The sequence below is a fragment of the Ranitomeya variabilis genome, chromosome 4, assembly GCF_051348905.1.
Source record: "Ranitomeya variabilis isolate aRanVar5 chromosome 4, aRanVar5.hap1, whole genome shotgun sequence".
NCBI classification, from domain to species: Eukaryota; Metazoa; Chordata; class Amphibia; order Anura; family Dendrobatidae; genus Ranitomeya; species Ranitomeya variabilis.
In genome coordinates, this window is record NC_135235.1 from 483911660 (window position 1) to 484424242 (window position 512583).

Below are 512583 nucleotides of genomic sequence, written 5' to 3' on the forward strand. Positions count from 1 at the left end.
CACTTAGGTGAAAACAGGCTTCGGGGTGAAGGGGTTAAATAATGGCATTAAACAAATAGTGATTAAGGATGAAAATTAATTTGGAATTCGGACCACCCCTCTAAAAAGTTGTCACATGTTCAGAAATGAGTGCATGTACACTATGTTCCAAATTATTATGCAAATGACATTTTTCTCGGATTTTCCTAAATGGTCAGTGCAAATGACAGTCAGTCTAATAAAAGTCATCACCCGTTAGAGTATACATCGAATTTTATTGAAGAAACCTCCCAATGATAACAGTATAATCTCCAAAATGAATAAAAACTCAAAATGCACTGTTCCAAATTATTAGGCACAGTAGTATTTCTAAACATTTGATTTGTTTTAAAGAACTGAAAATGCTCATTTGTGGAATTTGCAGCATTAGGAGGTCACATTCACTGAACAAAAAAGCTATTTAACTCCAAAACATCCTAACAGGCCAAGTTACATGTTAACATAGGAGCCCTTCATTGATATCACCTTCACAATTCTTGCATCCATTGAACTTGTGAGTTTATGGAGTTTTTCTGCTTGTATTTCTTTGCATGAAGTCAGAATAGCCTCCCAGAGCTGCTGTTTTGATGTGAACTGCCTCCCACCCTCATAGATCTTTTGTTTGATGATACTCTAAAGGTTCTCTATAGGGTTGAGGTCAGGGGAAGATGGTGGCCACACCATGAGTTTATCTCCTTTTATGCCCATGGCAGCCAATTACTCAGAGGTATTCATTGTCATGCATGAAGATGGTTTTGTTCCTGAAGGCACGTTTCTGCTTCTTAGACCATGGAAGAAAGTTGTCAGTCAGAAACTCTATTTACTTTGCTGAGGTCATTTTCACACCTTCAGGAACCTTAAAGGGCCCTACTAGCTGGTTCCCCATGATTCCAGCCCAAAACATGACTCCTCCACCTCCTGGCTGATGTCGCAGCCTTGTTGGGACATGGTGGCCATCCACCAACCATCCACTACTCCATCCATCTGGACCGTCCAGGGTTGCTCGACACTCATCAGTAAACAAGACTGTTTGAAAATTAGTCTTCATGTATGTCTGAGCCCACTGCAACCGTTTCTGCTTGTGAACCCTGTTTAGGAGTGGCCGAATAGTAGGTTTATGCACCACAGCAAGCCTTTGAAGGATCCTACACCTTGAGGTTCGAGGGACTCCAGATGCACCAGCAGCTTCAAATAACTGTTTGCTGCTTTGTAATGGTATTTTGGCAGCTGCTCTCATAATCCAATAAATTTGCCTGGCAGAAAACTTCCTCATTATGCCTTTATTTGCATGAACTCTGTCTGTGCTCTCTTTCAGTCACAAATCTCATCAGAGTATGATGATCACTCTTAAGTTTTCGTGAAATATCTAATTTTTTCATACCTTGTCCAAGGCATTGCACTATTTAACGCTTTTCAGCAGCAGAGAGATCCTTTTTATTTCCCATATTGCTTGAAACCTGTGACCTGCATAATAATGTGGAACATCATTTTTGAGTAGTTTTCCTTTAATTAGAATCACCTGGAAAACTAATTATCACATGTGTTTAAGATTGATTTCAGTGATTCATTGAGCCCTGAGACACAATACCATCCTTGAGTTTATTTGAAAAACAAAACAATTAAATCTTTAGAACACTTAAATCCAATTTGCATAATAATTTGGAACACAGTGTAAAAGCAAGCCACTTTGTAATTACCTCTTATTAAAAATCCTATCTGTTCTCAAGAACGGAGGATTTTTTTTATTTTATAGTGTACAGCTCATTGCCTAGGTAACAGACCACCCTGCAGGCTGAGAATGGCCGGTCACCTGGGTCAAGAGCATGCAGAGTGTGCAGGCTCAAAGCCTCCTTGTGCCACTCTAGAGCATGCTGGGTTGTTGAATCCAGATTCCTTCCCCATGTACTTCTCAGAGCCATAGATTTTCGTTAGCCATCCCCAGCAAAAATGCCTGGGAGCGACGCAGTTACAATTTGAGAACAACTCTTAAAACACTTACTGCAAATCCCTGAAAAATGACTGATCGTATCCTACATAGTCTAGAACTTGGTATTGTGCTATACCTCTGTTATTCCTCCTGGAAACGTATGGCTAAGTAATAGATGCATCTTAATATCCCCTTGTCAGTGGGGTGTCTCCAGCAATAGGAGCTCAATCCTAATGAGAAAAGGAATAGTACAACACAATTGTCAATTTACTCACACATTTCTGGTGTAATATTTGTTATGATCTGGTGGCCTAGGAGCAGCATGAGACGTACTCTGGAGAAGGTGGAACCTGTACTGACCGCAGACCCTGAACTTAACACCGCAACTAGAAGTAGCCGTGGAATGTACCTATCACTCCCTAGACATCTCGACACAGCCGGAGGACTAATTACCCCTAGAGATAGAAAAGGGAAAACTATCTTGCCTCAGAGAAAATCCCCAAAGGATAGACAGCCCCCCACAAATATTGACTGTGAGAGGAGAGGGAAATAACATACGCAGACTGAAATCAGAATTTAGCAAAGGAGGCCACTTCTAGCTAAATAGAAAGGATAGGACAGAGTACTATGCGGTCAGTATTAAAACACTAGAAAATATCCACCACAGAAAATACAAAATCTACACATCTAACTAAAAACATGGAGGGTATATCTGCATCTCCAGAGATACCAGCTTGGATGAACAAATCCTTATACAGACCAAGCTGGACAAGACAAAACATAGAAAATAACTTAAACGATCAGGCCCACAGCATGTGGACTGCAAAAAACAAAGCCAGAACTTATCTTTGTTGAAATGAACAGCAAGCAAGAGAGACCAGGCAGGGAAGTGAATCCTCCAGGAAACAATGGACAACTGGCACTCACTAAAGGGTCAAGCAAGACTAAATAGCCCAGTCAGAATTGCAATAAGTGGACACACCTGATGAATGCTGCGATCCAAAGACAGCAGCGCTACCACTTATAACCACCGGAGGGAGCCCAAGAGCAGAATTCACAACAAATATTACAGAGACATAGTTGTGGAGACATAGTCGTGATTAACTGATCACTGCAGGTGCCAGGTCTCCTGAGTTGCCCGCCAGGGCTCCTGAGTCACCCGCCAGGGCCTGGGGTACTCACCACCAGGTCCGGTCGCAGTTAAAGGGGTGGTCATGGTGGCTGTGACCCGGTCCGTGCCCTAGGCACTCAAGTAAAGGGGAATGGTCTTTAAAGGGGTTGTGGAAATAATGAAAGTTCGTGATGCCATATGTGGTTCTCGGTCAGAGGTGACCGACGCTGCTTAAAGGGGTCCTCTGGGGGCGATGGTGCTGCAGCAAAGATGGTGTCGCTTCCCACAGGTGAAGCGGTGTCCCCAAGGCTTCCTGGTGTGTTTGGCAGGGATGGTGAATGCTGGCAAATAAATTAATGATACAGGGTTGCAGTCTTTACCTGGTTTACTGGTGTTAAGCAGCCTCAGTCCAGGGTACCGGCAACAGGTAAAGATGGAGTCCAGGCAGCCTGAAGACAAGTGGAAATCCATTTGACAGGTCAGTTTGGGAGCCTTCCATTATGCGCTGGTCTGTGGTCCCTTGCTGCCTGTAGTTGTCTAACAAGGTCCTCTTTTCCCCTGTCCAGGGACAGTACCTGCACGGTAGGCAACTTGAGCTGTCTCTCTGGGGTCTCTGTCCATGGTGACTCCGGGCTCCGATTGCTGCTGTACCTCAGGCACTATGCGGGCAAGTCCCTTCCAGCCTCCTGCCCTCCGGTTCTGCTGTGGGACCTGTAGTTCCTCGCGACCTCGGGCTCCCGATGCCCGGTTTCTGTGCTCAGCTTAGAGAGGCCCAGTAGCAGTCCTCCTCTAGCTCCTAAGTCCTTCTGTGCTCCCTCACTGTCTGCCACCAACTGTCAACTGTCTGCTTGTCTGCACCAGACTAACTGACTCCTCCTCCAGACCAGGATGTATATAGGGAAGTTCCCCTTAAACCGGGTTTAGAGCTCCCCCTTCTGGCCTGGAGTCAGAAAATGTTGCATGTAAGATTACCTGCCAAAGGGATCCCTCCTTTCTCCAGGCATGGCATTACCCTCCCCGAGAGGAAGGCAATACCACTGTGGTACCTGAACTCCTGGGGTGCCACACTCCCAGGAACTTCTGATTTTCCCTGGGGAAAGATGCAGTCAATACATCATTTTCATATTTAGCATTACACGGCCGTTTTCAGATGGATGCTATGTATACAAGGGTGGTTATGTCTGCTCACTATTCTGGCTTTTATGCCACGTGCACATGTTCAATAATTGGTCAGTTTTTTACCTCAGTATTTGTAAGCCAAAACCAGGAGTGGGTGATAAATATAGAAGTGGTGACATGTTTTTATTACACTTTTCCTCTCCTGTTCCCCTCCTGATTCTGGCTTACAAATCCATATTATCTCTGTAATTGTCCCTTTTCCCAATTTCTCATACCCCTTAAAAAGTATATTTCCCTTTCCCCCTATTAACCCTTTTCTTTTACTCCTTTAATTATTGTTTTCTGAATTATATTAAAAATTCAATAAAAAATTATTGAAATATTAACCAAATACTGAACATGTGAACATGACCTTAGAAGGGGTCCCAAGCAGATGAGGGACCACTCATTTATTAAAACAAAAAAAAAACATAATGGTTACATCTGCGGTCACATACCTAACTACCCATTTCCCAATCAAATCCGTGTGACTGTTACCATCCAAGAGAAACCGACCGACTTTTTTTTCGGGGGTCATCCTAGTTGCATACGTTTTTTTTCCCACTGAAGCAGGTAGACTGCCTAAACTTTTTCTTATCCATTGACTCTTAACAATGGATGAAACGTTGAAGTACAAGTCTGTCTTCAGTATGTCATCAGTGTCACACAGTTCCCCAGAGAATTCTTGGCAGAGTCTGATTAGCAAAACGAATGAGAATAGGACCTGCTCGGAGTCTCATGGGCCAGACACATGGATCCGACGTGTGTATGGATCAATGAAACTCTTATTGTGCTGTTGGGGAAAAAAACAGACAGCACTAGATCATGTCAATCGAATATGTGAATGGAGCCTTAGAGAGTAGCATGTGATCATTGTGTTCCAACAATGCTTCTGCTGTCTACTGAGTGTCTCTATTCAGGTCTCTATGAAGAGCATCCAGTCATTAACTGTGCAGTCTTAGGCTGGGGTTGTCCAGGAGTCGGACTATTTAATTCAGGGGCGGACACTGACAGCTTGGGGCCCCTGTGCAAGAAAAGCTACATATACATATCTATAAATACTCTCTCACTCACATGCATGCATACAGTTAGGTCCATATATATTTGGACAGAGACAACATTTTTCTTATTTTGGTTATAGACATTACCACAATGAATTTTAAACAAAACAATTCAGATGCAGTTGAAGTTCAGACTTTCAGCTTTCATTTGAGGGTATCCACATTAAAATTGGATGAAGGGTTTAGGAGTTTCAGCTCCTTAACATGTGCCATCCTGTTTTTAAAGGGACCAAAAGTAATTGGACAATTGACTCCAAGGCTATTTCATGGACAGGTGTGGGTAATCCCTTCGTTATGTCATTCTCAATTAAGCAGATAAAAGGTCTGGAGTTGATTTGAAGTGTGGTGCTTGCATTTGGAAGGTTTTGCTGTGAAGTAAACATGCGGTCAAAGGAGCTCTCCATGCAGGTGAAACAAGCCATCCTTAAGCTGCGAAAACAGAAAAAAACAAGCCGAGAAATTGCTACAATATTAGGAGTGGCAAAATCTACAGTTTGGTACATCCTGAGAAAGAAAGAAAGCACTGGTGAACTCATCAATGCAAAAAGACCTGGGCGCCCACGGAAGACAACAGTGATGGATGATCGCAGAATAACCTCCATGGTGAAGAGAAACCCCTTCACTACAGCCAACCAAGTGAACAACACTCTCCAGGAGGTAGGCGTATCAATATCCAAATCTACCATAAAGAGAAGACTGCATGAAAGTAAATACAGAGGGTTCACTGCACGGTGCAAGCCACTCATAAGCATCAAGAATAAAAAGGCTAGACTGGACTTTGCTGAAAACATCTAAAAAAGCCAGCACAGTTCTGGAAGAACATTTTTTGGACAGATGAAACCAAGATCAACCTCTACCAGAATGGTGGAAAGAGAAAAGTATGGCGAAGGCTTGGTACAGCTCATGATCCAAAGCATATCACATCATCTGTAAAACACGGCGGAGGCAGTGTGATGGCTTGGGCATGCATGGCTGCCAGTGGCACTGGGTCACTAGTGTTTATTGATGATGTGACACAGGACAGAAGCAGCCGAATGAATTCTGAGGTATTCAGAGCCATACTGTGTGCTCAGATCCAGCCAAATGCAGCAAAACTGATTGGTCGTCGTTTCATACTACAGATGGACAATGACCCAAAACATGAAGCCAAAAGCAACCCAGGAGTTTATTAAAGCAAAGAAGTGGAATATTCCTGAATGGCCAAGTCAGTCATCTGATCTCAGCCCAATTGAGCATGCATTTCACTTGTTAAAAACTAAACTTCAGACAGAAAGGCCCACAAACAAACAGCAACTGAAAACCACTGCAGTGAAGGCCTGGCAGAGCATCAAAAAGGAGGAAACACAGAGTCTGGTGATGTCCATGAGTTCAAGACTTCAGGCAGTCATTGCCAACAAAGGGTTTTCAACCAAGCACTAAAAATAAACATTTTATTTAAAATTATTGAATCTGTCCAATTACTTTTGGTCCCTTTAAAAACAGGGTGGCACATGTTAAGAAGCTGAAACTTCTAAACCCTTCATCCAATTTTAATGTGGATACCCTTAAATGAAAGCTGAAAGTCTGAACTTCAACTGCATCTGAATTGTTTTGTTTAAAATTCATTGTGGTAATGTCTATAACCAAAATTAGAATAATGTTGTCTCTGTCCAAATATATATGGACCTAACTGTATATATTCCAAAGTCTCCTTTTTATATATATTGCCATCCCTTATTACACAGTGCCCTTTCTTGTTATGTACAGCACCGTCCCTTACATATCGGATTATATAGAGCCCTGTCTTTATTACATACCGTCCTGTCTTGTTAGATATATAATGCAATGATGGCTGATGGAGCATGGGAAAGCTTCTTTTCTAATGGAGGAGCTGATGGACTGGTTGTCTGGTCACTGACTGCTCCATCAGCAGTCATTTTATATATAACAAGAGAGAGGACTATGTAATGAAAAAGAGGGCTCTGTGATTAACAAAAATAACAAGAATACACTATGTAAGAGACAGTGCTGTACATAACAGCAGAGGAAGCTATATAATAAGGGACGGCACCATATATAACTAGAGAGGATGGTACGTAATCAGGGATGGTGCTATACATAATAAGTGAGTACACTATATACTAAGGGACTGTGCTATACATAATAAGTGAGTACACTATATTCTAAGGGACTCTTCTATACATAGTAAGGCTTCATTCCTGTATCCATGTACAGTGTCGGTGTGCTGTCTACTTTTACAGACACATTGAGCATGTCCTATTCTGATCCTCAAAATCGGATCAGAACAGAACATTCTCTGACCCTCACAGATCTCATTTTCAGATCCGTGATTTTCATGTATCTATGAATGGGCCTATACAACTCTAAGAGCACGTGTTAGCAACTATCTGCCTGTTAGTATTTAGGCCCATTGTAAAAAAAATAAAATAGTCCTGGACAATCCATTTAATGTCTACGGGAATCCTTGAGACACAGATGAAAATTGGAAGACAGACTTTGTTCATCAAAACTGAATCCTAATTTCATCTTTTTTATAGGGGTGGTCCAAAAATAAATTTGAATTTAATCTTAAATGTCTATTTAATTTAATCATCTAATCATTTATCTAATAAACCTTATTTGTAATTTGCCTACTGTTCTCTCTCTACTTCATCATCCATCTTTTTACTTCTGTTCTGATGAGGTTTTCATTTGCCAATCGAAAGTGCATGCTGGGATTTTCAAATGGGATGAAATCAGGGTATCAGGCTGCCATCCCCACCCTGAAACAAAGCATCACCAATCACGTCCTGTCTACCTGCTTTAGTGAGAAAAAAAAGGTATGAGAAAAAAAAAGGAAGCAACAGGGACGACACCCGATAAAAAAAAATAAAAAATGGGTCCATTTCTCTGAGATGGTAACACTCACATGGGCACTCAGAAGTTGGAATGTGCCCTCACGGTACATTCCCATGTCATTAAAATGCAACAGATTTTCTGTCGAGCATTGATTGCAGAAAATCTACTGCATTTACAGTGACTTAAATATTATACATTTCATACACCTGTATGGAGAGAGGCTAGTTACGCGGCTGACCAGTGGGTGTGGCCAACTAGGGGGCGTGGCCTCGCTCCATACAGGTGTATAGACGGCTCTGTGACTCAATCATACAATCCTGTCCCGGCTCAGGAACTGGTGAATCCTTACAGTGTACAGTGCGTGCGCTGGGGGGATTCATAAGTTTGCTGAAAAAGAGAATGGACAGCACCTCCAAAAATCATACATTGATCTAATGCCGCTCGGCAAAAATATATATAACTGACATGAGGTTCTTAGTTTAACATTCTAATCAGACTGTATAAAGCCCACTGCCACGTCACGGCAAACCTCGTAGTGGGTCCTACTGTCCTAACGGAGCTGAGCCGCTCCACCAGCACAAAACCACCACAATGGCCGCCACACAGTACCCACACCAAATAAAAAGAGCACTGAAACTCACCTTCCTCAAGCTCTTCAGTGAGAGCAGAAATGGGCTAGACCCCTTTTTTTGCAGTCTCCCGCTCATTAAAATCATTTATGCCAATGTGTTGCTCAATACAGTATAATGGGTCCCATATAATGCTCTATACAGTATAATGGGCCCCATATATGGCTTGATATAGTATATAAAGCCCCATATAGTGCTCCATACATTATAATGGCCCCATATAATGTTCCATACAGTATAATGGGACCCAAATACTGCTTCATATAGTATATTATGGCCCCATATAGTGCTCCATACATAATAATGGCCCTCATATAATGATCCATGAAGTATAATCAGCCCCATATAATGCTCCATACAGTATAATGGGCCCAATATATTGCTCCATATAGTATATAATAGCCCCATGCAATGCTCCATACAGTATAATGGGCCCCATATAATGCTCCATACAGTATAATGGGCCCATTGTAATGCTGCATACAGTATAACGGCCCCATATATTGTTCCATATAGAATAATGGCCCCATATAGTGCTCCACACAGTATAATGCCCCATATATTGCTCCATACAGTATAATGGGCCCCATGTATTGCTCCATATAGTATATAATGGCCACATATAGTGCTCCATACAGTATATCATGGCTCCATATATTGTTCCATACAGTATAATGGCTCCATATATCGCTACACACATACAAAAAAATAAAATACTCACTCTCCTCGTTCCCCACTGCTGCCTGTCGCCTCAGCATCTTCTGACTCTCCGCACTGCTCGGCAGAGGGCGGGCTGTAGTGATGCAATCGCGCCCTCTACCCTGAGACATCACAGAGAGTCACAAGATGCTGAAGAGACTGGAGCAGCTGGGAACGGGGAGAGGTATTTGAAAGGGGGTCCGATGCCAGCGCTCAAGGTCCCCATAGCGTGCCAGTGTCCCAGAAGGAGAGTAGGCCCCAGCAGTGGCCAAAGTGCGCCACGTGGTGATGCCAGCCCTGCCTTTAAGGATTATCATAAGACTCAGCAATATAACAGCATTAGGAATTGCTATTTAAGCAATATCATATTATTTGCTTCTCTTTAATTCATTCAAACATTTAAATTTTGTGGACCAGTCAAGTTCCCAAATTGCAGACGTGACTAGCTCTGTGCCAGTGTCTCCATAGCAGACGGGTGCATGAGCTGCCTGCCATTTAGGGTAGGTTCCCATGAGAATACAAAAGAAATTCAAGTTTCATCCAGAAAACTAGGCTGACTTTTCTCTCACTTGTTATGAGTGGGCAGTTTGTTTTTATTTTACAGGATCAGTTATTAAAGGGAGTTCTATTGACAAATATAGGGTTAATCTGCAGGTTTATAGCAATGGGAAGGTACTCGCCACATTGAAAGTGCGTCATCCAGGAGAAAATCACCTTTATTCCACCTGGGCGCCGCCGGCTTTCAGTGACCCTCGGCCCACAGTGTGTGGCGGCTGTAAAGACCTGCACTGAGGACATTTTTGTCATACAGCACGCTTGGTCCATGTGGAAGCTCGCTGATGTGCGTAAGCGCGGCGGCTGATATTGGATCAGTGTGCAATCTGCTGACTGAACATACAGCAGTCTGAACACGGCTTTACACTGCACCGTGCGGTATAAGATCACAAGTTTTGAATGAGGTTGTACAGAAATCCAACCGGATTGGATGCCGAATATAGGGTCGCAATCACTACCCCCAATGTGGCCATGTCACAAGTTTCAGGCAATTTGTGGCTTGCACTTTTGTGTAATCTCCATCTCTCTTCTTAGTTTCCTTGGCAGATTCCCCCCTGGTTATTTAGTAACAAATATCCTTATTCCTCCTCCCCTCTACACCCCCAAATCTGTCCCCAATGCCTCCCTAGTCAGTGCATCTCCTCTCCATCCCCCATCAATTCTTTTCTCACACAACCAAACCTCTCTCCTTTCACATCCTACCCACTCTGCTGTAGCCCCCTCGTGCAGTCTGCACATGCGCGCTTCAGTTCCCCTTTCATTCACTCGCACAGAGAGGAGCTGCAGCAGAAGAGGCAGGACCCAGAATCCAGCTGATCTCCCCGGACTGCGACTCCTCAGCGCTGGACTGCAGGGGACTGGGCATCTATGAAGAGCCTGGCATTGTAACTGGCATCTATCACACACGCTCCCTGGGCTATACAAGCTGGCAGACACAGAGCATTGTTCACACAGTGCAGAAACCAGCAGCCAACTCCTGAGCAATCCTCCAGTCCCCTCCTGCTGGGAGCCCCTTCCCCATCAGCACCATGCCTGATCTCATCAGTGTCAGTGAGTTTATCATGGAGACCCTGGAGGACCACAGCTCGCCCACCACCTCTTCCTTCACCACTAGGATGAGCAGCTGCAGGAACTCAGTGAGCAGCCTGGAGGAGGTAAGTGGCCCCACTGGAGCCCTGCATGCTGGGGGTACTGGGATTGTGCCTGACATTCAGCAAACTTCTACACTGGTGTGTATAGGGTTACATATTCTGGATGAGAAGGGGATTTAAGATAAGGCGGCGTTCACACTCGCTGTTCTTGCCGCAATCGAGAGATTTTGGAAAATTGCAATTGTACATGTGAACACAGCCTAATAACACTGAGAACACAGCCTAATAACACTGAGAACACAGCCTAATAACACTGAGAACAGGGGAAAGCCGCCTGATTATCTGTACAGTGTTGGTAAACATTACTAGGACTGTCTCATGGCTGACAGTAATGCGATTTGGCATGTGTTCCTAGTAATGAAATCAGTTTTCTTAAAGGGGCACTCTTCTCACAAGTGTGCCCTCATAGCTACACTTAATTTGGGCTCAGGAATATTGCAGGGTGGCAACTGATCTATAGAGGGGCTATGCTCTATGCAGATTCCTAGGCGGATCTTGACGACGGCTGTTAGTAGCTGCACACCTGAAGCTATTGGGATGAACGCTACTGACCCCACTTCATGGCTGGGTTCACACACTGTCCTATATACAAAAGTTTTAAAGGGATCCGTCACTCCTGTCATGCTGTTGAAACCACGAGCAGTGTAATTGTTGTACAATTGCACCCATGTATATTTTTCTCACATGTTCCAGCGAAAATATACCTGTCTTTTCTCAGATCTGCTGGTGGTGATTCACAGGTCTCGTTATGGGAGACACCTGTCAATCACTGGGTGCAGCTATGCTGGGACCATAGCCGCTGGAATAGCTGGACTTGTCTCCGTCTATGCTCCCTGGCTGGAACTTTAAAGTACTGTATATATTTTCTATATATAAATATATATATGCTCTGGTTTTATGCAGCATGACCCAAGTGATAGATTCAGTTTCATCAAATCAGTGATGTAGTAAGGGTTTTTGGGCAAATGATATTGATGACCGATACTACTGACTGAAAGGATAGATCGCCCCTTCCAATCAGCTGTTATCAGATGCGGAGGCGGCCGGATGAACAGAGCTGTACTGCAAAGCCATGTGTAGCAGCCTCCGCTGTGTACTGCAGAACAGCTCCTTTTCTCGAGACTAGGAACCTAGCAGCCGCTACCCATTAAATCAATGGGATCTTAGCTGCGGAACCCCGCCAATCGCTTATTTGATCGCCTTTCCTAATTAGAGTAGGTCAGAAATACCTGGAGAACTTCTCTAAAAGGTGCATGCCTCTTAATAGAGTTGGTGCATCTCTGGTAATCCGTGTGCCACAAGCTGAAATCTACACCTATTGTTAAATTCTTCTATAATTGCTCTAATTTATGCGAATATCTGGTGGGAATTATTGTAAGCCCTGCCCCCTTCTGCTAAACTCATTTTTTAGAAAAGTGGCGGACTTGTTGCAAGTAGTGTTGAGCGAACGTGCTTGGATAGGGTGCTATCCGAGCACACTCGGGTGCTAACAGAGGGTTTTCCACATGCTCCAATAATATGTTCAGATCCCTGTGGTTGCATATCTCGCGGCTGTTCGACAGCAGCAACACATACAGAGATTACTAATCCCTGTATATAGTGCGGCTGTCGAACAGCCGCCGTGACTCCAACATAGTATTCGAGCAGGCCGAAGATAGTCTTTTAGCACCCGAGTATGCTCGAATAACACCTTACCCGAGCATGTTCGCTCATCACTAGTGGCAAGGTGTCACATATTTTGCGCATATGTTATTGCCTATAGGTTTCTGCTTAGGACATGAAAATAGTTGTAGAAACGCAATGAATTTAAAGCATTCTTCCTACGGTTTTTATTCACAATTGGTACTGGTATTTTACTTTATGCCATTTACAAAAATGGTGCAGAAATAGTGTGTGTGAAGGAGGCCTAATACAGGTGTCATAGAGAGCATCTATGTCTTGACGGTTCTTCTTGCCTGAGTAGGACATAGCGGATGGAAGTGTCCAGTCTTTATGGACCGAAAGATAAGTCTCCCCAACTCAGGGTGACTTGATGAATGATGCGGCTAGTCACCAAACTGATCCCAAAGGAAACTATTGAATCAGTTTTGTCTTCAGTTTTTCTCCAGAAGTAAAGGGGAGAGACCAAAGGGCTGGGCATGTATGAATGGCAGGCCGGAATAACAAGGTGGTGAGTAACCCTCTGTGCCATCGGTGGGTCACAGTTTATGAAGCAAATAGAAGATCAAAAGTGACCAGTTTTTCCTCCTATCTTATTCTCGTTGCTAATCTGAACATTTATTTTCTGCCATTCAGTTCCAGAAATTTGGGCCTTTTATTAATGCAAATGATTGCATTCCTTAGGGCGCAATCAGACGGCCATAAAAATTTTAGCAAGATCAGACTGCAATGCATGGACTGGATACTAGCTCTCCCGACTCCTGGGCTACAGCCTCATATATTTTTATGCACCTGTCACGCTTTGGTTGGGAAAGCATTGCGGTCCGATCTCGGTCTGATTAATACGGCCGTGTGACTGTGCCCTCCCTAGGGGGCGGTGCTCATGGGGTAATTGTGCAGACACGCCCACAGAGAAGCTGGTCAGCCACGCCCCCTTGCAAAGACTTCTTAAACTGTTACAGGCTATCCATACATCCATTGACAGATGCAGTAGTGCATGTTGTGGGGCAGTTGCCGAACTTGTAGCTATTGGAAGAATGATTGTCCGCTGAACACCTATCATGCCCAGCTAGAGCCAAGGATGAAGGATATATTTTGGAATCTATTCCCTAGGCACCACTAGAGCTTCTCCCTCTCCTGGTGATTGGACCCTTAGGCCATTGGGAGCAGTATTCTCCCAACAAGAACAGAGTTTCCTGTTATTATCCTCTTTGGAGTAGCACAAAACCTGGAGTAAGAGGCTTTCACAATTCGAGATGAGCGAACCCAAACTTAATGTTCAGATTTCCGTGGGAAGTCCAGGAGGAGAGAGAGAGACTTTCTAGGTCCAAAGTTTGGGTCTACATAGATTTCAATAAGGTTCGGGTAAAGTTCTGGAGACCAAACTTTGAGCTAAAGTTCTGTCTGGTACCAGAACCTGAACTTCCACTGGTCTGCTCATCTCTATTCACAATACAAACTATACATTATTACGCTGATCTCTATGGCCTGAGCTGTATTTATATTGAAAATCCACATCAGAATGGCTGTTTGATCCTTGTAAAAAGATTATACTCGGTCCTTGCTGCCTAGCTTCTCAATGTCCCTCCTGCCTGCTGCTGTTCACCCAATTAAAGGGAACCTGTCACCACGTTTTTGGAAGATGGGATAAAAATAGCGTTAAATAGGGGCAGAGGTGGGCATTACATTAGTGTGTTTGTTATGCGTTTATTACCCACCTAAGTTGCCGAAATACCTTTGCAAAGTCTCCGTTTTCGCCTGTCAATCAGGCTGGTCTGGTCAAAAGGGCGTCTTGTCTTCCCCCAGATTTTGCGTAGTTTTCCGTTGGTGGCGTAGTGGTGTGCGCATGCCCAAGGTCCCGAATCCTCTGCCAGGGCATTTAAAAAAGCGCGCTGTTCGTGATTTCATTGGTGATCGGTGGGCGCGGCCATCTTCCTTTGGCCGCGCGTGCGCAGAAGCGGCGCTCTGCTGGCCGCGGCTTCAGGAAAATGGCTGCGGGATGCCGCGCGTGCGCAGATGGATATCGCGGCGGCCATTTTCCTGAAGCCGCGGCCAGCAGAGCGCCGCTTCTGCGCACGCGCGGCCAAAGGAAGATGGCCGCGCCCACCGATCACCAATGAAATCACGAACAGCGCGCTTTTTTAAATGCCCTGGCAGAGGATTCGGGACCTTGGGCATGCGCACACCACTACGCCACCAACGGAAAACTACGCAAAATCTGGGGGAAGACAACGCCCTTTTGACCAGACCAGCCTGATTGACAGGCGAAAACGGAGACTTTGCAAAGGTATTTTGGCAACTTAGGTGGGTAATAAACGCATAACAAACACACTAATGTAACGCCCACCTCTGCCCCTATTTAACGCTATTTTTATCCCATCTTCCAAAAACGTGGTGACAGGTTCCCTTTAAGCTTGTCACCCCCCCCCCCCCCAGGGCGTTTTTAAGTAAAAGAGCCACCTTCAGCAGCACTAAGGCTGCATTCCGTGAAGGCAGCTCTTATGTTTCTGTTCCCTAGTAACACTGAAATATTGACTTTTATAAATTGCGCCCCATACCATAGGCCGTCCATCATCCCCCTCTTGCGTCTGTGCGCTGCCTCCTGTGCTGCTGTTACTGTGTTGCTGTTACATGCCGGGCACCTGCCCCCTTCTCTCTCCTCCTCTTTCCTCCCTCGGTGAACACGAATTCCCTATAAAATAATTTTCTTTACAAATATCTAAAAAACACTTTCCCAGTGGTTTATGGCAAAAAATAGCCAAAAAATGTTTTGACCAAAGTCTAGCGCATGCCCTATGATAGGCCTTATCTATATCCTGCCTTACTGTAGAGGTTGGCAGCCTAAATGTACGATTTTTTGGTGCCTCCACTCAACGTAGGCTGCCCCTCACTGCCCTATCTCACCCTATGTTGAAAGGTGAGAAAACAATGATATAAAGAATTCGTGTTCACCATATTTTTAAAATTCTCGTTCATAAATTCAAAATCTGTCTTTCCTCCCTCGGCAGCATCTGATGAGCTGAGCTCCCCACACGCAGTTTACTGGCAGGTCAGCTCATCAGATGCTGCCGAGGGAGGAAAGAGGAGGAGGGAGATGGAGGCAGGCGCCGGGCATGTAACAGCAACACAGGAGGCAGCGCACAGACGCAAGAGGGGCATGATAGACGGCTGGGAGGCGGCTGAAACAGGGGGAGACACCATACCTCTGGGACTCAATACAGGTATGGGGCGCAATTTATAAAAGTCAATATTTCAGTGTTACTAGGGATCAGAAACATAAGAGCCACCTTCACAGAATGCAGCCTTAGTGCTGCTAAAGGTGGCTCTTTTACTTAAAAACGCCCTGGGGGGGGGGTGACAAGTTCCCTTTAAGTACAAATTGCATCAAGCAGTCAAACTTGGTGGGCAGAGACTTAAAGAAGTTGTCAACTACTTGGACGACTTTTTCTCATACCCCTCGCTTAGCCCCAATAAAATAATAAGGCCTATACTTCCTCCCGTGCCGACGCTGTTCCTAGTCCTCCCGGGGCTCCTGTGCTGTTGTTGCGAGACATAACACCGCAAATTAGTGCTGGCATCCCTAACCCTGCCTTCAGACAATCCGAACATGAAGAGGAAGCCTTCCTCTTCATGTTCGATTTGTCAGAAGACGGAGATAGTGACACCAGTGCTGAATGGGCATCGGCGTCAGGTGTCGCAACACCGCACAAGAAACCGAGTGTTGACATCGCGGGAACGGCACCGGCATGGGAGGTGCGTATAGGCTTTATTATTTTATTGGAGCCAAACATTTGACCTAGTAGTGGACAACCTCTTTAATAGACTTGGAGTCATGATCTCTCTCAGGTTATGTGTACACAACGTCTTTTTTAAGCAGATTCCCCCTGGAACCCACCTGAAAATAAAATAAAAATAAAAAAAAGTGCTGCAAAGAGTAAACATAATGCATAACAATGTGAAAACACTTACTGTGCATGTCTTACTTCTTTTAACTATTTCAGAGCAGTCGAAGAGGTAGCATGTTCACTCTTTGGGCAGCTTCTGCTTGGAAGCCGCTTGTTATTTAAAGTAAAAGAAAGATACCAGCGAATTAAACGGAAAAACGCCAATAAAGCTATTTCAGGAAAAACAATGGCGGCGTTTTCCTGAAGTGTCCTAGTCTTGGCAAACTCGGTAGGCGCACCTGTGTCTAAAAGACGCCCTTACTTTTTAGCTGCATGCATAAAATGTTCATTTCAATTTCAGGATTATACTGCCATTTTGATACAGATTTTCACAGGCTTTATACCATCATCAGGTCCATGAGATTAATTTATGAATGTTTCCATTGTTAAATGCAGTGAAAGATCCTCTTGGTTTTGTGTCCCTTATAGATAAAGTTCACAGAAGAATCCATTTGTGGCAATTGTTCTGCATCGTTATAATGTATGTTGCATTAATACTGTAAGCAATGACACCAGTGGTTCTAAACCTACATATAACCAGTTACTGTTTCACATTTAATACATTTGTCAGTTTGCATGGTGCAACACAATATTTTGAAATACTGAAAATACGTTATTTTCATATAGCAGAAAAGAGGAAATAGTTTTTTAGTATGAACAAGTGAATATACTAAACACTACTTTTTACATCTAGTATTATATTTTAGTATTGGCCAAACTGTGCGGTAAGTATTTCAGTCACTTTTTTAACTTCTCCCTCCCATTGCGAATTACGTTTATTAGAAAAATGAACAAACTTTCTGCTGTTACAATAAACCACTCCAACAAAAACAATGTAAATAGCTCAACACAACTAATCTAACAAGTGATTTCTGCAAATTCAGCACAAATTGCCACTTACACTGACTACTGAAGTGTCAGAATTATTCAACCCCTTCATGATAAGTGTATTTAGTACTTAGTAAAGCCCCTTTGGCTGCAAACATGATGCATAACCAGACACCAGTTTCTGGCAGTGTTCCCTTTTAACTCCTTCTTAATGGTCAATGGTCTCCAATTCACTAATATCCTTGGGTTGTAAAGAGTGGTCCAAAAAGTTAAAGGGAACGTGTCATGTCAAAAAACGCTGTTAACCTATAGATTTGGGGTCAATCTGCAGGCTAATAGCATTCTAAAGCTGCACACTGAAAGTCTGACTTAGATGATCAATCTGTAGGAAAATCAATCTTGTGCAAGTCTAGCTAGATCCACCAGGGTCTTCACCGTCGTTACCTTTGATATTATTAAGCCATTGGGATGCTGGTCTTTCACTTCGCCTTGTTCATTCTATGCTTCCGACCATGATGTCCTTCTTCAGTGACTGCTCTCTTCATATGATGTGTCCTAAGTAGGCAAGTTGTAGCTTGGCGATCCTTGCTTAGAGTGACATGTCTAGATTGATTTGTTCCAAAATTGATTTGTTTCTTCTAGTAGCATCCAAGCTATTGATAACATTCTTCTCTAACACCACATTTCAAGGACGTTGATTTTTCTTATTCTTCGGCTGCCGTCACACTAGCAGTATTTGGTCAGTATTTTACCTCAGTATTTGTAAGCCAAAACCAGGAGTGGGTGATAAATACAGAAGTGGTGCATATGTTTCTATTATACTTTTCCTCTAATTGTTCCACTCCTGGTTTTGGCTTACAAATACTGATGTAAAATACTGACCAAATACTGCTAGTGTGACGGCAGCCTTATTCTGTATTTTTCTTTAGAAAGTCCGGCTACCTGGAGGAAATGAACTTTATTCCTCCTGGCAGCCTTGGGCTTTGAGTCATAGAGGTGTAACTTCTGTTGCTGCTCATTATACAGTGAGCTGTACATGCTGGGGCGTCTGTAGTCATACCCCGGCATTGACTGACAGCTGGCTCTGCATGTACTGACAGGTGACCGAAGCTGCGCTTGCTTATTTTTTGGACATGACAGGTTCCCTTTAGGAGTATAGATCATTGCCTTGCACAAATAAGGAAAGTATTCAAAAAATATACAAAATTCTTTGTATGCTCCTAGAGAGTCATTGGAAAACATAGTTAGCAATTTCAAAGTCAAAGAGTAACTGAACCTTTATACGATTTTACATATTTGAGTGCCCTAATAATTACAAGCATATTGATGTAGTCCTGGGTCCAGAGATTCCCAGCGAATAGTGATGAGTGAATATACTCGTTACTTGAGATTTCCCGAGCACGCTCGGGGGTCCTCCGAGTATTTTTTAGTGCTTGGAGATTTAGTTTTAATCTCCTTAGCTGAATGATTTACATCTGATAGCCAGCATAAGTACATGTGGGGGTTGCCTGGTTGCTAGGGAATCCCCACATGTAATCAAGCTGGCTAATAGCTGTAAATCATTCAGCTGCGGCGATTAAAACTAAATCTCCGAGCACTAAAAAATACTCGGAGGATACCCGAGCATGCTCGAGAAATCTCAAGTAACGAGTATATTCGCTCATCACTACCAGCGATCACTATATTCCCCTCACGAGAGGTGTGCAGCTCAGCAGTAGGAGTGCACAGCTGCTGGTTGAGCGCACATAGTGTGACATGGAACCAATAGAAAGCATAGGCCTTATAGACAATTCATCTTATTGAATCCTTCTCCAGTCTGGCATTCTCCTGTTACTGATCTGCACATCTGTCGGGTGAGAGTTGCACGATCGATGGGGATCTCCATATCCACACTCGCATGATCTGCTGGTAATTACTCAAAGGTTTTTACTTTACTTTATTAAGCAACCCTGGCTACTGTCACGATTCTTCCACTCAGTTTGGTGAGTGGCAGCTTTGCAGTTCAATCTGGAGCAAGAGCATGCTGAGCTGTCAGTATTGTGAATGACAGCCCAGTCGCTCAATCAGGGCCAGGTGTGCTGAGTTTAATATAGGCGTCTCTGGTTCTGACTCATTCCTTGGCTTTTTAGCTGGCTGTCTACCTCTGATTACTGCCAGCTGTCACCTTGGCTCAGTGGTCCATGTCCTTCAGTGTTCTGTCTCTAATCTATTGCTGCCTGACCTTGCATATTGCTTCTGACCATCCTTTTGCCTAGCCCCTAGTCTTGATCCACTACTTTCTAGGAATTCTGACCTCAGACTGTGACCTGACTATGTCTTTGCCTTACCCCTTTGTTTATGATGAGCCCTCTTGGTATTTGACCCCAGAACTCTTCACTGCCCAGCCTCACGGCTTGTCCATGAGTAGTGACTAGCATCTCAGCTACACTACCTGAGTGTGGTTGAAAGGGGAAGATATCAGCCTTTGCCACCAGATTCCTAAAGGAGGCAAATGGTCAAAACCCCTTGACTGACTGCAAAAGACATATAGCAAGGCTTGGTTACAGTAGGCAGTGAGGTTTCAGCATGCGCAGTAGAAGTAAATTATTCATGAATTGATGAATTCATGTGCTGTTTGTATTCAAAATGGATAGCATAGTGAATGATGCAAGTCAATAATTTAGTTTAGGTCACATGAACAATTTTACATGAGGTCCGATGGTTCGTGTGAAAAAAAAAAAAAAAAGTCACCACGTGTCTCACGCTGATCTGTTCTTGGTTCGATAGTCGCTCAATGGGTGTGTTTAAACAGAATGGTTCTTTAAGGATCAAGTGAAATTATTGAGATTTGAAACTGTATTTGTCCTTGTATATATTTTTAAATTTTGATTTATAAAAACAGATTTCATATGGATGACTATACAGATGAAATATCGTTTTTAGTTATTGTTTTTTTGGGTGGAGGAATGAAAAACAATTGATCTAAACTTTGAGACTTTCACCATTTAGTATGTGCTTTAAGCAAAACCTAGCAATAATCTCCCCTACTGATCCGAAACTCCAATATTACAAAAACCATATAAATAAGCCACAGAAGTTTGCGAATTTTTTTTGATGCAGTGATGAAACAAAATTGGAACTTTTCGATCCTATGGGTCAACAGTTTGTGTGGAGGAGGAAGAACTAAACAAATGCTGAACAGAACACCTAGTGTTCCAGTGTTACCAGTGTACTTGCAATAGTCGATGAATAATTTTGAGTGAACTATATACAGCAATGTTCCCCAACTCCAGTCCCCAAGAGCCATCAGGATTTCCTTAGTATTGCACAGGTGATGGAATTATTGCCGGTGAAGGTGATGCAATTATCACTTGGGCAATACTAAGGAAATCCTGAAAACATGACCTATTGGTGGCTCTTGAGAACCAGAGTTGGGGCACAGATATACAGTATCAAATTTGTCAGTCTGGCGCCACCAGTGAGGCACCAGTCAGGTGGTGGTGAGGCGCAGCTGGGGAGACAGTTTTTTATAGAGGTGAGGTGACCGTATACTGCACAGTCCTTTCTATGATTGCTGCGTCGTTAAATTTAGCAACATAATGAATTCATTTTCTAATGTTATATTAAAGGGAACCTGTCACCTCAAATTGGTGGGATATTTAAATGAGTTTTTACCGGTCCAATGGGCAGCGTTTCATCTTCATTTCTCCACCCTTTTCCGTCCCTGTTGTCCGCAATATGTTAGTGAATTAGAGTACTTGTCCTCCATAGTTGGCGCGTGCATAATGCAATCTTCGGTCACGCATGCGCAATATGCTTTGCCCAACTGCGGGCAAAGCCGAAAAGCATTACTGCGCATGCGCCTGCGCACTATGTCCTGGAAGTATTTTGCTGTGTTGCGGGACATAGTGCGCATGCGCAGTAATGCTTTTCGGCTTTGCCCGCAGTTGGGCAAAGCATATTGCGCATGCGTGACCGAAGATTGCATTATGCACGGGCCAACTATGGAGGACAAGTACTCTAATTCACTAACATATTGCGGACCACAGGGACGGAGTGGAGAAATAAAGATGCAACGCCACCCATCGGACCGGTTAAAACTCGTTTAAATATCCCGCCAATTTGAGGTGACAGGTTCCCTTTAAGAGACTTCATGTTGGTGGTGCCTGATCGGGATCCAGTAGAAACTGTTCGAGAAGCCCTTGTCTTTCTAGGAGTAATGTAGTTAGAAATACATGTATTCAATGTTCACATCTACCTTAGAGCTTGCAGAGTGCAGTTGTATTTGTTTGTATGCTATATTTTAATATGTGGTATAGCTGTAGAGTCGTATGGATTGTACTATGCAGTGCACTTTTCTGTGTGCAAATAGCACATTATTTATTAAAATGGAGAACACCAATTAAGTGGGTTATTCAAATTTTTGATTCTTTAAACATTTGATTAGTTATTTTTTTTACTCCACCGACCTAGCATTAGTATCACTTCCCCTGCCACCATACACACGCACACACACACACAAGCACACCACACACACACAAGCACACCACACACACACAACAAACAAACACATCTTATTGTTTACAAGCAATCTGCATCTGACTGCTGCGGTGAATCGATGGCCACCACAGTCATGTTGTACTGCCGGCATCACCACTAGCTGTCGAGGCCAGGAGGTCAGCCTCACAGCACATGACCTCTTGTGAACCAAAACTGTGCTGGATTGTCTGTGGATTCAGGAGTTGAGTATTGTTATTTTGCTATGTTATTACATACAGTACCATTTGCAGTGTTTTTTTTTGTTTTGTTTTTTAAATGAAAGTTGGATACGTTTGGCAGAACTGTTGGGGTGTGTGCCCCCAATTAGTTTTTGACATGAAGTATTTTTAATAAGTCATAAACACATCATCTTACAGCTCCATCGAAGTAGTCGGGATGTATAGAGATCTCATACCCACTGTGCTTTCTTTTTTACTCAATGTAAACTGACCTGTGGTGCGAATTTTAAATCCACAACATGTCAATTTCTCTTGTGGGTACGCTGAGTTTTTGTGCTAATTTTCCCCTAGACTTGCATTAGATGTGAAAAATCTACAGGTAAAAAATGCCCATGCAGTGTAGTGTTTCCGCAGTGGAAGTGCATCAAAAATGTATAAAATCCGCACAAGACTGTATTAATAAAGTTTTGTCACAGCCAAATACCAGGAAGTGTGTAAAAAAAACAAAAACAAAAAAAAAACCGCACTCAAAAGCGCAATTAAAAACCCAAGTAACCTAATGTACTTAAAACAGCAGCGTTTTTTTTTTACATTTTTTTTATTGTATGGTTCTTTAAATGTAAGTCCCCAGTCTGATGCTCACTTTCAGGCGTTTTCATCTGTTTTCGCCGCCGCTCCTGTCGGTCTCCGGCGAAAAGTGACCTGCTGGCTGCTCCAGTGTCAGAGGTCACTAATCAGTGTAAGTCTAGGGGAGCCTCGTTCTGGCCTCGTTCTGGCTCTCATAGACTTGTGTTGAGAGCTTGTGACGCAGCCTCTGACCTCCGGTCAATCAGAAGCTACTGCCACAAGATGGCGTCGCAGGCCCGGAGCAGCACTGAAAAACAGGTAAGACTCCAGAGGCTGAGTACATGACTGGGTGCTGGGGGATTACATTTAAAGCGCCACTCCAGAGGTGAAAAAAAAACCAGTAAAAAGCTGGAGTGGTGCTTTCATGGGTGCAGAAAATCTGCAACATCAAAAGCTCATTGTGGGAACGTATACTCACCCTTTTATTCCTTACACCATCTCATGGTTGGTGTTACATGTACTGATGCTGGAGCATTACATATCGGCCACAATTGTATCCAAAGTGTCTCCCGAGAGTGTGTATGGGGAACAGTGGAAATGGCCCTGATATCCATAACAGCCCGTCCATTCCATGTCATCAACAGTTTACATTTCCTGACGTCTATATGTGGTATAGATAATTTATTTTCTCGCCTTTCTCCCTTTCTTTACCACTTTTCTTCAGTCCTGTAAAATAATGAATCGTGTTATTACTAATGGGCTCATAGTGTTAAGTACAGTACACACACGTCTGTATTTGGATCCTGACAATGACTCACTGAGGCCTTGTGGCAATGAACATGTAACGTTTCCAAATCTCAACTTTGCAAACCCACCACTGTGTTTTAATAGCTCCAGCATAAGGAACCTGCACCGTGAGGGGCTCCTTCACTGCAAAGTTTTGCACTTGCACTTTAAAAAACGTTGAGGCTGATTTAAGGCTTGTTCACATGCTATGTTTTTGCCAAGGAAAAACAGTACCGGGAAAGTGAATGAGATTTTTGAACTCTCCTGCACATGGTGCTTGTTTTTTCCTTGCAGATTGGAACCATCAAAGCGTTATTTTAAATCTGACAACCTAAGCTGGAAACAAAATGCTATAAATCGGTAAAAAGCAATTGTGCATGTGAATAACATTGGATGCTTAGAAAACATTGTTTTTGATCATAAAAAGCGTAAAAGCCATTCCACCAACATCAACGTGTACCCAATTGGGATGGTCCTAACCTCTAGTCTTAAAACCTTACCATGTGTCAAAAATGACCTTAATTTGAATTAGGGCCGAGGATCGACTGTCAACACCCAGCAATGGGAATATATAAACGTATACTGATAAGATTCTATCTAGATGGCTGGGGGAGGGGCTCTGTCTCTGGCTCCACCCTCCTGACTGCATAGAATCTCTTCAGTAGCAGCCGCCATTTCCTATCTCAGTAATGGGAACGTGTCTGGCAGAGAAAGAGGCAGATTTCTCTGATAAGATATATTATAAAGTTGCTTATTTTCATATCTACTATTAATTTATAAAATAAAAATTAAAAGAATGGTTACACTTTAAGGCCAGAATCACACAAGTGTAGACTCTGTCATACGAGAAAATCAGATCGATTATGTTAATGACACTCCAATCAAACTCTGATTCAAGTTTAGTCTGAGTGTCAGCTTAGTATGATACAATTCTCTTGCAAAAATTTCTCCATCATCTCTATTCTGTGAATCTGCGGAAATCTGACTGCACTTGGATGTCATCCAAGTGCAGTCTGATGATTTCCATTCACTCGTAGACTTCAATTAGTGCGTGCCCTACAATTTGCACTGCGCATTGCAGCATGCTGCAATTTTATTTATTTTTTTCTCATGCCGTTCGGTGTAGGAAAAAAATGCTGATGTGCACTGCCCGTTGGAATAACGTTTGCCCCGAGTGCTAACGGATAAAAGGTCGGATAGCTCTCGTGACTCATCTGATGTATGTGCACACGTGAGCAGGCCTAACTTCTTGATGGTTTTGTCCTGAAATGCATTGTACTGGTGCAAAGAGGCCAAATTCTGATTATTCCGGTAATGTCTGGATACTTCTAGACAGCTCCATGGAATATAAAATTTGCATCAAGTAATCATGATTGGTGATTATATAAAACCCAAGGGTCTATATATGCTATACTACAGATAATCTTCAAAGGGAACCTATCAGCTTGTTGTTACATGCGGAAGTAGTTGTATAGGTGCTTGTCTTCTAATGAAAGCCATATGTCTTTTTTGGTACCTATCCGTGTGCCAGTTGTGTGAAATCTAGGGTAGGAAACTATATGCAAATCAGGCTGGAAGTGACCAGGGGGCGTGTCAGTGCACTTGGAGGAAGCTATTCTAGTATCCTGACACGCCCACAGTGCACTTCCAGCCTGATTTGCATATGACATCTACATCAGATTTCTTCGGACTGGCGCATCGAATCTGTCCAAAAAAATGAATATTTTTTTTAAATTGGGAGCAAATGCCTTGAAACCCATACAGTACTTATAAATGTAAAAACGTGCTGATGGGTTCCCTGTAAAGATAAACTGCTATGTTAATTTCAGTCAGGTAATGGCAGCCGCCCACATTACACATTTATTTTAGTAGCATTACTTTTACCCCTAAACGCATATATCGCTCAGTATCACACCATAGTCACAAAACCCTTCTCTGTGACACCAGGGGACAGATTTGCATGCAGATATAATGTAGCTAAACATGCTGTCTATGTGTCATGAATAATGTTTCCATCTGCGCCTGTTCAGTGGAGATTGTGCTTTTTCCTCCCACAACCAACTGTTCTAGCTTCTTATTGTAAGAGGAGAGGGAGCATGGTTGGGGAATGTGGAATTACTACGAAATCAGCCATCAAATAGCACTAGTAATTAGGGTTGAGCGAAACGGGTCGTTCATTTTCAAAAGTCGCCGACTTTTGGCTAAGTCGGCGTCTCATGAAACCCGATCCGACCCCTGTGCTTGTCGGCCATGCGGTACGCGACTTTCGCGCCAAAGTCGCGTTTCAATGACGCGAAAAGCGCCATTTCTCAGCCAATGAAGGTGAACGCAGAGTGTGGGCAGCGTGATGACATAGGTCCTGGTCCCCACCATCTTAGAGAAGGGCATTGCAGTGATTGGCTTGCTGTCTGCGGCGTCACAGGGGCTATAAAGGGGCGTTCCCGCCGACCGCCATCTTACTGCTGCTGATCTGAGCTTAGGGACAGGTTGCTGCCGCTTCGTCAGAAGCAGGGAGAGCGTTAGGCAGGGTCCACTAACCACCAAACCGCTTGTGCTGTAGCGATTTCCACTGTCCAACACCACCTTCGGTGTGCAGGAACAGTGGAAGCTATTTTTTTTTTTTTTTTTCCCTCAGCGCTGTAGCTCATTGGGCTGCCCTAGAAGGCTCCGTGATAGCTGTATTGCTGTGTGTACGCCACTGTGGAAACCAACTGCTTTTTTCAAAGCACATATCCTCTTGTTCCTTTCTGCACAGCTATCTTTTTTGTTTGTCCACACTTTTTATTTAATTTGTGCATCAGTCCACTCCTATTGCTGCCTGCCATACCTGGCTGAGATTACTGCAGGGAGATAGTAATTGTAGGACAGTCCCTGTTTTTTTTTTTTTTTTTTTTTTTGTGGGAGATTAAGATTTGCATTTCTGCTACAGTGCCATCCGTGTGTGTGCCATCCCTGTGTGCGCCATCTCTCACTCAGTGGGCCATAGAAAGCCTATTTATTTTTTTGCTTGATTTGGGTTCTAAAATCTACCTGAAAAAAAAATCACTACATCCATCAGTGGGAGATTAATACTGTCCTCAGGGCTTGTGTGCCACTCCTGATCCTGACTCCTGTGCGCGCCATCTCTCACTCAGTGGGCCATAGAAAGCCTATTTATTTTTTTGCTTGATTTGGGTTCTAAAATCTACCTGAAAAAAAAAATCACTACATCCATCAGTGGGAGATTAATGCTGTCCTCAGGGCTTGTGTGCCACTCCTGATCCTGACTCCTGTGCGCGCCATCTCTCACTCAGTGGGCCATAGAAAGCCTATTTATTTTTTTGCTTGATTTGGGTTCTAAAATCTACCTGAAAAAAAAAAACACTACATCCATCAGTGGGAGATTAATACTGTCCTCAGGGCTTGTGTGCCACTCCTGACTCCTGTGAGCGCCATCTCTCACTCAGTGGGCCATAGAAAGCCTATTTATTTTTTTGCTTGATTTGGGTTCTAAAATCTACCTGAAAAAAAAATCACTACATCCATCAGTGGGAGATTAATACTGTCCTCAGGGCTTGTGTGCCACTCCTGATCCTGACTCCTGTGCGCGCCATCTCTCACTCAGTGGGCCATAGAAAGCCTATTTATTTTTTTGCTTGATTTGGGTTCTAAAATCTACCTGAAAAAAAAAACACTACATCCATCAGTGGGAGATTAATGCTGTCCTCAGGGCTTGTGTGCCACTCCTGATCCTGACTCCTGTGCGCGCCATCTCTCACTCAGTGGGCCATAGAAAGCCTATTTATTTTTTTGCTTGATTTGGGTTCTAAAATCTACCTGAAAAAAAAACACTACATCAATCAGTGGGAGATTAATATTGTCCTCAGGGCTTGTGTGCCACTCCTGATCCTGACTCCTGTGAGCGCCATCTCTCACTCTGTGGGCCATAGAAAGCCTATTTATTTTTTTGCTTGATTTGGGTTCTAAAATCTACCTGAAAAAAAAAACACTACATCCATCAGTGGGAGATTAATACTGTCCTCAGGGCTTGTGTGCCACTCCTGATCCTGACTCCTGTGCGTGCCATCTCTCACTCAGTGGGCCATAGAAAGCCTATTTATTTTTTTGCTTGATTTGGGTTCTAAAATCTACCTGAAAAAAAAAAACACTACATCCATCAGTGGGAGATTAATACTGTCCTCAGGGCTTGTGTGCCACTCCTGATCCTGACTCCTGTGCGCGCCATCTCTCACTCAGTGGGCCATAGAAAGCCTATTTATTTTTTTGCTTGATTTGGGTTCTAAAATCTACCTGAAAAAAAAAAACACTACATCCATCAGTGGGAGATTAATACTGTCCTCAGGGCTTGTGTGCCACTCCTTATCCTGACTCCTGTGTGTGCCATCTCACTCAGTGGGCACTGGGCCATAGAAAGCTTTTTTTTATTATTATTATTATTTGGTTTCTAAATTGTCCCTGAAAAAAACAATTTATCTTATTTGGTTTCTAAAGTCTCCCTGAGGAAAAAAAAAAAAATAGGTGGGAGATTAATATTGACATTTGTGCTTGAGTGACAGTCCTGCGTGTGTGGCATCTCTGTGATTTTGTGCCACAGAAAACAGAGTGTGTAACATTGTGCCTGATTTTCCTTGTGGTCTCACCAACCTGTTAAGGGATATTGAAATCATACTGAAGTTATAGCTTACCGTGTAAGTTGTTTGACAGCAACAAATAAAGTTACTTTGGTTAAGATTTTAAAACAATGAGGAAGTCTGGTGCAAGAGGTCGTGGCCGTGGGCGTTCATTGTCAGCTGGTAATGATGGTAGTGGTAGTGGAGCATCAGGTGGTCGTGGGGATAAAAATATTCCACGTAGGTCTGGAGCTGTGGAGCCAGTTTCGTCGTCTGGCTACACAAGGCCTCGAACGCTCTCTTTTCTGGGAGTAGGAAAACCGCTTTTAAAGGCGGAGCAGCAACAGCAAGTTTTGGCTTACATTGCAGACTCAGCCTCTAGCTCTTTTGCCTCCTCTTCTGAAACTGGTAAATGTAAAAGCAGCGCGTCGCTTGTGGATGTCCACGGTCAGGGACAAGTCGCTTCCTTGTCCTCTTCAGCAAAAACTACAACAAGAGAGAAGGATGCAGCAGGCGACACAACGGGTTACTCCATGGAGCTCTTTACACATACCGTCCCTGGCTTACAAAGTGAAACACTTAACAGGCCATGCCCATTACAAGTTGATTCTGACATGGAGTGCACTGATGCACAGCCACAGCCAGAGTACTATGCTGCTCCTTTGACTCAGACCACCACATTGCCCTCTCAGGGTACTGATCCACAATCAGACCCTGATGAGACTATGTTGCCCCGCCACGAACGCTATACCACCGACCGACACAGTGACACAGACGAAGTTGCACACGAGCTCGAAGAGGAGTTAATAGATGACCCAGTTATTGACCCCGATTGGCAGCCATTGGGGGAACAGGGTGCAGGCGGCAGTAGTTCAGAAGCGGAGGTGGAGGAGGGGCCACAGCAGGCATCAACATCGCAACAGGTTCCATCTGCCGGGCCCGTATCTGGCCCAAAACGCGTGTCAAAGCCAAAACCTGTTGGAGGACAGCGTGGCCATCCGGTTAAAGCTCAGTCTGCAATCCCTGAAAAGGGATCCGATGCTAGGAAGAGTGCAGTCTGGCATTTTTTTAAACAACATCCAATTGATCAGCGCAAAGTCATCTGTCAAAAATGTTCAACTAGCTTAAGCAGAGGTCAGAATCTGAAATGTCTCAATACTAGTTGCATGCATAGACACTTAACCACCATGCATTTTCAAGCCTGGACTAACTACCAAACGTCCCTTAAGGTTGTAGCACCCTCGGCCAATGAAGCTAGTCAGCAACGCAACATCCCTTCCGTCACTGTAAGGCCACCATTTTCCGCACCACCGGCAGTATCTGTGCAGGTTTCTTTGCCAGCCAAAAGCACTCAGGGTCAGGGAATCACCAGTTTTGTAGGAGGAAATATTGCATCTAGGTCACCGGCGGAAACAATACCATCTCCAACCGTCTCGCAGTCTGCCATGTCCACCGGCACACCCGCAAGTTCCACGATCTCCATCTCTCCAGTTCAGCTCACACTACATGAGACTCTGGTTAGAAAAAGGAAGTACTTATCCTCGCATCCGCGTACACAGGGTTTTAACGCCCACATAGCTAGACTAATATCGTTAGAGATGATGCCCTACCGGTTAGTTGAAAGCGAAGCTTTCAAAGCCCTGATGGAGTACGCTGAACCACGATACGAGCTACCCAGTCGACACTTTTTTTCCAGAAAAGCCATCCCGGCCCTGCACCAGCATGTTAAACAGCGCATCGTCCATGCACTCAGACAATCTGTGAGTACAAAGGTGCACCTGACTACAGATGCATGGACCAGTAGGCATGGCCAGGGACGTTATGTGTCCATCACGGCACACTGGGTGAATGTGGTGGATGCAGGGTCCTCAGGGGACATCAATTTCGGGACAGTTGTGCCTAGCCCACGGTCTAGGAAACAGTTGGCTGTAGGCGTTCGCACCACCTCCTCCTCCTCCTCCTCGTCCTCCTGCAGAAGCTACAGCTCTTCCACAGTCGGCCAACCACTCCATCGGCAGATGACACTGTTGCACACCAGTTGTCCCATTATGGGCCAGCTACTGCCAAGCGTCAGCAGGCTGTATTTGCTATGAAGTGTTTGGGCGACAACAGACACACCGCGGAAGTTCTGTCCGAGTTCTTGCAACAAGAAACGCAGTCGTGGCTGGGCACAGTAGATCTTGAGGCAGGCAAGGTAGTGAGTGATAACGGAAGGAATTTCATGGCTGCCATCTCCCTTTCCCAACTGAAACACATTCCTTGCCTGGCTCACACCTTAAACCTGGTGGTGCAGTACTTATTGAAAACTTATCCTGGGTTCTCCGACCTGCTCCTCAAAGTGCGTGGACTTTGCTCACATATCCGACGTTCGCCTGTACACTCCAGCCGTATGCAGACCTATCAGCGGTCTTTGAACCTTCCCCAGCATCGCCTAATCATAGACGTTGCAACAAGGTGGAACTCAACACTGCACATGCTTCAGAGACTGTGCCAACAGAGGCGGGCTGTTATGTTTTTGTGGGAGGATACACATACACGGGCAGGCAGTAGGATGGCAGACATGGAGTTGTCTGGTGTGCAGTGGTCCAAGATACAAGACATGTGTCAAGTCCTTCAGTGTTTTGAGGAATGCACACGGCTGGTTAGTGCAGACAACGCCGTAATAAGCATGAGCATCCCCCTAATGCGTCTGCTGATGCAAAGTTTGACGCACATAAAGGAGCAGGCGTCTGCACCAGAGGAAGAGGAAAGCCTTGATGACAGTCAGCCATTGTCTGGTCAGGGCAGTGTACAGCACGAGGTAGCGGGCGAAGAGGAGGTGGAGGACAAGGAGAATGATGGGGATGAGTATATTTTTAATGCGGAAGCTTTCCCGGGGGCACTGGAAATTGGTTGCGTGGCAAGGCCGGGTTCTGGTTTTTTGAGGGACACAAGTGACGTAGATTTGCCTGAAACTGCCCCTCAACCAATCACAACCGGAGATTTGACAACTGGAACTTTGGCCCACATGGCGGATTATGCCTTACGTATCCTAAAAAGGGACACACGCATAACGAAAATGATGAACGATGACGATTACTGGTTGGCCTGCCTCCTTGATCCACGCTATAAAGGCAAATTGCAAAATATTATGCCACATGAGAACTTGGAACTAATATTAGCAACCAAACAATCAACTCTTGTTGACCGTTTGCTTCAGGCATTCCCAGCACACAGCGCACGTGATCGCTATCACACGAGCTCCAGGGGGCAGCAGATTAGTAGTGTTAGGGGTGCACACATCAGAAGTGGCGTTGGACAAAGGGGTTTTCTGACCAGGTTGTGGAATGATTTTGCTATGACCGCAGACAGGACAGGTACTGCTGCATCAATTGAAAGTGACAGGAGACAACATTTGTCCAGTATGGTTACTAGCTATTTTTCATCCCTTATCGATGTTCTCCCTCAACCGTCATTCCCATTTGATTACTGGGCCTCAAAATTAGACACCTGGCCGGAATTGGCAGAATATGCATTGCAGGAGCTTGCTTGCCCGGCAGCAAGTGTCCTATCAGAAAGAGTATTCAATGCTGCAGGTTCAATATTAACCGAAAAAAGGACTCGTCTGGCTACCCAAAATGTTGACGATCTAACATTCATTAAAATGAACCACAACTGGATTTCAAAATCTTTTGCCCCACCTTGCCCGGCCGACACCTAGCTTTCCTATGAAAAGCTCTTGCCTGTGGACTACTGTGAATTACTTTTCCAGGTCACCACCTGACAGCACACTGGAGGATGTCCTTCTTATCCATGATGGGACAGGAAACACGAGAGGTTAAAAGGACCCTCCCCCTACCACCCTTCAGTGTTTTTCCTGTCCCATTATGGATAGGAACGGCGAGAGGAGCTACCGTTCTGTGCGGGGGGATTGTGGATCGGGGGGCTTTGCCTCACCCTTCCCTCCATGAGGCACCCGCTGGCCGACACCCGCCCGAGGGTCCCTCTGCCTACCAGTGTAGCGCTGCTCCTGGTATGAGGATCGCTTCCCCCTGCCGGGGGCTCTCGATCCTTCCGTCACGCCCCCTGGTGCATGCGATCCTGCCGGTTGCCTCTGCGGACGTCGGCGTCTCCATGCGGCCGGCATGAGGAAGCAAATCGTCGCTGCACCATCCTCTCTTTCCGGCCGCGTCACTTCCGGTTTGCGGCTGAGGGGGGCGGGCGGCGTCTCCGAAACAGGAAGCGGTAGTGAGCGCAGGAGCGCTGTACAGATGAACAGACGAGCAGAAATATAAGGTATGTGCAGTAAGCGATCTCCGGTGCATCATGGAGGACGCAGCTAGAGAAGGGCAGGAGTCCACGGCGCTAGTGAGTAGACCAGGGGACCGGTATTATGGACATTTAAAAAAAAATAAAAAAATAAAAAATGGGGCATTATCCTGGAGTTTTGTTATTTTTCTATAGGCGGCCTCATTACCAGAAAAACCGTTAAAGAAGCCTGGCAAAAGCAAAAAATGTCCTATTTGCGCAGCCAAACTGAAAGATACCTGGCAGAAACCCCTATGTGAAGCGTGCACCTGCAGAATCATAGGAGAGGAGCAGGCTTCTCTTATGTCAAATATGAGAGCCATGATAAGAGAGGAGGTCCAGGCTTCTGTATCAGGTCTGGCACTACCTCAAGCCTCACCTTCAGAGAGACCGAGCAAAAGGCAGAGGGTCGATTACTCTTCAGGAGATTCGTTATCTGCTGTATCGGATATAGAGGAGGAAGAGGAGAGCAGAGACCCCCCACAGAGAGGGAGAAAATACTTATTCTCTGCGGCAGACACAGGAGAACTGTTGGAGGCTGTGCGGCATACTATGCAGATTGAGGATCCACAACCATCTTGTTCAGTTCAGGACGAAATGTTTGGTGGCTTGCGCTCACAGACTGCAAAAGTGTTTCCAGTAAATTCCCATATCAGATCCATGATTTTGGATGAATGGGAGGAGGCGGAGAAGAGATTGACTATCCCTAAAGATTTCCGACTCCGCTTGCCGTTTGACCCGGATGAAGTTAAAGAATGGGTCGATATACCTAAAATAGACATTCCATTGGCTAAAGTGTCCAGAAGAACCTCAATCCCTTTTGAGGACTCTTCCAATCTAAAAGAGCCCATGGACAGAAAGGCAGATGGACTTTTAAAAAGGACCTGGGAGAGTTCTTCGGCGGTTATCGGAGCTAATATCGCAGCAACATCAGTGGCTCGCTCCATGGACCTGTGGCTAAATGATCTTCAGGATCAATTAATAGCCAAAACTCCTAGAGATACTATCATGAAATCTCTGCCTCTGTTAAAATTGGCAACCGCCTTTTTGGCAGACGCGTCCGCGGAGACGGTTAGGTTCGCAGCTAGAGGTCAATCTCTCTCTAATGCAGCCCGAAGAGCTATCTGGCTCAAAAACTGGTCGGGTGATATGCACTCCAAAAATAAATTGTGTTCCATACCCTTCTCTGGGGGCAGGGTCTTCGGACCGGTCCTCGACGATATATTAGAGAAAGCCTCAGACGTAAAAAAGGGGTTCCCCGAAGAAAAGCCTAAAAAATTCCAGCCCTTTCGGAGACCCCGCTATAATCAGAAACAGGATTACAGGGGTAAAGGGAAGCAAGGTAGATGGAGCTACCAGAAAGGGGGAGACAGTAGACCCAAAACCAAAGACTCGAGTTACTCAGGTCCGAGGTCTAGCTACCATAGGAAATGACGCCATCAGAGTAGGGGGTCGTCTAGCCGGATTCCTAGAAGGTTGGAGGGGAATAACAACGAGTCCTTGGGTGTTACAGGTGGTGTCCCAGGGGTACAAAATCGAATTTTCTTCCCTTCCGCCCGAAAGATTTCTGGTGTCCAGCACACATCTAAAATCATCATCCCCCATGTGGTCGGATATACAGGACCTCCTAAAAATGGCGGCAATTGTTCCGGTCCCCTCCCAAGAAGAGTACAGAGGTCATTACTCGAATCTCTTCTCAATAACAAAACCATCGGGAGAGTCGAGAACGATAATAAATCTGAAGCACCTAAACAACTGGGTGGTATACAAAAGATTCAAAATGGAGTCAATTCGGTCTACCATTCCTCTGTTGGGAAGGGGTATGGTGATGTGCACTCTAGATCTAAAGAGTGCATATTACCATGTTCCCATTTGCCTAAACCACCAAAAATTCCTGCGGTTTGCGGTAAACATGGAAGGGAAGATCTATCACTTTCAATTCCGCTGTCTCCCCTTCGGCCTGGCGTTGGCTCCCAGAGTTTTTACAAAACTTATGGTAGAGGTAGTCGCATATCTGAGAAATCGGGATGTGATGGTAATCCCTTATCTAGACGACTTTTTGATAGCGGCAGAGTCAGTAAACCAGCTCAGGGTCAACTGTCAGTTCCTCATCTCCACACTAGAGAGTCTCGGTTGGATTATAAATTGGAAGAAATCGGATCTAATACCGAAATCCAGAATAAAATTCCTAGGAGTCATGCTCGACTCAGAAACAAGAATGTCCTACCTTCCGGAAGACAGGCTAAAGGGTATAATAAAAAAGGTCCATCATTTCTCCCGAGGCCGAAATACGATCAGAGACGGGATGAGAATACTCGGATTGATGACGGCCTGCATCCCTTGCGTGAGATGGAGCCAGTTTCATTCCCGACAGCTTCAGCAGGGAGTTCTGAGGAGCTGGAACAGGAGGCAAAATTCTCTAAATCAAAGACTGAATCTTTCTTTTCAGATCAAGAGGTCTCTGGTGTGGTGGACTCTCTCCAAAAATCTCCGGGTAGGAGTGTCATGGCTTCAAACCCCAAGTGTGTCAGTCACGACAGACTCAAGTCAGGAAGGTTGGGGAGGTCATGTCCTAGGAAGATATTTCCAAGGTCGTTGGGGAAGAAAGGACAGCAAGAAGTCATCAAACCACAGAGAGTTGCATGCGGTTTGGAAGGTCCTAACGGCGGCACAACATTTGCTGAAGAACAAACATGTAAAAATCTTCTCGGACAATACGACGACTGTAGCCTTCCTTCGACATCAGGGGGGCCCAAGACATCTGGCATTACAAGATCTGGCGGAACAGATCTTCAAGTGGGCAGAGAAGTCGGTGCGGTCAATCTCGGCTGTACATCTGGAGGGATCCAAGAACCAGTTGGCAGATTTCCTGAGCAGGAAAAGTGTATCCCCTACAGAGTGGGAACTGAACAGCGAAGTATTCAGGGATCTTTGTCATCGTTGGGGGAAGCCGACTGTGGATCTATTTGCTACAAAGCAAAACGCAAAAGTCGAAACCTTTTACTCCCTAAACCCCTGGGAAAGTCCAGCTGCGATCGATGCCCTGTCACAACCCTGGAGCAACGGTCTTCTCTATGCGTTTCCGCCTCTAGCATTGATTCCAAGGACACTCAGGAAAATTTGCGAGGACGAGGCCAAAGTCATCCTCATAGCTCCTCACTGGCCGAAACGAAGTTGGTTTCCATTGTTAAAAAAATTGTCAGTGGAAGAGCCTCTCCTGTTACCAGTAAGAGAGGATCTTCTTCTACAAGGTCCAGTTCTACACCAGAACCCAGGAGCACTTCAGTTGGCAGCATGGATCCTGAACGGAAGATCTTGAGAGCAAAAGGTCTTTCAGATGACGTCATTTCTACCCTTCAAGCCAGCAGAAAGCCGGTGACATCTGCAATCTACACAAAAATATGGAAAACATTTTGTGGATTCTGTGGGGAGATGACAGTTGATACTGACCATCCAGATATCCCGAATATTCTTGATTTCTTGCAGTCAGGATTTCAAAAAGGTCTTAGACCAAGTACATTAAGAGTCCAGATAGCGGCCCTAAGTACATTCTTTGATTTTTCTCTATCTACCCACCCCTGGATTAGTAGATTCTCTAGAGCAGTCCAGAGGCTAAGGCCATTCATTAGGAAATCAGTCCCGCCGTGGGATCTTAATCTGGTCCTGAATTTTCTGTGTGATCAGTCCTGGGATATAACTGGAGACATAGATATTAACAAACTCTCTCTTAAAACCGCGTTTTTAGTTGCGATCACATCGGCAAAAAGATTGGGGGAACTACAGGCTCTTTCGGTACAGAACCCGTATTTACAGATCTTTGATGATAAAATAGTACTAAGGCTAGATCCGGCCTTTCTCCCTAAGGTCGTCTCCAATACTAATATGAATCAGGAGATTGTTTTACCGTCATTTTGCCAATTCCCTAAAAACCAAAAAGAAAGATTTTTTCATAACCTTGATGTAAGAGAGTCAGTACTCAGGTACCTTGATCTATCTAGACCCTGGAGACAGGACAATAACTTGTTCGTTCAGTTCAGGGGTTCAAATAAGGGGAAAAAAGCGTCTAAAGCGACTATCGCACGGTGGATAAAATCTACAATTGATTTAGCCTACAAAGCTAAAGGTTTGAATTCCCCAGTTAATCTTAAAGCCCACTCATCTAGGGCCATGGCCACATCATGGGCGGAGAAAGGGGGGGCTACGGCAGACCAGATCTGTAGAGCTGCATCATGGTCTAATCTTAGTACCTTTTCTAAACACTATAAGTTAGATGTAGTTTCTCCTCAGTTGGCCTTTGGTAGAAAGGTACTTCAAGCAGTGGTCCCACCCTAAATACCATTCTCCTTTGGTATTTCTCCAGTGTGCTGTCAGGTGGTGACCTGGAAAACAGTAATTAGACTTACTGGTAATTGTATTTCCAGGAATCCATCCTGACAGCACTGTTAGTTCCCTCCCTATTGTTTGATCTTTATACTTATGTGATGTAACATTTGTATGATTGATTATTTTGTTATAATAAAACTTGTTTTTGCATCCATCCAGATGTGTTACTTTGGAAAAACACTGAAGGGTGGTAGGGGGAGGGTCCTTTTAACCTCTCGTGTTTCCTGTCCCATCATGGATAAGAAGGACGTCCTCCAGTGTGCTGTCAGGATGGATTCCTGGAAATACAATTACCAGTAAGTCTAATTACTGTTTTCTAATGTCTAATTTTCTGCAGCTGATTGTCCGGCATATGACATGTTTACACCTCCCTAAATGGCCAAACTCACCACACGGGGCCGTGGTATCGTGACTTGGCGCAAGCACCCGTGAGACAGCTGTTTGCCTGAAGAGGTGGGTGTGCTCGCTTTTGGTCGACGGCATTGGTACTGGGTCCCTCATAGTACAATAAAGTGTCTCTTGCGGTGGTGGTGCGCACCCAACGTCAGACACACTGTTGTAACATGAGGGGCCCTGGGCCTGTACCGCCGGCCACAAGAGAGTTCACCCACCCCCAGGTCAAACATTGCTCTACCACTTCCACAGTTATCTCTCACACTTCCACCAATGTTTAGTCTATGCGCTGACATCCTTCCATACCTGCCACTGACAATACCATTGTGTTGACATGTATGATGGTACATAACATAGTCAGGGGCAGTGTCCTCTATTTACCACAGTAAATACTTTGCGCTAAATTAGTAGGTCTGAAACAACGCAGAGGATCCCACCCCTGAACCTAATGATTGCACCCTTTAGTGTCTTTGTTTTAATGCGAGACATTCACATTTATTTGTTGTTTTTTGACTACTAACTGGCTGACACTCATTACAATCGGCCTCCGTTGACCACACCACTGCTGCCCGTGTACCCCTGGAACCTATTTTACAGTGCCTACAGCCAGCCCATTTTATTATGTTAGGCCTTCGAAGCCTGTCTGCGGTCCTTCCTTCCACTAGGCCTCCACTGACCAGACCACTGCTGCCCGTGTACCCCTGGAACCAATTATAAAGTGCCTACAGCCAGCCCATTTTATTATGTTAGGCCTTCGAAGCCTGTCTGCGGTCCTTCCTTCCACTAGGCCTCCACTGACCAGACCACTGCTGCCCGTGTACCCCTGGAACCAATTATAAAGTGCCTACAGCCAGCCCATTTTATTGTGTTAGGCCTTCGAAGCCTGTCTGCGGTCCCTCCTTCCACTAGGCCTCCACTGACCAGACCACTGCTGCCCGTGTACCCCTGGAACCAATTATAAAGTGCCTACAGCCAGCCCATTTTATCATGTTAGGCCTTCGAAGCCTGTCTGCGGTCCTTCCTTCCACTAGGCCTCCACTGACCAGACCACTGCTGCCCGTGTACCCCTGGAACCAATTATAAAGTGCCTACAGCCAGCCCATTTTATCATGTTAGGCCTTCAAAGCCTGTCTGCGGTCCTTCCTTCCACTAGGCCTCCACTGACCAGACCACTGCTGCCCGTGTACCCCTGGAACCTATTTTACAGTGCCTACAGCCAGCCCATTTTATTATGTTAGGCCTTCGAAGCCTGTCTGCGGTCCCTCCTTTCACTAGGCCTCCACTGACCAGACCACTGCTGCCCGTGTACCCCTGGAACCTATTTTACAGTGCCTACAGCCAGCCCATTTTATTATGTTAGGCCTTCGAAGCCTGTCTGCGGTCCCTCCTTCCACTAGGCCTCCACTGACCAGACCACTGCTGCCCGTGTACCCCTGGAACCAATTATAAAGTGCCTACAGCCAGCCCATTTTATTATGTTAGGCCTTCGAAGCCTGTCTGCGGTCCCTCCTTCCACTAGGCCTCCACTGACCAGACCACTGCTGCCCGTGTACCCCTGGAACCAATTATAAAGTGCCTACAGCCAGCCCATTTTATTATGTTAGGCCTTCGAAGCCTGTCTGCGGTCCTTCCTTCCACTAGGCCTCCACTGACCAGACCACTGCTGCCCGTGTACCCCTGGAACCAATTATAAAGTGCCTACAGCCAGCCCATTTTATCATGTTAGGCCTTCAAAGCCTGTCTGCGGTCCTTCCTTCCACTAGGCCTCCACTGACCAGACCACTGCTGCCCGTGTACCCCTGGAACCTATTTTACAGTGCGTACAGCCAGCCCATTTTATTATTTTAGGCCTTCGAAGCCTGTCTGCGGTCCCTCCTTCCACTAGGCCTCCACTGACCAGACCACTGCTGCCCGTGTACCCCTGGAACCTATTTTAAAGTGCCTACAGCCAGCCCATTTTATTGTGTTAGGCCTCCGAAGCCTGTCTGCGGTCCCTCCTTCCACTAGGCCTCCACTGACCAGATCACTGCTGCCCGTGTACCCCTGGAACCAATTATCAAGTTTATAAGCGTGTCCCGAGGAACACTCCGGTATAAAACATCAGAAAATATAAAAATAAGTATTTTGCTTATAATAAAGAAAATACTGGAGAGATATCAAATGCATACATTTTAACATTAAAAGCAAAAACACATACAACCAAAAACTGGTACAGTACCAAAATTGGCCACCAGCTACAAAAACTTTCTCCTGCAAGTAGTTAACTGAAAGGTTTTTTTCCATTGAAAACACAGATATGGCATCCACCGAGTGTTGTCCTGTCGCGTCTTCTTTATATTATTGCAAAGAAGCTGCAACTGAATAAAGCTGTGCTTCAACCTTCTGGCTTTCGGCCTATAGTATCAGATATTAAACTGCATTTGGCCTTCAACTTTGGTTACGGCCTACTAACGGTGTCTGCCCCTCCCTGGTGTTGCCCTCAACTGAATAAAGCTGTGCTTCAACCTTCTGGCTTTCGGCCTATAGTATCAGATATTAAACTGCATTTGGCCTTCAACTTTGGTTACGGCCTACTAACGGTGTCTGCCCCTCCCTGGTGTTGCCCTCAACTGAATAAAGCTGTGCTTCAACCTTCTGGCTTTCGGCCTATAGTATCAGATATTAAACTGCATTTGGCCTTCAACTTTGGTTACGGCCTACTAACGGTGTCTGCCCCTCCCTGGTGTTGTCCTCAACTGAATACAGCTGAGCTTCAACCTACTGGCTCTCATTAAGTGTTTTTTAAAAAACAAAATGGTGGTTAGGGCCTACTAACGGTCTCTGCCCCTCCCTGGTGTTGCCCTCAACTGAATAAAGCTGAGCTTCAACCTTCTGGCTCTCATTAAGTGTTTTTTAAAAAACAAAATGGTGGTTAGGGCCTACTAACGGTGTCTGCCCCTCCCTGGTCTTGCCCTCAACTGAATACAGCTGAGCTTCAACCTTCTGGCTCTCATTAAGTGCTGTGTTTTTAAAAATTGGTGGTTAGGGCCTACTAACGGTGTCTGCCCCTCCCTGGTGTTGCCCTCAACTGAATACAGCTGAGCTTCAACCTTCTGGCTCTCATTAAGTGCTGTGTTTTTAAAAATTGGTGGTTAGGGCCTACTAACGGTGTCTGCCCCTCCCTGGTGTTGCCCTCAACTGAATAAAGCTGTGCTTCAACCTTCTGGCTTTCGGCCTATAGTATCAGATATTAAACTGCATTTGGCCTTCAACTTTGGTTACGGCCTACTAACGGTGTCTGCCCCTCCCTGGTGTTGCCCTCAACTGAATAAAGCTGTGCTTCAACCTTGTGGCTTTCGGCCTATAGTATCAGATATTAAACTGCATTTGGCCTTCAACTTTGGTTACGGCCTACTAACGGTGTCTGCCCCTCCCTGGTGTTGCCCTCAACTGAATAAAGCTGAGCTTCAACCTTCTGGCTCTCATTAAGTGTTTTTTAAAAAACAAAATGGTGGTTAGGGCCTACTAACGGTGTCTGCCCCTCCCTGGTGTTGCCCTCAACTGAATAAAGCTGAGCTTCAACCTTCTGGCTCTCATTAAGTGCTGTGTTTTTAAAAATTGGTGGTTAGGGCCTACTAACGGTGTCTGCCCCTCCCTGGTGTTGTCCTCAACTGAATACAGCTGAGCTTCAACCTTCTGGCTCTCATTAAGTGTTTTTTAAAAAACAAAATGGTGGTTAGGGCCTACTAACGGTCTCTGCCCCTCCCTGGTGTTGCCCTCAACTGAATAAAGCTGAGCTTCAACCTTCTGGCTCTCATTAAGTGTTTTTTAAAAAACAAAATGGTGGTTAGGGCCTACTAACGGTGTCTGCCCCTCCCTGGTCTTGCCCTCAACTGAATACAGCTGAGCTTCAACCTTCTGGCTCTCATTAAGTGCTGTGTTTTTAAAAATTGGTGGTTAGGGCCTACCAACGGTGTCTGCCCCTCCCTGGTGTTGCCCTCAACTGAATAAAGCTGTGCTTCAACCTTCTGGCTTTCGGCCTATAGTATCAGATATTAAACTGCATTTGGCCTTCAACTTTGGTTACGGCCTACTAACGGTGTCTGCCCCTCCCTGGTGTTGCCCTCAACTGAATAAAGCTGTGCTTCAACCTTGTGGCTCTCATTAAGTGTTTTTTAAAAAACAAAATGGTGGTTAGGGCCTACTAACGGTGTCTGCCCCTCCCTGGTGTTGCCGTCAACTGAATAAAGCTGAGCTTCAACCTTCTGGCTCTAATTAAGTGTTTTTTAAAAAACAAAATGGTGGTTAGGGCCTACTAACGGTGTCTGCCCCTCCCTGGTCTTGCCCTCAACTGAATAAAGCTGAGCTTCAACCTTCTGGCTCTCATTAAGTGCTTTGTTTTTAAAAATTGGTGGTTAGGGCCTACTAACGGTGTCTGCCCCTCCCTGGTGTTGCCCTCAACTGAATAAAGCTGTGCTTCAACCTTCTGGCTTTCGGCCTATAGTATCAGATATTAAACTGCATTTGGCCTTCAACTTTGGTTACGGCCTACTAACGGTGTCTGCCCCTCCCTGGTGTTGCCCTCAACTGAATAAAGCTGTGCTTCAACCTTGTGGCTCTCATTAAGTGTTTTTTAAAAAACAAAATGGTGGTTAGGGCCTACTAACGGTGTCTGCCCCTCCCTGGTGTTGCCCTCAACTGAATAAAGCTGAGCTTCAACCTTCTGGCTCTCATTAAGTGTTTTTTAAAAAACAAAATGGTGGTTAGGGCCTACTAACGGTGTCTGCCCCTCCCTGGTCTTGCCCTCAACTGAATAAAGCTGAGCTTCAACCTTCTGGCTCTCATTAAGTGCTTTGTTTTTAAAAATTGGTGGTTAGGGCCTACTAACGGTGTCTGCCCCTCCCTGGTGTTGCCCTCAACTGAATACAGCTGAGCTTCAACCTTCTTGCTCTCATTAAGTGCTGTGTTTTTAAAAATTGGTGGTTAGGGCCTACTAACGGTGTCTGCCCCTGCCTGGTGTTGTCCTCCACTGAACAAAGCTGAGTTTCCACCTTCTGGCTCTTTTTTTTTTTTTTTTTTAATTGCTGGATGGGGCCTAATAGCTCTGTTTGCTCCTCCCTGGTGTTTGTCCTCAACTAAAAAAAGCTGAGCTTCAACCTTATGGCTTTCGGCCTATAGTATCAGATATTAAACTGCATTTGGCCTATTAGTGTGTTTGGGCCCTTAAAACAGTGTCTGCTGCTCCTGGGTTTGCTACTCCACTCAACAAAGCAATGCCGCCTGTTTAGTCCTGTTACCAATTTTGAACTGCATTTAGCCTACTTTATTCTTTGGCCCTATATCTGTTTCCTCCTCATCCTGCCCACTGCTCAGCCACTGCTACATGAGTCTGCTGGTACATTGACCTAGACCACTACATTCCCCTTGCACTCTACACAGCCAGAATCTGACCCTGCTGAAAGTCAGGTTCTCCTTCCCGCATGTTATACCACCTTACACAGGGACAAAGAGGAAGGTGCAGATGAAAGTGCAGGTTCCTTCATCAGGTGGGGGGGCATACTCGTTGGCGACGTCACTGGCACATGGCCCCTCAGAGTACGCAAAAGTGTCGCTGCTGGTGGGAGGCGCCCCCGCCGTGCAAACACACCGCTGTACTTTGAGGGGCCCTGTGCCAGTGCCAATGCCAACGAGTGGGCCCCCCTGCTTGCTTAGGATCACAGCACTTGCAAACTTGACATACTTACCTCTCACTGCTCCACCGCCGTGACGTAGTCCATGTTTCCTGTGCCCACTAAAACCTTGAACCAGCCCTACCCCCCACAACTTTTGCCAAATCACCCCCAATTTCCAGTGCCCAACTATTATTATAAAGTTAATTTAGATTGACAAGCTTCAGAAAACAAGAATGGATGTTTTTGGCATTAAAATGGGCACTGTAGGTGTTTTCCTGGCCTCCACTCACTGCCGGCTATGCTTCCCCATTGACTTGCATTGGGTTTCGTGTTTCAGTCGATCCCCGACTTTTAGCGATAATCGGCCGACTTCACTCGACTCGACTCTGGACTAAGTCGGGTTTCACAAAACCCGACTCGATCTTAAAAAAATGAAAGTCGCTCAACCCTACTAGTAATGGTAATGTCCAATGGAACCAGTGGTGAGTGGCTCATGGGCCCCAATAGAAAAGCGCAAACAGGGCCCCAATTATTGCAAGTCTTTAATAGTAATGGTCTTTTCATATAGGAAAAAGGGACTTTTTGGGCCCCTTAAACTCCAGTTCCCAGGTGCGATTGCAGCCCCAGCACCTATTGTAGTTACACCCTGACGGAAGGAGTAAAACTAAGTAGAGTATGTTCCTATCCCATCTATTCCATTCTGTGCTTCAATGTACTCTAGTATACAGGTGCGTCTAATAATATTAGAATATCATCTAAATGTTAATTTATTTCAGTTCTTCAATACAAAAGGTAAATATCTTTATACCGTGTTAGCCAGTAGATAGACAAATATATTTAGAATTGAGAGTCCTCATGTTAGCCTTTTAATGGCTAAAAGTGATAACTTTTTTATTTTTCTGTCCAAACAGACACACCATTCATTTTTCCACATAATATGCTGAAAAATGAGGAAAAAATTACAAGTACAGGCAAGTTGCAAAAAAACACTCCACAATTTGGATGTTGTTTTTGGGGAATTATTTTTATAGTGTACAATGTATGGTAAAAAAGACCTGGCAATATGATTCTCCACGTAAGTACAATTACGACAATACCAAACGTCTCAAGTTTTTTTTAAATTATTTTAGTGGTGAAAAAATCAGAAATTTGTAAAATATATATATATATATATATATATATATATATATATATATATATATATATATATATATATATATATATATATATATATATATATACCGTATATACTCGAGTATAAGCCGACCCGAGTATAAGCCGACCCCCCTAATTTTGCCACAAAAAACTGGGAAAACTTATTGACTCGAGTATAAGCCTAGGGTGGAAAATGCAGCAGCTACCGGTGAATTTCAAACATAAAAATAGATGCTCCATACCGTTCATTATGGCCCCATAGATGCTCCATATAAAGCTGTGCCACATATAATGCTCTGCACTGTTCATTATGGCCCCATAGATGCTCCACATAAAGCTGTGCCATATATAATGCTCTGCACCGTTCATTATGGCCCCATAGATGCTCCATATAGTGCTCTGCACCGTTCATTATTGCCCCATAGCTGTACCATAGAAAGCTGTGCCATATAGTGCTCTGCACCGTTCATTATTGCCCCATAGCTGTGCCATATAGTGCTCTGCACCGTTCATTATTGCCCCATAGCTGTGCCATATAGTGCTCTGCAACGTTCATTATTGCCCCATAGCTGTACCATATAGTGCTCTGCACCGTTCATTATTGCCCCATAGCTGTGCCATATAGTGCTCTGCACCGTTCATTATTGCCCCATAGCTGTGCCATATAGTGCTCTGCACCGTTCATTATTGCCCCATAGCTGTGCCATATAGTGCTCTGCACCGTTCATTATTGCCCCATAGCTGTGCCATATAGTGCTCTGCACCGTTCATTATTGCCCCATCGCTGTACCATATAGTGCTCTGCACCGTTCATTATTGCCCCATAGCTGTGCCATATAGTGCTCTGCACCGTTCATTATTGCCCCATAGATGTACCATAGAAAGCTGTGCCATTGCTGCTGCTGCAATAAAACAAAATGACATACTCACCTGTCTTGCTTGCAGCTCCTCAGCGTAGCGTCCTGTCCCGGCGTCTCTCCGCACTGACTGATCAGGTAGAGGGCGGCGCGCACACTATATGCATCATCGCGCCCTCTGACCTGCACAGTCAGTGCGGAGAGACGCCGGGAAGATGGAGCGGCGCCCGGCGTGTGGAACGCGGACAGGTGAATATGTAATACTTACCTGCTCCCGGCGTCCCGCTCCTTCTCCCGGACAGCTGGTCTTCGGTGCCACAGCCTCTTCCTCTATCAGCGGTCACCGTTACCGCTCATTAGAGAAATGAATATGCGGCTCCACCCCTATGGGAGTGGAGTCCATATTCATTTCTCTAATGAGCGGTCCCACGTGACCGCTGAACAGGGGAAGAGCTGCGGCACCCGGAGACCATGGGACTGCAGGGACAGCGCCAGGAGCGCCGGAAGCAGGTAAGTATGCCTCAGACCTCTCTCCCTCTCACCCGCCGACCCTGCCGCCGACCGTGACTCGAGTATAAGCCGAGAGGGGCACTTTCAGCCCAAAAATTTGGGCTGAAAATCTCGGCTTATACTCGAGTATAGGTAGTATTGAGGTCTACCTATGATGTAAATTACAGACGCCTCTCATCTTTTTAAGTGGTGGAACTTGCACTATTGCTGACTGACTAAATACTTTTTTGCCCCACTGTACATACATACATTTTTTGATTGTGTTGTCATTTTGGAAAACCGTAGCATTTCCATTTTTCGGGCAATAGAGGTGTGAAGAGTTCATTTTTTGCATGGTCACACAAGATTCTTGATACCATTTTGGGATAGATAGGATTGAATGCATCTTAAGGTACCGTCACACTCAGCGACGCTGCGGCGATATAGACAACGAGCCGACCTAAACTAGATCGCTGGAGCGTCGCTGTTAGGTCTCTGTAGAGACGTCAAACACCGCAACTCCAGAACGATGCAGGAGCGATCCAGTGACGTAACGGCGACTCACTTATCGTTCTCGCTGGTTGTTAGCTCCATGTCAAACAGCTGGAGTGTACCGACTGGCTAGAAGGAGACGCTGCGACGCCCCCTATGCTCGTTGCTGGGGTCGTTGCTTTTGATGTCAAACATGAGGATACACGCCGACCTGGCAATGAAATAAAGTTCTGGACTTCTAGCTCCCACCAGCGATGGCACAGCGGGATCCAGATCGCTGCTGCGTGTCAAACACAACGAGATCGCTATCCAGGACGCTGCAACATCACGGATTGTTGTCGTTCTCTTTGTAAAGTTGCTGAGTGTGACGGTACCTTTAGTTTCAATACATTTTAAATCAAGAAATCTAATCCCCTTAGTAAGTTTTGATTTGCCAAAATTGCTTAGGACTAAATGTCCATCTCCGTGGACCATCTGGATGCATGATACGTCTGCTGATCGGTAAACTTTTACCAATCAGTGGTCATTTAAATGTCTGTTTACGCAGCAGATCAAAGGAAACAAAGCAAGCTGAGGGATCGAGATCGCTCAGTGCGCATAGTCAAGTCGTGTTTACACAGGATGATACACTGCTAAGAACAGTGATTTTCTTATTTTTACCCTAAAAGCATTTTGCTCATTTATCGGTTGATCGGCATCTTGTTCACACAGCAAGATAATCGTGAAATTAGATTTTTAGCAACTTTTGTTCACAATAATTTTGCAGGGTAAATGCAGCTTAAGCCCACAACTGCGAGAAAAGCTATATCAAGCACAATAAGGTCCTCTGTCTATGCTATCTATATGCCCCTTATCCACACACCCCAAATATAAATCTATAGGATACCCCAGTAAAGAAACGCTGGAGTGTCAAATTGTGTCTACACAGCACTCTGAACTATGATTAAGAACCAGTCGGTTTGAAATGCGTATGGACATTAGTTTCCCAGGGTACTTTCCTTTTTTCTAAACTAATCGTTTTATACCATGATTTTATCCATGTTACACATTGAATAGTTATTTAAAAACAAAAATCTTCACAGATTGACCTGTTGCTAGATAAATTCCCTCTTTCATACTGCTCGTTTGCTGCAATAGTGAACTTATTTCCATGCACGGCCATTGGATTCTACTGCGGTGCGCTGGATTTTTCCTACAAATTTTTTTTTTCAGTATTGTAGACAGACAGACACTTTTTGCTTCGGAGCGGCCTGTGGGCATATCTTCCTTGGTTTCTCTGGCATAGAGCAGGAAGATAAAACTCTGCCTATAGTCCCTCCCCATAGAACTGGCATCTCATTGACTGAAAACCTCTCACACTGAATACACAAGAACTTCAAGACTGATTTCTTCACCCCAGCTATCAATTTAATCAGTATAAGGCCAGGATCACACATGCGGGAAATACGGCCGAGTCTCGCATGTTAATACCCGGCATTGCCGCCGTCACTCAGGAGCGGAGCGTGCGGCTCCATGTATTGCTATGCAGCCGCACGCTCCGCTCCTTAGTGACGGCGGCAATGCCGGGTATTAACATTCGAGACTCAGCCGTATTTCTCGCATGTGTGATCCCGGCCTAACACTGCCAACATGACAATGCCTGTAGTTTACTTAGCAAAGTCCTGCTGACTGGTTCGCTTTAAATGGAGATAGGGGAATAAGACACTGCCAGACACCTCTGGGGTGGCATATCTCTATGGGGTGGCATATCTCTATTGAGAACAAAGAATCAGAGATATTGAAATTGAACATGCCTAATAGTGATGAGCGAGTATACTCGTTGCTCGAGATTTCCCGAGCACGCTCGGGGGGTCTCTGAGTATTTGTAAGTGCTCAGGGATTTAATTTTTGTTGATGCAGCTGAATGATTTACATCTGTTAGCCCGCATAAGTACATGTGGGGGCTGCCTGGTTGCTAGGGAATCCCCACATGTAATCAAGCTGGCTAATAGATGTAAATTATTCAGCTGAGGTGAGGAAAACTTAATCTCCGAGCACTAAAAAATACTCGGAGGACACCCGAGCGTGCTCGAGAAATCTCGAGTAACGAGTATATTCGCTCATCACTAATGCCTAATACTTATTTTCCCCATTGTAGGCCAATCGAACTCCAAATAGGTAGGGAGTAGTGATGAGCGAACGTTCTTCAATAAGGTGTTATCCGAGTATGCTCGGGTGCTAACCAAGTGTTTACAGCGTGCTCGAATAATATGTTCTAGTCCCTGCGTCTGCATGTCTCGCGGCTGTTAGGCATAACACTTTATCCAAGCACGTTCGCTCATCACTAATATTGAGCGATTGTTTGGCATTTTAATGTATATGGCGACCTTAGGTGACATTTATAAAAGGCACATTAAAGTTGGATTATGGATTGCGCCAGCATTACAAATGTGATCGGCAATTCAGAATAAGTTGGAATTCTCCGTATTTTAGTGTGATTTGTAATGATTTCCTTGTTTTAATAATGTTCCATTTGTAAAAAAAAAAATCAATCATTACTTGTGTGATTGTAGTAATAATAACAGGAGAGAAAGGAACCTGTTTTACGCAAACCCAATACATTTCCGAACCATTGAAAAGATTTCCATTGTCAGAAGTGATTACTTTGTTACCATGGACACACTGATTATTGCCCGTACGGCATGTAATTGGTTACATCGGCCATATTCTAGGTCCACCTACGGCACAACAGACAGCCGGATAATGTGGGGAATATTCCTCTTGTACTGTATGGTACAGGAGCACGGTACATTCACTCAAGAGTCGAATCGAAACGTATAATGTTTCTGCTGAAAGGCAAAAATGTCTCCGAGTAAACACTTTCTATTCACGCTGCGTCTGACTTGTTTGCTTTGTCGTATTGATAGTTCTAAAGATTTTTTTTCTCAGTTTACAAGAGTCATTACAAGCAATAAAGGAGAGTCTGTGAAAATCCACTGACATTTCCATACAATTCATTTTGCCTGAGTATAGAAAAAGGAAAATCCCTCTGTATACCGGTATGAGTCCTCTGGTAGGGCAGGGTGCATTGGGCAATGTCAGGCTTGTCAATGTGCATGCATGTCCTCTCTGGAAACACTTCTGCATATGCATTCTTCTTTTTCTGGAAATGTAATAGTGCAAGAGTCCAACTTCCTATTCCTATTTGGAAAGCCCCATTCATCCACTTCATGTCATGTCTACCTCTGATTTAGCAGAATTCTATTATTGTAACATGCCATATTGGGTTATTGTCCAGACTTCTCGAATATGATGGTCTTGATTTGGAGGGGTGCAGCATAACATAAAAACCCTCTGTACATACCAGACCAGCATCATTCCTCCGAATTCACCCGTCTGCTGCCGGTAAACTCACATAAACAATGTCACGTGAACACTGCAGCCAGTTTTGCCACTTTTGGCATCTTCACGCCAGTTTCTCGCAGCTCCACCAGAAAGGGGGTAGCGGGAAGCCAGAACTCATCTTATTTATGACGAGCTGTGGCATTCCTTACATTATAAATTATACTGTAGTCAAAGACACCACTTGTCAAACACCCCGGATTCAATAAGAGGCCTCTTAATAAATCAGGAGTTTCTGACTCCAACCCACACCGCCTTATAAAAAACAAAGAGAAACTCGCTAGTCTTGATGATTCAGGGCCGCTCTTTCTCTCGCAGTCCCATAGAAAATGAAGGAGACGGTGGTCAAGAATGCGTGCTGCCTCTCCATTCAGACCAGGAACAGAAGTACCCGATCTGGCGATCAGTGGGGCACTTCAGAGGTCGGAACCCCATTGGTCTAGAGATTAGCACGTATCCTGTCGATAAGTGATAACCTTGTACCACCAGAATTCTGCCTAATATTGCACCCGCCACCATGATTTGGTTCTTCTCTATGCCAGTGTAGCCTTCATACCGGTGACTAATTCCTTTTTCGGATTTAAAAATAATTCCCCTGTATCTGCTTTTTATCATTTACCTCTGTCATGAGATGTTCTCAGCATTTTATCCTTGTCTAAAGAAATGAATTGTATTCGATTGTTGCTGTTTCAGACCCTGAACCCTTGTCGTCTTTTGTGAACCGCTGTTCTCGTCTTTCATTTATATACATCTGATAGATATAAAGCTGGTGGAATGGAGAATAATTGTGTGCGTGAATCCTGAAGCGTTCACCTCTTCGCTGATTGTGTGCCAAAGTCGTGAAGGCAGAGAAATAAAATCTGCTGCTGACACGAGCGTAATGGAATGTATCACCTACAGCTCTGGCAAAAATTAAGAGACCACTGCAAAATGTTCAGTTTGCCTGATTTTTCTCTTTTTAAGGTATATTTTTGAGTAAAATGCAAATTGTTCTTTTATTCTATAAACTTCTGGCAACATGTCTCCGAATTTCCAAGCAATACATTTTTTATTTTTTTTCTGACAAAGAAATATGGTCAAAATTAAAAAACAAACAAACAATGCTTTCAGACCTCAAATAATGCAAAGAAAACAAGTTTATAATCATTTAGAAACAACAATACTAATGTTTTAACTCAGGAAGAGTTCAGAAATCAATATTTTGTGGAATAACCATGATTTTTAATCACAGCTTTCATGCGTCTTGGCATGCTTTCCACCAGTCTTTCACACTGCTTCTGGTGCAAAAATGTAAGCAGTTCTTCTTTGTTTGATGGCTTGTGACTATCCATCATCCTCTTGATTACATTCCAGAGATTTTCAATGGGGCTGAGGTCTGGAGATTGGGCTGCCCATGACAGGGTTTTGATGTGGTGGTCTCTTAATTTTGGCCAGAGCTGTATATTTTACTACGGTAATTAAAACCAGATAACATATTCTGTTTTCTAGTTTTTATTTTCTTTATTTTGTATTGATTTATACAGAAACTATGAAAAAATGTAAAAAGAGCCATATTTCATTGAATGTGGTGTAATGGAGGTAGTCTTCTCTAGCATTATTTCTATAGTGCATCTGTACTGGCGCTTACAGAAAAATTAATATGTAAATCCTATGTATAGCGCTATGCCAAGAAGGATGAAATCTAGACATGTTCCCTCATTACAGCTGCGTGTTTTAGAAGAAAGAAAATGAGCAGGCAAAAGAAGTGGTGTTGGCTGAACTGATCTTTCTGGCTTCTTCCCACCCAACTCCGCTTTTTTACCATAACCCAAGGGCCACCTAGTAGGCACAGGTCTTCTGTGACTGTTTGAAAATCTGATAATGCATTCATTACTTAAGATGTGATGGACCAAGCCTAAAAGCTCAATTACACTGCCAGATAGCGGCCATTAAGCAAACACCGATCAATTTCATGTAAGCCAATCGTTGTTTGTTTGCTAATCTGTTCAGACAGGCCAACCACACTTGCATATTAACAGAATGATCGTTAATATGATCGTTCTGAATGCATTAAAATATCATTGTTCTCGCCAGCACATATCTTGTGTACACAGGTCGATGTGCTGCCGAGAACAATTAAGCGTAAAAACAATTTCACCCGACGAACGAACATTTAGCTAATTTTCTAGCTTCTGGTGAAAATGCAGCATAAGGCCCAGATTTCATCATTTGCATTTTATCCTTAGAATCAACTACTGTCTTGTCATTTTTTCTGTGCTGGTAGATTTTGCGAGAAATTCACCGGAATGACACACAATGTTTAATTATTTTGGTGCAAATATGTTTTTTTTTGTAGATTTTGCTTTTTAAGTAAAATATCACTCAACCAGTGTTGGACTGGGGTGCCAATGCCCAACAAGTAGAATTGATTTTCGAGGCCCACACTAAGGCTACATGCAAATACCTGTTACCTGTGGTCAGGGCTGGCTCCAGGTTTTCATGGGCCCTGGGCGAAAGAGTCCCGGTGGGCCCCTTTAACACATACCACAATTCATAATGCACCGATACGGCAGAGAAATATAGGTATAGTACAATGCCAAAGATTTCACTTCTTACATTACATGAGTGATATCTATTGTACATTCTACATTACATAGTTACATAGTTATTAAGGTTGAAGGAAGACTTTAAGTCCATCTAGTTCAACCCATAGCCTAGCAGCCTAGCATGCCCTAACATGTTGATCCAGAAAGCTCAGAAACTGGACAGTATAGTCTTCTATACAGAATAATGAGCCCCATATATGGCTCTAAACAGAATAAATAGCCCCATATATTGCTCCAAACTGAATAATGAGCCCCATATTATGCTCCATACAGTATAATGAGCCCCATATAACGCTCCAAATAGAATAATGATCCCAATATATTGCCCCATACAGTATAATGGCCCCATATAGTGCTCCATACAGTAGAATTGGCACCGCATAGTCCTCTATACAGAATAATGAGCCCCATATATTGCTCCAAACAGAATAATGAGCCCCATATTATGCTCCAAACAGAATAATGAGCCCCATATATTGCTCCATACAGTATAATGGGCAGCACGTAGTACTCCATACAGAATAATGAGCCCCATATAATGCTTCATACAGAATGAGCCACATATATTGCTCCATACAGAATTGACCCCATATAATGCTCCATACAGTATAGTGAGCCACATATAATTCTCTATACAGTATATGATGGGCCCCATCTATTGCTCCATATATAATGGGCCTCATATAATGCTCCATACAGTATATGATCAGCCCCATACAGTATACTGAGTCCCATATATTGCTCCATACAGAATGGGCCCCATTTGATACTCCATACAGAATGGGCCCCATATAATACTCCTTACAGAATGGGTCCCATATAATGCTCCAAAAATAATTGGCCCCATAAGATGCTCCATGTATAACGGGCCCCATATAATGCTCCATATATAATTGGCCATATAAAATGCTCCAATTAGTCCCATAAGATGCTTCATATCTTAATGGCCCCATATACTGCTCCATATGTTATTGGCCCCATATACTGCTCCATATTGAATTGGCCTCATAAGATGCTCCATATTAAATTGGCCCCATGAGATGCTCCCTATAGAATTGGCCCCATAAGATGCTCCCTATATTATTGGCCCCATAAGATGCTCCCTATATTATTGACCCCATAAGATGCTCCCTATATTATTGGCCCCATAGGATGCTCCCTATATTATTGGCCCCATAAGATACTCCATATAGAATTAGCCCCATATAAGGGCCCCTTCTCATGGTTCCCATATATTGCTCAGAATATTAAAAAAAAAATGAAATACTCACCTCTCGTTGCTTGTCGCTGCTCTGCTCTGAACTCCTCACTGTCAGCGTCTTCCAGCTCTCTGTGCTGCGACTGCTCAGGCAGAGGGCGCGCACTGGTGACGTCATCACGTCCTCTGACCTGAACATCACAGTCAGAGGATGGAAGACCCTGCAGTGCTGGAACCGGGAGAGGTAAGTATTGCAAGTGCCGGGGCCCAGAGCAGGCGGGGGGTCCACTCGCGGGGGCTGACACCATAGCACGCCAGTGTCCCCGATGGCGAGTGGGCCCCCTGCCTGCTCAGGGCCCCGGCACTTGCCCAGGTGCGCTGGGTGCTGACGCCGGCCCTGCCTGTGGTCCCCGTTAGAACGGTGCGTCAACTGTAAAATACAATAAGCTCCTGCACATTTACTGTGCCAACACCACAATTATGATGTACAGTTGCAGTGGTTTACATTTAAGGGGTTTTGTGATGAAACGTTATTACCTGATCTATCCATAGGTGGTATTCCAAAAGATGGGAATAAGAACGTGGAATTTTAATTCCTAATGGGCCACTTTTATCCTGGTCTTATGTCTGGCCTCCCCTTAATTCTGCCTCTATGTGCTGCCAAAATAAAGATGAGAGCAGCACAGCCACATAGGGCATGAATGGAACACTGATTAAACATAACGCTCCATTCTGTCCCAGCAGCCAGACCTCCACAAATCAATAAGTTATTACTTATCCTGTGAATACGTGAGAACTCTCATTGGAGAACCCCTTTAAATGCATCTCTGCCACTGTGTTGGAGTATTTCATAAGAAAGGAATGGGTTAAGAAATTCCAACTATTTAGAGGGAACATGAGAACTTTCCTATGCCCCACAAACCGGCCCCATGTCTTTATTTCACTCTTCATACTTTTTTTTTTTTTTTAACAAGCCCCTATCTTTTGTTTTCTATTTAATTATTATCAAATAATTTATTTACATATTAACACCACATAGTGACTGCATAATACCGCCACACCATGACCAAACCACATATTACCACAACATAATGACCCGAATGATACCACATACAAGGGAGAATTACCGCCAACCCATGACCAGACCAAATATTATCACCACAGAATGACAGAATAATACCACATACAAGGGACAAACACCTTCATTCCATGACCAGACCACATACAAGTACTTCTCACTAAAATTGAATATGATCAAAAAGTTAACTTATTTCAGTTTTCAATACAAAAAGTGAATCTTATATATTATAAAGAGTCATTGCAAACAGAGTGATCTATTTCAACCCCGGGCTTGAATGAATTGTTAAGAAAAGGCCTTTCAAAAATTTGGGGGAGACTCACAAGGAGTGGACTGCTGCTGGAGTCATTGCTTCAAGAGCTACCACACAGAGACGTATCTAGGACATGAGCTACAAGTGTCGCACTCCTTGTGTCAAGCCACTCATGACCAATAGATAAACTCCAGAAGCATCTTACCTGGGCAAAGGAGAAAAATAAATGGACTGTTGCTCAGTGGTGCAAGGTGTTATTTTCAGATGAAAGTAACTTTTGCATTTAATTTGGAAATAAAGGTCCTAGAGTGTGGAAGAAGAGAGGAGAGGCCACAATCCAAGTTGCTTGAGGTCTAGTGTGAAGTTTCCACAATCAATTATGGTTTGGGGAGCTATGTCATCTGCTGGTGTAGGTCTACAAGTTTTATCAAGACCAAAGTCAGCGCAGCCATCTACCAGGAAATTTTAGAGCACTTCATGCTTTCCTTTGCCGACAAGCTTTTTGGAGATGGAAATTTCATTCTTTTGCAGGATTAGGCACCTGTCCACACTGCCAAAAGTAACAATACGTGGTTTAAAAACAACAGTATCACTGTGCTTGATCGGCCAGCAAACTCGCCTGACCTTAACCCCATAGAAAATCTATGGGGTATTGTCAAGAGGAAGATGAGACACACCAGACCCCAACAATGCAGACAAGCTGAAGGCTGCTATCAAAACAACCTGGGCTTCCATAACACCTCAGGGGTGCCACAGGCTGATTGCCTCCATGCCACACCGCAGTGATGCAGTAATTGATGCAAAAGGAGCCTTGACCAAGTATTGAGTGCATTTACTGAACATATATTTCAGTAGACCAACATTTCAGATTTTAAAATCATTTTTCAAGCTGGTGTTAAGTATTCTAATTTACTGAGATAATGACTTTTGGATTTTCATTGGCTGTAAGCCATATTCATCAACATTAACAGAAACAAACACTTGAAATAGATCACTCTGTTTGTAATGACCCTATATACCGTAATATGAGTTTCCCTTTTTGTATTGAAGAACTGAAATAATTTAACTTTTTGATGATATTTTAATTTAGGGAGAAACGCTTGCATTACCACCACATAATAACCAAATAAAACCACATAAAAGGGAGAAATACCACTACACCATGACCAGACCACATATTACCATCACATAGTAACTGAATAAAACCTCATACAATGACAAATTCGGACACACCATGACCAGAGCACATATTACCACCACATAGTGACCGCATAATACCACCACACCATGACCAGACCACATATTACCGCCATATAGTGACTAAATAATAGCATCATACTGATCATTGGCAAAAAAAACACAGTACGAACACTAATATGATCATGAGTGATATTATACTCAAAATCTCTGCAGATTATTAGTGTATAGTGTAAGTGCACAGGTAATCCAATGATCACTGGTGACATTATACACAGGAGCTCTGTATATAGTGTCAGTGTACAGGTAATCCAATGATCACCGGTGACATTATACACAGGAGTTCTGTATATAGTGTCAGTGTACAGGTAATATAGTGATCACCAGTGACATTATACACAGGAGCTCTGTATATAGTGTCAGTGTACAGGTAATACAATGATGACTGGTGACATTCTACACAGGATCTCTGTATATAGTGTAAGTGAACAGATAATACAATGATCACCAGTGACAAACACAGGAGCTCTGTATACAGTGTAAGTCTACAGGTAAATCTGGTGACTTGCCACGGACGTCTCCAGTTAAAGTAATTTATATTCACTTTTCTTCTTCATCAGACACAGACCGCTATGGCTTTTCCAGCCAGTATTGATGTCTTTTGTGACACTTTTAAGATTGTAAATGTTCCAGTATTAATCTATTTTTCCATTTTTGTGGGCCCTGAACAATAGAAACATTCCTATTTGCGCCCCCTTACATGCTCAAATACAACAGCAATACCCCAGTGGCACCCATAGAATAATGGTGTCCACTTTTTATGCTTTGATACAGTTAAAACATTGAAAATCATGGCCCCATAAGTTAATAACAATGAAGAGCGAGAGGGAACAAGAGAGTCAGCTTACTGCAATCTAAAGCACCTTGTCAGCAGGATACACCACATTGAGCCACCCTAATCCAGGCAGCTATAATCAGGTAGATTATTAGAGGGTTTTTTCAGTAGTGCTGCACTGTGGTAGGCAGACATGTTGGACTTTTTTTCTTCATAAATTAATACCATGGGAGGCCACAAGGGAGGGTATTGTTAAAATATGGGCTGACCGGGGGGCATTGTTAATGCCACAAGGGGGCATTGTTAATGTATGGGGCCACAAGGGTGGGGGATTGTTAATTTATGTGGCCACAAGTGGGTTGTTGTTAATGTATGAGACCAAAAGAGGAAAGAATATTAATATATAGTTATGCAATGTGGTCATTGTTAATGTATGGGGCCAAAAGCAGGGCCTTTTTAATGTAGCGGGCATTGTGAATGGGCACAGTGCAGTGACATCATTACAGTATGCCGTTTACAACTTCATCTGCTGCCTTTGGCATCTGATAGGCCAGCGGCGTGTGTGGGAATTGCGGGGTAGAGACCCAATGGTTTCTTGCTGTGAAATACTTTTTAAGTGAATGTGCATCCGGAGGCTCACATCCATCTTAAACTAGAAGTGTCACAGGTGGAACTCCTTCCAACCCAAGCTGGTCACGGTCACACAGTATGAACATGATCATTACGTCCTGACTTAGGGGCCAACTGGAGACTGGGGCCGACAATTGGCCAGTCCAAGCTTGCACACAACCCTTTCAAAAAGCTTTAATATATTGAATGTTGGTCTTTAGTTGCACAAAATAAAATTGTTGAGAAAAACTATAAAATAATGCGAATTGAAAAACCCTACCTGAAAAATGACACGAAAGTTGAGGTTACTGTTGACATAGACATAAAAATTCAAAATGAAATATTCTTCAGGGCCTTTGTCTTCAGTTGTTGGAAGGCTATGCCTAAGTTTCAGTTTGGCTCAAAGAAAAATATTTATCTTACGAAAAGACAAAGCAGTGTTTTAATTTGCTATCTCTGGCTTAGTGAATATAGTCATTGCAGTGGCACAATTATACTTTATACTGGTGGTTGAATACTCTTGAACAGGTGGACATTTGCCAAAAATAAAGAGTCTTTTGTTGGGGTCTGGAGATCTGTGTTTCATACCACAAATCCCTGTAGTTTGTTTTGTGTCCTAGATGGTTGAGAGCTCTTAGCTAAACCTTTTGTGAATTTGCGGGTCTCGGAAGACATTTTTGCATTGTTGCACCAGCCACTTGTGTAATGATGACTTGATGTCTCCAGATATCATTGTGACTCTTTAAGACAAAGCCTAATAATTACTTCTGGCCTACAACTTCTGCCTTCGTAGACTGGACATGCTACAAAGTTTTGTATTTTAGACCGAAACGTGCCACTGACCAGTGTGTGGTCAACACCCTTCTAGTGCAAAGTCTATTATACAGGGATCCGTATTTTTAACATTAGACCTAAACTACAGCTTGTAGTAACATCATAAGGACCATAGTTTTATATCTACCCCTCAGGCTATTAGGTTTATCTTGCACTCTTCTTTAATTGCAGGAGGGGCATTACTAGTGAATCTGGATACATTGCATTGTCCCTCTGGTATGCCCACCTATATAAAACATACCCTGGCTTTTTAGAATTACATAACTCACTCTGGAATTTATACATTTCACTTCTTCAGTATCATCACTGATGTTAACCATATGTGATGATAACGTTTTTCTTTTTCAAGTCACACAAAAAAAGCTCAATTTTGAGAGCATTATTATAATGAAATATTTAAGCTTGCAGAAGTATCTTATTTTGCTAGATGTACACTTATATTTTTGCAATACATTTCCTTTTTCATAACTTCCCTCTTTTAATGGACTAAGGAGGGAAGGAAGTGATGGTCAGTGTGAAGTAATACTGCTTAACACATTAGTTATAGTTCATATTTTGTTTTGCTGAAATTGTGAAGGAGAGTATTAGATATTTGCCTATTTAGTTGTTACTCTATTCTGGTGGTGAAAATAAAGTGGATTTTCCATATGAGTTTTTACTACAAAAAATAGTCTGTTTTTCAGGAAATGTAAAATCCACAACGTGTGAGTTCAGCCCCGTGTTGCAGATTCCAAATCTGCAGCATGTCAATTTATGATGGTGGTGTTACAGGGGCTGTCTTGTCTTCTGCTAAAAGTGTGACTGCAGGCTTGTGAGTCCTTAAAGGATGTGCCTGCATTCTCCAGGTTTTGCCAGTCATAATGGGTGGTCTTGTGATCGCAAGTAAACAATTTGCATACGTACAGTCACATGCCAACTTGATGTGTTTGGCCTCACTCAGTGCAAAGCTGAGCACGACTAGTCGGAATGTGGCCGGAAATATGCAAATCACTTACTTACAGTCACGTGACTGCCCACTCTTGCCTGCAATACCAAAGAATCCTGACAGCATGCGATCTGCAAGGATTCAGATTATTAGCAGAAGACTAGACAACCCTATTAATATTTATGTCACAGTTAGCAAAGGATGAGTTGTGTAGCATTTTTACAACAATATTTAGGGGTAAATATTCTTGCGAAATGCAAAGTGAGACCTACGGTAATTCTGTACTACTGAAGTAAATACAGTACAAGCTCCAAACTAATAGTAGTAATAATCTGATTCACATGGCATGGACAAAAGTATGGGGACACAGCTTTTAATCATTAAATTCAAGGTTTTTGTTCAGTCCCCTTACCACAGGTACATAAAATCGTGCCACGCGCCAGGCAGTCTGCCTTTACTCATATTTGTGAAAGAATCCCTTTTTTCTAAAGAGCTCACTGATACCAGTGTGGTCTGGTACTAGGATGCCAGCGTTGTTACAAGTCAGTTCCTTCTTATTATTCCACATTGAACTATGAGTGGTGTTATAGAAAAGTGGAAAGGTTTAGCACCTCAACTGTGAAAAACTGCTGTCTTGAATCTTCATTGCATGGGTTTCCAGTGCCGAGCAGCTTGATACAAGAGCAGTGTAAGGCACTATGTCACTGGACTATTGAGCAGTGGACACGTGTTCTGTGGAATGATGAATCGTACTGGCTGGCAGTATGACGAACAAGTCTTGGTTTGGCCAATACAGAAGAACATTGGAGCTTTGACAAAGACCTTTCCGGTCGAAACGCGTAGCTTTACTCACTAGGGTTATGGTGTTGTCCGCATGGAGCATTGTTCTATTGTGTTTTTAATGTTTTCATTAAAGTTTTTCATTTTATTCATTTGGAGCTGGAACATTTTTTTTTTTTTTCTTCCACAGAAGAACATTACCTGCCTCATTGCGTTGTGCCAACTGTGAAACTTTATGGGGAATGTGATCTTTGTGAAGAATCATTCTATGGGGTTGTTTTTGGGGAATGGCTCAACATGGCATGGTTTGGTGAGTTTCATGTTGCCTCCACAGAGCCTCTGCCTCGACTCCATTAAAAACCTTTGGGATAAACTAGAACAGAGATTCTGAGCCAGGTACTCTTGTCTAACATCAGTATCTGACCTGACAAATGTTCTTCATGATCAGTGGAAATAATATCACTCATTCATATGTTAAAATTGTATACCATTCCTTCCTAAAATAATTAAAGCTATTATAGCTGCAAAGGGGGTGGCAACACCATATTAATGCCTATGGATTTAGAATGGGATGTTAAAAAAAATCTTTGTTAGGTGTCCCAATAATGTTGTCCATAGAGTGCACAATAATAAAGCAAGGCATACAAAATATACCATGAGGTTAGTTGTTGACCTTGAATGTAGGTAAATCTGCCAGTCTGTGACCAGGCTGGTGCCAGACTGCTTTACCCTAAGCCCTTTTTAGTGATGTAATCCTCCTATCGATCCCATATTTGTCAGTGTTGGGTACACACTGGACTTTGGTTGGTTGTAATAGGTAGGATGTTGCAGTTTTCATGTCATGCCTGGTCAATCAAGGATGAACATGGTGGCTAAGAAGAAATGCTTCGGGGTACAGACCGGAATGGGGAAGACTGATATAATTTTATGTTTTGGCTACCCCACCTAGATATTTAAAGATCAATTTGGGGTATCTAATCGGTGGAAACCAAACCTATAAGGCAAAAACAAACAATTGCCCTTTTCATGCCTCAAGTTATATTACAATTGTACTGATCATCATGTTCCACAAAATGTGATTTAGCTTTTTCATAATCCATTATATTATAAATTACAGCTTTGGTTGCTTGAGTGAAGCAATTTAGGGTCTGACAGAATCAATAAGTGTGATCCTGTTTAGATGCCAGCATTGATGTCATAGATATAGCATATGGATCTTTGCAACAAATCTGCCCTGACTTATTTTGCCTAAAGTTTAGTGAGAAAGTTCTTGCACTGGTGTCCTCTGTTTGACATTGCTCTAATGATGTCCTTAAGGTTTAGTGGTCCTAGCAGTACGATTCTTCTAATCACATTACCATGGACTGTTTCTGGTTATCTTGCTTCAGAAAACTTTATTTCCAAAGGGCATTGCATGCCATCACAATTCTGACCTATTCCGATTGCTTCCATTATAGCCAATTAGCAAGCCATGTGTTCTATTTCCGCACCTTTGTTTCTTCATTTCAATGAGTATTTTAAGTACAGTATTTATACACTGTGTGGGTGTGCTTGTGAGTCTATATGCGCAACTCCACATTGAAAATGCAACTCCAAGATGGAAAAGTCGTGGACTTATGAAAATCACAGGATCAATAATCAATGATATACAGATGACGAAAAAATGGAAACAACATTTTAAAAACATTTTGATTTATACAGTATCAAGTATGAGCATCATATGTAGAAATACACTAGATTTTGGCTTGCTATCAGTGAGGTTAAAGGGGTAACGTCTCTCCTTGTTTAGAAGGACATGGTGGTGTGAGGGGACCTATAGGCCACATGCAATGTGCCTCTGGGGAATTAAATATGGAAATTGCCTTTTCAGAGAGGAAGAGGACCCGAGCTCTAATGCCACCTACTTCAGGGGTATTTGCACTCAGAGGTCTGATTTGGCTAAAAGTGAGGCCATTGATGGGAGTTTAAAGGGTAACATATCCTCTTATGGAGAATGACCTGCCTCTCACTCTAGCCAAATCAGACCTCTTGTTTTGCACTGAAGACTGAGTTGGCCTTTATCCTAAATCATATGGCAGCGCTTGTTAAAGACTTTTAGGATTGCTACTTCCGGGAGGTGGCACTATAGTTCAAGTTCTTTTCCTTTGTGATGAGGCAATTTGCATAATCAGTTAGGTTATTAATGGTTTTCTGAGGAATTTTGTGTTGCAATGAATGCACTTGGGCATGCAAATCATCATGATCTGCTACTGGCAGCTCCCTTTGCGGTTGCCGACCAATGACGTCCTAGATCTGCTCAATGATTGGCAATTGCAAAGTGAGCTGCCAGCAGTGAGCAGATCTTGATGATTTGTGCACCCAAGTGAGTTCATTGTGGCAGAACGTTCCTTAGACCACCATTAAGAACCTCAATGATAGTATGCCATGATGTGTAAGTGCATGTATTTTTTGCTTGTGGGGCTCATAATCAATACTAAAAAAAACTCGAGGTGATTTTAATCTTTTTATTCCAGTGTTTGCACATCACTGCCATTTCGATCCCACCAGAAAGGGGATTCCGGAGGCGCTTCCATCTAGCAGGTAGGATCCCAATGTTTAAAACATACCTCCAGCTATCAACTGAGAAGGTAAAACTGCATTCCATGTACTGGATGAAATAATTTATTTCACAAGGTTGCAGACACCGAGGATATGCTGCACACCTAAAAATGGAGTACATAGATAAAAATAACAACCTTCTCAGTTGATAGCTGGAGGTATGTTTTAAATATGATGATCAATTGGGATCCTACCTGCTAGACGGAAGCACCTCCGGAATCCCCCTGTTGTTTGCCTCCACTTGGATTTGTGGTTATGCAAGGATAAGCACTTCTCCACACATCTCGGACCAGCAGCATACCGTCGCCAGGGATCTCATCCAGATGTAAAGCCCAGCATAGCATTGTGCCTATGTTGCACAACCATCCCAGGTGAGCGTTTACATCCATTTTGCCAATACCTTTACCATACTTACCACTTTGGTTACGCACTCCACTTGTTTTCTCTTTATGCAGCCTCCTGCGCAAGACTCGCATTTCTATTGATCCTGTGATTTCTAAAATTCTGCAACTTTTCCTTCTTAGTATTACAATTTAAATATTGTGGAATGTATACACTATGTTCGAAATTATTATGCAAATGACATTTTTCTCTGATTTTCCTAAATGGTCGGTCCAAATGACAATCAGTCTAATAAAAGTCATCACCCGATAGAGCATACATCGAATTTTATTGAAGAAACCTCCCAATGATAACAGTATAATCTCCAAAATGAATAAAAACTCAAAATGCACTGTTCCAAATTATTAGGCACAGTAGAATTTCTAAACATTTGATATGTTTTAAAGAACTGAAAATGCTCATTTGTGGAATTTGCAGCATTAGGAGGTCACATTCACTGAACAAAAAAGCTATTTAACTCCAAAACCTCCTAACAGGCCAAGTTACATGTTACCATAGGAACCCTTCTTTGATATCACCTTCACAATTCTTGCATCCATTGAACTTGTGAGTTTTTGGAGAGTTTCTGCTTGTATTTCTTTGCATGAAGTCAGAATAGCCTCCCAGACCTGCTGTTGTGATGTGAACTGCCTCCCACCCTCATAGATCTTTAGCTTGATGATAATCCAAAGGTTCTCGATAGGCTTGAGGTCAGGGGAAGATGGTGGCCACACCATGAGTTTATCTCCCTTTATGCCCATAGCAGCCAATGACTCAGAGGGATTCTTTGCAGCATGAGATGGGGCATTGTCATGCATGAAGATGATTTTGCTCCTGAAAGCACGTTTCTGCTTTTTATACCGTGGAGGAAAGTTGTCAGTTAGAAACTCTATACACTTTGCAGAGGTCATTTTCACACCTTCAGGAACCTTAAAGGGCCCTACCAGCTGTTCCGGACCAAAACATGACTCCTCAACCTCCTTGCTGACGTCGCAGCCTTGTTGGGACATGGTGGCCATCCACCAACCATCCACTACTCCTTCCATCTGGACCATCCAGGGTTGCTCGACACTCATCAGTAAACAAGACTGCTTGAAAAATAGTTTTCATGTATGTCTGGGCCCACTGCAACCATTTCTGCTTGTGATCACTGTTTAGGGGTGGCCGAATAGTAGGTTTATGCACCAAAGCAAGCCTTTGAAGGATCCTACACCTTGAGGTTTGAGGGACTCCAGAGGCACCAGCAACTTCAAATAACTTTTTGCTGCTTTGTAATGGTATTTTGGCAGCTGCTCTCTTAATTCAATGAATTTGTCTGGCAGAAACCTTCCTCAATATGCCTTTATCTGCATGAACTCTGTTTCAGTCATAAATCTCTTCATAGTGTGATGATCACTCCTAAGTTTTCGTGAAATATCTAATGTTTTCATACCTTGTCCAAGGCATTGCACTATTTAACACTTTTCAGCAGCAGAGAGATCCTTTTTATTTCCCATATTGCTTGAAACCTGTGGCCTGCTTAATAATGTGGAACATTATTTTTAAGTAGTTTTCCTTTAATTAGAATCAACTGGAAAACTAAATATCACATGTGTTTAAGATTGATTTCAGTGATCCATTGAGCCCTGAGACACAATACCATCCATGAGTTTATTTGAAAAACAAAACGATTAAATTTTTATGACACTTAAATCCAATTTGCATAATAATTTGGAACACAGTGTATGTGTGTGTGTGTTAGTTTGTGTTTCTGTATGTGTTTCTTGGGCTAGAAGGACTCTATAGGCAGTCCGAAACACAGTTCACACAAGGCAAGTGTGATGCAACTGGCCACAACCAGGTTTGCTGGCCTTGAATATACCGTATATATGTCAGCAAAGTAAAACACAAGTAATGCACATCATTTTTGTTTCATCGCTTTCTTTTCCTTGATATGGTAGATGGAGTTGCTAGCGCAATGCTTGTCAATGGAAGCCCTATAGAGAGTTATCACTAAGGTAAATTATAGTTTTTGCTGCATTTCTCATTAGTACTTTTAGACAAATGTATTAAACGTGCCAGAAAAATTGATGTTTGTGGCACATGCAATACTTTTCAAAAAAGTGTTTTGAAAACTGGATGTGGTTTATTTTTCCAAGTTGGAAAATCAACACTTTTAAGGGGCAAAATGCTGGTCAACAAGATTCCTATAAACCCCAAAGATGCACCAAACCTCTCAAACAACATGTGCCATTGTGATATATTCAATGCATTTACTGATTGCATCAAACTGGTGGCTGCGTATGCACAGTAGCATCTATCGCTTGCCGATGGATGCTACTGTGCAAGCGCCCGCTCCATTTTGCTGCAGCCATTTTTTTTCCTACAGCAAAATGGCACCGGCAGTAGCTCTTATCAATTGCCAATAGACGCTACTGTGCAAGCGCCGCCGCCAAAATTTTTTTCTTCCAACGCTATGGCGCCGCCAGCTGCTCTTGCATAGTAGCATCTATCAGCAAGCGATAGATACTATTGCGCAAGCGCCGGCACAATTTTGCTGAAGTTACAGGGCTGTGGAGTCAGTAAGCCACAGTTGCGACTCCGGCTCCGACTCCGACTCCTTCATAAATGGCCAATTCGTAACAATAAATTTACTGTTGTAAAATATTAACATTGTGCTTATTCAGTTTCTCACCATCATATAAGTAATTAGACCACTTAGAGCAAAAACTATATTTATTAGAATACAATTAGAATATAGCAAATAACTTTTATAAACTTTTCTAAACTCTTGTAAGTAAATATGCAATAAACACTGTTATGCAGTTATTAAGAAGAAATCTATAAATTTGTCCTCAGAAAAAGTATTGCCTCTGTCAGATCCTCCTTCATGGATGCCCTCAAATCTGATCTAATTATTTTGAGAGCAGAGAACAACCTCTCTACACTAACTTGGGTTGGTGGCAAAGCAGTAACCACTCGGGCAACATCTCTGACAATGTCAGGATACAGAGGAATCGCTTGTTGCACTGTTATTTTTGATGAACGGTCAAATTTCTCAATTTCTTTTAGTGCACATGAAAAATTCTGCTGAAATGTACTGGCTGTGTTCTTTGATGGGGATGACTCTTCTTCTATGCGGGAACGCTTTGCACGGTCCTTGTGATCCAAATATTTTTTGAAATTAAATTCTTCATCAGTTGATGAGGGTGAAGATGTGGCAGGACGACCAAATTCTTCTTGTTCCTCCTAACTGTTCTGCAACCCTTTCATCCTTACTGCTATTTCAAACAGAGCTTCTTTTCCTTTAGTTAGCTGTTGATCATCTAGAAGAATCCGATGCATTGGGTCTACATAAACAGCTGCCAAAAGAATGTTATTTTGTAATAGTAGCTCCTCTCTCCGTTTCATTGATGTAGCAATGCCACTTGCAATTAACCCTCCTCTTTGGGACAGGCGAAACATCAGTTTCTTCCACTCCTTTAAGAAAATACTTGGAGTTAAGTCCTCTGCTTGTAATTTTTTAGTCACTGTAAATGGGTGCTCTAGCAATTTTTCCAGCTCAGTCACCTGATTCCACTGACTTTCATTTAGCGTCAGTTGAGGGTTAGCCATGTCTGCAAGAAAGGTTTTCAATTCAACCAAGCGCTGAATCATTAAGTAAGTACTGCCCCATCGTGTGGCTTGATCAATAATTGCCCCTTTTCCAGCACGTCTCTTCAAAATTGAGTCAACTTTAGGGGTTCTGGCAACAGTAGCCAATTTTCTCACCTTGCCAATCAGTGCAGCAGCATGTCCTTCTTGCAGACTGTCTCTTATAGCCAGCTGTAGCGTATGCACAACACAGCGCATGGGATGAGTGAAAGAACGTATTGACACAACAAGATCATCTAAACTATCATGTTGCTGTTCATCTGAAGCAACTTCAGTTTGCTCCTCAGTTACAATATTGTGTTCCTCTATTTCAAACATTTCTGTGTCTGTGGACCCAGAATGTTCTTCTAGCTGCTGGTCACCATCATTACTCTCATTCATTAGCTTAATAGTACTTATCATATTTGAAGCATTGTCAGTTACGACAGAAAGAACTTGCTCTTTTTTAAGTTCATAGTCTTGCAGAACCTTTTCCACCAAGACCTGGAGAAACTCACTGGTGTGATCAGCTTTGGTGTCTTTTATTGCCAATGTCTTGGTAACGATTTCATTTTTGTCACAAACAAATTGGACATTGATGGCAAAATAGTTCACTCTGTGACGTGTGCAGGCATCCATTTTAAGAAACAGAAAGCGTCCCTTGAGAGTTTTTTTAAGTTCTTCCTTTTGTTTTTAAAGCTTCTTCGATTACTAATTTTCTAATACTCTCCAGAGAAATACCAAGCTTGCGGGCCATTTCCCCATTCAGACACACAAAAGCTGGTCGTGAAAATAATGAAATAGGCACACTATCCTTTACAACAAGCTCTATGATCTGTTTTTTAAATGTATCTACTGTCATTGTCACTAACTTTGTCACTGACAAAATATCTTGCAACTGATGTCTGCAAAGTTCTCTGCTCCTTTGTTTGGCTGGAAGAGCTGGGCACTGGTTCATTGGTTTGGATGCAGTCTTTCTCATCCACTGCTTTCAGTTCTTCTGGATGAAAGCGCTGTAAATATCTCTTTAGATTAGAAGCTCTGGTAGGAGCATTTTTATCTTTGCCTGAATATGCACTGATCTTGGCTTCACAGCATTTGTTTTCGTCTGGATCATTTGTCATACACTGACAAACATAATGTTTTCTATCTTGAGTGGTGGTGAAATGTTCAAATACAGCTGATTTAATGTGACGCTTCTTTGACATTCTCAGGTTTTTAATTCTGCATTCAAAATCCAAATGACAATTGTTTTTCCTAAAAACAATTGTACAAAATTATTGCCAGGTCGTACAACTGATATAGTGGTCAGTAATACTGTTATTCCTCATGTACTCACAGTTAACTGATGCAAAGTTTGTTGAAAGGATAATACTTCTTACAGTCTTCCTCTTCTGAGTAGCAGCTGTGAGATGCTTGGAAGACGCACACCTAGTAAACATCTAGTCTAGAAGAGGAGCTTTACTACTAAGAATTTGCAACACATTTTCACTTTCAGTTTCATACATTGTAAGTAGGGGGGTTGGGGCACCATGAGGTTAGCCAAGTATAAGATTAGATAAGGGCAGTGGAGAACAGTGACACACAAGAAGTAAGAAATGTCTATCTCCAGCAGAACTGCTTATCACTGTTGTTCATAGTTTGATAGAACATATATATTTGAGTAACATTTATAAAATTCATATGAAAGTTCAATTATGAAATATTAATTCATTTTTTTTAAAGCTGGAGTAGGAGTCGGTACATTACTACCGACTCCGACTCCAACCAAAACTAACTCCGACTCCACGACTCCGACTCCACAACTTACACATTTTGTTTCTAAGCCAACACTATTATATGCATTATGTAAAATAGGAGGCAGGTCACTGAAGGATCAGTGATCTGTCATAAGCCCATACAGATGCATCTGTAAGCAGAGTACCACATAAAGCCCCACACACAGGCCGCTCGGAGCACAAAAATCTCATTAACTGAAAACTGCAAATACAGGGGGTGTGGCTAGACATGGCTGAGTAAAGAAGGACGCACTGTCCTGAGCTCCTCCTCTTTCATCCATAAACACCGACAAACAGCTCTCCAACTAGCATAAAATGGGCAGGAAAACAAGGGCACGTTACTCCTCATGTGCCCCATTCCACCGTGGGGTCATTGAGGCATTCCTGTGCCCACAGAAGTTGCACGGGGACCATGGGCTGTCAGGAGATCTGGACCTAGAGGATGAGGCAAATTAGAGATTCCCCCCTCCTGTACCCAGTGTCACTCCCTCTTAGCTCCCGCCAGAAGCTGTGTACGGTCCGGGATCGAGGATACCGCACTTACCAGACGACTCGCCACCCAGCCCATGGGAATCTCCGGCTCTGCATCCGGCTCCTGTTACTAGGACACCACAAGATGGCTGCTATGGATGTGACGGGGTCGCAGTCGCCTTCCGCTCCATCTGCGTTGCTAAGGACGGACCCCCCGCCGACGACTGCAGAGGGACAGATAAGTCCCACATACTCACCTTCCTCATCTCTCTCAGCGGGGCTGAGTTTTCCAAATGGCCACCGCAACAGTGCTGAGGCTCTGCAGAGTTTCTTCCTCTCCAGTCGGAAGGAATATATCCGTCCTCTCTCCTGTGACCCCTCACTGGATTCTTCATCTCCTGGCATAGATGTTCATCAAAAGATGGGACCGCTGGACCCTGAGGTATGCCATCCCAATGGCAGATTTCCTTAACCCATTAAGGGGGGTCGATATCATTCACATTTCATCTACCTGCACAGACTTGGGGACTCTACCTAACCCCAACTTATTAAAGTCCATTACTGATCCCTTGGATGCAACTACACCATCGGGACTGGGACTTGCCACTGGGGGGACTCGTCGATCAGCAAGGATCCTTATTTTCAGCTGGTGGGGGATTCTCCCACAGGCCACGGCTTCTTCTTCCCATCTTGGTCTATAGGCTCCTTGTGGGGATCATCCCCCAAACATTCTGCAATGGTCCTGCCCTCCCGGCCCAGAGTTGGGGTAACTTGGAGGTGCTCATACCTCCTTCTGGACCCAAAGCCATCTCTTCATCGAGAGTGACCCTGAATGGGGGGAGTCGTGTTGTCCACCCTGATCCCCAGCTTCTACATGGCCCAATTCTTCAAAATCAATGGTCCCAGGGATCCTCTAATTCTGCGATTTCTAGCACTGAGTCACTGAGTGATGACAACAGACCTGCTTCTGTGGCTGACCTCTGCCTCCTTCTGCAGTCAATTCGCACCAGAAATGACATATTAGCATTGACAAGTCAAGTAGTGCTGGATTTTAAGCAGGAATTTACTAATTTTCTTACTGAACTTTCTTCTGTTACAGCCAGAGTTGACAAACTCTTTAATTCTCAAGCCGCTGATGCCCGCTGTATCCAGAAACTTCAGGACATGGTCAGACTACACTCAGCCAAACTCTTCTGACTCCAGCAAAATGTACAACACCAAGAAACAACTTCACACAAGGCAAATATAACATAGAAAAGTTTTATTAACAACATAACAATACAGACAGACAAAGTCTGGGTAAACTCCTGAGACACAGGAACACGGAGGGCTATCCAGACAGACACTCCAAAAACATTAATACAAGATATAGATAATAATACATCCATGTAATTTAGTCATTGTGCAGATGGTCATATGCAAGTACACAGCAATAAATTGTAAAAGACTTAAATAAGAGATAATATAGACAATGTATACAAGCAAGTGATAGTATAGTTACCAAGAGGAGCGCTGTTAGGAAGCCCACCAACACCCGACGCGCGTTTCGCACTGAAATGCATTTTAGTGCGAAACGCGCGTCGGGTGTTGGTGGGCTTCCTAACAGCGCTCCTCTTGGTAACTATACTATCACTTGCTTGTATACATTGTCTATATTATCTCTTATTTAAGTCTTTTACAATTTATTGCTGTGTACTTGCATATGACCATCTGCACAATGACTAAATTACATGGATGTATTATTATCTATATCTTGTATTAATGTTTTTGGAGTGTCTGTCTGGATAGCCCTCCGTGTTCCTGTGTCTCAGGAGTTTACCCAGACTTTGTCTGTCTGTATTGTTATGTTGTTAATAAAACTTTTCTATGTTATATTTGCCTTATGTGAAGTTGTTTCTTGGTGTTGTATTAATTTTACTTCACGGCCATATTGAGTGGATATTATTAGGCGTTGTTCCAGCAAAATGTAGATAACTTGGAGAACAGGACAGACGTAATTCTCAAGCTGGTAAGGGGCCATTGATATTGACACCCCCAGCCTAAAAATAGCAACTCACAGCCATCCAGAAAAGGCACATCTATTAGATGCACCAATTCTGGCTCTTTGCCCGGCTCTTCCCGCTAGCCCTGTGGCGGTTGCAAGTGGGGTTCATATTTGTGGGGTCACCTTTGTATTGCAGGTGACATCAAGCCCATGGCTTAGTAATGGAGAGGCGTCTATAAGGGGTGGAACTCCCATGTTGCATCAATTCTTTGAATATACCCAACTTAAACATTTTTTACGCCCCCCTCCATAGGAGTCCGGGTTGCTCGCGTTCCCTATCCTCATTTTAAAAATTGTGCATACCCCATTCAACTCTGGATCATCATGGATCTGTATTATACAGACTACTCTCATTCTTGGAACAGGAGACCCTCCCCCACTCTTGTAGAGCCTGGGAGGCTGAGTTACAATTGAAATTTACTCCTGAAAGTTGGAGGAGATGCTTCCATCTTTCATACAAATCCCTTATTGCAACCAGGGCTCAGGAAATAAACTATAAAATTGTGTCCAGGTGCTACTGGGTTCCCATGGTTCTGCATAAGTGGTTTCCAAGTGTTTTCAGCATGTGTTGGCATTGCGGAACACATGAAGGTACAATGGTTCACATCTGGAGATTTTGTCCAGCCCTGCTCTAGTTTTGGGAGGGGGTGCTTGAGGTGATTTTGGAGGTTACTGGAGTTGAGGTTCCCAAATCTCCTGATTCTCCTCCCTCCTTACTATTCATGTTCGCTATGTCGGATCCTAGCTTTAAAAAAATCGCTCACAAGACATATTCTCCAAGCAGCTGAAACAATTATTCCACACCAGTCGAAGTCACCAACTGCCCCTTCCATAGAGGAGTGGTTTTCAGAAATTGCAGTGACACAATGTATGGAACTGCTAATTGCCCATTCGCAAGAACAAAGGAGTAAAATTGCAACTAAATGGCTACATTGGGATTCTTTTCTAACTTCTCCACTTTATAGATCCATCCAGGGATATGCTTAAGCCTGTTTGACATGCTCTTAAGTGCCCACTTTCAGAAATTAAGTTTATTTGAAGATCTCTTCTAGCTATACTCCTCTGTCCTTGTTTACTCCCCAGTGTTTCTGTACGGCTTTCTTTTTCGTTTTGATTTTAATTGTATTATCTGATTTATATAATGTTGATTCTAATCGTATTTTTGTATCTTCTTACATTTCTCGGTTGTATCACAAAAACTTTCAATAAAAATGTTGAGATTGAAAAACAACTGCAAATACAGACTAAACTAACCACAGGCTAACCACAACTTACACTACCGTTCAAAAGTTTAGGGTCACCCAGACAATTTTGTGTTTTCCATGAAAACTCATACTTTTATTAATCAAATGAGTTGCCAAATGAATTGAAAATCTAGTCCAGACATTAACAGGGTTAAAAAAAAAAGATTTTTATTTGAAATAATAATTTTCTCCTTCAAACTTTGCTTTAGTCAAAGAATGCTCCGTTTGCAGCAATTACAGCATTGCAGACCTTTGGCATTTTAGCAGTTAATTTGCTGAGGTAATCTGGAGAAATTTCACCCCATGCTTCCAGAAGCCCCTCCCACAAGTTGGTTTGGCTTGATGGGAACTTTTTGCGTACCATACGGTCAAGCTGCTCCCACAACAGCTCAGTGGGGTTGAGATCTGATGACTGCGCTGGCCACTCCATTACAGATAGAATACCAGCTGGCTGCTTCTTCTGTAAATAGTTCTTGCATAATTTGGAATTGTGCTTAGGGTCATTGTCCTGTTGTAGGATGAAATTGGCTCCAATCAAGCGCTGTCCACAGGGTATGGCATTGCAAAATGGAGCGATAGCCTTCCTTATTCAAAATCCCTTTTACCTTGTACAAATCTCCCAATTTACCAGCACCAAAGCAACCCCAGACCATCACATTACCTCCACCATGCTTGACAGATGGCATCAGACACTCTTCCAGCATCTTTTCAGTTGTTCTCACAAATGTTCTTCTGTGTGATCCAAACACCTCAAACTTGGATTTGTCTGTCCATAACACTTTTTTCCAATCTTCCTCTGTCCAATGTCTGTGTTCTTTTGCCCATATTAATCTTTTCCTTTTATTAGTCAGTCTCAGATATGGCTTTTTCTTTGCCACTCTGCCCTGAAGGCCAGCATCCCAGAGTCGCCTCTTTACTGTAGATGTTGACACTGGCGTTTTGCATGTACAATTTAATGAAGCTGCCAATTGATTACCCGTGAGGCGTTGATTTCTCAAATTACAGACTCTAATGTACTTGTCTTGTTGCTCAGTTGTGCAGCGGGGCCTCCCACTTCTCTTTCTACTCTGGTTAGAGCCTGTTTGGGACTTGTACACACCATTGTAGGAAATCTTCAGTTTCTTGGCAATTTCTCGCATGGAAATAGCCTTCATTTCTAAGAACAAGAATAGACTGTCGAGTTTCACATGGAAGTTCTTTTTTTTCTGGCCGTTTTGAGAGTTTAATGGAACCAACAAATGTAATGCTCCAGATTCTCAACTAGCTCAAAGGAAGGTCAGGTTTATAGGTTCTCTATTCAGCCAAACTGTTTTCAGCTGTGCTAACATACTTGCACAACAATGGTATTCTAACCATCCTTTAGCCTTCTTACACAGTTAGCAAACACAAAGTACCATAAGAACTCTGGAGTAATGGTTGTTGGAAATGGGCCTCTATACACCTATGAAGATATTGCATTACAAACCAGACGTTTGCAGCTAGAATAGTCATTTACCACATTAACAATGTATAGAGTGTATTTCTGAATCATTTAATGTTAGCTTCATTGGAAAAAAAACTGTGCTTTTCTTTCAAAAATAAGGACATTTCTAAGTGATCTTAAACTTTTGAACAGTAGTGTATCTGTGCAACCTACTGGTGGCATTTTAATGTTAACGGGAACTTGTCACCCTCAAAATCGAAGATGAGCTAAGCCCACCAGCATCAGGGGCTTATCTACAGCATTCTGGAATGCTGTAGATAAGCCCCCGATGTATCCTGAAAGATGAGAAAAAGAGGTTAGATTATACTCACCCAGGGGCGGTCCCGCTGTGGTCTGGTCCGATAGGTGTCGCGGTTCGAGGCCTCCCATCTTCTTACGATGACATCCTCTTCTTGTAGTCACGCTTCGGCTCCGGCACAGGCGTACTTTGTCTGCCCTGTTGAGGGCAGAGCAAAGTACTGCAGTGTGCAGGCGCCGGGAAAGGTCAGAAAGGCCCGACGCCTGTGCACTGCAGTACTTTGCTCTGCCCTCAACAGGGCAGACAAAGTACGCCTGCGCCGGAGCCGCAGCGTGAATACAAGAAGAGGATGTCATCATAAGAATATGGGAGGCCCCGGACCGTGACGCCCATCGTACCGGGACCGCCCCTGGGTGAGTATAATTTAAAGTCTTTTTCTCCTCTTTCAGGGTACATCGGGGCTTATCTACAGCATTACAGAATGCTGTAGATAAGCCCCTGATGCTGGTGGGCTTAGATCACCTTCGAATTTGGGGGTGACAGGTTCCCTTTAAGACAGCCATCATAAGAATGGTGACACTACAGGGCTGTGCTCCACCATTCATTGCTCAAAACATTTGATGACCCCATATGTGAAATAGGAATATGGGTTTTTCCTGTAGGAATAATGAACTAAGTTTTACTATGGATTTTGCAATGCATAGCTAGCACTCTGCGGCACATCTTTAGAAGCTTTTGTGAGTAACATAAGTTATACACTAACTAATCCTTCAGTGCTTCCTTTCGCTAAGACAAATAAAGTGCCATTCCAGAACTTGCATTGTGCCTTTTTATTTACTTTTTCTTCCCATGGGGTGGGGTTATTGGTTTAAAACCATTCTGTACTTCTCCATTTTGTATGGTACGTCCTTGTAAAGGAGGATAAGGAAGTTGTCTAGAATAAATGTCTGCTGAAATGTCCTATTGAGAAGAAACAATCGGGAACTAAAGGTAACACTTCCTGCTAGAAGTGTTTTGCATGAAGAGTGCCCTTTGTATCATTTATTTTAGAAAGTAATGTATTGATTTTTTTAAAATAGTTTCTTTGCTTCCTAAAAAAAAATCAGATTTTTAGGCAGCATGTAATGGTATATGATACTCATTCAGAAAAAGACAATTCTACAATTTTAGTTTTAACAAAGTGTCACAAATTATTAAGGGGGTCGAGGCAGCTCTGGATCTGCTGAAATTGAAATGTTTATTTTTTTTTCCTTTGGTCCAGCAAGAGTTAATGTCAGTCTCTTGGTTTGTAACCACTCCCACCTCCCTTTAAATAAATGTACAACAATTGACATCCTAAACATGTGGGGAAAAGATGACTAAATATAAAGTCCCACCATGGAACAAAATAGCAAAATAATATTCCCCACAACTAGTATGGACGTAAGCAGGACAAGCTGCAACATTACAATAAACCAAAAAGCACCAACACCAGCTTTTTTGTCCAAAATAGCAAATAATACTTTATTAAAGATAATAGAATAAAAACAGATAAACGGGGAATATGGGGAAGCATGCAACAGTGCAGCACAAACCGTGCCCACTAAGAGCCGTGGACGGCATATCTCTATAATATAAATGAACAATGCATAGATGGAATAGGCATATTACAGCATAGACAGATATATAGCCACTGTTGGCTTTATTCAGATGCCATAAGGATATAGGGCATTTACCATAAATACATAGGGGGCATTTGGTAATATAACATACAAACTGACGTAAAAAACATACCCAGGTATATGTGCCCGTCACCACGCCGTACACCGCTGACCCCTCCCTTTAAATAGTCACATGACCCATCAGCTGATCATCGGTTATAGAGGTTTTGTTCTGTGCAGACCAGCTAGGTGTGAGGAGCTCGTCTGTGACGTTTGTGTAGCTGATGTAGGAGTTCTGCTATCCTAGTGTCGTTTTCTCTGCTGCTGTTGGTTTAGCAGCAGAGCCTGAGCCGAGTAGTTTCCTTTTTGTCTGTCACCTGTTCACCTCTTCCCCTGTGTGTTTTCATCTGCAGTGCCAAGGCTAGCATCTTTTCCGGCCAGTGCACTGGCCAGGGTTCATAGAGGTGACAGTCAGGGTCTAGGCACGTGATGTCAGCGAGGGGAAGAACCCGCTTAGGGCATTTGGGAGGTTTAGGGACAGGCACAGGTTAAACAGAGGCTGGACAGACATCTGTCTGGGATGATTTAGTGAATCCTGCTTTGAGAAGGGGGTTGGACCATATGACTCAGGAGGTCCCTTACAACTCTACCATTCTATGGTTCGTGTCAGGAGGTGTCACATCCCCCACTCCCAACCATGAGGGCATTCCTCTCCTTTTTCTATCCCGACTTATTTATATGCTGTGTCGTCTACCAGACTTACCTATGTCCAAGCGTGACAGTAATATTGTGAAAAAGACAATGTTCACAAAAAGACATGTTCACATGTTCATCAAGGTATCAATCCCACATTGCTTGCATAAAATTTCTTCATATGTCGCAAAGTGTTTGCTGACCACAAAGTTGCGCAAACATTTTGCAACTTTTGGAAATTTTACTTTAGTCCTAGACAGCTTTGCCAAAATAGGATGAGGTGGATTAGGATAGAGTAACATTTGTGGCAGAGGTGCATGGCACTTGTAAGATGTACCTAAGTTTACTTTCACACATCAGTTTTTTGCCGTCAGGCACAATCCGGCGAATTTTGAAAAAAAACGTATCCGGCAAAAGTTGCCGCCGGATAAGTTTTTTTTTTTCTCATAGACTTGTATAAGCATCGGATGGCCTCACGTTTCATCTGTTTTTTGCCGGATCCGTAGAAAATTATTTTTCTGGCGGCCGGAAAAAACGTACATAGGAATGTTTTTGTTTTTTTTTACACAAATCATGAATTTTCCATTCTGGTCTCTCTTTCTCTCTCTCTCTCTCAGGAAGTCCAAACTCTATTTAAAAAAAAAACGGATCCAACAAAAAAAAAACAGATCCATCCAATCAGTCTTTCACAATTTGCTCCGGATCTGTTTTTTTTCAAGATTTAATGGATTGTGAATGATGGAAAAAACTGATGTGTGAAAGTAGCCTAATTCATTAAGTGCCATGCGCCGCTTAATGAATTAGGCTCAGCTTATTCTAGCTGTCGCGTTTATTAAAATTACAATTGCTCATTATGACTTTATACCTAGCTGATTCTTCTTTTTTCTCTGCCCTATGTAGAAGCAAGAATTCTCCTGCCCCTGCAGAAATCATAGAATGTTAGAGTTCGAAGGGACCCTCAGGGTCCAACCCCCTGCTCAATGCAGGATTCACTAAACCATCTCAGCCAAATGTCTGTCCAGCCTCTGTTTGAAGACTTCCATTGTAGGAGAACTCACCACCTCTCGGGGCAGCCTGTTCCACTCATTGATCACCCTAACTGTCAAAAGGTTTTTTAATTTCCAATCTGTATCGTCTCCCTTTCAGTTTCATTCCATTGCTTCTTGTGTTTCCATGTGGAAAAGAGAATAATAATGATCCCTCTACACCAGGGGTGTCAAACTGCATTCCTCGAGGGCCTCAAACCATGAGTGTTTTCAAGATTTCCTTAGCATTCCACAAGGTGCTAGAATCATTCTGTGCAGGTGATTAAATTATCACCTGTGCAATACAAGGAAATCCTGAAAACATGACCTGTTGGCGGCCCTCGAGGAATGCAGTTTGACACCTCTGCTCTACACTGCGACATCCCTTCAGATATTTGTAGACCGCTATTAAGTCTCCTCTTAGCCTTCTTTTTTGCAAGCTAAACATTTCCAGATCCTTTAACCATTCCTTATAGGACATACTTTGAAGTCCCCTCACCATCCTGGTAGCTCTTCCCTCAACTTGCTTTAGTTTTTCAATGTCTTTTTTTAAAATGTGGTAACCAGATCTGGACACAGTATTCCAGATGCAGCCTGACCAAGAAGGAGTAGAGGGGTATAATTAGCTCACATGATCTAGAGTCTGCTTCTCTTAACACATCCTATAATTGTGTTTGCCTTTTTTTCCTGCTACATCACACTGTTGAATTATGTGCAATCTGTGATCTATTAGTCTACCCATCTTTTTCACACGTGCTGTAGCTTAGTTCTATTCCTCCCATTCTGTAGATGTAATTTTCATTTTTCTTGCCTTGATGTTAAATATTGCATTTCTTCCTGTTGAGTACAATTCTATTAGTCACTGCCAATTGTTCAAGCTTATCTAGATCCTTCTGAATCCTTTCTCTGTCTTCTCTAGTGCAAGCTATCCCTCCTAGCTTTGTATCATCCTCAAATTGGATTAGTTTACCTTCAGTTCCCTTATCTAGATCATTTATAAAAATGTTGAACAATACTGGGGCCAGGACAGAGCCTTATGGTACTCCACTTGAAACACTCTTCCAAGTAGATGTGCAACCATTTATCAACACTCTTTGATTCCAGTTAGGTCTCCACCTAAGTGTAGCCTTGTCAATCCCATACTTGGTAATTTTTTCAATGTTTTGCTGAAGTCGAGATATTCTATATATAACGCATTTCCCAGATCCACCTAGTCAGTGATTCCATCATAGAAGGAAATTGGATTAGTCTGGCATGACTTGTTCGCTACAAACCCATGCTTGCTCTGGTTAATTGCTGTAGTCTTATCCAAGTACTTCCATACATGTTGTTTAATATTTTGTTCAAAGATCTTTCCTGGTATAGAAGTAAGACTCACAGGCCTGCAATATCCTGGCTCCATCGTCTATAATTTTTTTTTAAGATAGGGACAATATTTGCCCTTCTCCAATCTTTTGGGACTTCTCCTGTTCTCCAGGATTTTCCAAAGATTCTGTGTGGTGGTTCTGCAATTTCCTCTCCTAATTTTTTCATTCCCCTCTTCAACTCCTGATCTGCTGCTCTACATAGAGGTTAGAAGGTGTCTATCCTCTATGTTATGTTAGAAAGATTCAACTAGTCAGTTTTTAATCATGTGATGTCATAGACCTAATGGAAAAGAGAAGAATTCTTAACTGTTTAGAAGGCCAACATGAGCAATTGTAAGTACACAGTGCCATATAATATAATGATTGTAATATATTAAGAGGATAAAAGCTTTGATGGGAAGTGCCTCTTTAAGACTGGTGTGCAAAACACCAGTCTCAAGGAATTGGGTCCAAGATCTTCATGCCCATGCTGCACCTGACAGGACACCACAGCCCTACAGTAACGCACCTTCATGAAATGAATAGAGCAGTGGCAAACGTTACAATAAGGTATTTCACACCTATACTTTTGGGATTGGTGGAGGTCCAGGCAGTCAGACAACCACTAATAAGAAAGTTAATACCTATTCTGTGGATGAGTAATAACTTTCAGTATTGGTAATAACACTGGCCAGATGTTTGTTTTTTTTTCTTTTTCTTGCAGTTCCTTTATCCTCTAGCATTTCAAGTCTGCTTTAACACATCATTATTCCTTAGTGACCTGGCCAAATTTTTTAAATCTGACTGGTGTCACTTTATGTAGTAATAACTCTGGAATTCTTCAACAAATCCCAGTGATTTTGAGATTGTTTTTGTGGCACATTAAATTTTATGATAATGGTAAAATTAGGTCGATATGTTTTGTCAATAAAAAATATCAGAAATTTGACACAAATGTAAAAGAATTAGCAATTTTCAAACTTTGAATGATTATCCCTTTAACCCCTTAATGACAGCCAATACGTCTTTTAACTGACCTGAGATATATGAGAATAGCATCCCCATACAGGTGACAATCCAGCAGCTGTTGAATGTACACTATAGCTGACAACTTGCTGCATCAGCCACGATCAATGTTGGAACCATCCATATCTGTTTAACCCCTTAGATGCTGCTGTCAATAGTGACTACATCATTATAAATGGTTAACAGAGTGTGGGGGCTTCCTCTTTATCCAAACTGGTGCCCCCAGATCATGATTTTTTGGTCCTGATGTTTGCGATGGCAATTCACGACCAAATAGCGGCCTTAGAGTCTGGCTGCTGTAGTAATCTGTTCAGAAGTTAGAGGCATTTAGGTGGTAAAAATACACATTTTCATTTCTGTCATGCCACTTTGCATTAATTCCTGTAAAGCACCTGAAGGGTTAATAAACTACCTGACTGCAGTTTTCAATATGTCAGGGGGTGCTGTTTTTAAAATGGTATCACGTTTGGGAGTTTCCCAATATATGAGACCCCTAAAGTCACTTCCAACATGGATAAGTCCCTAAAAAAATAAATTTTGTAAATTTCCTTGATAAAATGAAAAATTGCTGCTACATTTTTAAACCTCCTAAAATGCTAACAAAATAAAATAACATTTTACAAATGGTGCTAATATAAAGCAGACATCAGGGAAATGTTATTTATTAATGGTTTGATGTGGTATGACTATCTGGATTAAAGGGACAATCATTCAAATTTAGAAAATTGCGCATTTTTTAACATTTTTCTCAAATTATTTATATTTTTTATAAATAAACACTAAACATATTGACTTAAATTTACCATTATCATAAAGTATAATGTGTCACGAAAAAACAGTCTCAAAATCACTGGGATTTGTTAAAGCGTTGCAGAGTTATTACCACATAAAGTGACACTGGTCAGATTTCAAAAATTTGGCTCCGTCACTAAGGGGTAGATAGTCATCCCACACAAAACATTAATAAATAACATTTCCCACGTGTCTGCTTTAAATCAGCACCATTTGTAAAATGTTATTTTATTTTGTTACTATTTTAGGAGGTTTAACCCCTTGGTGACAGAGCCAATTTGGTACTTAATGACCGAGCCAAGTTTTACAATTCTGACCACTGTCACTTTATGAGGTTATAACTCTGGAATGCTTTTACAGATCCCGCTGATTCTGAGACTGTTTTTTCGTGACATATTGTACTTCATGTTAGTGGTAACATTTCTTCGATATTACTTGGGATTATTTATGAAAAAAACGGAAATATGGTGAAAATTTTAAAAATTTAGCAATTTTCAAACTTTGTATTTTTATTCCCTTAAATCAGAGAGCTATGTCACAAAAAAATAGTTAATAAATAACATTTCTCACATGTCTACTTTACATCAGCACAATTTTGGAAACTTTTTTGGATTTTTTTTTTGTTAGGGAGTTATAAGGGTTAAAAGTTGACCAGCAATTTCTCATTTTTACAACACCATTTTTTTTTAAAGTCATTTGAACTCATTTTGAGGGGTCTATATAATAGAAAATAACCAAGTGTGATACCATTCTAAAAACTGCATCCCTCAAGGTGCTCAAAACCACATTCAAGAAGTTTATTAACCCTTTACGTGCTTCACAGGAACTGAAACAATGTGGAAGGAAAAAATGAACATTTACCTTTTTTTGCAAACATTTTACTTCAGAACCATTTTTTTTTTATTTTCACAAGTGTAAAAACAGAAATTTAACCATAAATTTTGTTGTGCATTTTCTCCTGAATACGCCCATACCCCATATGTGGGGGTAAACCACTGTTTGGGCGCACCGCAGAGCTTGGAAGAGAAGGAGCGCCATTTGACTTTTTCAATGCAGAATTGGCTGGAATTGAGATCGGACGCCATGTCGCGTTTGGAGAGCCCCTGATGTGGCTAAACAGTGGAAACCCCCCACAAGTGACACCATTTTGGAAACTAGACCTCTTAAGGAACTTATCTAGATGTGTGGTGAGCACTTTGAGCCCCCAAGTGCTTCACAGAAGTTTATAAAGTAGAGCCGTGAAAATAAAAAATCCTTTTTTTTTCCTCAAAAATGATTTTTTAGCCTGCAATTTTTTATTTTCTCAAGGGTAACAAGAGACATTGGACCACAAAATCTGTTGACCAGTTTATCCTGAGTACGCTGATACCCCATATGTGGGGGGGGGGCACTGTTTGGGCACCCATCGGGGCTCGGAAGGTAAGGAGCGACGCTTGGAATGCAGACTTTGATGGGATGGTCTGCGAGCGTTATGTTGCGTTTGCAGAGCCCCTTATGTACCTAAACCGTAGAAACCCCCCACAAGTGACCCCATTTTGGAAACTAGACCCCCCCAAGGAACTTATCTAGATGTGTGGTGAGAACTTTGAATGCCCAAGTGCTTCACAGAAGTTTATAATGCAGAGTCATGAAAATAAAAAATATTTTTTTTCCACAAAAAATATTTTTTAGCCCCAAAGTTTTTATTTTCACAAGGGTAACAGGAGAAATTGGACCCCAAAAGTTGTTGTCCAATTTATTCCGAGTACGCTGATGCCCCATATGTGGGGGTAAACCACTGTTTGGGCGCATGGCAGAGCTCTGAAGGGAGGGAGCACCATTTGACTTTTTGAGCGCAAAATTGGCTGTGGCGTTTAGAGACCCCCTGATGTACCTAAACAGCGGAAACCCCCAATTCTAACTCCAACCCTAACGCCAACACACCCCTAACCCTAATCCCAACCCGATCCATAATCCTAATCACAACCCTAACGATAATCACAACCCTAACCCCAAAACAACCATAATCCTTATCAGAACCCTAAATCCAACACACCCCTAATCCTAATCTCAACGCTAACCTCAAACCTAACCCTAATCCCAATACACCCCTAACCCTAATCCCAAACCTAACCCTAATCCCAAACGTAACCCTAATGCCAACCCTAATCCAAACCCTAACCTTAATCCCAACTCTAACCCTAACTTTAGCCGCAACCCTAGTTCTAACATTAGCCCTAACTTTAGCCCCAACCCTAACCCTAACTTTAGCCCCAACCTTAACCCTAACCCTAAATTTAGCCCCAACCCTAACCCTAGCCCTAACTTTAGCCCCAACCCTAACCCTAAATTTAGCCCTAACCCTAAATTTAGCCCCAACCCTAACCCTAACTTTAGCCCCAACCCTAACCCTAATTTTAGCCCCAACTCCTCTAGCTGCCGGCCGGCAGATCATGGCGGGCGCACTGCGCATGCGCCCGCCATTTTCTTACCGGAGGAAGAAGCCAGCGGCCAGAAGAGGACACAGGAGGACTCAGGGACACCGGTAAGTATAACAGGGTCCCCGAATCCCCCTATTTCTCTGTCCTCTGATGTGCGATCACATCAGAGGACAGAGAACAACACATCGCTTTTTTTTTTTTTTTGCGGTAGCTGGTAAACAGTTAATTACTGGCGATCGCAAAACAGGGGTAGGTAAAAACCGACCCCGACCCCCGGCAGCCAAGATCCCAAAGATCTTCCGGGTGCCGGCCGGCGGGCGCAGTGCGCATGCGCCCGCCATGTTTGGGCGGCGCCCATCGGGAGCCACGAGGAGCACAGGGGGAGACAGGTGAGTATCGGGGGGCGATCGGGGACCCCATTTCTCTGTCCTCTGATGTGCGATCACATCGGAGGACAGAGAAATTAAATGGGAAATCGCGTTGTTTTTTTTGCGACCGCCGATAAACGGTTAATTACCGGCGATCGCAACTCGGGGTCGGTAAAAACCCCCCGAATCATGTTCTCTGGGGTCTCGGCTACCCCCAGTAACCGAGACCCCAGAGAAAATCCAACTCTGGGGGGCGCTATTCACTTTTTCCACAGCGCTGTTAATGAACGGCGCTGTGGTTTAAGTACCCTTAACTGCCGCCGTTAAAAGGCGTATCGGCGGTCGTTAAGGGGTTAATAATGTAGCTGTAATTTTTTTTTTTTAAGCAAATTTACAACATTTATTTTTTTAGGCACTTATCCAGGTTATATATTGGAAAACCCCCCAAAGTGATACCATTTTCAAAACGGCACCCCTGACATATTGAAAACTGCTGTCATGTAGTTTATTAACCCTTCAGGTGCTTTTCGGAAATTAATGCAAAGTGACATGACAGGAATGAAAAAGTTTATTTTTACCACCGAAATGTTGGTAACTACTGAACAGGTCACTATAGTCAGCAGACTCTAAAGCCGCTATTTTGTGTGAATTGCCATAGCAAACATCAGGACCACACAATCATGATCTCAGGGTGCCTATGAGGATAAAAAGGGAGCCCCCACACTCTGTTAACCATTTATATGATGAAGTCATTATTGACAGCAGCATCTAAGGGGTTAAACAGATATGGACGGAGCAAACACCGATCGTGGCTAGTGTTGAGCGATACCTTCCGATATTCAAAAGTATCGGTATCGGATTGGATCGGCCGATATCCAAAAAATATTGGATATCGCCGATACCGATACCCGATACCAATACAAGTCAATGGGACACAAATATGGGAAGCTATCCTGGATGGTTCCCAGGGTCTGAAGGAGAGGAAACTCTCCTTCAGGCCCTGGGATCCATATTCATGTAAAAAATAAAGAATAAAAATAAAAAATATGGATATACTCACCCTCGGACGGACCCTGGACCTTAGCGGTGCAACCGGCAGCCTCTGTTCCTAAGAATGCAGTGAGTGAAGGACCTTCGATGACGTCGCGGTCACGTGAGCGGTCACATGAGCGGTCACGCGACCAATCACAAGCTGCGACGTCATCGCAGGTCCTACACTCACTACATTCTTTGGAATGGAGGCTGCCGGTTGCACCGCTGAGAGCCGGGGGCCGTCGGAGGGGTGAGTATATCCATATTTTTTATTTTTATTCTTTATTTTTTACATGAATATGGATCCCAGGGCCTGAAGGAGAGTCTCCTCTCCTCCAGACCCTGGGAACCATACACTGGGAACTTCCGATTCTGATTTCCGATATCACAAAAATATCGGAACTCGGTATCGGAATTCCGATACCACAAATATCGCCCGATACCCGATACTTGCGGTATCGGAATGCTCAACACTAATCGTGGCTAATGCAGCAAGTTGTCAGCTATAGTGTACAGCCAAAAGCTGCTGGATTGTCACCTGTATGGGGAGGCTATTCTCTTATATCTCAGGTCAGTATAAAGACGTATTGGCAGTCATTAAGGGGTTAAAGCATCCTAAATAACTTCCTTACAACTAGATGAGAGAGCTTTAAAAAGGGACCTACTCAGTATGAGGAAACTGAACATGCAGTGAAATACATTTGGTCCATTAATGGAGCTAACCAAGTGCTGAAAACAATTTGTACGGTGAAGATTTTATATCTCAGGAGTATGAAGTTTGTGGCTTTTAACATTTTTATTTCTAATCCTGGTGCTGATGGAGCTTTTCAAATGATAGAATCTGACCTTAAGTGGTAACTGGCAGAATTTTGCACTGTTTCTATGGCTAAAAATAAAACTGTTCCAGACCACTTTCTTCAGAACCAGGCTATAATTTTACCCTTTAAAGCCCTGAGCTTTGATCGAATGGCATTGTCAACTGCATTGTACCTATAAACTTGGCAGATTATAACTTGGAGAAAAATGCATCCTAAAAACAGAGTTCAAATTGTAGTAGGTGCGAAAAGCTAGCCAAGATATTTCCATTTGTTGGAACTCTTAACAGAGTGTTAAATGGGTCTTTCATGACTTCCCTTAGGCTGGTTTCACACTTGCGTTTTGATCTGCAGCGTTTTAAAAAAAACCCGCATGTGGTGAAAAAACGCATGCATTTTTGCATGCAGAAAAAAAAACACGGCGTTTTGCCGCGTTTACATGCGTTTTTTCCTGCGTTTGCGTTTTTTAAACGCATGCTGAGAAGTGTGTGACAGCTGCCAATCATCAAAATCAACTAGAAAACCCACTATAAACAGAAATAGCTAGGGTTAGGGTTAGGATCCCTAGTAACCCTAGGGATCCTAACCCTAACCCTAGGGATCCTAACCCTAAGGGTTAGGGTTAGGATCCCTAGGGTTAGGGTTATGGTTAGGATCCCTAGTAACCCTAGGGATCCTAACCCTAACCCTAACCCTAGGGATCCTAACCCAAACTCTAACCTTAACCCTAGGGATCCTAACCCTAACCCTAAGGGTAAGGATCCTAACCCTAACCCTAAGGGTTAGGGTTAGGATACCTAGGGTTAGGGTTAGGATCCCTAGGGTTACTAGGGATCCAAACCTTAGGGTTAGGGTTAGGATCCCTAGTAACCCTAGGGTTAGGGTTAGGATTAGGGTTAGGGTTTTCTTGTTTTTTCTTGTGTTTAGGGTTAGGGTTAGGGTTTTCTTGTTTTTTCTTGTGTTTAGGGTTAGGGTTTTCTTGTTTTTTCTTGTGTTTTCTTGTGTTTTCCTATAAAAACGCATGCGTTTTTAACGCAAGCATACGCATGTGCTTAAAAACGCATGCGTTTACATAGACAGCAATACATTTTTTTGCCACAAATAAACGCATGCGTTTTTTTGCGGCAAAAAACGCCGCTATAAATTACTACAGGTTGCATTTCTGCAACTGAACGCACGCGTCAAAAAACGCATGCGTTGCCGAAAATGCGTCAAAACGCATGCTAAAAAACGCATGCGTTTTTTAATGTTACGTATAGGGAAAAACGCATGCGTTTTTAGCGCTAAAACGCTGCATATCAAAACGCAAGTGTGAAACCAGCCTTAAAGGGGAGGTGCCATCAAAAAAAATTTTTTTCCAGTGATTGAAAAAATGTTAAGAATTATTGTTTAAATCTTCTTAAAAAATATTATCATTTGTTTATAATTTAGTAAAATATGAAAAATAATTTTAAAAGGTTTGGCATTTCCACTTTTAAACACTTGGGGGGGCAGCTAATGAAATTTGACAAAAACCTAGTGTACAACTAGCTCTCATTACTGCAGTAATTATGGGCGGAGTCTGCTGACGTGTGTGATGTCTCCTCTCCTCCCCTTCTGGGTGTTTGCGAAGGGATAAGAGAGGATGAGATTCAGGAACCCAGTGAGCAGCCATTTTGTTGGTGACTGCAGAGTTATACTGACAAGTAGACAGTCACCGAGGATGGCAGGCAGCAAAGATTCTGGGAGATATATGGTGGAGGGAGCAGGGTGACAGCAGCACAGAGTATTTCAGGAGAGCAGTGTGCAGATCTATGGGGGGGCACCCTGTTTGGTGCGCGGAGCAGCCAGGGATTGTACATAGAGCGCTGTCTTTTAGGCCGGCGTCACACTAGCGAGTTTTACGGACGTAAGAGCGCAGAAAATACGTCCGTAATACTCGCCAAACAAACGGCACAATTATTCTCAATGGGTCTGGTCCTATCAGCCGTATATTACGGATCCGTATTATACGGCTTTCTACGGCCGTACAAAATCGCAGCATGCTGCGTTTGTCAGCGTATTGCGCAAATAATACGCCAATGAAAGTCTATGGGGCGAGAAAAATACGGATTCCACACGGACCAGCAGTGTGACTTGCGAGAAATACGCAGCGGTGTTAGTGAAAAGCCGGTAATTCAATTGCTGGCTTTTCATTTCTCCTTCCCCAACCCGACAGGATATGAGACATAGTTACATACAGTAAACCATCTCATATCCCCCTCTTTTTTTTTGCATATTTCACACTACTAATGTTAGTAGTGTGTATGTGCAAAATTTGGGCACTGTAGCTGCTAAAATAAAGGGTTAAATGGCGGAAAAAAATTGGCGTGGGCTCCCGAGTGGTAAAGCCAGTGACTGAGGGCAGATATTAATAGCCTAGAGAGGGTACATGGTTATTGTCCCCCCCTGGCTACAAACATCTGCCCCCAGCCACCCCAAAAAAGGCACATCTGGAAGATGCGCCTATTCTGGCACTTGGCCACTCTCTTCCCACTCCCGTGTAGCGGTGGGATATGGGGTAATGAAGGGTTAATGCCACCTTGCTATTGTAAGGTGACATTAAGCCAGATTAATAATGGAGAGGCGTCAATTATGACACCTATCCATTATTAATCCAATTGTCTGAAAGGGTTAAAAAACACACACACACGTTATTAAAAAGTATTTTAATGAAATAAACAAACAGGTTGTTTTAGTATTTTATTGCTCTCTCAATCCATCCGGAAGACCCTCGCTTGGCAAAATAATAAACCAACAATATACATGCCTTCAGATGAACTGTCAGGTCCCACGAAGTAAATCCATCTGAAGGGGTTAAATCATTTTACAGCCAGGAGCTGCGCTAAAGCCCTGCTCGTGGTTGTAAAAACCCCGGGTGCTGAAAGGAAAGCAGGATGATCTGTACTTACATTGAGTTGCGGTGAGGCACCCTCTGGTGGATGTTCTCATGAACTGCAGCCTTGGAAAAGTTCCCACGCTCGAGTTCATATGAGTTCATCCAGCAGAGGGCGCATCACCGCAACTCAAGGAAACTACAGACTACTGGCTATTAATATCTGCCCTCAGTCACTGGCTTTACCACTCTGGCGGAGAAAATTGCGCGGGAGCCCACGCCAAATTTTTCCATCATTTAACCCTTTATTTTAGCAGCTACAACGCCCAAGTTTTGCACATACACACTACTAACATTAGTAGTGTGGAATATGCAAAAAAAAGGGGATATGAGATGGTTTACTGTATGTAAACCATGTCTCATATCCTGTCGGGTTTAGGCAGGAGAAATGAAAAGCCGGCAATTGAATTACTGGCTTTTCACATGTATCGCGCTGAATTAAATATAAATACATAATATATATATGTGTGTCTCAATGACATATATATATATACTGTATATATGTTTCAACGAACATTTGAGCCCATAAATCCATTAGATGTCGGTTTTGCAAGCCTGCGAGAAAATATCGCAGTACGGATGCCATACGGATTACATACGGAGGATGCCATGCGCAAAATACGCTGACACACCCTGACTACGGATGACATACGGATCACTATTTTGGGAACAGTTCTCCGTATTACGGCCGTAAAAAACGGACCGTATTGTCTTACGCTGAGTGTGACGCCGGCCTAATACACATGGATGGACCGTCAGCTCCACAGAAATCCAGGAAACATTTCTGTGGATTGGTGGCCTGTTCTGATCCAGACTTTGCATGCAGACCCCATTCCCCTCCTCAGATCCTGTCTTCTCCATCCTGTCCTGGCAATGTGTGAAAGCGAGGCGACAGGCGAAGTACGGGGTGACGCTGGGAAGGAAATGTAGCCATATAGTAACAATAAAAATGAGACCCCTCTCTTCAGCTGCCTCACCAGCCCTGACTGCACCTAACTGGAGGTCATGCTGCCCCCTCTATTACCCCAGACCCGTGTGCAGCTGCTCAGCCAGGACGACCCTAGAATGGGTCCCCTTTCTGAAGATAATACTGCCATAGTGTTCTCACATAATACTGCCATATAGATCACACAATACTGTCCTATAGTTCTCACATAATACCATCATATAGATTGCAAATAACTACGCCATAGTGTTCTCACATAATACCGACATATAGATCTCACATAATATCGCCATATAGAGCACACATAATACCACCATATAGATCTCACATAATACCGCCAGTGTTCTCACATAATACCGCCATATAGATCACACATAATACCGCCATACAGAGCACACATAATACCGCCATATAGAGCACACAATACCGCCATATACTTCACACATAATACCGCCATATAGATCTCACATAATACCACCAGTGTTTTCACATAATACAGCCATATAGATCACACATAATACCGCCATATACTTCTCACATAACGACGCCATATAGATCTCACATAATACCGCCATATAGATCACACAACGGGGGAGAGGAGTGCATAGGAGAGTATTAGATACACAGCTCAGCAGTCAGTATCACACAGGATAGGATTAGATACATGGCTCAGCAGACAGAATCACACAGGAGAGGATTAGACACACGGCTCAGCAGACAGTGTCACACAGGACAGGATTAGATACACGGCTCAGCACAGTATCACACAGGGTAGAATTAGATACATGGCTCAGCAGACAGTATCACAGGATAGGATTAGATACACGGCTCAGCAGACAGTATCACACGAGCGGATTAGATACACGGCTCAACAGGCTGTATCACACAGGATAGGATTAGATACACAGCTCAGTTAGTATCACACAGGATAGGATTAGATGCATGGCTCAGCAGACAGAATCACACAGGAGAGGAGTAGATACACAGCTCAGCAAAGTATCACACAGGAGAGGATTAGATACACAGCTCAGTCAGTATCACACCGGCTAGGATTAGATGCATGGCTCAGCAGACAGTATCACACAGGAGAGGAGTAGATACACAGCTCAGCAAAGTATCACACAGGAGAGGATTAGATACACAGCTCAGTCAGTATCACACCGGCTAGGATTAGATGCATGGCTCAGCAGACAGTATCACACAGGAGAGGATTAGATGCATGGGTCAGCAGACAGTATCACACAGGAGAGGATTAGATACACGGCTCAGCACAGTAAGGGTACTGTCACACTCTGCAACTTTCCAACGATCACGACCAGCGATACGACCTGGCCGTGATCGTTGGAAAGTCATTGTGTGGTCGCTGGAGAGCTGTCACACAGACCGCTCTCCAGCGACCAACGATGCCGAAGGCCCCGGGTAACCAGGGTAAACATCGGGTTACTAAGCACAGGGCCGCGCTTAGTAACCCGATGTTTACCCAGGTTACCATCGTAAAAGTAAAAAAAAACAAACAGTACATACTCACATTCCGGTGTCCGTCAGGTCCCTTGCCGTCTGCTTCCCGCACTGACTGAGTGCCGCCGTAAAGTGAAAGCAGATCACAGCGGTGACGTCACCGCTGTGCTCTGCTCTTACTTTCCGGCCGGCAGTCAGTCAGTGCGGGAAGCAGAGGGCAAGGGACCTGACGGACACCGGAATGTGAGTATGTACTGTTTTTTTTTTTTTACTTTTACGATGGTAACCAGGGTAAACATCGGGTTACTAAGCGCGGCCCTGCGCTTAGTAACCCGATGTTTACCCTGGCTACAAGCGAACGCATCGTTGGATCGGTGTCACACACACCGATCCAACGATGACAGCGGGAGATCCAGCGACGAAAGAAAGTTCCAAATGATGTGCTACGATTTACGATTCTCAGCAGGGTCCCTGATCGCTGCTGCGTGTCAGACACAGCGATATCGTATGGATATCGCTGGAACGTCACGGATCGTGCCGTCGTAGCGACAAAAGTGCCACTGTGAGACAGTACCCTAACACACATGGGAGGAGATAACTGCTCAGAGTCAGCATCACAAAGGATAGGATTAGATTCCCTCTCCCCCTCCCCACTGATACTTACTTCACGGCTCCCTGCTGAGTCCTTTCTCCCTTCCGTCCTTGGTCTCCTCCTCCTCCTATAACCGTAGGGCTCCTGTGATTATACTGGGAAACTGGAGCCGACCTCCTGCCTTTGCTGTGGTGTGGACGGCCCAGGGGGCGTGGCAAGTCACAGCAGGGAGAAGCACAATGATAGTAATGGGGTCGGACGCCGACCGCAGTCTCCTATGCCCAGGGCTGCCGTATTTGCAGAGTGTAAGTGTCGTGCAGCTACACTTACACTCCTGCAACGCAAAAATGGCGGCGCCCAGTGGCTGAACAGAAAATTAATAATGAAAAAAAAATGTTTTTTTAAGTTAAAAAAAATAGTTAAAAAAAAAAAGTTAAAAAATGTAAATTTGTATTAAAAATAATTGTTTATATAAACAATCATTTTTAATACAAAAAATAAAATGCGGCACCTTCCCTTTAAGGCTGGGTGTATTACTGACAAGAGCACATTTGACTATTTGCTAAAATCAGATCCTACTGTTATTGTCTCTTATACCCTCTCTATATAATATGAATAAAACTTTATTCAGACCTCCTGGTAGATCTATTATTGCATCCACTAAATCGATGCTTTGTTTCTGTTTCTGGAGAAAGTTTTGACTCCATTGGTTTGGATGACACCCTCTTTTCTATTGGATACATCACAGTTTATAGAGATAAACCAATCCACTGGTAATAGATAATGGATACTAGTCACCTTGGGTATTAGTAGCCTGTATACATCCATAGACTACAGGAAGGAAATTTCCTCAGTAACTTACCTTGGTTCAGGACTGAATATTTCACTAACATCTGCAATGGAAAGAGGCCGCTATGGGCTCTAATGTTGCACTACCATATGCCAACTGCCTTATGGCAATGTTTGAACAAAATGTTGTTTACTCCAATAAATTCTGTAGCCATCACGATAGATTTTCACTTTCTCCACATCAATAAATTCTTGCAGCACAGAAGTTCAGCTTTCACCCATGTTTGAGTTGTAGCCAGTGCACCAATGTCATTAAGGGCAGTGGGATCATGCATGAAGATCCAACAATCCAAAGGATTTTACATTTGTGAAATCTCCTTTTGTGGTGTAATAAAATTTGGAGTCTGTGCAGTCTCGGATATGCCGGCGAAGCAGCACGTGGCAAATCAATGGATGCATTTATCAGCATAAATCTACCATTGGACTTTCCAGAATAGAGTTACCAGGCTTGAACTGATCCACAGGTGAATTTACGATGGGCTCCTGTGCAGAAAAGGCCACTCACCACCGTATATGAGCAATAATGGGCACAATTGTGTGTGTGGCTGTCTTGGTTATTGTGCCATGATGTTCTCAGCCATAATATTGTAATGTAAACATAGTGTAGGCATGGTGAGTTAGGGCATAAAGCTATGATTCATTATACTCCATAAAGATTTTTAGAAGTGCATATTGCCGGATGACAATAGTCTAAATCACTTGATTCACTATGTACAGACAGAAGCAGCATCTTATCATTTATATAACAAACTTCCCAAGTAATTATTATATGGGAGCAGAGGTAAATTTCTGAAATGTAATATTTGCATGTAGCTGAACAGTGGACCCCCAGGTCATTGTTGCTGGTAAGCACTTGGCACCTCTCTTTGACACTGACACTAACATTTCATTTTACTACCTCTGGTTAACATATTAATTGTTTTGGCAATAATTTCAAGTTATTAAACAAGTTTTTCAGCCACAACGTGGTGGTGATCATATCTCTCTGTTAGAAAAAAAAAATAATAATTTTGGTTTAAAGACTTAAAGAGGTTGTCCACTACTTTATCATTGATTAACTTTTCTATGGATAGGTCTTAAATGTCTGATCAGTTGGGGTTCGACACCTGGCACCCCCGCCGATCAGGTGTTCTCGGTGTCGGCGGGCCCCAGACGGAACTGCTCAATTGCTGAGCAGCTCCATCTTCTGATATTGGCCGCGGCCGGGTAATGCACATCGGCCTCCTATTCAAATCAATAGGAGACAGAGGTGCAGTACTCTGCTGCTGCCAGTGTCAGAAGATAGAGCAGCTCCGCAATTGAGTATTTCCGGCTGATGGCTGCCACCGACGCAGTGAAAAGCTAAACAGCAGGGGAGCTGGGTGTCGGACGCCGAACGATCATACATTGATGACCTACAGTATATACACTGCTCAAAAAATAGGGAACACTAAAATACAACATCCTAGATATCACTCAATGAAATATTCCAGTTGCAAATCTTTATTTTTTTCATAGTGGAATGCGTTGAGAACATAAAACATAAAAATGATCAATGTAAATCAAAGTTAATATCCCATGGAGGTCTGGATTTGGAATGATACTCAAAACCAAAGTGGAAAATCAAATTACAGGCTGATCCAACTTCAGTGGAAATGCCTGAAGACAAGGAAATGATGCTCAGTAGTGTATGTGGCCTCCACGTGGCTGTATGACCGCCCTACAATACCTGTGCATGATCCTGATGAGGTGGCAGATGTTCTCCTGAGGGATCTCCTCCCAGACCTGGATTAAAGCATCAGTCAACTCCTGGACAATCTGTGGTGCAATGTGGCATTGGTGGATGGAACAAGACATGATGTTCCAGATGCGTTCAATTGGATTAAAGTCTGGGGAATGGACAGGACAGTCCATAGCATCAATGCCTTCATCATTCAGGAACTTCTGACACCCTTCAGCCACATGATGCTTAGCATTGTCATGCTTCAGAAGGAACCCAAGGCCCTGTGCACCTTCATATGGTCTCACAATGGGCCTGAGGATCTAATCCCTGTACCTAACCACAGTCAACGTACCTCTGACTAGCGCATGGAGGCCTCCCCACTCCATTACTGACCCACTGCCAAATCAGTCATGCTGGAGAATGTTGTGGGCAGCAGAACGTTCTCCACGTCTTCTCCAGACTCTGTCACATGTGCTCAGAGTGCACCTGCTCTCATCGTGAAGAGCACTGGGCGCCAATGTCGAATCTGTCAATCTTCATGTTCTCTGGTAAATGCCTATTGCCCTGCATGTTGTTGGGCTGTAAGCTTGTGGACGTCGGGCCCTCATACCACCCTCATGGAGCCTAATTCTGACAGTTTGAGCAGACACATGGATGTTAGTCTCGTGCTGGAGGTCATTTTGCAGGCCTCTGTCACTGATCCTTCTGTTTCTGCTTGCACAAAGGAGGAGGTAGCGGTTCTGCTGCTGGGTTGTGCCCTCCTTCGTCCCCTCCACGTCGCCTCGTGTACTGGTATGTCTTCTGGTACCTGCTTCATGCTTTGGACACTGTGCTGAAAGACACAGCTACTCTTTTTGCCACAGCTCGCAATGATATGCCATCCTGGATGAGCTGCACTACCTGAGAAAATTCTGTGGGTTGTAGACACAGCCGCATGCTTCTGTACCTCTAGAGGTGAGAGCATTTACAATAATTAGCATCATTTCCTTGTCTTTAGGCATTTCCATATCCTGAAGTTGGATCAGCCTGTAATTTGATTTTCCATTTTGCTTTTGAGTAACATTCCAAATCCAGACCTCCATGGGATATTAGTTTTAATTTACATTGATCATTTTTATGTTTTATTGTTCTCAAAGCATTCCACTATGTAATAAATAAAGGTCTACAACTGGAATATTTCATTCAGTGATATCTATGGTGTGGTATTTTAGTGTTCCCTTTATGTTTTGGAGCAGTGTATACAGGCATGAAGAAGTAGTTATCAAGAATGTATATCCGAAAAGCAAGAATGAATAGTGACATGAATAAGAAAATGTAAAAAAGAACCAAGTAGGACAAGAAAAGGCGAATTAAGAAAGGAATGGAAAAAAAGTAAGAACAAAAATAAGAAAGGCCAGAAACTGAAAAAAAAGATGCATAAGACAAGCAAAAAAAATTACTCAAGAACGGAAGAAAATGAAAAGGAAGACTGCAAGATTATGGGTTTTTTTAACCCCTTTCTGACATTAGACATAATAATCCATCCATATGCCCTGGATATATCTGACCAAGGACAGATTATTACTTGTTTGCGGGTGAATGCCGCCGGGTGTCAGCTGTTTGACAGCTGACACTCGACACTAATGCCAGGAGCGGTCACGCACCATTTTAACACCCGAAATGCTGCAATCGAACGAGATGCTTCATCCCCATGCTGTAGAAGTAATCAGCCAGCAAAAAATGATAGTCCCATAGTGGGACAAAGTAAAAAAAAAGTTATAAAAACCCCCCAATAATTATATTATAAAATAATAAAAAAAATCAAAAGATACTTTATCTATTACTATTTGAATGAAAAAAAACCAACAATAAAAGTACACATTTCGTATCGCCACGTCCGCAACGACCCGACCTATAAAACTGTCCCACTAGTTATCCCCTTTAGTGAACACCATTAAAAAAAAATCAAAAACAAGGCAAAAAACAACGCTTTATCATCATACCGACGAACAAAAAGTGAAATAAAATGCAATAAAAAAGACGGATATAAATAAACATGGTACCACTGAAAACATCATCTTGGTACCACTGAAAATGTCATCTGCAAAAAACAAGCTGGCATACAGCTCCATCAGCGAAAAAATAAAAAAGCTATAGCGCTCAAAATAAAGCGACACAAAATAAGTATTTGGTCTATAAAATAGTTTTTATTGTGTAAAAGCGCCAAAACATTAAAAAAAGATATATGTGGTGTATTGCTGTAATTGTACTGACCCGAAGAATAAAACTGCCTTAACAAAAATTGCTGTTTTTGTTCATTCTGCCTCCCAAAAATTGGAATAGAAGGCGATCAAAAAATATCATGTGCCCGAAAATGGTACCAATAAAAACATCAACTTATCCCGCTAAAAACAAGCCATTGCAAGACTCTGTGGGCCAAAATATGGAAAAATTATAGCTCTCAAAATATGGTGTTGCAAAAACTATTTTTTGCAATAAAAAGTGTTAGTGTGTGACACCAGCCAAACATAAAATCCCATTCTAAATCTGGTATCGCACCGACCCGAAGAATAAAGTTACCAAATCACTTATACCGCACGAGGAATGGCGTAAAAAAAAATAAAATCAGTTTTTCACCTGCTGTTGATTTTTTCATTCTGCCTCCCAAAGATCACAGTAAGGCTCGGCGCACATTTATCCTGCCCTCTGCGCTGAGCGCTTGCATTGGGGTTTCCGTGTAAGTCTCTGAAATACATGATTAAGATGGAACCTCTGTCTGAAAATTCCCTATAATGAGGCACTGTGGATGACGTCTGACCTGGGATCCGGCGGTGTCCATCTTTTTGCATATAAGTGCTGTCAGCCACAGTTTTGTGCACTTCTGAAAAGGACACCGCTGATTAGAGGCCATACGGAGTCCAGATTAACACTGCTGCCTCATTATAGTGAATGGATCCCGCAGGGGTTTCATCTGAATCACGTCACTCAGAGATTTAGATGGAAACCCCAAAGTACATGGTCAGCATAGAACGTTAGATAACTGTGATCCAAAATGTTATGTAAAATGTTCCCAATAAAAGCTTCAACTCAATCCACAAAAAAAGCAGGCCCTCACTCGGGTCTGGCAATTTCTCCTGTTACCCTTATGAAAATGCAAAATTTGGGGCTAAAAGATCATTTTCGTGAGGAGAATGTGATTTTATTATTTTCACGGCTCAACCTTCTAAACTTCTGTGAAGCACCTGGAGGTTCAAGGTGCTCACCACGCATCAAAATACATTCCTTGAGGGGTCTAGTTTCCAAAATGGGGTCACTTGGGGGGTTTCCAATGTTTAGGCACATCAGGGGCTCTTTAAATGGGATATGACTTCCATCAATGAGTCCAGGAAATTTAACATTCAAAAAGACAAATGACGCTCCTTCCCTTCCGTGCCCTGCCGTGCGGGCAAACAGTAGTTTTCTCCATCATATTGGGTATCTGCATACTCAGGAGAAATTGCACCATACAATTTATTATGCAATTTCTCCTGTTACCCTTATGAAAATTTTCTATCATATAGACCCCTCAAAGTCATTTCAAATGTGATGTGGTCCCTAAAAAAGATGGTTTTGTACATTTTGCTGGAAAACTGAAAAATCGCTGGTCAATTTTTAACTCTTATAACTTCCTTACAAAAAAAAAATGTTGGTTCCAAAATTGTGCTGATGTAAAGTAGACATGTGAAAAATATTATTTATTAACTTTTTGTGTTACATATCTCTGTGATTTAAGGGCCTGAAAATTCACAAATAAATGCAAGTCATACTGAAGAAATTTTACCACTGTCGTGAAGTACAATATGTCATGAAATAACAGTCTCAGAATCACTGGGATCCTTTGTAGCGTTCCAGAGTTATTACCTCAAAAATTGACAGTGGTCAGAATTGTAAACATTTCAGAATTGTAGAAATTGGCTTGTTCATGAACGTGCAAACCACCGCGGAGGTAAAGGGGTTAAACTAGGATCATGATTTGTAAAAAAAAGGTGTATTTTTTCTAAAATCCATGTGACACAAAAACCTGATTTAAACAATAATTCATTTTCTGATGATAGCTTCAGTAAAACAATCTTCCAGGGTGCCAGCGGTAATTATATAAAATTCTCATCAAATTGGTCAGCAGTTCCAGATAGATGGAGGTCCGACTTTCTGCACGGCCCGCTGATCTAATGCTGTTTCCTTTATTGTTAACTGTCAAATCTGTTTTGAAGCTACAGGAAGTTGCATAGCCACTTTTTTATAAATGGTAAGGTGTTTGTTGAACAGTAAAGGGGACACAATAACAGTGCTCTGCGGAGAGCAGCGGCCCCTTCAATCATTAGGTTGGTGATGTTGCTTGGACTTGTCAATTTCAAAGTCCTGGAAAGTTCCTTTTAAATAGCAGAGATGTTTTTGACCTATAAGCAATTTCTGGTAATGCTATGAGATATTTGGTACCACTAGTACACAACATTGTCGCTTGTCAAAAACTGGTGAGTCATATACAGTATGCATTAAAGTATTATGCAATAATTAGTTTTGTTTTCCAATACTGCCGACAACATTACATTAGGATGTTGCGCATGGCATATGAATGCATGAAACCGAAGATATCATAGTCATACACCCGTGGTCAAAATTGTTGATGCCCCTCGTTTAATGAAAGAAAAACCGACACTGGTCACAGAAATAACTTGAATCTGACAAAAGTAATAATAAATAAAAAATCTATGAAAGTGAACAAATGAAATTACCTTTGTCAGATTCAAGTTATTTCTGTGACCATTGTGGGTTTTTCTGTCATTAAACGAGGGGTACCAACAAGTTTGACCACATGTTTAAATTGTCTTAGGTGTAGCCGATGGCGCTGAGATGTTTTGGTGCAAATATGTGCAATTTATTGTGTCCACTCTGATGTTGACATGAGAAATGAAGAGTTTTCACTTTTTACAAAAGCAGAATGATTATCGTATGAAGTAGGATTGCTCTGAGTATGTACAGAAGGTTAAAAAATAAAAAATCAATGTACATTTGAATTCAAGCCCAGTGCTCGGGTCATGTTCCACTCAGACTTTACCCAATTTAACACGTAAACAATGTTCCCGTTTGGACTATCCTCATTAGTTTTTCCCTTTTCAAGATGGTTTAGCTGGAGGCAGAATATGTTCAATTCTCTAATCGTTGTATAACAAATCTCTGATCGGCTTTGAGCTACCAAAGTTCACCTCAAATATTTGTTAAATGCTTTGAAATGAGAAGCTAGTATTAACTGGGGACCTCTCCTTAAATGCAAAGTGGCAATGTGAATAGGGCTCTGTAACATGCACTTGTCTCATATAATGAGAATGCAAGCATCTCACAAGCTGTATGAACCCCTCAGGGAATATGGTGATGGCGCCATTATGGAGAATTTAGATTATGAGTCCCAACGGGGACAGTGATGATAATGTGTGCAAACTGTAAAGCGCTGCTTAATATGTTAGCGCTATATAGAAATAAAGATTATTAAGATTATTATTATGGAGACAAATTTCTGTAAGTCAGACTAAAATCGCTGTATTTCATAGTCCTTGTACGGACAGCAAGATTCACAATCCTTAGATTGACCATGAGGCTCCTGACATATGAGGTTGCAGGTTTTGAGCAGGAGACTTGCGGTAAGTCAATGCATTGTGGTTAATTGAAAGATCCAAGAGATGAAGTTGCCTGAACCCAGGCTTGGGCCTCATTTAGACCTGAGGCTTTTTTTTCATTATTGTGTTAGATCAGATTTTTATCAGTGTTTGTCAGTTTGTACCATCAGTGACTTTCTCGTATGCCAACCACAACAAACAAAATTGCAAAGCACATGCATTGCACATGGATGATTTTCACAGACCTATAGACTTATATGGGTGATTTGATCTGTGACTTGCATCAAAAACAGAAACATCTCTTTGAGTGATTTTTTTTTTTGTGGACACATGGTCAACATAAAAAACATAGACATCTCCATGAACTATAATGGGTACGTGTTCTGTGAAAAACACTGATACAACCAGGGCTATGGAGTCCGAGTCGTGGAGTCTGTGTCCATTTTGGTGGAGTTGGAGTCAGAATAATATCGACCAACTCCGACTCCTAAAATATATAATAAATTGGGTACAGTAGTTCAATGCAGTATTTGCTATTATTTTTTTCATAAGAATTTTGGAAAGTTATGAAATGTCCTATAACTTTCTGTTCTATTCCGTATCTAGGGATCTCGGCTTTTAGTTGAGATGAATTTGTGCTTCACTTTATGTACATGCTTTGTATTGAGGCAGTGCTACGAAGTCAGTCAGGGAAATTGAGGAGTCAGAAGCTTACCGACTCCACAGCCCTAAATACAGCACTTATACGAAAAATGGACGTCTGATGAGGCTTAAAGGTGTGTGCACACAATATCAATTTCAGATGGACGTACCCAGAGTCTTTCAAGAGGACGATGCTTCAGGAAACACTGGTGTTTTTTTTGTTTCCTGAGCGCTTTTATTACATTTCTGATGGCCTGCAGGGTTTTTTTTTTTAGCCTTTTCCAGCACTTTTTTTTGGTTTCTTTTTTTACTGGACCTTTTTTTTAAAACTCCATTCAACAGTGTAGAAACCTCTAGCAGTTTGTCAAGCAAAATGTTGGGAAAACGCTCAAGAACTCACCTGAACGACTCTTGAGTTTTTCTATTGAAAAAGTATAGCATTTCTTCAGAGTGGAAAACACCTGAAGAATGGTCAGATCATTTCTTTTAACCGCTTAGTGACTTTACAAATCTGAAGTGGTTAAAAGATGCTGAACACACAACACATATGCACTGCATATATAAAAATGCAAATGTTCAATTTTTTTTAGCGTTTAGGAAGCACTTTTTCAAGCGATTTTGTAGAAGAATTCTGTTGAAAAAGATGTGTGCACATACCCTTACTCAGAGTTTTTGTGTGTATGGAAAGGGAACTGGATTCAAGGGGGTAACTTTTCTCTTTGCGGAGAGTGACATGTGAAGCCTGACATGCCAAGGTGAGGAGACTTTTAAAACGCAATGCTCCTCTGGGAAACATGCAAATTTTCTCTTCAGAGAAGAAGAGATGCTATTGACTGTTAGGATTGCTACTTCCAATAGGCTGCACTAGCGTTCTAGTCCTCTTCCTCTCTGAAGAGACAATTTGATAAGGGAACTATGATCATTACGATAGTACAGAACATGCCAGTACCTTTGTGGTGGCTCATCATAGCTCAGTACAATGAAATAAGAGTACTCAGGTGATAGTTGTTCTGCTCTAGGGAAAAGTATAGACAGCTGCTGACAGTACATTCTTTTCACCACAGATCACACAAAACAGTATTGATCTACAGTCCCTTTTGTCTAGGCATTTAATACATTGATTTTTGAGGCAGTTACTGGATGGATGCGCCACACACCAGAAAATGAACTCCCTCCACTGAGCGAGATGATCCTTTGTCCCAGCCTGTCAAGGCCTCAAACCACTTCTGTGTAATTAGTATAGCTTGCCATGTTTTAGGTGATAGGTGATAAATTATGCAGTCTAAGCATTTTCCCAGTTTTGTCAGGACTGCGTGATCTAATCATAAGATTGCTAAGGCGACATTCCAACTCGTGCCTGCTGCATCCTACATATTAAAAATAATCTGAGAGACAGCTAAAAATGTCATGGCAAACATCAGCCGGGGCCCATACTATTGGAATAAATTTGCATCTATGTATGAGGTGTGTTTATAATATGACAAGAGATGACAGCAGTTTAGATTTTCTTCTTAGGGCCCAAATAAACAGATTCAAAACAATTTGGGTTTATAAATATAGTGAGAAGTCTTAATTAGTGAATGACCTGCATATGTAGTGATTGAATTAGTGGTACAACAGGCCATGGAATGTCCATACGTAAAAGAAATGAGACATGAGAAAATGTAGTAATCTTGTAGTTTTCACACTGGGCTAGTTTAGACTCATACTTCCTGTCCTTTCAGCATGAGGTTGACACCTGCACACTAGCAGCCAAACCAGTAAAAGGGCTGCACTGATGTTTGGCCTATAGTGGCAATGACAAGGAGCTGCCGACTGCTGTACCACTATACAGCTCTGGTAAAAATTAAGAGACCACTGCACAGTTTTATAAAAATCAGCTTCTCTACATGTCTGACAGCCATTCCATTCCAGTGTCAGTTGAATTCCAACCAGAGTACACCTCATTCTACTTAATGTGCTTCTGATTAGGTGCTCACCTGAACCAAATCTTATTTAACGACGCAAAGTATAAAAAACACTGCTGTGGTGTTCACATTCCTCTTGCAATAGGACAAGCTGGATGGCAAAACAAGTGCTAGTAATATCCCAAAAGTAATAGGAATGAAAAAATAACTTTTAACCATGCCAAAGGAGTTGAAAAGAAAAGTCTTGAGTGAGGAAAAGAAGGGATCAATTCTGGCTTTACTAGCAGAGGGACACAGTGAGCGTCATGTTGCCGCCATGCTTAAAATTTCTTAGATGGCAGTCTATTACATCAAGGTCAAGCAGCAGACATTGGGGACAACAAAGCTACAGACCGGCAGAGGGCGAAAACAGCTCTCCACTGACCGAGATGACCGTCATCTTATTCGAATGTCACTGAGCAACTGCAGGATGACATCAAGTGACCCAGAAAAGGAATGGCAAATGGCTGCTGGGGTGAAGTGCATGGCAAGAACAGTTTGTAACAGGCTCCTAGAGGCAGGGCTGATGTCATGTAAAGCTAGGAAAAAAATCCTTTAATCAATGAGAAGCAAAGGAGCAAGACTGAAGTTTGCCAAAGAACATAAGGATTGGACCATAGAGGACTGGAGTAAGGTAATCTTCTCTGATGAGTCTAATTTTCAGCTTTGCCCAACACTTGTTCGTCTAATGAATGCATGGAGACCTGGAGAGGCGTACAAGCCACAGTGTTTTGCACCCACTGTGAAACTTGGTGGAGGATCGGTGATGATCTGGGGGTTCTTCAGCAAGGCTGGAATTGGGCAGGTTAATCTTTGCGAAGGATGTATGAATCAAGCCGCATACAAGTCTATCCTGGAAAAACAGTTGATTCCTTCTGCTCAGGCAATGTTCCCCAACTCTGAGGACTGTTTTCCAGTAGGACAATGCGCCATGCCACACATCTAGGTCAATCAAGGTGTCGATGAAGGACCACCACATCAAATCCCTGTCATGGCCAGCTCAATCTTCAGACCTGAATCCTATTGAAAACCTCTGGAATGTAATCAAGAGGAAGATGGACAGTCACAAGCCATCAAACAAAGAACTGCTTACATTTTTGTACCCAGAGTGGAATATGGTCACCCAAAAGCAGTGTGAAAGACTAGTGGAAAGCATGCCAAGACGCATGAAAGCCTTGATTAAAAATCATGGTTATTCCACAAAATATTGATTTCTGAACTCTTCCTGAGTTAAAACATTAGTATTGATGTTTCTAAATTATTATGCACTTGGGTTTTTTTTTTGCATTATTTGAGGTCTGCAAACAATGCATTTTTTTTTTGTTATTTTGACCATTTCTCCTTTTCAGAAAATAAATACAAAATTTATTGCTTGGAACTTCGAAGACATGTTGTCAGTAGTTTATAGAATAAAAGAGCAATTTACATTTTACTCAAAAATATTCCTATAAAGAGAAAAATCAGACAAACTCAAAATTTTGCAGTGGTCTCTTAATTTTTGCCAGCGCTGTATGTAGGAAATGTAAGTGAAGGATGGGCAGAAACAGCAACCTGAAGAGATAGAGAAGTGACCCAGGAAGGAAGGGGGGAGTTTGGGAAGAACTTAGGTAGGGGTTGTGTTGTGATCTGGTGGCCTAGGAGCAGCATGGACGAGCTCTGGAGTAGGTGGCCTCTATACTGACCGCAGACCCTGAACTTAACACCGCAACTATAAGTAGCCGTGGGATGTTCCTGTCACTCCCTCGACACCTCGTCACAGCCGGAGGACTAATTACCCCTAAAGAAAGAAACAGGAAAACTATCTTGCCTCAGAGAAAATCCCCAAAGGAAAGACAGCCCCTGTTATGACCCCAATGGCGAGGGTCTCAGAGGAACAAGTAAGTCTGCGAAGTACAAAAATCCAGCTCATAGGGCAGTGGTAACTGGGTTGACCATATATCTACTCCTAACGCCAACACTAGAAGTAGCCGGGGAACATGCCTACGTTGGTCGCTAGATGTCTCGCGCCAGCCGGAGGACTAACTACCCCTAGAAGAGGAAAACAAAGACCTCTCTTGCCTCCAGAGAATAGACCCCAAAAGTTGGATACAAGCCCCCCACAAATAATAACGGTGAGGTAAGAGGAAATGACAAACACAGAGATGAACTAGGTTTAGCAAAGAGAGGCCCACTTACTAATAGCAGAATGTAGTAAGATAACTTATATGGTCAACAAAAACCCTATCAAAAATCCACACTGGAAATTCAAGAACCCCCGAACCGTCTAACGGCCCGGGGGGAGAACTCCAGCCTCCCTAGAGCTTCCAGCAAGGTTAGGATACAGATTATGTACAAGCTGGACAAAAATGCAAACAAAAACAAATAGCAAAAAGCAAGAAAGCAGACTTACCTTAATCTAGCAGGAACCAGGATCAGTAGACAAGAGCACAACAGATTAGCTCTGATTACAACGTTGCCAGGCATTGAACTGAAGGTCCAGGGAGCTTATATAGCAACACCCCTGACCTAACGACCCAGGTGAGCATACAAGGGATGGCAGACATTCCCAGAGTCAAATCACTAGTAACCACTAGAGGGAGCCAAAAAGGTAAATTCACAACAAGCCCCCCACAAATATTGACTGTGAGAGGAGAGGGAAATTACAAATGCAGACTGAAAACAGAATTTAGCAAAGGAGGCCACGCTACCTAGAAAGAAAAGACAGGACAGAGTACTGTGCAGTCAGTATTAAAATACTACAAAAATCCACCACAGAGAATACAAAAATCTCCACACCTAACTAAAGGCATGGAGGGTAACTCTGCGACTCCAGAGCTTCCAGCTTGGCTGAATAAATCCTTACACAGACAAAGCTGGACAAGAAAAAACATAGCAATTCACTGAACTATAAAGTCCACCGCATGTGGACTGCAAAAACAAAGCCAGGACTTATCTTTGATGATTTGGACAATCCAGCAGGAGAAACCAAGTAGAGATGTGAATCCTCCAGAAAAACAATGGACAACTGGCTCTCACTAAAGGGTGAAGCCAGACTAAATAGCCCCGTCCAAAGTGGAAGCACCTGATGACTGCTGTGAAGGACAAACAGCCGCACTACCACTTATAACCACCGGAGGGAGCCCAAGAGCAGAACCCACAACAGAATTCACAACAGTACCCCCCCCCTTGAGGAGGGGTCACCGAACCCTCACCAGAGCCCCCAGGCCGATCCGGACGAGCCAAATGGAAGGCACGAACCAAATCGTCAGCATGAACATCGGAGGCAACAACCCAAGAATTATCCTCCTGGCCATAACCCTTCCACTTGACAAGATACTGAAGCCTCCGTCTTGAAAAACGAGAATCCAAGATGTTCTCCACAACATACTCCAACTCCCCATCAATCAACACCAGGGCAGGAGGATCAACAGAGGGAACCACGGGCACCACATATTTCCGCAACAAAGATCTATGAAAAACATTATGGATGGAAAAAGAGGCTGGAAGGGCCAAACGAAAAGACACTGGATTGATAATCTCAGAAATCCTATAAGGACCAATAAACCGAGGCTTAAACTTCGGGGAAGAAACCTTCATAGGAACATAACGAGAAGACAACCAGACCAAATCCCCAACCCGAAGCCGGGAACCCACACGCCGACGACGGTTGGCAAAACGCTGAGCCTCCTCCTGAGACAACACCAAATTGTCCACAACATGAGCCCAAATCTGCTGCAACCTGTCAACCACAGAGTCCACCCCAGGACAATCAGAAGACTCAACCTGCCCTGAAGAAAAACGAGGATGAAACCCAGAATTACAAAAGAATGGTGAAACCAAGGTAGCAGAACTAGCCCGATTATTAAGGGCAAACTCGGCCAATGGCAAGAAAGCCACCCAATCATCCTGATCGGCAGACACAAAGCATCTCAAATAAGTTTCCAAAGTCTGGTTAGTTCGCTCGGTTTAGCCGTTTGTCTGAGGATGAAATGCGGAAGAAAAAGACAAATCAATGCCCAGCTTAGTACAAAAGGACCGCCAAAACCTAGAAACAAACTGGGAACCTCTATCGGACACAATATTCTCCGGAATGCCATGCAAACGAACCACATGCGGAAAAAACAACGGAACCAACTCAGAAGAGGAAGGCAATTTAGGCAAAGGTACCAAATGAACCATCTTAGAAAACCGGTCACAGACCACCCAGATAACAGACATCCTCTGGGAAACAGGAAGATCCGAAATAAAATCCATAGAAATATGCGTCCAAGGCCTCTCAGGGACCGGCAAAGGCAAAAGCAACCCACTGGTGCGGGAGCAGCAAGGTTTGGCCCGCGCACAAGTCCCACAGGACTGCACAAAAGAACGCACATCCCGTGACAAAGAAGGCCACCAAAAGGACCTACTAACCAAATCTCTGGTACCAAAAATCCCAGGATGGCCAGCCAACACAGAGCAGTGAACCTCAGAAATCACTTTACTAGTCCATCTGTCAGGAACAAACAGTTTCCCCGCTGGACAGCGATCAGGTTTATCAGCCTGAAACTCCTGAAGAACCCGTCGCAAATCAGGGGAGATGGCAGAAAGAATCACCCCCTCCTTCAGAATACCAACCGGCTCAAGAATCCCAGGGGAATCAGGCAAAAAACTCCTAGAGAGGGCATCAGCCTTAACATTCTTAGAACCCGGAAAATACGAGACAACAAAATCAAAACGGGAGAAAAACAGGGACCATCGGGCCTGTCTAGGATTCAGCCGTTTGGCAGACTCGAGGTAAATCAGATTCTTATGATCGGTCAAGACCACAATACGGTGCTTGGCCCCCTCAAGCCAATGTCGCCACTCAAATGCCCACTTCATAGCCAACAACTCACGATTGCCGACATCATAATTGCGTTCCGCAGGTGAAAACTTTCGCGAAAAGAAGGCACACGGTTTCATCAAGGAACCATCAGAATTCCTCTGAGACAAAACGGCCCCTGCCCCAATCTCAGAAGCGTCAACCTCAACCTGAAAAGGAAGAGAAACATCCGGCTGACGCAACACAGAAGTAAATCGGCGCTTAAGCTCCTGAAAGGCAGAAACAGCCTCAGAGGACCAATTCGCTACATCAGCGCCCTTCCTCGTCAAATCGGTCAGGGGTTTAACCACACTGGAGAAGTTGGCAATGAAACAGCGATAAAAATTAGCAAAGCCCCAAAATTTCTGAAGGCTCTTCACGGATGTGGGCTGGATCCATTCATGAATGGCCTGAACCTTAACCGGATCCATTTCTATAGATGAGGGAGAAAAAATGAAGCCCAAAAAAGAAACCTTCTGTACTCCAAAGAGGCACTTAGACCCCTTCACAAACAAGGCATTATCACGAAGGACCTGAAATACCATCCTGACTTGTTTCACATGAGACTCCCAATCATCTGAAAAAATCAAAATATCATCCAAATATACAATCATGAATTTATCAAGATAATTCCGAAAAATATCATGCATGAAGGACTGAAACACAGATGGGGCATTAGAGAGTCCGAATGGCATCACAAGATATTCAAAATGGCCCTCGGGCGTATTAAACGCAGTTTTCCATTCGTCACCCTGCTTAATACGAACAAGATTATATGCCCCTCGTAGGTCAATCTTAGTAAACCAACTAGCCCCCTTAATCCTGGCAAACAAATCAGAAAGCAAAGGCAAAGGGTATTGAAATTTGACCGTGATCTTATTCAAGATGTGATAATCAATTCAATACAGGGTCTCAATGAGCCATCCTTCTTGGCAACAAAAAAAAAAAACCTGCTCCCAATGGAGAAGAAGATGGCCGAATATGCTCCTTCTCCAAAGACTCCTTTACATAGCTCCGCATGGCGGCATGTTCAGGCACAGACAGTTTGAAAAGTCGGCCCTTAGGAAACTTAGAGCCTGGAATCAAGTCAATAGCACAATCACAGTCCCTATGCGGTGGAAGGGAACTGGACTTGGGCTCATCGAAAACATCCTGGAAATCTGACAGAAACTCAGGAATTTCAGAAGAGGGGGAGGAGGAAATTGACATCAGAGGAACGTCATCATGAACCCCCTGACAACCCCAACTAGTCACAGACATAGATTTCCAATCCAACACCGGATTATGTACCTGTAACCGTGGAAACCCCAGCACAATAGCATCATGCAAATTATGTAACACCAGGAAACGACAATCTTCCTGATGGGCTGGCGCCATGCACATGGTTAACTGTGTCCAAAACTGAGGTTTATTTTTAGCCAATGGTGTAGCATCAATACCCCTCAAAGGGATAGGACTCCGCAAAGGCTGTAAGGGAAAACCACAACGTCTGGCAAATTCTAAGTCCATCAAATTTAAAGCGGCGTCTGAATCCACAAATGCCATGACAGAGAATGACGATAATGAGCAGATCAGGGTCACAGATAACAGAAATTTAGGTTGTACAGTACTGATGGTAACGGAATTAGCGATTCTCTTGGCACGCTTAGGGCAATCAGAAATAACATGAGCAGAATCGCCGCAGTAAAAGCACAACCTATTCTGACATCTGAATCCTTGGCGTTCAGCTCTAGACACAATCCTATCACACTGCATTGGCTCAGGACTCCGCTCGGAAGACAATGCCATAGTGTGCACAACTCTGCACTCACGCAAGCGCCGATCAGTTTGAATGGCCAGAGACATAGAATTACTCAGACCTGCAGGCGTGGGGAACCCCACCATAACATCTTTAACAGATTCAGAAAGACCCTTTCTGAAAATTGCCGCCAAAGTATCCTCATTCCACTTAGTAAGCACAGACCATTTTCTAAATTTCTGGCAATATGATTCTGCCACTTCTTGACCCTGACACAGGGCCAACAAGGTTTTCTCAGCATGATCCACAGAATTAGGTTCATCATACAATAAGCCAAGCGCCTGAAAAAAGGTGTCTACATTAAGCAAGGCCGGATTTCCAGATTCCAGGGAAAATGCCCAATCCTGCGGGTCGCCACGCAACAGAGAAATGACAATTTTTACCTGCTGGATGGGATCACCAGAGGAACGGGGCTTCAGAGGAAAAAACAGTTTACAATTATTTTTAAAGCTCAAAAATTTGGACCTGTCCCCAAAAAACAGATCGGGGGTAGGAATTCTAGGCTCTAAAACAGGAGTCTGCACGATATAATCAGAAATACCCTGTACTCTAGCAGCAAGTTGATCCACCCGAGAAGCAAGTCCCTGAACATCCATGTCAGCGCCTAACTCTTGAGTCACCCAGAGGTGAAGAGGGAAAAAAAAAACACAACAGAGTACAGAAAAAAAAAAGGCTCAGCACTTTCTTTCCCTTCTTTTGAGATGCGGTTAACTCATTGTAGGCCAGTTGTACTGTTGTGATCTGGTGGCCTAGGAGCAGCATGGACGAGCTCTGGAGTAGGTGGCCTCTATACTGACCGCAGACCCTGAACTTAACACCGCAACTATAAGTAGCCGTGGGATGTTCCTGTCACTCCCTCGACACCTCGTCACAGCCGGAGGACTAATTACCCCTAAAGAAAGAAACAGGAAAACTATCTTGCCTCAGAGAAAATCCCCAAAGGAAAGACAGCCCCCCACAAATATTGACTGTGAGAGGAGAGGGAAATTACAAACGCAGACTGAAAACAGAATTTAGCAAAGGAGGCCACGCTACCTAGATAGAAAAGACAGGACAGAGTACTGTGCGGTCAGTATTAAAATACTACAAAAATCCACCACAGAGAATACAAAAATCTCCACACCTAACTAAAGGCATGGAGGGTAACTCTGCGACTCCAGAGCTTCCAGCTTGGCTGAATAAATCCTTACACAGACAAAGCTGGACAAGAAAAAACATAGCAATTCACTGAACTATAAAGTCCACCGCATGTGGACTGCAAAAACAAAGCCAGGACTTATCTTTGATGATTTGGACAATCCAGCAGGAGAAACCAAGCAGAGATGTGAATCCTCCAGAAAAACAATGGACAACTGGCACTCACTAAAGGGTGAAGCCAGACTAAATAGCCCCGTCCAAAGTGGAAGCACCTGATGACTGCTGTGAAGGACAAACAGCAGCACTACCACTTATAACCACCGGAGGGAGCCCAAGAGCAGAACCCACAACAGAATTCACAACAGGGTTGATCCTGGTTGATCAGTTGAAGAGCTTACTGTGTCTATTCCAATGTATGCTCAGTAGGATCTTGTCACTATGCTACATTCTTTTTAATGCACAGTGACAGTGAACTCCATCGCCGGCTTTCATAAAAAGTGACAGGCTGACAACAGAGCGCAATGTTAGGAGATAACCCGGTGAGCATTGACCCCACCCCAGAAAGTGACGTCACTTTTCGGGGCAGGGAAGGTCTCTGCTTTTTCTGTTCAATGGTTTATCTTCGTACAGTGCACGCTTACAACGCACTTGTTTGTTAGCTTGTCACTTTTTATCATAGCTTGTTAGGGAGTGCACTGTGACTGCATTAAAAAGAATATAGCATAGTGACAAGATCCTAATGAGCATACATTGGAGTTGACAATGAACACATTCTCAGTAGAGCAGGGACTAGCCCAGGTTTTGAAATGGACATCTCTGCTGACCGTGTGTTTAAGGTGGAGACGTAGGCTGCAGCAGTGACTGCAGCCTCTGCCCCCTGTTGACGTCTTGCTTACTTATCCCAGCATGCACTGATGATTTCCCAAATGATATGTCCTTTAAATGGAAGTAAGTAAAAAAATAAAGTAGTTAGAATAGGTTGGGAATGGTAAGTAAAATGGAACTGACCGATCGCCCATGCCCTCTAACCCATAAGTATTAGCCTATTTGTTGCTAAATACCTCACCTAGCCAGCCATCTAGAGTGTTTAATAGCTAGACCCATGGTTAAAAAAAGGCTTTATAAACTGTGCGTTTCATATGCTAATTACGCCATTGACTATTCGATGGGGCATTGTTTTCCACCGACTAGTCGGCCTTCACAGCCTGTTATGGTGCCACAAGGGGTGTTATGGGAAAAGAAGAAAAAAAAAGTTTTCACTGAATTTTGAGACAACTTTGTTAGATGCAAATTTCATAATTACGTCTCTAGATATATTTTGGCAATGTGTTTGTAATTTTCTGACATCCCACGTGCCATTGTATTCTCTGCTGGATATTTCTATTTCTACAGAACTCAACATGAATGAATCTGTATTATCATGGTTGGAGTGGGAGTAGTTTATTTTAACTTGTATTGAGCTTGGCAGTCAGAATAAATAAAAGAGGCAGCCTTGTAGGATAATTAAGTAGAAAACCACAGGAATGTCCCATACTCCAGATGCATTGTTTTAAAAATATCGAAGTCCCACAGTGTGATGATGGGTTTGTTTGAAGTGGCAAATGTACCTTATTTTGTGCTTTTTTGATTGTTTATTCCTTAATGATGCTGCATTCAAACTGTTTTATTACCTACTCTTTTCCATCTCATCCCTCGGTACACTGTTTTTAGTGAGCAGCAGGAATGGATGATATAGGGGAGAGCTTTGGGACCGTTCAGCTCGTCATTTTTAGACTGAGAATGGAAATATGTGACTCATGGGGAGACGTTTCAATGTCGGTAAATCCTTAAAGATTCTGTCATCACAGAATGACTGTTCAAACTAAGTACAGGCGCTCGGGGCGTCATGGCATTGCCAGCCATTTAAAGTGTAGCCATCGTATTTAATTGTTATTTCATCAGTCAATAGTGCACAAGAAAATAAACAACTTTGTGATATATCTTATCAGAGAAATCTGCTTCTTTCTCTGAGAAATCTTTCTAATTTCTCCACTTTGTCTTAGATTGACAGCTCTGGCTTCATAGTGCCTCAGAAGGGAGGAGATCGAGGGAAAACAAGCCGGTCAGAAGGTGCGGAATCCAAGAAATATCGTTTCTCCTTACGGAGACAAACATGCTAAGCATGACGAGATGAGGAGACTAATGGCTAATTATGCCATTGACTAATCGATGGGGCGTTATTTTCCACAGACTAGTCGGCCTTCACAGCCTGTTATGGTGCCACAAGGGGTGTTATGGGAAAGAAGAAAAAAAAACTTTTCACTGAATTTTGAGACAACTTTGTTAGATGCAAACTTCATAATTACGTTTCTAGATATATTTTGACTTAAAGCCGCAATGCTCCTCTGGGTAATATGCTAATTATGCAAATTGTCTCTTCAGAGAGGAAGAGAGCTAGAACTCTAGTGCCACCTATTGGAAGTGGCAATCCTACAAGTCAGTGTTGACCCTTTAACGAGCTTTGTCACATGACTTAGGATAAAAGCCAAACCAGAATCTTAATTTGTAGGATTGCTACCTTCCAATAGGTGGCACTAGAGTTCTAGCTCTCTTCCTCTCTGAAGAGACAATTTGCATAATTAGAAGGTGTGGATAAATGGTTGTCCACCATGATTCAATGAGCTCCTGTACATGGCTTCAACACTTATTCTGTGCTGACAGAGTCTTTTTAAAGGAAATCTGTCACCTCCAGAAATGCTATTTTCTGGCAGATATAATGGTAGTCATAACTGGCTGAATTGGAGGAGTAGAAGCTACAGTGTGAAAATGAAGTTCTATTCTCCCTGCAGTCATTTACTTCCAGTCATCTGGACGGTGCAGGCAACAGTTACAGTCATTGGTCACTACACTGTGAGTGCCGCTGTAATAACAGCTTGGCAATACACTGCACACATACACTGCACACACACACTGCACACACACACTGCACACATACACTGCACACATACACTGCAGTTTTTTTAGGCCTTTTCCCCGTTCTTTGATGCATTTCTGGTGCAGTTGTAACGCCGTATTTTTAAAGTGGTGTTTTATAGTACAGAAAAGCTTTGATTCTGCACTTAAAAAAGTAACTACAGTTTTTTACATGCGTTTTTTTGAACACGGTCCAAATTTCCAAGCAAAGTAGATGTGATTCTATGAAATCTCAGCCCTCTGTGGTCTGAAGACGCTGCTGAACTCTGCGGTTTTGCATTTTTGTGCATTTTTTTCTCCATATTCTTCTGAAAAAAAAAAACACAAACTTTTCAGTACTATTAAAAAAAAGCATAAAAATGTCTGCTTCCGATCTGCACCAAAATCACAGGAAATAAGGGGGAAAATGCTTAAAAGAATGGTAGAAAACACGCAGTAATTGGAGGAGATTGTTGTGTTTTGCGGTGAGGGCACCTGCAGAAAAAAAGCAGTAGAAAGAACGCATCATTTACACTACTTGGGAATACGGCCCCAGCATTACCATTTTTATGACATTTTTTAATGGGTTTAATAGAGAAAAATTATCAGTCACACCATTTTTTTTTACATTTTTAACAGCTCTCCATAAATCTGATTGTTGTGGTTGTGTGGGTCATTTGATAACAAGGACATAAAATATGCCTCTTATTTTCTGATTTGTGAAGTTTGTTTTTTAAAAAAAACGCTTTTTTTATTTTTTCCATTAATATTCTATAATTTTCTAAGATGAAAAAATCTTTTATTCTCCCTCTAGAATACAACAAATACATAGGAATATACTGCTGTGTACAGTTTTTGGTACAATCTGCCTGTGATGTCAGAGACTGCAATACAGATCAAATACACAAAATTCTTTTAGTTACATGACCAGATCCTGTGGCTTAATTGCTTTTGCTCCTGCCTGTAATTTTGAAGTTTGTTGTTTCAAATGCAAAGCAGACTTACAAAAGAATTTTAAAAAAAAGTTTTGTAATTGCTTTTTATTATTTTTAGTAGTTTTCTAGGAACAAAAAATCTGACTTTTTCTTCCCCTTTGGTATACAGGGAGCATAGAAATAAATTGTTACATTGTATATATCTCTATGGAAATGTATAATCTTCTTCTGGTTTCACTGCCTGCAATACAGGTCAAGATTGCCAAATTCTCTTTTGTTTATTATAGTGGGCTGTGGCTTATACATAGAGCTGCAGCCTGTGAACATGGATATATGAGTTTGAGTCCGAGGGAGAGGAGATCACAGAAGAGGGGTCAATATTATAATTTAATTCATGCCTTGATTAGACATATGTGTCCTGTCCCCAGAAGAGAAGCAAATTGAAGAAAAAAGTGTTGTCAATTCTGTACTTAATATCCCCTATCCTGGTATGTATGGTCCCCTCATCCCAATCCTGATACACATGGCCCCCTCATCCCTACCCTGGTATGCATGGCCTCCTCATCCCTATCTTGGTATGCATGGATCCCTCATCCCCATCCTAATGCACATGGCCCCTCATCCCTATCCTGGTATGCATTGCCCCCTCATCCCAATCTTGGTATGCATGCCCCCTCATCTCTATCTTGGTATGCATGCCCCCTCATCCCTATCCAGGTGTGCATGGCCCCCACTTCCTTATCCTGGTAGGAATGGTCCCCTCATCCCTATTTTGACAAGAATGATCGCCATCATCCTTATCCTAGTATGCATGGCCCCATCCCTATCCTGGTATGCAGGGCCCCCATCTCATTCTAGTATGCATGGCCCCATCCCTATCCTGGTATCCAGGGCCCCATCTCATCCTAGCATGCAGAGCCCCTTCGCTATCCTGGTATGCAGGACATGGATATATGAGTTTGAGTCCGAGGGAGAGGAGATCACAGAAGAGGGGTCAATATTATAATTTAATTCATGCCTTGATTAGACATATGTGGCCCGTCCCCAGAAGAGAAGCAAATTGAAGAAAAAAGTGTGGTCAATTCTGTACTTAATATCCCCTATCCTGGTATGTATGGTCCCCTCATCCCAATCCTGATACACATGGCCCCCTCATCCCTACCCTGGTATGCATGGCCTCCTCATCCCTATCTTGGTATGCATGGATCCCTCATCCCCATCCTAATGCACATGGCCCCTCATCCCTATCCTGGTATGCATTGCCCCCTCATCCCAATCTTGGTATGCATGCCCCCTCATCTCTATCTTGGTATGCATGCCCCCTCATCCCTATCCAGGTGTGCATGGCCCCCACTTCCTTATCCTGGTAGGAATGGTCCCCTCATCCCTATTTTGACAAGAATGATCACCATCATCCTTATCCTAGTATGCATGGCCCCATCCCTATCCTGGTATGCAGGGCCCCCATCTCGTTCTAGTATGCATGGCCCTATCCCTATCCTGGTATCCAGGGCCCCATCTCATCCTAGCATGCAGAGCCCCTTCGCTATCCTGGTATGCAGGGCCCCCATCTCGTCCTAGTATGCATGGGCCCATCCCTATTATGGTACGATTTCCCCCCACCCCCATCCTGATATGCATGGCCCCATCATGAAACATCTAAAAAAAAATTACACTTACCTTCCCGGTGCTCCCTTGCAGCGTCCTGCTCTGTTGCCAGCAGCTGCTGTCTGCTTGTAAGTGAATGGTGGGGACATCATGCTCTGGTCACAAGCAGAGCACATCTGCCGGAATACTCACTGCTCTGCACGCCAGGACTGTGCGCACAGAGAGCAGTAAGTGTTCATTGTTCTTCAGTAGCGCGCAGTGTCAGCCGGAGCCTTCTTGCAGCTGCTGGCGGTCACGTGTGCCGCTTCTTAAGAAAAATGAATATTCATCTCTCTGGGTGTGGAGAGAGGTAAATTTTCCTTTCTCTTAAGTTGCGGCACACATTTCCCCCTGGCAGCAGCAGCAGGAAGCCGGCAGCTGACACTGTGCGCACTACTGAAGAGCAATGAATACTCACTGCTTTCTGCGCGCACAGTCCCGGCGTGCAGAGCAGTGAGTATTCCAGCAGCTTTTCTTCAGATGCCAGCAGCGCTTGACATCCCTGCCATGCGCTGCTTGCAAGCATAAAGCAGCTGCTGGCATCGGAGCAGGACGCTGCGAAGGAGCGCTGGGAAGGTAAGTGTAATGGTTTGTTTTTTTAATGCTTTTGGATGGATCCATGCATGCTGCTCCCCCATCTACCCACCACACCCAGAGCCAGCCAATGCATGCATCCGGACTATAAGACGCACCCCCCCATTTTCCTCTGTATTTTTGGAGGAAAAAAGTGTGTCTTATAGTCCAAAAAATACGGTATGTTCTCTGCTGTTTCTTCTCCATCTGGTCAGACCTTCATGTCGACATCTCCCAGCCACGACTCGTCTGCAAGGTTTTACAGCACACGCAAAGTGAATGAGACCCCTGAAGTCTCATGCACACATTGCTTATTTTTTCCTTGCAGATTTGCAGCAGATTAAAATTTGCATAATGTCGATTCTTACAGCGTATTTCGCCCATACTAATGAGTGGGGAAAACGAGCAACAAAAGCGTGGAAAAAATAAATGTGTTTTACGCAGCATTCTTCCTGACAACACATTACAATATGCAGCAGAATTTTCTCCTGCAAATCCTGAATGTGTACACATAGCCTTAGTCCTTGTCCTGTGTTATTATAAGTCTTTAATAGCATCGTGATGAACTTGGGTGTGGTCCTCCCTTTCCCAATATTGTCCACTCCCCCACCCCATCAGTGTCCTCTCCACCACCTCCATCATTGTCCTCTCCAACACCCCTATTATTGCCCTCTCCACCACCACATTGTTGCCCTCTCCACCTCCCCTATTATTGCCCTCTCCACAACCTCCATCATTTCCCTCTCCACAACCCCAATCATTGTTATCCCCCACCACCCCATCATTGCCCTCTCCACCACCTCCATCATTGCCCTCTCCACAAACCCAATGATTGTTCTCCAAACTACCTCCATCATTGCCCTCTCCATTGCCCCTACTCATTGCTCCCCCCACCACCTCCATCATTGCCCTCTCCACCACCCCAATTGCACGCTTCAACCCCTCCATCATTGTCCTCTCATCCACCTCCATCATTGCCCTCTCTATGACCTCAGTCATTGTTCTCCCCCACCACCTCCATCATTTCCCTCTCTCAACACACCAATCACTGTTCTCCCCACCACCTCCATCGTTGCCCTATCCACCAACACCTCCATCATTGCCTTCTCCCCGCCACCTCCATCATTGCTCTCTCCCTCGCCACCTCCATCATTGCTCTCTCCCTCGCCACCTCCAGCTTTCTCTCTGACACAGGCGCCGTGCTTAATGCTGACATCATCCAGCTGCGCATCTGTGTCAAACAGGAAGAGCCGGCAGGAAGGACAGGACGGATCCCTGCAGCTCCGCTCTGCTTTCATTTTCACCTGTAGGCAGCGGAGCTGCAGGGATCGCTTCCTGCCCACTGCACATGAGGGCAATCTAGCCATGGGCCCCCCTGCATCTTCGGGCCCCATCCGGTGCAGCTTCATCGGCGGTATGTCCTCCCCTGATATAGCAGGGTGTACTTACAATTGCTCATTTTGCCCTTCTACCCAGCTAATTCTTCTGTTTTCCATTAGGAATGTGACATCACGTGATTAACAACTAACTAGCTGAATCCTTCTAAGCTCTATGTAGAAATAGAAGGTGTGTTTTACGTAGGAGATAACTTGTAGATTGCTGCGCACTAGACTGCTGGGATCCCCAGAATTCTTGAGAACATGGCACTGAATTCCAAGAACCAAGTGCTATCTTAAATGTAGGGGAGGTGAACATTATTGACCTGTGCCTGACTTATTGTGCAGGGGACGTACAGCGCTCTATCTCCCGCAGTCCCAACTTTTGATTCTGAGAAAAAACATTTTCACACCTGTATTATCTAAGTGTGTAGACTGATTAGCTGCCTGCTATTGCCTCTGTATAGTACAGCCCCACATGTATTGTACTACTCTTTACTTCTAAATTATCTGCTCGTTTAGACATTAGGTGGCATTGGCTTCAGAAGGTCCTGTCTGCAACATAAAAGTGATTTCCATCACCCAGCCATTCTCACTGCCATTCTGTGCTTGTTTTTATTTATTTTTGTGTTTTATTTTGGGATGATGTTTTAGGGCTTCCGAACCAATTACTACTTTTCCATAGAGATATTGTCTCATCTTTCAGTGGTCATCCCAGAATTTAAAAAAAAAAATGGAACTTGAAGGGTGACGGCATTTTGGGTGTATTTTCAAATAAAGACGCTGTGGATTAATTTTGTTGCCTTTGTTTCATGTGGTATTTTCACGTAGAGGACCTGTCATAAGTGGCCAGGGTTTCTCTTTTTTTATTTTAAAATCACCACATGGTTCCAGATATGTGGGATTTTTTATTCAGTGCTTCTTTTCATGGTCTTTGCAAAGGCGGCAAATTATTGAAGGAATAAAATAAGCAAAAATTGGACAATTTTGACTATTTGACAGGTCCTGTTTAAAGGCCCCATTCACGATAAAGTGAGGCAGTCCGATTGATTTAACTAGGACTAGCTAACCATTTGATCCATATGGCGTCCTCCCACCTTTTCACTGACGGATGATGGCCGGGAAAAGAAGGATCAGTTTTAGGCCACATTCACATGTTCAGTATTTGGTCAGGATTTTACCTCAGTATTTGTAAGCCAAAACCAGGAGAGGAATAATCAGAGGAAAAGTATAACAGAAACACGTCACCACTTCTGTATTATCACCCACTCCAGGTTTTGGCTCATAAATACTGAGGTAAAAAACTGACCTAATACTGAGCGTATGAATGTGGCCAGAATGTAAATAAATGATCCTTTTTGTTTTCAGGAGAGATACGCTGCTATCTTTCTCTCCTCTCCCCATGGAATACACATGAACGTTTGGCTGTATGTTTATGGGGCAGTCGGAAGAGATACTTGTAAGGCTACGTTCCCATTAGCGTCTTTGGGCGCAGCGTCGTCAACGGATACCGACGCATGCGTCATGCGCCCCTATCTTTAACATGGGGGCGCATGGACATGCGCCGCTATGCGTTGTCAAGCGTTGTACAACGCATGCATCATTTGGGCGCACCAGACAGGGCGCGACCGACGCTACATGTTGCATTTTTTCTGCGCCAAATTTCCGGTAAACAACACATGCAACGCACTTGCGTCGTAAATGCGCCAAAAAACCACATTACTGTCTATGTACAACGCATAGGGCGCAGGTCCTGCGTTGACCCTCGCTGTTCGACGCATGCGCCTTTTGAGTAAAAAACAAGTGATGAAGTGTCTAGACAGTGACAAGACCACCCCATAGATATAAAAAAAGGGTGATTGCATTGTATTTCACTTGCCTGCACGTCTGGAATCAGAGAGTACACGAGACACAGCTCTGCCTTCAAGACATGTAAGTATATAATTTCTCTGCCCATTTTTTTATTCTTTGCAATGTTTGTTTGTTTTTTATGTGTGTGTCATTTTTTTTTTTCTTGCAATTTATTGTGGTTTATTTAATTTTTATTGGGTTGTTCTGCGTTGACCGCATGCGTCAAAAAACGCTGCGTTGTGTATTGCGTTTTGGGTTGCGTCGACGACGCTGCGCCCAAAGACGCTAATGTGAACGTAGCCTTAGCTGAACAATCGATCTCATAGGTCTGTGTGCCTTAGCAGACAGACTAAGATTTCCAAGGGACTGGACATGAACATTTTATTCTTTTTATACTTTTATCTGCTATCTCATCCATGAATTAATACAAATGGCCCATAAATTGCCTTCTCTTCATGTAGTTGTTATTTTGAAAGCCTACAATACAGTATATTGGAGAACTTGGTTTACGATGTTCCTTTTGAATAATTTTCCCTTTTCATGACCAGCATTTTTCCACAAATGTTACTGGAAATGCTCCTTCTGTTCACTTCCAGAATTCCACATCAAGCCGAGCACACCCTGATTTTCCGCCATCTGTTGCCGTGTTGTTTTGTTGCTGGATCTTTTACAGTTGGATTTTAGCAGACTATTAAAAAGAAGACCACAAACATCCTCTTATATCAATTTTATACGAATATATGTGTATATATATATGTACATGTGTGTGTGTGTGTGTATGTATGCATATATGTGTATATATATATATATATATATATATATATATATATATAATATATATATATATATATATATACTAGATGGTGGCCCGATTCTAACGCATTGGGTATTCTAGAATATGTATGTATGTACGTCGCGCTGTGAGTGGGGGTTAAATTCCGTGCCAATATCGCTGATTGGTCGTGCCCGGCTGGCCGATCAGCGAAGCGTGGTTTAAATGTGGCGCCAATTCGCGGCCAGACTGTGCCTGTCGCTGATTGGTCGTGGCCGGCCAGGCACGACCAATGACCGAAGCGGTGGTTAAATACCGCGCCAATATTGCTGATTGGTCGCGGCCGGCTGGGCATGACCAATGACCGAAGCGGTGTTTAAATCTCGTGCCAATATCGCTGATTGGTCGCGGCCAGCCGCGACCAATCAGCGAAGCGTGGTTTAAATCCCGTGTCAATTCACGGCTGGACTGTGTCTGTCGCTGATTGGTCGCAGGATGTCGGGGGTTCGGGGTGCTGGATGTTTGGGGTTCGGGGTGCAGAATATAGTACAGCCACGTAGTATGTAACACAGCCACGTAGTATATAGCACAGCCACGTAGTATGTAGTATATAGCACAGCCACGTAGTATATAGCACAGCCACGTAGTATATAGCACAGCCACGTAGTATATAGCACAGCCACGTAGTATATAACACAGCCCACGTACTATATAACACAGACAGCCACGTAGTATATAGCACAGCCACGTAGTATATAGCACAGCCACGTAGTATATAGCACAGCCACATAGTATGTAGCACAGCCATGTGGTATATAGCAGCCACATAGTATATAGCAGCCACGTAGTATATAACACAGCCCACATACTATATAACACAGACAGCCACGTAGTATATAGCACAGCCACATAGTATATAGCACAGCCACGTAGAGAATGCCAAGAGTGTGCAAAGCAGTCATCAAAGCAAAAGGTGGCTACTTTGAAGAACCTAGAATATAAGACATAAGTTCAGTTGCTTCACAGTTTTTTGTTAAAGGGAACCTGTCACCCCCCCCCAGGCGTTTGAAACTAAAAGAGCAAACCTTGTGCAGCAGTAATGCTGCATTCTGACAAGGTGGCTCTTTTAGTCATAGGTGCTGTAACTGCAGAAATAATCCGTTTTGTAATTTGTCCCAAATACCTTTCTTCAGTCAAGGAGGCAGGCCTTCCCCCCCCCCCCACTGCAGATGCCACACAGACATCAATCAAATCCTCTTGGCGCCGGGCGCCGCCTCCTCACCGCTGTTTTGAAATGAGCCGGCGCCTGTACTCTTTTCTCCTGCCTTGGACATGCGCAGTGAGCGCTGCCCGTCTGTCCTCATATGCAGTCTAGCTGACTGCGCCTGTGCGGCCGCCCAGTCTGTGAATCCCCGCCCCGATAGTGTGAATAAATCAGAAGACACTGCGGGGCTGGGATTCACAGGCAGGGCGGCCGCACAGGCGCAGTCAGCTAGACTGCATATGAGCACAAAGGACGGGCAGCGCTCACTGCGCCTGCCCAAGGCATGACAAAAGAGTGCAGGCGCCGGCTCATTTCAAAACAGCGATGAGGAGGCGGCGCCCGGCGCAAAGAGGATTTGAGTGACGGCTGTGTGGCATCTGCAGCAGGGGGGGAAAGGCCTGCCTCCAGGACTGAAGAAAGGTATTTGGGACAAATTACAAAATGGATTATTTCTGCAGTTACAGCACCAATAACTAAAAGAGCCACCTTGTCAGAATGCAGCATTACTGCTGCACAAGGTGGCTCTTTTAGTTTCAAACGCCTGGGGGGGGGGTGACAGGTTCCCTTTAAGTATATAATTCCACATGTGTTAATTCATAGTTTTGATGCCTTCAGCGTGAATGTACAATTTTCGTAGTCATGAAAATATAGAAAAATCTTTAAATGAGAAGGTGTGTCCAAACTTTTGGTCTGTATATATATATATATATATATATATATATATATATATATATATATAATAACTCTGGGAGCGTGACTCTGTCCGAAGCCTTTATAGACTGCTCAAGCGCCGGTGCAGTCTGGTCCCCACAGAGTGACGCTCCCAGGAGATCGCGGTATGCGTAAGCTCTGAACGCACACCGCGATCTCCAACGGAGAAGCAGGGATGTGCCAGGAGGGTGAGTATGCTATATTCACCTGTCCCGTTCCAGTGACGTGCGCTGCTCCGTCCTCTACATCCTCTGCCTGTGACGTTCAGTTCAGAGGGCGCGATGACACGCATAATGCGCGCCGCCCTCTGACTGAACAGTCACAGCCAGAGGACCCGGAAGACGGAGCGGCACGCAGCACTGGATCAGGGCCAGGTGACTATAGCAAGTGCTCGGGGCCTGAGCTAGCGGCGACTCCGGCACCTTACCCCCACAGCTCGTCGGTGTCCCCGCCTGCTCAGGCCCCCCAGCACTCGGCGCCCAGCGACGATAGGTGAGTTTGTTATTTTTTTTATTTTTTTTATTGCATCAGCATACATGGCATATAATACTATGGATCATCTTATGGGGGCCATCAACCTTTATGGATCAGCATATGAGGCATATACTATGGAGGATGGGAGCAGCACGTGACAGGATGGGGGCGCAGGATGAGAGCAGCACATGAAAGGATGGGGCGCAGGATGGGAGCAGCACATAACTAAAATGGAGGCGCAGGATGGGAGCAGCACATGACAGCATGTGGGTGCAGGATGCAAGCACTACATGACAGGATGAGGGCGCAGGATGGGAGCAGCACATGACAGCATGGGGGTGCAGGATGGGAGCACCACATGACAGCATGGGGGCGCAGGATGGGAGCACATGACAGGATGAGGGCTCAGGAAGATAATAGCACATGACAGGATGGGGCACATGATGGTAGCAGCACATGACAGGATTGGGGTGGAGTATGGGAGCACCACATGACAGGATTGGGGTACAGGATAAGACCACCACATGACAGGATTGGGGTACAGGATGGGAGCACGTGACCGGATGAGTGCTCAGGAAGACAGTAGCACATCACAAGATGGAGGCACACAAAACAGGATGGGGGCTGCACATGACAGGATGGGGGCGCAAGATAGTAGCAGCACATGACAAGATTAGGGCGCAGGATGGAAGCAACACATACCAGGATGGAGACCATATACCAATATTAATGGTCGCCACCCGGGCGTAGAACGGGTTCAATAGCTAGTGTGTGTGTGTGTATATATATATATATATATATATATATATATATATATATATATATATATATATATATATATATACACAAAGAGTCTTAAGTATATACTAGAAAATAGCTTTTATAGTGATATCTGTATTCTATGGGTGTCGATATATTTGATTTTTCTGCTGTATCCATTCTCCATATTACCTTAGGCTCTTCAGGTAGTTACGGTATTCTTTTGCCATTTAATGCAGTTTCCTTATTTTAACCCCTCACAATATTGTGGCTGCTTAGTTTTTTCAGTGAGAACTTATCACTGTGCAGACCCTTTAGGCTGGCTTCACACGGCTGACTGCGTATAGACCGAAATGTCGGCCTGGATTCGGGTCTCCTGTGGCCGTTCCTCCAGACACCATGGAACGCACTCAGACTGTGAAAGTTTTATGTCTGAATCTGAACTTAAAATGAGAACATTAGTGGTGGCTATACACCTTGCTCAGCTGACAGCAATCTAATTATTAGACTTTTGCTTATCTCTCCTACCCCCGCATAAGTATGTATGTTCAACCTGGCCGAGGATATGTAAGGCCTGTTTCACACTTCCATTTTTTAGAATCAGTCACAATCCGTCGTTTTTAGAAAAAAACGGATCAAGCAAATGTTGGTGCTGGATCCGTTTTCTTCCCATAGACTTGTATTAGCGACGGATTGTGACGGATGGCCTTCTGTTTCATCCGTCATTTGACAGATCCGTGGTAAAGTCGTCCGTCGGACGGAGAAAACGTACATACTAACGTTTTTTGTGTATGTCGAAAAGACGCACAGCGATGGATCCTGCGGCTTCCGTCGTTGGCTAAAATGGAAGCCTATGGGTGCAGGATCCATCACACGCTAAGAGGTGTGGACTGGACTGTCACATTCCTACCCCTAAAGACACCAATCGCGTTGTAATGTGTATTATGTTGGGCGTCTTTTGTACATATATTGTGTCATGTGATATTTGCCAACGTATTTAGATGTGGTAATGGATAGTGTTGGTAGAGTACAGTATTATAAGAACTTGGTTAGGACTTGGGGCACAAAATAGGCAGGATAAGTCAGAGACTGTAGTTAGGTAGCGACATTAAGGTAAGGATAGAGTTAATGTTTGGTTATGACTTATAGTGGGAGTAGCTTAGTGTAGGGCAAGTAACTCCTTCCTGTTAGATAGTCAGATAGGAATAAGTTCAAGTTGAAGTAGGAAGTGTGTGTGAGCAGTGCTGATGTTTGGGTGAACTCCTAAGAAAATGAGACTAAAGGACAAGGGATTAGTTTGACCTGGAACTTGCCGAAGATGAGAAAGAGTAGCTTTCCACCTTAAACGGTCCTTGGATAGTACCACGTGACACGAGAAACCCTGAGCTTGCTAAATGCCAAATGTAGTGGACCTAAACAGGACTGAGTTTGTGGGACTAGTGGTGGTCCCAGCGGTAGATCCGTGGCGCCAGTAGTGGAAGAAATAGGATGCGGCACCGCTCAGCAGGTAGAGAGACTTGTTAATCAGGACTGTGGCGACAAACTGTGTTTGTCCGTGCAGGGACATACCACATCTCCTGGGCAGGGGAGGACGTAAAAGAGTATACAGACAGGACAGTATGAGATCACAGCTGATTCTTCCTGTTAGGTAAAAAATGTGATTGCGAGTTTCTAAACAATGTTTTACCTCAGAGAAAGGAGCATCTGCGACCCCACGCTGTCCTGTCTGTATACTGTTTTGCTTCCTCCATGGTCAGGAGCTGTGGTATGTTCAGATCATGTTCTTGTCAGCCCATGCCTAAAGTACACTCTTCTCTTTTGTGTTTCAGTATGCAGGACAGTCCTGCAAAGAAAGGTGACAATTAGAAATGATTGAACACTAAAGTGCTTGTTACTCGAACCAAGCAATTCCAAATAGGAATCTGAGCATTTTTTCCTGCAGACCCTACAAGGAGTTCTGGAGGGCAGTAAAAATCTTGAAATAGAAATCAAAGATAAATCAAAGTTTACAGGAAAAAAATTTTTTAAGAAACATTCTTTCCTGTAAAATGTCTTGTATACAAGGCAAAATTTAAAAAGGATTAAAAAATAACAATTTAAGTAAACCAAAATGTAAAGTTTTATCAAAAAATTAGAAATTTCAGTGTAATTTATGAAGGATGCAAGAACTTTCCAAAATTTGATGGAAGAGGGAATCTGATACACCCTGTATTAAACATAAACGAGCACCTCAAACCTATTTCATTCAAATTGTTATGTAGTGGCACTCCTACAATCAGAAATGGTGATAGGGGGTCATGAAATTGGCCCAGGCCTTGAACAGTGTACCCCAGCCTCTACTGTACCTGGCGTGCATCTCCCTCGCCTCTCCTCCTTGGTTGGGCAAGGAAGCTTGCCCCTTGTCGCTAGCGTTGCCTGATGGGAATTTTTTAAACATATTTTTCACAATGGCCTTCTTGTATAGCACCATTTTAGTAGACCTCTCCACTTCAGGAAGGAGTGATGCAAGGTTCTCCTTGTAGTGTGGGACTAGCAGGGTGGCAAACCAGTACTCTTTTTTGCCCAAGATGGCTATAACATGAGGGTCACAGGAAAGGCAGCAGTACAAAAAGTTGGCCATATGTGCCAAGGTCCCTACTGCACACAGTTCCCTGTCTCCACCATGATGACATCTCTCTATGTACCTCCTCATTCCCCTCCTCAGCCCATCCAAGTAGGAGAAACGGGATGAAGCTTGGGTACTAAACTCTGTTGCGCCAGCCAACAGCTCTTGTTCCTCCTTCTCCTCAGCCTCCACCTCCTCATTGTTACCCAATCTGCACTGAGCAGACGAGATGAGGCTGGGCTGGGTAGTATCTCCCTGTCTCATGTCTTCATCCATCTCCATCTGCAAGCTTCATGTTTTATATGTCAATGGCGACTGTTAAAGTAGGCACAGAAGCGGGATTGTTGCGCTCATTATAGAATCGTCTCCGCTCTGCATCTTTGTGGAGTCCTCAAAGTCTTGGAGAACCGCACAAATGTCATACATCCATGCCCACTGTACAATTGTTATGCACGGAGGCTGACCTGAATACCAATGGGCATGTTGGAGCTGGCATTACACAACTGGCTTCTGCTGCTTCCAAATCCTTGCCAGTACATGTGTAGTTCCAGTGCGTGGTGACATTGCACACCAGTTGGTGAGCTGGCACTTGCATGAACTGCTGCACCAATGCCAGAGCTGCAGCAATTGTAGGTGACTTGCGGAAATGGGTGCCGACGTGACATACCTTGACAGGAAACTTTGGCAAATCTCGGTAGGTTTTCAGAAACCGCTGAACTACAAAGTTGTTAACGTGTGCCAAGCGTTGTATGTGTGTGAGCTTTCCAAGCTTCACAGCCGCCACCAGGTTACGGCCATTATCACACACGACCATGCCTGTTTGTAGGTTGCGCAACGAGAGCGACGGATTTGTCTGGTCTGTTATTCCCTTCAATAACTCTAAAAGTGTATCTAATATATAATTGCCTAGAATACTACTTCCTGCAATTTGTGCCAACTTCCGTGGCTTTGTCCGGAGCTAATGTCCGGAGCTAATGTCCGGAGCTAATGTCCGGAGCTAATGTCCGGAGATAAGTGGTCACCAGTGTCCTACACCCAGGCAGAGCACAGGGGCCCCAGGCAGCATATGGGGCCCCAGGCAGAGCACAGTGGCCCCAGGCAGAGCACAGGGGCCCCAGGCAGCATATGGGGCCCCAGGCAGAGCACAGTGGTCCCAGGCAGAGCACAGGGGCCCCAGGCAGCTTATGGGGCCCCAGGCAGAGCACAGTGGCCCCAGGCAGAGCAGGGGGCCCAGGCAGAGCACAGGGGCCCCAGGCAGCATATGGGGCCCCAGGCAGAGCACAGGGGCCCCAGGCAGCATATGGGGCCCCAGGCAGAGCACAGTGGCCCCAGGCAGAGCACAGGGGCCCCAGGCAGAACATGGGGCCCCAGGCAGAGCACAGGGGCCCCAGGCAGAACATGGGGCCCCAGGCAGAGCACAGGGGCCCCAGGCAGAGCACAGGGGCCCCAGGCAGAGCACAGGGGCCCCAGGCAGCATATGGGGCCCCAGGCAGAGCACAGGGGCCCCAGGCAGCATATGGGGCCCCAGGCAGAGCACAGTGGCCCCAGGCAGAGCACAGGGGTCCCAGGCAGAACATGGGGCCCCAGGCAGAGCACAGGGGCCCCAGGCAGAGCACAGGGGCCCCAGGCAGCATATGGGGCCCCAGGCAGAGCACAGGGGCCCCAGGCAGCATATGGGGCCCCAGGCAGAGCACAGTGGCCCCAGGCAGCATATGGGGCCCCAGGCAGAGCACAGTGGCCCCAGGCAGAGCACAGAGGCCCCAGGCAGCATATGGGGCCCCAGGCAGAGCACAGTGGTCCCAGGCAGAGCACAGGGGCCCCAGGCAGAGCACAGGGGCCCCAGGCAGTTTATGGGGCCCCAGGCAGAGCACAGTGGCCCCAGGCAGAACATGGGGCCCCAGGCAGAGCACAGTGGCCCCAGGCAGAGCACAGGGGCCCCAGGCAGAACATGGGGCCCCAGGCAGAGCACAGGGGCCCCAGGCAGCATATGGGGCCCCAGGCAGAGCACAGGGGCCCCAGGCAGCATATGGGGCCCCAGGCAGAGCACAGTGGCCCCAGGCAGAGCACACACCAAATCGGAGGCCGAGGGGCCCCGCCAACCAAATCGGAGGCCGAGGGGCCCCGCCAACCAAATCGGAGGCCAAGGAGCCCTGCCCACCAAATCGAAGGCCGAGCGGCCCCGCCCACCAAAGCGGAGGTCGAGGGGCCCGGCCCCGCCCACCAAAGCGGAGGCCGAGGGGCCCCGACCACCAAATCGGAGGCCGAGGGGCCCGCCCACCAAATCGGAGGCCGAGGGTCCCCGCCCACCAAATCGGAGGCCGAGGGTCCCCGCCCACCAAATCGGAGGCCGAGGGTCCCCGCCCACCAAATCGGAGGCCGAGGGGCCCCGCCCACCAAATCGGAGGCCGAGGGGCCCCGCCCACCAAATCGGAGGCTGAGGGTCCCCGCCCACCAAATCGAAGGCCGAGGGGCCCCGCCTACCAAATTGGAGGCCGGGGGTCCCCGCCCTCCAAATCGGAGGCCGAGGGGCCCCGCCAACCAAATCGGAGGCCGAGGGGCCCCGCCAACCAAATCGGAGGCCAAGGAGCCCTGCCCACCAAATCGAAGGCCGAGCGGCCCCGCCCACCAAAGCGGAGGCCGAGGGGCCCGGCCCCGCCCACCAAAGCGGAGGCCGAGGGGCCCCGACCACCACATCGGAGGCCGAGGGGCCCGCCCACCAAATCGGAGGCCGAGGGTCCCCGCCCACCAAATCGGAGGCCGAGGGTCCCCGCCCACCAAATCGGAGGCCGAGGGTCCCCGCCCACCAAATCGGAGGCCGAGGGGCCCCGCCCACCAAATCGGAGGCCGAGGGGCCCCGCCCACCAAATCGGAGGCTGAGGGTCCCCGCCCACCAAATCGAAGGCCGAGGGGCCCCGCCTACCAAATTGGAGGCCGGGGGTCCCCGCCCTCCAAATCAGAGGCCGAGGGGCCCCGCCCACCAAATCGGAGGCCGACGGGCCCCACCCACCAAAGCGGAGGCCGAGGGTCCCCGCCCACCAAATCGGAGGCCGAGGGTCCCCGGCCACCAAATCGGAGGCCGAGGGGCCCCGCCCACCAAATCGGAGGCCGAGGGTCCCCGCCCACCAAATCGGAGGCCGAGAGTCCCCGCCCACCAAATCGGAGGATAAGGGGCCTCGCCTACCAAATCGGAGGCCGAGGGGCCCCACCAACCAAATCGGAGGCCGAGGAGCCCCGCCCACCAAATCGGAGGATGAGGGGCCCCGCCTACCAAATCGGAGGCCGAGGGGCCCCACCAACCAAATCGGAGGCCGAGGAGCCCCGCCCACCAAATCGAAGGCCGCGCGGCCCCGCCCACCAAAGCGGAGGCAGAGGGACTAAGCGTGGCCCTGCGCTAAGTAACCCGATGTTTACCCTGGTTACCCGGGGACTTCGGCATCGTTGGTCGCTGGAGAGCTGTCTGTGTGACAGCTCTCCAGCGACCACACAGCGACGCTGCAGCGATCGGCATCGTTGTCGATATCGCTGCAGCGTCGCTTAATGTGACGGTACCTTAACTAACCAAAGCCAGCATGGGTTTGTAACAAAAAAATCATGCCAGACTAATCTAATTTCCTTCTATGAGGAATGAATGGCTGGGTGGATCAGAGAAATGTGGTAGACATAGTATACAGTGGCTTGTGAAAGTGTTCACCCTCTTGGCATTTTTTGTGTTTTGCTACCTCACAACCTGGAATTTCACTGCTTTTTTGAGAGTTTGCATCAATTCATGTAAAGAACATGCATACAACTGTGATCATTTGGTTTTCTTTTTATTATGAAGCAAACCACAAATGGGAAAAAAAACTGGAAATTTCAGTGTGCATAACTATTCACCCCCTATAGTCAGCACTTTGTAGAGCCTACTTTTGTGGCACTTAAGCTGCAAGTCACTTTGGATAAATCTCTGAGCTTTCCACATCTTGCCAATGGGATTTTTGCCCATTCCTTAAGGCAGAACTTCTCCAGCTCCTTAAGGCCCCATCATACATAGCGATTTACCAACGATCACGACCAGCGATACGACCTGGCCGTGATCGTTGGTAAGTCGCTGTGTGGTCGCTGGGGAGCTGTCACACAGACAGCTCTCTCCAGCGACCAACGATCAGGGGAACGACTTCGGCATCGTTGAAACTGTCTTCAACGATGCCGAAGTCCCCCTGCAGCACCCGGGTAACCAGGGTAAACATCGGGTTACTAAGCGCAGGGCCGCGCTTAGTAACCCGATGTTTACCCTGGTTACCAAAAAAACCAAACAGTACATACTCACCATCTGATGTCCGTCAGGTCCCTTGCCGTCCGCTTCCTGCTCTGACTGAGTGCCGCCGTACAGTGAGAGCAGAGCGCAGCGGTGACGTCACCGCTGTGCTGTACTTTCACTTTCACTTTGCGGCGCTCAGTCAGTGTGGGAAGCAGACGGCAAGGGACCTGACGGACATCAGATGGTGAGTATGTACTGTTTGTTTTTTTTTACATTTACGCTGGTAACCAGGGTAAACATCGGGTTACTAAGCGCGGCCCTGCGCTTAGTAACCCGATGTTTACCCTGGTTACCAGTGAAGACATCGCTGGATCGGTGTCACACACACCGATTCAGCGATGTCAGCGGGACCTCAACGACCAAAAAACGGTCCAGGCCATTCCAACACGACCAGCGATCTCACAGCAGGGGCCTGGTCGCTGGTACGTGTCACACATAGCGAGATCGCTACTGAGGTCGCTGTTGCGTCACAAAACTTGTGACTCAGCAGCGATATCGCTAGCGATCTCGCTATGTGAGACGGGGCCTTTAAAGTTAGATGGTTTCCTCTGGTGAACAGCAATCTTCAAGTCTGATCACAGATTCTCAATTGGATTAAGGTCTGAGCTTTGTCTAGGCCACTGCAGAACATTTACATGTTTCTCTTTAAACAACTCGATTGCTGTTTAACCGTATGATTTGGGTAATTGTCTTTGTGGAAGGTGTCTAATCACTGACAGACTAAAACATGTTTTGTTCAAGAATATCCCTGTATTTTACACCATCCATCTTAGCATCGACTCGGACCATTTTCCATGACCCTGCTGCCGAAAATCATCTCCACAGCATGATGTTGCTACCGCCATGTTTCACTATGGAGATGGAGTTCTTGGGGTAATGAGCTGTGTTAATTTGGTGCCAGTGTTTACCTTTGTGGCTAAAAAGTTCAATTTTGGTCTCATCTGACCACAGCACCTTCCTCCATACATTTTGGGGAATTTCCCACAAGTCTTTTGGCAAAATGAGCCTTACAGTTTTTGAGTAAATAAAGGCTTTTTTTATGTCCACTCTTCCATAAATGCCACCTCTATGGAGTGTACGGCTTATTATAGTCATATGGATAGAAACTTCAGTCTCTTCTTAGGAACTGTGCAGCTCCTTCAGGGTTACCTTTGGTCTCTGTGCTGCCTCTCTGATTAAAGGGAATCTGTCACCCCCAAAATCGAGGGTGAGGTAAGCCCACCGGCATCAGGTGCTTATCTACAGCATTCTGTAATGCTGTAGATAAGCCCCCGATGTATCCTAAAAGATGAGAAAAAGAGGTTATATTATACTCACCCAGGGGCGTTCCCACTGCCAGTCCGTTCCGGCGCCTCCTATTTTCATCAGATGACATCCTCTTCTTGTCTTCAGGCTGTGGCTCCGGCACAGGCGTACTTTGTCTGCCCTGTTGAGGGCAGAGCAAAGTACTGCAGTGCGCAAGTGCCGGGAAAGGTCAGAGAGGCCTGCGCACTGCAGTACTTTGCTCTGCCCTCAACAGGGCAGACAAAGTACGCCTGAGCCAGAGCCGCAGCCTGAAGACAAGAAGAGGACGTCATCTGATGAAGATAGGATGCGCCGGACCAGCAGCGGGAACGCCCCTGGGTGAGTATTATTATTATTATTATTATTATTTATTTATATAGCACCATTAATTCCATGGTGCTGTACATGAGAAAGGGGTTACATACAAGGTTATAAATATCGTTTACAGTAATCAAGTTTACAGTGACAGACTGGTACAGAGGGGAGAAGACCCTGTCCTTGCGGACTTACATTCTATGGGATAGTGTGGGAAGAGACAGAAGGTCGGAGGTGCAGCAGCTCTGGCGGTGGTGAGGGGGCTGCTCTGGCGATGGCGAGGCGGCAGAATGGTTATTGCAGGCTGTAAGCTTTCTTGAAGAGATGGGTTTTCAGGTTCTGTCTGAAGGATCCGAGGGTGGTGGATAGTCGGACGTGTTGAGGCATGGAATTCCTGAGGATGGGGGATATTCGGGAGAAAGCTTGGAGGCGGTTGTGTGAGGACCGAATAAGTGTGGTGGAGAGTAGGAGGTCTTGGGAGGATTGGAGATTACGTGAGGGAAGGTATTGGGATATTAGTTCAGAGATATAGGGAGGGGACAGGTTGTGGATGGCTTTGTAGATCAGTGTTAGTAGTTTGAACTGGATTCGTTGGGGAATTGGGAGCCAGTGGAGGGATTTGCAAAGGGGAGAAGCAGGGGAGTAGCGAGGAGAGAGGTGGATTAGCCGGGCAGCAGAGTTGAGGACAGACTGGAGTGGTGCAAGAGAGTTAGCGGGGAGGCCACAGAGGAGGGTGTTGCAGTAGTCGAGGTGGGAAATGATAAGGGCATGCACAAGAGTCTTAGTAGATTTTGGGGTGAGGAAGGGACGGATTCTGGCACTATTTTTGAGTTGGAGGCGACAGGAGGTGGCAAGAGTTTGAATGTGCGGTTTGAAGGACAAGGCAGAGTCGAGAGTTACCCCGAGACAGCGGATTTCAGGTGCGGGAGAGAACGTGATGCCGTTTACCATAATAGATAGATCAGGTAGGGGGATACGTGAGATGGAGGAAAGATGATGAGTTCGGTTTTGTCTACATTGAGTTTTAGGAAGCGAGGATATGGCTGACAGAAACTCCAGGATTCTGGACAGAAGAGAGGCGACATCTGAGCCGTATAATATAACCTCTTTTTCTCATCTTTTAGGATACATCGGGGGCTTATCTACAGCATTCTGATAAGCCCCTGATGCTGGTGGGCTTACCTCACCCTCGGTTTTGGGGTTTTCAGATTCCCTTTAATGTTCTCCTTGACTGGGCTGAGAGTTTGGTGGGCAGCCCTCTCTTGACAGGTTTGTTGTAGTATCTTGTTTTTTTTCTATTTGATGATAATGGATTTGATGATGCTCCTGTTGATCCTCAGAGATTGAAATATATTTTTATAGCCCATCCCTGACTTGCACTTCTCAACAACTTTATCACCGACTTCTTTGGAGATCTCCTTGGTCTTCATGGTATTGTTTGGTTAGTGGTGCCTCTTGCTTAATGGTATTGCAGCCTCTTTGGCCTTTCAGAAACGGTGTGTATATACTGAGAGACCATGCGACACTTAGATTGCACACAGGCGGACTTCTTTCACTAAGCATATGGTTTATGAAGGTAATTGCTTGCACCTGAAATTTTTTGGGACTTCATAGTAAAAGCGGTGAATACATATGAACATGTCAAATTTTCCACAATGGCCTTCAGGTGTAGCACCATTTTAGAAGACCTCTCCGCCTCGAGAAGAAGAGATGCAAAGTTCTTGTAGCGAGGGTCTAGCTTGGTGCACAATCAATACTCTCTTTTTTGGCTAAGAAGATTGTAACATGAGGGGTACTGGAAAGGCAGCGGTACATAAAGTTGGCCATATGTACCAAGGTCTCTACTGCAAACACTTCTCTTTCACCACCATGATGATGACTCCTGCTCCTCCCTCTCTTAGTCCTCATTCCCATACTCAGCCCATCTACTATCCTCTGTTGCGCTAGCCAGCAGCTCCTTTTCCTCCTCGTCAGTGTCCACCTCCTCATTGATACTCAGTCTGCACTGAGCAGATGAGATGAGGCTGGGCTGGCTACAATCTTTCAGTGTTATGTCTTCCTCCATCTCCAGCTGCTCTGCTTCCAAAGCTTCATGTTTAATTGTGAGCAGCAACTGCTTAAGTAGGCACAGAAGCGGGATAGTTGTGCTGACAATGGCGTCATCTGCGCTCTCCATCTTCGTGGAGTCTTGGAGAACTGCACAAATGTCAGACATCCATGCCCACTCTTCAGTTGTTATATGCGGAGGCTGACCAGAATGCTGACCGAAGTGTTAAAGCTGGTACTCCACCACTGGCCTGTTCTGCTCACAAAGCCTTGCCAGCATGTGTAGTGTGGAGTTCCAGCTAATGGTGATGTCAAATATCAGTCGGTGAGTTGGCACTTGCATTCGATGCTGCAGCACTGCTTGAGCTGTGGCAGCTGTCACCGATTTGTGGAAATGGGTGCTGATGTAGCATTCCTTGACCAGAAGTTGGCCAATCTGGGTATGTTTTCAGAAACTGCTGAACTACCAAGTTGAGCACATGTGCCAAGCATGGTGCGTGTGTGAGATTTCCAAGCTTTACAGTCGCCATCAGATTACAACCAATATCATACGCTACCATGCCTGGTTGGAGGTTCAGCAGCAAAAACCACAGATCTGTCTAGCCTGTTATTCCTTTAAGTAACTGCTACAGTGAGTGGTTTGTCCCCTAGACAAATTAGCTTCAGCAGAGCCTGTTGCTTGCTAAGACAGTTCAGCAGAGCTTCCGGATGAGGTGGATGATGTGTTCTGAGATAGCACATCGGAGATGAAGGATGAGGAAGAGCAAGAGGGGGTGCAGGAACTGCTGAAGGTGGTGGAAGAAACCCTAACAGAAATAGGACCAGCAATCCTAGGTGTTGGGAGCACATGCGCCATGCCAGGATGTGAATCGTCCCAGCCTCCACAATGTTCACCCAATGTGCAGTCAGGGAAATGTACTGTCTCTGTCCACAAGCGCTTGTCATTAAGTGGGTAATGCCAGTAAGTGTGTAGACAAGGGTACGGGTGATGTTCCTGGACATGTCCTGGTACAAGGCGGGGATGCGACACCGGTAGAAAAAGTGGCATCTCAGTACCAAGGGACGGCTTCAGCCATGAGTCGCCAGAAATCCTCCTTGTCTACCAACCCAAATGGCAACATTTCCCCAGCAAGCAGCTTGGAAATGTGCCCGTTTAGCATTTGAGCCTGTGGGTGGCTGGGAACTTTATCTTTCGGTGCATGTCCAGGGGTAGGGACAGCTGTACTGGGACAAGGATTTGGTAGTGCCTGATGACGGTAAATCAGAGTGTGCAAGGATAGGTTCAAGGCAGGATGCATCTGCGCCAGTGTTTTGGACAGTGGATTGGGAAGCACCTAGCACAGGAGAGGAGGCGATGATGTCACCCGATGGCACCAATTGAGGACCCAGGCATTCGGGCCACTGAGTCGGATGCTTAGATGACATGTGCCTCACCATGCTGGTGGTGGTTCTTAGTATGTATGCCCCTGCTGATCTTGGCATGGCAATGGTTGCAAATGACCATTTTGTTAGTCTCACAACTCTCTTTAAAAAACTCCAAAGCTGGGGTACACCTATTTCTTTGATGGAGAAATGCATGAGTGTCGGTGCTCTGCAGAACAGTTTCCCACCTTGTCCCTCTGGTCGCCTCACTGACTTTTCCTGCTTGTTTGTGCAACCAAACTCTTCCCCCTGAGTGCTGCTGGCTTCGCTCTGCATGTCAGCTTCTCAGGTTGGGTCAGTGACTTTGTCATCCTCTACCTCGTCTTCCACCACCTCACCCTGGTCCTCCTGACTGTGACATAACAACAACAAGACTTAGCGGCATCTGTGTCACATAATCATCTTTCTCCTTTTCCTGAATTTGCCGTTTCCCACCACCATGTTTTTGTGGCTGCTCTAAGTTTTGTGCATCACAAAACAGCATATCCTCCTGTCCCTCTTGTAGCATGCAGGTTGAGAGGCCACAATCAAGAAATTATGTTATAAAGAGCTTCTTTGGAGTGTCCTAGTGTGGAACCACTAGTCTCCTGGGACGTAACGTGATGGGAGGAAGGAGGATCAGGGTGAGGATTAAGGGTATGTGCACACGATGAGGAAAACGCTGCAGATCCGCACCGTTTCCGCAGCTGCGGGTCTGCAGCAGTTTCCCATGAGTTTACATTACAATGTAAACCTATGGGAAACAAAAAACGCTGTGCACATGCTGGGGACAAAAACACGCGGAAACGCAGCGGTTTACATTCCGCAGTATGTCACTTCCTTCTGCGGATTCTGCTGCGGTTTACAGCTGCTCCTAAAGAAAACCGCAGTTGTAAACCCGCAATGAAATCAGCAGAAAAACAGCGGTAAATCTGCAGCAAAAATGCAGCGTTTTTGCCCTGCAGATTTATCAAATCCGCTGCGGAAAAATACTCAGTGGACCATTTTACATGTGCACATAGCCTTAGTGATCCAGACTTCAGGCTGGTTACGCATTTTATAATTGCTAGGTCTCTTGAAACCCAAGTTTATTTTTAATAATAGAAAAAAATCCGTCATCTGCAGCAATCAAAGCGTTTTGTTGGGAGTTAACTCCACAGTAATGTAACAGAAAAACGCAAAAGTGTATGGATGACCATCAGAATTCAATCCAGAAAAATGTTTCAACACTTTATTTAAGTTTTAGAGATCACAGAAATGTTCAGAGACCACATATTACTGCATGGTTGAGAAATAGAAGCCTACAAAATTTAAAAATTTTTTTCTCAGTTTTAGAGATAGCACAAATGTACTCCACACTACAGAATAGTGTATGGCTTACAAATGTACCTCAGGAAAATGTTTGAGATCTTTTTTGTGTTATATAACACACCCAAAAATCATTGAAAGTGCATAATACTTGATGGATCAAAATATATTCAATTTACTTTTTTCATCACCAGTATCAAGACTACAGGCCTCTGATTCGTTATACCGTGCACACAGGCCTTACAAGCACTCCCTCCAATACGAGGTGTCAAAGAGCTGTGCAGTGGCACCAGTGTGCCAAGCCAGGAGGCACCTGTCCTTTTATAATCCCTGATGATGTCAGACGGCCAGGCAATCACTATAATGCCACAACCAAGTTGGATACGGCATTAGTGTCTCATAGGCAATTCCCGCATGCTTATTGGTTGCGTAACAGGGGCCAAAGATGCGGGCTGGGGGTTTGACTTTTACATCAAGCACCGCCCATTGCTCCCAGTAAGGACTGTGATACTCGAGTGATAGCCGCGTATCACCAAGCACGTTCGCTCAACCCTAGTGGTGGGTTCTTCTTCAATGGAAGTCTTCAAACAGAGGCTGAACAGACATCTGTCTGAGAGGGGTTAGTGAATCCTGCATTAAGCAGGGGGTTGGACACGATGACCCTGGAGGTGCCTTTAAGATCTAACACTCGATGATTATACGATAGCGGAGCTGCTCTTGGTTCTGATAGTGGCCGCTGCAGGGTACTGTATATCGGCCTCCAACTGATTTGAATAGGGGGTGGATGAGCAGTACCCATCCGTGGCCACTAGAAGATGCAGCACCTCTGCAATTAAGCTTTTGCGGTTACTGCTACCAAGAACAGCTAATTGGCAGGGGTGCCGGGTGTTGGACCCTGACCGATCAGATATTGATGACCTGTCATAAGGATTGGTCATCAATGATAAAGTAGTGGACAACCTCTTTAGTGTATTTATTCCAGACAACCGGTGTGGCTAATGAATCGAGCCAATGTCTATTTAATTAGCAATGTGTATATACATAATTGTAGGTGGGTGTGGTATGTGCTTACATTCAAGTAAGAATACTTTTTATTATTTTTTTTATATGTCTCCTGTTGGATTCTCTTTGCCATATGCATACATAGGGGAATTGTTTTGATACGTTTACAAGATACACAGGGAGAAACTGCAAGTCTTCCGGCATTGGAAGGAGTCACTGCTCCAGCAAATACACCTTCTGCAAAGATTCATAATGGCTCTGTGTCAATCATTTAGGGAAGAGCTCGGCAGCTGGATGAAGCCGTTTCCAAGGAGACAAGAATCCGAATAATAATGAGAAGGCCTTGGAAAGCAAATAGCAATTACTCTCAGCTCCTGACTTCTGCTGAGTTAATTTGCTTTGTTCAGTATGGATCCTTCACAAAGGAACCTTTCTACTTGCCACAGTCTTCCTAGAGAGCTTTCTTTTGCAATGTATAAAAGTGGTAATCATTAAGGTAAAATTTAGAGCCAAAATCTCATTCACATGACAAGGTTTATTTTTTTTGCATACGAGAGAAACAAATCAGTTTTCATAAACACTTTTTCCAATTTTCAACCAGATTTTGTCCATTTAATTTAATTTGTCCATTGATTTAAAGGAATGCCACCCCCAAACTTTTTTTTTCAACAATTGACAAAATGTAAAGTATAAAAAGGTTGGGTTTTTTTTTAATCACTTTTAATGGTATAAAATATGTAAAATAATTGTTTTGATATTTTCTACTTTTGCTGAGCTGTATATAAAATTCTAGTGCTCCCACTTGAATTTAATAGAGCCACTCTCACAAAAAGAATCAACTGGCTGTGTGCTCAGAAATAGCTATAATAAATATACACAGAAATGAGAGCGCTAATAAAAAGCTTTTTAAGGCTAAATGATCAGATGCTAAATGAATTTCAAAATGACCTTTTGAGCACATTAAAGTGCGTTGCGTGAAAGAAGCTGCCGTCTAATGCAGTTGTTCCTATAATAAAATGGATCTGATATGGAATTGTGGAATGCGACACGATCTTAGATGGAAAAATGGTTCTTTCTTTGCCTCTGGAATGGTAAAGTATGAGCAAGAGCAGGTTCCAATGTATAAGGACGTTCGCCGCGCCCTGGCCGGTGGTGTGTGATTACTGTAGTTTGCTCTAATTAATTTCTTTCTCAGCCAGTTTCTTCCTTGAGCCTGCCTGAAAAAGAGCTACAAAACTGCCACAAAAAATGAACATAATGCACAGTAATGTAAAAACAACATAACTGCACAAATTTAGTCTTTTATTACCACTTTTAACTTTCAGGGTTCAGAAACTGTGCTGAGGTTAAAAGAGGGAGCATATTCATTCTTATAGTAGAAAGTACAGAGAAAAGACACAGCAGCAAATTATTCTAAAACCGCTTCTGGAAAAAGACCGCTGGTGTCTTCCTGAAGCGGCTGCACATAGAAACGCTTGGCGGCTCTGTTGCCGGATAAAAGGCAGCGTGTGCACATATATATAACACCATTAATTCCACAGACATGAGCATCTCTGTCCCCACTGCAGCTCACAATCTAAATTCTATTTCAGTCTTTTGGAGGGTGAAAGGAAAATGGAGTACCTGGAGGAAACCAACACAAACATGGGAAGAACTTTCAAACTCCTGGCGGATGTTGCCTTTGGTGGGATTTGAAGCCAGGACTCCCCAATTCTGCCAAACTACAGTGCTAACCACTGAGCCACCGTGCTGCCACATATAGATAGGGAATGTGCACAGATTTGTTGGAGTAGAAGCTGAGTGGAAACCCTCAGTCCTCCTAAAAATAAAAATGTATATTATCGCAGAACGTGTCAAGCTGTGCAGGTCTCGGCTCACCCATTCAAGGGAATTATCAGGAACAGAAGAAAATAACTAGCTGAAATATTCTGATAAATAAATTCAGAAATCCTTTTAATTAGCAAATCACTAACTTTTTGTCTAGGGAGAAAATCGGTACAGAATTAAAATGGTTGCTGCCTTGTTACACTGGCAGGAGCCAGCAAGTACAGTAGGAAGCTCGGCTGCTGTGCCCTACAGATAACGTATACCCCTGTCATTTACTGTCATTCAGAATGTCAAGGTGGACAGCTGTGTTGAAAAGCCTCATTTTTCCTCAACACCCCTGGTACCTCCAGTATTAGATCGTAATTTAATTTTATTTAAACTGCTTGTTCTCACCCACAAAGCTCTGCACAGTTAGACACACCCTACATCTCCTCCCTCATTTCTATTTATCAGCCTACCCCATTCTATGTGCTCTGCAAGCGACTTTCACTAACATCCACGCTAAGACTACTTGCACACATCAGGTCTTTGCCATCAGGCACAATCCGGCGAATATTGGAAAAAATGGATCAGTGCAGATTGTGAAAAACTGATGCGACGGATCCGTTTTTTCGACTGATCCGACTAGCATATCCAGATAATTGGATGAAAAAAATTGGAGCATGCTCAGTTTAAAAAAACGGAATCCGGCGCCGGAATCCATCATTTTCCAGATCCGGCACCTTGCAGCTCCCATAAGCTTCCATTCTAGCAAACAGCCGAAAGCGCCGGATCCGGCTCTTCCGTCCTTTTCACCAGAGACAAAAAACGTGCTGTGGACGTTTTTTCCAGAAACCGGAAACAGCAGATTTGCCGGATCTGGCGAAAATCGGACGGAACGCAAGGTCATCCGGCGCAATCTGGCACTAATACAAGTCTATGGGAAAAACCTGGATCCGGCGGCAACATTCACCGGATCCGTTTTTTTTTTTAAATTAGCCGGATTGAGCCTGACGGTGAAAACCTGATATGTGAAAGTAGCCTAATACGTACCTACCACTCCTGGCTCCAAGACTTCTCCCGAGTTGCACTAATCCTCTGGAATACTCTACCATAAGAAATTAGGACTAACCACAACTTAGGCTACGTTAACATTTGCGTTGTTGGGCGCAGCGTCGGCGACGCAACACAACCAACAACGCATGTACACAGCGCAGCGTTTTGCAACGCATGCGTTGTCATAAGGTCCTACAGATCGGGAATTTCGGCGCATGGAAAACGCTACAAGTAGCGTCCCCTGCGCCCTGTCTTGTGCGTCTATATGACGTATGCGTCGTAAAACGCAGTACAACGCATACCAGCGCATGTCCATGCGCCCCCCATGTTAAAGATAGGGGCGCATGACGCATGCGTTGTCATAAGATCCTACAGATCGGGAATTTCGGCGCAGGGAAAACGCTACAAGTAGAGTCCCCTGCGCCCTGTCTTGTGCATCTATATGACGCATGCGTCGTAAAACGCAGTACAACGCATACCGGCGCATGTCCATGCGCCCCCCATGTTAAAGATAGAGGCGCATGACGCATGCGTTGGTATGCGTCGACGACGCTGCGCCCAACAACGCAAATGTGAACGTAGCCTTACACAATTTTAGGGGCTCCCTAAAAGCACATCTGTTTCGGGTGGCCTATCACATTCCCTAATTGAAGTGCTCTTATGTATAGCCCATTGATTATTTCTCTGATCATAATTCTCAATCAAATTCCACCCCACCCCAAAGCACTACAAATATTATCTATCCCCCATTCCCTCAAGATGACTGGACCATCATTGTAAATAAGCACCTGTACTTTGTGCTACTCCCACCTCCTAGATTGTAAGCTGTTACTAGCAGGGTCGTCATTATTTTATCTTTAATTATTGTATTATCTTTAACTGTTACTTATGACTGTTGTATATGAACCTCTGAATTGTTAAGTGTTGTTGAATATGTTGGTGCTATATAAATAAAGATGATGACTGTTATTATAAAGACATGCTGGACAGCAGTGTCTGCAGCCTCTTCATACCTTTGCACTACTAGTATCTCCAGTATTACATTTGAACCTACACTGTGAGCACATCTTCTAAAACATGAAGTGATCAAGCCTTGTCTCTTGAGCAGCTGAGAGCATTGCATTCTCTCCTGAATTCCTGGTTGCTTGAGGAGAGGGTGCTTCTACTAAATGACAGTTCTGATGAGCAGCTTGATTCTACAACTACACATTACTGGTCTGTCATTGCTTGCTTGAAATCAGAGCATTTGAACAAGCACATAATGCTGTGGAAACTGCTGATGCTGGGTGCTTGGAAAGAGAGAGGAAGGATTGCGATTCTACAGGACTGATAAGAGCCCTGAGCTAAGAGGTTGCTAGAGGCAGGAGCGCAGCTAACTGCTGTATAGAACTTAATTGGCTGGAAAGAGCTGACTGGTATGTTAGGAGTTAACTCCTGTCCTAGGATGTGACTACTGTGTGTGCTTGGTCAGGGTCTGAGCAGGCACAAGTGGCTGAGCTCCATGGAAAACTGATGTGTAAGATGAGAGATCTCATTGCTGGAGAATGAATGACAGCAGATAGAAATAGCAAGTCAGTTGCAAACTTGCTTATTTACATGCTGTCTAACTAACTAAAGCAATGTAATAACTTGAGAATACCAATTTAAAGGATTAAAACACTTTTTGTCAAATTAATTTACATCTAAAAGTCTACGTCAGATCTCTGGGGACTTCTAAAATAAAGGAATTGTTTAATGCATACAACCCCCGTAAGTAACTTAATCCGTATACGGTGGCTTGTGAAAATATTCACCCCCCTTTCACATTTTTCATGTTTTGCTACCTCACAACTGAGAATTTTGCTGGTTTTTTTTTTAGGGTTTGCATCAGTTCATGTAAAGAACATGCCTAGAACTGTGAACTTTGGTTTTCTTTTTTTTGTGACGCAAACAACAAATAGGATAAACTGGAAACAACAAATAGGATAAGGCCGGAGACACACTGCTGCGAGATACGGCCGAGTCTCGCTGGTTAAAAGCAAGCTGTGGCACCGGCACTGTGGAGCGGAGCGTGCAGCTCCATGTATTGCTATGCAGCTGCACGCTCCGCTCCGGAGTGCCGGTGCCACAGCTTGCTTTTAACCAGCGAGACTCGGCCGTATCTCGCAGCAGTGTGTCTCCGGCCTAATAACTGAAAACTTCAGTGTGCAAAACTATTCACCCCCCTAAAGTCAGTACTTTGTAGAGCCCACTTTTGCGGCACTTAACCTGCAAATCGCTTTGGATAAGTCTCTAAGATTTCCACATCTTGCCATTGGGATTTTTGCCCATTACTCAAGGCAAAACCTCTCCAGCTCCTTCAAGTTAAATGGTTTCCTCTGGTGAACAGCAATCTTCAAGTCTGACCACAGATTTTCTATGAATAATTGGATTAAGGTCTTGGCCTTGACTAGGCCACTCTAAAACATTTACACGGTTCCCCTTAAACCACTCGACTGTTGCTTTAGCAGTATTTTTTTGGTAATTGTCTTTTTGGAAGGTGAATCTATGTCCCCGTGTATTATCACTTACAGACTAAACAAGTTTTGCTCAAGATTATCCCTGTATTTCGCACCATCCATCTTTCCCTTGACTCGGACTATTTTCCCTGTCTCCGCTGTAGAAAAACATCCCCACAGCGTGATGCTGCCACCACCATGAATCACTGTGGGCATGGTGTTCTTGGGGTGATAAGCTGTGTTGGTTTGGCGCCAGCATTTACCTTGGTGGCCAAAAAGTTCCATTTCGGCCTGATCTGACCACAGCATTTTTCTCCATACATTTGGACAGTCTTCCACATGTGTTTGGCAAACTCAAAACAAGCCTTACAATTTTTATATGTAAGTAAATGCTTTTTTCTGCCCACACTTTCATAAAGGCCAACTGTATAGAGCGTATGGCTTATTATAGTCATATGGACAGATATTCCAGTCTCAGCTTGGAAGCTCTGCAGCTCCTTTAGGGTTACATTTTGTCTTTGTGCTGCCTCTGTGATTAATACCCTCCTTGACCGGGCTGAGAGTTTTGGTGGGTGGCCATCTCTTGACAGGTTTATTGTGGTACCAGTTGTGAATTCTGCTTTTGGGCTCCCTCCGGTGGTAGTAGGTGGTAATGCAGTTGTCCCTGGGTCGCAGTCCTGGTCAGGTGTGTCTGCTGATTGCAGTTCTGACTGGGGTATTTAGGTGTGCAGGATTCATTAGTCCTTGCCAGTTGTCAATTGTTGTTGGGAGGTGTTGGACCTCCGCCTGGTTCCTCCTGCCTTTCTGCCAAATCAGCAAAGATAAGTGTCTAGTTTTTTTTTTCCTGTGGCACACATGCGGTGTGCTTCACAATTCAGTGCTATTCCTTGTGTTTTCTAGTCCAGCTTAGATTGTGTCAGTATTTTCTCAGTCTTGTTGGATTCTCTGGAGTGGCAGATATACATTCCATGTCTTTAGTTAGATGGAACTTTTTGTATTATCTGCTGTGGATATTTTTGGAAGGGTTTTAATACTGACCGCCTAGTAATCTGTCCTATCCTTTCCTATTTAGCTAGAGTGGCCTCTTTTGCTAAATCCTGTTTTCTACCTGCGTGTGTCTATTCTTCTCCTACTCACAGTCAATATTCGTGGGGGGCTGCCTATCCTTTGGGGGTCTGCTCTGAGGCAAGGTAGCATTCCTATTTCCACCTATAGGGGTATTTAGTCCTCCGGCTGTGTCGAGGTGTCTAGGGTTTGTTAGGCACACCCCACGGCTACTTCTAGTTGCGGTGTTAGTTCAGGATTTGCGGTCAGTACAGGTTCCACCGTCTCCAGAGAAAGTTTCATGCGGCTCCAAGGTCACCGGATCATAACAGGTACCAATGTTCTTTCCATTTGATGATAATGGATTTGATGGTGTTCCTGGGGATCATCCGAGATTGGGATATTTTTTTTATGACCTAACCCTGACTTGTGCTTCTCAACAACTTTGTCCATGACTTGTTTGGAGATCTCCTTGGTCTTCATAGTGTTGTTTGTTTTTTGCTACCTCTTGCTTAATGGTGGTTTAGCCTCTGTGGCCTTACAGAACAGGTGTGTGGTGTGTATAATAAGATTGTACACAGGTGGACATACTTTCACTAAGCATGTGACTTATCAAGGGAATTACTTGCAAGAGAAATTTTTAGGGGCTTCATAGCAAAAGAGGTGAATACATATACACATGCCAATTTTTATTTATTTGATCTCATTAATTTAATTTATGCCTATATTTTTCTCACTTGACTTCAGCAACTTATTTAGTGCTGATGCATCACACATAAATCAGATTGCAAACTACAATATTTAAACACAGGTTGTAATGTAACAAAACAGGTTAAACGTCAACAGGGGTGAATACTTTCGCAAGCCACTGTACTTAGGTGCTGTGTGTCATGTGGTTGCTACTGGACACTGTCATAAATTCTAAAACATCTACTTCAGGGAAGGGAAGATGAATTCAATTTTATCGTACAATTGTACTCTATTAGGCTATGTTGACACGTTCAGTATTTTGTGAGTTTTTATTTCCATATTTGTAAGCCAAAACCAGGAGTGAGTGATAAATACAGAAGTGACGACGTGTTTCTATGATACTTTTCTTCTGACTGTTCCACTTCTGGTTTTGGCTTACACATACTGAGGTAAAAAAAAAAACCTTACCAAATACTGAATGTGTGCACATGGCCTTAAGGTACCTTCACACTGAACAACTTAAAAACGATAACGATAGCGATCCGTGACTTTGCAGCGTCCTGGATAGCGATATCGTTGTGTTTGACACGCAGCAGCGATCAGGATCCTGCTGTGACATCGTTGGTCGGAGCTAGAAGGCCAGTACCTTATTTCGTCGCTGGCTCACCCGCTGACATCGCTGAGTCGGCGTGTGTGACGCCGATTCAGCGATGTCTTCACTGGTAACCAGGATAAACATCGGGTTACTAAGCGCAGGGCCGCGCTTAGTAACCCAATATTTACCCTGGTTACCATTGTAAATGTAAAAAAACAAACACTACATACTTACATTCCGGTGTTTGTCGCATTCCCCGGCGTCCGCTTCCCTGCACTGTGTCAGCGCCGGCCGGCCGTAAAGCAGAGCACAGCGGTGACGTCACCGCTCTGCTTTACGGCCGGCGCTTACACAGTGCAGGGAAGCGGACGCCGGGGGACGCGACAGACACCGGAATGTAAGTATGTAGTGTTTTGTTTTTTTTACATTTACACTGGTAACCAGGGTAAACATTGGGTTACTAAGCGCGGCCCTGCGCTTAGTAACCCGATGTTTACCCTGGTTACCCGGAGACTTCGGCATCGTTGGTCGCTGGAGAGCTGTCTGTGTGACAGCTCTCCAGCGACCACACAGCGACGCTGCAGCGATCGGCATCGTTGTCTATATCGCTGCAGCGTCGCTTAATGTGACTGTACCTTTACTCCAGAAAAGCAGCAACATAAGTGTGTGCCAACCACTCCATCAGACTTAACAATGTTTGTCTGTTAATTGTCCTCAGAAAATTTGTCAAGCCATTGTCCACAAGTCCATGCATAGCATCAATCCAGGCCAACATTCGGCTATGACAGGACACCTCTAAAATCCAGTAGAATTCCTTGTAATTGTCACAGTCGAATCCTTCTATTGCTTTTATCCCCGATAAGCTGTCTACCTCTGCGCAGCAGCGCTTGTCGTTATCCATACATCATGCTGGTTCCTGCCTTGGAAGCCTAGTGTGATTTCTGGAAGCAACATGGGCCATCAGCACATGCTGAGCAAATGACGGTTGCTGGGAAGTTCACCCTCATACCGTCTGTGATCTGGGACTGCAGCTGAGGTCACTCAAACCACTTTGATGCTGCACTCGGATTTCAGTTGTTGAGTATGTGACAGACGCAATATGTTAAGCATAGGGGCCTTTCAGCCTAGTTTTGGGCATCTATTTTTCTCAGTAACCCAATGAGGACTGCAATGAGGAGAAATTTGCAAATGCGGCAACTTTTCCAATGATCTTGGTTGGAAGAGTTAACACACTGACCAGTGCCAAACTATTTTCCGTAGATCTTTTTTCTGTAAATTCTGCAAACAGATCCCAAGTAAAATCATCTTGCATGTATCTATGTTGTATCTTTTTTCTATATTGTCCCTTCAAGTATTGTTTTTCTTTTTGCAGAAATATTTCTGCTCTGAGCAAAAGCAATTTATCCACATTAGACTCCTGTCATAGGAGAGTTATTATGCAATGGTAGATGGCAAAGCAAAACTGCTTCATGCGCTTTTTCTTCCTAGGAGATTCTGCATACCATAAATAAATAGTTTTAGCAGCTCCTTAACTGGTATATCGACAGTTGTCAGACCCCAATTTTTTATGCCATTTTCTGTCTGAGCGGTTTAGCTACTCTTAAAGACCAGTTACGTTTTTGATGTGTTGTCTGCATATAACACTGTAGATTTTACTTTGTGTATAGGGCATTATGCTCACATACAAGCAGCAAAATACTCTGACCCTATGTAAGAAGAACTGTCAATCTAGTGTACACTCAGTCCTTCCGTTTTTGACTCTGCACCGGCAGCCTGACAGTGGGTAAAAATACTCAAGACTGTTTCATGCTTGAAAATACCTATAGTATGCCAGATGGCAAAGAACGGCTACTGCAGTTTTCAAGAGAACGATTTGTGACCAGAAGGGAAATTGGAGCAAGGATAAATGTGTAAATGGTTGAGGAGCCTATTATCAAGGTATGTGCAGAAGTGGAGAAGAGCTAAATAGAAATCGACAGCCTGGCTCAAAAGATAGGCAAATGTTTGGAACTAATGGAAAGGCAATGGGGCTTTAAAGTCCATCATCATCCACACTTGTGTTTTCCATGAGAGAGCTGCTGGAAGACATGTGTGGTGGCGACTTATCTCTGGGAGAACAAATGGGTCAACAGTCCAAAATTGGACATACCAGATCCTTAATTCCTCCAAGAATCAAGTGTCCAGGGCCCTCATATGCTTTAGATTTTAGGCTGAACCCTTCGACACTAGTGGGTATGACCAACATTAATCTAATATGTATGGGGGCGGTAGGCACTTACGTGGTAATAGATGGTTGTCTTTGTGTAGCCGAATATGGCAGCATCTCCCAGGGCAGTTAAGGTCACCAAACCTTGGCAAGGTTTTGTTACACCAATACGGTTACATTTGTGTTATGTGTTGAGTCTATTGAAGTTGTTCAACACAAATTAAAGCATGTCCCAAATCTCGGCAAAGTTATCACACATTACATCTCCGTAAGAGTTCTGATTTGTACATACTTTGCGTGATCATTTGTGTACAAACCAAATACTAGGCATGCCATCTACTGACATGGTTCCTTCAACATGAAATCCAATCATATAAATTGAGCTTAGAAATGTATTGAATGTCTCAGTTTTTATCATTGTGAATAATTTAGCTGAAATATTGAAATGAATATCACAAAATATAATATTTATTGCAAGTTACATCACCTTAAAAGAAATAAACAGAATTTCTGCAGCAGTAGTGCTTCAGTGGCCATCAGGATTGCAGTGCAGGTAATACTGCTTGTAGGAAACTCTGCTATCTTCTCAGTCAAGACAGTGACTACAAGTGCTTCGTTCACCTAGGAGTACAGTTGGTCTGTGCTAAACTGTCGATCACTGTATCTACTGTATTAGAAAAAGTGTGCTTTCCAAGAATATATTTCCAAGTTCAATGGTGGATATTACCCGTAAGGTTATTTCAAATTTGTATGTAATATTTAAAGGGAAACTGTCACCAGTTTTTTTTTTTGCTCATAGACTATGCCCATCACCTTTAAAGGGACTCTGTCGGCACAGAATGGCTGTTCAAACCAAGTCCAGAATCCCGGGGCCTCACGGTGGGGCCAGTCATTTACATACACCTTCCCATGTGCAAGCAAACAAGAAGGATTAGAAGGTATATTTAAATGATTGGCCCCGTCGTGTAGCACTGAGCGGCGGGACATAGTTAAAACAGTCATCCTGTGTTGATGGAGTCCCTTAAAGATCATGTGAATGGGGTTCCTGCAACCCCTTTATATCTTCACGTGTGCCACTGCATACTGCAGAAAAGGTGTTTTATACTGCATGTCAAATGCATGGTCCGACCCAATGGGTGTCTCCAGATTGTGATTGGTGCCTTCCCGGTCCCGTCAAATCCTGCCTCGTCTAACTGCATGTACTGTAAGTGGATGACAGCTCTACGTCATCCACATAGGGCCCAAAGTCTGTGCAGGTGTCAGGCATTGTGTGGACAACGTACGGGTGTTAACCACTTATATCCACAGAGAAGAGGCGGCATTTGAAGTGACCAGGGCGGTGCTGATCGCAGTTTGGAGACAGCCATCGGACAAGACTGCGCAATTTACATGCAGGGCTGCACAAATATCAAACATGTTTTTCGGAGGTATGCAGGGGCATGTCTGAGGATATAAAGGGGTTGTAGGATCCACACTCACATCATCTTAAAGGTGATGGACATAGTTTATTAGTGAAAAATGACAGTTCCCTTTTAATTGTGATTTTCTGCTCCACGAAAAATGGCATAAATATGCATGGAAAATCATGAGTCGTAAAAGTTCTTTGCGTTTTGATTTTATTGCAAAATATTACATAGTCTCAATAAAAACTTTAGAGCTCATGCATTGGGCAGAACCCAGGGTGCGCAGGCTGTCCAGTTCTTGCATACAGAACCTCCAGGCTCCATCATACTGTGTTCTGTATGTACAGAGAGATTCCTACCTAGAAGCAATGACATATGGCCGTGTGCATCAGCCCATAGGCTTACACAGCAGGAGTAAGCTAAGCAAACACAGACATGTCTTAGATCTACAGCTGCTTGATTAAATTGGCCGGAGCATTCTCTTCCAACTATTCGTTTGGAGGACAGATGTACTAATATTGTGTTCTTTGGACTTAGTGTATTTTAGGCAACTTTTCATAAGTGTCATAAGATTATTAATGGGAACCTTTCATCAGATATACCCCAAACTAAAATGCCATCTGTGAAAGGTGCCATAATGCTGAATAGATCCATACCTTTATTTTAGAAATCTGGCTTAGGGTACCGTCACACAGTGCCATTTTCATCGCTACGACGGCACGATTCGTGACGTTCTAGCGATATCGTTACGATATCGTTGTGTCTGACACGCTACTGCGATCCGGATCCCCGCTGAGAATCGTACGTCGTAGCAGATCGTTTGAAACTTTCTTTCGTCGTCTAGTGTCCCGCTGTGGCGGCATGATTGCATCGTGTGACACAGGTTGTATACGATGTGCGCACAGTAACCAACGGCTTCTACATCGCAAATACGTCATGAAATTATCGCTCCAGCGCCGTGTATTGCAACGTGTGACCGCAGTCTACGACGCTGGAGCGATAATCATACGACGCTGCAACGTCACGAATCGTGCCGTCGTAGCGATGAAAATGGCACTGTGTGACGGTACCCTTACATTGTAGAGAAATGTATTGTTGAATTGTTATGCAAACAAGCTGCCGGTGAAGTGGGTGGGTGCAGCACTGCTGCATCTCTTCCCTATTTCCTGCCCACCACCTGTCTCTGGTTAGTGATTGACAGGTCACTACTTTCCATACTGCCTCCTCTTCTCGACATCTAAAACCCAAGCACCGTCAGTCCCCAGGGTAGTGGATGCTCAGTAAGGTCCTGATGAAGAAGGCGGTCAGTGTCTTGTTTTATCTGCATAGTTTGCAGCTCGTGCTACACACTGACCATCTTCTTCACTAGGACGACCGGCGTGGGAACAAGAAGCAGGAGGGAAGCAGTCACACACTGCAGATTGCACCAGACACTGACAGTCTTTTCATCTGGACCTTACTATCTGTACACTTGCAATAGATCTTGGGTTGGAGAGGGTGATCACTGAAAGGAGAGCGACTGACAGGAGGCGGGCAGGAAATAGGTAAGAGAGGCAGTAGAGAGGTAAGTGCACTGCCCGCCTACTGCATTTGCATACAAATTCAACAATACATTTCTGTAAAACATAAACCCTAATTTTTTAAATAAAGTTATGGATGTAATCAACATTATGGTACCTCTACATAGATAAAAATGACAGGTTCATTTTAAATTTTTACTGTGATATTTAAGGCATTTTTGGACAACGTAGGGCCTTCATACAATGTAAAAGCATCAGCAAAACCAACTTTTGTGACTCTTCCATACAACAGCCAAGTGATGCATGCTTTATATTGCAGCACAGCAGGAAGAAGTTTTCTAAAGATAAGTGAGCTGCACCACATTTTCTGTGAACTTACTTGGCTATAATGATAGCATGTAGCATAACTGGAAGGTCCTTTAATAGGTCCTCTTGTCTGATGTCATGGCTAATGCTGTATGAGTAGACCCCTGGGACGTGACACATTGTACTGACTGGTTGAAGTGGTCTCTGCTGTGTGTCCTCCAACTTCAGATTAAGACTTCACAGCTATTGTTCACCATATGAAGTGTGTTCTATAATATCCACGTTTTCCATTATCTACACATTGACAAGTTGGCTTTTTGGGATCTTCTAGTTTGACCAATTATTGAGAATTAAATGTTCCTAGGAAATATAAGCAAGCCCTGACAAATACCTTCTTTTTTTCGCTTTGTAAGACGCACTTTTTTCCCCCAAAAAATTTGAGTGCATCTTAGAAAGCGAACATGCCTTACGGGGGGGGGGTGTCCGGGTGTCTCCGGGTGCCCGGCGGTTGCTAGCCGGGGGCGGCGCATGCGCTGATGGTGATCTTGGGATCAAGATCTCGAGAGATGAGATTTCAGCAGCGGCCATATTCCCGGAGACCAGCGCACGTGTAACCCTTTAAGTGCCGGGGCTCTGGCCTATCGCAAAATGTCGGCAGAGCAGGACACCCACGCAGCACAGCTGGGCACCAGAGACATCCTTCAGCAGCACAAGAACACCGTAGCAGCACAAGATCCCTGCAGCAACGCGCCACACATCGGAGCCCCCACTCATCCCTGCCTGCGGCCTGGAGCATCACCCCTCTCCTGCCTCCTCCAGCAGCGACCCTGGGACCCCGCTTCACTGTAGCCACCACCCTCGGTAAGCAATAAGATGCAAGGATTATAAGAAGCACCACCAATTTATTAAAGACTATTTTTTTTCTTATTTTTCTCCTCAAAATTTGGGGTGCATCTTATAATCCGAAAAATACTGTAAGTAAAACTATTGCTAGCTTAAAGATCACTGTGATCGTCAGCACATCATCCCGTATAAACACGACGTGTGCTGCCAAGAACATTGTGTTCTCTATGCCCAAAACAAGTGTAGTTATGATTGTTCTGCACCCATAGAGGTTAACCAGTCTAGACAGGACGTTAAACGACTGCTGATCGGTAGGCTTAGATCTAGTCAACGGTAATTTAACAGCCACTGTCGGTATAAACTGGTCTGGACCAGTGTTACTAGGAATGCTTATTTCCCGAATTTTGGTTTTCTAAACGAGCTGACAGTTACATGATGAATAAGAGATCCGAGAAGTATCGTTTCTCCTTGCGGAGAGTGACATGTTAAGCATGCCGAGATGAGGAGACTTAAAGCCGCAATGCTCCTCTGGGAAATATGCAAATTATTTGTTCAGAGAGGAAGAGGACTAGAACTTTAGTGCCACCTATTGGAAGTAGCAATCCTAACAGTCAATGTCGACCCTTTAACGAGCCTTGTCACATGACTTAGGATAAAAGCCAAACCAGAATCTCAGTTTGCAGGCACTGTGATTCAGGGTAATGCCCTTCATCAGTGCAAAGTGTGAGATCTGATTTGTCTGTGTGAGAGACGTCTGACCGGGATCCAAGAAGTATAGTTTCTCCTTGCGGAGAGTGACATGTTAAGCATGCCGAGATGAGGAGACTTAAAGCTGCAAAGCTCCTCTGAGAAATGTGCAAATTGTTTCTTAAGAGAGGAAGAGGACTAGAACTCTAGTGGCACCTATTGAGATTCTGGTTTGACTTTTATCCTAAGTCATGTGACAAGGCTCGTTAAAGGGTCAACGTTGACTGTTAGGATTGCTACTTACAATAGGTGGCGCTAAAGTTCTAGTCCTCTTCCTCTCTGAAGAGACAATTTGCATATTTTCCAGAGGAGCATTGTGGCTTTAAGTCTCCTCATCTCGGCATGCTTAACATGTCACTCTCCGCAAGGAGAAATGATACTTCTTGGATCCCGTTCAGACGCCTCTCACACACCCAAATCAGATCTCACACTTTGCACTGATAAGGGGCAGTACCCCAAAACACAGTGTCTGCAAATTGATATTCTGGTTTGGCTTTTATCCTAAATCATGTGCAAGGCTCTTTAACGGGTCGACATTAACTGTTAGGATTGCTACTTCCAATAAGTGGCACTAAAGTTCTAGTCCTCTTCCTCTCCGAAGAGACAATTTGCATGATGAATAAGGAAAACACTTGTTCATTGGGTGAGATGAATTTTTGCTTTAAAATCAACATTCTTGGCAGCACATTATATATGTAAGCAGGAGAAATACTGCCAAGTACATGGTGTTCTATGTGCATAGAACAGTAATATTAACGATCATTCTGTGCGCGTAGAGTTCTGGCTGTCTAACAGGCCATTAAATGACATCCAATGAGCTTGCATGTAGCCAGTCATCGGTCACTTAACTGCCACGGTCAGCATATGTAAACCCAGCATTACATTTCTGCTGTGGCCAGGTGCACTTGTCATTGTAGACAAGAAAGACAAATAACCAAGCCTATAATACATGGTCTAGCTTTGACCACTACAAAGACAACCCCTTGGTATGATCAGACCATGTCCCTGTACGGTCAGACACAGCCATTACGCAGTACACAGCAGGGGCACATTTGTAAGATTATTTCAGCACAGGAACATTTTATTAAACACGTCCAATTATTTTAGTGATGTCCCATAAATGAGAACTTTAGTGGTGTGGCATACTTACAAACATGACTGCTGATAAAATAGGAACATTCCCAGTCCCTCCCTGGGAATTATGTAAACTGGACCCAGAATACCACTTTTGGGGGAGGGTTTAATCAAATTCCACCCATTTTTAGACCAGAATTTACCTTAATTTGAAAAATCAGGACAGTCCTGGAGCATTCTAGACTGTTGGCAGCTATGGTTTGTTCTCACTTCAAATGTCTAAATGCAACAGAAAATCATGTCTACGTGCAGCGCACATGGTTTTTTGATGTATACTTTTGTATCCACAAAATCATGTGGCTAGTGCTACTAGTAGTAACCACTCCAGTTTTAATACCTGTCCAATTTGCAAGTAAAACTATTGTGTACCTGCAAAATCATGCGTGCTATATAATTATGCATTTGTAAACTGCTCGTACCATAGACAGACATGGTTTCCTGCCTCATGCTATAGCCAATATCTGAGACAACTTATACAAGCAATTTATTTTCTTTCCAGATGCGCTGAGACAATAAAAGAAAAGATGCTTTGCAAAACTTTTTATTTCCTACTGTTTTTTTTTTTGTTTGCATCTCCTGTACAAGCCTCTATATGTCCATGGTTACAGACAACGAACAACCCCTGTGTAGCCTGATCCTGCAAACATCTTACACGTCATTGGTCAACTACGTGTTTCGTGAGCCACAATTGACTTGAAATTTAAATTTAAAAAAACTGACCATCACATCCAAACATAGACTAAGTGTGAACAGGTGCTGACCTAGAGTCACCAACTCGTATACACTCAAACAAAAAAGGCAGCACTCTGTGGCACCATAGCATGCAAATATGAAATATGAAAATTGAATTGCATTACTGATTAGAAATATGAAAAATTGAGAAAGCTTAGCTCATAAATTGGCCAATTCATGTGTACCTGGAAGCCACGTTAAGGCGTTTCTCTTTTCCAGGACCTAGCAATGCCTTTCCTCTCTTAGAATAAAGTCTTCATCTGTATGGGAACATGAATCCTCTCTTAGACTAAAATATCTCACTCTGTGGGGGGTAGTGGTCCTGCTGGGATTAAAAACACCTGTGGCTAAAAGGCAGAGTGCTCAGTCAGAAGGCTAATGAGTACAAATGTCAAAAAACTGACTGTCACATCCAAACATAGACTAAGTGTGAACAGGTGCTAACTTAGAGTGACCAACTCGTATACACTCAAGCAAAAAAAGCAGCACTCTGTAGCGCCATAGCATGCAAATATGAAATAAGAAAATATTTTGTTTAACAATTGACTTGAAGGCCCCTGACGTGGCTCATGGAAGAAAACAGAAGCTTGTTTCTAACACATTGGCAATAGAGGAGAAACCATGAAAAGGCTCTAGTGGCGCTGCTGCTGCCTTGTCCTCCTATTTGGTGACATCACCTTTCTTTGCCTGGCCACTGTCTCCTCCTTCTAGGTAGTTCCCCGCACTGCTTGTTCCTGATCTGCTCATTCTTGATTTTGTAGTGAGTCCTGTCTTCCATTACAGGCTACCTGATTCTGACCTGCTATGGGTAGAAATCATGCTCAGTATGGGTATAATGTTCCTCAAGACCTGGGCATAAAGGACCTTTCTTTGCAACATCCACCACAGACTTTGGACTAAAGTGGCGTGGTTTCTAGAAAAAAAAAGAAAGACATTTTTTCTAACCATGGGAATTTCTTTAGCAGTTAAATGCTTTGTGCGCCAAGGGATTGTGCTATGCCGCTGCTACTATGGCATTTCATGATTTCTGTAATGCCATGTGCACACGTTGGTGAGTTTTTTACCTCAGTATTTATAAAAAGCCAAAACCAGGACTGGAACAATCACAGAAAAAGTATAATAGAAACACGTTACCACTTCTGTATTATCACCACTCCTGGTTTTGTCTTACAAATACTTAGGTAAAAAACTGATCAAATACTGAACGTGTGCACGCTGCCTTATTGCTATTTGGAACCATTGTTTTCTATTAGCTATTCAGAAACTTTGTTATACCATGCCTGAGGAAGGGGACCTAAGAAGTCCCAAAAGCTTAACTTGTAACATCATTTATTTTATTTTTGTTAGGCTTTAAAAGGTAGCATAACTACGAGATTATCTTATTTTTCACACTGAGAACATTTTTGTTTTCTATTGGGTACATGGCTTTTATCGTTTAATTGCATAGAATGCGGCTCGCCAACCAACTCTCTTGATCAGAAAGCTTGGGGACCAGTGCTATAATTTTTACCAGGCTATTTTTGGTAGGCAATAACAAGGTGTGCTTAGATGGGACAGAGAAGTAGAGACCAGTGGGTACCAGGTAAGTGTTGGAATATCGGTGAGGGTGAATATTGTTTTTTTAATTTATTTTTCCCATGCTGGACCACCCCTTTTAAATCTTGAGACCTCTTCTGATTATCCTCAAATTTAGTATTTGTGATTCTAATGAACACGTTGAGAGCTAACTGCAGCAGTGGATAGGTTAATATGAATTCTGTCTGGTGATCCTGCAGTGACTCACGCACAAGAATCCAGAGCGGGCCAGTTATTGGATTGGGACTCCCAAAAGGATGTCTTTAATTGCATCAACTCTGATATTTACCCAGTCTGTTTCTTGTGCCCATCCCCCAAGATACACTGTTCTGCTGCCAATCTTCCAATGGGCGCAGCAGTAACTGTTCAGAACTTTCCCATTCCAGCACCTGGGGACCTAAGAACATTAACACCCGGGAGTGGGTGCGAGAACATCATCTGTTTTGCATGTAGACTATACGCATCAAGTATAGATGACAAATACACTGTTTTAAAGGTCATTCTTGTCTCCGAGGTCTCAGGGATGCTAATTAACCCTTGATGTGACAAATATCCTTGTATTTTCTTTCTATCAAACTGTGCGGTATATTAAATAACATTCGTGCAGGAATCATCAGGGGAAAAGCAACACTTGGATTGGTCTGTATGGGACGGTAGACTCTGATTGACATTAAATGTGTGAAAAGTGCAATGTTACAGCTCTTACTTTTTTTTTTCTAATGCATGAAAGAAGCGACCTGATTTTCGTCTGCATTAGTTTTGTTTAAATGAAGCCCCCTGAGTGTAGGGATACCGCCAATCTACAGAGATGAAAATGTGCGGCTTTGATCAGACACAGTTGTATCGCTATTATTGCTTGTGTTTTATACAGTGGTTACATGAATTGCAATTAGACATTTTCGAGCACTACAAAGAGTGATTTAAGAAATCTAATACAAAGGTTTTCCAACCAGAACAGCCTCCTTTCATTCAGCATCTCCCCCTCCAAAGATGAGCTGACAGCCTTGAGGTTTGGGTGCTGACAAATACACATTTGTTTCCTACTCGACATCTATTGAATTCGGTGGATGACTTTGTAATACATATTGGAGTAGAGCAGGGGTGAGCAATTAATTTTTCCAAGGGGCCAAATGACATACTGTGTCTGTTACAGAGGGCAGAATAACCGGCCGAAGGTAATTCTGCCTATTATTGTTTTATATTAAGCTTTATTGCTTAATATTGAACAGAATTCTGCTGTCTAGCCCCCTTACACATGATTATGTCCCCACACAGAACCTCACTCAGAATGTGTCCACATGTCCTTCACTCAGAATGTTTCCAAACAGCCCTCTTACACAAGATTGTGTCCCCACACAGACCCCCACTCAGAATGATCTGTCCACATGCCCTCCACTCAGAATGATGTTCCCAAACAGCCCTCTTACACAAGATTGTGTCCCCACACAGACCCCCACTCAGAATGTGTCCACATGTCCTCCACTCAGAATGATGTTCCCAAACAGCCCTCTTACACAAGATTGTGTCCCCACACAGACCCCCACTCAGATTGTGTCCACATGTCCTCCACTCAGAATGATGTTCCCAAACAGCCCCCTTACACAAGATTGTGTCCCCACACAGACCCCCACTCAGAATGATCTGTCCACATGCCCTCCACTCAGAATGATGTTCCCAAACAGCCCTTTTACACAAGATTGTCCCCACACAGACCCCCACTCAGAATGTGTCCACATGTCCTCCACTCAGAATGATGTTCCCAAACAGTCCTCTTACACAAGATTGTCCCCACACTGACCCCCACTCAGATTGTGTCCACATGTCCTCCACTCAGAATGATGTTCCCAAACAACCCCCTTACACAAGATTGTGTCCCCACGGACCCCCACTCAGAATGATCTGTCCACATGCCCTCCACTCAGAATGATGTTCCCAAACAGCCCTCTTACATAATATTATAATATATGTCCACACCCAGCCCCCACTCAGAATGATGTCCTCACACAGCCCTCTACTCAGAATGATGTCCTCACACAGCGCCCCACTCAGAATGATGTCCTCACACAGCCCCCACTCAGAATGTGTCCACATGTTGTCCACTTAGAATGATGTCCCCAAACAGCCCTCTTACATAATATTATGTCCTCACACAGCCCCCCCACTCAGAATGATGTCCTCACACAGCCCCCCACTCAGAATGATGTCCGTACACAGCGGCACCCTGCTCAATTGAATCTGTTCACCCACTTCTCCGCTCTGTGCTGTGTGCTAAGGCAAAGTGCTGTAGTAGTGACATCATCGTGCCTCCTGCAATCTCAGATGCAGAGACTCAATGTTGGAAGAGGGAGCTGACAACTCCCTGTTCCATCACTGAATTCACTGGTATCTGTATCTCCGGGATGCAGATACTGGTGAAGGTCAGATGCCATGCAGGAACCAGCCAAATGGTGCTGGGATCCACTGCATAAATCCCTTTTTGGCTGTCCCGATCTACAGGCCACACAGGAACAACCAAAGCGCCACATGTGGCCTGCAGGATGTATTTTGCCCAAGTCTGGTATACAGTTCCTTTGAGAGAGAGAGACACCCCTTGCTGCAGCTCCACTTTTTTGAACCAGAGACTCCTCTTTGTGACATCCATATGTCCCAATGGGCATAAGTACAATGGTGGTCTTGATGGGGAAAACCCATTAAATATATGGAGCTGAACTTTTTATTAGAAAGTATGTTTGTTTTTATAATTTTAATTTATATGACTTTATGGCCTCTTTATGGGCTATATTAATACCTTGTGCATGTGTTGTTTCACTAGTACAAATATTCCAAAATGGCTTTTACGTTGAGTTTCCAAAAGCTCTTATTCTATGGTAAGTGGCAGCATATTATGAGGACAGGTCTGCTATGCTTTTACCCAAACATAAAAAATACTGTTCCATTTGGTGAATAGTGCCTAGCTAAGAATACAGTACACTTATAGTTATGAGTCTGCATTATTGATGGGATTACCACCCTTGATTCCTCCCATCCCCTTTTACCAGCATTTGATGGTTGCCATGTACAAAAGAAGATACATGTAGGACATCAGTCACTAAAGTGAATATGGCTGAGCTGCCAATGGATTTCACCACAAAGTATTCACTTTCCTGATATTTTAACTACGTGACAATTTGGTAGACAGTTGCACCTAAGTTTATAGTTCTTTAATGGGACCTGTCGTCACGTCCGACACGACCGTTTAATATTTGTCTTCATGAAATAGTTTTCGAGTAGCCTCCGTTATTTTTCCCAGATATTTATATATAAATTGATAAGGCTACGTTCACATTTGCGTTGTGTGGTGCAGCGTCGGCGACGCAACGCACAACGCAAATGTAAACGCATGCACAACGCAGCGTTTTGTGATGCATGCGTCCACTTTTGCATGGTTTTTGGCGCAGAAAAAACTGCATCATGCAGCGTCCTCTGCGCCTTGACGCATGCACCACAGTGACGCATGCGTCACAAAACGCAAGTGCAACGCATGTCCATGCGCCCCCCCATGTTAAATATAGGGGGCGCATGACCCATACGTTGCCGCGGCTGCGCCTGACGCAACGCTAATGTGAACATAGCCTAACTGGGTGTTACCAGTTGTCATGATTTTTCCTATCTGAGTGTCTGGATGCAGTGAATGACAGTTCTGCCTTCTAATCTAGGAATTGGGGTGTACTGAGCTGTCAGTATGGTGATGGACACCTCAGCCATCCAATCGGATAATGGGGCGTTCTGAGCTGCCAGTTTCTGGAGTGACAGTTTAGCCGTCCAATCAGGACCAGGGGGTACCAGAGCGTCATCCATGTGTCTCTTGTCCAGAGTAATTACCGGGTTATTTAACCAGCTCTCTGCCAATTGTAGCTTTGCTCATGAGGTGTGCGCGTAGTCCGTTCTCCTTGTCTGGTATTCTTTGCAGCTCAATGAAAGATTTGTCTTGACCATCCGTTTGCCTAGCCCTTTTGTTGTGATCCACTGCCTTCTTGGAATATTAACCTCGGATTGTTTCCTGACTATGCCTTCGTCTCACCCCTCTGTCTATATAATACTCTCTTGACTTTTGACCTCGGACCTCTTTACTACCTAGCTTCACTGCTTATCTGGGAGTAATGACTAGCGTTATACCAGCAGTTATGTGTGTGTCCCTGAATACTCTCACACTGTTCAATTAGTACTGCAAGTGTCAGACTGGTAAAGGACACACACCTTGTATAAGGGCAATGGTAATGGAAATGTATTCATATGTTTCTAGGAGGAATAACAGAAGAACAACACATATTATGTTCCAGATTTGTTATTTTATGGGGAATGCAAATATGTATTAACCTAAACAAGTCATGAGAGTTGGCAAGTTCCCTTTAATTAAGAGTGTCACTTTACTATTTACATGCTTTTTTCCCTAAGCCTAAAGGCAATCTTTACCATTTTGGACGAATGTAATATGCATCATTGTGAAGGATTCAAGACTACATTTAGAGACTTCCAAATGTGTTGAGTTGACCATGACATTCGGGACTTTAGTTTATTGATTTAGCTTAGTGAATCAAATGAAAAATGCAGATCTCACAAAAATCGCTAAATCTTAATTATGTGCCCATATTTCTCTTAATCTGGTGTTATTTATCTTTTAGGCACTGGACACCGATCGAACAGTTCTACACAAGATGAAGAAAGCTGCCAAAGCAAAGAACAGTGCAGGCGAAGGTAAGCTTCAAATATTGGCATCCGTTTTGCTCTTTTTTATAATTTTTTTTTTTTAAATTAGGCATTACGTAACACATTTTGATATTGTATATGCTGATAAAGAATCTAATACCATATTGGTGCTGAGTTGTTGTGTTTTCCAGATTATTGGATTAATATTAAATAGTTTCAAAATAAAAAATATTTCTAATTGCTGATAATCCAGCATATGTCACAAATTCTTCTTTCTTCTGATGATATTTAGTCTCTCAGTGTCTCCTTTTTAACAAATTTTGGATCTTCAGTACAAACAACACCCATGAGACTGGTCTTCAAACCATGACCTATATGTTTTTGATAATGACCCTTGGAACAGTGACATCACAATGGTGCAAAAATAGCTAACCTTTGAGCGTGGACATGTGCGAGGACAAGGATAGACAGCGCTGTTCAAATCATGTTTTGGCTTCCATAATAAAATATAGTTAGAAAAAGTTGCTGTTTACCAGTGACAATTTAGGAGTCTTCTCTTGGGATTGTCATTTTTGGGGGAATTAAGTGAAGTTAATAACATTCCAATGCCTTCCATTTGTCTTTCTGAAAGCGCAGCTGCCGGGAGGAAATTAAGTTTATTTTTCTAAGGAGCCACTGACTTTCAGTCATAGAGGCATGCCCACAGTAGCTAATGGATATTGGCCCCCTCTGAGACTAATAACACCAGCCCTTAGCTAGCCCAGAAATGGCACATCCATTAGATGCGTCAATTCTGGCTCTTAGACTTGGCTCTTTCCGATTGCCATGGTGCGTTGTCTGGTTGGTTTTGGGTTGATGTCAGCTGTGTAATGTCAGCTGACATCAAGCCCAATGGTTAGTACGAGTAATGGAGAGACATCTATAAGACACTCTTATTACTAATCCGTAGTCCAAAGAAATAAACATAACAAGGAAGTCCCACTACAATTCCCGACGCTGCTACATCTGGAGGATGGGCTGAGCAGTGGCATCAGTAATGATAACCTTACTCACATCACTGCTTGTCACAACAGCCAGATTAACACGCTACTCTCGGTATTCCGGCAGCCAGCTGAGCAGTCACATAACTGATGTCACCGCTTAGCATAGCCTACGGATATAGCAAAGTCGTGGATCTTTGTGGGATGTCCATATTATAGATTGCGGTGGACCCTTTGGATTACTTTTTATTGTACTTTCCTGTGTCTGTCTTTTTTTTTTTTTTTTAACTTACGGGGTTAGTATTATGGGTGTCTAACAGAAACCTCTCTATTACTAACCCCTGGACTTAATGTCAACGGACATTACACAGCTCAAATCAACCCTAAAATTATTACCCCAATTGGCAATGCACCAGTTCAATCGGGAAGAGCCAAGTCTAATCACCAGAATTGGCGCATCTAATGGATGCCCCGTTTATGGGGTGGCTGAGAGCTGGTATTAGTCTGGGAAGGGGACAATATCCATAACCCCTTACCAGCCTATTAATATCATCCCGCAGCTGTCTGCTTAGCCTTTGCTGGTTATTAATAACAGGGGGGGGGCCCACATTTATTCCTTTTTTTGGATACCCCCTTTTTAATAATCAGTAAAGGTTACACAGACAGCTGTGAGCTCATATTAATAGGCTGGTAAGATCCATGGATAGTGACCCCTTGCTAGAATAATAACACCAGCACTCGGATGTCTGCTTTCCCTCAGCTGGTTATTAAAAATTAGGGTGATACCACACCATTTTTTTCCCAAGTAATTAATATGTTTAATAAGGCTAAACACCCTTTCATGCCACATCTACAGGGCATCTATCCTATTTATTCTATCTCTGTATATAAGATTAAACACTATGTCCTCATAGTTAGACTGGCACTTCTAAACATATAATCAACACTAACGGTCTATCCCTTAGGGTGGCCGAAAAACATGAAGAGATCCAAGATACCATTAAAATAAGGCTTTATTAGTGGGAATTATATCCAATGCCATAGTGCACAAGCACCTAAACAAGAAGTGGGGGGCTAACCACAATTATCATGCTAAACAGCACTTTTTTGCAATGTAAAACAGACGGTAGCGCCCAATATGAATCAGATATACATCATTTTATATTGCATAGGTATACATCAATACATTAAGTATATAAGAGCAACCGCCATATCTACCTGTGACTTGGCCCAGCGTCCCACCTCACCCCAACGCGCGTTTCGCAATTAGCTTCTTCCGGGGGCGCCCCCGGAAGAAGCTAATTGCGAAACGCGCGTTGGGGTGAGGTGGGACGCTGGGCCAAGTCACAGGTAGATATGGCGGTTGCTCTTATATACTTAATGTATTGATGTATACCTATGCAATATAAAATGATGTATATCTGATTCATATTGGGCGCTACCGTCTGTTTTACATTGCAAAAAAGTGCTGTTTAGCATGATAATTGTGGTTAGCCCCCCACTTCTTGTTTAGGTGCTTGTGCACTATGGCATTGGATATAATTCCCACTAATAAAGCCTTATTTTAATGGTATCTTGGATCTCTTCATGTTTTTCGGCCACCCTAAGGGATAGACCGTTAGTGTTGATTCTCTGTATATAAGAGTGCTTTATTAGCTTGTAAACTAGGTTTAAATGACATGGAGAATTACTGAATGTAAACACTGCATATAGATTTCATATGGATGCTAGGTGCTAAAAATCACATTGTACTCGCATTACACCCATCCTACTTTTCTGGATCAACCTCGGACTGATTTTTTATACACTAGTATGAATCCAGCCTAAAGTTTATTTCCTCCTGGTAGCTGAGGTTTTAGTAATGCAACTGAACCTAAAGTTATTAACCTGCAGATATGAGGTTAATCTGCAGATTAATAGCATTTTTATGCTGTCCAGCTGCCTTTATGAAAGCAGGGCTACCAGGAGAAAATTAACTTTATTCTTCGCGTGAGCCACCTGGAGCGGCTACAGTCCCCTGTCACAGTATTGTGAGCGACAGCTGAAAGCATTTTCTGGAACTTTGATTGACAGCTAGCTCTGCAGAGATGCGCAGCAGAATGTACTATGTACCGTATATATGAAAAAAAAGTTTTCATTGGTTCCCTTCTAGCTGTGTATGACATTGATCATGAACTGGGCCTCACATATCTGGAATTCTCACAAACTGAACCGTGCTTTGTTGCGGAGGAATACAATATCCTGTCTCTTTCCATTCATCCGCAGTTGGCGGGAGAGATATGGTTTTCCTGATATCCTTTCATATCTTGTTAGACAAGATTTACACTCCGGAGCTTCCAGATGTACCCTGCTGAGCCGCTTTCCTGTGCCTGCTTTCTTTTTTTTCAATGTTAGCAGTGACTGTATGGGCACAGGGAGGGTGAGGAGATCGGATGGCGCATACCAAGATATAAATTATAACATACAGTACCCCCAGGAGTGCACTATGCAGAGGAGCAGGTTTGTTTTTTTTTTAGGTCATTTCAGAGCCAGCAGCTTGTTGCCTTGCCTGACTGTGCAGACGTCGGTACTGTCAGTGTATTCCCAGATACATGTCAGTCACTGACTGCTTTCCATTGTTGGTCTGAACAGGCCTTTAATTATCATTTCAACCTGAAATCATATGTTTGTATATCTGAGTTTGTTAGCGCCAGATGTGCATGAATTGCTCTAAATAATCCCGATTAGTCTTGAAAATCTGAAATGTAGCACAGAGCACAAGGGATTTTTCGTTTTTTAGCGTCCTCTATTACATGCTGGAAAATTGCTGAAGGGCAGAGTTTCCTGGTCTCTTATTGCAGATAAAACAGGTGGTGAAGCCATTTTAACCCAAACTTATTGATCCACATGCATACCCTAGAAATGTTGAGGTAATTTTGTTTTTTTGCCCTGCCAATTATGTATGTGATAACATAACAGCAGAATCAAGGATAGCGTGTTTATTGTAGCAGGTAGCATTTGACTAAATTGGTCATGACATTGTGCAATTTGGCACGGGGCAGTAGCCGTGGGTGAGGTATCGGTCTCTTGCACCCCGGCACGTTACATGAAGGTTGAGGTTCTGGCTGGGTGTGTGGACTGGCGCTGTGAGGGCACTACACCCGTGCAGTCCGCATGTAACGGATGTTGCCGGTTTGCCAGGACCAGATGTTTTACAGTTTAATGAGGGAGACTTGGTAGGGAATATATACAGAAGATAGCGGGTATACAGTCTCCTGAACTTTTTTTTCACAAATTGGAACACTTTCCACACCGTTTCAATTCCTTCTTCTTTACTGTCTCTACTTGTCCTCTATTTCCACTGTTTCTCACTACTTTACCACAACCCAGCACAGCACAACAGTTCCGTGTAGTAAGAGTCCTGTACTCAACCCCTGGAACGGAACTCCCTCCCGGGCACTCTATTCATCACGCGTACTCAGTCCTATCTAGGGTTGTTACCTTCAGGAGTAATAACTCTGGGCCTTACTGATAGGTGTCCTCTCAGAGGATCCTTCTCCGGTAAATCACTCCATTTCTCAGTCACTTTTCCTCTTCCTTCACGGTCTCACTCTATCCTTTCTCTCAGTCTCCTCTTCCGTTAGGGACACCCAAGACAGCGGGACTGCTCACATTGGACCTTAGGTCCTTTCTTTATGCACTCTGGGCCCTATCTGACTTCATAACGGGAAACCGTCCCTTTCCCTTCAGTCTACTCCCTCCCTCGTTGGGCTGGTCCCAAACTTTAACTCTTGCTTTCCCTATTGACAAGTAGCAAACATTATCAATATTACTAACGCATAGCACAATTCACATTATACATTACAACAATATACTTGTTTCTGCAAGGGGGCACATGGGCATTATGTCCATCTCCTTACAATTGCATGTATTTCACTCCACTAGCATAGACTGACATCCAGCCCTGAGATTGCTACTGTACAGGCAATAAAAATGTGCAGGGACTGGAGCACTACTGTTTTCAGGAGCTTTCAAGGTCCTGGCAGTTGGACCACCACTAATCAGGAAATCAGGAAGTGATTCCATATCCTAGTATTGTGCAATCCCTTTCTGAGATGGGGATGGTCTGCATAATAAAACCATGCCGAACAGAATCTCTAAGTAGAATGAACCATTTTAAGCCGTCAATATGGGCATGTAGGTCATAGGGAGCTGAACGAAGTGAGACAATGATATCTGTGAAAGATGTTTTATTCCAGAGATATTCAGGTTTTTCTTATATGTAAATCAGCTGTTCAGAATTATGGAAAAGACACTAATCTTCATGAGTCTGCTTCCAGAGCTTATTTTTAATAAATGGGATAGTTACCAGTGTGAGACATTTAGGTACCAGTATTACCTGTGTGATATGTAGGTCTCTGCTCTCCTGGTCTCAATGCAGAGCTGTGTACCATTATAACTGACACATCTGCAGTCATTGTTGCAATATTGTTCCAGTACAGCAGAGCTATGAGAGCTGCTGCTGCTAATGTGTTTGCTATGAGACAAAGTTGAGTTTTACCATTCTGTGTTTATTACATGTCTCACACTGGTAACGCCCCCCTTCATTTAAAATAATCTCCGGAGGCAGATTCTCATGCAAATCAGTGTCCCCACACATAGTTCTGAACAGCTCATTTACATATGAGAAAAACTTTAAATCAGCTTCCCATGACCTACAGTATATGCACATATAGACAGCTTAGGAGGATTGATCCTACTGACAGATTCTCTTTAAATAGTTACTGAACTTGGGCAGCATGATCATATTCCATTTGGTTGTGCATTTGTCTCTCTTCTCCTGTTCTCTTATTGTCAAGCTTCACACAGACATAGCAAATAGGCAGGCTTTCAGTTCTGGGCAAGAGAGATATTGGACAGTGGCAGGTGAAATGTATGCTAGGAAGTGAAGTTGAAAGGATGTTCCAACACATATTGTCCCAGTAGAATGCTGACGAAGTGGAATTACCCACCTAAAGAGTGGATGACAATTTAAAGAACTTGAGAATTGGGACAGATCCTGGACATATTAGACAGGAATGCACATAAATGCTCAGTTGGTTCTTCTCTTCTATATATGAAGATGGACAAAATTGCAATTTGCAGCTGGGTTCATCGAAGGATTTACTGTGAAATATGATTTAGTGACCTATTCCTAAGAGACTTGTAAATGCCTGTTCAAGGTGTGACTTTTTTTTGTAATTGTATGAAATAGTCCTGAGAGGGTGGTGAGTTTACTAAGCTTATTTTCCGAAGACACATGAAGAGTTACCTTTGGGATATGTGCAAGTATATATGTAAATGTATATATATATTCTGTTTTCACAACACTATTTAAAACATTTCAGAGTGAGATATAAGAAATCACATATTACTAACCCCATTACCAAGCAGTAGCATGTTCAACTCACTACCCAGCAATCATCTTATCACCAAGGTTAAGATCAGTGGTTGCCAGCAGGAAGATAGCATCGTTTGTTCCCCTATTTTACATATGAAATGTTGTAGTAAGGACATTCAGAGCACTTCCAGTTTTATTTAATCCATAGCATCCTATTCTGCACAGATTGTTAATGCCATGCCTACTGTTTACCATGGTTCGAAATTGTACCTACATAATTCTCTAATTTCACTGCAGAAAAATAATGTTAGAACACAGTGGTTTGTGCTGTATCACAAGGTCTACCCTAAAAGCATCACTAAGAATACAGGCCCTCACCAATACATTGGTAACTGGAGTGGCTATGTGTCAGTGCAGCAGGACCTTTGGTGACATCATAAAGGTCCTGTACCCTGTGGGAAAAACTGAACAGGGCTTAATTCCTCCACAGTATGTGTGTGTGTGTGTGCTCAGAGCATACGTGTGTGTACATGGGCTCTGTATATATACATATGTGTGTGTACATATGCTATATGTATATAAGTATGTGTGTATATACGTATGTGTGTGCTATGTTTATATACCTATGTGTGTGAGGCCTACAGTGTTACATGCAGTGTATGTATGTACAGTATCCACATTTATAAATATTGGCAGTGCAGATGAGAGTTTAGAGGTATAAACATGTCAGCAATCGTAAAAACGAATGAGCAAAATGATGCTGATTGGATTGTTTATGCTGGAACAAAAGTTTTCGGCAGCACATACCCTGGAGTAAAATGGGAGAGGTGCTGCTGACAACATGATGCAGTATGGGGGCATAATGATCTATTAGAGGTCGTTCTGAGACCCCTTCTTTGTCAGCCTGTGCAAAGGGGCCAGGAGTCCAGCGCCAAACTACTTGGTTAGAGTCAATTGTGCTCATTTTACGGTCTGAAAGCATCTCCTGTAAATGCAGCCTAAATGTTCATGTGATGTTGCAATATTTTAACATTTGTGGCCCTTTTCTCTAAGGCTAGTTTCACACTAGCGTTAACTGCAATACGTCGCAAATGCGTCGTTTTGCCGAAAATACGCATCCAGCAAAAGTTCTTGCTGGATACGTTTTTTCGTCATAGACTAACATTAGCGACGCATTAGCGACGCATTTGCAACGCATTGCAAAACGTCGCGTCCGTTTTGCGACGCTTGGGCGTGTGTTAGCGGACCGTCGGGAAAAAAAAACGTTACATGTAACGTTTTTTGCTCCCGACGGTCCGCTTTTTCCGACCGCGCATGCGCGGCCGGAACTCCGCCCCCACCTCCCCGCACTTCCCCGCACCTCACAATGGGGCAGTGGATGCGTGGGAAAAATGCATCCGCTGCCCCCGTTGTGCAGCGGAGACCACGCTAGCGTCGGGAACGGCGGCCCGACGCACAGCGACGGGTTGTTCCCGACGCTAGTGTGAAAGTAGCCTAAAACCTGCCATGTTTTTAGCAAATCTGGAAGACAAAACGATAGGAATTACAGCTCTGCAGCAGTCGTAACTCTGATTTTTCAGATTTCTGAATGAAATTAAAGTCTTACTGTCTCCCACTTAACACTGCTGCAAAAATTGTCATAGCAGTTGCAGCATTTTTTCCAGAAATGGATACAACCAGGAAACCTCCAATAGCTAGTACAAGATTTTGGTGGAGTTTTTTCTTTTTCTTGGATGGAATCTCTGAAGATGTACGGAGTACATTATTGAGTCTGTCTATTCTTCATTTATCAGTGTAACTCCTGTTTTCATTATACCGGACTATCCATTATGCCTTTTAAGTTTTCATTGGTTACTGAATGTTAAAGAGAATCTGTCACCAGGATATTAGCACCTAATCTAGGAGCAGCATAGTGTAGAGACCGAGACCCTGATTCCAGTGATCTATCACTTACTTCTCTGCTTAGTATTTAATAAAATCAGTTTATCAGCAGGAGATTATCATTAGAAGATGAGTAAACCTCTTGTCCTGTAGTCCTTCGTATTCATGAACTCTATATATAACCCTGGCTCACCGCTGATTGAAATCTATCTGTGTACACTGTGCATAGGCAGAAAGCAGCCATTCAGTCATATGGGTGGGTCCACATTCAGAGAACTGCTAGATCTGAAGCAGATAAAGCAGAGATTTTATCACAATTGTAGCAAGCAGCCCAGTAAGTGATACATTACTGGAATCAGGGTGTCAGTCCCTACATCATGCTGCGCTTAGATGAGGTAGCGAAATCCTGGTGACGGATTCCCTTTAAATGCTCCTTTTTCTAATCTGTATACATAGGCATTAACACAATCTATCCCATGGATGTACGTATTACACTGTAAATGTGCCATCAATCCGGCTGAGTCTGTTTTTTATCCCAGTAAATAGAACTCCCTCAGAATACACAACATATTATGTACACCCTTATTTATTTGCATTCTGATATATTTCAGCAGCAATGCCACAAAAAAGTAACATCTGCCACTGGGGCTGCAAAACAGATGCCAGATCATTATGTTTCAGGCTCTCATGAGTAAGTGCCATCTGTATCCATTTATTAACTTACTTAAAAAAAAAGCAAACCTCTACATATTGGCATCCCAAGCTTGTAATGGTGCTAATCTGCTTTCAGCACCTTGGACAGTGCGTGGCACGTGGTCCACATTGCTCCTACTTGCATTGGAGAAGTTGGTGCCTCTGCCATGTGGGGTTAATCCCGAGACGGAATAGCCTGCTGGAATATTCTACATGGTCTCAGTAAAGTGCAAGTGCTGCGCTTCTAGAATTTGGGAGCATTGCTTGTTCCTACATTTGGCAACCAGGAATGTCTTCTTCTGCATAATCTGCATTATGGACCATATCTCTATGATCCTAAGGCTACGCAGCGTTTTTATGCAAATAAGAGGCATGAAGCTGGTTTTACTGTATCAATAAATACTATGATAATTCAGAAATCTCATGCACACACTGTTTTTTTTTTGCTATTCTGGACTAAACTTGGGAACTGCATAATTTCTTAAATCTGCTGATTCTTGTTACTACTTGTTACGTTATTACTGCCAAGAGAGCAGCTTTTGACTGCAGAAAAAATCCGTGGCTGCTTGTGAACATAGCCTTACCATGGCTGTGGGGTTGGGATTTTTAGATGCCAGCGTACCCGCTGAGTATTTGAAGGAGAAGACACCTTCAGGAAAACGACAGCGATTTCTTTGACATCACTTTTGCGGCAGCTCCGATGATGGTGGATTTTCTTTTTTCTAGCTAATGAGGCAGGAAGCCATCTGAAGATCGGTCAGGTCCCTTCTTTTAACTGCTTTACGGCTTTCGAAAACCTAGAGTGGTGGAAATAAGCTAAAAAAGATGGAATTTGTGCACAGCAAGTGGTTTATACATTGCTGTGCTTATGTTAAATCTTTTGGCATTTTTAGTTTTTTTTTTCCTTTTTTTTATTAGGCAATTCGGATCCACTTGAAAATGTCATCGTGTGCAGGTACACTGTGTTTTCCATAAATTCAGTATTTGAAAGGATTGTACAGGAATAGAGAACATAAGGAAGTCGCTTCAGAATGGAGAGTGCACAATCCCGATAATGTAGTTTCTATTACAATGTGGCTCTTTAGACAGAATCTCAGTGACCACATAGTCTGGCCGAATTTATTTTGTAGATTATTATTATTATTATAGCACCATTTATTCCATGGCCCTTTACATGTGAGGAGGGGTATACATAATAAAAACAAGTACAATAATCTTAAACAATACAAGTCACAACTGGGACAGGAGGAGAGAGGACCCTGCCCGCGAAGGCTCACAATCTACAAGGGATGGGTGAGAATACAGTAGGCGAGGGTGGAGCTGGTCATCAGTTATATGGTGGATCGGTGGTTACTGCAGGTTGTAGGCTTGTTATTATGATGAACTATTGGGTTCTGTTAGCCAGCATAAGTACATGTGGGGATTCCCTAACAACCAGGCAACCCCCACATGTACTTATGCTGGCTAACAGATGTAAATCATTCAGCTGCGGCAATAAAAACTTTATCTCCAAGTACTAAAAAATACTCGGAGGACCCCTGAGCATGCTCGAGAAATCTCAAGTAACGAGTATATTCGCTCATCACTAGTTAAGACGACTGAGTAGGTATACGGGAACACTGATACAAGTCTCTGGACCCCAATTTTGAAGATTTCTCACAGCGACAATGACTCCATTTGCTCAGTCATTGAGGAGCATATATATATATCACGCTCATTCCCGTAGAAGTGTTATCCAAGCACACAGCAGTTTTACAAACCCAATCAAAAGTATGTTAATCATAAACTTCAAGAGATAATGAACTGTAGCCGCTCAGCAATCTTTTCCCTTAATAAGCTTTATTTCCTGGCCATGATTTAAGGCACTAATCCCAATCCTCGATGATTTACTTATCGAGATAATGTCTCCTAGAACGACTTGGATTCATTTCCATAATCATTAAGCAGAATTTTGTGCCAGTACTGTATATACGAGGTAGCAGGGACTATCGTGCAGTAAGCAGTGGACACAAGCTTCGCATCATAAAGTGTTGGGGGATGTTTTGGAATGATTCTGGTCGGTCAGTTGTTCCAAGCCTTTAGGAGAAATTCTGCTGTTACTGTAGAGAATCCCAGAAAGTTTTGACAATGCTGAGGTTACTGAAGAAATATTGTCTGTTGCAGATCCATTTGATATTTATTGTCTTGGCTGTGTCTTTGGACTCATTAGCCCCATTCATCAAACCAATTTCGCAAGGATTTGGGCATCAATTGCTGCAAAATTTTGCCAAAACTTGGAGTTGCACAAAAATGTTGTGACTTCTGGTGTTTTTTATGCAAGTTTCTCTCAGCTCTGCCAAAATTGGAGAGCTGACATGGATTACGGCATGGGTGTGATGCCACAGTTCATCTTATTCATGATAATCTATGGCATTCTCTGCTCCAGAAATTTTACTCCAGTCCCCGACACACGTCATTAGTCAGGCACTCTTGATTTATTATGCTTCAACTCTACCTTGGTATTAAAAGATGGAGAATTATCTGCTTTGTACTTCAAACATTAAAGAGTTTTTTTTATTCTGGCCACATGACCAACTACCCGCCGATGAAATGCTTAGCCCCATAGTGGAAGAAAAAGGTCCAGGGCTTTTATATTGATGGCCCACACTGATATTGATGACATGTCATCAATTCCATAATTGGTGGTTGTGCAACACCTGGCACCCCCCACCCCATCCAATAAACTGTTCCCAGTGCCAACGGTGGTCAGGTGTGCTGGGTTGCGGAGATCTACAACACAGCTCTATCATCGGCATAGTGGCCACGGATGGGTACTGCACATCTACCCCCTATTTAAATCAGTAGGGGGCGGATGTGTAGTACCTGGCCATGGCCACTATGCAATTGACAGAGCTGTGCTGTGCTGCTCCTCAACTCAGCTCATCCAGCCTCTGCTAGCACCTGGAACATCTGATTGGCGGGGGTGCTAGGTGTCACACCCCCCACCAATCAGGTATTGATGACATATCCTAAAAGATGAGCCATCAATATAAAAGTCCCCGACAACCCTTTAAAGCTTCAGAAATTATAGTAAGGCTGCAGATAAGTTGGATGTATCGGTCATCTGCTGCATGCAGATTCTTAGTCCGTTATTGGAAGTTTAACCTACAGGTTCCTTTTGTCTGGGAAGATTCTGAATACCAGAATCCTTATTGATGCACAAGGATAACCTATTATCTTGACTACAAGAAAAGCAAGAGAATTACGGGGGGAGGAATGTGGCGGTAATAGAAAACACGTAGGTCCCAAATCATCCATGAGTTCTCAAATATAAAACTCCTTGGAGTGTTGCAAATTTTTAGCGTAGTTTAAAATTGTTATATCAGCAAGGGTATACATTCTATAGTAAGTCACACACATTGCTCTTGGTACTAAATGTGTATATAGCAGAGAATGCCAACATAACTTTTAATATAACCAAATAAAAAAAACAATCTAGTATTAGATACTTAAAGTCTAACCAGATAAAACCTCTAATTGGGTATCAGATATGTAGAATAAAGACTGAGTCAAACCCCCAATCGGGTATCAGATTAATAAAAACAAACAAATACATATATCAACATACTGACCAACTAAGCAGTTATTAAACCGCACGCTAAATCAAAAAGTGTTCTTGCTTTTTTTATATAAAAAGTTATAACTTTATTAATACACACATTACACATAAAACATTTTTTAAAAAAACAATGCCTCTAAACCACATAAAGTATCAAAAAATAATGGCAGGTAAGCGCAAAGCATACAATATTATCGGATCACCATAAATTAGATTTGAAAATTTTGCAGAGCACTTTAAGTCTTATAGCATACAGACAAAGTATCTCAATTTTTGTGGTATTATTGTATGCTCTAATAAGCTAATAGCATCTGGCTACATGCAATATGTGTTGTACTAAATAGACCAAATAATCGACAAAAAATGTCCTTTTAATCAAGGCACTAAAACCACAATTCTGTAGATGCAGTATCCATCTACACTACAATTATATAAATTTACATCAATATTTCAAAATCCTAAAATGCATTAATATGTGAATCAGTGCATCAAACTTTATGTTATAAGGTGCCTTAGTGTTCTAGGCACTAGAGCCCTGATTATATAAAATTAACTTAAGAGTACCCAAATATAAACAGTTTTCTATTTGTCCAGTGTGCCAGCAGCATAAGACCAGTGAAGCTGCATATTATTGACAAATTGTCCCAATTTAATAAGGTCACTATAGTCAGATGATACTGGCACCATACGTGAATACACACAGGATAAATGGGCTAAATAAGCAGAATAAATGCATTTTACCTAGGTATATGGTGATCCCTGCTTACAGCCGCGTGGCACGCTACTCCTTGCCAAACCAAGGCAAGGAGTAGCGTGTATTCACGTATGGTGCCAGTATCATCTGACTATAGTGACCTTATTAAATTGGGACAATTTGTCAATAATATGCAGCTTCACTGGTCTTATGCTGCTGGCACACTGGACAAATAGAAAACTGTTTATATTTGGGTACTCTTAAGTTCATTTTATATAATCAGGGCTCTAGTGCCTAGAACACTAAGGCACCTTATAACATAAAGTTTGATGCACTAATTCACATATTAATGCATTTTAGGATTTTGAAATATTGATGTAAATTTATATAATTGTAGTGTAGATGGATACTGCATCTACAGAATTGTGGTTTTAGTGCCTTGATTAAAAGGACATTTTTTGTCGATTATTTGGTCTATTTAATATAACACATATTGCATGTAGCCAGATGCTATTAGCTTATTAGAGCACACAATAATACCACAAAAATTGAGATACTTTGTCTGTATGCTATAAGACTTAAAGTGCTCTGCAAAATTTTCAAATCTAATTTATGGTGATCCGATAATATTGTATGCTTTGCACTTACCTGCCATTATTTTTTTATACTTTATGTGGTTTAGAGGCATTGTTTTTAAAAAAAATGTTTTATGTGTAATGTGTGTATTAATAAAGTTATAACTTTTTATATAAAAAAAAAGCAAGAACACTTTTTGATTCAGCGTGCGGTTTAATAACTGCTTAGTTGGTCAGTATGTTGATAGATTTAGTAGAGTGTTACCCACCCCAAATTTGAGGTGTATGGGTTTGGGTCATATGTTTACAAACAAATACATACGTAGCATTCACGACGCACCTTATCTTGAGAGACCTGTTGATGGAGGCACCGCTTTAAATTAATGAAGATAATGGGAGAGGGGCAAGTGTATGGACCCCTAATCTCCCCTGATGTGCCCCATGCAAAGACTCCTGCCCTATCAAAGACAGTACCCAAGTGATACATAATATTTGTAAAAAAAAACCACACAATCTATTCCTACGCGTTTCGGCCCTCTATTAATGGCCTCTTCAGGGGAACAATTTAGGTTTTTGGGTAAATAAACAATGGGTAGCAGAAAGCATATATATACAGGGTCATGCAGTAGACTAGGCCTGATATAAGGCATCTGAACCTGGCTCTCAGTGTTGTGTATGACGAGGTCTCTAATGTCTGCAGTGTTTAAGAGGTCAGCATGTGACATCAGCACCTCCCTTGCCATCATGGAGATGTGTACTGGCCTCACCAATGAAAACCGCCGTGTCTTTGCATCATTGTAGATGTTCATAGTGCGCATGTGTAATGACGCGGACCCGAGCACATCTCAGCGCTGAACACGTCCTGCTCCAGTGACACTCTGTGTCATCGGAGGCCTCCATAGATGGGACCCTTGACTGCCCATTTATGACAGATAGAGACAAATAACACAGTAGGAGGCGTTTCCAAAGCAATGATCTAGGACCCGCCCAACGATCTAGGTCCAGGCTCTCCAGGCATCCCCCATTTCCTTCTTCATCCACCCAAATAGGGCGACTAGTTGGAGCAAAGAATCAGGCACTCCAGAGGCATACCCAGGGTTCTCCAGTCCAAGATTACAAACAATGAGAGACACATATTAATTGTCTCATTTTTTATCCCTCAGTCGCCAAAATATACAACCTATTGCTAGGAAGGTGTAAATCATTTTCAGATGCCGACCGAGGTTATTAAGGCCATTCTAAGAAACCCAAACATATGTATACTCTAAATGATTTCAGTCCCTGGAATCAATACCAGATATACAATCTTTCACATAGATAAGTGGAGATTCACATATTGTATATGGTTTAATCAAAACATAACATCAAATGGAAAGAGTCCTATGTTTATTCCTCAATCGGAATAGGACACCCCAAAACCATAAGTGTTAATAATTCATCAAAACCTGGTTATCGACATTTATGACAGTATGAGAAGAATCGTGATGACCAGATCCTGACTGAAAATGAGAGAGGTGAACAAATACTCATAGATGCACAATAGCATGTGGGATGGGAAACAGTAAGAGGGTGGCTAAACAAAACAACCGAAATTGAGTTGTTCATTTAGTCCATGGAGACGCTATATCTTCAATCTATAGATCCATTTAATCTCCCTCTGGAGTAACCTTCTATCAAAATTACCCCCTCTCCTGGGGAGACTCACCAGGTCAATCCCTGGAGAAAATAAGTATTTGATACACTGCCGATTTTGCAAGTTTTCCCACATACAAAGAATGGAGAGGTCTGTAATTTTTATCGTTGGTACACTTCAACTGTGAGAGACCATCTAAAAATAACATTGTATGATTTTTAAATAATTAAATTGCATTTTATTGCATGAAATAAGTATTTGGTCATCTACCAACCAGCAAGAATTCTGGCTCTCACAGACCTGTTTTTCCTTTAAGGGCTCCTTTTCACTTGTGAGAAATATATCCGAGTCTCGCAGGTTAAAATCCTCTTCTGGCGCCGGCACTCCAGAGCGGAGCGTGCGGCTGCATAGCAATACATGGAGCTGCACGCTCCGCTCCCAAGTGCTGGCGCCAGAAGAGGATTTTAATCTGCGAGACTCGCACGTATTTCTCGCAAGTGAGAAGGAGCCCTAAGAATCCTTCTACTCTGCACTTATTATTTGTATTAATTGCATCTGGTTGAACTTGTTACCTGTATAATAGACAACTGTCCACACAATCAACCACACTCCAACCTCTCCACCATGGCGAAGACCAAAGAGCTGTCTGAAGGACACAAGGGACAAAATTGTAGACCTGCACGAGGCTGGGATGGACTAGAGGACAATAGGCAAGCAGCTTGGTGAGAAGGCAACAACTGTTGGCACAATTATTAGAAAATGGAAGAAACACAAGATGACTGTCAATCTTCCTCCGTCTGGGGCTCCATGCAAGGTGTCGCCTCGTAGAGTAAGGATGATTCTGAGAAAGGTCAGAAATCGGCCCAGAACTACACGGGAGGACCTGGTCAATGACCTGAAGAGACCTGGGACCACAGTCTCAAACGCTACAGTTAGTAACACAATACGCAGTCATGGATTAAAATCCTGCAGATCACGCGAGGTCCCCCTGCTCACACCAGCACAAGTCCTGGCCAGTTTGAAATTCACCAATGACTATCTGGATGAGCCAAAGGATGCATGGGAGAAGGTCATGTGGTCAGATGAGACCAAAATAGATTTTTTTGGTATCGACTCCACTCGCTGTGTTTGGAGGAAGAAGAAGGATGAGTACAACCCTTAGAACACCGTCTCATCCATGAAGCATGGTGGATGAATCCTTATACTTTGGAGGTGCTTTTCTGCAAAGGGGACATAATACTGCATTGTATTGAAGAGAGGATGGATGAAGTCATGTATTGCGAGATTTTGGCAAATCACCTCCTCTGTATGGAGGAGTGGGTCAAAATCCCTGCTGCAGTGTGTGCAAACTTGGTCACGAGCTCCAGGAAACGTCTGACCTCTGTAATTGCAAACAAAGGCTTCTGTACCAAATATTAAGTTCTGTTTTTCTATTGTATCTAATAAGGGGACTTATTTCATGCAATAAAATGCTAATTATATAAAAATCACACAATGTGATTTTCTGTTTTTTAGTTTTAGATTCTGTCTCACAGTTGAAGTGTACCTACGATAAAAATTACAGACCTCTCCATTGTTTGTAGATGGAAAAATGTGCAAAATCGGCAGTGTATCAAATACTTATTTTCCCCACTGTATGTGCTGAACTGGAATTAATTGTGAACACGTCTCCACTGTCACACCTGAGGAGTTAGACTATTAATCAAAAAGCTTATCAAGCTGCTAAACGTACATGAGATCTCCATCATGTTCCATAAATTTGCATTAGTCCCACCATCTGGTTGTCGAGCATGCATAGGCATCTAGGGATATGACTGTTATTTACTCTGTTCTTTAACATGGTTTGTTTCATGCAAGGAAGCTTGTTAGAAAAGGAAACTTGGGTCATTAATTTTAGTTAACTGATAATTAAGAGAACATTATTTAACACATTTTCTCCAACTCCTGTGAAGAAGCTTGCGCTGTTACTGCAGGTTTTAATATACTATTTTTGTATTCATTTAGTTGTATGTTTTAGTTTTTAGAGGCAGTATTCAACATGGCAACTCTTTTTCAGTGAAAATGTTTAGTAGTCAACAGAAACAATAACTGCATAAAATAAGTCAGTGACATTACTAGTTTTCTTCCTGCAATATAACATTCTGCTGTGATGAAAGTTGTAAAATAGATTGTTTAAAGGGAACCTGTCAGCAGGATTGTGCGCAGTAACCTACAGACAGTGTCAGGTCAGCGCCATTATACTGATTACAATGGTACCTGGTGATGAAATCCGTCTTGTGGTTGTTGTTTAATCTTTATTTTCAGTTATGAGTTAATGATATGCTCGTGCTGGGCGGCCTGTGGGGGTCTTCATGTGGTGCTCTGATCAGGTATTCATAATGAAGACTGCTGATAGGTCACTGATCCCTCCCTGACCTGCCCCCTAGTTTACATAATGAATATTACATGTACATACTGAAAAAAAACAAAACCTTCTGCAGGCAGATGCCGGCCGTAGCACCTTCCCTGCAGCATAATCGCATGTGTACTGTGTTAATATTAAATGTGCTTGAGGTTATCCTGTTAGTATAAACAAAAAATCCCTTTGAAAATGGCGCCCGCCCATTAGCAGCTATCAGTGTATATAGAGGTGATCCGATAGCTGCTACTGCGCAGGTGCCGGTGGCGCCATCTTACTAGAGAAGAAAAAAAAATCCTCCTCCAAGATGGCGCCGCCTGGCAATAGCAGCTGTCAGATTACCTCTATATACACCGATAGCTGTTTCTGCGCAGGCGCCATTTTCAAATGAATTTTATTTTTCCATATTATCATGATAACCTCAACCAAATTACTTATTAACACAGTACGCATGAGATTATGCTGAAGGTGCCACAGCCTGCAGAACATTTTTTTTTTTCAGTATGTACACATATTAATTATTTAAACTAGGGGGCCGCCCCAGAGCACGAGCACATCATTAACTCAAAACTGAAAATAAAAATTAAACAGCAACCACAAGACGGATTTCATCAACCCAAGTATCATTTTAATCAGTATAACAGCACCAATCTGACACTGTAGGTTACTGTACACAATCCTGCTGACAGGTTCCCTTTAATGCATTAGTGCAACCCCTTCACCCCAAAGCCTGTTTTCACCTTCCTGACCAGGCCAATTTTTACAATTCTGACCAGTGTCACTTTATGAAGTCATAACTCTGGAACTCTTCAATGGATCCCACGGATTCTAAGACTGTTTTCTCGTGACATATTGTACTTTATGTTAGTGGTAAAATTTCTTTGATATGACTTGCATTTATGTGTGAAAAAAATGGAAATTTGGCGAAAATGTGGAAAATTTCGCAATTTTCAAGGGTTTATTTTTTTATGCCTTTAAATCAGAAAGTCATATCACACAAAATAGTTAATAAATAATATCCCTATATCCAGGCGGCATGCTGCATCAATATACCATCGCTTCCTCCTGATGAACCGTGAGAGCGGGGAAACGCGTTGAGGAGAGACGGCACACGCTAAGTTTACCCTTACTTTTTCCAATGGCCGCCTTTTCATGCTTTACCGAATTAGGGGTACTATATGATTGGTTATGTGCCCAATGGTGGAATTAATGATATATTTATCATTGCCACTAGATCATTGACTTCTTTCTGGCATCAAATTATATTATATAGGTCTGAGCGCTATCCTAGTTGCCATTGGAGGACAACATTAGTGTAAGGGGCATTATTTGCTAATTTTGTGTGCGTTGTGCCAAAGAATTTTATCATATGGAGGTACCTATTTAGGTCCTGATTATTGTTTATATTACATAATTTAGTTTTTTCACTACTGCACTTTCCCTATATTGTTTTCCTACCTGCACTGAGAGGGACAGTGCAGGGGAGATAGGGGCAGTCTGCGTTGAGTGGGGGCGCCAAAAAATCGTCTCTTAGGGTGCCAACCTCCACAGACAGGCAAGTTTGAGCAGTAGCTGTATCTAGGACCTTAATAGGTTATTTTATATTTTTGTGACTATTTTTTCTCTATTTTTGGGTCGGGGTTTTATATTGTGGTAACAATAAAAGTGATCTCAGAACCACTGAGGTCCCAACACAGCAGAACCCCCCATAAGTGACCCCATTTTACAAACTAAACCTCTCAATGAATTAATCTAAGGGTGTAGCGATTATATTGACACTACAGGTGTGTCACAAACTTTTATACCATTGGGCAGTGAAGATAAAATACTTCACTTTACATTTTTACCACCAAGATTGTGTGTTAGCCCCAATTTTTACATTTTCATATTGGGAAATGGCTAAAAATGGCACCAAATTTTGTCCCACAATTTCTGCTGAATGTGGCAATACCCCATATGTGGATGTACAGTACTACTTCACTATACGGAGAGACTCAGGAGGGACAGAACACTATTTGCCTCCTGGTACACAGATTTTCCTAGAATAGTTTGCGAATTCCATATAAAGAGCCCCTAAGTGATGGAAAAGCAGAATCCCCCCTCAAGTGACCCCATTTTGGAAATGATAGCCCTTTGGGAATTTATCTACAGATGTAGTGATGATTTTGACTCCATGGGCGTTTTCCAGAAACAATCAGCAGTGGATGTTGCTGAATGAAAAATGCAAACTGCCGTTGTAGTGACCAGTACGCTGTAGTGACTTGTGATGAGTGAATATACTCGTTACTCGAGATATCCCGAGCACGCTCGGGTGACCTCCGAGTATTTTTTTAGTGCTCAGAGATTTAATTTTTATTGCCGAAGCTGAATGTTTTACATCTGTTAGCCAGCATAAGTACATGTGGGGATTCCCTAGCAACCAGGCAACCCCCAATCAGCGAAGCCCATCCTTACTTCCATCCAGTCAGTGCCCGCTCCATACTCCCCTCCAGTCAGCGCTCACACAGGGTTAATGGCAGCGTTAACGGACCGCGTTATGCCGCGGTGTAACGCACTCCGTTAACACTGCTATTAACCCTGTGTGACCAACTTTTTACTATTGATGCTGCCTATGCAGCATCAATAGTAAAAAGATATGTTAAAAATAATAAAAAAAATTAAAAATTGTGCTATTATCACCTTCCGACGTCCACCGATGCGTGCGATGCTGCCGCCAGCTTCCGTTCCCAGAGATGCATTGCGAAATTACCAAGATGACTTAGCGGTCTCGCTATTCGATTTTTTTAGGGGGACCCCATATCAATTTTTTTTCTGCGGCTCCCCTATAAATTAGCTTGTAAAGGCTAAACAAACATCTGTGAGCTCATATTAATGGCCTCGGAACCTTTATGGCTGTTGGTTCCTTCCAGAATATTAACCTCAGCCGTTGGCTTTCACTTTGCTGGTTCTGAAAATTATATTATGTGTATACAGTATATATATATATATATATATATATATATATATATATATATATATATATATATATATATATATATATATATATATACATGTGTGTATGGCTATATATATTTATATATAATATTCACTTATGTTTGTTTTGTGTGTGTGAACATTATATTTAAACGTGGTATGTAATGATATTATTGTCTTCAATGGAGAATGAAATAGAAGAGGTTGACCAAGGAAATGACATCACAATTCTTTTTTGTTGTTGTTGTTGTTGTTAAATAATATATCTTTATTTAGCTTACAAAGACGCATGAAAATACGCATAAAAACTGTGCGGAATTCCATTGCTTTTTCTGCCAAGAGAGGCAGAATCCGAGCAGAATTTTACAAAAGCAAATCTGCAACGTGCGCACATTCCATAAGAGTTTTTGCATAGTCAAAGGTAAGTAAAAGTCAAATTCTAGAGATGATTTTGAGGTGCAGGTGAAATGAGCCAGTGATCTGATGTAGGGCGTGAAGAAAAGATCTGAGTCAAATATAACTTTAAGATTAGAGATGAGTGAACCCGAACTGTAAAGTTTCAGAGAGAGACTTAGGAACCCTGAAGAACCCCAATAGTAAGGGGAAGAGTAGAGGAGGAAGAGCCAGACAAAGATACAGTAAAGAAGCGTGGTCATCGGGATGACAGTTCTCGAAAGAGAGTATAAGAAGGTTGTGGTCAGAAATTGAGAGATGGAAGTTAGTAAAATCATGCATGAAGCATTCAAATGAATTGCTTTGAATGGAGTACAAATTTTGTGTTGTCCGATCTTGTAATCTTGCTCCAATCTGACTGCTACTCATGCTAACAAACATTTCTGAGGTGGGCAAGTATGGGACCAAAGTGAGAGAATCAGACTATTCTGGTTTTATTTGTTACCATGTGAGTACAGTCGGTGTCGGACTGAGGCGCCCATGAAGTCATCTTAAGCTAACAAAGGTAACATTCGGCATGTTGTCCTTTCTGACATGTATAAAGATCCCGCCTCTATGTATAAAGATCCCGCCTCTATGTATAAAGATCCCGCCTCTATGTATAAAGATCCCGCCTCTATGTATAAAGATCTCGCCTCTATGTATAAAGATCTCGCCTCTATGTATAAAGATCTCGCCTCTATGTATAAAGATCTCGCCTCTATGTATAAAGATCTCTCCTCTATGTATAAAGATCTCGCCTCTATGTATAAAGACCTCGCCTCTATGTATAAAGATCTCGCCTTTGTTCAGCACATGGTGGTTGGGTTACCTGTGGAGATAGTTTGTCTGCCCTTATGGTAGAAGACTTCTGTGCTGTGGGGCGTAACGACCGCGGTCGCAGCGGTCGCCATTGCGACCGGGCCCCGCAGGTCAGGGGCCCCGGGCCGGCAGGTCAGGGCAGGGCCGGGCTGGACATCGGGCACTTCTGGCAAATGCCAGAAGAGCCGATGCCAGTAGTGGGCCGCTGCACTGTTCCTCCCCCCGCCACCGCCGCATTTAACTATACCGGCGTCTATGACACCGGTATAGTTCAATGCAATGATGGAGGAGAGCGTCACCTGACGCTCCCTCTCCCATCATTCCCCGCTCTGCCTCTGACAGTACACTGCGGGTGCGCGATAACGTCATATCATCGCGCACCTGCAGTGTCCTGGGCAGACTGCAGCCGCCAGGAGCAGCGCGGGCAAAAGGAAAGGTGAGGAGAGTTTTTTTTTTTCTTTTTCACCGGACTGTGGGGCCATTATCGGGGGGGGGGGGGGGAGATGAGATGCGGGCTGTGCTGTATATACCCCTGTGCTGGCTGTGCTCTATATACCCCTGTGCTGCATATACCCCTGTGCGGGCTCTGCTGTATATACCCCTGTGTGGGCTCTGCTGTATATACCCCTGTGCGGGCTGTGCTGTATATACCCCTGTGCGGGCTGTGCTCTATATACCCCTGTGCGGGCTCTGCTGTATATACCCCTGTGCGGGCTGTGCTCTATATACCCCTGTGCGGGCTGTGCTCTATATACCCCTGTGCTGGCTGTGCTGTATATACCCCTGTGCGGGCTGTGCTGTACATACCACTGTGCGGGCTGTGCTGTATATACCCCTGTGCGGGCTGTGCTGTATATACCCCTGTGCGGGCTGTGCTGTATATACCCCTGTGCGGGCTGTGCTGTATATACCACTGTGCAGGCTGTGCTCTATATACCCCTGTGCGGGCTGTGCTGTACATACCACTGTGCGGGCTGTGCTCTATATACCCCTGTGCGGGCTGTGCTGTATATACCCCTGTGCCGGCTGTGCTGTATGTACCCCTGTGCGGGCTGTGCTGGATATACCACTGTGCGGGCTGTGCTGGATATACCACTGTGCGGGCTGTGCTGGATATACCACTGTGCGGGCTGTGCTGGATATACCACTGTGCGGGCTGTGCTGGATATACCACTGTGCGGGCTGTGCTGGATATACCACTGTGCGGGCTGTGCTGGATATACCACTGTGCGGGCTGTGCTGGATATACCACTGTGCGGGCTGTGCTGGATATACCACTGTGCGGGCTGTGCTGGATATACCACTGTGCGGGCTGTGCTGGATATACCACTGTGCGGGCTGTGCTGGATATACCACTGTGCGGGCTGTGCTGGATATACCACTGTGCGGGCTGTGCTGGATATACCACTGTGCGGGCTGTGCTGGATATACCACTGTGCGGGCTGTGCTGGATATACCACTGTGCGGGCTGTGCTCTATATATCCCTGTGCGGGCTGTGCTGGCACCCAACACCATGTTGCAGTGCAGGAGATTCCTGCAACAGTCCGAGGCGTATCTAGGGGAAGGGGGTGGGGGGGCGTCACGGGGGTAGGGGGGGGGGGGCCCATTTGGAAGTTCGCACCGGGGCCCATAACTTTGTAGTTACGCCACTGGAGAAGTAAATGTCTTGCTGTTGTTTCCGCCTGTACAGCTACAGGAAGTGATTACAGTATTTTATACCTCTCCTTTTTAGAACACATCACGCACCTTGAGGTATATATTGCAACGTTGGAAAAACTATCATTAAACTGCCGGGATAATGGAGAAGAAGCTCTGAGCAATGCTTTCAACGCTTTCGCTGAACTTTCTAAGGAATTGTTGACGCCCATGAAACATGTGGTACGTACTATTACTTCAGGTAGAGGATTTGAGTGCACTCTTCTTTTTAATTGCTCATTAGATGCTTCAATGCAAAACAAAAATTAGGGTCTAAAAACACAAATGTTGAGTGTAAAAATTAGTTTTATAAAAATCCTGATATGGAGAATAAAAAATATTACTGAAACATGTTTTTAAAAAAATTCTTTCCATACAAAAATCTCATTTTAATGAAAGGTAATTTTTTGATGCTATATTCCTTTTAAAGCCTCGCAATATCCAGGAGAGAAAAACTGTCCCTTTTTTTGACCATTTTTTCAGGGACCCAACAATCTAATGTGAAATGTGGGCGCTGAAGGCACTTGGCACTATGGTCATCAAGATCCACTATTTCCTTTGCAATTGCTGACCTATGAGATTCCAGATGTGCTTGGGAGACAAGTCTTGAGACTCTGCAGGCCAGGCCATGGTATCACATTTAGGCCACACAGACTGTTCACAGAAAAATGAGATGCACTGTCATGCTGAAAATTAGCTTCAGGGAAACTGTAAAGAAATGGTCATACCACTGGTTCCACAACCAAATCAATGTAACGCTGAGGAGTTAATGTACCTGTAATTAAAAACTAGAGGGGTACATCTACCATACATAGTGCCAGCTCACATCATAATGCCCAGGAGTTGGACTGATGTGAAGGTTTCTTCACGGCGCATCAGATTTGAAGAATAGCACACAGGGATCAATTCTGCTAGACCCCCAGATGAAGCTATACACGAAACGCACGTTGAGGTACTGGACAGTGCTGGTTCTTCTGTGCAGGATGACATATGGTGGGTATAGGAGTCTAATTTATATTTTTACTATGTGGACGGTAATGCAGGGGGTCTGCTGATTACCTGTGGTGATATGGTAGCATTGGTTGTTCATATAGGTGCACAAGGATAGCATGTCACATCCATACCCATGATATTAATTCTGGTTTTATTGACTATTTAGGGTAAATTGTGCCGTTTTCCTTCTTGCCACACTGCCCTTTTTTTCGGGTTTTATATATTTTTTTTATGCTTTTTTGTCTTTTGCAATTGTGTTTTAGTATATGTTAAAGTATAATATAATTTTGTCATAAGGACTTGTGTAATTTATCATAGTATATTTGGTGGTAGGGTAATTATAGGATTAAATGTTGTTTCTAGATACCTCCAATAATTGTACTTTAGTATTTTAGTTATAGGTTTAGTTTTCCAGTTTCGGCTAACTCTCATGGTGTTGCCCACGTGGTCTTGTCAGATTAAAAGAATAGAATACAGAGATCCATTCTGCACTGGAGTTAGGCGTCACATACTAAGCCATTAGTAGGCATTAAACAGTTTCTACGCAAATCATCAAAATGCATTTACACGACATTGGGCTGTGACCAATACGTCTAGCTACAGGTGTTCCATTAAAGGGAATCTGTCAGTAGGATCAACTCTCCTAAGTTGTCTATATGGGCTTGCAGGTTATAGGAAGCTGAATAAAATGATACATTGATATCTGTGATCCAATGTCTTATTCCAGATTCCAGAAATCTACATTTTTCTTATATGTAAATGAGCTATTCCAGTCTATGGAGACGATAGTGCCTGGAAGATTACTCTGCCTCCAGAGATTATTTTAAATAAAAGGGGGAGATACCAGTGTGAGACAAGTAACTAACGCAGAACAAGAGAAATAAAATTTCTCTTCTTGCAAACACATTTTTTTCTTCTCTCTGATCTCTGCTGTATTGTAACAATATTACAGTCCTGTCTGCCTGTGAGATGAAAGCTGAGAGGAACCTGCAGATGTGTCAGGTATAATCACACACAGCTCTGCAGAGAGATCAGGAGAGCACACAGCGGCCATTACACATCACATTGGTAACTCCCTTTCATGTAAAGTAAGCTCAGGGGGCAGAGTTGTCTTCCAGGCACCATCCTCCCCAGAGCCTGGAAGAGGTAATTTACGTAAATTGATAAGTGGATTTGTGCACAACACGGCATCTGATATGAGGCGTATAGGTAGGACTGTTTTTAGCAGTCTATAACCTTTTTGCCCATATTAATAGAAAAAAACCTACGATAAAAACAAAATGAGCAAATACTCTGCAGTAAATAAATAGATCACAATAGTGCATGAAAATAATATAGGGTACTTAGTTAACATAATTTTCATCAAAAATGTAAAAGCCATCCCAGCTCATCAAAGTGACCCTATTCGGGACAGTTCTAAACTCCAGAATTAAAACCTCACCATGTGTTAAATTATGTAAATGTGAATAAGGGCCAAGCATATTATTAGTTTAGCTAGGTCAATTGTGGTGACCGATTCGCTTTAACCTCACGCCACCGCTTAAACACTATCATTGTGCCGAGCAAAATGACAATAAAGGCTGGAATATGAAGGACTATCCTCTTTAGTGTTGAGTCCGGCTTCTGTCTTGGATGCAATGATAAGCACAGATATGTCTGATGACTATGTGAGCAATACTATAAAGAGGCCCTCATGAGGGAACGTGAAAGTGTCCCAGGAGCTGTATTTCTACATGATTATGTCGGACTGTATGTTACTGATTATAAGGTGATCAGCTGTCATAGAACAAAGTTGTCTTCTATTGAGCATATCTGAGACATCATAAGTCGGCAATTTCAAAGGGAGCTGCCAGCAGCGGATATTGATGATTTGCATACCCAAGTGAATTTAGAGTTCACAGAACATTCCTCAGACAACCATTAATTACATCATTGATAAGTTGCCAAAGGGTGTAAGTTTGTGTATTTCTGTGTGTGGCATTGATACTCGATACTGAATAAATTGAGATGTTTTGAAAAGTTTGTTTCCATTTTTTCATCATTTGCATATCATTAACATGTTTATCCATTCTGTGATTTCCATAATTCAACGACTTTACCTTCTTTGTGGTGGAATTTCAATGTTGAGTGTATAATTGAAAGTCGAGCTATACCTCAGGTTGTAAAAATGTTTCCTCCAGAATTATGTTGTCCTTGTATGCCCCAACATTAACAGCATTTTTTGCTGCATGACAGACTCTTTTTTTCACTGAAAACACTGATTAATATTCTTATTTAGCTGCTGAATTAATGAAAATACTGTGACTCAATCTGTGTGTCATTTAATCAACTGCACAGCTTCTTCTTTTACCACAGAAAATTCATCTGAGTAAAAGGCAGCGAAACGTAAGGTGCTGATATACCTTTAATAGGCATCGGTTGACCGTACCGTTGCCCGACAGCTATTCTTTTCAGTGGGGAGAGGGGGGAAAGTCAATGCCGGACACCTTGCTGCTAAAAAAAATCTTGTTGAAACAATAGAACTATGATTTCACCATGATTTATTATCGCCCTTCAGACTATCTGTTGGAAAACCGTTCTCTATTGTTGAAAGTAGATAAGTCATCAGATTTTGCAGCCCATTGTAGGAGAAGTAAGACATGGTGAGGTGACAAGTCTTCTCTCATTACCCAAAACAACGTAAGCAAAATCTTGGCAGCGATCAGAGAATATACTGGTCACAAGTTCTAAGTCCTGCTTTCGGCAGGCATACAAAAATCATTAATGGGATTGTCTGTGATTAGAACAATTAAATGGGCTGTGCTACAATATTAAAAAGACCCTAACACTGGTTCTGGAGAAAAATAGTGGGGCCACCTTTATGCAAATGCCTAAAATCTAGAATTGCTACAGCAGTTTTGGTTGAAGTAACGTAATCTTGGGAAATATTTCCACATTATGTTTTATCAGTGGCATTTTTCATCACTTTTAACTATCTTCTGCAATTTTATGAGGTGCCATGTCTCACCCATTGGTAAAGCAATACAAAGTCTGCAAGATTGTTGATCAAGACACTGTTGGACCTTGTATGATTGAGGTAGAAGAATGAGCCATCATTTTAATTTAGCAACTCCCTTTAAGAAATTAGTAAGACTCTAAAGGCCCAATTGAACAGGCTGATAACCAGAGAAAAATGCTTGTTCATTGGGTGCTATGATCTTTACGCTTGCTTAAAGAGAATCTGTCGTGAGGATCATCCCTCCTAAGTCATCTACATGGGTTAGTAGGTCATAATAAGTTGATTCACATGATACTTTGATATCTGCGATCCGATGTCTTATTCTAGAGGAATCCATGTAAATAGTTGGTTAGTGATCTATGGGCCGAACACTGCTCTGCATGAGAATCTGCCTCCAGAGATCATTTTAAATGAACAAGGACGCTACCATGTAGATCGGAAGAGCAGGCTGTCAGTCATTACATGTCTCCCACTGATAACACATCCCTTCATTTAAAATTAGCTCTGGTGGCAGATACTCACGATATCTCTGTCCCGCTCATAGATCTTGAAAGCTAATTTACATATTTAAAATGTGTATTACTCTATAATAAGTCATCAAATTTCAGATATCGGGGTATAATTGTCTTCAGCTTCCTATGACCTACATGCACATATACTGTAGACTGATTAGGAGGGTTGTTCCTGCTGACAGACTCACTTCAAATATCATCTTTCTCGGCAGCACATTTCCTAGTGTAACCAGATATGCTGCTGATCAGATGCTGTTCTGTGTGCATACAATGATCAGATTAATTGTATTAATGATCGTTTTTTGCTCATAAAAATGTGGTTATCACGTCTAAATTGGCCATTGAACGAGCGCCAAATGACTTGCATGTAGCCAATCCGGCAGTCATTTAACGGCTGCGGCTCGCCAGTGAACTTACAGTATAAAGAAATTCTTCATATCTGGAACTGATATCTGCTAATTACTGCGATTAAAAGGTTACATTCATTCTGATAATTTAGTAACATGTTTGGCAAATATGACTAAGGCATATCTTATTCTCGCTGATATTACAGTCATTTTATAAAAGATAAGATAATGTCCGCAGCTCCTGAGGACAGACTGTAATAAACATGATGCGCTGACAGAAATAGATGGGTTTATATAATGCAGTTAGATGTGTAATATATTCACCGTGAGAATGCTGGCTAGAGTATAGCAGAATATGTGAGAATTAGAAATTATCTGCTTGACTTATCTAACAGTCATTAATTTGGGTATTTGTCTCACACAGCTGCAGAGTTTTAATCACAACATTAATTACTTTCTAAACTCGCTGGTCAAAGGAGATCTGAAGGAGGTGAAAGGGGTGAGTATCGGAGAAGTAATGCTGTAAGCATTGCTCAGCTTGTCTTGTAACGTCTTTGAGGCACATCACTGGGTAGTAATTAAACTGAATGAGATTCCTTGAAAGGAGACCAATCACTTACAGTTGAGGCAAAGCCTTTCTTTAGACTAACTGTAAGCTTAAAGGGAACCTGTCACCAGGTTTTCACCATATAAAGTATGGCCACCACCTTTAAGACCTCTTTTAGTGGCATCCAATGGCGCTCCTGCGCAGGCACACTTTGCTTTCCTTGCTGAGGTCAGAGCTCAGTACTGCAATGCGCATGCGCCAGGTGAGGCCAAAGTGTGCCAATGACCTGAAGTGGCTCATGCACCCTCTGTTACCCCTCCTAATGATCAGCAGAGATCTAACACAGAAACAAGAGAGAAGTTTAGCACCTAACTTACCAAGGCTAAGACTGGTCCGAGATTCAGACTCAGGTCTGCCTAAGCTAAACTCATCAGACTTGGTGCTAGCTAGGGAGAAGCCATTTTTTTTTATAAGGATGTATTGTTAGTGTCAGTCTCCAGGTGGTAGCAGAATATTCCATGGTTCCTATGTCCCCAAATGAAGCAGCTGAAAAAGAATGTCACCCAATAAACAAGCATTTTGCTAGCTTGTTGGGCGATCAGTAGCCCGTTTAGCCTGCAAGGCTATTGTAAAACTAGCAGTCCTAGCAACACGTGTTCACGATAATCTTGGAATGTAAGTGGACCATTGGTCTGTTTTTGAATGAATATTGATTCACCCAACTAGATATCTAGAATTCTTATGTTAAAGGTGGTCTACTTTGCAAACAAAAATATTTAGCTGTGCTCTCAATATAAATATATATAACACACTGTGTCCAAAGGGGTCCAATCTCCCAGTAATGGGCTTGGTTCTGGCAGCTTCCTTTCTGGTTTGTGTTTGACACTGGACAACATTTCCTATGTTGGAACATAATCAGTGCTGTGTGTCAAGGGATAAACGCATAAATTAAAGTGGCAGTTCACTTTAAACAACATTATGTTTTAGCCTTCTATAAAAATTATCGCTGCTGATGGATATACAGAAAAGGGGGCTGACTTGGCTATTGTAATAAGCCAGTCTGCAAGCCCTCTTCTCTGTACACCCACTGGCAGTGACATTATTTCTAGTAGGTTCATGGGAAGCATAATTTTGTTTAAAGTGAACCGCCACTTTAATTTTTGGTGTTCTCCATATCTCCAAGTGTGAAGTGAGAGGACGCAGAATTGCATCTCTCCTGATTTAGGAATTAATTATTTTGCTTCAATATCTCACCTTTGCTGGGTAGACAAAGATCTGCACTTGTCAAGTAGGGACAGACAAAAACTAAAAGCGTATGCGGTGCCACTTCTAAGTCAACCAGGCTTATGGTGGAGGAGAACTAGTCAGAGTCTGCTAATTCCATCGTAGTTGAAAACACTTCCAGGATGCTACTGTGTGTGATGTGAGATTATTTTAAGTTTAGGAATTTGCAGCATTATTGAATGACGATAGGATTTTATCCAAAACAAGTGAAGATATCTAACCAATAGAATAAAATAAAATTACTGCTAGAAGTGGATTTTCAAATTATTTTGCCAAATTTGCTAAGATTAGAGCAACTTAGATGGTCGAGTTGAGGCTCTGGACGTATATAACGTCTTACTTATCCATTGTTGCTTCTATGCCGTTTGGTATATCATAGCCTGGGTTTGCGAGCTGAAATTCTATACAGATCCAAGTATCTATACAATTTTTGCATTAGAAGTAGAAGACAGGTGAAAGGCAGTATGACTACAGAATCAGACTACACAGAGTTTGTTTGTAGAATGTTTCTCTGGAAACAGGTCAGAACATTCAGACATCTTGCTTTGAGATTACTTGCAGAATAATTATTTTCTCCATTATTATTTTGGGTCCAGCGAACTTTCATCTTTTTTTTCTTTGCAGGATCTAAAAAAACCATTTGATAAAGCTTGGAAAGATTATGAAAATAAATTGTAAGTGGCGCTATTAAAGGTTAATTTTCAGTTTTGTTAACACAGCAAAATACATTTTCATAACGAATATCTTATGAGTTGAAGGCAGGATTTGTCAAGCTGCCCCATTTATATTCAACTTTTGGAAAGTTCCAATGATGTTAATCTAATCTGCATGGGAGACATTATAGTGAAGTAACTAATGGTCCATAATACAGACATACAATGTCTGTGTACACCGATTTTCCTTGTTTATGGACCCTAAGGCTCTGTACACACCTCTGTTTGTTAATTATTTTGCTTTTCTCTGTCCATAGGAGTAAAACAAAATTAACAGCAATGCCCGATTTGGCGCATGACTGACCCCATTAATTCTAATGAGGTCCTTTAGGATTTCATCATGGTATCCAGCATCCAATGCCGATGTGAGCATTGCCTTAAAGTTCATTTTAGCTGACAACCACTAAATATTCTTTCAGTATTGTAGTGCCAACATTGTAAAAATGTTAACATTAGAACTGAGCAAAATAATTCACAAGACCCTGGTCAATGGCTGTATTATTATTCGGTGGCGCTGGACCTGAACCATGAAAGCTTCCGGCCACTTACCGGCATTCCTGGCATCTTCTCCAATTAGAAAGCCCGACACAATGTACACATGACGCCACACCAAGCCTTCTGCTGGGGATGTTGGTAGATAGGAGGTCGTTCGCAGGGCTCTGGTCCCCTGCTCATAGACCATTCATGTGGCCACCGGACCAGGGTCCTGCAACTTGTTTTACTGAACTCTATGTTTAGCATACTGTATATGTACTACATATAATATGATGTCTTCTTTTCAGCAAACGCCATTCCTGTCTCAAGGGAATTTAAATCTAGTGTGAACAATCGTTTCTTTCCTCTACTGTTCTTCGTTTTACTTGGAAAATTTCCACGTGCTGAATGATGTCTTGATTTTAAGATGTGTATCCATCCTAGTATTAACATTTTGTCAACTAAATTTGTTTTTATAGCACTAAAATTGAAAAGGAGAAGAGAGAGTTGGCCAAGCAGTATGGGATGGTGAGAAATGAGGTGGCAGGAGGAGAAATAGCCGAGGAGCTGGAGAAGGAGCGTAGGATGTTCCAATTACAGATGTGTGAAGTAAGAAGCTAAACTCGTAATACACCATATGTTCCATGCATTTATTCTCTCTTTTTCCATTTACTCCTGTAACAGCCATGTGCTCAGGCAAGAAATACCTGTAATTCTCTTTATTATTTCCACGCGTTCGGCATGGTGGAGCAGGAAAGCTTATGGTGTATACCGCAACTGTGCTCATCGGTCTCTAATCCCCCCACCTATAGAGTGTTCGGTATTTGTCACTGCATAATAAAACATTGCCTGCACATTAGTCAGTAAATGAACAAATACAACATACTACAATGGCCGATGTGTGACACTGTGTACATTAGAGGCCTCTTAGAGGTATCCATTAGAGCAAGGTTTCCCAATCTCCAGTCCTCACGGCCCCCCAACAGGTCATGTTCTTAGGGCTTCCTTAGTATTGCACAGGTGAGTGAACCCGTGGAAATTCCTCACGCCTTGGTAATAAGTTTATCACCTGTGAATCCTGAAAACATGACCTGTTGACGTGCCATGAGGACTGGAGTTGGGGGACATGTAACCAAATAGAAAAAAAGAAGACAAGATGTGAACACGGCTTAACAGAAACTGATTTCTCTGTAGTTTTTGACATACAGTGCCACGTACAGATTACTGTAGTTATCTCACAGGAGTCTATCTTTACACGCAGCTAAATGTCATATTACATTATGTACTCCACTTAGTTATTCTTTTATATAACTTTATTGTTGAAAAAATTAGTAGTCTCCAATAATAAATGTTGTCTGGTCCTAAATTGTGCTTCTTGTCAAAGAGTAACGTCCTTTTAAACCATATTTCTCATTTTGTTTCTAGTATCTCATCAAAGTCAATGAGATCAAAAGCAAGAAAGGCGTGGATCTTCTGCAGAACCTTATCAAGCACTATACCTCCCAGTGCAAGTAAGATCCCTGTGTTTAGAACTCCTAAACCTCCTCCATCATTGTCATTAATCTCGGTGTATAAATGTTTCACAGATGTCAGTGGTTCGGCATGTTAAAAGTATGATTGTCTTCTTTAGACTAATATGGATTCATTACACAGTAGCACAACTCTCTCTTGTTTAGAAGAATTAAGGGTACGTTCCCACATTCAGGATTTGCTGCGGTTTTGACGTTTATTTATGCAGCTTCAAAAACGCAGCAGCCAGCCGTGACAGCATAGTGGATGGGACTAATAGACATCTCATGTCCACTGCGTGCATAGTCACCTGCGGACACTGACATGTTTCAGATCTGCAGGATGTCGATGTATGCAGGTATGTGCATACCAGGAGCAGCTACCTCCATACACAATATACAAAAAAAGGTTGAACGCTATCATGCCAAAGCATGTCGAATATGTTTTTGTATATTATATATGGAGGTAGCTGCTCCTGGTATGCACCTATTCACACTAGTTTGGATGTGCCAGTCGTTTTTCTGTCATTTCTATGTTAGCTTACTGACTGAGCACTCCTCCCTTCACCATCTGGTTTTTAATTACATCTAATCACACTTGGTTCCGGCCAACCCATATGTAGGCTTTACTGAGAGAGGTGTCCACATTCACCCATGCATACAGACATTAGCCTTCGGTAAGTGTTCACATTTGGACAGGGAGGTCAGGGACCCATCAGATTAATGAGACCACCTTGACGATGGTTGATGGGCTCACACTATTTGGCCAAATTCTGTGCAAAGCGTCTCAAATATTTTTCCTAATGTTCAAAAAGCCATTTTGCTATTCATATTTCATGTATTTCATATTCGACATGCTTTGGCACGATAGAGTGCAACCTTTTTTTGTATATCACCTCTCATGGACCTGGATGTCACAGGGGGTGGTGCTGCAGTATTTTACTAGTTTCATGTATCGCCACTCTCTGAAGATATCCTGAATGCTGGGTGATGGACGTGGTGGGAGAGGTGAGTGCAGCGCCAGCATTCTATTTCTATCGCTGCCAAATGTTTTAACTATGAAACAAGACGTTGTCATGAGCGGAGATGGGGGAACAGCAGTTGTTGCTAAGGCATGAAAGCTGCTATTGATAAATAAAAATAATATTTTATTGATCCACACATAAAAGTTAAGGGATTTTTGCATCAAGTATAAATAATACTGAAAATTCAGGATAATTCAGTATAAGCCATATATACAAAGACAGTAAAGGTGCCCATACACTTCAGTTAGTTGTGGACTGGATACTTTACACCAATGTGTTTTTATGGAGAGAGAGGAGAAAGTCGCTGCCAGAAACCTCTGACAGTGGCTTATCTCTTAGGAGATCTAAGAAATTCATTGGCATTGCAATTCTGCAAACTCTATCCTCCAGTTGCAATTTTCAGGTTTTGAGTTTTACAGTGTATATGCTTGTTAATTAGGTTACAGCAGTTTTCTCAGAGGTGGCCAGTTCCTAGACAAAGGGTGTAGTTTACAAGCTAAGCTCTGAAGTTGGTTACATGACTGGATCCGACCAGCTTTAGCGCCCCTGCACGCCACCAGTGCAAAGCTGCCTCTGCTTGCAGCATGTGAGAGTGCACAGTTCGAACCAGCGGTGTAACCATGTCCCTGGTCCGAATTGTCAATCATCAGGGGCGCCGTGTCTGTCAGAAGGCTGGGAGGCTGAGAAGTGGCGTGCCCCTGAAAAAAGATTAGATGCCCCTTTAAGTCCGTGCTGGGAGTGCCTGTTGTGCCATATGTTGAACACTATGTCACTAGTGAAAGGCTGAGACCCAACTGTCTCTCCTACTGCTAGAGTGAAGAAGCGGCGATGATCTACAGAGCACGGTGCCTTCATCAGGACTAGGACAATTCCATGTTGTTAGTGAGTTTATCACTTGCATAAATCAGATTATAAATATATTTGCCATTTTGATATCTCATTTGCTCAAATTCTGTTTTATATTTTTCAAATAAAAAAATAGAATCCTGTTCACCTTCAAAAAGCATTTATGTTCTGAAAAGTACAGAAGGTAGATGCGCTTCACATAGAAACCCAAGGACATTCACCCTCTCTGATGTGCGAGTGATGGCTCTCTTACCGTGAGTGCAGCTAGATTGCTCAGTAGCAGAGCCATTCTGATAAATAAAGCCTGTGGGGTAAAAGGAGGCACAAATGTCTGCCTGCATATAGTAATTGCATGTGCACTGAACAGTCCCTCACATGTATACATCAAAGTGGCGATGTGACCCCAGAATAATGACTTATTTGTAGCTTTCTGCAGGAATGTTTGCAAACCACTGAAAAACTGAAATCCTACATCGAGGGCCTGACCACTGAATTGCAAATTGTGAGTATTGCCTTATCTTATCCAGGTTCATTCTCGATGTCAGACTTACTGTCAATATTACTATTTGATATTAAATCCATGCATTTCTATTCTGTATGGTGCATGCACAGTTTGGGTGGAGTTGATATTACATGCAATATTACATCTATCCGGCCATACGTGCTATAATTGGCAGGTCATTCTCGGTTTGTGTATTGTGAGAAATCACGAACACTTCTCTTAGCATCATTTTGGTGATGGGTTCCTTTTAAGGGATGTTCATATATGACGGTTTAGTGACACACAACTAAGAATTGCTCAAACATCACACTACAAAACTATGGCCTCAATTCGTCAAAACTGGCAATTTTCTCGTTGATCTTGATGAGTGGTCGTGGTGGAGTCAGATGCTCCTGATTCATGAAGAGGATGTGTACGGTGCTAAATAAATCAGGAATTTCTAACAAGTGGCATGTGCCAGGGACTGGAGTAAGATTTCTGATGTTAGGAATGCCACAGCACATCGTGAACTGGACGGACCATAACATCACTTCCCTGTCACGCTCATGCTATACCCATTTTGACGGCATTGGGAGAAACTGGTATAAAACCAACAAAAGGTGCATCATTTTTGTGCAACTCCAAGTTGTGCCAAAAATGTTGCAATTTTTCAAAGTAATTTACTCCAGAATTCTGGTGAAATTTCTTTTAGAATCCGGGCCTATGTGTTTTCTTCATTATTGCATTCATTATTTTGCCATTTTTTTTACTTTGTGTCCATTGCCTAAAGAGGTTAACTAAGGAAACCCAATTAAGAATTCTAGGGAATAGACGTTGTCTCATGTTCAGGCATTTTATCTACAAAACAATAGTGATGAGCGAACGTGCTTGGATCGGGTGTTATCAGAGTGTCTTCGGCGTGCTCAAAAAATATGTTCAAGTCTCTGTGGCTGCATGTCTCACTGCTGATTGACAGCCACAACACATGCAGAAGAGGCCTGTTTATTAGGCAATCCCTACATGTGTTGCTGCTGTCCAACATCCACGAGACATGCAGCCGCGGGGACTCAAACATATTATTGGAGTACGCCGCAGACACACTGTTAGCACCTGAGCATACTCCGATAACACCTTATCCCAGCACGCTCGCTCATCATCACTAGTAAATCAGCCGTAGGGACAAAACTCTGATCTGAGCCGTATCCAATAAGGGAGATTTCAAATGACCATAGAAGTAACGTTTCTCGAAGTTGAAGACTCATAATGCCTTTTGGAGACAAATTGCCCCCTTCATCCGGTTTTATACCTAATGTTTAATGCTGTCTATATCTGAAAGGGCGGTTCACCCCCAAAATGCGTTGTATGTCTTCACCTTCAATAAGGGTACTTCTATGATGATTCTTTGAGAACCCCTTTTGCTATATCCTTATGACGGCTCTTAATAACCGAACCCAGGATGGGGGATCGGAGAGGTCTGGAAGCTTATTAAGCTTCCACTTATTAGCCAAAGGCTTTTATGGGTGAGATATTCCTAGGGTAACCCGATAAGCCGAGAGTCCTATCACACATATCTGTACATCATGCTTGGTTCCATGAAGTGTTGTCCTATGAAGTGGATTCTTTTTATTTTGCACATGATCATTTTATGTAGTAAAAAGAGCTTAGATTGGTTCGGAATAGCGACTCTGGAGGACCTTTCATATTACAGAAAGCTTTTGATTTGATTGAAATGGACATTGTAATGGGGGTGCTACAGGGAAGTTGAACACTTGCTTCCAGGTTTTTCCACAGATTACCGCTGATCTTTGGGTAGCAGGGAACACTTTGTGATCAGCTTTTTGACTAGGGACCCTAGGTTAATGTCCTGATAATGAAAGATGTGAGAACCTCTACATCTATTATCAGTTTAAGACTTTGTTCTCATTCTGTAAATGTGACAAGCTGATCTTTTTTAACAGCAATTTAATTAAATAATGTACTGAATATGGGAAATGTGTTGTCTTTAGGTTAATTAGCAGCAGAAACAATTATTGAGGAACATAAAGTTCTTCCATTGTATAATGCTGTAGATAATGAAACATTAAGCAGTGCAGTGCATAAATCAGACTGCTGGAGTGGGTCTGACCACAAAGCTGTGTCTTATAACCACACAATCTGTCCTTCACATCCAGTAATTAGCTCATTCCTCTCTTTCCCCTGAGAGTGTCCAGACACAGACTGCAGCAGGTGAACTCAAGGTCTGCAAGATCTGGCTGGCGGTATGAAATGTATCCTGCACAGCTTTGACAATCCAGATGCTTTAGTATCAAACAGACATTCCCTCTGTACACCATCGCTTATATCATCATTATTATACGCTTTCTTTGTGTCCCCTAACACTTACATTGCAGAGTAAATCTAGCCATACGCATTAGATAGCCAAACAGTAATTCAGCCCGAAGCTTACAGCTCTGTCTGCTGACTCTCCCATACACTAAGCTTGGCCGAGCGCTCCTGTGTTCTCTGTGGTCTAAGGGGTAACATCTCTCCTTGTGGAGAGTGTGACATGCCAGTTGTGTATGGAGACTTATAGGCCATACAATGCTTCTCTCAGAAATGAAACATTCAGAGAGGAAAAGGTCTCAAGCTTTGCATTGAGGAGGTGAAACCACCTGAAAAACGCATCTGCAAATTCAGATTCCGGTTTGGCTTTTATCCTAAGTCACGTACAAGGCTCGTTACAGAGTCGATATTGAGATTTAGGATTGTTACTTCTAGAATTCTAGTTCTCTTTCTCTCTGAAGAGGCAATTGCTTGAGTTCTCTGTGAGACCACTGCTACCAAAATCATCCAGACTCGTGGCTTATCTCCCTGTCAATCAAAAGAATTGGGCAACTGAATTCCAACCACCCAATCTTTATCCTTAAGTCAGGAGGTCCCCATACACATTGGCTAGTTAGATGATCACAATACAAAATACTTGCCAATCTTGGTCTTCTTCTACAATTTCCAGCTCTCTTCTGGACCAAGTGACAATCTTTAGATTTGCCCGCTCACATAGAATGGAGTGGTGCTGCTTTCCCAGTGAAATGCCTATGAGATTCAGATCTCCAAGATCCTATCCCAATATGTGTTAGGTGTAATAATAGTAATGTTAGCAAATACCTCCAATTAGAAATGTAGTATAGTTCTTCTGACTGGCTATGTCGCTTTTCCCATGTAAGGTATTGCAGTAGCTTAGGTATCCATGGTTACGACCACTGATATAGTGACAGTTAGATATCTAAGCTACTACCATGCCCTGCACATGAGGTAAGCGACATAGCGAATCAGAAGAACTATTTATTTACCGTATTTATTTTACTCATTTATATAGCACCATTAATTCCACAGCGCTTTATATACATTATCATCGCTGTTCCCATTGGGGCTCGCAATCTAGATTCCCTATCAGTATGTGTTTGGAATGTTGGGGGAAACCGGAGTACCTGGAGGAAACTCACGTAAACACGAGGAGAACATACAAACTCCTTGCAGATGTTGTCCTTGGTGGGATTTGAACCCAAGACCCCAGGGCTGCAAGGCTGTAGTGCTAACCACTGAGCCACCGCTCTGCCCACTTATTATCACACACTATGGGAAAGCCCCTTTAAATTGAGAAAATGATTTCCAGTCTGCACAAGCACCCCTGTGTTAGGTTACATGTTCCAGAAGAGAGCCGGAGAGGGGCTGGAAACCAGAGAAACTGTACAAGACAGATTGGTAAGTATTTTCATGCACTAACACCTACAATCACATCTTGAAAGAATTAAACCTTTAGATTTAGATTTTTTAAAAATAATAATTTTGTCCAGCTTGTAAAGTTCTGGTTCACAAATCACGTTCTTTGGTGATTTATCTTCATTCCTGTGTAAAAAAAAAATTGCATGTAAGGGGCTTCCGAATCTCGGTCTATGTGTAGTACTCCTCTGTGTAATACACCCTGATATCAATGCAGCTGAAGGCTGTCGAATAGACCACGGAAAAACTGGGGTTTGGAAGCCACTTGCATGCAATTTTTTTTGTTTGTTTTTTTTTTACAAGAATGAAGATAAATCCCCTAAAGTTTTAAAACTTTCCATGCTGGACAAAATGATAAAAAAAATATAAATACAGTAAATATAACTTGTCTTTAAATAATTGTGTCAAGTCCCATAAATGCTTAAAAAAAAAAAAGCAATTTTTTTTTGCAAAAATAATGTTTGAAAGTATATGTTTCACCATATTAATCCCCTTTTTATGGCTAAATCAAAATAAGCATTTGTTTAGTACTGCAATTTCCATAATGATCTAAACTGTAAGATTCTGTTCACCATACCATATAAATATTGTGATATAGACCCCAAAATGGGGACCTCGGAACACACAACTTGTCCTGCAGGAAATGGGCCCTGATACAGTGTGTCAGCAGGGTATATTCTCGTCAGTAACAGGGTCATTAGAACCCATTATTATTATTATTATACATTTATATAGCGCCATTTATTCCGTGGCGCTTTACATGTGAAAGGGGCAAATATAGACAAGCACAATAAACATGAGCAATACAAGGCACACACAAGTACAGGAGGAGCGAGGACCCTGCCCGCGAGGGCTCACATTATGCTTTTGTTTTGCTAATAAGACATACACCACATGTTTATCTGAAATGAATGCATTACTAAATGAAAAGTGGATTACAAAATAGTTTCTTTAAATTTAATGATACAGATGATTGCTTATGCTGAAAAAAAGTGAAATGTAAATGTGACAGCCGTATAAAACATGGGGAGCCGCTTGTCTTATTTTGAAAGGGAATGTCTCCTAGGACTCTTCTCGAGATGTGATGACTCACGTGGTTTTGGGATAGTTGACATGTCTGAATGGCAAGGGAGCTGCCTGGGCACCCGTGGGCGGTGGGATAGTTTTAGTGTTGAATGATTATTAAACAAAATAGTGACCGTCCGCGCTGTCTTGTAATGTTGTCCTTTGTGTGTGCACGTCAGATCAAGAGCAGACAGGAAGAGGAGAAGAAGCAACTCTGTTCTCTGCGGGACCTGCTGAAGCCCACGCTACAGATTGAACCCAAAGAGGTAAAACTAATCTCACGGGGATTAAAAAACAATCCGCATGGCTCTCACTCCTGTCGTACACCTCTTGTGTGGTCGATGTTACTGAAAACTTTGCAATAGACAACTTTTATTGGATTATTTAAGGTCCAGTAACATACAGTATTGAAATTATGTCAGAGAAATGCTTCCACATGTCCCTGGTTACACCTGCCTGCCAGTGTGCACTTTACAAAAATTGTCTGTACTTATTTTTAAAGGAGTTATCCAGACACACAAGCACTTCCATCAAAGTTTTTATCCACTTAATATATTGAATTGATCATACTATATAGCACTGTGTACTCATAATTGCTCATTTTACCTTTCTACCCGATTAATTCTTCTCTTTTCCATTAGCTCTATGACATCACATGACTAAAAACAGACTCTCTCAATGCTTCTAAGCTCTTTGTAGAAATAAGAAGTCTCTTTTCCCTGCATGAGTCATCATAACAACTACAATTCTATCTTGCTGCAAAGTTTCTTGCAGTCCAGCTCCACCCTCTCTTTAACTCCTGACCCAGCTGCTCCGCTCCTTCCTCTTCCAGGGCCTTTACCACTGTAAACTCATGAGTCATACAGGGAAAAGACATCCTGAAGGATTCAGCCCGTCAGTTTTTAATCACGTGATGTTATAAACCTAATGAAAGAGAGAAGAATTAACGGAGTAAAAAGGCAAAATGAGCAATTGTAAGTACACAGTGCTGTATAATATGATGACTGAAATATATGAAAGGGATTAAAACTTTGATATGAGGAGTGCTTATTTAATAAAACATGCCTGCCTTTTTGCAAAAAGAGCGCCTTCCCCTATCTACAGGTTGTGTGTGGTATTTCAGCTGTGCATTATTACCTACAATTGAGCTAAGCTGCAGCATCAGAAGTAAACTATAGACATAGGGGGCGCTGTTCATTTTTAAAAAAAATCTTAGACAGCTCCTTTAATATGTCCTTGAGATAAAGAAATAGCTGTATTGAGTAATTTGTATTTATTCCAAACCAATACTCTGTTATTACTATGTATAATTCGGTGTATTAGTTTTCCCTGGAGTGCTCCTTTACCTTTCTTCATATACATGAAATTCTGTACATGTATCTTCTATATGTGTGTATAAATATGTGCCAGTGGTGACTTCTAAGATGTCAGTGAATGGTTTAGCTATGCGCTGTGATAACCAGGAAAGACCACCCGTTGAGACACTAGACCTCCAACAGAATCGCGCCTGTCGCCTCCTATTTTCATCTAATTTGCCGTCAGCGGGTTGAATGGAGACTATTCAGCGAGGAAGAGAAAAGCTGGGAGCTGTAAGCACTCGGCATAGTAATATTAATGGGCAGGAAGACGTTGAAAGGACTCAGGATGAGATTCTCCCTTTCCATCCAGGCATATGTACATGCCTGAGCATAGGTATTGTCGTAGGATGATTTAGGGAACAGCTCTGCATTATTGAACCAGAATATTCTACTGCCTTCCCAGCGTTCCTTTAATGATAGAGGTCTGAAATTGACGTAGGCAGGCATATGTTTTTCTGTAATTTACATACATTAGTGCAGGTTTGTTCCAGAGAAAAAGGAACACTTTCCTCCGAAGAATCCAATTAGACCCAAATTCACAGGTGTTGTAGATACATATGGTGAAAAAAGACACAAGTCCATCAAGTTCAATTTTTCTACATCAATTAAACCTTATTTTTCACCTGATTAATTCTAACTCTCGGTACCATTACTTTTGAAAAAAGAATCCTGCCCTTTCTTAAATGCTGATGACGTATCAGCCACTGCTATCTTAAACAGTCTGACTGCTCTAACTGTAAAGAACCCTTTCCGGTTTAGATGTGTAAATCATCTTTCCTTCACATGTAATGAATGGCCTTCAGTCCTATGCAAGATCCTTGGAATACAAATAAATCCTATTCCAGATCTGCCAATATTCACAGCATGTACTTGTACATGGAGCTGAAATCACCTCTACAGCCATTTTTTTTCTAAGCTGAACAAGACCAACTTTTCTAAACTTTCATAAGAGAGACCTCTCATCCCATTTAAGGAAGCCCTACCATGAAGACTTTTCTTTTTACTAACCCTGTGTATATGCATGTAGTGTAGTGTGTGTATTTATATATTCATCTACTGCCGCCTTCTCCGGTCTGCTCCTCTTCTCGGTGACGTCACCACTCTGCAGACTCTCCGAGTCACACTGCGCTCTGGGTGACCTGGAAGTGGCTGTTACTGTGTAAGCCTATCGAGTCAGAACATGGCTCCATAGAATTACACTGTAAAAAAGACGTCCAGCTCATGTGTAGAGTGATCCAGGGTCTGAATAGCAGTGACGTCACTGAGAAGAGGAGCAGAACGGCGCTGGATACCGGAGGAGGTGCACATATACACAGATTTAGTACAAAAACCATTTCATGGGAGGGCTTCTTTTAATCCCACTCTTGCATTAGCAATCACAATGAGCAATAGTCTTCTTCTCACTTTACCACCCTCTGTCCATGTATCTGGGTCTGTGAAATAGCCAACAAACTCACAGTCCATATGTAATGGACATAGTAGAGTAGTAGAAGGGCTATTCCGGCTGGTAAAGAAAGTAAATCCTGAAGAAGGTATTCTACGTCAAATTTGTTAGGATCCTTCACAAGAGATGAAAACCCATTCATCATAAATCCTGAAACAATGTAACCCCAGTGTGAACAGAGCCTTACTCGGCGACTGTAGGGGAGACTAACTCGGTCAGGACTGCTGTGTATCTGAATCTGTGTGTTTCTTTCCCAATATTCATCTTTGTGTCCCTCTTCTCTCCCTTTGCTTTCCAAAGTTCAGAAGAGTAAGTTAATCGATTTTTCTTTCATTTCTGTTCTCTGTGCTGCTTTATTCGCAAATATCAAAAAATGACATTTTGCAACAACAGCTCCGCGTATTTACAGAAAAAGTCAATATTTATCTCCCAGACAGGAAATTATCTGGATTACTGCTTTTCACTGGCTTTTAGCTGGCACTTTCTCTTCTCTGCTCTTTGTGTATATATTACATCAGTTGATTGTTGGCGTTTTCCACTTTAATTTCTTTTTTCATCATTTTAATTAATAAACTATAAAACCTTAGATAGAAACTAAATGAGCATATACCCGGCTGTAAGTAAACAGTATATATAAATAACAGGGGGGTACTTAGAAAGCAATTTTTATTAAAAAAAAAAAATTGTTTAAAAAAGTGTAAAGTTCATCCCACCGCCACAAGGTGTGCCCCAATCGGGTCTGTCATATCCTTTTGCATTAAAACCTCAATTTTTGTCAGACGACATCAATGTAGATGGGGCAGAGCAGGACCTGGGTCTGACTGGTCAGTCACCTGGCCATGGGAAGCTATATAAATGACATTCGCAGCTCAAAAAAGGGGTAACATGCTTTTCTAAGGGGAACTGAAAACATGGAGACTAGCGGGGGACCCACACAGCTTTCGAATAAGTACGGAAGGTCATTCATTTTGTTTGTATTTTTAACCTCTTCTTGATATAGGATGTAATGGTATGTCATATTCTTATGTTGGGGTTCTATTTTTGGAGCGAGCTCAGGAGCTGATCTCTCTTATCATCTCAGTCTTCTTGTGAAGACCAGTCATGGGCTGGACTTCATGTGATATCATAATTTGATTAATATGCCGCAAACTATAGTATTGCATTATATCAAACAAACAATGAAATGATCACAGTTTCACTAAACAATAAAGTAAGAAGAAAAAAATAGGCATAAAAAATCTATAAATAAATACATATATGTATGTGTGTGTGTGTGTATATATATATATATATATATATATATATATATATATATACATATATATATATATATACAGTGCCTACAAGTAATATTCAACCCCCATTACATTTGGAATTAACTTGGCATTGTGACATTTGGACTGTAGATCAGCCTGGAAGTGTGAAATGCACTGCAGCAAAAAAGAATGTTATTTCTTTGTTTATTTTTATTTTTTAAATTGTGAAAAGTTGTTTCAGAGGGTCATTTATTATTCAACCCCTCAACCCACCAGAATTCTGTTTGGTTCCCCTAAAGTATTAAGAAGTAGTTCAGGCACAAAGGACAATGAGCTTCACATGTTTGGATTAATTATCTCTTTTTCCAGCCTTTTCTGACTATTTAAGACCCTCCCCAAACTTGTGAACAGCACTCATACATGGTCAACATGGGAAAGACAAAGGAGCATTCCAAGGCCATCAGAGACAAGATCGCGGAGGGTCACAAGGCTGGCAAGGGGTACAAAACCCTTTCCAAGGAGTTGGGCCTACCTGTCTCCACTGTTGGGAGCATCATACGGAAGTGGAAGGCTTATGGAACTACTGTTAGCCTTCCACGGCCTGGACAGCCTTTGAAAGTTTCCTCCCGTGCCGAGGCCAGGCTTGTCCGAAGAGTCAAGGCTAACCCAAGGACAACAAGGAAGGAGCTCCGGGAAGATCTCATGGCAGTGGGGACATTGGTTTCAGTCAATACCATAAGTAACGTACTCCACCACAATGGTCTCCGTTCCAGACGAGCCCGTAAGGTACCTTTACTTTCAAAGCGTCATGTCAAGGCTCGTCTACAGTTTGCTCATGATCACTTGGAGGACTCTGAGACTGACTGGTTCAAGGTTCTCTGGTCTGATGAGACCAAGATCGAGATCTTTGGTGCCAACCACACACGTGACGTTTGGAGACTGGATGGCACTGCATACGACCCCAAGAATACCATCCCTACAGTCAAGCATGGTGGTGACAGCATCATGCTGTGGGGCTGTTTCTCAGCCAAGGGGCCTGGCCATCTGGTCCGCATCCATGGGAAGATGGATAGTACGGCCAACCTGGAGATTTTGGCCAAGAACCTCCGCTCCTCCATCAAGGATCTTAAGATGGGTCGTCATTTCATCTTCCAACAAGACAACGACCCAAAGCACACAGCCAAGAAAACCAAGGCCTGGTTCAAGAGGCAAAAAATCAAGGTGTTGCAGTGGCCTAGTCAGTCTCCTGACCTTAACCCAATTGAAAACTTGTGGAAGGAGCTCAAGATTAAAGTCCACATGAGACACCCAAAGAACCTAGATAACTTGGAGAAGATCTGCATGGAGGAGTGGGCCAAGATAACTCCAGAGACCTGTGCCGGCCTGATCAGGTCTTATAAAAGACAATTATTGCAAACAAAGGTTATTCCACAAAATATTAAACCTAGGGGTTGAATAATAATTGACCCACACTTTTATGTTTAAAATTTATAAAAATTTAACTGAGCAACAAAACTTTTTGGTTTGTAAGATTTATGCATCTGTTAATAAATCCTGCTCTTGTTTGAAGTTTGAAGGCTCTAACTTATTTGCATCTTATTAAACCTGATAAATCTGCAGGGGGTTGAATACTACTTGTAGGCACTGTATAGTGTTCCAATCGCCCTTCTTTTCCTTTTGTTAAAAAATATATATTTGGTATTGCGTGCATAAAAGTTTATTCTTATCAATATATAAAATTAATTATCCTGAATGGTAAAAACTGCTAAATCAAAAAGGAATACCAGAAGTCTGGTTTATCAGTCACAGATCTCCTTAATAAAAAAAAAAATGCAAACATTAAAAAGCTATCTGGAAATATATCTATCTCAGGTCCAGTCAATGCATTTAATTTCCTTTTATTCAATGTACATTTTCAGAGAACCCCTCCCCCATCAGACCATTTTCCACTGCAATTTTGGGTTGTATTAAAGATGTTTCCATGTCTTTCCTAAGAACATCTGTAAGAAAATGATGCTGTACCTGTCAATACAGCAGAAATACTTCAATTTTCTAAATTGAACCATACATTGTGTCATCCCAGCATCCGAACTAAGCATTTTTAAGTATGACTAATAACAATTTTCACTATTCATAGAAAAAAATGCAATTAGACTGTACAATTTAAGTGTTTGTCAAAATGAGGCAAATTATTATTTTTTTCAGTAATTACAATAAGGATAGCAGCCTTCAGAAAACTAATTACTTTACACGGACTGGATGAAAAGAGAACATTAATGGGTCATTTAATGTGCCATTAACCAGTCCTCTCACTAATAGTATTCTGATAGGAGGAGCAATACTTCTCGGGTTGTTGGAGAGAGAGAGCGGCTCTGACAGATTAATTAGCAATGTTATGTTCTGAATGGATAACTTCTGTCAGCCGGCAATGGCATATAATGGGGAGAGCTTCCATAAGGCGAATACCTGTCTGTCAGTGCAATGTACTTTACGCTATCTGCTGATAGACACCATTTATGTTTTTCTAAAGTTAACCCGTAAAAAAGCACAAAGTCACTAAATTTGACCAAAACTTTGCATTTGCTTAAAGCCAGATTTTTAGATTTTACAAATCTGATTAACTGCTACAGGCAAATTCTCCTCTTTTCCATTACAAAAATATGATAAATTTGCCCGCTCCATAGATTGAGTGGTTGGATCGGAAATGACCATATCAGTATTCTGTAATGAATTCTCCATGTTTGCGTATGGCTAAATGAGAGTGTTTCCTATGAGAAGGTTACGCTCATTGTAACCAGATGTCTTTGCCTATATGTGGTTATTTACCGATTGCGTTTTGGCAATATCAGAACATTAGTTGGGGCTCGGGCCCATTCAGACGTCAGTTTTTCACGTACAAGTTCTGTCCATGTGTTTTATGCATAGAACTTGTGCCTTTTATAGTCTACGGGACCGTGCACATGCCCAAGTAGTTTTGCAGACCCAGTGGTCCACACTAGCAGAAGGAGATATGTCTGATTTTGAAGTCTATGGGTCCGTGAAAAGAATCAGACAGTTCTCGTTTACCGTCCATGTGCTGTCTGTTTTTCACTCACCAACTGGAGAATCTTGAATTACATTCATCTGTTTTCTTATTTTGCATACAAGAAAAACTGATGAAACCTTGATGGTAAAAACTAAGACACTGACCAAACTCTGTTAAAATTTGATCCACAACAAAGTTTTTCTAGCATATAAGAAAAGTCACTGATGTCTGAATGACCTGTAGTCCACTGTATGAACTCCCATAGTTTAAGGCAATGTCCATATTATCATATTATGACACCATACAGCTTACAAAGTTGTACGGGCCATTACTGTGCCTCCATATTGAAGAGATCTAGCTAGGCATTCTTTCTCATGGGGCAAGGGCGCCATTTTTAGACTTTGCCCTATATGTGCTGTAGTTGCTCCCCCCATCCCAGCTGCATCCCTCTGACTTCATAAGGAAACTTGCAGAATTTTTCCTACCGGATTATTAAGAAACCAAAATTAGAAAGAAACAAAGGGACATCCTCCATCACATGCCACATGCCGGCTCTCTGCAGAAGATGATACAATAACTTTAGAATTTCAGACCATTACTTGAAGCCATTGTCTGAGCTTTAAGGGAACCTGCTATCTGATGCTGCGCGAACCACTAGGAGTATGAATCGGAGACCAGCTTCTGCATTACAATCATTAATGTTTTAAGCTTTATTCACACATGAATATTTTTGATCAGCATTTGTAAGCCAAAACCAGGAGTGTCCCAAAACACAAAACAGGCTTCAATCTTTCAGTTCTAGTTTTTCTCAGTAAGTTCCTCTCCATGTTTCGGCTTACAAACACTGATGTGTGAATAAGCCCTTGCTCTGAAACATTGCAGAAGAACAGTAGAAAGGGAGGTTGGGGACAAGGTGAATAACACAAGAAGCACATCCAGAGAACCTTCTTCTTGCCTGCTCAGCTAGACTGATGGGGCCTTTCCCTATACACACGGGGGTACATCTGTCAGTCTAGGTGAGTTGGTGCGGAAAAGACAGTGGGGAATTCCTCTTGGACTAGTCACCACCTCCAGCCCATGATTCAGGCATCAGATGTCAGATTCATTTTAATCAATATTTTTGTAGGGAAGGGTGTTCAGTCAGTAAAATATGACTAAATGTATAATTCCAGCTGCAGCTTCAGGAACCAAGTCCGAGTTTGCTCTGGCCCCCAGTTCTTTGTGAAGGCCTCTAAAAACACCCTAATATTCTCCTTCAAATCAGTTGAATCCTACATCATAAAAAAAAGAGCTAGCTGCATGGTTAAATTAGCAAATGCTTTCATCTCATTATCTGTCATGGTGAAGTGCTGTATATACGAGCACAAATACTCATTGTTCCCCCAGATATGGCGTGCTCATAACTGTCATCGAAAAAGTCCCTAATGAACTCTCAGTTCTGCCAGAAATTAATTGTTCAGAATAGAAAGGCTTTTTATGTCATCTTTGAAATAACAATTTCATGGGTTTTTTTTTAAAGTGATGATTTTGGATTAGTTACATAAATTGATGTTATTTTTTGCAGGATTCAATCAGTAAGCAGATTGTTTACAGCATGCATCAGCTGCAGGGAAACGTGCAGTACGGCACTGAGAAACATGGATACTTGTTTAAGAAGAGCGACGGGTACGTGATTCATAAGAACGTGTGATCTGACCTGTGATCCGACTGACTCCAAGTGATTCGTACCTGATAACGTACTGTAGTCCTCTGATGTTCTGCTTCATGACGTAGGGATTACATGAACAGAAGGCTTCATAAACACAGGCGGTCAGCATTCAGATTTCATAGCAGCCTTGTCCACATACATTATCTTGGTCAGTGAAAATTAATTGGTCGTAACATTGTCTGACTAGTAAATGATTGATCTGCAATTGTCCAAAACAGTCAAGTAGTAGCTGCTGGCGTAATTTACCTTGGTTTTGTTTGCATATATTTTTGCATTACCACTTTACTGTTTTGTTTTGGGGGGTTTTCTGTTTTCAGTTATAAGATTCCTGAAACCAACGATATGCGACCAGTTAGGTGAACAATCTTGCTGGTGGCTGCTGAATTGGTGTCAGCCACTCTCTAGATGCTTAGATTGGTGAATGGTCATAGAATGGCTCACTGGCGAAAAGGGCCACCAAGCAAGAACAATATATGGGCCGTGACAGTCCAATAGCTCATCATAATGCTTAATTCCACCTGCTTTGGATGTAGAAGTGGCCCCTTATCTCTTGGTTTGTGCGGCTGCACATGTTGCATCAATGATATGTCCGCCCTGAAATGGCTCCCTAGCTTATATAGTGTGTATATTCACAATGCACTGGACAGGATACATGACATGGTTCAGCTCTTTAGTGCTCAAACAAGACATGTGCATTTGTCATTGCATGATCAGAGATAATATACTGTATGCATAATATGCCCAAGTTTCTACACTGTAGATGATTGACAGGGGAAGCAGAGGAGCATTGGAAATAATAAAAAAAAATCGTTTCCTAGTGCTTCTACCATGAGGATTTTTTTAATAACAGCAAATCATTTTTTGTTTGGTATTATATTAATTTTTGCCACCACATGGCTATTAAGAGTGCCAACTATTAATTACAATTAATCAGAGTGCTAATTGCATGAAAAGACCCTTAGCGTGTAAGTGAATCACAGATTTATTCACCAGCCTTGAGTTAATAACGTATAAAAGTGAATATTGCCGTACAGTTTTTTGTCCCTTTTTAGGGAGGGGGTCTGGGAACAAGAGATTCATGGTTAATTTTAGCGTGAAGATATTGTCATTGCTGATCATCTAGAATACCAGACTGTCACATTAGATACTTAGCAGTCTCACTTTGTACTTTGAAAATCTGACAGAATGTTGTGAAAATTTTGCACAATGTTGGTATATAAAGACCCCTATCATACAAATTAGATGAAAGCCGGTAGTACTTGCTAATTTCACTGGGATCGGCTGACCATCCATTGTGAATGGGGTTCTCCCTGACTCTCGAAAAGATGATGGCGGGGGAGTGAAGGATAAAGCCATTTCAAAGGTGACCACTCAGAACATGCAAAGCGCTCACATCTATGGATAAGTCAGCAGAATGACCGCTCAGCGGACAGTAATCTGATGTGTGTGGCCAGCTTAAGTTTGCCCTTGTAGACTAGTGTAGGGTCTATATGCTAACATTTCTCTTTCATTTCAGGCTCAGGAAGGTTTGGCAGAAGAGAAAATGCTCAGTTAAGAACTGTTACTTGACCATTGCACATGGAACGGTATGAATGAACATAAATTGGTCTACAACAACAATATTTGAAGATAAATCCCAAACTCTATGTAGTAACTGGTTTATAGATGAGTTTTTAAAAGGATTAATGTACAGTAACACTTAGGAGATGACATTATTGGAGTCTGATGTTCAGAAACTGCATTTCCCTGTCGTGCTTGATGGCAAGGAAATAATACACATCTTTCACTTTTTACAATAACACCCTAGAAAAAAAATTCTTTTAGTGGTTGTCCAATCATTAGTCAGCCCCCCGTAGAAACAGTCTGGTTTGGCTAATTAAATGAGCCGGGTAGCGTGCCCCTTCATACAGTTCACTGACACACAAGGAGTGGGAGCAAGCTCCCTGCCACCATCAAAGCCTCACAGCTTACAATACAAGTTCATGAAGTTTTGAGTTTATTATTAAAGACATGTTCACTACCTGCAAAATCCCTTTTTAAATTAAGTACTTCTATTTATAAAATAAAAATAACATTTACTCAACTCCCACACCGGCACAATTTCTTCGTTGTCAGTGTGGAGGCTCCCAGAGTTCAATGTGATCACGTCAGCGACCACTACTAGGACATCACTGGACATTGGTGGAGGGGGTGGATGTGAATATTGAATGTGGTGATCATAGGTCCTACACTCAGTAATATTATAAAATCTGAACCTACCTACAAAGAGCACATAGATATAATCAGCAGGATTTAATAAAATAAATAAGTTGTTTGGTTACATAATATTCTCTGTGCATGCAGCCTAACCGACAACCAGCCAAGCTAAATCTACTGACATGCCAAGTGAAGCCCAATATGGAAGACAAGAAATGCTTTGACCTGATATCCCGTAAGTTTAAAGTCTTATACAACACACTTTAATCGTTTTTGTTTTTTATTATTATTATTATTATTATTTTCTTGCCTGAAAATGGTATGTCAGAAATTGTAATTTGTGGGAGTCCACATGCTGAAAACCCCAATAACAAACACAAGCATAGTGATCCTTGTTTAGTTTCAGCTCTCCTCGAAAAGTCTTTCAACTGATCATGGTTCATCGAGAAAAAGCCAAACAGACCGTTCTTTCTTTTAGTTTTCATAGGAGTGTCAGTACCCAGACCCCCTCCAATCAAACCTCTTACATGACAAAAACAATGTGTCACAAATCACGTTTTTATACATATGTACTGTCTAAGGTACACAAAGATGCTAAAACACACACACACACACTCACTGACAAGCAATTTGAACTTTTGACTTTCAGGCTCCATATCTCACCATGCACTACTGCTTTGGACATGAGACCCCCATCGTTTTATAGACAATCATCTTGGATATATCATGCATAAATTTGACTTGCAACTATTTAGCATATGATTAGTTATGCAGATTCTTATCATGTCACTGCATTGTTACTGTTTTGCTCCTGGTCTTGGAATTTTTATTTTCTTCCTGTACAGTATACTACAAATTACAACCTGTTCTCACATCCCCTAATAGCTCAGTGTGTTATTAGGTTGATTCCCAAGTGAAAGGTCACTGGTTCAAATCAAGGAGCAGCCATGAAGAAGATTTTCCAAGATAAAAAGAACCGCATCATCCTACTCATTGATAGACGTCTCTCGGCCAAGAAAATTGCCAAACTACATCATGTGAGTGCCATGACAGATAGAAGAATGCGAAATAAAGTTTGTCCATCCATTCAAAAGCCAAGAGGTGTACATCCAGGCAAATTATAGGAATCAACAAGTCGGCTCATCACAACATCTATCAGTTCTGGTGCGACAAACACAGCAGTGGCGGTGGCTCATGTGCTTCATAATAGTGAAATCACAGACGACCATGCAAGCACCGTGTGATGCACGTTACACAAGGCTGGAATGGTGGCCTGAAAAAAGGTGAAGAAGTCTTAACTTCAATATCGTCTTAAGAAGCGTCAGCTGGAATTTGCAAAAAAGTACGAAAAGTGGACAGAAGAAGATTGGAATGGGTAATTTGGATCGATGACACAAAAGTCAATAGGCTAAGCTCTGATGGGTGCATATGAGTCTGGAAGAAACAAGGGAGAAATGGTCAGAAGGATTGAGAAAATGAAGGAACTGTCAAGTTCAGTGGAGGAAGCCTGATGATATGGGACTATTTCACAAACAAAAGCATTTGATAGTTGACCAGGATCGATGGTTGTCTCAATACTGAGCTATATGAGAGCGTTTTACAAGATGACTATACTATTGTAGAAGTATAGGAAGTATAGGGCACTGCCCTATACCCGTTAACAAGCAAGTATGAAACTTGGAACTCAAATTTCAGTGACTGAAACAAACTCTTTGATGGCAATCCAATTACTTTTTAACATTTTTGTCCTAACAGTGAACCTTCATCAGAATTGATTGCCATGTGAAATTTTTCTTATTTTCTGCCGGATAACACTACTACAGTAATTGTGACCTGCGTCACTGAGGAATGGCGCCACCCACACCGCAGTCAGTTCTGATGAAGTTCCAATGTTAGGACTGAGACGTTAAAATCTAATTAGATTGCCATTAAATTATTCGTTTAATTCACTGCAATTTGAATGAATAAAACAAGTTTCATTCTTACTCGCTTTTCCTGCAGTACAAGACGAGTTACTTTGTACATTCAAGTACTATGGGTATGAAAAGGAAGAAATAGAGTTCCAGCAGGACAACAACTAGAAGCATACATTGAGATTGCTGAAGAAATTATTCAATGACAATGAAGTAGAGGTGCTGGATTGGCCCCACAATCCCCAAACCTCAACCCAATCCAACACTTGTGGGTAGAGTTGAAGAAAAAGCTTTATACATACTCAAGAGTCGACCAGTATGCACCAACTATAGGAACGTGTAGAAGAGCATTATCAAGAGCATTATCAGAAGGATTCAGGCAGTGTTGAAAGCCAATGGTGGATTTACAAAATATTAACATAATAAGAAAAATTAAAATTTAGATTTTTAGGAGCAAAACAGTAACAATGCAGTGACATGACAAAAATCTGCATAACTAATCATATGCTAAATAGTTACAAGTCAAATGTATGCATGAGATATCCAAGATGATTGTCTATAAAATGATGGTAGTCTCATGTTTGAAGCAGAAGTGGATGGTGAGATATGGAGCCTGAAAGTGAAAAGTTCAAACCATTGTTCCCCTTTTGCTCTTCAGTGTATGTGTGTATGTATACAAATATATAATATTCCTGGGTGCTCTCAAAGGAATTGTCCACTGCTGAAAAACAACTTCTTAACTGCTAAACAGTGCACTATAAAATATAAAAAACTACTACCTCCTGGGCTGGTAATGTTCCTCCGATGTTGGCACTGTGTCTCCCGGTGGTCTATGCCGGCAGACACAGTGCCAACATCAGAGGAACACCGCCAGTCCAGAGATAAGTATGTTTTTTAATTCTATGACGCACAGTATATCAGCTAAGAAAGGGTTGTCCAGTAGTGGCCAACACCTTTAAAAGTATCTGTCAGCGCAACACCCTGCATGGAACATAGCCCTAATAAAAAGGATACCTTAAGGGTTCATTTGGACTGGCTAACTGCCATCATTAAGGCTATGTGCACACGTTGTGGATTAGCCTCAGGAATTTTTGGTGCGGATTCTGCATCTCTTGGCAGAAAATTCAGGTGCAGATTTGTCGAGGATTTGCTGCAGCTGTACTGCGGATTTTGTGCGGATTTACTGCGTTTTTTACCACTGCGGATTTCTATAATGGAATGGATACAAAAGCGCTGCAGATCCGCACAAAAGTAGTAACATGCTACTTCTTTTAATCCGCAGCGTTTCCGCACGGTAAAAAATGCTGCGGATCCGCAGGAAATCCGCAACGTGTGCACATAGCCTAAATGATCGCCTACTTGCAAGCTGATCAGTGGTCATTCAATGGCTTATTTAGACACGTCTGACAGCAATTCCATGCATATAGGACAACAATAAACATGATCGTTCTTTGCGCCGAAAACATTGTGTTCTCCGTTTACACACGACAATGTGCTGCCAAGAGAGATGGTTTTTAAATCAGCATAAAAATCATTTTAAGTGTATACCAAGCACCTCATTAGCATATTTAAATAAAATACTTTTTGTCAAACACAACAAATTTAAACACCAAAGGTTAGAATTTTTATTAGGTCTAGGTCTCCTAAAAGGTGCTGTGCTTGGATATGACATTTTTTGCTTATGGACATTTTTTTTCATTTAAAGAGAACCTGTCACGAGGTTTGGCCAATAAGAGATACGGCCACCACCTTTCAGGGCTTATCTACAGCATTCTATAATGCTGTGTATCTGCCCCGGATCCGACCTGAAAGATAAGAAAAATAGCTTTTATTATACTCACCTGCGGGGCGGTCCTGTCCGATGGGTGCCGGGGAGCACGAAGCAAGCAGGAGGGGCGGCAGCGCAAGAAGATGGGAGGACCCGGACCTGTGACACCCATCCAATCGGACCGCCCCCAGGGTGAGTATAATAAAACTTGTTTTTCTTCTCTTTCAGGTTGGATAGGGGGCTTATCTACAGCATTATAGAATGGTGTATATAAGCCCTGAAAGGCAGTGGCCGTATGTTATATCGGCCAAACCTGTTGACAGGTTCACTTTGAGCTGAGAATATGCGAGAGTAATGATCTGGTAGTCCTCTCTTTTGCACCCACTTATAGTACAGTCTAATCAGCCCCTCACCATTCCAAAATAACTTAAAGGGAACAAATGGTGCCTTAAAAGAGGTTGTCCACGACTCTTGACAACCCCTTCAGAATCCCTATGTGTCCCACCAGTAAAATAATAACACCTATACTCGCCTCCGGTGCCAGCGGCATTCCAGCGATGTCAGCACTGGCTCTCCCGGAGCTTGCATGACATTATGTCACGCAATCACTACAGCCAATCAATGTTGGCTTCACTCTCCTCCTTCCTACAAGTCATCACATTCAGAGGAAGTGAGACAGAAACTGCAGCTCTAGCTTCCTCCCGATGTCTATCACATCCATAGGAGAGGCGAGTGAAAACCAGCACTGATTGGCCGCCAATCACAAAACCTTGGTTTAAAATGTGCTTGTGTGTCTAAGCCAGTTTTTAAAGGGGTTGGCCAAGTAATGTAAAATGTAGCACACAAGCAGAAAAAATTCAACAATGCATACTCGCCCTTTGTTCCAGCGCTGCGTTGCTGTGCACATCAGCTGCAGCCTTTACAGACTGTATAGCCCATGTGATGTCTGCAGCCAATCACTGGCCTCAGTGGCCTCGGGTTGTATACCCCTGAGCATCAAGAACATATGTGGTATTTAAATGCTCTTGCTTGTATATGCATCAATTTACATAACTTTGACAACCTCTTTAAGCAGCACTATAATATTATATTTCTTACAAAATATTCTATTTCACATGAAGATCATTTTTTAAATGTACATTTTATAGAAGAATAATTCTCTGTCGTGCAGACTAATAGACCTGGCTGGCTGTCTGTTTAGTTGTAGTGGCCATTTTTTGGCTGAAGTGACAACAGAAATTGTGGCCCCATGTGTCATTACCTTTGATATTCTCAGACATCGATGAGAAAACTGTCTCAAGAAGCTTACAGAGTGATTGAGATGTTAATTTCAAAGTGACGACCAGCATGGTGACTCTTCCATTCCATCCTTTAGCAGAAAAGTCACAACATGCAAAAAAGAAGCAAAGTAAACATTTAAAGACACTTATGAAACTTTTGCTATATTTAAATTTTTATCCAACATTTACTAATATATTATTGCATTATGGAGAACAGTATATATAAAGTGAAATGTTCTTCATTCCAGATAACCGCACATACCATTTCTTGGCCGAGGATGATCAGGAGTGTATTGCGTAAGTGAAAATGATAACTGGTCCCTGCACTTTCAGACCATTTGATAGATCATATTCTAAAAATATGCAATCTGCAGTTCACTGTTTTAAAAAATGTTTTTTAATTGAAATAATAATCAGTGTTGTCTGCTGGGTATTTGCCTTTGCTCTAACTTGCAGTTCCCTGCCTGTTGTCAAGTGTAATCTGTCTCTAGCAGCAGAAACATGGAATCAGATTACAGGAATTGGGGGCAGGCCTTTGTATCTGTTCCTGCTCCTCCATACCTGATAATTGGGGCAGACAAGCTATTGGTCAAAGGTAGGAGCAAAGCATGGGAGGGAAAGGAAAAGGCATATAGTGCTGGCAGAATGCTGAGGTAGACGAATAACCCACTCAGAAATAGTTGATGGCAGGGTAGCATGAGGATTGGGACAATTCCAGGACATGTTAAGCTAGTATGTTCTCCAAAAGCACTTTGCATTTTTACCTTGTTGTGTGGAATGGGGCAGTAAGACTATGGTTTTCTACAAGTTTTGTGTAAAAGAGCAGGAACGCTTAAAGTTGAAAAAATAAAACATTGCTCACTAGCAAGACTTTAAAGGGCTGGTTAGAAACAAATACTGATTTTCATCCTAAATGTCTCTCTATTTTAATAATATAACAGTTTTTCTATCATGGTTTAATTAAAAATGTCCTTACGCTTCAATCTCCTAGCTCCTTTTTTCCCTGTATCTGCTGTGATGACGCTGAGTATGTGTCGGTTGTCAATTCCAAAGTAATCTCAGTGCAAGCTCCCTTCTTACTGTTCCCTATTTTTCTCCAATGATAGCACGGTGTCTCCTGGCAGAGACCAGCCTTGCCCACGAAAGTGACGTCTGTTTTTGGGCTCGGGGCTGGTCTCGGTTTGCCACGTTCTCTCATTACAATGCGCACTGACAGTGCGCTCTGTTGTCGGCTGATCACGTCTCATTAGAGCTGGTGAGGGAGCGAACTGTCACTTTGCACTGAGACAAATAGTGCACAGTAAGAAGGTAGGTCCTACTGAGGATACATTGGCATTGACAACCGATGCATGCTTAGTAGAGAAGGTACTAGCCCAGCCCCTGAAACGGTTCATTTCCAGAAGCTGATGACGCTTGGTTTCAGAGTGAGGATAGAGGCTGCAGCAGTGACTGCAGCCTCTGCCCATGATGACTTCTCGTTTGAGTATCCTAGCATGCACTGAGTTTCTCAAACGAAGTGTCATCAAAACAGAAATAGGTAAAAAAATAAAGTTGTTAGATTAGATAGGGAAGAGTAGGGACTTTTTAAGTAAACTGTATTAGAAAAACTATATTGTTAAAATAAATAGAATAGAAGGAACAAGGCGAAGAGAAAGAGAAGCAACCCGATGGCTTGATACTGTCATAACGATGGAGAAGACCCTGGTGGTCCTATCTAGGCTTGCATAAAATCAATCTTCCTACAGATTGTTCATCCATGAGATCGAGCCGAAGGACATTAAAACATAGATATTTAAGATGAAAATTGATATTAGTTTTGGACCAGCCCTTTAAACTCTAATCTAGGAAGCTGAGGATACCTAGACACGACAGACTTGGGTATGAGTAGTCCATTACCCATAAAGAAGAAAATAAATGACTGAAAATTAGACTACATGTCCGTCATTGGAGTGGTTGTTCTTTACATTAATGAGGTTATGTTGAAGGGAATCTGTCAGCAGCTGTTTGCTACCTCATCTGATGTAGAGAAGAGACCCTGATTCCGGTGATGTATCACTTAGATTACTGGGTGCAGCAGTTGTGACACAAGCAGAGTTCTTAAATATAGCATGTAGCAGAGCTGATGAAGCTAATTCCGCCCACACCACAGCTTTCTGTGTACATTGTATAGTGACAGTAATATGACATCAGTAGTGGGGCGTGTCTCAACTAGCAGACACTCAAGACCTAGTCCAGGCAGTAATAATATCCTACTGATAAATCACTCATTGTATAGAAACAGCAGCACACAGTCCAATAAGCGACACATCCCTGAAATCAGTGTCTCAACCCCTACCTCATACTTCCCTTGGATTACATAGCAAAAACCTGCTGATAAATTCCCTTTAAAGCCCACCAACTGGGACAGCTTCCAATGTTATGAACGAGTATGTCTCTTCATGCTGGTCCCTGGAAGAACTCTGTAACAAATATTTCTTTTTCAGATGGATCTCTGTTCTGACTAACAGTAAGCAGGAAGCTCTGAACATGGCATTTCATGAAGTTCGCCCCAGTGAGGAGAATAGTATAGAAGATCTTACCAAAGCCATTATTGAAGATATTAGGCGAATGCCCGGGAATAGTGTGTGCTGCGATTGTGGTGCGCCAGGTGAGATCATGCATAAGTCAAACTCTGCACGAAATAGAATCGGTTACATGTGAAATATGTATATAAATACATATGCTATTCCTATAAATTATATAGGGGCAGATCTAGATCTATATATGTTTTTTCTGTTTTATATAACTTACAACCATCCCTGTTAAATTATTTAGGCTTTGTAGAAAGCACATGTGTAGCAGATAATATGGCAAAGCTTTAACAATACATGTTCCAAACGTCACCTACTTGACTGCCATCACCAGAAAATGACTTATTGCCAATGTTTTCTTTTTTTTGTCATGTTAACATTTCTGTTAAAAAGCAAAATTAGTATTCTTGCAGTCTTCACACTGGCCCTAGCCTCATATTACTAGTCTTTTCAGGAAGAGTTTTCAGCAGGCTTCTTATCATCACAGGCAGGATTACAGTGACAGAAAACAACTCTATTTTCAGTTGATAACACAGGCTTCACCAATAAGAATAGGTAATGCTATACTTACCCTGCTCCCCTCCCTTCACGATGATCTTTGCACACGCTCATTAGATGTTACAATACCAAAGATGGGGACAGACATGCTGCTAATGTGCGTGTGACTTTTGAAACATCAGTAACTTAGTCTTAGCATTTCTGGGCTGTCAGATCTCACATTACCTGCATGGCAGCGGTAACACAATCCAGGCTTCACATTTCCAAACATCCGGCTTGCGACTCTCAGTGATAAATGTCTCCATACAGCAGATAGATGTCAGATGTCAGTGATAAAAACCTCCATAGAGCAGATAGATGGCTGACTGACTGATGTGAGAAGTGGCTGTGTTACATGTTAACACCAAGTATGTGCTTAACCTAGGAGTGGTTTTTATCTTTCTACTTATCGTTACATATAGTTTTTCTTTCTATTTTCATTTTTTTTATCCTCAAGTCATAAACTATATGATTGATGTATGTTTCTTTATTTACCAGATCCAACCTGGCTGTCTATAAATCTGGGCATCCTCACTTGTATTGAATGTTCTGGGGTTCATAGAGAACTCGGAGTCCATCATTCTCGTATTCAGTCCCTCTCGCTTGACAAACTTGGAACCTCAGAGCTCTTGGTGAGAGGAAACACTTTCCTATTCATTTTAGATCCCACCATTTAAAAAGTTATTTAGGCAATTACTGTATAAATTTTAGGACAAAATAAAATAGTGGACGAATTGCTAAAGCACCACTCCATCTTTATGTTGTTATTTTAGCACTGCAGTGGTTCTACTAACGCAAGGTTCCTGCACCTAATCTTATACTCAATATACAGTTGACATCTGCTCTTCCTGGTCCCGCGAGGCCATCTTGTGACCGCATCCTCTGACTGACCGGAAGTCAGAGGTAACGGTCATAAACTCTCAATGCAAGTCTACGAGAACAAGAATAAGGCTCTCATAGACTTACATTGAAATGTCCGGGAAACACTGGGGTGATCTGGCAGGTGACAAACTGCTAGAGACCGACCGGATAACAGATGAAGACGGCGGCTGCTAGGTATGAGACTAGGGTCAGGGAACATACATTAGTAACACCAGTCCAGTGATGGAATAAAAAAGACATCTGGAGTGGTGCTTTAAAGATCTACTGTAAAAATCTGGGAAATATCTCATACAATAAAGCTAGTTCTAAAGTAAAGGATTAAAAAGAAAGCTGAAAATATAATTGCCACTTGTGTGTGATGTTTGTGGCCAGTAACATTACGCAGGATGTTTCCCAAAATTCTTTAGGTCTTATGTTATTGCTAAATCGGGAGAGCTAAAAAATCTCAGAAACCTGCTTAATTGTTGTGCCATTGTGGGGTACATAAGTCGTAGCGCTCATTCAGACATCACCGAGTGATTTTGATCAATCTTTTCGAATTTCAGCAGTGTTTTTGATCAGAGTTTAGTCAAGTGCTAGTTTTTACTGTCAGAGTTTCATAAATTTTTCTCTGATGGAAAAATTTAAAAACTCTCTCAAGCTTCTCCTTTCAAACAGTCCAGGAAAATCGGACAGCTCACGGACGGCACCTGATTGCTGTCCAATTTTTTAAAAATTTTCACTGACTTGTAGACTCACATTGTCCATTTTGATTCGTGAATTGGACCAATAGTCTCCGTGATTTTGTGTGGACCACTCGGTCCAAGTGAAAAAGAAATCGGACATGTGAACTACCCCATTGACTCTCATAGGTATGAGTACTATGATAAACTGATGTCTGAATGATCCTTATGGTGCCATATCCACAGATTATTGCTGCTCTACCCAGAGGTCTAGGGAGGTAGACTGATATCAGTGTAATATTATTACTGCTAATTAGTGATGGCCATACTCTGCTCACTTCTCTCATCTCCATGGTGTATTTTCAGCTAGCAAAAAATGTTGGTAACTCTGGCTTCAATGACATTGTAGAGGCCAATCTCCCATCTCCGACAATCAAGCCTACTATAGACAGTGCCATGTGAGTAGATCATGATTTTAACTTTTTTCTTTATTGGTGGCTTTGACTTGAAAGAGTAACTGCACTGTAAAATACCCTTCTACCCGAGATTGACATAGCTATGTTTTTCTGGAAATGCTGTTACTCTTAAAAGACCTCATGAAGCTATTAATTAATGTATCTCTTTTTGGTAACATTTAATAGGACCACTCGAAAAGATTTCATTAACTCCAAGTATGTACACTGGTTATATACAAAAAGAAGCAACCTCCACCCATTGACACGGCAGCATGATCTTCAAGACGCTGTTCGGTTTAAGGATGTTTTTGCACTGATCCAGGCCTATGCGGAAAAGGTTGAATTGACAGAGCCCTTGCCCCAACCAGCACAGGTAATTGTTGTGTATTCAGTGTGATACTGATTAAATGGCCTTTCCTTAAAAACAGACGTATAATGCATGTACAAAAGTAGTATTGCCAATAAGAATATTAAGAAGTTTTGTGTATGCACATTACAAAATATCACGTACAGTGCAAATAAAATGACCCCCATTGCACAATAGGTTTATTAGCAAACAATCACATTGTGAATAGCTTAAAACAACTAATATATCAAGTGATTTCTCCTAAAAATTCAACAGAAAATGACACTTTTACTGACTACTGCAGTGTCACAAGGTTTCAACCCTTTCATGACAAGTGTCTTCGTACTTAGTGCAGCAGTTATGACCTGCTGCAAACATTACGCGTAAAGTTGAGACAAGGGAAGATATACTTATTGAAATACTGTGCAGAATACTATACGTGTTAATAATACCGTACTTTATCGGCACAACAAGAAACTGGACTGGTAGTGGCTAGACTGGACAGTCGGTGAAAGCCAAGGAAGGAAAATAAATAGAAAATCCGACCAAAAACGTACCACTGTATCCAAAATAGTGAATCAAGGTAGAGATTTATTTATTTAAATCAGGTGATAAACACAAATCACAGATCAAAAAACCAAGGTAAAAACAGAATATGAAAACCAGGGGTGTACACAATAAAGATGGATGGACAGATGTCCAAAAAAATTGTTATATTGAATACACAGGCACAAATATATATATATTATTTTTATTTTTATTTTTTTCATGAGATAGTAGAGATAAGGTGCCAGAGCATAAGAATATTTAGTTGAAGCAGATGAAAGTCATTTTAGTAGTAGTCAATGACGAGGGCAGATTTCTGCTCAGACATTGATATATCTTATACTTCATGTCCTTTGCCCTGTTCCCGCTGCACTTGCATTCTATATGGACATGGGCTCAATACAAGCACTATCATGCACTACTAATAAAATTAATTTTATCTGGTTCACCTAAATATTCTTGTGCACTGGCACCTTATCTCTACCATCTCATGATATATATATATATTTATTTATAATACTCTGTCCTGTATTTTTAATTTGGTTTTGATCTATAATTCGTGTTTATCACCTGATTCAAACATTATGCATAGTCAGACACCAGCTTCTGGCAGCCTTCCTGGGGGAATTTTAGCCCATTCCTCATGGGCAATAGCCAACAGTAATATTCTCGGGTTATCAAGAGAATTGTCCAAAGAAGAGATAATTGTCATGCACAAACAAGGAAAATGCTACTAAAAGATACAAAGCTTTTGAATGTTCCTAGAGATACAGCTGGAAGCAGAGATCACAAGTTCAGAGTTGCAGGAAAACTAGTGGCTGCACTATCTGGACGTAGAAGAAAGAGGAGGCTGTCACCAGATTCCTGAAGAGGCAGGTGGACAAAAAACTCTAAAATAACTGGAAAACACCTGTAGCAGGATTTGGGGGGTAGCAGGCAGTGAGATTGCAATTTGCACAGTAAGGCACATAATAAATGCTGAAGGTCATGATGCCTGAACTTCAAGATGTGCTTGCTCCACTATTCAACCAAAAGCACAATAAAAGTCAGCTCCAATATGCTCAAAACCATATAAATAAACCACAGAAGTTCTTGGATTCTGTTATGTAGAGGTAACACACAAAACTGAAATGATTAAGGTCTATGGATCAGCACTGTGTTTGGAGAGGAAGAATGAGGCATATACGCTGAAAAGAACTACCTACCTTCAGAGAAGCATGGCGGCAGCTCAGTGATACTATGGGGCTGTTTTATTTTTCTGGTACTGCAACCTGCAGCATGTGGATTGCATGATGTATTTAGTACCGTATCAGGAAATCCTAAAGAAAATGACATGGCTTCTATGAGAAAGTTAAAGTTTGGACATCGTTGAAACTTCCAACTGGACAGATACAGTGGGCACGGAAAGTATTCAGACACCTTTAATTTTTTTCACTCTTTGTTTCATTTCAGCCATTTGGTAAATTCAAAAAAGTTCATTTTTTTCACATTAATGTACACTCTGCACCCCATCTTGACTGAAAAAAACAGAAAGGTACAAATTTTTGCAAATTTAATAAAAAAGAAAAACTGAAATATCACATGGTTACAAGTATTCAGACCCTTTGCTCAGACACTCATATTTAAGTCACATGCATTTCCTTGTCATCTTCCTTGAGATGGCTCAACTCCTTCATTGGAGTCCAGCTGTGTTTAATTAAACTGATCAGACAGGCACACACCTGTCTATATAAGACCTCACAGCTCACAGTGCATGTTAGACCAAATGAGAATTATGAGGTCAAAGGAACTGAGACAGAATTGTGGCAAAGCACAGATCTGGCCAAGGTTACAACAGAATTTCTGCAGTACTCAAGGTTCCTAAGAGCACAGTGGCCTCCATAATCCTTAAATGGAAGAAGTTTGGGACCACCAGAAGTCTTCCTGGACCTGGCCATCCAGCCAATCTGAGCAATCATGAGCGAAGAGCCTTGGTGAGAGAGGTAAAGAAGAACCCCAAGATCACTGTGGCTAAGCTCTAGAGATGCATTGGCGAGATGAGAGAAAGTTCCACAAAGTCAATTATTGCAGCCCTTCACCAGTCAGGCCTTTATGGCAGAGTAGCCCGACGGAAGCCTCTCCTCAGTGCAAGACATATGAAAGCCCACATAAAGTTTGCTAAAAACCACATGAAGGACTCCAGACTATGAGAAATAAGGTTCTCTGGTCTGATAAGATGAAGATAGACCTTTTTAGTGATAATTCCAAGCAGTATGTGTGGAGAAAACCAGGCACTGCTCATCACCTGCCCAATACAATCCCAACAGTGAAACATGGTGGTGGCAGCATCATGCTATGGGGGTGTCTTTCAGCTGCAGGGACAGGACGACTGGTTGTCATTGAAGGAAACATGAATGCGGCCAAGTACAGAGATATCCTGGATGAAAACCTCTTCCAGAGTGGTCTGGACCTCAGACTTGGCTGAAGGTTCACTTTTCAACAAGACAATGACCCTACGCACACAGATAAAATGGAGTGGCTTCAGAACCATGCTGTGACCATTCTTGACTGGCCCAGCCAGAGCCCTGACCTAAACCCAATTGAGCATCTTTGGAGAGACCTGAAAATGGCTGTCCACCAACATTCACCATCCAACGTGATACAACAGGAGAGGATATGCAAGGAAGAATGGCAGAGGATGCCCAAATCCAGGTGTGAAAAACGTGTTGCATCATGGCATTACAAGATCTATTCCTTAAATAATAAATAAAAACACAACACAGAATTTATTGAGTGGAAGAAAAATGGCCGTGATGTTTATTTAGGGTTAAACCAGTTACAAACAGAATAAATAATGTAAATCACAACTTCCATATTTCCAGAAAAACACCAAATCCAATCCGCCCATACCAATGGGCGATTTTCCCAAAAGCCAAGCCTCAAAGAGGCGAGGCCCCCCCATAACCACACTGCAACTATCAGACCTCATAAAAGCTAATAAATCTAAAGTTCTCATTTTGCCCAGATCGTTACCGGACAGATGAAAAATCACTAAATCTGGAAAAGGAAACATTTTAGTACATTTTCTAAACTCAAAACAAAAATTCGACCATTTCATGCCCCGAACACTGTGCCAGAAGATCTGAACTTGAGAAGAATTAAATGATAAATTCTCAGTATAAACTCTCTGCCTGGCCCTCTTCTCTGCCCAAAAAATATACGAGTGTCCAATAATCCACACTATGAATGGACCTGAAAAATAAATAGATAATTAGTAATCGTAAAGTTCGTGGCGAACGTACAGTTTGAATCTATTAGATTCCCATCTACCCAATTTCTGTATTGAAGCATCCTCTAAGCCTGATCTGGCTGCTTCAGTAGCAGCTCCTATACGGAAAGAATGGGAAGTGATCCTAAGATGTTGGTAATTCAAAGAACATAAACATTTTTTTAGAACTGCATTGAATTGAAATATAGTCGCAGGTAAACCATCCAAATGAATAAATAACGGGCCTGAAATATCTGGCCTAATAAGAAGCCAACGCAATAAACTAGATACTGGGCAGATTAACGGCTCAGGGAAAGAGTTAATAATTAACCTAGATCCTCTGCCCATCTGGTCTGTTTTTGATTTTCTAATAAATAAAACTACTTGAGAATTATCAACTCTGACATCAGAAATGAACAGACCAGAAGGCTCAGCTTTTTTAGTTGAGACTACCTCGCCAACCCGCAAGGCACCGAAAAATGTGAGTGTGAATATTGAGTAAAATAAAAGGCTCTCCTCACTAGAACTGCAAACATCAGGGAGCGCTAAGCATAATTCCTTCAAAAGCTGAAAAGAGATCGGGCGTCTTGAATCGGGTTTAAAGTTAGATCTCTTCAAGCCCTTCAAAAATTGCTTTAAAGGGAAAAAACTAGTTAGTGGGGGGTTACCCCTTAATTTTAGAAAAAACGATACCCCTGCGATGGATTTAGCTATAGCTGAGTGGGAGAGGCCTGATTCAGACAGAGATACTGCAAACTGTAGGCCGGATAAAGCATTAGATACATTACTATTTAAATTATGAAGGGCGCAAAAATTCACCCATCTAAGCCACGCGGCCGAATAATCGGCCCATGATCTAGCAGAGAGGGAATTCCTAATACACTGAGGAATCAAATCGAAATCAGCTCCCAAATTGACTGCGGGCAAGGAGTTGGCTCCAAATCTGCGTCGGGTACCTGTAAGCAAAAGATTGACCGCTCATGTTTGCACAGTGAACCTGCCACTGAAGCCCATGCACTCACACCTTGTTTAGCTTTGATCCAAATATTAAATTTTAGACATGTTAAAACCAATTGTCTTATAATCAGAGAAGCGTATTTATTTTTAGAGGACAGGGTGTTTATGGAGAGAAGTACTCCTTGATTCAATGAAAAGATGCTAATCCTGGAGTTTTGAATCAAAGAGCCCCATAAATAGAGCCCTAAAAAAATTGCAAAGAGTTCCAGCACCATCTCATTACTTGTGATATGAGAATCCAACCAATGAGATGGCCACTGAACAGAACACCAATGATGTGACAATAGAACGCCACAGCCTGAAGTGGAATTCACTGAAACAGAGAAGGGGATTGAGTCAGCAGAAATAAAAGCAGTTTGCCAGCAAGACTTTCCGTTAAAATCTGAAAGAAATTCTAACCAAATTTTTACATCCTCCTTCATCTCAGAAGAAATTCTGATATGAGAAGTAGGAGACGTTAATCCTTTGGTAGCATCATAAAGCCGTCTAGAAAAAAACTCGACCGATTGGAATAATACGCAAAGCAAAATTTAGTAGGCCGAGTAAAGATTGAAGATCCTTTAGGATCACCTTCTTTTTGGTAAGACAATTATTTAGTGCACTGGATAATTTTACAATTTTGTCCAACGGGAGTCTGGATTCCATTTTAACCGAGTCTAACGTAACACCTAAAAACTCGATAGAATTACAAGGAAAAACGGTTTTCTCATGGGCAATGGGAATGCCGAAATACTCGCACATTTTGATAAAATTATTAAGTGTATCTAAACAAATTGAGGATTGAGGGGGGCCTACAAATAAAAAATCGTCCAGATAATGCAAAATATTGACATTGGGGGAATTGGATTCCAGTATCCAATGCAAAAATGATGAGAAGCTCTCGAAGTAGAAACAAGAAAGGGAAAAGCCCATAGGGAGGCATTTGTCAAAGAAAAATTGGTTTTCAAAATAAAAGCCTAATGAATTAAAACCGTTAGGATCTATAGGTAATAACCGAAACGCCGACTTAATGTCCGATTTGGACATAAGAGCGTTCTTACCCATAGTCCTAAGCATGTCTATGGCCAAGTCAAATGATGAGTAGCTAACAGAACAGACGTCTTTATCTACCTCATCATTTAAAGATGAACCGGTGGGATACGATAGGTGGTGAATCAGGCGGAAAGATCCCGTATCTTTTTTGGGTACTAAACCTAACGGAGAAACACGAAAATTTGGGAAAGGAGGGGAGGTAAAAGGACCTGCGACCCTTCCAAGCTCCAGTTCACTAAAAAATTTTTCTCTAGCTATTTCGGGATTAAACGCCAAAGAGGGGAGATTCCTTAACAACTTACAACCGATCCCTTTAAAAGAAGGCACAAAAAAACCTTTAAAAAACCCGTTAAAAATTAAATTACTGCTCAGAAGATCTGGGTACTTGTTTAGCCAGTACACCAGTCTTTCCAGCTTCACTGGGGTCGAGGCTTTTTGCATTACTGTCCCTGGAAAGTGTTTGCTGAGCGGACTGCTTTTTAAAGCATCGTGACATAGAGTGCGCATTTCCGCAAAATGAACACTCATGTCGAAATTTGCAGTTAGTATTCCACTTACAGACAGAGTCATTAAAGGCAAAACAGATGCCCTTCTTAGGGAGGGCTGATGACACCTGTTTAGCTGAAGACTGTCTCTGAGGCAGCATCAGATTAATCCAAAGCCCCACATCCTTCGTACCCCAGGAGATGTCAGGATGAACAGCTAACTTTTGCCTAAAGGATTCGTCGTAATTAATCCAGGCAAAACCGCCAAAGTTGTGGTATGCCTCCAAAATTATATCGATGTGTTGAAACAATTTACTACATAAATTGGGTGATTTCTCGCCCAGGACCGCCGAGTAAATTGAAAAGGCCTGTATCCAATTATTAAAAGATCTGATGTGACCACGCTTAGCGTCATCTGAATCAGATTTATCATCGCGCCTTTCCAACCTACCCGGCTGATCCCTGCGAGGAAGCAGAGAAAATAAATCAATATATTGGTTACTCCAAATCAGCTCCTTTGTTGCAGAGCTGAGATGAAAACCAAGGGGAGAAAGCTCGCAAGTAAGAGCTTCTTTAACCCCTTCCCGACCCATGACGCCACGTAGGCGTCATGAAAACCCGTGCCAATCCGACCCATGACGCCTATGTGGCGTCATGGAATGATCGCGTCCCTGCAGATCGGGTTAAGGGGTTAACTCCTATTTTACCCGATCTGCAGGGAGAGGGGGAGTGGTGCTTCAGCCCAGGGGGGGTGGCTTCACCCCCCCGTGGCTACGATCGCTCTGATTGGCTGTTGAAAGTGAAACTGCCAATCAGAGCGATTTGTAATATTTCACCTAAAAAACTGGTGAAATATTACAATCCAGCCATGGCCGATGCTGCAATATCATCGGCCATGGCTGGAAATACTGAAGTGCCCCCCCCACGCCCACCGATCGCCCCCCCCGTCCTCCGTTATGGGGTCCGGTCCCCTCCGTCCGCCTGCCGGCTCCCCCGTCCTCCTGTCCGCTCCCTCCTTGCTCAGACCCACCCCCCCTGTGCTCCGTTCCCCCCCCCCGTGCTCCGATCCACCCCCCCCACCACCCCTTCATACTTACCGATCCTCCCGGTGTCCGGCCGTCTCCTCGCTGGGCGCCGCCATCTTGGAAAATGGCGGGCGCATGCTCAGTGCGCCCGCCGAATCTGCCAGTCGGCAGATTCCTTACAGGTACATTTTGATCGCTGTGGTAGGTTCTATCACAGCGATCAAAATAAAAAAAATAATAAATAACCCCCCCCCCCTTTATCACCCCCATAGGGACAATAATAAAATAAAGAATTTTTTTTTTTTTTTTTCCACTAGGGTTAGGGTTAGAACTAGGGTTAGAACTAGGGGTAGGGTTAGGGGTAGGGTTAGGGTTACGGGTAGGGTTAGGGGTAGGGTTATGGCATGTGCACACAGAGCGGATCGGCCGCGGATCCGCAGCGGATCGGCAGCGGATCGGCCACGGATCCGCAGCGGATCGGCCGCGGATCGGCAGCGGATCGGCCGCGGATCCGCAGCGGATCGGCCGCGGATCCGCAGCGGATCGGCCGCGGATCCGCAGCGGATCGGCCGCGGATCCGCAGCGGATCGGCCGCGGACCGGCAGCGGATCCGCAGCAGATTGGCAGCGGATCCGCAGCGGATTGGCCGCGGATCCGCAGCGGATCGGCCGCGGATCCGCAGCGGATCCGCAGCGGATCGGCCGCGGATCCGCAGCGGATTGGCCGCGGATCCGCAGCGGATTGGCCGCTGCGAATTCGAAGCAGTTTTCCATCAGGTTTACAGTACCATGTACACCTAAGGAAAACCAAATCCGCTGTGCCCATGGTGCGGAAAATTCCGTGCAGAAACGCTGCGTTGTATTTTCCGCAGCATGTCAATTCTTTGTGCGGATTCCGCAGCGTTTTACACCTGTTCCTCAATAGGAATCCGCAGGTGAAATCCGCACAAAAAAACACTGGAAATCTGCTGTAAATCCGCAGGTAAAACGCAGTGCCTTTTACCTACAGATTTTTCAAAAATCGTGCGGAAAAATCTCACACAAATCCGCAACGTGGGCACATAGCCTTAGGGTTAGGGTTGGAATTAGAGTTAGGGTTGGAATTAGGGCTAGGGTTTGAAATAGGGTTAAGATTAGGCTTGTGGTTAGGGTTACGGATAGGGTTAGGGGTGTGTTGGGGTTACAGTTGTGGTTAGGGTTGGGATTAGGGCTACGGTTGGGATTAGGGTTAGGATTAGGGTTGGAATTAGGGTTACGGGTGTGTTGCGGTTAGGGTTGTGGTTAGGGGTGTGTTGGGGTTAGGGTTGTGATTAGGGTTATGGCTACAGTTGGGATTAGGATTAGGGGTGTGTTGGGGTTAGTGTTGAAGTTAGAATTGAGGGGTTTCCACTGTTTAGGCACATCAGGGGTCTCCAAACGCAACATGGCGCCACCATTGATTCCAGCCAATCTTGCATTCAAAAAGTCAAATGGTGCTCCCTCCCTTCCAAGCCCCGACGTGCGCCCAAACAGTGGTTTACCCCCACATTTGGGGTACCAGCGTACTCAGGACAAACTGGGCAACAACTGTTGGGGTCCAATTTCTCCTGTTACCCTTGCAAAAATAAAAAATTACTTGCTAAAACATAATTTTTGAGGAAAGAACAATTATTTTTTATTTTCACGGCTCTGCGTTATAAACTTCTGTGAAGCACTTGGGGGTTGAAAGTGCTCACCACACATCTAGATAAGTTCCTTCGGGGGTCTAGTTTCCAAAATGGGGTCACTTGTGGGGTTTTTCTACTGTTTAGGCACATCAGGGGCTCTGCAAATGCAATGTGACGCCCGCAGACCATTCCATCAAAGTCTGCATTTCAAATGTCACTACTTCCCTTCCGAGCCCTGACGTGCGCCCAAACAGTGGTTTACCCCCACATATGGGGTATCAGCATACTCACAACAAACTTGGCAACAAATATTGAGGTCCAAATTCTCCTGTTACCCTTGTGAAAATAAAAAATTGCTTGCTAAAACATCTTTTTTGAGGAAAGAAAAATGATTTTTTATTTTCACGGCTCTGCGTTGTAAACTTCTGTGAAGCACTTGGGGGTTGAATGTGCTCACCACACATCTAGATAAGTTCCTTGGGGGGTCTAGTTTCCAAAATGGGGTCACTTGTGGGGGGTTTCTACTGTTTAGGCATATCAGGGGCTCTGCAAACGTAACATGATGCCCGCAGACCATTCCATCAAAGTCTGCATTCCAAAACGTCACTACTTCCCTTCCGAGCCCCGGCATGTGCCCAAACAGTGGTTTACCCCCACATATGGGGTATCAGCGTACTCAGGAGAAACTGGACAACAACTTTTGGGGTCCAATTTCTCCTGTTACTCTTGCAAAAATAAAAAATTCTGGGCTAAAAAAATATTTTTGAGGAAAGGAAACACATTTATTATTTTCACGGCTCTGCGTTATAAACTTCTGTGAAGCATTTGGGGGTTCAAAGTGCTCACCACACATCTAGATAAGTTCCCTTGGGGGGTCTAGTTTCCAAAATGGAGTCACTTGTGGGGAGTTCCTACTGTTTAGGCACATCAGGGGCTCTGCAAACGCAACCTGATGCCGGCAGAGCATTCCATCAAAGTCTGCATTTCAAAACGTCACTACTTCCCTTCCGAACCCCGACGTGTGCCAAAACAGTGGTTTACCCCCACATATGGGGTATCAGCGTACTCAGGAGAAACTGGACAACAACTTTTGGGGTCCAATTTCTCCTGTTACTCTTGCAAAAATAAAAAAATTCTGGGCTAAAAAATATTTTTGAGGAAAGGAAACACATTTTTTATTTTCACGGCTCTGCGTTATAAACTTCTGTGAAGCACTTGGGGGTTGAAAGTGCTCACCACACATCTAGATAAGTTCCTTCGGGGGTCTAGTTTCCAAAATGGGGTCACTTGTGGGGTGTTTCTACTGTTTAGGCACATCAGGGGCTCTGCAAATGCAATGTGACGCCCGCAGACCATTCCATCAAAGTCTGCATTTCAAATGTCACTACTTCCCTTCCGAGCCCTGACGTGCGCCCAAACAGTGGTTTACCCCCACATATGGGGTATCAGCATACTCACAACAAACTGGGCAACAAATATTGGGGTCCAAATTCTCCTGTTACCCTTGTGAAAATAAAAAATTGCTTGCTAAAACATCTTTTTTGAGGAAAGAAAAATGATTTTTTATTTTCACGGCTCTGCGTTGTAAACTTCTGTGAAGCACTTGGGGGTTGAACGTGCTCACCACACATCTAGATAAGTTCCTTGGGGGGTCTAGTTTCCAAAATGGGGTCACTTGTGGGGGGTTTCTACTGTTTAGGCATATCAGGGGCTCTGCAAACGTAACATGATGCCCGCAGACCATTCCATCAAAGTCTGCATTCCAAAACGTCACTACTTCCCTTCCGAGCCCCGGCATGTGCCCAAACAGTGGTTTACCCCCACATATGGGGTATCAGCGTACTCAGGAGAAACTGGGCAACAACTTTTGGGGTCCAATTTCTCCTGTTACTCTTGCAAAAATAAAAAATTCTGGGCTAAAAAAATATTTTTGAGGAAAGGAAACACATTTATTATTTTCACGGCTCTGCGTTATAAACTTCTGTGAAGCATTTGGGGGTTCAAAGTGCTCACCACACATCTAGATAAGTTCCCTTGGGGGTCTAGTTTCCAAAATGGAGTCACTTGTGGGGAGTTCCTACTGTTTAGGCACATCAGGGGCTCTGCAAACGCAACCTGATGCCCGCAGAGCATTCCATCAAAGTCTGCATTTCAAAACGTCACTACTTCCCTTCCGAACCCCGACGTGTGCCAAAACAGTGGTTTACCCCCACATATGAGGTATCAGCGTACTCAGGAGAAACTGGACAACAACTTTTGGGGTCCAATTTCTCCTGTTACTCTTGCAAAAATAAAAAAATTCTGGGCTAAAAAATATTTTTGAGGAAAGGAAACACATTTTTTATTTTCACGGCTCTGCGTTATAAACTTCTGTGAAGCACTTGGGGGTTCAAAGTGCTCACCACACATCTAGATTAGTTCCTTGGGAGGTCTAGTTTCCAAAATGGGGTCACTTGTGCGGGAGCTCCAATGTTTAGGCACACAGGGGCTCTCCAAACGCGACATGGTGTCCGCTAATGATTGGAGCTAATTTTCCATTCAAAAAGCCAAATGGCGTGCCTTACCTTCCGAGCCCTGCCGTGCGCCCAAACAGTGGTTTACCCCCACATATGGGGTATCACCGTACTCAGGACAAACTGGACAACAAAATTTGGGGTCCAATTTCTCCTATTACCCTTGGGAAAATAAAAAATTCTGGGCTAAAAATCATTTTTGAGGAAAGAAAAATTATTTTTTTATTTTCACGGCTCTGCGTTATAAACTTCTGTGAAGCACCTGGGGGTTATAAGTGCTCACTATGCATCTAGATAAGTTCCTTGGGGGGTCTAGTTTCCAAAATGGGGTCACTTGTAGGGGAGCTCCAATGTTTAGGCACACAGGGGCTCTCCAAACGCGACATGGTGTCCGCTAACGATTGGAGCTAATTTTCCATTCAAAAAGTCAAATGGCACGCCTCCCCTTCCGAGCCTTGCCGTGCACCCAAACAGTGGTTTACCCCCACATATGAGGTATCGGCATACTCAGGAGAAATTGCCCAACAAATTTTAGGATCCATTTTATCCTGTTGCCCATGTGAAAATGAAAGAATTGAGGCTAAAAGAAATTTTGTGTGAAAAAAAAGTACTTTTTCATTTTTGCGGATCAATTTGTGAAGCACCTGGGGGGTTTAAAGTGCTCACTATGCCTCTAGATGAGTTCCTTGGGGGGTCTAGTTTCCAAAATGGGGTCACTTGTGGAGGAGCTCCAATGTTTAGGCACACAGGGGCTTTCCAAACGCGACATGGTGTCCGCTAACGATGGAGATAATTTTTCATTCAAAAAGTCAAATGGCGCTCCTTCCCTTCCGAGCCTTACCATGTGCCCAAACAGTGGTTTACCCCCACATGTGAGGTATTGGTGTACTCAGGAGAAATTGCCCAACAAAATTTAGGATCCATTTTATCCTGTTGCCCATGTGAAAATGAAAAAATTGAGGCTAAAATAATTTTTTTGTGAAAAAAAAGTACTTTTTCATTTTTACGGATCAATTTGTGAAGCACCTGGGGGTTTAAAGTGCTCACTATGCTTCTAGATAAGTTCCTTGGGGGGTCTAGTTTCCAAAATGGGGTCACTTGTGGGGGAGCTCCAATGTTTAGGCACACGGGGGCTCTCCAAACGTGACATGGTGTCCGCTAAAGATTGGAGCCAATTTTTCATTCAAAAAGTCAAATGGCGCTCCTTCCCTTCCGAGCCCTGCCGTGCGCCCAAACAGTGGTTTACCCCCACATATGAGGTATCAGCGTACTCAGGACAAATTGGACAACAACGTCCGTGGTCCAGTTTCTCCTTTTACCGCTGGGAAAATAAAAAAATTGTTGCTAAAAGATCATTTTTGTGACTAAAAAGTTAAATGTTCATTTTTTACTTCCATGTTGCTTCTGCTGCTGTGAAACACCTGAAGGGTTAATAAACTTCTTGAATGTGGTTTTGAGCACCTTGAGGGGTGCAGTTTTTAGAATGGTGTCACTTTTGGGTATTTTCAGCCATATAGAACCCTCAAAATGACTTCAAATGTGAGGTGGTCCCTAAAAAAAATGGTTTTGTAAATTTTGTTGTAAAAATGAGAAATCACTGGTCAAATTTTAACCCTTATAACTTCCTAGCAAAAAAAAAAATTGTTTCCAAAATTGTGCTGATGTAAAGTAGACATGTGGGAAACGTTATTTATTAACTATTTTGTGTCACATAACTCTCTGGTTTAACAGAATAAAAATTCAAAATGTGAAAATTGCGAAATTTTCAAATTTTTTGCCAAATTTCCGTTTTTTTCACAAATAAACTCAGAAATTATCGACCTAAATTTACCACTAACATGAAGCCCAATATGTCACGAAAAAACAATCTCAGAATCGCTAGGATCCGTTGAAGCGTTCCTGAGTTATTACCTCATAAAGGGACACTGGTCAGAATTGCAAAAAACGGCAAGGTCATTAAGGCCAAAATAGGCTGGGTCATGAAGGGGTTAAAATGATTCTGAGGAATTGCAGTAGAGGATGTGGAAATTCCAGGACTGTTGTCAAAATTGACAACTGTGGGAGAAGAAGATTTAAAAACCTCCCCCAGTGTCTCTGAAACCACATCCTTGATCATGTTTTTAAAATCAGAGTGCGAGACAGACAGGGGCACATGAATGTTCTCACCCCTACTAATGGCGTCGCTGCTGCGTCCAGAAGAGTTGCCAGCACTCCAGCCCTCCATGTTGGGCGAGCGCCGGTGCGAGCCAGCTGAACCTGACTCGAGGGGGTCCTCACGCTGCGGGAGCACGCGGTCCGGTGCGGGAGCCGGGATGCTGGAAGAAGCCGCAGCCATCGCCGACAGGGCGCCTGACAGAGGGGTTCCCGCAGCGCTTGTACTGCTGCATCTTACCCCTGAGCTGCCAGCGCTCACTGATGACGCGGCTGGCGACTGCTGAGGACGCTGTGTGAGATCTCGCGCTGGGCTGCGAGATCTCCTGGATGCAGCACCGCGAGGCTTCCTGGAGGGCGCTTGAGAGCGGCGTCTGGTCCTCTGTGCCGGGCGCGGTCCTTCCTGTGCAGACGGCAGCGCCGGAGAGCCTGGAGCTCCGCTGACAGACGGTGGCTCTGCAGCTTCTTGACGCGAGGACTCAGCCTGGGATGCCGGTAAGGGAGGGGGGGAGACGGCTTCGGAAGCTACCGCATAAGGTTCTATAGCCAGGCAGCTCCTTAGCCAGTCAACCCCGCCCTCTGCGCCGGCTCTGGAGATCAGCTGCTGAAGTAAATCTTCCATCATGGAAAGGACTCTTCTTTTCTTCACTGCTCCAGCGGAATGATGTTCCCTGGTAAAAGCTGGCAAATATATAGCAGAATAAATCTGCCCAACAACCATAACCACCAATAAAAATCATTTGAAATGGGCGCCAAAAGCGCCAGTTAAAACCAGAGCTTCTAAAAATAGATCACCACTGACATTTAATATGACCTGAGATTGAACCCTAATTTAAAGCCCAAAGGGCATATCTGATAAAATTAATATTCCTAAGATCTGTAATGCCATGGGACCCCCCCTTTATTTCATTTTTGACGGGGGGGGGCTAGCATTCCCAAGAAGACACATGGCTGTACTAGCTCAAAAGGGTGCTTCTACTCAATATTGAGCAAAGGGTCTGAATACTTATGACCATGTGATATTTCAGTTTTTCTATTTTAATAAATTTGCAAAAATTACTACATTTCTGTTTTTTTTTCAGTCAAGATGGGGTGCAGAGTGTACATTAATCAGAAAAAATGAACTTTTTTGAATTTACCAAATGGCTGCAATGAAACAAAGAGTGAAAAATTTAAAGGGGTCTGAATATTTTCCATACCCACTGTATCCCCTTAAAGTCCACCAAGTCTTGTTTTCAGAAGAAGTTCTGAAGATGTTCTCACAGTCTTTGCTGGGATTTGAAAAAGGCAGTGGCAGCTCACAAACCCAAGAATATTAGTGAACTAAAGAATATTTTCCCTGAAGAAGGAATTACAATTCCTCAGGAATGCAGCTAGAAGCTGTAATAATTATTTTTTTACTAATGATAACAGTGAAGGGGGCTCTACTGAGAGCGAAATATACTAGTCATGGAGGGGTTCTGAGACTGCAGTGGTCAATAAAAGTGCCATTTGTGATGAATTTGGAGAAACCACTTGGTATGTTAGTTGTATTGAGCTATTTATATTGTTCTTGTCTTATTTCTTTATGACAAGCAGAAGAATGTTTGTAAATGATGTTATTTGCTTATTCTGTTTCAGGAGGCTGGTGAGACCATTCTGCATTTGGCAGTGCTATTGTCAGACAGAACCTCATTACATATTGTAGATTTTTTGGTACATAACAGGTAAGTGATTTAATGCAATATGTGTAGTTGTAATGTGATGTGCTTGTTTTATATGCTGTTTGTATGGTTGACTAAAAAATGTAAATTGTGTTTTCTACAGTGGAAACCTAATGAAGCAAACTGTCCGAGGAAACACCCCACTTCACTACTGCTGCTTGTATAACAAAACTGAGAGCATAAAACTTTTCCTGAGAGCTAAAGTCAATGTAAAGATAAGTGAGTACCTGGATATACTAAGTCGATATTACTAATTATGGTGAAACTGCAGTTTAAAGTTTGGGTCTAACTGAACACCCAAGCCGTCCCTTCACCCAAAAAGGTCTTCCAACAGTATAGCGGAATCATGGTTCTCATGTCTTCCTGTGGATCATGACACAAAAATACAAAGTATTTTAATTATCCAATGTGTTAGCCATATAAATGATCTCTCTAGTAAATAGCTCAGATTCTAGCAGAAATAATGCACATGATGGGGCATACCGTATCATCCCCTTGCAAGCGTCTTTCATGTCATGATCCAGAAGTTTTCGGCCAGATCTCCTTAATTTTTTACATTACCAGATGACTTTTCATTTCCTTTTCTCGCTTTATGCCTTAAGGGTGATAGAATTAAATTGGATAACAATTTCCACGTCGAATAAATTAGTATCACACAAGTTTCTAAGAATGAAAATGTGAAAAATGTGGTTTTCTATGCTCCAATTCCTAAGAAGCCAGACACCGCAATTTCTTACCTGCGTTACTTACTGATAATGATTGTATCGCCTTTTCAGCTCTGTTGGTTTCATTTCTCATGTTTTTTTCGCAACTTTTAATTTTTGCAGAAAATGAAGCTGGGGAAACTGCTCTCGATATTGCCAGACGCCTGAAGCTTTCTCTTTGTGAAGATTTGGTAAGAGAATTAAAATGGTTACACATACAGTGGCATGCAAAACTTTTCATCCTTTTTGACTTTTTACCCATTTTGCTACATTACAACCTGTGTTTAAATAGTTTTGGAATCCGATTTGTGTGTGATGCATCAGCAGCAAATAGTCTTAGTTGGTGAAATGAAGTGAGAAAAATATAGGCATAAATAACATTTATGGGATCAAAAAACTAAAAATTGGCATGTGCATATGTATTCACCCCTTTTCCTATGAATCCCTTAAAACATTCTGGTGCATGTAGTTACCTTCATAAGTCACAAGCTTAGTGACTTATTGGTCTGTTAGTATATAGACACACCTTTTCTGAAAGGCCACAGAGGCTGCAACATCATTAAACAAGAGACAGTACTAACCAAACACCATGAAGACCAAGAAGATCTCCAAACAAGTCCGGGACAAAGTTGTTGAGAAGTACAAGGCAGGGTTGGGTTATATAAAAAATATCCCAATCTCTGATGATCCCCCAGAGCACCATCAAATTCATTATCATCAAATGGAAAGAGCATGATACCACAACAAACCTGCCAAGAGAGGGCCGCCCAGGAAACTCTCAGAAAGGGCAAGGAGAGCATTAAACACAGAGGCAGCACAAAGACTAAAGGTAACTCTGAAGGAGCTGTAAAGTTCCAAGGGACTGGAGTATCTTTTCACACAACCACACTAAGCCGTACACGCCATAGAGGTGGTCTTTAGCTAAGAGAGGGCAGAAAAAAGCCTTTACTTGCACAAAAAAATTGTAAGGCTCATTTTGAGTTTGCTAAAAGACATGTGGGAGACTGCCCAAATATATGAAGGAAGATACAGTGGCCTGATTGCACTTTTTTGCCACCAAGGTAAACTCTTTGGGACCAAACCACAAAGCTCATCACCTCAAGAACACCATCCCCATAGTGAAACATATGATGGAGGCATCATCAAGCTGTGGGGATATTTTTCGGCAGCAGGGACAGGGAAAATGGTCAGAGTCGAGGGGAAGGTGGGTGGTGCGGAATACAGGGATATATTCTTGAGCAAAACCTGTTTCAGTCTGTCAGTGATTTGTGACTAATATCAAAAGAGTGACCGTCACTTCTAAACAGAAAACTGGTGTGCACAGACGCATACTAAGAGTAGCCATCTCCATACATAAAATACATAACTAACAAAGTTGCATTCTGTAACGCTGTTGCATTTAAACTTGAAATATATAACATTTGAATTTCATTACTGCTCTGGAAAGTAGGAAATATTGAAGATACTTAGCACATAATTTGGCCAATTCATGCATGCCCAGCGGCCATGACAAGGCAATCTTCTTTGCTGGGAACCTATGCGAAGGCAATTCTGCTACTGGGTGATTTGAGACTGGGACGGAGTTTACCTTCCAACAAGACAATGACTCAGAGCATACTGCTAAATCAACACTCAATTGGTTTAAAGGGAGAAACGTGTAAATGTTTTGGCGTGGCATAGACAAAGTCCAGAAGTTAATCCAATCTGTGGTTAGACTTGAAGATTGGTGTTCACCAGGGAAAACCACCGAATTTGAAGAAACTGGAGCAGTTTTGCCTTGAGGAGTGGGCAAAAATCCCAGTGTCCAAATGTGGAAAGCTCATAGAGACGTTTCCAAATCGACTTGCAGCTGTAATTGTGGCAAAAGGAGGCTCTACAAAGTACTAACTTTAGGGGGGTAAATAGTTACGTACACAGAAGTTTTCAGTTATTTTGTCCTATTTGTTGTTTGTTTTACAATAAAAAGAAAACTATATGTTCATAGTTGTAGCCATGTTCTTTACAGGAACTGATGCAAATCATAAAAAACAAGGGAAATTCAAGGTTGTGAGGTAGCAAAACAAAAAATAACAAGGTGGTGAATGCTTTTGTAAGCCCCAGTACACAACTTGTATCTAGCATATGACGAGTGCATACATTGCTAACATATACTATAGCACTGTGAATAAGAAAAACATTGCTTTATCCTAGATCGGGAATAGGTAGACATCTTTTATGACGATTTTCACAAGTTCTAGTAATACTGTGTATTAACAATAAAATACTGAAACACTCTACATAGGAATAGGATTATACTACCCAATTGGTAGTGGTTCAACCGCAGTGACCCCAGCCAATCATGAAAATAAAGGGACATTTTCTCTGCATTGTTATACATCCAGCACTGAGCAGAGAATTGCACTTTGGCCCTGTTTAGCAGGGACCGCGGTGCTACACTTTCCACAACCTCTTCATTCTAACAATTTATCCTTGTGCTCTTACTTGGTCTGACTGGTAAACTTCCTTTATTGTTGTTCAGTCTGCATTCTCACTATGTGACTGCCGACGTCTTAATTAGAGTTGACCGAGTTTGCTCGGGTCACGGCTTTTTCAGCAGCTATAGCGCTTACCGAATAAGCTGCAGAGTGAACCCGGATACCTGGAGCGCGCCGGCTGATAAGTTGCTCGGCTCCGCAGCTGCATGTGTAGTAGCTGTGTGACAGGCACAACATATGCATGGAGAGCAAAACACACAGGCTAGTGTCTGTGACGACAGTGGGCAGTCGCGTGCCTGCGAATATGCAATATTCATACTTCTGGACACATTCCAACTAGACATGCATGGCCTCAGTCAATTCACTTGTATTGATCAAGGCTGGGGATGTCTAGTCCAAATGTGGAAAGAAATATGCATATCACATACATGTGGTCATGTGACCACCTGCAATTATGCTATTCATGTAAAGGGGTTGTCCAAATCAAAACTCTCTGTGTGACTGCAGACTTATGAATCCCCCCAGCACATGCACTGTGCGCTGCAGGGATTCTCCAGGACCGAAGGATATGCATGGGTTATACATACTCCCGGCCAGTTTGCATGGCCCCATGTAGAGATACGGTCGTCCAACCCCTTTAATATGGATCAAATTTTTTACTTCGCGTTACTAATAGGTACCAATGCACAGGGATCAATTATAAACTGGATATATCAAGTGTTGTGCCAAGCTGATCACTGAGGTCTCTTTTGAGGTTCCCGGGAGGTGGCAAACCTCAATAATCTGCATGGTTAATGGGGCACAAGTTTTGAAAAAATCAGTACCAATGGAAATATTGGAAATATACTAAAGGGCTTCAACAGAGTTCAGTGAACCAAATTATAAAGTCACTCAGCTACTTGTCTTCTTTCATAATCATACTTCTGTTCATTGATCTTTATAAATATTACACTAACAGGAGGAGGTGAATGAACCACGACCGAAGAGTATAATCCTTAAAAATTAATTCTCTATTGAATACATATACAATATTGCAGAAAATCAAGAAAGAAAAAACTACTGGACACCATATACACAGAGGCAGGATGTTGCCATTCTATAGCACATTGTAAAATATCGCCGTACGTGAATACATTTATGGTACAACTCTCAATACTTTTGTTAATAGCAGCCCTCAGAAGAAAGTGCAAAGTCAATTCAAATGCTAGACTACATAGCACAAATCCCTAACTATATGCCATAACATAGGCATAAATAAAATAAATATGTGCCTAAAGGCATATCACATATCATGTCATGTGCAAACAGTGCAATACAAATCCACTTTAGTAACAGCATACAGTACATGGTATCCAGTCGTTTTTTCTTGATTTTCTGCAATATTGTGTATGTATTCAATAAAGAATTTTTAAGGATTTTAAGGATTATACTCTTCGGTGGTGGTTCATTCACCTCCTCCTGTTAGTGTTACATTGATACTTGAGTTTTTTGTCCTTCCTATATGAATTGGGACCTTTTGTGATAATATTCTTTATAAATATTGTTTCTTTTCCAATAGCTTCTCCAAGCTCAGAACAATCAGTTTAACATGCGTGTCCATGTGGAATATGAGTGGCGGTTACGCCAAGATGACATGTATGAAAGTGATGATGATCTTGATGAGAAGGTGAGCATAAAGGTAGCAATACTCCTGAAATCGGAGTCGATTGATGATTGAACAACCAGTAAATGAACAATCGTCTAGAGATGATCAGACATTTTATTCCTTGAGTGATTGGTACTGGCCATCCACATTCAATGAAATCAATCTTTTGGGCATGTTCTCGAAACAATTTTTTGGCTTGATCCCGTATTGTGTCCAAATGAACAACATTGTACATATATAATTCTAAAGTCATTTTATCCTCTTCTTAGCTGGGCCCTGTTAAGAAGGAGAGATCGCTACGACCATACAGTTGCTTCCAGTCTCCCAGCGCTCAGTTCTCCGACAGAGGACCGCCAACATCATTTTTAAGGCGAGCATCTCAGGTGTCTCAAGATTCACGCTATGAAATAGGCGGAGGACAATCCTGCACTGATAATGCCATGACGCCAACAGCTCCCTTCACACCCCCACTGCCTCCACGCAATCCTATTAGAGGTATGGAAACCCAAAAAGTGATACTTGTGTTAATGACTGACAGCCAGTACAAAGATCAGGAGATTGAATGATGTTCATTATGTCCATTTTGTTCAGTCTGCCCCTCCATAAATTACTATTCACAGTAAAAAAAACACCCAGTTTCTGAAAAATATATTTTTTTTTTCCAGAGACACGTCAGGTAAAACTGTGTCGTACCTATGGAAGACATATGGTAACGAACCAGTTTTACATGGAGTGTTTCTTCACATGTCCATCACTTTTAGACAGATGTAACAGTGGAGGCACATCATGTAAAGACGTATATAATGTACAGTAATGCTAGGCGAACAAATTAGCTAAATGTCCTGGTACATGATTTGAAAGGACCCTCTTCTGTTTTCTATTTTTATGAATATCCAGTCACATACTGGTAGAGTGATCTGAGATCCGCGCTTTTTGTTTTCTCTAAAAGCCAGAACCAAAATTCATAGCAAAAGAATGAGGCCCATATTCATCAAGACTGGCATTGTTGACACTGGTCTTGATGAGGAGACTTGCTGGAGTAGGACGCTCCAGATTCATGCCTCTTTATGAATCAGAAGCTTCAGACAAGTGGCATGCCCCTCCCCATAAATCTTACTCCGGTTCCTGCTGGAGTAAGATTTGTGGTGTAGTGGACCCTGATCGTGACTTCGATGAGCACCGGTTGCTATGCCCCAGCTCTGTCCACTTTGTTGGAGCTGGGAGAAAATGGCGTGGGGAAGCCGATACAAAGTTTTTGCACAGCCTCCCGTTGCGCCAGTATTTTGGGGCTTTTGTAAAAGCTTTGATAAAATGGGCTCAGTGTGTACGGGGAAACTTTAAGCTTTACACACGAATCTGACCTCAAAGCAATGGCGTAAAGACCGCTCATGTAGTTGGTATAGGGGAGAGATGGCATTCAGTCCTGCTTAGCTTTATACCCTTTACTTTCCAGTAGAAGTGCTCTAAGGTAAAGGGATGGTGAAACAAATGCCAGACACAATAATGGGGGGCCTAAGGGCCTAGATTGGTCTTTGCTATAGGCCCCCACTGCCAGAAGGCACTTCCATTGATATGTATGGGGAGAAATATACACGTTAGAGTAACCAAATGAAGGGAAGAAATCTATTTAGGGAGACATTCGATCATATATGTTTACAATTCAATGCATGCATATTGTTTCTTTCTCAGCACCCAATGTACCACCACCTCCTCCCCCTGCTAGTCCATCACCTGTCCCCAAAAAGCTGCCTGCCACACCTCCATTGACTACAAAGCACAAGAGGGCACTTTCAGAGCCTGCACCTATTATTCCACACAGCCCCTCTAGTCAAAGCAATCTGCACTTTGGTAAGGGTGACTTCAGTTAGTCTGTTGATGAGTATATTATACTGGAATATTGTGATTTCTACTTATTTATTATGTATGCTAACTTACTAAGTAATGTTACATCACAGAGCCTTAATGTCAAAGTGTAGGGTAAAAAAAGAAGAGACATGCAGGTAATAAGGGCAATCTGTCAGCAGGTTTTTGCTACTTAATCGGAGCACAGGATAATGTAGGAACCGGGACCTTGATTCCAGCTATGTGTCACTTGCTGCAGCTTCAATATTATCAGTGTTTTAACAGCAGGAGATTATCACTACTGTAGAGGACTAAGTGACACCTTCCAGGCAGTCCAGCTAATCAGTATAACTCTGCCCCACCACTGATTAGCAGCTTGTTGACAATGTACAGTGTATACAGAAAGCGGTCAGACACTGGTGTGGGCGGGTTATACAGAGCTCAGCATTCACAGCAATGCTAAATCTACAGCAGAGAAAACATGGATTTTATCAAAACTGCACTCAGCAGCCCAGTATGTAATGCATCATTGGAATCCAGCTCTCTGCCCCTACATCATTCTGGTCTCAGATTCCATAGCAAAAAAAACTGCTGACAGATTCCCTTTAAGTTGCTAACCATTTTGTTCATCAATGGGGGCAGACATTTCAAGTGTTCTATCAATAATCATAAAAAAAAATAAAAATATTTAACTTAAATGAGAAGTTTATCTTAAATGGACGGACTTTAATCACCTGTACATTGTATTAACCCATAAACAAAACATGTTGTCTCTCTGTGTATAGTATTTTCCTCATGCCTAAGATAGAAAAGTCAAATGTTGTCCTCATGTTCCAGATTACGGCTCGTGTTGCACTTCTCCATCCAAATTTCTCCAGTCAGAAGTTATATCTAGGAGACCAAGGTAAATATCTATTATATAACATATTTCTACGTGGATTAGTTTAGTCAAGTTTTTATTTTACATTTTTTTTTAAAAGCAGGCCAAAAAAAAAAATTCTTCTCTCTTTACCGATCTCCCGCTGCCTGGCTCTCCCGCAGTCTCCGTAATGTCACTGGCGTGTATGTCTTAACGCTACATCTCGAATTGTTGTTCTTCTTTACAGGCGCATTGTACTGGTACATAGAGCCACATTTTTATAGTATATACCACCACCAAAAAATAAGATTTTCTTTTTTTAGAAATAAACTTACCTCTTGTTTTTTGCTAGACAAGTTGTAGTTTTGAATGATTACATTAATTTTTGCATGCATGGTTAAGGAAGGATAGCCTAAAATTTTGTATGATCTATCCCAATTTTTCTTTTTGGAAATTTGGGAGGTATGACTGTCGTGAGCGATGTTCTATCTCTGTATAACAGAAGTAGGATGTACACAGCCTGTCTATATCCTGTGATGTATTGCTGTACAGGCTGCCCAGTACTTGGCGTTTCTTTTCTGCTGCCAAATACTGGACTTGTTGATGATGAACAGGGCTGAAGGCCATTGAAGCTCACACTGTGAGACACCACTGTTCTTGTGGGCTAAATAACCAAATATTTCTGAGAGAGAAATTGCCCATGAAAATAACGCTTTTACATTTGGCCGTTAGTATATGTTATATTGTTTGTCTTTGTGATTACAGTATTGGATCACCAAAGCTCAGTAGTCTCCATGAAGTGCCAGAAATCCCACCTAAAGGTATGGATCCTAGTATAATTATTATTGTATATTAAACACAATAATTTGAGAATTTCAGCTCAAGAAGTGCCTTCTACAGTTGTATCCTATATCACTTGTCAAATATTTTCTGATTTAATGACAGTCTGTCAATTTACTAGTTGATTACAGAACAGAAGGATATCCAAAACCAGGAAACCAAAGATCGACTCAGAGTAATGTATCTCCAGGACCATCCGTGCAAGAACTCTATCATGTCCCAGCCGCTAATCAAGAGCCACCTCTGCCAATGCCACGAAGGATGAGCCTGGTAAGATTTCATGGTTTACCTTCTTTACAAGGCACACAGAGTAAAATTGACTAAAGCCACCGATAATCTACTGTAGAAGGTGCCTTTCTGACTCTCCCCAACAGATGATGATAGAGAACGGAAGGGTCAGAATTGTTGAATTTTAATGTCTGATTTTTGTGTTTCAGAGAAGATAAGTCATCACCATTGTAAACATTTGTACGCTCATCTGAGCTGGCATGTATGGAGAAGTCGGGAATATAAGATGTCAGTTGACAGGTGTTGAAGTTGTATGAGCATCTTATAATATAGTCAAGTTTTTGGAGCAGTCAGGCATCTTGGAAAAATGTATAGTAATTATTTTAAACTCTAACACCGGTTTCACAGGTTCACCACAATCCCAGCTTAATCATTCAGAACCCAAATTAACATAAAAACAGCATATACTCACCTCCTACAGAGGCAACGTTCCAGCGGCCATTCATTGGCTGCAGCCAGCACGTGACCGGTCACATTTGGGAACTATGCTGCCAACATAGCTGGAATGGCTCTGCCGCAGGAAGGGAGCATGGACTGTAATTATATTACTTTGGGTCTGAACAGATTAAGCAACAGTTGTCCAGTTCTGGACAATCCCTTTAACCACTTTCTGCATTTCTGAACTCCCCATCAACTTCAAACGACCAGGCATTCTACTCTTCAGCAATGTTCTAAACAGTCAGTGTATAGTAGAACAGCTGCATGCGATCGTACGGCACAGCTGTAAGAGTGGGCTCCCAAGAGTAGGCAGAGACGGTTTATTACCATCTCTGCCTTCTCTATCGCTATACATGCACTGTACATATATTAATAGGTGCTTCCTCCAGTCATGTAATCACTGGTAGTGATGAGCGAGTGTGCTCTTCACTCGAGTTTTACGAGCATGCTCGGGTGTTCTCTGAGTATATTGGGTGTGCTCTTATATTATGCTTTAGTCCCCGCAGCTGCATGATTTGCGGCTGCTAGACAGCTTGAATACATGTGGGGATTGCCTTTTTGTTAGTATTCAGGCTGTCTAGCAGCCGAAAATCATGCAGCTGTGGGGACTCAAACATAATATACGAGCACGCCCAAGATACTCGGAGACCACCCAAGCATGCTCGAAAAACTCGAGTAACGAGCACACTCGCTCATCACTAATCACTGGGTGTATCGAAGGAGCAGGAGCTGCAGGGTCCTAGGAGAACCAGTCAGATCTGCAGCCAAGAGGCTTCATTTTCTTATACAAGCCCTAATTACCGGTAAAATTAGATTAAAAAAAAAGTATTTAAATGTTGAAATGACCCCTAATAGTCTTAGTCTTTTATGACCTTAAGGTGAATGGGGCACAATATATGAAATAAATAAAAAGCAGATAAAGAATAAGTAAATAAAGCCACTGCTATTCCAAACCTTTATTATTTCCGCTCCTGTTGAGAAAAAGGGTCCATTTTATAAAAAGTAATTGTTAGAAAAGGGGAGCAAATTTTGAAATATATTTTTTGTGGTCATAAAAAAAAATCAAAAACGTGAAAACACATTTTTTTTCCCACCATCACCTGATATTGGCAAAAAAAGGACGAAAAAAAACATAAAAATGAAACCTCACGTATCATGAAAAAAAGATGCAAAAATTATTTGAATATCTCAATGAGAACATTTATTTACATTTCTTTTAATCACATGTACGAAAAAAACTGAACAGGGGTAATCGGTTCTGAACTGGTTAAAGACTTACGTTGCGTTCAATTGGCGTTCTTTGCAGGTACAAAAATCCAATGTGATTTTCAAGGGAAATCCTCTTCAGGAAATGGTGCTTTTCTCTAAATCTTGGAAAAAGAATTGTTAAAAAAAAACATTGCAGTATGAACAGCCAAGAGGATTTTCCATTGAATAATATTCCTATTCATATTCATTTCAAAGTGTATTTGAAGCAGTTTTTGATGTGAATCTGCTTCAGAATTCTCATAGAAAAAAACTCAATATGAGCATACCTTTGGGGAAATGTCTGGAAACTTGGTAGTTTGCTGTAAATGATTGTCTCCTTCATCGTAAAAGCTTGTCAATATGTATTCACACAGATTCAGTCTTATTCTCCTGCTAACATACACATCCTTGAAGTATCTAATATTTTGTTTTTTTTCTACCGTTCTTAAGAGCAAGCCAAAGCTCCGACGGGTTAAGGCTTTATTCGACTGCACTGCAGATAGAGAAGATGAACTCACATTTAGTATAGGAGAAATTATTGTAGTTACAGAAGAGGAAGATCAGAACTGGTGGGTAAGTATCTAAATCATATAGAGCAAGAGGTATGATGTTTGCAGGTCTCTAACAAAGAACAATCCTTGGATTCTATACAGTCAATATTAGTAAATATTAATTGTCAGGGAACCAAAAGGGGGAATTGCGCAGATCTCGTGGCTGATACCAATTTGTCAGGAAACAACACTCCATCACCCCCAATAGTCAGGACAATTACACAGTTGACTGTCTAGGCCAGTTATTGGGGAACTCACAGTGAGCATATAGTATAGACACATTCCAACGCATTGAATATATATATCTAGACACCTGTTAGAGATGGCGTATTGCTTCAGAGGTGCGGTTTATAGACCAAGAGGAGCAAAGCTATTAAGTTTTAGATATATAATCCAAAAGTAGGCAGTGCTTATAAAAAAAATATACAAAGATGTTACAAAGTAGGCAAAACAATACAGTATAAACAATTACATAAAATAAAAAGGATAAGCAGAAGAAATGTACTAAATCTGATGTCGCAGGGTTGGCCCTGTCTTTTATGAAGGGGAGCTATTTATTTTTTGGGGGGTCATAGTACGGAACAACAGCGCACTGTGTCCCTCAGGACTGACACTCATCATAGTTCAGCATATCATTTTATTTTATTAACACAAGTTACAACAACATATCTCCCCTCATAACAGGGCTAGTTAGAGATGTGGCTAGTTATTTCAGAACATTATGGGATCCCCAACTTCCAAAATATCTTCTCCTCTGGAGGTCCCAGCCAGGAGATATTACTGTCACATTTCTCATCTTGATTTTACCTTTCTATAGATACGAGACATGGCATAGATAGCATCACCCATCAGCTCATATTTGTCTGGAGGCACTGCCGCAACTGCCTAGTGACATAAGACAATGCGTTATGTTCGCCACGTTATCACGACTCTGAAAATATGTATTTCATAACTGTAGGACCCCTGCTGTTCATAAAAGAAAAAAAAAAACATAACTGGAATAAAACAAAGGATCCCAAAGTAATCTGCTTGCCTATCTGTTGTGATGCTAGAGGTAATAGGTTATCTCCCAAAATTACTCTGTCAGACCAGCCTGGTCTGCCATCCATCAGATAATCCTCTTTAATTACCTGTTCATGTCAGGGAGGTCCCCTTGTACCAGTGTCATCTGGAGGTCACAGCCTTGCTTCAGTATTCACTATCAACTATGAAATTACTTATAGACTTTACAATTACTGTATTTTGTGAATTATGACGCACCGCACATTTTGGGGTGGAAAATAAAATGGTGCATTTAACGGTAGCCTACGGGGGGCGGTTGTGGTGGAGCGGGGTCACAGGAGGTAGGGTTGCTGTGCTCTCAGTAGATGTCAGCATCGGTGAGTGGAGACCCCTTTTCTAATTGGGCTTCGGTAAAATGGCCACTGGAGATGGCGCATGCACTGATTAAGATTACGGGAGACGAGAAAAGGGGCTTCCGCTCATGGGCGCCGACTTCTTCTGAGAGGACAGGCACCACTATATCGCCCCAGTCCCGCTATCGCTGCCGGCCTCCTGAAGCAGCAACTTTGCTTCCTGTGACCCAGCTTCACCGCCACCACCATCCCTAGTAAGCTACCTTCGGATTATAAGACACACACCAATTTTCCTCCCAAATTTGGAATAAAGTGCTTCTTATAATCCGAAAAATACAGTACATGTATGACGTTAATATTTGCAATATCTCCCTGAAATTGGCATAGACATCATGACTTATTCCTTTCTCCTCATTCTTTCCTAGAGTGGCTACATTGATGGGCAACTACATAGAAGAGGAGTGTTCCCAGCATCCTTTGTGCATTTCTTGACCGACTAAAAAGCACAATCCTATGGCCATTAAATGTATCGACGAAATGAAGGATTTTAGTTGTATATAATATGAAGACAGACCCATATGTTTCTCTGTGGAAATGTGACTGGCTTGGCAGCAACTGAGATATTGAACAACGTTTGGAAAGATGAAATTAATGGGATCCACATTAATCTTTCTGGTCGTTAACCTTCCAATAAAAAGGAACCACTCCATAATTGCCAAATACAGTATATGACTCTCTAACGTGTTACATAATCCAGAAATCAAGGGGTTAATAGACATGAATGTTCTGCTTGTGCTGTGCCTTGTAATGCAGATAGCTTTGTGTCATTTTTACAAACCAATTCTTGTGTCTGCTTAGCCGCTCAATTACTATCTATATATTACATGTCATGGGTCAATCATGTCTCCGGTAGAAGTGCTCATACTTCACCGGAGAACCATATTTTTCTGAAGACCAAATCTTAGATCTGTCTTTTCCATTCTGCAGTGTTCATATTGTGGAACTTAACGCATGTTTGCATTGAGTACATTGGTGGCAGGGACCACCTATTTCATTAGGTAAGATACATGTGTGAGCCCAGGATTATCCTCCGTATGTTTCTCCCTATCCCCGAGGGTTCTAGAAATAAGAAGCTGTAGACATGGACACCTGTAACAGACTTCACATATCTTGAATGAGAAGTTGACGTATCTCCACCACGGTGGTTGACCTCAGCAGGTAGTTATATCATTTTACTCACCATTGATAGCTCTGTTACTACAGCAAAGCCATCTCCTTTGGATGACATGCATCCAGATTGGAAGTCCCGTTAGGACACCATTTATTTTTTTTTTACAAAGGAGCACAAAAGGACTTGATAAGGGCTTTTTTAGCATAATATTTTTTATACAATAGGCCATGAGAGTTAAACATCAGCCATAACATTAAAACTAATGACAGGTGAAGTGAATGATACTATTTTGTTGAAATGGCACGTCAAGGGTGGGCAGCACAAAATCAGTGAGTACTTGTAGCTCATATGATGGAAGCAGGAAACATGGCCATGCATATGAATCTGTACAACTTTGAGACATGCCAAGCTGGTATTGATAAAACAATTGGATCTGAGTCTCCTGAAGACCCTGGTATGCAGTCTTCAGTATCTACTGAAAGTAGTCAAAGGGAGGACAGCAGGAGATCCTGCAAGATATATTCATGTACATTCAAGGGTTGTTGATGGAAAGTGAAGGCTGGCCCATCTTATCTGATCCACCAGATGAGCTACTTTAGCTTAAATTAATGAAAAAGTTATTGATGTCTATCAAAGAAAGGTTTCAGAGCACAGTGTAAGAGCACGTTGTGTGGTGAGGCTGCATAGTTGATCTGTCAAAGTGCCCATGCTAATCCTTGTCTACCGCTGAAAGTATCCTCATTGGGTACCTGAGCATCAAAACTGGATCATGGACCAGTGGAACAAGGTAACAGATTCTGAGGAATCACGTGTTTTTACATTATGTCACTTTCCCTTTCCTGGTGAACATATAACATTCTGTAGAAGTAGGCAGATCAATTCACAGGACTCTGGTCCATCGGCCAGGTCTGTACTCTGTGACAGCTGGACCGGAGCTATATGCATCGCTTATGTTTTGGAATCCTGGGCTCAGGTTTTGATTAGCCAGATTCATGTGATGCCATCATTGCAGTGTGATGTATAGATGATGACGCTCAGCTAATCAAAAGCCATGATGGGGTTCCCCGAAGTTAAGGGATGTGCAGAACTCCTATCTAACGGTCACTGGACACTCACATCGCCGATTGAGCGGAGTCTAATGAATTTATATGCCCAACTCTGATCATCAGTAGTGCCTGGCGTAGGCAGTGTAATTTTCTGGGCAATGATCTGTTGAGAACAAGGAGGCACCTGGCAGTAATGTGGATGCTTTAGGCCCTGTTGGCACAGTAGCGGTATGGTGTATATTTGTATGCATTATTTTCAGGCAAAACCGTGATTACATCCAAGACTGGGAGAAATGGAAGTCTCCTCTTTTGGTTTGGGCTACAAAAAAAATCATCCCCACTCAAATCCAAAATGTGAACATTGCTTTACAACGACCAAGTCAAATGTGTAGTACTCTCCAACCAATATAAAATAGTATCTAGAACACATAGTTAGTGTGATATTTGTAGCCACCTATGTTGTTTTTTTTATTATTAAGAGTTTGAATCCCACCCCAGCTCCACCTAAAAACTATTTTCAAACCAGCAAATAATGTCTTATCCCCAAAATATGACATTCTCTGAATGAGAACTGCCCCTTAGTGGTTTTGCACACTGGACAGTCCTCTAAAACCAGGATCCACCGGTCACCAGTAAAGGCTTGCTATCTCTTTTTCCTTTGCATAGTAACATTGACTATCTCCTGGATAATAGTTGCAGTTGTTACTTAGTATGCTATATATGCGATCTTCTTAGAATAATCTCTGAATACCAAGGATTGGGTGGACCTTCATCAGTTTCGTGTGCCACATGTGGGCATTACAATGCTGTTGGGTAAGTTACCATGCCTTGGACATAACTATTAAAACAGCCTACTTCATCCAGTGCAGATTCAAATGCAACCACTTCCTTCAGGGTTCTGTTCATAGTAGTGCCATAGCTTCCATTTATAACAACTGTGATGACATTGTGATGGACCCTATGGCCTTCAATGGAGTCCACTTAGGCACATTTGTAGTTACAGTATTAGTGACAAAATTAGCACTGAATTTTTACTCAAATATTAAATGGAATATGTCAGCAGGATTTCACGCCCCAAACTATTTATATGTGCATTTATCTCCTTTAAAGACATGTCCTGCAATATATTTACATGTTCAGTCCGTTCCTGATACATTTGCGTTTGAATTGATATGCAAATGTATTTGCTAGATCTGAAGCATCTGTCACTCCAGCTCTATTCCGTGGTTAGCATGAGCAAAGGAGCTGTCAGTCAAGTAGGATCAGGCACCTCAGGGTGGGGAATAGAACTGGAGTGACAGAGACTTCAAATCTACCTTAGCACTTTGCATATTCAAACCATGATTTCTCAGTAATGGAGGAACGGACTGACTAGATCCTTTGCCTGAAGTCACACAGCGTAAAGGCTGTCAGTCAAGCAGGAGGAGGCACTGCTTATCAGGGAAAAGAGCTGGAGTGACAGAGGCTTCAGAACTACCATATCAATTCAAATTTCACAGGAATGGGCTGGACATGTAAATGTATTGCTGGACTTGTCTTTAAAAGACACAATCACATATAAATAGTTTGGGGGGGTGAAATCGTGCTGAAAGATTTCTTTTATTGTCAAAATTTGCCTGAAACTGAAGGTATGCAATGGGATCCCCATTATGGCTTCATCCAGAAGAGAGCCATAATAGGACTGTGTGCATTTGGTGTATGAGCCTACTACATGCAGATGTGGCTGCACTACTGCACTGTATCAATGAGAAATTGTCAGTTTATTAGAATGACGTAATCTTTGAGGCATATAGTGGTCATAGCTAAAATATGACTAGCGTAATAAGCACCATTCTGAAATTTTTTTGCTTCAGCTCCCAAAAAAGGAACCCTCTAAGTGCCTCATTGAAAGAAGGTCTGTCATAAATAAAAAAGGCAATCCACGCTCAACAGACCAGTTGGGTTATTAAGAGATACCCGGCAATCAGAAGATCACTGGTTTGGCCTCCTCAGTCCCAATGATTTGCAGTTTTTATCAAAACTACACTAAGCAGCACAGTAAGTGACTCATCACTGGAATCCGGATCTCTGTCTCTATATTATCCCACTCTCAGATTACCTTTAAAGAGTTTAAAAGATGTTATTACACACGCTGTCTATTGTAGCAACCTAATATTCTCATTAATACAACCTTTAAATTAAGATTACTATTGGCCTAAGGAGCTTATACAGTTATTAAGTTTTTAGTGAGTAGAGGGCAACAGCAAGCCTTTCTGTTGGGACAATGGATCAGCCACCTTGAAAGCAAGCATGCCCTATCCCGCTTTTCCTCAACATTTCCTCTTGGGGTCTGATGACCTCTATACATATAGTGGATGGTCAGAAAAGTGTATAGGCACCTTTATTATATAGTTAGGTGTAGTGAATGTCCTGGCCCATGAGAATAATGATGAGGCCGTTTACCAATCATTCGTTACAATGTGCCAATTTTGTATAGGTTTACAAAACTATAGTTAGAAACCATTTAGCAGTACAATGGTATTTACAGCACAAACTTTTCAGTTACTTAATCTTTTAAAAATTGTACGAAATCAATTCAAATGTTCTATTTTCTGACCTAATTGTTTGGGACCATGACATGGAGGAAATAGACATTGATCATAATTTGATAGGATTGTTACAATCTTTTTGGATTTCTACTACTATTTCTATTGAGTAAAGCACATGTCCGCTATTTTTTAACACAATCCCTGCTTTGGTTTGGCAACAATCAAGGTTTGGAGATCTCATACAATGTAGCTAAATGATTGAAAGCATTAATGGCTGTTTTCATGATGGCCTACAAGAACAAATAGTTTTATGGTGTACTGCATGTATTGAGGTAAGAATCAATAAAGGTTTTTCCAACCATCTGGCCTACGTATGTTTATGGGTCGTGTATGTTTGTATAATCTCTATGACGATCCTTGGCTATGAGTAGGAAAATTATATTGCCTTGTTTCCTTCTGTGTCTAATATACCCGCTGTAAATACATTAGTGCAAATAACTATAGATCAGGTAATATATGTAATATATACATAGCTCTATTTATGCAAAAATGTTTATCTTGCCAAGAAAAAATAAATAAACTAATGATTGTATCAATGAATGTGTGGCCTGTACTTAAAACTAGTATTGTCTAGATATACAAGGACAGACGTATAAATTCTGGCTACTTTATCACAATGACTCAAGCTGGACTCAAAAGACATTTTGGTGAGTTTCCACCATCTACTCTTTGCCCTAACTCTCACAACACTAACACATCATAAAGCCAAGTGAATCCATGCCCCTTGGCGAGTGAAGGGCGAAAGCAGGGTAGGACTGGCAATTCTGGCAAATGCCAGAAGGGCCTGTCTGATTGTGGGCTGCCTGTTGTGAATTCCGTTCTCGGACTCCCTCCTGTGGTCATGAATGGTACTTTGGTTAGTTCTGCTCTTGGGCTCCCTCTGGTGGCTTTGAGCGGAACTGCTGGTCACTGAAGTTGGCTTTGTCAGCTGCTCTCGTTTATTGCTTGCTGGCTTCTCTATTTAACTCCACTCAGATCATTACTTGATGCCAGCTGTCAATGTTTCAGTATTGGTTCAGATCTCTCTTGGACTTCTCTGAGGACCTGTCTACTCCAGCAGAAGCTAAGTCTTTGCTAGTTCATTTGTTGTTACTGCTTCCTGAATATATTTCTTAGTACTGCTAATTTCCAGTCCAGCTTGCTATCATGATATTCCCTTGCTAGCTGGAAGCTCTGGGGTGCAGAGTGGCACCTCCACACCGTGAGTCGGTGTGGGGAGTCTTTTTGCTTACTCTGCGTGGTTTTTTGTAGTCTTTTGTGCTGGCCGCATAAGTTCCCTTTGCTATCCTCTGACTATTTTAGTGAAGTCTGGCCTCCTTTGCTAAAACCTGTTTCATTCCTGTGTTTGTGACTTTCCTCTTAACTCACAGTCAATATATGTGGGGGCTGCCTTTACCTTTGGGGAATTTCTCTGAGGCAAGGTTAGGCTTCTATTTCTATCTTTAGGGGTAGTTAGCTCTTAGGCTGTGAAGAGGCGTCTAGGGAGAGTTAGGTACGCTCCACGGCTATTTCTAGTTTGTGTGATAGGAGTAGAGTTTGCGGTCAGCAGAGTTCCCACTTTCCCAGAGCTTGTTCCGATTACTAGTTTACTCATCAGGTCATTCCGGGTGCTCCTAACCACCAGGTCCATAACAGTACAGCTGGCCCACAAAGTGTTAATGCATCTCAAAAGAGGGATAAGAGAAGTTCTGAACCCATTTTTTTTTTCTTTGCAGTGTGTTTTGTCTCTCTTTTCCGCTTAATCTCTGGGTGGTTCAGGACTCAGGTGTAGATATGGATATTCAAGGTCTGTCCTCTTGTGTGGATCATCTCACTGCAAGAGTACAAAGCATTCAAGATTATGTAGTTCAGAATGTTAGAGCCTAGAATTCCAATTCCTGATTTGTTTTCTGGGGATAGATCTAAGTTTCTGAATTTCAAAAATAATTGTAAACTGTTTCTTGCTTTGAGACCCCGCTCCTCTGGTGACCCCATTCAGCAAGTAAAAATTGTTATTTCTTTGTTGCGTGGCGACCCTCAAGACTGGGCATTCTCCCTTGCGCCAGGAGATCCTGCATTGCTTAATGTAGATGCGTTTTTTTCTGGCGCTTGGATTGCTTTATGACGAATCGAATTCAGTGGATCAGGCAGAGAAAATCTTGCTAGCTTTGTGTCAGGGTCAGGATGAAGCGGAGATATATTGTCAGAAGTTTAGAAAATGGTCTGTGCTTACTCAATGGAATGAGTGTGCCCTGGCAGCAATTTTTAGAAAGGGTCTTTCTGAAGCCCTTAAGGATGTTATGGTGGGATTCCCCACGCCTGCTGGTCTGAATGAATCAATGTCCTTGGCCATCCAAATTGATCGGCGTTTGCATGAGCGCAAAATTGTGCACCATTTGGCGGTGTCCTCTGAGCAGAGGCCTGAGCTTATGCAATGTGATAGAACTTTGACCAGAACTGAATGGCAAGAACACAGACGTCAGAATAGGCTGTGTTTTTACTGTGGTGACCCCACTCATGCTATCTCTGATTGTCCTAAGCGCACTAAGCGGTTCGCTAGGTCTGTCACCATTGGTACTGTACAGCCTAAATTTCTTTTGTCTGTTACTCTGATTTGCTCTTTGTCATCCTACTCGGTTATGGCATTTGTGGATTCAGGCGCTGCCCTGAATTTGATGGACTTGGAGTTTGCCAGGCGCTGTGGTTTTTCTTGGAGCCTTTGCAGTATCCTATTCCATTAAGGGGAATTGATGCCACGCCGTTGGCCAAGAATAAACCTCAGTACTGGACTCAGTTGACCATGTGCATGGCTCCTGCACATCAGGAAGATATTCGCTTTTTGGTGTTGCATAATTTGCATGATGTGGTCGTGTTGGGTTTGCCATGGCTACAGGTTCATAATCCAGTATTGGATTGGAAATCAATGTCTGTGTCTAGTTGGGGTTGTCAAGGGGTACATGGCGATGTTCCATTGGTGTCAATTTCTGCTTCCACTCCTTCTGAAGTCCCTGAGTTTCTGTCGGATTACCAGGATGTATTTGATGAGCCCAAATCCAGTGTCCTACCCCCTCATAGGGATTGTGATTGTGCTATAAATTTGATTCCTGGTAGTAAGTTTCCTAAGGGCCGACTTTTCAATTTATCTGTGCCAGAGCACGCTGCTATGCGAAATTATATAAAGGAGTCCTTGGAGAAAGGGCATATTCGCCCGTCTTCATCACCGTTGGGAGCAGGGTTCTTTTTTGTGGCCAAGAAGGATGGTTCTCTGAGACCCTGTATAGATTACCGCCTTCTCAATAAAATCACGGTCAAATTTCAGTACCCTTTGCCTCTGCTGTCTGATTTGTTTGCTCGGATTAAGGGGGCTAGTTGGTTCACCAAGATAGATCTTCGAGGGGCGTATAACCTTGTGCGTATTAAACAGGGCGATGAATGGAAAACAGCATTTAATACGCCCGAGGGCCATTTTGAGTACCTGGTAATGCCATTCGGGCTTTCAAATGCTCCATCTGTGTTTCAGTCCTTTATGCATGACATCTTCCGAAAGTATCTGGATAGATTCATGATTGTATATTTGGATGATATTTTGGTCTTTTCGGATGATTGGGAGTCTCATGTGAAACAGGTCAGAATGGTATTCCAGGTCCTTCGTGCTAATTCCTTGTTTGTGAAGGGGTCTAAATGTCTCTTCGGAGTTCAGGTTTCCTTTTTGGGCTTCATTTTTTCCCCTTCCACTATCGAGATGGACCCTGTTAAAGTTCAGGCCATTTATGATTGGACTCAACCTACATCTGTGAAGAGCCTCCAGAAATTCCTGGGCTTTGCTAATTTTTACCGTCGCTTCATCGCTAATTTTTCTAGTGTGGTTAAACCTTTGACTGATTTGACCAAGAAAGGCGCTGATGTGATGAATTGGTCCTCTGCGGCTGTTGAGGCCTTTCAGAAGCTGAAACGCCGTTTTTCTTCGGCCCCTGTGTTGCGTCAGCCAGATGTTTTGCTCCCTTTTCAGGTCGAGGTTGATGCTTCTGAGATTGGAGCAGGGGCTGTTTTGTCTCAAAGAAGTTATGATGGCTCTGTGATGAAGCCATGTGCCTTCTTTTCTAGAAAGTTTTCGCCTGCTGAGCGTAATTATGATGTTGGCAATCGGGAGCTGCTGGCTATGAAGTGGGCATTCGAGGAGTGGCGACATTGGCTTGAGGGAGCCAAGCACCGCGTGGTGGTCTTGACGGATCACAAAAATCTGACTTATCTCGAGTCTGCCAAGCGGTTGAATCCTAGACAGGCTCGATGGTCGCTGTTTTTCTCCCGTTTCGATTTTGTGGTCTCATACCTTCCAGGTTCTAAGAATGTGAAGGCGGATGCCCTTTCTAGGAGTTTTGTGCCTGATTCTCCGGGAGTCCCTGAGCCGGCTGGTATCCTCAAAGAGAGGTTAATTCTGTCTGCCATCTCCCCTGATTTGCGGCGGGTGCTGCAGGAGTTTCAGGCTGATAGACCTGACCGTTGTCCAGCAGAGAAACTGTTTGTCCCTGATAGATGGACTAGCAGAGTTATTTCTGAGGTTCATTGCTCAGTGCTAGCTGGTCATCCTGGGATTTTTGGGACCAGAGATTTGGTGGCTAGGTCCTTTTGGTGGCCTTCCTTGTTACAGGATGTGCGTTCTTTTGTGCAGTCCTGTGGGACTTGTGCTCGGGCTAAGCCCTGCTGTTCTCGTGCCAGTGGGTTGCTTTTGCCCTTCCCAGTTCCGAAGAGGCCTTGGACGCATGTTTCCATGGATTTTATTTCAGATCTTCCTGTCTCTCAAAGGATGTCTGTCATCTGGGTGGTTTGTGATCGCTTTTCTAAGATGGTCCATTTGGTACCCTTGCCTAAATTACCTTCCTCCTCTGATTTGGTGCCATTGTTTTTTCAACATGTGGTTCATTTGCATGGCATTCCGGAGAACATTGTGTCGGACAGAGGTTCCCAGTTTGTCCCTAGGTTTTGGCGGTCCTTTTGTGCTAAGATGGGCATTGATTTGTCTTTTTCTTCGGCTTTCCATCCTCAAACAAATGGCCAAACCGAATGAACCAACCAGACTTTGGAAACCTATCTGAGATGCTTTGTTTCTGCTGATCAGGATGATTGGGTGACCTTCTTGCCATTGGCTGAGTTCGCCCTTAATAATCGGGCTAGTTCGGCTACTTTGGTTTCACCTTTTTTCTGCAATTCTGGTTTTCATCCTCGTTTTTCTTCGGGGCAGGTTGAGCCTTCTGACTGTCCTGGTGTGGATTCTGTGGTGGACAGGTTGCATCAAATTTGGACTCACGTAGTGGACAATCTGACGTTGTCCCAGGAGAAGGCTCAACGTTTCGCTAACCGCCGTCGTTGTGTTGGTCCTCGACTTCGTGTTGGAGATTTGGTTTGGTTGTCCTCTCGTTATGTTCCTATGAAGGTTTCTTCTCCTAAGTTTAAGCCTCGTTTCATTGGTCCTTATAAGATTTCTGAAATTCTCAACCCTGTGTCATTTCGTTTGGTCCTTCCAGCTTCTTTTGCCATCCATAATGTGTTCCATAGGTCGTTGTTGCGGAGGTACGTGGCGCCTATGGTTCCCTCTGTTGATCCTCCTGCTCCGGTGTTGGTTGAGGGGGAGTTGGAGTATGTGGTGGAAAAAATTTTGGATTCTCGTATTTCGAGACGGAAGCTTCAGTACCTGGTTAAGTGGAAGGGCTATGGTCAGGAGGATAATTCCTGGGTTGTTGCCTCCGATGTCCACGCTACCGATTTAGTTCGTGCCTTTCATTTGGCTCGTCCTGATCGGCCTGGGGGCCCTGGTGAGGGTTCGGTGACCCCTCCTCAAGGGGGGGGGTACTGTTGTGAATTCCGTTCTCGGACTCCCTCCTGTGGTCATGAATGGTACTTTGGTTAGTTCTGCTCTTGGGCTCCCTCTAGTGGCTTTGAGCGGAACTGCTGGTCACTGAGGTTGGCTTTGTCAGCTGCTCTCGTTTATTGCTTACTGGCTTCTCTATTTAACTCCACTCAGATCGTTACTTGATGCCAGCTGTCAATGTTTCAGTATTGGTTCAGATCTCTCTTGGACTTCTCTGAGGACCTGTCTACTCCAGCTGAAGCTAAGTCTTTGCTAGTTCATTTGTTGTTACTGCTTCCTGAATATATTTCTTAGTACTGCTAATTTCCAGTCCAGCTTGCTATCATGATATTCCCTTGCTAGCTGGAAGCTCTGGGGTGCAGAGTGGCACCTCCACACCGTGAGTCGGTGTGGGGAGTCTTTTTGCTTAGTCTGCATGGTTTTTTGTAGTCTTTTGTGCTGACCGCATAAGTTCCCTTTGCTATCCTCTGACTATTTTAGTGAAGTCTGGCCTCCTCTGCTAAAACCTGTTTCATTCCTGTGTTTGTGACTTTCCTCTTAACTCACAGTCAATATATGTGGGGGCTGCCTTTACCTTTGGGGAATTTCTCTGAGGCAAGGTAGGCTTCTATTTCTATCTTTAGGGGTAGTTAGCTCTTAGGCTGTGAAGAGGCATCTAGGGAGAGTTAGGTACGCTCCACGGCTATTTCTAGTTTGTGTGATAGGAGTAGGGTTTGCGGTCAGCAGAGTTCCCACTTTCCCAGAGCTTGTTCCGATTACTAGTTTACTCATCAGGTCATTCCGGGTGCTCCTAACCACCAGGTCCATAACAGCTGCCTTGTCTGCTACATTGTTAACAGAATCCGTGTTCTCAAAATCCCCATACTGTTAAGAGTTGTGATGGAGCACAAAGTTGCTGACTCCGTCACTTACCCCAGCAGGCCACAGGTATCATTAGAAATATTGGTCTTGTAGAAAATCTTCCTTTCCTCCATCCAGGGTAATATTAGTAATATATCCCATCTGGTTCATGGGGACGGGGACAGCATGGGCCTGTGTGATTTCAAATGCCAGGGCTGAATATCAGTCCAAGTCCGTACCTGGGCCAAAGTATCTAAACCATCTAATAAAAGTACAAAGTCCGCTCACCATAGGAAGATCCATTGTACGGAAACTTGTAGGGCCACAGGAGGCGACTATGTATCGAAATGGAATTCCAGCATCAGAATCTAATATTAAAAGCCATAAGTCTATTTGTACAAAATAGAATGGAAAAAAAGTCACTCACAACACCAATACCGTAAAACTTAAAAAATATATAAATAAACGTGTTTTCTGAAATGTGTTTGTTTTACAGTATAGGTGTTGTGACTCTTCTCCATTCTATTTTCTGGGAATAAACTCATGGCTTGTAAGAGTAGATTCCGATGGTGGAATTCCATTTTGTTACATAGTAAATGTGGTTGGTGCCTTTATATTTGTAAATCTCCCCCATTGTGCCTATATAGTGTCGAACTACTTTTCCCACGTACAGTCAAGCAACATCTAGAACTGCTATATTTCACCCACTTCAGTGTGTCCACTTCGAACCAAACTGTGGGCACATAATGACAAATAGCACACACACAGTGTACTAGAAGTGCCAAACGGTGCACAAGGAGGGCCGAATATGTTGCAAAGAAATATACAACGCTCGATGCCAAATAGTGCCCATGGAGTGCCATGTGGCCCCTATTGACTCACTGGAGGCACAGAGCATGGCAAACATGGAAGTGTGTCAAACAGTGACCATACATATTCTTCCCGCTGCAAATGCACCGCACATATTTTGTAGATTTGTAAGCAGTAAATCCGCTATATATCACAGTGTTATTGTGGCTGAGGTTTCTCCGTCTCATTCACAAGGTGCGGAGAAAACTGCAGCGTAAATTGCAAATCCCAGCATGTCAATTTATGTTCTGGATTTCAACCTTTGTAATGCAAAGGGCGAAGTGTGTAGCCAATTATAGAATAATAGAATGTTATAGTTAGAAGGGACCTCCAGATTCATCATGTCCAACCCCTCTGCTCAATGCAGGATTCACTGAACCACCTCAGACAGATGTCTGTCCAGCCTCTGGTTGAAGACTTCCATTGAAGGAGAACTCACCACCTCTCGTGGCTGCCTGTTCCACTCATTGATCACACTCACTGTCAAAGTTTTTTCTAATATCTAATCTTTATCTTCTCCGTTTCAGTTTCATTCGATTGTTTCCATGTGCTAATGAGAATAATGATGATCCCTCTACACTGTGACATCTACACTGTGATATTTGTAGACCGCTATGAATTTTCCTCCTAGCCTTCTTTCCTTTAACTGTTCCTCGTAGGACATACTTTGCAGTCGGCTCACCATCCTGGTAGCTCTTCTCTGAACTTGCTCCAGTTTTCAGTGTCTTTTTTAAAATGTGTATCCCAGAATTGGACACAGTATTGCACATGAGGCCTGACCAAGGAGGAAGTCAGACCCTCAAGGAAATACGTAGCAGTATATGCCATTGCAAATATCACAGCTTCAGAAATTCAACAGCCAGAAAAGTTTTATGGGAAAGTGCCATTAGAGAAGAGTCACCTACCCACAACAGGCCAATATCTGCTTGGTTGCATCACAAAATTGTGTGAAAATTGTCCATACTGGTTGGTGGCGTTTCAGCCAAGTGAATGTCTGGTCCTTCTCTTACAAAGCAGGCAGTAAGCTATTCCTTTGCACAGATACCCTGATAATTTGATTACAACACCAATAAAATAGATATGTTTGTCGGGTTTCTTCTAGTTCAGCTAGATGTTACATTTCTTCCAATGAAATATCAGTATCCATGTTCAGACATTTCAAGTTAAAAAAAAAAACACACTGGGAGAGTCATCAAGCTGAATGCAGCAGAAAAATGTATTTCATGACTTGTAGGCTATTTCTTATGCTGGAAAGGGTGTTAATTGTCAGAAAGAAGACGTTGCCTGACTGCAACACCATGTGCCAAACCATCAGTGAAAATTTCTGGCTCAAAGTAAACCAGCTGATAAGAGAGCAGGCAGTGGATGATGGGAGTATTCATCAGCGGCCGCCTACACTATAAATGAATATCAAAAATACAGGGGAACCCATGCCATTTTTTTTATTTAACCAGCCAGGCAAAACTGACAGCTGCGGGCTGCAACCCTCAGCTGTCAGTGTTAGCAATGGATATTGGCCCCCCAGCCTAAAAGTAGAGGCCCTCAGCAGCCCAGAATAGGCGCATCTATTAGATGCGTGCCCGGCTCTTTCCACTTGCTCTGTAGCGGTGACAATTGGGGTTCTTATTTGTGGGGTTGATGCCATATTTGTATTGTCCGATGACATCAAGCCCATGGCTTAGTAATGGAGAGGCTTCTGAATTATCACAGTGCATGCACTGCTCACTTTTACGATTCTCCCTTGCACAAGTATGAGATTTGTATACTTCTGGCCACATTCAGACTAGATGTGCTCTGCCTCGCTCAATTCATTTTCATGGAGTGAAGCCACGCATGTCTAGAGAGCACGTGATCACATGTATGCAAATCGCCAACAACAGAGAATCGTGCAGTGCGCACTGTGAGAATCCAGAAGTGTGCAGTCACATAAAAAGACTGCAGACTCAGCACAGTTTGCACAACCCCTTTAATTATCCTAATACATAAAAATAAGAATTAGTATCACAACATTTTTTTTACATCCAGGTACCTTATACATGACTTTGACTCTGGAGTCGTTCTCTTTCTTTTCTTCATCTTGTCCAGACTCCATGAGTTTTCTCATCCACCCGCCGTCTCTGCAGACTTCCATCTTCGGTCTTGTGCAGCACATCCCCACATGATGCCCTTAAAGATAGCAGTGTCATTATAATGCTTTTGAATAAAAATATACTGAGCCCCTGAATAAATAATTGCCCCTCACTATATTCCCTGCACAAAATATGACCCCCACACTGTCCCTCTTATGGTACATACCGTCTCCTTTCCATACAGAGCTCACCTCTTCACACTGTTCTCTCACACTGAGTCCCCCCTATAGGGCCCAGACTCTAAACTTTGCCCCCTCATCACACTCCCCCCTCCTTGGTATACTGTTGAGTCCTGGCTGTGCCTTTACACTACTTAGTCTCTATTCTGTGCCCACTCGCACGTTTTCCCCCCATACTGTCTCCTCACACTATTCTCCACAATAGTTTCCTCACACGTTTCCCCCTCTCTCCACATATTTACCCTCTCACTTTCCATACTGCATCCTCACACATCCCTCCAACTCCCCATACCGTCCAGTATTGGTTATGCACACTACTGCTCCAATCTAATGAGGATAAAAATATCCCGTCAGGAAAATTTTGCCGGTCCCAGCAGTCAGACCTATACCAATCAGCAAGTTATCATTCATTTTCACCTTTAATAATAATAATAATAATTTTATTTATATAGCGCCAACATATTCCGCAGCGCTTTACAACTTATAGAGGGGACTTATACAGACAACAGACATTACAGCATAACAGAAATCACAGTTCAAAACAGATACCAGGAGGAATGAGGGCCCTGCTGCTCGCAAGCTTACAATCTATGAGGAAAAGGGGAGACACAAGAGGTGGATGGTAACAATTGCTTTAGTTATTTGGACCAGCCATAGTGTAAGGCTCGGGTGTTCATGTAAAGCTGCATGAACCAGTTAACAGCCTAAGTATGTAACAGTACAGACACAGAGGCTATTAACTGCATAAAGTGTATGAGAACATGATGGAGGAACGTGATTATGTTGTTGTTTTTTATTAATAGGCCACACAGGGATAATTAGGTTAATGCGTTGAGGCGGTAGGCCAATCTGAACAAATGAGTTTTTAGTGCACGCTTAAAACTGTGGGGATTGGGGATTAATTGTATTAACCTAGGTAGTGCATTCCAAAGAATCGGCGCCGCACGTGTAAAGTCTTGGAGACGGGAGTGGGAGGTTCTGATTATTGAGGATGCTAACCTGAGGTCATTAGCAGAGCGGAGGGCACGGGTAGGTTGGTAGACTGAGACCAGAGAGGAGATGTAGGGTGGTGCTGAGCCATGGAGTGCTTTGTGGATGAGGGTAGTAGTTTTGTACTGGATTCTGGATTGGATGGGTAGCCAGTGTAATGACTGGCACAAGGTAGAGGCATCGGTGTAACGGTTTGCGAGGAATATGATCCTGGCAGCAGCATTCAGGACAGATTGGAGCGGGGAGAGTCTGGTAAAAGGTAGGCCAATTAGTAGAGAGTTACAATAGTCCAGACGAGAATGAATAAGTGAGACAGTAAGAGTTTTTGCAGAGTCGAAAGTAAGAAAAGGGCGAATTCTGGAAATGTTTTTGAGATGCAGATAAGAAGAGCGAGCCAATGATCGGATGTGGGGGGTGAATGAAAGCTCGGAATCAAGGATGACTCCAAGGCAGCGGGCATGTTGCTTTGGAGTAATGGTGGAACCGCACACAGAGATGGCAATGTCGGGCAAAGGTAGGTTTGTAGAGGGAGAGAACACGAGGAGTTCAGTTTTTGACAGGTTCAGTTTCAGATAGAGGGAGGACATGATGTTAGAGACAGCGGTAAGACAATCACTGGTGTTTTCTAAAAAGGTCGGCGTGATAACAGGAGAAGAGGTATATAATTGGGTGTCGTCAGCATAGAGATGGTACTGGAAACCAAATCTACTGATTGTTTGTCCAATAGGGGCAGTATACAAAGAGAAGAGGAGGGGGCCTAGGACTGATCCTTGAGGAACCCCAACAGTAAGGGGAAGGTGAGAGGAGGAGGAACCAGCAAAACAAACAGTGAAGGATCGGCCAGAGAGATAGGAGGAGAACCAAGAGAGAACGGTGTCCTTGAGGCCGATGGAGCGGAGCATAGTGAGGAGGAGCTGATGATCCACAGTGTCGAATGCTGCGGAGAGATCCAAGAGAATTAGCATGGAATAGTGACCATTAGATTTAGCTGTTAGTAGGTCATTAGAGACTTTAGTGAGGGCAGTTTCAGTAGAGTGTAAAGAGCGGAAACCAGATTGAAGAGGGTCGAGAAGAGAATTATCTGAGAGATAGCGGGTAAGACGGGAGTGGACCAGGCGTTCCAGGAGTTTAGAGATGAAGGGAAGATTAGAGACAGGTCTATAATTGGCGGCACAATTTTGATCGAGGGAGGGCTTTTTAAGTAGTGGATGTATGATGGCATGCTTAAATGAGGAGGGAAAAATACCGGAAGTGAGGGAAAGGTTGAATATTTTTGTTAGGTGAGAGGTGACAGCCGGGGAAAGGGACTGGAGGAGATGCGACGGAATGGGGTCGCTGGTGCAAGTGGTCGGGCGAGAAGATGCAAGGAGCCTGCTTACTTCTTCTTCTGTAACTGGTTCAAAGTCAGAGAGTGAACTAGATGCAGTGGGGGAGGGAGGACAGTGCTTGGTATGAAGAGATTGGGAAATGATTTCCTGTCGAATGTGGTCAATTTTTTCTTTGAAGTAATTGGCCAGATCGTCAGCGTGGAGATCTGTGGTTGGGGCCTGCTCTCTTGGGTTGAGTAGGGACCGGAAAGTGTCAAAGAGACGTTTAGGGTTATTGGACAGCGAGGTGATGAGGGTGTTGAAATAGGTTTGTTTGGAGAGGTGAAGGGCAGAGTTGTATGTTTTTAACATGAACTTATAATGGATGAAATCTTCGGGCAGATTAGATTTTCTCCACAGACGTTCGGCGCACCTGGAGCACCGCTGCAGGAAACGTGTTTGCAGCGTGTGCCACGGTTGTCGCCGTCTGTGCCGAGTTGTTCTATGTATAGGAGGTGCGGCTTTAATGAGTTTCTAACAAGATTACAAGATTTCCCCTATGCATAAGAATGGCAGAGATTGCAGAGTGCAGTCCTTGGCTATCTCAAGCAGTTCCAAAGAGAATTAATCACGTGGAGGTGCATCTATTCTCTATCTGTCCTTATAACTAGCAATCAGGTCACACTCTGATTAAACTCTGGTCAAAATAATCTGTCCATTTTTTTTGTATGTGAGAAAATCAGATGTTTGAATGGACCCTAACTAGCACTTGTTTTTATCTTCATAGTAGATGCTGTTGACATTACTAAAAGTGTCCTGGTTTCTTCTGTCCTATCTGAGCAGTATGAAGTAGTTACAGAGACCCTGATTTCAGTGCTCTATCAATTATTTGATGCTTTGAGTAGATTTCATGTGTCATCCTTCCAATGTTGTGCATGAGCTCAGTAGTGCTCCATATTCATTAGCTGTGACTTGCCCAGCAGCTAAGGTCAACAGACTTTTAAACTTCTTCAAAACCTCTAGTAAGGGCTCGCTCACATGCAGGGGCAGACACAGACAGCTTGGGGCCCCTGTGCAGAAAATGTGTCTGGGCCCCCCTCCTTTTAAGGCGTAAAGCTACATATATACACTGCTCAAAAAAATAAAGGGAACACTAAAATCCCACATCCTAGATATCACTGAATTAAATATTCCAGTTGTAAATCTTTATTCATAACATAGTGGAATGTGTTGAGAATAAAACCTAAAACTTATCAATGTAAATCACAACTAATATTCCCCGGAGGTCTGGAGTAGGAATGATGCTCAAAATCAAAGTGGAAAATGAAGTTACAGGCTTATGCAACTTCAGTGGAAATGCCTCAAAGCAAGGAAATGATGCTCAGTAGTGTGTGTGGCCTCCACGTGCCTGTATGACCGCCCTACAATGCCTGGGCATGCTCCTGATGAGGCAGCGGATGGTCTTCTTAGGGATCTCCTCTCAGACCTAGAATAAAGCATACGCCTACTCCTGGACAGTCTGTGGTCCAACGTGACAGTGGATGGTGTGAGACGTGATGTCCCAGATGTGTTCAATCGGATTCAGGTCTGGGGAACGGGCGGGCAATTCCATAGCTTAAATGCCTTCATCTTGCAGGAACTGCTGACACTCCAGGAACATGAGGTCTGGCATTGTCCTGCATTAGGAGGAACCCAGAGCCAACCGCACCAGCATATGGTCTCACAAGGGGTCTGAGAATCTCATCTCAGTACCTAATGGCAGTCAGGCTACCTCTGGTGAGCACATGGAGTGCTGTGCGGCCCTCCAAAGAAATGCCACCCCACACCATTACTGACCCACTGCCAAACCGGTCATGCTGAAAGATGTTGCAGGCAGAAGATCGCTCTCCACGGCATCTCCAGACTCTGTCACGTCTGTCACATATGCTCAGTGTGAACCTGCTTTCATCTGTGAAGAGCACAGGGCACCAGTGGCGAATTTGCCAATCCTGATGTCCTGTGGCAAATGCCAAGCGTCCTGCATGGTGTTGGGCTGTGAGCACAACCCCATCTGTGGACGTTGGGCACTCAGACCATCATCATGGAGTTGGATTTTAACCATTTGTGCAGACACATGCACATTTGTGGCCTGCTGGAGGTCATTTTGCAGGGCTCTGGCAGTGTTCCTCCTTGCACAAAGGCTGAGGTAGCAGTCCTGCTGCTGGGTTGTTGTCCTCCTATGGTCCCCTCCACGTCTCCTGGTGTACTGGCCTGTCTCCTGGTAGCGCCTCCTGCCTCTGGACGCCACACAGACACAGCAAACGTTCTTGCCACAGCTCGCATTCATGTGCCATCCTGGATGAGCTGCACTACCTGAGCCACTTGTGTGAGTTGTAGAGCCCGTCTCATGCTACCACGAGTGTGAAAGCACAACCAACATTCAAAAGTGACCAAAACGTCAGCCAGAAAGCATTGGTACTGAGATGTGGTCTGTGGTCCCCCACCTGCAGAACAACCACTCCTTTATTGATTGTGTCTTGATAATTGCTAATAATTTCCATCTGTTGTTGATTCCATTTGCACAACAGCATGTGAAATTGATTATCAAACAGTGTTGCATCCTAAGGGTATATGCACACGTCAGGATTTCTTGCAGAAATTTCCTGAAGAAAACCGGAAATTTTCTGCAAGAAATCTGAATATTTTTTTTGCGTTTTTTTCCCGTTTTTTTCGCGTTTTTTTTTAGCATTTTGCAAGCGAAAGTAGCTTGCAGAATGCTAAAGTTTTCCAAGCGATCTGTAACATCGCTTGGAAAACTGACTGACAGGTTGGTCACACTAGTGTGTGACAAGTGTGACCAACTTTTTACTATAGATGCTGCCTATGCAGCATCAATAGTAAAAGATAGAATGTTTAAAAATAATAAAAAAAATAAAAAAAGTGGTTATACTCACCTGCAGACAGCCGATCTCCTCAGCGGCATCCGTTCCTATAGATGGCGTGTGTGTGCAGGACCTTCGATGACGTCGCGGTCACGTGAGCGGTCACATGAGCGGTCTCGCGACCAATCACAAGACCGCGACGTCATCGCAGGTCCTTCACACACACCATCTATAGGAACGGAACCGGCAGCATGCACCGCTGAGAGGCGGGAAGACTCCGGGGCCATCGAAGGTGAGTATATCACTATTTTTTATTTTAATTCTTTTTTTTTTACCAATTATATGGTGCCCAGTCCGTGGAGGAGAGTCTCCTCTCCTCCACCCTGGGTACCAACCGCACATGATCTGCTTACTTCCCGCATGGTGTGCACAGCCCCGTGCGGGAAGTAAGCAGATCAATGCATTCCTAGGTGTGCGGAATCCCCACAATTCCGCAAATTTAATTAACATGTTGCTTTTTTTCCCGTGATGAGATTTTTTCGCGGAAAAAAATGCAACATTTGCACAAGAAATGCGGAATACACTGTAAATAATAGGAGGCATATGTAAGCGTTTTTTCGCGTTTTTATCACGTTTTTATAGCGAAAAAAACGCGAAAAATACTGAACGTGTGCACATGGCCTTAGTGGACAGTTTGATTTCACAGAAGTTTGATTTACTTGGAGTTATAATATGCTGTTTAAGTGTTCCCTTTATTTTTTTGAGCAGTGTATATATATAGTCACACACGTACATGTATATATTACATAGTCTCCTTTATTATGTATATTGCTGTCCCTTATTATACAGTGCCCTCTCTTGTTATGTACAGCACCGTCCCTTACAAATTGGATTTTATAGAGCCCTGTTTTTTATTACACACCGTCTTGTTAGCTGTATAATGCAATGATGGCTGATGAAGCATGGAAAAACTTCATTTCTAAAGGAGGAGCTGATGGACTGGTAGTCTGGTCACCGGCTCCTCCATCAGTAGTCTTTTTATATCTAACAAGAGAAGGGACTATGTAATAAAAGAGGGCGCTATGAATAACAAAAATAACAAGAATACACTATGTAAGAGACAGCACTGTACATAACAGCAGAGGAAGCTATATAATAAGGGAGGGCATCATATATAACAAGAGTGGATGGTACGTAATAAGGGACAGTGTTATGCATAACAAAAAAGGAAACTATGTAACTAAGGATGGTGTTATACATAATAAGTGAGCACACTATACACTAAAGAACTGTGCTATACATAAGTGGGTACACTATATACTAAGAGACTGTGCTATACATAATAAGTGAGTACACTTTATACTAAGGGACCGTGTTAGACATAATCAATAATAACGACTTCCTCCATCTCCCCTTGTTCATAAATCCTTTATAAATCCACCTTCCTCCCATCCCAATCCCTCACACCCCTCATTGTCCTCCTCCCCCTGCATCCCATTTTTGCCCTCTTCACCACCTCCATCATTGCTTTCTCCCCACCACCCCATTATTGCCCATTCCACCACCTCTATTATTGCCTCCTCCCCACCACCCCATCATTGTCCTTTCCACTGCCACCATCATTTCCTTCTCACCCACCAACCCATCATTACCTATTCCACCACCTCCATCATTGCCTCTTCCCTACCACCCCATCATTGTCCTTTCCACTGCCATCATAATTGTCTTCTCCCCATCATTACCCATTCCATGACCTCCATCATTTCCTCCTCCCCAATATCCCCATCATTGCCTTTTCCCCACCAACCTTATCATTGCCCATTACACCGCCTTCATCATTTCCTCCTCCCCACCACCCCATTATTGCCCATTCATCACCTCCATCATTTCCTCCTCCCCACCACCATTATTGCCCTTTCCACCACCCCATTATTGCTTTCTCCCCACCACCCTTATCATTGCCCTCTCTGTCAACCCAATCATTGCCTTCTGCCCCATCACCCCATCATCGCCCTCTCTGTCAACGCAATCATTGCCTTCTGCCCCATCATTGCCCTCTCCATCAACCCAATCATTGCCTTCTGCCCCATCACCCTCATCAATGCCCTCTCCTCCACCTACACACACACACTGTCATGACTCCCAGGTAATACTGCTGTGGGAAACACTGCACACAGCAGCAAGGGAGCTGAGAAAAACACCGGGTTACTAACCAGGTTACAAACAGAACCTGAACCATGTGACCGAGTGGGAGGTGGTCAGGGGTGGAGTCAGATGCCGGGGTGCAGAGAAGGGATAAACACAAGAGAGTTGTCAAACAAGCTAAGATCGGAGCCAGGAGATCACAGAGTTCCAAAGGGTGAGTCAGGGGATTGTCAGAAGTGAAGCCAGGGGTCAGAAATCCAGAAGAACAAACAGAGTAACACATGGAGAGCAAGGAAAACAATTGCAAACCAGACACGCACTCCAAGGGTCAGGCACACAGACTAAAACAGGAAGTATAGCTGACAGTGAATCCTAGTCTGGAGTATAAATACCCCTCCCAGATCGAAAGGGAGGCCAGCAAAATTAGCCCTGAGTGAACAGGACATTAACCATGTCCTAACCATGACAGTACCCCCCTCATAACAGGGGGGGGCCACTGGACCCCCAGGCTTCTCAGGGTACCTGGCATGAAAGGCTTGCACCAGTCGATCAGTATACACAGAACTGTCCGGGACCCACGACCGATCCTCAATGGAATATCCCTTCCAGTGGATTAGGAACTAAAGCCTCCGTCGCACCCACCGTGAATCAATGATGCGCCCTACCTCGTACTCCAGCTGACTCTACCAACACTGGCAGAACATTGGATGAGGAATCTTCTCTAACCATCCCCACAGGTTTTAATAGGGACCTGTGGAAGACATTAGATATTTTTAAGGAGGTGGGCAACTGTAATCTGTAGGCCACTGGGTTGATCACCTCTATAATTTTGTATAGACCTATGAACCTGGGGCCCAACTTCATAGAAGGTATCTTAACTTTGATGTTACAGGTAAACAACGACACCTCCCCCACAGACAACGCAGGAGCTAACCCCCTTCTCCTGTCTGCAAAATGTTTATACCTCTTCTGGGCTTTGGAGATGTTCCCCTGAACTTCCCTCTAAAGGGTTCTTAACTGTTACACCAAACCCTCGGCACCAGGGCAACCAGAATCCATGTGGGAAAATTCTCCAGACTGTGGAACAAACCCATAATTGACCTGAAAGGGAGATTTGCCAGTAGACTGATTAATATGACAATTGAACGCAAATTCTGCCATGGGTAATACCTCACAACAGTCCTTCTGTCTGGAATAGGCCAGCCATCTCAAAATTTGTTCCATCGACTAGTTGGTGCGTTCAGTCTGTCCGTTAGATTCCGGGTGATAAGCAGAGAAGAATGACAAAGTAACCCCCAACTTCTTACAAAAAGTCCTCCAAAACCTGGTCACAAATTGCACACCCCTCTCAGACACCACATTCACAGGTACCCCGTGCAACTGAACCATGTGTTGAATAAACAAGCGAGCTAAGGTTTCAGCAGAAGGTAACGCAGGTAATGGCACAAAGTGGGCTTGCTTCGAAAACTTATCAACCACTACCCATACTACTGAGTTGCCCTTGGAAAACGGAAGATTAGTGATTAAGTCCATGGACAGGTGTGTCCATGGTTTATCCGGAATTGGCAAAGGTACCAATTCCCCAGCCAGCGGGACCAAAGAGCTCTTAGAGCGAGCTCACACCCCACAAGTATTTACAAACCTTTTGAAATCAGTACCCACAGAGGGCCAATAAAAACTCCTAGCTACTGCCCCCCGGGTAACTGCAATCCCAGGGTGTGCACTCAGCACAGAATCATGAAATTCTTGCAGGAGTGTGAGACGGAAATGTTCGGGTGCAAACAATTTAACTGGGGGTTTATTTCTGGGAGCTTGTAACATAGTAACATAGTTATTAAGGTTGAAGGAAGACTTTAAGTCCATCTAGTTCAACCCATAGCCTAACCTAAAATGCCCTAACATGTTGATCCAGAGGAAGGCGAGAAACCCCATGTGGCAAACAGTAAACTCCACATTGGGGAAAAAAAATTCCTTCCTGACTCCACATAAGGTAATCAGACTGGTTCCCTGGATCAACGCCCTATCAAGGAACCTAGTGTATATAACCTGTAACATTATGCTTTTCAAGAAAGGCATCCAGTCCCCTCTTAAATTTTAGTAATGTATCACTCATTACAACATCATACGGCAGAGAGTTCCATAGTCTCGCTGCTCTTACAGTAAAGAATCCGCGTCTGTTATTGTGCTTAACCCCTTCCCGACCTTTGACGCATTCGCTGCGTCATGAAAGTCGGTGCCAATCCGACCTGTGACGCAGCGTATGCGTCATGGAATGATCGCGTCCCTGCAGATCGGGTGAAAGGGTTAACTCCAATTTCACCCGATCTGCAGGGACAGGGGGAGTGGTGCTTCAGCCCAGGGAGGGTGGCTTCACCCCCTCGTGGCTACGATCGCTCTGATTGGATGTTGAAAGTGAAACTGCCAATCAGAGCGATTTGTAATATTTCACCTAAAAAAACTGGTGAAATATTACAATCCAGCCATGGCCGATGCTGCAATATCATCGGCCATGGCTGGAAATACTGAAGTGACCCCCCCCACCCCACCGATCGCCCCCCAAGCCACCGATCTGTCCCGTAGTCCCCTCCGTCCTGTGCTCTGCTCCCCCGTCCTCCTGTCCGCTCCCCCCGTGCTCCTATGTCACCCCCCGTGCTCCGACACCCCCCCCCCGTGCCCCGATCTCCCCCCCTTATACTTACCGAGGCTCCCGGTGTTGGTCCGTCTTCTCCATGGGCGCCGCCATCTTCCAAAATGGCGGGCGCATGCTCAGTGCGCCCGCCGAATCTGCCGTTCGGCAGATTCGTTACTAGTGTTGAGCATTCCGATACCGCAAGTATCGGGTATCGGCCGATATTTGCTGTATCGGAATTCCGATACCGAGATCCGATACTTTTGTGGTATCGGGTATCGGTATCGAAACAACATTAATGTAAAAATGTGTAAAAGAGAGAATTAAAATAAAAAATATTGCTATACTCACCTCTCCGACGCAGCCTGCACCTTACCGAGGGAAGCGGCAGCGTTCTTTGTTTAAAATTCGCGCTTTTCTTTCCTTACGTGAAGTCCCGGCTTTGTGATTGGTTGCGTCGCAGTCACATGGGCGACGCAACCAATCACAGCAAGCCGTGATGTAATTTCAGGTCCTTAAGGATTTTAAAATTACGTCCCGGCTTTGTGATTGGTTGCGTCGCAGTCACATGGGCGACGCAACCAATCACAAGCCGTGACGTCACGGGAGGCTGGACACGCGCGCATTTTAAAATGCGCGCTTGTCCAGCCTCCTGTGACGTCCCGGCTTGTGATTGGTTGCGTCGCGATCAACCAATCACAAGCCGGGAGGCTGGACACGCGCGCATTTTAAAATGCGCGCTTGTCCAGCCTCCCGTGACGTCCCGGCTTGTGATTGGTTGCGTCGCGATCAACCAATCACAAGCCGGGAGGCTGGACAAGCGCGCATTTTAAAATGTCCAGCCTCCCGTGTCCAGCCTCCCGGCTTGTGATTGGTTGACCGCGAAGCAACCAATCACAAGCCGGGACGTCACGGGAGGTTGGACAAGCGCGCATTTTAAAATGCGCGCGTGTCCAGCCTCCCGGCTTGTGATTGGTTGACCGCGACGCAACCAATCACAAAGCCGGGACGTAATTTTAAAATCCTGAAGGACCTGAAATTACGTCACGGCTTGCTGTGATTGGTTGCGTCGCCCATGTGACTGCGACGCAACCAATCACAACGCCGGAACGTAATTTTAAAATCCTGAAGGACCTGAAATTACGTCACGGCTTGCTGTGATTGGTTGCGTCCCGGCCACATGGGCGGCACGCGACCAATCACAAGCCGGGACTTCACGTAAAGGAAAGAAAAGCGCAAATTTTAAACAAAGAACGCTGCCGCTTCCCTCGGTAAGGTGCAGGCTGCGACGGAGAGGTGAGTATAGCAATATTTTTTATTTTAATTCTTTCTTTTACACATTAATATGGTTCCCAGGGCCTGAAGGAGAGTTTCCTCTCCTTCAGACCCTGGGAACCATCAGGGATACCGTCCGATACATGAGTCCCATTGACTTGTATTGGTATCGGGTATCGGTATCGGATTGGATCCGATACTTTGCCGGTATCGGCCGATACTTTCCGATACCGATACTTTCAAGTATCGGACGGTATCGCTCAACACTATTCGTTACAAGTACATTTTGATCGCTGTGGTAGGTTCTATCACAGCGATCAAAATAAAAAAAATAATAAATAACCCCCCCCTTTATCACCCCCATAGGTAGGGACAATAATAAAATAAAGAAATTATTTTTTTTTCTTTTTCCACTAGGGTTAGGGTTTCAACTAGGGTTAGAACTAGGGGTAGGGTTAGGGTTAGGGGTAGGGTTAGGGTTAGGGGTAGGGTTAGGGTTATGGCATGTGCACACAGTGCGGATTTGGCTGCGGATCCGCAGCGGATTGGCCGCGGATCCGCAGCAGATTGGCCGCGGATCCGCAGCGGATTGGCCGCGGATCCGCAGCGGATTGGCCGCTGCAAATTCGTAGCAGTTTTCCATCAGGTTTACAGTACCATGTACACCTATGGAAAACCAAATCCGCTGTGCCCATGGTGCGGAAAATTCCGTGCAGAAACGCTGCGTTGTATTTTCCGCAGCATGTCAATTCTTTGTGCGGATTCCGCAGCGTTTTACACCTGTTCCTCAATAGGAATCCGCAGGTGAAATCCGCACAAAAAAACACTGGAAATCTGCTGTAAATCCGCAGGTAAAACGCAGTGCCTTTTACCTGCAGATTTTTCAAAAATCGTGCGGAAGAATCTCACACGAATCCGCAACGTGGGCACATAGCCTTAGGGTTAGGGTTGGAATTAGAGTTAGGGTTGGAATTAGGGCTAGGGTTGGAAATAGGGTTAAGATTAGGCTTGTGGTTAGGGTTACGGATAGGGTTAGGGGTGTGTTGGGGTTACAGTTGTGGTTAGGGTTGGGATTAGGGTTAGGGATTAGGGTTAGGATTAGGGTTAGGGTTGGAATTAGGGTTACGGGTGTGTTGGGGTTAGGGTTGTGGTTAGGGGTGTGTTGGGGTTAGGGTTGTGATTAGGGTTATGGCTACAGTTGGGATTAGGATTAGGGGTGTGTTGGGGTTAGTGTTGAAGTTAGAATTGAGGGGTTTCCACTGTTTAGGCACATCAGGGGTCTCCAAACGCAACATGGCGCCACCATTGATTCCAGCCAATCTTGCGTTCAAAAAGTCAAATGGTGCTCCCTCCCTTCCAATCCCCGACGTGCGCCCAAACAGTGGTTTACCCCCACATTTGGGGTACCAGCGTACTCAGGACAAACTGGGCAACAACTGTTGGGGTCCAATTTCTCCTGTTACCCTTGCAAAAATAAAAAATTACTTGCTAAAACATAATTTTTGAGGAAAGAACAATTATTTTTTATTTTCACGCCTCTGCGTTATAAACTTCTGTGAAGCACTAGAGGGTTGAAAGTGCTCACCACACATCTAGATAAGTTCCTTCGGGGGTCTAGTTTCCAAAATGGGGTCACTTATGGGGTGTTTCTACTGTTTAGGCACATCAGGGGCTCTGCAAATGCAACGTGATGCCCGCAGACCATTCCATCAAAGTCTGCATTTCAAATGTCACTACTTCCCTTCCGAGCCCTGACGTGCGCCCAAACAGTGGTTTACCCCCACATATGGGGTACCAGCACACTCACAACAAACTGGGCAACAAATATTTGGGCCCAATTTCTCCTGTTACCCTTGTGAAAATAAAAAATTGCTTGCTAAAACATCTTTTTTGAGGAAAGAAAAATGATTTTTTATTTTCACGGCTCTGCGTTGTAAACTTCTGTGAAGCACTTGGGGGTTGAACGTGCTCACCACACATCTAGATAAGTTCCTTGGGGGGTCTAGTTTCCAAATTGAGGTCATTTGTGGGGGGTTTCTACTGTTTAGGCATATCAGGGGCTCTGCAAACGTAACATGATGCCCGCAGACCATTCCATCAAAGTCTGCATTCCAAAACGTCACTACTTACCTTCCGAGCCCCGGCATGTGCCCAAACAGTGGTTTACCCCCACATATGGGGTATCAGCGTACTCAGGAGAAACTGGTCAACAACTTTTGGGGTCCAATTTCTCCTGTTAGCCTTGCAAAAATAAAACATTCTGGGCTAAAAAAATATTTTTGAGGAAAGGAAACATTTATTATTTTCATGGCTCTGCGTTATAAACTTCTGTGAAGCACTTGGGGGTTCAAAGTGCTCACCACACATCTAGATAAGTTCCCTCCACACATCTAGATAAGTTCCCTTGGGGGTCTAGTTTCCAAAATGGAGTCACTTATGGGGAGTTCCTACTGTTTAGGCACATCAGGGGCTCTGCAAACACAACCTGACGCCCGCAGAGCATTCTATCAAAGTCTGCATTTCAAAACGTCACTACTTCCCTTCCGAACCCCGACGTGTGCCAAAACAGTGGTTTACCCCCACATATGGGGTATCAGCGTACTCAGGAGAAACTGGACAACTTTTAGTGTCCAATTTCTCCTGTTACCCTTGGGAAAATAAAAAATTGTGGGCTAAAAAATCATTTTTGAGAAAAGAAAAATTATTTTTTATTTTCATGGCTCTGCGTCATAAACTTCTGTGAAGCACTTGGGGGTTCAAAGTGCTCACCACACATCTAGATTAGTTCCTTGGGAGGTCTAATTTCCAAAATGGGGTCACTTGTGCAGGAGCTCCAATGTTTAGGCACACAGGGGCTCTCCAAACGCGACATGGTGTCCGCTAATGATTGGAGCTAATTTTCCATTCAAAAAGCCAAATGGCGTGCCTTCCCTTCCGAGCCCTGCCGTGCGCCCAAACAGTGGTTTACCCCCACATATGTGGTATCATCGTACTCAGGACAAACTGGACAACAACATTTTGGGTCCAATTTCTCCTATTACCCTTGGGAAAATAAAAAATTCTGGGCTAAAAATCATTTTTGAGGAAAGAAAAATTATTTTTTATTTTCACGGCTCTGTGTTATAAACTTCTGTGAAGCACCTGGGGGTTATAAGTGCTCACTATGCATCTAGATAAGTTCCTTGGGGGGTCTAGTTTCCAAAATGGGGTCACTTGTAGGGGAGCTCCAATGTTTAGGCACACAGGGGCTCTCCAAATGCGACATGGTGTCCGCTGACGATTGGAGCTAATTTTCCATTCAAAAAGTCAAATGGCACGCCTCCCCTTCCAAGCCTTGCCGTGCACCAAAACAGTGGTTTACCCCCACATATGAGGTATCGGCGTACTCAGGAGAAATTGCCCAACAAATTTTAGGATCCATTTTATCCTGTTGCCCATGTGAAAATGAAAAAATTGAGGCTAAAAGAAATTTTGTGTGAAAAAAAAGTACTTTTTCATTTTTACGGATCAATTTGTGAAGCACCTGAGGGTTTAAAGTGCTCACTATGCTTCTAGATAAGTTCCTTGGGGGGTCTAGTTTCCAAAATGGGGTCACTTGTGGGGGAGCTCTAATGTTTAGGCACACAGGGGCTCTCCAAACGTGACATGGTGTCCGCTAGCGATGGAGATAATTTTTCATTCAAAAAGTCAAATGGCGCTCCTTCCCTTCCGAGCCCTGCCGTGCGCCCAAACAGTGGTTTACCCCCACATATGAGGTATCAGCGTACTCAGGACAAATAGGACAACAACGTTCGTGGTCTAGTTTCTTCTTTTACCCTTGGGAAAATAAAAACATTTTCGCTAAAATATCATTTTTGTGACTAAAAAGTTAAATGTTCATTTTTTACTTCCATGTTGCTTCTGTTGCTGTGAAACACCTGAAGGGTTAATAAACTTCTTGAATGTGGTTTTGAGCACCTTGAGGGGTGCAGTTTTTAGAATGGTGTCACTTTTGGGTATTTTCAGCCATATAGAACCCTCAAACTGACTTCAAATGTGAGGTGGTCCCTAAAAAAAATGGTTTTGTAAATTTTGTTGTAAAAATGAGACATCACTGGTCAAATTTTAACCCTTATAACTTCCTAGCAAAAAAAAAAAAATGTGTTTCCAAAATTGTGCTGATGTAAAGTAGACATGTGGGAAATGTTATTTATTAACTATTTTGTGTCACGTAGCTATCTGGTTTAACAGAATAAAAATTCAAAATGTGAAAATTGCGAACTTTTCAAAATTTTTGCCAAATTTCCGTTTTTTTCACAAATAAACTCAGAAATTATCGACCTAAATTTACCACTAACATGAAGCCCAATATGTCATGAAAAAATAATCTCAGAATCGCTAGGATCCGTTGAAGCGTTCCTGAGTTATTACCTCATAAAGGGACACTGGTCAGAATTGCAAAAAACGGCAAGGTCATTAAGGCCAAAATAGGCTGGGTCATGAAGGGGTTAAACCTTCTTTCCTCCAAATGTAGAGGAGGCCCCCTTGTCCCCTTCTCAGGTCTAAGAGTAAAAAGGTAATTAGAAAGGTCTCTGTACTGTCCCCTCATGTATTTATACATTAAAATAAGATCACCCCTTAGCCTTCATTTTTCCAAACTAAATAGCCCCAAGTGTAATAACCTATCTTGGCATTGCAGATCCCCCAGTCCTCTAATAACCTTGGTCGCTCTTCTCTGCACCCGCTCTAGTTCAGCTATGTCTTTCTTGTACACCGGAGACCAGAACTGTACACAGTATTCTAAGCGTGGTCGCACAAGTGATTTGTATAGAGGTAAAATGATGTTCTCCTCATGAGCATCTATGCCTCTTTTAATGCATCCCATTATTTTATTTGCCTTTCTAGCAGCTGCCTGACATTGGCCACTAAATGTGAGTTTGTCATCCACCCATACACCCAGGTCTTTTTCATTGACGGTTTTGCCCAGTGTTTTACAATTAAGCACATAATTATACATCTTATTTGCTCCTCCCAAGTGCTTGTGCTTCCAAAATCTCTCTCTGTTACTCAGATTAGACTTCTGCCACAACCACTCCTGGTTGAAGAATGGAAGAAGGGGGTTCTGGAGAAGACACAAAATCAAAACTTCGAGATAAGGCATCTGCCTTTAGATTTTTAGACCCTGGTTGGAAGGTAATGGTAAAATGAAACCGAGAAAAAAAAAAGTGCCCACCAAGCCTGTCTGGGGGTCAGTCTCTTAGCAGACTCGATATAGGCCAGGTTTTTATGATCAGTGATGACTGTAATGGGATGAACAGCCCCCTCCAGAAAATGCCTCCATTCCTCGAAGTCCAATTTAACGGCCAACAATTCCCTGTTGCCGACATCATAATTTCTCTTGGCCGAAGAGAACTTTTTAGAGAAAAAGGCACAGGGTTTAAGGCTAGTAAGGGTGGACGGACCCTGGGACAACACTGCTCCCACCCCCACCTCCGAAGCGTTGACCCCCACGATAAAAGGTCTTGACGGATCGGGTTGTATCAACACAGGTGCTGAAGTAAAACATTTCTCCAGTGTCTGGAAGGAATTTTTTTGCGGCCACGGACCAATTTTTTTACATCCGCCCCTTTGAGAGTGAGGTCCGTCAAGGGTTTCACCACCTGTAAAAACCCTTGAATGAACTTCCTATAATAATTAGCGAAGCCCAGGAATCGTTGCAACCACTTCAGGTCATGAGGTTGCACCCAATCAGAAATGGCCTGAACCTTCCCCGGATCCATGCGGAATCCCTCCCCTAATACAATTAATCCCAGAAAAGACAGTTCTTGCATAAAGAATGAATACTTCCCCAGCTTAACGTATAAATGGTTCTCCCTGAGTCTCATAAGAACCGTACGTAGATGGTGTAAGTGTGACTGAGTGTCCTCTGAGTATATCAAGATGTCAACCAGGTAAATGACCAGATAGCACCCAATCAGGTCAGAAAAAACAACATTAATGAAATTCTGGAAAACAGCAGGGGCATTAGTGAGACCGAAGGGCTTAACCAAATTTTCAAACAAGCCCTTGGTCGCTGTTTTCCATTCATCTTTCCCTCAGATCCTTATAAGGTTATAAGCTCCTCATAAGTCAAGCTTAGAAAACCATTTGGCCCCAGTGAGTTGATCACATAAATCGTGAATCAGAGGAAGAGTATACATGTTCTTCACAGTAATCTTATTCAGCTCCTGAAAGTCGAGGCATGGTCGCAAACCACCATCTTTTTTCTTCACAAAGAAAAACCCTGCTGCCACGGGTGAGACAGAGGGCCGAATATGTCCCTTGCGGAGGCTCTCTGTGATGTACTCTTTCATGGCTTGGCGCTCAGGCCCGGACAAATTGTACACATGAGCCTTGGGTAATTTGGCTCCTGGGGCTAAATCAATAACACATTCATCAGGTCGATGTGGTGGAAGCGCCTCAGCCTCGCTTTTGGAAAACACATTTTCAAAGTCTTTCAGGTACTCTGGAATACCCTCCAGACCGACAGATGACACATATACAGACTTTACTAGGTTAACAGAAGGTCCCAGATTACAACACGGAACATTCCCCTTACATCCCCATTGAGTGATCTCCCCCACCACCCAATCAATGACAGGATTGTGGCATTGCAGCCAGGGCATCCCCAGTACCAGTCCTGCAGGCAGATTATTTATAACAAAACAAATTACTTTTTTCACGTGAGTGGAACCCACTTTCAGGAAAAGACATCAGTCCTGAAAAAAATTCCATCCCTGGTAAGAGGGGATGAATCAACAGCCACAACCTTAACAGGGTCTTTCAGCCTGACTGTCCCTATCTTATTACGAGTCACAACTTGGGCATCAATCAAATTAATGGAAGAACCGCTGTCAACAATGGCGGTGGTCACCACAGGACCACCAGCAAGTTCCAATTCCACTTGGAGCACAATTTTTGAAAGAGAAAAAAAATGTACCTGGGAGTCTGGACAACCTGCTCGATTGTCGTCCAGACTCTGTCATTTCTCTGACGGTTTCACTGAAAAAGGGCAGGAGAGGCAGTTCCTATTCCAATGTCCAGAGGCTCCACAGTAAAAGCATAGTTGGTTGTCTCTACGATGCCTTCTCTCTTTCTCCATAACCAAGACTGACCCAATCTCCATGGGCTCAGATACAGGTGCACAATCACACAATTTGGAGTACAAGGGAGTCTCTTGTTGCATCACTCCTCTAGCACGGAGTCTCCCTGCATCATGGCGTCCTCCAGGGTATCAGGAGGAGGATGAAGTGCCAGAGCGTCCTTCAGAAAGTCAGACAGACCCTTGCAGAACAACCCCCTCAGGCCTGCGTCTTTCCAAGATACTTTGGCTGCCCAACGCCTAAACTCTGAACAGAACCATTCAGCAGAGTGCCTCCCCTGTGTCATATTCATCACCATATCCTCTGCCAGACGCACTCTATCAGACTCATCATAAATGTGCCCCAGAGCCTCAAAGAACAGGTTAACAGACATACCTTCAGGAGCAGAGGAAGAGAGAAAGCCCATGCCTGTGGAGCCCCCCATAACAAGGACATTACAACCCCCACCCTCTGCCTTTCATTTCCAGAGGCCCAGGGACGCAATTCAAAGAACAACTTGCATCCCTCCTTAAAGACCCTAAACAATTTTTTATCTCCAGAAAAACTGTCGGGTAACTCTACCGGTGGCTCAGGGTCTGCTAGAGATACAACAGTGGGGCCCCTCTACCGGAACCCCAACAGAGCAGACCTCTGTAAAGCATCTGCCACATCTTTCTGCACCTGTTGGTGTGAGTAAGCAAGGGCTTGCTGCTCCATGGACAGCTTCTGCATAAGCTGGGAGAGCTTATTAATCAGCCCTGTGAGAGCCTGTACCGGATGCATGGCATACCAACACCCCCACCAGCCAAGAGACTGCAGGGTGAGCTATAATGTCACGACTCCCGGGTAAAACTGCTGTGGGAAACGCTGCACACAGCAGCAAGTGAGCTGAGAAAAAACGCTGGGTTACTAACCAGGTTACAAACACGACCTGAACCATGTGACAGAGTGGGAGGTGGTCGGGAGCAGAGCCAGATGCCGGGGTGCAGAGAAGGGATAAACACAAGAGAGTTGTCAAACAAACTAAGATCGGAGCCAGGAGATCACGGAGTACCAAAGGGGTGAGACGGGATTGTCAGAAGTGAAGCCAGAGGTCAGAAATCCAGAAGAACAAACAAACAGAGTAACGTACGGGGACAAGGAAAACAATTGTAAACCAGACATGCACTCCAGGGGTCAGGCACACAGACTAAAAGAGAAAGTATAGCTGACAGAGAATCCTAGTCTGGAGTGAGTATAAATACCCCTCCCAGATTGAAAGTGAGGCCAGTAAAATTAACCCTGAGAGAACAGGACATTAACCATGTCCTAACCATGACACACAGCACCATTCACCTCTCTGCATACACACACCTCACCTCGCCTCTGCGCACGGTATCATGAAGATGTACCATCGCCGGCAGCTTCCTGTCTCCTACAGCTGCGGCGCTGAATGATGATGTCATTCAGCCACTGCTGTGTGAGACAGGAAGTGCGGGCAGGAAGCAGGACTGATCCATTCCCTGCAGCTCCGCTGCCATTTTCTCTTGCAGGCAGCGGAGCTGCAGGGATTGCTCCCTGCCCGCGCACATGAGGGCAATCTGGCTAGGGGCCCCCTGAAGCCTCGAGCTAAACTGACCAGATTGCCCTCATTATTAGCTGCCCTGCAGTGCCCCCCCCAGAGCCTCAGAGCCCTGGTGCAGCTGCACTGGTTGAACCGGCGGTATGTCCGCCCCTACTCACATGAGTGTATAACTCAGACGAGTGCCATCCAATGTTTTATTGGATAGCACTTGAAGCAATGTAGATCTGTGTTTTTGTTTTTTTGCAGTATGCTGCTAGAGGATCTGCAAATCAGATAATATGCATCCAAAACAAGTCTACGGGTGAGTGCAAAGCATCGGACTGCACTCTGATATCATCCAAGTGCAGTCCCTTGTACACGGGCACAGACCATGGAGAAATTAAATTCCCCATCTTCTCCTCACCTGTGCTCCGATTTTTTCATACGAGAGAATCAGATCACACTAAACTGTCACTCTGCTCAACTCGGAGTAGAGTTTCATTAAAGGGAATCTGTCAGCAGGTTTTTGCTACCTCATCTGAGAACAGGGTGATGTAGGCAGAGAGAAGCTGAATCCATCAATGTATCACTTAGATTACTGGGTGCATCTTTTCTGGAGCTTTTAAATTTAGCATGACTCTCCATGTATAAAATCCATAGACAGTGCGATGCTTAGTTGCCGGACTAGTCCAGCAATGTTAATATTCATGATTAATCCTTCACAGTTCGCAAACAACAGCACATACTTTGACAAGTGACACACCCTGAATTCTGTGTTTTAGCCTCCATCTATAGCTGTCTTCAGATTACATAGCAAAAAACTGCTGACAGATTCCTTTTAACATAATCTATCCAATTGCTAAGAAGTGCAATGTAAGACCGAAGTTTCATAAGTGATCACTGTCACAGAGAGTGCAAGTGGGCCTAGGAAGGAAAGGCGCCCACCGATGCCAGCACTGTTTTCAGGTGAATATGTGTCCTGAAAAGTTACATATGGATGAAATGTATGAGGCCGGTTTCACACGTCAGTGGCTCCGGTACGTGAGGTGACAGTTTCCTCACGTACCGGAGACACTGACACACGTAGACCTATAAAAATCAATGCATCTGTTCAGATGTCATTGATTTTTTGCGGACCGTGTCTCCGTGTGCCAAACACGGAGACATGTCAGTGTTCGTGGGAGCGCACGTATTACATGGACCCATTAAAGTCAATGGGTCCGTGTAAAACACGGACCTCACACGGACGTTCTCCGTCTGGGGTCCGTGTGCGTGCAGGAGACAGCGCTACAGTAAGCGCTGTCCCCCCCACATGGTGCTGAAGCCGCGATTCATATGTTCCCTGCAGCAGCATTTGCTGCAGAGAAAATATGAATAATAGTGTTTAAAATAAAGATCTATGTGTCCGCCGCCCCCCCACCCCCTGTGCGCCCCCCCGCTGTTCAGAAAATACTCACCCGCTCCCACGTTGGCTGTCACTCCTTCCTCTCTGCCCCGCGCCTTCTACTGTATGCGGTCACGCGGGGCCGCTCATTTACAATCATGAATAGTCGTCTCGGCCCCTATGGGAGGTGGAGCCACATATTCATGACTGTAGATGATCGGCCCCACGTGACCGCATACAGGAGAAGATGGGGCCAGACCAGGAAGGAGCGACAGCCAACGAGGGAGCGGGTGAGTATTTTCTGAACAGCGGGGGGGGGGGGGGGGCGCACAGGGGGTGGGGGGGCGGCGGACACATAGATCTTTATTTTAAACACTATTATTCATATTTTCTCTGCAGCAAACGCTGCTGCAGGGAACATATGAATCGCGGCTTCAGCACGATGCAGGGTACCACACGCGTGGGTACCACACGCTCCGTGTGGTACCCACTCGCCATACGGGCGGCACAGGTGTGCCGCACGTATGGCCTACATGAGTTCCCAGGCACACAGACACGGATAACTCCGGTACCGATTTATTCCGGTACCGGAATTATCTGGACGTGTGGGACAGCCCTTAAGGTGCAGAGAGCCAGCAACTTCCTGCACCGTAGGCCAGCAGCTGATGTCTGCGTGCCTGTTGCAGGTAGTTTGACATCAATGCCGTACGCTGCCCGATGCATATTGTGGGAGCAGGAACATGTAAGAAGAATTACTGTTTAACTTAGTGACAGAGCCAATTTTGTACTTATTGACCAAGCCAATTTTTACAATACTGACCACTGTCACTTTATGAGGTTATAACTCTGGAACGCTTCAACGGATTCCACTGATTCTGAGAATGTTTTTTCATGATATATTGTACTTCATGTTAGTGGTAAAATTTCTTCGATATGATTTGCATTTGTTTATGAAAAAATGGAAATTTGGCAACAATTTTGAAAATGTAGCAATTTTCAAAATTTTAATTTTTGTGCCCTAAATCAGAGAGATACGTCACACAAAATAGTTGATAAGTAACATTTCCCACATGTCTACTTTACATCAGCATAATTTTGGAAATAATTTTTTTTGTTAGGACGTTAGAAGGGTTAAAAGTTTACCAGTGATTTCTAATTTTTTCAACAAAATTTACTAAACCATTTTTTAGGGACCACCTCACATTTGAAGTGAGTTTGGGGGTCAATATAGCAGAAAATACCCCAAAGTAACACCATTCTAAAAACTGCCCCCCTCAAGGTTTGCAAAATTACATTCAAGAAGTTTATTAACCCTTCAGGTGCTTCACGATAACTAAAGCAATGTGGCAGGAAAAAATGAACATTTTACTTTTTTCACAAAAAAATTACTTGAGACCCAAACTTTTTTATTTTCACAAGGGTATCAGGAGAAAATGGAACACAAAATTTGTTGTGCAATTTCTCCTGAGTACACCGATACCCCATATGTGATCACAGTGATTAAAATGAACCAGTAGGAAAAATCTATTGTTCCCGGGTGCCGGCAGATCTCGGCGGGCGCACTGCGCATGTGCCTGTCATTTTCTTTCCGGAAGAAGACGCTGAGGGCCAGGGGATGCCAGAGGTATCGGGGGGCTTGGGGGAACCCATTTCTCTCTCCTCTGGTATGCTATATCATATCAGAGGAGAGAGAAATAAATCGAAAATCTGACTTTTTTTGCAGTCACCGTTATTCGGTGAATAACGGCGATTGCAACACTGGGGACGGTAAAAAACGACCCGAATCGTGTGCTCCGGGGTCTCAGCTACCCCCGGTAGCCGAAACCCTGAAGATTTTCTGACGCTGGGGGGCACTATACCCTTATCTCTCAGTGCCGATAAAAAGAGACGCAGAGGAATAAGTACCTTTAATAATGTGGTGGTGCACCATCTTGGGTGTCAGGTCCGAGCATTCCTACATGAACAGTTTCCTGGAAAGTGGATTGGTCGTCGTGCGCCAGTTGAATGGCCAGCAATGTCTCCCGATCTGACCACCTTAGACTTTTATCTTTGGGGTCATCTGAAGGCAATTGTCTATGCTGTGAAAATATGTGATGTGCAGCATCTGAAACAACGGATACTGGAAGCCTGTGCTAGCATTTTTTCTGCAGTGTTGCTATCAGTGTGTCAAGAGTGGAAGAAGAGGGTTTCATTGACAATCCAACACAATGGGCAGCACTTTAAACACATTTTATAAGTGCTCATAAACCTGTAAATAACTCATGAAAGAATAAAGTTACATTAAAATCACGGACACCATTGTTTTTCTTGTGAAATTCTCAATAAGTTTGATGTGTCACATGACCCTCTTCCCATTGAATAAAATAAAGTTGGATCCAAAATGTCCGGCTTCAAAATGGCCGCCATGGTCACACCCATCTTGAAAAGTTTTCCCCCTCCCATATACTAATGTGCCACAAACAGGAAGTTGACATCACCAACCATTCCCATTTTATTTAGGTGTAATTATATAAATGGCCCACCCTGTAGTATGGGTCAGGATATTTTAGTATGGATGGTAAAATTAACTTTTGGGACACCATCATTAAGCTACAGAACAATGAAATAGAGACATCTCTGTACCTGATGCCAATTGACCGTCCATTATACCTTAAATGGGACAGTTTTCGTCCAAAACACATAAAAAAACTACTGCCTACAGCCAAGCCATCAGATACAAAGCAGATCTGTTCCAACTCTATGGATAGAGACAAACACCTTGGTGGCCTCAGAAAGATCTGTTTGAATCAGGGCTACCATGCAAGAACGAAAATTGAAAACCAGATTACAAGAGCCACCAGAATTTCGAGGAATTACCTCCTACATTACAAAACTAAACAAGAAAACAACCCGGGTGCCTTACCCCCTTAACGACCGCCGATACGCCTTTTAACAGCGGCAGTTAAGGGTACTTAAACCACAGCGCCGTTAATTAACGGCGCTGTGGAAAAAGTGAATAGCGCCCCCCAGAGTCAGATTTTCTCTGGGGTCTCGGTTGCCGGGGGTAGCCGAGACCCCAGAGAACATAATTCGAGGTTTTTTTACCGACCCCCGAGTTGCGATCGCCAGTAATTAACCGTTTACCGGCGATCGCAAAAAAAAAAAAAGTGATTTCCCTTTTAATTCCTCTGTCCTCCGATGTGATTGCACATCAGAGGACAGAGAAATGAGGTCCCCGATAGCCCCCCGATACTCAACTGTCTCCCCCGGTGCTCCTCGTGGCTCCCGATGGGCGCCGCCATCTTTTTCCGGCAAAATAATGGCGGGCGCATGCGCAGTGCGCCCGCTGGCCGGCACCCGGAGGATCTTTGGGGTCTCAGCTGCCGGGGGTAGCCGAGACCCCAAAGAACATGATCGGGGTCGGTTTTTACCAACCCCTGTTTTGCGATCGCCGGTAATTAACTGTTTACCGGCGGTCGAAAAAAAAACAAAACCGATCTGTCATTCTCTGTCCTCTGATGTGATCGCACATCAGAGGACAGAGAAATAGGGGGATTCGGGGACGCTATCATACTTACAGGTGTCCCTGGGTCCTCCTGCGTCCTCTCCTGTCCGCCGGCTTCTTCATCGGGAAGGAAAATGGCGGGCGCACTGCGCATGTGCCCGCCATTTTCCTTCCCGATGAAGAAGCCGGCCATCTGCCGCCATGTGCCGGCCAGCAGGAGAGAGGAGTTGGGGCTAAAATTAGGGTTAGGGTCAAATTTAGGGTTAGGGTTGGGGCTAAATTTAGGGTTAGGGTTAGGCTTCTTTCACACTTGCGTCGGTACGGGGCCGTCGCAATGCGTCGGCCCAACATACCGACGCACGTTGTGAAAATTGTGCACAACGTGGGCAGTGGATGCAGTTTTTCAATGCATCCGCTGCCCAGTCTATGTCCTTGGGAGGAGGGGGCAGAGATACGGCCACGCATGCGCGGAAATGGCGGACGCGACGTACAAAAAAAAGGTTACACTGAACGGTTTTTTTGTGACGGTCCGCCAAAACACAACGGATCCAGAGCACGATGGACGCGACGTGTGGCCATCCATCGGCAATACAGGTCTATGGGCAAGAAAGGCATCCTGCGGGCACATTTGCAGGATCCGTTTTTTGTCCAAAACGACAGATTGTGACAGATGCCACACGAGTCACACGACGCAAGTGTGAAAGTAGCCTTAGGGCTAGGGTTAGGGTTGGGGCTAAAGTTAGGGCTAGGGTTAGGGTTAAATTTAGGGTTAGGGTTAGGGTTGGGGCTAAAGTTAGGGTTAGGGCTAGGGTTGGGGCTAAAATTAGGGTTAGGGCTAGGGTTGGGCTAAAGTTAGGGTTAGGGTTAGGGTTGGGGCTAAAGTTAGGGCTAGGGTTAGGGCTAAAGTTAGGGCTAGGGTTGCGGCTAAAGTTAAGGTTAGAGTTGGGATTAGGGTTAGGGTTGGCATTAGGGTTACGTTTGGGATTAGGGTTAGGTTTGGGATTAGGGTTAAGGTTAGGGTTGGGATTAGGTTTAGGGGTGTATTGGGATTAGGGTTAGGTTTGAAGTTAGGGTTGAGATTAGGATTAGGGGTGTGTTGGATTTAGGGTTTTGATTAGGGTTATGGTTATGGTTGAGATTAGGCTTGTTTTGGGGTTAGGGCTGTGATTATCGTTAGGGTTGTGATTAGGATTATGGATTGGGTTGGGATTAGGGTTAGGGTTGGATTTAGAATTGGGGGGTTTCCACTGTTTAGGTACATCAGGGGGTCTCCAAACACGACAGCCAATTTTGCGCTCAAAAAGTCAAATGGTGCTCCCTCCCTTCTGAGCTCTGCAGTGCGCCCAAACAGTGGTTTACCCCCACATATGGGGCATCAGCGTACTCGGGATAAATTGGACAACAACTTTTGCAGTCCAATTTCTCCTGTTATCCTTGTGAAAATAAAAACTTGGGGGCTAAAAAATCTTTTTTGTGGAAAAAAAAAATATTTTTTATTTTCACGACTCTGCATTATAAACTTCTGTGAAGCACTTGGGCATTCAAAGTTCTCACCACACATCTAGATAAGTTCCTTTGGGGGTCTAGTTTCCAAAATGGGTTCACTTGTGGGGGGTTTCTACTGTTTAGGCACATCAGGGGCGCTCCAAACGCGACATGGCGTCCGATCTCAATTCCAGCCAATTCTACAATGAAAAAGTAAAACGGCACTCCTCTTCCAAGCTCTGCGGTGCGCCCAAACAGTGGTTTACCCCCACATATGGGGTATCGGCGTACTCATGAAAAATTGGCCAACAACTTTTGTGATCTAATTTCTCCTGTTACCCTTGTGGAAATAAAAATTTGGGGGCAAAAAGATCATTTTTGTAGAAAAAATGCGATTTTTTATTTTCATGGCTCTACGTTATAAACTTCTGTGAAGCACTTGGGGGTTCAAAGTGCTCACCACACATCTAGATAAGTTCCTTAAGGGGTCTAGTTTCCAAAATGGTGTTACTTATGGGGGGTTTCCACTGTTTAGGCACATCAGCGGCTCTCCAAACACGACATGACGTCCGATCTCAATTCCAGCCAATTCTACATTGAAAAAGTAAAACGGCGCTCCTGCACTTCCAAACTCTGCGGTGCACCCAAACAGTGGTTTACCCCCACATATGGGGTATCGATGTACTCAGGAGAAATTGCACAACAACATTTGTGGTCTAATTTCTCCTGTTACCCTTGTGAAAATAAGAATTTGTGGGCGAAAAGATCATTTTTGTGTAAGCAAATGCGATTTTTTATTTTCATGGCTCTACGTTATAAACTTCTGTGAAGCACTTGGGGGTTCAAAGTGCTCACCACACATCTATATAAGTTCCTTAAGGGGTCTAGTTTCCAAAATGGTGTCACTTGTGGGGGGTTTCCACTGTTTAGGCACATCAGGGGCTCTCTAAACGTGACATGGCTTCCAATCTCAATTCCAGCCAATTCTGCATTGAAAAAATCAAACGGCGCTCCTGCACTTCCAAACTCTGCGGTGCACCCAAACAGTGGTTTACCCCCACATATGGGGTATTGGCGTATTCAGGAGAAATTGCACAACAAAATTTATGGTTAAATTTCTGTTTTTACACTTGTGAAAATAAAAAAAAATGGTTCTGAAGTAAAATGTTTGCAAAAAAAACTTAAATGTTCATTTTTTCCTTCCACATTGTTTCAGTTCCTGTGAAGCATGTAAAGGGTTAATAAACTTCTTGAAGGTGGTTTTGAGCACCTTGAGGGGTGCAGTTTTTATAATGGTGTCACACTTGGTTATTTTCTATCATATAGACCCCTCAAAATGACTTCAAATGTGATGTGGTCCCTAAGAAAAATTGTGTTGTAAAAATGAGAAATTGCTGGTCAACTTTTAACCCTTATAACTCCCTAACAAAAAAAAATTTTGTTTCCAAAATTGTGCTGATGTAAAGTAGACATGTAAGAAATGTTATTTATTAACTATTTTTCGTGACATATTTCTCTGATTTAAGGGAATAAAAATACAAAGTTTGAAAATTGCAAAATTTTAAAAATTTTCGCCATATTTCCATTTTTTTCATAAATAATCGCAAGTAATATCGTAGAAATGTTACCACTAACATGAAGTACAATATGTCACGAAAAAACAGTCTCAGAATCAGCGGATCCGTTAAAGTATTCCAGAGTTATAACCTCATAAAGTGACAGTGGTCAGAATTGTAAAAATTGGCCCGGTCATTAAGTACCAAATTCGCTCTGTCACTAAGGGGTTACCTCTAGTAATCACCTACAAACCAAATCTGGAGGTGCTAAGCGGAACTGCACGGAAACGACAACCTTTACTATAAAAAGATGCCAGATTACATTCCATTTTTCCAGACCCCCCACTACAGTGTTTTAGGCAGCCCCCAAATCTAAGAAGCATCATTGTCAGAAGCTCCCTGTCCTCTCCAACAGCTATAGGAACCTTCCCCTGCAACCGGAAAAAATGTAAAACCTGTCCATTTATAATGACCACGGACAAGATAAAGATTCCCAACTCACATCAGGACTACAAGATCCCAGGTACTTTCAGCTACATCACATCTAATATAAAGTCAGAGCCGGCTTCAGCTTTTCGTGGGCCCCGGGTGAAAAAGTCTCAGTGAGCCCCTTTAAGACATACCACATGATGCACAGATACAGCAGAGACATATAGGTGTAGTGCAATGCAAAAGATTTCACTTCTTACATTACATGACTGATATCTATTGTAAATTCTACAATAGCTCAGAAACCGGAAAGTAAAGTGCTCCATACAGCATTATAGGCACCACATATTATTCTGTATGGTGCACTGAGCCCCATATATTGTCCATACAATATTATGGGCACTACATAGTGCCCCATATATTGCTCCACCTATCTATAAAATCGTCTAAGGGTCACTTCCGTCTGTTTGTCTGTCTGTCTGTCTGTAACGGAATTCCCGCGTCGCTGATTGGTCACGGCCGGCAGGCCGCGACCAATCAGCACCGAGCACAGTCCGGCCGCGAATTCGCCCTTCCTACTCTCCGTCATGCCCCCTCCATACTCCCCTCCAGTCAGGGCTAACACAGGGTTAATGGCTGCGTTACACTGCAGTGTAACGCAGTCCGTTAATGCTGCTATTAACCCTGTGTGACCAACTTTTTACTATTGATGCTGCCTATGCAGCATCAATAGTAAAAAGATCTAATGTTAAAAATAATAAAAAAAAATAAAAATCATATTCTCACCTTTCGGCGCCTTTCCCGCTCCTCGTGACGCTCTGGACCTAAGAATGCATTGCAGTCTCGTGAGATGATGCCGTAGTGGTCTCGCGAGGCCGCTACGTCATCGTCTCGCAAGACCGCAATGCATTCTTGGGACCGGAGCGTCGCGAGGAGCATCGCTAAACGCCTGGCCTGGATCCAGGGGCTGCCGGAAGGTGAGTATATAACTATTTTTTATTTTAATTATTTTTTTTAACAGGGATATGGTGTCCACATTGCTATATACTACGTGGGCTGTGTTAGATACTAGGTGGGCTATGTTGTATACTGCGCGGGCTGTGCTATATTCTACGTGGCTGTGTTATAGACTACGTCTCTGTGCTATATACTACGTGGGCTGTGCAATATACTACATGGCTGTGCAATATATTACGTGACTGTGTTATATACTATGTGGTTGTGTTATGTACTACGTGGCTGTGCTATATACTATGTGGCTGTGCTATATACTACATCTCTGTGCTTTATACTACGTGGGCTGTGCAATATACTATGTGGCTGTGCAATATATTACATGGGCTGTGTTATATATTACGTGGTCTGTGCTATATATTACGTGGGCTGTGCTATATACTACGTGGCTGTGCAATATACGTGGCTGGGCAATATACTACATGGCTGTGCTACATACTACATGGGCTGTGCTATATGCTACGTGGGCTGTTATATACTATGTGGCTGTGTTAAATGCTACCTGGCTGTGCTTTATGCTACGTGGGCTGTGCTATATGCTATGTGGGCTGTGTTATATACTATGTGGCTGTGCTATATACTACGTGGCTGTGCTATATACTACGTGGCTGTGTTATATACTACTTGGCTGTGCTTTATGCTACATGGGCTGTGTTATATACTATGTGGCCTGTGTTATATGCTACTTGGCTGTGCTATATGCTACGTGGGCTGTGTTATATACTATGTGGCCTGTGTTATATGCTACATGGCTGTGCTATATTCTGCATGGGCTGTGCTATATACTACGTGGCTGGGCAATATACTACGTGGCTGGGCTATATACTACGTGGGCTGTGCTATATTTCTCTGCTGTATCTGTGCATCATGAATCGTGGTATGTGTTAAAGAGGGGGGCCCACTGAGACTCTTTCGCCCGGGGCCCTCAAAAACCTGGCGCAGGCCCTGGCTTCACTGATTGGCCGTGAACAATCAGTGACAGGTGCAGTCCGGCCGTGAATTGGCACGGAATTTGAACCACGCTTCGCTCATTGGTCGCGCCTGGCCGGCCGAAGTAGGTAGGAGTATTTAAAACAAGAAAATGATAATGGTGCCCATACTTATGCACCTGTCAAATTTTGTTTGAATGCAGATTGCACATTTTCTGTTAGTACAATAAACCTCATTTCAAGGCAGAAACATTACTGTGTCCAACAGTTATTAGATATATGAAACTGAAATAACTGTTGCAAAAAAAACAATTTTTATAAAACATTAAGCTTAAGATTAATAGGGGTGCCCAAACTTTTTCATATAACTGTACAACAGTACATACAACATACAACAGTACATACAACATGACATACAGTACATACAACATATGACATACAACAGCACATACAACATAACATACAACATACAACAGTACATACAACATATGACAGAGTACATACAACATACATTACAAACAACATATGACAGAGTACATACAACATATGACATACAACAGTACATACAACATACAACAGTACATACAACATACAACAGTGCATAGAGCATACAACAGTACATACAACATATGACATACAACAGTACATACAACATACAACAGTGCATAGAACATACAACAGTACACACAACATATGACGTACAACAGTACATACAACATACTACAGTACATACAACATACAATAGTACATACAACATATGACATACAACAGTACATACAACATACTACAGTACATACAACATAAAACTGTACATACAACATACAACAGTACATACAACATATGACATACAGTACATACAACATACAATAGTACATACAACATATGACATACAGTACATACAACAGTACATACAACATACAATAGTACATACAACATAAAGCATACAACAGTACATACAACATACAACAGTACATACAACATACAACTGTACATACAACATTTGACATACAGTACATACAACATATGACATACAACAGTACATACAACATAACATACAATATACAACAGTACATACAACAGTACATACAACATACAACATACAATACATACAACATGAAACAGTACATACAACATATAACATACAGTACATACATCTGACATACAGTACATACAACAGTACATACAACATACGACTTACAGTACATACAATATACAACAGTACATACAACATACAGTACATACAACACATACATATAGACATTCAGTACATATACACAAAACATACAGTACATACAACATAGAGTACATACTCACCATCACCTTGATCCCCAAAGCCCTTGCTCACCTGTAAAAAATATTAAAATAATAAACAAACAGTATACTCCCTGATCCGCAGAAATCCAATTAATACGAGTGTACCACGACGATCTCCCGTGGAGAGCAGCCACATCAGCTGATGCGACTGCTCTCCAGGGGCTCCGACGATACAATGACGGAAGGTATCCTTCCGCACTGTATACCTCCGCCTCTGTGAGAAATAGTCCCTACTCTCACTTGTGGCACTGCTGTGTGGGAAAATTCACACGCAGCTTTGCCATAAAGTGAGACCAATGAACTCAGGTAACCTCTTCAGTGATGCACTGCAGGAGCCATTGTCTCCTGTCAGTGTGTCACTGGAGGCCTATAGAGCGGTGACATCACCAGATGTCACTGTTCTATAGGGGAGATTGTCGTGGGACACTCGTTATTAATTGGACTACGGCGGAAAGTGAGTATATGGTTGGTTTATTATTTTAAATTTTTTGCAGGTGATCGAGTATGGTAAGTATGGTGAAATTAAGAATATTAAAATACTTTTTTCTGGCTGTGTCTTTTTTTTAACTCTTTCACTACTATAGGATTAGTAATGGATAGGCGTCTTATTGATGCCTCTCCATTATTAACCGTGCTTAATGTCACCTTACATTATCAAGGTGACATTAACCCCTCATAACCCCATATCCCACCCCTACAGGGGAGTTGGAATAGAGGGGCTAAGTGCTGGAATTGGCGCATTTTAGAGATGCGCCATTTCTGGGGCGGCTGGGGGCTGGTATTTGTAGCCGGGGGCAAATATCCATGGCCCCTCTATAGGCTATGAATATCAGCCCGCAGCTGTCTCCGTAGCCTTTCTGGCTAAAAAATATAGGGGGATCCCACATCATTTTTTGGGGGTCCCCCTATTTTATTAGCCAGTAAAGGCTATGCCGACAGCTGCGGGCTGATATTCATAGCCTGGGAAGGGGCCATGGGTATTACCCCCCTTCCAAGGCTACAAAAAAGCTGTTTCCGGCGGATGGAGAAATCTTACATAGGAACGTTTTTTCTGTCCGGCGAAAAAATAGCCAGCAACTGACTTGGCGAAAAACGTATGAAACTGAGTTGTGAAATGATGATGATGAATGATGAATTCGGCCTCCGAATCCGGTTTTTCATACATTTTTCCATTCAAATCATGCACATTTTCCGTTCTCTCTCTCAAAAAAATGGATCAGTTGCATCAGTTTTTCACTATTTGCAACGGATCCGTTTTTTCAAAAATTCGCCGGATCCTGCCTGACGGAAGAAAACTGATGTGTAAAAGTAGCCTAACTATCTATATATCTATCTACATCTATCCATAGATATATTTATCCATACAAATATCTATAGATAGATACATATATCTATCTATTCATATATTTATCATCTATCTATCTATCTATCTACCTATCTACCTATCTACCTATCTGTGTGTAATGGAGTGTGGGTTGGACAAATGTAAAAGAGGAGGTTGGACAAGAAATGACAGCTTTCAAAAACGCATACAAAAACGCGTAAAAAACACGCAAAAAAACACAAAAAACGTGCAAAAAACGCATAGAGGCAGAGGCAAATCCGCAACGTGTGCACATACCCTGTTATGGTTCTGGTGGTAAGAACACATGAACTGACCTGATAGGTAAACCAAAACATAGGACAAGCTCTGGGAATGTGGGAACTTTACTGACCGCAATCCTGATCCTATCAACACACACTATAGGCAGCCGTGAAGCGTTCCTAACTCGGCCTAGATGCCTCTGCACAGCCTGAGAAACTAGCTACCCCTAGAGAGAAACAAGCCTCACTTGCCTCAGAGAAATTTTCCCCAAAGTGAGAGCAGCCCCCACAAATAATGACGGTGAGTTAAGAGGAAAACACAAACATAGAAATGAAAATAGGTTTTAGCAAATGAGGCCCGCTAATAACTAAATAGTCAGAGGTTAGCAAGGAATCTGTGCGGTCAGTATAAAATACTACAAAAATTATCCACGCAGAGAATACAAAAAGACCCCCACACTGACTCACGATGTGAGGGGCGCAACTCCGCACCCCAGAGCTTCCAGCTAGCAATCAAATAGCATATAAGCAAGCTGGACTGAACTCATCATATACTGAGAAACATTTTCAAATAGCAATGAGCAAAAATAGACTAGCATGAACTTAGCTTCTCCACTAGGAGACAGGTCACAAGGGAAGTCCCAGAGAGATCTGAACCAGTACTGAATACAACGACAGCAGGCAACAAGTAAAGGTCCAGGTGGAGTTAAATAGGCAGCAAGCCTAGCAGGAAACGAGGCAGCTGGAGTCCAGCTACAGACCAGCCGTAACACTAAAAGCCACCAGAGGGAGCCCAAGAACAGAACTCACAAAGTACCACTCATGACCACAGGAGGGAGCCCGAGAACGGAATTCACAAGAGTACCCCCCCCCTTGAGGAGGGGTCACCGAACCCTCACCAGAGCCCCCAGGCCAATCAGGACGAGCCAAATGAAAGGCACGAACCAAATCGGCAGCATGGACATCAGAGGCAACAACCCAGGAATTATCCTCCTGACCATAACCCTTCCATTTAACCAAGTACTGAAGCTTCCGTCTCGAAATACGAGAATCCAAGATCTTCTCCACCACATACTCCAATTCTCCCTCGACCAACACCGGAGCAGGAGGATCAACAGAAGGAACCATAGGCACCACATACCTCCGCAACAATGACCTATGGAACACATTATGAATGGCAAAAGATGCTGGGAGGTCCAAACGGAATGACACAGGATTGAGGATTTCTGAAATTTTATAAGGACCGATGAAACGAGGTTTAAACTTAGGAGAGGAAACCTTCATAGGAACGTAACGAGATGACAACTATACCAAATCCCCCACACGAAGTCGGGGACCCACACAGCGACGGCGATTAGCAAAGCGCTGAGCCTTCTCCTGTGACAACGTCAAATTGTCCATTACGTGGTTCCAAATCTGCTGCAACCTATCCACCACAGAATCCACCCCAGGACAGTCAGAAGGCTCAACCTGACCTGAGGAAAAATGAGGATGAAAACCAAAATTACAAAAAAAAGGCGAAACCAAAGTAGCAGAACTAGCCCGATTATTGAGGGCGAACTCAGCCAATGGCAAAAAAGTCACCCAATCATCCTGATCAGCAGAAACAAAACATCTCAGATAAGCTTCCAAGGTCTGATTAGTTCGTTCGGTTTGGCCATTTGTCTGAGGATGGAAGGCCGAAGAAAAAGACAAATCAATGCCCATCTTAGCACAAAAGGACCGCCAAAATCTGGACACAAACTGGGATCCTCTGTCAGACACAATGTTCTCCGGAATACCATGCAAACGAACCACATTCTGAAAAAACAGCGGAACCAAATCAGAGGAGGAGGGCAACTTAGGCAAGGGCACCAAATGGACCATTTTAGAAAAACGATCACAAACCACCCAGATGACAGACATCCTCTGAGAGACTGGAAGATCCAAAATGAAATCCATGGAAATATGCGTCCAAGGCCTCTTCGGGACAGGCAAAGGCAAAAGCAATCCACTGGCACGAGAACAGCAAGGCTTGGCCCGAGCACAAATCCCACAGGACTGCACAAAGGAACGCACATCCCGCGACAAGGAAGGCCACCAAAAGGACCTGGCCACCAGATCCCTGGTACCAAAAATCCCAGGATGACCCGCCAACACCGAAGAATGAACCTCGGAAATAACTCTACTGGTCCATCTATCCGGGACAAACAGTCTCTCCGGTGGACAACGGTCAGGTCTATCGGCCTGAAATTCCTGCAGCACCTGCCGCAAATCAGGGGAGATGGCAGACAAAATCACCCCCTCTCTGAGGATACCAGCCGGCTCAGAAACTCCCGGAGAGTCAGGCACAAAACTCCTAGAAAGGGCATCAGCCTTCACATTCTTTGAGCCCGGAAGGTACGAAACCACGAAATCAAAACGGGAGAAAAACAGCGACCAACGAGCTTGTCTAGGATTTGACCGCTTGGCAGACTCGAGATAAATCAAATTCTTGTGATCCGTCAAGACCACGACCCGATGCTTGGCTCCCTCAAGCCAATGTCGCCACTCCTCGAATGCCCACTTCATTGCCAACAACTCCCGATTACCAACATCACAATTCCGCTCGGCAGGCGAAAACTTTCTAGAAAATAAAGCACATGGTCTCATCACCGAGCCATCAGAGCTTCTCTGTGACAAGACAGCCCCTGCTCCAATCTCAGAAGCATCAACCTCGACCTGAAAGGGAAGAGAGACATCAGGCTGACGCAAGACAGGAGCCGAAGAAAACCGACGTTTCAGCTCCTGAAAGGCCTCAACGGCCGCAGAAGACCAATTCGTCACATCAGCACCCTTTCTAGTCAAATCTGTCAAAGGTTTAACCACACTAGAAAAATTAGTGATGAAACGACCGTAAAAATTAGCAAAGCCCAAGAACTTCTGAAGACTCTTCACCGATGTAGGTTGAGTCCAGTCATAGATGGCCTGGACTTTAACTGGATCCATCTTGATAGTAGAAGGGGAAAAAATAAAGCCCAAAAAGGAAACCTTCTGGACTCCAAAGAGACATTTAGAGCCCTTCACAAACAAGGCATTGGCACGCAGGACCTGAAACACCATCCTGACCTGCTTCACATGAGACTCCCAATCATCAGAAAAGACCAAAATATCATCCAGGTACACAATCATAAATCTATCCAGATACTCTCGGAAGATGTCGTGCATGAAGGACTGAAACACGGAAGGGGCATTAGAAAGCCCAAAAGGCATCACCAAGTACTCAAAATGACCTTCGGGCGTATTAAATGCTGTTTTCCATTCATCGCCCTGCTTTATACGCACAAGATTATAAGCTCCTCGAAGATCTATCTTGGTGAACCAACTAGCCCCCCTAATCCGAGCAAACAGATCGGACAGCAGAGGCAAAGGGTACTGAAATTTGAACGTGATTTTATTTAGAAGGCGATAATCTATACAGGGTCTCAGAGAACCATCCTTCTTGGCCACAAAAAAGAACCCTGCACCCAAAGGTGACAAGGACGGACGAATATGCCCTTTCTCCAAAGACTCCTTTATATAAGTCCGCATAGCGGTATGTTCTGGTACAGATAAATTAAAAAGTCGACCCTTAGGGAACTTACTACCAGGAATCAAATTTATAGCACAATCACAATCCCTATGAGGAGGTAGGGCACTGGATTTGGGCTCATCAAATACATCCTGGTAATCCGACAAAAATTCAGGGACTTCAGAAGGAGTAGAAGAAGCAATTGACACCAAAGGAACATCGCCATGTACCCCTTGACAACCCCAACTTGACACAGACATTGCTTTCCAATCCAGGACTGCATTATGAACCTGCAGCCATGGCAGACCCAACACGACAACATCATGCAAATTATGTAACACCAGAAAGCGAATAACCTCCTGATGTGCAGGAGTCATGCACATAGTCACTTGAGTTCAGTACTGAGGCTTATTCTTGGCCAATGGCGTAGCATCAAATCCCTTTAGTGGAATAGGGAATTGCAATGGCTCCAAGATAAAACCACAGCGCCTGGCAAATGACAAACCCATCAAATTCAGGGCAGCGCCTGAATCCACAAAAGCCATAACAGAGTAGGATGACAGAGAGCAAATCAAAGTAACAGACAAAATGAATTTAGGCTGTACAGTACCAATGGTGACAGACTTAGCGAACCTTTTTGTGCGCTTAGAACAGTCAGAGATAACATGAGTGGAGTCACCACAGTAAAAGCACAACCCATTCTGACGTCTGTAATTTTGCCGTTCAATTCTGGTCAGAATCCTGTCACATTGCATAGACTCAGGCTTCTGTTCAGAAAAAAACGCCAGATGGTGCACAGGTTTGCGCTCCCGCAAACGCCGATCAATCTGAATGGCCAAAGACATTGACTCATTCAGACCCGCAGGCGTGGGGAACCCCACCATAACATCCTTAAGGGCTTCAGAAAGACCCTTTCTGAAAATCGCTGCCAGGGCACACTCATTCCACTGAGTGAGCACAGACCACTTCCTAAACTTCTGACAGTAAACCTCTGCTTCATCCTGACCCTGAGAGAGAGCCAGCAAAATCTTTTCTGCCTGGTCCACTAGATTAGGTTCCTCATAAAGCAATCCAAGCGCCAGAAAAAACGCATCCACATTTAGCAATGCAGGATCTCCTGGCGCCAGGGAGAATGCCCAATCTTGAGGGTCACCACGTAACAAAGAAATAATAATTTTAACTTGCTGAGCAGGGTCACCAGAGGAACAAGGTCTCAGAGAAAGAAACAATTTGCAATTATTTTTGAAATTCAAAAACCTAGACCTATCTCCAGAGAACAGCTCAGGAATTGGTATTTTAGGTTCTGACATAGGACTGCGAGTTACATAATCCTGAATGCTTTGTATCCTTGTAGCGAGCTGATCCACACAAGAGGACAGACCTTGAATGTCCATATCTGCAGCTGAGTCCTGAACCACCCAGAGATTAAGGGGAGGAGAGAGGCTAAACACACTGCAGAGGAAAAAAAAAAACCTCAGAGCTTCTCTTATCCCTCTTTTGCGATGCATTAACACTTTACGGGCCTGCTGTACTGTTATGGTTCTGGTGGTAAGAACACATGAACTGACCTGATAGGTAAACCAAAACATAGGACAAGCTCTGGGAATGTGGGAACTTTACTGACCGCAATCCTGATCCTATCAACACACACTATAGGCAGCCGTGGAGCGTTCCTAACTCGGCCTAGACGCCTCTGCACAGCCTGAGAAACTAGCTACCCCTAGAGAGAAACAAGCCTCACTTGCCTCAGAGAAATTTTCCCCAAAGTGAGAGCAGCCCCCACAAATAATGACGGTGAGTTAAGAGGAAAACACAAACATAGAAATGAAAATAGGTTTTAGCAAATGAGGCCCGCTAATAACTAAATAGTCAGAGGATAGCAAGGAATCTGTGCAGTCAGTATAAAATACTACAAAAATTATCCACGCAGAGAATACAAAAAGACCCCCACACCGACTCACGATGTGAGGGGCGCAACTCCACAACCCAGAGCTTCCAGCTAGCAATCAAATAGCATATAAGCAAGCTGGACTGAACTCATCATATACTGAGAAACATTTTCAAATAGCAATGAGCAAAAATAGACTAGCATGAACTTAGCTTCTCCACGAGGAGACAGGTCACAAGGGAAGTCCCAGAGAGATATGAACCAGTACTGAATACAATGACAGCAGGCAACAAGTAAAGGTCCAGGTGGAGTTAAATAGGCAGCAAGCCTAGCAGGAAAGAGGCAGCTGGAGTCCAGCTACAGACCAGCCGTAACACTAAAAGCCACCAGAGGGAGCCCAAGAACAGAACTCACAAAGTACCACTCATGACCACAGGAGGGAGCCCGAGAACGGAATTCACAACAATACCCTAAATCTCTCAGCGCAGGTAAAGTCTTTGCAGAAAGCAGGACAAGAAAGTAGGAATCAGATGAAGCCCGTTACATACCTCCTGCCCCAGCCCCCTGGGCTCTGCTGACCTCTCTTCTCCCACAGAGTGAAACAGATATGTAGGTGACGTAAGATCAGCAGACACACAGCCTGCAGTGTCTGCAATGGTGGAATGACGGCCGACACCGATCTACTGAAGCAGCAGAAAGCCAGCCCCCTGGCAGTACGCCCCTGCCTGCAAGGGCCCCCATCCTCCTCGGGGCCCTGGTGCAACTGTAGCGGCTGACCGGCGGTAGGTCCGCTCCTGATATGATGGGCCCCATATAGGATGCTTCAGTGTATGATGGACCCCATATAATGCTCCCTATATAATGGGCCCCATATATTGTGCTCCAGTGTATGATGAGCTCCATATAATGCTCCATATATAATTGACCCCATCTACTATATAATTATCTAAGGGTCACTTCCGTCTTTCTGCCTGTCCTTCTGTCTGTCTTTCTGTCTGTCACGGATATTCATTGGTTGCGGCCTCTGTCTGTCATTGAAATCCAAGTCGCTGATTGGTCGCGGCAAAATGACCACGACCAATCAGCGACAAGCACAGTCCGGCGGCAAATGGCCGCTCCTTCCTCCCCGCAGTCAGTGCCCGCTCCATAATCCCCTCCAGTCAGCGCTCACACAGGGTTAATGGCAGCGGTAACAGCCCGCGTTATGCCGCGGGTAACCCACTCCATTACCCCTGCTATTAACCCTGTGTGACCAACTTTTGACTATTGATGCTGCCTATGTGGCATCAATAGTTAAAAGATCTAATGTTAAAAATAATAAAAAAAGAAAAAATCGTTATATACTCACCGTCTGTCGGCCCCTCGGATCCAGAACTGGCCTTCCCCGCTCCTCGCGACGCTCCGGTGACTGCTCCATGCATTGTGGTCTTGCGAGATGATGACGTAGCGGTCTCGCGAGACCACTACGTCATCATCTCGCGAGACCGCAATGCACTCTTGGGACCGGAGCGCGCGAGGAGCGTCGGTAACCGCTTCTCCTGGATCCGGGGCCAACGGAAGGTGAGTATATAACTATTTTTTTTAATTCTTTTTTTTTTTTAACAGGGATATGATGCTCACATTGCTATATACTGCGTGGGCTGTGCAATATACTACATCAGCATGAGCTGCCATACAACATCATCAGCGAAAAAATAAAAAAGTTATAGTCCTCAGAATAAAGCGATGCAAAAATAATAATTTTTTCTATAAAATAGTTTTTATTGTATAAAAGCGCCAAAACATAAAAAAATGATATAAATGAGATATCGCTGTAATCGAACTGACCCGAAGAATAAAAAGCGATCAAAAAATGTCACATGCCCAAAAATGGTACTAATAAAAACATCAACTCGTCCCGCAAAAAACAAGACCTCACATGACTCTGTGGACCAAAATATGGAAAAATTATAGCTCTCAAAATGTGGAGACGCAAAAATTATTTTTGCAATAAAAAGTGTCTTTTAGCGTGTGACAGCTGCCAATCATAAAAATCCGCTAAAAACCCCTCTATAAATAGTAAATCAAACCCCCCTTCATGACCCCCTTAGTTAGGGAAAAATAATAAAATAAAAAAAGTATTTATTTCCATTTTCCCATTAGGGTTAGGGCTAGGGTTAGGGTTAGGGCTAGGGCTGGGGCTAGGGCTGGGGCTAGGGTTAAAGTTGGGGTTAGGGCTAGGGTTAGGGTTGGGGCTAGGGTTAGGGTTGGGGTTAGGGCTACAGTTAGGGTTGGGGCTAAAGTTAGGGTTAGGGTTAGGGGTAAAGTTAGGGTTAGGGTTTGGATTACATTTACGGTTGGGATTAGGGTTAGGGGTGTTGTTAGGGTTATGGTTGGGATTAGTGTTAGGGATGTGTTGGATTTAGGGGTGTGGTTGGGATTAGGGTTAGGGGTGTGTTGGGGATAGGAGTGTGGTTGGGATTAGGGATAGGGGCATGTTCGGGTTAGGGGTGTGGTTAGGGTTATGGTTAGAGTTGAGATTAGGGTTAGGGGTGTGTTTGGGTTAGGGGTGTGTTTGGGTTAGGATTTCAGTTAGAATTGGGGGTTTCCACTGTTGAGGCACATCAAGGGCTCTCCAAACGCGACATGGCGTTCGATCTCAATTCCAGCCAATTCTGCGTTGAAAAAGTAAAACAGTGCTCCTTCCCTTCCGAGCTCTCCCGTGAGCACAAACAGGGGTTTACCCCAACATATGGGGTATCAGCGTACTCAGGACAAATTAGACAACAACTTTTGGGGTCAAATTTCTCTTGTTACCCATGGGAAAATAAAAATTTAGGGGTCTAAAAAACCCTTTTTGTGGGAAAAAAATGATTTGTTATTTTCACGGCTCTGCGTTATAAACTGTAGAGAAACACTTGGGGGTTCAAAGTTCTCACAACACATCTAGATAAGTTCCTTGGGGGTCTATTTTCCAATATGGGATCACGTGTGGGGGGTTTCTACTGTTTAGGTACATCAGGGGCTCTGCAAATGCAATGTGACACCTGCAGACCAATCCATCTAAGTCTGCATTCCAAACTGCGCTCCTTCCCTTCCGAGCTCTGTCATGCACCCAAACGGTGGTTCCCCCCCACATATGGGGTATCAGAGTACTCAGGACAAATTGGCAACAACTTTTGGGGTCCAATTTCTCCTGTTACCCTTGAGAAAATACAAAACTGGGGGCTAAAATATAATTTTTGTGAAAAAAAAAATGAATTTTTATTTTCACGGCTCTGCGTTATAAACTGTAGTGAAACACTTGGGGGTTCAAAGCTCTCACATCACATCTAGATAAGTTCCTTAGGTGGTCTACTTTCCAAAATGGTGTCACTTGTGGGGGTTTTCAATGTTTAGGCACATCAGGGGCTCTCCAAACGCAACATGGCGTCCCATCTCAATTCCAGTCAATTTTGCATTGAAAAGTCAAACGGCGCTCCTTCCCTTCTGAGCTCTGCCATGCGCCCAAACAGTGGTTTACCCCCACATATGGGATATCGGCATACTCAGGACAAATTGCACAGCAACTTTTGTGGGCCAGTTTCTTCTGTTACCCTTGGGAAAATAAAAAATTGGGGGCGAAAAGATCATTTTTGTGAAAAAATATGATTTTTTATTTTTACGGCTCTGCATTATAAACTTCTGTGAAGCACTTGGTGGGTCAAAGTGCTCACCACACATCTAGATAAGTTCCTTAGGGGGTCTACTTTCCAAAATGGTGTCACTTGTGGGGGTTTTCAATGTTTAGGCACATCAGGGGCTCTCCAAACGCAACATGGCGTCCCATCTCAATTCCAGTCAATTTTGCATTGAAAAGTCAAACGGCGCTCCTTCCCTTCCGAGCTCTGCCATGCGCCCAAACAGTGGTTTAACCCCACACAAGGGATATCGGCGTTCTCAGGACAAATTCTACAACAACTTTTTGGGTCCATTTTCTCCTTTTACCCTTAGTAAAATAAAGCAAATTGGACCTAAAATAATTTTTTTGTGAAAAAAAGTTAAATGTTCATTTTTTTTTTAAACATTCCAAAAAATTCCTATGAAACACCTGAAGGGTTAATAAACTTCTTGAATGTGGTTTTGAGCACCTTGAGGGGTGCAGTTTTTAGAATGGTGTCACACTTGGTTATTTTTTATCATATAGACCCCTCAAAATGACTTCAAATGTGATGTGGTCCCTAAAAAAAAAAAAAAATTTTTAACCCTTATAACTCCCTAACAAAAAAAAATGTTGGTTCCAAAATTGTGCTGATGTAAAGTAGATACGTGGGAAATGTTCCTTAATAAGCAACATGTGTGACATATCTCTGTGATTTAAGGACATAAAAATTCAAAGTCCGAAAATTGCGAACTTCTCAAAACTTTTGCCAAATTTCATTTTTTTCACAAATAAACGCAGGTAATATCAAAGAAATTTTCCCAACAACATGAAGTACAATATGCCACGAGAAAACATTGTCAGAATCATCAGGATCCATTGAAGCGTTCCAGAGTTATAACCTCATAAAGGGAAAGTGGTCAGAATTGTAAAAATTGGCCCGGTCATTAACGTGCAAACCACCCTTGGGGCTTAAGGGGTTAAGGGAAGACTTAAAGGGGTTGTCTGGTATATCCATAGTATAGGTGACAACCTATTGATCGGTGGGGGTGTGACCAGCAGAATGGAGGCCCGTTGTGATAAAAATTCTGCCAATCAGTACAGGTTGCAGAGGTGGGAGCCCTACAGTACCGATCAATAAAATATCACCAAGCAACCCTTTTAAAGAGTTTTTATCATTTTTATAAGATATACACAGGAATGGCAGAGATGGCAGAGTGCAGACCTTGGCTATCTCTGGCAGACTCAAAGAGAACGAATGATGTGGCGATGCATGCTGTCTGGCCTTATATCCCATTCAGATATTTGTTTTTACATGTACAAAATAATCCGGAGTTCCGGACCGATTATTTGAGTGTGGTTCGAGTATCAGTTTTTCTCATATGTGAAAAAATAAAAATTCTCCACCTTCTGCTGTGTGACAGTACGTGAAAATTGGACCGCACTCGGATGGCATCTGAGTGCGGTGTGATTTTTTTCATGGACCAATACACTCAGTTTGCCAATTTTAATTGGATCAAAATCGGGCACATGCCCACAAAAAATCAAGGACATGTGAATGGTCCTACAGACTAGGTACCAGTGCAGTCAGATAAAAAGGTAGACATTTTTTTTCTCCTCCACAAACGAGAAAAATTGATGACACTCAGACCACACTGTGATCAAAATATTCATGCCATTTTTCTCATACATGAGAAAATCAGATGTGTAAATGAGCCCTATATAGCACTTGTTTTTATCTTCTGTGCAGATGCAGTTGACATTCCTACCATGACATGGTTCCTCCTGTCCTATCCAAGGGCAGCATGAAGAAGTTACCTGATTACCCGCGGATTTGCCGCAGTTTTTGTGCGGTTTTTGTGTGGATTCCACCTGCGATTTTACACCTGCGGATTCCTATTATGGAGCAGGAGTAAACCGCTGCGGAATCCGCACAAAGAATTGACATGCTGCGGAAAATACACCACTGTGTTTCCGCGCGTTTTTCTCCGCAGCATGTGCACTGCGGATTTTGCTTTCCATACGTTTACATGGTACTGTACACCGCATGGAAAACTGCTGCAGATCCGACTTCCCCAACAGCTGAAGCCATCAAAATTGAGTTTGTGAAAACCACTTCAGGACTTCATGGACACGGCTGCTAAGGAGAGCGAAAAGTTTCATACTATGTACTTGGTCTTATACAACTCAATGCCTCCATAAAGGGCACAAATGATTTTTAGGAATTCGGATGCAAAAATCCCCTAAACCAGAGCAGCTGATAATGTCCATTTAACCACAAGGTGGCAGTGGCACTGCATCATCAAGGCTTTGCCCCTTTCTAACAGCAGCACCTGTTACTTTTAGGAACCGGGCCACCATGTTTTTACCATGATTATGTCCATCCTGCATCTGCAGGAATACATTAATAGACTAAAGAAGTGTTCATAGCTATAGTGTGAGAGTGTCGACAATCTGCGTAGGGCTCTTCTAGATACACATGAATATAATTATTAGTGATGTGATTCTGGGGTCACTCGGCATAGTGGGGGCAATCTGCTGCTGCTGCCAGATTACAGGCTTGTGAATCTGATTTTAGGATTCTCCATTCACCCACAACAGGTGACAGTCGTGTACGTTGTTTGGACCTTGTGCCCCTATTCTAGCACATGGCAGATGTGGTTTTATTTTTCTTAGTGCGAGTGCGGACAATTTTTTTTCATAATTAGTAACCATTCTTTTTGGTAGATCTACTAATCAGTGGAATGTATGCTGCATGAAGTACACATGTAATCAGGAGTTGCAGGGACGGTTTTAGCCAAAGTGAGGTCCTGGGCAAAAGTGTAAAGTGGGGCCCTAAATGCTCACATATTCCACATCACACAGAAACATTTCAGTTGCTTTTACATGCGCTGAGATCAGGATTCTGAGGGGGGAGTCTGGCACCCGGCCCCCTGACTCAAGAGCCCCATTGCGCTCTCGTGGTCTGTCCTATAAGGGTATGTGCACACGTTGCGGATTCTGCTGCGGATTTTTCCACAGCGGATTTGGAAAATCCGCAGTGCAAAATCACTGCGGTTTTCACTGTGGATTTTCTCGCGGTTTCTTCTGCGGATTCCTCTGCGGTTTTTCAACTGCACTTTCCTATTGGTGCAGGTTGAAAACTGCTGCGGAATCCGCACAAAGAATTGACATGCTGTGGAAAATAATCCGCTGCCATTCCGTGCGGATTTTTCCGCAGCATGTGCACAGCGGGTTTTTTTCCCCATAGGTTTACATGGTACTGTAAACTTTGGGGAAACTGCTGCGGATCCGCAGCGTCAAATCCGGTGCGGATCCGCAGCAAAATCCACAGCGTGTGCACATACCCTTAGTGGCACGCCCCTGGGGTAGTGGTGATCCAAGGCAGCTGCCTAGTCTGCCTGCCCCTAACGCCAGCCCTGAGAAGTGGACATACACAGAAATGGGCCCTTGAGCAAGAACAGTATATGGGTAGTCAAATAGTTCATTATAACACACAATTCCACCTGCCTTAGGGCTGTCCCACACGTCCAGATAATTCCGGTACCGGAATAAATCGGTACCGGAGTTATCCGTGTCCGTGTGCCTGGGAACTCACGTAGGCCATACGTGCGGCACACGTGTGCCACCCGTATGGCGAGTGGGTACCACACGGAGCGTGTGGTACCCACGCGTGTGGTACCCAGCATCGTGCTGAAGCCGCGATTCATATGTTCCCTGCAGCAGTGTTTGCTGCAGAGAAAATATGAATAATAGTGTTTAAAATAAAGATCTATGTGTCCGCCGCCCTCCCACCCCCTGTGCGCCCCCCCCCCCGCTGTTCAGAAAATACTCACCCGCTCCCTCGTTGGCTGTCGCTGCTTCCTGGTCTGGCCCCATCTTCTCCTGTATGCGGTCACGTGGGGCCGATCATTTACAGTCATGAATATGTGGCTCCACCTCCCATAGGGGCGGAGCCGACTATTCATGATTGTAAATGAGCGGCCCCACGTGACCGCATACAGTAGAAGGCGTGGGGCAGAGAGGAAGCAGCGACAGCCAACAAGGGAGCGGGTGAGTATTTTCTGAACAGCGGGGGGGGGGGCGCACAGGGGGTGGGAGGGCGTCGGACACATGGATCTTTATTTTAAACACTATTATTCATATTTTCTCTGCAGCAAACGCTGCTGCACAGAAGATATGAATGGCGGCTTCAGCACCATGTGGGGGGGACAGCGCTTACTGTAGCGCTGTCTCCTGCACGTACACGGACCCCAGACGGAGAACGTCCGTGTGAGGTCCGAGTTTTACACGGACCCATTGACTTTAATGGGTCCGTGTAATACGTGCGCTCCCACGAACACTGACATGTCTCCGTGTTTGGCACACGGAGACACGGTCCGCAAAAAATCCATGACATCTGAACAGATGCATTGATTTTTATGGGTATACGTGTGTCAGTGTCTCCGGTACGTGAGGAAACTGTCACCTCACGTACCGGAGCCACTGACGTGTGAAACCGGCCTTAGGGGTAGACGTGGCCCCCTGAACTCTTGGGCTAATGTGCACCTGCATGGGATACCCTAAGGGTACGTGTCCACTTTCAGGATGGCCGGTGGTTTGGACGGAGCGACAAACCCGCTCTGCCCTAAGCTCCGCCCCCTTCTGTGATGCAATGATGCCGGATGTGTTCATTGCATTATCCCACACATAGGGCCCTGTGATTTACCTTGTGGCGGCGCAGCATCGCCGCAAGGTACACGGAAATGCTGCGATCTAAAAAGACGCGCCGCATGTCTGGAAACGCAGGGCCGCCGGATGTGTGTTACCACGCATAGTGGAGACGGGATTTCATAAAATCCCCTCCACTATGCTGTAACATCTGGACGCTGCGTGTTTGACGCTGCGGCTCTGCACAGCGTCAAACACGCAGCATTTCCTGAACGTGGAAACATACCCTTAGGCTGTGTGCACACGTTGCAGATTTTTTGCATTTTTTCGCTATAAAAACGCGAAAAAAAAGCATACATTATGCATCCTATCAATTTAGAATGCATTCCGCAAGTAGTTTTGTGCACATCGCGGTAAAAAACGCAGCATGTTCATTAATTTTGCTGATTTTTTGCGGCTTTCCCACTATATTATTGCATTGGGAACCTCCGGAAAAATCTGCAAAAAAAAAAAACGCCCCAAAAACGCGGTAAAAACGTGAGAAAAACGCATGCGGATTTCTTGCATAAAATGTCCTGTTTTGCTCAGGAAATTTCTGCAATAACGTGTGCACATAGCCTAAGGCCAGGGTCACACTAGAGAGTTTTACAGACGTATGAGAGGCGCAAAAACAACGCATTGCACACGGACCAATGTTTCTCTATGGGGCAGCTCCTATTTGCCGTATATTTTGCAGCTGTATTTTACGTGCGTAGAAAATCACAGCATGCTGCGTTTGTAAGCGTATTGCACAAAAAATCCGCCAATGAAAGTCTATGGGGACGAGAAAAATACGGATTACACACGGACCATGAGTGTGACTTGCGAGAAATACGCACCGGTGTTCTAGAGAAAGGCCGTCAATTCAGTGCGGTGTACAGTAAAATCACACTGACAGGTTAGAATAGAATAGATAAAATAAATGTCTACTCATAGAGAAGATATATATATATATATATATATATATACTGTATGTATATATATATATATATATATATATATATATATACACTCACCGGCCACTTTATTAGGTACACCTGTCCAACTTCTTGTTAACACTTAATTTCTAATCAGCCAATCACATGGCGGCAACTCAGTGCATTTAGGCATGTAGACATGGTCAAGACAATCTCCTGCAGTTCAAACCGAGCATCAGTATGGGGAAGAAAGGTGATTTGAGTGCCTTTGAACGTGGCATGGTTGTTGGTGCCAGAAGGGCTGGTCTGAGTATTTCAGAAACTGCTGATCTACTGGGATTTTCACGCACAACCATCTCTAGGGTTTACAGAGAATGGTCCGAAAAAGAAAAAAAATCCAGTGAGCGGCAGTTCTGTGGGCGGAAATGCCTTGTTGATGCCAGAGGTCAGAGGAGAATGGGCAGACTGGTTCGAGCTGATAGAAAGGCAACAGTGACTCAAATCGCCACCCATTACAACCAAGGTAGGCCTAAGAGCATCTCTGAACGCACAGTGCGTCGAACTTTGAGGCAGATGGGCTGCAGCAGCAGAAGACCACACCGGGTACCACTCCTTTCAGCTAAGAACAGGAAACTGAGGCTACAATTTGTACAAGCTCATCGAAATTGGACAGTAGAAGATTGGAAAAACGTTGCTTGGTCTGATGAGTCTCGATTTCTGCTGCGACATTCGGATGCTAGGGTCAGAATTTGGCGTAAACAACATGAAAGCATGGATCCATCCTGCCTTGTATGGAGCATCTTTGGGATGTGCAGCCGACAAATCTGCGGCAACTGTGTGATGCCATCATGTCAATATAGACCAAAATCTCTGAGGCAGCACCTTGCAGGCAAACCTCAGCACTCTTGAGGCAGCATCTCTTCCAGCACCATGTTGAATCTATGCCACGAAGAATTGAGGCAGTTCTGAAGGCAAAAGGGGGTCCAACCCGTTACTAGCATGGTGTACCTAATAAAGTGGCCGGTGAGTGTATATATATGTCATTGACACACACACACATTATATATATATATATATTTTATTTTTTATTTTTTTTTAATACAGTGCTAGACAGCATAAAAGCAGGTATTTCAATTGCCGACTTTTGCTATCTCCTTATCAAACCTGACAGGATATGAGACATGGTTTACATACAGTAAACCAATTCATATCCCTTTTCTTTGAATATTCCTCACTAATAATGTTAGTAGAGTGTGTGCAAAATTTGGGGACTCTAGCTGTTAAAATAAAGGGTTAAATCGCGGAAAAAAACTGGCATTGGCTCCCGCGCAATTTTCTCCTCCAGAGCGGTAAAGCCAGTGACTGAGGGCAGATATTAATAGCCTAGAGAGGGTCCATGGTTATTGGCCCCCCTGGCTAAAAACATCTGCCCTCAGCCACCCCAGAAAAGGCACATCTTGAAGATGCGCCTATTCTAGTACTTAGCCTCTCTCTTCCCACTCCCAGGGAGCGGTGGGATATGGGGTAATAAAGGGTTAATGTCACCTTGCTATTGTAAGGTGACATTAAGCCTGGTTAATAATGGAGAGGTGTCAATGAGACACCTATTCATTTTTAATATAATAATATTAAAGGGTTAATAATACACACACACATTAAGAATAAAGTATTTTATAGAAATAAATACACACATGTGGTTGTAAAATCTTTATTATACACTTAATCCACCTGAAGACCCTCATTCTGTAAAAGAAAAAAGCAACAATATTCCATATCTTTCCGGGGCTCAGTCACGTCCCACGCTGTAAATCCATCTGAAGGGGTTAAATAATTTTAAAACCAGGAGCCTGCTAATGCAGCTGTGCTCCTGCCTGTTAAAGCTGGGGAATGAATGGGAAGCAGGGGAATGTAGCTACCTAGACTTGCGGTGCTGCGCCCCCTGCTGGCATAAACTCATATGAACTCTAGCGTGAGAAAATATTCCTAAAAATTCCCACACTAGAGTTCATATGAGGTTATGCCAGCAGGGGGCGCAGCACTGCAAGTCTACGATGCTACGTTCCCCTGTATCCCATTCATTCCCCAGATTTTACAGTTAGGAGCAAAGCTGCATTAGCAGGCTCCTGGTTGTAAAATTATTTAACCTTTTCAGATGGATTTACAGTGTGGGACGTGACTGAGCGCCGTAAAGGTATGGGATATTGTTGCTTTTTTCTTTTACAGAACAAGGGTCTTCAGGTGGATTAAGTGTATAATAAAGATTTTACAACCCCATGTGTGTATTTATTTCAATAAAATACTATATACAGTATATATATATACAGTCATGGCCAAAAGTATTCACACCCCTGTAATTCTGTCAGATAATACTCAGTTTCTTCCTGAAAATGATTTCAAACACAAATTCTTTGGTATTATTATCTTCATTTAATTTGTCTTAAATGAAAAAAACACAAAAAGAATTGTCCTAAAGCCAAATTGGATAAAATTCCACACCAAACATAAAAAAGGGGGTGGACAAAAGTATTGGCACTGTTCGAAAAATCATGTGATGCTTCTCTAATTTGTGTAATTAACAGCACCTGTAACTTACCTGTGGCACCTAACAGGTGTTGGCAATAACTAAATCACACTTGCAGCCAGTTGACATGGATTAAAGTTGACTCAACCTCTGTCCTGTGTCCTTGTGTGTACCACATTGAGCATGGAGAAAAGAAAGAAGACCAAAGAACTCTCTGAGGACTTGAGAAACCAAATTGTGAGGAAGCATGAGCAATCTCAAGGCTACAAGTCCATCTCCAAAGACCTGAATGTTCCTGTGTCTACCGTGCGCAGTGTCATCAAGAAGTTTAAAGCCCATGGCACTGTGGCTAACCTCCCTAGATGTGGACGGAAAAGAAAAATTGACAAGAGATTTCAACGCAAGATTGTGCGGATGTTGGATAAAGAACCTCGACTAACATCCAAACAAGTTCAAGCTGCCCTGCAGTCCGAGGGTACAACAGTGTCAACCCGTACTATCCGTCGGCGTCTGAATGAAAAGGGACTGTATGGTAGGAGACCCAGGAAGACCCCACTTCTTACCCCAAGACATAAAAATGCCAGGCTGGAGTTTGCCAAAACTTACCTAAAAAAGCCTAAAACATTTTGGAAGAATGTTCTCTGGTCAGATGAGACAAAAGTAGAGCTTTTTGGGCAAAGGCATCAACATAGAGTTTACAGGAGAAAAAAAGAGGCATTCATAGAAAAGAACACGGTCCCTACAGTCAAACATGGCGGTGGTTCCCTGATGTTTTTGGGGTTGCTTTGCTGCCTCTGGCACTGGACTGCTTGACTGTGTGCATGGCATTATGAAGTCTGAAGACTACCAACAAATTTTGCAGCATAATGTAGGGCCCAGTGTGAGAAAGCTGGGTCTCCCTCAGAGGTCATGGGTCTTCCAGCAGGACAATGACCCAAAACACACTTCAAAAAGCACTTGAAAATGGTTTGAGAGAAAGCACTGGAGACTTCTAAGATGACCAGCAATGAGTCCAGACCTGAATCCCATAGAACACCTGTGGAGAGATCTAAAAATGGCAGTTTGGAGAAGGCACCCTTCAAATATCAGGGACCTGGAGCAGTTTGCCAAAGAAGAATGGTCTAAAATTCCAGCAGAGCATTGTAAGAAACTAATTGATGGTTACCGGAAGCGGTTGGTCGCAGTTATGTTGGCTAAAGATTGTGCAACCAAGTATTAGGCTGAGGGTGCCAATACTTTTGTCTGGCCCATTTTTGGAGTTTTGTGTGAAATGATCAATGTTTTGCTTTTTGCTTCATTCTCTTTTGTGTTTTTTCATTTAAGACAAATTAAATGAAGATTATACCAAAGAATTTGTGTTTGCAATCATTTTCAGGAAGAAACTGAGTATTATCTGACAGAATTGCAGGGGTGTGAATACTTTTGGCAATGACTGTGTATATATATATATATATATATATATATATATATATATATATATATATATATAATTGTCTAAGGGTTTTTCCATCTGTCTGTCTGTCTGTCTGTCTGTCTGTCTTTCTGTCTGTCTGTCCTGGAAATCCCGCCTCTCTGATTGGTCGAGGCCGCCGGGCCTCGACCAATCAGAGACGGGCACAGCATGGCGACGATGATGTCACAATGGAAATCCCACGTCTCTGATTGGTCGAGGCCACCAGGCCGCCAGAATCGGGCCACAGTCTAGTATATATATATATATATATATATATATATATATATATATATATATATATACAATTGAATTACCGGCTTTCATGCTATCTAGCACTGTATGAAATATAAATATATATACATATATATATATATACATATATATATATATATATATATATATATATATATATGTCTCACTGACATATATATATATATATATATATATATATATATATATATATATATAGGCTGTGTATTTGTTTTCAGGAATATTTGAGCTCATTAATCCATTATATGTCCTTTTTGCAAGGTTGCGAGAAAAAAACGCAGTACGGATGCCATACGGATTACATATGGAGGATGACATGCGTAAAATACGCAGCCACACCTTGCCTACGGATGACCTACGGATCACTGTTTTGGGATCATTTCTGCGTATTACGCCTGTAAAAAACGGACCGTATTTCCCTACGCTGGGTGTGTCCCGGCCTTAGACTTCATTCAGACAGCATTTAAAAGTTGACTCAGACCCTTTAATTGCCCACAGTAGATAATGGCATAAATCTGCAGCTGAAATTTAGGTTTCTTCCATGGATTGGCCCTTGCATCTGCATGCAGATAAACTCCACTATAATTCTGCAGAACAAATCTCTGGTTTTCTGTGCAGAATTCAGAGCAAAAATGAATAAGCTGTGGATTTTCAAACTGTAGCATTTCTTATTCTGTATTATATTAAATACTCCATTCATGGAAATTACTGGCAGATTCACTAGTGGATAGCAATGCAATGCTAGGACTGGCCAGTGGCTCTATCGACTCAAGTGTGCCAGCTGCATAGAAATACATGCCGTCACGCTTGGACGGGACAGTCAGCGGCAAGTCATTGAATTGTGTTGCGATCCTCGTTCAAGCTACACAGCTGTCTGACCCTTCATCATATACATCATGTTTCTAGGGGAGAAGAGCTGCTGCTAGAGGTATCTAGCAGTGGTTTACTCCCCTCTCCCCATTGAGAGCACTTACACATTTGGCTGAACCAAGCAAGCATATGTATGGGTGGGCACATTGGCAGACAGCTATTGAAAGTGTTCGGGCATATAGAGGTCTGAGGTATATAATTACAGTGTGTCATGTGATGGCTGCAGCTAATGATTGTAAGACTATAATGACAGGTGAGAAAATCTTCCTCCTCACACGTGACATTAATGCATGCACATATAAGTGAAGAGTGTTTCCTGTCAGTACTGTATGAGGCCTCCAGGGCAAGTTGTAGACAAAATGGGGCCTTGGGCAAAGGTTTAAAGTGCTCACATACTCATATTGCACATCACACAGACACATTTTGGTTGCATTTACATGCGCTGAGTTCAGGCCGTTAACTGGGCGTAATCAACAATACTGAAGTCATTCGACGCTTGTTTCTCCATAGAGTACATATAGAATAATACACATCCCATAGTTCTCCAGTATTATGGTTACTACATACTCATTGATTTAGAAAATTAAATACTGTATTTTTCAGACTGTAAGACGCACTTTTTTCCCCATAATTTTTTTTAGGGAAAATGGGGGTGCGTCTTATAATCGTAATATACTTACAAGTAGTGTGACAGGAGCAGAAATCGGGCGAATCTGTGGTGGTCCGACGCTGCACCAGGCTGGTGCGGCAGGTTTGGCGGTGCTCTGTGGTGCGGGGGCTCCGCCGACATTTTGTGAAAGCCTGGAGCCCCACGCACATCCATTCCTGCGATGGGTGGCCTCCGGAAAAATGGCCACCGTTGGCTGCGCATGCTCAGATTGAGATCTCGGCACCAAGATCTTGTCTCCTGAGACCTTATTACCGAGATCTCAAACTGAGCATGCACCGCCGATGGCGGCCGTGTTCCCGGAGGCCACCGCATTGCAGTAATGGATGTGCAGGGGCTCTGGGCTTTCACAAAATGACGGCGGAGCCCCCGCACCACGAGCACCGCCGCACCACCCTGGATGGGATTTCCCTGAGGCAACTGCAGCGCCCCAGAGTCCTGGTCGTTGCAGTACTGATGCTCCGCTGCTAAGGGGGGCTATGGTACGTCTGATGGCACTGAAGGAGTTCACCTGACCAGGTATCACAGACACCAATACACTTCACAGTCTGGCCTCAAGGGGGAGCTAAGGGTGCTATGTATTAGGCCACTCCTCACAATCTGGTAAAACTGGGGGTTAGATAGGAAATTAGAGAGAAGCTGACTGGGTTGGAACCAGGCAACATCCTGTGGCAGAGGGTGTTGCAGGGGAAGATTCAGGGGGGTCCCTGTCAGGGGTGGGATCCTGACAGAGGCCTAGCGAACAGGAAGAATGTTACGGGACCGCGCCTGCACTTCATCGCAGCGGTACCCCAAGAAAGGACAAGAAGCGAGGTTTATTGTGCTGAGTGAGAAACGAGATCACGCAACAAGGAGAAACACCAGTAGGAGTCGTGCTGTAGGACGAGGCAACATCCTACTGAGGCGCGTAGCCGGTGGCCGGAAACGCCGAGGAAGTATTGAGCTCCAGGCCTTACTTCAAACCTACGGCAGGACAGTCAGTTATAGGCGGGCTGTCGCACTCAAATCACCTAAGAAGACATAGGGGGCAACATTTGGAGAGGGGCGACACTAGGGTCCCGGAAGAGCTCCGAGCCTACCCGTCATACGGGTGCGTCCTAGCCATATCATCTGGGGTGACGAAGAAGAACATCATAATCGAGTTGTGAGGGAACTTCAGAAACAGACACAACAGTTGTGGGGACTCTCCCGTAAGCACAGCAGGGAAGGACCACAACACACAAGCGCTAGAAGGTAAGCACAGATTTCCACCTGCAAAGGGAACTCTGGAGGTGCCATCGGACCGGCTGGACTCAGGTAGCCCGGTTAACTGTATTCCGGATTGAGGATCCTGAAGCCTTCAGTAAAGAGGTAAAGAGACTGCAACCTGGTGTCCTCGTTATTCACCGCGACCTGCACCACACCACAACATCATCACATTCTCAACTTTCACTGGATGCCCCTCAGCAGGGTCACGGACCGGGCCTAGCCACCGTGACATCCCCAGAATCGAGACACAGAGGCCCGGTACCGGGTGCCCCTCGGCCCTGCGGCAGTGGGGGCGCTCCACAACCGCATTGCAGTAATGGATGTGCGGGGGCTCTGGACTTTCAGAAAATGATGGCGGAACCCCCGCACTACGAGCACTGCTGAACCTGCCACACCAGTCTGGGATGGGAGTCATATCGCCAGACCACCGAACAACCCCTGTGACCACGCTCCACCAGCGCTGATGATTCTCCCCTGTAAGCTGAATTCGGATTGTAAGACGGACACCCATTTGACACATTAATTTTTTTTCCCTATTTTCCTTCTGAAAATTTGGGGTGCATTTTATAGTTCAAAAAATACGGAACATACTCCACTCCCCTTGTTCCCAGCTGCTCCAGTCTCTACTGTGCGTCTACTCAGTAGCTCCACTACCCGACACAGTGTGGCAAACGATTTGCAGCATGCCACTGCCTGGGGGCCTCTGTGGGAAATGGGAGCCTAGGCAAATACCTAATTTGCCTGCCACTAATGCCAACCCTGCAGGACTCATTCACATATCATTATTTGTAAGCCAAAACCAGGAGTGGAACTTTCAGAGAAAAACTGTAATTGAAAGATTGACACCCGTTCTGTGTTTTGGAGACACTCCTGGTTTTGGCTTACAAATACTGATCAAAAATACTGAAAATACTGATGCGTGATGTGAAAGAGGCCTTATATGATGTGAGAGAAATCTAGTAAATCAAGGTGTGAACATGAATGTGACTCCATGTTGTGCTATCAAGATCCATTTTATGTTCAAACGAGAAGCTTTAGTTTGGAATTATAATGACATTTTTTTGGTGCTATTTGAGTAATCAACATCTGACTTTAGCAAAACCACAAAAAGGGAACAAGTAAAGTTCTAAAGAACTAAGCGCCTTGTTGATGTGTTTCTCTGAGAAAAAAACATAATGTCAAATACGGTATATGACACCTAAGGATTGGTATAAATATATCAGTGCAGTGTATAAGGCTTTATTCACACATCAGTATTTGTGAGCCAAAATCAGGAGTGTCTCCAAAACACAGAACAGGTGTCATTGTTTCAATGATAGTTTTTCTCTGTAAGCTCCACTCCAGGTTTTGGCTGGAAGTACCCACTTCTGGAGCTGCCCTTCCATCTAATAGTGGCCATCGCAGGGTACTACACATTTGCCTCCTACTGATTTGAATAGGAGGAGGAGGATGTGCAGTGCCCTGCCTTGGCCACTACCAGAGGACTAACAGTTCCACAAGTGAGTACCTTCGACCGGCAGTAGCTGCCGCCAACACCGATCACAGCTGATTGGTGGGGGTACTGTGTGTCGGACCCTGGCCGATCAGATATTGATGAGCTATCCTAAGGATATGTCAATCAATCAAAACCTAGTGGACAACCTCTTTAAGACACAACTCCTGCAAGTCTGTGAACATGTCTCTTAAGAGCATACTGTATTTTTTTGCACTGTAAGATGCACTTTTTTCCCAAAAAATTGGGAGTAAAATGGAGTGGGTGCATCTTATAGTCGGAATACAGGCTTACCGGGGGTTGCAGCATGGAAGCCGGCGGCAGCAGATGTGTGGCAATGCTGTGGGCCTGGTGTTGGCGGAGAGCAGAGCGTAGTGCACCATTGGTGTCCTATCAACCATTTTCCTAAGGCCATGGGCTGCCAGAGGTGACGTGTGCGCAGGTTGGGATCTCGGCCCAGCCGAAATCTCGATTTGCTCACGCGCTGCCTCCAGCATCCATTTTACTGAGGCTTTGGACTTCAGGAAAATTGCAGCTGGAGGTGGCATGTGCTCAGATTGAGATCTAACTCTGCGCAGACGCTGACTCCGGCAGCCCACAACTTCAGGAAAATGGCCACAGGGAAAACAATAATGCAGTCTGCTCAACGCCAACATCGGGCCCGCAACATCACCACACTTCTGCCGCCTTCAGCTCCCTGAGGAACGGACTCTGCTCTGCCTCACCGCCAACATCTTGCCTCCAGCACGCTGGGATTAGCCCTCCTCCCACAGCATTGCCCAACTTCTGTTGTTGTCGACTTCCTAAGGAAGGAACCATGTCCCCTGTGGTCACGCTCCACCATCGCCGGCCCCCAGGTGAGATACGTTAAATTGAGACTATAAGACGAACCCCCATCTTATAAAAAGCTTCTTTTTTTTTCCGGTGCGTCTGATACTCAGAAAAATACAGTACTTTATGTAAAATAGCTCCTGCCTGTATGAGAACTGATGTAGAAAAAAAAAACCTGTAATTTGAGGGTGTTTAGCTTCATTTTTCCTTTTCACAGCATGCTTTGTGTCTGGCTTTTTTAGATTTATTTTACTATTGTCAGTGTTTGAATATTTCTAAAGGGCCTAAAATTTAGCAAAGGTAGAATCTGCTGGGTTACTAGAGTTACATTTTCTCTGCAACATTTTAGTTAAGTCTGTTATTTTTATATATAAAAGATGATACCAACCAAGGTGTGTGGCGAGTCGAAAGTGGAAGTTTCCAAGATGAATATTTGATTAATTTTTGATGTTGCAGATGTTGTGCACTAGTGACCTAAATTAGGCTAGATGCATTTTTTCATTGTCTCTTTAGTGCCTCTTTTTACATCCATTTTTATTGTGTTTTATTCATGCTGTGGTTTTTGTCTCCTTTTTGGTATGTCATATTTTAAATCAAACTTCTTTTGCTTTGGATACTACCTGGTGTTTTGGCTTTGTCAAAAACTTTTATTGATTAAAATCAGGTGTAGATTATATGGGATTTTAGAGGGGTTTTTTTTTATTTTTTTTCCCCCCATACATGCTGATTATCCTCTTCTCATTCAAGTCTACAGGGAAGAGGCACTGCATGGCCATTTACACTGCAGTAAAAAATAAAAAACACAGTGGACATGAGATTTATAAAAAAGTCAAAGTTTTATGGAAATGTATTACTGCGAAAACATGCAGCATAAAAAACCCACACCAAATACTCGTCGTGAGAACTTAAAATAATCCTATTAAATAATCGCACTAATGAAGAAAAACAAAACTATGAAAACTCTACTGAACAAACATGTCCTTAAGCCTCTTAGGGTATGTGCACCGGTCATCTCAATAAAGATGGCGGAGCTGCTCAGGTTGTCCAACTGAAGCCACTTTAGGAAAACGCCAGCAGTCTTTTTTCTGAAGCAGCTTTTCTAGTTGCTTTGCCATCGCTTTTTTAACGGCGGCTCCACCGATGGCATTTTTTCCCTATATTTTCAACTATGAGTGGGCAGCTTCCAAACCAAGCTACTCAAATAATGAACATGTTTCTTCTTTCAGCTGCTTCCGAATTCTGAAAAGATTAAAAGACAATGTTGTTTTTACATTGCTGCGCATTATGCTCAATATCTGTGCTGCTTTTTCTGGTGGATTCCAAGTGGGATCCCCTTGAAAAAGACATTGTGTGCACATAGACTTATGATAAGGGTTTTCTGAAGTAGTTTTGAAGCCACAACCAGGTGCGGATCACAAAGAGAGAGTATAAGGCCGGGGTCACACTTGCGTGTGCAATGCAAGAAACTCGCGCATCAATACCCGACACTGCCGCCGTCACTCAGGACTGGAGTGTGCGGCTGCATGTACAGTATTTCTATGTAGCTGAACACTTCATTCTTGAGTTGCCGGGTATTGAGGCGAGTTTCTCGCATTACACTCGCAAGTGTGACCCCGGCCTAAAGAGTATGTTCACACAACCTGATTGTGCTAAGTTGTTGTTTTTTTTCTGTGATTTTATAAAATTGTACTAAAAAGACATTTTTTCCTACTGTTTTTAAAGATCACAGCAAAAATTAAATGGATTTACTGTGATTTCAGAAAATTGCTCTCCCAAAAAATCTAGTGTACTTGTATTATGTGACCTCAGATTTTTCTGATGCAGTTTTTTTGTTTTTTTTTTTAAGTCAAAGCCAGAAATGGATGCTAGATGGAAAATACCTGTTAAAAATAAGAGCAGGTGGGAAATCTCATGACGCCTGGCAGCTTTTATATATCGCTCTTAGGCCAGAGTCCACCAGAGAAAGATGCACCAAATTCATAAAGAATTGTGCATTTTTAACTGGATGAAATTCGGATGTATTTTCACACACTCATCTTAACTTAGACAAAGGGTAGGGTCCCACTGTGCAGCTGTCATGTGCCACCTGAACCTTGTTTCCCCAAACTTGTGTGCTTGTTGGCTCAGCAGCCATTGATTGGCTGCCGTGGTTAGGTAACAGTTTTTGTCAAATGATGACTGTCAGAGGCAACATGTAGATCGGTGGAACAGTACCAGTCTGAGATTAAGGCCGGCGTCACACTAGCGAGTTTTACGGACGTATGAGCGCAGAAAATACATCCAGAAAATACGCATGGCACACGGCCCAATGATTCTCTATGGGGCAGCTCCTATCTGACGTATATTATGCATCTGTAATAGCCCAAACCATAACCCTAACCCTAACTTTAGCCCCAACCCTAACCCTAATGGGAAAATGGAAATAAATACATTTTTTTTATTTTATTATTTTTCCCTAACTAAGGGGGTGATAAAGGGGGGTTTGATTTACTATTTATAGCGGGTTTTTATAGCGGGTTTTTATGTTTGGCAGCTGTCACACGCTGAAAGACGCTTTTTATTGCAAAAAATAGTTTTTGCATCACCACGTTTTGAGAGCTATAATTTTTCCATATTTTGGTCCGCAGAGTCATGTGAGGTCTTTTTTTTTTTTGCAGGACGAACTGACGTTTTTATTGGTACCATTTTCGGGCACATGACTTTTTTTGATCGCTTTTTATTACGATTTTTGGGAGGCAGAATGAACAAAAACCAGCAATTCATGAATTTATTTTTTGGGGGACGTTTATACCGTTCCGCGTGTGGTAAAATTGATGAAGCAGTTTTATTCTTCGGGTCAGTACGATTACAGCAATGCCTCATTTATATATTTTTTTTATGTTTTGGTGACTTTATAGAATAAAAACTATTTTATATAAAAAAAAATAATTGTTTTTGCATCGCTTTATTCTGAGAGCTATAACTTTATTTTTTCGGTGATGACAATGTATTGCAGCTCATTTTTTGCGGGATAAGATGACGTTTTCAGCGGTACCATGTTTATTTATATCTGTCTTTTTGATCACGTGTTATTCCACTTTTTGTTCGGCATAATGATAAAGCATTGTTTTTTTGCCTTGTTTTTAATTTTTTTATGGTGTTCACTGAAGGGGTTAACTAGTGGGACAGTTTTATAGGTTGGGTTGTTACTGACGTGGCGATACTAAATATGTGTGCTTTTATTATTTTTTTTCTATTAACATAAGAACTGTATTTATTACAACAATATTTTTTTCTTCATTTAGGAATTTAAAAAAAAATAATAAAAAATATATATATATATATATATATATATATATATATATATATATATATATATATATATATATATATATATATATATTAATTAGATGGTGGCCCGATTCTAACGCATCAGTTATTCTTGAATATGTATGCATAGTGTATAGCACAGCCCACGCAGTACATTGCGCACCCCACGCAGTACATTGCGCAGCCCACGTTGTATAGTCACGTAGTATATTGCTCAGCCACGTAGTATATTGCCCAGCCCATGTAGTATATTGCCCAGCCCATGTAGTATATTGCCCAGCCCACGTAGTATATAGCAATGTGGGCATCATATCCCTGTTAAAAAAAAGAAATAAAATAAAAAATAGTTATATACTCACCTTCCGGAGCCCCCGGATCCAAGCGAAGTGGTTACCAACGCTGCTCGTGCGCTCCGGTCTCAAGAGTGCATTGCGGTGTCACGAGATGATGACGTAGCGGTCTCGCAAGACCGCTACGTCATCATCTCGCGAGATCGCAGCATGGACCGGTTACCGGAGCGTCGCGAGTGGGAAAGACCTGTTGTCGATCCGGGGGCCGACGGAAGGTGAGTATATAACGATTTTTTATTTTTTTAATTCTTTTTAACATTAGATCGTTTTACTATTCATGCTGCATAGGCAGCATGAATAGTAAAAAGTAGGTCACACAGGGTTAATAGCAGCGGTAACGGAGTGCATTACACCGCGGCATAGCGCGGTCCGTTACCGCTGCCATTAACCCTGTGTGAGGGCAGACTGGAGGGGAGTACGGAGCGGGCACTGACTGCGGGGAGGAAGGAGCGGCCATTTTTCCGCTGGATTATGCCCGTCGCTGATTGGTCGTGGCTGTTTTGCCATGACAAATCAGCGACTTGGATTCCATGACAGACAGAGGCCGCGACCAATGAATATCCGTGACAGAAAGAAAGACAGACAAACGGACGTGACCCTTAGACAATTATATAGTAGATATAATATATATATATATATATATATATATATATATATATATATATATATATATATATATATATATATATATATTACTTTTTAACATTGTCCCATGGACATCACTGTATAAAGTCAGATCGCTGATCTGACACTTTGCAGAGCACTGTGTCAGATCAGCCATCTGACAGGCAGTGTAGGAGGCTTCTCAGCACCTGCTCTCAGGGAGGAGACCCTCGGAACAATCACATCGCGTTGTTCTGAGGGTCTCAGGGAAGCATGCAGGGAGCAACCTCCCTGCGCAATGCTTCTCTATGCCACCGTAATGCTGCGATCTTGTTTGATTGTAGTGTTCAGGGGGTTAAAGTGCCTGGCGCTTAGTACCGGGTATCAGCTGTGATAATCAGCTGATACCCGGCTGCAATCAGCCGCGCTCCCCCCGTGAGCGTGGCTGATCGCATGTGACGTACTCTTCCGTCCATGGGAATTAGGGCAAAGGCCACATGGATGGAATAGTACGTCGCATGGCAGAAAGGGGTTAAAACAGCATGGCAATTTTTTTATTTGATTTTTGAGCACAGATTTTTCAGCCAAAATAATCCACATCAAAAAACTGCTTGTACATATGGTTTACTGAAATAACCTCCCCTGAAAAATGGCTAAAAAACTGCTTGAAAGATTCTTAATTTCTATTGGAAAAACAGCTAGTTCATACTCTCAGATGTTTGATCATTTTTCAAATGCTACAGAAGATGCCTGGTGACTTCCTTTTGTCTTTTTGGGTCCCCTAGACTTCTATATTTAGTTTGTGGCATCTTCCACGCACTAGAAGCCAGAAGCATAACGGTCACAACTAGAGATGAGCAAATATTTAAATGTTCGGTTCGGATTCCGATCACTGAATTTGCAATATTCACCGAATATTGCTGAACGCCATTCAAGTCAATGGGAGACAAAAACAAATGCATGCACAACACCTTCTAACAGCCCCAAAAGCTGCCAAAACACATCAAATGAGAGACAGACACCAGGAAAGTGGCCTCAATTCACCCACAGTAAAAATTGTAGCATGGCACGGCAGCAATCGGCCATGCATGAGGTATCGTGGTCTGGGCCAGTATTTACAGCTTTCAATTGAACGTCAAAGTAAGATGAGGTGGATGAGCGATCAGTATAGGCCTGCTGTGCTAGGAGCCCTAATACCACATGCAACAGCTCAACCTGCTTTCATGCTCAGCAAAACTCCGGTGGCACAAATATCTGTTTCGTAAACTACTATTGTCAGAAAAATATAAGGATAGTAACACGGGTAGTTGACTCCAAGGAAGTGAAGGCCTGATGGTCTCGGAGGCCTACTGCTAACACGCAGCACGCATGAAGGAGGCCCAACCAGGAGTCTACACATTTTCAACAATTAGTGGCGGACACCAACAAAGTGGCATCAATTGCAATACAGCAGATCTAGTAGAGCGGGGACCGACACCTCTTCCACTACAGCCAACCCAGCACATGTGGACTGTAACGGGCAAGGTGGTGGAACCACTGTGCCGTATCCCTCTGAAAGCCTGGAGGGGTGTAACTAGGTGGCCTATCAAATCCCAACTCTGATAAGTGGCAGCAAGCGAAAACTGCGACCCAAGGAGGGACAAGGAGGTGACATCAGGTGCTACTCCATGGCTGACCTACAGAAGGTGACAGCTGACTCCCTGCAGCGGGTGTGCTGCTATGGCCTGAAGGAGGGATGAAGAATTCAGGCAGGCACTGTAGGGACTCTGGAACTACAGCTACAGATGAGACTGGCTTAGGAACAGAAAAGCAGTGGCAGGTGCGGACTGGACCGGCTGATGGACAGAAGAGCACTGATGGGTACAAGCAGACAGGCACTGACAGGTAAGAGAAGTTGGGTACAGGGTAGACAAGCAGATGGTTGGACGTGGGGAACCTGACAGCTAGCAAGCATGCAAGGAAAACTAACAACGTAGCTCAGGCACCTCCATATAGGAGGAGATGCCTTAAATAGAAGGTGTCGCTCAGCTATAAGCTGGGAATACCTTAGGTTGATGCAAGCGGTCCTTTTAAGAGCGAGGGAGCACATGCACGCCCTAAGCATAGTGCCGGTCCTACAACTGAACCTTGGGGGACACCGACACATAGGGAGCGAGATGAGGAGGTGGTGTGAGTGGGAGACACAATGTCCTGTCTGTTAGGTACGAGGAGATCCAACAAAGGGCCAAGTCAGTAATCTCATCAGATCAGAAAGTCTGTAGTAAGAGGGAATGGCCATTGTGTCAAAAGCAGATGCAAGGTCCAGGACAAGGAGGAGGACAAACTCGTGTCCCTTTCATTTGGTGGTTAGTAAGTCGTTGTTGACTTTAGTCAGGGCAGTTTCAGTGGAATGGTGCCGTCTGAAGCCAGATTGTAAGCGGTCAAAGTGGGAGCAAGAGGAGAGGTTGGAGGACAGTTCAAAATGGATGGGTTGTTCCAGTAATTTGGAGGCATAGGGGAGAAATGACATGGGGTGATAGCTAGACACAGAAGATGGGTGAAGGGTGGGCTTTTTGAGGTTCGGTGTGATTGAGGTATGTTTCAATAAGGAGAGAACACGTGAGTTGTTAGTGACAGGTTGAAGAGGTGGGTTAGGCTTGGGATGAAGACTGCGGTAAGCTTTGGAATGAGGTGAGACTTTATTGTATCAAGTTGACAGGTGGTGATGCAAAGTCTTCAGCTGAGATGAGAAGAGAGGGAGGGGGAGCTGGTGGATGCAGGAAAGAATTGAAAGTACTGAATAGCTGTTTAGGGTTGTGTGACAAGTATGATATGAGGGATGAGAAGTTGGTTTGTTTTGCTGCAGTAAGCAATTGTGCAGCATTTTTGCTACGTCTGTTACTGGACGGGATACTCCACTCCCTTTCTTTGGCAGCCGTACAGTGGTACGCTTTGTAGATGAGGGCCAGAAAGAACATGTGCTCCAGTAGATGGCAAGCGCTGCATCAAGTGGCGTCTGCTCCTCGTCCTCCACCTTAACATCACACACAGTACAGTCCTCAGTGGTGGCACTCCAATTACCCTCATTTTCCCCCACATCACAACTCTCCAACCACCCAACTGACTATTAGGATCCACAGATGGCTGAGTCTGCAGATCTGTTCACACATTGTATGCCATGGGCATTGGAAGTGTACTCCAAAGCTTTGCAGACTCAAGAGGAGGAAATCATCTGCGTCGGTGGCAAAAAATTTTCTCAGTTTGATCCATGGCCGGACGAAGTTGGGTCTGAGCATAATTTAAAAAAAACATCTGTGAATCTTTTTAAAAACGACATAGTGGAGAAAAAAAATTAAATAATTTTAGTACTGCATGCATTAACTGGCACATGCACGATCAACATGCGTTAATCTGGGAATGTCACTGTGCTAAAATGCATCCCATCAACCGCATCTTCTGATTCTTCGTCCTCTCTCACCATGGCAAATGTTGTCAGTGTCACACAGGTCTCCGGCCGCAGAACCTCCACTTGTTTACCCTCTACAGTGGGGGTGACCGAGAGCCTGTCAGCTAATACGGAAGTGGATATGCCGGCTGTTTTTGACTGATCTTAGATACCAAGCACACCCCATCTTTCTCAATTCACTGTTACATCTCCGCCTGCACATCTCTCACAGTCCAGCAGCTTGTCGTGTTCACCCTACTCCACCCTGTGTCAGCACAGCAGCAAACTCTCATTTGTGCAGTTGTGCTCACGTAAAAGATTCTTTCCTCCTACACATGGCAAAGCTATCAGTTTGAACTTCACCATCTTCAATCTACTAATAATAACAACCTTTATTTATATATCGCAAACATATTCCACATAGCTTTACAAGTCAGCAGTTCATACTGCTGACTTTGATTAGGGAATGTGAAATGCCGCCCTAAACAGATAGACATTTTTAGGTGCTCCCTAAAAACACAAGTTGTGGTTATACTCCTAATTTCATGAGAGACAAAGGGAAAGAGGTGATTCATCTAGGTAGGAGATTGAACTGTGCCGGACAAAGTCCAGACCAAGGGTGTTACCATCTTTGTGTGCCTCAGAGTTGGGATGCAGTTGGGGAGGTGGGGCTGTTGAAGTCTCCCAGGAAAAGGGTTGGCCATTCTGTGGACCATTCTGGGTGGGTGAGCCTGGGGCTGGTATATGACTGCTATTCTGAGGGAGAGAGGATGGAACACCCTGATGGTGTGAACTTCAAAAGAAGAATTGCGTCCAATCGGTCTGTATTTATTTCCTTAGTTAAAAACCGGATTGCTTGTGGCAGCGAGCAGTGTAGGGTTATTGTGGAGTTAGCAGTGACCGTTCGGCATAGATACACATATTCCATGTGTTCTAATTTGGAGGTGCATAAGCCGTACACTCACTATTACTTTTCTGAGACCTAATTATTGTGAACAGCCTGCAGCCTCCTCGGATTATCATCGCCCAATCGTGTCATTGTGTGGACAATATAGGGGCCAGCTGACAGCTATTTGCTAAAAAGATCACAGCGCTTGTTTCTGCATGACTCACGGCCTGTGATCTGTTATTATTGCATGGCCACTCGGTGTCGGACTGGGATGCCAAGGGCCCACCAGTAACATTGATTTATAGGGGGGCCCACTTTTCACCTGAATAAAAATATTACACTGCCGTCATTAACAAATTTACCTATATCTCTAGATAATAAACTGGGTCATTTAGGTAAGAACTATTCTATGGCTGCAGTGTTATAAGTATAATTAATTTAACAAACCGTGCAGCTCATTATTAGAGTTGGGGTACGACAAGGAAGCGTTTCGCTCTCTCCGCTTTTGCTGTATAATCGATCACATTTAAGCTGAATATTGGCATTATATACATTACATCAGGCACTCACTATGGTGATTTATCTTTGCAGATTTCTATAATTATCTGTATTTTCTTCTGATCTTACAAATTGGTCACTATATGTAGCCTAGTTCTTGCCAAGGACTTTGGACCTTTAGGGCTTCTGCACCTACACTGGTGCTATATTTCTGGCACTACTGGTGTGCTGTCTGGAGGGAAACACTGGAAAAAAAAAATTACAGCACCCTTACTTCCCATCCCTTATGTTTATCTTTGGGCTTGCACAAGATCATTCTTCCTGCAGACCATTCATTCATCATGTTGCTATTTCTCAAAATACAACTGGGGCCGTTAAAAGCGTTTATCTTTCATATTAGTTTCTAGTGGCTCATATAGATCATTTGCACCCATCCTTCTGGAGGGTGGAGGTAGGAGCTAACTTTTAAAGGGAACCTGTCACCCCGTTTTTTCCGTATGAGATAAAAATACTGTTAAATAGGGCCTGAGATGTGCATTACAATAGTGTATTTTGTGGACCCCGATTCCCCACCTATGCTGCCGAAATACGTTACCAAAGTAGCCATTTTTGCCTGTCAATCAGGCTGGTCTGGTCAGATGGGCGTGGTGTCTTTCCCCAGATCTTGCTTATTTTTCAGTTGGTGGTGTAGTATGTTGTGAATTCCGCTCTTGGGCTCCCTCCGGTGGTTGTAAGTAGCACTTTTGTGAATTCTGCTCTTGGGCTCCCTCCTGTGGTTTTGAGTGGTATAGCTGCTTCTTGGATTTAGCATCAGCAGCTGCTTCCACTGATCGTCTTTCTGGCTCGGCTATTTTAGTCTGGCCTTATCCCTCAATCAATGCCAGTTGTCAATTGTTCCTGCTTGGAGTCATTGCTCTTTTGGATTTCCCTGACACTCTGTCCAGTTCAGCAAAGATAAGTCCTTGCTTGTCCTTTTGCAGTCCACTTGTTGTGGACTTTATTGTTCAGCACATTCTATGTTTTGCTCATTTGTCCAGCGTATCAGTATGCATCTATTCAGCTAAGCTGGAAGCTCTGGGCTGCAGATTTTGCCCTCCACACCTTTAGTCAGGTGTGGAGATTTTTGCATATCTCTGCGGTGGACTTTTTCTAGTTTTTATTACTGAACGCACAGTGTTCTTTCCTGTACTATCTATCTAGCTAGAAGTGGCCTCCTTTGCTAAATCTTGTTTCATACTACGTATGTCATTTCCTTCTCCTCTCACAGTCATTATTTGTGGGGGGCTGTCCTATCCTTTGGGGATTTTCTCTGAGGCAAGATAGCTTTCCTATTTCTACCTTTAGGGGTAGCTAGTTCTCCGGCTGTGACGAGGTGTCCAGGGAGTGACAGGAACATCCCACGGCTACTGCTAGTGTTGTGTTAAGATCAGGAACTGCGGTCTGTATAGTTACCACCTGCTCAGAGCTAGTCGCATGTCGCTCCTAAATTACCAGTCCATAACAGTAGTGGTTTGCACATGCCCAAGTCCAGAATCCACTGCACAGGGGAGGGAAAAGAGCGCGATCTGCGCTATTCCCCTGGTGATCGGGTTGGGTCGGCCATCTTCCTGTGGCCGCGCATGCACAGATGGAGCGCTCTGCTGCCCGGGGCTTCAGGAAAATGGCCGCGGGATGCCGCTCGTGCGCAGATGGAGATCGCGGCGGCCATTTTCCTGAAGCAGAGTTCGCATCTCTGCTTCAGGAAAATGGCCACCGCGATCTCCATCTGCACACGCGCGGCATCCCGCGGCCATTTTCCTGAAGCCCCGGGCAGCAGAGCGCTCCATCTGCGCACGCGCGGCCACAGGAAGATGGCCGCCCCCACCGATCACCAGGGGAATAGCGCAGATCGCGCTCTTTTCCCTCCCCTGTGCAGTGGATTCTGGACTTGGGCATGCGCAAACCACTACGCCACCAACGGAAAAATAAGCAAGATCTGGGGGAAGACACCACGCCCATCTGACCAGACCAGCCTGATTGACAGGCGAAAACGGCTACTTTGGTAACGTATTTCGGCAGCATAGGTGGGGAATCGGGGTCCACAAAATACACTATTGTAACGCACAGCTCAGGCTCTATTTAACAGTATTTTTATCTCATACGGAAAAAACGGGGTGATAGGTTCCCTTTAACCTCTTTGTGATACTGCCCCGTCATGGGTCAACAAAGGACTTTTGTGTGATGTCTGAAGGAACTACCTGGAAATTGAATTGCCAGTAGGTCGAATTCCATTTTTCATGAAAACAGATGGCATTTAAGCCATTAAAAAGGTTTTCCACTTTCAAAAAAAAAAAAATGTTACTAAAAAAAACCTTGAATAATGCTTGAATAATGGATTGAAAAATATATTTACAGGGGTAGGTGCTTCTTAATTTCACATAAAAGCAACTTGCTATTCATTATTTGCCTTTGTGTCTTAAGATCTATTTAATATAATGTCTTAAGATCTATATAATGTCACCCGCCATGGCATTACATGACGGGCTAGTCTTCTATCATACATTTATTTTACTATTCTGTCTGGTTTTCAAGCTAAAATTCCCAATTTGGGAGTTCGTGTCTGCTATTGAGTTCACTGTGTGAAACCATGGCACCAAAACGATTTAGTGCTGAGTGAGTCAGAGTGGAAAGGAAGATAAATTACGTATATTGAATTGTACACACAGATGACATACTCGCAGGCAAAATATAGCATTTATTATATTGGTTTTGTATTTTGTTAGCAGGTCTGTAACATGCACTGATCAGATTGTTACAGGTCTTTACATTTTGGTAGTCATTTCATGTACATTGTGGCAAGCAACACATATTGCTAGCTATGGTTTCCATCTATAAATACGCTGCATAAATACAATATTCATTTATATATTTTTATTTTAGGAGAGGGTGGTGCCACGCTCTAGTGTCGGGAAGGCAGGTTCTTCAATGAAGTAGTAATATGTCTTTTATAAGAGATTTTCCACATTGACCTTCATTTGGAGTCTACAAAATTTGTCCAGTTTGTGTACATCTGTACTCTGTAATACAGTCAGGGGTATTTCATATATGTATTGTAATGTAAATCTATGAACTGGCAGGACCATTCTCAATACCTGTGTAGGGTGAGGAGTTTAGTGCACATGCCCCGAACTTCTAGATCGATGCCCCATTTTCTCTGGCAAGAGCCACTTTGAATTGTATAGGTGTCAACATGACACCAATACAATGGGATCCTGTGGTACAGCAGGAAGTCAGAGGCTCCCTGCACCACCACTTTCTGTCCTGTACACTCCAGGCTGCAGTAGGTTATGGCCTACATGGATCATTCTCTTGTAGAAGAGGATTTAAGCTGGCCATATACATTAGATGGCTATTTGGCCAAATGGGGAATCAGTCAATGGTTTGGCTGACAGCCATTTCAGCTGACTTTCCCACACATAGTAGTGCTCGTTCGATCGAGCGTGCCTGTGTTCTCGGAGAAAGCTGCCAACTGATATGTCAGCCGGCGTCCTATCTCCGAGCGAACAATGTGTTTGGGAATGTCCGATTCTGGACTGCCAGTCAACTTCTCCCCAGGCGACCAGTTGACCAGTGCCCCTATACACATTACACTGTACGCTGAACCTCTCCGTCAGAAGTGCATCAGTAAAATGCTGGCTGTCAGTCAGTGCTGGGAAGTGGTTATAGCCACATCTCATAGGTTATGCAGTACACAATCAAAAAAAGCATGACTGCAACCATTTAATAATAAAAGCCTGCTGAAAAAAAAACAGTACAGGAAGAAAGAAAAGGGGCAGGGCAGCTGAAAACCCCGAAGGATGGTACAATGCAAATGACAATGTAATAAAATAAAATATAATATATACAAACATATGTGTGATGAACCCACACCTCGCCACCCAGGCCTGACATGCACCAATGTGACATTCCACTCCCCCTGGGGACATGTGTGGGCTGCATTATACTGTATCGAGGACTATGGGGAATACATTATACTATATGAAGAACTATGTGGTGCATTATACTATGGGAAGTGAATTGTATTACATGGATGACTATGGCGGTGCATTATACTATATGGAGGACTATGAGGAGTGTATTATACTATATGGAGGACTGAGGAGTGTATTATACTATATGGAGGACTATGAGCAGTGTATTATACTATATGGAGGACTATGAGCAGTGTATTATACTATATGGAGGACTATGAGCAGTGTATTATACTATATGGAGGACTGAGGAGTGTATTATACTATATGGAGGACTGAGGAGTGCATTATACTATATGGAGGACTGAGGTGCACATTATAATATATGGAAGACTATGGGGTGTATTATACTAAACAAGCAAAATGCTGTCTATTCATCGAGTGATTGGATTGTTTATGTGGGAACAGAAATCCTTCTTCTCAGCAGCACATCACCGGTGTAAACTGTAGATGTGCTACTGATAACATGATACTGTATGGGGACAGATTGATCTAATTGTGATAGTGCAGCGCCCCAGAGTCCTGGTCGTTGCAGTAATGTTATTCTCCCACCAGGGGGAGTGATATTACATCTGATGGCAATAAAGGGGATCTTCCTACCAGGTATCACAAACCATACACCACACTTCACACTCCAGTCCACCAGGGGGAGCCTTCCTCCTATCTACTAGGGCACGCCTCACAATAGGGTAAAACTGGTGGACTGGTTAGAAAGTTAGAGAGAAGCTGACTGGGCTTTGCCCAGGCAACACCTGTGAGGCAGACAGGGGGAAAGGAGGAACATCGGAGCTGCAGACAGAGGGCCCCTGACAAGGGTGGGATCCTGTCAGAGGTCTAGCGAGACAGAAAGGCACGGAGCTGCGCCTGCCCCATGTGCGGTAGCATCCTAAGAAAGGACACGAAGAGAATTGTATTGTAAAGGGTGAGAAACGAAGTCATAGCACAAGGAGAAAACACCAGAAGGAGTTCTGCCCTGTAATAGGCTGCCTCCTTCTGAGGCGCGTAGCCGGTGGCCGGAACACCGAGGGAACAACCGTCTCCAAGCTTTGCTCCAGAGATCAGCAGGACAGTCAATTCCAAGTTGGCTGCCCGACCTTAATACCTAGGAGACATGGTGGCAACTTGTGGGGGTCGGGGCATCTCTAGGGTCCCTGTAAAACCTCAGGCCATCAGTCATATGGGTTTGTCCTATCCATACCATCTGGGGGACAGAGAGGAAGACATAACATCTAGAACATCTACAACAGTTGTGAGGACCTTACCGAGAAGCTCAGCAGGGAGGTACTACAACACACAGGCGCTAAGAGGAAGGCTACTGATTTCCACCTGGATATGGGGACTCTGGATTTGTCTTCAGACTGGCTGGACTCTGCCTACCCTGTGGTCTGTACCCTGGACTGTGGATGCTGAAGCCTCCAGTAAAGGTAAAGAGACTGCAACCTTGTGTCCTCGTTATTCACTGCGCATCATCCACCATCACCATCTACACTTCTGGGAAGCCCTGGGGATAGACTTTACCTGTGGGAAGGTATACCATCTAGCTGCCATTACATCACCCCAGTGGACCCCTAAGCGGCGTCGGTCACCCTAACCGAATACCACAGGTGGCATCACGAACATTATCCCTTTAAAGACCTTTCCTCATCTACCAAACGGACGTTCCCTTAGGGCCACGGACCGGGTCAGCCACCGTGACATCCCCTGAACTGAAGGACCCGGTGCCGAGTACCCCATTGCCCTAATGTGGGGGCGATCCAATTTTTCTGTTCCATTCATTCTTTCTCAGTTGGTATAAAGAGGCCGGGAAACAAGCGAATGACTTCAGTATTATCGATCACACTCGTTTAGTGGCCTGAGATCAGCGCATGTAAATACAACAGAAATGCTTCGCAGGGAGACCAGGTAAGGATGATGTGTCGAACAGAAATCAGTCACAGGAGCGCTGAAGGAAACTCAGACAACATATGTAGTTTACCACAACGCGTTTCGACGGGAAACACTGTCTTCCTACCTGAAGAAGAAACTACATATGTTGTCTGAGTTTCCTTCAGCGATCCTGTGACTGATTTCTGTTCGACACACGCTCTTATCCTCCCTTGGAGGTATTCAGCTGGAGCTGCGGTGGTGCTCAACAACTCCACTTTGTCTCCCCTTCCCTGGGTCGACTCCTCTGTGCTCCCCTGTGACTGCTTTCACTTACTTTTATTCTTCAGGTAAGGATGATGACAGTTGTAGTTAGCACCCGGCGCCTGGGAATAGCGCTAACTCTACTACTTTTCCCAGCTGCCAAAGCATTTAATTCTGGTATGTTTAATTATTTTTAGGGTTGTCAGCTGCGTAATGTCAGCTGCTATTAATCCCTGGTGTAAGTAATGGAGAGGTGTCTATAAGACACCCCCACTACTAACCCAGACCAGGCGAGACCCAGCGACTTTGAAGAGTGGTGACAGTAGTTACAATACCGCTCTTCACAGTCGCTGAGCTCAGCGCAACACCTAGAATATTTGAAGAGCGGTGACATTACTGATGTCGCCGCTCTTCAGAGTCACCGGGTCTCGTGATGCGCAGCGGAACCAAAAGTGGCTGTTAGCAAAGTTTATGGAGCATCAGAATGAGGTTTCATAGCCTTTGGTTGTCTCAATCACTTCATTATCTACGAGATCCAGTTATGTAGGTAAAGTAACGGCTTTTCTTGGTACTGCAACTAAAAGGAATAAATAGGACTGAGCTGTAATGCTGGATACAGCTGTAATTACATGTTATATAGTTGTGTTACACTCCCCTCCCTTCTTGTAACCTACAAGTGTACAAAGATATTATACAGTCACCGTGTGACAAGTAAGCCTGTGTAACTTCAAATGCCAGGGCTGAATTTTAGTCCCAGTCGGGCCCTGCCGTGAAGCACCAAGCAGCTGTACTCAGAATGAACAGTAATCCTGTGCTCAGGGCCGGCGTCAGCACCCGGCGTACCCGGGCAAGTGCCAGGGTCCTGCCGAGACAGGGGGGGCCCATTCAGGGAAGGTTTTAGGGGCAGGCAGCTGCCTAGGACCCCTGCTCCCCCAGGGACCCTCAGATAGCGGCACATCACGCAGCTGCTATGGGTCCTCTGTGAGGCAGGGGGGGCCCGCCTGTCGCCAGCGCCAACTCCCCCACCGCCGCATTGAACTATACCGGTAAAGTTCAAAGCAAATAATGGAGGAGAGAGCGTCACCTGACGCTCACTCTCCCATCATTCCCCACTCTGCCGCTGCGGGTTCACAATGACGTTATTGCGCACTCGCTGTGTGTCAGGCAGTGCAGCTGCCGAGACGGGAGCACAGAGCAGCGCGGGCACGTTGAGAGGTGAGGAGTGTTTTTTTTTGTTTGTTTTTTTTGTAACTATAACAGTGAGTACTGGACTATGGGACCATTCTTGGGGGGGAGGGGGGCTGTGCTGTATACTACATGTCTGTGCTATATACTACATGTCTGTGCTATATACTACATGTCTGTGCTATATACTACATGTCTGTGCTATATACTACATGTCTGTGCTATATACTACATGGCTGTGCTATATACTACATGGCTGTGTTATATACTATGTGGGTTGTGCTATATACTATATAAGCTGTTATATGCTACGTGGGCTGTGCTATATACTACATGGCTGTTCTATATACTACGTGGGCCGTGTTATTTACTACGTGGGCTGTGTTATATACTATGTGGCTGTGCTATATACTATATGGGCTGTTATATGCTACGTGGGCTGTGCAATATACTACGTGGCTGTGTTATATGCTACATGGGCTGTTATATACTATATGGCTGTGTTATGCTATGTGGCTGTGTTATATGCTACGTGGGCTGTGTTATATACTACATGGCTGTGTTATATGTGATCGTGAATCGTGGTATGTGTTAAAGGGGGGGGGCCCACTGAGACTCTTTCGCCCGGGGCCCTCAAAAACCTGGAGCCGGCCCTGCCTGCGCTGACTATCCCTTTAACCCTATACCTGCAGGTTAATAGCGTTTTTTGCCCAGAAAGGTTCCCTCTAATTCTTGTAGGCAGTCATGATTATTCTGTCTATTGCTGTGTCTCATACCCTTTGCAGCACCCCAGTAATGTTCACAAAAATTTGGGTGGGTAATTGGCTCAAATGACATGGATGGAAAGACGAACCCTGGAACCTCACATCCTGGTTGACAAAACCAGGCACCGTAACGGGTGGCTTATTTTAATCTTAACTTTGGAGGGCGCTTCTACACTAGAAATGTTCTCTGACAATCAAGCCCAGAAAAGACCATCATTCTGCTTGGCGAAAGTGTTTTTTTTTTTTTTCTTGGTAGCATTTCAGCTCTGTGACGGCTGTCTCTCTCCGCCCGTTAACACAATTCCTGTTATTAGAACATTGTACATTTCTATCTCACTGTGTCAGGATGTTTTCAGGGCAGAGAGGTTTGGTTCAGGTCAGCAGGTATGACATCTGAGGAGGAAAGGAGGTTACAAAGCGACTCTCCAGCATCTGACAGTTCAAATAGACTTTGGGGACTACATGTAGCAAGTTCATTACCCTCCACACGCCAGCTAGCAAAACATCTGCTAACTATGCTGATGTTTCCTGTCTGCCTGTGGGGGAGGTTCTAGCAAGGATGTAAGCATTCACTGCTCTCCTACACACAGTTGACATGTAACATTCAGCTGCAAAACAAGACGAACATCCAGGTTTTTGAGGTTGTGCAGGGACCCCCAAGGTAATGTCCGCCGAAGGGTTTGATTGGCGTTACCCGGCAGATTTTCTGGGTGTTGCAGTTTTCTAATGTACTGGATGAAATGCAATCTGGACTTGGTGCTCGGCATTTGGTTGAATAGCACAGATTTTATTAGCTGAGAACATGTCTAAGCTTCATTTATGCAGTTACTATGGCTATGGAAAGGCAAAACGAGACAGATGTTGCTTTGTATGAGATTTTACATAAAAGGACATTACATAAAGGATGCAGGAGTAATGGCTATAATTGCCACTCTGCCTATATAATCTTCTTTTTCCTGTTGCCTTAATCCACAGTGCAATTAGATATGGTATGTGCCCCCCTAGTTCACCATTGTAAAAGCGGAAACCCTGGTAGAAATCAATTGAGGAAGTTGTGCATCTTGCTGGGGGTCCGTGTTTGTCCCCAGGGGATAGCTGTGGTCAGTCTGTGCTACAGTAACCACCCTGGCGGTCAGCACTACCATCGCTATACTTCTCATAGTAGAACATGCAACTGCTGAAGAGGGGGTTAGACTGTTCTACTTTTGGTACCACTCATATGGCAGCTTGGCTGGTATTCTTGACCCTTTTACGGTATTATCTTTACACCTCCCTGTTGCATTCTGTAGTAGATTGTGGTAATACAGATTATTTACCAACCATTGGTACCAACCATAGACCACTACTTCAGCACAGATAGCCACATGTGTAAGGGACTACAAGTGCTACAAAAGACCAAGCGAGCTGTGTACCGAGACCGTTCTAACATGCCCTTGTTGGGGGGGCATGCATGCATGCCTTGTTGGGGGAGATCCATGCATGCATCTCTGAAAAAAGTGAATGTGTCTGATAGATGAAACTCAAGAGCTGTCCTATTCTCTTCTTCTTTTTGAATAAGACTCTGCCATTGAAGTCTATGGAGATTAGTTATAAAGGGATACTATACAGAAAACCTACTTCTTGCTTCACTGTTACATCTGTGGTTTTATCTGATTTATTGTGTAGAGTCAAACAGGTAAAAGAAGTTCAGACAGTCTGCCTGATTCTGTGTTTTAAAAATGGATGGAGAAAATTGTTCGGTTTGTGTGAATGTAGCCTCAGGCAATGATAAGCCAATTACAATGCAATTTTACCCGCTTTGTACACGCTTCTTTTATTGTTCTCCTTTTTCCTGTTTCTGATCTGTACGTCCATATGACTGCCAAAACTAACTTTTATATGTATAGCCAGCTTTCAATTGCTTTATTTAAACTGGGAGAATTTAATTGTCATTCTCTTATGCCTATTAAAAATGCTGAATGTGGATCCAATGGTTGGGACCATCAATGAGCCAGAAAGCAGGGGTGTCATGTTCTATTAAACCATCACTCAAGCGTGGAGCACTGGAGTGGAGTTACTAATCTAAGTTTTATTGGCGCCACTCCGGTCGGCTTTCAGCAGCTTATGACTTGACGGATCGCTCCAGTGTTTTCTGGGTGATCCGAAGTCACAACTCAATGTAAGTCTGAGAGCCGGAATGAGGTTCTCATAGACTTGCGTTGAAATGACAGCACAGGACAAGAGCGGTGGCTGGTAAGTATAAGACTGGGGCCAGGGAACTTAGATTAGTAGCAGCACTGAAAAAAAAAAAAAATACTGGAGTGGTGCTTTAAAATTTTTAGTGATGGAAAAGGTTTAATACATTCAAGTGTCTATGCCATAAGTCCTCTTATGGAATAAATCATTAGGGTATTAGGTTCACCCACACAGTTTTTTTTTACGTGTTTTTTGGCAGATTCTTGCAACAAAATCCACGTAAGGGTATGTTCACACAATCGATTTCTCCACATCTGATATAAGCACTCAGACGTGGAGAGAAAAGTTTCTGAACCTTGTCCATTCTGTCAGTCCATGAAAACTGGACACCACTCTGATGTCATCCAAGAAAAACGGTCTGATTTATTTTTTTATTTTTTCACAGACCCATAAACTTGCATTGCTGATTTTGAGCTGATACCAAATTTAAAATCGGACATGTCTCCGATTTTTTTAAAATTTATTTATTTTTATTTATTTATTTTTTCCCGTGAACCCCTTGGTCCAAAGGGAAAATTGGACATGTGCACAGCCCCCTATAATATCATTGGTAAGAGTGCTATCCATAAAGACCACGGAGGCACTCAGATGAGAATATCTGTCGTGTGCATGAATCCTAAAAAAAAATCTTCATATTTGCTTGCAGCCCAGTGCTAATAAATGTGGTGATTTGTGGGTATGTTCATTATTCTTTTCAACAAGCTTTACATTCGTTCAATGAGAGAAATCACCTGTAATGCACTTTTTTCTGCACTTTTGTTAAAGTAAGTTAAAAAAGTGTCATGTTAATTTTTGACTCATTTAATGACTTCTTTTGGAAATGGTATATAGCTGAAACGTACCCAAAAAACCTCAAACCATACTGATATACCCCATAATTACCGTAATTCAAAACAAATAAAAATCACTGTTAAAAAAACTGTCAACATACCTAAAAATGGAAGAAAATGGATTCATACTGCCCAATCCACATTCATCATGAATTGGTGCCTGTCTGCATGATTGAAAATCTTTTCTGGGATTATAGTGACACTAGTCCCAGCCACTGGGATCATAACAGTACAGCCGGCCAGTAAAGTGTTAATTGCATGGCAGAAGCAGGAGAAAAGAAGCCTTGAGAATTTTTATTTTTTTTTTTTGCCGTGTGTCTAGCTGCTGTGTGTCTAGCTTCTCTCCTCCTCCTCCTTAATCTTGGTGTGGCTCTGAACTCAGCTGCTGATATGGATATTCAGAGTTTGGCCTCCAGTGTAGATCATCTTGCTGCAAGGGTACAAAGTATTCAGGATTTTGTTGTTCACAGTCCTATGTCAGAGCCTAGAATACCTATTCCGGAGTTGTTTTCTGGAGATAGATCTAGGTTCCTGAATTTTAAGAACAATTGTAAATTGTTTCTTTCTTTGAAACCTCGTTCCTCTGGTGATTCCGTTCAGCAAGTTAAAATTATAATTTCTTTCTTGCGTGGTGACCCTCAAGATTGGGCCTTCGCATTGGCGCCAGGGGATCCGGCATTGCTCAGTGTTGATGCATTTTTTCTGGCCCTTGGATTGCTCTATGAGGAACCTAATCTTGAGAACCAGGCTGAAAAAGCGTTGTTGGCCCTCTCTCAGGGGCAAGATGAAGCAGAGGTGTACTGCCAGAAATTTCGGAAATGGTCGGTGCTTACTCAGTGGAATGAGTATGCCCTGGCTGCAAATTTCAGAAAAGGTCTTTCTGAGGCCATTAAGAATGTCATGGTGGGGTTCCCTACGCCTGCAGGTCTGAATGAGTCAATGACTCTGGCCATTCAGATTGATCGGCGTTTGCGGGAGCGCAAACCTGCGCACTATTTGGCGGTGTCTTCTGAACAGACACCTGAGTCTATGCAATGTGATAGAATTCTGACCAGAAGTGAACGGCAAAATTATAGATGGCAAAATGGGTTGTGCTTTTACTGTGGTGACTCAGCTCATGTTATCTCAGCATGCTCTAAGCGCAAAAAAAAGGTTGATAAATCTGTCACCATTGGTACTTTACAGCCTAAGTTCATTTTGTCTGTTACCCTGATTTGTTCCTTGTCATCTTACCCGGTTATGGCTTTTGTAGATTCAGGTGCTGCCCTGAGTCTGATGGACTTGTCATTTGCCAGGCGCTGTGGTTTGGTTTTGGAGCCTTTAAAATTCCCTATTCCACTAAGGGGAATTGATGCTACGCCATTGGCTACGAATAAACCTTAGTACTGGACACAAGTGACCGTGTGCATGACTCCTGTTCATCAGGAGGTGATTCGCTTTCTTGTGCTGCATAATTTGCATGATGTTGTCGTGTTGGGTCTGCCATGGTTGCAGACTCATAATCCAGTCCTGGATTGGAAAGCAATGTCTGTGTCAAGTTGGGGTTGTCAGGGAATTCATGGCGACGCTCCTGTGGTGTCAATTGCTTCATCCACTCCTTCTGAAGTCCCTGCGTTTTTGTCAGACTACCAGGATGTATTTGATGAGCCCAAACTCAGTTCTCTACCTCCTCATAGGGATTGTGATTGTGCTATAAATTTGATTCCTGGTAGTAAGTTTCCTAAGGGACGACTTTTCAATTTGTCAGTGCCGGAGCATGCTGCCATGCGGAGTTATATAAAGGAGTCCTTGGAGAAAGGACTTATTCGCCCCTCCTCCTCCCCTCTTGGTGCGGGGTTCTTTTTTGTGGCTAAGAAGGATGGTTCTCTGAGACCTTGTATTGATTATCGCCTTCTAAATAAAATCACGGTCAAATTTCAGTATCCTTTGCCATTGTTATCTGATCTGTTTGCTCGCATTAAGGGGTCTAGTTGGTTCACCAAGATAGATCTTCGTGGTGCGTATAACCTTGTGCGTATTAAGCAGGGTGATGAATGGAAGACTGCATTTAATACGCCCGAAGGCCATTTTGAGTACTTGGTGATGCCTTTTGGACTTTCTAACGCTCCTTCTGTCTTTCAGTCTTTTATGCACGACATCTTCCGCGAATATCTGGATAAATTTATGATTGTGTATCTGGATGATATTTTGTTTTTTTCTGATGATTGGGAGTCCCATGTTAAGCAAGTCAGGATGGTGTTTCAGGTCCTGCGTGCCAATGCTTTATTTGTGAAGGGCTCAAAATGTCTTTTTGGAGTCCAGAAGGTTTCTTTTTTGGGTTTCATTTTTTCTCCTTCTACTATTTTGATGGACCCAGTCAAGGTTCAGGCTATTCATGACTGGACACAGCCTACATCTGTTAAGAGTCTTCAGAAGTTCTTGGGTTTTGCTAATTTTTATCGTCGCTTCATCGCTAATTTTTCTGGTGTTGTTAAGCCTTTGACGGATTTGACCAAGAAAGGTTCTGATGTTACTAACTGGTCTCCTGCGGCTGTGGAGGCCTTTCGGGAGCTGAAGCGCCGGTTTTCTTCGGCTCCGGTCTTATGTCAGCCAGATGTCTCTCTTCCTTTCCAGGTCGAGGTTGATGCTTCCGAGATTGGAGTGGGGGCTGTTTTGTCGCAGAGAAGCGCCGATGGCTCTGTGATGAAGACATGTGCTTTCTTTTCAAGAAAGTTTTCGCCTGCCGAGCGGAATTATGATGTCGGTAATCGGGAGTTGTTGGCTATGAAGTGGGCATTTGAGGAGTGGCGACATTGGCTCGAGGGAGCTAAGCATCGTGTGGTGGTCTTGACTGATCACAAGAATCTGATTTATCTCGAGTCGGCCAAGCGGCTGAATCCTAGACAGGCTCGTTGGTCGTTGTTTTTCTCTCGTTTTGATTTCGTGGTCTCGTACCTGCCTGATTCGAAGAATGTAAAGGCTGATGCTCTTTCTAGGAGTTTTGTGCCTGACTCTCCTGGAGATTCAGAGCCGGCTGGTATTCTCAGAGAAGGGGTGATTTTGTCTGCCATCTCCCCAGATTTGCGACGAGTGCTGCAGGAGTTTCAGGTGGATAGACCTGACTGTTGTCCACCGGAGAGACTGTTTGTCCCGGATAGATGGACCAGCAGAGTTATTTCCGAGGTTCATTCTTCGGTGTTGGCGGGCCATCCTGGAATATTTGGTACCAGAGATTTGGTGGCCAGGTCCTTTTGGTGGCCTTCCTTGTCGCGGGATGTGCGTTCCTTTGTGCAGTCTTGTGGAATTTGTGCTCGGGCTAAGCCTTGCTGTTCTCGTGCCAGTGGTTTGCTGTTACCTTTGCCTGTCCCGAAGAGGCCTTGGACGCACATTTCCATGGATTTTATTTTGGATCTCCCTGTCTCTCAGAGAATGTCTGTCATCTGGGTGGTGTGTGATCGTTTTTCTAAGATGGTCCATTTGGTGCCCTTGCCTAAGTTGCCTTCCTCCTCCGAGTTGGTTCCGCTGTTTTTTCAAAATGTGGTTCGCTTACATGGGATCCCTGAAAATATTGTTTCCGACAGAGGATCCCAGTTTGTGTCTAGATTTTGGCGGACCTTTTGCGCTAAGATGGGCATTGATTTGTCTTTTTCGTCGGCCTTCCATCCTCAGACGAATGGCCAAACCGAACGAACTAATCAGACCTTGGAAACCTATTTGAGATGTTTTGTTTCTGCTGATCAGGACTACTGGGTGACTTTTTTGCCATTGGCTGAGTTTGCCCTTAATAATCGGGCTAGTTCTGCTACTTTGGTTTCTCCTTTTTTTTGTAATTCGGGATTTCATCCTCATTTTCCTCGGGTCAGGTGGAGCCTTCTGACTGTCCTGGAGTGGATGTTGTGGTGGATAGGTTGCATCAGATTTGGAATCATGTTGTGGACAATTTGAAGCTGTCACAAGAGAAGGCTCAGCGCTTTGCCAACCGCCGTCGCTGTGTGGGTCCCCGACTTCGCGTTGGGGACTTGGTGTGGTTGTCTTCTCGCTTTGTTCCTATGAAGGTCTCCTCTCCTAAGTTCAAGCCTCGGTTTATCGGTCCTTATAAGATTTTGGAAGTCCTTAACCCTGTGTCATTTCGTTTGGACCTCCCAGCATCGTTTGCTATTCATAATGTGTTTCATCGGTCGTTGTTGCGGAGGTATGTGGTGCCTGTGGGTCCTCCGGTTGAGCCTCCTGCCCCTGTGCTGGTTGAGGGAGAATTGGAATACGTGGTGGAGAAGATCTTGGATTCTCGTATTTCTAGACGGAGGCTTCAGTATTTGGTTAAATGGAAGGGCTATGGTCAGGAGGATAATTCCTGGGTTGTCACCTCTGATGTTCATGCGGCCGATTTGGTTCGTGCCTTCCATGTGGCTCACCCTGACCGCCCTGGGGTTTTTGATGAGGGTTCGGTGACCCCTCCTCAAGGGGGGGTACTGTTGTGAACTCTGTTTTCAGGCTCCCTCTTGTGGTCACAGGTGGTATTGTGTGACTTTTGTTTTGGGCTCCCCCTGGTGGCTTTGTTTGTTATCCTGCGGGTCTGTGGCTGATCAGCTGCCTCGTTATTCACTTGGGAGTTTCCTATTTAGCTCTGTTTCACTTCCACTTGTTGCCGGCTGTCAATGTATTCAGTGCTATTCTGATTTCTTCTGACTACCTTGCTACCAGTCTCTTCAAGAGAAGCTAAGTTTTCGTTTTGTTCATTTTTTGATCATCTGTGTTCGATATGTTTCTTGTCCAGCTTGCTAATATGTGATTTCTCAGCTTGCTGGTAGCTCTAGGGGGCTGAGTTTCTCCCCCCCACACCGTTAGTTGGTGTGGGGGTCTTGAATTCTCAGCGTGGATATTTTGGTAGGGTTTTTTGCTGACCGCACAGTTCTCTATCTGTTTTCTGCTATCTAGTATTAGCGGGCCTCATTTGCTGAATCTGTTTTCATTCCTACGTTTGTCTTTTCTCCTTACCTCACCGTTATTATTTGTTGGGGGCTTCCTATATCCTTGGGGTTATTTCTCTTGAGGCAAGTGAGGTCTTGCTTTCTCTTTAGGGGTAGTCAGTTTCTCAGGCTGCGTCGAGACGTCCAGGATTTTAGGCACGTTCACCGGCTACCTTTAGTGTGTTTGGATAGGATCAGATTTGCGGTCAGTCCAGTTACCACCTCCCTAGAGCTTGTACTTTGCTTAGTAACTTAGCTGGTATTTCCTGTGATCCCCAGCCACTGGGATCATAACAGGTGAGCTGTTACCTTGAGACATGGTTGCAATGTGTAGCAGGGGGCTGCAGGCAGAGAGGAACGAACCTCGACGCGCGTTTCACCTAAGTGGCTTTGTCAGGACGAAGCCACTTAGGTGAAACGCGCGTCGAGGTTCGTTCGTCTCTGCCTGCAGCCCCCTGCTACACATTGCAACCATGTCTCAAGGTAACAGCTCACCACCTTTAATCCCTTTACAGCACTAACTCTGTTGTCTTAATCCTGCTGTTTCCGCTTGTGACATCTCCTGCTAATTATTATGTCCAGGAGCATACTACTGGGGTATTCTCACCATTTTCTCTAACATGTGTACACTTAAGAACATTACCCCAGAGTATGAGTGTGTACTTATGGGTCTGCAGTCAGAGTAGGTTGCTCTAAAAAAACTTTCCATGGTATCTTTAGCATTGTATCCTTACCATCTACTACATGCTATCTTTTAGCTGCTCTTTTTCAAGTACCTGCTTTTTGTCCCAACTATGTCATTTTTGGCTATCATTTGTGCTGTATATTTGATACTTTAATAAAAGTTTATTGGTATATATCCCTGCCGTACCTCTATTTTCTACGCACCTCTGATCTATGACCCTCTTCTCTATACACAGCCTCATACTGCAGCAGCACCTCACTTCTCTCATTTCCACTTCACATCTCTCATTTTCCCCTCACACCTGTCATTTTCCGATCACTCCACTATTTTCCCTCACTCCTCTCATTTTCCACTCACACCTCCTCATTTTCCACTCACACCTCCTCATTTTCCACTCACACCTCCTCATTTTCACCTCTCTCCTCTCATTTTCCCCTCACCCCTCTTTTTCCCCTCACTCCTCTCTTCCCCTCACATGTGCACAGCAACTTCCTGTTGTTAGCATAGCGGTGTAATCTATGAAGCTCCTTCCTTTCCCTTGACGTCATGCCTCACAGAAGCAACTCCATTCTAGACACAACGGAGCTAGATGTGGCCTACTCTGGAGGTGGCAGCCCTGATTGTAGCTGGCAGCGACTGGGATGTCACAGCCGGTGAGTTTTGCTGGGTGGCTTTCGAGGTGAATGTGTCTCCACCCGTGTGCGCTAAGAACGTGGGCCGTGTGGACGGGGCACACACAGCATTTATATATATATATATTAGATTATTACTTGTTTAGACTAAAGTATCTCTTCTCAACCTTGCTCAGATATGCGTATGTTTTCACGCCAACAAGTGTCATCAGTATTTTGGGTCAGAGTTTCATCAGTGTTTGGTCAGTGTCCATTTTACCATCAGTGATTTTTACATGTCGATAAATAAGTTTCAAAGCTTCCCCTATACATTACACTGTTAATTATGGTCTGCACACTGATGGCACACAGTCCGCAAAGAAACACGGACACGTGAACAGCCCCAAAGACTATGCACTGTGTGCATAATTATTAGGCAAGTTGTATTTTGATCACATGATACTTTTTATGCATGTTGTCCTACCCCAAGCTGTTCAGGCTTGAGAGCCAACTACCAATTAAGTAAATCAGGTGATGTGCATCTCTGTAATGAGGAGGGGTGTTGTCTAATGACATCAAAACCCTATATAAGGTGTGCTTAATTATTAGGCAACTTCCTTTCCCTTGGCAAAATGGGTCAGTAGAGAGATTTGACGGGCTCTGAAAAGTCCAAAATTGTGAGATGTCTTGCAGAGGGATTCAACAGTCTTGAAATTGTTCGGTGATCAAGCTTCAAAAGTTTGGCAATCAAGCGTTTCATGGCAAGTAGCCAACAGGGTCACAAGAAGCGTGTTGGGCAAAAAAAGGCTCAAAATAACTGCCTATGAATTGAGGAAAATTAAGCGTGAAGCTGCCAAGATGCCATTTGCCACCAGTTTTGCCATATTTCAGAGCTGCAATGTTACTGGAGTAACAAAAAGCACAAGGTCTGTGATACTCAGGGACATGGCCAAGGTAAGGAAGGCTGAAAAACGACCACCTTTGAACAAGAAACATAAGATAAAACGTCAAGACTGGGCCAAGAAATATCTTAAGACTGACTTTTCAAAGGTTTTATGGACTGATGAAATGAGAGTGACTCTTGATGGGCCAGAGGCCAGATCAGTAAAGGGCAGAGAGCTCCACTCCGACTCAGACGCCAGCAAGGTGGAGGTGGGGTACTGGTATGGGCTGGTATCATCAAAGATGAACTTGTGGGACCTTTTCGGGTTGAGGATGGAGTGAAGCTCAACTCTCAGTCTCTACTGCCAGTTTCTGGAAGACAACTTCTTCAAGCAGTGGCACAGGAAGAAGTCGGTATCGTTCAAGAAAAACATGATTTTTATGCAGGACAATGCTCCATCACATGCCTCCAACTACACCACAGCGTGGCTGGCCGGTAAAGGTCTCAAAGAAGAAAAAATAATGACATGGCCCCCTTGTTCACCTGATCTGAACCCCATAGAGAACCTGTGAGAACCTGTGGTCCCTCATAAAATGTGAGATCTACAGGGAGGGAAAACGGTACACCTCTCGGAACAGTGTCTGGGAGGCTGTGGTAGCTGCTGCACGCAATGTTGATTGTAAACAGATCAAGCGACTGACAGAATCTATGGATGGAAGGCTGTTGAGTGTCATCATAAAGAAAGGTGGCTATATTGGTCACTAATTTTTTGGGGTTTTGTTTTTGCATGTCAGAAATGTTTTATTTCTAAATTTTGTGCAGTTATATTGGTTTACCTGGTGGAAATAAACAAGTGAGATGGGAATATATTTGGCTTTTATTAAGTTGCCTAATAATTCTGCACAGTAATAGTTACCTCCACAAACAGATATCCTCCTAAGATATCCAAATCTAAGAAAAAAAAAACACTCCAACTTCCAAAAATATTAAGCTTTGATAGATAGATATATATATATATATATATATATATATATATATATATATATATATATATATATATATATATATATATATATATATATATATATATATATATATATATATATATATATATATATAAAATTGTCTAGGGGGTACTTCCGTCTGTCTGTCGGCAACTTCCGTCACGGATATTCATTCGCTGATTGGTCTCGCCAGCTGCCTGTCATGGCTGCCGCGACCAGTCAGCGACGGGCACAGTCCAATTAGTCTCTCCCTACTCCCCTGCAGTCAGTGCCCGGCGCCCGCTCCATACTCCTCGCAGTCACCGCTCACACAGGGTAAATGCCAGCGGTAACGGACCGCATTATGCCGTGGGTAACTCACTCCCTTACCGCCGCTATTAACCCTGTGTGACCAAGTTTTTACTATTGATGCAGCCTATGCAGCGTCAATAGTAAAAAAAATGTAATGTTAAAAATAATAAAATAAAAAATCATTATATACTCACCTTCCACCACCTTTCCCGCATGCAGCAGGTTCTGTTGGCAAGGATGGTATGCGCGAAGGACCTGCCATGACGTCACGGTCATGTGACCGCGACGTCATCACAGGTCCTGCGCTCATACCATCCCTGGGACCGGAAGGACTACAAGTGGCCCTCGGAAGGTGAGTATATGTTTATTTTTTATTTTTTAACCCGTGACATATGTGACTGGCCAATATACTACGTGGCTGGGCAATATACTACATGGCTCTGTGCTGTATACTACATCACTGGGCAATATACTACGTGACTGGGCAATATACTACGTCACTGGGCAATATACTACGTGACTGGGCAATATACTATGTGGGCTGTGCAATATACTACGTGGACATGCATATGCTAGAATACCCAGTGCGTTAGAATCGGGCCACCATCTAGTGTGAAATAAAAGTCTAAGGCCATGTTCACACTTTGCGGTTTTTACCGCGGAACCGCGGCGATTTTGATGCTGCGGGTCCGCAGCAGTTTCCATAGCATTTCCATTTACATGTGAACCCTATGGAAACCGCAAACCGCTGTGCACATGCTGCGGGAAAAACCGCGCAGAAACGCAGCGGTTTAAAACCCGCAGCATGTCACTTCTTTGTGCAGAATCGCAGCGATTCTGCACACATAGAAATGCATTGAACCGCTTACTTCCCGCATGGGGCTGTGCCCACGTTGCGGGAAGTAAGCGGTTAATGTGCGGGTGGTACCCGGGGTGGAGGAGAGGAGACTCTCCTCCAGGCCCTGGGAACCATATTTGGGGTAAAAAAAAGAATAAAAATAAAAAATCATGTTATACTCACCTCTCAGCGCTGCACGCGGCCGGCCGGTCAGAGTTGCTGTGCGAACAGGACCTGCGGTGACGTCGCGGTCACATGACCGTGATGACGCCCGGGTCACATGACCGTGACGTCACGAAGGTCCTTCTCGGCACAGCATCTTTGGAACCGGAGCGCCGCGTGCAGCGCCGAGGAGATCCGGACATCAGAGGGTGAGTATAACCAATTTTTATTATTTTTAACATTACTATTGATGCTGCATATTGCTGCATATGCAGCATCAATATTATAGGAGTAATCCCACAGCGGAAACCGTGGAACAAACCGCGATAAATCTGCAGGGATAACCGCAGCGGTTTTGCCCTGCAGATTTATCAATTCCGCTGCGGGAGAACCCGCAGAGGGACGCCGCAAAGTGTGAACGTGGCCTAAATGAGCTCTTGTTTCACATGCAGCAGATTAGTTACAGAAGAAATCTCATGCAACAATGTGAATTCCTTTCTGTTATGTTTTAAATGAATGATGAGATAAACTGCAGGTCAAGGTTGCTGGCTCTGTACTGATAATGGGAGAATGTGTCCCAACCCTGCACTGATAACGGGTGAATGTGATGATTTTTAGGTAAACGTTTTGTTCCTTGTTTTTTGTAAACTACTTTAGGATCTTCCTATACACATGTATAAATGTGAAAAAGAAAATTTGGCACTCCAATATTAGAGGCTGAAATTTATGAAAGTTTTTATTGCAACATGTGATCGGACTAAACCGGAAGTACGTCACCATGAGGAAGCGGCATTCTAAGCGCGAGCCTCTATTTATTTAAACTCCCTGCAGAGCACATTTGCTCCGCGTCACCTCACAAGCACGATTGTGCTTTTTTCCTTCAGCGTGGCTTACATTATTTAACGATCTGGATATATTCCCTTGGGGCTATATAATTTATAGTAAGTTCTGTTTTTTTCCAGCTTCTGCAGCCATTGTTATCAGCACTGAGACGATACTTGGTAAAGTCTGCTGTTACCCTGATCAATCTAAATGCCCCCGTCACTCTACAACCCCTGGCAAAAATGATAGAATCACCGGCCTTGGAGGATGTTCATTCAGTTGTTTAATTTTGTAGAAAAAAAACAGATCACAGGCATGGCACAAAACTAAAGTCATTTCGAATGGCAACTTTCTGTTTTTAAGAAACACTAAAAGAAATCAAGAACAAAAAATGTGGTAGTCAGTAATGTTTACTTTTTTTAACCAAGCATAGGGGGAAAAATTATGGAATCACTTAATTCTGAGGAAAAAAATTATGGAATCACCCTGTAAATTTTCATACCCATAAATAACACCTGCATCAAATTAGATCTGCTCGTTAGTCTGCATCTAAAAAGGAGTGATCACACCTTGGAGAGCTGTTGCACCAAGTGGACTGACATGAATCATATCTCCAACACGAGAGATGTCAATTGAAACAAAGGAGAGGATTATCAAACTCTTAAAAGAGGGTAAATCATCACGCAATGTTGCAAAAGATGTTAGTTGTTCACAGTCAGCTGTGTCTAAAATCTGGACCAAATCCAAACAACATTGGGAAGGTTGTTAAAGGCAAACATACTGGTAGACCAAGGTAGACATCAAAGCATCAAGACCGGAAACTTATATCAATATGTCTCCAAAACAGGAAATGCACAACAAAACAAATGAGGAACAAATGGGTGGAAACTGGAGTCAACGTCTGTGACCGAATTGTAAGAAACCGCCTAAAGGAAATGGGATTTACATACAGAAAAGCTAACCGAAAGCTATCATTAACACCTAAACAGAAAAAAACAAGGTTACAATGGGCTAAGGAAAAGCAACCGTGGACTGTGAATGACTGGATGAAAGTCACATTCAGTGATGAATGACGAATCTGCATTGGGCAAGGTGATGATGCTGGAACTTTTGTTTGGTGCCGTTCCAATGAGATTTATAAAGATGATTGTCTGAAGAGAACATGCAAATTTCCACAGTCATAGATATGGGGCTGCATGTCAGGTAAAGGCACTGGGGAGATGACTGTCATTACATTTTCAATAATGTACACGTTTTTGTTGATATTTTGGACACTTTTCTTATCCCATCAATTGAAAGGATGTTTGGGGATGATGAAATCATTTTTCAGGATGATAATGCATCCTGCCATAGAGCAAAAACTGTGAAAACATTCCTTGAAAAAAGACACATAAGGTCAATGTCATGGCCTGCAAATAGTCCAGAACTCAATTCAATTGAAAATCTTTGGTGGAAGTTGAAGAAAATGGTCCATGACAAGGCTCCAACCTGCAAAGCTGATCTGGCAACAGCAATCAGAGAAAGTTAGAGCCTGATTGATGAAGAGTCCTGTGTGACACTCATTAAGTCCATGCCTCAGAGACTGCAAGCTGTTATAAAAGCCAGAGGTGGTGCAACAAAATACTAGTGATGTGTTGGAGTGTTTTTTTGTTTTTCATGATTCCATAATTTTTTCCTCAGAATTGAGTGACTCCATAATTTTTCCCCTATGCGTGGTTAAAAAGTAACCATTATTGACTACCACATTTTTTGCTCTTGATTTCTTTCAGTGTTTCTTAAAGCCAGAAAGTTGCTATTTGAAATGACTTTAGTTCTGGGCCATCTCTGTGATCTGCTTTTTACTACAAAATTAAACAACTGAATGAACATCCTCCAAGGCCGGTGATTCCATAATTTTTGCCAGGGGTTGTATATGTCTCCTTATTACTTTTCTGGTTATATTTCTTTCTTTTTTTGTTTTACTCATTACCTTTTAGTTCTGAAGAAGGCCAACATAGGCTAAAACGTGAAAAAATTGCATAGTGGATCCTTTGTGTGTGCAATAAAAACTTTCATACATTTCAGCATCTAATATTGGAGTGCTAAATTCTTTTTTTCTGTTTTATTTAGTGGAACCCCATTTGAGCTCCCAACAAGAGTGCCACACAGCCTTCTAACATGTATAAATGTGGACAGCAGAATACTTTTCCTAATGATAAACTAATGTTCTTGCAGGGAAAAATTTAATGTCTGTAAAACTTAAATATTATATTATTTTTTACACAGATATTTACTAGTGATGAGCGAATATTCTCGTTACTCGAGATTTCCCGAGCATGCTCGGGTGTCTTTCGAGTATTTTTTATTGCTTGGAGATTTAGTTTTCACACCGCAGCTGAATGATTTACATCTGTTAGCCAGCATAAGTACATGTGGGGGTTGCCTGGTTGCTAGGGAATCCCCACATGTAATCAAGCTGGCTAAGAGATGTAAATCATTCAGCTGAGTTGAGGAAAACTAAATCTCCGAGCACTAAAAAATACTCGGAGGTCACCCGTGCGTGCTCGGGAAATCTCGGGTAACGAGTATATTCGCTCATCACTAATAATTACTTAAATTTTGATGTTTGATCTTTGAAATTTCAAAAGTATCATGGTTGCCAGCACTAGAATATCTTCTCTGCTCTTGCATGCTGTGAGAAAATGAGTTAAGGCTCTCATATACATTAGACTAATGTTAATGAAACCTGTCGGTATTGACAGGTTTGGCTGATGGATTGATGCTTATTGTCAGGACTCTGAACATTTTTATTACCTTTTGTGCATTACTGCCCTTTTCCAAGATGGCGTCTTTGGTCTCATGTGCACTCTGTCTTCCTGCTATAAAACTCCACCCCAGCCTTCAGTCTGTGCTAGAGTATTTTGCCTTGCATCCAGCGCCTGACCTCTGATTACTCCCTGGCTATACACCTGCTCCTGTGAACCTGTGGGGTTATCCTGCTACTCTGCTCTGAGTGCCTGCTGCATACACAAGTTTCCAGTAATCCTCCTTCATCTGCTGCTCGTGTTTACTTCCATCTGCATTTGCTGGGCATGTAAGCTGTTGCTGCTCTGCAAGAACCTGAGACTATTACCCAGGCCTCCCTGGTTGAGCTAAGATATGATTTGAACTGCCTTATAAGCATATCTATCTGTGTTTTGGACTAAGCAAGGACTTATTCGTGTCAAGTATCCTCAAGAATAATTGTGCTTCATAGACTTTCTGCGTGTTTGCATTTTCCTCTGAAGTTCCCTATAGACTGCTAAGCTGCGTTTAATATTTACACCAAGTGTTGTGGACTTGAGTTTTTCTCTGCACCTGTTTGAATCACCGTGTGATAATATAGACTTTACCACTTATAAAACTGTGTCCTGTAGTTGTCTTGTTCCACGCAAAGAGTCTCCTGAGTTATCCCCTATAATTATTACACTTATATGGAAACCAGCCAACTGATGGTTCGGAGATATGACTGCTGTAGAAAAATGAAGAGTGGCACTCTCCACGTTCTGTAGTAAAGTACTTTAATCCAATAAACAGGACATCGGAGGTGATGCCTACCGCTGTGATGTCCTGTTTATTGGATTAAAAGAATTTTTCTTCAGAACATGGTGAGTGCCATTCTTCATTTTTCTACAGCAGTCATATTTTCCACTTTAGGCAAGTGTAAGGAGGTTGCTTTCCCTGCTCCTTGCCTGGAACCACTTAGTCAGACAGCTGGGTTGTTGGGGGGAAGACTTTCTGCCCTGGACAGAGGGGACGTGATGACTGCTGGGAAAAGAGAGGGGAGTGGTCAGAAAAGTGCGGGAGAGAGAGCGCACGAGAGAGGGGACAGCGTGCCAGAGACAAAGCAGGCTGCAGCGCCGCGCTCCCCATGACCGAGTGCTCCCCGTGAGGGCACTAAGGCTGGAGTGAGAGTGGGGACTTGGAAGCCTCCATAATCTGAGAAGACTCTTCCCCTGACGGTGCAGAGACAGTGACTCAGTGCAGCCCTGGTGACCGCAGTGACAAGCCGAGATCCCTGAGTGTGATAAGTAACTGCCCAGTGTGTGTGTGACATCGTTACTACAGAGAAGCTGCCAGGCTTACAGAGACTCCTGCAGCAGTGACTGAGAGACTGTGCTATTTCCTGGTTCCAGTTTCACTTTGAGAAGAACAGGCTGCAGAGGCTTAACCCCGGACTTTCCAGGAGACACAGAAGAGACTTCAGGATCTCAAGCCCTGCTGGTGACTGTATCCACGTTGGAAAAAGGACCCTCCAGTCAGGACCTCCCTGGGCTGATAAGTTACAAGAACACTCGTTAACCCTTTTGATTCCACTTAACTGTTTACTGTTTGACTCTATTAACCCCCTGTTTACTCCCTGTGAGGAGAATTTTACCCCTGTTAATAAATCCCCTTCAACAGTTGGTCTGTCTGTTCCGTGGTGACATACGCAACCCTGCACTCTATTACACAAGCACCACTCTCTGTTCAAATACACTATGTTCCAAATTATTATGCAAATGACATTTTTCTCTGTTTTTCCTAAATGGTTGGTGCAAATGACAGTCAGTCTAAGAAAAGTAATCACCCGTTAGAGTATACATCAAATTATATTGAAGAAACCTCCCAATGATAACAGTATAATCTCCAAAATGAATAAAAACTCAAAATGCACTGTTCCAAATTATTAGGCACAGTAGAATTTCTAAACTTTTGATATGTTTTAAAGAACTGAAAATGCTCATTTGTTGAATTTGCAGCATTAGGAGGTCACATTCACTGAACAAAAAAGCTATTTAACTCCAAAACATCCTAACAGGCCAAGTTACATGTTACCATAGGAACCCTTCTTTGATATCACCTTCACAATTCCTGCATCCATTGAGTTTCTGCTTGTATTTCTTTGCATGAAGTCAGAATAGTCTCCCAGAGCTGCTGTTTTGATGTGAACTGCCTCGCACCTTCATAGATCTTTTGCTTGATGATACTCCAAAGGTTCTCTATAAGGTTGAGGTCAGGGGAAGATGGTGGCCACACCATGAGTTTATCTCCTTTTATGCCCATAGCAGCCAATGACTCAGAGGTTTTCTTTGCAGCATGAGATGGTGCATTGTCAGCATGAAGATGATTTTGCTCCTGAAGGCACGTTTCTGCTTTTTATACCATGGAGGAAAGGTGTCAGTCAGAAACTCTATATACTTTGCAGAGGTCATTTTCACACCTTCAGGAACCTTAAAGGGCCCTACCAGCTGTTTCTCCATGATTCTGGCCCAAAACATGACTCCTCCACCTCCTTGCTGTTGTTGCAGCCTTGTTGGGACATGGTGGCCATCCACCAACCATCCACTACTCCATCCATTTGGACCATCCAGGGTTGCTCAACACTTATCAGTAAACAAGAATGTTTGGAAATTAGTCTTCATGTATGTGTGGGCCCAATGCAACCATTTCTGCTTGTGAACACTGTTTAAGGGTGGCCGAATAGTAGGTTTATGCACCACCGCAAGCCTTTGAAGGAGCCTACACCTTGAGGTTCGAGGGACTCCAGAGGCATCAGCAGCTTCAAATATCTTTTTGCTGCTTTGTAATGGCTTTTTAGCAGCTGCTCTCTTAATCCGATGAACTTGCCTGGCAAAAATCTTCCTCATTATGCCTTTATCAGCACAAACACATCTGTGCTCAGATACAGCCACAAATCTCTTAACAGTACGATGATCACGCTTACGTTTTCGGGAAATTTCTAATGTTTTCATCCCTTCACCAAGGCATTGCACTATTTGATGCTTTTCAGCAGCAGAGAGATCCTTTTTCTTTCCCATGTTACTTGAAAACTGTGACCTGCTTAATAATGTGGAACATCATTTTTAAGTAGTTTTTCTTTAATTAGAATCACCTGGAAAACTAATTATCCCATGTGTTTAAGATTGATTTCAGTGATCCATTGAGCCCTGAGACACAATACCATCCACGAGTTTATTTGAAAAACAAAACAATTAAATCTTTATCACACTTAAATCCAATTTGCATAATAATTTGGAACACAGTCTATACAGCATAAAGCTCAACATAAGGGGAGTTTATTGGACTTTCCAGGTGTGGACTGGTGCCTGTTTAGTGTTGTCTTGCTTCAGTTTGATGGTTGAGAAAGGTCAATCACACATGTCCGATTTTGGGTTGCCAGTCACATTGTTCTCCCTGAGAACTTTCTCATAGAGAACACAGGAGTGCTGGGCTGAATGACCTCTCCTGTGTATGGGAGTGTCATCTCCCAAACAATTGTTAAAGCATCATTCGGCCAACAGTCATCTAATGTGTTAGGCCAGCCTATACTGAAGATTAGTGTTGAGCGAATAGCTTCGGATAACTCCTTATCTGATAATTAGGTGTTCGGCGCCGCAGCTGCATATGTCGCGGCTGTGTGACAGTGAGCCTGTTTGTTGAGCTCTCCATGCATGCGTTGTGCCTGTCACACAGCCGCGACACATGTAGCTGCGGAGCCAAACGGCTGATTAACGGAGCACCCTAATAGGCTATACCTATTCGGATAAGGAGTTATTCAAAGCTATTTGCTCATCACTATTGAAGATGCTTTGTCCTATTGGGAACATTTTTAACAGAGCCCTCAACTTTCATGCTTCATTTTTTAGTATTTTGATAAGTCAAAGAAACTGTTGCAGAGCCAAGATTCAGCAGCCACTTATGCACCCCCTAAAATATGTGCTTGGCTACAACGGTACCTAAATGTTGTGCCTTGTAATTTTAAAAAGATTCATTTTTCACCCAGGCAGATGCTAATGGTGATTTGTCTTCATCTCTTTCTTTTCCAATGACTGTAAGTTCATAGATAACAACCACACATAGCCATAAGAGCACCATTTTTTTGTGATTGAGAAATGGTGTGTCGCTGGCTGTATCTTGCTGTACTATAGTTTTGCTTAGCCACATGGAACAGCAGGCCTACATTCAGACAAATTTGCAGTGCATTTTCCACACAGAAAATTTGCACCTATTTTGAGTACAATAAGTTGGCAGGGATTGCCTGCTGAAAAAACACTAAATGGACAATGTGAATATGGCACAAGAGTAATTACTTTTTTTTGGTATGCAGGCACATATTAATATATTCAGAAATGTCTCTCTAGCTGTGATAGAGGGGTCAAACTAACTTATTGCTTTGTGTGCTTATATATCGCCAACATGTTTTACGGTGCTTTACTAACATGGCATTACACAGTGCAACACTTATAGCTTACCTATACAGCGCATAAATAAAAGTTCTGACAAGTTGTCTTGGGTGGATAAAATTGGCCACAGCCTTTATTTACAATTTATAATTCTACCAGTGCATTGTTTATGCTCTACAACTTTTCTAGACTTTCCATATCCAACAATTTACCACCAATAACTGCAGCTTAGGCCTCTTTCACACTTCAGTTGTTTGGCGTCAGTCTAAAACCGTCATTTTCCTCAAAAAACGGATCCGTTTTTTTTCCGACGGATCCGTTTTTTTCCCCATAGACTTGCATTAGCGACGGATTGTGACGGATGGTCGTCCGTTCCATCCGTCATGCGACGGATCCGTCAAAATTTAGCGGACGTCATCTAGACATTGACGGTCATTGCAACGTTTTTTGTCTCCGTTGAAATGACGGATCGCGACGGATCCGTTGCGTCCGTCATTTCATAGAATGGCCACCTATGGGCGACGGATCCATCGCGACCGTTATTTCGACGGATCCGTCGCCCCAATCCGTTTTTTCAATTTTTTTCAATTGCGCATGCTCCAAAAAGTATATACAACCCCCGAGTAACGGATCCGTCAAAAAAATGGATCCGTTACATCCGTTTTTCCAACAATTGTGACGGATCCGTCGATCCGTCACTTTGTTGGAAGTGACTGACGCCAAACGACTGAAGTGTGAAAGAAGCCTTAGCAAAAGCTCAAGCCCGTTAACCAAAAAGTTTGTCCATTCTGTTTCCTGAATGACACAGCCCACCAGGCTATCTTGCCTAACCAGGCAAGAAAGACCCCAACAAGAGTTGTTTCTACCATTGTTTCCAAGTCTAGGTTTAAAATATCATTATCAAATGCCGATAAATGTGCCAAGTCATTTCTAAAAGGCTGGGAAACCCATCTTCCAAATCAACATGACGAAAAAAAATCTCCAATTAATGGCCCAAACTTTTAGATTGATCTTTTCAAGCTTTTTCTTATTTTTTCACAGTATTTAAGATCCACTGACTTAACTGGGATTAGCCTAGGAATAATTTCAGAAAACACGATCTTAATTCCTGAAAACCACGTTCTAATCTCTGACAGTCCTTTTATTTATTTGAAATAACTCCACTGTCCCAATTTTTCCAAAGTATTTTCCTCCAAGGTGTACAGTGATATCAGGGGCTGGAAATTTGTTGCTCCTCATCATCACCTGATCGATCAGGCTATCCCATCTTTGCCCTTTGATCCATAGCCAACATATTTTCAGTCAGGAGACGACAGGTTGGGCCAATAGCACTGATGTTGCCCTCTGTTTCCTGCCCAATGGATGAACGAGCGCCCCAGAATGCAGACCATATCCCCTGTAAAAACGGTAAAAACAGAAGATTAGCACAAACTTACTTTCTAATGTACAACTGATAAATTAGACTCCCATCTCCCGAGTCTTTTTATTACTTTTTTACTTAGTCTGAACCTAGCAGCCTCCGTTGCTGCCCCTATACAGAACAGGTGAGTTGAGAAATACTCGTATTTATCCCCTAATCCTTAATTTAATAGATATTTCCTTGGAATACTTTTAAATTGATACTACGTTAAAGGCTTGCCAGATTGGTGCAGCAGTAATATTCTTTTGTTAAACAAACTGGACATATAAGGACTTCAGAGAAACACATCAGGCTTAGACTAATGCCATTCACGGAAGGATCGGTTTTAGATCTAGCTATGTAAATTGCTACATAACCTGTTTTAACCCCTTCATGACCCAGCCTATTTTGGCCTTAATGACTTTGCCGTTTTTTGCAATTCTGACCAGTGTCCCTTTATGAGGTAATAACTCAGGAACGCTTCAACGGATCCTAGCGATTCTGAGATTGTTTTTTCGTGACATATTGGGCTTCATGTTAGTGGTAAATTTAGGTCGATAATTTCTGAGTTTATTTGTGAAAAAAACGGAAATTTGGTGAAAATTTTGAAAATTTTGCAATTTTCACATTTTGAATTTTTATTCTGTTAAACCAGAGAGTTATGTGACATAAAATAGTTAATAAATAACGTTTCCCACATGTCTACTTTACATCAGCACAATTTTGGAAACAATTTTTTTTTTTGCTAGGAAGTTATAAGGGTTAAAATTTGACCAGTGATTTCTAATTTTTACAACAAAATTTACAAAACCATTTTTTTTAGGGACCACCTCACATTTGAAGTCATTTTGAGGGTTCTATATGGCTGAAAATACCCAAAAGTGACACCATTCTAAAAACTGCACCCCTCAAGGTGCTCAAAACCACATTCAGGAAGTTTATTAACCCTTCAGGTGTTTCACAGCAGCAGAAGCAACATGGAAGTAAAAAATGAACATTTAACTTTTTAGTCACAAAAATGATTTTTAGCAACAATTTTTTTATTTTCCCAAGTGTAAAAGGAGAAACTGGACCACGGACGTTGTTGTCCAATTTGTCCTGAGTACGCCGATACCTCATATGTGGGGGTAAACCACTGTTTGGGCGCACGGCAGGGCTCGGAAGGGAAGGAGCGCCATTTGACTTTTTGAATGAAAAATTGGCTCCAATCTTTAGCGGACACCATGTCGCGTTTGGAGAGCCCCCGTGTGCCTAAACATTGGAGCTCCCCCACAAGTGACCCCATTTTGGAAACTAGACCCCCCAAGGAACTTATCTAGAAGCATAGTGAGCACTTTAAACCCCCAGGTGCTTCACAAATTGATCTGTAAAAATGAAAAAGTACTTTTTTTTCACAAAAAAATTATTTTAGCCTCAATTTTTTCATTTTCACATGGGCAACAGGATAAAATGGATCCTAAAATTTGTTGGGCAATTTCTCCTGAGTATGCCGATACCTCACATGTGGGGGTAAACCACTGTTTGGGTGCACGGCAAGGCTCGGAAGGGGAGGCGTGCCATTTGACTTTTTGAATGGAAAATTAGCTCCAATCGTTAGCGGACACCATGTCGCGTTTGGAGAACCCCTGTGTGCCTAAACATTGGAGCTCCCCTACAAGTGACCCCATTTTGGAAACTAGACCCCCCAAGGAACTTATCTAGATGCATAGTGAGCACTTATAACCCCCAGGTGCTTCACAGAAGTTTATAACGCAGAGCCGTGAAAATGAAAAAATAATTTTTCTTTCCTCAAAAATGATTTTTAGCCCAGAATTTTTTATTTTCCCAAGGGTAATAGGAGAAATTGGACCCCAAATGTTGTTGTCCAGTTTGTCCTGAGTACGCTGATACCCCATATGTGGGGGTAAACCACTGTTTTGGCACACGTTGGGGTTCGGAAGGGAAGTATTGACGTTTTGAAATGCAGACTTTGATGGAATGCTCTGTGGGCATCAGGTTGCGTTTGCAGAGCCCCTGATGTGCCTAAACAGTAGGAACTCCCCACAAGTGACTCCATTTTGGAAACTAGACCCCCAAGGGAACTTATCTAGATGTGTGGTGAGCACTTTGAACCCCCAAGTGCTTCACAGAAGTTTATAACGCAGAGCCGTGAAAATAATAAATGTGTTTCCTTTCCTCAAAAATATTTTTTTAGCCCAGAATTTTTTATTTTTGCAAGAGTAACAGGAGAAACTGGACCCCAAAAGTTGTTGTCCAGTTTCTCCTGAGTACGCTGATACCCCATATGTGGGGGTAAACCACTGTTTGGGCACACGTCAGGGCTCGGAAGGGAAGTAGTGACATTTGAAATGCAGACTTTGATGGAATGGTCTGCGGGCGTCACATTGCATTTGCAGAGCCCCTGATGTGCCTAAACAGTAGAAACACCCCACAAGTGACCCCATTTTGGAAACTAGACCCCCCAAGGAACTTATCTAGATGTGTGGTGAGCACTTTCAACCCCCAAGTGCTTCACAGAAGTTTATAACGCAGAGCCGTGAAAATAAAAAAAAATTGTTCTTTCCTCAAAAATTATGTTTTAGCAAGTAATTTTTTATTTTTGCAAGGGTAACAGGAGAAATTGGACCCCAACAGTTGTTGCCCAGTTTGTCCTGAGTACGCTGGTACCCCAAATGTGGGGGTAAACCACTGTTTGGGCGCACGTCGGGGCTTGGAAGGGAGGGAGCACCATTTGACTTTTTGAACGCAAGATTGGCTGGAATCAATGGTGGCGCCATGTTGCGTTTGGAGACCCCTGATGTGCCTAAACAGTGGAAACCCCTCAATTCTAACTTCAACACTAACCCCAACACACCCCTAATCCTAATCCCAACTGTAGCCATAACCCTAATCACAACCCTAACCCCAACACACCCCTAACCACAACCCTAACCGCAACACACCCGTAACCCTAATTCCAACCCTAACCCTAATCCTAACCCTAATCCCAACCGTAACCCTAATCCCAACCCTAACCACAACTGTAACCCCAACACACCCCTAACCCTATCCGTAACCCTAACCACAAGCCTAATCTTAACCCTATTTCAAACCCTAGCCCTAATTCCAACCCTAACTCTAATTCCAACCCTAACCCTAAGGCTATGTGCCCACGTTGCGGATTCGTGTGAGATTTTTCCACACGATTTTTGAAAAATCTGCAGGTAAAAGGCACTGCGTTTTACCTGCGGATTTACAGCAGATTTCCAGTGTTTTTTTGTGCGGATTTCACCTGCGGATTCCTATTGAGGAACAGGTGTAAAACGCTGCGGAATCCGCACAAAGAATTGACATGCTGCGGAAAATACAACGCAGCGTTTCTGCACGGAATTTTCCGCACCATGGGCACAGCGGATTTGGTTTTCCATAGGTGTACATGGTACTGTAAACCTGATGGAAAACTGCTTCGAATTCGCAGTGGCCAATCCGCTGCGGATCCGCGGCCAATCTGCTGCGGATCCGTGGCCAATCCGCTGCGGATCCGCGGCCAATCCGCTGCGGACCCGCGGCGGATCCGCAGCCAAATCCGCACTGTGTGCACATGCCATAACCCTACCCCTAACCCTACCCGTAACCCTAACCCTACCCCTAACCCTAACCCTACCCCTAGTTCTAACCCTAGTTCTAACCCTAACCCTAGTGGAAAAAGAAAAAAAAATATTTTCTTTATTTTATTATTGTCCCTACCTATGGGGGTGATAAAGGGGGGGTTTATTTATTATTTTTTTATTTTGATCGCTGCGATAGAACCTACCACAGCGATCAAAATGTACTTGTAATGAATCTGCCGGCTGGCAGATTCGGCGGGCGCACTGCGCATGCGCCCGCCATTTTCCAAGATGGCGGCGCCCAGGGAGAAGACGGCCGGACACCGGGAGGGACATCGAAGCTAGGTAAGTATGGGGGGGTGGGATCGGAACACGGGGGGGGGATCGGAGGACCGGGGGAGCGGACAAGAGGACCGGGGGAGCGGACAGGAGGGAGGAGGGGAGCGAACAGGAGATCGGGGCAGAAAGGACGACTGGGGGGGCGATCGGTGGCGGTGGGGGGGGGGGGGCAGATCGGGGTCTTCAGCCATGGCAGATACTATTGCAGCATCGGCCATGGCTGGATTGTAATATTTCACCATTTTCATAGGTGAAATATTACAAATCGCTCTCATTGGCTGTTTCACTTTCAACAGCCAATCAGAGCGATCGTAGCCACGGGGGGGTGAAGCCACCCCCCCTGGGCTTAAGTACCACTCCCCCCTGTCTCTGCAGATCGGGTGAAAATGGAGTTAACCCTTTCACCCGATCTGCAGGGACGCGATCTTTCCATGACGCCACATAGGCGTCACAGGTCGGATTGGCACCGACTTTCATGACGCCTACGTGGCGTCAAAGGTCGGGAAGGGGTTAAAGGGAAACTGTCACCAGGTCTGGCCAATACGAGTTAGGGCCACCGCCTTTCAGGACTTATCTACAGTATTCTATAATGCTGTATATAAGTGGACCGCCCCGTCTAGGGCAGTGGGGTACTCGATACCGGGTCCTTCGGTTCTCGGGGGGATGTCACGGTGGCTGACCCGGTCCGTGGCCCTATGGACGTCCATGTAAAAGGGGCTAGGTCTTTAAAGGGGAAGTGTTCGTGACACCACCTGTGGTATTCGGTCAGGGTGACCGACTCTGCTTTAAGGGGTCCGCTGGGGTGATGTTATTGCAGCTAGATGGTATACCTTCCCACAGGTGAAGTGTATTCCCAGGGCTTCCCAGTGTGTGAATGGTGGATGGTGAAAGGCGCAGTGAAGAACGAGGACACAAGGTTGCAGTCTCTTTACCTTTTACTGAAGACTTCAGCATCCACAGTCCAGAGCACCAGATCACAGGGTAGGCAAATCCAGAGTCCCCCTTATCCAGGTGGAAATCAGTAGCCTTCCTCTAGCGCCTTTGTGTTGTAGTATCTTATTGCTGAGCCTCTCATAAGGTCCTCACAGATGTTGTAGATGTTCTAGATGTTATGTCTCTCTCTCTTTCCACCAGATGGATAGGACAAACCCGTATGACCGGTGGCTTGAGGCTTTTTACAGGGACTCTATCATGCCCCGGCCTCTCGTGGGTGCCACCTTGCCTCCTGGGTATGGGGCGGATCAGTAACATGAAATTAGCTGTCCTGCTGGTCTCTGGAGCATGGCATAAAGGAAGCCGCCATGGTCCTTGCTATCCAGGTGGATAGGGAGAGACATACACCGAATCTGCCCCCTGTTGTTTTTTCTAGGGAGGAGAACACACTGATGCAGACAGACGATAGAACACACTGATGCAGACAGACGAACCTATGTAGGTGGGAGGAGTCTGTTCTCAAACTGGGTTGCCTGTGGTTCGCCGTGGGATGGGGGCATGTTTCTACTGTGGTCTTATGGGTCATTACATCAATGTCTGCCCAGCTCATGCCAAAGTATGTTCACCATCTCAAAAGCAGCGTCACCCTGGTCGTGTAGAGGGAGGCGACCAGGGTGTGTATATTTCCTCCATCCTTTTTGTCTTAGCATACCATTCCTGCTGAAGTGGTGGTTGTCAGGGTTACTGAGACTGTACCGGTGCTTGTAGATAGTGGAGCGGGAGTCAGTTAGGTCAATTCTCACTTTGTCCAGACCCATGGTCTGATGAGTAGGATGCTGGTGAGACCCCTTAGCATTCATGCAATTGACTCAGTCCCACTCATCCAGGGGATGACGACCCAAGTCGTAGATAATATAAACCTGCGTATAGGGACTCTTCATGAGTAGTCCCTGTCGTCCTACGTCGTTGGATCATTGTATTTCGTGACACCCTTGACCTGGACACATCTGTAAATAAATTCATGTTTTCCACAGCCATAAAGTGGTCTCTCCAAAATAGTCATTAAAATATTTTAAAAATTCAAACCATACTTCAAGATCCTCCCCTATTTCCCTCGAAATACACACATGAAAGGATGTTTTTCTTTTTATCTCTGCTATATGCATGGACAATCAGCTTTTAAAACACTCTATCCATAGGCATTACCATGGAGGCAAAGGCCAACAAGCCCATCAAAGATTCCACTTCTTATACTGTTGCTATTAGCGGAATAACGGCGATCACCAAAAAAAAGTGTGATTTTTATTCATTTCTCTCTCCCCTGATATGATCTAGCATACCAGAGGAGAGAGAAATGGGGTACCACGAGCCTCCCAGTACCTCTGCCAATCCTGGACCCTCCTGCTCTGTCCCCCGGCCCTCTGCGTCATCTTCCTGGAAGAAAATGGTGGGCGCATGCGTAATGCACCCACCAGGATCTGCCTGATGGTACCCGGCAACAATAGTAGATTTTTCCTATTGGTTCATTTTGATCACTGTGATAAACCCTATCACAGTGATCAAAATAAAAAAAAAAGTAAATCAAACCCCCCTTTGTCACCCCCTTAATTAGATAAAAAATAATAATTTTCCATTCTTTGCAGTTAGGGGCGAGTTCAGGTTGGTGTTAGGGCTGTGTTAGGGTTGGAGTTAGAATTGGGGAATTTCCACTGTTTAGGCACATCAGGGGGTCTCCAAAAGTGACGGTGCCCACCATCGATTCCAGCAAATTTTGTATTCAGAAAAGCAAATGGTACTTCCTCCCTTCTGAGCCCTGCCATGCGCCCAAACAGGGTATTCATGAGTAATTGCACAACAAATTTTGTGGTCCATTTTCTCCTGATACCCTTGTGAAAATAAAAAAAAGTTTGGGTCTAAAGTAAATTTTTTGTGAAAAAAGTAAAATGTTTCTTTTTTCCTTCCACATTGCTTTAGTTGCTGTGAAGCATCTGAAGGGTTAATAAACTTCTTGAATGTGGTTTTGAGCACCTTGAGGGGTGTAGTTTTTAGAATGGTGTAAATTTGGGGTATTTTCTGTCCTATTGACCCCCAAACTCACTTCAAATGTGATGTGGTCCCTAAAAAAATGGTTTTGTAAATTTTGTTGGAAAAATTAGAAATTGCTGGTCAACTTTTAACCCTTATAATGTCCTAACAAATAAAAAAAAATGTTTAAAAAATTGTGCTTATGTAAAGTTGACATGTGGGAAATGTTATTTATTAACTATTTTGTGTGACACAACTCTCCAGATTTAAGGGCACAAAAATAAAAAGTTTGAAAATTGCAAAATGTTAACATTTTTTGCCAAATTTCAGTTTTTTTCATAATTAAACGCAAGTCATATTGAAGAAATTTTACCACTAACATGAAGTACAATATGTCACAAAAAAACAATCTTAGAATCAGTTGGATCCTTTGAAGCGTTCCAGAGTTATAACCTCATAAAGTGACAGTGGTCAGAATTGTAAAAATTAGCTTGTTCACTAATGGATTAACCTGAAAGAGTTCGCCTCTTTTTTTGGACCTACCCCTAGAGATAACAAACAAAAATCAGGAAATGGCTGTTCCGAAAACCGATCAGCCACTCTACCTGCATTGATCTCTTTACGGTACTTAACTTGGCTAATACCACCTCTGGATGTAGTTCTACTGACTTTAAATTATTAGCCCATAAGCAACCCACAACCGTAAATGATGGAATAACAAAACCTTCTGCAAAACATTCAGTTAATAATTTGACCATTTTGCTGTTCGGTACCTCTCTAGCCACATTCGCATGTTCTCCAATTTTAATGGCCTTGGTGCTTTTGTTAAAATATTATTTTTTGCAGGGCTGACCCATCATGTTTGCGTTTTTAAAGCATCTCGCCATTGGGTGTGCCCTCCACGAAAGGAACACTTGTGTCTATATTTACACGAGTTTGTCCATTTAGATTGCGCCTCATTAAAAGCAAAATAGGTACCTTTCTTAAAAACCGACTGCATCACAGCCTTCTGAATCCCACCCATCCTTGCTGGCATCATTAAATTGAGCCACAGTTCTACATCTTTTACCACCCCATTTAAGAGAAGGGAAAACTGATAATTTCTGTCTGAAATTTTCATCATAGAAATACCAGCTAAGGCCACTACAAAATTTTAATGCTTCTAAAACTATATGTACGAGTTGGAACAAACACAAACATTTCTTGGGAAACCTTTCCCCCATTACACTAGCATAAATGCAATAGGCCTTTAGCCAGTTATTAAATGACCTAGGGTAGGATAGGCCTGCACCTATCGTCATCCCTTTTTTACAAAAATATATATATATATCCTAGATAAGAATTATTTTGATGCTGGCTATTGGGGGTTGTGATGGTGTGATATGTTATGTGGGTATCATTTTGTGTATATTTATATTTTACTGATTATCATGGTGTTCTCTTGTAGGATGAGATATTTGCCATCTGATATCAGCCCCCACAGCACTGTATTGTCTTCTCACAGGATCAGTGAATAGTCCTGTTTGCTAATATGCTAATGACATGTTGACCTAGCTTGTTGAAACAATGAGCTCCTGCAACCTTCCCCCTCCTGACCTGTGAATGAGGAGGGAGACTTAAAATATCAGTGAGGTGAGACATGGATCAGTCTTATGTGGAATGATGATGTGAACACAGCACGACAGAGAGAAGGGGAAGCATATGGACCATTTTTATCCTCTGTCTGCTGGACTATTGGACTCTCATCTCCTTGGACATTTATCCGGTTACTGAACTGCATTCGGCTTCTGGACTATCTTATCCTTTGTGTGGTGGATCGTATATGGACCTTTCGTGTTTTTGCCTAAATAAAGCTTTTGGAATTGTTCATTATTCTCTTGCTCTGTTGATTGTGTAGTACAGGGGAAGGACCCTGTGACAGGGAACATACCTTTTAAGGATGACAATATGTTAGACAATTTGTGATAGGGCACTGTGGAGGTGTGCATGGGGGGATTGTACTCTCCACCTGTAGACTGCTCATCTTGCTTGAAGTCTTGCCCGAAGTGCTGACTCTGTCAGGCCGAGACCATCGACCACCTCACCTGGACTCTGGTCAACCTAGCCCTGACAGGCATGCTGTGCTGCTGCTGTACCCACTGCTATTCTGCATCCTGGAACCTCAGACTCAGGAAGGTGAATAAACTGCCCCACTACACATGTTCATGCCTTACCCCCTTCACGACATGCGCCGTACTAATACTGCGCATGTCGTGTCTCCCCATTTGATGTGGGCTCCGGCGGTGAGCCCACATCAAAGTCGCGACATGTCAGCTGTTTTGTACAGCTGACATGTGCGCGCAATAGCGGCTGATGATCGCTGATATGTTGCTGAGCCGATCGAGTTGTGCCAGCTTCTAGCCTCCCATGGAGGCTATTGAAGCATGGCACAAGTAAAAAAAAATGTTTTTAAAATATGAAAAAAATATAAAAAATATAAAAGTTTAAAACACCACCCCTTTCGCACCATCCTAAATAAAACAATAAAAAAATCAAACCTACACGTATTTGGTATCGCTGTGTTCAGAATTGCCCGATCTATCAATAAAAAAAAAAAGCATTAACCTGATCGCCAAACAACGTAGCGAGAAAAAAATTCTAAACGCCAGAATTAAGTTTTTTTGGTCGCCACGACATTGCATTAAAATGCAATAACGGGCGATCAAAAGAACGTATCTGCACAAATGTGGTATCATTAAAAACGTCATGTCGGCACGCAAAAAATAAGCCCTCACCCGACCCCAGATCACGAAAAATGGAGATGCTTCGGGTATCGGAATATGGCGCTTTTTTTTTTTTTTTTGAAGCAAAGTTTTGAATTTTTTTTCACCACTTAAATAAAAAATAACCTAGATATGTTAGGTGTCTATGAACTCATAATGACCTAGAGAATCACAATAGCAGGTTAGTTTTAGCATTTAGTGAACCTAGCAAAAAAGCCAAACAAAAAACAAGTGTGGGATTGCACTTTTTTTGCAATTTCACCGCACTTGGAATTTTTTTCCCGTTTTCTAGTACAAGACATGGTAAAACCAATGGTGTAGTTCAAAAGTACAACTCATCTCGCAAAAAATAAGCCCTCACATGGCCATATTGACGAAAAAATATAACAGTTATGGCTCTGGGAAGGAGGGAAGTGAAAAAGGGCCGCGTCTTTAAGGGGTTACTGACCTTCGGTGTGGTCACCGCTCATTAGCGCTTCAGTCTCTGGACAGTGAATCCAGAAATCACTGAAGGCAGGACATGGCATTATCTTCTCCCATCTTCCTTTGCAATTCCTCCAGCAGGGCATTCAGGCAACATGTTGCATCTCTTCCAGGTAGGAGATGCTGGGGGTCAAATACAGACCCCCCCACCCCCGGTGGCACCAACCTTTTATCCCTCACAAACTCCATATTTAACAATACTGCCACCAATCAGAAGCCGATGCTGGAGCAGCAAAGTTTACCTTCGACTGCCACCTGACTGGCCAGCATTATCCTCCAATCCACATACTAAACATCCGGCAGACATGAAGGAGTAAAACAGCGGGAAAAAGCACCTTTTCTCTCAATGTAAGCCCCACAGGAGAGGAACAACATACACAATAGTAATGCCATGTGTTCCCCTCCTGAGAGTACGGGGTACACCATTATCATTGTTTAGAATCTTGATTCCCTGTCACTGTCTTTTGGGTTCTGGGTGGAAACCGGAGAACCCGGAGAAAGCCTGGGGGTGGGGACATACAAACTCCAAGTAGGTTTAGTCTATCCGATGTATCTAACCAATGAACCACGTGCCGCTCCTACTACTGGTTGGAAGTGATGGCTACACGCAAAAATAATTGCATCTTACATTTCGGCTCTCTGGCTTCCCATTCTGTACTGAATAAGGGTAATGTTTACATGTAGCATTTTTTTCTACAGGAAAAATACAGTAAACCTTCAGAACAAAGCAGCAGTAATTCTGCTTTTGTGCTTTGTTTTTTTTCTATGATTGTGCTGTCTTAGGCCGGCGTCACACTGGCGAGTTTTACGGACATATGAGCACAGAAAATACACCCGTAAAATATGCATAACACACGGCCCAATGATTCTCTATGGCCCAGCTCCTATCAGCCGTATTTTACGGATCCGTATTATACGGTCTTCTACGGCCGTACAAAATCGCAGCATGCTGCGTTAGTCACCGTATTGCGCAAAGAAATCGCCAATGAAAGTCTAAGGGGGCGAGAAAAATATGGATTACACACGGACCAGCAGTGTGACTTCCGAGAAATACGCAGCAGTGTTCTATAGTTCTATAGTGTTCTATAGTTGCGGTGAGGAGCCCTCTGCTGGATGTCCTCATATGAACTCGAGCGTGGGAACTTTTACCAGGCTCCAGTTCATGAGGACATCCAGCAGAGGGCGCCTCACCGCAACTCAAGGTAACTACAGGTCATTCCCCTGCAATCCATTCATTCCCGGGGGTTTTACAGCCACCAGCACTGCTTTAGCACAGCTCCTGGCTGTAAAATGATTTAACCCCTTCAGATGGATTTACTTCATGGGACTTGACCTGAGCGTCGGAAGTTATGAGATATTGTTGAGTTTTTATTTTTCCTTTGTTACAGAATGAGGGTCATCAGGTGGATTACCAGTATAATAAAATATTACAACAACCTGTGTCTTTATTTCATTAAAATACTTTTAAATAATGTGTGTGTGTTTTATTAACCATTTCGTACTATTGGATTAATAATAGATAGGTGTCATAATTGACGCCTCTCCTTTATTAATCTGGCTTAATGTCACCTTATAATAGCAAGGTAACATTAACCCTTCATTACCCCATATCCCACAGCTACACGGGAGTGGGAAGAGAGTGGCCAAGTGCCAGAATAGGCGCATCTTCCAGATGTGCCTTTTCTGGGGTGGCTGGGGGCAGATGTTTGTAGCCAGGGGGGGCCAATAACCATGGACCCTCTCTAGGCTATTAATATCTGCCCTCAGTCACTGGCTTTACCACTCTGGTGGAGAAAATTGCGCGGGAGCCCACGCCAATTTTTTCCGCCATTTAACCCTTTATTTTACAAGCTACAGTGCCCACATTTTGCACATACACACTACTAACATTAGTAGTGTGCAATATGCAAAAAAAAAAGGGATATGAGATGGTTTACTGTATGTAAACCATGTCTCATATCCTGTCAGGTTTGGGAAGGAGAAAGAAAAAGCCGGCAATTGAGTTACCAGCTTTTCACATAACTCGCGCTGAATTAAATATAAATACAGAATATATATATCTGTCTCAATGACCTATATATATATACATACTGTATATATGTTTTAACGAACATTTGAGCACATAAATCCATTAGATGTCGGTTTTGCAAGCCTGCGAGAAAATATCACAGTACGGATGCCATACGGATTACATACGGAGGATGCCATGCGCAAAATACGCTGACACACCCTGCCTACGGATGACATACGGACCACTATTTTTGGAACATTTCTGCGTATTACGGCCGTAAAATACGGACCGTATTTTCATACGCTGAGTGTGACGCCGGCCTTACTGTTCTCAATGGGGGAAAATCTAGATAAACTGCATTAAAAAAAAACAAACTGCAGGTCAATGTACACAAAGAAACAAAACGCAACATGTGAATTAAATAATAGAAATTTTTTTTTTTTTTTTTTTTTTTTCAATAATGTTTTTATTAAACTTTTTTAACAATACACATATAAAATGTAGACAAAAAAAAGGGGGGGGGGGGTCAAGGAAAAACTGAGACAAGATATAATTTGCACATTGTCGTATCAATCAGTCAATGTTACGTCACATCTCGAGCAATACGATGTGAGTAAATAAAATAATTTGCATAAACATGACAAATAAGCAAAATGACTAATTTTGAAAGGTCTGTTCTTGGGGGGGGGGGGGGAGGAGAACACCTGGGGGAAATGGGAGTAGGGGGAGGGGGGGAGGGGGAAGGGGGGAGAGCACACGGCTTCCACCTCTACATCCTCAGATTTGCATGCCCCAATCCGCGAATCATCCTCACAGAGGCGGACGACCTGCTATTGTCTGTTCCAAGAACCAAGTAGTCAATCTTAAAACAAAATAATAGAAATTTAATATCTTTGTTGCAACCGAGCTGTAAAAAGCTACATTTTTTTTCCACCCTTAAAAAAAAAAAAAAATGGGGATAAAAGCATCATTACATATGACTAAGCCCTATGAATCTCTGAACTTTCTCTACAGAAAAATGCCGTAATGTTCTGTTGTTGGTCTTGATAACGTTACCACTTTTTGATGCATTATTTAGCGTGAACATTTGTTTTTATATCAAAGCAGTGATTGATATTTCCATGTCACCACAGCTTTATATTCCATTTTTCACCAGTATGAGCAGCCTATTGAATAAATTGTTGTGTACCTGGACATTGCTTTTGTACTGGTGAATTATGCTTTGCAAATATTTTAGTCTCTCGCATGGTAGTCATGAGTAAACCACGCCAGTCTATTTAGGGCAACTGTGAAACATTTATTAGCAGGCCTTAAGGGAAAAGACAAATGGAATGCTTAGTGAGCAGGAAGATAGTATTTAACAGGCTACAATTAGAGTGTAACAGATCTTTTGGTGCAGCCTGGCAGACCTCTCAAGCAAAATTGCTTGTGTGTGCTCTTTCACGTCTAGCATGAAAGTGGACACATAGTAACATCTATATTCAAAAAATGGGAAATTTTTCGTGATCTGTTCCTGCTAAAATAAGGTAGTGAACAAGTATAACTCAATACTCTTTTTTAAAAGATGGAATTCTCCTTGATATACATATTACTTTTTATTTACCAAGCCTAGAAAATCACAGTTTATGGGGATAAACCTGGAACAACAATAAAGATGCCGTACACATAGACTAACATCACCACACCCACAGATGTTGGGGGGCTCTCACAGTTGTGTGGCTGGTGGCCTCCAGATCAACTCTCCCTCAACCGTAAAGGTGCTGTACACATAGACTATCTTCGGCCACACTCACAGATAATGGTGGGTTCTGACAGCTTTATGTGGATGGTGGCCTCCAGGTTAACTCTTCCTCAACAGTTGATGTCGAGGGAGATATAGAACCACAAAATGTCTGATTTTGAATTGTCAGTCCTTTTGTTTTTGAAGAGATAAGTTGTGACCAGAGGAGTTTGGCACCGACTCTCTAATAGAAAGCACAGCAACACTGTTCTTTTCCGAATGTCATATGAGCCTTGTCGACTCAAGTCTATTGGTGCGTAAAAAAACTGGTCCCATATGGATCCACTGTGTAACATCCAATTTTTACAGATGCATTGCCATTATTAACATGGCAAACTGTACATTATAACTGTTGATATATCAAATCTGATGACACACTGATGTAAAAAATTGACACAGGATGACAATTGTCCGAGTTTTGTGGATGAAACTCGGAAGATGTTTCATACACTCGTCTGATTCAAGCCTGAAGTATATTTAGGATAAGCTCACTTTTTTAAGGTTTGTTGAAGATAATTTTACCCTTTTTTTTTGGTCTCCCCAATGGACTTCAAGCAACAATCCTCTGAGTCAGTTTCGCCTTGCAATACTTGGTGGCACACTGGCATGCAAGTCTTTAAGCTGACATGCCTAAAAGACTGATCTATTTCCTAGGCCCCAATCTGCCATAGGCACCCCACCAGGATACTCTGCGATTGCATAGAGAGGTGCAGATATCCTTGCAAGGAGCGCTCCTTCTATCTTTTAAACACTTTAGATATATCTACAGCAGTGTTTCCCAAACTCCAGCCTTCACGGCCCCTCCACAGATCACATTTTCAGGATTCCTTAGTATTTCACAGATGAGAAATCCTGAAAACATGACCTGTGGAAGGGGGCATTAGGACTGGAGTTTGGGAAACGCTGATCTAGAGGATTAAATTGTTGATATTCAATCCTGACATTTGTGTGGGCTGATGCCCATCGAGGGATGCGATATAAAGTTTATTAAATTGGAACGTAGTACTGTAATAGAATGCCACTGTTGCAACAAGTCAGTTTCTGAAATCTTACCTCCTAAATATTCTTCCATCAACTATGAGTGGTATTATTGAAGAGTGCAAGTGTTTAGGAACCGCAGCAACCCAATCATGAAATGGCAGACCATGTATAGTTAAATATCAGAGCTGCCAAGTGCTGAGGCACAAAATGCATATAAATCACCAATGATCTGCTGACTCAATTCCAGAGTAGGGACTCCACAGTTATTACCATCAGCCCAAAAGCAGCACCTGGAGCTTCATGGCATTGGTTTCCATGTATCTCTATCTGCATCTAATCCTTGCATCACCAAGTACAATGCCAAGTGTCGGATACAGTGATGTAAAGCATGTCACTATTGGACTCTGGAAAAGTGGAGTGACAAATCGTACTTCTCTATCTGAAAATCTGATGAATAACTCTGGTTTTGGTGAAAGCCAGGATAATATTACTGCCAGACTGTTTTGTGCCTACTTTAAAGTTTGGCAAAGGATTGATAATGCTATGAGGTTAATTAAGTGGTTGACTTAGGGCCCTTAGTGTTTGGTTTTGCATATCAAGACATATTGGACAATTGTTTGCTTCCAACTTTGTGGAAAATGGTTTAAAGGATGCTTTTTTGGTTTTAGGGTGACCATACGAATTCTAAATCTATCAATAGCAATTAATGTGGAACCTGACACTTTTTTGCATTTTATGGAATCATAAACCTCCTGTAGGTGTAATGTGAGGATGTCCCAATACGTTTGTCAATATAGTGTGTTATAGTCTATAAATCAACTTTGTGTAGTCATCAGTTTTCTAATTTCTGATAATTTGCCAAAGAAATATTAGTAATGATGGGCCAACCCATACAGAAAAGTTTGAGGTCCATACCTAACTCTTAGTGTTCGTGCCAGACCCCAAACATGGACTTCTAGGGTACCGCAAGTCCGTGTTACTGTTCGGGCTCAGCAGCCCGAACATAGGCTGTTTCCCACACTGTCATCTGTGTGGCAGCCCGAGAAACACTGGCGGCTTTGATCGACAGTGAGTCGACCGCTGGTCAAAGCTCTGCAGTTCCCATACTGTAAAAAGGTTCCCGCCGGTCACAGGCGTCAACTGAGCATATTAATCAGCCAGCGCATGTGCAATAAATAAATAAAGAAGATGGCATGGGTTCACCTCTATTTTTGATAACCAGCACAGGTTAAGTTGCCAGCTGCAGGCTGCAATCCTCACCTGTCAGCTTTATATTGGCTGGTTATCAAAGATAGAGCTTCCAAACGCCATATTTTTTATTTATTTAAATAAATATATTTTTTTTTAAATGGTCTGAGGTCCCCTCCGTTTTTTACAACCAGCCAAGCTAAAGACTCAGACTAGTAAGGCGCTATGGCTATTGCCCACCTCCTTCCAGATTAAAAATTAAAAAGGTGCATCTATTATATGTGCTAATTCTGGCACTTTGCCCAGCTCCTTCCACTTTCCCTGGTGTGGTGGCAAGTGGGGCAATAGTTGTGGGGTTGATATCAGCTGTTTTGTGGCGGCAGACCCCAAGCCCACAGGTAAGTAGTTGAGAGGCATCTATAAGATGCCATCATTACTAACCCCATATCAAGACAGCAAGAATAGTCTTTATTTGAAATATAACTCCACACCCACTTTTACCCATTTATTTAACAAAAATAAATAAAAAAGCAGTTATACTTGCCTGTCTGACGAGAAGATAATCCAGCAATGCCCATGTCTCCTGTAAAAGACAAAAATTAATAAAACCCCATACTCCTCACTGTCCAACGAGAAGATAATCCTTATTGGTCCCATGGCGATCCGGACGCTCTCCACGCCAGCCGGAACACACTGAGATGGGAGTGTGAGAAGCGGTGATGTAATTGAGGTTACCGCCCATCACAGGCAGAGCTCCTCACTCTGCTCAGTGTGTTCCGGCTGGCATGGAGATCAGTGGAATCACTGATGTGACTGCTGTCCAAATCATCCAGATGCCCCATTAATAACCCCATAGTGTTATTGTAGTAAAGACACAGCAAGGTGGGAAACAGTGACAACATGGGAAACAACGAATGTTCGGGCTCCCCATTGAATGGGGTTCAGGTTTGCGTTCGGATACCGTTCTGGTACCGAAACCAAACTTTTTTTTTTTTTTTTACATGTTCAGCCGAACCCGCCGTGCCCAACACCCACGGGTTCGCTCATCTCTAAATAATTAGCAACAAGGTTAGAAGCTGCAAGATTAGACTACATTATTCTTATTACTAGTCCGTAACCATGGAAATACATCGGTCTGCCAAGCGATTTAAACAAAAAAAAAAATGGTAGGAAAACTCTAATGAAGACTATTGCTTGCTTTTTAATTTTAGATGCACTGGAACAATATAGAAGAAAATTTGCAAAGGTGGATATAGCATTTGAGCCGTGGATGCTGCTTTCTTTAATTTATGCCCTGCCTTTCTGACAGAAGCAGGTTAAGTGTTCAGTTACGCAATGCAACCACCCAGTTCACTGTGGCTGTGCATTATTCCTTTGCTAATGAGCTGCAGTTGAAACTTTTTCTCTTCTTCGCTTTATCTTCACACTATGCGATCTTGTGATACAGTAGAGCAGAAGTCATTTCCGCAATTCTTCATGTGAGTAACATAGAAGTCCTTTGGAACTGGTATAACTGGGAAAGGCACTATACTTCCCTGGCATCTCCTGTGTGTATTCTGTAGGCACAATGACATTTGTTTTGTATTCTGTATTTGGAATGTTGAAACAGTACAAGGTTATTTCTTGTTTCTCCAGAGGCCTCATCTGCAAGTCTACCAATTCATTTTGCTTTTATGACTGATACAACTAGGTGAAAAGCTGTCATGGTGGTTGAGACGGATTTAATCCATGAAAATATAATTTATTTTATTTTGTATGCTACAGACAGCTCCTGAATAGTTTTGTGTATTGAGATGAAGACTTAAATTAAGTCAGTATATGAAAAGAATGTTTCTTAACTTTTTTTTCCTGTAATTCCAATTTCTCTTTGACTTTGATTGTTTTATTATCAGTCCTTAAAGTGGAGTAAAAGTGTGACACCATTGTTCTCGTCAGCGATATGGGAGTCAGAGATGGCTGCAGTGGTCTCCCCCATGCTGTTCTCCTTCAATTCAGCACTTTTTCATCAATTTCAACATTTTTCACTTCCCCTTGTTGGTGATTTACATACTTCCAACTAGACATGCACGGCCCTGCTTAGTTCACTTGTATTGAGTGAGTCCTAGCACATCTGCTCAGCAACTGGTCGTGTATGCATAATGCATACTTGCAGTCAAGTGACTGCCCACCAGGGCCCTTGGTGAACGTGGTGGACCACTTGCCGTCGGGGGAGCCTGGTAACAATGCTGGCACTGACCCACCCCTCAAACACTTGCCTCTCCCCGTTCCCCGCTGCTCTGGTGTGACATCACTCTCTGTGACATCCCAGGGCAGAGGGTGCAATGATGTCATTACAGAGGGCCCTCTGTGCTGAGCAGCGCAGAGAGAAGATGCAGAAGAGACCGGAGGAGTAGGGAACAGGAGAGATGAGCATTTGATTTTTTTATAATGTATGGAGCATTATGTGGAGTCCATTATACTATATGGAGCAATATATGGGGCCCTTTATACTGTATGGAGCAATATATGGGACCCATTATACTGTATGGAGCAATATATGGGGCCCATTGTACTGTATGGAGGACTATGCCGTCCATTCTAAAATAAGTCTGCAGTCACTGTGTGCGCTGTGCGGGTTCACTGGTTTCCGAGCTACTGTAGAATTTACAATAGATATCACTCATGCAATGTAAGAAGCGAAATCTTTGGCATTGTACTATATCTATATTTCTCTGCCATATCTGTGCATCATGAATTGGGGTACGTGTTTAAAGGGGCCCACTGAGAGTCTTTCGCCTGAGGCCAATGAAAACATGGAGCCTGCCCTGCAGCCCACTCTCACCAGCATCACCAGAATATCCTGACAGTGAGGTGCACTGCTGGAAGGATTCCGCAATCCCAAGTCCCTTAGAATGACTGTAGACTTTCACCAGAAGCCTGGACAACCCCTTTAAAAGAAACCTGACAGCTGAGGCGTTTCAGAAAAAAAAAAAGGAGCAAAGATGCCGCCTACACGGAGACAAGACACTGGGAGGGTTTTCCTGAATTTTCCACTACTTGGCTTAACTAGATTGAAAGGACTTCCTTTACAATAAATTATAGCCTTGAGTCGTGGAATATGACAGCATAATTGGACTGCTTAGGTATAATACACACAGCTTTTTTTAAACAGATAAAAAAAACTTGCTCAGTAAGCTGACAGGGAGGCACATTCGATTTTCTAGTTTTGGGGCATTGTTCAGTAGTCAGCTATTTCAAAACTATGGTATATTTCAAGATAGGCTTAGTCGCCATGAGTTACGGGTGGACATGACATTGGCACAACCTGTGGACAGAGGCTCAAGAGGTAAGGGGGCGCACCTCCACCTCCAAAGTGGCGAGCAGCTTCAGTCACACGCGTTATTGGACTGTAACATGCCCATATACTGCCCTTGCATAGTGTGCCTTCTGTCGGTCTACCCCTGGTAAGAGTCCACAGTTGGCCGAGTACCACAATGCATGAGAAATGTTGCGTAATAGGACAGACAAACAATAGTAGAAAAATAACGTCACTGAAGGAAAGGATGCACAAAACAACTCCAGAATTGGCACACTGTAGAATAGACTCAAGTACATTGTGCATAAACTACTAACAAGCACATCAATTATAGAGGGTGTCTAAAAGCAATGCACATTTCTAACTGAGCTTTAATGAAGCTACTCTACATTAATTAGATAAAACACTGTGATCTATCAAGGTCAATAATCTAGACCTCATATTTACTTAGAATGAACCTGAAGAAGAATCAAATGGCATATGGATCATCATGTTTGTCTACTTGTCATACATTTATTATAAGACCTGCTTAAAAATTTGGAGGTTCTAGTTATTTAAAAGTCTAAAAAAAAAAAAAAAAATCTCTGCTAAGTTCTAACAGCCCATGAGAGCTCAGTTACGACCAGCTGACGATCTGTCAGTCTTTAGAAGCGCACCACCTTCCCTTGTAAGCTTGGAAGCTGGGAGGCAGAAGAGTGGTGTGCTCCTGAAGATAAGGAGTTAAGAGGACACCTTTGATTGCAGTGTTTAGGTAATTATAGCCTAAAGAATACTTTTAGTATTAAGGGGTTTAGGAACCACAGAAAAATGTTGTATGATTATACAACTCTAATAAATGAGGGTGAAATTTGGGTAATAGGGAGGAAAAACATTGTAGGGTCATAATTGGTAGTTTATGGGCGGACATATGCTTTTAGTTCAGCCGTACAAGGCCTTTCGCCTTTTAAGCAGGCTTCTGCCATCTATTAAACTGCAAGTACGTCCCTCAGCTAATGAGATTTCTAACTAATAATTGTCATTTGTTAGAGAGACATAAGGGGGCACTATGTGAAGAGATCCCAAGGGCCCATACGCTAGCTTGCACAGGGGGCCCAGCTGCCTGGAGAAAATGCAGGAGTATACATCTGTGAACACAGCAGTTTTACAGGCAGCATAATGCAGAGTTATGCTTCCTCTATTTCACTGCCAGCCTCTAAATCCTCCTCATCTGGCTCAAGACTTCCCATTACGACACAAGTTGAGATCAGAAACCAATGATCAGGTTTCTGTATTTTCCTTCCTTAGGCTACACATTCCTCAGAAGACAGGACATTCCTTCGGATTATTCTCCATGATAGATCAGGAGTTTTAGTGGTGCTGCTGTCACAGGAGGGTTACCCGGTCATCACTGGTGCCACTCAGGGGAGTTCTGTGGGAACCCACAAGGAAGGCTCTGATCCTCAGCACCATGCTTCAGCTGTGTAGCCGGAATCCAGAGAGCAGGTTGGTTCTCATTTGTCCTGATGATAATTAGGGTACCGAAATTCATCACAGATACATATTTGACTTGGATGCACACGAGGGATATATTAAACCTCTTCCAAGTTATGGCATAATTATGTAATGTCGGCCTACTCGGCCAGTGCTTACAGGGCACCGCGCCTTCTGTATTCCTTCATTCTGAATATTATTTTCAGGTTTTTTTTTTTATTCTTCTACTATTGAAATAACATGTTTAATTAGCTCATAATTTGTCCTGTGGGAAATTTGCAGCAAAAAAATGTTTTCCTTTTTCATACATAACCCAAAGCTATATGTAGGCTTTGTTCCCCCTATGCTAGAAAAAAGGGGTTCCCAAAAGTAACCAATGGCAGCAAGAGTTAGTAATGGAACAAATTGGTATGTAGTTTTGTGCAAAAATATTTAGCATAACTTTTATTTTATTAACCAAACTCCCCTCTGATTCTGAGCTATTTATGAAGCGATCCTCATTGACAGCTACTGACTACTAAGCCCAGAACACACAAAATCCAAGAAAAAAAAGAAAAATGAGCATGTTCCCTACCACAAGTAAATAAGTAAACAGTACAGCTACATAAAATAGGGCACTTTTAATACTAGAGACAGGCTAGGACCGTTCCGATGGGCGCATCTTGTGAAGGGATGGCTTTTTTTTGCTCTTTTGATCAAAACAGGTTTAACGAATTGCCCTATGTTATTTACATGTACTATTACTATTTACTTATTTACTTGCCCAGGGTATATCCTCATTTTTGTTTTTTCTTGGGTTTTGTATGTCAAATAGCTACAGTGTGAACACGCTCTTGCACATTGTACATATGCAGCGCCCCAGAGTCCTGGTCGTTGCAGTACTGTGGCTCCGCCGCTAAGGGGGGCTATGGTACGTCTGATGGCACTGAAGGAGTTCATCTGACCAGGTATCACATACACCAATACATTTCACAGTCTGGCCTCCAGGGGGAGCTAAGGGTACTATTCATTAGGCCACTCCTCACAGTCTGGTAAAACTGGGGGTTAGGCAGGAAGTTAGAGAGAAAGCTGACTGGGTTGGAACCAGGCAACACCTTGTGGCAGAGGGTGTTGTAGGGCAAGATTCGGTAGGGTCCCTGTCAGAGGTGGGATCCTGACAGAGGCCTGGCAATCAGAGAGAAAGCTACGGGACCGCGCCTGCACTTCATAGCGGCGGTGCCCTAAGAAAGGACAAGAAGCGAGATTTATTGTGCTGAGTGAGAAACGAGATCAACGCAACAGGGAGAAATACCAGTAGGAGTCGTGCTGTTAGACCGAGGCAACATCCTACTGAGGCACGTAGCCGGTGGCCGGAACGCCGAGGAAGTACAGAGCTCTAAGCATTACTTCAAACCAACGGCAGGACAGAGAGCTATAGGCTGGCTGTCTCACCTACATCACCTACGCAGACATAGGGGGCAACTTGTGGAGAGGGGCGACTCTAGGGTCCCGGAAGAGCTCCGAGCCTTCCCGTCATACGGGTGCGTCCTACCATAAGATCTGGGGGACGAGATTAAGAAGAACATCAGAATCGAGTTGTTGTGAGGGAACACGAGAAACAGACACAACAGTTGTGGGGACTATCCCATAAGCACAGCAGGGTAGGACCACAACACATAAGCGCTAGAAGGAAGGCACAGATTTCCACCTGCAAAGGGAACTCTGGAGGTGCCATCGGACCGGCCGGACTTGCGCAGCCTGGTTAACCGTACTCCGGACTGAGGACCCAGAAGCCTTCAGTAAAGAGGTAAAGAGACTGCAACCTGGTGTCCTCGTTATTTACTGCACCGCACCACCATCCACATCTATTACTGTGCGCCCCTCAGCAGGGTCACGGACCGGGCCTAGCCACCGTGACAACCCCGGAGCAGAGACTCAGAGGCCCGGTACCGGGTACCCCTCGGCCCTGCGGCAGTGGGGGCGCTACACATATACCAGCTTATATGCCCAGAACAGGCAGGGATTTCAATGAATGAAATAAAAGATTTGGTGAATCTCTGCCCACAAACCTACATATCAATCTGATCAGCTCTTCCTGCTATAGAATATTCTACAACAGGTGGGCTTGGAAGACTTTTATCTAATGTATTTAGGGGCCTTAAAAGGGTTGTCATTTATTTTAATCCTAAATATCTGTCTGTTTAATGTAATAATCAAATCTCTTTTCTAATATACTGTAATTAAAAAGTCCCTAATGGTCCCTCACTATGTTCTCTTAACTGCTTTATTTATTTATTTTTTTTTACTTCCTGTTTGATGACTCTTTGTTTGAGAACCCATAAGTGTGCATGCTGGCATTCTTAAACAAGATGTCATCAGGTGGCCCAAGACTTCGGTCACTGCCGCAGCCTCTGCCCCCATCCTGAAATGAAGTATCATCTATGATGTCCATTTCTGGAGCTGGGCTAGTCAGTGCTCTACTGAGCATGTGTCAGTTGTCAATTCTGACATATGCTCAGTAGGATCTGGTCACTGTGCAATATTCTTTATAATACATGGTGACAGTGCGCTTCTTCACTGGCTCTGATGAGAAGTGATGACTTGCTAAGAAAGCGCACAATCAGTGCTCACTGTAAGAAGAAAACCCATTGAGCAGAGACCAGCCCGCCCCCACAAGTGACATCATTTGGGTGGGGTGGGGCTAGTCTCTGCTTTTAATGTGGTTTTCTTCTTTATAATGAGCACTGACAATGCACTCTTTTGCTGGCTTATCACTTCTCATTAAAGTTGGTAAGGGAGCGAACTGTCATGTAAATTAAAAAAAATATCACACAGTGACAAGATCATGCTGAGCATACATTTAAATTGACAACCGACACATGCTCAGTAGAGCAGGGACTAGACCAGTCCCTGAAACTGATGTCACTGATGACGTTTAATTTCAAGGTGGAGGCAGAGCTTGTGGCAGTGAGCCTCCAACCCCTGATGACATGTCGTTTGAGTATCTCAAGACACGCCAGGGGTTCTCAAATAAAGCGTTAAAGAAATTACATTGAAAAAAATGGCATAGTGAGGTGACGATAGGGAGTTTTTAATTAAAGTATATTAGAAAAAAGATTAGATTACTACAATAGACTGCCATTTAGGATTAAAATAAATATTGGTTTCGGACCACCCCTTTAAGTCTTTAAATCTGATTGGTTGCTGAAAGCAATAAACACTTCAATATTTTCTTCCCTAGTTTTATTAAGTAAGACCAATTATGTGAACTTAAAGGAACAAGCATGTGCAGTGATAACAAAAATTCCCCATTAAATGTCACCTGCTTAACCTAGCAGGAAGTACAGTGGCTTCTAAAAATCACTAAAATTGACAAATCTCCGGGCCCGGATGGGATACACCCCTGAGTACTGCAGGAATTAAGTACAGTCATTGATAGACCATTATTTTTAATCTTTAAAGAGTCCATAATAACAGGGTCTGTACCACAGGACTGGCGTATAGCAAATGTGGTGCCAATATTCCAAAAGGGGACAAAAACTGAACTCGGAAATTATAGGCCAGTAAGTTTAACCTCTACTGTGGGTAAAATCCTGGAGGGCATTCTAAGGGATGCTATACTGGAGTATCTGAAGAGGAATAACCTCATGACCCAGTATCAGCACGGGTTTACTAGGGACCGTTCATGTCAGACTAATCTGATCAGCTTCTATGAAGAGGTAAGTTCCGGACTGGACCAAGGGAACCCAGTGAACGTAGTGTATATTGACTTTTTAAAAGCTTTTGATACGGTGCCACACAAAAGGTTGATACATAAAATGAGAATAATGGGGATAGGGGAAAATATGTGTAAGTGGGTTAAGAGCTGGCTCAGGGATAGGAAACAAAGGGTGGTTATTAATGGAGCACACTCGGACTGGGTCACGGTTAGCAGTGGGGTACCACAGGGGTCAGTATTGGGCCCTCTTCTTTTTAACATACTGTATTTATTAATGACCTTGTTGGGGGCATTCAGAGCAGAATTTCAATATTTGCAGATGACACTAAACTCTGCAGGGTAATCAATACAGCGGAGGACAATTTTATATTACAGGGGGATTTATGTAAACTAGAAGCTTGGGCTGATAAATGGCAAATGAGCTTTAATGGGGATAAATGTAAGGTCATGCCACTTGGGCAGAAGTAATAAGTAGGGTTGAGCGAAACGGATCGGTCAATTTCATAAGTCGCCGACTTTCGGCAAAGTCGGGTTTCGTGAATGCGGTCGGCGATCTTCGCGCCAAAGTCGCGTTTCATATGATGCTTTAACCGCCATTTTTTCAGCCAATGAAGGAGTGTGGGCAGCGTGATGACATAGGTCTTGTCTTGCTTTCTGCGGCGTCACAGGGGGTGGGGGTATAAACGCCATCTAACCGTTTTGGATGTAGCGATTTACACATAATTTTACCTCTATACAAGTCACTAGTGCGACCACACTTAGAATACTGTGCACAGTTCTGGTCTCCGGTGTATAAGAAAGACATAGCTGTACTAAAACGGGTGCAGAGAAGAGCGACCAAGGTTATCAGAGGACTGGGGGGTCTGCAATACCAAGATAGGTTATTACACTTGGGGCTATTTAGTTTGGAAAAACAAAGACTAAGGGGTGATCTTATTATATGTAATGTTATATATGTTATCTATATGTTATATATAATGTATAAATATATGAGGGGACAGTACAAAGACCTTTCTGCTGATCTTTTTAATCATAGGCCGGTGACAGGGACAAGGGGACATCCTCTACGTCTGGAGGAAAGAAGGTTTAATCATAATAACAGATGCGGATTCTTTACTGTAAGAGCAGTGAGACTATGGAACTCTCTGCCGTATGATGTTGTAATGAGTGATTCATTACTTAAATTTAAGAGGGGACTGGATGCCTTTCTGGAAAAGTATAATGTTACAGGCTATATATACTAGATTCCTTGATAGGGCGTTGATCCAAGGAACTAGTCTGACTGCCGTATGTGGAGTCGGGAAGGAATTTCTTTCCCCAATGTGGAGCTTACTATTTGCCACATGGTTTTTTTTTGCCTTCCTCTGGATCAACATGTTAGGGCATGTTAGGTTAGGCTATGGGTTGAACTAGATGGACTTACAGTCTGCCTTCAACCTTAATAACTATGTTACTATGTGCATCTTATAATTTTTTGCTTTAGAATTTTCTGCACTCAAAAATAAATGGATTGAGCCAGGCATATGCAGCCACTTCTCTAATCTTGACAGTGTAAAGGAGGGCTCTCTTCGCAATAGTAGCAGGTCTCTGCAGTAGGACCCAGTGGCGTACTTCCAATGGTGGCAGATCATGCAACCGCTATGGGGCTCATGAGTCAGTGCGCCCTCTGGATCACACTTTCAACTGTATGAGCATCGTGGATGCCAATACAGTTGAAAGCCATGATGGAGGATGGAAGCTGTCCGCTCCCTCCATCATTCTCCCTCGGTGTCTGAGATCTCACATCTCAGCGTAGCGGGTGCGAAAATGTCACTACACTCTACCCACTGCAAGGAGATGTGTGGTGCCTCAGGCACATGCTGAAGAAACCTGGACCAGGGGGGGAAATAGGGGCTGGTGAGTATTTATTTGTTTACATCAGTGACTACATTGTGTAGTACATTATACTATATGGAGATACATTATACTTTATGGTGTACAATTGGGATGTATTACACTATATAGAGGGCAACGGGGTGTGTTATACTACATGAAGTATAATGGGGCACATTATACAATACGAAGTGCAATGGGGACAGTAGGGTAATCATACTGTGTGTGATGCGGGTACTGTGGAGGAATGGACTGTGGGAGTAGTATACTGTGTTTTGGGGGGCACTTTTGTTGGCATTCTACTGTATGGTGGCAATGAGAGGGGAATCTAAGTGTTTCAATAGTAGGAAAAGTACTATTGTAAGAACAAAGTTGTGACATATGCTCTTCTGTAACCCTGCCAAATATTATTTTTTATTTAGGGGAAGGCTCAATTAGAACTTCTGCTATGGGGCCCCATGATTTCAATGTATGCCTCCTGTAGGACCCATATGTAGCAACATTTATTGGAAATCCTCTCAATAGTCCAGAAATGACTCAAACTCCTTTACCTTTTGCCAAAAGATAGCTGGCAATTGTGGCCTCATAAATATGTCTTACTTATGCGTATAATGTGCTGAAGTGAATAAACACATTGTCAAGCTACAGATTGCACTTTTTTTTGTACGCTTTCTTCCATTACACTGGGGCAGACACAGAAGAGGCCCTACACAAAAAAAGTATCTGGGCTCTTTGCAGTCCAGTATCTCTTCCTGTGACAGAAACTGCTTTGGAGGTGTAACTGGTCCCCTTACCTCGTAAGCTCCTATGCGGCTGTAAAGGTTGCACCAATTGTATGTCCGCCCATACCCATGTAAAGGTATGTGCACACGTAGAAAGGAGTTCTGCGGATTTTTCCGCAGCGGATTTCAGAAATCCACAGGTAAAAGGCACTGCGTTTTACCTGCGGATTTACCGTGGGTTTTTATGCGGATTCCACCTGCGGTTTTACACCTGCGGATTCCTATTATGGAGCAGGTGTAAACCGCAGTGGAATCCGCACAAAGAATTGACATGCTGCGGAATGTAACCCGCAGCGTTTCCACGCGTTTTTTTCGGCAGCATGGGCACTGCGGATTGCGTTTTCCATAGGTTTACATTGTACTGTAAACGCATAGAAAGCTGCTGCGGACCCACAGCTGCAGATCCGCTGTGGATCCGCAGCAAAATCCGCAACGTGTGCACATAGCCTAAAGGTGTGACGAGATCAATTCATACCCCACATCTCTTCCTGATTAAACAGGTACTTTTTAAGTGTAACATGGTTTATTATGTAATGACATATGTAATGTACAGTTGTGTACTTTTATAAGACTAGGAACAGAGTTAGGAAACTAGAATACAAATGTAGGAATTAGTTAGAGCAGTAAGAATGGTTACAATTGGGTTTAGTACAGTGGAGGGCACTGTAGTTGAAGAAGCTAGATAAGTTCCAGTTCAGGACAGAAGTAGCTGAGGATATAGGGAGTTTCCCAGTTGGCAGGGGTAGGAGTAGTTATAGTTGGGACACTTCCCTTGTATGAGTTAGTGAGTTGGATGGAGATCGGTGAGATTGTTCCAGAGATGAGTTCAGTGGGAGCAGCGGTTTAGGGAGATGGGGCTGAAGGTCGCACGGATACGAGGAAACTGAGGCAGCATGAGAACGGCGGCAACTAGGTTCAGTGGGATGTCTTGAAACGTACGGGGCCTGCGGATTGGAGAAGGTATGTAGGAGCCATCCTTAGTTTCATCCTCATGGGGAAAATGGGTAGGGATCCCCAAGCAAGAACTAGCTTGGAAACTTGGGAAGCTGCGGTACCAGATGGTACATTTCAAGGTCAAGGATTGCCAGGAGAGCAAGAGACAGCACAGACAGGACATTATATTTTCTTTGCGGGGTGCCAGGGTGTGCCGGAACAGCAGCCCCCCGCCAAGACTACCACTCTGGTCACCTCACACCCACACATCTGTGTATGCTGTTACCTTTTCAGCATTTATAATATCGCAAGCGTTTGCTGTTGTCATTAGGAATCAGTTGCGTTTTGCAGGAAAATAAACCGGCCTAAATTTGGAGAGCTTAGCTGTTGAAATAGAACGCTGTTTACTTTTGTGAATCTTTTTAATTTAGTGACCACGGTTGGGACGATGTCCATATAACCCACACACAGCTGCTATTCACTGAGCTATTTAAGAGACCTGTGGCTTTTAGACTTGTGCAGAGGTGTGAAGACTAAGAGACATTTTATTTTGAGGACTGGAATTTACATTTCTTTGCAAATTGGAATGAAAACATTGAACTGAAATCATCTGGTAATGCATCTCAGGAATGTGCGCCCTATATCATGGGCCGCGTGCTAGCAAACAGGTGAATTCTCTAGAGATTACTATAGACGAATCTAATTTTATCACTTGGCTTTAGCTTAAGATTTCTTCTAGGGAATATATAAATAGCATGTGTATAACTCGCATGCCCCGACTCTGTGATTGTTCAGATGCCGACATGGCCTGAAATCTGCTGCAAGATCTGTGTGCACAATTTTAAAGCAGTTGTCTCATTAAGGAAACTCTTGTCCATAAGCCCTATTGGAGCATACAGGCATCATTGGGTGAATATTTCCCACTTTTCAAACTCTGCATCTCTTCATATGAGCCACAACAGACAGACTCTTCGTAAGTTAACCACTTCTGCTCGGATGTTCGTGGACATGTTGAGCTTCAAAATGCCACATGCAATAGTGTCTTGCAGCAGTTTCCTTCCATCCAGGGGTATACCTATAATGAGTGCAGGGATTTCGCACGCATGGCCTAGAGGTATGGGGCCAAAAAAGTCTCTTTGGCCCAAATGAGAAGGCAAATACTTTAAAACTGTGATAGTTGAAAAAGAGACACTCTGCCTTCTTATTTTACTCTAAAATGCTGCAGGGATGTAGACCGCTTTGGACTGGAGCACCTTGGGCCCACCAGAGAAAATCATTCTTGGGGCCCACTATGTAGCTACGTAGAAATAAATAGAAGCTGTGTGGAGTGCTGCTATTAGTGGCACGCCACTGGTTGGGGCCCCCTCGCGGGCGATGAACCTAGTCTGCCTACCCCTAACACCTCCCTGACAGCGGCCAGTGTTAGCTGCAGCTGCAGGCTTCCTGCTGGGTGATCACATGTGCCCCCTACTAAAAGGAATGAATATTCACTGCTTTCCACTCCCAGGGGCATGGAGAGCAGTGAATATTCATTCTCTTTAGTAGCGGGCACATGCAAGCGCCAGGCTGCTGCAGGAACCGACTCTGCGGCTATCACTGCCCGCTACTAAGTGAAATGAATATTTACTGTTCTCCACACCCATAGGCGTGGGGAGCAGTGAATGTATAATTCCCCTTTAGCATTGAGCACTGACTTCAGCCGCACCAGCCAGCTCCTGCCTCCTGTCACCACCTGCTCCACCGCTGCAGCCGGGCAGGCCTTCCTGACTCGCGGACCACATGGCAACTGTGTGGTGAGCCGCTATTAGCAACACGCTACTGGCTGGGGGCCCCTGATGCAGCAGGGGTCCTAGGCGGATGCTAGACTTGTATGCCAGCTGTTGTCAGTGCCAATGGGCCAGTCCAACTCTGGTGGTAGAGGAATCGTAGGTTATAAAGCATCAGGGAGAACTGTCACCTGGCCTGCTCCCTGTCTGATCGTTTGATTGCCCTCTCCATACACAGAATACACTAAACTATAGACATTAGAAATGAGCAAGCCCATCTATGTTTTATGCTCCTGTAGTAGGAGCAGTATAAATTGCAGCTCCCTTTAATGATCTTTGTATTATTCAGAGGATATTCCATAAATTTGTTATAATTTGACATTACCCTAGAAAAACCTTTTCATCTATGGTGATGACCATTTATCTTTTAAACTAATCAGAATTTTCAGCATTGGGCACATTAGCATTATAAAGATTTGCAGCTGTACTGCAGTCTGGTTAAACCCTGGAGACTTATTCCAGACGTCCCAGACTTACTATCTCTGCCAACTATTCCATTAACTTTCATATGCAATCAGCAAAAACTGTACACCTGTCTATTCAAATGGCCACATTAATTCTGCAAATAAATATATACAGAGTATTGTAAAGTATTTCATGCTATAAACCTAATCGGAATCTCCCGCAGCACTTCAGACTTCCACTAGTTGAGAAAAGATATTACACAAATGTACGGTAGTTAAAGCTATTCTTCTGTTCTGCTGATCCATAGCAAGGTAATGCAATATTTAGTTGTTTGTTTTAGTTGCTATTTGTCCAGAAAAAAAAACCATGAAAACGGGCAATAAAAGTGGATTGGAAATGATGACCAATTTTCACAAATTATGCAAAGTATGCAATTGACTGCAATGCACAATATACTGTATATGTGTTTTTGTCAATAACTAACACTATTTTGAGCAATTTAGATTTTTTTTTTTTGCACAGTGTGGTGGGAGAGCAACCAGTGTTCACTTGGGATGCCTTGGGCTCATCCTCTATCTATATAGAACATATGTTGTGTAAGGTGGCAGCTGGATGGAAGGTTTGTGTCACCGAGGTGCCAAGCCTCGGAGATAGAGGATTTGGAGAAGCAATCACCAGAATATATAGTCCAAAAGGTGTTTTAATGTGCCCGGATTTTGGGTCCGGGCTTTAGGAGCGGCCACTAGAGCTGGGAGGGATTGGCCATTCCCTTACCTCCAGTTCCAGGACTTGGAACTGGTTATTTAAGGCAGCTGGCATTATGGTCTGTGTGTGGAAGGAGGAAAATACATGTGCTTCACTGAGCAGTCTGTTGGGAGAGTCTGACCAGAAGTTGCTGAGCTTTAAACTGGTGAGCCTGTGTCTGTTGTACTGTGGACTGTTTTTTTTTTTTTTTTTTTTAATTTTACCTTTGTGCAAAGGAAAGGCTGTTTCTTTTCTGTGAAGATTTGTGAACTTTAATAAATGTACCATTGTTTTGCACCAAGCTACTTCGTGCCTGTACCTACTTCAACCACTCCCAGGGTGAGGAATCTAAGTTGTCCTAGCATACATAGGACAAATCATTGGTAAGATCTTAGCTTTTTTTGTTAAAGTAATAGTGTAGTTATAGAGCTCTAGTTGTCACATTATTATCCAGGACCCAAAGCTGGACGGCGCATACACAACACTAGCTAGTATGCTAGTGCTGCACTGATGGTTACATAAGTTAAAAAAAAGACTCCGGTCCATCAAGTTCAACATTTCTCCACCAGTTATACATTCTTTGTCATTAAATTATCTATACTCACACTTGGGACACCCATTAATGTAGCCAAAGCTAAGCATTAGCTGTGCGTAGAGTTGCATCTGCTCAGCGGTAAGAAAATCAAAGTTTACATGGGATATTTCTGCTTCCAAAGAGTAAGATGGGGAAGTTTAGAGAATACAGGATTCAGGGCCGAGACAGTGGGAGAACACACAACTGAGCCATGGCTTATGGAACCTGCTGTTGAGCAGGGTATGAACTCGTGGGTTTTGGTGAGCAGAACAACAGTTCTGAGGAGAAGAGAGACGGCAAATCGCTTTATCCACAGAGATCCAGTCACAGAAACAATAGAGCACCCATTTGACGAAGAGCAATATGGCATACTGCTACTCATTTCAACAGGAGCCACTCCTCCAACAGTTTGGGTTACTTGGTAGGCCAAACATCACTTTTATTATTATTTTAAGACTGTTTACATCATACTTTGTGATGTTCTTAGTATGAAGGAAGCTAAGAGGACACCTTTTTGTCCTCCATCATGCTGATATACATTAGTAGTAGAGAAGAGTATGGCATAGGGTAGTAGACAATTACCGTAAATGGTATTCAGTATCTGGGACGCTCGTCGATGACTGACACCACTGTATGACATTCATCATTTAAAGTTGAGCTAATTTGGTCCCGATTTATGATCGGCGGGACATATTGTTTTTGCAATATTCCCCGAATACAGCCGAACGTCATTGGAGTCAATGTGAGTAGAAATGAACAAATGTATTCGGAACCGATAATCAAACATAAATTTGGCACAAATAGCGTACCAATATGGCACCAATATGGCAAATTCAGATTCGGAGACCTATCCCGAATAGACTCGCTCAACTCTATTCATCATGACCTATATTTAATGTATATATTAGGAGATTAGGAGGTTCCCACTTTTTCTGGAAATTAGTAGTCTCCAAATCCATCCAGACAATCCATGCTTCTGGATGCTTGATAAGACTTGGGGCTCATGCATTCAGCCTTTTTTTTGGTGTGTGTGATATGAAAAAACATCGGATCACACTAGGACCAATGTTATTTTATGGGGCCGTGCACATATCCAAATTTTTTCCTCGGCTTGAGTATCTCCGAGGATAAAATCGCAGCATGCTGAATTTGTGTCCGATATTTAGAACACACTTGGCCATACAAGTCAATGTCAATCTGTGAAGATGGAGATTTTTTTTAATCTTCTCCTCTTCCAAGAAAATCAGCTGACACTGTGATCAGAGTGTAATGTGCACAATCTGACCGATTTTCTCGGCTGAGAGAAAATTCAGTCGTTACCTGAGCTTTATTAGTAGCCCACTGAGAGAACTCCTAAATTCAGTGAGCACATATCACATCTTGCTTCCAGTCCTGGTTAGAGCAGGTAAAGTCAGTCTGCAGCAGCCATCATACCAAATGGCATAAGCGAGGTGTGCTGGACAGTAGGCCTTATACTTGGGCTGTAATGTTTAGGTAGGATTTTTGTTTTTGTACTGTGAAGTAAATTGCTTTTCCATGCAATAGAAAACATACTGTTTGCAACCTGCTTTATTTGACATGATTACATACCTCCCAACTTTTGAAGAAGGCAAAGAGGGACAAAGGTAGCAGTGCGCGCAGTGGCAAATTTTAGGCCATGCCCCTGACCACACCCATTTCATAACTAGTCACCCATATCCATGCCCCAACCACACCCATTTAGCATTGCTGATCACACGGTTTCATAAACAATAATTATAAACAGAAAAAAATATGGCCACACAGAGCTCCATACTGGATAATGGCCACACATGATGCTCAATACTGTATAATGGCCACAAATGATGCTCCATACTGTATAATGGCCCCACATGATGCTCAGTACTGTATAATGGCTACACATGATGCTCCATACTATATAATGGCTGCACAGTGCTCCATACTGTATAATGGCCCCACATGATGATCAATACTGTATAATGGCCACACAGTGCTCCATACTGTATAATGGCCCCACATGATGCTCAATACTGTACAATGGCCCCACATGATGCTCAATACTGTATAATGGCCCCACATGATGCTCAATACTGTATAATGGCCCCACATGATGCTCAATACTGTATAATGGCCCTACATGATGCTCCATACTGTATAATGGCTACACATGATGCTGCATACAGTATAATGGCGCCACATGACGATGCCAATGTGCAGTCAGGGCTGTAGATGTGTCCCAGCAGCTCTGCTTACAATGCAAGCAAAGATTTTACCAATTGTCGCTGTCCACACTGCTGCCTCACAGATCCTGCACATTGCAATGTAGCCCAGCTCTGCGAACTCTGCATGTACTCAGACAACACCACTATCTACTGGCTCCGCTCTATAACTGCTGTAGTATATAAAGGATATATAAATACTGTTGCCTATGACGAACCTGCTGCACTGGATTGCTCTAACTGCTGCCAGTACTCCTTGTTATAATGCCTTGTACTGGAAGCACAGCAGGGCCAGCTGCATGTATGTTTGCAGTACACACACACACACACACACACGTACCTCAATATCCTCTCTCCCTCTCTGAACCACTGGAGAAGAAGATACGGAGGGGTGTGGCGCCTAATACAAGGGGGTGTGTCGGCTGCTTCTCCTGCTGGCTGTGCAGGAGAAGTGGAGTTCCGAGCGGGACAGCGAGGCACAGCCTGAAAATTGGGACAGTTCCGCAGTATGAGGGATGGTTGGGATCTATGGCATTATCGGTCTAGGCAGCATACAATCCTTTAGACATCTTATTTTGGTGGGGATTTCGGTTGTGAAATTTGCTCCCAATTTTCACAACAAACTACAGAACAAAGTACCGATGCTTTTACATTGCATTGTTATCCTGAAAGAGACTTCTTAACACTTGTTTCAAGATAATCGTGTAGTCTAGACAGGCTACCGATCAGGCTATTGATCAACTAGCGGATCGTAGGGTGAAATGATCTTTTGGTCTGCACAAAAGATCATCGTTCTCGGTAGCACATTGCTCTGTGTATACAGGACCTGTGCTGCCTAGCGTAATGCCAGCCTATTTGCACTGAATGATCTATTAGAGACCATTCCATGCACATCTCAAGCTCCGTCTACCTGTGGGAACAAGTAGCTGATTAGTGGTGATTTTAGTGCTGTCTGTTGACTAGTGAGGTTTGTATAATGCAGATTTTCTGCAACTATTAAGTAAATAAGAAAATTTGTGTGTAGGGGGTTATTGTATTTTTATAATATTTTTGACTCCATTATTGACTTTTTGGCATGTCATGTTTTAGATAATGCTGGTTTGTTTTTGATACTCCTTGGTATGCAGCTTTGAGAAAACTTTTTTGATAGTCATGTGAGGAAGGATTACATGCGGAAATGCACTAAAACATGCATTTTTTTACCTTTCGGATTTTCCGCATCTTATGCAAGTCTATGGGAAATATCATATATGCATATGTAACTCAGCGTACCTGCAAGAGAAAGTGACATGCTGCGGATCTGAAAGGCGCACCGCAAGTCAATTTATGCGGAGTAAAAAATGCTCAGTGGGCAGGAGATTTATAAAAGTCCCATCCTCTTTGCTGAAACTGTAAGATGCTGCGATTTTCAAACGGCAAAAATACACAGGTTACGTTCCTACGGTGAGTTTTTGACACTAAGTGAGTAACATACAGCGTACAAAGTTTGACGCAGAATGATTGTTCATTTCATTCATTGCAATGTAATCAGGAAATCTGCGGCTGAACCAGTATGAAAAATCTACAATAAATATAGATAGGCCAGTTCACCAGTGCAATATTCACGCTTTGTGGGGATTTGGCTTTAGTTTGCTTTGGAGCCTGACTATTTCTTTTTATTCCTTCATGACCTAAAAGGGACATTTTTTTTTAACTTGTTCCAATGCATAGCACCATAAATTACATTTAATAACAGGATGCAGAACAATACGCAGCCCTTTCCTCCCACATTGTGTGACAGCAGAACACTATCAACCCTCCCTATCCTGAATTCAGAAAATGAAGCAATAAATGGCTATGGAGTGCCCCCAGATGCAGGGCCGCGGGGTACTCGGTACCGGGCCTCTCTGTCTCAGTTCTGGGGTTGTCACGGTGGCTAGACTCGGTCCGTGGTCCTGCTAAGGGGCGTCCAATGAAAGGTGTACGTGGTGGTGCAGGTCGCGGTGAATAACGAGGATACAGGGTTGCAGTCTCTTTACCTCTTTACTGAAGGCTTCAGGATCCGCACTCCAGGGCAGTGTTAACAGGGCTGGCTGAGACCGGCCGGTCCGAAGGCACATCCAGAGTTCCCTTTGCAGGTGGAAATCAGTGTCTACCTTCTAGCGCCTGTGTATTGTAGTACCTCCCTGCTGAGCACCACGGGATAGTCCTCACAACTGTCGTGTATATTTCTGGTCTTTCTCTCTCTCTCCGTCCCCCTGATGATATGGATGGGACGCACCCGTATGACGGGGTAGGCCTGGAGCTATTTTATAGGGACCCTAGGGACGCCCCTCTCCCACAGTTTGCCTCCGTTGTCTTCGTTAGGTGTAATGATGAGACAGCCAACCTATGGTTAACTGCCTGGCCGTAGTCTAAAGTAATGCCTGGAGTCTCTTACTTTCTCGGTGTTCCGGCCACCGGCTACGCACCTCAGAAGGATGTTGCTGTTCTTGGGGCACGACTCCTTCTGGTATTGTCTCCTTTTTGCTGTATTTCCTTTCCTTACTCTTCCACAATAAACCTCGCTTCTTGTCCTTTCTTAGGAGTCTGCCGCTGTAAGGCACAGGCACAACTCCGTAACGTTCTTGTCTCTTTCTAGGACTCTGCCAGGATCCCACCCCTGACAGGTCCTCTCTCTAGCTCTTCCCAGCTACATTCTCCCTGACTTCCTGTCCAACCCCCAGTTTTACCAGAGCGTGAGGAGTGGCCTACTAGATAGAACCACTCCCCCTGGTGGCCGGAGTGTGAAGTGTCGTGTGTGTGATATCTGGTCAGGTGAACTCCTTTAGTGCCATCAGACATACCATCACTCCCCTTAGCAGCGGAGCGACAGTACTGCAACGACCAGGACTCTGGGGTGCTGCAGCTACAATTCCAGAACAGTTAATACATAACACACGGGAGATTCTTGAAAATGCTTTTTGTACCCTTTTTTCATTAGAAACCAAAATGGGCGGAGCTGGGGTTGGACATGGGTGTGTACATGACTTCTGTCAAATAAATCATAAATGCCTGCGTTTTGATTCATTAAAAGGGGTTTTCCCATGGGAAAAGTTAATTTTAGTCAACATTTTAATCAATAGATCTTTCAATAATAATAATTTCCACAATTGGATGTGTTGAAATAAAATGTTCCTGTGCTGAGATAACCTTATAAATGTGCCCCTGCTGTGTACTGTGCGATGGCCGTGTCTAACCGTATAGTAACAGGAACAGGGCCTGATCATATCACATCTCCTGGGCAGGAGAGCAACAACAATTGTATGTGTGATATGTTATGTGGGTATCATTTTTGTGTATATTTCTGGGAGGCCTGAAAACCACCGCAACCTGTCTGACTACCCCTGAACCTAAGGAGGGGACTGGGGAGGACAGACATGAGCTGGGAAGTCAGTCCTGTGTGGAATGATGATGTGTTCACAGCACCTCAGAGAGAAAGAAGAGTATATGGACTATGTGATCCTCTGTCTGCTGGATTGTTGGACTGTTATCCTGTTACTGAACTGCATTTGGATTCTGGACTATTTTATCCTTTGTGTGGTGGATCATATATGAACCTTTTGTATTTTTGCCTAAATAAAAGTCTTGGAATTGTTTATTATACTCTAGCTCTGTTGATTGTGTGATACCGGAGAAGGACCCCGTGACAGTATGATATTGGAGGCAAACTAAGTTACAGTAAGGAATCATGCCCTTTCTGGTGGGTCTACAACCTCTCCTTACAAAATGTGAGCAGAAGTCCATTGTTTGTTTGTTAATCTGGCTGCAAGTGTTCAGTCGTCTTCAGGTAAGTTGATAGTATCCATATTTCATTGAAGCGTTGACCATATAACATACAGACTTATTATTTTCTAAACTGGTAACGAGATGCTCATTGTAGCCATTCTCCAGTCTGGACACATTCTTGAGGGAAAGAAACCCCTGGAGCACTGAGCAGAGGAGGGCATGACTTTGAGAGGGGTGGACATTAAACTCCTACAGCTATTTTTATAGCGGTGTAGACTTTAAGCAAGAGTGATGTTGCTTTAAGACGATGGAGCACAGTATGTCTGTGCCTGGTGTGTTACTGTGAGGATTGTGGGGATTATGTAGAGGAGGTAACTCTGTCTCTCTCCCTCTTTCTCTCATTAGGTGAACTGGAGGAATCATCACCCACCCTTCCACCCTGTTATAATCAGTGTCCTAAAACATTTTATTTTAACCATTACTTGTATTATGATTAATGCTTTATTGTATTTGTTTAATTAGCCATTGTATATATTGTGCCATGTCCAATTTTATCATGGCTATAAAGAGTTAACATTAACACTAACCTCTAAACAAAGGGAAGGGCAATCATCCATGGTTCCCTAGAGGTTTCCTCCACAGGGGTTTTTTCCTCTCTGAGCGCTGTAGGATGACTCTTTGTGAGTCAGAGGGTTGTCAAGTTTAGTCCTCTTAATGCTTTTGCAGGGACAGCTACTTTATAAGTTGACAAGTGATTTAGAAAAAAAAATTCAATAAATAAAAAAGGGCTAAAAGTGTCAAATGTGACTTGGAGTTTATAACCTGTCACAACTTTGCCGTTTAGGAGTCAAGTTGCAGACCAGTGGACTCATTTTAACTAATAGAGGATGTAAAACCTCATGGTGGTGACAGGCTCGGCTTTGGTGGCCAGCCTCAAGGACGTTGTAATGGTAATGTCAATCAGGAGCGGGCACAGTGGTTAAGCACAGGAGTGAGGATAATAGGGTCATTGGTGCCCTGAGAGTTTATGGCTCTGCTTGAATGGCCACCAGTGCGTTCCATCCCCTGTCTGTCCTGGTGCTGTATGTGGGACAGCTTGGGATAACACAGCACTTGTGAATCCCAATGTACTAGCACTTCACCTGACTCCTATTGTGATTGTTTTAATAAAGTTGTGGCCATTTTGACAACCAAAATAATGTGTTTTGTGTATTTATTCCAGTGTCTAGTTTACTGTAGCTATGGTTGTTTTAAGATGGAGTGGGGGTCTGTCCCATATCCAAATAGTCAGGGACACCTAGGAACGAAGAATTCACTAATGAGTTATGCAAAAATGTTCTACCAGACAGCCCCTTTGTGTTCATTTAATGCACACTGGCCATTTTGGTCTCTGCTAATTTTTTATCATTGTCTATACGGTTCTGTTTTCGTTTTGCTATGCACTGTAACTTGTGAATTACAAGAGAAAGTGTTATGTCTACAGAACGGAGTAGCTAAACGAGAAGTCTGCTTGTATTCACAATATTCTCATGTATCTGTCTGTTTCCATGCTTACAACCTTCTAAATGATGACTCTTTTAATTATTTTTTCAGACATTCCAAGGAAATAACAACATCTACATTAAGAACTGGAGGAATTAAGTTCAGAAAGTGAAAATTATTTTCTGTTAAAGAATTTCAGAATTCTATGGAAATTGCTATTCAAGATTGTATAAAGGCGAAGGGTCATCCGATCCCTATATGTAATTTTTTTTTCCCTCCAACCTCAGTTTTCTAGATGTATATTGCATAATTAATTGAATGCAAAATATTTTTGTAGCAAAATTTATTTCCACATACTGGATATATAAAATAAGGTGTGTTTTTTGGAAGTATTAAGGGATGTACAGTCATAAAGATCTTGCATAATGTTCACTCCATTTCACTACGCACCATAAATGATACTTTTCCTACACTCAGCAGTTATGTTAGTTGGAGCAGTATCTGAGATACTTTCCAAACAAAGTAGTAAGTTCATCAAGACATCCAAACTCATCCTATTTCTGGGTAAAATGCAGAAGAGAATTTGGCATGATCTGATATGACTCCAATGCTTTAAAACTTCCTGGATCACAAAGGAGGAGTATTCTTGTTGCAATGATGCCTTGTACCCGTTGGCAGCACCGATTCATCCACCAGAAGAGGACAGTATGGATTCCACCTCTGCTATGTGCAGTTGCCTTCTTCATCTATTTCTTCTATTTCTGCCCAGACTACTCAAACCCAGTGGATCCTATTGATAAAAATGAATGCCCTTGTGGACCATGCAACCAAAAAACCCTAAGGACTCCATGGTTTAACCAACATTTCAATGAATCTATTGAACCGTTATTAGTAAGAAAGGATCAGGTCATACCTGACCATGTTCTGAAATGGTGGCTGGTGAGTGTAATCAAATAAGTTTTTTTTTTACATATGATTACTATCCTATACATGCATGCTATACACTTAACCCTTTCAGGACCATATGTTGGTTCAATCTCATTGGAGCAGTGTAAAACTGTGTGTCAAGGGGTTACTGCAATAGAGCAGAGCCAGAAGACTGCAGTGTATGGCCGCTCATACTCCGACGCTGAGATGAAGCATTATCCAGTGTAGTAAACATGTTTATTTCAGCAGAACAGGGCTTAATCGGCCCTGTTGGAAATTCCTGCATTCAGCTGTGCTTGGATAGCCACTCCTTTCCCCTATAAAATCTGGGCTCGATTACCAAGTCTTTGACTGAGTTAGCAATTGCTCAAGACATAGGAGTGGGAGAAGTTGGTTTTGTGAAGGAGTGCTGGAGGAATTTATTAGCAACTGTTGTCTGGTTTGTACGCTTGGTAATTCATTATCCTTCCCCGTTTTACTTTCTTCTCCCTCCCTACACACCCTGGTGTATACCTCTGTTATATGTGAGTGTATATTTTGGATGTATGTAGTTTTCAGTTTACCCTTGTCTTTGTTGCCCTGTCTGTCGGGTTGGTGTACTGCAGTGCACTGGTAGGCGCCCCCTCTTCCCTGGGTGGGGGAAGGGGACAGACAATGAGCTAATCTAGGAGATAGGGCAAGGGCGGAGTTTTCACCATCTGAAGTATCCCAGGGAACAGGACAAGCTAGGGTGCCCCCCTGGTGTTAGAGCCAAGAAAAGTGACCCTGGTCCAAGATCACTCGCCAGTCGAATCGTGACACTATGGGACCAGTATGTTCCTTGGTCCTGAAAGGTGTATATAAGGCACCAATAAGTCTGTAATAATGAAAAATATTAGGAGTATACAAGACTGATAAACTGGAAAAAAAATACCTTTACTACATATATAAAGTGCACATAAAACTATTAAAAACACTTAAAATGGCGGAAAACAAAGTAGGGATGATTTATCTGCTTGAGAGAGGTCCATGTTATAACAAAATATAATAAATATGGACACATAATCTCCCAAATAGCCAGAAAATGTTGGCTAAATATAATGCAATATTAGTTATTAGCTACCAGTAGTACAGAGAAAAAATTGACGTCACATGCAATGAGATAAAAGTAATAAACATAAACCACAAAACCCATCCTGAGAAAAAGAGTGCTTACAAAGGATCCTATAGGCAATAAAGATAAATGCAACTGAGCGAAAAATGAGTGGGAGAGAGCAAGATGGCCACTAGTTGCACGGCGTGCAGTGGCTTCATCAGGCGTGAGGCATCGAGCAGGGCATCTTGCGCTCTGCCACTTATTTTTCTAATTTTTTATCAGTCTTGTATACGCCTAATATTTTTAATTAAGGGCTTATTGGTGCCTTATATATACCTTTCTTCTTTTTACATATGCTGTTTTTGTACATTGCACAGAGCTCGTTCATCCCTGCGGTGTTGGTCCATTGCTTTATGTTTGTTTTTTTTTACTGTTGTCTGCACCAAAATACAAGGTAACAATCTACTCTGATTATTGCATTTTTACAGAGTTGTTTTTTAGTGCAGAAACACTGAATTCTTCACTTCAGTGTTTTTACATTCATTTTTTTTAAGCTATGGTTAGAATCATATAGGGAGAATAACATACAGGAACCCCCATAGATCTGCAGCATTTAAAATAATAGTGGGCATAAGTTTTCATGAAATCACAATACGGTACTTTGCATTAACTGTTAAACTCAGTTTATTCTGTGGGAACATAGCCTTAAAATCAGTCTCCAGGTGTTTTCTACCTAATCTGAGGGCAGCATAATGTAGAGACTGAGACCCTGATTCCACTGATATGTCACTTATTGGGCTGCTTGCTGTGGTTTTATAAAATCATTGTTTTATCAGCAGAAAATTATCACTAGTAAACCTGTTGCTAGGTTGTCCACCCACACCTTCCACACTGATTTGGAGTTTTCTGCCCATGCACAATGCACACAGAAATCTGCCAATCACTGATGTGAGCTGGTTATACAGAGCTCAGCATTCAGAGAACTGGTAGAGCTGTAGCAGATGAAGTATTTTTTAATCAAAACTTCAGCACCCAGTAAAGTAAGTGATACATCACTGGAATAGTGGTCTCCTCCTTTACATCATGCTTACCTGATGAGAGAGCAAAAACCTGCTGACAGATTTCCTTTAAATGCTGTACCAGCATATTTTCTACTAAAATGTCATGCTACCATTTGATTATCTTGCCCTAGACTAAGCCTGTGCAGCATTGAGGGGCGGTCAGATAGTTCTTTCTCTAGCTATTTTCACTGTACTTGTAGCTAAAATGAAAGGGTGGTGCCACAAATTGTAAGATAAGTGACTGAGGCAAGATTTAATCACAAAGAAATGCAGTTTCTGCAGAGGGGTGTTTCCTGTGGATACCCTGGAAGTGGTTAATAGATATGGTTCCTACCAGTGAGACCTGCATCTATCTCATGAACAGGTCCCTGACATGTGCCAATGTCAGCGTAGAGGGTGTCAGAATTCTTTACCTGTCAGAATTCAGTACGTGTCCTCGATATAGATGCAGGTCCCATTGGTGTGATGTGCATCTACTGTACATTTGTGGCATATCCTAAGGACATGACATTAAAGCACGACTTGGGAATACCTCATCAAGATGTCTTTAGTCAAAGCTTGTAGTGATAGGCAGTCTGGCTGTTATTTTTAATGATGTGGATCACTTGGCTCTGCTCACTAAATAGAGCCAGCTCTTTTGGATCTTCATTGGACCCTATTAAATATTTGTTCACCACAGGTAAGCACACATTTAAGATAAAATTAATGCAGCCGAAATCCCGCCCACAAATGGCTGAAACCCTGCCTACTGGCAGCCAGCCAACAAAATTAATGGAAGGCAGGGCTTGGATGAGGCGGTTGGGGTTTCAAACACTGACATTTTACCCCCAGTGTGTTACGGATGTATCAGAGGCTGCAGACAGTCACACTGCATCTAGCTGCAGAAGGTCTTAGCGATTTGCTTCTGACTTTAGGACCCAGTGGCAACCTCCCCCGGCTCTAGATGACTCACCTGGATCGGGGTGTTTATCACTCCCAGCTTGCTGCTGGGAATTGCTGGTGATATTTCCATTTCCCTGTGGAGGCTTGGAGCGATAGAAGTCAGCTATCTTCCTCTTTGGTGTTTGGAGGACATCTGTGTCTCTCCCCGAGTCTACTCAAGCTAAGTGTTTACCTTGTTTGTGTATCCCATCTGTCTTTAGTGGTAGTGGGGATTGACTAGTGCATATCCTGTCCTTCCCTATGCAGGGCTTATTACCAGGGTCCGGCAGGGGTTAGGTATGCTGCTCGGCCATAGGTGCGGAACATATGGATCGCCCCTAGGTGCAGGGCAATGGGGTACTCGACACCGGGTCCCTCGGTCTCGATTCTGGGGATGTCACGGTGGCCCGACCCAGTCCGTGGCCCTGCTGAGGGGCACCCAATTGAAGGTGTAAGTTTGTCTGGTGTTCGTGACGCCACCTGTGGTATTCGGTCAGGGTGACCGACGCTGCTGGGGGTCCGCTGGGGTGATGGAATGACAGCCAGATGGTATACCTTCCCACAGGTGAAGTATGTCCCCAGGGCTTCCCAAAGTGTGTGGATGATGATAGTGATCGTTGTGAGGCGCGATGAATAATGAGGACACAAAGGTTGCAGTCTCTTTACCTTTTACTGAAGACTTCAGCGTCCGCAGTCCGGAGTACCGCTCACAGGGCTGGCTGAGTCTGGCCGGTCCGAAGGCACATCCAGAGTCCCCTTAGCCAGGAGGAAATCAGTAGCCTTCCTACTAGCGCCTGTGTGTTGTAGTACCTCCCTGCTGAGCACCACGGGAAAGTCCTCACAACCTTTGTAGATATTTCTGATGTTCTCTCTCTCTGTCCCCCAGATGATATGGATAGGACAACCCGTATGACGGGGTAGGCCTGGAGTTAATTTATAGGGACCCTAGAGACGCCCCTCTCCCACAATTGCCTCCGTGTCTTCTTAGGTATTTAGGTTGGGCAGCCAACTTGGAATTGACTGTCCTGCCGTTGTCTGGAGTAATGCGTAGAGTCCGTACTCCCTCGGTGTTCTGGCCACCGGCTACATGCCTCGGAAGGAGGCTGCCGATCTCGGTGCAGGACTCCTCCCAGCATTATCTCCTTGTGCTGTGACTTCGGTTCTCACTCTCCACAATATACTTCGCTTCGTGTCCTTTCTTAGGATGCTGCCACAATGATGTGCAGGCGCAGCTCCGTAAATTCTATCTCTTGCTAGGCCTCTGTCAGGATCCCACCCCTGACAGGACCTCTCTGGGTCAAACCCAGGCTGCTTCTTCCTCTTTATCTGGTCGAAGCCCAGTCTGCTTCTCTCTCTAAATACCTATCCAACCCACCAGTTTTACCCGTGTATGAGGAGTGCCCTAGTAGATAGAAGCTTTGCTCCCCCTGGTGGACTGGAGTGTAAAGTGTAGTGTGTGACTGTGATACCTGGCAAGGTGAACTCCTTTAGTACCATCAGACGTAACATCACTCCCCCTGGTGGAAGAGCGACATTACTGCAACGACCAGGACTCTGGGGCGCTGCACTTATATAGGGACACTTAAGGCAGACAAGGTGACGTTAGATTTCCCTAGGGGTCTCCACTCCCCCCTTCACTATTGTTGGGTTCCCTTCCACTTATCCTTTCGTGTTGCACTTAGTCTTTCCTACACTGTGCATGACACAGTAAAGGTACCGTCACATTTAACGACGCTGCAGCGATCTAGACAACGATGCCAATCGCTGCAGCGTCGCTGCAGGGCCGCGCTTAGTAACCCGATGTTTACCCTGGTTACCAGTGTAAATGTAAAAAAAAAACAAACACTACATACTTACATATTCCGGTGTCTGTCGGGTCCCCCAGCGTTCTGCTTCCCTGCACTGTAAGCGCCGGCCGTAAAGCAGAGCGGTGACGTCACCGCTGTGCCCTGCTTTACGGCCAGCCGGTGCTGACACAGTGCTGGGAAGCAGAACGCCGGGGGACCTGACAGACACCGGAATGTAAGTATGTAGTGTTTGGTTTTTTTTTTACATTTACACTGGTAACCAGGGTAAATATCGGGTTACTAAGCGCGGCCCTGCACTTAGTAACCCGATGTTTACCCTGGTTACCAGTGAAGACATCACTGAATTGGTGTCCACATGCCGACTCAGCGATGTCTGTGGGAGATCCAGCGACGAAATAAGGTGCTGGCCTTCTAGCTCCGACCAACGATGTCACAGCAGGATAATGATCGCTGCTGCGTGTCAAACTCAACGATATCGCTATCCAGGACGCTGCAACGTCACGGATCGCGAGCGATATCGTTGTTAAGTTGTTCAGTGTGGAGGTACCTTAAGACTTTAGTGGCTCGCTGAGTGTTATCTCCCATTGTTCCCAGTATGGAGCCAGCCGGGAACAACCAATCACTAAAAGCTTGTGTCTGTGTTTATTAGTAGACCATAGGCTGATGTAAGTTATTGGAAGAAGCTGGGATTGAACAGGTTTGTTTCCCACCTCTCCCATGGTATCTTATGGCTGTTGTAGAAACCCCAAGCAGCAACAGCATTTTGAAAATTAAGCTAAATGTTATAACTATCATACACATAAGATTAAAGTTGGCAAACCTTGCAGATGTTGGCTGGATCACCAAACATTCTGTTGTGTATGGGGACTTATGACTCCAAATGATGAGGAAAGAAGGATCCAGTTGAATTTCAATAGCTGATCCTTTTGTTATCCTGGGAAATGAGCCCCTGCTTATCAGAGAACTCTGGCAATTACTATTTCTTAGAGAACACAAGGCAAGCCATGAGTTCTTGTGTATAATGGAACAGGGAGAGAAAGCTGTGAGCCAGACGATCATTCGGCCATCAGCTATCTAATGTGCATGGGGGCTTTTGGTAATTTGACTTAAGGGTATCTGTCAATAGGATGAACTCTCCTAAGCTGTGTATATGGGCATGTGGAACGACCCCCAAACGCAGGGCAGTGGGGTACTCTGTACCGGGTCCCTCGGTCTCGGTTCTAGGGGTGTCACGGTGGCCCGACCCGGTCCGTGGCCCTGCTAAGGGGCGCCCAAATAAAGGTGTAGGTGAGAGTTTGTCAAGTGTTCGTGACGCCACCTGAGGTATTCCGTCAGGGTGACCGACGCTGCTAGGGGTCCGCTGGGGTGATGGAATGGCAGCTAGATGGTGTAACTTCCCACAGGTGAAGTATGTCCCCAGGGCTTCCCTTGATGAGTAGATGGTAATGGTGAAGGTTGCAGTAAATGACGAGGACACAGGGTTGCAGTCTCTTTACCTTTTTACTGAAGGCTTCGGCATCCACAATCCAGAGCACTGCTAACAGGGCTGGCTGAGACCGGCCGGTCCGAAGGCACATCCAGAGTTCCCTTTGCAGGTGGAAATCAGTAGCCTTCCTACTAGTGCCTGTGTGTTGTAGTACTTCCCTGCTGAGCACCACGGGATAGTCCTCACAACTGTCGTGTATGTTTCTGTTCTCTCTCTCTGTCCCCCAGATGGTATGGATAGGACGCACCCGTATGACGGGGTAGGCCTGGAGTTATTTTATAGGGACCCTAGAGACGCCCCTCTCCCACAATTGCCTCCGTTGTCTTCATTAGGTGTAAAGGTGAGACAGCCAACCTAGAGTTAACTGCCCTGCCGTAGTTCAAAGTAATGCGTAGAGCCTATTACTTCCTCGGCGTTCCGGCCGCCGGCTACTCGCCTCAGAAGGATGTTGCCGATCTTGGGGCACAACTCCTCCCGGTATTATCTCCTTTGTGCTGTGATCTCGTTTCTCAATTCTCCACAATATACTTCGCTTCGTGTCCTTTCTTAGGATGCCGCCGCAATGAGGTGCAGGCACGGCTCCGTAACGATCTGTCTCGTGCTAGGCCACTGTCAGGATCCCACCCCTGACAGGGACCTCCCTGAGTCTTCCCAAGCAACTCTCTCTCACTAGATGTTACCTGGGCAAAACCCAGTCAGCTTCTCCCTAACTTCCTATCCGACTCCCAGTTTTACCAGAGTGTGAGGAGTGGCCTAATACATAGAACCTTTTGCTCCCCCTGGTGGCCGGAGTGTGAAGTGTAGTGTGTGACTGTGATACCTGGTCAGGTGAACTCCTTTAGTGCCATCAGACGTACCATCACTCCCCCTTGTGGAAGAGCGACAATACTGCAACGACCAGGACTGTGGGGCGCTGCACTTGCAGGTCATAGGAAGTTGAATAAAATGATTGCTTGATATCTGTGATCTGATGTCTTACTGCAGAGAAATCCACGTTTTTCTTATATGTAAATGAGCTATTAAGAACTATGGGCAGGTCACAGATCTCACTGAGAAGCTGCCTCCAGAGCATATTTTAAATAAAAGGGGAGTGGGGTTTACCCTAAAATATTGGATCCCATGTATCATTGTATCATTTTACTCAGCTTCCTATGACCTGCGTGTCCATGTAGATGGCTTAGGAGGGTTGATCCCAGCGGCGTTACTAGGGTCCTATAAGATCAGGAGCCCATGCCCCAAAGTGCATGTCTCTCCATACGACCCCCCTACAGCCATTTAACAGAGGATATATACATATATAATTACAGTATACCACTGATGCTAACCAAAACTACACTATACAAGGGCCAATATTATCAAAATTACTGCTATAAAAGGCCAAAATAATATGGCTACACAGTGTCCACTAACATCACAGGTTAAGTCCCAGAAGATTGGAGAAGGGCAAATGCTGTCCCTATCTTCAAAAAAGGAAAGAAGATGGAGCCAGGAAATTATAGGCCAGTGAGCATTACTTCTGTAACATTACAAGTATCTTTCTCCGCTTGATGCTAGCGGTTTACAATACTAGCCAGCGTTAAACTTGGGTTTCCTTGGCCCAAAAGACCTGATTCTAAAAGATCACCCTCCATCTGTAATGAAAATATGCACTTTATATACACTTTATTGTGCCTCATTCAGACATCTGTTTCTTTACATATGCGTGCTATCTGTGTTTTTCTCAGATAGCACTCGTACCTGTATAGTGAATTGGATCATTGACAAGTCCATTATTTTTCACGGACCTAGCAGTCCGCACAAAATCACGAAGGGATGAATGAATTTGATCTGAAAGTCTGATCAAAATAGGGAGTGCAAGTCTTTGGGTCAGTGAAAAAAAAGTACCCGAGTGCCATCTGCAGTCTGATTGTCACAGATTGTTAGATAGGAGAAGGTGGAGAAACTTTTATTTCTTTTTCATATAAGAGAAAAACTGATGAAACTTGGACCAAACTCTGATAAAACTTGGATGAAACTCTGAACCGAAATCACTGGTGAAACTCTTGTCAGTTTTTGTCGTGTGTGAAAAAAATTGATGTGTGACTGAAATAACGTATACAAAGTAGACGTCAGTGGCTTCTAAGTCAGATTTAATTTGAGGTATCCTCTGCTGGGCCACTTTGCTATGTGCACGTTTGGTTTTTGGTTAAGAACAATCTGCTGCATATACTTGTCTTGAAAGGAAAGTGCTGCGTAAATACTCTGTGTTATTTTGTGTATTTAATTGCTTTTTTTTCCCCACTCATTTGGGTGAAAATCGCTGAAAGAATTGATATGCTGCAGAGTCGACAAAAAAACACCACAGCTGGAAATGCACAAGGAAATAACTCAACTGTTTGCCTTTAGACTTCAGGAATCTCTTGTTTTGCTGGTACTGTAAAATGCTGTTTTTTCCCGCTTTGGAAAAAACACAATGTGTGAACACTAAATATCCTTGCATTAGTACTCATTGTATCAGAGCCTGGGTTTACCAAATAATCCTATGGCAATCTGGTGAGCCAGTCTGACTCCGATCCTGTCAGTACCTGCTCTGGATGGTGGAATGGTTGTCACTGTTCTCTGTGTTCTCAGAGGTCTGTTTGTATGCACAGATGATACAAAGGTTCAGATCACTAATCTATATGATCGCTCATGATGTAATGAACCACCAGAAGCAAAAAGATAGAAGCTGTAAAATATTGGGCTGTCTCCTGGAAAAAAAAAGTGAACTCGCTAAGGAAGTGAGGTACAATTAGATCTCATCGCTGTCTATTGAGCCTAAAATAAGCTATGTCTACTGTAAAGTGCCCACTATATCTACCAGCGGAGTGTTTGAGAGACATGAGTAGGTGCTTTATGATGGGAGAACAAGAGGCCAATATAACTTCTATTTCTGCCTTTGTAGCTGCTCGTTTAGGCTTTGTGCCCGCACTCGGGAATAGTAGTGTTTCAGACACAGCGTGTTTTACATTACAAGCACAGTGGATGGGATTTCTAGGAATCCAATCCCCACTGCTTCGTTTTAACGCTGCTTAAACTGACCCATGGTGCGGGTTTCCGAGCCGCAGCATGTTAATTTCTGCAGCGGATACTCTAGTCTCCTCTGCGTATTTTCACCATTAAATGTGGTAAATCCGCGTAGTTCTAAAAGAAAAGTGTGTAAAGTAGAACATGGCAAAAAAACTTTGTGTCCAAAAATGCTATTTTTCCTGATCGGAGTTGTCAAAAGTGCATTTTTTTTATTTGCCTGTAGTTCCTGTGCACTGGAATAGTATTCGGAAATATCCATCGGTAATTGTAGATACAATTACAAATTTAGGTGTGACCCTTAGGCCTCTTTCACACTTACGTCTTTCTTTTTCCATCACAATGCGTCATTTTGTGAAAAAAAAAAAAAGCGAATCCAGCAAATGTTTCTGCTGGATCCGTTTTTTTCTCATAGACTTGTATTAGCGACGGATTGCCTTCTGTTTCATCCATCGTGCACTGGATCCGTTGTAAAATTGCTGTCCGTTGGGCGGAGACAACGCACAGAGGAACGTTTTTTGTGCACGTCGGAAAATCACTCAGCGACGGATCCTGTGCTGTCCGTCGTTGGCTATAATGGAAGCCTATGGACGCAGGATCCATCACTGCCTGTCAAAAGCAGGAATCCAGCGACAGGTTCCGTCTTTTGAAACTGAGCATGCGTGGAAGAATTTCCAGTCAGGGAAATTCTCTCTCGCTCGCTCTTTTTACTATTGATGCTGCATCAATAGTAAAGAGATATAATGTTAAAAATAATTAAAAAAAAAAAAAATCTTGATATTTTCACCTTCCGGCGTCCCCTGCAGCCCCCCAATGCTCGTGACGCTCGCGATGCTCCCGTTCCCAGTGATGCATCGCGGCAATGACCCAAGATGACGTAGCGGTCTCGCGAGACCGCTACGTCTTCGGGTCATTTTGCAAGGCATTACTGGGAACGGGAGCATCGCGAGCGTCACGAGCATCGGGAAGGCTGCGGGGGACGCCGGAAGGTCAGAATAACACTATTTTTTTTATTATTATTTTTAACATGGGTTGTGTTGTGTATGCTTTTTCGCAGCGGAAAACCACTGCGAAGACACATACACTGTGTGTGCACATAGCCTCGACGGGTCCGTCAAAAAAACGGACCCAGTGCACCCGTTTTTTACAATCTGCACAGGACCCGTCTTTTCAACATTTTGACGGATCCTGTGCAAATTGTAAAAACGGAAGTGTGAAAAAGGCCTTAGACAAATAGTGAGAAATTTCTTTCTAGATGATTTTACGGCCAGGTAGAAAATCAGGTCTTACATTTGTCATGATGCTGATATTCTATTCACACACGGTGTCATCTCTGATTAGTAAGATATTGATTAAAAGGAACTTGTCATTAAAATAGTGGTTTGACAAAAGTGGTCAGCCAGTCATCATTCAATGCAAAGTATGGGTGCAAGAAGCAGAGAACCCATGACTAGGCCGCACTGCTGCACCGCCAAGTGGACTCATGAGAGTTGCACATGCAGTTTTTAATGCCTACGTTCTTAATAACTGGTTTCCTTTTAAGCCTGATTTCCTGATTAAAAAACTAATTTCTACCTTGATTAAAAGTGTTTTTGTTTTGTTAATTATTTTTTTAGAAACTTCAAGGGAGAAATAATGTAAGTCAAATTTCATGGATCCTAGAAGAACTCTTTAAAGTTATTCCAAGTGGGAACCCATATGAAGAACAGAATAAAAGGCCTTGCCGACACTGTGCTGTTGTGGGAAATTCTGGTAATCTGAAGGGATCAAGTCATGGAGAAATAATTGACTCTCATAATTTCATTATCAGGTAGTTCTATCTTTTACTATATTTAGATTGTTCTTCCTAAAAGTGATTGATGGTATTGGTTTTAAAGTGAGAAATTTTGCGTGAAGATTTCTAAATTTATATCAATGATACCAATTAGCAGGGCCATTGTATTAGACAATTATATTCTAAAATGTATACAATGTAGCACATTTCACAGCCCGCCGATCATTTCCTGCCCTTATGGGACTCATTCTAAAGACAAAGGAAAAAAATTGTGATCCAGCTCACCTATAATGAAGTGGCCAGCAATCCCCGGCTTGGGTAAAACCATTCCAGCCGAGTGGTAACACACGAGTGAAAAATAGAGAAAATCCAGCCATTCTTCAGATAAAAAATATGCAAAAGCTTTACTGTAGATTTAGGTAACACAGGGCATTCCCAGTACTGTAAAAAAATGAGAACTTCCTACGCGAAAGGAATATGAGCGCTATTCTATGACAATTGTGGGAATGTTCTGTTTTATCTAAATCTACAGTAAAGCTTTCGTATATATATATTTTTTTTATCCGAAGAATTGTTGGATTCTCTCTCTTTTCACTCATTTTAAAAGACCCATTTACACTCGCAATCACTGTCAGCGACATAATAGAAATTTCACATAATATTATTGTTAAAGGGAACGTAGCAGCAGGATTTACCCCTACTAATTTACTACAGGACTGTATTTGTCATTACATGCTGATTTCTAGCAACCCCAAAGTTAAGGCAAAGTTACCAACATAATTGTAAAATCAGTGTTTAATCTTGTGTTGCTGTATATTCTAATTAGTATGACTAGTTGGACAGGCTTTCACTTTGGGAACACATTCATCAAAGCCAGTGATCTGGCTTAAAAAGCTTTGAAAAATTGCTTACGTTTGACAATACTAAAATTTTCCAACTTTTGGTACTTTCACAAATTTGTCACCCAGCTTCTTCAAATTCATGACGAGTGGAGGAATTTGCTACGCCAAAAAACTTACCCCAAAAAGTACTGGAGTAGGATTTGTTGCACACCCCTCATCCAACAGTCCTGATTCATGAAGAATCATACTCCTCTTAATGAATCGTGGACAACACCAGTCTTGATGAATTGGGCCCTTAGTGCTGAGCAGTCTAGCCAGCTGTAATCATGCCCACAAAAGATGTGGTTATATTGTCTCTATAGTGTCCGTGCTTCCTAAATCGCACAATTGGGTATACACAGAGATATGTCTGTGCCACTGCCCTGGCATCACAGTGGGTGAGGTTTGGCTGATCTACCATACCTCACCATAAGTAGGCTACAGAGAGGGACAGACTTTCTGTTGACCATGAATAAAGCATAACCTGCTGAAACATGAAGACCAGTTCATGCGCTCCTGTATTTTTTTGACACCTCTTTTTAACCATGATGGAATAAGCGCCAAATCTTCTGGGATTATCTCTGATTCTTTCTAAATTTGATATTGAAAAGTTTGTGGACCTAGGCAGATATCCGTGCAAGCTGTGAGTACTCCACATACTATATTTGAGCTGATTTTTTTTTTGCAGACATATAATTTTTAATAGTTCGGGTTTTTAATAGAAAATGTGCATGACTGAGTAAATGCGACATCAGCAATTTCCAAAATTTACTGAAAGTAACTAGAATAAGGAAACGGGTAGTAATTTTCTGCTGATGTGATTTCAGTAAAAATCTCCTACAAGCAACAGAATTTTGTAATATCTGTGATAAAATGGCAGTTGTCCATGATTAGGTCCACTATGTAAATGGGATGTGCTGCGGATTACATGATGGTGTATAGGGACAGAACAATCGCCGATTGACTTGCATATAGTTGATTGGTGCTCATTAATGGTCTCAGATCATCCTTTATAAATGCACATTACATATACATGTACGTCAGGGAACGTGGTGCATTATCGCATTTTGCCCTAAATGTACATGATTGCTTTAAACTGTCACCTCACAAGATTGCACAGTGACAGTTAAATAAGAACTGCGGTCTCCTACACTGGAGACATGACTTGGGCACAGTAAAGGTACCGTCACACTCAGCAACTTTGCAAAGAGAACGACAACAATCCGTGACGTTGCGGCGTCCTGGATAGCGATCTCGTTGTGTTTGACACGCAGCAGCGATCTGGATCCCGCTGTGATATCGCTGGTCGGAGCTAGAAGTCCAGAACTTTATTTAGTCGCCAGGTCGGCGTGTATCGTCATGTTTGACATCAAAAGCAACGACGCCAGCAACGAGCATAGGGGGCGTCGCAGCGTCTCCTTCTAGCTAGTCGGTACACTCCGGCTGTTTGACATGGAGCTAACAACCAGCGAGAACGAGAAGTGAGTCGCCGTTACGTCACTGGATCGCTCCTGCATCGTTCTGGAGTTGCTGTGTTTGACGTCTCTCTAAAGCGACCTAAACAGCGACGCTCCAGCGATCTAGTTTAGGTCGGCTCGTTGTCTATATCGCCGCAGCGTCGCTGAGTGTGACGGTACCGTAAGTCTGTGATATGGCTACTGATAGTTCACAGAATCACAATGAAGCAACCTGGCATTGCCTACCTTTTTGGTTTTGATCTTCTCAGTGATATCACAGAGAAGATCGGAGCTGGCTATCAGATACTACAGGCCAGCCTTGGACACGATCTATGTCGTTACTGATTGTGAATTTTGAACCGCAGTCATACAAAAAATACAAAATAAAAAAATATACTTTTTTTTTTTTTTTTGTAAAGTGGTTTTTATTGCACAAAAGTAACCGATACTTTGCAACTCAGCTAAATGAAAATATCAGTTGTGTCCCCATGAGGCACAGATAATATGCAAACAACCAAAAAGAGAAAACTTTTTGATGGAGACGCAGATCATAAACAAATATATGGTTGAGCAATCAGGACTGTATTTATACTATAATTAAAACAATATACACAGAGTGCAGACAAATAGACTGAAGAGTTGGTGGGTGAGCTATTGTGGGAAACCCCCCACAAGATTTAAACGAAAATATCCATATAATACATATATTGCAAAAATCCACCAGTATATTATTATTATTATTATTATAGCATCATTTATTCCATGCCATTTTACATGTTAAAAGGGTATACATAATAAAAAAAACAAGTACAATAATCTTGAACAAAACAAATCACCGACTGGAACAAGAGGAAAGAGAATCTTGCCTGCGAGGGCTCAGTCTACAAGGGATGGGTAAGGATATGGTAGGTGAGGGTAGGGCTGATAGTGCAGCAGTATGGTGCAACAAGGGTTACTGCAGGTTGTAGGCTTGTCAGAAGAGGTAGGTCTTCAGGTTCATTTTGAAGGCAAGAGTCTAATATGTTGTTGTAGAGGGTTCCAGAGTAGCGTGGATGCATAGGAAAAATCTTGTATGCGATTGTGGGAAAACGAGATAAGAGGGGAGTAAAGAAGTACCGTATTTTCCGGCGTATAAGACGACTGGGCGTATAAGACGACCCCCCAACTTTACCAGTTAAAAAATAAAATCTTCTTAAAAGTCGGGGGTCTTCTTATACACCGTATGTCGTCTTATAGGGCCGGTGAATATGTGCCTTTTGGGGGGGGGAGGTGATCCTGATGACGACGAGGGGGCGTCTCACAGGAAAGTGAGTATCCCCCATTACCTTATCATAGCGCTGCAGCGTGGGGTCTCTGTGCTGGGAGCGGCGGCTGCTGTGCTGTGGTGCGGCGGCTCCTCTTCTGCAGTGTGGGGCCTCTGTGCTGTGGGGTGGCGGCGGCGGCGTATCTTTATGCAGTCGGGGCTCCTCCGGCATCTCATTAAAGCCTGGAGGCCCCGCCGGCAACTCCATCGGTACAATGCGGTGGCCTCCGGGAAAATGGCCGCTGCTCAGATTCAGATCTCGTCCCGAGATCTCGGGAGACGAGATCTGAATCTGAGCAGCGGCCATTTTCCCGGAGGCAGCTCAATAGGTGCGATGCGGTGGCCTCCGGGAAAATGGCCGCTGGGGGCTGCGCATGCTCAGATTCAGATCTCGTCCCGAAATCTCGGGACACGAGATCTGAATCTAAGCAGCGGCCATTTTCCCGGAGGCCACCGCATTACACCGATGGAGTTGCCGGCGGGGCTTCCAGGCTTTGAGATGCCGGAGGAGCCCCGACTGCATGAAGATACGCCGCCGCCACCGCCCCACAGCACCAGAGGCCCCACACTGCAGAAGAGGAGCCGCCGCACCACAGCACAGCAGCCGCCGCTCCCAGCACAGAGACCCCACGCTGCAGCGCTATGATAAGGTAATGGGGGATACTCACTTTCCTGTGAGACGCCCCCTCGTCGTCATCAGGACCACTCTCCCCCCCCACCCACCATATACACCCGGCGTACAAGGCGATTCCCGGCGTACAAGACGACCCCCGACTTTTAAGAAGATTTTCAGGGGTTAAAAAGTCATCTTGTACGCCGGAAAATACGGTAGGTCTTGTGAGGATCGGAGGCTGCGTGCAGGTAAGTACCAGGACACTAGATGTCAGTTAGGGTTTTGAACTGGAGTCTCTGGGCAATGGGGAGTCAGTGAAGGGATTGACAGAGAGGAGAGGAGACAGGTCGATTAGTCAGGCAGCAGAGTTAAGGATAGGTTGGGGGGTTTGAGAGCGTTAGAAGGGAGGCCACAGAGCAAGAGGTTGCAGTAGTCGAGACTGGAGATGATGAGGACATGCACTAGTGTTTTGTTTTTTCAGGTTTTGGATTTAAAGAATGTGCTGACCCAGGAAATATTTTTGTGTTGGAGTCGGCAAGAAGTGGAAAGGGCATGGATATGTGGTTTGAAGGAGAGATCAGAATCAAGAATTACCCTATGAAAGCAAGCTTGCAGGACTGGGGAGAGTGAGCGTCTATTGACTTTGATGGATCGGACTGTTTGGTGATGGGGGTTTGAGTAAGATGGAGAAAGATGATGAATTCTGTTTTATCCATGTTAATTTTTAAAATGTAGCAGAGAAGAAAGTTGAAATAGCTGACAGACATTGTGGGATTCTCGTTAATAAGAAGGTGATATCGGGTCCAGAGAGGTTGATCTGTGTGTCACCAGCATAAAGAGAATACTGAAAGCCATAGGACTCTGAGATATCCCAAGCAAAAGGTGTAGATGGAGAAGCGCAGGGGTCCTAAAACTGAACCTTGGGGACACTGACAAATAGGGGCGAGTTGAGGAGTTGGTGTGTGAGTGGGAGACACTGAATGTCCGGTCTGTTAGGTATGAAGATATTCAGTATAGGGCCAGGTCTGTGATGCCAAGAGATGAGAGAATCTGTAGTAAGAGGGAATGTTCCACTGTGTCAAAGGCAGAAGACAGGTCCAGGAGGAGAACAGTGTAGTGTCACTTGGATTTGGCGGTTAGTAGGTCATTGGTGACTTTAGTCTGGGTAGTTTCAGTGGAATGATGCGGTCAGAAGCCATATTGTAAGAGGTCAAAGAGGAAGCTGGAGGAGAGGTGGAAAGACAGTTCAAGATGGATGTGTTGTTCCAGTAGTTTTGAGGCATAGGGGAGAAGTGATATGGGGTGAAAGCAAGACACATAGGATGGGCCAAGGGAGGGATTTTTGAGTGAGTGTGATCGAGGCATGTTTGAAGCAAAAGGGGAAAACACCATTTGTTAGTGATATCTTGAAGAGATGGGTTCAGGTTGGGATGAAAACTGTGGTGAGGTTTGGGATTAGGTGGACGGTATTGGATCAAGTGCACAGGTGGTGAGATGTGATCTAGAGAGTAGAAAGGAAAGTTGATCTTCCATAATGGTGGAGAAGCTGGTTTTGGAGGTGGAGGGCTGTGTAGTTATGAGGAGGTGCTGTGGAGTCTGTAGCCCAAAGTTTTCTTTTGATGATATCAATCTTCACTTGATGAATGAGGGAAAGTCTTCAGGTGAGATAAGAGGAGAGGAAGGAGGTGCAGGGGAATGGAGGAGAGAATTAAAAAGAAATGAGAAGTAGGTTTGTTTTGCCTCAGTTAGTGTGCACTTGAAAGTACTGAGGGACTGTTTGAATGTGATGAAGTGCTCATTGGAGTGGGGTCTTTTCCATCTCCACTCAGCAATCTTGGTAGCCCACCTCAGGTCTTTAGTCAGGCTGTGCCAGGGTTGCCTGTTGATAGTGCAAGCTTTATGTGAAGATGGCGACCGATTTGTGAGCTGCAGCTGTTGTGGTGTTATATAAAGGGGCAGCAGCATTTGCATAAGGAACTCCCTCTGCAAGAAGGAGAAGGGATTCAGAAAGTTAGTGTAAATCAAGGTGTTTGAGATTTCTGTGAGAGTGTGCAAGTTTGTGGAGTGGGGATTGTGCACCTGGAGAGAAGAGGGAAGAGAATGTGAGTAGGTTGTGGTCAGACAGAGGGAAAGGTGAGTTAGAGAGGTCAGATAAGGTACAGAGGCGGGTGAATATGAGGTTTCAGTGTGTGGCCATCTTTGTGAGTGGCTGCGGAAGACCATTGAGCAAAGCCGACGGAGGAAGTGAGAGATGGAAACTAGAAAGAGTGGGAAGTGAAAATGGGGATATTGAAGTCACCCATGATGATAGTGGGGTTGTCAGTGGAAAGGAAATTAAGTAGTAAGGTGGGGAAGTGGTCAAAAAAGGTGGTGGTTGACCCTGGGGGGTGGTAAATGACAGCCAGTTGGGGGAAAGTGGATGCACCCAGGGTTCACCTCAAAGGGAGGGAGAGTAACGGATGGTGACAGTGGAATTGGGTGAAGGAGTATTTATCTGACAAGAGAAAACCAACTCCTCCACCCTGCTTGTTTCTGAGGCAGTGGGTGTGAGAAAGATGGAATCCACCATAAGTGCAGCTGGAGAGGCTGTGTCGGAGGGGGTGAGTCAGGTTTCGGTGATACCGAGAAAGGAGAGTTTGTTAGCAATAAAAAGATCATGGATGTATGAAAGTTTGTAGCCGATAGAGAGCATTCCATAGAGCTCCTGTTAGAGGGATTGGGGAAGCAGAGGCTAGGTGAATTGGTATAAGGTTAGAGAGATTGCGGAAGTTTGTGAAAGATCGTGGATGGGAGGTAGAAGTGAGTGTGGGGATGTGATGAGGAGGACTCAGACTTTGAGAAATATCACCGGTAGTGAGGCGGAGCAGAGAAAATGTATGTAAATGGGAGCAGAAGAGAGCATGAGGTGGCTGTCTATGTTTGGAGACACAGGATTGTATGTTGAGGAACAGTTCTGAGGAGGTGAGATGAATGGGGGGATGGAGGAAGAGATGCATTACTAGGTTTAGGGATTGGGGGTTAGTAGGAAGTGAAGGACTATGGGGGTTGAGAGTGGAAACAAACAGAAACATTGTTTATTATGTCTGTGTCTACCGTACTTTGTTACCTTCTGGTCTAATTCATTGCAGTACACTTTGATGGTGCACTTGGATGATGCACTGGACAGACAAGTCTATGTAGATTTCAAGCTCCCAATATATTTGCTTACAAAAGCATTCAGGTGTGAAACAGAGGGGAGAGGCATGTACTCATCTACAGTACATGTCTTAATGTGTACATGAAGTTAATATTTTAATAAATACATAGAAAGAGTGCATTAATACATATCTCAATACATGCATAGAGAAGATCATAGATCTGCATGTATAACTGTATACTTGTAGGTAGTTACAAATAGGGAGGTCCTATCAATGTAATTATAGGTATGTCCCTTTAAAGTAGATTATCCTAAAATAAATTTGTGAAGCTGAACAAATCAAATGAATAAATATGCCAGTGTAGGTTTGTAAAAGCAAAACAAGTAGATACAGTAGTTATAGATACATGAATGTGTTATAACACCATAAAGGTAGGTATTTCCCACAAGAAAATTCACTAGTAAAAATGTGTAAATATCGCAGGTTATTAATACCAAAATTACAAAGCAGGCTCAGCCTCCAAGCACCCTAGGCGTGTTTCACCAATGCTTTGTCAGGGCCAAATGCTTCGTCAGCCCTGATGAAGCAATGGTAAAACGTTATGGGTTTGATTGTTTGTTAAGCCTCACAAAATTACATTTGGATAATCTACTTAAAGGTACATATGTATAATGTCATTGATAGAGCCTCCCTATTTGTAGCCACCTACAAGTACAGAGTTATACATACATAGCCATGATCTTCCCTATACATGTATTGAGGTCTAACCCAAGAGAAAAAAACATAAAAAGCAAATACCCTGCAGTAAATAAATAAACAGCAATAGTGCTTAGTTTACATAATTTATGTTAAAAAAAAAAAAAAAAATTAAAAGGTATCCCACCACTTCACGGTGACCCTACTCAGGGCAATCCTAACCTCTTACCATTTGTCAAGTGATGTACATGTGGATAAGGGCCGAGAAGGACTGAGCCCGGTTAATGGACACCCTGGCGCAGGGATGTGCACAAATGTAATGTGCAGCTCAGAGAAAAGGCAGGACACTCGTTTATTTGCACAAAATGCAAAAACACTGAAACGAAAACACCTGAAGAGATGAACTGGAATATAAGTTGGTGTGCATGTACTGATATGTATTAATGCACTTTTTCTGTGTATTAAGCACTTTTTTATGTACACATTAAGACATATACTGGTGCATTTTTGCAATATATGTATTATATGGAAATCCTAATGTAAATCTGCAGGTTTTTTTTTCCCACAATAGCTCCCCCACCAACTCTTCATTCTATTTGTCTTTACTCTGTGTATATTGTTTTAACCATAGTCTAAATAAAGTCTTAATTGTTTAACCATATAAATGTTTGATTTGCATCTCCACCACAAAGGTTTTTTGTTTTCTTTTTGGTTGTTTGCATATTGTTCGACAGTAGTAAAACTGTAAATCTAACTTTTTAGCGCTTTAATCATAACGTACTCACCTGCAGAACAAACTGCTGTGTACAGGTTGGGTTGCAAGGTTTCAGTGATCTCACCATCGCTACAAACTGAAATCTGGAATTGGTGAATGTGCGGTACTCCACATTTTATGCTGTGACCACAGTGCAGTAAATGCACTATATAAAACATTCAAATGTGTCTTATCTATGAATCACTTTCCTGGCTGTGAATCATGCATTACGCATCATTTTATAAGACTTTGTAATAGAACTTTAACCCTTTCATCCAAGGAGAAATTCTAACTGAGTCACTGTATTTGCTCAAAATTTTAGAATCCATTTACACTGCATAAATCGAAGGCTTAAAAGCAGTTTTACATAATCTAGTTATCTGAAAACAAGAAGTTATTTGTTATGTAAGAATAAGATGTTATAATGTATTTATTACCATTAAAAAAGCTGATCTGTCAGTACAAAACTCTCGCTCTCTAGAGGAGTGCAGCATGTTGTGTTTTTGGATTCCTCTAGAAAATGAGCAGACATTTTAGCTAATCTGCCACCAGATTTCACAATACAAACTTCATACATTATTGAATAGATCTTTAGACCTGTTGGGGCCTGTGTGCTTACACTGATAAAAATGAGCGTTTCTAGCTAGAGCTCTACTCCCAATATGTTCTTATCAATGTTATGCAGGAAAAAAATTCACAAGGGTTTATACAGTCATTATTACATGGATTTTCAAAATAAGTACACCAGACTCATCAGGTTTAAGAGATCTATTTAATAATGTATGCAGTTTATATTGAAATATTTGCTTTAAAAATATATATTGCCTTAGTTTATTGATTCACGCAAACTCTAGTCTATTACATGTCACAGTATTAAGGTGTAGGATGGCAGAAGTTTGAGGTTTCCACTTCACATTTTGTCTATGTAACCCATCCTGGTATTTCCTGCCAGCTTCAGGTCACCTTTCTTTGTAGTACTGCCATTTTATGATGATGAGATGACGACCATAGACCCTCGTACAGTAGTTGTAAAGTGATGTCTACAAGATGGAAACTGTTGGCCTATAAGTATCAAGTGTAAAAACTTCAAGATTTCAGGAATTAGGAAAAATGCAAAAAGTGTGACCTAGAACTTGGCCTTGTCTTTAATTTTAACCCTTTCCCAATCCATGGCATACTATTCTGTCATTGGGGAGAGTCTGTTAGCATTTACATACTACTACGTCATAGTCCTCACTGCTGGCATCTACTATAATCAATAGCAAGAAATCAAGGGTGCCGATGGTCTGTCATGGCAGCCATTTGTATTTTTGCCGATCAGGTATGGTCTAATGATTTGCCTGTCAGTAGGTGACTGACAAACCATAGTGTCCTGTAATGAAGCATGTTGTAGTGTTTTATGTGAGCAGGTAGACTGCATGGCCAAGTCCCATAGAACGATAAAGATGGCAGAATACGGCTAAAAAATAAAAACAACTTATCAATGACTTGGGGCCATTTCACACTGTGTTCTTTGTTGGTGTTGGCCTCCAATAGCCGTATGCAGCTGAAAAAGATGCACAGCAGAGCACACGGCGACTCGGTCTGTACCATTGGAGTCAATGGCCCCATCGGCGCATACGCCCGAATCCTGTTTTGCGGTGGTTTCGGTGTAAGTCCCGACTGGACCACCGAACGTGGGAAAGAACGCAGTGTGAAAGGACCCTAATATGTTGCCCAATTGAGTGTCATTGAAAAATATAACTCATTCCACAAAAGCAAGGCACTAGTGAAGCTACGCCGATGAAAACATGGCTCTCTGAAAATGGCAGTGCTAAGGTTGTTCTTTGGAAACAAAAAATGCACAAATGTAGTAAATTGCAGAAAATACAATACACATTTGGTTATTGAGTAACAATAAAGTTAAAATGCTATTTATCCCTTACATTGAACAACAAAGTTCATTAGCACCACTGAGAAAATATAATAATTTCACAAAAATAAAGTTAACCACCTACCTGTTGTAAAAGTTGACCTTTCATGTAAAAGCATATTACTGTCTATTTCAATTGTGTTTTATTGTATTGTATTTATTTTTACTGCCGTTTCAAATTACAGAACTCATGTTCACTCTCTTAACAGAATGAATGGGGCTCGAACCTCTGGCTTTGAGGCGGACGTTGGCTCCAGAACAACCCACCATTTTATGTATCCAGAAAGTGCGGTAAACCTCTCACACGGAGTGCACTTGGTTTTGATCCCTTTTAAACTCCAAGACCTGAGGTGGATTACAAGTGCACTTTCAACTGGAGAGATAAAGTTGTAAGTAACCTTGCGGACTAGGCAGATAGTGTACATTATAGTACATTATGGTATGTGCTCAGTGAGCATTTATCTGACTGATTACACCTAGTGCTATTAGAAAACAGGATTGCCAGCCATATACCACGTACTCAGGAATATAGCCATTGTAAAACCAGGTTTAAGTGTGGTATGTTATACACACCTTGCAATAAAATATATTGCTTTTTATTTGTATGTGGTGTTATTATTTAATCCATTTTCTCTTGAGAGTTTATTTTTACATAGTTACATGGGTTGAAAAAGACCTAGGTCCATCAAGTTCAACATTTCTCCCCTAATTACACATTTTGTCACTAAATTAACCTCCAATGTTATTTGTACTGAGAAAATCATCCAACCCTTTTTTAAAAGCTGTTATAGTGTCGGCCATTACTACCTCTTGTGGTCGGGCACTCCACAGTCTGACTGCTCTAACTGTAAAGAACCTTTTCCTGTCTAGCTGTCGGAATCGCCTTTCTTCCACCCATAATGAGTCACCCCTGATACTTAGTATGGTCTTTGGAAGGAATAAGTCATGTGCCAGTCATTTGTACTGGCCACACATATATTTATCAATGAGATCTCCTCTGAGATGTCGTTTTTTTCTAAGCTAAACAAGCCCAACTTTTCCAACCTCTCATCATATGAGAGGCCTTCCATCCCTTATAATAATCTAGTTGCCCGCCTTTAATCTGACTCTAACTTCCGAATATCCTTTTTAAAATGTGGAGCTCAAAACTGGATCCCATATCCTAGATTCCGGAGTGATCATGTTAATCTCTGTTGGCAACATTTAACAGTGGCATTTAACATAACAGCCATGGGAGGATAGCGATTTCACCTGTGGCTGTTAGGGGCACATGTGAGCTGGTGAAAAGTTGCGGGCTCATTGCCGAAGTCCGCATCAAACAGGGGGAGGTGACCAATGACGCACCTATAAGTCTTAGGTCGTAAAGGGGTTAAGTGTCCCAAAAAAATTCAGAAATTCATTTAAAAAAGTTGCTTCTGTCACCATTTTTCGAGATCCCATAATGTTTTACATTTTCGGTCAAAGTAGCTGTGTGAACGCTTGTTTTTTTGTGTCCTGCAGTGACTTTTTTTTATTGAAAGCATTTAGGGCTAGATACATGTTTGGATCGGCTCTTTTTTTTTCTGTGTTGCGGCAACCAAAAAAAAGCCAATTTTGACGTTTTGATTTTTTTTCTCATCAGAGAAATGGACTTTTATAGACGTGGAGATACAATATGTGTGTTCCCTATTTTAATGAGGGAAAAATGGGTGATTCGACCTTTTTTTTTACATTTTCTTTTGTCTTTCATATTTTTAAAAACTTTTTTTTTTTTTTACTGTTTTTGGTAGTCTCCTAACTGACCTAAACCGGAAATTGGCTGATTGCTTGTGCTATACATAATACTAAAGTATTGTTTTATAGTAAAATCATGGTCTCTTAACACACAGGCTGACTTTCATAGAAGTACTGTCATGATGGGCATGGGGGTTTTCAGCAGACCATTGACTGTCATGGCAACTAGTGATGGAGCGCAAGTGCTCGTTACTCGAGTTTTCCTAGGGTGCTTGGGTATTTACTGAGCATCGCGGGTGCTCGAGTGACATGTTAGAGTCCCCGTGGCCGCATGTTTTGTGGCTGTCAGATAGCCACAAAACGTGGGGGATTGCCTGACCTATACAAGAAATCCCCGCATGTTTGGTGACTGTCTATCAGCCATGAAACATGCGAGCGCGGACAGGCTTGGACTGGCCCAGAGGAGAACAGGAGAATCTACCGGTCGGCCCCTGTGCAAGCGTAAGCTATTTACCTCAAACATAAGCAGTAGTTAGCTAATGCATTAATTCACTATGTACAGGCAAAAGCATCATCTCCTCATTCATTCACCAAACTATCTAGTTTATTATCATTATATAGAAGCAGACGTAAATTTGTGAAAGAGGATAATATAATATTTGTTTGAAGCTGAACAGTGGGCCCCCCAAATTAATTGTACTGTTGGGCCCTTGCTACCCCAGACCGACACTGGGCACGGGGATGCAAATATCTGTTTCGCACCTGTGATACTCTGTACGCACCCTCAGCAAACTCTATTAACAAGCATTTGCGCTTATCACTAATGGCCCATCGGCACCTCGTGATTGCGTAGCAGAAGCGCCAATGAGCAGATAAAATAGAGCATCCCCCAGGCTGTGCACTCCACTTTGTTTATAGCTGTTAGATGCAGATGATGGCTGAATAACACAGCCATCATTCACAGGTAATAATGCAAGCACCCATTAAAGAGAGGGTGCTTGTATATGATGAACATACAGTGGGGCAAAAAAGTATTTAGTCAGTCAGCAATAGTGCAAGTTCCACCACTTACAAAGATGAGAGGCGTCTGTAATTTACATCATAGGTTTACCTCAACTATGGTAGACAAACTGAGACAAAAAAATCCAGAAAATCACATTGTCTGTTTTTTTATCATTTTATTTGCATATTATGGTGGAAAATAAGTATTTGGTCAGAAACAAAATTTCATCTCAATACTTTGTAATATATCCTTTGTTGGCAATGACAGAGGTCAAACGTTTTCTGTAAGTCTTCACAAGGTTGCCACACACTGTTGTTGGTATGTTGGCCCATTCCTCCATGCAGATCTCCTCTAGAGCAGTGATGTTTTTGGCTTTTCGCTTGGCAACACGGACTTTCAACTCCCTCCAAAGGTTTTCTATAGGGTTGAGATCTGGAGACTGGCTAGGCCACTCCAGGACCTTGAAATGCTTCTTACGAAGCCACTCCTTCGTTGCCCTGGCGGTGTGCTTTGGATCATTGTCATGTTGAAAGACCCAGCCACGTTTCATCTTCAATGCCCTTGCTGATGGAAGGAGGTTTGCACTCAAAATCTCACAATACATGGCCCCATTCATTCTTTCATGTACCCGGATCAGTTGTCCTGGCCCCTTTGCAGAGAAACAGCCCCAAAGCATGATGTTTCCACCACCATGCTTTACAGTAGGTATGGTGTTTGATGGATGCAACTCAGTATTCTTTTTCCTCCAAACACGACAAGTTGTGTTTCTACCAAACAGTTCCAGTTTGGTTTCATCAGACCATAGGACATTCTCCCAAAACTCCTCTGGATCATCCAAATGCTCTCTAGCAAACTTCAGACGGGCCCGGACATGTACTGGCTTAAGCAGTGGGACACGTCTGGCACTGCAGGATCTGAGTCCATGGTGGCGTAGTGTGTTACTTATGGTAGGCCTTGTTACATTGGTCCCAGCTCTCTGCAGTTCATTCACTAGGTCCCCCCGCGTGGTTGGTTCTGGGATTTTTGCTCACCGTTCTTGTGATCATTCTGACCCCACGGGGTGGGATTTTGCGTGGAGCCCCAGATCGAGGGAGATTATCAGTGGTCTTGAATGTCTTCCATTTTCTAATTATTGCTCCCACTGTTGATTTCTTCACTCCAAGCTGGTTGGCTATTGCAGATTCAGTCTTCCCAGCCTGGTGCAGGGCTACAATTTTGTTTCTGGTGTCCTTTGACACCTCTTTGGTCTTCACCATAGTGGAGTTTGGAGTCAGACTGTTTGAGGGTGTGCACAGGTGTCTTTTTATACTGATAACAAGTTTAAACAGGTGCCATTACTACAGGTAATGAGTGGAGAAAAGAGGAGACACTTAAAGAAGAAGTTACAGGTCTGTGAGAGCCAGAAATCTTGATTGTTTGTTTCTGACCAAATACTTATTTTCCACCATAATATGCAAATAAAATGATAAAAAAACAGACAATGTGATTTTCTGGATTTTTTTGTCTCAGTTTGTCTCCCATAGTTGAGGTCTACCTATGATGTAAATTACAGACGCCTCTCATCTTTTTAAGTGGTGGAATTTGCACTATTGCTGACTGACTAAATACTTTTTTGCCCCACTGTATATACATAATACATATGTACATCATATGTCAGTAACGGTTTAAAGGGAACCTGTCAGCAGATTTTGCCGCTATAAGATGTGGCAACCACCTTTCAGGACTTATCAAGAGCATTCTATAATAATGTACTGTAGATAAGCCCCCGGTCCGACCTGCAAGTGAAGAAAAATAAGTTTATATTATACTCACCCCGTGGGCAACAACACAAAGTAGCCAAAAAGTTGCGTTCCCGTGCGGTCGGCGGGCACGTAAAAATGCCGCATGCGGACGCATTAGCATACAACGCATGTCCCGGCGTACCCAATGTTATCGATTAGTGATGAGTGAATATACTCGTTACTCGAGATTTCACGACCACGCTCTGGTGTCCTCCGAGTATTTTTTAGTGCTCGGAGATTTAGTTTTCAGCACCGCAGCTGAATGATTTACATCTGTTAGCCAGCTTGATTACATGTGGGGATTCCCTAGCAACCAGGCAACCCCCACATGTACTTATGCTGGCTTATAGTTGTAAATCATTCAGCTGTGACAATGAAAACAAAATTTCTGAGCACTAAAAAATACTCGGAGGTCACCCGAGCGTGCTCGGGAAATCTCAAGTACCGAGTATATTCGCTCATCACTATTAACGATAAGTACGCAGGATATAGGCGGACCTTAACGGAGGATGTACGCAGCCATACGCAGACCAGCCAAACGCAAGTGTGAAACCAGCCTTAGAAATTTGAATTTAGCTATTGTGGGACACTGAATCCCGTTTTGCGAGGCGTTCCGATGGAAACCCTGATGGGGCCACTGAACGGGTGCCTAAACGCAATGTGAAAAGAATGAGCAAATTCCCTGCAGTAAGTAAATAAATGAATAGTAATAGTAAATTCTCTAATACCTTTATGTGCTTAGTCCCTATTTATGGCAAAACATAATCAATTATTATTATTTTTTTACCATGGTCTCTCTGGGCTAAAACGGTTAGATATTTTTTACATTACATTTTTTCATTTATTATTTTTTCTGTTACTAGTAAGTTAGACCTTTGTCAGCATTGGTAATTTTGACATCATATAGTTCTAATAAACTTTGGTATATTACAGTCTAAATGTTTGTCTTATTTCTGCATATGAACGTGTTTACATTAGGGATTTTACCAGCCGTTTAAATGATAATTTTCATTTTGTGATTGATACTTTGTTTATTTGCTCCTTTTAGTACATACACAAGAGTGAAGCAGTTCATTCAAGCTGATAAAGATAAGGTGAGCTCAACTTGAAAAAAAATTCTGGGAATAAAACCAAAGTATAAGGACTATTTACAAGTTGCTTTTTGTGCCGTATTTTACAGTACCAGCAAAGTGAATGAAATTTCTGAAATCTCCTGCACATGCTGCTTTTCTTTTTCCTTGCAGATTTGTACCTTTAAAGCATTTTTTCAAATCTGCAGCATGTCAATTCTTTGTCTCTGCAGTATTTTTCACCAATTCGAATGTATGGGAAAAAAATGCAAGTAAAAAGTATAAAAAAGAACAAAAAAAACCCAGCACAACACAATGCAGCAAAAAAATAGTGTTTGTTCTGTTAAAGGGAACCTGTCACCCCCAAAATCGAAGGTGAGCTAAGCCCACCGGTATCAGGGGCTTATCTACAGCATTCTGTAATGCTGTAGATAAGCCCCTGATGTAACCTGAAAGGTAAGAAAAAAAGGTTAGATTATACTCACCCAGGGGTGGTCCCGCTGCAGTCCAGTCCAATGGGCGTCGCAGTCCAGTCCGGGGCCTCCCATCTTCATAGGATGACGTCCTCTTCTTGTCTTCACGCTGCGGCTCCGGCGCAGGCGTACTTTGTCTGCCCTGTTGAGGGCAGAGCAAAGTACTGCAGTGCGCAGGTGCCGGGAAAGGTCAGAGAGGCCCAGCGCCTGCGCAATGCAGTACTTTGCTCTGCTCTCAACAGGGCAGACAAAGTATGCCTGCGCCGGAGCTGCAGCATGAAGACAAGAAGAGGACGTCATCGTAAAAAGATGGAAGGCCCCAGACCGGACCGCGACACCCATCGGATCGGACCTCCCCTGGGTGAGTATAATCTAACCTCTTTATCTCATCTTTTAGGATACATCGGGGGCTTATCTACAGCATTACAGAATGCTGTAGATAAGCCCCTGATGCTGGTGGGCTTAGCTCACCTTCGATTTTGGGGGTGACAGGTTCCCTTTAACACACTCTAGCATTTGCAGCAGAAAAATGTTCTGCAAATACTTGTTTATATAACCCTAAGAGTGGCCGCCAGGTTTGCTTTGCCAGTATTATTTTTCCTTTATTTATAAGAAATTATGGGTATATGTATTTATAACTTGATCCCATTTATGCTTTCAGTGTATAGTAATGTGTGGTTTTTTTGCTGATCACTTCAGGTATTAATATTTAATCCGACCTTTTTTAAATACATCCATGACAACTGGACGAAACATCATGGAAGGTATCCGTCTACTGGAATGTTGGCGCTCTTTTTTGCTTTACATATATGTGACGAGGTGAGTATATCTAGTTATAACTCCTTGATTTTTGCATGGGAGTAGTATGCCTGATAGCTGGGGTCCCATCAAAGAATGGTCGCTGTGTCGTGGCTAGTGGGCATACACAAATTGGCCAAAGTACCTTTATTCTATAGACTATAATTCAGTAATGCAAAAATGGGACCTGCAAATACTAACCATTGGAACAGCTGGCAGCTTGAGTCTCAGAACTGAGAAGGGTTATCCATTTCCACAATATTATTTTAAAGAGGCTCAGAATGGCATAAAATCAAAAGTAATACACTCGTCATGGTTCTCTGGTGCTCCTTTCCGAACACTTCCTAGTTCCTCATAACACAGGAAATGACTGCACAGCCAGTCACTGGCTATAGGGATGACCTGTATCAGTTGCAGCGGTCATGTACCGTTGTTGGGATCGAATGATGTAATCACTGCAATAGGACATAGACAATGGTGCAGAACTAGGCAATTTCAGACTTGGATTTGGCGAATTGTTGGGATGGGTGTTGCTTTTTACATTTTTTGAAGGGGGTATTCTGGCTCTGATCACCCAAAAGAGTTGTTCCCTTTCAGAAAATGGTCTGCTACAGCTGCAGTTTCTTAAAACATAGCAAAATGTGCTGCACTCTCCTTCCCTGGGACCACTGGCAAGTCGACAACACAGCAGCCAATCATTGTGCTCAGCTGTTTTGTCCACTTACATAGAACACCCCCTTCAGTGCAACTAAAATTACTACTTGGCTCCATAATTTTTTTTAACAAACTTCAGCTGGGGCGAAACATTGTCTGAAAGGAAACTCTCCCTTTAAGCAACAAGAGGTGGAGAGTGGAGATGGTGACGTTAAATCTACTGATGCATACCACAACACGCTTATGATTGGCAGGTAACCTGCACCTCTACAATTCATATCCTCACCTGATCAGCACGTATCAGTAGACATGATGTCACTGGGCCTGTTCACCTCCAGATATAGGAGTGGAGCCGGAACACCCGTTATGTTGAAAATGGTATTTTATCTGCATGCAGGATGATATAGATCAGGATGTGCTGATCAGATTGATATACATGAATGTTAGACATTTTTCCATTTCACCATTTTTTTCACCCACTCCTGATTTTGGTTTACAAATACTGATGTAAAATACTGACCAAATACTGAACGTGTGAATGTGGCCTAAATGTTTATTTTGCAGTTTTACGAGCAGGTTACGGAACGTACCCACCGGATAAAGTTGTTGCGTGCACATACTCTTACTCAGAAATAACCCAAGCAGTCATAATGTATTTAACCAGCTTTGCAAATAATAGTGATATTGAGCGTGATTCTGCCAGTAATTGGTTTGTGTTTGTTTTTTTTAGATATCAGTATTTGGTTTCGGTGCAGACCAAAAAGGAAACTGGCACCACTACTGGGAAAACAACAAATTTGCAGGCGCTTTCAAATGGACTGGTGTCCACAATGCAGACTTTGAATCAAAACTAATAGAGGCGTTGGCCACGGAAGGAAGGCTGAAATTCTACAAATAATTCACTTTTCTCTGTGCTCATGAAAAATTATTATATTTTCTACTTTGATAATATAAAACAAAATCGTCTTTTTCTGGATCTTGTGACGTGGTGTATTTTTGTTAAGTTTCAGTCATTTTAAGTCTGAAAGGTACAGCACCTTAGTGAAAGTATACTGCATAGAAATTCTGGAGTATGGCTAAAGCTAAAATGACCAGTGTGGAACATTTTAGTGGTAGTCTGTAGTATGTCTTTTCTCTGCTATTCCTCCTGGAAATCTAAGAATATGCTGCCTACTGGATGTTACCGATCCATTGTCAGTGAAGCATGGCGCTGTATATTCCAATACTGTGCAATCTAAGAAGTGGTGAGAAGGGACACATCTAACTGAGGTTCTTTGCTTTTATTTTTTAAACTGAGTAAATAAAAAAAAAAAAAAATCAGAATAATACTTTAATGCCATGTTTCAGTTTTAAGGGGTTTTCCCTTTCGACTTTTTTTCAGTCATAGGCTTGTGGATGGTGAAGTAACAAGTGCAGAAATATTCTCCCTCCACTCCACGTTTCAGTGTTGTGTCTCTACTGCTTCTTTCAGGCTACAGCGGTCACATCATAACTACACTGCATGTCACCATTTTAGTCAATCAATGGGCTCAGCACAGTAGTCTAGCTCCCAGTGGGACAAAGGGGGCCATCCCCTGGGCCCCATCACAAGAAGGAGCCCACCAAGAGACCCAAGGCAGAAGGTGGCGATCTGAGGTATCGTTGGGAAAGAGGCAAAATGCTCACTCCCCTTCCTGAGACTCTGGACACTGGCTAGCTAAGTGGCCAATGGCACCATCTCAGTCAGTGTAGTGTACTACATGGGCTGGAGCATGCCTCAAAAGTGTCTTACAGGCTGGACTGGCAATGCTGCAGTTAGCGCCACCTCATGCAAACGCTCTGATTGGTCCACCCATGCTGGACTTCCTCCAGGTCTTAGTGCGCACCTTAGACTGAACTCAGACACTGCCTTACCACTTATAATAAGGCTATGTGCACACGTTCAGGAATTAATGCAGAAAATTCCTGTTGAAAATCCGGACATTTCTGGCAGATTTCCACAAGAAACCCGCATGCATTTTTTTTGCGCGTTTTTTTGCGCAGTTTTTTTAGTTTTATTCCGGACATTTCCCAATGCATTAGACAGTGGGAAATCTGCGAAAAAACCGCAAAATTAATTAACATTTTCATTATTTTTCCGCAATGCGTTTTTAGTGCGGAAAAACGCACATCATGTGCACAAAAATTGCAGATTCCATTATAAATGATGGGATGCTTAATGTATGCAGATTATTTGCAGTTTTATAGCGTTTTTATAGCGCACAAACGCTAAAAAACCGCAAATAATCTGCAACGTGTGCACATAGCCTTAGTGATGAGGGAATATACTCGTTACTTGAGATTTTTGGAGCATGCTCGGGGGTCCTCCGAGTATTTTTTAGTGCTCGGAGATTTAGTTTTTGTAGGGCTGGCTCAAGTTTTTTGTGGGCCCAGGAAACGCGGACTACATCACGGCAGTGGAGCAGGGAGAGGTAAGTATTTCAACTTTGCAAGTGCTGTGATCCTGATCAAGCAGGGGGGGCACACTCGTTCGCATTGGCACTGGCACAGGGCCGCTCAAAGTACGGCGGTGTGTTTGACGGTGGGGGCGCCTCCCACCGGCAGAGACACTTTTGCGTACTATGAGGGGCCCTGTGCCAGTGACGTCGCCAACGAGTATGCCCCCCCACCTGATGAAGGAACCTGCACTTTCATCTGCACCTTCCTCTTTGTCCCCGTGTAAGGTGGTATAGTATGCGGGAAGGGGAACCTGACTTTCAGCAGGGTCAGATTCTGGCTGTGTAGAGTGCAAGGGGAATGTAGTGGTCTGGGTCAATGTACCAGCAGCCTCAACTAGCACTGGCTGGGCAATGGGCAGGATGAGGAGGAAACAAAGATATAGGCCCAAATAATAAAGTGGGCTAAATGCAGTTCAAAATTGGTAACAGGACTAACCAGGCGGCATTGCTTTGTTCAGTGGAGGACAGCTGAAATGAGAGGCTGACACAGTGAGTAGGCCCAAATAAGTAACTAGGCTAAATGCAGTTCAAAATTGGTAACAGGACTAACCAGGCGGCATTGCTTTGTTCAGTGGAGGACAAATGTAATGAGAGGCTGACACAGTGAGTAGGCCCAAATAAGTAACTAGGCTAAATGCAGTTCAAAATTGGTAACAGGACTAACCAGGCGGCATTGGTTTGTTCAGTGGAGGACAACTGTAATGAGTGGCAGCCACAGTAGGCCCAAATAATAAAGTGGGCCAAATGAAGTTCAAAATTGGTAACAGAAGTAAACAGGCGGCTGTCATGGTTCTCAATGGCAAGAGACCGTAGTATAGCATACAAAAGGACTAGCTCTTGGAAGATGGGAACTCGAGCTGACTGTGAGCTAAATCTACCGCACAACTAACAGTGGCCGGGTAGCGTGCCTACGTTTTATCCCTAGACGCCCAGCGCCAGCCGGAGGACTGACTGACCCTAGCAGAGGAAAATACAGACCTGGCTTACCTCTAGAGAAATTTTCCCCAAAAGGCAGACAGTAGCCCCCACATATATTGTCGGTGATTTTAGAGGAAAATGACATACGAAGTATGAAGATAGGTTTAGCAAATTGAGGTCCGCTTACTAGATAGTAGGAAGACAGAAAAGGGAACTTCACAGTCAGCTGAAAACCCTTTCAAAACACCATCCTGAAATTACTTTAAGACTCTAATATCAACTCATGACACCAGAGTGGCAATTTCAGCTCACAAGAGCTTCCAGCCTCAGAAATATTCAAAAACAGAGAACTGGAACAAAAATGCAAAACAATCTTAGGACTACAAGTCCAACTTAGCTGATAGTAGTCTAGGAGCAGGAACATGCAACAGAAAGGCTTCTGGTAACATTGTTGGCCGGCATAGAAATGACTGAGGAGCAAGGCTAAATAGAAACTCCCACATCCTGATGGAAACAGGTGAACAGAGGAGATGAAGCACACAAGTTCAGTACCACCAGTAACCACCGGGGGAGCCCAGAAACCAAATTCACAACAGTACCCCCCCCCCTCAAGGAGGGGGCACCGAACCCTCACCAGAACCACCAGGGCGATCAGGATGAGCCCTATGAAAGGCACGGACCAAATCGGAGGCATGAACATCAGAGGCTGTCACCCAAGAATTATCCTCCTGACCGTAGCCCTTCCACTTGACCAAATACTGAAGTCTCCGTCTGGAAACACGGGAGTCCAAGATCTTCTCGACAACGTACTCCAACTCACCCTCAACCAACACCGGAGCAGGAGGCTCAACGGAAGGCACAACCGGTACCTCATACCTGCGCAACAATGACCGATGGAAGACATTATGAATAGAAAAAGATGCAGGGAGGTCCAAACGAAAGGACACAGGGTTAAGAATCTCCAATATCTTGTACGGGCCGATGAACCGAGGCTTAAACTTAGGAGAAGAAACCTTCATAGGGACAAAACGAGAAGACAACCACACCAAGTCCCCAACACAAAGACGAGGACCAGCACGACGACGGCGGTTGGCAAACTGCTGAGTCTTCTCCTGGGACAACTTCAAATTGTCCACCACATGCCCCCAAATCTGATGCAACCTCTCCACCACAGCATCCACTCCAGGACAATCCGAAGACTCCACCTGACCGGAAGAGAAACGAGGATGAAACCCCGAATTACAGAAGAAAGGAGAAACCAAGGTGGCAGAACTAGCCCGGTTATTGAGGGCAAACTCCGCCAAGGGCAAAAAGGCAACCCAATCATCCTGATCCGCAGACACAAAACACCTCAAATAAGTCTCCAAGGTCTGATTAGTTCGCTCGGTCTGGCCATTAGTCTGAGGATGGAAAGCAGACGAAAAAGACAAATCAATGCCCATCCTAGCACAGAACGCTCGCCAAAATCTAGACACGAATTGGGCTCCCCTGTCAGAAACGATATTCTCCGGAATACCATGCAAGCGAACCACATTTTGAAAAAACAGAGGAACCAGCTCGGATGAGGAAGGCAATTTAGGCAAGGGGACCAAATGGACCATCTTAGAGAAACGGTCACACACCACCCAGATGACAGACATCTTCTGAGAAACAGGGAGATCAGAAATAAAATCCATGGAGATGTGAGTCCAAGGCCTCTTCGGAATAGGCAAAGATAACAACAATCCACTAGCCCGAGAACAACAAGGCTTGGCCCGAGCACAAACATCACAAGACTGCACAAAACCTCGCACATCTCGCGACAGGGAAGGCCACCAGAAGGACCTAGCCACCAAATCCCTGGTACCAAAGATTCCAGGATGACCAGCTAACGCAGAAGAATGGACCTCCGAGATGACTCTACTGGTCCAATCATCCGGAACAAACAGTCTACCAGGCGGGCAACGATCAGGTCTATCCGCCTGAAACTCCTGCAAGACCCGTCGCAAGTCTGGGGAAACAGCAGATAATATCACTCCATCCTTAAGGATACCTGTAGGTTCAGAATTACCAGGGGAATCAGGCTCAAAACTCCTAGAAAGGGCATCCGCCTTCACATTTTTAGAACCCGGTAGGTAAGAAACCACAAAATTAAACCGAGAGAAAAATAACGACCAGCATGCCTGTCTAGGATTCAGGCGCCTGGCAGACTCAAGATAAATCAAATTCTTGTGGTCGGTCAATACCACCACCTGATGTCTAGCCCCCTCAAGCCAATGACGCCACTCCTCAAAAGCCCACTTCATAGCCAAGAGCTCCCGATTACCAATATCATAATTTCGCTCAGCGGGCGAAAATTTACGAGAAAAGAACGCGCAAGGTCTCATCACGGAGCAGTCGGAACTTTTCTGCGACAAAACCGCCCCAGCTCCGATTTCTGAAGCGTCGACCTCAACCTGAAAAGGAAGAGTAACATCAGGCTGACGCAATACAGGGGCGGAAGAAAAGCGGCGCTTAAGCTCCCGAAAGGCCTCCACAGCAGCAGGGGACCAATCAGCAACATCAGCACCCTTCTTAGTCAAATCAGTCAACGGCTTAGCAACATCAGAAAAACCAGTTATAAATCGACGATAAAAATTAGCAAAGCCCAAAAACTTCTGAAGGCTCTTAAGAGAAGAGGGTTGCGTCCAATCACAAATAGCCTGAACCTTGACAGGGTCCATCTCAATGGAAGAGGGGGAAAAAATGTACCCCAAAAACGAAATCTTTTGAACCCCAAAAACACACTTAGAACCCTTTACACACAAGGAATTAGAGCGCAAAACCTGAAAAACCCTCCTGACCTGTTGGACATGAGAGTCCCAGTCATCCGAAAAAATCAAAATATCATCCAGATACACAATCATAAATTTATCCAAATATTCACGGAAAATGTCATGCATAAAAGACTGAAAGACTGAAGGGGCATTTGAAAGACCAAAAGGCATTACTAAATACTCAAAATGGCCCTCAGGCGTATTAAATGCGGTTTTCCACTCATCCCCCTGCTTAATTTGCACTAAATTATACGCCCCACGAAGATCAATCTTAGAGAACCACTTGGCCCCCTTTATTCGAGCAAACAAATCAGTAAGCAGTGGCAAAGGATACTGATATTTAACCGTGATTTTATTCAAAAGCCGATAATCAATACACGGCCTCAAAGAGCCATCTTTTTTAGATACAAAGAAAAAACCGGCTCCTAAGGGAGATGACGAAGGACGAATATGTCCCTTTTCCAAGGACTCCTTAATATATTCCCGCATAGCAGCATGTTCAGGCACAGATAGATTAAATAAACGACCCTTTGGAAACTTACTGCCCGGAATCAGATCTATAGTACAATCGCAATCTCTGTGCGGAGGTAGTTGTTATGATTCTGAGGCAGAAACAAGAGTGGACCCTCTGGTCCGTGGAAGGCGACCCTCCGGACGAGCAAGCCAGGTGTAACCAACCCCTATACAGGGATCGTTAGGGAGCAGGCCCGGAGATAACCAAACCACGGTAGCAGGCACCAGGAGAGACGGCTCTTGATAGAGAAATAAACAAAGGAGAGGATTAGGCAGGAATACTTTAGGAGCGAGAAGGGTGGAATCCTGGAGGAACGGGTAGGGACGGAGCAGAGGGAAAACAGAGGCTGACAGGAACTGAGGGAAGCAGGAGGAGAGGGTAAACCGAGAAGAGACTGAGTACGGGGAACTAGAGCTGAACCAGTACGGGGGTTCAGAGCAAAGCACAAGAGACAAAGGAGGCCAGAGACAATAGCAAAAAACTAAAGACACTCAGGCACCTCCTAGCAGGGGAGGCGACCTGATATACCGTGAGGTCCACAGGGATTGGTTGCTGGGGGACCAAGTGGATCAGAACATCCGGCGCTGGAACCAGGAACCGGGAGGAAGATCTAGCGTCGAATCCTGCGCGCCTGCGCAGAAGCGGACATCTGACGGTGCAGTGAAGGCGTGCGCCGAGGACGGGCATGCCGCTGACCGGAAGCAGGAAGTGCGGCAGCGGGGAAAGGAGACGCAGCGGTGAAAGGAACAGAGCGCCGGAGCCTGGGAGAGGAGCGAGCGCTGAGAACGGGGTCGGCAGCGGAAGCAGCAAGTCGGGAGCGGTAAGTATGCGTAGTAACAGTAGTGAACCAAGTTTAGGCTCCTCAAAAACGTGACGATAATCAGATAAAAATTCCGGAATCTCAGAGGGAATAGATGACGAAATGGAAACCAAAGGTACGTCCCCATGAGTCCCCTGACATCCCCAGCTTAACACAGACATTGCTTTCCAGTCGAGGACTGGGTTATGAGATTGCAGCCATGGCAATCCAAGCACCAACACATCATGTAGATTATACAACACAAGGAAGCGAATAATCTCCTGGTGATCCGGATTAATACGCATAGTTACTTGTGTCCAGTATTGTGGTTTATTACTAGCCAATGGCGTGGAGTCAATACCCTTCAGAGGTATAGGAACTTCCAGAGGCTCTAAATTAAACCCACAGCGTTTGGCAAAGGACCAATCCATAAGACTCAAAGCGGCGCCAGAGTCCACATAGGCGTCCGCGGTAATAGACGATAAAGAGCAAATCAGGGTCACAGATAGAATAAACTTAGACTGTAAAGTGCCAATTGAAACAGACTTATCAACCTTCTTAGTACGTTTAGAGCATGCTGATATAACATGAGTTGAATCACCACAATAGAAGCATAACCCATTTTTTCGCCTAAAATTCTGTCGTTCGCTTCTGGACAGAATTCTATCACATTGCATAATCTCTGGCGCCTTCTCAGTAGACACCGCCAAATGGTGCACAGGTTTGCGCTCCCGCAAACGCCGATCAATCTGAATAGCCATTGTCATGGACTCATTCAGACCTGTAGGCACAGGGAACCCCACCATAACATCTTTAATGGCATCAGAGAGACCCTCTCTGAAATTCGCCGCCAGGGCGCACTCATTCCACTGAGTAAGCACAGACCACTTACGAAATTTTTGGCAGTATATTTCAACCTCATCTTGCCCTTGAGACAGGGCCATCAAGGCTTTTTCAGCCTGAATCTCTAAATGAGGTTCCTCATAAAGCAACCCCAAAGCCAGGAAAAACGCATCCACATTGAGCAACGCAGGATCCCCTGGTGCCAAAGCAAATGCCCAATCCTGAGGGTCGCCCCGGACCAAGGAAATTACAATCCTGACCTGCTGTGCAGGATCTCCAGCGGAGCGAGATCTCAGAGACAAAAATAATTTACAATTATGTTTGAAATTCTGGAAGCGAGATCTATCCCCGGAGAAAAATTCAGGTAAAGGAATTCTAGGTTCAGATATAGGAGCATGAATTACAAAATCCTGTAAACTTTGAACCTTCATAGCGAGATTATCCAAACCAGTAGCTAAACTCTGAGGATCCATTTTAATCAGGTGAAATCAGAACCATTCAAGGATTAGAAGGAGAGAGAGACGAAGGCTGCAGAAAGCAGAGATGCAAGTGAATCAACTAATGAGCAAACTCAGAAACTGGCCAAACTGTCATGGTTCTCAATGGCAAGAGACCGTAGTATAGCATACAAAAGGACTAGCTCTTGGAAGATGGGAACTCAAGCTGACTGTGAGCTAAACCTACCGCACAACTAACAGTGGCCGGGTAGCGTGCCTACGTTTTATCCCTAGACGCCCAGCGCCAGCCGGAGGACTGACTGACCCTAGCAGAGGAAAATACAGACCTGGCTTACCTCTAGAGAAATTTTCCCCAAAAGGCAGACAGTAGCCCCCACATATATGGTCGGTGATTTTAGAGGAAAATGACATACGAAGTATGAAGATAGGTTTAGCAAATTGAGGTCCGCTTACTAGATAGTAGGAAGACAGAAAAGGGAACTTCACAGTCAGCTGAAAACCCTTTCAAAACACCATCCTGAAATTACTTTAAGACTCTAATATCAACTCATGACACCAGAGTGGCAATTTCAGCTCACAAGAGCTTCCAGCCTCAGAAATATTCAAAAACAGAGAACTGGAACAAAAATGCAAAACAATCTTAGGACTACAAGTCCAACTTAGCTGATAGTAGTCTAGGAGCAGGAACATGCAACAGAAAGGCTTCTGGTAACATTGTTGGCCGGCATAGAAATGACTGAGGAGCAAGGCTAAATAGAAACTCCCACATCCTGATGGAAACAGGTGAACAGAGGAGATGAAGCACACAAGTTCAGTACCACCAGTAACCACCGGGGGAGCCCAGAAACCAAATTCACAACAGGCGGCACTGCTTTGTTCAGTGGAGGAGAAAAGCAAGGAGCGGCAGACACCGTTAGTAGGCCCAACCAAACTAGTAGGCCAAATGCATTTTCAGATTTAAAATATAGGCCGAAAGCCTGAAGATTGAAGCTCAGCTTTGTTCAGTGGAGGATGGGATCACCAAGGAGCGGCAGACACCGTTAGTAGGGCCCAACCAAACTAGTAGGCCAAATGCATTTTCATATTCTAAATATAGGCTGAAAGCCTGAAGATTGAAGCTCATCTTTATTCAGTGGAGGAGAAAAGCAAGGAGCGGCAGACACCGTTAGCAGGGCCCAACCAAGCTAGTAGGCCAAATGCATTTTCATATTCTAAATATAGGCCGAAAGCCTGAAGATTGAAGCTCAGCTTTGTTCAGTGGAGGATGGGATCACCAAGGAGCGGCAGACACCGTTAGTAGGCCCAACCAAACAAGTAGGCCAAATGCAGTTTAATATCTGATATATGCTGAAAATTGAAGCTCATCTTTATTCAGTGGAGGAGAAAAGCAAGCAGCGGCAGACACCGTTAGTAGGGCCCAACCAAACTAGTAGGCCAAATGCATTTTCATATTCTAAATATAGGCCGAAAGCCTGAAGATTGAAGCTCAGCTTTGTTCAGTGGAGGATGGGATCACCTAGGAGCAGCAGATACCGTTAGTAGGCCCAACCAAACAAGTAGGCCAAATGCAGTTTAATATCTGATATATGTGAAAATTGAAGCTCATCTTTATTCAGTGGAGGAGAAAAGCAAGCATCGGCAGACACCGTTAGTAGGGCCCAACCAAACTAGTAGGCCAAATGCATTTTCATATTCAAAATATAGGCCGAAAGCCTGAAGATTGAACCTCAGCTTTGTTCAGTGGAGGAGAACACCAAGGAGCGGCAGACACCGTTAGTAGGGCCCAACCAAAGTAGTAGGCCAAATGCATTTTCATATTCAAAATATAGGCCAAAAGCCTGAAGATTGAAGCTCAGCTTTGTTCAGTGGAGAACACCAAGGAGCGGCAGACACCGTTAGTAGGGCCCAACCAAACTAGTAAGCCAAATGCATTTTCATATTCTAAATATAGGCCGAAAGCCTGAAGATTGAAGCTCAGCTTTGTTCAGTGGAGGAGAACACCAAGGAGTGGCAGACACTGTTAGTAGGGCCCAACCAATCTAGTAGGCCTAATGCATTTTCATTTTCTAAATATAGGCCGAAAGCCTGAAGATTGAAGCTCAGCTTTGTTCAGTGGAGGAGAACACCAAGCAGCGGCAGACACCGTTAGTAGGGCCCAACCAAACTAGTAGGCCAAATGCATTTTCATATTCAAAATATAGGCCGAAAGCCTGGAGATTGAAGCTCAGCTTTGTTCAGTAGAGGAGAACACCAAGGAGCGGCAGACACCGTTAGTAGGGCCAAACCAAACTAGTAGGCCAAATGCATTTTCATATTCTAAATATAGGCCGAAAGCCTGAAGATTGAAGCTCAGCTTTGTTCAGTGGAGGAGAACACCAAGGAGCGGCAGACACCGTTAGTAGGGCCCAACCAAACTAGTAAGCCAAATGCATTTTCATATTCTAAATATAGGCCGAAATCCTGAAGATTGAAGCTCAGCTTTGTTCAGTGGAGGAGAACACCAAGGAGCGGCAGACACCATTAGTAGGGCCCAACCAAACTAGTAGGCTAAATGCATTTTCATATTCTAAATATAGGCCGAAAGCCTGAAGATTGAAGCTCAGCTTTGTTCAGTGGAGGAGAACACCAAGGAGCGGCAGACACCGTTAGTAGGACCCAACCAAACTAGTAGGCCAAATGCATTTTCATATTCTAAATAAAGGGCCGAAAGCCTGAAGATTGAAGCTCAGCTTTGTTCAGTGGAGGAGAATACCAAGGAGCGGCAGACACCGTTAGTAGGCCCAACCAAACAAGTAGGCCAAATGCAGTTTAATATCTGATATATGCTGAAAATTGAAGCTCATCTTTATTCAGTGGAGGAGAAAAGCAAGCAGCGACAGACACTGTTAGTAGGGCCCAACCAAACTAGTAGGCCAAATGCATTTTCATATTCTAAATATAGGCCGAAAGCCTGAAGATTGAAGCTCAGCTTTGTTCAGTGGAGGAGAACACCAAGGAGCGGCAGACACCGTTAGTAGGGCCCAACCAAACTAGTAAGCCAAATGCATTTTCATATTCTAAATATAGGCCGAAAGCCTGAAGATTGAAGCTCAGCTTTGTTCAGTGGAGGACAGCTGTATTGAGTGGCGCAGACAGACACAGGTAGTAGGCCTAAAATAAAAAAGTAGGCTCAATGCAGTTTAAAATAGGTTACAGGGGTACACAGGCAGCATTGCTTTGGTCAGCGAAGGACGATTGCAAGGAGTGGCGCAGACTTACTAGGCCTAAAATAAAAAAGTAGGCTCAATGCAGTTTAAAATGGGTTACAGGGGTACACAGGCAGCATTGGTTTAATCAGCGGAGGACGATTGCAAGGAGTGGCGCAGACAGACTTACTAGGCCTAAAATAAAAAAGTAGGCTCAATGCAGTTTAAAATAGGTTACAGGGGTACACAGGCAGCATTGCTTTGGTCAGCGAAGGACGATTGCAAGGAGTGGCGCAGACTTACTAGGCCTAAAATAAAAAAGTAGGCTTAATGCAGTTTAAATGGGTTACAGGGGTACACAGGCAGCATTGGTTTGGTCAGCGGAGGACGATTGCAAGGAGTGGAGCAGACTTACTAGGCCTAAAATAAAAATGTAGGCTCTATGCAGTTCTAAACTGGTAACAGGAGTAAACTGGCGGCACTGCTTTGTTCGGTGGAGGACAACTAGAAGAAGTGGCTGACACAGTAAGTTGGCCAAAATAGTAAAGTGGGCTAAATGTCTGCAAAAAAAATGTTCCTAAATAAACAGGTGGCAAAGCTAGGTACAGGGGTGGGTTCCTCTGCTGAGTAGCAGACAGTGGTAGTTCGCGCACAGTATTCACAGGTCTAAATGGATGGCTGGGCCCCTGTATATTTTTACTATCATCTATCATTTCAACAAATTTGTATTGGCAGTGCCATTGAAGGATTTAACAGCACAGACTAAACAGTGGTGGAGCAGTGAGAGGTAAGTTTTGCAAGTGGTAGAGCATTGTTTGAGCTGGGGGGGAACTCTCTCGTGGGTGGCGGTACTGGCCCAGGGCCCCTCATATTACGACGGTGTGTCTGACCTTTGGTGTGCACCACCGCCAGAGACACTTCACTGTACTATGAGGGACCCCGTGCCAGTGCCGTCGGCCAAAAGTGGGCACACCCACCTGTCCAGGCAAACGGCACTCGCAAGGGTGCTTGCGCCAAGTGGTGACCATGGCCCCGTGGGGGGAGTCAGCCCATTTAGGGAGGTGTAAGAATGGCCTATGGTGGACATTCAGCAGCTGCAAATGGAGGAATTGGAGCAGTCAGTAAGAGGAGTCCAAAAGCAAGACCTTTTTACAGGAAAGCTACGTGTTAGCAGGGGAAGGTGGGGCAAAATAATTAGAAATCCATGATTGGTTCATTTTAATGAAGGTTAGATCATCAACATTTTGGGTAGCCAGACAAGTCCTTTTTTCAGTCAGTATTGAACCAGCAGCACTGAAGACTCTTTCTGATAGCACACTAGCAGCTGGGCAAGCGAGCTCCTGTAATGCATATTCTGCCAATTCAGGCCAGGTGTCTATTTTAGATGCCCAGTAATCAAAGGGGAATGACGTGTGAGGGAGAACATCGATAAGGGAGGAAAAATAGTTCATAAACATACTGGACACATGTTGTCTCCTGTCACTTTGAATTGATGCAGCAGTACCTGTCATGTCTGCGGTCATTGCAAAATCACTCCACAACCTGGTCATGAAAACCCTCTGTCCAACGCCACTTCTGATTTGTGCACCTCTAACACCTCTGCCATGTTGCCCCCTGCAGCTCGTGTGAGAACCATTACCGCCGCTGTGTGCTGGGAATGCCTGAACCAAACGGTCTACAAGAGTTGCTTGTTTGGTAGCCAATATTTGCTCAAGGTTCTCATGTGGCATGTTATTTTGCAATTACCCTTTATAGCGTGGATCCAGGAGGCAGGCCAACCAGTAATCGTCATCGGTCATCATTTTGATAATGCGGGGGTCCCTTTTTAGGATACGCAAGGCATAATCAGCCATGTGGGCCAATGTTCCAGGTGTCAAATCACTGATTGTGCTGGGTTGAGGAGCACTTTCTGTCAAATCAACATCACTTGTCTCCCGCAAAAACCCTGTACCTGACCTTGCAACGCCACCAGTTTCTGTTGCCACCTGAGAAGCTTCCTCCTCCCATAAATATTCATCCCCATCATCCTCCTCCTCCTCTTCGTCCGCCACCTCGTCCAGGAGACTTCCCTGAGCAGACAATGGCTGACTGTCATCAAGGCTTCCCTCCTCCTCGGCTGCAGACGCCTGCTCCTTAATGTGCATCAAACTTTGCATCAGCAGATGCATTAGTGGGATGCTCATGCTTAGGATGGCGTCGTCTGCACTTACCAGCCGTGTGCATTCCTCAAAACACTGAAGCACTTGACAGAGGTCTTGTAGCTTCGACCACTGCACACCTGACAACTCCATGTCTGCCATCCAACTGCCTGCCCGTGTATGTGTATCCTCCCACAAATACATTACAGCACGCCTCTGTTCGCACAGCCTCTGAAGCATGTGCAGTGTGGAGTTTCACCTTGTTGCAACGTCGATTATTAGGCGGTGCTGGGGAAGCTTCAACGATCGCTGATGGTTCTGCATACGGCTGGAGTGTACGGGCGACCGGCGGGTGTGCGAGCAAAGTCTTCGCACCTTCAGGAGCAGGGATGGTGACCCCGGATTACTTTTCAGGAAGCACTGCACCACCAGATTCAAGGTGTGAGCCAGGCAAGGTATGTGTTTCAGTTCTGAAAGGGCTATGGCAGCCATAAAATTCCTTCCGTTATCACTGACTACCTTGCCTGCCTCAAGATGTACACTGCCCAGCCATGAATGAGTTTCTTGCTGCAAGAACTCGGTCAGAACTTCCGTGGTGTGTCTGTTGTCACCCAAACACTTCCTCTCCAACACAGCCTGCTGATGCTTACCACTAACTGTTCCATAATGGGACACCTCGTGTGCAACACTGGCAGCTGCGGATGGAGTGGTCGTGCAACTGCGCTCTGTGGACGAGCTTTCGCTTCTGGAGGAGGAGGAGGAGGGGTGGCAAACGCCTACAGCCAACTGTTTCCTAGACCATGGGCTAGGCAGAACTGTCCCATTATGGCTGTCCCCTGTGGACCCTGCATCCACCACATTAACCCAGTGTGCCGTGATGGACACGAAACGTCCCTGACCATGCCTACTGGTCCATGCATCTGTTGTGAGGTGCACCTTTCTACTGACTGATTGCCTGAGTGCATGGACAATGCGGTCTTTGACATGCTGGTGGAGGGCTGGGATGGCTTTTCTCGCAAAGAAGTGTCGACTGGGTAGGTCATAGCGTGGTACTGCGTAGGCCATCAGGGCTTTGAAAGCTTCGCTTTCAACCAACCGGTAGGGCATCATCTCTAACGAGATTAGTCTAGCAATGTGGGCGTTCAAACCCTGTGTACACGGATGTGAGGATGAGTACTTCCTTTTCCTAATGAGAGTCTCTTGTAGGGTGAGCTGGACTGGAGATCTGCATATGGTGGAACTAGCGGGGGTGGTGGTGGACATGGCTGATTGAGAGAGGGTTGGTGAGGGTATTCTTGCTGTTGGCCTACATACAGTGTTTCCTACCAACAACCTGGTGATTCCCTGACTGCTTTGGCCTTGCGACGATACCTCCACATTTGCTGCGGGTGGTGTCTTAAACGGTGGGCATACAGTGAGGGATGCAATGTAGCGTTGCTGACTAGCTTCATTCTGAGCGGGTGCACCTATGTTACGGGACGTTTGGTAGTTAGTCCAGGCTTGCAAGTGCATGCTGGTTAAATGTCTACGCATGCACGTTGTATTTAAATTTTTGACATTCTGTCCTCTGCTAAAGGTCCTTGAGCATTTCTTACAGATAACGTTGCACTGATCATTCGGATCTTGGTTAAAAAATTGCCAGACTGCACTCTTCCTACTATCGAATACCGTTTCAGGCATTGCACGCTGTGCTACTTTCACCGGATGGCCACGCTGTCCTAAAACTGTTTTTGATTTTGACACATGGTTTTGCCCAGATACGGGCCTGCCAGATGAAAGCTGTTGCGATGTTGATGCCTGCTGCGGCTTATACTCCTCCGCTTCAGAGCTACTGCCAGCTGCACCCTGTTCCCCCAATGGCTGCCAATCGGGGTCAACAACTGGGTCATCTATCACCTCCTCTTCAATGTCATGTGCACCTTCCTCTGTGTCACCGTGTAAGGTGCTATAACATTCGGGACGGGGCACCATAGTCTCATCAGGGTCAGAATCTGGCTCAGTACACTGCGAGGGCAATGTTGTGATCTGAGTCAATGGAACAGCATAATAATCTAGCTGTGGCTGTGCATCTGTGCACTCCAGGTCCGATTGATCTTGTAATAGCCTGTTAACAATTTCCCTTTCTAACCCAGGCACGGTATGTGTAAAGAGCTCCATGGAGTAACCTGTAGTGTCGCCTGCTGCATCCTTCACTGTTGTTCTGGGTGAAGGACACAAGGAAGCGACTTGTTCCTGACCGTGAGCATTCACTGACGACTCGCTGCTTTTAAATTTTGAACTTTCCGAAGAGGAGGCGAAAGAGCTAGAGGCTGAGTCAGCAAGGAAAGTCAAAACTTTTTCCTGCTGCTCCGGCTTTAAAAGCGGTTTTCCTACTCCCAGAAAAGGGAGCGTTCGAGGCCTTGTGTAGCCAGACGATGACGCTGGCTCAACAACTTGAGCCTTAGGTGCTATTTTGCTTTTCCCACTACCACCTGATGCTCCACCACCACCACCACCATCATTACCAGCTGGCAATGACCGCCCACGGCCACGACCTCTTCCACCAGACTTCCTCATTCTTGGGAAAATGTAACCAAACTAACAACCGTTATATGGTACTGTAAAACAAGGAGAAGGTTTATGTAAACTTGTGAATTTAAATCTCCCTTTCTATATGTGGGAGACTGCTGCAAAAATCAGGCCCACTGTATTACACTACACAGCGTACGTGGCATAAAATGGCTGGCAGATATACGCCAAACAGAACTGACGCAGATGCACTTAGTGGCAATATTAATCTCCCTTTTTTTGTGTGGGACACTGCTGCAAAATTCAGGCCCCCTGTATTACACTACACAGTTTCAGTGGCAGAAAGTGGCTGGAAGATATATAAAAAAGAGAACTGAAGCAGATGCACTTAGTGGCAATATAAATCTCCCTTTTTATGTGTGGGAGACTGCTGCAAAAAACAGGACCACTGTATTACACTACACAGTATGTGGCAGAAAGTGGCTGGCAGATATATGCCAAACAGAACTGACGCAGATGCACTTAGTGGCAATATAAATCTCCCTTTTTATGTGTGGGAGACTGCTGGAAAAATCAGGCCCACTGTATTACACTACACAGTTTCAGTGGCAGAAAGTGGCTGGAAGATATATAAAAAAGAGAACTGCCGCAGATGCACTTAGTGGCAATATAAATCTCCCTTTTTATGTGTGGGAGACTGCTGCAAAAAACAGGCCCACTGTATTACACTACACAGTATAAGTGGCTGAAAGTGGCTGGCAGATATACGCCAAACAGAACTGATGCAGACGCACTTAGTGGCAATATAAATCTCCCTTTTTATGTGTGGGAGACTGCTGGAAAAATCAGGCCCACTGTATTACACTACACAGTTTCAGTGGCAGAAAGTGGCTGGAAGATATACCACAAACAGGACTGACGCAGATGCACTTAGTGGCAATATAAATCTCCCTTTTTATGTGTGGGAGACTGCTGCAAAAAAACAGGCCCACTGTATTACGCTACACAGTATAAGTGGCAGAAAGGGGCTGGCAGATATACACCAAACAGAACTGACGCAGATGCACTTAGTGGCAATATAAATCTCCCTTGTTATGTGTGGGAGACTTCTGGAAAAATCAGGCCCACTGTATTATACTACACAGTTTCAGTGGCAGAAAGTGGCTGGAAGATATATAAAAAAAGAGAACTGCCGCAGATGCACTTAGTGGCAATATAAATCTCCCTTTTTATGTGTGGGAGACTGCTGGAAAAATCAGGCCCACTGTATTACACTACACAGTTTCAGTGGCAGAAAGTGGCTGGAAGATATACCACAAACAGGACTGACGCAGATGCACTTAGTGGCAATATAAATCTCCCTTTTTATGTGTGGGAGACTGCTGGAAAAATCAGGCCCGCTGTATTACACTACACAGTTTCAGTGGCAGAAAGTGGCTGGAAGATATATAAAAAAAGAGAACTGGCGCAGATGCACTTAGTGGCAATATAAATCTCCCCTTTTATGTGTGGGAGACTGCTGCAAAAAACAGGCCCACTGTATTACACTACACAGTGTACGTGGCAGAAAGTGGCTGGCAGATATACGCCAAACAGAACTGATGCAGATGCACTTAGTGGCAATATACACTCACCGGCCACTTTATTAGGTACACCTGTCCAACTTCTTGTTAACACTTAATTTCTAATCAGCCAATCACATGGCGGCAACTCAGTGCATTTAGGCATGTAGACATGGTCAAGACAATCTCCTGCAGTTCAAACCGAGCATCAGTATGGGGAAGAAAGGTGATTTGAGTGCCTTTGAACGTGGCATGGTTGTTGGTGCCAGAAGGGCTGGTCTGAGTATTTCAGAAACTGCTGATCTACTGGGATTTTCACGCACAACCATCTCTAGGGTTTACAGAGAATGGTCCGAAAAAGAAAAAAAATCCAGTGAGCGGCAGTTCTGTGGGCGGAAATGCCTTGTTGATGCCAGAGGTCAGAGGAGAATGGGCAGACTGGTTCGAGCTGATAGAAAGGCAACAGTGACTCAAATCGCCACCCGTTACAACCAAGGTAGGCCTAAGAGCATCTCTGAACGCACAGTGCGTCGAACTTTGAGGCAGATGGGCTACAGCAGCAGAAGGCCACACCGGGTACCACTCCTTTCAGCTAAGAACAGGAAACTGAGGCTACAATTTGTACAAGCTCATCGAAATTGGACAGTAGAAGATTGGAAAAACGTTGCTTGGTCTGATGAGTCTCGATTTCTGCTGCGACATTCGGATGGTAGGGTCAGAATTTGGCGTAAACAACATGAAAGCATGGATCCATCCTGCCTTGTATGGAGCATCTTTGGGATGTGCAGCCGACAAATCTGCGGCAACTGTGTGATGCCATCATGTCAATATGGACCAAAATCTCTGAGGAATGCTTCCAGCACCTTGTTGAATCTATGCCACGAAGAATTGAGGCAGTTCTGAAGGTAAAAGGGGGTCCAACCCGTTACTAGCATGGTGTACCTAATAAAGTGGCCGGTGAGTGTAAATCTCCCTTTTTATGTGTGGGAGACTGCTGGAAAAATCAGGCCCACTGTATTACACTACACAGTTTTAGTGGCAGAAAATGGCTGGAAGATATATATATATATATATATATATATATATATATATATATATATATATATATATATATATATATATATAAAAAAGGGACTGTACTACAATAACAATCTCCCTACAATTATCTCAGGAAAAGTATGGCATCCAGCAATAAAAAGGACTGCTGCACCCAAAAGTGTGGACAAATAAACAATAGAACTGTGCAGAAAGGAGCAACAGGACTTTTGCTTTTAAAAGAGCAGTTGGTGTGCACAGCGGCGTATAAACAGCAATGCAGCTATCAGGGAGCCTTATAAGCTACAGAGCTGATGCACAGAAATCTAGCCTCCACTGTCCCTACAAAGAAAAGGTTGTGTTGGACAGTGGAAATCGCTACAGCACATGCAGTTTAGGGGTTAATCTTCCCTCCCTAACTATATCCCTTCTTCTGACGAAGCTGCAGTAACCTCTCCCTATGCTCAGATCGGCAGATGTAAGATGGCGGTCGGCGTGCACGCCCCTTTATAGCCCCTGTGACGCCGCAGAAAGCAAGCCAATCACTGTCATGCCCTTCTCTAAGATGGTGGGGACCGAGACCTATGTCATCACGCTGCCCACACTCTGCGTCCACCTTCATTGGCTGAGAAATGGCGCTGAAAGCGTCATACGAAACGCGACTTTGGCGCAAAGATCGCCGACAGCATGGCCGATCCCACGCTGGGATCGGGTCGGGTTTCACGAAACCCGACTTTGCCGAAAGTCGGCGATTTTTGAAAATGTCCAATCCGTTTCGCTCAACCCTAATTGTAGCATAGGTATCAGCGGCTGCATCATCCACAAAAAGGTAAGCAATGTATGAAGAACAGGAATTGTGGATTTCAAGTTTGCTGCTGATTTAAAAAAAAAAATGATCAAAAAACAAAATAATTTAAGTTTGTTTATTGTCAACGTGTTTCAGAGTCAAATCTGACTCCTTCAGGACACCCACATGTCCTGAGATTTAATGCTCTCCATCCCATGTCATAGTTGCTGTCTGGCGAAGGTGGAGATGGGGAGGTAGGGGGGGCTTGTTTTACTTATGGTGTGGGTCTTCTTTTAATCCGCTGCCTATCAGTATAACAAGCCCCTATACAGTACCCATGTCATGAGCTCCACTGTTTTTAATAATTTAAATAAATACATAAATAGTGCTTAATAATTTAATAAGCAGCTTATTTATAAGATTATTAAGGGGGTTTTGGGGCTTGGGATAAGTCTGCAGTCACTCTATTATGATATGGTGTGAAATGCTAGAAGGTGGCCCCACAACACAGCAATGTAGCAGAGGGTAGATCCCAATATTCATATACCGTGTTTTTCGGACTATAAGACAGACTTTTTTCCCCAAAGATTTTTTGGGAAAAAAGCCTCCTGCACCACAGAGCACCGCCAAACCAGCCTGGGATGGGATTTCCTGAGTACACCGCATTACAGCAATAGATGTGCGGGGGCTCAGGGCTTTCAGAAAATGTAGGCGAAGCCCATGCACCACTAGCACTGCCGAACCTGCTGCACCAGTCTGGGATGGGAGTCATATCGTCGAACTACTGAACACCCCTTGTGACCACGCTCCACCAGAGCTGCCGATACCCCCCTCCAGTAAGCTGAATTTGGACTGTAAGACGGACCCCCATTTGACACATTAATTTTTTTTCCCTATTTTCCTTCTGTAAATTTAGGGTGCGTCTTATAGTCTGAAAAGTACAGTAACAGTAAAGGAATAAGGCAAATATAGGCCAAGATCCATATTCCTATTAGATAAGCTTAGTGTCAAACTTAAATAACTACTATATATATAAAAAGATCAAAGTAATGCATGACAATAGTAGTTTAACCCCTTTACCCCAAAGCCTGTTTTCATCTTCCTGACCAGGCCAATTTTAATTATGACCACTGTCACTGTAGGAGGTCATAACCCTGGATCGCTTCATTGGATCCCACTGATTCTGAGAATGTTTTCTCGTGACATACTGTATTATACTTCATGATAGTGGTAAGATTTCTTTGATATGACTTTCATTTATTTGTGAAAAAAAACCCCGGAAATTTGGCAAAAATTTCACAATTTTCAAACTTTTAATTTTTATGCCCTTAACCCCTTCCCGACATGCGCCGTACTAGTACTGCTCTGCGGGAACTGAGTTCCCGCAAACAGCAGTACTACTACGGCGGCACGATCGCGCGGCCTCACCCTGAGCGCCGCGGCAATCGCGTGCAGGTGTCAGCTGTATATGACAGCTGACAACCTGCAGCAATGCCCATGATTGGCGCTAGCGCCGATCGTGGGCATATAACCCCTCTGATGCCGCTGTCAGTAGTGACAGCGACATAGAGGAGCATCGCGCAGGGACGGGGGCTCCCTGCGCTCTCCCACTGGAACAACGAGATGCAATGTGGCTGTACAGTACTACTTAGCCATACGGAGAGACTCACGAGGGATGGAGCGCTATTTGCCTCCTGGAACGCAGATTTTATTAGAATAGTTTGCGGATTCCATATAAAAAGCCCCTAAGTGCTAGAAACGCAGAATCTCCCCCCCCCTCCCCCCTCAAGTGACCCCATTTTGGAAATTATAGCCTTTTGGGAATTTATCTACAGTGTTCATGTACTGATGATTTTGACTTCATGGATGTTTTCTAGAAACAAACAGCAGTGGATGTTGCTGAGTAAAAAACTGCAAACTGCCGATGTAGTGAACAGTACATTGTAGTGACCAGTACATTATGCCCAGCCCGTACTTCGGGAGACACGCACCAGTAAATTAGGCGGGCTCTCATTGCTTCATAAATGCCAAACATGTGGATGCTAAATGTGATTAAGGCTACTTTCACACTAGCGTTTTTGGCTGCACGTCGCAATGCGTCGTTTAGGAGAAAAAACGCATCCTGCAAAGTTGTCTGCAGGATGCGTTTTTTCCCCATAGACTAACATTACCGACGCATTGTGACGCAGTGCCACACGTCGCAACCGTCGTGCGACGGTTGCGTCGTGTTTTGGCGCACCGCCGCCACAAAAGTTACATGTAAGGTTTTTTTGTGCGTCGGGACCGCCATTTTCGACTGCGCATGTGCCACCGAAACTCCGCCCCCTCCTCCCCGGACCTTAGAATGAAGCAGCGGAAGCGTCTTAAGACTGCTTCCGCTGCCAACGTCGGGCATTTTCTTCACAGTATACGTCGGGCCGATGCAGCGCGACAGCCCCGTACCGACGCTAGTGTGAAAGCAGCCTAAGGCTACTTTCACATTTCCATCTTTCCTCTGCTGTCGCGATACGTCAATTTTTGAAAATGCTGGAAAAAAATTTGCAGGATCCTGCATTTTCCCATAGACTTGTATTAGCACCGTATGTACTCACGTTTTGTCTGCCAGGCACTGGATCCTGCAAAATGTGTCGGCCCGTCTTTTGCGAAAAACATTCATTTCTGTACGATGTATCCAGTGTTTCTGACTGCGCATGCCCAGCAGGAAATCTCGCAGTCACTCTCTTTCCTCCCCGGGACTACAGATGGAAATGTGAAAGGACAAACTTCCGTCGGTACGTCACGCCAACGCTTTGTGACGGGCGAGTACCGACGCAAATGTGAAAGTAGCCTTAGACACACTGGGGCTCAGAACGCAGGGGGCATTTGGATTTGGGAGCACAGAATTTGCTGAATGTCTTTTGGAGGGAGAGGAGCATCCGTGTTACCAGTAACGTGGAAGCCCCCTATATTTCTGTTAATAGATGACAGACCTGAGTGGGGACTTGCTTTTTTGTGGACTGAGTTGAAGCTTTTCTTGGGAACAATTACATAACATTTATGATCACGTTTATCCGGTTCTCTACGCTGAGCACTTTAAGGTTTCCATCTAAATCTCTGAGTGACGTGACAGATGAAACCACCGAGGGATTCATTCACTATAACGAGGCAGCAGAGTTACTCTGGTCTCCCTCTGGCCTCTGTTCAGCGGTGTCCTCCTTTTCAGAAGTGCACAAACCTGTGGTCGGCGGCACTTTTATGCAATCCTAAAAAGACGGACACTGCCAGATCACAGGTCTTATGGAGTCCAGAGTGCCTCCATCTTCCTCATTATAGGGAATCTTCCGTGGAGGGTTCCGTCTGAATCATGTATTTCAGAGATTTACACAGAAACCCCGATGTAAGCGCTCAGCGCAGAGAGCAGGATAAATGAGCGGCAAGCCTTACTTCGTTCTTTGGGAGGCAGAATGAATGAAATCAACAGCAGGTGAAGAATTGGTTTTATTTATTTTTTACGGCGTTCCTTGTGCAGTATGTGATTAGGCCACTTTATTATTCGGGTCAGTGCGATTACCAGATTTATATTGGATTTTTATGTTTGGCTGCTGTCACACACTAAAAGACGCTTTTTATTGCGAAAACTAGTTTTTGCATCACCATATTTAGACAGCTATAATTTTTCCATATTTCAGCCTACAGAGTCATGTGATAAAGAAATACCAGCTCACCCATGCCCTAGGCGGTTGAAGGCACGAGATCCACAGGACAAAATGCAATCACATGTGGACGAAAGGAGGGGTTGATCCAGCTTCCATAATTTTTTTTGCCAAAAAAAGCTCTGACAAAGAACGCCATGTGCGTTTGAAAAGGGTTGCTGCTATGCTGTGCTTTTACTGATTTTTGTACATATTTCTTGCACCTTCTGCTATCAAATAAAAATTTCAGGGACAAAAAAATCTGGAAGCTGGATCAACCTTTTCTTTCTTCCACAGAGTCATGTGATGGCTTGTTTTTTTTTTTGCGGCATGAGCTGATGTTTTTAATGGTACCATTTTCTGGCACATGACATTTTCTAATCACTCTCTATTCCGATTCTTGTGAGATAGAATGAACAAAAACCAGTAATTCAGGAATTGCTTTTTGTTTTTATTATACCGTTCCCCATGTGGTAAAATTGATAAGGCAGCTTTATTCTTCAGGTCAGTACGATTACAGTGATGATATATATACTAGCTGAAGAGCCGCGCTTTGCCTGGGCGTAGTAAATATCTGTGGTTAGTTATAGCACCTCACTTCACTCATTTTCCCATCAAGCCTCTCATTTTCCTCCTCACATCTTTCATTTTCTCCCCTCACATCTCTCATTTTCTCCCTCACACCTCTCATTTTCCCCCTCACTCCTCTCATTCCCCCCTCACTCCACTCATTCCCCCCTAACACTTGTCATTTCGACCTCACATGTCATTTTCCGATCACTCCACTATTTTCCCTCATTCATCTCATTTTGCACTCACACTTTTTCATTTTCCCCTCGGTATATACATGTTTGTCATCTCCCTTATATATAGTATACACCAGTATGTCATCTCCTGTATATAGTATATACCTGTATGTCATCTCCCCTGTATATAGTATATACCTGTATGTCATCTCCCCTTTAAATAGTATATACCTGCTGTATGTCATCTCCTCCTGTATATTGTATATACCTATGTGTCAACTCCTCCTGTATATAGTATATAACTGTATGTCATCTCTTCTGTATATAGTATATACCTGTATGTCATCTCCTCTGTATATAGTATGTACCTGCTGTATGTTATCTCCTCCTGTATATACCTGTCATCTCCTCGTTTATATTGTATATACCTGTATGTCATCTCCTCCTGTATATAGTATATACCTGTGTGTCATCTCCTCTTATATATATAGTATATACCTGTATGTCATCTCCTTCTGTATATAGTATATACCTGTAAGTCATCTCCTCCTGTATATAGTATATACCTGTATGTCATCTCCTCTTATATATAGTATATACCTGTATGTCATCTCCTCCTGTATATAGTATATACCTGTAAGTCATCTCCTCCTGTGTATAGTATATACATGTGTCATCTGCTCCTGTATATAGTATATACCTGTGTGTCATCTGCTCCTGTATATAGTATGTACCTGTATGTCATCTGCTCCTGTATATAGTATATATCTGTGTGTCATCTCCTCCTGTATTAGACCTTGTTCACACGTTATTTGATCAGTATTTTTACCTCAGTATTTGTAAGCTAAATTGGCAGCCTGATAAATCCCCAGCCAACAGGAAGCCCTCCCCCCTGGCAGTATATATTAGCTCACACATACACATAATAGACAGGTCATGTGACTGACAGCTGCCGTATTTCCTATATGGTACATTTGTTGCTCTTGTAGTTTGTCTGCTTATTAATCAGATTTTTATATTTGAAGAATAATACCAGACTTGTGTGTGTTTTAGGTCGAGTTTCATGTGTCAAGTTGTGTGTGTTGAGTTGCGTGTGGCGACATGCATGTAGCGGCTTTTGTGAGATGAGTTGTGTATGGCGACATGCGTGTAGCAACTTTTTGTGTGTCGAGTTGCATGTGACACGTTAGTGTAGCAAGTTGTGTGCAGCAAGTTTTGCGCATGGCGAGTTTTATGTGTGGTGCGTTTTGAGTAGGTGCAAGTTTTGTGTGAGGCAACTTTTGCATGTGTTGCAACTTTTGGGCATGTGGCAATTTTTCCGCGTGTGCAAGTTTTGCGTGTGGCGAGTTTTCCATGAGGCGAGTTTTGCGTGAGGCCAGGTTTTGCATGTGGCGAATTTTGCGTGTGGCGAGTTTTGAGCGGCGACTTTTGTGTTTCGACTTTTATGTGGCGAGGTTGGTGTATGTGTGGTGAAATGTGTGCTGAGGGTGGTATATGTGTTCAAGCACGTGGTAGTGTGTGGCGCATTTTGTGTGTGTGTTCATATCCCCGTGTGTGGTGAGTATCCCATGTCGGGACCCCACCTTAGCAACTGTACGGTATATACTCTTTGGCGACATCGCTCTCATTCTTTAAGTCCCTCTTGTTCACATCTGGCAGCTGTCAATTTGCCTCCAACACTTTTCCTTTCACTTTTTCCCCATTATGTAGATAGGTGCAAAATTGTTTGGTGAATTAGAACACGCGGGGTTAAAATTTCGCCTCACAACATAGCCTATGATGCTCTCGGGGTCCAGACGTGCAAAATTTTGTGGCTGTAGCTGCAACTGTGCAGATGCCTATCCCGGACATACACAGACACAGACACACACACAGACACACACATTCAGCTTTATATATTAGATAGTTAGGTTTGTAATTTTTACACAATTAAAACTATTTTATAAAAAAAATAAAATAAATTGTTTTTGCATTGCTTTGAGAGCTGTAACTTTTTTTTTATTTTTCTACTGATGGGGCTGTATGACGGCTTGTTTTTTGCAGGACAAGATGCTGTTTTCAGTGGTACTATGTTTATATAAGTCTTTTTGATTGCGTTTTATTGCACTTTTTGTTCAGCGCTATGCTGATAAAGCATTGTTTTTTGCATAGTTTTTTTAATTTTTTTTTTTACAGTGTTTATTGAAGCGGTGGGACAGTTTAATTAAGTGGGGTTTTCTGGATGCAGTGATACCAAATGTGTATTTTTTTGTACATAAATGTATTTATTGGAATAATATTTTTCTTTTTTGTCCATTTGGGGATATTTTTTTTTTAAATATTTTTACTTTTATTATGTTTTCTTTACATTGTTCCAGGATGGAACATCAGTGTACAGTATCAGATCAGCATCTCCTTAATGTCGCTGTCAATATTGACAGCGGCCTCAGAGGGGTTAAATGCCCGCGATCGTGGGCATTGCAGCAGGGTCTCAGCTCTCACAGAGCTGACACTCGCACCCGATCGTGGCGGCGTCAGTGTGAGCCCCCGCGATCCAGCGCCATATATGTACTACGCTTTGCGGGAATGCAGCTCCCGTAGTTGGGAAGTGGATAAAGCAAACATTTGTTAAAAGTCCTATAAAGGGATGGAGCAGTATTGAAATTGCTAAGATATTGGGGCGTGATCACAGAAGCATAAAAGGTTTTGCTACAAATCGTTAACGCTGTCACAAAAAACATGATGAGCTAAAAAGACACACAATTAACTGCCAAAGGTTTGAGAAAAATCCAATGTGAAGTGACCAGGAATCCATTATCCTCCAGATCTGCAGCCTCTCCCAGGACAAGGTGTTCAGTGCTCAGAGACACTGCCAAGGTAAGGGAGGATGAAACCCGACCACCACTAATCAAGATACATAATGTGACTGTCAAATCTGGGCCAAAGAATATGTGAAGACAGATCTTTCAAAGGTTTTATGGATTTTTGAGATAAGAATAACTCTTGATGGACCAGATAGATGGGCCTGTGGCTGGGTCAGTAACGGGCACAGACTTCTTCTTTGACTCAGACACCAGTAAACTGGAGTTTGGGTACTACTAAGGACTGCTATTATTAAATGGAATCTGTCACCACATTTGACCTATCTAAACTATTAATATGGGAATACAGGTTATAAACGGCTGAAAACAGTCCTTCCTGTGTGTCTCATATCAGCTGTGTTGTTGCTGAGAAATCATCTTTTATCTTCTAGGCTCTGGAGCGGATGGTGCCTGGAGATAACTCTGCCCTCAGAGCTTGTTTTACATGAAGAAGGCGTTCCTTCCCAGTGTGAGTCAAGTAACCAACACAGAACAGGAGAAATGACATTTATCGTCTTGCAAACATATTTTTCTTCTTTATCAGCTCTGCTCTATTACAAAAATATTGCAGCCCGTGAGCTGGAAGCTGAGAGGAACCTGCAGATGTCTGTTAGCAGGAGAGCAGAGAGCGGCCATTACACATCGCACTGGTAACTCCCCCTTATATTTAAAACAAGCTCTGGAGGAAGAGCTATCTCCAGGTACCATCCTCCCCGAAGCCTGGAAAAGGTCACCTATATAAAGTGATAAAAGATGATTTCTCAGCAACAACACAGCTGATGTGAGATACACATGTAGGACTGTTTTCAGCATTCTATAACCTGTATGGCCATATTAATAGTTTAGATTGGTCAAATGTGGTGACAGATTCCCTTTAAAGATGAGCTAGCTAGACCTTTTTGGATTGTAGATGTATTCAAAATCAACTCCCAAGCCTAATGCCAGTTTTTAGAAGACACCTTCTTCAAGCGGTGATACAGGAAAAAGTGCATCTTTCAAGAAAACCATGATTTTTATGCAGGACGTGCATATTTATGTAATGCTCCATTACAAACATCAGAGGACTTCAGTGCTTGGCTATCCAGTTAATGCCCTAAAGATGAATGACTAATGACATTGCCCCATTCCCACCTGACCTAAACCCAATGGAGATCTTGTGGGTCCTTCTTAAATAGGAGATTTACAGTGAAAGAAAAACATTCACCTCTCTGAGCAGTGTCTGGGGGTGTCAAAGATAACATCAGGGAGATCATGCAGATCCCACAGCTGCCACCAGTTTTTCAAGGAGAACAGAAAGGTTGGCTGGGAACACATCTTGGTTGCCCCCTATCGTCAGGACAATTAACGCAATTGACAAATGAGTGATGGTTGAAAATGCGGCTGCTTCCACTACTAGGCCGGTTATTGGGGAACTCACAGCGAGCATATGGTAAATACATGTCCGATTCCAGTTCATGGAATATATATGTATGGCCCAGTACAGTCACTGCCATCTACACAATAACTACTAGCTGTCACAACCAATCGTTTATACAGGCCGATTGTCAGCAGTTACAGGTAGCGCATGGCTTCAGGGGAGCAGTTTACAGAGAAAGAGGAACATCGCTATAAAATTTTATCTATTTAATCTGGGAAGGCAGGCAGTGTTTATAAAACAAAATATACAAAGATGATACAAAATGGGAACAAAACAATACAATATACAATTACATAAAATAAAAAGGAATAACTACAGAAACAAACGTGATGTTGCTGGAATGGCTCTTATCTTCATGGAGGGAAGCGCTCTAATTAAGAAAGTGGAACATTTTCAAAGAGAACTATGTCTTCCAGAATGATCGATGACAGACACCAAAACTCTAATTTTTATTAGATCAACGTTGTGTAAGGAGATTGCTTTCCCTGCTCCTTACCTGGAACCACTTAGTCGGACAGCTGGGTTGTTGGGGGTAGGACTTTCTGCCCTGGACAGAGGGGACCATGTGACTGCTGGGGGCAGAGAGGAAGAGAGGGGGGTGTGGTCAGAAAAGAGCAGGAGAGCAGAGCGCACGAGACGAGACAGAGGGGACAGCGCGCCAGAGAGAAAGCTGCAGCGCCGCACTCCCCGAGAGAGAGTGCTCCCCGTGAGGACACTGAGGCTGAGATACCAGCCGTAGTGAAGGCTAGATGTGAGAGTGTGCACTTGGAAGCCTCCGTAATTAGAGAAGACGTATCCTCTTACAGTGACCAGAGCGCGCAGCCCCGGTGACAAGCCAGGACCCCTGAGTGTGACAAAGTAAACTGCTCAGTGTGTGTGTAGCATTGCTACTGCAGAAAGACTGCCAGGCTAATATACAGAGACTCGCAGCAGAGTGGCTGAGTTACTTCCTGCTTCCAGCTTCACTGGGAGAAAAGACTACAAAGACTTAACCCCGGAGTCTCCAGTTCCCAGGAGACAGAGGAGAGACTTCAAGATCTCAAGCGCTTCTGGTGACTGTACCCACTTTGGAATAAGGACCCTCCAGTCAGGACCTCCCTGAACTGATAAGTTACAAGAACACTCGTTAACCATTTGGATTCTGCTTAACTGTTTACTGTTTGCTTTATCTCTATTAACCTCGTTTACTCCCTGTGAGGAGAATCTTAAGGTACCGTCACAGTGACGCTGCGGTGATATAGACAACAAGCCGACCTAAACTAGATTGCTGGAGCGTCGCTGTTTAGGTCGCTGTAGAGACGTCAAACACAGCAACTCCAGAACGATGCAGGAATGATCCAGTGACGTAACAGCGACTCACTTCTCGTTCTCGCTGGTTGTTAGCTCCATTACATCCATTGTTAGCGTCGTTGCTTTTGATGTCAAACATGACGATACACGCCGACATGGCGACGAAATAAAGTTCTGGACTTCTAGCTCCGACCAGCGATGGCACAGCGGGCTCCAGATCGCTGCTGCGTGTCAAACACAACGAGATCGCTATCCAGGACGCTGCAACGTCACAGATTGTTGTCGTTCTCTTTTGCAAAGTTGCTGAGTGTGACGGTACCTTTACTCCTGTTAATAAATTCCCCTTAACAGTTGGTCTGTCTGTTCCGTGGTGACATACTCTACCCTGCACTCTATTACACTTGGCGTAGTCGGCAGGATCTCACATGGTAGTGCGGAAAGGGCAGACAAGCAGTTGGGGGAGGCCCCAGGTCTAGCATCTCCCTGGGAGCCATGTTAGTTAACCTGCCAAAATTCTCGGGGAGCGATGTCATGTTGTGGAGTTGGACGGAGCACATCCGAGGGATGATGCGGATGCATCCTATGACACCAGCTCTGCAGGCGGAAATAGCTGTGATGGCCCTAGAGGGGGATGCACGGGACTCACGGGACTATTATGCTCAGACCCCCCCAGGCGAGAGATACACTGGACAAAGTATTACGTATACTTGAGGAGACACATGGGGACCCCACTGACGTAGGGGAGCTGCGCATGCGACTGTTTCGCCGGGTGCAAAGAGAGGGGGGAGACCGTGACGCAATATATGAATGCACTGCAGGAGCTTCATACTGCCATTATATGGAAGGACGGCGTAGGTGTGGGGTCAATTGATGTTGTGCTGCGAGACCAACTGGTAACAGGCTTGCGAGATGTGTTGATGAAACAGGCCCTGCAAGAGCACATGCGCGTAAAGCCAGATATGACCTTCTCTGAGGTCGGGAGTGAGGCACGCACGCGCGAGCAAGAGCAAGGGGTGGTAGTGCCAGTGGGGAAGGTATGGAGCGGGGAGGTAACAGCCCCTCAATGGGTAGAAGACTTGAAGAAGGATGTTAAGTGGGTCCGTGAGGAAGTGGCTGAATATAAGAAGACCCCTGCTTCAGAGTACAGCCCTCAGTTGCGAGAAAGAGAGACTGCCCCCCAAAGTGAGACTAGTGCCGCTCGGTGAAGAAGACTACCGACATGATACAATCAATAACCTTCCTGTAACAAAAAAAACTTGGCAAAAAACCTCTGGAGTCGATGAATTAAGACTGGCGTAGTGCATGGCAGTTAGTGACGCGCTCGCTGGAGCACACGGACCAGATTCGTTAAATGGCGTGCACTGATTACGAAGTTAAGCATGTCTGATATCCAGGGTGCAAGGTCGCCAGAAATGTACGCTAGTCTGGGGCTGATGTACATTTCTGAAGTTACATCACGGAAAATGATGATGAATGACCATATCTTGCCCATACTGGCGTAGCTGGCCAGCAGGCCCGGCTCCAGGTTTTCGTGGGCTCAGACGAAAGAGTCTCAGTGGTCCCCCCCCCCCCTTTAACACATACCTCGATTCATGATCCACAGATACGGCAGAGAAATATAGGTATAGTACATTGCCAAAGATTTCACTTCTTACATGAGTGTTATCTATTGTAAATTCTACAATAGGTCAGAAACCAGACAGTATAGTCCCCTATACAGTATTATGGGCACTACAAAGTGCTCCATACAGTTTAATGGGCCACATATGTTGCTCCATATAGTATAATGAGCCCTATATAATGCTCCATACTGTATAATTGGCCCCATATAACGCTCCATACAGAATATTGAGCCCCATATATTGCTCCATACTGTATAATGAGCCCTGTATAGTTGTCATGCTGGGTGAAGGACAAGTAAGTGCACAACAATGGGGAAAGCAAAGGGAGAGCCAAACACTAGGGAAGTGGACAGTGGTGACACCTAGGCAGAGCTAAGATCACCCTATCTGCCCTAACCATCCTTACATAGGTTCTGCACCTATCGCAGAGCAGGAACCTAATCCCTGTCTGACCCTAGAGATAGGCCCTGGTTAGGGAGGGGATGGGTTAAGAGGGGATGGGTTAACACTAGTCAGTCCCCACTACAAATAAAGACAGAGAGGGTAGACAAACAAGGGGAACACTTGGCTTGACAGCCAAGATGTCACACAAGCAAGCCTCCAAGAGTCCTCTGAGAAGGAACGAACCGACTGTTAGTACTTCCAACTAGACTGAGACAAGAGCTAACACCAACACCATGCTGCAGCAATTGAATGTATTTAAACCTACAGCACAGGTGTGTAATTAGCAGCAGAAATTGGAGGTAACTGTTTGGTCCTAGAGGGAGAAGGCTATTGCTCCGTAACAGATATGCAAAAATCAAGAAGGTGCTTGAGCTAATCGCAAAGACCTTCTACAGCCGGATCGACGATGACTGTTTGTCACACCTGACACTCATGACAATAATGCTCCATACAGTATAATTGGTCCCATTTAATGCTTAATACAGTATAATGGGCCCCATATATTGCTCCATATAGAATAATGAACCTCATATATTGCTCAATACAGAGTAATGGAACCCATATATTGCTCCATACAGTATAATGACCCCATATAATGTTCTATACAAAATAATGAGCTTCATATATTGCTCCATACAGTATAATGGGCTCCATATAATGCTCCATACAGTATAATGGGCCCCATATATTGCTACATACAGAAAAATGGACCTCATATATTGCTTGATACAGAATAATAGAACCCATATATTGCACCTTATAGAATAATGGGCCCCATATAATGTTCCATACAGAATAATGGACCCCATACATTGCTCCATATAGAATAATGGACCCCATATAATACTCCATACAGAATAATGAACACCATATAATGCTCCATACAGAATAATGAGGCCCATATAGTGCTCCATACAGTATAACGGGCCTCCTAAATTGCTCCATACATAATGGTCCGTATATAATGCTCCATACATAATGAGCCTCATATAATGCTCTAAACAGAAAAATGGGCCCCATATATTGCTCCATACATAATGAGCCCCATACATAATGAGCCCCATATAATGCTCCATACATGTGTTCCATACAGAATGGGCCCATTTAATGCTCCATACATAATGAGCCTCATATATTGCTCCAAACATAAAAAAGAAAATAATCAAATTCTCTCCTCGCTGGCTGCGGCTCTGCTCCACAGACTCCTCAGCATCGCCATCTTCCTGTTCTCTGCACTGTGACTGCTCAGAGCAGAGGACGCGCTGTAGTGACATCGTTGCCCCATCTGACCTGAAATGACACAGTCAAAAGACGCCGCAGCTGTGGAGGAACAGGGAGAGGTAAGCATTGCAAGTCTTGAAGCTCTGAGCAAGCATTGTAGTACATGGAAGTCACGATTGGGAAGGACTTCCAGACCGATGAAGTACATGTACATCATGGCGATTGCCCACGCATTGGGGGCTGCACACGGCGATTGCCTCCATGTGCCAGCCGCAGGGGCGTAGCTAGAGCTTTTGCCGCCCGGGGCTGTTCCCGAGTTTGGCGCCCCCCCCCCCCCCAGAATGTATGCGATTTTCACACTTAGTCATGTACCGACGAGCTCCTCTCCCTTAAGCTCCCAATGTTAAGTGAAAAACTGAGAGAAGCAGAAGAGAAGCTCGTTGTTACAGGACCACGAGTATGAAAATCGCATATGAGTGACGTGTCCATGTGTCGACGACTGGAACCTGCAGAGCTGAATCCTGACATCGCAGCTTCTGAATTCTCACAACTAATGCACTGCACACTTTTAGGATTCTCCCTGGCCGGTGGACGGTCATGTCAGCACAAGCATGTGATTTGTATACTTCTGACCACATTCCGACTAGACGTGCCCAGCCTCGCTCAGTTCATTATCATAGAGTGAGGCCACACATGTCTAGTCAGCATGTGACCGCATGTATGTAAATCGCCAGCACGAGAGAATCCTGACAGTGTGCAGGGCACACTGTGAGAAGTCAGAAGTCTGCAGTCACAAAGAATGACTGCAGACTCATTACAAACCTGGACATCCCCTTTAATGCTCCTAACATAAATAAAAACATGAGAGTTAGTCAGTATCACAAATAACATTTACATCCAGGTACCTTATAGATGACGTCGCCTCTGGAGTTGTTCTCCTTCATTTCTTCATATTGTCCAGACCCCATGATGAGTTTTCTGATCCACAGCCGTCTCTGCAGACTTCCATCTTCTCCGTTCTTTTGCAGAAAATCTCCACATGACGCCCTTAAAGATACAAGTGTCATTATAATGCTCCTGAATAAAAAATTGCCCCTCACTATATTGTCTGCATAAAATATGACCCCCACACTGTCCGTCTTATGGTACTTGCTCTTCACACTGACCTCTCCTTTCTATACCGGACCCCTCTTCACACTGACCTCTCACACTATGTCCCCCCTATAGGGCCCAGTATTTATACTGCACTCTCTCATCACACTCCCCCTCCTTTGTATCATATCCCCTCCTGGCTGTGCCCTTACACTGTCCCCCATGCTACGCATGCACACATCCCAACACCCTCACTCCCCGTACTCTGTCCACATACGTTTTTCACATCGCTACTCATACTGTATCCGCATACATCCCCCCGTTTGACCCCAAGCTGTCTGCACCCATCCCCCATACTGTTTCCTCATATATGCCCCCCCATCTCCCCCTTTGCTCTTCATTTTGTGTCCTCAGATCTCCCCCACACATTAAATCCCCCATCTCCACTCACATTAAATCTCCCCCCACAATAAATCCCCTCATCTCCACTCATATTAAATATCCCCAATCCAATAATATATCCCACTATCCCCACTCACATTAAATCCCCCCCACTCACAGTAAATCCCCCCCACAATATATGCCCCCCATCCCCACTCACATTAAATCCCCCCCACAATATATGCCCCCATCCCCACTCACAGTAAATCCCCCCCACAATATATGCCCCCCATCCCCGCACATTAAATCCCCCCCACATTAAATCCCCCCCACAATATATCCCCCCCATCCCCCCACATTAAATCCCCCCCACAATATATCCCCCCCATCCCCGCACATTAAATCCCCCCCACAATATATGCCCCCCATCCCCACTCACAGTAAATCCCCCCCACAATATATGCCCCCCATCCCCTCACATTAAATCCCCCCCACAATATATGCCCCCCATCCCCTCACATTAAATCCCCCCCACAATATATGCCCCCCATCCCCACTCACAGTAAATCCCCCCCACAATATATGCCCCCCATCCCCTCACAGTAAATCCCCCCCACAATATATGCCCCCCATCCCCTCACAGTAAATCCCCCCCACAATATATGCCCCCCATCCCCTCACATTAAATCCCCCCCACAATATATGCCCCCCATCCCCTCACATTAAATCCCCCCCACAATATATGCCCCCCATCCCCTCACATTAAATCCCCCCCACAATATATGCCCCCCATCCCCTCACAGTAAATCCCCCCCACAATATATGCCCCCCTTCCCCACACAGTAAATTCCTCCCCTGCACTTTCGGTGTTTTCAGCTCCACTGGAGCACTTACCACCGCTCTGCATCTCCTGCACCTGCTCTGCCGCGCAGGTGAGTGACGTCAGCAGCGTGATCACATGACCTGATCACGCTGCTGGCGTCGCTCTGACCCGGAAGTCAGAGCTTCAATTGTACTCGCATCACAGATACGAGTACAATTGAACACTGGGAGCCGGCGCGCTGCAGCTTCTCTGTGCCGGCTGTCAGCTTGACAGTCGGCACAGAGAACAGCTGACTCCCAGTGCGGGGGGGTGACAGAATGCAGCCGCCGGGGGAGACACTGCGGACCGCCGCTTTAGGCGGCCCGACTGCGCCCCCCTGCCGGCTGCTCCCCCCCTAGATACGCCACTGACTCACCCCCGCATTGTGCCACCCCCCCGCATTGTGCCGCCCGGGGCGGCCCGCCCCCCCCGCACCCCCCTTCCTACGCCACTGGCCAGCCGATACTGACAGCTGACACCCGGCTCTCAGTGCCAGGGGCGGTCCCGCACCGCTCCTGACACTTTAAACCCCTAAATGCTGCAATTGAATCAATCGCAGCATTTAGCGAGCGGGCAGAGGGAAGAAAGCTCCTCAATCCTTGGACTGAAGACTCTGCGACATCATCGCGGGGTCCTGATCATTGCCATGGTGACCCAGTGTCGTCTGGTCTGATCTGATCCGCAGGGCTGACAGGCTATAAGGTCTAGCAATGCTTCTGCACACTGCAGAAAGTGAAAGTCCCACAGTGGGATTAAGTAAAAAAGTGGAAAAAAAGTTGTACAAACATTAAAAACAGATACCAAAATGATCAAAAAATATTGTATCCATAAATAAATATTATTATGAAAAAAAACCCCAAAAAACAATAAAAGTACACATATTTGGTATCGCCGCATCTGGAGCGACCCGATCTACAAAACTGTCCCACTAGTTAACCCCTTTAGTGAACACCATAAAAAAAGAGGCAAAAATCAATGCTTTATCATGATACTACCGAACAAAAAGTGGAACAAAATGTGATCCAAAAAACAAATGAAAAAAAAGATATCACTGAAAACGTCATCTTGTCCCGCAATAATAAAGCTGCCATACAGCTACATCAGCTGAAAAATAAAAAAGTTACAGCTCTCAGAATAAAGCAATGCAAAAATAATTATTTTTTTCTATAAAATAATTATGTGTAAAAGTGTCATAACATAAAAAAAGATAAATATGTGGTATCGCTGTAATCATACTGACGCAAAGAATAAAGCTGACTTATCAATTTTACCACACGCATAATGGCAGTAAAAAAAACAATTCCTGCATTATTGTTTTTTGTTTATACTGCCTCCCAAAAATCGGAAGAGAAAGGGATCAAAAAATTGTCATGAGCCCAAAAATGGTACCAATAAAAACGTCAACTCCTCCTGCAAAAAACAAGCCCTCACATGACTTTGTCAGCAGAAATATGCAAAAATTATAGCTTTAAAAATATGAGCATGCGCAATAAAACGCGTCTTTTAGTGTGTGACAGCAGTCAAACATAAACAAACCCGATATAAATCTGGTATCACTGTAATCGCACTGACCTGAAAAATAAGTTTGCCTAAACACTTTTACTGCACGAGGAATAGCATCAAAACTAAATAAAAAACAATTCTTCACCTACTGCTGATTTTTTTCATTCTGCTTCCCAAAGATTGCAGTAAAGCTCGGCGCACATTTATCCTGTGCTCTATGCTGAGCACTTACAGCGGGGTTTCCTTGTAAATCTATGAAATACGTGATTCAGACAGAACCCCCGGCAGAAGATTTCCCATAATGAGGCAGATGGAGGCACTGTGAGCTCTTTAGGACCTGTGATCCGGCGGTGTCCGCCTTTTTATTAGGAGTGCATAAAAGTGCCGTCGGACAGTTTTTTTTCTGCACCTCTGTAAAAAAAGACCAACGCTGAACAAAGGCCAGACAGAGCCCTGAGTAACTCTGCTGTCTCATTATAGTGAATGCCTCCCTCTGGGGTTTCATCATAATTACGTCACTCGAAGATTTAAAGGGAAACTCTGATGTGAGGGCTCAGCGTACAGCACCAGATAAATGTGATCCAACTTGTTATGCAAAATGTTCCCAATAAATGCTTCAAGTCAAGGGGCTGGCACTCTCAAACCAGTTCAGCAAAATGTGAATTCCAATATGGCGCCTCTTCCATTCTCAGCTTTGCACCGTTCCTCAAAAATAGTTTTTAACCATATATGGAATATCGGCGTACACAGGAGAAATTGCACAACAACTTTTGGGGTCCCTTTTCTCCTGCTATCTTTGTGAAAATAAAAAATTGTGGCTAAAATAACATTTTTCTGGGAAAAATGTGATTTTTTTATTTTCACGGCTCTACATTATTAACTTCTGTGAAGCAGCTGAGGGATCAAAGTGCTCAACCCACATCTAGACACATTCCTTGAGGGGGGTTTCTGAGCCCCGCTGTGAGCCTAAACAGTATTTTACCCCCACATATGGGGTATCTGCGCACTCTGGAAAAATTGCGCAACAAATTGTATGGCGCAATTTATTCTGTTACCCTTGTGAAAATGCAAAATTTGAGGTTAAAAAACATTTTTGCGGGGAAAATTTGATTTTTTTTATTTTTACAGCTCAATGTTATAAAATTCTGTGAAGCACTTGGGGTTAAAGGGAACCTGTCACCCCAAAAATCGAAGATGAGCTGCGGCCACCAGCATCAGGGGCTTATCTACAGCATTCTGGAATGCTGTAGATAAGCCCCCGATGTAACCTGAAAGATGAGAAAAAGAGGTTAGATTATAGTCACCCAAGGGCGGTCCGGTCCGATGGGCGTTGCGGTCCGGGGCCTCCCATCTTTTTACGATGACGCCCTCTTCTTGTCTTCACGCTGCGGCTCTGGCGTACTTTGTCCTGTTGAGGGCAGAGCAAAGTACTGCAGTGCGCAGGCGCCAGCCCTCTCTGACCTTTCCCGGCACCTGCGCACTGCAGTACTTTGCTCTGCCCTCAACAGGACAAAGTACGCCAGAGCCGCAGCGTGAAGACAAGAAGAGGGCGTCATAGTAAAAAGATGGGAGGCCCCGGACCGGACCGCAACGCCCATTGGACCCGAACCGAACCGGGACCGCCCCTGGGTGAGTATAATATAATCTCTTTTTCTCATCTTTCAGGATACATCGGGGGCTTATCTACAGCATTCCAGAATGCTGTAGATAAGCCCCTGATGCTGGTGGCCGCAGCTCATCTTCGATTTTTGGGGTGACAGGTTCCCTTTAAGGTGCTCACCAAACATGTAGATGTTTTTTGACGGGTCTAGTTTCCAAAATGGTGTCACTTGTGGGGGGTTTCCACTGTTTAGGCCCATCAGGGGCTCTATAAACACGACATGGCATCCGCTAATTATTCCAGCACATTTTTATTCAAAAAGTCAAATGGTGCTCCTTCCCTTCCAAGCTTTGCTGTGCACCCAAACAGTAGTTTTCCCCCCACATATTGGGTATCTGCACACTCAGAAGAAATTGCACAACAAATTGTATGGTGCAAGTTTTCCTGTTACCCTTTTAAAAATGTAAAATTTTGGGCTAAAAATAAAATTTGTCAGAAAAGATTTTTTTATTTTCACTGTTTAATGTTATAAACTACTGTGAAGCAGCTGGGGGTTTAAGGTGCACATTCCACATCTAGATAAGCTTCCTGAGGGGGTCTAGTTTCCAAAATGGGGTCACTCGTGGAGGGTTTCCACTGTTTAGGCACATCAGGGGCTCTCTACACACGACATGGCATTCGCTAATTATTTCAGCAAATTTTACATTCAAAAAGTCAAACGGCGCTCCTTCTCTTCCGAGCCCTGCTGTGCTCCCAAACAGTGGTTTACCCTCACATATGGGGTATTGGGATGCTCAAGAGAAATTGCACAAATTCTGGGGTCCATTGTTTCCTATTACCTTTGCGGAAATAAATTTAGGGTCTAAAGTAAAATATTTGTGACAAAAAGTTAAATGTTCATTTTTTTCTTCCACATACCAAACATTCCTGTGAAGCACCTGAAGGGTTAATAAACTAATTGAATGTGGTTTTGAGTGCCTCGAGGGGTGCAGTTTTTAGAATGGTGTCACTTTGGGGTATTTTTTGTCATATAGCCCCTCAAACTGACTTCAAATATGACATGGTCCCTAAAAAAATGGTGTTGTAAAAATGAGACATCGTTGGTCAACTTTTAACCCTTATAACTTCCTAACAAAAAAGATAACACAGAGATATAAATCTAAAGTGCAGAAGGCAAAAATGCCTCAAAAGTCAGAGCTGAAAGCAGGGACAATCTGAAGAGCAACAAGGGGGACAGAATACTTAGGGACCCATGATGAGACCCCTGCGTCCACTCAGCTTGTGCCCCGAGTACTCAGCAAGGAGACTCCATGGCTAACTCTCTCATACATCTGTCCGGTCACCATACGGCGCTGAACGTCAGAGAGGAAAAAACTGCTGCATGGCGAAAATCACAGGCAATAAATTACACTAGCCGCTAGGTGGCACCATAGCCTCACTAGCTTGACGAGTGAAACCAAAATGCGCATGCGCTACAAGCACGCTGTTTGCCTTGCTGTTTAGGACGGCATTTCTGAAAACTGTGACACTTCGAATCCCGATCTGACGTACTGGTTCTTTTCAACTGCGCACGCGTGATCCGGAAGCTGCTGTGTTTTATTGGCTGTCCGTCTGGCCAATGCAATAAGGACGTATGGTGAATGCACCCGGAAGTGTAGTGGAGGCTGTCTGCTTCCGGTGGAGAAGATGGAGGCGTTTCACCGGCTCCGGCAGTTTGATGCTTATCCTAAAACATTAGAAGATTTCAGAGTGAAGACATGCGGCGGAGCAGTGGGTAAGGCCGGGGCTCACGCGTGGGGGAGTCTAATGCGTGCGGGAGAGCGCTGAGAGTGAGAGCCCCCCCGTCCTCAGCAGCCGGCTGTGATTCCTGACACCCCTGCACACTGACCGGTGACCGTGCCCGGGACTGTTACTGACTGGTGACCGTGCCCGGGGCTATTACTGACTGGTGACCGTGCCCGGGGCTATTACTGACTGGTGACCGGGGCTATTACTGACTGGTGACCGTGCCCGGGACTATTACTGACTGGTGACCGTGCCCGGGACTATTACTGACTGGTGACCGGGGCTATTACTGACTGGTGACCGTGCCCGGGGCTATTACTGACTGGTGACCGGGGCTATTACTGACTGGTGACCGTGCCCGGGGCTATTACTGACTGGTGACCGTGCCCGGGACTATTACTGACTGGTGCCCGGGACTATTACTGACTGGTGACCGTGCCCGGGGCTATTACTGACTGGTGACCGTGCCCGGGACTATTACTGACTGGTGCCCGGGGCTATTACTGACTGGTGACCGTGCCTGGGACTGTTACTGACTGGTGACCGTGCCCGGGACTGTTACTGACTGGTGACCGTGCCCGGGGCTATTACTGACTGGTGACCGTGCCCGGGACTATTACTGACTGGTGCCCGGGGCTATTACTGACTGGTGACCGTGCCCGGGACTATTACTGACTGGTGACCGTGCCCGGGACTATCACTGACTGGTGACCGTGCCCGGGACTGTTACTGACTGGTGACCGTGCCCGGGGCTATTACTGACTGGTGACCGTGCCCGGGGCTATTACTGACTGGTGACCGTGCCCGGGGCTATTACTGACTGGTGACCGTGCCCGGGGCTATTACTGACTGGTGACCGTGCCCGGGGCTATTACTGACTGGTGACCGTGCCCGGGGCTATTACTGACTGGTGACCGTGCCCGGGGCTATTACTGACTGGTGACCGTGCCCGGGGCTATTACTGACTGGTGACCGTGCCCGGGGCTATTACTGACTGGTGACCGTGCCCGGGGCTATTACTGACTGGTGACCGTGCCCGGGGCTATTACTGACTGGTGACCGTGCCCGGGGCTATTACTGACTGGTGACCGTGCCCGGGGCTATTACTGACTGGTGACCGTGCCCGGGGCTATTACTGACTGGTGACCGTGCCCGGGGCTATTACTGACTGGTGACCGTGCCCGGGGCTATTACTGACTGGTGACCGTGCCCGGGGCTATTACTGACTGGTGACCGTGCCCGGGGCTATTACTGACTGGTGACCGTGCCCGGGGCTATTACTGACTGGTGACCGTGCCCGGGGCTATTACTGACTGGTGACCGTGCCCGGGGCTATTACTGACTGGTGACCGTGCCCGGGGCTATTACTGACTGGTGACCGTGCCCGGGGCTATTACTGACTGGTGACCGTGCCCGGGGCTATTACTGACTGGTGACCGTGCCCGGGGCTATTACTGACTGGTGACCGTGCCCGGGGCTATTACTGACTGGTGACCGTGCCCGGGGCTATTACTGACTGGTGACCGTGCCCGGGGCTATTACTGACTGGTGACCGTGCCCGGGGCTATTACTGACTGGTGACCGTGCCCGGGGCTATTACTGACTGGTGACCGTGCCCGGGGCTATTACTGACTGGTGACCGTGCCCGGGGCTATTACTGACTGGTGACCGTGCCCGGGGCTATTACTGACTGGTGACCGTGCCCGGGGCTGTTACTGACTGGTGACCGTGCCCGGGGCTGTTACTGACTGGTGACCGTGCCCGGGGCTGTTACTGACTGGTGACCGTGCCCGGGGCTGTTACTGACTGGTGACCGTGCCCGGGGCTGTTACTGACTGGTGACCGTGCCCGGGGCTGTTACTGACTGGTGACCGTGCCCGGGGCTGTTACTGACTGGTGACCGTGCCCGGGGCTGTTACTGACTGGTGACCGTGCCCGGGGCTGTTACTGACTGGTGACGGTGCCCGGGGCTGTTGCGGACTGGTGACGGTGCCCGGGACTATTGCGGACTGGTGACGGTGCCCGGGACTATTGCGGACTGGTGACGGTGCCCGGGACTATTGCGGACTGGTGACGGTGCCCGGGGCTATTACGGACTGGTGACGGTGCCCGGGACTATTGCGGACTGGTGACGGTGCCCGGGACTGTTACTGACTGGTGACGGTGCCCGGGACTGTTACTGACTGGTGACGGTGCCCGGGACTATTTGAAGCAGCAGATATAATAATTTTGTCCATTTTGCACATATTTGTCAGTGTCTCCAAGTTTTACACTTCAGGACAAGGCACAGACTTCAGAGCTTATTTTAAATGAAAGGAGGCATTACCAGTGGGAGACATGTAATGACTGACGCTCTGCTCTCCTGGTTAGAGGAGAGTGAATATATGTTTGGGTCCCCGCTTATTCGGCAAGTAATAGTGCTTACCGATTGAGCTGCCTTGGGAACCCGGCTTCCTGTAGCGCTGGCTGATCACGTGTACGGCTCCGCAGCTGCATGTGTCACGGCCGTTGCACTGTCACAACACATGTATGGAGAACCTGTGTGTTGTGACTGTCACACAGCGGTGACATATGCAGCTGCGGAGCCGGACACCTGATCAGCCGCAATGATCCAAGAAGCCGGGTTCCCTCTACAACTTATTTGGTAAGCGCTATATCTGCCGAAAAAGCAGAGACCCGAGCATATTCACTCATCTCTACTCCTGATCTAGGAACATAGTTATCAAGGCCGAAAAAAGACATTTGTCCATCCAGGTCAGAATAAATCCCCAGATCTACGTCCTTCCAAAGAACCTAATCACTGTAAATAGTTGATCTACATGTCTCACACTGGTAATTCCTCCTTCCATTTATAATAATCTCTGGTGGCAGATTCTCAGCGATATCGGTGTATGGCCCACAGCTTGGACAGCTCATTTATGTATAAGAAAAACATGGATTTCTCTGGAGTAAGACATCGGATAGCAGATATCTTATTAATCAGAGGCCGGACAAACATGTGTCTGAGATGGTTCAGTGAATCCTGCATTTAGCAGGGGGCTGGACACGATGACCCTGGAGGTCCCTTCCAGCTCTACCAGTCTATGATATCATTGTATTCAGCTTCCTATGGCCTACAGGCTCATATAGACTGCTTAGGAGGGTAGATCTTCTGACAGATTCCCTCTAAGGGGTTAAATTCTTGATAAACCCTTGTATAGCTAATGTGAGGCACGTTTTAATGTGCAATTTTCCCTGAAATAATAGGAGTAGCTTTGCGCTTAAGATATTGTACTGATCTGTTATTGTCCAATCAGTGCAGAGACTCGCCCCTTTGACAATGTGAATGGTAACGCCCACTTGTGAGTTCATTCATAAGTTCACAGCAGGTAAAAAAAACGAGGCATGGTACAACAGAATTGTAAAGAAAGCAAAACCTTCCGAATTGTTTAAATGGAATTGCAAATGTTGTCTGATGCCCTGCTGTCCGAGCTAATCTAAATGTCACCGAGCTGTGCAGTGCTTACACGTGCCAGCGCTACCTGACCGCATGGATATAGAGGTGAGGGTTATCGGACCACGTGCTTTTAGTAAAGGGACGCTGCAGGATAATGGATGTTACCTTTTTTGTTATTCATGATACAGTAGCAATAATTATTTATGAGGCCTAGCAATCACTGCTGTCCTTGTCAGATCGCAAACGATTGCCAATAAAGGGTTACTCAGATCAGCCAATGCAGTTCTCAAGAGAAGGTTAGAAAATAAACTTGATGCTCTGCATCCAAAAAACCTCCCATAGTTTTCCATGTGTTTGTATTTGGGTAAAGGAAATTGCATGGAGGATTGCAATTAGCAAACATTGGTGGAGCGTGACGCTGCTGCACTCGTGGCAGTTAACTATTTGTGTTACACTATTCTCTGGCATGGTTGGAAGGCAATAAAAACAACAACTGTACACGTGAATAGCGCATAGTCGCTTAGTTCAGTTTTTCTATTGTCAGCTAGAAAGGACCAAGTGTAAGGAGGGAGCTAAGGATGAGCAGCCGCTTTGGTGCCTGCGGTTATAAAGATGACCATTGAGCACAGATGTATTTGGAAGGTTTGATTTCTTTTTTTTTTTCTATATTCTTAAATGGAAACGATGGAATCAAATTATGATTTTCTGTTCACATTTCATTTTACAACTTAGTCAGTAGAGTCTGGTAGGACTTTCACTGAAGATTTCAACCCCCACTATTATAGAGGCATATGTTGGCCACAGGCTCCAATAATGTACAAAAAATGTCTATTATTCAATACAGACTAATTAGAAGCAAAATGTAGTGCTATAAAATCCCCAAACATCTCTTAAAATGATACTGGCCAACCCCTTTAAAGGGGTATCTCAGGACTTACTGTAGTTACCGTCATTTTTTTATTTTTTTTTATAAATCAATACTACACATGAAAATAAGAAACCTCCTTATATATCAGAGACATCATTTTTCTTTCTCCTCTTGGACTGAAGTTTCTGTATTCAGTGAAGACATATTTTACCATTTCTGAAATAGCTGTCGTCTGCTTCTCGTAAGAATCTATGGAGAAGGAGCTGGAGGCAGACACTTTCTGCTGCCAGTTCTCCTGCAATGGCGGGTAACTGATGGATGAGGGTGTCAGATGCAGTCATATACCTGCACATAGGGCTCATCAGTGTGTATGAGGACAGTTCCCTTTAACTGCATGTTGCTATAAACTTTTTGTATTTTGCAGAAATAACTTTTTTTTTTTTCTTTCTTCCCTTCTAGTTACAGTAATTAGTGGACTTATAATGCTGATATTATTTCTCTCTGAGCTTCAGTATTTTCTCACTAAAGAAGTAAGTGCAAACCTTCCTGTATAGTTTGGCTGCTTTTAGTGAAAGACATTTGATGGCTTTTGTCCTTCTTGTCATACTTTCATCACTGTACAAAGAAATAGGTAGGGTAGATTGTGTTACACCACAGACATATCTGACGCAAAGCTTGCATATATTGCACTCTTGAAGCCCCCCAGACTTTACTTTTGGAAAACTGTCTTTAAAGGTAACCTGTACCACTGCCTGATGTAGCTTTAAACGTTGTGTTATTTAGTTAGAAATGAAGTTGATGTCCACACTTTTCACATGTTCGGAAGTCTATCCCGTCAAGGTGAAAATGACATAAAGTCTAAAAGCACTGTACCTGGTCACAATAGCAATATATGTACTGCAGGAGGCAGCAGGCTGCCATGATTAAAGGCAAAATACTGCTAGGCAAAACCTTGCACACCTTTCCTCCATGAGGGTGGTGTTTGCTAAGGATGCAACCTTGCATAAGATGTTAGTCGCACAGGTATTTGTAGTTCAACAGGGTTACAGCCTATTGCTACAGAGACAAGTCAAACTGTCCATTCCTTATTCCCTCCGTAGACCTCTTGATTCACTTAGCTTGAGGTGACGTTCTCTTTTCTCAGATGTCAATTGGGGAGGGAAGGGCTGAAAACCTTCTGACAGGTTCCATTTAATTTCTGCATATGGTTAAATGACAAACTTTCACATAATCATCTTTTTAAAGTTCCTTTGCCAATAGTTCTGTGACGACCTATTGCGAAAAGACGAATACGTTGTAGTCAAAACACAGCTTTACTGAGATTTTACAAAATTACAGCAAAAATACTGTGGCCTTGCTGTAGTCTCAAAAAAAGATACTCTGTGTTTTATCTTGGCCATTGTTTCAAATGGCAGTCCGTTATATAGAAAAGACTCAGACTTCTTCTGTTAACTCCACGTCTGGCTTCAAAAATCTTTGAGCACGTGAATGAAGCCTTACACCGGCTGACTTTTTCCTAATACGACTGCCCACCCGCCACATGCTAGCTGATCATCTAACAAGTTTAATAGCATTTCCATACACATAGAACAGTCATTACCGTAATCATTCTGTGCGTATAGAATATCACTTTTTTTTTTTTTAAGGAGGAAGATGTGTTACCGAGAGCGATTGACTTTTAAGGAAGTCTGTTTAGTCAGGCCAATAGTTGGGAAACGGTCGCTTGTTCCCAACTATAGGCCACTAAGTATGCACCTTTTAAAAGGGATGTCCTCTACATGGGCAACTCCTTTTTAATTATTCTAATCCCCAGTGCCAGTCAAGCAATTTGTGCACCAGGTCTGCCGGCGCTCACGTGGCATAACGGATCAGCAGCCACTTATGGGCTGTAGCACTCGCCCTTCCTTTTGGACAAAATTCAGACATTAAAGGGAAGTATGAGAACTGCAGCCCGTGAGCTGCCGCTGATTGCCTCAGCTTAGGTGACATAACAAAATCACTGGAAAGGCTCTGGTGCGGGAAGGGTCAGTGTCTGTTATATTTATTTTGCTGATAGAAATGTAGTTCTTAAAGGGGTTGACTGCTACTCGGACATCCCTTCTTAAAGGGAACCTGCAATCTGAAAAAACGCTATTAACCTGCAGCTATGGAGTTAATTTTCTGGTTTAAAGTGTTGTGAACCTGCCTGGCGCCTGCAGTTAGCCAAGCGCTTGAGCTGCTGTCATTCAGGGTCGGGGTCACGGTTACAGCCGCTGCTCTCTATACTCAGAGCGGTGACTGAACCGGCGCCGCCCCATGACGGAAAGCTGAACGCTGCTGGAGGAGATAAAGTTCATTTTCTCCACGCAGCATTTGGCTAAGTGTGGGATCTGTAGAATAATGGCGTGCACACTGAAAATTAGGACCAGGTGCAGGCTGAACTTGGAATATATCCAATTAAATTGTAAGTTTGAGAAAAACAGCCGCACTCAAAATATGGATTTTCAAATGCACATCAAGCAAACATTTATTGAAGTCACCACAGTAAAACACATGGGTGTCGAGGTATCGCGACATCCTTATGCTTACTATGGTGACTTCAATAAATGTTTGCTTGATATGCATTTGAAAATCCATATTTTGAGTGCGGCTGTTTTTCTCGAACTTATAAGTGTGGGATCTGGGCAGGTTAATAATGTTATTAATATTGTTTTTTTTTCTGGTGACTGGTTCCCTTTTACAGTGTTTGAAAAGCCTTAAAAGTTTCCATGGAGCCTGTCACCAGTTTACCTGTGCAAATAACTTTGTTTCCATTATTTTTTTTTTCCTTTATCTCTTATTCTTTGTTTCTTTTCTCCAGGTGTATCCAGAATTATTTGTTGATAAATCTAGAGGAGACAAGTTAAAGATTAATATCGATATTCTATTTCCACATATGCCTTGTGCCTGTGAGTATGCTCTCCTAACTGGTTGGTGGTTTTGAGAATTCTGCAAGCACGGGGCGGTACATAAAAATCATGGGGCCCTATAGCAAAAGTCCTAATTGAGCCCCCCACATTTATAAAGAAAAACACAAATTGTACCTCATCTGAATCCTTTTAATCTTCTCACCCACTACAATATTAATTTCATTGCCTTCATAAAGTATAATGTGCATTCCCAACCACTCATAATATGGTGTCCCCAAACACAGATTATGGGGCACTCACATCAGCAATCACACAGTATGATGGCGCCCCCTCGCGCAAACAGTATTGGGCCCCTTCCTACCTTACCAGGATTGACTGACAAAATGTAGAAAATAAATTATATAAAAAATAAATAAATACAAAAAATTCCCCTTGCCATGTTCCGCTCCTCTGGTCCATTCAGCGTGTGTACTGAGGCTCCACGTAGTGTGCGTGATCTAGTGACATCATCGCCCCTGCTGCAGTGACCCTGATGAGCAGGCTGAGCCATGGAACAGGGGACTGATGCTTACTGCTCCACTATTGAATTCAGCAGTTCCTGCATCCTGAGAATGCAGACAGCATTGAGTGTGTGTGCCACCGAGAGGTGAGGGGTGTCATGCCCAGCTTCACAGCTCACATGGGCTAATAAAGAGTCTACTGCTTAAAGGGATTGTCTCCTACTAGGACAACCTCGTCTTAAATTTAATGTTCGGCCTCGATATAATAATAAAGCCTATACTCACACATCGTGCCGGCGCTGTTCCAACAGTGGCTGTGATGAACCCCGGGGCCGTGATGCGGTGTTGTGACACGTGATGCCCGGCACCAATCAGCGCTGGTGTCACTGTCTCCGCCTTCAGGCAAACTGAACATGAAGAAGTAGTCAGGAATGAGCTGCTTGATCCTCTTCATGTTAAGTTTGTCTGAAGATGGAGACAGTGCTGATTGGCGCTGGGCATCATGTGTCGCAACACCGCATCACAGACCCGTGTGGGAACAGCGCAGGCACGGGAGGCACGTATAGGCTTTATTATTTTATCAGGGCCAGACATTTAAGGGGTCCTAGTAGTGGACAACCCCTTAAAGACTTGGTGCTGCTCAGTTATGAAATATATATATATATGTGTATATATATATGTGTGTGTGTGTGTGTGTGTATATATATATATATATATATATATATATATATATATATATATATATATATATATATATATATATATATATATATATATATATATATATTATATATTTTTTTTTTTCATATTCGCCTGTGTGGTGTAAATCTAAGTATTGTGTGTGTGTGTGTGTGTGTGTATATATACACACTGCACAGTACCAGCTCTCCTGTCCTGTATATATACATTGCACGGTACCACTCACCCTGTCCTGTATATATACACTGCACGGTACCACTCACCCTTTCCTGTATATATACACTGCACGGTACCACTCACCCTGTCCTGTATATATACACTGCACGGTACCACTCCTCCTGTCCTGTATATATACACTGCACGGTACCACTCCTCCTGTCCTGTATATATACACTGCACGGTACCACTCCTCCGGTCCTGTATATATACACTGCACGGTACCACTCACCCTTTCCTGTATATATACACTGCACGGTACCACTCACCCTTTCCTGTATATATACACTGCACGGTACCACTCCTCCTGTCCTGTATATATACACTGCACGGTACCACTCACCCTTTCCTGTATATATACACTGCACGGTACCACTCACCCTGTCCTGTATATATACACTGCACGGTACCACTCCTCCTGTCCTGTATATATACACTGCACGGTACCACTCACCCTGTCCTGTATATATACACTGCACGGTACCACTCACCCTTTCCTGTATATATACACTGCACGGTACCACTCACCCTTTCCTGTATATATACACTGCACGGTACTGCTCCTGTCCCATTGTCGGAGAGGCGGCACAGGACTTTAGGAGGGCTAATACTTGTTTATTCTTTTCAGTATCTAAAGAGCAATGTGTAAATGGAGCTGTGGTCGATCATGGGCGCTGCTGCGCCATTCACACATGGCTGTTCAAATAATGCCTTTAAGGCTAAGTTCACATTTGTGTATATGTGCGCAGCATATCATCTGCATATGCAAACGCATGTTTGCGCAGCGTTTATCTGCATCAGCTTACGCATGACAGCAAAAAAAAAAAAAAAAAAGCGCTGCGGGTGCATGCATTTGTATGCGTTTTTTGCCTGCGTTTGCGTTTTTATGTGCATGCGTTTGATATTTCCAGGAGGGCGTGTCTCATTGGGCGTGTCTCAATCAGCTCCTGGACATGCGCAGTCCGAAATACGCAAGCGCATGCGTACGCATGCGTTCCCATAAACAGTAATGCGCACTCATCCGCATGCGCATATTTGACGCCTCCAAAAATGCAACATGCAGCGCCCAGTCGCACAACAGGAAACGATGCATGCGTACGCAAAAGCATGCAAACGTATGTCCATGCGTACACCATGTTAAATATATTTTCATTAAGGAGAAGAATACAGAGCATCGATCAACATATTATTAACCAATGTTTATTCCATAAATAGTTCAAAAACGTGTACACGTTTTTGAACTATTTGTGGAATAAACATTGTTTAACCCCTTCATGACCGTGGGATTTTCCATTTTTCCGTATTCGTTTTTCACTCCCCTCCTTCCCAAAAGCCATAACTTTTTTATTTTTCCGTCAATTTGGCCATGTGAGGGCTTATTTTTTGCAGGACGAGTTGTACTTTTGGAAAAAAATTCCAAGTGTCGTGAAATTGCAAAAAAAGTGCAATCCCACACTTTTTTTTTGCTTGGCTTTCTTGCTAGGTTCACTAAATGCTAAAACTGACCTGCCATTATGATTCTCCAGGTCACTACGAGTTCATAGACCCCTAACATGACTAGGTTATTTTTTACCTAAGTGGTGAAAAAAAAATTCCAAACTTTGCTAAAAAAAAAAAAAAAAATTGCGCCATGTTCCGATACTCTTAGCGTCTCCATTTTTCATGATCTGGGGTCAGGTGAGGGCTTATTTTTTGCGTGCCGAGCTGGCGTTTTTAATGATACCATTTTGGTGCAGATACGTTCTTTTGATCGCCCGTTATTGCATTTTAATGCAATGTCACGGCGACCAAAAAAACGTAATTCTGGCGTTTTGGATTTTTTTCTCATTACGTCGTTTAGCGATCAGGTTAATGCTTTTTTTTTATTGATAGATTCTGAACACGGCGATACCAAATATGTGTAGGTTTGATTTTTTTTTTTTCATTTTTTTTTTATTGATTTATTTTGATTGGGATGAAAGGGGGGTGATTTAAACTTTTATGTTTTTTTGTTTTTTTTTACTTTTTTTTTTTTTTACTTTTGCCATGCTTCAATAGCATGGGAGGCTAGAAGCAGGCACAACTCGATCGCCTCTGCTACATAACAGCGATCATCAGATCGCTGCTATGCAGCAGAAAATCAGGTGTGCTGTGAGCACCGACCACAGGGTGGCGCTCACAGCTACCGGCGATCAGTAACCATAGAGGTCTCAAGACATCTATGGTTACAATACTGAAGCATCGCCGACCCCCGATCATGTGACGGGGGTCGGCGATGACATCATTTCCGGCGGTAGTTAAATGTTGCGTTTGACAGCGACATTTAACTAGTTAATAGCGGCGGGTGAATCGCGATTTCACCCGCCGCTATTGCGGGCACATGTCAGCTGTTCAAAACAGCTGACATGTCCCGGCTTTGATGAGGGCTCACTGCGGAGCCCTGCATCAAAGCAGGGGACCTGACGTCGGACGTACTATCCCGTCCGACGTCAGGAAGGGGTTAATATGTTCATCGATGCTCTGTATTCTTCTCCTTAATTAAATTATGGTATGTTTGGAGCTGATTTAGTGAGTTCGGGGGTGGTTGGTAATATTCCCGCCAAACCCACTTTTTCACAATATGCATTTGGGACTTTTGTTTTCACCATGTTAAATATATGTACGCATGCAGATCAAACGCTGCGCGCACAGACGCAAATGTGAAACCAGCCTAAGAGGAGTGTTGAGGGACACAACAAAGTATAGCAAAATCCACTGATTGTGTGTGAGGGGAGTGTTATAGTATGTGGGCTGGTGGAGTTTGTGTGGCAGGGCTGCTTTTTTGTCCCAGTCCAGCCCTTCAGGGAGGACAGCAGTATAATCATCCTCTCTTTACCTCACGACCCTTGGTATCTATTATGAGATCAGACTATCCCCTAAGAGCACATCTTCCTACATATGAAGGGGGGCAGAGCTTCGTTTTGCACATGCTCACGTTTACCTTTCCTATTAACATTCTAGGGCTTGTTTCTGTCAGTGTAAAAAGACAGAGGTCATTTATATGTACTAGAGTTATTACTACCTAAGGCAAAACAAGTGGGATCTACTAATTTGAAGGTTTTTTTTCTTTTTTATCAAATTCCTGCTCTATTCTCTGGACACTGTTCTGACACAGTTACCCATCTTGCCACAGCTCGCATTGATGTGCCATCCTGGATGAGCTGCGCTACCTCAGCAACTGCTTTGGGTTGTAGACACTGCCTCATGCTATTGTACCTCTAGTGGGGTGAGCAAAATGCGAAAGTGACCCAAAAATCTATACAAACTTGGTATAGTTGTAATCGTACTGACCTAGAGAATCCAGATGTGGAGTGATTTTTACCAGAGAATATACACCGTAAAAAACGTAGAAAACTATGGCGGAATTGAATTTTATTTTTTTCAATTTCACTACACTCAGAATTTTGTTACCATTTTCCATGGTAAAATGAATGGTGCATTCAAAAGTACAGCTCATCCACAAAAAAAATCATATGGCTATGTGGATGGAAAAATAAACTAAAGTTATGGCTCTTGGAAGATGGGGAGGAAAAAAAGTGCAAAAAGGGCTGGGATGGAGGGAAGAGGTTAATGGGACACTTTGCTAATGTGACACTTTAATATTTACACACACACCCATTTGCATTCTTGCTCGTTTCAAACACAAGGTACATTAGTTCCACAGAGCTTTTATAAACATTAGCGACATTGCCCCCCCCCCCCCCCCCTCTCCACCATCTATAAATGATATTTAACACAAGGTTGTTCTGTGACTGATCCTGTGACTTGTTTCTATGGCAGATCTGAGCATAGATGCCATGGATGTGGCTGGGGAGCAGCAGCTGGATGTGGAACACAATTTATTCAAGCAGCGGCTGGATAATGATGGGAAGCCCGTGACTTCTGAAGCGGAGAAGCATGGTAAATGCAGCAGTAATGTGAATGATCTCCTTAAACTGCTATTATTGTGTCATTGTTGGGATTACTGAGTTATGAAACATTATTAAACTGCTAGAAAATCATTTTGGTGACGTGGATCCTTACTAACAACGAATATTAGACAAAGGTACGCCAAAACGTGTGTAGGGGTGGGCGCATGTCATTGCAGTCTGCACTATTCCTCATTCCATCTGGTACTGCTTTAGCTATGTTAGGTCCCTGATTTATAGCCATTGAGCCCTTTGACATCTTTGCATGTGCACATGTATGGCAGAGGTATTGTTTTGCACATGCACTTGACTATAGGAATGTACCTATATATGAAGCCATTGCACAGGCACTTTACTAATATAGAGTACATACGGAGATGCTATACCTCTGACCTTTAGATATATACCACATCACACCACTTATGCTACATTCTGTTCACGGCAATTTTTTGTGCTTTGCAATATATATTCTTTGAGTTTGACAGTCTTCGGGGCTTTTGTGATCATGCTTGCAGCAGCATTATATACGGAACTCATTTGCTTTTTATGATATTGATTTTTGATGTGCGACTTTGCAAAACCACATTTATGTAAATAAATAAATACGGTAAATGCAATACTTTTATTAATACTATCGACCGCAGTCTCTGTTTCCCTTTCTTTCCTCCCTTGTTTGTTACATAATTACCCTAGATCATTTTCACACCAGCTCCAGTGCTTATGTGCGCAAAAATATTCTTACGCCATCATACATTAAATATGCAGTGCACATAAATTAACGCTTTGTTTAGTCTTTGCTCCTTAATCGTATCGCAAGGGCTGATCAATGAGTGTGCCCTAGCATCCCATATATTTAAATGCCACGGTCAGGTATTGACAGCGGTAATTGGAGCTTGCCTCAGTCATTGGTGTTAAAAGCAGATGCCGTCTGTGTAACATCCCAATATGCATGGCAAATACCAGCTAACTTAGTTACTGAGCACAATTTATACTCCCACTACGCCCATATGATGTAAATTTACACTATATGATCATTGTGGGGTTAAAGGCACCGGACCGTGCACATACCACCAGTTACATGATAGCCTATGGAAAAGGGCAATAGGTATATGTTCACACGTTGCATTTTGGCTGTTTTTTTTTCTTCTGCAACAAGACTTGCTCTCTTGGCAGTAAGACTTACTGCAAAAAAAACAGGTTTTGTTGCGTTTTTGTGGGTCTTTCTTTTTGCATTCTAGTCATGCTACATTTGTCTCTTGTGCATGCTGATAACGTTTACTGATTCTACTTTATCAGGTTTTGGCACAAAAAAACAGCAAAGCCTGATATCTGTTTTTTAATCTCATAGACATAGCTGGTACTGCAAAATGCAGCTAGAATTTGCATAAAAAAACACTGAAAAAAACGCGTGTCAGCATATCCGTAGGTTGAGAATCAAACGTGTAAACTACTACCCACCATGAACTTCCCACTTTTACAATCTTTCTGCTGTTAGCCATCATTTCTTTTGCTTTTTTCAGATTTAGGGAAAGCAGAGGAGCACGTAGCGTTTGACCCCAAAACGTTAGACCCAGATCGCTGTGAAAGCTGCTATGGGGCAGAATCTGAAGATATTAGGTATTTATAAAGAACTTTTGGTGTATAATTTTTATGTGTGTAGATATAACACCCGTTGTATTCCCTGCAGGTGTTGTAACACGTGTGATGATGTGCGCGAGGCTTACCGACGGAAAGGATGGGCGTTCAAGACTCCAGATTCAATAGAACAGTGTAAACGGGAAGGGTTCAGCCAAAAGATGCAGGAGCAGAAAAATGAGGGATGCGAGGTGTACGGCTTCTTAGAAGTCAACAAGGTAATGACTTTGTAAATGTCCTGAATTGGTCTCACTTTATTGATAGTATCTGAAAATCAGTTTTAGTTGACATTTATTTATTTATTTATTGTCATTTAGGTGGCTGGGAACTTTCATTTTGCACCTGGAAAAAGCTTCCAACAGTCACATGTCCATGGTAAGTATTTTATCATCTACATTGGAAGAAATGTGTTGTCATCGGGGCACCGAATGTTATGGGATTACAGTTCTGTCTTGGATTGCACTTCTGGAAAGCTTAGAATAATGGTACGTGTTGCATGGTGGAATAAACAAATAGAAAGTTAAACAAGAAGACTATGTGGACTGGGAGAATGGAAACATATTCATTTTCATTAAAGGGGATGTCCCTTGAATATGCTTGCTTATTTTTCTACCTTTTTACACTTGGAGTATTACTAGTATTACACCTACTCCTTCAATGTCTCCTCTCCCTGGATCACTGCTGGTGTTCTGACCTTCAGTGGTGATGTTTTAGCTTGGACATGTGACTGATGCAGATACCACTAAGGTCAGTCCTGCACCCAGTGATTGGCTGCAGCAGTCACTTGTACATTGTGACAGGTCATCAGGCGTGTGTGATCATAATTAAGGCGAGTACAACTCAGTTTGAGACATTCTAAACTAATAGTGAAAAAAAAAAAAAATATATTGTCTGGCAAACCCCAAAAGATTTACTGTATCTAATGTGAACAGTCTGTTCGCATGCTTGCATTTTGCTCTGTGCAACCTGCTAAACTCGTTGGTTAATATCGTGTGTGTGTGTGTGTGTGTGTGTCTATATATATATATATATATATATATATATATATATATATATATATATATATATATATATATATATATATATATATATATATATATATATATATATAAAACCCTACAATATCGACTACCGTAAAATGCGAATAGCCTGCTGTGTCCTGTACAGCTTTGTAGTTGTCACTCACTGTCCACACTGCACTATGGTGTGTGACAGCTCCGATCGGCGTCTGAGGCACCTGGCTGACTGATGTAGTTTGTCAGGGGTGAGTACAGTGGAAAGTATTTTACCAGCACTTTGAGTATTTACATACTTAAAGGGGTTTTCCCATGAACAAAATACATTTTAATCAAGATATTAACCAATAGATCTTTAAATAAGTTGCACAATTGGCTATGTAAAAATAAAATGTTCCTGTGCCGAGATAATATTCTAAATCTGCCGGTCATCTTATAAATGAGCCCGATATGTCCTGTGTAATGGCCGTGTCTGACCGTACAGGAACATGGTCTGATCACACAGCAGCTCCTGGGCAGGGGAGGAAGCAAAACAGTATACAGACAAGACTGCATGGGATCACAGCTGATTCTTTGAGGTAAAACATTTCCCTACCCTGTTTTTAAAAAATGTTTTACTCCCAAAATGAATCAGCTGTGATCTCATGCTGTGCCATCTGTACACTCTAGTTTGTGTCCTCCCCTGCCCAGGAGCTGCTGTGTGATCAGACCATGTTCCTGCACGGTAAGACACATTCATTACACAGGACATATCGGGCTCATTTATAAGATTATCTCAGCACGGGAACATTGTATTTTTAAAACACTTCCAATTGTGGAACTTATTTTAATTCCAAGATCTGTCTGTTGATTAAAATGAGCTTTGTTTGTGAGAAAACACCTGTCTAATGTAATGTCAGGGATTTTTCTACTGTCATTCCCAGATGTCCTTTCAAACCGGTCAGTAGAGGAACCATCACATTATATTTCATTGGTGGCTTTGCTTTTATAATAAGTGTTCCTGCTACCATGCTAACTATATAGCTCTTGTAGCAAAAAGGACAAGAAGCTAAATATGGCAGAATAGTCATTGTTGGTTGCAGGAAAAATGTCACTGCCAAATTCACATAAGGAAATTAGAAGTACAAGAGGTATGTTGGTAGTATGTAGTTGAAGTGTTGCTTACTCATGTATTAGGGCAGAACACATTTATCACAGCTGTCCTCCCTGGTGCTATTAGCAGAATACAGGGGCTGTACATGCTGGTGGCAATGTTGTCAGCAATGCCCCTGCTCATTTCCTACAATGTGATATGGCTCTGTTCTTCTGATGCAGGGAACGAAACATACTGCAAGTAATAGGCCGTGTGCACACACTGTGTTTTTGATGCATTTTCATGGCGGTTTTCCCGCTCAGAAATCAGACAAAAACGCTATGGAATCATTATGAAGATAATTCAACGACAATCCTGAAGTGTTGTGCACATGATCAGTAAATTTCCTTTGAGTATTTGCAGTGCATTTATTTCTGCAGCATGTCAATTCTTTGTTCGTTTCTGCAGTCTTTTTCACAAAAAAAAAACAGTATACAGGCAGAGATGCTTACCTGTTCAAGGCCTCCAACAATTGCACTAGCCAAGGTGCAGCGGACCCAAGTTAAGATGGCAGATACACAGGTGCAATAATACCGATAATGCAGCCACCCTACAATCAGGAATTGGCCGCTTGGTACACCTGTGCAAAAAATAGTCTGTATGTGGTGTGTTCACACAAGAATGCAAAGTATATGGCTCAAAGCCTATTAATGACGCCATGTAGCGGGCTCACCATAATGCATCCTGTGTGAACAGAGGCCACAGTGTACAGAGCCATCTAGGGCCCAGCCGCACCCTGGAAAAATATACAGTGCACCAAAAACATAACAATGTATGCAAGGTATTGGTCATATTATGGCCACAATATTTAAGCTGCCAACCCACGTCAAGGGTCGTTACATATTGGCAGTCCTAATCTAAAAAAAACACCATAAGAGAAAAAACCTCCACTATTCTAAACAAAAAAAAAAAAAACCGTATACAGGCAGATGCTTACCTGTTCAAGGCCTCCAACAATTGCACTAACCAAGGTACAGCGGACCCAAGTTAAGATGGCAAATACACAGGTGCAATAATACCGATAATGCAGCCACCCTACAATCAGGAATTGTTTGCACAGGTGTACCAAGCGGCCAATTTCTGATTGTAGGGTGGCTGCATTATTGGTATTATTCCACCTGTGTATTTGCCATCTTAACTTGGGTCCGCTGTACCTTGGTTAGTGCAATTGTTGGAGGCCTTGAACAGGTAAGCATCTCTGCCTGTATACTGGTTTTTTTTGTTTAGAATAGTGGAGGTTTTTGCTCTTATGGTGTTTCTGCAGTCTTTTTCCCCCATTGACTTCACTTGAGCCATTCAAATCTGCAGCAAAAACGCAGGTATAAAAATGTATCCTTATTTGCTGAGTGTTTGCGTTTTTACGTACTTCCTATGGTGTTTCACACGCTGTAATTTTATTTATTTTTTTTAATTGTGAGCACAGGCGTGCGCTGATGAGACTACTGCTCCCATCGGCCTACGTCTGCTGGCACCGATAAGTCGCTAATGGGAGATGTAGTCTCTCAGCCGGCGCCTGTGCTCACAGTTTAAAAAAATAAAAAATAATTACATACATATTCAAATAAAAATAAACCCATTATACTTGCCTAAGCCCAAATCCCCGATGCCCTGGTCTCCTAGAAAAAATGTAAAATAATAAACCAATATATATTCACCTGTCTGCCATAGTCCACGTAATCCCGAGTGTCCCACAGCGAACATCCGTCTATGCTGCCGCCGGCGATACTCTGACAGGAGGTAATCACTCCCACGGTGTATCACTGAGCTGCTGTGAGAAAGATCTCACGCAGCGGTGCCATAAGTGACAGCACCGCAGCTGATCAGCTGCCGTGAGAGAGTTCACTGGAGTTCATCAGCTGATCAGCTCTGGTTCTGTCACTTATGGCACCGCTGCGTGAGAACTTTCTTACTACAGCTCAGTGATACACTACGGGAGCGATTATCTCCTGTGTCAGTTTATCGCCGTCTGTCTTTCAGAGCAGTTACATCAGTGACTGGTCCCAGAGTCATCAGGATTGTCGTGGGACATTATGGATTATCTTCTCTGCGGACAGGTGAGGAATATTGTGGTTTATTTTATTTTTGTTTCCGGAGATGTTGGCATCAGTGGATTAGGCATTTGGTGAGTATGGTTTAATTAATATTCATTAAGGGAGTCTGTCATTATTTCAAGTAAAGGACTTTATTCTGTGTGTGTTTTTTTTAATACAACATCACTATGGGGTAACTAATGGATAGGTGTCTTATAGATGCCTCTCCATTACTAACCTGTGTGCTTGATGATACCTGACAATTCGAAGGCGACATCAACCCCACTTGCCACCGCTACAGGGCAGGCGGGAAGAGCGAGGCTAATCGCCAGATTTTGCACATCTTATAGATGCACCTTTTCTGGGGCGGCTGAGAGCTGATGTTTAGTCTGGGAGGGAGCCAATATTCCCTCCCTCCTAGGCTATTTCAGCCTGCGGCTGTCTGCCTAGCCTTTGCTTGTTAGATTTTATAGGGGGGCCCTATTTTAATTTTTTTCAGGGGTCCCCCTGTAAACTTGCCAGTAAAGGCTAATCAAACAGCTGTGAGCTGATATTATATGCCTGGGAACCTTTATGGTTATTGGCTCCTTCCCAGAATATTAACATCGGCTCTCAGCTGTCGGCTTTCCCTCTGCTGGTTATTTAAAATGACGCACGCATTTTTTTTTTTTCTTCCCTTTAAAATGAACAGTTGATGTTTTGTTACAGCATATGTATGTTCTCTTAATGCTCCTACATAGGCTGGTGTGTGTGTGTGTGTGTGTGTTTACTTATTGGCTTAGTAATGAGGGTGTTGGGCTAACACCTTTTCATTATTAAGCCTAGGGTTTGGTGCCAATGACAGCTGCTGACACCAAGCCCTAATCCCATTACCCTGATGCCACTGCATCAGCATGAAAAAGGTGGTGTTGAACTAAGAAATTACATCACAAAACTTTTTTTTTTTAAATATCTTGGCTCAACAAGCCTTCATTGCTGTACAGAAACGCATGCTAAAAATGAGTGTTTTTGCTGCCAAGAGATGCAGAAACCTTGCAGAAATTTCTGCAAGCAAATACTCAACATGTGCATATAGCCTTCGATTCTCCTCCTACTGGTGATCTGCACCCAGCAGAGCCATGTGCATGGGGCCTGGATGACGGCAGTGTTTCCACACGGCAGAGCCGTAGTCAATATGTGTGCTGCCATACGGCGACTTGCTACTTCCCATGTTATAAACCTATATTGTCTACTAATAATTATTTATTTTATTAGTGTGTATGACAACTTTTTTTTTTTTTAATTAAATTATAATTTCTTTGTCAGTCTGCTCAGATTATCTTCCTCCCCTTTTCTGGGTAGGGCTATGTGGTGTCCTGCTGTGGGTCACGGAATAAGTGCTGTGGTGGTCAGAATTTGCCTATGGGGATGAAAAAGTTACAAGGCACCTTAAAAGTCTTTGTTAGGGAATGCCATAGGGAATGAATTAGTAGTGTCTTGGGGGAGGCTGTGTGGGGTAGGAGCAGGTGCTGCGGTATAATAAAGAAACCATTTCTCTTTTCTTTTCCTGCCTTCTCCTCCACTTGCAGTACATGCTGTTGAGAGTAAGTTTCTTTTTTTTTTTTTTTTTTTCTTTTTTTTTCATTATAACTCTTGCATACTTCATTCTTACACCAAGGCCTGTCATGTGTCGCTGTATTGTAGCGCTCATTCTCTCAGTCCACATAGTTCACCAGTTTAATGTCAGAATGCAGCATTATCGGATTGTTTTCCTTATATAGGTAGTTTATTTGTGATTTGTTAATACATTTTAGTAGAAAAAATAAAATTTTAGATTTTCTATCTTTTTGCAAAAGTTACTGCGCTAGGTTCTGTTTGGATCTGCAACTTGGTTTCTGCTTATCATGAAAACCAAACTGCGTCATTGGCTGATCTTGTCTTTAGCAAATATAATCTCTCTGGGGGTCTTTGAGATTCCAGATTGAGCCTTTAAACCTATATACATAGGTTGTTTTTTTTTTTTTGTTTTGTTTTTTTCCCTCTCATTGGGTTGTTTTTAGATAATGTGTTTAGGTTTGTTTTTTTATGAGGAGCAGCACTGCGTTTGACTATGGTCGGTGTATGGTCCTACAGCTCGGCTCCTTGCATTTGTTGAGGTCTAAACATGGAGAGCATTTCTTGTTACCTCTTCTTTCAATTACTGATCAAGTGATTACTGGAACTTTCCCTTTGATCTTGTGACTATAGTAAGGTCACTTTCAGCCCACTATGAAATAGGTTCATATCTTTCATCTAATTTCCTGCCTCTCTGCTGTCTTTTACACTTCTTATTCAGCATTAGATTCATAATGACCCCGTAGCACTAAACAAGGTCCAGAATATGGACGCTAAAATGCCAGTTCACTATTGCTGTCTTGGACTGATAGAACTTAGTTTATTCACAAGGGTTTTGATGGCAAAAAAGAGACTCCATTTCTTACTGTTAGTGGGAAAAGCATGGATGCCCATAAAAAAATATTAAGCACCTTTTCAAATCTGAATGTTCTCACTAACTTGTTTTTCTCCCCTCTTCAACAGTCCATGACCTGCAGAGCTTTGGACTTGACAGTGTAAGTTCTGATTTATTTATATAAATTCAGGCATCGTGGCGTTATTTCCACCTTGTCGTACTTTTTATGGTTTCCTACAGACATTATTATTATTATTATTATTTATATAGCACCATTAATTCCATGGTGCTGTACATGAGGAGTTACATAGAGCACTATAGAAATCACTTGCAGTAACAAATTTACAATCACAGACTGATAAAGAGGGGAGAAGACCCCGCATTCTATGGGATTATGGGGAAGGAGACAGTAAGTTGGGGGTGCAGCAGCTTGGGTGGTGGTGAGGCGGCAGCTCGGGTGGTTGGTGAGACGGTAGAATGGTTATTGCAGGCTGTAGGCTTTCCTGAAGAGATGGGTTTTCAGGTTCCTTCTAAAGGATCCGAGGGTACTGATACTTAGTTAATGATCATAACTAGAACCAATACCTCCAAAGCTGTAAATATACATCTCATACACAGAGCCATAAAACAGCCATATTCTTAAAGGGAATATGTAACCAGGTTTTTTTCCACCTGAGGGCCGCATAATGTAGAGATAGAGACCCTGATTCCAGTTCCATGTCAATTACTTGGCTGTTTGCTGTAGTTTTGATAAAACTCGTTTTATCAGGAGAATATCACTAAAGGACTAGAAAACCTGCTGCTATGTAGTCCACCATATTCATGAGGTCTGTATAACCCCACCACCGCCACTGATTGGTAGCTTTCTGCCTATGCACAGTGTACACAGCTGGCAATCAGTGGTGTTGGCGAGGGTTGTACCGCCTTCACAGAACTGGTACATCTGCAGCAGATAAAACCGTGATTTTATCAAAATTGCATGAAGCTACCCAGTAAGTGGCACATTGCTGCAGTCAGGGTCTCCACCCCTACATCATGCCACTCTGATGGGTCCGCAGAAACCTGGTTCACTTTAAAGCCTCAAAGAGATTCAGGCATTATGATGGGGGAAAAAAAAACCCAAACCATGTACCCATTCAGTACCTGTGGCCTCAGAGCTAGCCGTCCAGTGGTTCCTGCCAGTCTGTGTTCACATTCCTGCAGCGATCACATGCTGTTTGGGCATATGCCCCACTGCAGTCACTGGCCGCAGCCGTGATGCTTACATCTATGGCTCACATCCACTGGGGACAGTGAATAGCTGCAACAGCATCACTGCAAGAGGCGCCTGCTGGGATAAATCAATGCGGTGATGCTTCATTGTCTATGGTTAATCCCATATTATGTAATGTTATGTCAGGAAAATCTCATTTGTCAGAGCCATCTTTTAATGGACGCTCTTCATACTACTGCTGGGATAAATCACACCTATTGCCTGGTTTTTCCTCCTGGGAATGAGTAGATTGGTGACCGTCCTCACTCCCTTTAGGGTCGAGCCCCACTCCCACGCGGTCTGCCGCTGCCACCACTGAGGGGGCATTGCCTGTACTGCTCGTTGACTGACTTGATGCATATATATATCTTATCTTTGTATTTTCTATTTCTCACAGATTAATATGACGCATCATATTAAGCATCTCTCCTTTGGAAGAGACTATCCTGGTCTAGTGAATCCTCTTGATGGGACCAGTGTGTCCGCCATACAGTGTGAGTGCCAGGCTCCTGACAGTACCAGCATGGCTTCTTCTGCAGTGTCGCTCCGTGCATTGCAATCCTTGGTGTGCACGTTCTAGAGTAGCTGCTCATAAACTGTGATTTGCCCCCACATACAGTCTGTTAGATTTAGTGAGGGGCTGCGATCTGCTACTATCCGTAGCTAGGGGTTTTATGCAACCTCTACATAGCTGAATCACCATCTATTTTATCTCTATATTATAGCATCTATGATGTTCCAGTACTTTGTGAAAATTGTTCCTACAGTATACGTGAAAGTAGATGGAGAGGTAAGAGAAGCGGGCTGCAGGGTGGTTGTGAAGTGTGACTTGTGGGTCTAGTTCTGCATGTTGGCAGTCATACCATGCTGCCTGGCACTTAGTATTGCGTTAGAGCATGGATTTGGGTCTGTGGTGTGACTATGGATAAAGGGAAAAGGAGATCCTTTGTTTCCTGTTGGGCTCTGCTTATTTATATTATTGAAGGGCTAGACAGCTAAAATTAAGATGATCGTCTGTGTCTTTTTAATTTTTGGAGGTGGTTTGAACACATTACTGCCTTAAATGTAGCCACCACTAGAGGGAGCATGGGAGCTTTACTGCATGATGTGATAAATAGGCAGAATGCAATAAGCGCCCTCTAGTGGTGCCTGCACAGTCAACATGTAATCATTTAAACTGTCTTTGCTCTGGTTTTGGTGCAGTGTAAAAGAGAAAATTAAGCTCTAAATCCAAAAACGATATATTAAACAGTGACAAAGGTTGTACCTATTTATTTTATAACACTAAGAACAAAATAACATTTAGTGGTGGATGTACACCTATAAAGAATATCCGTTTTCCTTACATTCATGCACACATGGACAGGTAATATTCAGCTGTGTGAATGGAATCAACCAGTGATACTTTTTATTAAGCATCCTTGACAGTCCTGTTCTTCCCACAATGAATAACTGGATGACTTGTGATATTCACATTTTTCTTTTCTAGATATTGCGCACCAATCAGTTTTCAGTAACCAGGCATGAAAAGATTGCAAATGGTTTGATTGGTGATCAGGGTCTACCAGGGGTGTTTGTTCTTTACGAGCTTTCTCCTATGATGGTAAAACTGACAGAGAAGCACAGGTGAGAGACCTCCTGGCCATGCATAGCATCTTTCTGTCTAGCAATGACGTGTACGTTCTGGTGCTAAACATGTCTGGTGCTTTGTTCTTTAGATCATTTACCCACTTTCTAACTGGAGTGTGCGCCATTATCGGAGGAGTGTTCACAGGTAAGTGCTGCATATATCATGTCATTGGTGATGGTTACCAGTTAAAGGCTTTCCACCTTCTTAAACGCAATCAGCATGGTCTAATAAAATAATAAAAAGCATACTAGCTTACCAATCTCCTACTCCTCTTCCATTGCCACGTGGTTCCCACATGGTCTCCACGGTTCCTTTGCCAGTCTGGCATATGACTGCTGCAGCTAATCACTGGCGAGGCAGCACTGGGAGTGAGGAATTGGTTGGAGTATGCATTTTATTAGACCATACAATGTGCTTTAAAAATAAAGTTGGGTGTGAAAACCAGTCGCTACCCTATGGCACTTATGGATGTTGTTGTATGATTTACACTGTACTTTCTTTGCTTTCATGACACAGTTGCTGGACTTATTGATTCACTTATCTATCACTCCACACGTGCCATTCAGAAAAAAATTGAACTTGGGAAAACCACATAATGGTGGACAGAACCTGTTCTTGCCATCTTCAGGACTGAGACTGGGGTATCTGCACAATGGTGATCGGGAAGTGGACGTGTTCTTTCTCCGGGAAAAACAGACTGAAGACGCCTTTAGCTGGAGCCTGCATTGTTTCCCACGGAAATATTTTATGCCTACCGTGCAGTGTACTAGGACAGCGTATGGCTGGTTCATTCTGTATCACTGGTGAGGTCTGCTCTGGTTTCATCCTCCCCGGTGGTCCTCCAAGGTCTGAAGATGCGACCTCTTTGGTGGACAGTACTCGTGTGCGTTTTTGTTTGTTTTTCTTCTTCTGTAACTGGAAGACTCCACTGCTGTTCTCATCCTGCCACTCTGAGAATGGCCACCTCTGCCTGGGTATGGCGATGGCTCTGTGCGCCCACTATATTTCTCAGTGGGTTACAACGAGCGTCTGTTCTTCACACTAAATCAGATGTACCATATTTTTTTTTTTAAACCAATGACTTACATCATGGAGGTGACTGATTGTGGATCTCATTACTGTACAGCCATTAAATTAACAGAGTGATTCTTTTATGTCCTTGTATGGAACAAATTATTACTTACATGTGCAATATTTGCAGCAGGGCTCTTTTATTCTCGTGTGTTTGGACATTGCACAAAATGGGAAGTAACAAAACATTGTTGTACATATTAATGTGTTGCCAGTCTTGTACTTTGTTCCTGATTTGCCTCTTATCAAGAATGTTCTTCCATCTTTGCCCTATGATTTGTTACATGCTACAGGCTAAGTTTTAGACTTTTTTTTATTATAAAGTTTGCAAGCGTTGCTGCTAATGTCATGGTGTGCGGTGTGACTGGAGATCTTGGTATTGATAGTATTGTGCTTGAATGTTCTTCATTGCTCCAAGCAGCTGTTACTACCAATCTCCGTCTCCTAGAAGACATGGTACATTTGGAATTTTATCCAACTTTCTCAGGTATCTCAATAGAAAATCTGCTTTGTTATGCAGGAGTTGAAGCCTCCCAAATGACTAGACAGATCTGCTATGCAGGACTCTCTAAAAGCTGTAAAAGTGGTCCTCACCCAGTATTTAAAGGGGTTTACTTACAAATATAATACCCTTCTATTTAACTCCTTCACGACATTTGACATGCTTGTACTTCCTGTTTGGGCAGGAGTTTCCGACCTATGACGTATACGTACAGGAGCTGTGCCCGGGTGATCTCCGCTTGGAGCTCGGCTTACGTGATAACCGAATCCCTGCTGTCACAGCCAGGAAAGGGCATACTAGTGATGAGCGAGTGTACTCATTGCTCGGGTTTTCCTGAGCACGCTTGGGTGGTCTCCGAGTATTTGTGACTGCTCGGAGATTTAGTTTTCGGTCGCTGCAGCTGCGTGATTTAAGGCTGCTAGCCAGCCTGAGAACATGTGTGGGTTGCTAGGGAATCTCCACATGTAATCAAGCTGTCTAGTAGTCGCAAGTTCACACAAGGCTAAGTTCACACTTGCGTACCCAATCTTTAAAATTGGGTATGCAGGACATGCGGGTGTATGCTGATGTTTCGTTTTGATGTGCCCACCGAACGCATGAGGACACAGCAAGTTGCATTCCCATGCTGTCAGCGGGCACGTCAAAACGATACATCCGCATGTCCTGCGTACCCAATTTTAAAGATAGGTATGCAGGACGCATGCAGAAGTAGGCAGACCTAAACGGAAGAGTGAGTAAGTTGGCGGATCTTCAGGGACGAAGTACACAGCCATCTGCAAAGCCCCAGTACGCCAGAGTGAACTTAGCCTAAATGGTGAAAAAAAATTCCAAACTTTGCTTTAAAAAGAAAATAAAAAAATTGCGCCATATTCTGATACCTGTAGCGTCTCCATTTTTCGTGATTTGGGGTCGGGTGAGGACTTATTTTAATGCACTGTCTCGGTGACCAAAAAAAAATAATTCTGGCGTTTTGATTTGTACCGCTACGCCGTTTAGCGATCAGGTTAATCCTTTTTTTTTTTTTTTTTTATTGGTCTGGCAATTCTGAACGCGTCGATACAAAATATGTTTGCTTTTATTTTTATTGCTTTATTTTGAATGGGGCGAAAGGGGGGTGATTTGAACTTTTATATTTTACTAGATGGTGGCATGATTCTAATGCATAGGGTATTCTAGAATATGTATGTAGTTTATTTATGAAGATTTCAGAATAATGCAATGAATACACAGGATTCAGCCTGGAGCGACCAATTAGCGACGCGTGGTTCATATCCTGCGCGAAATCGCGGCCGGACTGCGTCTGTCGCTGATTATTCGCAGCCGGGTGCGACCAATTAGTGAACCAAGGGCCAGCTCCAGGTTTTTGAGGGCCCCGGGCGAAAGAGTCTGACAGCCCACGTAGTATATAGCACAGCCCACAGCACGGCCCACGCAGCATATAGCACAGCCCATGTAGTATATAGCACACCCCACCAGTGTGTAGCAGCACAGCCCACGCAGCATATAGCACAGCCCACGTAGTATATAGCACACCCCACCAGTGTGTAGCAGCACAGCCCACGCAGTGTGTAGCAGCTTGGGCACCATATCCCTGTGGAAAAAAAATAATTAAAATAAAAATTAGTTATATACTCACCTTCCGGCGGCCCCCGGATCCAGCCCATGCATTTAGCGATGCTTCGATCCCAGTAATGCCTTGCGGCAATAACCCGTGATGATGTAGCTGTCTCCCGTGACCGCTACGTGATCTGGGGTCATTACCACAATGCATTCTTGGGACCGGAGCGTCTGCATAGGCAGCATCAATAGTAAAAAGTGAAGCGGTGTTTAAATCTCGCCTCAATATCGTGGGATTTCCGTTACAGACAGATGGAAGTGGACCTTAGACAATTATATAGATTTTTTTCATATTTTTAAAAACTTTTTACTTTTGCCATACTTCAATAGCCTCTATGGGAGGCTAGAAGATGGCACAACTCGATTGGCTCTGCTATATAGCAGCGATGCTCAGATCGCCTCTATGTAGTAGAATTACTGCATTGCTATGAGCACCGACCACAGGGTGGCACTCGCAGTAATCCGGCATCAACAACCATAGAGGTCTCAAGGAGACCTGTGGTTGTCATGCCGACGCACCGCTGACATACTCCCTCCCCCCCCCCCAAATCCCATTAACGTGATGGGGGTCAGCGGTTTGCGTATTTCCAGCCTGATGGACAAAAGCTCGCGTTAAATGTCGCTGTCAAACTCTTGGCATTTAACTAGTTAATAGGCGCGGGCACAAGTCAGCTGTTCAAAACAGCTGACGTGTCCTGGCTTTGATGCTGGCTCACCACCGGAGCCCGCATCAAAGCGGGGGTTTAGCCATCAGACGTACTATTCCGTCCGATGTCAGAAAGGGGTTAAAAAAAATCTTTTGTATCGCCTGGAATGACCTGATCTGTAAATGTCACACTAGTTAACCCCTTCAGTGAACACTGAAAAGAAAACTGGCAAAAAAAAAAAATCTGCTTTTTCATCATACTGACAAAAGGTGGAATAAAATCCGATTGAAATGTCGAAGGTAAAAAAAAAAAAAAAAAAAAATGGTATAGCTGAAAACGTCATCTTCTACCACAAAAAAGCCGCCATACATCTCATCAGTGGGGAAAAAAAAAAATACTGAGATGTATGTCCATTACCGCGCCAAAGCAGGTAAACTATATTCGAAAAGATGTCTGAAAGTAAAGGCTTTCTGGTGCCAATAACTGGATACTGTCTGTTTACAAGAGTATCTATCCATGATTTGGCTAGTCTCTGTAGACTTCCATGTTCTTCAGTCTTGTGCAGCACATCCCGACTTGATGCCCTTAAAGATGGCAATATCATTATAATGCTCCTGAATAAAAAATATCTGCTGTGCGCTGAGTCCCTGAATAAATAATTGTCCCTCACTATATTCCCTGCACAAAATATGACCCCCACACTGTCCCTCTTATGATACATGCCCTCCATACTGGGCCCCCTCTTCATACTATAGTCTCTCACACGGTGTCTCCCCTACAGGACCCAGTCTCTATCCTGTGCCCCTCAGCACACTCCCCGTCTTTGGCTTACTATCTCTTCCTGGCTCTGCCCTTACACTGTCCCTTCATGCTACCTCGCACATTGCTCAGTCTTCATTCTGTGCCCACTCATACTTTTCACCCCCCATACTGCCTCCTCACACATCACCCTCACTCCCCTTACGGTGTCTGCATACATTTTCCCCTCGATCCTCATACTGTCTACAGTCATTCCCACACTCTCCATCTGCACCCATCTCCGCATACTGTTTCCTCATACATGCCCCCATCTCCCAATTGCTCCTCATATTGTCTTTAAATTTCTCCTGCTCCCCATATTGTCTGCAGCTGTTTCTTCCTTTCTCCCCAAACTTGTCGTCAAATATTCGCCTCCCCTTACACTAAATGCCCCCCTGACCTGCAGTTAATCTCCCCCTTTACATTTAATCTTCGGTGTCTTCAGATTCACTAGTGTGGAACACTTACCACTAATTTTCTTCGAACTTCTGTGTGCCGACGATTGACGTCAGCAGCGTTCATATGACTGGATGCCGTGGTCAGAGCATCAATTGTACTCGTGTTTGAGGGATAGGCACATAAATGGGAATGTGGATATAACTTGGGCTGATGTGAATAATTTCTAGTACCTCTGGATAGCCATTAATGTGCCGGTGTTCATAGGAGATTTACAGTGACAGGCCCAAGGGTTTTCTGCAGACCCCCGCTGCCATGACAACTCATTGGCGCCTCGCAATCACATGATTGGTGCAGATGGGCGTGTCTTGTGACATTCTTCCACTCGCCATGTTATCATTTATAGAGCTTCCGGATAGCTATTAAATAATGTGCAATGTCTACAATTCATGTACAGTAGTGTTCAAAATAATAGCAGTGTGATCAACATGAGTTAATCACCATCTTTATACTAGTTTTTTTTCTTCTTGCCACGACAGCACCCACATGAGCGATGAGACCTGCCCATAGGAACAGGAAACCTACAGATTAAAAGGGGTGATCCCCCTCGCCTCCTCCAGTTGGTTTCCTGTTCTTATGGGAATCTGCAGGTTAAAGAAGTACCTGGGCCGAACTGCAGCCGCCTGTGCTGTCTCTGTGGGAACGGCAAGGTGTGTGGCTCCAGAAGCAGTGTCGGGGGAGCCCTGCCTGTCAGACTCCCCCCTCGTTTGGCTGTGGATGGCGTGAGGCCAGGATCCGGGAGAGGCCACCCTGGATCACGAACGCGCCAGCACTCATCCAGGGGAGCATGGTGCGAGCATCGGCTCCTCCGTCGGGCCGTACTTCCGGGTTTCAGCCCTGCGTGCGCACTGGCCATTCAGCGTTCCTGAACCGGAAGTGCTTGGGATTCGCTTCCGGGGAGTCATATTCCGGCATGGAGAATGGATGGTGGGCTGTAGGGTCCCATGCAAACCATGATCGCTGGGAGACTAAGGAGACCAAACAAAAAGATGCCCTTTTTAGTGGATCCTCTTGCAGGAAGGGTAACAAATTCCGTTAACCCTGACCCTCCTGTGCGTGGGAGGTTAAATTTTTTTTTAAAACAAATGGCGGGAGATCACACATAATTACTGGACACTGAGTTTAATAGGATCTGGTTTGAAGCTAGAGTTTCATTGGAGGACTGAGCAGTGTATTATATTATATGGAGGACTATGGGGAGTGTATAATAATATATGGAGCACTATGAGGAGTGTATTATACTATATGGACGACTATGGGGAATGCATTATACTATATGGAGGCCTAAGGGGAATGTATTATACTATATGGAGGACTATAGGGAGAGTATTATACTATATGGAGGACTATGGGGCACATTATATTATATGGAGGACTATGGGGTGTGCATTTTACAATATGGAGGACTGTGGTGCACATTATAATATATGGATGACTATGGGATGTATTATACTAAACAAGCAAAATGCTGCATATTCTTCGAGTGACTGGATTGTTTATGCCGGAACAGAAATCGTTGTTCTCAGCAGCACATCGCCACTGTAGATATGCTGCTGATAACATGTACTGTATGGGGACAGATTGATCTACTAGTGATTGTTCTGTGCCCATCATTCTCTCAGTGTAAAGAGGCCGGGAAACAAGTGTCGAATGACTTCAATATTGTCTATCACACTTGTTTAGCGGCCTGAACATAGCGCAGGTACCGTATATACTCGAGTATAAGCTGACCCGAGTATAAGCCGACCCCCCCTAATTTTGCCACAAAAAAACTGGAAAAACTTAATGACTCGAGTATAAGCCTAGGGTGGAAAATGCAGCAGCTACCGGTAAATGTCAAAAATACAAATAGATACCAATGAAAGTAAAATTAATTGAGACATCAGTAGGTTAAGTGTTTTTAAATATCCATATTGAATCAGGAGCCCCATATAATGCTCCATACAGTTCATGATGGCCCCATAAGATGCTCCATACATTATGGCCCCATAAGATGCTCCACACATTATGGCCCCATGAGATGACCCATACATTGTGGCCCCATTCATTGTGGCTCCATTCATTGTGGCTCCATACATTGTGGCTCCATACATTGTGGCCCCATACATTGTGGCCCCATAAGATGCTCCAAACAGTTGCCCCATTTGCTGTTGCTGCGATTAAAATAAAAAAAATCACATACTCGCCTCTCTTCGCTCAGGCCCCCGGCACTTGCGATAGTCACCTTCCACGTTCCACTGCTACGCGCTGCTCTGTCTTCTGTCCTCTGGCTGTGACTGTTCAGGCAGAGGGCACGCGCACACAAATCACGTCATTGCGCCCTCTGACCTGAACAGTCACAGCCAGAGGATGGAAGACAGAGCAGCGCGCAGCGGTGGAACGAGGAAGGTGACTATAGCGCAATGCTCACCTCCCCCGATATACTCACCTGCTCCTGGCGCGGTCCCTGGCAGCGTCTCACTGTCAGATGGTCTCCGGGAGCTGGCGGCATCTTCCTGTGTTCAGCGGTCACGTACCGCTCATTACAGTAATGAATATGCGTGCATATTCATTACTTTACTGAGCGGTACCACGTGACCGCTGAACACAGGAAGAGCTGCCCGGAGACCATGGGACATGCAGGGACAGTGCCAGGAGCAGGTGAGTATGTCACCGTGCCGCTCACCCGCCGACCCCACGCCGACACGGACTCGAGTATAAGCCGAGAGGGTCACTTTCAGCCCAAAAAAGTGGGCTGAAAATCTCGACTTATACTCGAGTATATACGGTAAATACAACAGAAATGCTTCTGTTTGTGATGTGCAATATTTTAGCATTTGGGGCCCCATGTTAAACTTTTGCCTAAAACCGGCCCTGGGTATAATTTTGCTGTACTGTTTTACCCCCCCAGAGATTGCCCCAGTCTATCACAACAGCCAGGCCCGGCCATTTGTTTGCTGTTCCTTGTTATGCCCCTTTTAAACCATTTACAATAAATCTGTTGGGTTGTTTTAATCTCCTTTCTTGTGAGTGAGTATGGAGCATGGACTGAGGTTTCCAAGTGGACCCCTGGCAGAAGAGGAAGACCCTCCTGCAGTCTCCTAGAGCTCTCAACAAGATTTCTGTGAAGGCACTGTGCCATACTGAGGTAAGAACTACTAAGCATCCTGTCCATGGAGGCTGCTTAAAGGAATTTTAGATTCTCATGAATAATAATTAATGTCTCTGTAGCTCCAGCATACCACATACCAGGAGACAATGGCCTGGATCCATAAATTATATCATGTGCATGATACATTTAATTTTTATAGATAACAATGAAAACTGATGGCTATTCTTTTCAGCTTGCTTTGGTCCTCTGGATTTTTTTCAGATTCTCCGTCAGTTTCACCTTTGATCACAAGAGTGTAATTTACTTTACCTCAAATGGAAAGGTGGCGCTAACTGAGGGACAGTGTTTACAACCATAGCATAGAAGTGTTTGGTAGGAGAAATGCCCTGATTATGGGAACAATTTTAAGTACACAGACAAGCAGACTTGCAAAATTCTGGTCACCATTTATTACTCTACACTACGAGGACTCAATAATGACAACCAGACAACTATGGCTTGTAAATATTTATTTGCCACTTTTACAATTTGATTTCTTAGAATTTATGTCATTTACTAGACCAAAGAATAAATGTGTACATGGATGTCACTAACATTTTCTCGTGAGTGAGACTCTGGTTACACGAGTGTACTCTGATATTTCTCCCCAAAAAGCAACTGTTGATGATGAAAACCATTTCGTTTAAAGGGTTTTATCTTTTATAGGTGTTGTCTCACTATTAAATATTAATTTACTCTGTTAGATCAGAATACAACATTGATAATGATGATGTATACTTAAATAACACCCTGTTTCTTATAGGCTATCTTTCACAAAGCTGGACTAACCCCATGTTATCACTTCTGAGAATATACAGACAAGTCTTAATATAGAGAAACAGATACTTTTACTACTACTACCACTACTTAACTGAGAATCCCATGCTATATTTTCAATGTAGCATCAATCTCTACATTGGCACAATTTCAAGAGCATCTTGGCAGCACACATCAATTTTCATGTACTTATGCATCCGCTTGGAAGATTATATTATATAATATATGTGCATATTGTATATCCTACATGTAATCATTCTAAAAAACCATGTGAAATAATATATGTAGAACAGGTTCTTGATTCAGATACTAAACTACTAAATACAGAGTTGAATAAATGTTGACTGCTGCAGTCATCTTTGCAATCCATGTGAAGTACGGTAACCTTAAATTCCAGTCATCTCTTGGTTCTGAAACATAAATGTGCAGACTTAATTTCTAAGAGGGATTATATCATAAATAACACAGAATTGTTCTACTATATGCATAGCCCACTGCAGCCTTTCAAAGTGTTACTACTCCTAGACATTGCCTCTTCTGTGCTTTGTCTGGTTGTGATCTGTGGGCTCCGTCTTCCTCCATCCCTCCAGCTTCTTCATTTCCCCTCTCTATGCTTTTATATAACTTTCATAAACTGTGGGCATAGTTGTACTCATTCTATGGTCATCTTGACCCGTTTTTTTTTTTTTACTTCTTAAAAGGGGAGCAAAGGCACCGGTTTGTGTTCAGTAGTGGAAATTCCAATCTTAATAAACTATGGCACATATAGTGCTGTCAATATATTCCACATATCAGAATACTACTTTACATTTTATGCAGCCCTTGGGAATGTTACAATCACAAAATTTGGCACATGGATATGAAAAGGTTGTACACCCCTGTTGTAGACAGATTTGAGCAATTTTTTAAAGCAAACAATCATAGTAACATAGTATTTAAGGTTGAAGGAAGACTTTGGCTACGTTCACACGATCCTTTTTTCACTGCGGATTTTTCAGGTCCTTTTTTTGGAAAATCCGCAGTGAAAACCGCAGTGCTTTTCACTGCGGTTTTTGATCCTTTTTCTACTGCGGATTCCACTGCGGGTTTCCAACTGCAGTTTCCTATTGGTGCTGTTGGAAACCCGCAGCGGAATCCGCAGAAAGAAGTGACATGGTACTTCTTTTTTCCGCAGGCAAATCCGCGCGGATTTTCCTGCGAAAAAAAGGATCGTCGGCACAGCGGGTTTTGTTTTCCATTGGGTTACATTGTACTGTAACCTGCATGGAAAAAGGATGCGGATCCGCAGCTGCAATTCCGCTGCGGATCCGCACCAAAAACCGCAGCGTGTGAACGTAGCCTTTAAGTCCACCTAGTTCAACCCATATCCGAACCTAACATGCCCTAACATGTTGATCCAGAGGAAGGCAAAAAAAACCCATGTGGCAAAAAGTAAGCTCCACATTGGGGGGAAAAAATTCCTTCCTGACTCCACATACGGCAATCAGACTAGTTCCCTGGATCAACGCCCTATCAAGGAATCTAGTGTATAAAACCTGTAACATTATAAAATAATCTGCAGATATATATTTTTTTTTTAAAGGGATATTCCCAATTATTATACAATGGTGTAAATACGCTCAGTTATGGGGTAAATTCTCCATCATTTTTTACTGTCAAAGTGGCACTGCTGTACAGGGAGCTGCTCCGTTCACATACATAGGGCTGTGTTGCAGTTCCCTACACTGCAGATAGATGGCAGTGCTGCTGTGGAGGAAAAAAAAAAATGCTGCTGCCCCTTTTCTTTTCCAAGGTCCTGACAATCAGACCCCTTCTGATCAGTATGTAAAATGCCATTATGTTTAATGTTGGGGGATCTCCTTTAGGCTGGAGTCCCACACAACGTATCAAAAAATCGAGAATCGCAGAAATGTTCCCTGAACAGTGATCCATATGTCATCCGTGTGCAGTGTGAGGATGCGATTTTCTCACATGTAAGCATCCGTGTGACATCCGTATGGCGAAATTTTCTCGCCAGCTTGCAAAATGGATCCATGGGCTAAAATATTTGTGAAAACATATACAGTGTGTGTGTGTGTCCGTGTCCGTGTCCGGGATTGGCATCTGAACCGTCGCAGCTACAGCCACAAAATTTTGCACAGTCACACGTCTGGACCCCGAGAGCGTCATAGGCTATGTTGTGAGGTGAAATTTTAACCCCGTGCTTTCCAATTCACCAAACAATTTTGCCCCTATCTACATAATGGGGAAAAAGTGAAAGGAAAAGTGTTGGAGGCAAATTAACAGCTGCCAGATGTGAACAAGGGGGACTTAAAGAATGAGAGCGATGGCGCCAAAGAGTATATACTGTACAGTTGCTAAGGTGGGGCCCCAACATGGGATAATCACCACACCACCACGGGGATATGAACACACACACAAAATGCGCCACACACTACCACGTGCTCGAACACATATACCACCCTCAGCGCACATTTCACCACACATACACCAACTTCGCCACATAAAAGTCGAAACACAAAAGTCGCCGCTCAAAACTCGCCACGCGCAAAACTCTCCACATGCAAAACTCGCCACGTGCAAAACTCACCTCATGGAAAACTCGCCACACGCAAAACTTGCACACGCGGAAAAATTGCCACATGCACAAAAGTTGCAACACATGCAAAAGTTGCCTCACACAAAACTTGCACATACTCAAAAGGCACCACACATAAAACTCGCCACGCGCAAAACTCGCCATGCGCAAAACTTGCTGCACACAACTTGCTACACTAACCTGTCACATGCAACTCGACACACAAAAAGTTGCTACACGCATGTCGCCACACAACTCATCTCACAAAAGTCGCTACATACATGTCGCCACACGCAACTCAACACACACAACTTGACACACGAAACTTGCCCTAAAACACACACAAGTCTGGTATTATCCTTCAAAAATAAAAATCTGTTTAATAAGCAGACAAACTACAAGAGCAACAAATGTACCATATAGGAATCCGGCAGCTGTCAGTCACATGACCTGTCTATTGTATGTGTGAGCTAATATATACTGCCAGGGGGTGGGCTTACTGTTGGCTGGGGATTTATCAGGCTGCCAATTTAGCTTACAAATACTGAGGTAAAAATACTGACCAAATAACGTGTGAACGAGGTCTAATACAGGAGGAGATGACATACAGGTATATACTATTTACAGGGGAGATGACACACAGGTATATACTATATACAGGAGGAGATGACACACAGATATATACTATATACAGGAGAGATGACACACAGGTATATACTATATACAGGAGGAGATGACATACAGGTACATACTACATACAGCAGGAGATGACATACAGGTATATACTATATACAGGATTAGATGACACACAGGTATATACTATATACAGGAGCAGATTACATACAGGTATATAGTATATACAGGAGGAGATGACATACAGGTATATGCTATGTATAGGAGGAGATGACATACAGGTATATACTATATACAGGAGGAGATGACACAGGTATATACTATATACAGGAGATTACATACAGGTATATACTATATATAGGAGGAGATGACATACAGGTATATACTATATACAGGGGACATGACACACAGCAGGTATATACTATATACAGGGGAGATGACATACAGGTATATACTATATATAAGGGAGATGACAAACATGTATATACTGAGGTGAAAATGAGAGGTGTGAGTGCAAAATGAGAGGAGTGAGGGAAAATAGTGGAGTGATCGGAAAATGACAGATGTGAGGTCGAAATGACAAGTGTTAGGGGGGAATGAGAGGAGTGAGAGGGAAAATGAGGTGTGAGGGAGAAAATGAGAGATGTGAGGGGGAAAATGAAAGATGTGATGGGGAAAATGAGAGGCGTGATGGGAAAATAAGAGAAGTGAGGTGCTATAACTATCCACAGATATTTACTATGCCCAGGCAACGACGGGCTCTTTAGCTAGTGTATATATATATATATATATATATATATATATATATATATATATATATACACACACACAGTGGGGCAAAAAAGTATTTAGTCAGTCAGCAATAGTGCAAGTTCCACCACTTAAAAAGATGAGAGGCGTCTGTAATTTACATCATAGGTAGACCTAAACTATGGGAGACAAACTGAGAAAAAAAAATCCAGAAAATCACATTGTCTGTTTTTTTTATCATTTTATTTGCATTTTATGGTGGAAAATAAGTATTTGGTCAGAAACAAACAATCAAGATTTCTGGCTCTCACAGACCTGTAACTTCTTCTTTAAGAGTCTCCTCTTTCCTCCACTCATTACCTGTAGTAATGGCACCTGTTTAAACTTGTTATCAGTATAAAAAGACACCTGTGCACACCCTCAAACAGTCTGACTCCAAACTCCACTATGGTGAAGACCAAAGAGCTGTCAAAGGACACCAGAAACAAAATTGTAGCCCTGCACCAGGCTGGGAAGACTGAATCTGCAATAGCCAACCAGCTTGGAGTGAAGAAATCAACAGTGGGAGCAATAATTAGAAAATGGAAGACATACAAGACCACTGATAATCTCCCTCGATCTGGGGCTCCACGCAAAATCCCACCCCGTGGGGTCAGAATGATCACAAGAACGGTGAGCAAAAATCCCAGAACCACGCGGGGGGACCTAGTGAATGAACTGCAGAGCGCTGGGACCAATGTAACAAGGCCTACCATAAGTAACACACTACGCCACCATGGACTCAGATCCTGCAGTGTCAGACGTGTCCCACTGCTTAAGCCAGTACATGTCCGGGCCCGTCTGAAGTTTGCTAGAGAGCATTTGGATGATCCGGAGGAGTTTTGGGAGAATGTCCTATGGTCTGATGAAACCAAACTGGAACTGTTTGGTAGAAACACAACTTGTCGTGTTTGGAGGAAAAAGAATACTGAGTTGCATCCATCAAACACCATACCTACTGTAAAGCATGGTGGTGGAAACATCATGCTTTGGGGCTGTTTCTCTGCAAAGGGGCCAGGACGACTGATCCGGGTACATAAAAGAATGAATGGGGCCATGTATCGTGAGATTTTGAGTGCAAACCTCCTTCCACAAGCAAGGGCATTGAAGATGAAACGTGGCTGGGTCTTTCAACATGACAATGATCCAAAGCACACCGCCAGGGCAACGAAGGAGTGGCTTCGTAAGAAGCATTTCAAGGTCCTGGAGTGGCCTAGCCAGTCTCCAGATCTCAACCCTATAGAAAACCTTTGGAGGGAGTTGAAAGTCCGTGTTGCCAAGCGAAAAGCCAAAAACATCACTGCTCTAGAGGAGATCTGCATGGAGGAATGGGCAAACATACCAACAACAGTGTGTGGCAACCTTGTGAAGACTTACAGAAAACGTTTGACCTCTGTCATTGCCAACAAAGGATATATTACAAAGTATTGAGATGAAATTTTGTTTCTGACCAAATACTTATTTTCCACCATAAAATGCAAATAAAATGATAAAAAAACAGACAATGTGATTTTCTGGATTTTTTTTTTCTCAGTTTGTCTCCCATAGTTGAGGTCTACCTATGATGTAAATTACAGACGCCTCTCATCTTTTTAAGTGGTGGAACTTGCACTATTGCTGACTGACTAAATACTTTTTTGCCCCACTGAATATATATATATATATATATATATATATATATATATTTATTTATGAGCCGACCCCCCCTAATTTTGCCACAAAAAAATGGGAAAACTTAATGACTCGAGTATAAGCCTACGGTGGGGAATGCAGCAGCTATCTGTAAATGTCAAAAGTAAAAATAGATACCAGTAAAATTAATTGAGACATCAGTAGGTTAAGTGTTTTTGAATATCCATATTGAATCAGGAGCCCCATATAATGCTCCTTAAAGTTTATGATGACCCATAAGATGCTCCATATTAAAATATGCCCCATATAATCCTGCATAAAGGTTAATAATGGCCCCATAAGATGCTCCATAGACACATTTGCCCAATATAATGCTGCACAAATGTTGATTATGGCCCCATAAGATGCTCCATACCAGGGCTGGCGTCAGCACCCAGCTTACCCGGGCAAGTGCCGGGGCCCTGACGAGACAGGGGGGCCCACTCACACAGTCATAGATCCATCTGGCCGCTTTAACCCTTTCTACCCTTTCAATTTGAGCTGGCACAAGCATCTTCTCACTGTCAGTGCAGGGCCAGGCACATAGGGGTTAAGGACACAGCCAGCGTGACATTGTGGGCGGAGAGAGCACTTCTCTGCTCAGTGCTGAACTTATCAGGCACAGGCAGATTCCAGAGGAGACAGAGTTCCTACCACCACCTGAGTGAGTGCAATGCAATGCTATATCGCTGTATGTTCTGACAGTGTGGGTGATATGGGGCGGCCATGGGCTGGGCGCCTGCAGCTGATATATATATATATATATACTACAGCAGCCGCCCAGCCCAGGCCCCCAGCACAGCCTGTATAGATACAGTGTATATAATATATATACAGGACACATGCTGGGGGCCTGGGCTGGGCGGCTGTTGAAGTATATACACTGCACAGTACCTCTCCCCTGTATATATACACTGCACAGTACCACTCCTCCTGTATATATACACTGCACAGTACCACTCCTCCTGTATATATACACTGCACAGTACCACTCCTCCTGTATATATACACTGCACAGTACCACTCCTCCTGTGCTGTATATATACACTGCACAGTACCACTCCTCCTGTCCTGTATATATACACTGCACAGTACCACTCCTCCTGTATATATACACTGCACAGTACCACTCCTGTATATATACACTGCACAGTACCACTCCTGTATATATACACCGCACAGTACCTCTCCCCTGTATATATACACTGCACAGTACCACTCCTCCTGTATATATACACCGCACAGTACCTCTCCCCTGTATATATACACACTGCACAGTACCTCTCCCCTGTATATATATATACACTGCACAGTACCTCTCCCCTGTATATATACACTGCACAGTACCACTCCTCCTGTATATATACACTGCACAGTACCACTCCTCCTGTATATATACACTGTACAGTACCGCTCCTCCTGTATATATACACTGCACAGTACCGCTCCTCCTGTATATACACTGCACAGGACCACTCCTCCTGTATATATACACTGTACAGTACCGCTCCTCCTGTACATATATACTGCACAGTACCACTCCTGTATATATACACTGCACAGGACCACTCCTCCTGTATATATACACTGTACAGTACCGCTCCTCCTGTATATATACACTGCACAGTACCACTCCTCCTGTATATATACACTGCACAGTACCACTCCTCCTGTATATATACACTGTACAGTACCGCTCCTCCTGTATATATACACTGCACAGTACCGCTCCTCCTGTATATACACTGCACAGGACCACTCCTCCTGTATATATACACTGTACAGTACCGCTCCTCCTGTACATATATACTGCACAGTACCACTCCTGTATATATACACTGCACAGGACCACTCCTCCTGTATATATACACTGTACAGTACCGCTCCTCCTGTATATATACACTGCACAGTACCGCTCCTCCTGTATATATACACTGCACAGTACCACTCCTCCTGTATATATACACTGTACAGTACCGCTCCTCCTGTATATATACACTGCACAGTACCGCTCCTCCTGTATATATACACTGCACAGTACCACTCCTCCTGTACATATATACTGCACAGTACCACTCCTCCTGTATATATACACTGCACAGTACCACTCCTCCTGCCCTGTATATATAAACTGCAGAATTTACAATAGCTATCACTCATGTAAGAAGTGAAATCTGGCATTGTACTATACCTGTATTTCTCTGCTGTATCTGGGCATCATGAATCGTGGTATGTGTTAAAGGGGGGGGGGGCCCACTGAGACTCTTTCGCCCTGGGCCCTCAAAAACCTGGAGCCGGCCCTGCTCCATACAGACACTTGCCCCATATAATGCTCCACAAACGTTAATTATAGCCCCATAAGATGCTCCATAAATATATTTGCCCCATATAGTGCTGCACAAACGTTATAGCCCCATAGATGCTCCATACAGACACTTGCCCCATTTGCTGTTGCTGCGATATATAAAAAAAAAAAATCACATACTCACCTCTCCGTCGCTCAGGCCCCCGGCACTTGCAATATTCACCTGCTCCTCGTTCCGGGCGCCGCTCCATCTTCAGCGTCTTCTGCACTGACGTTCAGGCAGAGGGCGCGCACTAACCACGTCACTGCGCCCTCTGACCTGGGCGTCACTGCAGAAGACGCTGAAGACGGAGCGGCGCCGGAACGAGGGGCAGGTGAATAAGGCACAGCGCTCCCCTTCCCCATTATACTCACCTGCTCCTGGCGCGGTGCAGTCCCTGCTTCCCCAGCGCTGCAGCTTCTTCCTGTACTGAGCGGTCACCGTTACCACTCATTACAGTAATGAATATGTGGCTCCACCCGTATGGGAGGTGGAGCCGCATATTCATTACTGTAATGAGCAGTACCATGCGACCGCTCGGTACAGGAAGAAGCTGGGGCGCCAGGGATGTGCAGGAACCGCGCCAGGAGCAGGTGAGTATAATTAGACAGCCCCCTCTCCCCCTCCCCTGCCGACCCCGGGGTATGACTCGAGTATAAGCCGAGAGGGGGACTTTCAGCCCCCAAAAAATGGGTTGAAAATCTCGGCTTATACTTTGGAAGTTGGAGTGTTTTTTTTTTTAGATTTGGCTATCTTAGGAGGATAACTGTTTGTGCAGGTAACTATTACTGTGCAGAATTATTAGGCAACTTAATAAAAGCCAAATATATTCCCATCTCACTTGTTTATTTTTACCAGGTAAACCAATATAACTGCACAAAATTTAGAAATAAACATTGCTGACATGCAAAAACAAAACCCCCAAAAATTAGTGACCAATATAGCCACCTTTCTTTATGATGACACAACAGCCTTCCATCCATAGATTCTGTCAGTTGCTTGATCTGTTTACGATGAACATTGCGTGCAGCAGCCACCACAGCCTCCCAGACACTGTTCCGAGAGGTGTACTGTTTTCCCTCCCTGTAGATCTCACATTTTATGAGGGACCACAGGTTCTCTATGGGGTTCAGATCAGGTGAACAAGAAGGCCATGTCATTTTTTCTTCTTTGAGACCTTTACTGGCCAGCCACGCTGTGGAGTAGTTGGAGGCATGTGATGGAGCATTGTCCTGCATGAAAATCATGTTTTTCTTGAACGATACCGACTTTTTCCTGTACCACTGCTTGAAGAAGTTGTCTTCCAGAAACTGGCAGTAGGTCTGGGAGTTGAGCTTCACTCCATCTTCAACCTGAAAAGGTCCCACAAGTTCATCTTTGATACCAGCCCATACCAGTAACCCACCTCCACCTTGCTGGTGTCGGAGTCGCAGTGGAGCTCTCTGCCCTTTACTGATCCAGCCTCTGGCCCATCCATCTGGCCCATCAAGAGTCACTCTCATTTCATCAGTCCTTAAAACCTTTGAAAAGTCGATCTTAAGATATTTCTTGGCCCAGTCTTGATGTTTTATCTTATGCTTCTTGTTCAAAGGTGGTCGTTTTTCAGCCGTCCTTACCTTGGCCATGTCCCTGAGTATCGCACACCTAGTGCTTTTTGTTACTCCAGTAGCGTTGCAGCTCTGAAATATGGCAAAACTGGTGGCAAATGGCATCTTGGCAGCTTCACGCTTGATTTTCCTCAATTCATGGGCAGTTATTTTGCGCCCTTTTTGCCCAACACGCTTCTTGTGACCCTGTTGGCTATTTGCCATGAAACGCTTGATTGTTCGGTGATCACACTTCAAAAGTTTGGCAATTTCAGGACTGCTGCATCCCTCTGCAAGACATCTCACAATTTTGGACTTTTCAGAGCCCGTCAAATCTCTCTTCTGACCCATTTTGCCAAAGGAAAGGAAATAGCCTAATAATTAAGCACACCTTCTATAGGGTTTTGATGTCATTAGATAACACCCCTCCTCATTACAGAGATGCACATCATCTGATTTACTTAATTGGTAGTTGGCTCTCAAGCCTGAACAGCTTGGAGTAGGACTACACGTATAAAAAGTATCATGTGTTTAAAATACAACTTGCCTAATAATTTTGCACACAGTATATGTATGTATATATGTACAGGGGTTGGACAAAATAATGGAAACGTCTAACGTTTTGGCATCATAATCTTCGAACATGTTATAAACATGCAAACCGTGACATATGGTAATGTTTTGTAGTTGATTATTTGTGTTATGTGATATATGTATGTAAATTAACTGTTTGTTTTGCATAATTGCAAGAACATTGATGAGAACCTAATACCAATAGCAGACCTCTTGGATTTTCAAAGAGGCCAAATTGTTGGTGCTCGTATGGCAGGCGCTAGTGTAACAGAAAGTGCCCGAATGCTTGGTGTGTCAAGAGGTACTGTCTCCAAAGTAATGACTGCGTTTGAAAGAGAAGG

General features: G+C 43.6%; 4 protein-coding genes and 2 long non-coding RNA genes across 13 annotated transcripts in view; 3 read left to right on the forward strand and 3 right to left on the reverse strand.

The window, feature by feature from the left end:
• The first annotated feature begins 10720 nt into the window (after positions 1 to 10720).
• Positions 10721 to 254065, forward strand: LOC143765343 (arf-GAP with SH3 domain, ANK repeat and PH domain-containing protein 1-like). 2 transcript variants are annotated; one of them, XM_077251905.1, is made up of 28 exons: positions 10735 to 11150; positions 159406 to 159478; positions 183202 to 183347; positions 188439 to 188513; positions 190470 to 190519; positions 191512 to 191641; positions 192458 to 192543; positions 194838 to 194913; positions 199896 to 199982; positions 208364 to 208464; positions 210024 to 210093; positions 210851 to 210938; positions 215913 to 215961; positions 218148 to 218311; positions 219270 to 219403; positions 220682 to 220773; positions 220957 to 221143; positions 236398 to 236483; positions 236584 to 236699; positions 237308 to 237375; positions 241217 to 241324; positions 241573 to 241798; positions 242993 to 243151; positions 243983 to 244049; positions 244770 to 244825; positions 244966 to 245114; positions 247269 to 247391; positions 249150 to 254065. In XM_077251905.1, the coding sequence occupies exons 1-28, from the start codon at positions 11025 to 11027 to the stop codon at positions 249222 to 249224; spliced, it is 2967 nt and encodes a 988-aa protein (XP_077108020.1). In that variant the 5' UTR covers positions 10735 to 11024; the 3' UTR covers positions 249225 to 254065. The 2 variants fall into 2 exon arrangements, with proteins under 2 accessions (XP_077108021.1, XP_077108020.1); XM_077251906.1 differs by lacking the exon at positions 242993 to 243151 and having other exon boundaries at positions 10721 to 11150.
• On the reverse strand, positions 243937 to 247242 carry LOC143765347 (uncharacterized). Its single transcript, XR_013213372.1, has 3 exons — positions 247106 to 247242; positions 246850 to 246940; positions 243937 to 244036 (listed from the first exon to the last, which is right to left on the reverse strand). It is a non-coding gene; the product is annotated as an uncharacterized LOC143765347 (long non-coding RNA).
• Positions 254066 to 319488: 65423 nt separating the features above from the next.
• On the forward strand, positions 319489 to 429896 carry LOC143765345 (CMP-N-acetylneuraminate-beta-galactosamide-alpha-2,3-sialyltransferase 2-like). Of its 7 annotated transcripts, XM_077251909.1 has the most exons (8): positions 380112 to 380309; positions 396980 to 397157; positions 398690 to 399517; positions 410518 to 410711; positions 421638 to 421817; positions 426974 to 427019; positions 428168 to 428287; positions 429651 to 429896. In XM_077251909.1, the coding sequence occupies exons 3-8, from the start codon at positions 399233 to 399235 to the stop codon at positions 429816 to 429818; spliced, it is 993 nt and encodes a 330-aa protein (XP_077108024.1). In that variant the 5' UTR covers positions 380112 to 380309; positions 396980 to 397157; positions 398690 to 399232; the 3' UTR covers positions 429819 to 429896. The 7 variants fall into 7 exon arrangements, with proteins under 7 accessions (XP_077108026.1, XP_077108025.1, XP_077108023.1 ...); XM_077251911.1 differs by lacking the exons at positions 380112 to 380309; positions 396980 to 397157 and adding an exon at positions 319489 to 319570; XM_077251910.1 differs by lacking the exons at positions 380112 to 380309; positions 396980 to 397157 and adding an exon at positions 320095 to 320420.
• On the reverse strand, positions 359160 to 419673 carry LOC143765346 (uncharacterized). Its single transcript, XR_013213371.1, has 3 exons — positions 419548 to 419673; positions 376077 to 376115; positions 359160 to 359440 (listed from the first exon to the last, which is right to left on the reverse strand). It is a non-coding gene; the product is annotated as an uncharacterized LOC143765346 (long non-coding RNA).
• Positions 429897 to 469245: 39349 nt separating the features above from the next.
• On the forward strand, positions 469246 to 494476 carry ERGIC3 (ERGIC and golgi 3). The gene is made up of 13 exons (XM_077251915.1): positions 469246 to 469402; positions 474177 to 474247; positions 476557 to 476644; positions 481819 to 481938; positions 483467 to 483563; positions 483634 to 483799; positions 483899 to 483956; positions 490316 to 490347; positions 491837 to 491933; positions 492165 to 492229; positions 492929 to 493065; positions 493158 to 493213; positions 493586 to 494476. The coding sequence occupies exons 1-13, from the start codon at positions 469315 to 469317 to the stop codon at positions 493663 to 493665; spliced, it is 1155 nt and encodes a 384-aa protein (XP_077108030.1). The 5' UTR covers positions 469246 to 469314; the 3' UTR covers positions 493666 to 494476.
• A 7864-nt stretch (positions 494477 to 502340) lies between these two features.
• The window catches only part of SAMHD1 (SAM and HD domain containing deoxynucleoside triphosphate triphosphohydrolase 1), a 610883-nt gene continuing 600640 nt past the window's right edge, over positions 502341 to 512583 (reverse strand). The window contains exon 16 of the mRNA XM_077251917.1: positions 502341 to 502477. The gene's annotated coding sequence lies outside the window, so the exon portion shown is untranslated. The remainder of the gene's footprint in view (positions 502478 to 512583) is intronic.

What these genes read in the sequence shown, in the direction of transcription:
- ERGIC3 (XM_077251915.1), top strand. Translation starts at nt 469,315, where the DNA reads ATGGAGGCGTTTCACCGGCTCCGGCAGTTTGATGCTTATCCTAAAACA. An exon ending in AAACTGACAGAGAAGCACAG is followed by an intron (nt 493,066 to 493,157) that starts GTGAGAGACCTC and finishes TTTGTTCTTTAG; the next exon opens with ATCATTTACCCACTTTCTAA. An exon ending in TATCGGAGGAGTGTTCACAG is followed by an intron (nt 493,214 to 493,585) that starts GTAAGTGCTGCA and finishes TTCATGACACAG; the next exon opens with TTGCTGGACTTATTGATTCA.
- LOC143765345 (XM_077251911.1), top strand. Translation starts at nt 399,233, where the DNA reads ATGATGCCTTGTACCCGTTGGCAGCACCGATTCATCCACCAGAAGAGG. An exon ending in ATGTTCTGAAATGGTGGCTG is followed by an intron (nt 399,518 to 410,517) that starts GTGAGTGTAATC and finishes TTATTTTTTTAG; the next exon opens with AAACTTCAAGGGAGAAATAA. An exon ending in TCTCATAATTTCATTATCAG is followed by an intron (nt 410,712 to 421,637) that starts GTAGTTCTATCT and finishes CTCTCTTAACAG; the next exon opens with AATGAATGGGGCTCGAACCT.
- LOC143765343 (XM_077251905.1), top strand. Translation starts at nt 11,025, where the DNA reads ATGCCTGATCTCATCAGTGTCAGTGAGTTTATCATGGAGACCCTGGAG. An exon ending in TGACGCCCATGAAACATGTG is followed by an intron (nt 183,348 to 188,438) that starts GTACGTACTATT and finishes TGTCTCACACAG; the next exon opens with CTGCAGAGTTTTAATCACAA. An exon ending in TTTCTCTTTGTGAAGATTTG is followed by an intron (nt 237,376 to 241,216) that starts GTAAGAGAATTA and finishes CTTTTCCAATAG; the next exon opens with CTTCTCCAAGCTCAGAACAA.